Source organism: Hesperophylax consimilis, chromosome 10 (genome assembly GCF_061612785.1).
Source record: "Hesperophylax consimilis isolate HC1 chromosome 10, BYU_Hcon_1.0, whole genome shotgun sequence".
Lineage (NCBI taxonomy): Eukaryota > Metazoa > Arthropoda > Insecta > Trichoptera > Limnephilidae > Hesperophylax > Hesperophylax consimilis.
Genome location: NC_142845.1, coordinates 32044493 through 32556535, shown reverse-complemented (window position 1 = coordinate 32556535; position 512043 = coordinate 32044493). Strand labels below are relative to the sequence as shown.

Genomic DNA, 512043 nt, shown 5'->3' with positions numbered 1-512043 from the left:
GCCCTTCGTGGCAGCATGACGCGTCCTAACGCGATCTCCAACCGCTTTGTGTTTTTTTTGTATTTTCAAGGGAAATGAGGCAACATCCCTTTGAAATTATATTTAAAATCAATCAATCAACATTTGAACTTAAATAAAAATAAACTTAATAATAATTAGAACTTTAAAATAATAATCGGTAAATGCACCCCAGATGTTTTCAACGAAATTCTCGGAAACTGGGCAAGTTTGAACCCTGGTAAGTTTTTTTACTAAGCCCAGGGTAATTTATTATCCCGACCGTCGCTTTTTATTGCGGGCAGAATGCACCACTTCAACAATTGCCAGGAACAGGATTACATTGAGATAAATGATGGACTTGCCGAACGTCACAGTGGCGCTGCCAGGGTCTCTTATCTATGTGAGGTGTCAGCGCTTTATTAGCAGCAGATACATACCTGGACGCTGTTGTTGGACGCGGTGGACTCTCTTGCTGCAGCAGCTGGTCCAGTTCCTTCTCCACCTAGGATTCTTGCTGCAGAGTCTCCATCTTCTATCTTCGTAGAACGTCACAGCGGTGCTGCCAAGGTCTGGTATCTGTTAGAGGATAGTGTCTCAGCGCTTTATTAGTAGCAGACATACACCTGGACGGATGACGTACCTCGTGCTGGCACTGTTGGTGGACTCTATCGCTGCAGCAGCTGGCCCAGTTTCTTCAACACCTAAGATTCTTGCTGCAGAGTCTCCATCTTCTATTTACATCTGTTCCTATACTTCATTTTACTTAACTTAATTTCACTCTATTTTTGTAATATTTATATTTTCTGTAATACCTGCATCAACGGTAAAGCGCCCCTGAGGTGATATCTCTCAAAAGCGGCGCTATACAAATTATCCAATAAATAATAATGATGTACTAAAATACACTGCCGGAAAACTTAAAGCCTTCACCAATTGGGTAGGAGCCACATCAAGCAGGAGAACATATAACATGGATAATTGTGACAATGAGTTAGCAATTTGTAACCTTAAATGTACATATATTACTAAAATAAAATTAATAAAAAAAAAGTTATAAGTAATTAATCCAAATTTCAAATGTTTGCTGTATGTAGGCTGCATATTTTCATTTGCTCACTTGAATCTCAGACAAAGCTGCAAAGGTATCAGGGATTACGGCTGCACTGACCACTGACTTGACTTGTTTACGTGTTTTGACGCAATTTTAATTATCTGCGTGCGGTATGGAGCGATTCACTTATCAGCTAACTGAAACAACATGTCAGATTTCGAAAGATAAACAGTGCCCAAAATAATTTATTACGACAAACGGCGTAGAACTGTTGCTTGAAAGTTAAATCAAGACAATCACAATGCCTGAAGTGCTACCTCCTCCAATAACATTCGATTTGCTTGCTGCTGTTGATGATAAGTTGGGGATCGGCAAGAATGGAGGCCTACCATGGAAGTTAAAGTAAGTCAAATTCATAAATAAACCATCAAATTTAATTATAAAGCATGTGGCCACATTATTTGAGAAGCGCTTTTCTGCGGGCCGAACGATTAAAATCGTCAACTGCAAATCGAGTGGTCGCGGATTCGAATCCCTACGTAGTACGTAGGCAAATATATTTTATTTTAATAAAATCTGTTATTAATTTTTTTTCAATAAATACCGTCGTCTCCGAAAACTAGCGGTAAAATGGTGAATCTACTTCACATTTGAGCCGATTTTTTTATTTTTTTGTCAAATTTTGGCGTTCGCGCCACAACAAAAGTTTAGGTAGGCACTTATTGAAAAAAAGATAATGAAAATGTATTATGTAAAAAAATAAATATTTTAATGAAATAAGAATGATTCCATTTATTTAGTTTTAATTGAACTCAAAAACTAGCATAGTATTGAAAAAAATCGGTATTTTTGTGTTTTTTTTTAATCGCCATGTTGAAATGTTTTTCGTATTTAACAATAACATTTTATTTCCTATTTTGGATTTTATCTTCGCTATTTATAAAAATCTCCGCCCTGAAAATTTATAATTTCGGTGTATTTTTTAACTATGTCTTTTAGACCTGACATTTTATTTTATTTATTTGCGTTATAAACAGTCTTTATACCTTCATATTTTACAATGTTAGGAATTGTTTTTAATACATATCATACAAAAGTCCCAACCGCTCCCGATTTTCCTACTGGCATCTCTCTGACGTTAGGCAAGGTAGTGTGGATGGGGAGGGGATGGGGAGAGGAAGGTTGGGAGTACCGAACTATTCAGATTCAGTCACCAAACACAGCTAAAGCCATTTCAAGAAACATTTAGATTCATAATGGTGGTATTTAAACAGGGCGATATTAAGATTTGAACCCGCGACTTCTGGATTCGTAGTCGAAAATCTCAGAGACGTTATTTCGGTTGCTTTGTGTTGGGAAGTAAGAGCTTCACAGATGCACTCATAGAGGGCAGTGCAAAGAGCTTGCATGGAAGTCCGTAAGATAGCAGCTAGTGGCCAGTAGTCGCCAGGGCCAGTGAGAATGCTCCCAGACAATCTTCCTGTTCTCAGATTCCATTTAGCCAGTTTCTAGTTAGGTCGACTATAGAGTCACCATTGTAATAAGCGGAGTATTAATAAATCCCTGATTTATCACAAAGAACCAACTATTTATAATCTCCTTCCACGACGAGTTGGAGAACTGTTTGTGGGAACACAACACTTTGTAAACTCTGCTTGAAAGATATTTATGCTTGTCATGTTGCTCTCTGGCAGGAACCCTGACAATCTAATCCGACTGATAACATTCCTGCGTACTTTGGTATACTGTTTTTTGCAGGAAAGAAATGGGTTTTTTTACTGCGATGACTAAGACTACTTTAAAGCCCAACAAGCGGAATGTTGTGCTGATGGGGCGGAAGACATGGGAATCTATCCCTGACAAATTTCGCCCACTCTCCGGCAGACTAAATGTGGTCCTCAGCAGAACTGCACAGGTGTCCACCGAGGATGTTCTGTTTTTTCTTGATCTGGAGTCCGCTTTAAAACATCTGGAGAATAATCATTCCAGCATTGATCGAGTCTGGATTATCGGGGGAGCAGGAGTTTACAAGGTTTTCTTCTTTTTTACTTAAAATAACTATTTACATGCTTTTATTTCAAAATGGCGGAGAGGGGAGCCCGACTTCGTTTTATGTAACTTATTCATCAAACCTCTCTATCACTATTTGAAAAATGTTGAACTAAAATCATAAAACAGAAGTCAGTTGAAATAATATTGTTTAAAGTCATTTTTAATCCCATTTGTTTTGTATCTGGTTCATTCAATATTGTGAAATATCAACTTATTTTACTGTTGTTCTGCGTAGAGTTTTATTCAGATATACACGGAATTTTTTTACTGCAAGCGTAATAACGTCTACCCGAAAATCCTGTAGATCCTGGAATCTAGAGGCTTTGGTTTGGAAAAAACAAAATTAGTATAATGTATACAAATGGTAGGCCCACCAGCGATTTTACAAAAATATAATAAAGCAAACACAAGTCGAATGCAATCCATGCACATAACTTTTGGAATGGTAAAAAAAGGGTGAACCCTTTACCGTAGAGAATTATAACTAGTGAATCAAAAAGTTCTTATCTTTACTACGTGTCTTTACGCTGATAATTTAAAAAAATAATGTTTACAATAATGGTAGATTTGTTTTACGACTCGTATCAAGACTCAAGTAAGATAATACCTAATAATAAAATTTCACCAATAATCATTATCTCTCCGAAAATTAGGTTATAAAAATTTACCACAATGCAAACAAAAAAGCTTTTAGTTTGTTCAGCGCCGCCTTGAGATGGATGGATGGATACACAAGGACAATAATTGCTTTTAGAATTATTATTAGTAAATGGGAACATTCGGGAAGATTCATTTGTAATATGTACCTACCTACTTGCAGTCTTAAAGAATATTATTGTTTGAGGGGATTATAATATTTCAGTGTTTTGTGAAGAATTTTTCTTAAGGCGAAGCTTAATGCCAAATCACTATTTTGGTTAATCTTTATAACGAATTGGTGTACATTATGAATACCAAAAAATATGCTTTAGATAAATTGAAGGTTTTCATATCGTATAGCTTGAGTAGAATACAAATAAAAATAAATGACTCAATAAAAAATATAAATGTAATCAACTAAAAAAATATATTTTTTCAATAGAAATGTATGAACGCATAAAGGAAACAACTTTAAAAAAATACACTATTATATCTATGATTTAATAATTCCGCTCGCACAGGGCCGGCACTGAATCTACTGTATCACATTTGAAAACGCACAAAGAAAAATACCTCTTTTATCTTTATGCTGCTGCCACACGCAAAGCTCACATCAAAAGTTAATGTACAGCGCATCATCTTTTCTACCGACACACGACGCTATCAAATATTTCTTCCTATGGTAGGAGAGGGGGTCAGTTGAATTCGAGAGCGGCCGAGGAACATAATTTCATCTGTCAAAGTGACAACTTTACTTACTGACAGCTTGAGCACGTTTTCGAAATGGATGATACTTGTCGCCTATTGCTGGATCTGTTGGACAGCTCATCCTCAGATGATGATGCCGCCAGCAGTGCTCAGTTGACTATATAATTATAAATGCTATTTATAAACTTTTTAGATTTTAAACAATCTGCGCGTAAATAGCGCATTTTCACATAACCTGACATAACCTCTCCGTCGAATCAGGAAATTCGCATTTCGCACGCCGATCGACGAAAGCGACATATAATAAATTATTGTAAAATAAGCTCACGTCGATTTCCAAAAATGTCGAAGGCAAAGGCGGCAAGGACCAACACCAGGGCAGGGAACGAGAAGAGAGCACGAGAGCTGACGAGAGCAAACCAGATTACCCAGGAAAACAATTGAAAACAATCAACAAACGAACAAACTAGAAGCTTCTCTATGTAGGTATCAGGCCGTCCAACTTTATCAAAAAACCGAATGATATTACCATAAAAACATACTGAGATTAAAAATATGATTAATTTTGAAAGGGCGAAAATTTGTTTACTTCAAATTCAAATATTGATTATATTTATATTTTAAATATATGTTAAGTATGTTTGCCAAATAAAGTTTTTTTTATGTTTCTAAATTTACTAGCACACATGACGATATGAGCTAACATAATAAATAAGAAATGCATTATTAGGCTGCTTATGTCATGGCTGTCAAAGGGAACACGGAACTTAGTTGGTAGCTCCGTAAATAAAATGACCCCCTCTCCTTTTTACGGCGGAGAGGGGGACGCATAACTTTTCAAATATCGCGTCGGGAGCGGTTACGTAAAATAAATTCGGTTAGCGAAGTTCAGAACCACACTTATAGCGCGTTATCTTTTTACGTGTGTCGGGTCTGTATGGGATTGTATGGCGAGCGCTATTGTGCTTTATATTATCTGTTGACGTGAGCTTTGCGTGTGGCAGCAGCTTCAATCTTTAACTTTGCCCATTTCTAAAACTTTCGGTCGGCAAAAGGTGATTTTTCCGTTGGCAGGTCAAACCATGCAAACTGTCGATTAATAGGTCATTTTTTTATAAGTCCCTGGGGCCAATGGGGGTATGCCATCCCCATTTTTTTACTACATTTTCTCCACACAGGAGGCCCGGAAGAAAAAAAATCTCAGGGCTTGAGTCATCTTTGAGGATGATGTTTGGGGGTATTTTTAGGGAAAGGAAGTAGACGAAGTTCTGGAAAGGAAAAAGGTATGAGGTGTTGGTAGGAATCTAGGGATCAGCGTTTTCAGGAGTGACGGACGTATAAATCCATCCCTACCACCGCGGTGCAAGGCAATGGATCAAGTTTGATATGAATTGGATACGGTTAAATCCATTGTTACGTAATACAATCACACAAGTTGCTACAGTGTGATTGTATTACGTAACACCATTTATGCAGAATTATTATTATTTTTTGTAATATATAACGTTATGTTTAAACGGTTTCTAGAAACCGTTTATTCTGCCCGGAACGCTTTCGGTTTTTTTAAAAGAAACCGAAACGCCCACCTCTAGTGTAAGTACCTACCTACCGTGTACCTACGGATTTGCGTAAATTACAGTTGCGTTAGACAGCGAAGTTGTGCAGTTATTATTACGCCTGCTTTGGGTTTAATTAACGCTAAATGATCGCTATGTTTGATTGGGAACAACGGTCTTTATAAATTAATTATATTTTAGGAATCCATGGAACACCGAGGCTGCAACAAAATCTACCTCACCGAGATCGAGGGGGACTTTGAATGTGACGTTTTCTTCCCGGAGATCCCACACAACTTCACCAAACTAGAAGATCACGGAGAAGAAGGGGGAGCTGTTCCCATCGAAGAACAGGAAGAGAACAACATCAAATATCGCTACAGAATTTACCATAAACAGGCCTAGATTCTTTAAATATATGTTTATAATCCATAACCCTCGTATTCATTTAATTTATTTTGGTAGGCAGGGGGCATTATCAGCTTCCAAGCTAGTGGGTGGCAGCCTAATTTTTTTGATAGAGCTTACAGGGAAGAAACAAGGAAGTAATCAGAATAATTTAGAAATATTTACAATACAAGCTGACATGTACTCGACGTTGATCGGTAATTTGAACAGTGCCGTCTTAAGCCGTGAAGAGGCCCATGGACATACTGAGTTTAAGGGGGCCCCTTTGAAATCCGTAAACCAATAGCCTGCTCTATGTGGGCGCAATTGGAGTAGTCCGCTCCGGGCGCCGAATTTCCAAGGCGACAAGGCGCTGATAATACCCAACCCAACACATTGTCCTTGAGTTTATTTTTCATAAAAACAGCGCTTCACACAAAGACAAATCATCCAAAAATTATTTATTACAGTGATCACCCACCTAGTCATCTACCAGTTTTGATAAGGGGCGCCAAAATTTTACTCGCGCCGGGGCACCGTTTGGTTCAGGGTCGGCCCTGCGTAAACCTACAGAGCACTACAGAGAAACAAGAAACCACGTGTTTAGAGAATATTTCGGGAGAATAAATTTTCGGGGCTGGAGTCAACATTTCAGAATTTACCTAGATTTTTGTACTTTTTCCATTTTCCCTAAAAAGTATTTTTTCCCTAGATCTACGGAAATATCCGTAAACGTCACATCACTGCTAATGGTTTATTTATGCTGCTAACCACTGACGTTTACTTCAGATAGTTGATTTATGGTTTACTTTACTTCTTTTGGCGCAATTTGAATTACCTACATTCAGTTTCAGTATAACGTCAGATCTCGGAATTCAAGTTGACAATATTGACCGCTAGTATATTCAAATTCAGTGCCCAAATAACTTTATAGAACGATTGCTTTCAAATTACTTTTGCGATTTTCAAAACATCAGTTTAAAATGCCTGGGACACTAGCTCCCCCGATGAAATTCAATATAATCGCGGCTGCAGATGAGAAGTTGGGAATTGGCAAAAGTGGAGGACTGCCATGGATGTTAAAGTAAGTCATATTTCCTTGAATGAACCGCGTGTCCACATAATTTGTCGTAATTTGTAGATACTACTGAAATACTTTGTCAATAAATTATTGTTCTCTGTGGATACCGAGGAGCTGATAGCCGTCTTACCCCCTTTTCAAAGCAATTAATGCATAGTGAGAAGTCCTGCAAAAGAAACGATATTTTATTATTGTTGTCAATTTATTATGCCTTATAATAAAGAAGATGTTTCCTCTCAAATCTACATGGAAGGCATTTCTAGTGTTTATTAACTAGATACAGATATTTATGTATCCACTTAGATTATGTCTTACTATGTCAGTATAACTATAGTAGAGTGGTAGATAGGTACTCACAGTATCACCCTGATGATAGTCCGCCATTTATAATCGACAGCTCTGGCTGCGTTTGGTGACCAGTTCCGAATAGCCGTGTACATCCCATCCTTACTCCTCCCTACTCCGGTCAGCCTCGCAACAAATCCCAATTGGGGATACCCTAATCCATGGGATCCGCATACTTTTTGACGTTGAGAGCTTCTTTTCACCTCAATTTACATGGAAATCGACTTCTAATAAGTATCTTAATAGAATTTAATCATTCAAATACAACATAAGTCTAACAATACCCCAAAAAGGTCCCTTAATTTGACCATCAGGAATCTAGCAAAACTATTTTGTTGTACGGCCAGGATATTATTTTTTATTAAAATACAGTTTCACAAATTGTAATTTGGATCGATAGAAAATGCTGTGGTTTTTTTTTGTTCTGATGCAGGAAAGAGATGGCTTATTTTAATAAGATGACCAAGACTAGTTCTCATCCCGATAAGCAGAATGTGGTGATAATGGGTCGGAAGACCTGGGAATCTATCCCCGTGAAGTTTCGACCTCTCTCCGGCCGACTGAATGTGGTGCTTAGCAGAACTATGCAGGACTCCACTGATGACCCCCGAGTCCTGGAATGTAGTGATCTGGATACGGCAATGATGTGCCTGGAGAGTGATCATGCCAACATTGATCGGGTCTGGATTGTTGGGGGTGCAGGAGTTTATGAGGTTAAAATTGTTCTTTATTTACATATCGCAAAGTAATTACTACAACTAGATAACTCTGAAATCATGTCATTTGTAAGCTTGCATGTAATTTGTAATCTTGCATGTAATTTGTAAGCTTGCATGTAATTTGTAAGCTTGCATGTAATTTGTAAGCTTGCATGTAATTCGAAAAGCTGATTTTGTAGTTACCTAGTTGTAGTAATTACTTGTACTATTTTCATACTTTATTTATTTATATACATAATTTTATTACTAGTTGTGTACATCAATTGCAACAACAACATGAATAAGTTGCAACAAGCTCCAAGCCCGGTCCCTCTATACATGCCTTGGATTCACAGCAATCCCTTGTGTTCTAGATTACAAAGCTTTGAACTTAAAACAGCAATACTGTAATTTACGACACGACACACGGAACAAAACGAAAAACAGTATACATTCTCAATGTTCGAATATCTTCGTGTAAATAAACGCACAGCACATAAATACACAAATACTAGCAACCGTCTTAGACTCACTGCGTTGAAAACACAACGTACAACCGTAGAGCAAGTTGTACGCTTGAATATCTATGAACCGCATACACGTATACCGTCAACAGCTTGGATGCTATCTTTTACCCAGTATCCAAAAAGCTGCAAAGAATTCGAATTTCGCGCATGCTTATTCACTCTCGCCTGCTTATTAATATCTCTTATAATTACCTACCACTTTTTTATCTTCGCTAGCTTATTAACTAACCTTTAGAACTCCTTTTTTTTTTTTTCTATGTTAACTCACTACCTATATAATATTAGATGTCTTTGGGGATACTGTATGGAGGGTCTTTTTAAGGGAATGTAGAAGAGGAAGTTCTGGGAAGGAAAGAGTCAATCCATGTAATGGGCAAATTATTTTAAAGAGATTACATTTTAATGTAACAAACGCCCGTACGCAGTATCCAACGATACTGGGTGCGAAGCAATTGAAAAACAACCAATGTTCCACACACAACAAGCGTGTAAAATGAAAAACCGACACATGTTTATGTCACCATCTCTTTAAAACATATAATATTCATCGTGCTGTCTCCCTCATGGCCATGACCCAAGCTTTCTTCGGTACCTAATTTTTACTTCTAAGAAAGACATCATAGTGCCATCTCGTTTATTACATGGTGCGCATAGGGACAGTAGATGCCAACTTGGGGACATTCTTTAAATTAACCCAGTGGTGTCGTGATCGTGTGGACTTGTGAATGAAAGCTTCTGCTAGAGATAACAGATGTCACTGCTCATCACTTGCCGCCGCCGTTCGCAACTCCGCTATTTCGCGGTACATTTCAAATAAATTAAAAATAAGACCAGTTGTTTTAATGCATATAATTTATTATTATTGTTGTCTTATAATTTTGGGGGGTCAAACAACAATTGACCTAAGGGAAGAACCGCCACTTGGTATATTGTAACCGAAAGTAAAATTGGGATCAAGATAAATTTATGAATGGATACGCGATGGAGTAAGCGAACGAGGTAAAAAAAATGTAACTCGTCCAAGTCTAGATCCTAAATGCCATTTTTTTGGGATAACAGTGTCTGGGATGTTATCACTAGTGCTACTTTACTGTGAGGCTCATCACACACGGGGTTATTCAAATTCGACTCGAGTTTTGCATGCATATCATACCCGTCGCTCGTGAGTTTCCGCCATACTATTTTGCTAGGGTTTAAATACAGGACTACGGGACTGACGTCAGTCGCAATCTACTGATAGTGCTGGTCACGTGCTATGCGAGTTGCATAAGCATCTATTGCACTTGTTTACAGAATGGTGTCTGACCATGATTTCAATGTTAAATTTGTTCTGAAGGTGGAAAAATATCCATGTTTATATAAAACTATAATTTTCCGTAATACGCAAGAAATAATAAGTGAAAGCAAAATCTTCTTTTAGATCGTTTTTATGTTTATAACAAAAAGATGAATGTTGTCTTATCGCTAGACTCACTTGACATTGTGTTAACGCTGTGAACGGAAACCAGCATTAACCGAAATTCATTTTATTCGCTTGGCAGGGAGATAATGTATCATAATATTATTCTAATTTGTCATTTCGTCACTTGCAAACATTGATTGATCTGTGAAAAAGCATGTCGCAAATTTCGTGTCAAATGTAATAATTTTTCATATTTAAAAGTCAAGTACTGTATTTATTTACAAGAAAGCCTCTTATGACTTCTTACTATTATGAAGAACGTTTATTTAGCTGCAATATATAATAAACCTCAGGAATATTTTCGTATTTCTTCATTATATTTTTTTATAAGATTCTAATCTAAAGAGAAAAACATTTATCTGAATATCAATAAGCTATCCTGGGGAAACTACACAGGATAGGTATATATGATTTTTATAAATATGTAAATACATTCTGGTAACACGGAACAAATTGTAAAAAAACAAGTAAGTTATCACGAAAATAGTGTCAGCCGGCGCATGGCAGGACGCTCTGCATTTTCGTTGGCACACTAAGGATTAAATAGTAGCGTCAGTAGGAGACTTGTGGTTGCCTCGCAGTCGCGTATCTTGTAAATATCTCTGTGTGCGATGGGCCTAAGTTGTTTTTATCTGTGGCCAGAGTAGTTACAATCATTGATTCCAATACCGACTGATGTAATTGCATTCCAGGAAGCCATGGAACACAAAGCCTGCGACAAAATCTACCTGACTGAGATCGAAGGGGACTTTGGCTGTGATGTTTTCTTCCCGGAGATCACCCCCAACTTCATCAAGCTGGAAGATCATGGAGATGAAGCCGAAGATGTTCCTATGGAAGTGCAAGAGGAAAACAACATCAAATATCGTTACAGAATTTATAAAAAACAGGCGTAGAAATAAGACTCAAAGAAGATAAAGTTAATTAAAAGTTTTAAAAAAACCTTTACTGTTATTTATTTGGTTTGATTACATCAATTCACAATTTTTATAAATATCTGCCTAAAATGTTTTACATAATAAATGTTTTTATATTTTATATCAATTGTTTCTTTTGTTACTTCCCATATATAAAGATTGTTTTCTGATTTATATGTGCATAATTTAACCAAACCTGGAGAAGCGCATGTTCACTGAATAAAGTAAAAGATAGAAGAAGCAGATGCAGATCATCGATGCGTTGGACTAATGTGTCCGGAAAGTCGGTATCTTCAGCCCTCCGTGTAGAGCAGAACCGGAGTTGGGCGTATTATTATATTTTAGGGTATTTGGTAAAAACTAAGTTATTTTGTATAACCTACCTATAACAGAAATTTTTAAGAACTCTATAAATCTTTTTGTCAATTAAAAACAAAAGAATAACTTGGCAACATTATTTGGCCGTCGCGTTTTTTAAAAAACAATTTTCTATTTATGTGGATGATGCACACGAATTGCCCTCACCAAAAAAATAAAAATATCATAGTGAATATTTTCATTTGAGACTGATTTAAAGTAAATATCTGTTAAAAACGTAAAATAAACGATTAATAAAATATTCCCCTGGGTTTGGTAGAGTACACAAATTTATTTTAATTTACGAACAAGAAACGAAAACATTTCATAACAGCGTGCAACATAACTATATTTTCACTATAGCAACACGCGATAATATCTGAAATACGACCGACGACCGACTTCATAAATGACAATCTCAACACGTGAATTTTGACACTTTTTATTCGGCTACCGCGTATCGTTGTTGTTTCGAGTCTAAACGAAATCAATTGTTTATCAAAATGGCAGTTCGAGTTCAATTCGAGAATAATAATGAGGTTGGAGTGTTTAGTAAACTAACAAACTCATATTGCATCGTCGCTATCGGCGGGTCCGAGAACTTCTACAGCGTATTCGAAGCTGAACTTGCAGATACAATTCCAGTTGTCCACGCAAGTATCGCCGGCTGCAGAATAGTGGGGAGGATGGCTGTAGGAAACAAAAACGGCCTCCTCGTACCCTCTTCCACAACAGATACTGAATTACAGCACCTGAGAAACAGTCTTCCCGACGCTGTCAGAATACAGAGAGTCGAAGAAAGACTCAGTGCCCTGGGAAATGTCATAGCGTGTAACGACTACGTAGCCCTCGTCCATCCTGATCTCGACAGAGAAACAGAAGAAGTCTTGGCCGATGTGTTAAAAGTGGAAGTGTTCAGGCAAACCGTAGCGAGTAATGTTTTAGTGGGATCTTACACAGTTCTGAGTAACCAGGGAGGGCTCGTGCACCCTAAGACGTCAATTCAGGACCAGGATGAGTTATCTTCACTTCTACAAGTCCCACTGGTAGCTGGGACCATCAACAGAGGTAGTGAGGTGCTGGCTGCCGGTATGGTGGTCAACGATTGGTGCTCTTTCTGCGGTATGGACACAACTTCCACCGAAATCTCCGTTATAGAAAGTGTATTCAAGCTAAATGAGGCACAACCCGGAGCCATTACATCCACCATGAGGGCCTCGCTCATCGAAAGCATGTCCTAGATGACAACTATAAAAGAGACCTGCGATGTTGTAACTTCTACCAGTGCTGGAGCCTCCATTATCTCGTCTTTTATGTTGTTTATATTATTGTTACTATAATAGTGCAACACTTCAATTTCGAATGGACACTTTATAATGTGTTATTTTAATTATGTAAATTACGGAAATATACAAATTTATACAATGTTTGTTGTTTTTATTGATTATATTACCTTGGTCAATTAATATCTAGGGGATGTTCAGAAGGTATATCCCTATATCATGTTGGTTGACTCGTTATGACTACAATAACTTCAACTATGTGCAGATGGGAGAGTGAATTGTGGAAAGAGAAGGTAACAGGATGGTGAAATAAAAATAATGTCAACATGGGCTGGTCCTACACAGGCGCAAATGGAGCAGTCCGCTTTTGCCAAGGTGCTGATAATACCTAACACAACATCCTTGAGGTTTTCACTAGCACCAGGCGCTGTTTGACTCATTAGTTCTTGAAATCACCCTGGATAATCGATCTCCCGTTTGCAGGAGAAAATATTTATGGTGACATTGACCTGATTCTGAGCCAAATTTGAAAAGTAGATATGAAAATGTAAAGTATACTCCTTATAGGTATGACTAATTCATTTTATCCACTGGAGCGATAGAGAATTCCAGGCGTTTGGTTTCGGCCGCGCTCATACCTCTGAATACTAATATGGAAGTGCTTACTGTAAAGTCTTATTTAAAGTCAATGAATCCACCTATATTATTTCACAATTTATCAAATATTTTTAAGTTTGCAAAACAAAAAAATTTAAATGGTAAAATTTATAAATGTGTGAATTCTGTATGTTAGTTACCGAAATTGTCCTAGTTTTTTTACTTAATTGAGGCAGTATCGATCGTTACTATTTCCATATATTTTTACTTAATTGGGGCATTATCGAAGGTTACTATTTCCAAGTTTACTGACAATTTTCGGCACGTAAACAGATGCTTAATTTTTAGATAATAAATTGAAATGGCGTCTACACATTGAAGTATATAGATAAAGCCAACATTAACGTTCGAAGTATGGGTCACTTACATTGGTTCATTGTCCGCTATGAGGTACCACGGACTCTGTTACAAGGGCTCCCTGGGCACAGGTCTCCGGCGATAACTTTAAAATGATGAGATATTGTACAAGTTGTACTGGAAAATATAGGGAAACAATGGTATAACCTTTCATCAGTTAATAGGGTTGTACCATAATCAGCAGTTGTGTAAATTGGCTTTTAAATATTAAAAAATACTCAAGGACCACTTGAAGTTAGTTCGCCGGTAACCCAAATGTTCCATGCAGTGGCGCGGCGGGCGGTCACTCCGTTCGTTGAGTTCGTTCACGGTCGGAATATTTCGGGCGACATCGACAGCCGCCACACCCTCCTTCCTACTTCCCTCACAGGAACAACATTTTACACTGATTTTGCAAGGAATATAGACTCTATTTATATACCTCAATGGTATTCTACAAGCAGACTTCACAATACAAAAGATTATCTAGAATATTCAATGAGATGAACATATTCGATAAAAGCTTTATCGAGCTAGCGACTAAACACACGAGAACATGTTCGAGAATGCTCTAAAAGCAACTCGAACAAGTAAGGCAAAGGGCTTGCAGTGCTTTCCATTGTGGTACTTTCGTTCTTAAACGAATTGGCTGGCGTAGCGACACTAAAATTGAGTGCAGTGGGTAAATTATAACAAATTTGTAAAAGAGTCTAACAAATAGTAAAAAGAATAAAAAATAAAAAGAGCCCGAACTTTTATTTTCCTGATTTGGGATATTATGTAGAGAGTATTTTATGCAGCCAGCAATATGCTCGCCATTGTAAAAAGTAACAGTAATTTGTAAATAGATTTTATTTTCGATGACCAAATGTTGGATATTACAATGCGAGTTGCCTGTAGACTGTCAGATTAATTTATTGAAAAATCACCAAAAATGGGATGGTCAAGGTGCCTCCCGCGCATGTTGGTTTGTCCCCTTTCCCTGATCGACTTATGTATTATTTTGAATGTCTGTAGCTTTCGAGTGGTTATATTACTGACAGTAGATTCGGAATAGGACCAAAAATAGAATGCATTTTCAGGATTATTGTAAAAAACATATCTATTTTGTCGATAACTATATTTGGATAAATGTCACAAATCTTTATTATAATCTCTTTACACTATAATATCTTTAAAGCATAATATTAAATACTAAACTATTACAAAACAAACTAGAAAAAAGTGTAAACTTGACTTCTTAAATTACTTTATTGTACAACTTTTAAGGACAGTAAATATAAATAATAATATACTCAAACCCACTACTATCTAATTTTGGAAAATGTGATGCAACCAAAACAGAAAGCTTTATTCATTTATTGGAGATTGTACCACACATTTAAAATTAAGTAATACATATAAATTGATGACATCATAAGAATTAGAATTAGTCATCAAAACTCTTGAGCAAGTCAATTGATTATCAGAATCTAATCATAATAGACTTAATACATCACAGGGATCTCTACATAGACACATAATATCGTCAGTACATTAAAACCTGGTCACAACGTGGTTAATCTAAAATAATAGAACCAATATTTCGAGTACAAACGCAGTTAAAAATCATAACCAGATATGATATAAATTAAGTTGTTTGATAAAGTATGAGCATGTGCACACTCACAGGTAAACTGCAATGTTTGAAATGTGTAGGTACAAATAATATTTTTTATAACATTTTGGAAAATAGTGACTTTGTGATGAAACCTTATTATTAAATGAAACACTTACAGGCCGTTGTTCCCAACTTTTCAAACGATCAGGCTCCGATCAGCCAAGTGATTTGTTCAGTAACGTTCAATTCGCCTGATTCAAAACATCTGTACCGTTGATTATATCTAGTGCCCCGCCTACTTTCATAGACAAAGTAAAACTTTCAATATTAAATTAATATTGACGAATTAATTATTGTATATATTATTCATGCATACATATTTTTTTAAATGCTGCAATACATAAACCGATATTTTTATGAGTTTTTAAATAAACTTGTGTAATATGTTAAAAATAAAGTGTTAGCTTGACTTTAATGCCACCGTGTAGAATATTTTTCACTCTGTCAACTCTTTTTATAACTAGTAATTTACCGAGGAAAGCTTAATGCAGTAGTATGGCTTCATTAAATTGTTGGATCGCTCAATCGTCACCTTTCCGTTGGAAAGAGCGTAGTTGCGCATTTGAGCAGTGTTGAGCCAAAATTTCAGCCCAACAGTTGATCAGTAGGATTGGGAACAATGGTCGTTAGTGACTTAGTGGACAATATCATCTTTGAGAAGTTTTTGGCTGGTAAATGCAATAAAATCAAAATTTTTTTAGCCAATAGTGCGTAATTAATATTATTGTGGTAGGAAGATAAACCGCCATGTACACACGCTAGGCCTAAAACACTCTTGGAAGGTTTTTAAGGAAATTTGAAAATAAAACTGATTTAAAGAAATAATATAAATATTTACAGCCTGGGATTATTGTGGATGCTCCCACTTATCAAACTGTATTGTTAAGAAAATACTTGTAGAAAGATGCATAATAATCATGCACAGTTCCAAAGAATGTGTGAACGGAAGCGACTGGGCAATTCTCTTTATTCAAATCAGTCCTGCACAAACCTAACTCACCATTTTAATTATTCACAAGTCGTGTTTTTTATAAAATCTACGACATCACACCATTTGCCAGTCTTCAAACATTGAAATTCACTAACCCCATATTTTTAATTCTTTTAAGAATATTCCATATTATTATAGTAACATGTTTCAATTTATCCATCCAAAAAGAAGTCAAATATTACCATCCCTAGGGGAGTACTGATCAGAATGTAAACAAAGAAAGCGGTGTACAAGGGAAGTGGAAATATATTTTTTGGTGATTTTGACTAGTCATCAAAAGAAATTCGTTGGGAAAATTCATTAGTTAAAAATATTACATACATTACAATAAATACTCAATATTATACAAATGTAATTACATATATGGTAAATAACCAACAATATCTTCCTGGACAAATGTCCAGACACTGACATTGCCCCTAGTGAAAAATGTTTCTTGTTAAAATCTATATATGTATATGTAATTGGATTTCCCAAAAATCTGATTTTGAATTTTCATGTCTGCTAATTAATGAACTAACCATCACGCCTTTTTCCGCAAGGGTAGGCAAAGAGGACAGACCGCCAAACAACTCAGTCTTGGCACACACTCCTTGCCTCATTCACAATCATACATACTCTTCTATTATTCTGACTCTTGACATGGCCCGACTCAAGTATCTGATTCACTTGATCATGTCAAGTTCCTCAGGCGCCCCTGACTTCCATTCTCATTTTCATCATATATTCTCCATAAACTCTTTTTTTCGTTCATTCGCTTTATATTCCTAAACCATTAGCGTCCCTTTTTGTAATTTTACTCATTACAAGTGTAATGAGTAAAATTATTACTACATTTTTTGCAGATCTCCACATTTCTCATACGATCATACGTCTGCTATGTTATTGAGGATTACTTGAGTAAATGAATAAACCATATAACTAGGCGTATACGAGGGAAGATGCAGATTTAAAATAATAATTTTCATGGCTTGACGGGATTAATAATGGAAAATAATTGCGACAGTTGCGACTAACATTGAAATGAGTAAGTAATAAAATATTTTATTTACAGATAAGGGGCCGTTCAAGTATTATGTAAGCACTATAGGGGGGCAGGGGGGTCTTTGCTTTGCTTATTTTTGATGACATGGGGGGGTGGGGGGATAGAGATAGTGATTACGTCAGCACTGCTCAGCAGTAGTTATTTTTTTTACATATTGGCAACCCACACATTGTCTATGTTTGAAAACCGAATACATATTCGGGGATTACCACAAATAATTAATACGTTTAGGTACTCGCTTAAAAAACAGAATACATTAACAGAAAAATGCATATAGGTACCAATTTTTACGTAAGCATGGGAGGGGGGGGTAAGAGCTTTGCTTACTTTTGGTGACAAGGGGGTAAATAATTGTAATAAATCTGCTTACGTAATACTTGAACGGCCCCTAAGGGGCCGGCCCTGTCCAGGTACAATTGGAACAGTCCGCTCCGTGTGCCGACTTGCTAAGGCGCTAATAATGCCTAACATCTAATAGAGCGCTCTTGAGGTTTTTACTAGCGCCAGGCGCCGTTTGGCTAAGGGGCAGCTCTGTACAGATATACTAGATAAATGTAAACAAAGTACTGTTACATATTTATGTTAAATAACACTGCTTTGATTGTTAAGAATATTACAAGTGTCCAATTCACATAAAAGAAATTAAATTAAATTTACAAGACCAAAGATTTCTGACATAATAATTTATTATGTCAGAAACAATTTTTGAAAAATTAGTTCACTTAACAAATATTACTGGTACCAAGACAATTTATTCTGTGCTTTTCAGTTAAAAAATGAAACTGACAAATATCACATAAATGGGTCATTTCTACTTAAATAGTACATAACATATTATTAATATGTAATTAAGCTGAGATTTGTTTACTATCAAAGCCAGCTTGATTTTATACCCAGCTTTGAATGCACTAGCTAATCATAGATCTAGAGTAAGCTACAATATAAATAACAATGTTCGGCACATAGATTATAAGTGTATAGCTAAAGTATTCATACATCAATATGTGGTAGAAATAATTCATTATATAAACGGTGTAATGGGAAATTTCTTGTCAATTTTATAAAATCAATTCGCTAGAATGATTCAAAAAGTTGTTGATTCAAAATATAAATATGTAAATGCATAGACAATTCTGTCATTTATGTTTTGAAGAAAGTAAGGTACATAGTTCTAATCCTATATTATATTACATAATACAATAAATACATCAATAGGGGAAGATTTCAACACTTTATGAACATCTGTATACAAAAATATTATTACTATTTTTATAATAATAAGAGTTGTGATGAAAATTAAATATCAATGGCAATTATTATTTTTAAAATAAACATTTATTTTTATTATTGAAGACAATATTAGCGATTCTGAAACGAAAATTTGAAACACAAAAACAAGTCCTAGATGTTATCGTACCTTTTTCTGATTTTTCCGTTTTAGATTTTCGCTAATATTATCTTCAATAATTAAATACGCATTTTTACTTAAAGGGAACAAGATTATATTATTATTTTAGTAAAACAAGGAATTCAAGCCATAGTAACGATAATATTAATATTATAACAAATAATCATAAATTATCATTCATTTTTGTAACAAGTTGAGAATCCTCTCTGGGATCTCCCGTGCTGAGGATTTAATTTCCATATTTTATTAAAATTTAATCATATATTTTAATAATATGCAGTTGCTGAAAGAAGCATTAATGAACATACAATTTTATCAATTCGGAGAAAAAGATACATACATAATTTAAAATAGTATTGAGCTTGAAAAAAAAATGGGTTCTTGAGGTCATTTTCTAACGAAAACGGTGCTATACAAATAATCCAAAAATTATTATTATCATCAGTGTTGGCAGTGTTATATTTAGTGAATAATAAAAATATGTTTTGTGTCATTGATGCTTTTCTGCATCAACATCTTTTGAATTAAAAGACAAAGCTTGACCGAGTAGAAAATGAAAGAAAATTTAACTCCCAACTAAATAAATAATGTGGATTGTTGTTGCTAAAAAAAATAAATACATTTCTAAAAACATAATACAAGTTAAGACTGAAGGTATCAATGCTGGAATGCTTATTATATTTATGCGTATGGTTGCCCACCTGTGTAACAGTTGCATAAAATTGAGTTTTACCCGCTTTGCAGCATGCAGGAGCTCACAGCTTGACACGGAAAACTTTGCAGTGGATGGCGTCACAGTTGAAGATAATATAATGGATACAATAAACCTATTAATTAAAAATTGTTAGTTCTTTCTTTAATCGTTAGTTCCTCTGATAACAGAAACAAAGGGAGAAATGACATGGAAGTATGACGACTAAGCTGCACAGACTATCAAAGCGGATATGCAATTTAAGTTATGCGTTTGGTGTGTAGGTAGAAACAAAGGCTGGAGTATGGGTGAGCGATGTTGACAACACTTTTGTGCACGTGGTTTCATACTAATAATAATTCATGGCCCATCTACCTTGTTTCTATTATTTGTGGTTCCTCCTGTGGCCGCCTGGAAATTTATCCGTGCCAAGTTGCAATACATATTGACGTAAATACAGATTATCTGTGGATAAGTACATGATAGATTAGGTGTGAGGAATTCTGATGCTGAGGTTCTGATTGGCCACGGCCATCTTCTCGTAGAACAGCATGTAGGCACAGCTGTGGAGGACTTCGTCCAGCGAAACCTCGTGCACCACTGTGTCACTTGTGTAAAACCATCTGGAAACAAGAGAACAATGATATTATTAGGACTTACACCTGGTTAAGTTATAGTGTTATACTAGAATAGCAAGTTGATCAATGTTTAGTTATGAGATGACAGCTTATAATTTCAGACCGTGTAGACTATTTGACAATTTCATAAGATCGTGTAATGGCCGCTACATTGTACTTGTGACAAGTGTACTTGAAGACCGAACCTGCTGACTTGATCAATCTTCAAGCATCATGCATACTTGAATGTGAGTGCGCACGTTAACTAACTAACTAACTAACCATCACGCCGTTTCCCCGCAGGGGTAGGCAGAGAGGACGGACCGCCAAACAACTCGGTCTTGGCACACACTCCTTGCCTCATTCACATTCATACATCGTCTCATACATACTCTTCTATTATTCTGACTCTTGACATGGCCCGACTCGAGTATCTGATTCACTTGATCGTGCCATGTCTTCCTCGGGCGTCCCTGCGCACGTTCATCAGTTTAAAGTTTTTGGCGATATTACTGTAGAAAATTTGAAATCTTCGTACGATCTTCTAGTAGCAAAAAACTGTAAAGTTATGGTTTTTACTCGTAATGTGGTCCAATCTTTCACGTGTGTTATTGCTCGTTTCATAACAGTATATTTATTTTTTAAATTAATGGAGTTACTAGGGAGAGAAGCTTTAAATAAGTTTTAACTATGCCATGAGGCAAATTTTAATTCGTTCTATAGATTTATATGCGAATAAACATGTCGTTTTTGTAGCCAGTCTTCGCACCAAACGTTTCTAACAGCACTATATCGTCATCCTTCAACATTGCAAATGTAGTGCGACCACTCAAAGATTTGAACTTAGATGAACTGACGTCACTTGAAATATTATGGAATGTATATAGCCACCATGGACAAACTGCAAATTGGATCAAGTCTCATGAAGAATGGAAGGGTAAACTTTGTTGTGTGTAGCGGCCATAAGGCTATCTGAAAATTCTGCCTGATCGTCTATGAATAGTTGACAATTTCACAAATTGTACAATTCCACAGTGTGCAAGGACATCAACAATTTAAAGTATGCGGATAGGTTTACAGAAAATTGGGGTGGTCATTGTTATAGTTACCGTTTGGCTTCAAAGGCGTTCCCCCGCCTGTAGGTGACGAAGTGCCCCGAGCGGGGGCCCCCCACGTGCACCACCACGGCCTGCAAGCGATACTGCGCCTTCCACTGCTCTTCCAGTGAACCACCGGCCCCCGCTGCCCTGATAAGCCCCGCACCAATAGGGAGGCTCTTCGTCATAATGCTGGTGAAGTCAAAGTCCACCTGCGAGGGATATAAAACCATGAGGAATACAAATAAACATCACAACTCCCAGATCAACTGCAACAGTACTCGCCAATACATCATTCGGCCCCCTAGCACAAACCGATTATGTTGAAAACTTGTTTTAATTTCCCGGTTAGCATAGCTGCGAGAATGTGAAATCAATGCATAGTTTGCTAGGGCTTGCTTACCTTGGGTGGCATGGCGGAGGTGAAGGGGCCAAGGGAGAGTACCTCCTGGAAGGCAACGTGTTCACCGCGCTTGCTGAGTCCCGCGGGGCCCCACTGGGTGCGCCCAATGTGCAGACAAAGGCAGGTCGGCAACTAGACAAGAGAAGGATAATGTTGTATTGAATTAATAATGGTGAATCATGTAGTTTTTTTTTTTACACTAACCTAACACAGGAAAATAATTTCCTCAGAGCCTATGTCATCTTTGATGCTGTGTTAAGGTTCTTTTTAAGGAAAGGAATGAGAGGAAGTTCTGGGAAGAAAAAAGGTATAAGGGGTGGGTAGGAATCTAAGGTTCAACGTGTCCAGGAGCGACGGATGTGTAAATCCATCCCTCCCGCTGTGATGCAAGACCAGCTATAGAGATCTCAAATCCCCAAATTGCATCTCTATCGAGAGAGGGCCGTATCGACGGCCCACTATGCAGCTGGTGGTCAGGCACATTCGCCGCCAAGACCTGAACTCACCTCACCCAATAAACCCGGGCACCCCTGCTAAGTCACCAAATGTAGCGATCCACTTGGGGTGACCCATAGGTCATCTCTGTCATAACAGAGGTGTTGTTTATCCAATAAATGGTTCCCGGGGCGACGGTACTCATAACCGCCTCCCAAAGTGAATGGTAGTAAGAGGATTTAAATTATTATTTATTTTGAATTAATGGCACAACTGCCATTTACATACTGAATAGTTATTGACGGTCATAGTACAAATAATATAAGATTTAGAAAAAAGAGAAAAATTATAAAATTGTTTTTATAAGTAAACAAAACAAATTTAAAAAAAATATATTAGTACAAAATAAATTAAATCAAACGAAGAAGAAACACAATCAAGCTGTTATGAAGTTATCTCATTAAAATATGCTCTGTTAAAGTGTTTTGTAAGTACAGTTTATATTTAAATAGAGGCATATTAAAAACATCAGCTACATATGTATTATCAAAGGAGTTACCAACGGTGCATAAACTATTTATAACAGAATTGTAGCCGGAAACCGTAGTATAATTGTCACAATAATACATATGTACATACTACCTTGATCTAATGGTAGGAAAATGAAAGTGAATCAACACTAATATATATCAGGGTTATCCAACTGATAATTTACAATTTTATATAAAAATCAAGTTATAAAATTGTCATTATAACAAAGTTATTCGCAAAGAGGGAATGGAAAAAAATTATGAAATTCTTTATTAGGTTATCAGAAAAAGTAAATTTTAATATAGTTAACCTTTCCTATGCTGATGGTCTTAATGTGCGCCGTGAGGGGAGGGGGCAGAGCGGCGTCGTTCTGTCGGGCGCAGCGTCCGCACGCCACCCCCTTCACCATCTCAGGGGCCGTGAAGGCACGCAGCAGGCCCACCACACTCAGCGGGGCAACCGTGGTACCCAGGTGCAGCGAGAGGGAGTCAAACTTGTCATAGCGGATGGGGGACTGAAAACAAATTGTGAAATACATATGTATGTTAGAATAATTATATTATCTTGAACTTTAGTTGGACCTAGAACCCTAATGAGGTTGTCTTAAAATTTAGTTGAACCTAGAACCCAAGTGGGGTTGTCTTAAAATTTAGTTGAACCTAGAACCCAAGTGGGGTTGTCTTGAACTTTAGTTGAACCTAGAACCCAAGTGGGGTTGTCTTGAACTTTAGTTGAACCTAGAACCCAAGTGGGGTTGTCTTGAACTTTAGTTGAACCTAGAACCCAAGTGGGGTTGTCTTGAACTTTAGTTGAACCTAGAACCCAAGTGGGGTTGTCTTGAACTTTAGTTGAACCTAGAACCCAAGTGGGGTTGTCTTGAACTTTAGTTGAACCTAGAACCCAAGTGGGGTTGTCTTGAACTTTAGTTGAACCTAGAACCCAAGTGGGGTTGTCTTGAACTTTAGTTGAACCTAGAACCCAAGTGGGGTTGTCTTGAACTTTAGTTTAACCTAGAACCCAAGTGGGGTTGTCTTGAACTTTAGTTGAACCTAGAACCCAAGTGGGGTTGTCTTGAACTTTAGTTGAACCTAGAACCCAAGTGGGGTTGTCTTGAACTTTAGTTGGACCTAGAACCCTAGTGAATTTCGCCTCAGGAATGCAATTTAAAAAAAATAACTCTAATTTCAACAATTACTAATGGAAACAACTAAAGTCAGGGGGGATGTAAATATGCACAAAATGAGTTGTTAGGTTGTTAGTTTGGGTTATTTCAATAATTTATGAGTATTTCCTAATCTTCAAACTTAACATTGAGAATTTTTTTTAAAATTTAATGCGTGTTTTACCATCTACCCTGACATAAATAGTTGTTTATTGTAGTAATTAAGTTGAAACCAAGAGCTATTTTTAAATTTGTTGCATATTAAATGTGAAGCGGAATTCAACAAGTTTATCTTATTTTTTGACATTTGAAAGGTCCATGTTAGTCGCCGATTCTAGGTCCATTTCAGCTTTTGAACAAATTGTGATCAGTAGAAAAGCACAACTGTCATGTTGTTATATTTATCAGGCAAATGGCGAGAGACCGTAACCAGTGGAGTACATTATGGAGGAGGCCAAATCCCACCCACACAGGTACATAGTGATGATGGTTTTGTATTTCTTTAAATTTTGATACAATAAGATTTGGCGTACCTTGTACTCGCAGATGGTGCACTGCAATCTGGTAGCCAGGGCCCCATTGAAGGGGGGCTGCGGCGGGGGGGCTGGGGCCGGCGCGGGCCGCCCCAGTCGATCCAACTGGCAGAAGGAGCGAGAGGAGCCCTTCACCAGGGGGGGCCCGTAGGGGCCTGAACCCAGCGACACCACCGAACCGTTTGTCTCTAGAATGGAAAATATTTATAAAGTATGTAGTATAATATATAAATATTTCTCTACATTACAAAAATACCTTTTACACCTTATTCAGTAATATCAATAATTCCAGAACAAAAAGGTTGGTGTTTTTACAGCTGATGCTAAATGCGAGGACACACGCACCGGTTTCGACGGCAGGTGCTAACCTGTAGGGTGATACACACAAGGTGCCACAAATATTAATAATTAACGCCTTGGGTCTTTTTTTGCACTTCAGTACACAGTACTCTGAAAGCATTAGAGTATTCTTGTATACTTTACGGCACTAATACGTACTAAAAAAGTAATTCTATCTCCTTTTGTATTGCTGTGAGTTATATGATTTAAGAGTGGGTTATAGGGCATAATGGTGATTTGCTGGAAAACAGCTCCCTAAAACGGCTTAATACTACCTTTCGTATGTCATTCTCAGACTTCATATTTTTTTATACCAATTAATGGACTATTATTTTTCAGTCTGCCTATTTTTTTTTGTAGTTGTTGTAGGCATTCGACTATAAAAAATAAAAACATTGATACACCATACAACCCACTTTTAAAACTTGGATGTATGATTATGGCGTCAATAACGGCTTTACACTATATTTTTAATTTAAAATATGTATATAATACACACATCTGTAGAAGTACGGCCTCTTATTATCGTTATGCTATCTGTGGATATTAACAATTAAATAAATACTTCATCTTGCACCAAATTTTCAACGCATTTCACAGTTTTTTACTTATTCCGGGATGGAAGCCCCCGGTGATGGCGGTGGAGCTATAGGCTCCCTGTTTTACGGCGTATATATTTCGAAAATGCCATCAAAATGTTTCATTAATGGGTCTAAAAGTAGAATACCGACTCACTTAAAGAATTGCAATAATCTTATGAAGCTACGAAAACAGTAAGTACTCACAAATTCTCTTTTTTCATATAAATTTGACGTATTGTATATTTTCAAGTGTCAAATTCTTTGAAACGTGTAAAATCCAACATTCTATATGCGTTAAATGCGTTCCTTTTCCTAACGGTTAGCACTAACGTCATGTTGTTTACTGGCGGCATCTTTATGCAAGTGTGTGTGAGAGAATTCATTGTCTTTACGCGCTCTGACTAAGTGGGAGATTGGACGTTTTTTCATAGGGCACGTTTGGTAATTGAACCAAAAATTACCATCTCACGCCGGATCATTTTTAGTTCATATCACCTTTCCGCGTATAAACACGTAACCATTCACACATTGTCAAATCAAAGATATTCTATCTATGTGTTGTGTTGTACAGTTTCAAATAATTATATTATTTTTCTCTTTGTAGATCAACACATGATTTATCCATAGCAGCCGGAAAAAATACTCCAAACAAGGTATGCTTCAAGTAACGAATAAATGAAAAAAGATTATTGTTTAGTTGTACTAAATAACACAGTATAATTTAACAAATATATAAATAAAAAAATAAAATTTCTTTTATTTCTCGAGGTCAATTTATTAATGATGTTATTAATATGTATAGATATTCTATCAAATATAAAATTAAGAAATTCACCAAATAAATCCACCTTCGATTTTCTCTAAAACGAAAGCTCAAATAAAAAAAGTCATAACCCAAAATTGTCAATAAATGAAAGGTTATTCACAAGTTATCCATTTATAGGACAACTTTTTTTAAACGATACGCCCTTAATGGTTTTATTTATGTATTCTATATTCATTTTGATGAACAGAAAAAAACTTTTTTTTTCTTAGCTTTTTTGAAATTTTCGATTTTCCAGCGGGTTTTTTTCTGACCGGTGTCCATTTAAAAAAAATGATATAAAATTATTGTTTTCATTACAAAACGACAGGTTGGTAAGGAAAATGTACTTTTATTTATTTGCGTTACAGGGGAATAACTGCTTTGATAATGTTATAGAGAAACTGACCAGGACGCGATTTTCGTAAATTTACTCAACATGTGCGAACTTCGGGCGGTTGGTTCGATTACACCTCTGTGCGTTACCTCAGAATGATTACAACCCAAGGGCTTATAACTTGGAAACATAAAGAAATATAAACCTTAATGTTGCAGGTCTCAAAACTATCCGTTTTTAGCTTATGACCTATAAAGGGTTTTACCGTTTATACCACGAGTTTCCGAACACCGTGTAAAACAAACTATATGTATCGGAAATGTTCCTCAACACTAATGACAACAGCAAGTGAATGATGAAACATTTATAAAAAATGTCAAATTAAATGCTTTACCGAAATAGTAGGTTATGCAAATAAGTCATACCTTTTTACTAAGTTGTTTGTTTTACTTAATATTTCACATTCATATTATACGATCATTGCTTTGCGACAAACGCACATGTGATGTTATATTTTAACATGTTCATTAATGTACAACTACCGCCCTCTAGTGACAAAAAAATGAAGACATTTTGACAGTTTGCGAAATTTCGCTATCATATAACAAGCGCTTAAGCAATGTTAGAAAGTGGCAACACCAAGCTTTGTATTTTCATTTAAAAGTTTACCATTGATACTTTCAAATAGTTGTGATATATTACAAAAAGTCATTGACCGCCATTGCTTGCATTTTTGGGAAAGATTTGTCAAATTAATTTTTTATTAATTTTTTTCATATGAAACCAAAAAAAAGTGAAGTAATAATAAACTTAATGATCCGTTTGTGTATTTAAAAAGTTTTTTAGTTTCGTACATAGTGGTATTTTTACAGTAAAAAAAAATTTTTGAAATAAAAATTTCTCTATTTATGAAATCAAAATTTTAATATTTAAATTGTATATGTTCATATGTAATATTAAAATGTGAAAGATTCTTTCATAAACAGGATTTAATTTTGAGATGCATTCAAAAACAGCGAATCTATTTGAAAATTATTCTCAATCTGACAGATTTTTGAAGTAACTTGATGACATAATCTCAAAAGACCCCAGAGGTTAATGATTTGCGCATTGCCCTTCTAAATATTCAAATTGGCATACACCCCATGTTGAGAAATACTAATGTATACAATTCTTACCACTATTCTTTCCCTTGTCCAATGGGCCAATGGCCGCTTGCGACAGGCTGCGTGCGCATCTCACCAGCGGGGAATCGGGTGTGGCGGGGGAGCTGACGGAGCGCAGCTGCTGTGGCTGCAAGGGCTGCAGGGGGGGCAGGCCACGCGGGGAGATTGGGGCCGAGCGGTCCGAGTGATGCGCGGGGGGCACGGCCAGCGAGGAGCCCCCGTTCAGAAGACCTAGGGCGTCCGATAGACTGCCCGGCCGGATCTGGTGTGGAAAATAAATCAGGCAAATATTAGAATTTTGATGCATCATAAAGAAAGTTTATAAGCATCATTTAGTCCACAAAGCATAATGGTAATATATATCTACAGTATAAACTAACTCTCTTAGCGGCAGCCTGAGTCTCTTCCTCCACACAAGAGAGCAGCACGTGCAGGAGCTCGTGGGCATCATGCTGGTCTTCAGGGACCACCCAGCCCAGGGCTCCCAAGCACCGCAGCACCCCCAAGGGGCACACAGGGCCCCCGCGAGACACAGAGTGGCTGCCGTTTACAACTGGAAGCCAATGAGAATTTATTAACTGAAAGTGTGAAAGATATTATTTACAAAATATGGAGAAAACAGGAGTTCACAATTTACATAGGTAATTTAGAGAGATTTTTTATCCTTTGAAACGATGACCTTTGACAAGATTATAAATTATATTAACCTTTTGAATGCCAGTAGGTAGAAGTGTAGATGTGCACAGCAGGCCGTGAATTTTTAATCGAAATAAATCATTTTTAAATCTTATTTTTATAAATTAACAACATTACACCTTGAAAGGATATTTAAATGACTTACCAAATTTATTCAATATTCAAGAAAAAAAAAAAAAAAAAAACGGGACATTATGTATGATACAGAGGCTCAAAGAAGAGCGAGTAAACTCGCTATTTTTCTATGGCTGGCCTGCTGGGCACGTCCAAGAATGCGAGTAAACTCGCTCTTGGCACAGAAGCGGTTAAAAACAACGGGAACTTAAACTTCACAGTAAATTAAAAATAACAACAATATAACTTAAATATAGTTTTTTTAAATAAAGCATGAAATACAATATACTTGGTAACTTAATAGCACGATAACTGAAAAACCATTGAAATGAAAAAATTATATTATGAATACTGCATATTCATAGATTATGATGTCATTATTGACATTTACTAAAAAGTGAAATTAATTTGGTTCTAAATGTATCGGGTAAATATTTGTGATCGCTGGCCACGCTTACGATTTTTTTTTTAATAAAACCTTTTGATTCACCTTAATTACTATAAAAGGCTACTTATCCGCATTTGGCAAATTTTAAATTTTAAATTCTTATTTTTAATTACGTAAAATGAAAATTCGCTTTCGTTGCATAGGATGATAACCATTTCCAATAATTTGTGTCGACGATATTTTCATATGTTGGTATTTCTGATACTTCGAGGGGCGAAAGAAACATTTACCATTTAATTCATGCATATAAGGTAGGCACTATTTAAAATATAAAATAAAATTAGGGTATTTAGGTAAGTTTTTAACGATTTCTTAATAATTTTGAATGTAAAAAAACCTAACCCTTTAAAATAAAAAAAAATATATACATATACATTAAAAAAGCATGCTTAAATACCTTTATTTAATTTTATTTTATTTCCACGGTTCGCCAAAATAGTACCTACCTAATTTGCATAGAGTAAATGGTAATAACGTCTCTTCTAGCCACTTGTATAGTATCAGGAATATCAACATAAGAAAATGTCTTTAACAGATTATTTTAATTGGCTGTCATACCATATACGAAAGCGAATGTTCATTTTATGTAATTAAAAACAGAACGCTAAAATTTAAAATTTCTTACATGCAGATGGTTTCCTTTTATAGTAATTAAGGTTTATTAGTAATCAAAAGGTTTTATTTAAAAATAAATATAAAAGTATTAAGCGTGGTCAGCAATCCTGAATTATTACCATGTATTAAAATTTTATGCGAAAATATGCTGGGCAGTACTAAAGTACAAAGTTTTAATCAGAATTCATCTTCCTAAATGTGATTCGTCCCTCTATATAAGACAGATTTCGAATAATGTGAATCCAATAAGAAAAGTATGATTAGGATGATATAGGCAATACAAGAATGCTACTCTCAGGCAGGTATATTTAATTTAAGGGAATGAGAGCTTAAAGAGGTAAGTTTTTAGTTTAGACCTTAATTCTGTTGGACTTGTTATGCATCTTAGGGGGAGTTTATTCAAAGGCTCTGGCCCAGATGCTCCGAAAGCCCGATTACCAAACTTAGTATTTGGCTTGCGCTTAGGTTCCATCAGTCTGCCTACAGCTGATGATGTACCAGTGTTTTCCGGGACGCATAGTTCAGAGATGTAGGGTGGGGTCATTTCATTGATGGATTGAAACACCATCCAGCACAATTTTTACTAGATTCTTTCAGGGCACTTGAGCCAGTGAAGGTTACAAAGGTGTTCTGAAATGTGCAAATATCTATAGACCCCGGTTATGAGCCGTGCTGCTGCATTAAACACTGATTGAAGTTTGTCAATTTGATATTTTGGAAGGTTGGCATAAATGCCGTTGCAGTAATCGAGACGTGAGACTACGTAAGAGTTGATAGACTTGAGTTGCCTTAGTTGAAAAAAAAACAGTGCTTACAGTCCTATTTGACTTTTAAACGAAAAGTCCGAATTTAAATTGACACCGAGACGTTTGACTGTTGTTTTTGGGATGATATCTTTGCTAGAAATAGAAATAGGTGAATCGTCTATGAAATGTTGATGTTTGTTTGTGGCCGCCCAGAGAAACTCAGTCGTAGATGGATTCAGCTTCAGCTTGTTTGAAGAAATCCAACGAGTTATTGCTTCTATACATTCAGCTATACGGATCTTGAGACTATTGATTTAATTTGGAGCGCCGTAGAAATAAACTTGCTGATCGTCGCAGTGAGACAAGAGACCAAATGACTCGATTATTTTCTCGATTTAAGGTTTATTATAGCTGTGAACATTTTTTACGATGCAAAATTCTATGAAAAGAAAGTGTGTTTTGAATGTTACAGCGACGTTCAACGGGTACACATTTTTCATGGCATATAGGGACTTCTGGCCCTCAAAGAGTTAACGACCTTGACTTTGATGAAATGAACATAATTCAATTTTCTCACAAATCAATAACTAAGCAGAAATTGGGAGACCTTTCAATGGCTTCCCCTGATGACTGAGAACATCAACATGATCACAAATCAATAACTAAACAGAAATAGGGAGATCTTTAAATTGCTTCCCCTGATGACTGAGAACATCAACATTTTTTAAGGAATGATGTGTTTTTATCATTTGATTAATAAGATATTAAATTGATAATATACATGTTTTATATATTCTGTAGAGTCAAAGTTTGGTAATTTTCAAAACTAGCAACTTTTCATTGTAAGCTTTTCTTTTGATCACAGAAGTGGACGTGTACCCCAAACGCTCTAATATGTCTTGTATCTCATCAGGTATGTTGTCCTGAATGACCAGCATGTAGCAAACTTCCTCGGCTGACAAGATCTGGGGCAAACATGGCTAGAAATCTATCAATGACTTCCCTTCCTTTGATTCCTCCCGCCCAAGCCTTGGAAATATCACTCTGGATTATTTCTAAACTCTCAGTCACCACGCAGGGAGGATTAAATATAACTACATCCGCCGTATTCAACCATAGATTTTTTTTATTTATTACAAAATAATATAACATTTCAAATCATAAAAGTATGCAAAATAATATGTTTTTTTCCTAACTATTCTATTACTCCATAACCCTTTACAACCGGCTTCACACGAGAGTGAGTTTGTGTTTGAAGACAGAAAATAAATTTGTTTTTGTGAACGGAACCGGTGTCGAGTGAACGTGCGGGAGCTGCTTATTTAGGGTACCTTGAAGAGCACATGTTTCAACCAGTAAGTCGCCCAGCCCTATGAGATCATAACTAAGAGCTTTAACAATGTGGCCTATCACAATTTGAAAAATTTTTGCCGGTTGCAAAGGGTTAAGGTATATGAATGTTTTTCTTAATAATAATAGTTTTTTTTGCTGCTGAGCTGCTGACTGGCAATCAGTAGGCTGCGGGGTTCAATTCCCTTTAGCAGCATTTATTCTTTTTCGAGAGATTTTTCAATTTGTATGGAAATTTCAGGTGGATAATTATTGCTAAATAAATATAAAACATCAATTTTACAGAGATAAATAAATAAATTGAGAAGCCTTACTGTTTAAATAAATAATTGGGGGAATAAAACATGTATTTACCATCGATTACAGTCGACAGAGTAGTAATCATGCTGTTATTCGCCTCGGAAGTGGTGTTTTTCTTCAGCCACTCGACGAACTGCGGACTAGCGGCCATGGCCTGCAGAAGGGTGTTGAGGAAGCAGGTCCTGCCGAGGTTCTGGAGTCCGGCGATCTGCCCCCGCCGCTTGCGGGTGCGCGGAGCCCCCCCGGGTCCCCACAGCACGAAGGCGCCGACCACTACGGCCGCCGTCAGCCCCGCCGCCACCAATATGCGGTCGCCGCTCTCCATCGGATGGCCGCGGAAATTTATGGATTCTGGATCTTAGAAAAATCGCTGCATCAGCATGCCAGTATTTTTTAGTGAAGGCTCATTTTCACAGGAAAATTTAAAGACGCAAATCGCGAAAAGACAGACGGGAACGAGTGAAAACTGGAAGCGACCATAGAACGTCAGAGAATTTGGAGAAAAACATAATTTTGACGTTTGTATTCAGTGTTGCAAGTAAACTGATTTTTCCCATAAATCACAATTTTCGGTACTTTTGAGGGGAAATAAAATATTTTTTTGGCGGACAGTATGCAAATATCGTCTTTTTAATATTATATGATTTTATTTATTTATTGGTAAAGGTAAGAGACAAACAGCTTATACATAAAATATAAATATAAATAAATACATGTTAAATACAGTCAAGCCAAAAAAGTCTCCTATATTAAAATTGATTGGAGATGGAGTTTTATTGCATAAAAAAAATATATTTTAGGTGAGGAGGGGAGGAATAGGAATTTAGGATGAGGATAGGAGATGCTCTGGATACATTCCATACTATTGTATTAATTTTCGATCGTACGTGTTACTTCTAATCGATATTTGTGAAGTGTATTGCTAAAAATGTCTGTGTTTTGAAATTTAGTATTATATTGGGCACATATACGTGGAATTGGTGAATTTTTTCTAAAGTTAGTTCTATATGTAGGTAAATGAAACAAATGGGATTGCCGTGTTGATCTTGTTGGAATATGAAAATTTATTAAATTGGTTAGCTCTGGTGAGTCAAGGCCATTGTTAAGAATTTTAAATAATAAGATTGTGTCAAAAATCAAACGTCGTGTATGAAGGGAGTTGAAGTTGTGGTAATTAATAGAATCAGTGTAATTTGAGAAATGTAAGTTTTCTTTATAATATTAATGTGTTTAAATTTTTTTTTTGAATTCATTCGATTCTTTCAATGTGAGCTTGGTAAAAAGGAGTCCAGATCGGTGTGCAGTGTTCTAGGTGGGGACGGATGAACGCTGTGTAAAGGGTATATAGAGTCTTAAGGTTGCGGAAAGGTTTCGTTAAACGTATTATAAATCCTAGCATTTTGTTGACTTTGTTGATGATTGCATCAGTGTGTTGAATGAAGTTTAATTTCACATCCAGTATTACCCCAAGGTCTCTGATAGATTCTACTTCTTTGATATGTGTCCCGTTTAATGTATAATCAAAGAAAATTTTATTTTTGTTACATTTAAATGATAATTTATTGCACTTTGAGGTATTTACTACAAGTTTATTTGATTCACAGTTGTCAAAAAGACGATTGAAATCCTCTTGAAGTTTAATGCAATCTTCGATTGATTTGATAACTAAGTAGATTTTTCAAATCATCATCTGCATATGCTAGGTAATTGGCATGTAAAAAACATTTGTGAATATCATAAATATACACATTAAATAATAATGGCCCTAAATGAGAACCTTGAGGTACACCGGAGGGCACGGAAAAGAAAATGAACTTAATGATATGCTGGTGTCCCACAGGGATCGGTTCTGTCTCCGACTTTGTTTTTGTTGCACATCAATGACCTTTTGACATGTGCACCGATTCATTGTTACGCGGATGACAGTACAGTTCATGATAGCTTTTTGTTTGACAAGCCCCCAAAGGGCACACAAACTCCAACGGCTCGGAGGGCTTTGAAGCAGAGAATGGACGGTTATCTCAAGAGTATTTCCTCCTGGGGTAAAAATAATCTCGTCGAATTTAATGTTTCAAAGACCCAATGCTGTCTGATTACGTCTAAAAGGGTTCCAAATGATAATCTAGTCTCCTTCAACGGAAGCAATCTTCCGAACAGGCCTTCCATTGATATGCTTGGTATAACTATAAGTGACCAGCTCAGATACGGGGGCTCCATCGAAGCCAGAGTAAAGTTGGCCTCTCAGAAGCTGGGCGTACTGTACAGGGCCCGCAGATACTTTAATAATACACAACTGCTGACCCTGTACAAATCGCAAGTGCGCCCTACTGTCGAATTTGGCAGCCATCTCTGGTCCGGAGCCCCTAAATACCTGAAAAAAACCCTAGACTCTGTGCAAAAACGGGCGGTCCGTTTGATAGATTCCCCAATCTTAACAAACGGACTGCAATCTTTAGAGCACAGGCGTCAGGTAGGTATGCTGTCCTTGTTCTATCGGTATTACAATGGAAGATGCTCTGAGGAACTAGCGTCATTGATCCCTTCGGCACCGGTGCGTAGTCGGGATACACGCCAAACGCGCGCCCAACATTTGTACACAGTTGACACTTGTCACATGAGAACGGGTCGCTTCTACGATTCGTTCTTAAGTTCAACAGCTCGGCTGTGGAACGAACTGCCGGCCTCTGTGTTTCCTCCCTCCTACAAAATGGGACTCTTCAAGACCCATGTTCACTCCTTCCTCTCCACAAAAAGACCCTCCACACAGCATCCCCAAAGATGACATAGGCCCTGATGGAAATTATTTTCTTCAGGGCCTCCTGTGTGGATTTAATATAAAAAAAAAATTAAAAAAAAAAAAGCTGTACCCTGCCATGCGTTGCTGTGTCGCCTTCCAGAATTTTCAAGAGCATTCTCGACCTTTCCGGAACCTTCTGGACTCACTGACACACTCCGCCACTCAGTTTGGAACCTTATAGAACCATTTTGAACTTTCTCCTTCCAGAACCTTCTAGAGCATTTGAGAACATTCATTAACTTCATTCTGAAATAATCCGAAGCATTCGCGGCCTTCCCATAAAAAATTATACTTTCGTCACCCACTGCCACCCACACTCAGCCACCGCCACCAAATTCTTCTACTTTCGATGTGATACCAAGGGCAATCTACCACGGGGAGTGGTTTATTTATGCTACCAACAGTGGGTGCCAGTGGTTGGTTTGAAGAAAATTAGGCGGGTAGGGAAACACAGGTTTCTTTTAAAATTAGATTAGATTAGATTATTATTGAATATTATGCTTGTTTTGAACCAGACGAGTGTGGATGATGCCCTTTTCACATAAGTGTGGCGTTGAGAGAATGATCCAGATCGTCTCATTAATAGTAAACAGCTCGACCTACCTAAGTACTTGCAAGTTACTACCGAGAACTAATCGTAAACAACGCGACCTACCTACGACAATACGTTGCGAGTTGGTCTGGCACATCACGCCAACTCGCTAGAAGGTTCTAGCCTATCGCCTATGCGTAATAGCAGCGCCGCCGAAAGTTCCAGTAAGACCCAGTCTGAGCGAGTGTCTCCGTTTTACTTGCGATTCCGCTCTACCTACTGTTGCCGTCGGCTGTACCGTATAAATAAGCCCGACGCAGCGAGCAGTCAGTCAGTTATCAATCTGCCGTCAACAATTTGCAAGTCTCGCGAGTGATAAACCGCGCACCTTCATTGTATGAAGGACAATATTCCCGGCTCTGCTCATGGACTCCATCGGGACATCATCATAACGCCTTGGCTCCGGCCGCCGTCCCTGGCCAGCGTTACAACGGATCTCAGCGCCCTGGTTCCAGCGCATCTGACCAGCGCTTCATCCATGCACCATGACCACCACGAGGACACGCAGCATCCTCCCTGGTCTACGCACCTCCCGCTCAACCGCCTACAAGGTCCACCGTACCTTCGGCCTTCCCGTCAGCACTGGGGTACCTGGAGACCCACGTTCTTCGCCAGTGCCTGACCGTCATCGAGTCCGGTCACCAGCGTCTGGTGTCGACTCACTGACCCACGCTTGAACGGCACATCACCGCCTGCATCCGAAGAATACGACATCAGTCCTACGTCAACTCTCATCACGGCTACCTGACTCACAAATAAACACTGTGACGTTTACCAACCTCTTTCATTTTGTGCCTCTCACCAGATCCCCAAATAAGTAATAAACCAACCTGACCTTATTTCTAAAACCAATGACAGCGATCACCAAAACTGTACTCCAAAATCGCCAGGCTGTTGATGGTGTAAAAAAAAACTATTAAAGCAAAACGTGAGTGGTTCATTTATGAGCAAAACAATTCATGTGTTATGTTTCTCGGTTTTATTTTTCAGATGACAAACTTTGCAGTCGATATTGCAGTCAATACAATATATTTTGTGACTACCTACACAAAAAATTGATCTTTCGAAAGTTAATAACTGTTATTGTAAATAGTTATTAACTGGATTCCATAAAATGGCTCAAACTTCGAACTACATAATATATATTTTTTATTAACCACTTAATGCTTTTGAACGAGCGGTGTTCGCGGACGGTGCGTGTATCGTACGGCGACAGCCCGAACACTGCTCGCGTCTTTTGACTTGTATTTTTGAGATTTATTTATTGTTTATTATATGTAGTTAGTCTTGTTTTATTTTTTTGAATATGGTTAAGTTTTTTTACATTTTTTATTGCTTTTGTTTTGTTTTTTTTTTGAACTGGTCAATTTTAAATTATGTTAACTATTTATAAATAATAAAATAACCTGATGTTTTTAGTTTCATTTTTGTTAAAAAAATAACGAATATTAAGTGGTTAAATAAGTTATTACTTATACAAAGTAATGTTGGGTAGATACAGTGCGACAAGTATATGTTGGCGAAAAAGGAGGGCACTTTGGTCTATGATATAACAAATTACAATAGTAGGTGTGGTTGTCAGATTAAAATAATAGCGACAATTACATGTCCACTTCGGAGCGACGGTAGTGCACAACACTTCAGGTCGCCGCACAGAAAAGTAAAGTATGAAAATAAGGTAAAGGTTTAGGGCCGGAGTCTGTCAGCAGGGATCCTAGAGGGAACTCAGTATACCTCTAGGAACACACTGTACTGTGTTTCAAGCTGAGATGGAAGCCATCTTGGCCTGCGCACAGGAGAATTACGTATAGCCAGGCAGCCCTAATGGCACTGGGATGTAACCGATGCGACTGCAGACTGGTGATGGAATGCAGGACTATTCTTACAGAAATCGCTACCATCAATAAAATAACCCTAATCTGGGTACCAGGACATAAAGGTATTGAGGGCAACGAGCGGGCTGACGAACTAGCTTGCTAAAGGGGAAGGGAAAGGGGCGAAATCACCACTTATAGGATCCGAGCCGGCCGTAGGAGTAGCAGCTTGCCACCAAATTACATATTGATATGTGGGTCAAATCCCAGCACTGCAAAGAATGGAAGAGGGCACCTGGAATGTGACAATCCAAAGTACTCATAAAAGGACCAGACCCTAGACGAACCAAGAAACTACTCGATATGGACAGAAACTAGCTGAGGGAACTGGTAAGACTACTAACGGGACACTGCCATCTCAGGAGACACATGCAGATATTGGGAGTGGAAAACACCAATAGATGCAGGAAATGTGAAGAGGATGAAGTGAATCCAATTCACCTATGGTGCCAATGTCCTGCCCAGGTGGGAACTAGGCTAAGATACCTGGGGACTCATACAGTAGAACCAGAAGACATGGCCACATACCCAATAACAACCCTGCTGAACTTTATTAAAGGGACTGGGTTGTTGTTAAAGGATTGAGGTAAAATGTGAGATAGCACAATGGGCCTATGGCCTAAGTGCTCATGGGAACTACGTGTAAACCGTCTGCGCCCTTAAAAAAAAAACAAGTTAAAGGTTTACAGTGCAGTCAATTGTGAGACTTTTCTGAGCGTCGGCCTGGGCGTATGATTTATTTATTTATTTAACGCCCAGAGGGCTTTTACATGGTTGGTAGTATAATTTTAATTTGACAGATACTTTGAAACATAAAAAATAAGACTAAAATTACATTTGATAAAAGCTATGCAACAAGTCATACAAACACAAGAAACAAAAACAGAAAATTACAGCTATTTGTAGGTTTTAAATGATCCACAAAACTTGCCTAGTTGGTATTGAATATGTCAACATCACCCAAGTAATGATTTCCCATGGTGTGAAGTCGTTGTATCGGAGAGTGGGCAATGCAGTTACGCTTATGTGTGCTGCTGTAGAATATTGTATTTTGTCGTGTTGTTACTGTGGGTGTAATGTATGTTTATAAGTTGCAGGAGTTCACAACAGTCAAATTTAGAGTTAAGTATTTTGAATAAGAACGTTAAATCGTTTATTTTACGTCTATCTTTTAATGTTTGTATTTTTAGAGTATTTAATAAGAAATTGTATTTTAAGTCTTCAACAGGAATATTTAATTTAAAATTTATAAAACGTAGAATTTTTTTTTGTATTTGCTTAATGTTGTTAATGTGAATTTTGTAAGATGGAGACCAAACTACTGAGTTATATTCAATTAGACTTCTTACTAGAGATACATATAATAGTTTAATGGCTTGTAAAGAATTAAAGTTTTTAGTTGTTCTTAATATGAAGCCTAGTGTTTTCATACCTTTGTTCACAATTTGATGGATATGATTGGTGAAACTTAGTTTTTCGTCCAAAATGATACCGTCACTCCGAAGTATACTATTGGATAAATCGTTAGTTCATGTTTACACCACCACCAGTTAAAATTTCAATGTTTGTAGCTCAATAATAATTGTCTACAATAATTTTATCAACTCACAAATCTAAGAGTATTAATATTATCCTTATTAGATTTGTGTGTTGATAAAATTATTGTAATACATATTTAAAAATAACTTCCACTGTCCATTTATATTTTCAAACAAGGACGGATAATGAAATAATAGAGGAGGGGGACGGTCTTTATTTAAAGTTCTCCTACCTCTTGCAGTATGTATATCTTCAAGGGTATTTCACCACATCTGAATAAACTTTAACTTTAAATGTTTGAAGTAGTAACTAAATTGTATAGTACCTTTAGTCACAGGATTTACATGGTAGTAAAATCAGGCATTTACTTGACAGTTAGGGTGAGTCAGCTGTGGTGAAATGCATAACATATACTCTACTCAACGAGTAGCACTAAATTACAGTTTACTGAGAGGTGTTTAATATCCCTTAACCTTTGGAACGCCAAGCTCGAACTCAAACCTCCGTCATGTGCCGAGGCAAAATTTTTGCGCCGTGCGCCAGCTGATTCTATTTTCATAAGAACTTACTTGTTTTTTGCAAAATCATGTTTATATATTTATAAAAATAGTATATATTATAATCTGCCATAAGTAGTTTCCCCAGAATAGCTAATGTTTTTCAGCGAAATGTTTTTTCTTTTTCATGTTTTCAAAAAATATTTAAAAGAAACACTGTAACGGGATTCACCGATGAGACAAGTTACACCTGTATCATTCCTCCCAATCTAACGCTATATGTTTCCATAACCCTATTTTCTACAAAAGGGTATTTTCGTATACCTCCCTAGGTTGGAGTTAGTCCTGCGAGAGATAACCGAAGTTAGATAAATTAACCTTTTACATCACAGCTCACAGCATCACAGCTGTGATATACCTTCCCGGGATCACACCTGAAAGTATTCGATAAAAGAACTAATACACTCGGAATTAACATAATAACTCAAATTGTTTGCTACAATATGAAAATATTCTTGAAGTTTTATTAGATTTCCCACAAATTTCTCATGGCCGATATTTACTCCAGTACTCAAAGAGTTAATCATTTTTTATAACTTTGCTGATTTCTCGTTCATTTTAACTTCTCAAATATAGAAGCCATATCATGTTCAAAGTTTTCAAATATATACCTAGTCACATTTCTTACAAAAATAACTTTGGATATTGTACAAATAAAAGGGATTAGGATTTCACATATATTATCACAATAAATAAAACAAATCAATTCCAAATATATACATTTATTAAACATATTTAATTTTCAATATTTTTTTAATTTAACAATAGAATTTCAAATACATAACATGTTATTTTTTAGTGCAGACAGAAGCCTGCACCGTGGAAAATTACAATACATGAAATCTGTGTCGTTCAGAAAGAAAATACAGGGATTATTGAAATGATAATAAGATAAGTGCGGTGGTGAGATTTTAAAATAAAACCTTAGTGATTTGAGTAGGTACTTTATTAATTAAAGTGTTTATAGCCAGGTAAATAATGAAAATGTGAGAGAACTGAACTTACCCTAATGACGAGTTCTTTTCCTTGTTTTTTTTTAAAGGTACATATATTTTTTATTGTATTCAAAATAAAGCAGATTATTTGATAGTAGTAAGAAAAAACACTAAAAGATTCTACCCAATCTTAAAGAGGTAATACATTAATAAAACAAATCTAATGCATATTAGTAAGACAGGTTAAAAATTGTGCAGGCAAGTATGTAATAGGTTAACCTCTCAGAAAAGGACTTTTATTTACTTTGTGTTCCTTTGCGAACTGTCAAAACGCGAAAATTTTTGTGTTATTCACGAGTTTTGTTAAAAGCTTCATAACTCACGTTTTGGGAAACGTAGCCTCATTCTAAAAAATGTTTTGGAAAGATTATGAAATTCACTATCGTATTGTTTTGTTATACGTAAATATTTGCGTTTCTAAATATACATTTTCTGAAAACGTCAAAAATATGTAAAAATCGCTGACCATTATTTCAAAGCTGTGAAAAATGTACTATTTTCTGAGTATCATAAAGAAATAACACTTTATATATTGAAGAAATATAATTAAAAACTATTAGTCACCTCAAAATATTAACCGCCCAAACTAAAATATTTTTAATAAATTATTTAAAAACGCAATAAATTATGAACGAACAAGATGACAAGTCCAATCGACTTAGATAATGCACCTCGAAATTCCATAGATATTCTTGAATGCAGACGCGTAGCGTTATTCATTATCGATACTCTGTTTTTTAAATCATGGCAATCCGTATAATAGTGATGGAAATAAATCGATTTTTGTAAAATCTCGCGCGTTTACGTGAAAAGACGTACTAATGTCTTGACCGCTATTATCATATTTACGTCTTTTGACGTTCTAATGTTCCGAGTGGTTAAATCAATTATTTTGACATTTTCACTACCTAGTTGTTACTCGTGAAAAATAACGAGATGTAACTTGACTTGCAAAGATAAAAACTGTGAATTTTTTTTTCTATACTAAAAAAATATTACACATTTCAAATATGGAATAAAAATGATCACGTCTTTCATTTTGTTTAATGTATTATTTGGTAGGTACTTAATTGTGGACATTTTTCAATATCGGTAATAAACAGTAAGAAGTTAATACATAAATGCCATCAGCTCAGAACAGAGGGTAAGGGACATTCATTGACATTGACACCACGATCTTTATACATTAAAGAAAATATGTTATAGCACTATGTAGCTCCAATGGCCGGAGAGATTTCACTTTAAAACCACCACCCCACTTTAGAAAATACAGAATCGATACATAAATTACTTTATCCTTATATAACAGACAATATATCTTATGAAATCTACCTTATTTATCCTCTTGTATAATATAATTTGTAAAAATGATCGTTGATAATAATAATTACTATATGTTTATGATAAATAATTTTTCCCTTCAATAATAAAACTATCATTTTTATAAATATTTTCTGTTATCTTCCATGAAAATGTTACATATTGGGAATGTCTAAGTACTTACATAACAACATTTCATACACAAAATATCATAAACTGTATAATTTGTAAAGAAAACACATCAGGCGGCCCCGTCCGTACGTAACTAGCGTACCAGTAGACGGTACAGACTATAATAAACAGCGACCGGTCGTATAGTTTGTCCGCTTGTCCGATGGTTGCTCCTTTAGTGGGTATCTCACGGTAAACACTTACTGTACACTTAGTGGTAGGGCATATTATCGAGATTCACTTAGACTTTTTTTATTTTACCAAATACAAAAATTTTAAATGCTCAAAATATTGAACCGTGTCGAGTCCACTATAGAGGCTGATGCACACTCAACAGATTAACTAATCCTAATTTAACATAGCTAATTCATTATAAAAATAAAAGCGTCCTGCACTTCCAAGTTATCGTAAACTTGTACAGATCATTTATTGTAAATTATTCTGGAATAGGCAAAATAAAATATATCTATGTCTCTACGCCACTAACAAAAGATTAGAAAAACAAACGATCTTCGAGAAGTTTTTGCTATAAGATCTAACCATTTTGAAATAGAAAATTTATTTATTTCAACACAAGAATTACGTATAATGAAATTTTGGTTCACTTACTTTTATTAATTAATGTAATTTTGAAAATGTGATGCAAAATTTTTTTTTTTTAGTTGACCAAAAACCACGTAAAAAAAACTGATATTTTCATTAAAAAGTTGCAATTGTTATATTTAATTGTACTTATCATTAATATAATTATAAAAATTAAGGTATTTTACGATTTTCCTTACAAGACACAATTATTACATAAAGAGACATCTCATCGACATATATAATAAGTCAGCAATAAAGTTTCTCTGGAAACTAACAAATCTCATTCCTTTAAACAGGCTACATTCATGATTCGTTGCCGCTCTAAGGTCACTCCTGTTTCCTGTAGCTTTTCACCTCCAAAACTCCAAAACTCGCAAACTCCTTGAAATCCTTCCATGAGGATCCACGTCACAAATATAATGTTATTTTTCCTTTGGCGAGGATCCACCTCACAAATATAATGTTATTTTTCCTTTGGGGAGGATCCACGTCGCAAATATAATGTGGTTTATCCTTCAATGAGGATCCACATTACAAATACAATATGATTTAACCTTCGTAAGACAACAATTTTACAAAACATCAAAAACAGCCACCTAATCTAGCTTTGGTTGAACTGTGCCCACCCTAGTGTGAGGGAGAAGGTTACAGAGAGAGAGGGAGAGGGAGAGAGTGATATTTTTTTTGCTCAAACTACTGACATAAACAATAATAATAATAATAATAATAGTTTAAACAACATCCAGCCAACATTACCTACAGTCTTAACACTAAAATAACAATATTATTAAATTCTTATATGATCGACTTAGTGTCATGAGTTTTCGTTTACAACATAATCTTTTAACATCACAAATTTATTATCATAAAATTGATCCTGGTCAGAAGTATCTCAGTGGAGATGAGACCTGAAGAAGGATTGCAGTTTGGGCATCGAAGTGCAGATGTTGTTGGATTCGAGACATTGCCCAATTAACTGCACTTGTGGGGTTTTGGTAATATTTCACTGTCGAAATATGTACTTAGCACCTTTGACTAATGGTCACTGACCACTTCTTCTCAAGTGCTTTAAGGAGAATGAACCACCGAGTGTTTGAAGGTGTTGCTTCACTTGGCTTCGTCCTGATCCATGGGCTCCTCCACCTCCTCGTGGCTGTGCTCCGGGGTCCTAGGAAGAGACAAATAAACACATCAATAACAAGAACTTATGAGGCATATAGAATGAGGTCAGGAAGACACAAATAATGATATTTAAAGTAAAATAATAATTTTATGTCAATAAATGTCCGGGTTGCCAGCAATAAAAAAATATATTTATTTCAGCAAGTTCAAAAGTGTCAAAATTTCAAGGCAATTGGGGAAGAACTTTCGGAAATTTAAGATTTTGAACAAACAAACATTTACATTTTTATTTATATGGTTAATATTATATTTGAAAGTTTATATTTTTCGTTTACGGATACATTCAGAAATATCCCATTTAATTGAATTTTATTGAGAAGCGGAAATACAAAATACGAAATTCTCCGACAGCTTCTTTAAAAAATATAACTTCGAGAATTTGCAAGAAAATTGTCACTTCACTTTTCGTTCATACAGTTAAAAATTATAATAATAATTCCCAGAGGATAGCCAAAACAATCAGACATTTTGGCATAAGTATGATTTTTTTTTAATGATTTTTAGTAGGTGAAAAACAATGGTCAGCTTGAAAGCTGTTTTGTATTTTTTCCATGTACATAATATCATATAATTATATATAGTGTAGAATGCAGTACTTTGGGAGGTGATTCTCTCCATGTTTGTTAAGGATAAATGGTGTGATAGATTTGGTGTGTGCACTCACAGTGTGGCATGGTGCTGGTGGTGCATGGAAAGTGAGGCCATGGCGCTCACGGTCTCGGCCGCATCACGCTCGCTCTGCGCACCGCCCAGAGAACTCAGCAGGGCCGCGGTCTGCTTCAGACAGGGCCAGTGGGACAGCTGGAACATTAAATACAACATGAATTACATGATAGAGCACAAACAGCCCCCAACATTAGGTACTAGAACAGCGAAAAATCACAGGATAGTCTGAATTCTTAACAAATCAGTTCCAATTTTGAAAATGACAATAAAAATAGTTTTCTGTTAAAATATTATATTTTAGGTAAGTACTTTGTGGTTCATCTAAATAACTCACACAATAAGTTACGATTTTCAAAAAGAAACTTAAATTCAAATAAAAATTTGAGTTTCAAACATAAATTAGTATTTTGATGTTTTTAGAATTCTACGGAATTGTAGAATAAAGAAGCTAGAAATGCCTTTCATATAGATTTGAATGGAAACCAATATCGGCACTTTATTTTATTTGATTTATATAATATAAATACTCATTTACATATATAATTATATCACTTCAATACTCATTTACATATATAATTATATCACTTCAATACTCATTTACATATATAATTTTTCCCTGTGCCTGTCTCGCTAGGGAAATCTCGTGTTGAGGCAGGCAGACTTAGTACCTTTTGGTTCTAGCCCAGTTAGCATGCGCTCTGTCTCTGTTACACTTGCCTGACATTGTATATCTCCATCCCATTTTAATTCCATAATGATTATGCACAATTCTGCAAAATATGAAATTCAAGCAATAAATGGTCAGACATTTGGATTACAAAATGAACACTCGAGGTCTTCTCAACGCCACCTGTTTGAGCCGAATGAAGTAATTCACTACTATCGAGGACCGTTAACTATCCCCTCCAACTGGTGCTGTTCTGAGGACCTGTGATATGGAAAATCATATCTCTTTACCTGTATAGCGATGGTCTTCTGAAGTGTGTCAATGGCGCACTGTGCCGGCGGCTTGTCGTCCTGCGGAGCGGCGGTGAGTTCGTCGCCGAGCAGCGCGCGCACGCACTCTTGCGCACAGTCGCAGATGGCGGGCAGGTCGTAACCGCCCTCCAGAGCTAAGACCACCTGGACAATAACAAAGGATGTTAGCTTATTAACAAATAGTAATAAACAAGGAACTCAATGTTCAACCACAAAATCTAACATCCAGAAGAAGTCATACACAAATTTAAAATGGTTGAGTTAAATTGAAACAAATGAGTTGTTGAGTTGCAAAATCTGTTCCGGAAAGTTAAAAGCAGGTTACTTCGGGATATTTGATTATAAATTATGATCCTATTCGAACTTCAAGATACACACCGATTAAAAAAGAATACTATTACTATAATATATTTTCTCTTTAAATGTATTATGTAGATTATATTTTCATATTATAAAATGAAGGCCTCAGCACGGGCAAGCCACCCAGTGAGGCCAACATTACTAGAAAATTTTAAAATGTAAAAAATTTGTAACAAATAAAAAAAAAAATACATGTATATATTTTCTGTTTTGACGGTGACCCCACAATAAACCCGATGCAACATTCGAGAATCATTTGCACAAACCTTCCCATTGGCGACCTGCAGTAGTTCCTTGGTCATCTGGCCGAAGCAGGCGGGGGACACCTTGTAGCCCCCAAGGGGCGGGGGGTGCCCCACCGCAGCGTCAAAGCCACACGACACCAGGATTATTGACGGGTCAAATTCCTGAAAGAACAACAAAAAGAATCATTATTTTCTGCGAAATCTGCACAAAGCATTTGCCATTTTATTAAAGGAATTCAAATTTGCTCAAGTTATTCTTGGCAAATTAAACCGTCTACATAGCAAAATTATACTTACTACAATTAATTATCACTTTTCTTAAAAACAAAGAGTTTATGAATAACCTGAAAAAAAAAATTTGAAAAACTCCTACCATCCAAGCGGAAAATATTGCTTGTGCAATGACGGAGGACTAGCAAAGGAATTGCCTGATTGGTAATCGGATGTATTTGTCACTTAACCTAAATAGTTAAATAAATAGGTTATTCACTGTTCATGCGGTGATCGGCAAGATGAATTTGTTTTTCTGTAATTGCAGTTGAAAACTAACCGAACACCATTGGAGACATGTGGTTATTTGATGCATTCGGAACACAATAAGGTATTTTGTATTACTATTTCTGAAAACAGGAAATAAATTAATTTAACTTTACTGACGTAGAAATTAATGGCATTCCAGAGTAAATTGAAAATCCATTGCCGCAGCAATATAATATAATATTCTACTAATAAAATGGGATAAAAGGAACTAACTGATTAGGAATAATTGTATTTGAATCAAACCTTGGCAATCGGCATGACGATTGTCCGGAATGCTGCCATGTACTCTGCGTCTCCCAGGGGAGGATTCAGGCCTCCGGACCAAGCAATGTTCACGTTGTAGCCAACACCCAGACCACTTCCACACTAAAAACAATAATACCAATGTTACTATCAAACAGAAACACGTCATATTTGTTAGAGAATCAATAGTTAGACCTGGACTCCACAGTGAATTCTAGTTGCGCGATTGATCAGTCGCAAACATAAAACTCATTGTTTCAAATACAAGCGCACACACATACGACTAAACAACTTGCACTAGATTTTTATTCGATGCAATTAAATCGCAGTCCAGGCCTAATTTAGGATTTTTGTGAGACGTCAAAATGAGTCAGCAAGGATTGATTATTACACTGGAAATATGAGTTGTGTAATTTCTATACCCGCTATATCAGTCGTGTAATTTCTATACCGCCCTTGAGGTGTTTTTGCACAAAAACGGCGCTATACAAGTCATCCAAGTATTATTATTATTATTATTTATCAACTTTCATTGATTTGGAGAAAACCGCAAAAAACTGTCACATCTCTAGCGTACATAAGTAATTGCAATACAATTTTTTACATAATGAATTGGAGTAATAAAATTTCAAAAAGCATTTATTTTTCTATATATGTCTAGCAATAATTAAGTAATTTCGATAAATAAAATGGATAAAGCGGATTTTGATACTCACTTCATATATATATTCGTGATATAGAGGCTTTTGAAAGTCAACTGAGCTGACATGGCGGGTTTAGAAACATACGCGTAGATCATTTTGACACACGAGCGTGGCGTCAGAGCGGCGGCCATATTGTATTTTGGCAAAATAACTGCTTGTGATTGGTTGAATCCGATATAGCGCGTTTTGATAGTAACTTTCTGTAGAGGATTTGGTTTCTCACTCGCAGTTTTAACATGGTTTTTGGTCGTGATAAGGAGGATTTTGAAACTCAATTTTAGGCTCCCCTTGTTGCTCGCAAAAATGTGAACAAGATGTCATACTCAGATCATTTTGTCAAAAAATCGGATATAGCGGGTATAGAAATTATAGGATTTATATCTTAAAGCCTATTAGCGAATCATCCTCAGTATTCACCTTGATTCACCCTATATTTTAAGAATTGGTAGTAATTAAAATTCTGCTTAAAAGGTTGGTAAAAGGGGAGTGGGGGTTGTTTTTCGATATCTCATGCGGGAAGTGACCTTCCTCTTGTTTTTAATGTCAAGTGTGCATCAATCTTAGAATAAAAACTGCAGATTTGTACAAAAAATAAGCCACCCACAGGCACTCTACATACTATTTGTACATAATAACATGTATATAGTGCATTTGTAACAAATGTGAAACTGAAATCTTGTACGAGAGTCAACATGAAAAGGAGATGGTAATGAAGGTATATAAAAGCATACAAGATTGTCCATTGCCTCTTCGTTATCATCTGTCATCCGAGATAATACACTGTATTAATTACAGTATATCGACTATTATTCTGCCATCCCCATATCACTGAAAAACCTCAATGTAAAGGGCCATAAAAAAGGGATATATGAATTAGAATGATAAAATATGAGGGTGACATACCTCGGTGGGGCCCCCAGTTCCCGGGAAGAAATTCCCATCATCATGTCGGTGGATGGAGAGGTACAGCACGCGAGGGTCGTCATAGAATATCTGTTGGGTTCCATTGCCGTGGTGCACATCCTGAAAGAAAGATAACCATTAATGTCTTCAATTTTTTTAACATATAATCAACGTTAAGGACGGGTTATTTCACAGACTTCAAATCAAATTCTCCATTCAAGTTTTGTTATTTTTTCATTTTGGGCCGGTTTTTACAGTACTCGGACAATAACAGAAGTACTTGTGACTTTTTGTTTCAGCTTATTCCCAATAGTTTAGTTACTTTCCAGAAGGCAAGAAAAGATGTTCATCACCTGAGGGGTCTTGGCCGGATAATTCTATTCCTTAGTTTAGTCTTAAAGTTATATCTAAAAGAATATATGTATTATGAAATTACCCAGTCAACAATGAGGATTCGCTTGACATCAAGTCTCTGCTGCAGCAATTTAGCCGCTATGGCGATAGAATTGAAGAAGCAGAATCCCATGGCCTGGTTGGTTTCGGCGTGATGGCCAGGAGGTCGTACAACCGCAAATCCATTCTGGAAATGAAACATTGAAACATGACAACATTAAATTAAGTAAAATAACAACACTAAATGGAACAGCAAAACTGGAGAATGAACACTGCCGGTCATAGACATCAACATCTAACAACTACTTACACTACACTAGCGCCACTATCGGAAAACCTATCGGAAAACCGTCGCGGACCGTCTTTCAAAAACTATGGTATTTGCAACTTTCGACTTTGACGGGATTTATCTCTTTATCTTGCTTGCTTACTGATGTACCCTTTTTCGTTTATCCAATATCTTAATATTATTAAATGATATACATATTGGGCCTCACAAAAGAGTGTCTTAAATTTGACACAACTGATGAACAGAAGAAGATACAAAAAACAAAAAGATAATGGTCACAACTAGGAATCGAACCCAGTTAAAATTTAATAGTATTCGAAATTAAATAGTATTCAACATTTGTGAAAATAACCCATTAGGGTTATGTTGTAAGGCTGAATGTAGTGGGGAGGGGAGGAGATAGAGAGAAAAGGAAGGTGGGGAAGTACTAGGTTCTTCAGATCTGGTCACCAAACCACGGCTAAAGCCATTTCAAGCAACGTTTCAACTCTGAAAGTATTTACCACTCTGGAACGTGCCGCAAATATACTAAACAGGGTGTCCAGGGGTAAATATGCTAACTTCAGGAGGTGATTTTACATGATGGTACAAGTAAAAAAGATAAATAACTTTTTCGAAATTACAATATTTATTTTCGCCTACAAAAATTCAACTTTTTTACCTAAAAACTAACATAAAACATTGTAATTTCTAAAAGAGTCTATCAACTTTATTACTTTTAAAATCATTTAGAAACACCCCCCGAAGTTAGCCCACTTAATGTAAATTGCGAAATAACTTTAAATTTACTTGTGCATGCCGGGATTTGAACACGAAAACCATCAAGCCGTTATTGTTATAGACATTCCTCAGAAGCCTTAATATAAACTCTACCTACACAATAAATCTCTAAAAATGTATAATCTTCACCTTGATATCGCCCATGAAGGTCTTGAAGGCCAGATCCACGACGCAGCCGGTGGCCATGCGGGCGGCGGGCGCCGTGTGCAGCTCGTTCCAGGTGGTGTCCGAGTCCACGCCCACCCCGCCGCACGGCAGCCGCACAAAGCTCTTCATGGGCAGTGCCGACAGCTTGGACATGTCCAGCTTCTGACGGTTCAGGGGGTTGGTTCCTGGAATTGTGATTGGATCATGAGCAAAATGATGGCTGGTTGTCTAGGGTTGAAAAAGAAACTTCTAAATACATTTTGAAGGGATTTATTAATATATGAAAATTCAGCCTGTGTACGTTTGTGCTAGCAAAACCCGAAAAGTAGTCGACGGATATCGTTGAAAATTTCAAAGTTTGTTCTTATTAGTGCCGGGAGTGTTTAGAGAGTGGATTGAATGCTAGAAGAAGTATGGGACTACCGAGGAAAACTTAACGCAATATCTCTCCAGATATTGTTGAGAAGTGGAAGAGATAGTGACGCCCGAGAAAGACATTAGCAATAGCGAAGCATTACGGGGTCCACTAGTATTGTATAATATAGACAAGAAATATGATGTAATAGAAATAGATCGGTGGCTGTATGTGAACATTGACATTGATTAGAATTTCTCAAATATTCATCCAAACAAACCTTGCATTTATGCCCGTAAGAATAATGCTTTTTCTATGAATGCAACCTCATGGATGTTTGGTAATTGATTCCACTTCAGATCATAATTCTTAGTACGATTCTAAAAATTCATCCATTCGATGCCATAGAGCCTAAGGAAACGGCTTTCAAAGTTCAAACTCAAGCCTTGCATTTACCTTCATATTTGGATATATGTTGATGAGAATTTAAGTAAATAAATAGAAGAGAAACAGATAGATGGCCATCAATAGGAAGGAGAACCATCATTAGAAGCGGTTATATCATACACAACATATACATTAAAATGATAGACGAGGGGGATTTTACTTGTATTTGCCTAGTATATAAGTTATGGAAAGCTTCAGAAAATGAATAGTATTCTCACCAAAGAGCAGTGTATGCGCCTCTTGGTGGCAGGTCTGTAGCTCCTCCAGGGTGGCCTTGCGCGACCTCAGGCGCTCGCAGCGAGCTACCAGCCCCGTCTCTAGCAGCCGTGCCCACACACTCTGCAGCCGGCCCCCATGCTCTGGGTGCACTGCGTTGTCTCCGCAAACACACGCATGCTTCAGCATCAGGTTGTCGTAGGCCAGGCCCGTGGTGGGCGCAGAGCGAGATATTGTCAGGTTCACACCGGTCTCCATCGGAGATGTGGGACTCGACGGAGCCTGTGATAGCTGCGGCGGACCGAGATGCACCAGAGGAGAACTCAAAGCTCGGCATAATGGCCGTCCTCGCATCGCCGCTTCGTCACTGGCTGCGTGCAATGTGTGACGCATTATCATGCTTCTCTGCTGCTGCATGAATGTTGGCTGCTCGACCTCCTCTTCTTCGTTAGCCGCTTTGGCCTTCTTATCCGTGAGATCGATGACTTCGGCCGTTTCTTCTCGCTCGTCGAGCTGAGAGGCCTCTCGTGCGCCCGCTCTCGTCAGGACGGTCTGTCGGATCTGCTGCTTGAGATAATAATGGTGTCCGGGGGTGAGGTCTTGTGGCTGGGAGGTGCCCACCAGCATGGGATGCCCCAGAGGAAGGGGGGCTGACTGGGTCCGGCCCAGGGGGCGCTTGTTGAGACGGGCATGGGCCACTTGGATGTCTGTGATGGGTTGGGGAGGCTGCGGGGGCATAGGTTGATGAGGGGGAGGCTTGTGGTAGGGCTCTGCGGGTAGCATGGGGTAGTAGGGGAGCGAGGGGGGCAGCATGCCCTCTGTCAGGGGGACCCCCAGCCGGGCTGTGAAGGCAGCGCGAACCTCCGCCTCTGATACTGTCGCCAGCATGCTTGGTTCCTAAAAATTTTAATTAAAACAAATTATTAATTATCATTATTAGAAATTATGTTTTTTTCGGTTTTCTATGTAATGTTTCACATGTTTGGCCAGTTTCCGGACGCCATATATTAAAACATTGCAAGCATCATTGATCATCAAATAATCAAAATCAAAACCCTACAGCAGCAATAGGCAGCCGTTCACCGTTGCTCTTTTGATTCTCGTATATCATGATCATAATAGTTTCTTACCGTGGTGGGAACGTGCGGCCTGCCGAGCGAGATGTTGGGCAGCGAGGGCGAGCTGAAGAGCTGCAGGTCCTGAGCCCCCGCGGCGCGGCCCGGGCGACCCTCCGAGCTGTCGGGCTCCCCCTCCTCGCGGATGGCTGCTCCCGGACTGTTGGGGCCCGAGTCGGGGTTGCTGCTGCCCGACGTGCCGCAGTCTGCAACACGGAAACACGTTGACAATTTGCAGATTTCGGTAAGATTAAAATAGGACTGATTCAAGGAAGTTGGATGAGGTAACAAAATGTGATGATGACCCACAACATACATATTGAAATGTGTAATAAATACATTTTATGATTTGATAGCTATAAAAAGGCGAAACTTCTATCTACTGGAACTTTGGATTAAGATTAAGATATTCAAGGATCTTTGATGACCTCATATTTTTGTGAACGAAACCGTCAGTTAATATGTAAAAGAACTAAAATTATGGCTGAATGACTTAGATTTTGAAATACTATATATAAATTCATTGTAAACTTTTATGTTTCACTTAACTACAATATTGCACACACTTACATACTGCAATGTCAAAATTTCCATTATATAGGTACTTGCCCATTGTTGTTTTTTTTTACATTAAATCATGAATTCTACTTGTAAATTCACATAATTTGTGCTGTTTAGCTTACTCTTTACTTATAATAATGTAATGAAAACGTAACTTTAAAAAAATATATTATTGATCCAATTACATATTTATTTTTATTTATATTTTTAAAAGGAGTTCACATTACTTACATTTGTCATATATTTAATATTTATATGCAGGTACCTATGTAAAAAATAATAATGTACCATAAAAAAATGAGAAAATATATATATACATATACACATACAAAATTTTGGGATCACAAGAAAAAGTCAGCAGAAATTGAAAATTTATGATCAAATGTAACAATTTTCATATTTATTTTTTACTTAGGTTTCTTTATCAGAGCATGAGGTAAAAGATTGCAAAACTAGGAAAAAATACAATTTTAAAAACTCATACACACAGAATCATTTTAAGAAATTGTAAAACTTAAAAAATTATCTTAATATAAAAGATAAAATGTGGTTGATTGAACAAGTCCTTTGATTCACTCTGTTTTATTATTTTTATATTATTAGTCCTTTGCCAAAAATAACTTATAATACAACTTAGGACGGGTTGTTTCGGAGTATTTGAACAATTCATCAAATTTCAACGTTCATTTGCAAGTTCTGTGAAAGATTTTTTCAAGTTCTGTTTTTATTTCAGTTTTGTCAAGCAACTAACCTATAATGATATAATAACAGAACTTGAATTGGACTTTCACAGATCCCAGAAATGAACGTTGAAATTTGATGAATTGTTCAAATACTCCGAAACAACCCGTCCTTAATCTTTTATCAGTTATAACATTCAGGCAATATGTATTCCATTGTCAAAATTGATTAATTCCGCCATCAGCTATTCTCCATTTCATTTTATCACTTTGTCAAAATTGATTCTGTTATCAGTTAAAGTAACAGTATTTTACTTTTCTGTAATGCAAATTGGTTAAAGGTAGAATTTAAATGAAATAAATCTGTACGATTTTTATAATATAGTAAAAAGTCAGAATACTTTGTTCAAAAAGAGGTTAGTCATCTAATTCAAACATGCAAACAAAACAGGTATAAAGACATCACATGGGTTAACTAAAAAACTGGTACAAAAAACATTCATGTTATTTTTAGAACATGCTTTTTTATCATACAAATTGGTATCGATTGTACTGTGGTTGTTTTCCGCAAAATTCCAAACAAAAACAAAAAAATGCCGCAGAATTTTGTGAAAAACCAAATTTGGTTGAACAAGATGAATGATGCATACAAATCACAAAAAAAAAGAATAATAATTTTAATGAAAATGTGTTATGCTTTTTTTTTGTATTTTGAGTTGTGTTTGTAGTGGGTTTGTGAAATGAATTAATTTGAACAAGATTTTGGAGGAGAAAACTAAGCGATAATGTCAAATGGAAAAGTGATAATATTTTGAATTGCGAGAGCGATTTAATTAAAGAATAAAATAGTGACAAACCAAAAGCAAAATTTATTATGAAGGGAAAGTGTTTTTATTGAAGTTAGAAAAAAATTCTGCAATCATTTGGGTATCGGTTTTTTGGACCACACACTTACGAAAAGGTAAATGTACGTTTGCTTAAAATCTTAAATGTCAGAAAGTTCTTCACCAATTGTTTTGAAATTTTGACAACGTTGTATTCTAATAGGCGGGTTTTTATATACCTATATAATGTTTGACGTAAAAACAACACGCGCTATTGTTTCTCTATCTGCACAGAAGTACTGAGTCACAGCAACGCGTGGTGGGGTACACAGCTAGTAACTAATGTAAAGCGAACGTAAGGTGATTAAATCTCTAAACGACTCAACATAAATACATTTCGAGTTATTTATTTACGCCTTTTAGGGCTTTTATATTATAATTTTTGCGTCTAAACTATCCGACGTTTAGGCATGGACCTGAGATAAAATAATTTTTATTATTGACACAGATGACACTTCTATTAAAATTTTGAGTTATTAATTTATTTAAAAACTGACAGGTAAGGAACAAATCACTCTAAACACATATGTTTCATAAACATGGTTATTTATTTATCACTAAAAATACTTTTTTAAGCTCATAGTTTCTAGTTATGCAAACAAAATTGACACATTGAAGAGTACTTACCTATCAAAGAGAACATTTACTTGTTTATTTTGGTGGAAAAAAATGTGTTCTACTATGTCAAGATTTGCTTAATTTTGACATTATGATGAAATATCTTCATTGTCTATATAAATTAATTTAACTTGGAACAGATAAAATTAAAAATTTTACGGCAAAATAATAATAAAATTACCAAAACACGATGTGAGCTTATCAAAATGCTAGAGTTCTTGATTCAAGTGTGCAGTCAAAATGTAGCATGACATATATTATTGAAATAATCATACCTCCGAATATTAATATTGAAATATATATACATAAAACCTATAATTCATCGCTTATCCCATATCTGCAGATTTTATAATTGGGCTGTTTTGGGAATTTATAAATACATTTAAATAAATTCGAATAAATTGTTTATCCAAGTTTTAGGCAGTCATCGCTCAAGGCCTAGAATGATGAGACCTAAATATGGGTAGCCATCGTTGGTCTGGTTATGTTGCATATTCATTTTGTGGCTTACACTGCAGTGGACATGATGTGTATGTGTTTAAACAAAAGTTTAATCGTCTCGTAGGTTGCGTATTAATTTTGTGGCTTACATTGCAATAGTTATGTAATTTGTTTGTAGTTTGTTTTGATAGTTGTGTATTCATTTGTGGCTTCCATAGCGACAGTCACACAGATCCATAAGTGTGAGACCAAAATGTAGTTTGTTTTGTAAGTGAATACTTGTATATTATACCGGAACAGAGTGTCGACAGGTTTCATTATGACTACACGAAACAAGGGTATCGGAGATGATACGTCTAACATTACTATAACCGAGTGATTCAATGTGTATGGCAAGTGTCTCATTAGTGGTGCTCCTTGTGGTGGTGTTATGAGTGTGTTATGATGCGTCCACATAGCGGTGACGGCGTACTCACTTGTGGCGCTGCGAATGGCAGCGTGGTGCGGCAGCTTGCGGTGGTGTTTGAGCAGGCGGTCCTGGCGGCGCGCCATGGGCGAGGGCCGGCGCTCCGCTACGCGCTGCTTCAGCCGCAGCTTGAGCAGGTTGGGCTCCGACGCTGCGGGGGGGAGGTTAGTCAACCGGGGCATACACAGCACCGCACTTAGAATAGACCTAATTCTCACACACGCTTACTACTTTACTGGCTTACAGTCTGTCAAGAGAGTCTATAAACAAATGGAGGGCGCTGGTATCGCTTGAATGCTTTTAATTGGCAACACTGAGATGGTTCGAAAGAATAACGTCCAAGTCAATATTTTTCACGTCAAACGGTTTACAGGAAGTAGTGATACTTCCCAAAAGGAGATGATTTTACATCATACTCTAAGGATCGAACATGTTTTATTTTTTTTTGTATTATTGCGATGTACGCATTATGAAAAAAGCAATTTATTAGATAGAAAATAACAGTAAATTCTCAAAATATTTTTAGAGAGGCTACATTTATGAAATAAAAGTGGAATCGAAAGTGTTATTAGAGTGATTGGTACTTTACAAAGTTTTCGAAGCATCGAAATAAATATGTAATTAAGTACCCTTATTCACTCAACAATGAACCTGTCATCTCTAAAATGGAATGTAAAGACCTTGGCGTTTACCTCCATAGCAAACTAATATTTAATAAGCATATGGACTCAATCGTTAATAGGTCGTATAAAATGCTTGGTTTTGTGCTACGTGTAAGTGATTGGAAATCCGCATACAATTGTAATTTTATATTTCGCATTAGTCAGAAGTACACTGGAATATGCATCGCCAATTTGGAATCCACAATATAAACTTTATATAGATAGTATAGAACGTATTCAAAACATATTTATAAAATATCTTATTTCGAATTTGAACAAAAACTTTGAACGCACATTTCAAAGTTTGCAGCAAAGGTAAGTAGTAGCTGACTTAATATATTTATACATAGACTTTTAAAACATTGAATGTACTGAACTTCTGACCCTTACCAATTTAAAACATACTGTGCTATTCCACACGCTTAATTACAAAACAAACGCAGCATCTAATTTGCCAATATGCTCTTCATACTTTCAGTAATATTTGTATAAACTCTTTTTTCGGACTCACTGCCCAAATTTAAATGTGGCTTCATGTCAATGTTCAATGCGCATACATATACATACACACTCACATATACACACACACGCAAATACATACACGATACACATGTCACCTGGTAATTGCTGAATATACATACCACATATAAGACATTACAAGGAAACGTATTATAGGAATCCAACATGAAATATTTAATATCTGTAAATTGTTTCATCACTGTGACTAATGTACTGTTTGTTTCTATTATATCAAATAAAAATAAAAGTTAAAATCGCATTGCAAAATTTTTTAGCAAATTTGGTCATAATAAAAAATGTTCACATGTGAACAATGTGCTTATGACAGGTTAAACCTGTACAATAAAAAGTTGTGTGGGAGAAACACGTAAATGTCAAATTTGAATGTACTAAAATTTGTGTTATCCGTGTTGCCATAGTAACGAAAATTATTTTTAATTCCATTTTATTAAATTCTAGACTTTCTTGACTTATACTCAATTTTAATGCTCTTTGGAAAGGTACCAGTGCACTTCCAATAAACCTTATTAATGATGCGTACATTCTAACATTCATTTAATATATTATCATCTCGGTCTAATCTAGTGCTCTCTGAATAGGAAAGTCTTCCTAGAAAACCATTGTTACTTTGAAATGCTAATAGGTACCTACAACGTGGCCTAATGCTAAAAGTGCCAAAGTCAAAAAATAGAAAAAGCACTTAACAATAATGAAATTGGCTGTTTAACATAAAAATGACATTATGAATCTCAAAATTGATTTTATCATCTTTTATAAAAAAGTTATGTATTTATTAAGACATTTATTAAAATTGCTAAACGGAGGCAAAGACTACATTTTGATTTTCTTTGCAAACAGATAAACAAGGTTTTATAAGTAGACTTTCCCATCAACTGTAAAGTGCTTGCCATAACATGTGGATGAGAGATACGGGAGATGGATAGTTAAGTAGCGTCAACAGCTTGATAACAGTCTGCCGTTATTGAAGCTGACTGTATCGCAATGTTTTTTTGTCTCCATAGTACAATAGCTAAAAATAATAATAATTGCTAGAGGTAAACATAATTTTATAATGTGCACTATTTTTGTAATTAAAATCATTTGCACAGTCATTATAATCGATATCTTTGAAAGTAATAACTGACATAATCAGTAGAATTAAGGTATAATCTAGAATTTTTTTTATTTAATAAACCAATTCCAAACATTCTAGAAGCAATTCATTTTAAATTTCAGATTATTTCAAAAACAAATTGACTGATGTCAGATATTAATTGAAATTATTGCAAAAAATATTAATTTAGTTCTACATAAATTTTTGGAAAAAATATCAAGAAATTAAATTATTTACTGAATTTTATAATGAATATTCCTAACTTTCACAATCTTATCTTAACATCTACATTTTCTCACTATTTTTTGGGTGAAATTACATTTAAATTTAAAGCTGCTTCAGTGAACAAAAAAATGTGTAGCAAATTTGTACGCAATAATAAACCAAATGGGAATGTGTAAGGATTGATCAATTATCTAAAAACACAAGAGACGTACATACAGGTTTTAAACAGTGACACTACGGCAGATAAGTCAATTAATGTTAATATTATCAACTAATTATTGTTAATTCAACAAGTAAAATAACACTAATGGAAAGCCAAATTCAAAAATCAAACATTCAAATTAGTTTCATCCTACAATAATTCACACACCACACGAAACAACCTTGTTTCTGGCTGACACAATGTCGTATCACTCGGGGTTAGATGCAAGCCATTCTGGACTTACCGGTCTTCCTGAGCGGGAAGTCGGAGGAGTCGTATTTGTTGAGCACGGGGGGCTGCTGTTGCTGGGGCAGTCTGTAAGGGTGAGAGTTGCTCACTCCGGACGTGATGGATTCACCGGAAGAGCTCTTAACTACACCCCTGGAAATGGTAAAAATATATGTTTTATTCTATCAGTTTTCTGGGAAGGTTTAGGAATCCTTCTGAAAAGCGCATCGTAGTATTCCTATCCTAAGTGAACCAAACAAGAATATAATATAAGCTTTGCAGGAATAACATAATTTAATAAAACTATAATGAAACTATTAAATGTAACCTGCCAGATTTTGTATTGATAATACTGTTTAATATTTACAAAATGGACTTTGACTTGACATTATCTACAAGTGGTGGTTCTTCACAGAAGGACAGCGTGGTTAGTCCCCACAAGATATTCCTGAAATCGGCTAAAAGAAAAAACAGTCGATGCTTTGTCTACAGTCTACACCAAAATGAATGAATTCTATAAAAACATAAAAGCAATTAGCATTTGCAGAATTAAAATATGAAAATTTATTGAGGATCATTGCCGTGTTTGGAAGCTTACTAGCAGCGGGAGGCGACCACCTAGGCCGACCAGAGTTAATCATTAAAAATAATAAATAAATATATATTTACCAATTTCTATAAGGAGATCCAGGTACGGTTCCATTAGCTGAAGCTGCAGCCTTTTTCATTAGGAATACCTGGAAACAAACATTCTAATTAGCGTGTTACATATTTGGATGCTTGAACGTCTTCTTTGATTTAAGATCGACAGAATAATTACCCTGTCCAAGGATCTTACTTAACCCTGGGATCGCACCTGAACTATTCTATGATCTGTTTCACAGAACGTAACATTCGAGAATGGATTCTACATAGAATAGAACAAAAGTTGAAGTTGATCCAACATTGGGTTTCTATTTCTATTGGGCGTTCTACGGCTGAGGAAAACTGTTCTGGCTGATTCTTAGAAATAGATCGTGGAATAGATAAGGTTAGAATGCGCCAATAGTCTCCTAGTGCTAGGCTCTCACAGAGAAACAGTAATGGATATTTTTGATAGGAAGATCCTAATAAGAGTCATAGAAGTCATAAAAAGAAAAGGGTATCTAGTGGAGAAAGTATTACCACAAGCAATACCAATAACACGATCTATAAAGCTTAGACTCCCCTAGAAACCTGTAGGATGAAGGATTGTTGGGAGACCTAAACACAAGAAAAGATGGTGCGTAAGTAAACACCGTATCCTCGAGCGTAAGGAACTGGAGGGAGTCTCTTAGGGATAGTCAAGAATCTCCAAGGGAGGATATTTATAGCACTGATGATAAAGATAAGAAAATTACAGTTTCCTGGTAAAGGGAAAATAAACTATTTTCATTGAAAGAATGACAGAAGAGATGTTTGTTTACCTGCAGCTTCTGCTTCACCTCAGTGGAGGCGACGGCACTATGGTCGTGCTTGTCTTTCTTGCGCAGGACGTCCAGTCTCTCTCTTTCCCTCTCCCTCCGCTCGCGCGCCTCCCTTGCCACCGCAGCCTGCTGCTGTTGCTGTTGTTGCTCCTCCAAGGCGCGCTGTTGCTGCCAGAACTACAAACACCGCAACTTAGGTTAGGTTCGGTCAATTAGATTACCTAAATATTGTTAGCTTAAGTACTATAAGTCACAGACCATAGCAGAGGTGGAATCGACCTCAAAAGAAACGGTAGACCTCCGAAGACAGGAGGCAGAATATATACGGCAGAATTCAAATAATGATAATATAATATATACACAATGGACAATATCAACAAAATAGATGGTAGACTTCCCTAGAAAATAGAGAGTTTTGTCAGATAGTTAGGTTACGTTTGATCATAGTCTATTAATGGTAATATAATATATACACACGATGGTCAATGTCTTGAAGTAAGAGATCCAATCGACCCCAAAAGAGATGGCAGACCTCCGAATAAAATAGGGAATTTTGGTTAGACAGTTAGGTTAAGTTTAATTGTAAGACAGAAGTCTAATAATGATAACATAATGTAATATTACACCTATATTAAAAATTAGAGATCAATTGACGACTCTAACAGAGATGTCAAGCCGTGGGCCGCAACGGGAAATTTTGGAACGAAAGTTGGGTTAGGTGCTAGGCTGGGTTTTGATGATTAAGGCCTTAAAGTGAAAGGAAGATCACTGCAGGGATCGATTAATAATCTCAGGCCCAAAATAGCGATTTTATTAAGAATAAGAAGACCTAAAACCCATCAGTGGGTGGATTAAGTTTAAATAAGAAGAGGAGATAAGAAGTTTTCAGAAAATATTCCTAAGAAGCACACACTCTTCTTTCCTAAATAAGAATTTTTAAAAAGATTTACCACCTTCTAACAGAAATCTAGGAAGATCAATGGGATGTGCCTTATCTAATCTATGTAATCGTACAATTAATGAAAAATAAAGCAAATGTTGCAAAACAAATTATAGTTAAAACATTAAAGGCCAGTTATTGCATAGAATTTGAAAAATTCATCCAATTTAAAAGATAATTTTCAAGTTTTCTGAAAGTTCTATTCAAGTTCTGTTATTATTTCAGTTAAGTGAAATACTGACCAATAATGATATAATAACACAATGTGGATAGAACTTTACAGAATTTGAAAAATTGACTAATTTTTTAACTATTCTGCGAAACAACTGGCCCTAACACATTTACCAATATAAAACATAGGGTGAACAAACAAAAATAAATAAATTTAAAAAACGAGTAATAGTTTGTTGTAAGAAAGGGAAAAGACACAACACAAAACATATTAAAGCAGAGATAAAAGCAGTCGCAGTATATGATTAAGAAAAAATAAAATTAATATGAGCTATGAATAGAAAGAAGGTCGTTGTATAATTTAATTAGCAATTGCGGTAACAGTAGTGGGTACGGATCATTACGGAAAAGTAAAACCCCCTCTCGTTAATGAAATAAACACTTAGATAAGGATAAATAGACGATCTTAGGTCAATACAAGATCGTGATTTGTCAACCCAACATTAATAGAATTGTTATGTAGAATGAAGGTCAAGTTTAACGAAACACGTTTAAATAAAAGTAAAAAAAAAACAAAAGAGACTAAAATAGTATAGAAGACAATGGGAAGCCAAATAAAAGAAAGGAAATATAACGTATAAATAACATCAAAAGAATGCGAGAAAAAAACAACACAAATAAATTGCGAAGGAAAGTAAAAAAGCTAAGTTTGAGGCAGAGGAAAGCGAAAGAAAGCATAAAATAAACCATTTTAAAATGTCAAGCCGCATCAAAAGGATGCTAGACAAAACGTAAACCAAAATAATGCCCATAAAAGCAAGTAAAATAGAAAATTTGCAAAGTTAAGGACAAAAGCAAGAAAATGTATGTAATTTGCAAATGTGCTAAAAGATTTGTATAAATCAAAAGAGAGATAGTTCAAAAGTCAAAAGGAATTAATCAGAACAAGTAAAAGGAGGGGGGAAAGACAAATGGAAAAATTGGAAAGATATGAGAGAATGAATGGAAAAGGTGGAGAGAACGAGGTCTCCGGCTCATACCTTGAGATGCTGCCGGAGCTGGTGTTCATGCTGCTCGGCCAGCTGTTGTTGCTGGGCCTGAAAATGCTGCAGCAGAATTTGCTGCTGCAGCTGCTGCTGCTTCTTCAACTGTGGAAACGGGCAACACTGACAATTGGTGAATGCTGCTATCAAATAAGACTGATACGGTTTAATGCACTATACAGGAGTTCAACAAGGATGTGGATTGGGACCACATTATTTCAATACTCTGTAAGTAATCGAGTGCAGTGGATGGTTTTAAAAAAATATAATTTGCCAGAGACCATAGATCAAAATATTGCGTTTTAAAATAAAATTTTCACTTGACTGCACCGCGGTTAATACTACAGAATATTAAGATAATATCAGAATTTCAAAAATTTAATTATTTTTGACAAAAATGCATTTGAATGAAAGGTTTTGAATTACTCTTTAATTACGTGAGTAGCACCTGTTTGGAAGTGGCTTTACACTTTTGTGTGTAAATAAATTAAAAGTATAAAGAAAGAGACGGAATTATAAAAATAAATATAGCTGTTTTTGAAAAGCAATAAATAGTTTTAAAAGTTTATAGTTGTAAATAGTCAAACTAGATCACTTTGGCACCTAAATTCACGGTTATCTGGAGCTGTGGAAGATACTATTAGATAAGAGCAAATATTATATCCAATGCATTGTTTGCAAATAACACTACAACTCTCAAAATTGAAAATATTTTTTTTTTGAAAAAGCAGGAATGCCGTTTACATTTTCTGCAGCTTGTTATGACAGCAATATTATTTGAATTAAAGTCTGAAAACAAAAAAAAAATTGTAAACATAATTAGAACGGCATGATAATATCTCTCGAATCTCTGCGAATCTAATCAAAGACGGACACACCGCATTGACTATTACTGAAATGGAACAGTGCTCTATTTAGCCACTTTGCTAGCGTCTTGCAACTTTATCCTGCACCGCAGTTGATATTTTGGCGGGAACATTCGGAACAAATGAATAAGTAACAACGGAAAATTTGGCAGCCCGACGCCTGCCATCTGCCATATGCACAGCCGCGTTATTCTGCCTCCTGGATTATATGATAAACTGTATTATACACAGAATACCAGCAGATGGAATTAGATGCGGCACTTGTAAACAAAACTAGCTCGGATACACTCTCCATTCGCGCATTCTCCGTACTTCGTACTGCACATTCTTGCAAGAGAACCACCAAACACACATTCGCCAGATATTATGTATTTGCACTGCTACAACTACACTGAAACAAGAATTCCCTCCAGCCCACATTTCAGAGTAACATTTGACCAAATTCAAAACGCAATTCATATAGAAATAAGTTTCTCTGAGAAGTATTAAAAACCTCTCAATTATAGGATTCCCATTGTCGTCCACGAAAACGTATAAATCAACGGAGAATGGGTAAAGTCGAGGAACAAACTGCAGACAAGCTTGTCTGCATGGAGTTTTTGAATTTTATTTATTTATTGTTCTTTAAAATATTATCCCGTTAAACTAGAATTCAACAGTTTGTCAATTACTTTTTCAACGTTCTCTTCTGTTTTGCATTTTTTTAACGAAACCAAACACAATTTTGTATCTTGTCTTATTTTTGACAGTTAAATGATTTGCTATTGAATAACAACTATTGATTGATAGTGATAACTAGTATAAAGTATCTACACTTATGAGCCATGTTTTCGTATATATCTGAATCTATTTAGGAATTTGCAATTTTTTATATTACTTGGTAACATTTTGGACACGTTATATTCTAGGGATCGCTGTCCGTATTTTTTGCAATATTTTGGAATTCATTATTTGTGAACCTAGTTAAAATTCTACATTCCTCTTAATATTCAGAGTGAGATATATGTTGAATCAATATTTGTCCCATAGTTGATAGAATCAATTTTAAAAAAAACATCATAATATGGTGACATATCCGACGATAACCTCAAAACCTCACCAGAAGATGAATGGGAAAATACGGAATAACACCGTGACGCATTGTTAGCTGTACCTAAGCAAGATGCAAAACATTACAACCAACCAACGCATTACATAAACACCGTAATGAAGTGGCCGAGAGTAATAATGTTATTAAGACAGGTGGTCCAAAGCTGCAGAGTTAAGTACCGCTGAAATGAACGGCCGAATCACTGAATGAATAACTCCTAGAAGCGTGATCTATTATACCGACAAAGAAAACTGAAATCACCAATTTACATAAAACCTTTCAACTTTTAGGACCAAGACAAGCCGACAAAATTGATTGTCCGTTGAGGAAAAGTGGCATTTAAAAATGATGAGATGGCTTGGACATGTAAAGTGCATACAAGACGATCAAATTCAATTGTCAATATTATCTTTGATATTTCGTTAACGACCCAGACAAGCATTAGCATGTATCAAGCAATAGTTGCACACTAATGAAAATGTCCAAAAATATTATTAATAGTCTCTGCATAAAATACTAGCGGCAGTTCTGAAGGGAAGAAAGCAACTTCAGCGACTGCGCGAGGAAAGAGTTGGTCTATAATAGATGGAGGTCACCCAAGTAATCCAGGAAAAAGACGCCTGGGTATCTAGCACAGGCGATCGATAAAGGTTTTTATCGATAATATCGGTAACTTGTCATCATTCAAAACGACAAGAGGGAGAAGATGAATTTAATATAATAAAATAACAACAGTTGATGAAAAAATCGAGTTTGCTTCGGGCATAACAGATACACCCACAACTCACTTATATTGGCGTGTTCAGTGAGCAGGTTAAACAAGCAACTCTTGAGCATATATTTATTGAGAGTATTAATAGGTTAGGTTGACCTTTGCAGACAGTTGGAGAGGCAAACTCTGGCCAATGTTGGAAGGTGTGATCTGGGAACGCAACGCATTGTAAAGCTGAGAGAGTCATTAGTTAGGTAGTCGTTACGGCCAGGGATGTGATATAAAAATTAATTGGTGGACAATCTCCGCAGAAATTCCCCAAATTCACAGAAGAACAATAAGAAAAAAACATGAACAGATTTTTTTTTTCAAATATATTTAAAAAAATCCGATAACAATAATGAAATTCCTAATCAAAGGTTAATTTCACTGTCATGCATCCTGGAAGATTAGTTTTGATATCAGAAATCGTTAAATCGAAAATATCAACAAAACATTTTTTTAATATGTGGGAGAGAGGAGCACTATTTAAAAATGAGTTACGCCATTCTTTCCTCGGAAGTCAAGTATAACCCCACGTCTAAATGCACCTACTATATAATTGTTCTAAAATCGGTGACGCCGTGTGGTGATGCCAGAAAAATTGACATTTTTAGGTTCCAGTTTAAATTAAATTTTATTGCAAAACTATAGGTGGGAAAACAGTTATTTTTCACTGGGTAAAAAAAACTATAGGTGGGAAAAACAGTTATTTTTCACTGGGTAAACAAAACTATAGGTGGGAGAAATAGTTATTTTTCACTAGGTAAACAAAACTATAGGTGGGAGAAACAGTTATTTTTCACCGGGTAAACAAAACTATAGGTGGGAGAAATAGTTATTTTTCACTAGGTAAACAAAACTATAGGTGGGAGAAACGGTTATTTTTCACCGGGTAAACAAAACTATAGGTGGGAGAAACAGTTATTTTTCACTGGGTAAACAAAGCCCTAGATTAGAAAACAGTACACACTGACAGTTAAGCTACTTACACCACCAAATAAATTAATATAATATCGGATAGAATTAAAATAGATGGTAAAAAAACATTTTATTTTTGATTTGAGTGAGTATTGAACCTTTCTAGTCAGGAACTGGATTCGACAACTCTAAGCCGATCGGGTAGGACTGACATTTATTTCGTATATTAACTGTTGTAATGTCATCCGATTTCAGAGAAATGCATATATGTCAGCGTGTTTGTACGTGATTGCCACCAAAAGTTGATATATTGTCATCGACAGCGTATTAGCTCGATCGGATATCGGGAAGTGGGTTAACTTCCGCTTCCGAAATTTGCATTAATTCATTACCAAAAAAAAAAATTAAATTGAAATAGACTTATTTAAAAAACGCGGCTTTTGACCGTCTAAAAATTAGGTAGCGGTCAGGCGATAGTGGCACCACTTCCTAACTCCATTATTATACCCAAATATGCCTCATTGTAACATTAATGTTCTAGTACCCAAAGATAATGATGTTATGGGTCATCGGAACTAACGATAACACGATAACATTCGAATATATGATTTATCAAGTTGATATTTGCGAAGTAAATACTATTAAAACCACTAAAAACTTACTAAAACCAGCAATATCAACTAAAAAGCAGAAATTTGTCTGTTTTTTTTTTTTAAATTAACCCCACAAAAAACATCTACAACGGTTAGTTCTGGCGTCGTGAAAATTGGATAGCTTTTTCTGAATTGAATATTATAATATATATACATATTATCAGCTCGCTACGTAATTAAAATCTTGAGTTTTTGAATATTAATTTAACTATCAAAAATAACGCAGATAAAAAGCCAGAATGATAATATTCAAATACGTTGAAAAACCAAAACTTCTCTAACTTTGAGTTCTAGCGTCGTGAAATTTGCACAGATTTAAAGGTGAAAAAATAAGACAAGATGCCATAATGTTCTATATTTAAAAAATATATATATTGATACTATATTATACATATTACTAACTGACGTGTACCCGGCGTTACTCGGGGACTTTAATAAATGTTTTGGGGTTGTGAATTCTAGAGTACCCGGTGACTGGGTGCATTTTAAGAATTGAAATAATATTATTATTGTTTTAGTAAGCATTTGTTTATGCATACATTCACCTTACACATCTTATTTGATTCATGTCTTTCTCGGGCATCCCCGACTATTTCTACCTCATCGTTACTGTTGCAAACTAGATTATTTCAAATTTAATTCGACTCCGTATCACACCAGTGCAGAGATAATGCGTTAAGTCTTTCTCGAGCGTCCCCGAATTCTTCCACCATTCAAAACACTATCTAAACACTCCTGGCACTAATGAGAACATACTTTAAAATTTTCGGCGAAATCGGATGAATGGTATAGGAACGACGGGACAAACAGAAGAAAAAATAATTTTTATATAAATATACAGGGTGTATCGGCACTAACCCGACAAACTTTAACCAGCTATTTAGCACATTTGGAGTAAAAAATGTTATGGGCACTTTGCTGTCCGGTAGCATTTTTTTTTCAATTTAAAACAAAAAAATTTCCACACTACATCACTGTCATTGGCATTGCTTTTCGTGTTCAACAGCTGTTATAAGCAAGTATGTCGAAAAGCGTCTTCGCTCTTTCGCACACACTAAATAATAATAGTTAAAAATGAGACGAATGGTGCCGTGCCATTTCGTTGTGATTGTAAAAGTGCGCCAATATAGAGGTACACACGTGCATTATTCAACGGAATTCGAATAAAATATTGCCAGATGGGTTTTCAAACTTTGACAAAGGATAAAACAGTGGTGACATGTGGTGAAAATATGAATAGTAAATTTTTTATTAAAAAAAAAACGTTACCGGACAGCAAAGTGCACATAAGATTTTTTACTCCAAATATGCTAAGGAATAGCTGGTTAAAGTTTGTCGGGTACGTGCCGATACACCCTGTATAAGCTAAATGACGGGCAGTAGTAACCACTATTTTAATTTAATTTAAATTTTAGTTTATATTATAGAAACAAACAGAACATGATTTACAGAGATGAAACAATATACAGGAATAAGATACTTCATGTTGAGTACCTATGATATGTTTCCTTGTAATGTCTGCTAAGTGGTGTGTTTATTCCTTAATTAACAGGTGACTTGTGTAGTTTATAGGCGTGTGTGTGACGTGTGTAATGTATTTGTGAGTGTTTGTGTGTGTGTATGTATGTATGCGCATTGAATAGTTTAAATTATTGACATGATGCCACATTTGAATTTGGGCAGTGAATCCGAAAAAATGTCAATGTTAGAGTCAAGACAAATATTATTTAGATTATGAAAAGCTCCGTTAATTATTGGCAACACAAAATTAAAATAAATAGTTTTTTGATGTGTTTTTAGATTTGTCTGATGCCGCATAGATACAGCAGACAATTAATTATATTGGTCATAAAAGGAGGTCAATTGGCCACTTTTCAAGTCAAATTCCAATCTGAGTGTCCAGATAAATCTAGATATGTTATATTATTTATATTATTATGACGCGAAAGTGAATGGCAGAAGAAATCTGGGACACCCGAATAAGACATGGCTTGTATACATGAGACTAAACAGATTTATTTTATTTATTTATTAGCGCCCTTTTTAGGGGTATTTAAATATGAATAGCAAAAAATAAACAGTATTTATTATATATAACTCAACTGCCTCAGTAATAATCTTTTGTGTTCGTTTAGTGATAAATTAAAAGATGTTCACTGACTCGGTATAATTATTTCAGTGAACAGATAACACATCTTAATGACTTTGACATTTTTAAAGGTGTGTTGAATTGTCATTGTGTTATCATTTTCCTCATTAGTATTCTTATTATTGATTGTTTCCCTCCATTAGTTTACTGAACAATGAAAGATATACATTATGGTAGTTAGTCCCAGAATTTCTGCATGAAATAAATCCCGACTTCTAGTTTTACGTAGCGGAATTCAATAGCTTATCGATGCAAGCAATTCTAGACTATCAAATGCATAATTTAGAAATTTATATAGAAATAACAAGTCGGTGAAAATTCTTCGGTCAGACAATTTAAGTTTAGTGTATTCATTTCATGTAATAGAGTGTTGTAGTTCAACGAAATTGCTGGAATACTCCATTTAAAACATGGAAAACGTAAGAATTTATTTTGTATTCTTTCAATAGCTTGTACTTGAATATTGTAATGTGATTTCCAGACGGGAGAATTGTACTCAGTTTATTTGTAAGACAAAATAAGTTTAATATATATATTTTTATTTTTTATTTTTATTAATAACAAAGAGAAATACGAATTACAAATTACTATCCAATCCTTATTAGAGATTTCGTTGTTGTGGTAAACAAATTAACGATTTGAGAATGAAATACAATATTATATTACTCGCTCACCAAGCACAAGAACCAGTTTCATCATTGGTGAGATTGCGAACATAAATATATGGTAATTATTAACCATATGTACTTATATAACATCCTGTACCCACTTATATAAATGTATTAAATTAAAAATATTATAATACTTTCAAATAACAACAGCGATCCATTACGATATTATCAAGCTAACAAAATACTGCAGATTCGGTAGTTATTTTTGTTTGTGATAATTATAAATGAGATCTTGTGCAATCAAAATGAAAAATAAATAAATAATGCAAATAAAATCATACCATTTAGTTCCCTCAACTATTGTGAACTAGTGCAGATCCGTCAAAAATCAAGTGACAAAAAACTTGATTAACTTGATTTTTGACGGATCTGCACTAGTTCACAATAGTTGAGGGAACTAAATGGTATGATTTTATTTATTTAACAATTTTTTGGTGACAAATAAGAAAATTTAAACAAAACAAATACACATTTCAAATAAAGAATTATTAAAAATTAAAATAATTTTGGTGCCTACTTAATAGCTTGTCTGATATGATTTATGCTTGAGTTCCAATTTTGAAAATTAAACGTTCATAGAACTTACGCAAATATTTTTAATTAATTTGGATTCAGTGACAATATCATACAAATACATACGTTAAAATTTCCAAGAATTTACACAAATTCAGAATCCGTGTAAAACGAACAAATTATTTTAAACAATAGCACAATGAAACGAGACGGATTTGATAAGCTAAGTAGGTACTGATCAGTGGTCAGTTATCCTCGGAGCGGATCCTGGGCGATACGAGATATGAGTCACGGAACTGTGGACTCCGGAGTCACAGGAAGCGCATTAACGGTGACAGAAATAAACGGTGATTCACCACCAAGCGCTTTCAACGTGCTCGGTTCAATGGAAATTATGACAATAACATTTAACAATGCCAGCGGTTGAGGGCGTCAATGATCAGCGTTTTCAAATGCGAGTATACATAATATATTACAAATATATATTTTTACATTAACTCCTAAGAGAAAACTATTTCTCTTAGGGCCTATTTCGTCTCTGGGGATGCTATCTGGAGGGTATTTTTGAGGGGAGGCCTCGAAGAGACCCATATTGTAGGAGGGAGGAAACAAAGAGTTAACCTGCTTGAATCTGTGCAAAGGAGAGCGATCCGTCTGATTGACAATCCGTCAACAGACCGATTGCCTTCTCTAATGCATAGACGCAATGTAGGCATGCTGTGTCTGTTCTACAGGTATTTCAATGGAGCCTGCTCCAAGGAGCTAGCAGCATTCTATGCAACGAATTCCTGATGCAACGGTGCACGTGCGCGAAACTCGACGGACACGAACTGAACACCCGTTCACGGTTGACGTTGGCTTCATGAGAACGGGCCGTTTTTACGACTCGTTTTTGTGAAGTCGGCTCGTATGTGGAACGAGCTACCGGCATCTGTTTTTCCTCCCTCCTATAATCCGAGCATCTTTAAGGCCCGCATTAACAAATCCCTTCCTACAGACCCTACCTTATTCCGCCTCACAACGCCGCCCAACTGGGTGGTGACATAGTTCCCCTGTCTGTACATTGCACAGGCAGGGACACTCTTGTGAGGTGTCACATAAAAATAAAAAAAAATAATAAAAAAAGAGGCCGGAAAATCGTTCCATGACCGATCTGTTGAACTCAAGAACGAGTCATAGAAGCGACTCGTTCATGTGACAAATGTTAACCGCGTACAAATGTTGAGCGCGCGTTTAGCTTTTTTCCCGATTATGCACAGGTGCCGAAGGGATCAATGACAGTAGACATTTACGGAGTGGACCTTCGTATTCGTTGAGTTGTTATAGCGATTGAGAAATTATCGGTACCGGTTAAACAAGTGCAAAGGATTGCTAGTCTAGGGATAAGGCTCTCGACTAGCAATCCGGCAGTATCGCTCTGGTGTAAGACCACTATACAGAATTGAAACGTTGCTTGAAATGGATTTTATTAATAATAGCCAGGTACTTCCCCACCTTCCTCCTCCCCATCTCACTATCTCCAGTCTCACAGCAATACCCCAATTTAAAACTTAAAACAAAATGGCTTGACTGAGTATTGAACCTTCTCCGGGGACTGGTGTCAACACCCAAATCCTAATTGGATAGTAGTGGAAATTTTTTCGAATATTAACTGCTGTAAATTTTAAAAAAGAAAAGCGCGTGTACGTGCAAGAGTGCCACCAAAACTGAAATAATGCATTGTCATTGATAACGAATCTATCTGCCAAGTTTCAGCGCAATCGGATGTCGGGAGTGGGTTAATTTCCACTTCCAAGATTCCATTTCATTCATTCATTTATTCAATCAAGAAAACAAAATCATAATTGAAATATACGTTTTTATTTCAAAAGTAAAAGAAACTCTGTTGGTTTAGGTAAGGTTAGGTTAGGTTAGGTTAGGTTAGGTTAGGTTGGCTTAGGTCGAACGGTACGTACAATCATGAACACGTCGATACCACGCTGCAGATTTATTTTCGATTGTATTAGGACAGGTTTTTTCAAAGAATTTGAAAAAGTCATCAAATTTCAAAGTTGATTTTCAAGTTTTGTGAAGGTTATATTTATGTTCTATTACTGGTCAGTTACTTCACAAAACTGAAATACTAACAGAACTTGGATAGAACCTTCACATAACGTGAAAATCATCTCTGAAATTTGATGCATTGTTATAATTCGAGTTTTAATGAATGACTATTATCAGAAATTAATTATACTATAACTGCAGCCTATTATTAGGCACAAATAAATAATACAAAGGCCAAACCGAAGTATGGCAGCAAAAAATCTCTGCTCATCTCTATTTTAGTAGATGATAAATGGGGTAGGTAAAAAAGTATGTCATTGTGAAACGGCGAAACCAGTTATATCGATTCACATTGTCAATTTCAAGGTCCTTCGAGCCGGATACCAGAATACCAGAATAACGATGATTTAATTATTTTTTCCTGGTACTGACTGAATTCGTGATTATTGTCAAATATTGACGAATGTATATTTATTCATTGAAGATAATATTAGCGATTCTCAAAACGAACATTTGAAACTGAAAAATCTGAAAAAGATATGGTCGCATACAGGAACCTTAGCCTTGCTGGGGCTATGCTCTATCACTAAGCTAATCCGACCCTATTTCATTCGGTCATATTTAAGTGTATTCTTCGACTAAGAACTACCAACATTATCTCCATTTTATGATCGCAAGGTTCTTCCCGAACTAAATGCAATCTAAATATAGTGTCCCGGAGAAATATATACATTTTTATTTTAATGTGCGACATCTATTGCCTTTTCTGCAAGTCTATGATGAATAGTTCATTTCTTTTAGCGAATAAAAAAAATTTACATTTAATCATTGAAGACAATATTTTTTCAATCATTAAATATTACAATTAGAGGTTTTACTCATTGAATTTTTCCAAAAAATAAGATATATATTAGCTACTTGGCCATATTTTGAAAATGATTTGTCCGAAATATTTTTTAGCAATAAACGATTGAATATATTGAACGCCTTTATCTATGCTATTATTTTATGTCTCATTTTTTCTTATTGTCTGTCTCGTGATGGAAATTTCAAAAAGTTTCAACTGCTAAAGTCAGTTAATTTATGGCACGTTTTGGGTAGTATTTATTATAGAAGCGGAATGAAGTAGTGGAAGAGAAAGAGAAGGGGAGGTGGAAGGTTGGGAAAAACCTGGCTATTCAAATATGGTTTCAAAACGTTATGCTAACGTCACTTCATGCAACATTTTGTTTCAAAATGTTGGTCCCTCACTACAATCAGATTAGGTATCTTACACTTTCGGTCCGTTGTTGTGTCAACGAATCCAATCTACAAATTCCTAAACAGAGAAAAGTTGTGCAATTTTCATGACGCCGGAGCTCAATATTCGAAACACATTTTCTGCTCTAAACATAGATAATACTCAAAATATAATATTTAATAATACACGTCGCTGGAGAATTGTTGGTCACAGTTCTAAAATATTAGCGTCCTCCATTGGTTCAACCAACGCTAAATTGTCGACAGTCGACACGGATATAATGAGATTGATGCATCCGGCTTACGCCAACAATGGTCCCAGAGTCCGCGTATTTATTTATAGCACGACTGAATTTATATTATGACCACATTGAACATAGTGAACAGTTAGCTTAACAATAGAAAACATACGTTTGGAAAGATATAACAGGATTAATCTAGGAAACAAATGGTACTTCACTGTCACGCAGGCGCAAAACACATTGATTGACATTGACAACAGATTAAAGAAGAACAACTGCAAGTTTTTGTATGGCTGTATCAACATACTCACGATTGCATTGTCCCTTTTAATCCAACCTAACCTATCCAGATTAAAATTAAATACACACTTAAAAACAATAGAATCACGGGAAAGAATAAATAGGTGAGAAATCTGAAAACAGAAGAAACTAAGCGAAATATACGTAATAGCTTAATAAAAATGACAAAAGGATAACGGAAATTAATGAAACCAATGAAAATTACAGATGAAAAGTAGGATAAATACTAGTAGAATAAAAGAATTAGGAGAATCCTTGTGTGTAACGAGCAAGGCACCCGCAAAAGATACTAATAATCCATACAACCTAACCTAACCTAATCTAATCTGACCTGACCTGACCTAACCTAACACAACCTAACCTATCCTAACCTAACCTAACCTAACATAACCTATCCTAACCTATCCTAACCTAACACAACCTAACCTATCCTATCCTAACCTAACCTAACCTAACCTAACCTAACCTAACCTAACCTAACCTAACCTAACCTAACCTAACCTAACCTAACCTAACCTAACCTAACCTAACCTAACCTAACCTAACCTAACCTAACCTAACATAACCTAACCTAACATAACCTAACCTAACCTAACATAACCTAAACTAAACTAACCTAACTTAATCTAATCTAACCTAATCTTGCCTGACCTAACCTAACAGCGTTCTTTTTATTATTTTTTAATATAAATACAGCACAATAATTACAGTTTGGAATCGGTGAGACTAATAACTAACTAACCAATCGGGATGGGTTTAATTTAAGATTTTATTTTGCATTTGTATCAGTGATGCACCAAAATATCAATGTTTGAAGTGCATATTCCTTCCCCAGCGTGTGTAAGCAAAACCTCCTAGATCACAAAGCCGGGACACTGAATCAAATCACCCTCCTAACTTGTATGAGAACCTCAAAAAAAATTATTTTAATTTTATATTATCTTAAGTTAAAATAAATAAATAAGTTAAAATAATTAACTTATTGAATAAAGAAAAAAAATTAAAGCGATATTTTTTGTAGAATATGGTACAAGTTAAGTTAAGTTAGGCTTTGAATGAGTGTCTCAACCTTGTGATCTAGGAGGTATTGATGTGAGCCGGGCGAAAAAGCTGGCCATCGAGTTATTGCTATACAATTAGCACATATTCCCGTCCATGGCTACGGCATTTTAGAGCGCACTCAAATAATGTGATCCTGATTGGATACAAACAAAAATAAAGGGTTTATAAGATTTGATAATGTTGGTGAAGATGCTTTGTGCGACACGTGAACTTTTATATAGTCTGCATCAGGTACAAACAACCCGATGCTTAAATTGCTTTCAATGAGGGCAGTAATTGAAAATTTGCTCATTGCGAGCAGACACGCGTGACGCAGGGTGGGATTGGATCGTGTTTTAATAAAAAAAAAAAACTGAAAAGCTACCGGGGATTATGCTTAGTGCACACAAACAAACGAATACAAAGAATAAATTAAATTGGTTGTCGAATTATTATTAACAAAGAAAATATTTTTTTACTGTCTTCAATACACAAAAAAGAAAATCTACGTGATGAGCAAACATTTTCAAACTAGTCAGTACAAACAGTATGTTCTGGCGTCATGAAATTTGATGAAGATTAACAAGTATTTATGAACAACATTAATCAACAACATAACATAACAACAAATACAAATTGAAGTTAAAAGTTTTAGATACTAAACTAATGCTAGTAAAAAAGATAGTCAAATAGACAAGAAAATAGCGGAAAAATAAGAATGTAAAATTGGTCAGTTTAAAATGAATCATTAATGTCCAAGAAAAATATGATGCTAATAAAGAAAAAAAAATGACAAAAAGATAAGCCAACGACGAACCATATTATCTGTTCTATATATTTCAATATTGTTCATTGAACTAGGTATTATTGATATGCACGTAGAAACAATTAAAAATTGACCAAATTGAAGCTTTTAGGTAACGCAAAAACAATTATTAATAGTCAAACAGTTCAAAAGGAAGAAAATGGCCAAAATATAAAAGTAGCCAAGTTTGGATTACGTCAAATCAAATCAAATCAAAAGAAGAAAACGGATTTAGGAAATTTAATAAAGCCATAAAGAGTTGAGGTTCTTTTCGGGGATTTATTCTTCTTTAGTTCATCTCTGTAGAATTCTATTTGCAGCCACCGCCTACTGCTTGAAGAGGTCGCTCGAGCAACAAGGAATACGCCATGGTCCGTGACGCATACAGTTGTTTTGCACAAATGTGTAATAATCTAAATTATAAAGTAGATTGACATCTTTATTGTAGGCGTGGGCGAACCTGCAGCCAGTAGCCAGTAGCCACTATACCACCACGCGACCACAACACTACGACAAGTTGTACTGTTACGTTTGTTGCTGTTCGGTGTTTACTAACAACGGCGCGAAGTGGTACGCTAGAGTCTGCGCTGCGTTAGATTGACGTCAAAGTTGTAAGATGTTTTGTTTTGTTGAAATGCATTTTGAGATGTCGTAATATAGCTTATAGAAGGGTTGTAACAGAATTAGACGCGATTGATTGATTGGCTAGGTATATATACTGTTACACAGCGATATGCTAGCTACAAGGGTTGATCGACCTCTAACAAGAATTGTTTGTTGTTACTTTAATTACTTCATTAATTGATTCATTGAAGGCATCACATAGATGCATTATTGGCCTATAAATTAGTTCACAATAATATTCAATGCCCGGAGATACTAAAAAGATTCAATTTAGTGTACCTGCGCGCTCCACACGCTCTTCTCTCATTTTCAAAGTAGATCAATGCAAAGCAAACTGTAATTAAAATTCTCGTTGAAACAGACTATTTACAACAATTACTAATTTACAACGACATAACGGCATAATGGACATATTCAATTATGAACTTAACAAATATATAAAAGTCCACAATAGAATATTTTTCTGATATTTCACGATTACCATTTCTGTCGTTTATTTCTGTTGTGCGAATGGTACGAGTGCAGTACCGCAGAGTTCTTCCGGCGTGCAGCCTAAAGGGTGGAGACTGCTTTGATGATAAACCAGAACAAGCCAACTAAATTATGATAAGGGAACTAAAAGAAAAGGGAGACTCGTGGGATAACAAATCCAATGGCCTACAGCCTTACTATTTATTTTTAAATAGACACGTACGAATTTTTCCATATTTATGAGATTCATTGCTAACTAGCTGAAGTCACCGGCATTGCCGGGCTTTACGCAGAATTTTTAGAAAAGTCACTGTCAAGTGTGCAAATTTTCATCAGTCTCGGAATAAAACTGTAGATTTGTATAGAAATCAATCCAGGCCGCCGGCGTCCGCCACAAATAAAAGATAGATTGTCAGAGGTTTTGAGAGAAGTGAAGTGAAGTACCCGAAAATTATTATTGTACTAGTGCAGACACGTGGAATATTACATACTAATAATATCACGCAAGAAGCAGGGGATCGGATTCGGTACTTTCTGGTTGCGGCGTTAGAGCGTATATGAGAGGAACCAGTGATGTGGGTCTTGTAAGCAATAATCGGTTCTCACAATTTCGCGAAACACTTAAATTTGTAGGCAGCCAAAAGAGAAACTAAAAATTAAATTAACTATTTTTAAATCTATGGACATTGTTAGAAAGAAACTACAGCGACAACTGCATAAATAATTGTGTCGATCTGTAACAAGCTCTTGGAGCATTGTTAGTCACATAATATATATATGTTTGGGCTATTTCACCAAAACAGGTCAGGTGAAATAGGCTAAGCCAACATATAGCATTATTAAGGTAAGTATACACTTGGCTCACATACACAATGTGTTCATTACCGCATGCATTCCCAGGCCAACGTGTTCACTTGTGCTACGCACGCAACTCAATTTTGAATCGCAGTATCACGATATTCTATGGATTTTTCGGTATATACATCACTTCGTAATGTCTTACATATCATGTTAGTTGTTACTTTCACACGGACAAAAATGATCAGCATTCAAAATTCCTGATAAAATATTAGTCATTTAGAATATTTCGAGAACACGTGTTCTTTTCCTAACAGATATCATGAAGGAATACTTAATTATGTAATATAAGTATGTCAGTTTCAATATCAGTATTTGTATGAACACGTTTTCCACGGTCCGCATAGCACATTTGCTTTTGAATGATACTTTGTTACGAACTCTTTCAATTTATTCGGTACAGGTCCTCAGGCCCATTTTTAACAGGAAAACGAAAATTTTACCAGATTTTTAATGCCATAGAGTAGGAGAAAAAAAAATTCAAAGTTCGGTAATTTCAGTGTTTATTGCTTTATAAAAGTAAAAAAATAGATAATTTTAATTTTTCAAATACCGAAATTCAAGAAAAAAACAGCGGTATTTTTTAGAGGGTCGCTGATTTCTTTATTTCTTTAAAAAAATATTTTTTACTTTTAAATAAAAGTAAAATTACAGTGTTTATAAAAAAATGTGTTTTCTATAAACAAAAAATTTGCTCGAACCCAAGTCTTGCATTTCATATCCTTGTTTTCTCCTCGCATTTTAACAAACAAATGTCAGTAAACACCAAAAGCCTAAACTTTAAATCATATCCACAAATGCCATATTTCTTTCACTCATCCTACGCCGTTCAGGAGAGCGCAGATCGGCTTTGCATGCAAAACGTAGAATTGCGTTGCGTGTGACATAGTGTCTTTCTGAAGAATCTATTTTCTTAGAAAATGTATGAATGTTAAGTTGTCCCGATATCTTAATGCGTTGCTTTAGTGTTTCGGTAAGCACCGGTTAACAATCGCTTAGAGATAGAGTGTGAGAGGATGGTTGGTCCATCATCGACATGATATTCACCTGCGAAATCTGGTGTTGGAAGGCGAGCTCGCCGCTCGGCGTGGCTGCGGCGCCAGCCGTGGTAGCAGCGGCGGCGGCAGGCGTCGGGACAGCAGCGGCGCCGGGCGTCGGGGCGCCCGACCCGCGCCGCACCGACGCCCCTCCTCCCCCGCCAACAGCACCAACCCCGCCCACCCCTCCCACTCCGCCGCCCGACTCGTGAGCCATTTCTGCAACAAAAACAAGGATGCATTATAGCAAATAAATTTACAATGTATTCATATTTTTTTATAATAACTTAGCTGTTAAAAAAAATATGTGAACACCTCAGCACAGGTTCTCCGGGTGAGGTTTTCGCGAAACAATAAAATAATATTATATATTTTAATTCCTTTACAGTATCTACACAAGACCCTGCGCAGAAAAGTTCCACAATGAACTGGGATTGCTTACCGACCCGTGGGACGAAGGGCTTAAATTACACATTTTTATTTTATATTGTAGAAACAAACAGTACATCATTTACAGAGATGAAACAATATACAGGAATAAGATATTTCATATTGGGTACCTATACTACCTATGATATGTTTCCTTGTAATGTCTGCTAAGTGGTATGTTTATTCCTTAATTACCAGGTGACGTGTGTAGTTTATAGGTGTGTGTGTGTGACGTGTGTAATGTATGTGTGAGTGTTTGTGTGTGTTTGTGTCTGTATGTAGGCGCATTGAATAGTTTACATTATTGACATGATGCCACGTGTGAAATTAGGCAGTGAATCCGAAAAAATGTCAATGTTAGAGTTAAGACAAATATTATCTAGAGTCTAGAGTATGAAGAGCTCGGTTAATTGGCGAATTAGATGATGCATTTGTTTTATAATTAGGCGTTTGGAATAGCACTGTATGTCGTGTACGTCTCAAAGGTATGTTAAAGTTAATAAGGGACAGAAGTTCAGTACAGTCAATGTCATTGTTTAAATTTCTGTGTATAAATATTGAGTCAGCTACTGCTCGTCTTCGCTGCAAAGTTTCAAATGTACACTCAAAGTTATTGTTAAATTTGTATGCGATATATTTTATAAATTTGTTTTGGATACGTTCTAAACTATCTATGTAAAGTTTATATTGTGGATTCCAAATAGGCGATGCATATTCCAGTGTACTTCTGACTAATGCGAAATATAACATTACAATTGTACGCGGATTACTGAATATAATATATAATGTAAAAGGAAATGTTTATATTTTAACTGAAATAATTGAACTGTAATTTTAATAGAAATAAAAAAAATGTGATTAGGTAAAAGAAGAATCTAGAATTTAGTGGCGGCTGACGTAGTTTTTTTGCAATAGGTTATGTTGAAAACAACAACTAGATAATTCATAAAAGTCGAATAGACGAGGTAGAATAATGAATTATTAATTTCAGAAGAATATTGGGTAGGTAAGGAACCTAATTAAGTAGGTGTTAATTTACAAAAAATGTTAATCTTTCGAGTTGCAAGGAAGATTAAGTCTCATTATCAACTTCGCCACAGTACACAGATAGATTTAAAAAAATCATATTACACGTTATCAGATGAAAATAACTTAACAAAAACACAGTCTATAATCCGTTTGAATGATTGGATACAACTGAAAACTTCAGGGAAAAACAAAAGAATTTTTATTTATTTTTTAAATCAAGGAGAAAACACAGACACAGACAGTAATTACTAAAGCAATATAAAACATTATCTGGAGAATTCGCTTGCATCCTAACAGTTTCTCACAGATTTAACATGAGATAAATAAACATTTATCAAAGGAAATGTTACTATGTAGGTAAAGTAGCTACGGTTAACAAAAAGTCATGAAAAGTTATGAATCAAAAACTAGGTTAAATAGGTTAGTTCTTTTTCGTCGCTTTTAATGACTTTATATTTTAAAGGTGTGTTGAATTATCATGGAATCATTGTATATAATCGTTATACTATTATAATATTTATTGCAATATTATTTTTAATGTTTTATGGGATGTGGGATTGCACAAACCTCCCCACATTCTGGAATAAACTTGTTATTATTATTATTCCATTATTCTTCAAAGGTGAAATCTGGACTGAAAGAGATTCTCCGATAAAGTCTTTCTAGGTGTTATCCTGCAGGTAGTGTAAAGAACTTTGGAGGTTTTAAAGAGATCTACACGACAGATTTAGGCCGTATCTACAAATTCTTAGGTAAAGTATAAGAAATGGTAGGTACCTATAACTACACCCTTCATACTTTATATTTTATTTGCAGAATAAAACAATTTTTGGATTTAAATCTGAGTTTGTCCAAACTGTCAAAGGTAAGTAATCGTTATTTTTTATGCATCCAGTACAACACTATTAAAGCAAGGGTCTCTTTAAAATGATTTACATCCCATTGTCTCAATGAATCCGACATCTTTATTGATCAAAACAATTTTGACAAGGGGCCGATGGCAACTAAATTGTTTACTAAATTTCATTGCACTGTCTGCGTGTGAACAGTGAGGTAAGTTTTAGGTTAGTGTTTACAAACAGCAATTACCCAAGAATATTAATAATACGCCCAACTCCAGCAAATATTGGCAGTATTTACTTGTAATGCCGGCAACTCTGGCCGCTAGTATAGTGTAGCTCAGTGTTCCGCAAACTTTTTATGTTCACGGTACACCTAACTAATCAAGAAATTTTAACGGTACACCAAAGAAAAAAAAACAAGGTAAATTTTGGATAGGATTGGCTAGGCTTATTACGAATAAAGGCGAAATTTGAGGTTAAACTACGAAAGCTGCATGTCATCATAATTTAAAAAACATCCCAGGTTTTGAATGGTTTGTTTGGCAAAGCAGGGTTTGTCTAACCGGGATTGTGTAATTATGATTGATATTTATCACATAACAGTGACAGAATGACCGCGAACTGTCACCGAATCGGTTCGAGAAGTGAATTTTAATTTTACGCAATTGATAATTAAAATGCATCTTTTTCCGCCGCCACCAAGCCAAAAAGTTTCCTTTAATAGTAATTACAGCATATCTAAAGTTTTTTTCTAAAAATTATTCGAAATAAGCGTGGCCACTCCGAACCAAAATTTACCAAAAACAATATTTTATTAATATTTATTATTAAAATCAATATAACATGAAAAGATGTTTAATGCGAAATGTGAGCCTGTTTAACTGAACACAGACGATCAAAATTTGGAACAATCGTTGATAACGCTGCTCGTATCTCTTCGTCGATCGTCCTCAGGCGTTCTCTTTTTTTTTACTTTATCGTTGTGAGAGTTGAAAACCCCAATTCGCATAAATAGGTCGTGGCAAATAGTAATAGAATTGCAATAGCTCGCTTTGACAGCAGCGGATACTCATTTTTTACGTGGAGCCAAGTTTCTAGCTCTGTTTAATTTTAGTGTTCGATCAGTTTTAAGCTCCATGAATTCTTCCTGCTCGTTTATTGGTAAATGTCCAAGGGAAATGCTTTCCGAAAATGGATTTCTTACCCAGTCCATAGGTTGCAGGTCACACTTAGGAAAGTATGAGTTCATTTTTTCGGCTAACAGCTCCAAGTGTTTCACTATCAAAGCCTGCACTTTTTTTCTGAATCGGCAGCCATGATATTTGGAAACATTTCGTTACTACCATTGGTAGCGTGGCTGATCCATCGCACCAACTTAGCGCGAAAGCTTTCAATCTTGTCCGAAGACGTTAAAATGTTACAATTTCTTCCTTGCATTTTTTTGTTCAGCTCATTTAATTGAGCGAATATGTCCGCCAGATATGCAAGTTTTGCTACCCATTCTTCTTTTTTAAATAGAGAAGTAAAGTCTGAACCCTGGGTTTCTAGAAATGTCTGGGTCTCATTTTTCAGCTCTTAAATCCGAGAAAGCACTTTTCCGCGAGAAAGCCATCGTACTTCTGTATGAAACAGAAGTGACTGATGATCTGCTCCCATTTCCTGACACAATGCATTAAACAGACGAGAGTTCAGCGGTCGCGACTTCATGCAATTGACAATGTTGACGACTTCTTGTAAGACAGACAACAATTCATCAGGCAGAGATTTCGTCATCAGTGCCTCTCTGTGTAAAAAGCAATGTAAATTTTTAATATTAGGATTTTTTTCAGAAGCCCTGGTTATAAATCCCCTAATTTTTCCTGTCATAGCTGCTGCTCCGTCTGTGCAAATGCTTAAGCAGTTGCGCCATTCCAAATTATGTTCACTGAAGTACTGGTTTGTTACTCTGAATATTTCTTCTCCGGTGGTGTAACCAGGTAGTGGCAGACAGAATAAAAACTTCTCTTTTATTTCATATCGATCCGTGTACCTCACATTTGTGATGAGATGCGCGTGACCACTGATATCACTCGTCGACTTGTAGCGCGAAAACTCTACTTAGCCTTCATTTTTCAATTAACGTTGATTGAATGTCGGTGGATATTTCATTAATGCGACTTGCAGACTTTCTTTGCAGACAGGTAAAATTAAAGTTTCAGCGAGAGAATGAGGTTTCTTCGATTTAACCAGCATATTAGCGATCACGTAGCTTGCTTTGTGCGCTTTGCTTGATGTATTGAAAGACGAACTCATGAGAGTTACTTGTTTCTTAGACTGGTCTTTCATACGTTGAAAGAAGGCATTATCTTTGTGAGCCACCGATGGGTGTTTAGTTGTTAAATGTCGTGAATGTTTACTGGGCACCATCGAATTATTAGCCAAAGTTTCTCCACAAAACAAGACATTTTGGGATTGGGCACGATTCGTCACCGCAATATATAAAGCCATAACGCACAAAGCTCTCATCGTATTTCCGATCAAAAAGCTTAGGTTTTTTCTTTGTTGACTCTGCTTCTTCTTGGGAATCGATAGTTTCACTTGACAAACTTGCGGTACGTTTAACGAATTTATCCATTATATACACGTAATATGGGATATTTTTTTGCAGTTAAAAAAGTCAATTAAGTTCGCGACGACACAACCAAACTACTAGCATTAACGAATGACTACTAAACAAGCGGGCGCAACGTCGCCGTCGTAATTCGTAATGTTATGTTGTCACGCGCATAGTCACCCGATAGCTCGTGCGCAATCACGTGATAATGTAGCAATAGCACCCCACTTATGTAGTGTAGCACACGTGATAATGTAGCGTAGCGGCGTAGCACACGGCCACTTCGCAGCGATCGAGTCCCACCCACGCCACCTCCGGCCGCCGCGCCGCACAGAAAAGTAAAGACCGATTTACAGAGCACTTTGTGAGAAGTGACGCGGGACTCGCGGCACACTTACGAATGGCCACGGCACACCAGTGTGCCGCGGAGCACACTTTGCGGAACACTGGTGTAGCTAGTGGCGCTAGCGTAAAATACTGCCATCAGGATTTATAGGAAATATCAGAATTTGGAGGTATTATAACTCGTTTACAGTATTTGGTAACACCGGCCATTAAACAGGCCAAATTCCCTTTTCGAAAATCATTTTGAAGCAACGTTTGAACATGAAAAGACGCGTTTTACAACACGGGTTGGTTGCCCGTGTGACCTGTCAATCGCATTACCGACTTGGTCGTTATAACCAGGTTACGTTATAGCAAAAACATCTGTCAGATCTTGTTAAATTTGACACTTTGGGTCGACAGATTTAATTTTTTGCAAACTAAACTTTCCACGGACCGTGAACTTTGTGTGAACCTGAAAAGTGAAGCTGTTCCGAAGAAGAAAATAATAATGAGATTTCAGAATTCATAATGAAAATAATCAATTTTCGCATGAAGCAGAAATTTTTTATTTAAAAAAAAAACAATAAGTTTAATTACATCCCAACTATTTTTAAACGAATCTTCTGAATTTCGATTTTGTTTTTTGATTGAATAAATAAATTAATGAATGAAGTGGAATCTTGCAAGTGGAAATTAACCCACTTCCCAACATCGGATCGAGCTGAAACTCGGCAGATAAAAAGCATTCTATCAAATTTTGGTGGTACTGAAGCACAGAAACTTTTTCTGAAAGTGGATGACAATAAATCAATAAATAAAGAATTACAGCAGTTAATATACGAAGTAAATGTAGGTACGATCCAATCAGAATTTGGCTTAGGTGTAGCGTAACACACTGTGGACTCCAGTACCTGGGGTATACAATTTTTTTTATTTAAATATTGAAGACAATATTAGTGATTTTTAAACGCAAATCTGAAACAGAAAAATCAGAAAAGGAAACGGTCACATCTGGGACTCGAACCCAGGACCCTTGTCTTTCCGGGACAATGCTCTTTCAGATTTGCGTTTAAAAATCACTAATATTGTCTTCAATATTTAAATATTATAATTTGAGGTTTTACTCAATAAGTTATTCCGAAAAATAATATTTTTTTTTATGTTTTAAAATACATTTCTAAAGTTCACATTAGTTTTGAACTAGACCTTGGGGAGAAAGGTGCAAACGTACTTTCATAAATCAACAAGTTGCAACGGTCTAATCGTCACAAATCACAATGTTTAATATAATTTTTCATAAATATCATTTGATCAATTAATTAACTTCGCTTCGCTTTATTGTTTAGCACATTTCCACACTATGATCGTATTTACCTGTATTTTGGATTGAATATAACCAGGTTGTGTCTACCTACACACGGGGTCCGGTAACTCCTAGTACAAGCGCGAAAGTTCGTGAATCTACATCACATTTGGAGTCGATTTTGTGGTATAACTTTTTTATTTTAGCTTTTGTTTTCAAGTAAATTTGTTTTTTTTTTTTTAATTTTTTTTATTTATTGCACAACAGATAGATTATCCAATTACTGTACAATTTCCGTCACTAGGGGGTTAATATAAGCTGTTTAATGTATTTTAAAATGCGTCGAAGCGTAGACACGGCTCCAAAAGGTTTTTTAACACATTAGCTGGAGTATGCTAGTGGTGTGTGGAATACGCACCAAACTAAATATATAAATTTAATTTAATAATTTAAGTTAATGATTTGGATTAAAATTTGTGGTTGTGAATTCTAGGATAAACATCGACTTTTCTCTACATTCTATAAATATAATAAGCATGTATTTTATATTTAAATTTTCCGGAAGAAATTCTCTAAATGATTATGAAAACTTATTGAAATCCGTTGCGTAGTTTAGAAGAATGTTGGGAAGTAAGAGCTTCACGATGCGCTCATAGAGTGCAGTGCATAGAGCTTGCGTGGAAGTCCGCAAGATGGCAGCCAGTAGCCAGTAGTCGCCGGGGCCAGTGAGAATGCTCTCAGACAAACTTACTGTTCTCAGATTCCATTTAGCCAGCTTCTAGTTAGGTCGACTATCGAGTCACCATTGCAATACGCGGAACACTAATATAAATCTCTGATTTATCACAAAGAACCAATTATTTATAATCTCCTTCCACGACGAGTTGGGGAACTGTTTGTGGGAACACAACAAAGAACTAAACGCACAAAAAGACTAGCGGATAGCGACTTTATTTTATACTATATTTGGAACGGATCTGGAAAAAACCTCCGCAGGTACGTCTAAATGCCGTCGCATGGAACTTATCTGAGGTTAATGCACCATATGGACTTACTTGAAACAACACATAGATTTAGCCTAGAAATCAGACGTTATGCAAATCATGCAAGACTAGTTTTAATATAATTCATAACTCTATTGACAGCCCATTCCACTTTCACTAATAATTTCGTTTAATATTTGTGTATGTATACAATTCCTCTGTAAAAAGCCTTACATATTTTTCCTTATCTTTTCAGATGTTGTGTGTCACAATGGGAAGATTGTACTGAAATTAGATGAATAGTCTATCTTAAAATAGTAAAAATAAAAATCGAAATTCTCAGATCGAAAGAATAAGTTTTTAGGTTGTATATGTGATGTCGATTCACACGTTTCCCGCTTGTACTACGGAGTTTCCGGATACCGTGTATAATAATAATAACGACTAACGACTACAAAGTATCGTATCAGCTTAGCTGGCGGTTAGTGCCACATGCCATGGAGCCAGATCCAAGGTTGCGGTATTATTAGAACGGAACTTCGTCAAAGGTTAAAATTATTTCCACTATACGTACGTTCCACGTACACGAAATAGGATCCGCAGTGTTGCGGTTTGTTAGTTGAATGGTATTTGATCGATCTGCGATATTAAGTTAATTTAATCGGAATATACACAATTATCTAACTAACCATCCCGCTGATTCTCTATTATTGGTATTGCCTCATTCACATTCATAAACCGTCTCATACATACTTTTCTATTATTCTGACTCTTGACATGATCCGACTCAAGTAGTAAATGTCTTCCTCGGGCGTCCCGACTTCTGCTACCATTCACATTTGCGTAATATATTATCCTTACACTCCTTTCTTTGCTCATTCGCTCTAGATGCCCTAACAATCTGTTCTGGTGTTGGGAAATTCGTAACACAAACGGGAAACTAGAGAATCTATAGAATAATTTTTAGTTTTAAACTAAAAAAAAAACACTTTTGGAATAGGAGCATTTTAAGATACACTAAACAGCTGACATTAACCCCTTAGCGACCGATTTTTTCGAGTTGTATGTAAAATACACATTCTTAACAAGGTATAATAATAATTGGATAACTTGTATAACGCCGTTTTTGTGAAAAATTGCATGAAACATGCACAGCAGTTGTGTCTGTTTTCCCGGGCAAGGCGATTTTAAGCTCACATCGTCATTTACATCATAAGACATGTAGCTATAGTAAAAAAATCGAAAAAGCTTTTTTTTTTTAACGACTGTTCTCCTGGTCAAATGCGTAAATAAACACGCTGTAGAACATCCCAGAAGAAATTCATTGATTTAAAAAAAATGGTCTTCTTTATGAAATTTCCGATGTAGAACAGAGTTCAAAGAATCTGTTACGTTTGAATTTTATTTTGATGAAACTTTGTGACATTTAACTATGCTACGATTCAACACAATAACACTCATCAGTCATATATTAACATAGCGCCCTTAAAGTGAATTTCTAATAGGGGAGAGGGTGATAAACAGCACAAAATTTCCGCAAGCAATCCATGCATTACGGGAAAGGAACAAAGCAACCACAAGCGGCGTTTGGCGCCGTTTGCGGTTGCTTTATGCCTTTCCTTTAATACGTAGCATAACTCATTGCATGAACCTACCCCTAAAATAAATTTAGGGGAAATGCGGGTGGTATTTCCAAGGTTGCGACCTTTCATAATACCCCACGGCACGTGCCTAACCGGCTCAATTATGATTTAAATTATTAATGCTGAAAGCAATGTTATTTTTTCCTTAGTTCTGTTGAAATTGGTTAACACTTAGTTTTCCCTGAGTACCTCTTTCAGAAAGAGCCCAAAGTCGCATACTATACCCCCTTGTAGCCAAAATGTCCGTACAGTCTATACTGCACATTGCCAGTGCAGTGTATAGTGCGTGCGCGTACCCCTTCATGCAACGTCACGTACCCCTGGGTTTACGCGTACCACTGATTGGGAACCACTGAACCAAATAACAAGAGAAGAAAAATGAATAAATATATTTAAATTATATTTTTTAACAAGCTTAAACTGCAATTGAGCAGTTTTCATCAAGGATTTTACACAGCATATAAATTAACAGCTTTATAAAGTTTAAAAATAGACAGATTATAACAAAATTGAAGATTTGAGTACCGACCGAAATGCAAGATACAATCAAAAATAAAAGTGGAAGTTTTGCTTGCTTTATAAACATGTTCACGACCGCATTGTACATTCCTCTTTTAACCTAACCTAACACTAAAAAGTGTGTGTGGCAAACGGTTATATGGAGCAGTTAAAAAATGAACGCTGATGGGTTAGGTTAGGTTAGGTGAAAAGATGCACGCACAATATGATCGTTATCATGTTGATATGGCCCGTTTTATTGTTGATTGTTTTTCGTCTCATATATATGTACCATAGGATAAAGAATAACAAAAAAGTACCTTGTGGGCAAATCAAAATATGAGCCCAATTTGGGCCTATATTTCCATACAAAACTGTGTTTCACCATGATTACGGGTCACCGCGATGGGATGGCGATATAAAATTTAAGGGAAATGTAAGAGAGACAGACCGCTTACTAAATGGTTTAGAACCAAAAGGTACGTAATATGAAATTTTGAGAAATATTGGATTAAATATTAACCCCGATAGTTATTAATTAAGTCATCCACACAATATGTGGCGATGAATTGACCAAAACAAAGTTGGTTTTTGGCTTCAGATACCTCTGTATGCAAATTTTTAAAAGGCTTGATAGTAAAAATATTGAAATAATACTAATTATCAAATCACATCAGTAAAACAGTTACAATAATGTTACATCATTTATAGCAAACATTTAAATCATTTTAACTAATTTTACACATAAGATGACCCACCATAATAAAGCTAGGCTTGTGTGTATAGATTGTGTCATTTTGTTCTGTTTTTTTTTTATCTAGGGGTTATCCTTAAGAGGTAGACATATACCATCGCGGTCTTTGCTGTAGGCCTTTTAAAGATATACAATTCCGTAGTACATTATCTTGATGTATCTCGTAAGGTTTAGCCAGCGTTAGCAATGTAGTGTCAGAAAAAATATTTCTACGACTTGATTATAAAACATCAACCTTTCGGAAGAAATTCTCTAAATGATAGTGAAAACCCTATCAAAATCCTTTGTGTAGTTTAGAAGAACTAAGCGCACCAACAGACAGACGCGGATAGCGACTTTATTTTATACTATTTAAAGATGTACAGGTAAAATTATTTTAAAGATAACTTTACCTGTGTTGTGGTGTACCATATCATAAAATAATTTAATTCAATAACAATTGTGTTTTTGTTAGGAAACTGAAGATTTAAAAAAAAAACTTATAAAATAAAATTATCAAGAATTGAAGAATCGAATGACGGAATTGATAAGCATCACTACGCATCCAAGCATCAAACTGGAGTCAGCGATGCTACCGCATCCTCAAATGGGGTATGTTGTGAAGCTGAAGGTAGTGGTGAAGGGAAGTAGATCAGATAGGGGAAGACTTTATTCAGAATTGGTCACCAAATAGGCCAAAGACATTTCAAGCTATTTTTCGATTTTAAACAGTTGTCTTCCACCAGGGAGCATCTCTTCCATTGAGCTTGGTGTCCAAATATCGACCAAAGTAAAATATGCTCCGGTTCTTTAGTGGTAATAAAACATCTACAGAAAAACTCCCGATGGAATCTAGATAGAAATTTGGCTGAAGCGTGTATTGATTTTAACTATTTTTAGCGACCAGCAAACAATGTTTTATGTAATACGATGAATATTCCCTAGCTCGTACTGCCTCTGCACGGAGAAAACTAACTGATAAAACATATTGCTGATTTATTAAAAACCTCTTCAAATTATTCGTAATCCGGTTAAAAACAGGATTGCAGGTCGCTAACAAATGAATTGATAGATTTCCTGATAAACTTTTAGTAAAATACTAATGTATTTTAAGGATGTCGGAACACGTGTTGATAAAAATCCAAACATTTTCGCATTTCGTCATTGTATATTATTTAAATAAACGCAGGTGCATGAGCACGTGTTCCGATATTATTACGAATTTACTAAAAGTTTACCAGGAACCAGCCTTGCAGTCCTGTTTTTAATGGGATTACCGACAGCAGAGATTTTTTAAATAAATCAGCAATACTAATTTTACTGGGTACACAAGAAAAGTCAGGCACACCCGGCGTCAATCGGGAAATTAAAAGATTAAAAATAATGATAAAAAATTATCCATTACTATGCAATTACATGACAAGTAGTTATAAAAATCGCCATTTAATTTTAGGGATAGCAATGTTTCTGTCGGCGGTGAAAAGGATTAGGTTATTAAATCATTTAGTCATCATACAATGGTTTTGTCGGCGGTGAAAAGGGTTAGGTTGGGTTAGATTAGTAAATCATTTGGTCATCATACAATGTTTTTGTCGGCTGTGAAAAGGGTTAGGTTATCAAATCATTTGGTCATCATACAATGTTTTTGTCGGCGGTGAAAAGGGTTAGATTAGGTTAGGTTATTAAATCATTTGGTCATCATACAATGTTTTTGTCGGTGGTGAAAATGGTTAAGTTAGGTTATTGAATCATTTGGTCACCATACAATGTTTTTGTCGGCAGTGAAAAGGGTTATGTTAGGTTAGGGCTTGACATTACTTGCTGATCAACCTTGTTCTAATTGCTGACCAAAAGTGGCTGCTCAACTGACTGTATTCGCAGACAGAAAACATTTTAGATCTGACCAAAACCTGCTGAACATTGAAATGACAGCCATAATATATTACGTATCATTATTATTGAAGTTTGGCTAATGGAAATGAGCAATCGGCTGTTATCATGGAAGTAGAGCTACTTCCATGGCTGTTATGAACGTGAAACTAAATATAGACATAAACCGAACACGCTTCCACTTCCCGGGAAATGGGTAGGTACTCCTCGGTACATATGGATTTAATAATATTATAAGGTTGTCTATTTATAAAACCGACTCATATTAACGGAAGTACGAGTGGCAACACAATCACAACTTGTCTATGCTACTTTCATGAAAATTCACTTCAAAATAATGTTCGATTCCTATAAAAAATTGACTGCATGATCATTTTCCAATAAAATATTAGTTATTCAGAATATATCAGTATATAACACGTGTTCACGCAGGTACCCTTATTCGAATAAGTATAATGGAGGAGATGCGAAACTATTATTATTCTGAAGAGCACGTGTTCCGACTCCCTCATAACATATTTGTACTTTAATGATAGTTTTTTTATGAAATTCATCAAGTCATTCGTTAAAGGCCGCCAGGAAAACGAATAATTTGACAAGATTTTTAATAATTTAGTGATATTTTATAGCAGTAATTTTCTCCGAGCACACATTTGATTTCCGATCCCAGATTATCAGCCCGGTTCAATTTTTGATATAATCAATTTTAATTTTTCAAAAGCTGAAACGCATCCACAATCGGCGTTTATCGGGACCCTTCAAATGCAAGAAAATCAAAATGGCGCAGATGGTCATTAAACAATGAGATGGAGTTTGAAATAACTTAACCTATAATATTTCTATCCAGAAATCGAAAACAGTTGCGATAGTGTCGCGGCATATTATGTTTTACATAAATGTAAATGTCGGCACTAAAAATAACATTAAGCTGTTATTTTATTTCATAATAACAATTCTAGGCGCGTTGAATCAGAAATAGATTTTTTTCGGTGGTGGGCGAATGCAATGCGTTCGGAAAACACGAATTATTGACATAGATCGGTAGGAACCATTTTTTTAGAAAGACCACGCAATTTTGGTTTAAAAAAGAATAGCAGTAGGTACCTATATCAGCAGAGAGATTACTAACATTTTTTTCTTTATATATCTTGATAGCAAAAATAACAATATTTTTTTATTTACTTGACTCACTGGGACATCCAGTCGTATTTTTATAACGATAGTTCGTAAATAAAGTAAAAATATCCAGAATAAATGGATTCATGTTTGATTACGAACAGTCGAGTGCATGTAATATTATGGCAACCCCAGACTAGTGTAATTTGCGAGGAGAAAGAAAATGTGGTAGGGGGAGGAAAAGGTCAGAAGAGAGAGTGAGGAAAAGAGGCAGGTTGGGAGCAGTGACTTTTGAGTGTTGGAGTGCTAAGTTTGAAAAATTCGTCATTTTTGATGTTGTTTAGTCCAAAACGATTTTTTATTTTATTTAGAAAATTAGATTTCTTGTATGATGATGTTCAGGTTATTTCAGTTTGGCCATGCGCTGCACGGATTTCTGGAAAATCTTCATACAAAAATCCTAATTTACGAAAAAAAAAAGATAACATTTTCGGCTATAGCAACATCAATAATGCCATTTTTTGTAATATTACGCCCAAAAGTCACGAGCCGCCACTGGTTGGGAAAGATGGTATGGTTTCTACCCACATACGATATGCTGCTATAACTCCCTTTCAAAAGGATATTTTTAAATGTAATTGTTTTCTTACCCGCCTTAAAACGTTGGCCAATCGTGCAGAGTGAGTTAAGATATCAATTGTAACCCCTTTTTATGTTTGTTCCATGGGATTACACAATTTTATTGTAGTTAAACCTTATAATTTAGGAATTATATAATTATTTACGGTCATCATATTACGTATTACATAATTTACGATTACGTTTATTCTATTTGAAATATATAATATGTTATGATTCTGTATAAATTAAATTTCTCAGTTTTCATTTTTTGGGAATTGAAATTATACTACCAGCAAAAATATGCGACGCGCGGCCCTGTGAATAGGACAGACATGTGGTTGAATTTGCACTATCAAATCTCTAAAATAAAGTGGGCATCTTTACGACATAAGTGATGAAGTCGTGTAAAAACAATATTCGGCGCGAAGCCGGGCGAAATAGACGGACCCACGGTCGACTTTGCCCTAGCAGGCCTGGAAAATTGATTTTTCCGTGGGGTTAATTTTAATTATTTCTGATGAACGAATAAATAAAATGTTTCTAAATTAGTAACCTCTCCCGGGAGGTTACTAATTTATCGTCTAGAAAAATAAAATCTGGCGCTCACGGCTAATTTTATAGTTAAAAAAATAATTATAAAATTTTCAAACCCTTTTACATAAAATATTTTAATGGTAAGGTCCTATTTTTATTAATCTAAAATTTAAATAACTTACATCCATAGGGATCCCTCTAGAAACATTTGAGATTTTAGTAATACGTTCATAAGAAATAATTAAAATGTGAGCGAATTCGCGTTATTTGTCTTATGTCGCCTTAAAAATCAATTTAACATACTGGCAACCCTCGCACGAACGTGGCGCGGTCACACCCCGCCAAAATCACACGACTATTCTGGGAAGAAAAAGAAAGTGCCAACGCGGGGGATTATTCGAATAAAATAGAACGGGTTCAGAAATAGTTCGCGGCTGCTCCGCTAGAGCGACTGCCGCGCCATCTGCAATGGCGGATTCATGGCCAACTTCGCGCTTCGTGTCACCATATTTTATATATGACATTATTATTTTCAAGTCGGATATATTAATATCGTAATACATATTGACATAATCTTGCGGGGTCGTTTTATGGCTATTTAATGAATTCATTGTAACTGAGTCAGAGTTAAGTGAATATTATCGATTCGGGAGATAGGACCATTCTTCGACAGCTAGTGACGGGCATACAATGATAATCGAAATTAATTTCGAAATGAGCGATTTCTTTCAGAAACGAAATGTTTTTCATTTTAGAGACCATAAATCAATCTATTGGTGCAATAAATCAAATGAAAATCAATGATGGGTTACAATAATTTGATCGATATCACGGTGGACTGAAGCATCAAAAACTCTTGAAAGGTGAGCTCTGGCGCAATGAAACCTGAAATCTACAGGTTTTTTTTGTTAGTTATCCTAGATTAATACGGCTATTTTTAACATTACAATGAGCCTTGAAATAACTAAGAATTCAAATATAAGACAAAACGCCAAACTGTTTGTTATGCATTTTTAAATTGGGTGAGTCCGGATAACACCTACCCACCAATTTGCAATACGTAACCCGAAATGCAGAGGTAGCAAAAAAGAATATACAGCAGGTAACCAAATCATGTTTAGCTAATGTTTAGAAGTTATGAAAAAAAAACAAATCGATTTGTTCAAACAAAAAATACTAGTAAGTATATCGATTCGATTCTATTTTCAGTGTGAATTTTTTTACATTGCCATTTTTGGCGTGTGCCTAATCTGCCAATCGCGGCTAATATTATAATCACGATATTATAATACGTAGTCAAGAAAAAACCTATATAAATATAATTCAATATGGCGGCGGGCGTCTAACAATAGCCACTTGCTTTTTCTTGGCAATAAAACAAATGCCCGCGTTTAAATTTAAAATTGCAGATTAAAAATAGCGGAAAACGGCGTGCAACGAGCCGATGTGTCCGTGAGCCTGAGATATTGGCGGCCCCCGATGCGATGTGGCGAAATTTGGCCGATGGCTTTAGATTATTATTATAATTGTAATAATGTCAACATGGTGTCCCGTTTTAATCATATAAAAAAATGTACAAAAAAAATTGAAACTTTTAAGGATCGATAGTAAGCGTTTGAAAATAAGAAGAATATGGTTTGAAAGGGAGATTATCTAATTACGAAAGTTAGAGAAGTGCGCTAATATACAAAAAAAAAGAAACGGTAATAATTAAGCGAAAATTGTGAAAATATCTTAATAAAACACGACTCATTCACGCAAACATCTCTCGACAAAAAAGTTGCATGGAAGCACTGTGATTTTTTTCATACCTGTGAAATGTTAAATAACAGAACAAAACGTGTTTTTATTAATTTTCGGAGCATACTTTGCAATTTTTTCATATCAAGAAAATTTCATATAATTACTGTTTCGACTCTACAAATGTACAGATATTTTCTTCAAAACCACATATATTTTTTTGGAACTTGGAAACACGTTTCCAAGAGAAATATGTAATAAATCGGTAGAAATTCGGAATGCGGGGCTTAACGTTACGAGAGTTCGAACGGCATGTTTTTATCACGAGAAACAAAAGTAGATATTTATTATTAGTCTGTTATGTTTTTAATTTTTTTAGTTGAATAAGAATTAGGCATTCATTAGTATCTTCTTTATCTCGACCATGTAATAAAATACCACGTTTCGCAACAGCTGATCGAAATTTCAGTGAAAATGAGAAGGCTCTAAACGTAAATAGGTGTCTAATTATACAAAACTGTCGTACTGTAAAAACCCAATTATCCAGTAATAACTAGAAAACAGCCTAAGGCCCAAAGATAATATAAAACAAGCCTAAAGCCTAAGGTTGAACAACTCTGAATATGAGCGGCGTACTTAAAACTAATTGCAAGATCTACACCGGTAGATTCTAAGTGAATAGTCTCGGGTGGGTATTTGTAGACACAGTTAAATTTAGAGATTTTCGTAAAAACGGAGTGGATTTAAAAAAAATGATTTGGACCTGCCGCTGAGAGCTTCATAGCAACTCCTGTTCTCTGACCAACTCATCATTTGTAAGCCCTAATCGTGCTGCTAAGAGGGGACGTCCTGTGCGATTTTCATTACAAGAATTAATACGTAGTTGAATTATTTGTGGATCGGAATGCAAATGGCAGCGAACTACGACGAGAGCCCCCAAGTCTTATTTAAAGCCGCTGTCAAGTCGTCAACTAATAATATACAGATCTACAAACTCATGTTTGCAGGTAGCCAAAGTAGGACATAATGAATAAAAGAATAGGAAAAATAAAAACTAACGAAAAAAACTGTTTTATTCTTGCACTTATATAGCATTAATATTAATAGTGGCGACGACCCTGGGACGCACAGATGAGTTTGTATATCACTAAGTACCTAGTTGTTGGTAAATCACAACACTACTCTTCACATGCATACCGTCGATAGATCAATGTAAATTGATACAATTTTTCATAAACAAACAACACTTGTAGGTAACCACCTCGTGGAAAAAACGCAGGTAGGTACTTTATAAGAATCTCTGAATTTCGAACAGTCTTTCAAGAGGTTTAAAAATAATTATTGACTGAAACGTTCGATTTTCAAACATTCTGTATAGCCGTCAGAATTTGAAATATTACATGACGGAATCTAATACAAAATTATTAATTATTAAGTGAGTGGCAATACCGGTAACTGGTACCTGGCAACATCTGGCGGCCGTCATTGATGGTCGATTAGCGATCGGTGCTTTTAAAATTAATCGCATTGATTAATTTATGTATATTGCGGATTTATGGTAGCATGTCGTAAAAAACATCTCAATAAAGAAGTAGCATAACGAATATACCGTCCATCGCCTCAATAGCAAGTAGTTAAATTACCAATAGTTGTGTTTTAGAAGTTTTAAGATTTATTTTAGTTTTGATCGCGAGTTTTGTGCTATTTTTCAGAACATGCCAATAGCTCATATTGGTAATTTTAAACTTTTTTTTAAATTTAATAATGTTGAGTAGAATTGAGAGGGTTAGGTGGATACTGTAAACTTATATTTTATTTTTTATATACATGCAAATATTTTCAAAAAGAAACTAATGCTCAATAGTTGTACAGAATCAAAAGTTGAGAAGTTAAATAAAAATAACAAAATTAGTTAAAAATGTTTTTCGAGTTTTTAGAAGTAGTTTAATGTCTTAAATTAATTTTAATAGATACCCATTATTAAATTTTACTAAGATTTTTTTGTCTTGAACTCTTTTCTATAAATCGGAATCATTTAATCAACAGTAAATAATGCGAACTTAACGAATTGGTGATGCTTCACTCTTAGGTATCAAAAATACATTGCCATAATTTAAAAATTATTTTGAAGAACGATCCTTGAAATGATATTTAACTCCTCAGGCTAATTTGTTCGGTTTTAGGAACCAACGGCTAGAATCGATTTGTTCGCTTTTCGGAACAGCTAATCCATATACAGATTTATATGAGACCATTCTCATCGAAATCGTTGTGTTTCCCTTACCGTCATAGTTAGAAATATGAACAAAACAAAGTTAGAAAAAAAATACCAAGCTTTACATTCAAATATAAAAGTTCACCACAGAATAATTAAAATGTACATCTCCATGAAACCAAATGTTACGACAGCAATTTGAGAAAAACAGTATGAAACCTTGTGATTTTTTAATTATTTTTATAAGAAACCTTATGATTTATCAATTAGTTTTGTAAGAAACGACTAAAAATTAAGTTACAGTAATGTTTATTACACATTTGTCCAACAAAATGTGTGTTTTTTCTTCATTATCAGTAATTTTAGTAGGAAAAAACGTACGGCAGCCATTGTTTTTTCAATCAAAATTTTAATATTAAAGATAAATTATACGTTTATTTCTTATAATAAAATTTTAATGCGTATTTCAGAAACTTTCAAAAACAGATATTAATTTTCGGATACATTAAAAAAAGATTTTTGAGAAGCGGAAATACACACAAATTCCCCGACTTTCTGACAACATCATTAAGAAATGTGACGGTCAACATGCTAGAGGCTCGAAGGGTAACACAATGCTGAGTATTAAATTTGCGTTAAACCATGGGTAATCAGCAAAATCATTTTTAAAAATAGGAAATAAACTCATTAAAAATATAAGTAAATGTTTTAGCACTGCAAAAACTACATTAACATATTTTAGACAGACAACCGTGTAAGCTGTAAGCTTATATTTGAGACTGCTAAACTATTGAAAAGTGAAAAAATAAGTATGTACGCATACATACAACGTTACGAAACGGCGCAATAAGCAAGAGGCTTTACATTTAATGCCACCCTCCCCCCAATCAACCCCACCCACCCAGGCCTACCCCACTGTAATAACGAAAGGGGGAGTCTGGGACACAAGAGGGTAGGGGGAGTTGGGGGTAGTTTTCCGTTGCCATGACTCCTACTAGCTGCCAGTCCCGAAATAGAACAGCTGACTTATTTATAGAGCGGGGGGTACATACCTATTTCACCACCTTCCTCAGGGTTGGTGGTGGGTGGTTCGCCGGTGTTTAGGAGGAGGAGGGGGGAGTCCCGGCCTCTCCCAGCGCGGAAATAATTCCGTGTACATAATACACGAAAATAAGATTTCAACGCTGGTGGGAATTTAAAGCGGCGAAAATTTAATACGGATTGTTTTCTATTGTTTCAAACAAACAGTAGCTACCGACGTTAATTCCGTAATATGATGTGGCAACACTCGCGGGAAGTTTAAGGCTTGACATTACAAAGCGTGCTATTTATATTCAAATCTTTTGGTACACATTTCTAATAGCATTTACAAGAAAACATATATTTTAATAAATAAAATAGATTTTTATATTAAAATATAGGATAGTGTTGTTATAATTTTACTTGTGGTTTGAAAATGATATAATAATTAAATAATTAATGCCTGCTTTTATAAGTAATAAAAAATCCTAGAACGGACGATTTGAAGTTAATTAGGACATATTGTTAAAATTTAGAAATTAAAAAAAAAATAATAAAAAGAAAAATGTTTGTAAATTTCAAAACACAAGAGCTTACCGTTCGATGCTAGACATATATTCGATGATATGGCTAGGCGGTTCCACCCACCCTTATTCACGTAGTTACCTGATCTGTTACACGCCTACAAAACGCCCCCCTACTGAGGTAATAATGCACAGCTCAATAGCTCACACGTCCAGTGCAAGTCCAGCGTGATGTGTTCGTTGGGTAAACAAACGGATACGTCAGACATCAACAGTCTCACGTGGAAACACACACGTGGTACACGTAAAGCCTGTTTAATACATGGCCATTATAATATTAGATTAATATTTATTTACAGAAGGAATGACGCAGACATATGTATTATTATTGGTTTGATAATGTGAATTATATACCGAGCTTTCAATATAAGATATTATATTACACGTTACGGCGGCGCTTGGGTATCTGCATCACTACGTCTTATTGCTTTGTTTTTGTACCAAGTTATTGTGAACGTACATTATAATAAATGTAAGGTGTGGTAACCTTGAGGTTATTTTTATATTTATGACTTCTATGTTATATGGAATTGACATTGCCATAAACTTTAAAAAAATTCAAACCATACATCGTCGCCGAGATGTGAAGAAAAAAATTGTAGGAAGTACCTACCCCAGTGGAAACGTCCTTGAGAGTGTTTGTGACACATCAACGAAGAGTATGCACGTAGAAAAATTACTGATAAAATACTAATTTATTAAAAATCTATTCAAATTACTCGTCATCCGGTTAAAAACTAGATTGTAAAACCCTAACGAATGAATTGATAGGTTTCCTGATAAACTTTTAGTAAAATAGTAATTTATTAACACGATATTCATAAAAACATTTTCACATTTCGTCATTGTATATTATCAAGACCACGCAGGTGCATGCGCACGTGTTCAGATATTATTACGAATTTACTAAAAGTTTATCAGGAAACGACTTGCAATCACGTTTTTAACCAGATTGCCAATAATTTGGAGAGATTCTTAATAAATTAGCAATGGTTATTTTTCTCCGCGCGGACTATTGATAGGAAACCTGCAGAACGCAAGGTAACTGTAAAATAATGGACAGTGACTCGAGTCACCGGAGAAAGGAGCTCGTGAAAGAGGCCAAAAAGGCTCAAATTATTTGGATTGATGATAAAAAACTTGTCAATGAAAATTTATAATAGTTAATAAGTCAAATCTTTAAGTTTTTTCTAAATAAAGCTTTCCGGTTTCCCTAAACAAATAAAAAACCTTAACATTTTTTTTTACTTTCCATAACTCTGGACAATCGCGATGTAATGCAACTATAAGTTTAAAAAAATCTTTACGCAATGAAACTAAATTTCAAAGGGATCGATAGATAGAACAATTGAGCGAACAATTGAGCGAATTGAAACAATTATCAATGGCACAGAGAAATGACCATTAAACTGTGACAATGGCGCTTGTCTGTGACATATACTATACTGTCAATTGGAAGTCTCAATTATCAATCGCATCAATGACGTGACTAATGATAAATGATATAGCTCGTCTCCGGGCGGTATAGAAAAGATAACTATATATACCAATTTGGAAAAAAAAACGGTTATCATTCGCATAAGACCTTTGGACTCCTACGTCTATATTTTCATAAAAGGTAATCAAGAAAAAAAAATTGTTTTTATTATGTTCAAGAAATAATTTCGATATTTAAAAAAGTTTGCTCAATTTCATCAGATTTAAGGAAAAATTTAACATAGGTACTTCGGGCACATGGATATGCGCACAACACAATTTTATCGGCTGATTTCTTCAAAGGCCTGATAAAACAGAATGTTTATTTTGTGGTTGATCCTGTTTCACAAAATATTGATTTTTTATTAATTAACATTTCGAATAATTCTTCAAATTATGAGCTCGTCAGAAAAAGAAAAATAAAATATATCATGAAATATTATTCACCTATATGCCAACATTAAAAGTATAAAAAACAAATATCAAACTCTAAATTAATAAAAAAGGGTTGATAAATTAAAAACGGGTTGTGACATTGAATTTGAAAGTTGAAATTCGAATTCTGTAAAAGTTCTATTCAAATTTCGTTATTATTCCATTACGGGCAGATTGATTCACAATACTTGGAAAGTAACAAAATTTTAATAGGACTTTTACAGAACTTGAATTTTAATTTTGAAATTTGATGAATTGTTTAAATTCTGGGAAACTTTGAGTATGCTTTGAACTCACTTTACGCGCGATGAGAAAAGTCCTATTTATATCTCTTAATATATCAGCAATTGAATCCACTTTGGCTCACCTTACATCAACACACCTGTGCAAATAATGGTGCGTAATGTTTACAGATCCGGTGGATCCTTAACATATAATACTCCGTATGGGATCATACAAATGGGTGTCAAGACGAAATTACACAAGCGTAGATTTCACGTACCAATTCAATTTCACTGCCAGAATTACACACGGACGGAATTACATAGGACGAAACTACAACTGGGATTAAACACGTCTAAAACATCTGTTTTTTAATAAGTTTAAGAAAGGGACAAATAGATTTCACTTTGAAAAAAAGTAAGGATAGGTTTCGTTTAATACATTACCGGAATTATATATTTGATAGGTTTAAATAAATGCTAAACAAATTTCATGTTTTATAAAAAGTTATGTTTTTTGACGTATGTGTACATCTACTTAAATTATACACATTTAAAACGTCTGTTTTGAACAGGTGTAAATGAGGGCTAAATAAATTTTGAAATAAAAAATAGATAAGTTTTTTTAATGTTTTATTCCTGTAGGTATTATTTAAGTAGGTGAAATTTTCTTCATGTGTGTAATTCTGGCGACGTAATATTGGTACGTGAAATTCACGTTTGTGTAATTTCGTCATGTAATCATACAGATGGTACAGTGAGTAAAGAAGCATTACTCGGGCATATATAAAGTATCTACCCGCCATATTTTAATATGCCATTGATGACGCCTAACTTATTTATAAATAGTATTTTATCCAGCAGTTATTAAGGTTGCGGACAGACACGTTTGAAAACATCATAATTTTTTATTTTTATTTATTGTTATTAAGTTTAATTTGTAGAACTCCATTTTATTTTTTTATTTTTTTATTTTTTATATATACAATAAATTTTAGTGAAAATAACAAATCAATGGAAGGTACCTATGATTATTGTCTTTACCCCAGTGTGTAAGTACCTTCCCAGGGATACCTTTCACAGTGCAGAGTATTAGCAACAGCGAAATGACCTAATAAACGGCTCACTGTGGAGCGGCCGCCTATTTATAAGTCTGGCAGCTATAAAACACTTGACATTTATACATTGCACCGGGAGGAGTTGCGGTGGGCGGGGAGGGGGGAGGGGGGTTGCACTTCCGACCGGGAAATGAGATTCGAATTTCAAATTCGTTCGTTCGATAAAATGGTGAAGACGCGCGCCGCGGTTTTTATTGTTTGATTTTTAGAAATAGCACATTGGGAAATTTTCAAAGAGATGGTAAAGATTTGCTGGTTTGATTTTCAGATCGCAATGTTATACTTATTCATCATGAGCTAGTGAGCTCTGAAATATCCATTGTTGACGCTAAAATTTTTTTTTAAATATAATTTTGTTTGAATCACAATGTAGAAAGAAGCCGGGTAGTTAAGTTAGTAATATCATAAAAAATGAATATTTGAAGAGATTTCAGTATAAGATTCAAGCTTTTTATTAAAATCAGGAACAGATTGACATAATTATATCTGCAGTACATATAACCAACTATTTTTTTCAAACTAAAGATTCTGCATAATAGAAGCAAGTATGTTTTCCTTTATCTGTTTGTAAATAATAAAATTAGATATAGCCTAGGAACTGGTAATAAATTGTACAGCGCCCTTGAGGTGATTTTTCACAAAAACGGCGCTACATAAATTATCCAATTATTATTATATTTTAATGTTACGTATTTTTTATTTTGATCTTAAAGTTTTAAATGTTGTCATTTCATTGGTTAATGATATAAAAATTAATGACAATGTCAACTATAAACGTATGAAGACTGTTTATAACGCAAATAAATAAAATAAAGTATATAAATATATGGTTCCATGATAACTCAACACAGTGACAATTCAACACACTTTTAAAAAGTGATATAAAGTCATTAGAAACGATTAAAAAAATACTGTTGATACGAGACTATGAGAGTGCGTAACGAATTACTTTCCACAAATACAATATTTGATAATTTTTTTACAAACAAGGCTTCTTTTGATGTATTATGTAAAAATCGTCACGACTACGCCGCACGGTGGGCTGAAAATCGCCTTTCATAGACATAGAGACTTGAATTTTCAAGGGTATTTTTTTTTGCTAGAAATGGATTCTGCTGATTATTACTATGCTATAAAATGTCGTACGAAGAAATTGCGTGTACAAATGAAGGAGTTATAATTTTTTTAAGAAAAATTTGTATGGCGCTGACATTAAAAATGAGGCTATCTCTGGAATCATAAGGTTGGCCGTTCTATCTTTACACACAGATAATACTACTATTTATTTGTATTTTTTGACATACTTCATATTGTGGCGCAAGGTGCGATTATTTTTTTAAAAATCCTCAAAGTTGAAAAAAACCCTTTTTAATGTTGATGATTCATTTTAATGCTTAAATGCTTTTAGGCTTGCAGTGTAAATAAAATATTGTAAACTAGACAAAGCATACTCATATGTAAAGCATTTAAGCATTAAAATGAATCTTCAACATAAAAAAGTTTTTTTTTCAACTTTGAGGATTTAAAAAAAAAAAATCACAAGTTTCGCCACAGTACAAAGTATGTCAAAAAAATACAAATAAATAGTAGTATATTTGTATGTAAGGATATAATGGTCAACCTTATGATTCCAGAGATAGCCTCATTTTTAATGTCAGCTCCATACAAATTTTTCTTAAAAAAATGATGACTCCTTCAATTGTACACGCAATTCCTTCATACAAAATTTTATAGCATATGAATGATCAGCAGAATCCATTGCTAGCCAAAAAAAATACCCTTGAAAATTCAAGTCTCTATGTCTATGAAAGGCGATTTTCAGCCCACTGTGCACAGTGTTTTGGCTTGCAGTGTAAATAAAATATTGTAAACTAGACAAAGCATACTCATATGTAAAGCATTTAAGCATTAAAATGATTCATAAACAAAAAAAAGATTTTTTTTCAACTTTAGGATTTTTAAAAAAAAAATCGCACCTTGCGCCACAATATGAAGTATGTCAAAAAAATACAAATAAATAGTAGTATTATCTGTGTGTAAAGATAGAACGGCCAACCTTATGATTCCAGAGATAGCCTCATTTTTAATGTCAGCGCCATAAAAAATTTTCTTAAAAAAATTATAACTCCTTCATTTGTACACGCAATTGCTTCGTACGACATTTTATAGCATAGTAATGATCAGCAGAATCCATTTCTAGCCAAAAAAAAATACCCTTGAAAATTCAAGTCTCTATGTCTATGAAAGGCGATTTTCAGCCCACTGTGCGCCGCGCTGTTAATGACGTCCAAGGTTTGTGTATTAAATAAGGAACTTCCAGCCCCGGAATGTAATCCGTTCTATTAATACTGCAACATGCCCCGACTTATCGAACAACATAAAGTGTATTTATAGGCAAGCGGGCATCCCTCTAAGTGAGTGGGCCAGAAGCAACTTGCTTTACCCATTACCCATGCCGAGTTGTGGAGGGGCGGGGGAGGTGGGGGAGTTGGGGGATGGGCAGAAACTGGGGCAAGGGTGCACTCGATACTCTATTTTTAGCTCAAGGGGCAGCTGGGACCTACCCGCAAACCTGCTCGGATATCAGGGATGGATTGGAAATTGTTTACTGCAATACAACTTGAAAATGCTTTTTACTTTAATAACAAAATAATTAAACATTTTTTTTACTGTCCGGTTGCTTTTAAGTTTTTCTTACCGGAGAACGTTGTAAGACTGAAGGACATGGGAGAATGAGAATGGAAGACAAGTGTGGAGTGCATGACTATATTAAGATTTTTTTATTGTTATGAAGTTTAATTTGTAGAACTCCATTTTGATTTTTTGTTTTTCTTATATATATGGAATAATATTATTATTAAATTTACAAAAAACAGTTTAATTATAAAAAAATACTGTATAATCATTACTACGCGTATCAGCTGTTTCGCTTTCTGAAGACATTATCAAATAATTAAAGAGCAGAATTTGTTTATAAATAAACTGTTTTTTTTTTGTGTAAATTTAATACTAATATTATTGCGTAGGTATATAAAATCAAAACCAAAAACAACTTTTAGATTCTGAAAGAATATTCCACAAAATAAAACATTATTTGAATATCTTCTTCATAAAGTCGGGGGCCGGCGTGGATTTAATTTGTGTACAAATCTACAGTTTTATACCGAGGTTGATGAAAATTTTGCACACTTGACCTTCAAAACAAGAGGAAGGTCACTGTGTACATTATATTTCTAAAAACTTTTGCCATTTTTTTAACGTTTTCTATATTAAAATCAATAAAATTGTGTTTTGTCAAAGGCAGATACGCGAGATATAAGAGGAAGGGTATAAAATTAAGCATTATGCAATTACGCAAACCATAATATTACACCTAACATATTTTCCTAGCTTTCCGCATACATTTGTATAAATTTTGGATAACGTTAAAATTATGTTGAACAGAACGAAAACTTCTGGAAGCGGTCCTGAATTCGGGCATAATCCCAGCCAAAAGAAAATCTAACTGCTTCTATATATAGACCAAACAGTCAACCTGTTCACTTGAATATTATAATAGTTGTTGTATACTCGTATATTACGTATACAAGCGAAGGTGTGTTCTATGAAGAGGAGTGGGTCGAAATAGTTAGGATGCAGTCGAATTCACAAATTTTTTTTTTGCCTGTATCTGTGTTTACTCCAATTAAAAAAAAGATAAAATAAAACAGAAGCCGTGGCTGGGCGGTTTAAAAAGTATAAAATAAAACGTAGAAATCAAATAAAGTGGAATACATTTTTTCGTTACCATGAAAACACCGAATAACGCGATTTTAAACAATTATTATAGTTTTTTATTTTGTTTTGGTATAACTTAATGAGTAAAACCTCAATTTGTAATATTTAATCAAATATATTCATCCAAAACTTGTAGAGAAGTCAATAGATGTCGCACATAATTTATTTTTTTAAAATATTTATACAAGACACTATCCAAATTGCATTTGATTCGGGAAAAATCTTGCAATCATACATAAAGATGGTAGCCATTAAAATATGCGATAAGAAAATGAAGATGATGTTGGTAGTTCTTGGTCGAAGTAAGATACACACAAATATGACCGAAAGGACGGATCAGCTCGGTTGGTTTTCAATGATTATATTCATTATTATAGTACGTACATTCAGAATTTTTAACGTTTTTGTATTAATTAAATTGAACATCAAATGAATGGCTTCTTTGGCCTGCTTCTTCCTGCACCATTGAAGCGATATAAATGTTTGCAGCACCCTCCAGTATTTAATACATATCAGAATATGAGAGTATTTGTTCCTGCAGTCGGGGATGGTTGTGTCACTCGATGGGGTTACTTCCCATCCTACCTAATTACGTAAATAGCAGTGCGAAATAGAAATAGAATGCTAATAATGCTTGTATTATCGGACGCCCACGTTTTCATTTATATGGCTGAATATTGTGGGAAGGAAAGCCTTTAAATTAGAGATGAGTCATTCATTGACGAGCCGCACAAATTAACTAGCTCTTTTTGATGAACGACTCAACATCACGGCTCAATCAAACAGTTACTCTTCTTTATTAGGATTCATTTTATAAAAATAGCGTCATTAAAATTATCCAAGGATTAATTTTTATTACATACTCAGAGACAGTTCGACATTTGGACTTGCAGTGGCGCAGTATTTTCATTTTTAATAAGCTCTGAGCTCACGGCTCCCGTTCAGTTGAGTTGATCTTTGAGCCGTAGAAAAATATTGAGCATATACCGTGGCCCTCGCTCTTACTAAAAAGAGTCATGACCCATCGTAATATAAATGCAATAATTAGCCCCGCCTAATCGAAGGAAGTTAGGTAAAGAGTTTACTAAGAACATATATCTCTTTTAACGTCAGCGATTAAGAATTACATTTTGTATGGCTTTTAATAAGCTCCGCAGGGTGGTGAAACAGGTGATCAGAACGAGCGTGAATGGAAATTAAAGGCTTTAAGAAAATTGCAGTTTTCTGTGCTCATTTTAGATAATAATTATTGGCAAAACTTCAAAACGAAATTTGAAAAGAACAAGCGAAAGATCTGTATCAAAATTTAAAACAAATGGTTGGTTGTGCGTTAGTCAATGGTCTGGTTCAATAAACTTATATTTGTTTTGAATTTAAGTATCATTTTGAAAATTACAACTGACTGTGAGAAGAATTCAGAGAGTGATATAATAATTATTTTATATGGTTAATTTTAAATTGTTATAGTTAGTTTTAACAGCTAAAAGAAATTTAAAGTTAAAAATTTTCGGGACACCCGAAAACGCATCAAATCTATGGACGTGACCGTTTTTTTTTCGTCCGGCGATGCATTTTATTCTTAAGATTACCAGCTTTTAACATTCAAGAACACTAGGAAAAATGTTAGCATCTCGTCACTAATGTTATCGTATTGAATCAAAGTGCATAAATGCATCCATGACCGCACCTGATAAACATTTTACCGATGTTTAAAATACTGCATTAAAACATTTTCATCGGTTCAAAGGTAAATGTGGACCAGAGTTGCCAATGCATACGTTCTAATATACCAACAAGAGATGAAGTGATGTTCAAAAATTGTTAAATTGGCATTTATTTTTTTAATATTTATTAGCTCGTAAACATAAAATTGCCGCGCGAACGGGCATTGAACGCAACCTGCATCGCGATCGCACCTAATTCGTCGGCAAACGGGCCTCCAAAAATAGGCCGGGACAAATAGGGGAACACTGTCCCAATTGAGGAGCACAACGCCAACGTCCCGAATATGGGGCAATAACGCCTGGATATAGGCCATCGGGAGAGGTTAATGCTTCACTCCGGTTCCCCGGGGCTGGTCTGAACCGGGGCGAGATATTCCCACCCTAGTTACGATGCGGGTCACAACCAACCCGGGAGAAAGCACAACTATATAAATATTATTATAACGTGAATTCGATCAAGTGTACAGATTGACACACTTAACATTGCACTCTGTACCTGGTTCTAAACGTTTGTTTTTATTCGAGAAACACCGTCCTTCACGAATAATAACTCTGTTGGTGGAGTTCCTAGACCAGATGTTGTACATTTAAAGTAATTTTTATAACCAACTTGCAATGACCCGCGGCATCGTTGCGTGGTATTAACTCTTGACAGGCCAAGATGTCAAACAAAACGTCTGTAATCAAGTGGGTCTTCCGACGACCCCATGCATTTTTCTGTCTTATGGGCTTTTAAACTATAGAACTCCTAGTTACTCAGTCAATTATATTAATTGTAACTTATGTATTTGCGCAGAAATACGTAAAATACCAAAACGATATGTCAAGTATTTAAGCTTATATAAGGAGGATAGTAATTTTGGGTACTGCCTTCTCCCTTACTTGGCTGCGGGATAGTTAAGGAGAAATAACAGTGCAAAGAATTATCCCATGGGAAAACAACAGGATGAAAAGTAACCATGTCACTTCCCAGTCCTCCAATCATACCTATGTAAAAATTATAGGTCGCTCCGTGCCGACGTGCAAGAATGACAAACAAAAAACATAATTTTTTTAATTAAATATAAATATTTTGCGAAACGTGAAACCGCACAAGAGTTCCGACTGTTCCCAACCTTCTGAAGCCAATGATACTATGACATCCTCAATTGTAGTATTTGTGAGGCTGAAGGTAGTGGGGATGGGAAGGAGATGAGAAAGAAGAAGGTGGGAAGTACATGGCTATTCAGATATGGTCATTACAAGCAACGTTTCAATTCTGAGTGGTGGATACTGAGAGTATGGAACACTGTGGAACGTGCCGAAAATATGGGTTATATTATTTTAAATGAGTAAATTGTGAAATAACAAAAATTAATCAAATAAAATTTTCTTGCGAACGACGGGATTCGAACCCACGACCTCCGGCTTGCTAGTCGAGAGCCTTACCTCTCGACCAAGGAGGCCGTCAGATAGTTATTTATTTATTTTATTAAAGTATATTTAAGTGCTTATTATAACTAATGAAAACACAATTTAAATTTTAAATAATGTGTTTATAAATCATACTCTTCAAGATTATCCCCGTAAAACCTCAAGGATAAAATCGAATTACAAACACATTATATGCAGAACTCATTAGGCATATTAATTATTATATTATATAACGTACACACATAAAAAAAATCGATAGAGCACGTGTAAACTAGTCATATTGTATAAATACTCGATTGGTAGTGAGATAACGTTGCTATTTATATCGTAATCAGCAATACGATACGGACTAATAGATAAGTTTAATATAAATAAGCGTATTAAATTGAAGCTTAAATCTGGTGTAGATAATTCGATGACAACGGTTTATGCAACCGCAATTGATAGGAAAATAAAAATACCATAGATAACGATAATAATTAATAATGAATTAATGTATATGGTGTTGGATCATCGTCTTAGACTAATTAAGAGGATCGCTGTGCATTCTATTTCTGTTACATGCGTTACTTGAATAGCTCTTCAGGTCTCAGGCATATAAAGACGATGAAATATGCTGTTAAATTTAATTTTTAGAAATAAACATATAATATATTTTTTGAGTATAAAATATTGTGAGAGAAAAAAAATAATATAAAAAACACACTTATTTTATTGGACAAATGGATTACAAACTTTAACGTCATCTCACTTTTATGTCGTTTATTATAAAAATGATTAATGAAAAATTCACAAAGATTCATAAGTTTTTTTCAAATTTCGGTCAAATTTTATATTATATTTCTTCTGCGGTAAATTTAAAAACTAACTAACCATCACGTATTTTCCCCACAGGGGTAGGAAGAGAGGACGGACCGCCAAACAACTCGGTCTTGGCACACACTCCTTGCCTCATTCACATTCATACATACGCTTCTATTATTCTGACTCCTGACATGGCCCGACTCGAGTATCTGATTCACTTTGTCGTGCCATGTCTTCCTCGGGCGTCCCTGACTTCTGCTACCATTCAAATTTGCATCGTATATTCTCTTTACACTCCTTTCTTCGCTCATTCGCTCTACATGCCCAAACCATCTAAGCGTCCCTTTCTCGATCTTGCTCATTACGCTTACATCAGACTTGTACTCTTTGCGGATCTCCACGTTTCTCACACGTGGTTTTACCACAAATACCCCTCAGGGATCTCATTTCTACAGCATTCAGTCTACTTTCATCCTTTCTCTGCCAGTTCCATGCCTCACTTCCGTACATCAGGGTAGGTACCAGCACTCCATTGTGGGCTGCTAGCTTCGCTTCTTTGGACAATTTTTGTTAGCGCCAACTACGTTCAGTCCTTCATTAATGGAGTTACCTGCATTTACCCTTCGTTAAATATCTCCGTCAGCCTTCCCATCTCTTGTAAACATACTCCCTAAATACACAAACACATCCAGCTGCTCCAAGTATTCCTCATTTACTATATTGCACACTGTTTACGTACTCTCACTCTTTCAAACACCATGACTTTAGACTTACTTACATACATCATTAACTCATTCTTTATCACTAACTCGTTAATTTCGTGATATTAATATAAAGCTTGATGTTTTCTCTTTCTAACACGGTTTATATTTCTCACCACAATAGTAAGGGAGAACAACGATCTCTGTGAGACCATGCGAGTTGTTCCCAAAAGCGAACAAATTAGCTTGAAGTAAGAATGAGAGATAGAGATACGTTCGGTTTCCAGTATCTTAAATATGTAGGATCAAATTTATTATTCTTGCACGACTTACTTACTTACTTACTTGGCTAATTTTGAAAAGTAAATAACTGTGAATAAATGTCAATATTATGGTCGTCTACTTGCCTGAGATATTTAAAAAAAAGGATTCTCATTGAGATAGAGGCGTTTCTTCAGACAATTTTTTTAATTCCTTATTTGAAATGAAAAAAAAGTTACGTAAAATATATGGTTTATAAATATTATGGTACCTACTAACAAATCTTACGATATTAGAGGAAAATATGGTGTTGATTAATTAAATAAGAGAAAATTATAAACATACTGTTCACTTACTTAGTAAGTTTAGTAACTTCAGGGATTATATAATATGAACAATAACAAAAAATATATATAATTAATCATCGCGACCTCCCGAACCAAATTCAAATGAATGAACGATTACATTTTGTACGCGCATGGGTCAATTTAACGACAATTTTCGGTTTATTGTCAGAACTTCGTCGAATTGAAGTTATTTGTTGACAATTTTCAAAAAATGACTCATCGTACTAGTCTTGCGATTATTTTTTTAATGTCTTAAATAAATTTTTATTTCTGTACTATGTACGATCGGTAATTTTTTGAAAATATTATTTATTAATTTAGAAATATTCGAGAAATTTAATTACACGTAAAACATATTTTGGCGGCAAATGCGTTAGTGTGGCATATCCACAGGAAAAATAATATAAACCAAGCAGAACTAACACATTAAAAAATAAAACCAATTTAACACAAAAAACTATTCAAATTATTAAAAATATTATGTTTTCTAATCAAAACATAATTTATTTTTATTTGGCTTGAATTTTTTTAATGTGAATACCGCACAACTGATCGCAACCACAGACATAGGAATTAATAGACGAGAAGATAATGGCGAGGGGTAAAATCAACTGTTGAAGAACGAAGGGAGTGAAGCTGGCTGTGATTCGTCAATAAATCAATCTGACAGTAAATAGGCATCTCGCATTATAATATCACCATTTACTTCTTAAAAGTAAAATCTGCTTTTGAATGAATAGACATTTTTACATGGGAGCGCAAATTACTCGCCACGTTATGAACAAATTTGCGAAGTCCAAATTCGGCAAAAAAATTCGGTTCTATTTTCAGAGTCGAATATTTCGTTTAAGTATTTAGTTAAGACACTTTTATAAATGTTCATAATTTACTTCCCAGCAACCAACCAGCTTTGTGTTTCGCGTCCAGACGTTTCTCGATGTGATAGTATATGTTTCTAAAACTGATCTATATTATACGATGTGAATATGCTTAAAATAAAGTAAAATAATGCTTATATATGGAATGTAATACGACAATTGGGTTTATTCTCTTTTTCACATCTATTTTTACAAGTTTTCATAGTACAAGTCAACATTTTGCCGTGTTATTTCGTAAAATGAACCGATGATGCCTCGACCATAGTTCGCACAAGAATGATGACGTCACGTTTTCAAATTTCACTTGAGGCCATACGCGAGCACAGCCGGCTCCAATGGAACCGGTATGGGAAGTGGGGATAATACGCTTTTAATCACTTAGGGCAGGTCTACTAATATTCATATGTCTATGATCGCAACCGTCTGGAGGTTGTGAAACGATGTCATCCCCAATTGGGGAATGTTGCGAGGTTAAAGAAAGTGGTGAGGGGAAGGAGATGAAGAAGAATGTGAAACAATAACTGGATATTCCGATCTGGTTACCAAAACGGCTAAAGCCATTTAAAGCAAAGTTTCAATTCTGAATGGTGGTCTTACACCAGGGCGATATTGAGAGTATCTTCCACTCAGGAACGTGTCGCAAATTTACAATATATTATTTCAAATAGTTATTAAGTAAAAGTAATTCATGTCATTAATTTCGTAAATAACCGATAAAAACACGAAATATCGCAGTCCAGGGAGGCTGTTTTTTCTCCCTTAGAATAAAAAATGTTTGTCCAACTCGTAAAGCTTTCTAACAAGGGAGGGATTCCCAGCACGTACCAAAGATCCAAGAAGTTATTTTTAAACTCTTGCATAATTATATATCCAAGGTTATTAATTATTCCCAAGGTTTCTTTTTGCACGGCTTAAAATAAACAACAATATTATCCAACAGTTTACTCAAAACAATGGAGGTTCTGCTTTTGTGCTTATTTCTGTCTGTATTCGTTTACATATATATAATAAATTAATTAAAAAACAGAAATGAGCTTTACAAATAATATTTTGAACTTTTATGTTTGGCGTTTTGTATTTTGTGCGAAACCAAAAATTAATTTAAGCGGATTAATGATTCTATTGAATATTGAAAATAGCTTTTTTTTCACTGAAGCTTTGTTCAGATTGGAGGTCAAAGTTTCTATTTCCAGCCAATCAAAGCAGCGGTAAAAACAGATTTCATAAAAAATCATAAAAAGTTCACAAAGGAAGTAATTTTTTTCACAGACGTAGGTACAATTTTATGTGTCCTTTGTGGTTTAAATGTTGTTGTTTACTTATTTTTTTATTACAATAATGTAAAATTATTCACGTATTTAACTTACATATTACTTACCACTTTTCAAAGTAAGGTTTAAACCCTTTTACATTATTGTGGAATTTGTTTGCATTTGATTTAATTTTTATATTAATAGAACATTTTTTATATACAGAATGCCCTGACGGAAATAATAATGTTTCTTAAAACTTTAATTTTTTTATGTGAATATAGCACAAGAGTCCCAACTGTCCGGAGCCAGTGAGACTATGTCATTCCGATTGTGAAGCTGAAAATAGAGGGGGAGGGAAAGGAGATGGGGAATAGGTACCTGGCTATTAAGATCTGTACACCAAACAGGGCTAAAGCCATTTCAATTCTGAATGATCTTAGACCTGGGTGGTACTGAGAGAATCTTTAATTCTGGAACATGCCTAAAATATACCTCACATTATTTTTTAATTATTAAATTGTGAAATAGCACAAATCAATCAAATACAGCGACCTCCGGATTGCTAGTCGAGAGCCTTGCTCCTCGATCACGGAGGCCATCATCTTTAGGTACGCTTTTCGTAGAGAGTGTTTTTGAAGAAAGTAAGGAGTGAACATGGGCCTTCAACATACAAATTTTCAATGTTCACTCCCTATTTTCAACCCCGTCTTACAACATGGGTCTTGAATGTACCAATGTTAACTTCCTATTTTCAACCCCCTCTTACAACATGGGTCTTGAATATACCAATATTCACTTCCTATGTTCAACCCCCTCTTACAAAATGGGTCTTGAATATACCAATGTTCACTCCCTATTTTCAACCCCCTCTTACAACATGGGTCTTGAATATACCAATGTTCACTCCCTATTTTCAACCCCCTCTTACAACATGGGTCTTGAATATACCAATGTTCACTCCGCATTTTCAACCCACCTCTTACAACATGGGTCTTGAATATACCAATATTCACTCCCTATTTTCAACCCCCTCTTACAACATGGGTCTTGAATATACCAATGTTCACTCCCTATTTTCAACCCCGTCTTACAACATGGGTTTTGAATATACCAATATTCACTCCCTATTTTTAACCCCCTCTTACAACATGGGTCTTGAATATACCAATGTTCACTCCCTATTTTCAACCCCGTCTTACAACATGGGTCTTGAATATACCAATATTCACTCCCTATTTTCAACCCCCTCTTACAACATGGGTCTTGAATATACCAATGTACACTCCGCATTTTCAACCCACCTCTTACAACACGAGTCTGTAAGAGATTCACGTTGTAAGGGAGAGGAAATACGAAGGCCGGAAAATCTAATGTACATAACGTACAATTTTTGTGCATGAGATAAAAAATACCAGTTCCAAAGTACGACATCATATTATAATAAACAAGGTTCTTCTTTATTCTACATTTTACATACAAAATTATATAAACCCGGAACAAAGGTAAAAATAACAAAAAGTTATTCTGGTGTGCAAGTAATATAAATGCTAATTTCGTATTATTTTCGCGCTCATAACCTGACGGAGTTGTGTCACCTATTACGCAGTAATAATATTCGCTATATTTCAATACGACAGTCATTGGTGAATACCGAAAATGAATATTTTAAAAATTTCTGTAATTGTAATGCAAAGTCACAAAAATAAATTGAAACTGATAATCAAGTTCTGGACAGAAAAAAATATCATGAAGCTTTGCAATGTACAATGATGACAATCGGAATATCAAAAAAGACAATTAGACATTAGACTGCTGTTTTTCGTGAATAAATATTATTCACTGCACGGAGAAAAGTGAGTATTGCTAAATTTATTAAAAATCTCTTTAAATGATTGGTAATACGGTTAGAAACCGGATTTCAGGCCGTTTCCTGATAATTTTATAATAAATTCCTAATATATCGGAATACGTATTCATTCGCCTGTATTTGCATTAATTTTTATGAGAACGTGTTACGACATCGTGATAATATAATCGTATTTTACAAAAAGTCAGGAAATCTATTAATTCGTTCATTAAAGACCTGCAATCACGTTATTAACCGTATTACGAATAATTTAAAAGCATTCGCTAAAAAAATTAGTTTTGTAGTGAACTATGTGCACAGAGTAGAATGTATAGCGTTTTATTCAGAATTATAATATGCATGTATTATTTACATTTCACTTAACGCCAAGTCGAATAGACATAATTATAGATATCAGTCCCGACAAATATAATAAACTAATAACCCTTCAGGTCTCTGACATATTGACCGTTATATTTCCTAAGCTGTCAGAAAGTCGGAGAATGTATGCATTTCCGCTACTCAATTTAATACCAATAAATGGGATTTTTCTAAACGTATCCGAAAACTTAATACTGCTTTAGAAAGGTTATAAAACACGCTATAAAATTTTATTATTAGAAATAAACATGTTTAAGATATAAAAATTTGAATGCAAACATATTTTTTATACATGGGTCGGCTTACGTTTTTTCGTGTAAACACTGAAGTAAATTTGAATGCAAACATATTTTTATATATGGCTCATTTTACGTTTTTTCGTGTAAACACTGAAGTAAATTTGAATGCAAACATATTTTTTATGTCTATGTTTTTTCGTGTAAACAGTAAATTCTAAAAATATCACAATTTTTATAACTGCGTTCGGAACCTTTGGTTTGATAGAGGTGTAAATTTAAATTAGTCTATGGTAAATATAATATAAAGCTTGGTGTTTTCTAGTTTTAAAACCGTTTAGTTCATATTTCTAACTATGACGGTAAGGGAGACAAAAGATTTCTATGAGACCATCTGAGTTGTTAAAAAAAGCGAACAAATTGTCTCCACGAGTACTAGCCGTTTGTTCACAAACCCGAACAAATTAGCCTGAGGAGTTAATAAAAGTAATTTATATTCACAGAAAACGTCAAATCAAATTCATTAACAAGTATGGCGATAACCACAATAATCATATAATCATTATAACTATTATAAACTATAATACTATGCACATAATTAATAATTGTATGTGTAAGATATAACAATAATTATGAACAACATGTTATTATTATTATAATAATCTAGTTTGTCTACAAATAAAACAGAGGTAGTTATGTGCCGTAAAAACAATCATAATTCAAGTTCAAGACAAGCGGGCCTTATCGGACGAGGAAAAAACGCTTGTAAAAATAAATCAATTTGTTGATCATTGAGGCTTGCAAAAAACTCGAGGGCATCCACTAGGAAAATTAACGAATTGAATTGTAGAAATCTGTACCTTTTTTTAAAGTGTAAATAACGAAATTTCGGACAGACCTGTAATTTACATACATATGATAGTCTGCACTGATGATGGACGCTGAAAGACTCCGAAACGTTTCCTCGAAAACATCTGTAAGATTTTCTAAGATACGAAATGGAAAAATAAATAGTTACTGCTATAACTTACAGTAAAAATTGCACACTTTTTAACATAGATCCTTCTATTTTGATAATTGTTTAAAAAAAAATCATAATAACATTATTTTACTCTAGAGGTAAATACTCCTCCCATAAACACGAGCTCTCTAGAGCTCAACTTATGGAGTAGTAGAATAATAACGAAAAATATATATATAAGTCTGCATATGGTTAACAATTGTAATGTTAAATAATTTACTGGTAATAAAAAAAATGAAAATCAATTTTTATAGGCGGGTATGGGTACCGCCGCCCCGGGAACCATTTATTGGATAACTAACACTATTGCCATAGGTCACCCCAAGTGGTTCGCTATGTTTGGTGATGAGGATTGTTTAAGTCTTGGCGGTGGATGAATCTGTCCACTCCCGAGTGTGGTGGGCCAGATAGGGAGAGATTGGTTGAGGAAGACCATTTCACCTCTCCCGCAGGACTCTTTCGACCCATCACCTCACACCGCAGTGGGAGGGGCGCACTCATACGTCCGTCACTCCTGGACCACTAACCCCAGATTTCTACAAAGATGACATAGGCCCAGAGGGAAATTATTTTCCTCATGGTCTCCTATGGGCCTCGTGTCCCGTGTTGTAGGAGAGAGGAAACACAGATGTCGGCAAATCGTTACACAGCCGAGCTATTGAATTCAAGAATGAGTCGTAAAAGCGATCCGTTCTCATGTGCAAAAGGTCAACCGTGTACATATGTGCGTTATTGTCTTGTTTCCCGACTATCCGATGCTGAAGGGATCAATGACGCCAGTTTCTCGGAGGATATTCCATTGTAATACCGGTAGAACGAGGAAAGCATACCTACCTGACGTCTGTGCTCTAAATACTACAATCCGTTTATTAAGATAGGGGAATTCATTTTCTGAAGGATTATTTTCAGGTCGGTCAGATGGGTTAAATGATGTTTGAATTGCATAGAAGTATAGTGAACGTACAGAAATTTATAAAATATATTAATTACACGAGTATACGAGTATAAATAGTTTGGGAATGTATGTCATTAAAAACTGTGGAAAGAGTTTTTCCGAGATATATTTCAACTTGCAACCACAACATCTGGTGTAACATTTTTTCTACGTGTACTATAATAACGTATGTTCATACGTGGCAGACAACACAGACTCTCGCTTATCTAGATAAATATAAATAGAACGTTCGAGGGTGTGTGTTCATACTGTTTATAGAATGGTCTGATATCGCCTGCTGTAATGTTGGCACAAGTGCTCCAGCAGAATAATATGAATAAATATATAAATAAAACAAAAATGTGTTGAGAAAAATGAGCTGTCGGGGTATAAAATATAAACTCGTTCGGATCTAAAGTAAAAGTAACTGAAATCGAATCAGCCAACCAAACGAGCCTTACGTTTTACAGGCATTAGCGCGATGGATTTTTGAGATCTGATCGATGGCACTGACTTGATCACGTGACCAAGTCAGTGCTACCGGACAACGACAATTTGCAAATAGCGGCGATTGTTGCCGATACTCATTGTGAATGTTGGATCTGTGTGGTTTTTTAGGTATCACAAGCATATTAAAATAATTAGACTATTTTATCAGTGAAGTTTACTTATAGCGGGTTCAGACGTTTCATTTTTAGTTGATCAACTTTCATTACCTAGACAAGATGTCTAACTAAAAACTTGATCAACTTTGTTGAAAGAAGGATCACATTTTTGTCAATATGCTTTCAAGTGTCGAGTTGATCAACCCGCTATAAGCGATAGGACTTAAGGTTAAACGCAACGCTCGTTGTATTCTACGTGTTCAAAGATGGCGGTAATTAATTAATTTTGTTTAAATACGCTTTTGCAAGGTATTGCTTTACAATATTAAGACAAATCATTTGTTTGCGCCCGTATATACGCAATGTGAATATGAATCAATAGTTTTGTTCGTTTAAAGACTTAATTCTTTCGAGAAAGGCACACAAATACAATATTTTACCGATGATTCAATCCAATATTGTATTTGTAAGCCTTTCTCGATAGAATTGAGTTTTTATATGGACAAAACTATTTATTCATATTCATATTGCGTAAGGGCGCAAACAAATAATTTGTCTTAATACTGTAAAGCAATACCTTGCAAAAGCGTATTTAAACAAAATTAATTAATTAACGCCATCTGTGAACACGTAGAATACAACGAGCGTTGCGTTTAACCTTAAATTTCAAACCACGTCACATTTTACTGGCGATCAAATCGATGATCAACGCCATTTGGAATTATTTTAAATTTGAACCGTTCTCGTTCAACAAAGATTCTCGGCCCGTAACTGCCGAAACGAAGCCTAAAGGCTGATAATAATTTGATCAAATGCTGAAACGTGACGAGAAATGGCGTTAATCGGGGACCGTCAAAAGTAAAACAGGAAAAATGACGCAGATCCCCAATCAAACGTGACGAACGTGTAAGGGTGCAAGGGTGTAAGGGTGCAAGGGTGCCAGGGTGCAAGGATGTAAAGGTGCAATGAGTTTGAGCACACCAACATTAATCGTACGCTGTTGAGCTAAAGATTTGAATTACCAATAAGACAAATTTCAATATAATTACTAAGTATGTATCTAAGATTAAATAATAATAATAACAGTCTTACTAAAAACTTGGTGTAAATATTACTAGGCGCGTAAGGTCAGAACAGTGAAAAACACGAATAATTATTTATTTATTTAAAAACATACGGCACAAAATATGCCATTAACATGGGCATTTGTTTGATGAAAACGGTCTTAAACCAGGCTAAAGGACGGCTTTACCACAGAAATGTTAAGAGGCGTGTAAGAATCTAACTAGTAAGACGGTAAGTCTCTGATTGCACACTTCGTATATGACTTGCGGTGACCGGATAAATCATCAAAATGATAATTCATCACATCTTTAAAAAGTTATATAAAGTCATGGAAAGTGATGAAACAAAAACTTTATTAATTGGGTTAAGTAGGTTAGGTTTAATTTTTTTTTTCATCGTTTTTAATGACTTTATATCACTTTTTAAAGGTTTGTTGAATAGTCACTGTGTTGAGGTATCATGGAACCGTGGCTTACTTACGTCAGGTTTTTCAGTATAATTACTAGCAACCTACTACGAAAGTAAATATCTCTTAAGCCGAGTTTAAAAAGCAACTGAAATATCGGCCCCTACTAGCCTAGTAGAGCTTTTAGTATTCACAATGGCAAAGATTCCCTTAGAAAACTCACCAGGTTTTACTCAACAACCGAGTGAGCAATTTCATAGAAAATTGGGTTGGCGATAACAATTGCATAGCGTCGGGAGACTCGCGGTCTGAACGAAGCTTAAAAAAAATAAAAGAGATCCGCGATGAGAGCTATAGCGGCGGAAGCGCTATTGTACCGAGGATATCGCTAGTGTCAGCGTGCGACAAAAATGTCACTGTACGAAATGTCACTGTAAATAAAATTTACAGGAAAACTACGTTAAAAATAAAAGCGGAACAAGTGACTACTGCCAATGATTATTCTCAGTTCATTGAGTTCAATGCAGTTTCTTATTGAGTATCCTAAGTTATTCGCGTTATAGTTAGGTTATGTTAGGTTTGGCGACTACCAATGGGATTCTATAAATGATGCTAAACGAAGTGCAGGACACACGTACAAGTTACGAGCGTACATAATACAATAAAGGGAGAGCAAAAGGTAAACTGCAGACAAGATAACATTTCGTACCTACTCAGATGATTAATAATATTAATAAACATACATATTGGCTGCCAGTTTACTAACAACTAAACTCCTAAAAGCTGTTTTACAACATTGTATTTAAGCAAAAATTCGTTTAGTTACACTTCCAACAATTTATTTTGCATGAATTTCATTTTTGAAATCATTGTCTTTGAAAGAAACCGTACGAAACAGGTGGATTGTGTCTTTGGAAAGTATGTCTACGAGAGATGGAAAGGAATTGTCCAAAGAAGCGAAGCTAGCAGTCCACAATGGAATGACATATAGCAGTGAAGCATGGTAGTGGTAGAGAAAAGACGAAAGCAGACCGAATGCTGTAGAAATGAGATCCCTGAGGCGTACGTTTGGTAAAACCAAGTATGGTTTTGTGAGAAATGTGAAGATTCGCAAAGAATGCATGGCTGATATAAGCGTAATGAGAAGATTAAGAAAAGGGGTGGTTCAGGCATTTAAAGCGAATTAACGAATAAAGGAGTATTAGGAGAATATATGACGCGAATGTGAATGGTAGAAGTCGGGGACGCCAAGTAAGACATGCCACGATCAAATTAAACAGATACTTGAGTCGGGCAATGTCAGGGGTCAGAATAACAGAAAAGAATGTATAATACGATGTATGCATATGAAGAATGAGTGCCAGGACCGAGTTGTTTGGCGGTCTGTCCTCTCTGCCTACCCCTGGGGATAAACAGCGTGATGGTGAGTTAGTTAGTCAAGTTAATTTTCAATAACTCTTAATTACTAATACAAATAAAGTACGCAATTATAATAAATAATGTTTGTAATATTATTTAAGGTATCCACTCAAATGCATTTAATATAAAATCCCCGAAATACGACGAAGAGTGCTGCGGTTGGTGGAATTGAGCAGGCGGTGGTGGGACGGTGGAGTGGGGTGGTAATGATGGGGGGGGGGGGGGGGGGGGGGGGGTCGGCATTGCAAGGACTAAAAATAGCCACAAGGGCAAATGCGATAGTTTTAGGAACTGTTTAGCGGCGGTATCTATCAAAATAACCGGTACCATTGGAGGCTTAGTATTTATTATTGAATATGGCAACATTGTTCGTGGTTCAATATACCTACTATTATTTCTAACTCAACTAGAAGTTACTTACTATCCAGTTACGCCTAAGATCAACGCAATTTTCAATTGAAATACTTTAAAAAAAAATTGCAAACACCACTATTTTATCACAGAGGATCGATATTATTTATTGCGTTCCTGTAGAAACTTCAGAAAGAAAAAGCGGAAATTTTAATGCATCGTAATTCCAGAATGGTATGACCTAGCATTGTTAATTTTCGGTTTAGAATTTCTAGGTCGTTGCAACTATGTATTTTCAGATCGTAAAATCAATTTTATTTAACCCATTTAACTAATAAAAGAGAAACATATTTTTACGGATTAAAACACCTTCATTCCATTATAAAAACAGATGCTATATTGGCCGTGCGATAATTTTCCATAGTTCTATAAAAAAGAGTTATGTAAGTATACTAAAAACTGCCAACTTTAAATCAAGTAGAGAGCAAATTTTAAAAAAAAAGTATCAACAGAAGTCCCAGTTTTTTTTTTAAATTTATTTTTTCTTTAGGAATCAAACAGTTATTCAATAATTACATTGTAATTGATTAATAACTAATATATGATAAACCAATTAGTTTCATTGATTATCTGGGTATTTAAGCAACTATACAAACTAAAAAAAAAACAAAAAGCAAATAACACAACATGATTATTATAACAGTGAAAACCGTAAAAATGGGTAAGTATCTATAATTTTCGGTTCCATGATAACTCAACACAGTGACAATTCAACACGCTTTTAAAAAGTGATATAAAGTCATTAGAAACGATGAAATTTTTTTTTAACCTAACCTACTTAACCCAGTTAATAAAGTTTTTGTTTCATTACTTTCCATGACTTTATATAACTTTTTAAAGATGTGATGAATTATCTTATATGGATATTATTAAACAGCGCCATCTGTTTGATGTAAAACCAACACGCAGTATTGTTTCTCTATCTGCACAGTTAGACTGAGCCGCAGCAACGCGTGGCGGGGTACAACTAGTAGCTTATAAAAAAGCACATTCATTTTCAATACAAAAGTTTAAATGTCAAAAAATCTGAGCAGTGTTACCATACGTTACATCGCATCGTATTGATTACCGCGCATAGGCGGGCTATTTGCGTCCGTGGCAACACCGAATAATACTAACAATAATGATGAACGTGGATTCGACATTGTGCACCGGGTGGTCGAGTCAATATTATGCACATAATATGATGCCAATCGCGTAAAGACATGTTAATTTGATCATTTTATTACTGATTTTATGAGCTGTGTTATTTGGTCACTGTTATTTTTGTCTTTGAACTTTATGACACAAATTGGAATTTTTTTTTAAATTAATTATTATTAGTTTTAATGTGAAACCGCCCAACTGCTCCCAACCGTCTGGAGCCAGTGAGACTATGGCATTCACAATTGGGGTATATCGTTAGAGTGAAGGTAGCGGGGAGCGGAAGGAGATTGGTAAGAGGAAGGTGAGAAAGTAGCTGGCTATTTAGATCTGGTCACCAAACACGTACACAGCCATTTAAAGCAACGTTTCAATTCTGAATGGTGGTCTTACACCAGGGCGATACTGAGAGTATCTTCAACGCAGGAACGTGTCGCAAATTTACAATATATTATTTCAAATGGCTATTAAGTAAAAGTAATTCATGTCATTAATTTCGTAAATATCCGATAAAAACACGAAATATCGCAGTCCAGGGAGGCTGTTTTTTCTCCTGTTTTTTCTGACGGTCTCCGTGGTTGAGTGATTATGATCTCGCCTACGATTCTGGAGGTCGGTTCAAATCCTGGCGTTCGCAAGTAAATTATTTTAAATATTGAAGACAATATTAGTGATTTCTAAACGAAAATCTGAAACACGAGGGGAATAGGGTCCCATTAGCTCAGTTGGTAGAGCACTGTCCCGGAAAGACAAGGGTCCTGGGTTCGAGTCCCAGATGTGACCGTTTCCTTTTCTGATTTTTCTGTTTCAGATTTTTGTTTAGAAATCACTAATATTGTCTTTAATATTCAAATATTACAATTTGAGGTTTTACTCAATAAAGTTATTCCGAAAAATAAATAAATAATTTTATTTGATGAATCATATTGTAAAGATGACAATCTAGGTAACTGGCGAGATAAATACTTTTTAATGCCTAACCTGTTCTGAAGGTACTTCGTAATAATTATTAATATTTATCAACCATAAATCATTTGCGGAGAATAAAGATGACTGGGGGTTATAAGTTAAACTCTTTTAACGATAAATAAATACTAAAAAACCCACCCAATTCGTTCACCACAGCTAAGAACCGATCGTTTCATTCGTGACATACGAGGCATGTCCAGAAAGTAAGTGTACTGAGGCTCTCACGACCGAATGAATTATATTTTCGATATGTTGGCTACACTTACGTGTAGCCTGACTCTTCCCCTCCGCAACGAGACCTGTTCAAGGTCAGTACGTTGAGAAGTGTCAAAGCGACAACACGTTTCGTGAAAAATGTCAATCCAATCTCCCGCCAAATGCGAAATACGCGGCTCATCCGTTATCTCGTTTGGAAGGAAAAACCTCCGTTTGAGGTTTATAATGAGGTTAAAACTGCATATGGTGATAAAGCTATGAATTGTACGAGTGTGTACAAGTGGTATCGCGAGTTTAAAAACGGTTCTCACCTCTTCACCCTCCACCAAAAAGTTCAAAACCACAATTTCAGCCAAGAAAATCGTGGCATCCGTGTTTTGGGACTGTCAAGGCATAATTTTGATTGAATATCTGCCTCAAGTGGAGACCATCAACTCTGCAAGATACTGTGAGACCCTACAAAAATTGCGGAAGGTGATTCATAACAAGAGGAGAGGCATGCTGACAAAGGGAGTCAGCCTGCTGCACGACAATGCCAGACCACACACGGCCAACGCCACGAAGGAACTGCTTGCTTCGTTTAAATGGGATATCCTAAACCACCCCGCGCATTCCCTTAACCTAGCACCTTCAGATTATTATCTCTTTACCTCCTTGAAGCTGTACATGGGTGGAAAAAGGTTTTTAACCGACGAGGAGGTAAAGGAGGAGGTGGAAAAGTGGACGAAGGTGTTGGCGGGAAACTACTTCGAGGAAGGCATCAAAAAGTTGATCCCCCGCTTCACCACCTGCATTGAGAGGAATGGCGACTATGTCGAAAAATAGCTTACATATGTACTACGGTAACCATGTAATTTTTTTGTTTCAATAAAAAGATTTGTAACCTACAAAAATTCAGTACACTTACTTTCTGGATACGCCTCGTATAATAAAGAAGAAAACTAAGAAGTGCCTTTAATTAGTCTAGTGCTCCGCCTCACTTACACTCGCCCGACATCGTAGATCTCCACCCCACTTGAATTTCGTGCAGTTTTGTATTGGAAATTTAAGGCATTATTAGGTAAAATACTGCCTCGATTAAACCCCCACAAGGCACTTATTGTGTTATAGTTTATTCTAGGATTCGTGATATGACCAAATCGGTGGTTAAATGTATAGTAATTCAGCTTAAGCTTCAATAATCAATATCTATCAATGAAAAGCGGTAGTGCATAAAAAGGATCTCCCACGGACGTCATCGAAGTTCGTCCTCTTCCTTCTCACGCGTCTTGTTTGAAAACGAAAAAGACAAAAGATACTAGAACGATGACGTCACGTACGATATCTCACTGGGACTAGTAAGACTTTCGATTAAGAGGAAGCTACAAGCCAAAAATGTGTATATTCTTGGTATACCTTATATCGTAGGTAATAGGCATTAAAATCGCTTGACAAACGGAGTCTAGAAACGTTCGATTTCAAGCACAAAACTGGTTTTGTTTATTTGGTAAATAATTTTATAAGAAAGCAAAAAAGTAAACCGCCTAGTAGTAAAATAATCTTAGCTATAATACTGTATTTTTAAAAAGTCGTTTCCTTTACACGTTCATACATTTCCATTGAAAAAAAAAAAATTTTAGTAGTTCACATTTATATTTTTTATGGAGTAATTTATTTTTTTATTTGTATTCTACTAAAGCGAAACGATAGGAAAACCTTCAATTTATCTAAAGCATATTTTTTGGTATTTATAATGTACACCAATTCGTTATAAAGATTAATCAGAATAGTGATTTGGCATTAAGCTTCGCCTTAAACAACTGCATAACTATATTTCTAACCACCGCTTCAGTCATACTGCGCATGAAACAACCCGTTCTAAATCAGACGTAAAAGTAGCAAAATACACATGTTTTTAATGTTTGGGTCGTGGTGGTAATATTTTGAAAGCCCCCGCCTTATAACGTGATAATTCACACATTTACACACCTGCCCACAACCGCAAGTTACCGTCCGGACGCTAATAATTATTATTCATCACAATATCTATTAATAGACATTCCCTAATGCTGTCCGCCATCGCACACTCAGCAGTACTTGTACTTGTACTTGTACCAACAACACCTGCCTGTCTATAAATAATATTATAATATATACAACTGCGCAGTCGCAAACTAAATGAGGCATACCGGCTACAAACAACTTCTTAGCTCCCTGACCTTAACTTTGATAAAAATTTAACAGAGTTTGGAATACAATGGAGTTTGTTTACAACGAGCAAATAATAGTGAGGCCCCCGAATGTTTAGGTAAACAGTGCAATTATTAAATAGTAGAACCCAGATTCGTCCGAGTTTCATGACAGTCTTGTTCTAATTGATCATGAAAAATATGAAAATCAGGAAAGTTAATACGTACATGGAGAAAAATGTATATTGCAAAATTAATAAATATCTCTAAAAAATATTGGTGGTTCAAGTTGAAAACGGGAATGCAGGCCTTAAGAATGAATTAACAGGTCTCCTAATAAACTTTTAATAAATTACGTGGGAAGTTTGAACACGTGTTTATGAAAATCCGAATATGTTTGCATTACAACAAGAATTCTTTATATCGTCATGACATATTATAAAGCTATATTAATACATTTTTTAAAAATTAATGCTGTATTTATAAGGCCTGTTATTTTATCATAACGGCAAAAATCGATTGCTCTCCTTGTAATTTCAAAACAATTGTATTTACCTTAAAATTTGTAAGTCTTAAAAAATGACAATAATCTCCTTCCGCCGTATTATCGACTAATTGAAGTAAATAAATAAAATGACCTTAATCTCCTAACAGATTTCCGCTGTATTATTTATTAACTAATCTGAGCAAATAATATCCACTATATGTAAATATTTCATACAAAGCATTTCAAAGAAATTCAGTTGAACTCTATTACAAATAAAAAATCGTGGATCCCTATCAGATACAAGAGCTCCGCTTTTCTGATAAGGTTTATTTACTTGACCAATAATTCCCTTAAATATAATATTATGTGAAATACATGTATAAATTAAACTATTATTTATTATATTATTTACAATAAAAAATTATAAAACTCATATATTCAGAATAGCGTTTTTGACTTTTGATATATTTAAGCCGTAAGATGAAATGGTTGTCGTCAACTTCCGATAATAAAATAATGTTAGGCTTCTTCTCTTTATATCGTCCGTCAAACTGAGTGTTATCATATTATTATTCGAACAGTTTGTATTTCAGAAACCCACGCTTTCTGAGCAGTCGAGGGTATTAATATGTTCAATGGCAGAATTGAGGAATTTCGCATACCGGAAGACGAAAGAGAGACCGGTGTTAAATTAAATAAAATTACGAGGAATGCGGTGTTATAATCGCAAACACAATTATATCTAAGAACTGTGGGTTGGTAGATAAGACGCCATATATAAAGGTGTTGGGAGTATCTAAGAATAGCTCAAATGAAGATAAGATTAAGTGGAATTTACAAATGATGTAATAATCAAAATTGAAATTGGTAAAAATATTAAAATATCACACAACAGCCAGCGGAAACAAATGTTGAAATTGGTAACAATATTATGTAAATATCACATAACAGCTAGCGAAAACAAAATTTGAAATTGTTTACAATATCATGTAAATATCACATAACAGCCAGTGGCAACAAAAGTTGAAAAACAATATCATGTAAATTTTACATAACAGCTAGCGGCAACAAAAGTTGAAAAACAATATCATGTAAATTTCACATAACAGCCAGCGGCAACAAAAGTTGAAAAACAATTTCATGTAAATTTCACATAACAGCCAGCGGCAACAAAAGTTGAAAAACAATTTCATGTAAATTTCACATAACAGCCAGCGGCAACAAAAGTTGACAGAATTACAACAATTTTAAATTAATTATTCACTCGAAGCATTTTTAACAATTAAGCTGAAAACTGGCTAAAAATACGTACTAAATGCGAATTTTTGCTACAAGTCTATAAATAATTGAAAATTATCAGCAATTAAATAAAAAAAAATACAGTAGAATAAGTTAATATAAACCAAACGAATATTGAAGAGCGTTGGTGAATCTTGGGGACGTTAAAAAGGGGTGTTAATTAAAATAAAATGGAATTATTTCAGGATCATAATCGTAAAATTATATTATGATTTCTATAAAAACACACAATTTTTAATCGACCTACAAAAAACCGTAACAAATTCAAATTTGAAGTTTTAGTGCGTGTATTAATTTTTAAATTAAATTAACCATTCCTGTTCCTAGCCCGGATATATTTCATTCATAAAAAATGCATATTTATAAACGTGATTTATTTATACTGAATAAAAATAAAAGAACTATTTTTTTCCAAGTGTCGTGATCAAGATATAATTACGAATTCAATATGAGCATCATTATGAAGCGATGTTTATTTATAGACTTTATCTATCAATATGTAATACCCACACAGCTTGATACTTAAATGGCATAAATTATTCCTAAAAATAATAAACCAAGGCAAAAAAAAATTAGGCAAAAAAAACAGCAAACCGCATCATAATTAAAGTTAATTGCCAATACCGAATATAACCTGTTTGAACAGGATTTTATTTGACTTTGTAGAATGTACTTTTAAATCTATTTTCGAACGTAACCGCAAAAAGTTAAAATGTGTGCAAAAAGTAAAAAAAACACTTTTTTTACTATTTTGGATGGATAAAAAAAACTCGCCGTTGAAGTTTGATTACATTGTACCTGCAACTACCTACTACCACAAAATTGGTTGTTTCTTGTACAAAATACGTCGAGTAACGATTTTTACGTATTTTTTAAGTGAATACTGCACAAGGTCTCAACTGTCTGAAGCTAAAACTATGGCAGCCAGGATGCTATGCGATTATGTTGTAGGCGGAAGAGACTGGGAAGGAGATGAAGAAAGAACGGAGAAGGACCGAAAGGAGATGGGGAAGATGAACATTGGAAAGTATCAGGCTCAAACACGACTAAAGCCAATTCAAGCAACGTGATACATGATATCGGTCGTTTATTAGGTCGATACTGAAAGTATCTACCACCCTGGAGCGTTCAGCAAATATACTGTACCCATATTATTTTAATAACTATTGTTTAAAAACACCACATGATAATATTTTATTTATAAGAAAGAATTTTCGATCGGATTTTAAAAACGGGCTGTTCAGTTTTAAAACTCTACAACGTTAATAAAGGCTATCCAATGAATTATAAACAATATATTTATGCAAACTAAAAAATGTCATGTTTATATTTAGAATGAATTAGTAGAACAGTTTAAAGGGCCATCAAACGCCAGATAAAAGTTGTTTACTAAACTCTTGATAAGATAGCTGACTTAGATAAGGTAAAAAATAAGACATTTTAATGTTTTGACTCATGTTTGAAAAATATATATTTCAGCAGAAGCTATAATAGTAATGTTTGATTTTTTTCATGTGTGATAAAAGAGATAATGATTTTTTTTATTGCGCTGAGTGTTATTCAAATAGGTACGATATTGTAGATTTTAGACCAAAATATGATTTTATCCATTCCACGATATTTTAGGAAACTATTGATAATGTTGTTTAAACTTAGACACCTATTAAAAAAAAGAGAAAACTAACGCAAAATCTTTCATCGCGTCGTTTGAAAAAATTGAATTAGATAAATTATAAATAATTTAAAAAAATCAACACAAATACAGGTCTTAAAAAGTGTACACAGGCCTACACAATTTCAGGCAGTAAAGGTCTCATTTCAAGCCCTTATGGAAGACCATTTTTCAAGTTTTGGAGTAACTCGGCAAACTTTTATGCATATTTGAGATGCATTTTAAAGTAGGAGATATCGATATAACAAAATCTGCAATGGTTTGCATTTTAATCATAATATGTCTTTAAGCAACAGTGATAGAAAGCGATCTGCAATTGCGCCTCTATATCAGCGATTCGCCAGACCCCTTCAAGATAGACGACAGTCATGGCAACAATAATAACACAGATGACAGCATCTGGGTTTTAACGAGATAAAAATAGCTTATTGCCTTCACTCACAACATGGTGAACTATAAATATAGCCCGGCGTGAGAAAGTTACTGCCAGTGGAGGCAGGAGATTAAAAATAAATAATACATCATAATGGGTTGAACTGTGTTTGAATTAATGATTACAAGTGCTCGCTGGGCGTGGTGAACAGAAGAATCGATGACAGGCAAAACATGTTTCAATGAATCACTAATCTAATCGCATTCGAAAAGTATTTTGTAGTGAATCACTAGCGGTTCTGAAGAAAGAATTCTTTCATAACATGTTTAGCATCACAATTCGAAGATTGCGGATACAACACCACCGACACACATAAATAGTGTGAAAAGTAGTATAAAGTTGATGATTACATTGCATTATTTCATACAATTTAATGGCAAGCGTTGATCCTGGTGTATGGCTTCTTAATAATGCATAGTTGAGTTTTTCAACAGTGATTTTTGATTTTGATTGAATTTCAGTGATTTTTTTTAGTTAAAAACGGTTCCTAAAAAATTTCAACTAAGAAGAGGATATGTTGTCTGAAAATACACGAATTGTGAAAGTTTGTATTTGTAGCATATTAAAAAAAAACAATTAGAAAAACAAGGGTTGAAACCCAGGAAACCTACCTAAGTACCTAGGAAGTACGTAACCACGACCGAATTATATACATTTTAACCAAAGACTTAACCTACATAAAATTAGCCCCATGTCTATAGATAAAAAAAATTATACGGACTATCAGCAAAATAAACGACCTACAAAAACGATTTGTTGAAAATACGATATTAAAAAGTATTAGCAAAGAAATCGAAAAAAAGAGATGGAATGGGTGATTTAATTAATTGATGAAATAAATAAAAGAAACCCTTTCTTTGAAAATAACCATGAACGATTCACGGCCGGGAAGCGATATCGCATCAGCTGCAATGTGATCAGATAACATTTAACAGAGAATCTCTAGAGGTGTTATCTATACCGATTTGACAGAAAACTAATTATCTGATCAAAAAATGATTATCTACTCAAAAAAGAATTTCGATATGTGATCAATTTCAATATTTGATTAATTTCATTATTTGATAAATTTCAATATTTGATTAATTTCATTCAATATTTGATCAACTTCAATTTTCGATAAATTTCAATATTTGATCAATTTCAATATTTGATTAATTTTAATATTTGAACAATTTTGATATTTCATTAATTTCTATATTTAATAAATACCGATAATTTGGTCAAATTAGATACTTAATCAATTTCAATATTTGATCAACTTCAATTTTCGATAAATTTCAATATTTGATCAATTTCGATATTTGATCAATTTATAGATTTGGTCAATTTAGATCCTTGATCAATTTCTAGATTTGATCAATTTCGATGCCACTGAACAGATAATCCCTTCAAGCGTGATCTATACATCGATTTGATAGAATATTAACATATATTTATTTTTTCATATTTACTGTTAAGTCCTTCAACTGTCAGGTTCCGGACAGACAAATGAAAATGATAATCTGCTCAAGATAGAATTTTCAATATCTGAAAATGTCTGATCAATATCACCAAAATTAAGGAAAATTGAGCCTATTTAGGGCACGCGAACCCGCCCACAACACACTCTTTGGTTCGTATCTTCAGTGCTTGCGGGATTGAATTGATGACGTCAAAAGCTATTTAAGGAAATAGGGTGGGCGGTGACACCCTAACCTGCCAAGGGCTTTTTTTTTTTTTTATTTTTTTTTATTATAAATTTTTAAAGATACAGGTATATGCAGTCCCACAAAGCTGTCACACATGACGGCTTGTCTGTAGGTTCTACAAATAATATATATAAAACATTTTTAATTTTTAATACATGTATGACACAAAATTATACAATAAACAATATCACAAAATAATATATATCAAAGTACCTACCTATATACAAATTATTTAGGCAGGTACGTTGAGATGTTCAGGAATACATCAATAATAATGTTCAGAGATACATTGATTCGTCGCTTATTAGCCAACGCTTAGTGTTTTTGGGGCAGGGTCTCTCATTATTCTGAGGTTTAAAATAATTATTAAATTTATTGAAAATCTCTGGTATTAAATATTTAAGCGTTCGGCTTCCATACTTATTTGTTACTCTTGGAATAATGAGGCCCTTATTTTCAGTGAATCTTGTTGTGTGATTATGCACCGGTTGCTTTTTATATTTGCTATCTCCCTCATTATCCATTATAATAATGTACCAAAGAAGACCCTTTATTGGAAGTAGGCCCTCAGAACCATACAGTAGTTTTAGATTACTTCTTTGTCTGTAGATATTCGGTGGTACAATTTTTTTTATTATAGCAATTTGTAAGTTTTGTATATATTTAATATAAATATTGCTTGAGTGCCCCCAAGTTCGTATGCCATATCTGAGTATGGATTCGACCATAGAAAAATAAATTATTTTAAGAGTACAATGAGGCAAAACAAATTTCAGTTTATAAAAATTACTTGCAAAAGATCGGAGCTGGTTACAGATTTTAGCCACTTGTTTATCCCATTTAAATTTATTGTCTACTATTAGTCCCAGATAAGTATATTCGTTAGTAAAGTCAATTGTTTCACAGTGGCAAATATTTTCAATTTTTCTATGAATACATTCAGAATTATGAGCAATTATTTTGGGTATATTCCATATTCCCAGGCTTGGTGATTTTACATACATACATTTTGTTTTTTTAACATTAATAATTAAACCAACATCATGAGCCCATTTAAGTAGCTCGTTAAAGTCACTTTGCAATTGTTGAATAGCTATGATAGGATTTTCATTGGATACTACAAGTGCAGTATCGTCAGCAAAAATGAATCTAAAGGCCTTTTTAAAGAGTTTTGACATAACAATAACATATATAATGTACAATTTTGGACCTAAAATTGATCCTTGCGGTACTCCTGATTTAATATGTCTTCCTTTACTCATATCATTTAAAATCTTTACGTTCATTTTTCTATTAGTTAAGTAGTTTTTAAAGAATGAGAGGAGTTTACCCCGGATTCCAATGTTTTCAAGAACCTTAATTAATTGTATATGGCTGAGAGTGTCAAAAGCTTTTGAGTAGTCAATAAAAAGCACCAGTACATGTTTTTTAGAATTAAGTTGAGAATTTATAAAATCAGAAAATTTTTCCAGCAATTTATCACAACTTTTTTTTTTCTGGAACCCGTACTGGCATTCATCTATAATATTCAAATTATTCAAATATTTATCTAAATTTATCGAAATATATTTTTCTAAAATTTTTTCTAGTGCCGGGAGAATAGAAATTGGCCTGTAATTGTTAATTTCGGAGTGATCTCCATTTTTGAAAATAGGTCTTACAATGCTATTTTTTAATTCATCGGGGATGAGGCTGGTATCGATTATTCTGTTGATAAAGTGAGCAATAACAGGGCTAAGTAATTTTACATGTTTTTTTAAATCAAACATACGAATTAGATCTATGCCCGGTGACTTTGAATTTTTCATACCTCCGATAATATATTCAATTTGCTTAGCATTAGCTCTAGGTAAGTACATTGAATGCGGTAGGGATTCTTGCAAGTGATTAGACGCTCGGAAATCACATTCATGTAACAACTTATTAACTCCTTCATCAAAAAAGTTAGCAAAATTTTCTGCCACTGCATCAGAAGATTGTGACTTTAGGAAATATTTAGATAAGACTTCATCGCAACCAGATTTATTTTTCCTACCCAAAATTGTATTAATTTCATTCCATGTTTTTTTAATGTTCTTGAAACAGTGATTAAATTTGTTATTATAGTATGCCTTTTTTGTGTTTAATATTTGTTTATTAAGTTTATTTCTATATTTTTTGAAAGAGATTTCATATTTTTTATTATTAGGCGTGTTTTTCCACTTTTTCCACATGGCATCTCGTATTAGAATACTTTCAGCGAGACTGTCATTCATCCAAGTTTTTTGGTTATTTCGAAATTTTTTTGTTTTTAATTTTGTAAAGGTACTTTTTTCATAAATATTTTTAAAAATCGATTTTAATTCTGCATAAATAATGTTTGGTTCAGACAATTTTAACATTGCATTCCAATCGGTGATTTCGATCAATAAATCAATCCTTTTGTCCGATAGTGCAGTGTAATACTCTTGGTGCGATTTGTCGACGGTACATTTATCATAGTAACAGAAGTTAATACTAGCTGCAGTTAGGTAGTGGTCAGCTATTATTGAATCGCATACGCATGAACTGATTTCGGTCGTCTCCTTCACTCTTACATAGATATGGTCTAAACATGAAGCCGTTACATAATTAGTCAATATCGCTTCTCTAGTCACATCATTTATACATCTGGTCATTCCAAAATGAGACATGAGGTTTTCATATTGCATAGTTATGGGTTCGTGTACATTTAATAAGTTAATATTCGTATCACCTAGAACCAATACGGATTCTTTTATATCAATATTTCCCAATATTGTCTCCAGCTCATCAAGAAATAATTTTTTTTTTGTATTTGGCGGTCTATATATTGCTAAAAGATGTAAGCGTATATGTTTGTTTACTGAAATGGTTCCGTAAACGCATTCAAAATTATTAGTCATAATATTTATTTTTTCAAATGTAAGGTGATCTTTCACGTACACAATAATACCGCCACCCGATCTTTTTGTTCGACAAAAATGGTACGAATTAAATCCCGGTAATTTATAAAGATTTATATTATTTTCATTAATAGACGTTTCGCATAGCGAAATTAAGTCGATGTTTCTCAAAGAGCTAGAAACAATTAATAGTAAAGTGTCCCAATATTTAGATAAAGATCGTATATTTAAGTTGAGGGCAGTTATTTTATTATTTCCTAACACATGTTTTTTTGTAGCCCAGTTTTCAAAAATTGACGTGCGTTCATAATCTATTTCTGCTGAATCAAAATCACAGTTCAAGTCACCCATATAGAATAATATTTTAATTGGCAGCAATAATATATAAACATGTATTGGGATTTATAAATATAAATACGATAGATACATAACAATATAGCAGTTAGTATTTCCGATATGTTCCAAGTTAGATTATAGTTTTGTACAGAACAAGGTAGGTTTACTAATTGGCAACAATAACGCTAACGCGTCTATTTGTGGCCAATGCCACTGGTGCTAGGGTAGTTTGTTCATAAGTCGAAATACAGGTGGATTAGTATCACTCAAATAAATAATGATACCATTGTATATTTATAGATCGTGCAATTTGAGTTTACTAAAACAATACAAACTTAGGATTTTGGATATTGGTACAGAAAATACATATACAGGGTGTATCGGCACGTACCCGACAAACTTTAACCAGCTATTCCTTAGCATATTTGGAGTAAAACATCTTATGTGCACTTTGCTGTCCGGTAACGTTTTTTTTAATAAAAAATTTACTATTCATATTTTCACCACATGTCACCACTGTTTTATCCTTTGTCAAAGTTTGAAAACCCATCTGGCAATATTTTATTCGAATTCCGTTGAATAATGTACGTGTGTACCTATATTGGCGCGCTTTTACAATCACAACGAAATGGCACGGCACCATTCGTCTCATTTTTAACTATTATTATTTAGTGTGTGCGAAAGAGCGAAGACGCTTTTCGACATACTTGCTTATAACAGCTGTTGAACACGAAAAGCAATGCCAATGACAGTGATGGAGTGTGGAAATATTTTAGTTTTTTGTTTTTAATTGAAAAAAAATGCTACCGGACAGCAAAGTGCCCATAACATTTTTACTCCAAATGTGCTAAGGAATAGCTGGTTAAAGTTTGTCGGGTTAGTGCCGATACACCCTGTATACATACAATTCCGACAGCCTTGCAAAACGTCACTGAGAAACAGAAATTTTTCTTGCTTACCCTAATTATTATTTGACTGATCGTAGCAAAGTCCTGCTTTAACTGGAGCGCTTTGCATTTCGTCTGTCTATATATTTGTTTGTACGTTCCGTGTCCGGTCAATCCTGTCAAGATGGTAGCCGTTTTGGATGGTACTTTTTTACTCCGCCAGAGTTCAGTGCGATACGAGATTTCAAATCGGAATAATAAACATCACGCGAGGTCTTCTGTTCACATAACTACTTGGTTGTTATCAGGGACAAAGGAACAACAAGTGTATACTATCATCGAATTTGATACGCGAAAAGTTTTGTGTTAAATAAAATTAACTGATTTTCATTGGAATGTTCAAATCACGTGTCAAACTTGTAAATTCGACTTCAGAAAAGAAAATTGCGCAGCCAAGAAGTGCGTATGTTGTTTTTTATTTATTTAATATTGGTATTATAACAATGCATACCTACTTAATGTAATAAATTACGTATAATTTATCTAATTCAATTTTTTCAAAACGCGATGAAAGATTTGGAGTTAGTTTTCTCTTGTTTTCAATATTAAGTGTGATAAAATTAGTCTTTACGCGCTCGAGTATGTAATAACTAATAACGCAAGGAAAGGGGATGGGTAATTGTGTGAAGAGAATACAGAGTGATTTACCAGGAACAAAATACCAAGAATTTGAATCATTCTCCTTGAGATTTTTCTTCATATTTTCTCATATAAATTAGATTTAAGTTAAAAAAAACCACATAATTTTATTTTAGGAACAATATAAAAAATTACAGTACACACATTTATTTAATTTCACGCTTTGCATAATTATTGACCGCATCCTTTATTTTAATCATAATTTAAATTATTTTATTTTCTTTTGATGCTCTTCGGAGAAAACCTGTGACGAAATTCTACCACACGTTTCATATTCGTAACTTCAGACTATGAAATGTCATAAAGTAAAATAGAGAACATTAATATTCTCGCCACCAATCTTCAAACAGTTCTGTAGCCTTGCCACTTGCTATTAAATGCATCATTCATGAGAAATAGGGAGATGCAACGACGGATTTATCGGTGGTATGTCTTTACAGAGCGTTTTTTGGTCTAGCTATTAGTGTTTGATGACCAGATCTGAATAGCCAGGTACATCTTAATCTTCCTCTTCCCTATCTCCTTCACCTGCCCACTACTTTCAGCCTCACCACATACCGCAATTAGATATGCCATAGCTTCACTACGGGCTGTTGGGAGTCACATAATTTGCAGTTTTACATATTTTTTTAATGCATCATTTATGAGGACATGGGGAAGTTACAACAGTGTATTAGAGGAATGCTTTTAGCAAGCGTCTTTATTAGACCAAGAGGAACATGAATAAATTATACTAAATAGGGACTATTCTTTTCACAATCCGTCACGGATGCAAATGGTTCAACTTTAGTTGGTATGTACGCGACGTGACTTCCGTAACGCGAAATTCATCCATTAGACACGTAAAAAAGCAATTATTATCCACTGTTTTGGATGGATGAGAACTGAATGAATTGAATCCAGAAGCAAGCGTGAGTTTTTGATAGGTCAATATTGAAATTTATTATTTGTTTTTATTTATAAATTCCACACGGGCGAGAAAATATTTCCCTCAGGACATGTCATTTTGAGGAAAGGAAGTAGTGAACCGGGTTGTAGAAGGAACACAGATGCTGCCGTTGATTCCACAGCCGAGTTTTAGAACAAAAGAAAGTATGTACTCTAAAAACTGTAAGGGTAATTTATCAACAGGACCGCCCGATTCCGCAGTCAAGAATTTCTACCTAGTTTTCAAAAGTAATCTATTCTAAATTGTAAAACAGAATCGCGAAACGCTTTGCGCATTCCGATACAGTTTCCAATAAAAAAAATCACCGGGAGAAGTATAAAAATATTCAATATTTCTATTTCCGTAGCGGAAGAGTCGAAGTGCCTTGGAGGAAAACGGGAGGAATGCCGGGACTTGTAGGTTCCCGAGTCGACCTTGTCACTTTCATTTTGACAGTTTGTCGGTGGAATTATCAGCAAGGAGTAGTAGATATTCACATCCCACCGATTCGGGGAAATTCTGTCTTCAGAAATAATCCACCACCCATTCCAAATCAAATTCCAAACCGGTGAGCGAGATTTCGGCACGCTTGAATATCTTAGCGATGACTTCTGCAAAACACTTGCCGGTCTCGTGTATGCTTGTAACATATACACACACACTTCTGATGCCCCAAATAATATCTGAATTGAATAAGGTGGTACCTATATCATTAATGATGCGGCAATTTAATCCTACGATAATCTCGTACAAGGAAACTTGTTAAGTTTACTGTTGTTGAGTAACTTATGTTAAGAGCTATTGCTAAACTCCTGTTTCTGTATTTATGTGTTATTATCTACCTCAGTGCACAGAGAAAACTATCTGACATAGAAAGTTGCTAATTTATTAAAAATCTGGTCAAATTATTCGTAGTATTCCTGCTAAAAATGGGACTGCAGGCCTTAAACGAATGTCATTATTTGTTAAATACTATCATTAGGATTTCGGAACATATGTTAATAAAAATTCTAATATTGTAAGATTTTGTCATTATATTTATGAGGAAAATGACACCTGCATGAACACGTGTTCCGAATTATTCTGATTTGAATAATATTTTATTAGGAAATGGATTGTAATCACGTTTTTAAAAGAAATTCAATAAATCAGCCATAATTAATTTTCTTCGTGTGGCGGAGTTGGCAATTGCGTCAAGATCCCACACAATGCATTTAGCCAAAATAGCGTATCGATTTCACGCAAAATATTAAGAATGATAGAAAATAATGGTTTACAGACATTGACTAAGTATAATACATCAATGTTTACAGACGCCAAAGAAAAATATTGCATCGGGAAATCAATAGATGTGAGATAACACCTCGCACGTCACTTACCTATAGCCGGTTTGTTATTAAGTTCGAGTCCATGCTCTTTAGCAGTTTTATCTGATTCTAAAATGTGAATTAAATTTAATATACACACAGTTATCAGTAGCAGCTAAGTTGTTGTCGCAATTAAAAATAATCTCACTCAATAACGCATTTTCTTCCGTGGGGTAATCAGAAGATTCAATTTATTTATTGCACAACACAAAACGGTCAGGTATTTACTGCGTGACGGCGATACAAAGGTCGCGAGGATTTGAAGAGCGAAAAATCAATTGGGCCAAACAATGTGATCTGATTAATGATTGCAAGAATAAAATAAAAATAAACACTAATAAACGTGTTTTAAATTTTACGCAACAGATAAATAACAATTTACCCTACATTAATAGTTGTTCATCAGCTGTATTCAATTTAAAACAAATTTATTGGTAAGTCCCATTATTATATAGATGATATCTGGTTGATAAAGTAAAGTCTACGTAGTTTCTGGCAGGTCATAATTAAATCTCTCAAATATATGATCAAAAATAATTTTGAATCATCCCCTGTTATCTCTGATTCTTTCAGTTCCATCCAAAAACTTAAATTCAGCCGTATTCTTCATCCCAATGATCACTTTGCGTGCCTTATTCGAGTGCTGATAGCCTCCAGTCAAAGCTCTGGAAAAACTGTAACTCTGATTTGGATTCCTGGATATGTTGCCATCTTGAGTAACGATATTGCGGATTCCTTGGCAAAACAAGGAGCGTCTAACCCTATTGTTACCCTCGTAAACCTCATTTATCTCTCTGACATTTTTCCAACCACAAAGATATATCCCGAAATGTTTGGAAAGAGTATTGGCACATTGCAAGTCAATCTAAAGTAGCCTGCTATGCCTTAATAAAAAGGACTATCCCATCAAAAACGTAGTTTCAACAATTCCCTTATTTCTCCAAAAACGAAATATCCTCACTTATTCGAATGAGGATTGGAGAGTGTTCCGTTCTTTCTCACCTTTTTAAAGTCACGTGCTTGACTCCCCAGATTATATATTCTGTGGTCTAGAAGTGGGAACTTTAGATCACATATTTTTTGGCTGTCCCTCTCTAAACAAATATCCTCTCCTCTATCAAGCCTTATCTAAAATTGACTCCCCTCCTTTCAACATTCCAAATCTGAATTTGACTCCAATTTTGCATATAATTTTGACAAATTTTATAATTCCTTATTTGAATTGAAAAAAAAGTTAGTTAAAATATATGGTTTATAAATAAGTATTTAGGTACCTACTTACAATCTAATGACTTCAGGGGAAATTTTGGTTTTCTTACTGTTCTTACAGAAGTGAAATGGAATTGCGTAATCCTTCGCTTATTTTAAGTTCGCTCTGAGTTGGTTGGTGAAAGCAGTTGTCTTGCCTTATTGCAACTAAGCTAGGAGGAAAATAGGAAAGAAAACTAATAATGGATACGTTAGAATAAAAATATTCAAACAAACCTTTTTTTCAATTTGTCACAAAGATAAATTGTCCTTATCTTGTTGTGTTTCTTTAAGTATAAAAATATCCTCTGACGCATTTACCGAACGGAAAAAACACAAAACTTCACATAAAAATAATAATGATGGATTATTAAAGTATTGATTATCTCATTCTAAAGTTGCCTTCGTAGGTAATCCTAACTTGTAAAGACATAATAAAGAAATATATATAAATATATATACATATAATTTATTTATGACGTCAATACCCACTTACTTATAATATAAGTGCTTTATTAATAGATATCCAAGTAGTTAATAGGTCGTTGTTGATTGTTATACACGAATGGCTATTTAAGTGAGAGGAAAATTTTCATCGTAACAACGAATTCAACGAAAAAGCATCGACTAGAAAAAATAATCGACAACCGTACGAAATAGAAACAAAATAGCGTAAAGCATGACATAGTACCCAAAGACGCCATTTTTATTTTATTCGGTTGTTAAAATATAAACAGATTTCTTAAAAAGATAATTAATTGGTCAACTAAATCCAAGTCCAGGAAATTATTTTGCACTGGTAGGACCAATATCTGCAGTGGCAATGCCATCAACCCTCCACCAACAATGAATGGAATCACGAAAGCATCGACACGAAAAAGATTCGAATACAATTAATTTGAACGGAATCGGAACAAAAGAGCGTAATAGGTTTGAACAAAGACAGTTGTACTTAGCAGTGCATAATCGAACGGGGCGCGTCACGTGGCCAGGATTTAAATTTAGAACATAACAAGCAAGATGGCCGCCGGAGAGGAGCAGATTTGTTGGTTCGGTCGGTACGGCGCGAAGGCCGAACGGCAAAACAAAAAGATTTCTCCCACGATACTCCAACAGAACTATTTATAGTGCGCAGTATTTCCAGAAGCAGAGGCCCGAACTTCACGAGATGGTCCGCTCTGCAAAGAGGGCTACACAACCGAGGCCCGCAATATAAGGAAGAACTGGAAGATAATGGGACCGAGGTCCTAGAAGGAAACGCTGAAAGATATTGGGGTAAGATTTTGGAAGACCACAAAATTCCGCTTGTGAACGACTGATCCATCTTGCAATATCCTGATGGTGCACCAAAAATTATTGAATGAGAACAAATGCTGTATAGTGTATGGGTTTTAAAATAGGGCTTCAGCATGTTTTAAAACAGTATACTTAGATTGTCCCAACATTGATAACTCCCACACTGAAAGTCCTGAGGTTTCCCTCAGGGTATATGCCACGTGGATTGTGGATTCTTTAAGGAGGGTGTCTTTGAGGAGAGGAGAGAGCAAACCTGGGACTAGATAAGACCCATTTGTGGAAGGAAAGAAACACCAAAATAAGTACAGATTTAATGTTGGGCAAGCATCTGGTCTCTTTCCTGGAAGCGCCGAAGTTATCAATTAAAGCCGCGATTCTTTGGCACACCTTCCATTAAAACACACGAAAAACGAATACAACATTGCCACCTGATGACTATGAACTGAACTATAACGGCCCTATGAGGTAGAGGTTACAATGCAGTAAAAATGCAGTCATATCAACTGGATCATCAAGAACACCAATAATTAAACATGCATTAATTAAAAACCGCATTAAGGCTATGCATAATATGGACACGTAATTAATTAACCTTATACCGAAGATCGAACCAGTCGCAGACACTCTTTAGGTATGGTTAGGTATGCATGATTACTATCATCATTTGCTTTGTAGGTTCCAAGGAGCGCCAAGGTTAAAGCATGAGGTGTACCGATTGCAATTCACCCGACGCTATTATTAACTCAGATTAATTACAATAAACCTTTTACATATTATTGTATGCGCATACTAATAATAGGCAAGTTGGCTTCGAAGCCTGGTGGGTCGGTTTAACCTAAGGCATATCAAGTTTAAATAAAAACTTCGATCGGTGTGATTATGGGCTATATTTAGAACTGATTCATGGAAAAAATGCATTGGTCCTCGGATAGACTCGACAGAGCATGGCTCGGTATAAACCAGAGGTTCCCAAACATTTTTGGCTCACGGTCCCCTTTACTTGTTTTACTCAGCGCCCCTTTTAGGTAACTATTGCACTTGAACTACTTCAAATTGGTGTTTTGCTCTGTTTTTTGTATGGTTTGTTGGGTGAGCGGTCCCAAGCATCGGATTCCTACCCAGACTTTGTGTATTCAATTCTCTGTCTAGCCAAGTCCTCCGAGATTGCTAAAGCAACGTTTTACACTTAATATGATGATAATACGAAGGGATACAAATATCGTCAGGCTACTTCGATCCCAGGAAATACGTACGTCTTGTTCAAAAGATACATATTCCTACGTAAAACGAAAGTGCATTCGTTGACCAGTCGTCTTCGGTCAATCTCTTGTAATTTGCATACATTGACTACGTGTACGTGTCCCTGGTAAATAAGCATATTGACATTTATGTATACATATTGCAAAGACAGTTCGCCGCCCCTTACTGTCCTTTAATGCCCCTGAGATTCCGATTAGGGGGCGATATCATTCACTTTGGGAAACACTGAGCCTGTAAACGACTATGTATTGGTCTGGCTCGCCTGATGCAGAAAAAAGCAGCCAGGACAAAAATATCCAATCTATTATCGGAATAACTACAGAAGAACAAAAAATAAAGATACATTTTTTGTATCAGTTCGATAAAAAAACAAATGGCTATAAAAAGCAAACAAGTTGGTTCTAAGCGATTGAAAAAGGGAATGGTACTAAGTTTTTACGTAAGGATATGAATTACGACGTAATAATAAAGTTTTAAAGAAATATACGTTTGACTCTACCTCAATAATAATTATTAATACTTTGCTATTTACATAGAACATTGTTTTGCGAAATGTACGTAATTGGTTCTTTGGTTTCAGACATCTGAGATAATTTGTTAAAATTTTTAAAATAAAAAGATACAGAAGATCAAAATTTTCACATTAAAAACGTAAAATTATATAACCGATCACCATACAAATAGGTTTTCCACTCAAACATCTATGTATGGATAATATGACTTGAATAATACGCGTTTCAGGATATGAGAGGCGAATTTTATGTTTCGTTAAATTGCATTGTCTGCTATTATAGTTCAACATCACTTGGCCAATCATGACCAGGTGACTGAGCGATTGCAGCGTATGTAGGTACTGTACTTGTAAAATAAGACAAAGCTAATCTTGGATCCACTTGAGGTGCAGAACAATAAACAATAGGTGGGCTCTGAGAGACAAATGAGGAACTTGTACAAAACAATTTAAATTTGAAATAAAAAAGACAAACTAAAGCTGCTGAGCGATGATAATGATCTTGTGCGCATTTTAAATTCGTTTAATCGTTTTCTAAATATAGCTGGAAGTCGTTCTACAAGTTAAAAAGCACAAAATCTTCTAAGTACAAATAACATGTTCACAAAATATATCTAGAGTTCTCGCGAAAAACGACCACAACGCAAAGTGTAATTTAAGTATTTTATTAAAATTAAACTTTGTAAAAGATTTTAAAACATTTAACTGAACCCGGCTTCACCCGAGTTTTAACACCGTTTTTTTCGTTCGGAACTAATGAAAAAATATATCTTTGGGATCATATTTTGCGAAAAATAATTGAATATTTGAAGACTCTTTATGGAAATTATGCTACAGGATATTAAAATTTGATTGTTTAAGAGTTTTAACTCTGAGATTTCTGATAAAAAGGGTTGATTAAGAATTCTAAAAATCGACTGGCCAATTGACAGACATTCGAATTAATAAAGACTTATCTATATATTTTTATTGGTCGTGTTTATCATTTTGGACAGTTCTATGAACCGGCTTAATTAACAGACGTCAATGTCAAAAAGTACAACCTTGTTTATCAGCTCAATATCCGTCTATATCAGGGGTGTCAAACTGGATATTCTTAAGGGCCGTTTATAACATTTGGCGTGTGTAAGCGGGCCGGACTCAATATTTAAAAAATAAAACCCATACTTAATTGTTAAAATCTTTATTTAGTTAGATACCTATTTATTATAAACTCAGTAAGTTAAAAAAAAAGGGTAACAAGGTAAATTATCTTGAGTCGGACACCTGACTTCTCTTGTTTTTGACAAATTCATTGATGTCGGGTGTCATATTCGTCGTAGTTACTTTTAGAATCGATTGGAGATTTTCATCCGTAAGCCGTGAGCGATGTTTGTTTTTATTTATTTTCATAACGGAAAACATCTGCTCGCATAAATACGTACTACCAAACATACACAGGATACGTGCCGCATGATTTCTTATACTTGGATAGTTATTCAAACTCTTGAAATATTGTGTATAAAATGTAGTAACATTAACTTCCTTAAATTTATCCTTTACAATGCTATCTCATTGGAGATCTATCAATTCCATTTGCAAATGAATTGGTGCCAGTAGAGCATCAAAAGTAAATGGATTGTTGAAAAGTGGGAATTTCATTTTATACATTTTGCGAAAATCTTCAAAACGACTGTTAAATTCTGTGATCAGATTCAGCAAAAGTTGAGAATACTCATCCAATTTTGTCTGGTTCACTGTACCAAATGATTTCACGTGAGGGAAATGATCGAGTGTTTGATTTTTTATGTGAATTTCCCACAGTCTTAATTTTGTTTCGAAGGCTTGTAAATGCGAATACATTTGAGTGACGATCAAGTCTTTACCCTGTAACTTTATATTGAGGTCATTCATGTGTTTTGTCATATCTACCAAAAATGCACAATCAAGCCACCAGTCGTTGTCATAATCAATTGGCTTGCCTTTTTCTAACATGAAAGCTTGAATAGGGTCACGTAACTCAAAAAATCTTTCCAAAACTGCCCCTCGACTGAGCCAACGAACTTCCGTGAAATAAGGTACATCGGAATACTTTTCGTCCAAATCTTGTAAAAATTGCCTGAACTGCCTGTGATTTAGATCTCTGCTCCTTATAAAATTTACTATTTTAATTACCGGTTGCATGACATGGTCCATTTTTAAATATTTGGATGCGAGTGATTCCTGGTGAATGATGCAGTGAATTCCCACAAAATTTTCTGATATTTTCTGTTTTAATTTAGTCACAACACCTGAATGTTTGCCAACCATGGCAAGAGCGCCATCCGTAGTTATGCTGCAAAATTTATTCCAGCCGAGTTCATATTCTACTATTAAATGCTCAATAGCAGAATAAATATCATTTGCTGTAGTGGTGCCTGTCAATGGAACGCACTTCAATAGTTATTCACATATTTCAAAGTTACTATTAATACCTCGTATAAAGACAGCAAGTTGAGCAGTATCAATAATATCAGTGCTCTCGTCAATAGCCAGCAAAAAGTGTGTAAATTCCTTAATTTTTTCCTTCAGCTGGGAATCCAAATTTTGAGATAAATCACTTATTCTTGAAGCAACAGTGTTTCTTGACAGCGGAATATTTTGAATGGTTGATTTTTGTGATGGGAATGAAACATTAGCCACTTTTAACATACATTCTTTAATAAAATCACCATCAGTGAAAGGTTTTGATCTCTTGGCGATTTCTAATGCAATAATGAAACTGGATTTTAAGGCGTCTTCGCTTTCAGTTTTAGCTTTAGTGAATATCGACTGTTGGCCGTGAAGGTTAGATTTTAAAGATTATAGTTTGTCCATTCTTATCTTTTCAGTGTAACCTTCAAATTTTCCTTTATGATTCGAATCAAAATGTCTCTTTAAATTAAACTCCTTACAAACAGCAATTGTTTGATTGCAAATCAAACAAAGTGATTTACCTTTCCATTCCATGAAAAAATATATATACGAGCCGTAATGATGGGACCTGAGTGCCGCATACGGCTCGCGGGCCGTATTGATAGGGTCCGAGGGCCGCATGCGGCCCGCGGGCCGTATCTTTGACACCCCTGGTCTATATAATATAATATTATAATCCATATATTTCGCTAACAGGTCCATCCTGTTATTAATTCGCTGGATATCTTTTTAATGAATGGCAGATTCTGAAAACAAACACTTCTGAATGAATGATGAATGAGTATTTGGACCAATATCAAAAAATAATAATAATATCGATGTTTATTGCCAGGAAGTAAAGTTTCAAGAAATTATCGTCGATAATAATAATTTGCGTCTATTCCTAGGTAATATTGTTTGGTTCTATAATTCGTAGTATTCACAGCTTCCGGGTTCTAAGCAAAACACCAACGGATTAAAGCGATACACCACGTCGTTAAACATTTGGAATCGAGCCGCTAACAATAACACCACTTATGTAGATGGCGATAAGGTTTAAATTCCCGCTCAACACTAGACGCCTGTTTTGATGTATGCAAGAAAAAAAAATATCGCGAAAAGGTGTGTTTTATTTTATTTTGCGAAGTTCAGGCACGAATATTAAAATTTTTTCCGATCATTTTTTAATGAACTTAATTTTCCACACTATACAATAAAACCGTAATCGCAAATGGGTTTGTAAATTGGATATTTTGAACTTTAAATCACTTTTTATAGGCCTGATACTTTGATTTTTCTAGGCTTATAAAAAGACTACACAAAGGCCAAAGTGTGTTCTATTCGCAGTGTTTAATTTAAGGGTCTAAAATATTTCTAAGCGATAAAATTTTAAAACGAAAAACACATGATTTAGCATTACTACGTAGCTCTCCGCCTTAAGCCAAGTTCGTAAGAAAATCGAGAAAAAAACATTTAATTCAGCTCTTATGTTATTTTATCGTACTCTTTTCTACTTGCTTGTATTCTCTTCTGCCATTTTCTTGCTTTATATTCTACTTGCTTGTATTCTCTTCTACTATTTTCTTGTATTATATTCTACTTGCTCCTATTCTCTTCTGCTATTTTCTTGAATTATATTCGATCTGCTTGTATTCTCTTCTGCAATTTTCTTGCTTTATATTCTACTTGCTTGTATTCTCTTCTACTATTTTCTTGTATTATATTCTACTTGCTCGTATTCTCTTCTGCTATTTTCTTGAATTATATTCGATCTGCTTGTATTCTCTTCTGCTATTTTCTTGCTTTATATTCTACTTGCTTGTATTCTCTTCTACTATTTTCTTGTATTATATTCTACTTGCTCGTATTCTCTTCTGCTATTTTCTTGAATTATATTCGATCTGCTTGTATTCTCTTCTGCTATTTTCTTGTATTATATTTTACTTGCTTGTATTGATTACCTTACTCTTTTATTTCTTTGTATTATTATTCGTCTAAACCTACACGTATTATGTATCTTCACGAATTTTATTGTTCTCACTCACATGAACAATCGGTGAAAACGCAGTATGTATTATAATTAACCAATACTGCTTACTCAAAAAATGAATACAATATTTATACGTACGTGGTCGAGGGAAAGACTTTTGACCTGAAATCCGAAGGTTGCGAGTTCAAATCCCGGCGGGCGCAAGTAAATTTTATTTGATGAATTTGTGTTATTTCACAATTTATTCATTTTAAAAACTACACAGTACACTCGCGGCACGCCGTAAACTACTTGCCTTGGAGTAAGACCACCATTCAGAATTAAAAATTTGCTTTAAATGGCTTTAGCAATGTTTGGTGATCATATCTGAATAAACAGGTACACCCTCACCTTCCTTCTCCCTATCTTCTTCCACTCCCCACTACCTTCAGCCTCACAACATACCCCCAATTGGGGATGCAGTCTCATTGGCAGTCTTGACAGTCTCACATGCTTCAGACGATTGGGAGCAGTTGGGACTCCTGTGCGGTTTGACATTGACAAAACAATAACAAAAAAAACATTGTGTGTATTGTTGTGGAGTTTGAGGTGAATGAATGACCGATAAGTCGAATTTTTGTTGTTTTGCGGTATTTAAAAATCTTAGGAAAAAACCACTTAGAAGAGCAGAGGGATACTTTTTAGTGGTGTCTTATATTGGACATTGAAATAAATTGCTGCATAAATCTAACTGCTTGGTACATAAATCATGGACACTTGGCAGATTATACAGTCGATTGATTTCGTCAAGATGAATGCACAATCCCGCGTGCAATGGTCCCAGAAGATCTGCGATCTGCCAGTGGAACCAATGTGGATAAGCCAGCATTATGGAACATGTCCGGACCGATGACCCCAGGGACTCGCAACAAACACAAAGAGGTGACGATGCAACAAAAATAGACGATCGTTTTACTTCTAAATGTGGACGTGATAAAATTGGACTCGGTACAGATGACAACAAAGCAGCGTACGGAGAAGAGTAATGGATGCTGCGCAGTATGTAAATAATAAAGGAAAAATGACACTTTTCATTGCTGTTAGACTTACGTAGTTTAAAAGTAACAAAGACAATAACATAGTAATCTACCATCTCAAGTTAATAAATTGTAATTGAATTTTACGTTTATAATTATAAATTAGAATGTTAAAATAAAAATTTCTCAATTGCAGGTTGTTGCCTTTTATAGTAATTAAGGTGAATCGAGAAGATTTATTTTAAAAAAAATGTCGTATTAAGCGTAGCCAGCGATTCCGAATATTTACCCTTTTTTGTAAGTAATATTTGAACAATAAATTTATTAAAAAAATTGGAATAAGTGTTTCGTCTTATTAACAGTGAAAAATACACTGTACTTAAAAGCTCCATGATGTAAATAATGTTATGGGCTGAAACCATAGCTGGGTTGATGAAGAAATTTAACTTTGCCATGCATGTGCAAATGTGCTTGAACATGCACATTTGCACATGCATGGCAAGATTACTGACTTTAATTTAAAGCCATTTTACACGTTGCCAGGCAATGCTAAAATTAAAGAGTTGTTATCTTGGACTCGCTTTGTACTTATTGTATTACATATATATAGCCAGTAAAAACCAACACAATTAAATATTGAACACCCGCTATTAAACCTACATGAAAGAACACCTCGATATGACATTATCGACTGATCATAAGTCGGATCAGCGAAGTCCCATTTTAACTAAACCATTTGGTATTTCATCTGTCCCTAAAATTGTTTGTTGCGTTCCGGTTCCGGTTTCAGGATGGTGGCCGTTTTAATGATTCATTAAAGATTATTTTAAAATCTGAAATCGTCTTGTTTATGAATTAAGTGGAAATGTATTTGAATACATACTTACAAAGCTTATGATTTCAGAAGAAGATTCGGTTTTGATTTATTAAATAAGAGAAAAATAGAACACACACACTTTTTTGGACGCGAGGTCTACTGTTCGCAGATCGGGCGATGATTATACGTGAAAGTACAAGTAAAAGTATAAATAACTGTTTTCGAATTTGATTAATTATATACATAATAAATTATCAGCATTTTAAGGTAGTAGTTTTAAGGTAAGAAAATTGTTTTCTTTCTATGAGAAAATAAATATTCTTCTATGGAAAAATATTTTTGTATGGGAAAAAAGTTAGAATTTCGAAAAAAGTTATTTATCTTTTATCTCCGGGTATTCTGTATAATACCGGAAATAAAGCTTGTGTTTTATAAAAAAGTGAGCAAAAAAGCAAAAGCAAATTGAACAGCACTGTTCATCAACCATCAAGTAATTCGAACGAATTATTATCTATAATTATACGTAACTACGTAGCTCGCGACTTTCGCAGAAATCTACGCTGGACAATTTAACTCACTAAATAATTTGTGTGTACCGGTATAAAACTTACACAATGTTGTTGTGTAATCAATAAAATGACTAATAATTGTAACCGGATTCTCGATACAATTAAACACTTGTTTATCATTTTTGTACGCAGTACAAACCAGATTTTTAAAACAAAGGCACAAAAAAAACGATTAGGTTCAATTTTGAGCAACCCGCGAATTCGATGAATCCAAGTGGGATAGAATAGTAAAAAAATACGTTCGGCTTTAGCGAATCGATGAATTTATATGAAATACGAAGAATTATTATCCGCTTCGAACCACTGAACTCCGCATCGCGATAATAAGCGCTATACGAGTACATGTACAAAACAGTGTGAATTACTATGAGCTGATAGTATAAAAATAATGTTTCTGTGGTAGAGTAAATTACTAGACATTTATACAAGAAGGTCAAACCATTAACACTCCAATAAATTCCACGCTTTGTAAACAAATACAACTTGTTATAGGGTGAAGTTTTACTTAAATAATTGTAACCGATTTCTATTCGTTATTTGTATTTCAGTACAGGGAAAAAATCGAATAATAACTCATTCATTAATGTGAAAAATTATATATTACTTTTATTTAACATATGCACTTTTTAACGTACATTTTATTACATATGCTTTTAGATTGTAGAATTAATTTATAAACCAACCAAAGCATCGTTACCCATCTCTTGTTGTTCTGTACATCTCATCCTAAATCGCATTGACTTAATAAACAATCTCGGTGACTGGATAACTCAAAATGAAAAGTGCAAAAACCTAAACTAGGGTAAATAGGTTACGTGAATAAGGTATATGTGTTAGTTTTTCTTCATCGCTTTTAATCACTTAGGATGGAATTAATAAATAGAATTTGAACAATTATTCAAATGTCAACGTTAATTTGTTCTGTGGATGTTCTATTCAAGTTCTGTTATTATATCATTATAGGCCAGTTACTTGAAAGAACTGAAATATAAACAAAACTCGAAAAGAACTGTCACAGAACTTGAAAATTAATTTTTGAAATTTGAAAATTTTTCAAATTCTATTAAACATCCCGTCATTAATATCCTTTTTTAAATGTGAGTTATAATGAAACCAACATTCTTCACTAAGTAGTGAGAAACGTCATCATGCAAAAGTATTGCGCTCAGGCAGAGAGTAGTCGTAAAATGTTGCCATAGAGCTACACAATTAGAGGCGCTTTTGCGTACTAATATCTCGTCGAAAAGTGTTACACTATTAGAACGCGATAAGCGGTGTGCGCAGATCTGATTCGGTAGTTTTAGTTAGAGCGTTGGAGGTCAATTGGAGGTAAAAAAAGTGGAACCCAGTTTTTCGCTGCATGTCTCATCTTATCGGCCGATATTCACTAGTTATAGCGGAAAATTAATATTGGGTATAAGATAGGTGCATAATTTATTAGTACAGTTGAAATATTCCAATGACGCCACAAGGCGGATTAGCGGGTTAGGATTGTTGGATAACGGCACCGGTGACTGGGTGAGAGCGGGAGTTGTTTATTGTTTACTTGCTGCTTATTTATCATGTTGTTGTTACTGTATTTTTATCATTTTGTGGAAAAGTTGTTCATATGGACTGCTATAATGACTGCATGATTATAGGTTAAAAGTTGTGTTTACTTCACCGGCAACAAAAACAATACCGGGAAAACATTACTTACGTAGTATGTTGTTATCGTAGAAAAAATAATAACGTCATTACGTCAAGTTCCTACTTAAATCTAATCATTTATATATAATAGCTTATACATTTATATTGATGTTACATTTCTACACGGAGACAAGTAAAGTTAGTGATGGAATTTCGTTTTGAATTTATGATGCTCTTGTATCAATAGAGAAACAACTAAAATAATATAGTATTGTTTTAAATATTTTAATATTTGAAACTGTTATTTCGTGGTGGAATTCCATTATAAATATATATAAAGAACACAATCCTAACAGGCTGAAACCGGTCACGGTCAAATAAAAACAAGTGGAAAAAAGTTTAAAATTGTGTTCTTTATATATATTTTTTTGTATTGTTTTGTTTGACAGGGAAATCATATAACGTACACAAACAAAAGTAGGTTGAAATAGTATTCATTTTGTATTTTTTATAAAATATGTAGGTATCTATAAAAAAATCACAAGCATGTCTTATTGACAAGATTATTTTTGTTATGAAATTATTAAAACTCTTTGCTTAGTAAATGTCAGTGTGTTTGTACACTTTTCTGCATCACGATTAATTTTATTCATTATTATTATTTATTAATAAAAATTTGTCATTTTCGGTGCCCTCTGCTATCAAAGGTTGGTTATCATCCAGACGATCTTCATAAAACAGATTGTATGTAATCCAGAACACCTGCTAATCAAAACTGCACCCGTAAAAATATCGTTAAGGCGATCCCATACGTAGTAATGCAGAATCATATGTTTTTGGTTTGAAAATTTGGTCGCCTAGAAATGTTTCAGATGATTTAATTAAATACTGCGAGTAGAATACATCTTGGCCTTTGAAATAATCAGGTATTTTTTAGATAAGTCTTTTTATGAGCCCAGAAAAAAAATAATGTAAAGGCCTATGAAAATTGCTTTAAAGTTCAAAATCTCCTACTTACGAACCCATTTTCGGTTATGATTTTATTGTATAATGTGGGAAATTAAGTTATTTATAAAATTATCGAAAAAAAATATGCCTGAACATCCACAAAATAAAATAAAAGGCACTTTTTGGCCATGTTTTTTTCTTGCATAAATCAAAACAGGCGGATGGTGTTGAGCGGGAATTTAAACTTTATCGCCATCTACGTAAGGGTTTTTATTGATAGCGGCTCAATTTAAAATATTACACGACGTAGTGCATCGCTTTAAGCCCCTAGTACTCGTTGGGCCAACGCACGGCGCCAACGTTGGCGCCAACCCGCCGACGTGTGAACGCTGTTGGCCGGTTGGCGCCAAGATCTACGAAGGACTACCGAAATTAGGGGACTGGAAACCTGGATAGCCACAGTAACCAAAAACCAAACATTTATCAAAGGAATTGGCGTGAACGTTCTTGATAAAAAAAGACATCAATCAAAAATAATTCAAATCAAAGATCTTAATTACAATTGTTTACTGAACTCTAATTGTTTACTCAACCTAACCGCTTTATGATCAGGGCGCAGAATGAGCGATTACTATGTCTCTTCAAAATAGCAAATAACAGAGTGGACGCCCTGGATTTAACGACACTTGCTACTTGGCTCTATATAACGTTTCTACGTCTGCAAATAATTATACAAAAAAATCGCTCATTTAAAAACGGCACAGACTTGGTCATCAATTAAATATTGATAAATTGAAGTTAAGTGTTACGAAGATGTGTCGAAACTAAAAAAATAATCGTCTCGGGATGCTTGGCAGATATTAAATTTCTATTGAAGGAAGTGAACATGAAAGTTAACAACAAATAAGTTGATAATAAAACCATTCTTTTATTTTTAATAAAATAAACAAAAATATATGAATTAAAAAACAAAAAAAAATAAGTAAATTTATACAATACTGCTAATTTTTATCAGGTGTATCGTAAACGAATCGTTTTCTATAAAGAAATACAACAGAATTACTCAAGAAAACGTTGAAGATTTTAGTAGAAATATTGACATTGAAGAAAGCCTAACTGCACAACAACAAACTTTACTTTGGAATGAAGAAAAATATTGTTTAACAAAACATCCCACAAAGTTTATTGTTCGATGAGTCTTCCCCGCACAGAGTTTTGACAGCCGACGAGGTTGTCTGAATGAAGCGTCATTCCGTGCAAGAGCGTCTTGTCACGCATGCTACGCAATAGTCGGTTTTACCCTCGTTACAAAACAGTTAGCTTAAATGTTTTAAAAAGTTGAGTTATTTCGTATTAAATCTTTTACAATTTTTTATTACTGAATGATTGACAACTTGGCGAAGATATTTCCAACAACCATTATTATAAATTCTTTATGAAAGAAAAAGGGTCCTCTGTATGCCGATATATCAAAAAGGGCGATGTTTGATTAAAACGGTAGGTAGTTACTAATATCTGAATATTAATGGAAATGGCAAAGAGAGAGACACGATCGCTCCGCGTTATTTGGGGGACCTTAGTGACCCCCTTCGGGTCATACGTGATTCTACCGTCAGGTACGTAAAGGTTAAGTGTGTAAAAATTTTATTTTTATTTTTAATGTGCTATCATTGCGGCTGTATTTAGAAACACGACATCATCATACGACCTGTGCAAATAAAGATAACATTAAATCGAGTTTCAGGATGTAGATAAAAATAGATTACTACCCATTCCGATAATTCCGAAGTTAAGAATAATGATGGCGCCAGGTTAAGTGAGTAATGTTATTTTTTAAGAAATATTAATTATTTAAGTTTATAGGCACGTCCATATAAATATTACGTCACTCAATTTTTAATTTATATATGTCCCTTTCAAACCATCTTCTTTTTCTTTTTGAACGCTTATTATGGAGCCTTAGTCATTTCAAAGTTTCGAGTCTGAAAGGACATCTTTCACCAGGGCTGTAAACTAGGGGTCAGGTAGATACTAATTTGATATAAAATGCTCAGTGAAGGCTCATGAAGACTGTACCCACGATAAAAAAAAAATGGGAATAAAAACAACATTTTACGTACTCCTAAAAAGCTTAATTCACACTATGCGGAATAAAACGCTGGATCATTGATAATTTAATTTCAAGTCACTGTCAAGGATTGTTGGATATAATTGCGACCAAACACTAAGAACACATAAAGTATAAGTGAAGAGTTATTAAAAAATAAAAATAGATTGCATGTTGATATGCTATGTATGTATCTAGTGCTATCATGTACATATTATATTATTGTATGACTGTGTGTGTGTGTGTGTGGGGCTAATCTGCCATTTTTATTTTAGCCGACAACGTGCACTTTGCTCCTATCGTAAAACATTCTTATCGGCCTTGCGTATAAATAGAACTTATATCATTAACATGTTAAGCACGCTCACGATTTTCGTCCAACACAATAATAATAATATAGACTGCACGCTGCTATGTTCATCATCTGGGCCTCGATTCTCGACGAAGTCATTCCACTGTTTGAGTGGAATGACTTTTGACGTAGTATGGCGTATGAAAGTATGTAAATTTGACGAGACTCAAGAATAAGATCGTCGACCAATGTATTTACTTTCGACGGCGATTGCGAGCGGCCTGGATTGGAGAATCGATACCCTGTTTTGTAATTTTAAGATTTTGGAGAGAGCAGGAAGATACTCTCAGTATAGCCCGGTGAAAGACTAAGAACAAAAAAATCACGAGTAAAGTTTGTTATAGTAATATTATATACTTGAAGTTGACAAAGTACCGTATTTTTAATCTCAAACTAAACATATTTGTATAGTACAAAAGAATGTCACCCACGTTAGGAGTTCACTAAATTTCAAAGTTCTGTGGAGGTTCTATTTTAATATATCGTTATTGGCCAGCTGCTTCACAAAACTGAAATAATAACAGAACTTGAATAAAACCTTCAAACAACTTGAAAATTAACTTTGAAACTTGATGAATTGTTAAAATTCTGAGAAACAACCCGTACTTAGTTTATTAAACACGTTTAAAATCGTCAACTCAATTCGAAATGAAAAAATCAATTTAACAAACAAAGCCCTTTTTCAGAAAGAGAATAATATGTACATAATTTAATACTTTTCCGCAACTCAAACAAAAAAAAATCGAAAAAGTTTTAATGGTCTCACAAAAAATATAAATATTATTGACGTTAATTAGCCAAAAAACTACTAGGCTATAAAATTAATTTATTTATAACAGGGGGGCCTTACAAATAAATAACTTAACGTCACTAATAAATAAATAATACTCAAAGTAAACTAACATTCCCGTGAAACTGTGCAATGTTCCTAATTCAAATAATATAATGATCTCGCCTCAATACTTTTCCGCAACTAAAAAAAAAAAAACGCAAGGATGGTTTTTATGGTCTCAAAAAAAAATACAAATATTATTGATGCTAATTTGACAGGTTTACGGCCAAAACAACAATTTATTTATAACAGGACCTTACAAATAAATAACTTGACGTCGCTAGTAAATAAATAATATTACGGCTGTTTCTAATCGAAATCAACTGAAATTCTCATAAAAGGCAATTTAATTATGCTAAAGGCCCATTGTAACTTATAACATAACCTGTTTTTTTTTTAAATGTGCCGTTTATTAGAAAGAGGGGATGTTACAATTTGCAACGTATCTATGTACAAGTGTTATGTTATGAGCGTTGTCCGATATGATGATTGTGGCCGAAAAAAAAAATGATAAGGCCAAACAAGTCCTTTCGTAGTATCAATTTTTTTCTACAATAAATAACATGTAAAAAAATCATTTTGAAAGGCTATGGGGATTAATTATCCCGGTAAGTACCTACTCCATATGTCAATTTATCAAAAAGAAGAAGAAAAACAGTGCATGAGTGGTATTCCCATTTCATTTGCAAAGGATGCAGTTTTGTTTTTAATAGTAGTAATTGATCAATTATTCGTGATGCAACGTAACATTCGAGTCCCATTGTTCACTTGGTCACGACGGATAATGAATGTCATTAAATAAATAATGACAAAATGTGAGCACGATTCAAATAAAGGTTATCAACGATTTTTTCCCTCTGAATTTACAAAGAATTTTTTTTTTTTTTTTTTTTTAGTTTTTTTTATTAGTAAAAAAAGATACACGAATTACATAATATAACAATTACATAATATAATTACACAATATAGTAGGTTATTAATTACATAATATAAGTAGGTATTCGATGTACCCCCATAAATAAGCAGGGCTTGTGTGTATGGGGGTGTTGTTATATTTGTTTATATTTGGTACGATTCAGTTCAACTGTTCGGAATACTTTTTAAGGTGGCTTTTGAATTCGTTTATATTTGCATTCATGTTTCTAATTTTTTCTGGTAATGAGTTAAAAAATTTAACTCCGAGATATTCATGGTTGAACTGTCCTATTGTTTTTTTACATTTAGGAGTAGGAAGTATTGACGTTTGTCTAAGATTTCTGTTATTTTTAAAGGGTGCAATTTTATTTTGAATATAGTTTTTATAAATTTGTAATGTTGCATGGTAGAAGTATAATGCACTTAATTTTCTGACCTTAAATTGTTTGAATAAAAGTTCGGACGAATATGAATAGGGTTTTTTTAATATGGTTTTTATTATTAGTTTTTGTGATATGTAAATTGTTTGAGTTTGATTTTTATATGTACCGCCCCAGCCTATAATGCCGTATTGTATAATTGATTGACAGAAAGCGAAGTATGTGGTTCTAAGTAATTTTTCGTTTAAAATATCTCTTAAACATCTAAATATATATGTTAGTTTCCTTATTCTGTTGTTCAGAATATTTATATGTGGGGACCATTTTAAACGCTGGTCTATTGTTATGCCTAGGTACTTAATATCGGTCTTGCTTTCTATGTTTGTGCATAACATATTGCATTTGTGGTTTTCTGTATTTTTCACAGAGTGGATAATTATGTTTATTTCTTTAGGTGTTTCTTGTTTTTTAATGAAAAATGGTAAATAATAAGTTTTTTTAGAGTTTAAAGTCAACAGGTTTTCATCAAACCATAATTTTAGTTCATTGATATCTGTATTTGCCATGATATTTAGTTCTGACCAGGTGTTTGCTTGTTAGCATGATACATTTTAAATGTTAGCATGATACATTTTGTCCCTCTGGAGTTTAATTGAGATTTTATCATAAAACATTTTGTCCATCTGTAGTTACAAAGAGATGTTAGCACAATACATGTTTTAGATTGAAACATAAAAATGCATACAAAATGTAGAAGATTTTCAAAACTATTTTTTTTTTACAATGAAGATGATTTGTTTTCGTTGAAATTGGAAAGCTTGAAAAAAAAATTAAAATCAGTAAAATTAATAATAGAAACAAATTCTGCCGACACAACAAAAGAATTATAGCTAAAGTAGTCTAATCGTTGAAATCTTACGCCCTCTTTCCCCAATTGAACTGAGCCATCCCTAAGTGAAAACGTAGCTTGAATGCATAATCTATATTCACCAACGCGACTGAGCGCAATTTTCAACGCTCAGGGGTACACTTAAAGTTAAGACATCTGTTTGTGTGGATTAACTTTCACTACGTGTCGTGTTGAGCTGTCAAAGTGACGTTTGAAGTTGTATTTTGCAAGAGTTCATGATTTTATTGTTTTTTTAAATATTAAAGCAAAATAAAACACGAATTCATAAATATAGTTAAATAATAACTTCTTAAAAGTTAAATTTTTGATATCCATAGGAATTAAGCGAACGTTAGTGAAAACATAATGGAGTAACAGCAAATGGAGTTTGGCAATACTTCGCTAAGTCGTGTTAACTTGATTTAGTGTTTGCTCAGTTTTGATTGTTGAAAGCGACCGATATGACGAGTGGTTTTATTGTGGTCGTTTGAACTTAACCCCGTACAATGCCAGTGGAAAAATACATTACACAGTAGACTTATGTACGCACGTTAAGTATGTAAATTTGTATGTTTACAGAATACCCCAGTAGTAGGTACTTCAGTACTACGCACAATGTTTTAGCGGACAGATAATTTCAATATTTCCAAGAAAAATGTGATAAAGTAAGTCCATCGAGACCGGAAAACAACTATCGACATTAGACAAACACCCCGGCGCAAAAACAGCCAAGCGCTTGAATTTGCATTACAATTTATCATCAACTACTTATACAATCATTGATATCATCGGATTCCAAATAAAAGCCGCTTGAACAAGATCCCAAGATACCAATTAGAAATGATAACATTCCAATTTCATCGTGACTCCTTTAATCATACGTGGCATCATCAAATTAATAAAAAGTGAGAAACAAACACACGTAGGTATCAAGTTAGTAAATATAAAACAACTTACCCAATTTCATAACATACATAATCTAAGACTTGACAGCCACTTCACAGCGAGTCTTCATTTATAAAAAATAGATCTTAGTGAACACAGAGATGAACACTTCAGTACTCTCCACACAAACAAAACAATAATAATATCACACAGCGTACAACACTGTCTTCACACTAGGAACCGCGGTGCATGCAGCAGCCACTATCCACTACAGCAGTTCTTCAGAAGCTGTCACAGGGAATTCTAGAGATCCTGTAGGACTAACAGGGTCTACTACTGAACCCGTACGATCCTACTACGTCAGCCTCATACCACTAAGCAATCAGCCAAAAGGTTCAACGAACTTTAACGGGGCGGACAGAGGATTGGTACTGGACACGTTTACCAACACCAGGACGCACGCTAAAGTTAAATCACGACATGAAACAACCAACTAATTAGGTCAATAACAACAGACCGGGGAAAACTCCAAAAACTGTCCGGCGGAGAAAGAGAAATGATCGCTTGAATCGATCACGAATCACGACACATTTGCAAATAGTCCACCAGCTAACTCGGTCAGTTAAAACGCTAATACGCCACACAGAGTGACTACAAAGACCCGAAGACTGTCAAAGGCTGGTGGTTGACAACTGTTTCAAAATAGCACGGCCGATCACCGCTGGCGGAACGTATCGACCAAGCGCGGCGGCACGTCAGTTACAGTAGTCGAACAGGTTCCTCCGCTCTCGGGCGCACTCGCACTGGGAACTGAGATATATTGTGGGCACTCAGCACGAGAAGGGCAACCTTTCGCGCTAGTGTCGCGAGCCAAACTGACGGCCGCGGGGCCCCCGGAGAGGGGCGGAGGGATAGGGGGCAAGGCGGCCGCTATTTCCACACAAGTGCGGTAACAACACAACGTACATACACACACACATCCATACATACGATGTTCAACCGAGCGACCAACTACTCAACAACTCATCGCGATATACATTCAGACAGTAATATCATTATTTTAGGACTTTTCCCCAGCAAACAACGAAACGACGGCAAACCATCGAATGCACTTAAATGCTGCTGACATACAATTAAAAAATCTGATTTGATTCTGATAAGCTCGAAAATTTCCTTCATAGATTCTAGTACCACCATGATACAATCGGAGTCGTATTTTTACCCAGATAAAACAACAGCAAACCATCGAATGTGCCCAATGCCAGCGATGACGTGTCCAAAAATACTCGAATAAGATACAAAATTAATAAATGATAAATACAGATACCAATACCACTACGACACCAATTAAATTGTAATTTAATATACACATGATGATAATAACACAATCATGAATGGTAAAATACATATATGACAGTATGATCTGTTTTAAGACCGAAGATTTGTGTTCATGGTGCATTACAAAAAAGCAAGTAGAAAACTGAACTAAATATGTGGTCTTTGCCAGTACAAAAATTCATGTATATGAAATATAAACAAAAAGCGTTTTTTTGGTGATTACAAAACATTTTGAAGTGAAACTTCTTTAGGCGCGTAATGGATTTTCGGGGACGGAGTAAAACCGAGTCAGAATCGACACGAAAATGCGGGTACCCCCACCACCGCTCACCGTTCACTGTCCCTCTCTCACCATATGCGCTTGTTGAGGTGGGGGAGCCGCTCACGAACGTTCTCTCTCTTCTCTTCTTTCCTCTCTCTCAGACACCAGCGAACTGCGCCACGCCAAGCATCAGCTGCTTGGTTAGTATACTGCGTCGTGAGTGTAATACGAGTGAAATACGTAATTGATTGTGGTTCATACGGTTAATTTGAAAATAGAGAGAGAGGAATAAATTAAATTTGAAAATAGAGAGAGAGGAATACTAGAAGTTTCACTTCTGTCTTGCGTAGGCTTGACACACCCACTTTTTTCCCAGATATAAGACAATTTCTCCAGACACCACGACACTGAATACTGCTCAGAAAAGAGGATAAGGAATAATAATTATTACTGATAAATGATGAGCGCAAAGAAACTGGACGATCAACACAAATGGACAGGTATTGTAATTAGCGCGCCATCTAGCTCTGATAAAAATACGCATATTATCTGTAACTCCCATACATCGCCAATACCTACTATATAATAAACTAGCTAAAACCCCGGTGTTGCCCGGGCTTTACGCAGATTTTTTTGTAAATCAGACAGACGTAGGCAGTAATTTTTCACTCATTTTGAACGTCAAGTGTGCAAAATTTCATCGAGAAGTAATTAAATTCTGCTTTAAGGTGTGGGAAAATGGGAAGTTTTGAAGGCTAAAGTTTTCAAAATTTCATCAATCTCGGAAAAAACTGTAAATTTTTATAAAAATCAAAGCAAAATCTTTACATAATTAGAAGATAGAAGAAGACTAGATGAAGTCCCCGGCGTTGCTAGAGCTTTACATAGAGTTTTTCGAAATTTAATGTGGACATTGACCTTCCTCTTGTTTCGAAGGTCAAGTGTGCAAAAGTACATTAATCTCGGAAAAAAACACTAGATTTTTGTACACAAATCAAATCCACGCCGCCCACCACAAACAGACACTCTCTTTTATATATTAAAAGATTGATGTCCATTACTTTAGGACGTATTCATTGGATGAAGAGCACATATTTGGATGACGGTTTGTGTCATTAGACTTTTAGCGCACAACTGGACAAATAGTAATCATATGCGCAATTACCGCGTCATTACGTATGTATTTTTACGTACAGACTAAGCACACTAACGTCAAGAGACATACAAATACCTAGGAGATATGGTAAAAATATCAACGAGTCATATGAATTATTATTATGTATCCGGCTGATATGTTCCTGCCACTGAGAGCTCTGCTGTAACCTGTCTTTTTGCCACGGTTCTTTTTAGACACTGTCATATAATTTGACATAGTCACAAATCGGTGCGGTTAGACCCCTTTTTACATTTACAACGGCCTCTGGCATAGGATGGGGTATTTCAATCTCGCGCCGAATTTGATGATCACTCCTTTTGTTGTTGTTTGACATTTGAAAAATCCCCCTTGAGGGCCGATTCGTAAATTTAAAATGCCGCTTATCAACGATTTGTGACAATGTCAAATGTGACGGAAATTCAAACACCAGAGGCTTAGCGGCGTTTATGAGAAAGAAGGTGAGATTACAAAGGATCTATCCCCGGCATGCCTTTAGTATCGATTCATTGGCTTATACAGGGTGTATCGGCACGTACCCGACAAACTTTAACCAGCTATTCCTTAGCATATTTGGAGTAAAAAATCTTATGAGCACTTTGCTGTCCGGTAGCGTTTTTTTTTAATAAAAAATTTAATATTCGTATTTTCACCACATGTCACCACTGTTTTATCCTTTGTCAAAGTTTGAAAACCCATCTGGCAATATTTTATTCGAATTCCGTTGAATAATGTACGTGTGTACCTATATTGGCGCGCTTTTACAATCACAACGAAATGGCACGGCACCATTCGTACAATTTTTAACTATTATTATTTAGTGTGTGCGAAAGAGTGAAGACGCTCTTCGACATACTTGCTTATAACAGCTGTTGAACACAAAAAGCAATGCCAATGACAGTGATGTAGTGTGGAAATTTTTTTATTTTTTTTGTTTTTAATTGAAAAAAAAAATGCTACCGGACAGCAAAGTGCCCATAACATTGTTTACTCCAAATGTGCTAAGGAATAACTGGTTAAAGTTTGTCGGGTACGTGCCGATACATCCTGTATATTTATATTAACATTTAATGAAGCTTAATGATCTCATTTATCGGTTAAAAAATACGCATAAAATAAATGACAATCTTCCTCGTGATGATTCAAATTTACACAGCTTCGAATTAATTAATTTATTTTTGGCATTTAAAAAATTAACATATTTTTGTAAATTTGTTGCATGACAACAGAAAACAAGCATTCTAACCAGATCTGTGGCAAATTGACAAAAAATAAATAAATTTGAGCTGGATTTCAACAAGTCTGGAATTATTGGCTTGTCCAAAATTTTTGAGTAAAGTTGAACCTGAAGAAGTGCAACGTAACCCAGGGTTTCCCAAATTTATTTTGCTTATATCTTATTAAAGCTTTTTCAAATAAATCAATTATTTTCAGCGTTTATTTTTACCTTCACGGCCTTTTATTGTCTTTGAGGTCACCACAACCCCCTCTAAGCTTCCAGCGTCCATAGGGGGTCAATATCGTCCACTTTTCGAATCACCGAAGAAGCCAAATAAATAATGACACTGCCCATATTTAATTCTTTATTCTTTGGTTGGACTTAACATCAAATTATAGCAACCCTATCTATAAACAAAGCTCCAAAGAATAGTGAGTCCTCAAAACATATAATTATCGGCTATTTGCGACGTGATTGGACTACCTACAATTCAAAATCAGGTGGATTGGTAGTAGTGAGGATTCAAAACCGGCCTATTATCATTCCGAGTAGCACGACAGTCCACAAAAAAAACCACTCAATACCTTTTGTAAGGCATTCGTTCGGCGTAAAAACAATCATTCATTTTAATGGATGGTCGATCGATAGTTTTTTTTGTCTTTAATTCGATTCGCGTGATCTTAGCCTGTTACTAATATGCTTGTATACAAATAATATACACAAGAAGATGTTACTATTAGTTGGCATGCGCCAGCAGTTTCTGCTTAAATTATGAACGTATGTTATGCTCAAGGTAAAACTTGAGAACAATGATAATCCAAATATCGCTATGCATATAATACCTTTCAAGAGGATAATCTTACGCGATTACTTAACTGAACAAGGATGCAAGAGATTATATTGAATGCAATGTGCATTCGTTGCCCACATGGAAACTTCTCGGAAATTTTAAACTGACCTTGGAAATTACAAAACTGGAAAGGTTACTGCAGAATTCAAAATTTTCTTCTTTTATACTTAAAATATTTTGTATAAAATCATCATCCGACGATTATTCATTTTGAAGTTGGACAATCAGCCATCTTCAGATAAATTATTGCGGCAGTCTCTCTTGCTTAAAATGACTTTAGCCGTGTTTATGTGACCAGATCGGAATAGCCTAAAACTTCCCCACCGTTGTCTTTCCCATCTCCTCCCTCTCTCCAACTTCAACGTAAACACATTCCTCAACAAGACAACCATCCATTCAAATCAATGATTGGGATGCCATAGTCCCCCTGGCTCCGGGTAGTTTGGACTCTTGATCAGTAATAATAATATTTAAAAAAAAAATCAATAATTATAGACTTTTCCCGATGCTACCCCTTCACTCTTGTATGTTCACTCCAGTTGTTCTTTTGATTATTTTTGATCCTGGCGTTCATCTTTACCAGTAGGTAGGTACCCTATTCGCAGGGGGATCAGGGGCGCAGACGAGAATGGCAGATCTGTTTGAGGTCGCGTTCTCTACTCTCCAAAAGTGCAAAGCAAGCATCAATATTTTTCTATTCGAACAAATCATCATATTTCAAGTAAATGTTAGCGAAACCGAGTATGTATTTGGTACGGGTATTCGTTTTGCTTACGTTAGTTCGTTTATTAGTAGGTACATTAATTGTATTTGAAATTGCTATTGCATCAACCGACAGATGGTTTTAGAGAGCGCGCGTCATAGTGATCAGAAAACAATGAAGTGCTATTTTATCCAAATCAGGTGCATTTACATACTTTTATATCGATTTATTCCTAGTGTTTCATTGTGATATGCTCGTCATTAGAATATTGACAAAAAGCCGCACGTAATATGAATGCAAATACCTCTCGGAAAATTGTGAAAAACTTGGTTAATAAATTCCTTCTCCAATGGCAGCCTGTTTTTGTGATTTTTTTTTCTTTTACTTGAGAAGTTATATTCTTGGTGTTATTTTCTAGAAGCTCGTTACTCTATTGTTGGGTGGTTCAAAACTTAGGCTTTGGATGTAGAGGAATCCCTTTTATTAAAACCATTTTTCTCAAGATTCACATTTCGAATTCTTGTAGTCTATATGCTCCTCCTTCAGGATCTTGGTTTCGCGTCCGTATAAGAATGGACTGTACGTAGCAGAGATGATTGTATAATTTAAATTCTTATAGCTGTGCACCATATCATAATCAGGGCCGGCCCTATGCGGGCGCAATTGGAGCAGTCCCCTCCGGGCGCCAAATTGCCGGTTCTAACACCATTGAGATTACTTTTATAATTAATTTTTATTTTTTACCCATATTTAAAAAAGGTGACAAATGCGATATACGGAACTATAGACCTGTGTGTATACAGTCAACTATTCCAAAACTATTTGAAAAAATTATTTTGGATAAAATTAGTTTTAAATTAAATGGGATTATAACCAGGTTTCACCACGGTTTCATGAAGAATAGATCAACTCTGACAAATCTACTAATATATGAAAACTTTATAGCCAATGCCTTTGCAGATAAATGTCAAGTAGATTCGATATATACTGACTTCAGCAAGGCGTTCGATAAAGTTTGTCATAAAATATTGATAAATAAAGTAAGGGGTATGGGTATAACCGGGAACTTTCTTAAGTGGGTAGAGAGTTATTTAACAAATAGGCAACTTTTTGTAAAGTTAAATGACGTAATATCGGATGCCTTTTCTGCCACTAGTGGTGTGCCACAGGGCTCCCATTTAGGACCAATACTGTTTATTTTATTTATTAATGACATTGTAGACGTTTTTTCCGATGTTGATATCCTGTTATTTGCTGATGATTTAAAATTATATAAAAAAAAAATATTTCTGATTGCATAATTTTACAAAAAAAATTAAACAACTTGTTTAATTGGTGTATATGCAATAAACTGGCACTTAACATTAGTAAATATCAAATAATAAGATTTTATAAAATAAAGAAACCGACAATTTATGAATACAATCTTGACAAAATTATATTAAACTCAGTAGAAACAATAAATGATCTAGGTATTATTTTTAACTCAAAACTTACATTTATTAGCCATATAACTAATATTATTAATAGAGCAATGAAGATTTTAGAATTTATTATTAGAATAGCCAAACAATTTTGTAACATTGATACTATTCGCATTTTATACATAACGCTAGTGAGAAGCATTTTGGAATATAACTCTACGATTTGGGCTCCACATTACAATATCCATATTCAAGCGATTGAAAAAGTCCAGCATAGATTCCTGAGGTATATTAATTTTAAATTAGGTATTCCAAGAGAATCCGTGGACTATAATTTATTATTAAACTGGACTAATCTCGTAAATTTATCAGATCGCAGAAAAATCTGTGATCTATTAATATTATATAAAATAATTCACTCGGTCCTGGATACCCCTGATTTAATAGAACTAATACGATTTCATTGCCCTGGTCGCGCTAACAATAGACTGACTCTACCGTTCTACTATAATAACACACATACATTATCACATTATTACTCACCAATCAGTCGATTACACATTTTGGGAAATGAACAAGCTAACATCGGTGACATTTATTTCTTAAAATTAGCGCAATATAAACATGCACTCAAAAATTATTTTTCCATAATGTAACTTTATATACGCAATATGGACATGTTGAAATGAAATGATGATATTTCTCATTGTTATTTTTGGTTGTGATACACAAAATAATTGTATGTTATTTTTAAGTTTAAAACTACTATTATGTAATGATATTATTTTTATTACTTTTATACTCTATAATATGTTTATTTATAAAAGGCAGTATAGCCGTTTATGTATTTAAAATAAAATAAAAATAAATAAAAATAAAATAAAAACGGATCTACACAAAAATATAAATAATCCGAATATTATTGATTACAGCGATCTACCTAGGCGTCTACTGGTTTTGAGGCCTAGGTAGATGATCACTGTAATCAATAATATTACAGTGATCATCTACCCAGGCGTCTACTGGTTTTGACATTAGGCCTCAAAATTTTACTTGAGATTTAAAATTTTGCCGTTTGGCTCAGGGCCGACCCTGATCATAATCAAAGAAGGCGGCTTTGATCAATTATTTTATTAATCTATATTTTCTTTATATTTAGCTGTAAACATTTTCGTTACAAAGCGGTATTTATTGACGCTATTTAGAATCTCTCACACGTAACTGAATAACAATAATAATAATAATGCATTTTCAAAAAATCCTTTTCTATTCCGCCAGGCTTTGGACTTTGATGCCGGTATCTTCCGCTAATCGTTCAGAATCAAAATATTGTTTTAAATGGTTTTATCCGTGTTTAGTGGACAGATATGAATAACCAGACTTTTCCTAACCTTACTCTTCCCTATTTCCTCCCCTTCGTAGTCCTTCAGTCTAACAACATACGAAATCCAGTGAAGACTATGGCATCCCCAAATGTTGAATGTACACGGAGAAAAATGAGAATAGCTTATTTATTAAAATACTGTTGAAAATCTGATCGCAATCCGATTCCTAATAAAATATTAGTCCATTCAGAATATATCGGAACACGAGTTTCAAGCAGGTGCGCTTTTCCTGATAAATGAATGACGAATTGCGACAGAATCACAATTTTTAAGATCACGTGTTCCAACATCCTAATAAAATGTTCGTGTTTACCAACAGTTTGTTAAGAAACCTGTCAATTCATTATTTAGAGGCCTACAGTCCCGTTTTTAATTTAAACACTAAATCGTCACTTGGACATGTTACGGAAACTGAATCTCAGTTAATTGCAGACCTATCGACTTATTGCGGATTTATTTCACTTTCATCTTTCAAAGACTTGGGAAAATGGGATCGTCGAGAACAACAGGTGACTGGAAATAATTTAGCGTGCACCTCTATTATTATTGTTGACGACTCGGCAACGTTCATTATTTGTATGCGAGGCATAGCTTGACACAAGGCAATAATCGGAATTGGATGATCTATCCGTGCCACCATTGCCTCACGATGGCAGAAACGGCTTCTTTATAGTTTACAGGAATATTACATAATTACCTTCTTGGAAGGAAAGCGGCGAAAACAATCCGGTCTGATGTCATTCCTTATTGTATCCTACTTGCGATGATTACATTTATATTAAAGTCCAACAAATTAAAATAATATTCTAATTTAGTTGATGAATATAAAATGAAATCTAGACATAAAAAAACATTAGATTTCTTATTAATTTTACAGCTTTCGTACGAGTTTCAATAGCGTTTTTTTCCAGTTTCATATTCATCAAAACTAAATAATTAACAATTGATCATGTGCATTATTTTAATATAACAATGACGCACAAGAGAAGAGTTTTGATCTCTGAGGTAAATTTCGGTCGTAAATATTTTTTAATATTTAAAAAAATAAAATACATACGTTGGGATGGCAGCAAGAAACACGTTTAGCTGTCTTTAGAAAGTCAAAATCCTCACCTGTAACAAATAAAAAATACAGCATTTAATTATTGTCATACTGGGTTTCGCGGTACCAATAAATGAATCTAACATTTACATGCCTGAAGGTAAGAATTACGTATGATCCAAAGGGGGTTCATCAGGATCTCCCACAAAATCGCGAAGCGATGTGTTTCTTAACTATTCCGCAGCCAAGTGGGGGAGTAGGTAATACCCAAAATTACTATTCTCCTTACCTTAGCTAAAATACTTAACATATCATTTTAGTATTTTACGAATTCCTGCGCAAATACATAAGATACCATTAATAATTGACTGAATAATTGGGGTTTCTATAGTTTAAAAGCCCATAAGACAGAAACATGCATGGGGTCGTCGGAAGACCCACACGGTTACAGACGATTTGTTTGGCATCTTGGCCTGTCAAGAGCTAATATTCCTTTTGCCATTTCCAATAACACTTCGATATTAGTTACTATCTACCGTTTTAATCTTCCATCTTATCTATCCCATATTTTATAATTTAAAACTAAAATAAATAAAATACTTGTGATCAGTACATACGTATGCTTTTTTTTATTTGATTAAAAGTAATATCTTTCAGTTTGGTCGGGTATTTTGATCTCAAATCCAAAATTAAGATTTGTATGAAAAGGGCCGCGAACTGGTTCGTATGCCCATCCCACAAACTCCGAATTCACAAATAGTTACCCTGATTGTATACTGTTTAGGCAGGGAAATACCTAATATTATGATGTCACATAAAAAAAATACTTATTTATTTAGAATCAACTACACAAGTGCCATTTAAAAGCATGAAACTTATTGACAGTCATAGAACAATATGGAAAAAAAAGTAAAAACTATAAGATTAAATAAGTTAACAAGAAAAAATAATACATATTAGTGCAAAGTCATTAAAAGAAATAAAAAAGAAACAAAAACTAAAAAAAACTGTTATGCAGTGGTCTCATAACCACTGCTAAAATATTTAATCAGTTCAGATTTATATTTCGATAGGGGCATATTGAAAACATCAGCTAACATTGCATACGAGTTACCAGTGGTGTGTAATCGTAGTATGATTGTTGCAATAACACATACCTTGATCTGATGTTAGGAACATGAACGTGACTCAATATTAATATATTAGGGGTATTCAACTGGTAATTTACAATTTTATATAAAAATATAAGACCAAACAATTTTCTGATCTCACGTAACTTCAACAATTCAATAAAAGTAATAAAAACTCTTAATCGTAAAAGAATTTTAAGTCTAAAATTAATACAATTGAAAAATTTGCGTTGGAATCTTTCAATGATATTAATATGACGCGGATGACAGTACAGTTCATGATAGCTTTTTGTTTGACAAGCCCCCAAAGGGCACACAAACTCCAACGGCTCGGAGGGCTTTGAAGCAGAGAATGGACGGTTATCTCGAGAGTATTTCCTCCTGGGGTAAAAATAATCTCGTCGAATTTAATGTTTCAAAGACCCAATCCTGTCTGATTACGTCTAAAAGGGATCCAAATGATAATCTAGTCTCCTTCAACGGAAGCAATCTTCCGAACAGGCCTTCCATTGATATGCTTGGTGTAACTATAAGTGACCAGCTCAGGTACGGGGGCTCCATCGAAGCTAGAGTAAAGTTGGCCTCTCAGAAGCTGGGCGTACTGTACAGGGCCCGCAGATACTTTAATAGTACACAACTGCTCACCCTGTACAAATCGCAAGTGCGCCCTACTGTCGAATTTGGCAGCCATCTCTGGTCTGGAGCCCCAAAATACCTGAAAAAAACCCTTGACTCTGTGCAGAAACGGGCGGTCCGTTTGATAGATTCCCCAATCTTAACAAACGGACTGCAATCTTTAGAGCACAGGCGTCAGGTAGGTATGCTGTCCTTGTTCTATCGGTATTACAATGGAAGATGCTCTGAAGAACTAGCGTCATTGATCCCTTCGGCACCGGTGCGTAGTCGGGATACACGCCAAACGCGCGCCCAACATTTGTACACAGTTGACACTTGTCACATGAGAACGGGTCGCTTCTACGATTCGTTCTTAAGTTCAACAGCTCGGCTGTGGAACGAACTGCCGGCCTCTGTGTTTCCTCCCTCCTACAACATGGGACTCTTCAAGACCCATGTTCACTCCTTCCTCTCCACAAAAAGACCCTCCACACAGCATCCCCAAAGATGACATAGGCCCTGAGGGAAATTATTTTCTTCAGGGCCTCCTGTGTGGAGTAAATATAAAAAAAAAAAAAAAAATGATTATTAAAGATAGGTGACCAAATTGTAGAGTTATATTCTAAAATGCTTCTAACGAGAGATGTCTACAGAATTTTTAATGTGTGAATATTTTGAAAATCGTTGAAAATCCTTAGCGATACAAGTTATATGAGATACAAAGCAGAGTTTTTGGTAAAAAAAATGATGCCTTGATCAAGTATTTCGACTTCAGAGACTAAGTCAACGCTATACAATGAATAATTATATATTATATTTAATTCTATAGAATCTGATAACTTAAGTTGCAAAAAAATGCAAGCTGCGACAATAACTCGAGATTTGATTATAGGTAATTGCAAAACTTCGGTAACACAATAAGATAAATTGGAATTGGAATGGACCAACAACGATTGGTAGTCTAAAACAGACACAATGCAAAAAAACAAGAAGGAGAACAACTGAGGAAACGTGCTCAATACGGGAATCTATAAATAATCCACTATGCTGCATGCTTGCATAATTGAATCGAATAATTAAATATCAAGTAAAACGTGTTTAAGCAAATTGCTAAAAATAGCTTCTTACGTAGGTTTTTAGTTGGCTGACATTTGAAACAATGATGCAAAAAAAAACAGATAGCAGAAACGTAAAGCTTTGTAACTATCTCAATAAGGCGAAGCTTAATGCTAAATCACTATTTTGATTAATCTTTATAACGAATTGGTGTAAATTATGAATACCAAAAAATATGCTTCAGATAAATTGAAGGGTTTCTTATCGTTTCGCTGCAGATTACAAATAAAAATATAAATTACTCACTAAAAAATATAAATGTAAACTACTAAAATTTTTTTTTTCAATACAAATGTATGAACGCGTAAAGAAAACAATTTTAAAAAATACAGTATTATAGCTAAGATTATCTGTGACAGTTTCACTTGATTAACTTTTATGCCTTCTTATATAATTATTTGCAAAATAAATAAAAAACAGTTTTGTGCTTGAAATCGAACGTTTCTAGACTCCGTTTGTCAAGCGATTTTAATGCCTATTTACCTACAATATAAGGTATACCAAGAATATACACATTTTAGGCTTGTAGCTTCCTCTTAACGGCTAACTGGGTGCTGAGAGGCGTTACCATCGTGTATACAAACACAAGCAAGTTCTCCACGAAGCAGGATTACAAATTATTATTGGATTGCAACAACGTCTTTAGCATAAATCGATTTACGTTCCAAGGTTACTATAATTTCACCTAGAAACACATTGAATAGAGCGTTAGAATAAAAGATTTTTTTTTATCAAATATGAAGGTCTCATACCAGCTCCACATAATACATGAACCAACGTTGACATACAAAATATGCCATTAAATTGAACCATACACGACGAATAATTCGCCGAACAAATAGGATCCTTTAAAAGAATTCACGTTTTATTGGACCCAATGCATAATATTTTGATAAGAACGCCCACATAATGACATTCGGCATAAATGCAACTAAGCCAACTTTAACCCAATATGCGTGGTGTCCACAATGTAAGAATCAATCTTAGTTCTAGCAGTGAGATTTTATACAAAACAGGTTTTTTTAAATACACAAATCGGTATATTTTTTAATCCAGGCATTAAAACGTTAGAAAAATCATAGACCTGTTCAGAAGCCAATAAAGTAGTAAAAATTCCGGCACTTAACGAAATCACGAAATAAGTTCCCGTCAAATAGTTTCGAGGTCCCGGCCGGATGGTCGTGGACAATTTAATCGTGACGCTCGTCAATAAGTTGAACGGTTTAGTGACGCGGGCGCCGCACTAACTACGAGTTAACAAAAAGAGCTAACCACACGCTTAATAAACAGTAAACGTTGACGAACGTATAGGAAGTAGTGTGTAGGTGCAGACCAAGCGCAGAGTTGTAGACAGAACAGAAATAGTCAAAAAATTAAATGATTAGAGTTAGTGATTTGATGGGTTTCTTGCCATCGAGGCCAAAATAAGTCATAATAACCCGTCCTGAGACTTTTAAAAATTTATATTTTTATCAAATTTTCAATCACGATAAGGTTTGACATTCACAGAAGAGATATCGCCCAAAAACCAGCAAGTTTTCAAATAGTTATGAAGGAAAAAATGTTTACGAGTGGAACTGGTAAGTTTTTAGATTCTCACGGCCAAAAGCATTTTTGTTGTTTGTTTTTGGGGTGTTATGCCGTGTTGAAGGAGTTAGCGCAACACGGCATAACACCCCAAAAACAAACAACAAAAACGACTGGAACTGTTTGTATAATTCCGATTTGAAAATTGGACAGAACTTTATGCTGTTTGTCAATGACAGGCTAAGTTGTTGACGACCTAGACTCGAGGTTTAGACGACCTAGACTATTTGCGGGTCAGTAAATGTGTTCTCATTCTTGAGATAGGATCCTATGCAGTATATGAAACAACATCTAGGTAGGTAGGTTTAATAAAAATAAAATTAATTTAATAATTCATTTCCATTGTCAGATGTCTTCTCAAAAAAATATTTTTTTGCTTCAGTATAAACAATTATGAATAATAACAATATTGTAGGTACTTACATGGTTGTTATCATAGAAAAAAAAACTTGCTAACCATAAATTGTTTGTTCCAGAAAACTATTTTAGAAAAGGAAATTATTTCAATCACCGCCGCTCTTAATTCTAAAAAATATTTGTAAATAGTGTTAAACGAAATTTACAGATTTCTAGCCAAGTTAAAAGTAGAAAAATATCTAGTACATTAAAAAAATATATTTACCAACCTACGCAGAATTTCGTAAAATTTAAATTTTTTTAAAATACTATAAAACACTAATTCAAAGTAAAATACCTATGCGTCTTTTTATTTTAAAATCCTTGAACAGATTTTTTTTAAATGTTCAAAGTTTAAATTTTTTTTGTTTTTTTTTTGGAATTTCGTACAAATAAAAACACAGAAACTATTTTATTTTATATATAATATATTTTTTGTTATTGGTGTCCTGTTTTACTCATTTAAAGTACGCTCTAGCGTGTTTAAATCGCACTTTATGGAACACGCGTTTTTTAAAGTTACCATGGCAACATCAACAAATCAACAAAATGTGAAGTCTAAATGTCAATTGTGTTTTTCATTTCCATGACAACAAGATATTGTGATGTCACATCACGAATTCATTAACAGTTCTTATTTCCAAATTTTAAATAATAATATCAATATTTATGTTTTCAAAGTGTACCAATAAAAAAAAAAAGTGGGTGTGTCAAGCCTACGCAAGACAGAAGTGAAACTTCTAGTATTCCTCTCTCTCTATTTTCAAATTTAATTTATTCCTCTCTCTCTATTTTCAAATTAACCGTATGAACCACAATCAATTACGTATTTCACTCGTATTACACTCACGACGCAGTATACTAACCAAGCAGCTGATGCTTGGCGTGGCGCAGTTCGCTGGTGTCTGAGAGAGAGGAAAGAAGAGAAGAGAGAGAACGTTCGTGAGCGGCTCCCCCACCTCAACAAGCGCATATGGTGAGAGAGGGACAGTGAACGGTGAGCGGTGGTGGGGGTACCCGCATTTTCGTGTCGATCCTGACTCGGTTTTACTCCGAAATCCATTACGCGCCTAAAGAAGTTTCACTTCAATAGCGTTCTATTCGTGGATAACTGGTCTTTAAAACACTTGCTTTATTTCGAGCACTCGGCTACGCCGTCGTGCTCGAAAAATCGCGCGTGTTTTAAAGACCTGTTTATCCACTTATACTTTAATATACTAATAGTGTGGCACTGAGTATTATCGTTTCTCGTCTGCTTGATCGCGTTTGCCTCAAAACATCTAAATATAAAATGGTCTGTTTTAACGAAGTGCAGTTGGTTAAACTTCTAATTTTATAGGGGACAGTCAATTTGAAGACTAATTACATTAAAACATCAGACCTCAAGGGTGATGTAAAAAGTTAGAAAATAGCTTTAAAAATACAAAAATAGTCGTCACTCGACGCCTGGCAGATGTAAATTGATTTTTATTAAAGGAAGTGAAAATGAAAGCAAACAATTCTTTATATGTTTGATAAAAAACTATTTTATTATTATTAAAAAATACACAAAGAAATATACTGCAAATTAAAAATTCACCATCATTTTAGATCCGTTGCCATTTTAGTGAGAATATAAGCAAATATACTGCATGGAGTTTTGGCGGCCGGCCGGAAAGAGCCGACGAGTCACAAAGCTGGCCGAATGAAGCGCCGTTCAGTGCGAGGCCGTCGTCCCGTCTTGCCACGCTTGCTAAGCAATGTTTTACCCTCTGAGCCAAAGCTGCGCCAAAAAATGTTTCACATCGGAAAAAAACTTGCATTTAGAAAAGAAAATATATTATGTCGCGGGCTGTGAAAGAATTTCAGATTTTGGGGAAAAATTGTCAAGGATGTAAAAAGACACTTTGATTTTCTTGCACACAAATTAAAAATTAATAATGTACAAATCAGTATTTACGTCCCGTGGATGGGTTAAATCTGAAGTAAGGATTTCAACGTGAGCTTTTTACCAGGCATAGTTATTGGAGGTTTATTCCAAGCTTTGGGTCCTGATACTCCAAAAGCGACATCAAAAAATAAGAATCTGAACTGAGATATGGCTCCCCCAACCTTCCGATAGCTGATAATGTTGCTGATCGAAGTTGATTGTGTCGAACTGGTAGTTGGTTAAGGAATGTACCAACTAAAGTTAAAATGCAATTGATTTGAATACTTTCAAGCAATGCTTTAATTGACGAATAAACGCCTTTAAATCACGCTTTCGTCTATCATTATTTCTACGTTCGTTGCAATCAATGCAGAAGTTCATTTGAATTTGGTTTTCAGTAGCAGACGGACAGTTAACGGACAAGAAGTTTATTTAAAACTTTAAACGGTTGTTTCTGCCAGATCTGTCTTATGGATTGGCACGTCACATGGCATAAGCATTGTGCATTGTGCAACAGGGTAGTTCGGAATCAGTTTGGCCAAATGCAGGGGTTGGATGTGTTGTGCTCATTCTTTAAAGGGTTGAAATGAGTAAAATTTTATTTCTGAACCAATAGTTACTTTTGGTAATCTCTTTCATTCGCTTGAATCACTTCTATCCCGCAGCCAAGTAGGGGAGTAGTTAGTTCCCGAAATTACTATCATCTCTATATTAGCTTAAATAATTGACTTTAAAAAACTAGGTACTTGTTACAATATCTTTAAAACAATGAGCAAGCTAAAATCGTAAATTTCCTATCATTTTAAAAATTACAAGCGTCAGATTTTGAAGGCCGACCCAGTCATTCTAGATATATTGCAAAAAACATTCAGTACAATTATTTATACAATTAAAAGTAAAAACAGTGCACTGAAAGAACTTTAAAAAAACAACTTCACATATTTTTTTGGTTGGCATTTCGTTTCCCATAGCGTGTTAATTTTTGTTGTCATATTAGTATGTTTACACTGTATAAATGTTTTGTAAAAAAAAGTGTATTTAACGGTACTTTAATAAAATTTGTTTTTAAAAGAGCCTAAAAATCGGGTATTTTTCTATCTACATTATATTATAGTATGCACTAATATCTCTACGACATCACAAGTGCATTTTTTAGCATACAATTTGTTCGAGTTTTCGTATTCTCAGTAGAAACATATATTTACATTATTTTTGTAAGGCAATATATAATCCATGCAAGTCGCTCATTAAGTAAAATTAAACTGGGTGTATTGTTTATTGTGAAATTGGTCTGTATTTTGATAAAATTCCATAAATTAATAACGTACGTTCATAAATAATGGCGATTCCGCTTTATAACGAGACATTTTCGCAGCTTTTATTTATTATTTCTCGGCTATATGTTACATTTACACCTGTAAAATGTACGAGCTCAGTGAAAAATATAGACCAATATAATTTGTCATTTTTGTAGATTGGTTCGATAAGTTATGAGATTAGCTTGAAAAGATACAGCCTTTACAAGTATAGAATAATTTCTATAGTTTAAAAGTCCATCAGACAGAAAAAATGAAAGGGGTCGTCAGAAGACCCACTTGGTTACAGACGTTTTGTTTGGCATCTTGACCTGTCAAGAGTTAATAAGACAATATTTTATTGATAACTCAGTTGATTATTGTTGAATATTATTAGAGAATCAGCTTTACTATTTGGTATCATCTGACATCCAAGTCTATATTTTTTCTTATAAGATAAAAGGAAAAAATGTTGAACACAAATATTATCTAATAATTGCAGAAGAAGATAATATTAATAAATCGGAAAGAAACATGAAACAGAACAAGACGCCTCTAAATAAAAAAGGTCGCAACTGGGGATCGAACCCATGAACTATGTCAACGCTCTATCCACTAATAGTCCAGTCAGTGGGGAGTTTTACCTTGCAAAAGGTTAGGTAGTAGCGATTTTGATATATGTTGTTAAGATTGGGACTCTAAGGAAAAAAAAAAGTTTTCGACCTTGGGAGGGTCGAGCTCGACCCGCCATCTTGGATTGAAGGTGCCAAAATTTGTTTTTTTCAAAATAATTGTGAAGTGGTCGTTTTTACAACCAAATTGTTCAAGGCAAACTTAAAGACAACTAAATTACCTACAATTTTTGTGGAAAGTTTTTTTTTGTAAGTCTAATAGGTAACGAGTTACAGTGGCGAAAATGTGAATATTTTTCTAAAAAATGATGAAATTCCCAACTTTGTAATTTTTTCGGGTTATTCATTACATAATTATAATAATTTTGCTTACTCATTTCCACACCACCATGAGGTAGAGAACATGGCGCATTTTTTTATTGTGGTATCCCCAGTAGATCTACTCCACAGATATACCAGCGATGGTAGATTTCGAAATTATGTTACATTACTATGAATTATGCTACTATAAATTATGTTACTTAATAATAGTCTTCGTCATCAATGTCATCATCTAACTCATTGCCTGTGATACTGAGATTCTGGGCTTCCATTGACAAAATCTCTTCTTCTTCGTCATCGACATCGATGTGAACCTCTGGCGAATTTCGGCATGTTTGACCATTACAGCACCCACATACAATAGAACACTTCAATCCAGCTTTCCTGCAGCTACATGCGACGCCGCATCCTTTTTTACAATTGCATGAAAAAAATAAGTCTCGGGTGCTGGTTTCTTTGTCATTCTTACTGAAACAAGCCCGTTGGTGTCACGTTTCCAGCCCCAGTTTTCTGGATTTTTTTGGATTCCATACCATTTTTGGACTTGATGGTACGTTCTAAATGCATGGTACCATGCAGCGTCGTTCATTGGTGGCAAAGAGGCAAGATTGAATTTGTTTTTTGCTGTCGACTTTGCGAAACGTTTGTAGCGGACTTCTTCCAAGGTTTCCTTATCCATGACACCCCCGTACAAAGCAACAAGAAAGCGTGTTCCTGCAACTGCTATGTCTTCTGGTGTTGCATCATGTTGTTTGAAGATTCCTATCATGGCATTGAGTCTTGTGTCGTTTTGCACAAGCGAACAAAATTTTGTTTTTCCTTGGTTGAAGAAGGACGATGTTGTATCGCAGCCGCTAAAGGCATGAAGAAACAGAATATTCTCAGCCGCCTCTTTGTATTTCACACTATTCGCGGAATACAGTCTTTCAAAAGTTTTGCCTCTCCCGGGTTTGCGAAGATATATACTACTTTTGGGTGGTGATAATGCTGTCAGCAGAACTAGGAGATCAACGTCTTCGCCAATAATGAAAACAGCGTCATATGATGAACACAAGGAAATCGCAGTATTGACAATCAACTCATCAGCATCTTCTTCAGCCTGCTTAGCTGTAAAATCATCCTGTATAAATTGCTTTGTAAGCATCGAAATCAGACGGACTTTGTTATTTTCATTGGCTAAAAATCGTTCTTGTGAAACTTGAACTGGCATTGTTCCATCGAAAAGAACATCTGCAGACATGTGCTTCTTCGATCGGCGAAGTCTTTCTGCGGTTTTCGTATTTTTTTCACCATCATCAAGCGGATATCCATCGAAAACAATGACTGCATGTGATAGTGATTTCTTACATAGTGAACGTACTTCTCGCAAATTGACCCAAAATAATCATTCCGATTCCATACAACTTTATATAAAAGATGTCCTCCATCCACAACATTAATTTTGCTACCTTCAAGTTGCACGCCTTCTGGAAGTTGTTCGAAAACACCATAAAATGTTGATTTCGTACCTTTGCGCATTCCTTCTTCAGTGAAAAGCGACAAAGGAAATGGGGCGAGTTCGAATTTAAGGAAATCCTTCAATTCTTCGTCGGATTTCTTCACAATACACATTCTCTGGAACAACATTAGCGGGTTGATGGAAATAGTTGTTTCGCCGACCTTTGCTGCTGTTGACTGCTATTAATGGAATAACTTTGTCCTTACGTTTAAATTTTATAGATTCAAAATTTTCAGACGTGGTAACCATGTTCGACATCCTCTCGGTACCTATTTCTCTGGATAAATGACAATTAATCTTTTCATCCCCGACAATTCCAGTACTGATAGAAAGAAGTGAATTGATTTCGGGGAAGGGACAATGCTGAGAAAACCAATCCACCAGCTTTTTATCAACAAAATTTATCAAGAAAATTGGAGTTTTACAATTTTTTGTCAAAATTTTCTTCTTTCAACCGCTGTAACTCGTTACCTATTAGACTTACAAAAAAAAACTTTCAGTAAAAATTGTAGGTAATTTAGTTGTCTTTAAGTTTGCCCTGAACAATTTGGTTGTAAAAACGACCACTTCATAATTATTTTGAAAAAAACAAATTTTGGCACCTTCAATCCAAGATGGCGGGTCGAGCTCGACCCCCCCAAGGTCGAAAACTTTTTTTTTTCTTTAGAGTCCCAATCTTAACAACATATGTGAAAATCGCTACTACCTAACCTTTTGCAAGGTGGAGCCCTTTTTTATCCCCCACTGACTGGACTATAAGCTATTACCGACAAATATCATCGGTATCAACATATCATGAATTCAGTTACCCAATCTAATGATCCAATCATAAATCGATAACAAAAATACGGGGAAAATTCATCAGCTTCTTTTAAACCCAAGGAATAATCAATCTCCACCGTCAATAATTTGTCCGCGGGACATAATAAGGTTATGAGATATGGAAGCGTCGCGCGTCGGCCACATTGCGCTGAGCAAAATACTGTTCGTGGACGGTTATTTACGTCGGTACTCCAAGAATATCGCCCATTATTTGGGTTGATCAAGCTCCTAGTCTTATAACATTAAAATTTTATCAAATTCTGAATAAAAAATGCTTTTAAAGCAAAAAAGTTTAACATGTTGCAGTTTATGAAAACATTGTAAATGTAGGTTTAAAATAATATTCTTTCCAATTTCTTTTCCATACACAGAATTCAGGAAGAATTCTCTCATCATTAATGAACTCATGAACAGAATTGAATTCATTCAATAGAAGAAAGGAAACAACAAAGATCAAGGGAAAGTTTGGAGATTCTAGGGAAAAAAAGCTACCCTCCCTTGTACATATGTTCTTTATGTAGAATACTATACAAGGTGTTTGGGGGTAAAGTGCACTAACTTCGGAAGGTGATGATTCTACCCGATAAAAAAAGGAAAATAACTTTTTTCGAAATTCCAACGTTTTAAGGTAGTTTTTAGGCTAAAAATGTGAAATTTTTGTACGGAAAAATATATTTGCAAGGAAAAAAAAAATAAAGAATTTGTCTTACTTCTACCATCATGTAGAATCACCTCCCGAAGTTAGTTCACTTTAATCCCGGACACCTGTATATGTGACCATTGGTATCAAAACTGGTCAAATCCACTTTAGGTGAATTTTCAGGAAACACCAAAACAAGTGCTGGATTTGACTATTTTTCATACCACAGCCGCTTTTTAAACCGGTTTCTCATACAAAATATGCGGATATGACTGCTTTTGAAAAATAAGAACTGTTCTTTTGTTAATAATGAACACAGTTCAATACTTAGTTTATTTTTTTTAAATTTTGGATCTGACCAGTTTTGATACCAAACAACTCATATGATAAAATAAGCTTCATAATATGAAATAGGTAGCGATCTCGTGCTATGTGGAAAGTCAAGCCTTTAGCGCGGGAGCAAAAATATATTGGTTCTTTAAATAACGATTTTCAGATCTTTAGCACTTTAAACGTAACTTAAAAACGTAAACAGACGCGAGACTCCTAGAGAAATAAGTAACCATACAGCTGACTAAACACCTTCCATCGTAGGTGTACCAGCCATAAATGTTGTTTGAGCGCTGTCCGAGGCTAGAGCCAATTCAGACAATACTTTCAATCAGTTAGTTTAGTGGACTAGAAGTAGAGTCGCCATCAAACGTGAACGTCCCCGTGAATATTAATACGATCATCTCGGCGGAAACGGCCAGAAATCGGGCTCGGCTTGGCGGGCTATTTCCGTAACGGCTGAAAATCCTAACTTTAGCCCGCGGTATTAATACAGGCGGTGTGGACCGACACGAACATCGCCCAGTTCTATGTTATATTGCTCCTAGTCTAACAAACATTCAAACAAACGGGCTATTTTCTATCCGTCTCAGTGTGCTTTCTGTTTACATTCTGTGTTTTTCTCGGACGTTTTATTATTACCTTTTCACTCCGTTACCCTTTATTTCTATCTATCTCCCATTTATACATACCTACCCAATCTTACATCACATTTACAAAAAGCTTTTATTAAAATAGATCGTACACATTAGAACACGTGCAACGTGTTAAAAACACCAGCTAAAGAATTAGATAAAGTATTTATAGGCTGGGGACGCAAAAGAAATACAAAATAAATGTGATGATCAGTCCCGCAATTAATTATTAAAAGCTATTTTTGAGGATTATTTTATATCGGCATAATACCTACTAGTGTCACTAACAACAGAATTATATTTAAAAAAATAATCAACGTTTTACCATTGACCTAATAAGGAATATTTATCAGAAAATAAATATCTCCAACTAACATAAAAACAAATTACAGTCGAAAAAACCAACAAGGCTAACGAAATTAAACCTATTTACATAAAACTGTCTAATAATGACTAAATCCGACCAAGCGCTTTAGCTCAACTCAGGGGTTCCACAAGGATTCAAATCCAGCCATCATCCACTTAATGCAAATTGCAAATGATGCCCGAAGGGTCAATTAAACAACTACTTGGATCGGTTGCGAGTGTCGCTACAAGTAACTATGGTACCTGCCTACGTATCTTGGAACAATTGAGGTGGCCGTCCGGAAGTGCGTGGCATTCTCAGGGAGTCAGTGCACTGCCAACGAATACAAAAAGGAAGGTTTTCCTTGTACATTTTCCTCATCGAGTGATTGACTGCCTGAACGGGAAAACAACCAAAAAACTCACGGAATAAGCGAAATAAAAAAAAATATGTAAAATAAGCGTAACTGTTATAAATATCAAAAATGAGCCTCCGATGAGGAAAGAAATTATTCAATGAAACCAATAAAGTGGACTAAAAATAAACCCACATAAACGAGTCGTTAAGCGAGCGTTCAAATTCTGGCAAATAAAAATAGAGGCACACGAAAGGTTAAGGAAAATTTCAGAGAAACAAAGCGTACAGAATTTATTTTGGGATCTTCATAAATTATCCTTTCCGGATGCCGGACCACCACAGACACAGGCCAACCAAAATAAAGGTTAAATGAAAAATGGAGGCAACGAAGCCAAAAAGATGCATCGTTTCATCTGCGCCCTTTTAAGACCCATTAATCGAATAAGTACCGATTGACAAAGCGCCTAATTTGTCACCGTGTGGTATAAAAATAAGAATCTGGGTACTAACACTTTCAAGATCAAACTGAGAGTCACAGCACAAAAAATACATATTTTAAAAAAGCTGTAATTTCATCATAGTGTTTGTATTTTTACACTTTTGATGTAAGAGACAGGTTTGTTGGTGTTGTGGTTTGTGTCATGTGTTCGCGGTGGCGACTAACAGTAGTGGTCTCCCAAATAACATAAACTGCCTAATCTGTTCTATATTTAAGCTTTGAAACATGGCGGATCGTTGTTTTAAAATACAGAGCAGATATTTAGGGTTTCTAAATATAAGTATAATCAGTGCATTGTTTGGGTTTATGGGAATCGTTATAAACAAGCTCGCCCGTTAAATAGAAGACACACAAAACAACTATTGGTAAATGCAAAACATACTGTAGTAATACATTATTCCTTTAGTACTTTCAACACACTTGTTCAGTTTGAAATATTTTCAGAGTATTTCAAAAACAAAAACTGGTTTAGAAACTAGATAAAATTATATTTCCGGTGTATGCATTTAAAACAAACAATAAATTTCTAAATAATAAATTTTTAATATCATACGTCAAAAACGCTAATCACATTTTTACGTAATTTTTTACACCAATCATAGACAAATTGAGAGAACTCGATTTTATTTTATTTTTTTAATGTTAAATTAGCTCACATCGTTGTGCTAATAGATTTAGAAACATATAAAAAATTACAGTAATTGGCAAACAATGGATCTTTAAATATTTAAGTACATATCATATCACAAAAAAATAAATCATAAATATTTGAGGAAAATATGTTTTCTCAATTCCTCTTTAAACTTAACCGTATTCTCAATCTCAGTCACTTCCTTTGGGATTTTGTTATATAGTTGGACAAAATAAGAAATATTATATATTGTTATATTTCGAAAACACGTTGTTACGTTTCGGGAATTTGAAGAAAGAAACTATATTTTTTAATTTAAACCAATTACGATGGAGGCGCAAAATATGAATTATTCATCTTGGAAATTTTTTAGATTTTTTTAATGGCATCCATTATAAATATTCGAGGCAAACTGGAAAGCATTATAATTTCTCTTTCTAACGTCAAAAAATTACGTATTACCGAATGATATGATAAAAATACTTTTGTAAAATATGGACGCCCGGTCATATATGACCCAAAAACGCTGGAGGGGTTAAACAACGAAATAAGCTAAATAAAAAAATTATTACAGCAAGTTTTTTTGACTACGTGTCATGAATGTTATTTTTTTATGCATGAAACTCAATGAACCTTACGAAAACGAATGAGAGCTTTAGCACCGATCATTCAATGCTATAAATAAGTGTTTTTTATGGCCTAAGCACAAAATAGGGCGCTAAGTAATTAAGAGGAACGGCTGCGTGCCATTTTTCATACAAAACTTAAAATTTAGGCCAAAATACTAAATACGAAATTGAAAAACGTTAATTCAAAGGTATAGCAAATATCTAGTACGGTTATGTGCTAGTTTATTTATTTGTCTTTTAAATTACGATATAGAGGCAATGAAAGACTTTAATTGTGTGTGATTTTCGAGGCAACTTTGGCATTTTTTGTGATTTGATTTTAACTAGTTAAAACATCATCGTACTTTATCTGCTGTGCTAATTTAATGAAAAAAAAAACATTTTAAAGCCATTGTATTTGTATGTAAAATTTGTATTCGTTTATTTATGTCAAAAGAATGATTTGTCTCCAAAACGTAATTACCATTATTAATAAAAATTATAATTTTTTATTAATTTTATTTATTTATTACACCACCAACACTACAATGAACAGGGGCATCTACAATTACACCAAAACACCAATAAAAAAGAATTTATATAACTACGAGTATTTGTCCAAGAATATCCACATCTACAATATGTATTCATAACGTGAAATGGTAATTTAAGCATTTTACTACGTTTACATCAATAACAAGCAAACGATGACGTCTTTCCATAAACTCAGCTCTCGTTTATTGGACTTGGTTGTCAGAGGATCTTGGAACGTCTCCAGGTATCCTATGAATGGAGAGAGACAGTTCAGGATCGCGGAGTGTGGAGCCGTCGCGGCGGGTTAGGGACCGAGCATCAGAGGAAACAAACCAACAAAAGTTCTTCTCTATTTCCTACTACCCTGGTAGCTACATTCTTCTTTTGGTTGACCTTCAAATCATGTAACTGAGCATTTCAACATGTCTAGTAACTAATCACGCTCTAATGGATTGATGCACTGCTCGTAGTTTATATCATTCCCCTGGAAAGATTTATTTTTTAAAGCTTTTATTGGTTTGGTGTTTTTTTTACTGAAAACAATTTTTAATTTGTTAAAGGTGTTTTGGTACAAAAAGGAATCTTTTCCACACATCCCTACATATATAAATCTGTGAGGAGAAGGCGGTAAGACGGTCAACATTATAAAAGCGAATCTTCAATTGCTCGATTGTGCTGCATTAGCCATGCACCCAATTCTCCTGATCTTCCTACATCAGGTTTTCATATTTTCCGCTCTTTATTCAACAATTTATGAAGAATTTTCTCTGATAACAACCCTGCTCTTCAAAAAATTGACTTCTACTACTACTTCTTCACCATGAAACCACAGGAATTTTTGTGAATGAATTTTGGGAGTGGGATCGAAAAATCGCTAGAATGTTGGTAGTCAGCGATAACATTATTTATAGAGCATGTATTTAAATATATATTTATACGAGACCTAGGTAGGTATTATATGCCTTATAAGTAAAGAATTTATATTATAAAGAATAGTGTCTGGCGGCGTGGTTTTGGTTTTTATGGAAATCTATAGTTTTATTCCGTGATTGATGAAATTTTGCACATTTAAGAGGAAGGTTTCCATTTAAAAGACTTCAAATTCAAAAAACCACCCCACCCCCTTTTCCCACCCTTTAATGCAGCATTTTGACACTAATAAAATAAGAGGAGAATTACTGCCAACGACAGATTTCGAAAAGCTAGGGCAACGTTGAGGACTTCAGGTAATGTATATATAAAGAAGACTGACTATATATGAGATTTCGAAAAACACCCAATCCCTCTTTCCCACCCCGAAGAATAAACCCTATAAACACTGGATACTTCAGCAAGTATTTTAATAAATAAAACTAAGCTAACTAATGCACCATTTCAATATTTCGTGCTATATTCAGTTCAGGTTTCCCATTTAAGAATTTGGTTGATGTATCATCATGTACTTACCCAGTGACTACTAAATCTTTGTGACCCATAATAAAAACCCTTGTTCAATTGTCTGTTTTTGGTGGTGCACATTTCTCTAAGCGTATTCTCATTAACGTTGACAACTTTAAGTGCTTTTCTTTTGCGCAGGTCTTGATTTCTCCAGAGGTTCTCTGACCATTTTAAAGGTTGCAATGATATCGATTTACAGGTGGCGTGATCAGGCATTGTTCACATGGGACACGGAAGCGGTTCAAAAATAGAACAAGGGTAGCGAAAAGTGGCAGTGCGGGGTGTATGGAACGATATAGGCACGCTAACAATATGTCTAGATTTTCGGAGGGGGTTGCTTTCAAACACTTTGCAACACTTGACTCTGAATAGACGTTTTTTTATTGGCAAAGTTTTTTTTTTTAATATACATACAGGTACAAAAAACGCCCGTGCGTGGGTATTACAGATAATGCAAAAAAAATCAGCAGTGGTTAATTAAAAAAAATACCTATATATAGATATTTGGAAGAGTTACTGCGATTTTTTTTCCCTCTGTAAGCATAGATAGACGTAACAGATATTAGACATTTAGATATAGATAGATGAAACATACATTATAGGATTAGATTATTCAGTTAATTTTTTTTTTTACCCAGCTTTTAACATTTTTTTATATGAGTTTGGGTTTTGACATGTTGACGAAATTGGGTAAGGAATTGAAACAAATTGTGGCTATACAGTTAATGTGTCTTTGAGCCTGCTTGGTTTTGCAGTAGGGGCCAGTGTACATGCATGTGGTACGTCTATAGTGGTTTTGCAGTGGAGGCATGTGTACATTCACGTGATATGTCTCTAATGGTTTTGCAGTGGTGTGCTGTGTACACGCATGTGTTATGTCTCTAGCTAGAGCGGTTTGGGTTGTTGGGGAAATTGTTAGGACGAGAGCATATAAATATAAAACATTGGACACAGTAGATCCGCCTTAGTTCCTTAATTTCAGTTTCCCGAAACAATTGATTGGTGGGGTCTTGGTCTTCTGGTACATTGTCTTAGTGATGCATTTCTAGTGGTTTTACGTGCTTATTATATGTTCCTCGCCAGGCGATTATTCCGTAGGAAATGGATGAAAACATCAACCTTGACGAATCTTATATGACGAATATACGAAATATAAGATATATTTTCGGCACGTTCCAGAGTGAAAGATACCCTCAGTATTGCCATGGTGTAAGACTACCATTGCGAATTGAAACGTTGCATGAAATAGCTTTAGCCGTGTTTGGTGACCAGATCTAAATAGCCAAGTACTTCCTTACCTTCCTCACCCCACAACCTTCAGCCTCACAACATACCCCAATTTCATAATCTCACTGTTTCCAGACGGTTGGGAGTAGTTGGGACTCTTGTACGCTGTTTACATAAAAAATAGTCCTTATGAAATTTGAAAAACTGACATTGGCTCTTTTAGTAACAATTACAGAATAAGAAAAATATTGTGGTTAAATCAGTATCGCACTTATAAACAAGAAAAATTAAAGTATAAAAAATATTTAAAGAGGTAGTTTTTATACAAATACATAAACCATTAATTAAAAATGTCGGTTTTTTATACTATGGGAAAAGTGTGTTTTTGACGCACGTACGTTTCACTGCCATAAAATTGCATAAATTAATTAATCCTCTTCGGTTACAAACTTAATTAATTTGTTTTAATTTACAAATTCATTTGAATTAATTTAATTACAGTATTTAAATTTTATAATTCAATTAGTGTACCCACTTCAATTTTACGTTTCATTAGCTGTACTTTGAGGTTATAATTGAAAGAGTTTAATAATTAAATAAACGTATTTCAATTAGATATTAATCATTGTTATGTTATTAATATATGGTGGGGCAAAACAGACTGCAGTTTTGAATGGCTATTAAAAACAAAAGGCGCAATTTACAGACATGGGGATTATTTTATTTGATACGGTACATTCGGCCTTTGTATGTATCAATTCTGATGTCTATCAGAACGATGCTGCCCCCCAGCAGTTATACATTGATTAAGGCGATTTGTGAAGTTTTCGGTCGCATTTTGGTGCATCTCGACGAAATAGGAGCGGTTCCCTCCCGAATTCAATCCTTGAGTTCTTCCAAGGTGTGAAGCCGATGTTTAAAAAAAAATCCTTCAGGTAGCCCCACAGGGAGAAGTCGCGAATTGCACAGGGAAAGGCCGCTGGGTAGCGACGAAAGAACTGCCATTTAAAAAAACTTTCATACCATGGTAACGACTGAAAACGGCACGACCCTTCAGAAATAAAGAGACCCCTGCCACACGATTTGTACCGGCCATTTAAAACTGCACTGTTTGTTTTGCTGCATCCTGTATCTGCTTTTCTTGACTCAAATTTCAATGCATTATCAATTGTTATTATTTTTTTACTTATTGTCTTTAAAATCAGGATTAGCAAATCTGTATAGTAAATAGAATCGTCATATTTAAAAAAAAATAATTTTTAAGTTTACAATGTTCCGTAAATTTTTCGTAAAAATCATTTATTAAAACTAAAAAATATAAATATGAATACTCCACTGCCCAACATACTCAACCAGGACAATAAACCAACATATACTGGTTACTGCCAGTTTGAATACATCTTAAAAAATCTAAAAAAAAAAATATATATATAATATATAAATTTCATGATACGAAACCATAATATTTAATGCTCTAAATAAAAATAGCCGAAATTAATATATTTAAAATTAAAGTAAAAACATGGCTGAGAGAACAGATTAATAATAATAATTTGCAAACATCATGAAGACAATTTAAGACAACTAGACAATAAATTTAAAAATAATATAGGTCGCCTCACAACAGAAAACCCTAGTGAGCAGGACTGTAAAACGTTTGAATTTAAAATTGTATTGTGCTTTATACTTACATCATGTACAAAATAATAGAAAATACATACCTACTTATCACGACAAAACCAATCAAACCGACCGACCGGTCAGTGGCTGAGTTGGCATCGCGTTTGGATCCCTCCCAAGCTGGCGAAGTCTCGACTGGCTAAGTCCTTGATCACGACACAAGTGGTGGTAGTAAGAGATTTTAAATATTGTCGGGTTATTGGTAACCCGGAAATTTTTGTTTTTCTATAAAAAAATAAGTTAAATGAGGAGCGAAGTAATAACAATAGTACCTACCATAGATATTAATTCTTCTGTAAACCATAGACCTCGCCTCCAAAAAAGTGTCGTTAATTTTCTTTTATTTAATAAATCAAAACTTAAATACCCACCTTCTTAATAATAAACCAAATAATATATTTATTTTTTTTAATTTTTTTTAAAAAGAAAGACAAACATTCCCGGGTTACGAATAACCCAACAATGTTTGAAAATCTCCTACTACCACCACAGAAAGCTGAAAATGTTGCTTGTGTTGTGATGGAGGACTTAGCCAGCCGAGGAATCGAACACGCGACGCTCGGGTGAGACCCAAGCGCTATGCCCACTCAACCACTGACCGGCCGGAATATTTTAGATAACATTTTTTGTCCAAAGAAACGTCACTGTCTCAATTGAAAATCTTTTTTCAAATTTTCTTCAGGCAAGTGGGTAATAAAATATTGAAAAGTTCAGTCAAAGTTAGCCACCTAGCCAAAGTAAGGTTCGCGATGTGGATGTAGCAGATTTTCGAAAACGCACATCAATAAAAAGGTTAGACACATAGTCAAAGTAAGGCTTGATCGAATTATAAAGTGGATGCAGTAGATTTTAGAAACGAAAACGGAACGTACAAACTAATTTATGGATAGATGACATTAATGCCAAGTTGAAACTCCGCTATGCTCAGTCAATTAGAAACAAGGGAGATGAGCAATGAATCATTGTTAGCAAAATATCGTTCGCTTTGAGAGTCCGCACAGTTTGCGACTTTGCGAAAATTGGCATGCCTCCGTGCTATGTATCTGTTTGTTTCTATCATCTATGGTAGCTACACTAATTTCACACGTTCACAATGTTTCCCAAGACAATGTCTGCGACCCTTACAGGTGCTTCTGTTTGACAATCAATTGTCACCTGACCTGTACAAACTACAATTCGCAATTGTTCCTAATCTACAATTTACCATCCAAATTCCCAGTCTAAATAAATAAGTCATCAGTCACCCAATGTGCAAAGAGTGGTGGCCACTCTCTAAGACGGCTACTGATTTCCAAAGGTCACCTGGCTAAAGTTAGAAGGCAGGAACACGCAAAGTGGGCTAATTTCGGGAAAATCAATACCAAGTGCCGAAAACTTAAGTACGTAATGTCGGAAGAACATGAAAGAAACGAACATAAATGTAAGGGTCAAGAAAACGAAACAGAAACATTACAGAAATAGGGTAAATGTTATTAATTTTTCGAAGAAAATTTCTTCTGAAAGCTTATCACTTTGCGATGTCATTATTTATTATAATAAAACAAAATAATTTTGTTTACATCACTTTAATAAAATAATATAATATAATATTAAAGTTATGTAAACAAAGTTATTAGTGTTTTATTATAATAAATGTTATTGTTCCCGTACTTCCACTGAATAAAAAATGCCGAGTAATGTAATCGTCATTACAGAAATAGGCTAAATATTATTGTACACACATTTCCACTAAAAAAACGCCGAGTAATGAAATCGTCATTGCAGAAATTGGATAAATGTTACTGTACTCATACTTCCACTAAATAAAAACTACAGAGTAATGTAATCGTCATTACTGAAATAGACTACATATTATTGTACACTCATTTCCACTAAAAAATGTCAAGTAATATAATCGTCATTACAGAAATAGGATAAATGTTATTGTACTCATACTTCCACTAAATACAAAATGCCAAGTAATGTAATCGTCATTACAGTAATAGGATAAATGTTATTGTACTCATACTTCCACTAAATACAAAATGCCGAGTAGTGTAATCGGCATTACAGAAATAGACTTAATATTATTGTACAACATTTCCACTAAAAAAATGCCGAGTAATGTAATCGTTATTACATAAATGTGATAAATGTTATTTTACTTATACTTCCACTAAATAAAAACTGCCTATCATATTATTAAATACTTATAAACAACTACAATAATGTACTGTGCACTCCTCTTCCAAACACAAGCTAACGCTTCTATGGAAGAGTATTATTAAAACATCTTAATATGTAAAAACCAAATGTAAATACGATTTTATATGTACCTAATTACTTTAATGGTGGAAGCCGCGGAGAGTGAGAATAGGCGACAGAATTGCAGATCGGTACGGTGAATATAATCCTACTTTGAAATACATTATCCAGAAATCTAGACCAGTTTAGGGTTTAGCCGATATTTAAAAGTTGACTTACATTCACGAAAATTATGAATAAACAAACATACCCTTGAGGTGATTTTTCCACGAAAACGGCGCTGAACAAATAATCCAATCATTATTATTATAAGACGTAACAGAATTGAAAAAGAAAATTGAAACGTAAGAAATGAACAGGGAAAGTAATAATGATTTTTCTTGATTGAAGTGATGGGATAAAATTTGCTCGAGTAGTATTCAAAATCTCATGGATATGTAGGTAGTTAGATTATTTATTTTGTAACAAACAAAGGGCTTTTTATTTATAATACAACTAGCTGTCGTGTACCGGCGTTGCTGGGAGTTATCCTTGAGATATAGACATATACGGTCGCGGACTTTTCTGTAGTGCTTTTTAATTGTAAGATATACAATTCCGTAGTACATTATTTTGATGTATCTCATAAGGTTTAAACAGCGTTAGCAATTAAAGCACCCTAAATATTTTTTTTTCGATTTGATTTCAAAAGATGTACTTTTCTCTACTTTCTGTAGTTTAGAAGCATTAAGCGCATAACAAACAAACAGACAGACGTGGAAAGCGACTTTATTTTATACTATATAGAGAAATATACAATGTGTCCGGAAACTTGTAGTACAAGCGGGAAACTGGTGAATTTACATAGATTTTAATTTTTTTGTACAATTTCCATTTTTTTCGGCAACTTACAACAACACACTTTTAAAAAGTGATGAATGAAAAACTAGATTCTAAAGGTTAGGTTTGTATGTTAGTTTTTTCATCGATTTTAATGACGACAAAATCACCTTTTAAAGAAAGGTGTGTTGAGTTATCAAGGAAACGATCGGATGGTATGATTTTTGAGTACGGATTATCCCCGATCACAGTAGAATCATGGCCATCTGAATTTTAATAGCATTGTTGATACATTGGAGCTACAAGGTTTTATTTGTGGACCAAACATTTCCACCGCGCTGGCGGGAAAAGAACGCGGCCCGAACTCCAGACTTTATGGCTGAAAAACAAAAATGTTCTATTACGGGAACCGCTTCCGTTCAATCGGGCTTATAAATAGACGGATATCGGCAATATTTAGCTCCGAATGTTGTTTACAAGCGTTCCACTTGAAATAAATCAATTCAATTGGAATAGGAGCGAGCGGCTCAATTCAATCAAGGAGCAAAGGAAAACCCCGTCTGAAAGAAGATGGAGACTCGATTATAATAATGGGTAAAGCACGCTATTCGAGGGTTACAAAATAATTACGCGCGCAACCTTGATCGTGTAAAATTTTTATAAAAGGACGCAGCCTTAAGCCCTCGGGCCTCTGGCATATTCTGTCAGAAGAAAATGAAACATAATAATTAATATAATTATTTCTTTACGCTGCGGGGTAGCAGTTCCGCAATTTCGATTTATATTTATTTATTTTACGCCCATGGAGTTTTTACATAGAGATGTTCACAAATTTGTACATAAGGGTCATAAAATAATGTTTGCAAAAAATAATATCTTCCATTACAGTGGTTTTAAATTGGATATAATAGTAATATAAAAAAATTATAAACTGAAAATATCAAAAATAATATCGTGACATAAAATTGTTTAAGTATGTTTTAAACATCGAATTTGTTACATTAAAATTGTCAATATCATTGGTACCTACATTCCTTTGATAAACTAGGTAGATAGTTTGTTTGTGAATAGTGATACTGAAATAGGTCCTTACGCCTAATGTGTTGAGTAGGAACTCATAAATTGACCAGACACAATTTTGAAAAAGAATCATTGGTCGCTTATCCTACGCCGATCCGAAGTGTAGTTAATTTGTTCTGAGGGGATATTTATATCTTAGATCTTCGATTTAATCATATAAATCACAATGCTTTCACAAGAATTTGGCCACTGGTGTGAGGCATTTAAAACTATTCACAACTCAGAAGAATCTGATGTGGTCCTGCTTCATCCAAAAACTCTGGGAAGGAATATCTGGCTTTTATCCATGCTTACCTCTTCAAAGCTCCCCGCTTGATAAAGCTTTATTTTTTGCACAAGTCAAATAAATGAAACATGAAAAAGAGCTAAGAAAAATTAATTATATTATTTCTATAATGTTTGAGTGAAATATGTTTTGGTTTATGAGCTCCATTAGTCATCACGTTTGTCTGGATAGAAATATTGGTGGTGGAGAATCTTTTGCGGTACGGGTACAAGAAGGTTAAATATAGATATAGGAATGTTGACAAATAAATACGAGATGGTGGCAATAAAAAAAACTTAAGTATAATGGAAACAATCCTACTCGAATTCCAGCCCATTAATGGCAAAGAGGATATCAATTTATAATGAAAACATATTCGAAGCCTGGGATGGGTAAAATAAAAAAGCAAATTCCGTTATAGAATAAATAATAATACAGGAAGTGCCTTGTGTGCGTGTTTCGTGATCCAAATATAAGCCCAATTTGGACCTATATTTCAATACAAAAATGTGTTTCACCATGATTACGAAATTCAAGTGGAATGGCGATATACAATTTCAGGCAAGTGTAAGAGAGACAGACCGTGTGCAAAATAGTCCAAATCCAAAAGGTACTTAAGTCAGTGGCGCATTTGTTTCCATTCAAATTTATATGGAAGGCACTTCGGTCCAGGAGAGGCGTACGACGCATTAGATAGACAAGTATGAGGAAGCATCAATAGTTGAACATTAATGCAAAGACCCGAAATATTATTACGGTCACAACTTATTTCGTTTGCCCCTTTGACGGCTATAAAAATATTTGTTGGTTGGGTAATGTGTGGAACGCTAGGAGTGCTACACAATAAGTGTTGGTCGGGTACTGCCTGGAACGCTAGGAGTGCTACACAATACGTGTTGGTCGGGTATTGCCTGGAACGCTAGGAGTGTTACACAATACGTGTTGGTCGGGTATTGCCTGGAACGCTTACCATTACCATTACCATTTTTTTAAAGTTTGTTATACGAGTAGTTAAGCGCACTTGAAGTGAAATGACACTAAACTGCGCTATATAAATTCCATGTTATTATTATTATTAACGCTAGGAGTGTTACACAATACGTGTTGGTCGGGTATTGCCTGGAACGCTAGGAGTGTTACACAATACGTGTTGGTCGGGTATTGCCTGGAACGCTAGGAGTGTTACACAATACGTGTTGGTCGGGTACCGCCTGGAACGTTAGGAGTGCTACACAATACGTGTTGGTCGGGTACTGCTTGGAACGCCAGGAGTGCTACACAATACGATGTGCAATATGAAAAAGGTTTAAATGTACCGAAGTAGATAAAGTGATAAATGGACAAGATTTTGTCACTTTAGACTCGAGATGAACAATCCCAAAGATTATATATGTATTATATAATATACCATTCAAAATCACCGTAACAAAGTAATCTGTACCTATCCAACTTATTTTGTCTTTACTCCAGCACACAATTTGTAATGTTGACACCAAAAAAGAGCTGCCCCGTCTTTGTATAGCTTAAGGCCATGGAACGAAACGATATTGCCATCCAGTTAAACGACGTTATGAGGCAGGCTGAGGAAAGAGACGCAAGAAGAGATTTTTGTTAAGAAAACGAGCGAGGAAAGACGAATGTCGGTATCTTGTTAACCCTTTCATCCCCAGTGTTAATTCAAATTAACACGAACTTCGTGAATTTTTTTACCGTAACTCTAGCGATTTAGAAAAGCCACGTTTTCGTTTTCTTATAGTTTGTAGTATTTTCTGTGGCGTCTATTTTTTCCGCACGGTTGAAATCCTTATTCCCGCCACAACAATAATACATATTTTGACATCTGCTGATTGTGAGTTTCATCGAATTACTTAATTGAATACTTAATTTAAGGTGAGATATCAATATTCTATACTCGAATTACAAATATTTTAACGCATTTAGATGTGTTCTATAATAATAACATCAGTTTAATTCACTGATCAGTCATTTCCCAGAATATTGTAAATGAATTTCAATGTTCATTCAAATTAACACTGGTAGTGACGAACATGTTTTCGACTAGTATGGCGAATTTTTAAAGATTTATTATCTTAGATTATTTCTTTATTACGAATGAATTTTAGTAAAAATGTTATTTGTTTGTACCTTAGAGATTATCACTACATTGTCAATGTGCATTTTTGACATGAAACAGTTATTTGTATTACTTTTGTGTTATGTTTATTTTACGTTACTATCTAAAAAATACCCTGACGCCTAATGTTAATCCAAATTAACATAGAAAAATTAAAAAAAAAAAAAAATTAAATGCAAAAATTTTCAAATAATTTTCTGAGGTATTATCAAGCATTGCGTATTTTATATGTGTGGAAACAATAATGCGGGTGTGAAAGGGTTAAGACATTTTTACGTAAGAAAGAGTCTTAGAAATGACTCGTTCACATGCTGCAAATATATTATTTCGAGTTGTAAGCTAGTGCAGAAGTTACAAGTTTGCTGGTTTCTACAAGCAGGAATAAGATTCCTGTAACACAGACTTAGAGGTGAAAATCGATATGTCAATAACGTAATATAAATCAGACAAACCACCCCAATTTCCATAAGAATAAAGCAAAATATCTGTCGCAGTAAATTAATGGACTTTCCCTTAAAATTTCAACAGATCTTTTATTACCATCTCGTCGAGGCGAGAACGATAATTTCAAAAAGAGTGCAGCGTCACGAGTCACATTAACCGACCCTCTCTGTGTGGGGAGCTAAGAGCTCGCACAGTGTACAACATCAAAGAGTTTACCATATATTATTATTATGAATATGCCTGGACGATACCGAAGCATTTTTCTCGCAGCCAAAATATTTCCTGTAAGCAACATGACGTTGGAGTAATGTATTTTCATTTCCAGCGACCGTTCTATTTTAGACGAGTTATTCCAGAATAAATTACCCGTGCACTGAATCCACACACGCGAGTGAGCTCCCATAATCTTAGAATTTATTCATAGCGAGCCGATTTGCAAGAAATTATTCGTTTTAATCGGAAGTTATTAAGGTGACATTATTGCCAAATTGAACGAGTTTAAATAGAACTAGAAGAAAACTTCGTTCTGGTGGATCACTGATATAATCTCTATTCTTCCTCTTTTGAATGGTATAACAACCTGAACACAATAAAACTTTTTGAAATGCGGATCTGTAAGCGTATACTCAATATAAAATATATGATGACTAGAGTACAGCTAAAAATTCAAGAATATCAAACGGATAATCCAGGGAAATATTTAGAAGAGAAAATCGAAAGTCTAAGACGCATTGAGATTTTAAACGAAAATAACTATTTATCATATTCACATTTCGTATGTACGGGAGCAAACAAAGAATTTGTCTTAATATTGTAAAGAAATATCTTGCAAAAAGCGTATTTTAATAAAATAATTTAATTACCACCATCTATGAACACATAGAATATAACGAGCGTCGCGTTTAACCTTAATAACGACAAACGTAGTTTAAAGATTACTGTCACTTCAATTTAATTCGTGTTACATAAATATGTTTTAGTTAGGTAAACCTTGACTGTGTGAAATATTCCGCGGTTTTATTTTTATAGAATTATTTAAAATTATACGGGGGCGTCTATGTTAAACTGAAAGTGCAAAGAAAATGTTTCAGCCATCTTTCTAAATCTGTTAATATTACATGTCTGTCCATAATGGAAGAGGACAAAACGAGTTTTATGGGGACACGTCATTTGGTGATCAGATGTAGCACTACGTGACTCGAGTGGTCAAGCAGAACAAAATAATAACTTGCAAATAACAGAAATATCTCACAAACGTAATGAAACTGATAAAGTTAATGTCAAAATTGAAAAAAAAAACATTTATAGGGATTGAATTTGAAGCCGTTCTAATAAAAATTAAAAAAACTTTATAAGACATTAGCTGACGTGTACCCGGCGTTGTTTGGGTTTATGAATGGTTTGGAGTAAAGTTTTGAGGTTGTGAATTCAAATGTACCTGAAAACTGGGTTTCTTTTTAAGGATGAAATAATATTATCCTAAAGAATTGTAAAAGTTTACTTTTCATATGTTTAATTTAATCGTGCTACGTCTTCCTCGGGTATCCCTGACTTCTTCTACATTTCAAACCACACTCTAAAAATTCCTGGCAATAATAAGAACATACTTTTAAGCGAAATCGGTCCAGTAGTTTTGAGTCTATAGGGGACAAACAACAGATACATTTTATATATATAGATAAAGATGCGGTCCACTGAGCGTAGATAATAAACACGTAGGCGATCCATCCCACCAGCCCCAAACTTGTCAAATAAACTCTGAATTATTAAGTGTGTATTTTAATAAGAAAGAATGGCGTCACATTTTTGTTGAAACGTAATAAATAAACACCGACCGAATTAGTAATTCGAATTCGTATTAACGTAGATACCCTATGAAATAATGCCTGGAATGCGACGGTTTATCAAAATACATAATACGTAGGTCTAGGGAATTATAAAATAATATCTGGAATGCGACGATCTATCAAAATACATAATACGTAGGTCTAGGGAATTATAAAATAATATCTGGAACGCGATGGTCTATCTAAATACATAATACGTAGGTCTAGGGAATTATAAGATAATATCTGGAATGCGACGGTCTATCAAAATATGTAATACGTAGATCTCGGGAATTGACATTGAAAATAGCAATCGTCAGAAATATCGAAAAATTATTAACTTGATAAATTCATAAGTAAGCACATCTTCGTAGAAAGCATATGAAATGAAACAATAACTTTGTTTTCAGTTTTAAAATAGGTGAAGGCCTGACTGAAGCGAAAACCGGTAGGTGTTAATTCAGTTCAGTTTCAGTGCCGGCAACCCGGGCGTTTATTCAAGGTTGGTTCTGTACAGATTTTTTTTTCATTACCCTCCTCACTAGACATAGTCTGTTCTGAGGCTGGTAATTAACATTTTATATATAAACTGAATGTTTAGTAAAAAAATATTTAAAAATAATAAGAAAAAATAGAAGTAAAAAAATGAGTAATATAAAAATAAGTGTAGTACTTGGAGAATTATGTATAAAAATATGAAATGAGTATTTCGTATTATAATAAATTGTAAAATTTTGTAATTTTGTTAGAATTTGTGTGCAGTATGGTTTGTAAAATGCATTAGATGTTTAGAATATTTCTAATATCTGTTCTTTGTTTTATCATCAACCAGTTTACAAATCTTTTGAACACCCAATTCAAATTATGTGGTAAGACGTAAGTTTTAGTTTGGGTTAGGAACATGTTGAATATGTGAGGAGCCAGGTAAGATTCATGTCTTTTAGCGATATTTGATTTGATATACGGTACTTGTAATTTTTTGTGTGTAATTGCTCTCGTGTTTTGCGAGTGAGTTATGTGATGTGGTAATTTTTTATGCAGTTTTTGTAGATGATCTTCTTTATGAATAGTTTATCAATGTCTAATAAGTTATTTTCAATCATTAGGTGTTCTGTCGGATGTTGATAAGGCTTTCTGAACATAATTCGAATTATTGATTTATGGTTAATTTTAAGGGATTTGAGATGAGTGTCTGCTGCTACTCCCCATACTGAAATACCATACATTAGAATACTTTGACAAAGTGCAAAGTATATATATTTTTAGCTGATTTAATGACATAATATTTCGTATTGCTTTGAAGATGTATGATAGTTTCCGGATTTTTTTTGTTATTAGGTTAATTTGGAGATCCCATTTTAGATTATGGTCAACAGTTAAGCCGAGATATTTGATATTATCCGCATAATCTATTTTGTCACAAGTACAGCGTGTGTTATTTGTGGAAGTATTGGTGCAGGGGTGAAGATGTAATTGTGGGCGACTATCTGGCTGACCAGCTTTTGTTTTACTAAAAGTTAAGTATTTTGTTTTAGAAATGTCGAGTGTAAGAAGATTATTCATTAGCCATTTATTTATTTCAGTCATCCCTGTTTCTGTGTGTTTGTAGACCTTTTCCCATTATTGTGCTTTGAATAAAATTACAGTGTCATCTGCGTAACTGATTACTTTGTACTCTATTTTTCCAAGGTTTATCTCAGTTAGACTATTTATGTAGATGAGAAAAAGTATGGGACCCAAGACGCTGCCTTGCGGTACTCCATACCTGTTACCTACCTTGTCACTTTCGTGTTTATTGATTTTTACTATTTGTTGTCTATTTTCAATGTAGTTGATGAACCATTTTAGTGGTGGACCGGTTATGCCGATATTTTAGAGTTTTTGCTGTAGTAATTTATGTGAGATTGTGTCGAAAGCTTTTGCTAGGTCTAAGAAAGCCCCTAAAACCTTTGACCCGCCATCTAAGTTTTCATTCCAAGCATCCAATAGCTAGTAGTTTTGTGACCTCACGTTCAAAAAAAAATCTTTAAAACGTTCTATCATTTAACCCATTCAGGCCTCTGGCATATTGACCATTACATTTGTTAAAGACGCTGTCAGGATGTCGGAGAATTCGAGTGTATTTCCGCATTGCAAAAAAATCGAAATTTTGTAAGTAGGTACTTAAATATCCACCTAATTAAGAGGAACGGATGCGCGGCCTTTTTCATACAAAACTTAACATGGATTAGGAATGAAAATACCTAACGAAACGGAATAACAATTTTTCAAATCCAAATTTAAGTTTTGTATGAAAAAGGTCGCGCAGCCGTTGATCTTAATAATGAACCACTAAAAAAAATCAAATAGGGAATTATACAATTCATCCTAAGAAACGTCACTATCTTAATGACAATTTTTTTTCAAATATTTATCATGCAGGTAGGTACCATAATATTAGTTATTCCGATTTGACAGCTCGTAGAAGGATCAACGTTCATGCGAACTCTAGAATAAAAAGACAGGATCCAACACCACCACCACCTTAAAACGGAAACGTAACGTACATTTATAGACAGACGAAATGTCAAACGGTCGAGTTAAAACAGAACTTCACTACACTCAGTAAAAAAAATTAAATCGTTAGGAAGGTTTATTACATATTTTTTTTACATATGAAGGTTTTTATAAAACCATTAGTATGCCCCCAAGAATTAAAAATTACAAAAAAACTGTTTTGATTTTTCGAGAAGAAACCAAGATAACTTAGAATTGGCGTGCAAAGAAAGTATAGTTTTGATTTTGTCCACGATTGAGCATAATATCTGAATGGGAAATTCCTGTTTCTGGGAAACATCAGAAACTTTTTAGTTTCTCAGAACAGCGACTTGGCAAGCTAAGATACGCCTCCGAGAGACTTGGCAGCCTCACACACTGCTGTGTGTGTTTTTTCCTCTGTAAAGGTGCAAATATCGCGCGAAATTCCCCAGATTTAGGGTATAATCGTGATCTCACCAAAATAATAAATACACGTATAAAAATCGCTACTCAGACTTAGTTAGAATATAACATAAAAATGCAACCTTCACGAAAAAAACATGCTTTTTGATAGCGTTAAAAAATCCCAAAAAATTGTGTAAACACCTGTTTTTCTCTTGGTATATTTTCCCCCAAATCTGGGTAAATTTCCACCGAATTTAAATCACCGACTCTAATCTGGCAATGGAGTCGAGATAATTAATGCCAACTGTCAAGAGTGTCAAGTCGATTGGAGGCAACATCCAGGAGGAGTTTCATGGCCGAATGATCACGGAAAGCATTTTAAAACGAAAAAATGTATCGGAATGTGATTTGCAACGACATCTTTGTGACGTACGTAAGACCAGAAATGTATCACATAGATTTTATTTTTAAAACGACAGAAATTCCCGTACCACGAATCATGTGACGAAATTAGAAATGTTCCTACTTCTATTATTAAAAGCTTTACCTGATTGTTGAGTGCGATATTACGACCGAAGACTTGCAGAGTATTGAACTCACAAATATGGGGCCTAAATATTTTTGATTTGTAAACACTAACTGCATAATTTTTCAGTTTTCACATATATAAGAGCTGTCAATTCATGCAATCGCCACTACAGATGACACCAGAGTTGAAAAAAAATTGGCAGATTCTCATCTAGATATTTCCGGTAAGCCAAAATAAATATGAATTTTTAAAACAGAGAATAAGAGAAAATAATAATGTTTGATGTAAAAGGAATAATTTAATGGAGAAGTTAGAATATTATCACGAGTCGTTTTATCTTCATGACCGTGAGATTCTTGAGCGTGCCACGTTAATATCTAATAATAGATTAGCATGTGGTAAAAAGCAATCTATAAATATTGCATATTTTGTAATCATTGCAATAACACCTTCATATTAAAGTCTAAGTGTTTCTTATATGTGTAAAGTAAATACTACCACAGAAATCAAGTTAACTCATGGAGCCTCTGATATTTTGCAATACATATCTCTTAAGAATCCTAATTTCAGATTTCTACCGATTTATAACACATTTCCCTTGAACACCAATAGTTTGTAAGATCTTAAAAAATAATGCTATTTTTTAAGATAATTTCTATAAATTTGCACAGTCGGTAAAGCAATTATATGAAATTCCCTCAATGGAGAAAAATTTTGACGAAAAAAAAAATTCGACAAAGGTAGGTAAGGTAAGGTTAGGTTAGCTATTATAAATGTTATTGTCACCTCATTTTTTTCGTTTTATTTAAAATGTTTATTAATAAATTTGCTAACGTTGACAAATATTATTAAGAATGCTAAAGGTTGTTTCATAAAATTATTTCAAGTTTTTCTATGTTAAACTTTGTTCTCGAGCTGAAAGTGTAGCGTGGTGTTCTATCTTTCTAACATTTTTAAAATCATATATTTAACCGTACTATAAAATGAGAAAGCGTGTATTTTATGAGTCCGTATCAGGCTGGGAGAAATATATCCCAAATAACTCTACAGGCCTTTGAAATCTGGGAGAAATATCTTCCAAAATTGCTCTAGGGGTTAAAGTAAACAGTTGAGAAAAATAATTGGTTAGCAAAACATACTATAGAATATTTGCGTTCCTGCTTATAAAATGAATTTAAAACATATTTATTATATTTTAGTTTTTGTTCTATTATTTTAAATTACTAATTATAACTTACATACTATTACATTTTATCTTGCTTCAAGAAGTTTTTAATAATTACAACTTACATACTACTACATTTTATCTTGATTCGTGAGGTTTTTACTTACTTTAACTTACATAATATTACATTTTATCTTGCTTCGTGAGGTTTTTACTAATTATTTAATTTTATTTAGGAAACAATATATTTGGCATAAACAGTAATGATTTACAATATTAGACCAATAATGTTCCATTAATTCGAGTCGTTGATTCAATATTTGCACTTATGCAATATATTTGTAAATGACGAATAAATATAAAGAATAAAAATTATCAGGAATTAAAAAATGTTATAAAAATAATTAAAGACAGTTAGTCGTAATACAGTTTTATACAATTTTTATTAAAATTCAAACTTCTAATGATCCATTTAGAAAAATGGAAAAAATGGAGAAAAAGATTAGAGTAAGATGGGAAGCACTCCCAGTGAAGACCATTTGTGAAAGAGGACAAATCTGGGACAAATCCCACCTTGGGACGTAGCGTTGTGATGCTGATGATGATGGATGATCACTTTGGACTTTATTTTATGGACTTTAAACCAACTAAAAAAAGAACGGAAAATAAAACCATAAAAGGGCACCGTATGAGGCAATATATTCCAGCGACCAACTTTAATATGGTTTTTATTTTTTTGTACTTTAAACTCGAAACTTAAATTTAAAGAGTTTCGTTGCATTTCAGAGCAGCGCTGATTATGCCTATTCCCAACACAGATATTCTACCCGAAAACATTCTGAAAGTTAGTTTTGGAAAAAAATTCCGAGAAATCGAAAGCGCAAAAATATTTGTAAAAATATATTACAAATTAAAAAATAATTTTTGAGTGAAAAATTATTTATTTTATATGAAAAATAACATTTGGCTACAGTATGTAAGTATAATACGATCCATATAGGCTAGTACACATAGCAACACAGCACATGGGTAACTTTAATCCAAATGAATGAAAAATAGTATAATACTCATACCTACGATGATATTAATATTGAATTTTAATAATAATATTAAACTCAAAATAAAAAGTAAAATAAATGAAATAGGGGTAAATGGAACCTTACATTTTTATACGAAATCAATTTAACCAATTAATCTTTAAATATTATAAAATAAAGTCGCTGTTCGTGTCTGTCTGTTTGTGCGCTTAGTTCTTCTTAACGGATTTTGATTAGGTTTACAATATTATTTATAGAATTTATTCCGGATGTTTTATATATGTAATAAATTCACATTATATTTAAAGAAAGTAGAGAAAACTTGATGTTTTGTAGTTAAGTCTTAAAAGGATTATTTCGGGTGCTTAAATTGTCAAAGCTGGCTAAACTTTATGGGATACGTCAACATAATGTACTATGGAATTGTATATCTTAAAACGGCCTACAGAAAAATCCGTCATGGTTTATGTCTTATCTCCTTGGATAACCCCCAACAACGCTGAGTTATTCGCAATAGAGTTCGAATGGCCTTGCCATTTTGAACTTCGACAAAACGCCAGAGTAGGTGAGTACCTACAGTTTTTATACTTTCTGCCACATAAAATTCGTAAAATCAAAGTAGAAAGGAAATAGAAACCTTACACTGGCCTGCTCAAAAGGTTCACAATAATTAATCGTTTTTTTATAAACCGGTTTCGGATATTTTCGGAATACCAATACGGAATTGCCATAACTTGTATTCTGCTAACATTTGACAATTTTGATGGCTTCTACCATTGGACCACGCACAATTTATTAATTACCATAATATTCCAACCTAGTCAAGGACAACATGAGTTTTGTCTTAATTTTGAGTAAATTTACCGCATATTATGATGTAACCCGTCGTAAAACGTCTACGTCTATTCTAGTCGGTGGAGTTTCTAACAAGGAGGAAAACATGGAAACATTTTATTTTGGAAAGGTTTACAGTGTGACTAGTATATGATACAAAGTATAGGAGACATATTCGAGCGAAAAAAACACATAAATGCAGTGTCAATTCTCAACAGCTTTACACACAAATACTTGTGTTATGGTATACTGTGTTTTAGTCGACGAAGTTGACAGATTGATATAAACTGTATTAGAAGTTTAAAATAAATCAAATTAACCTAATAAATTAATTTACTTTGCAAGTTTTTATTTTATTATATTTTAAATCATAATGTACATAAGTTGTCTCCGTGTGGCCTAACCGCTGTTTAAAAATGGCTTTGAACTCCAAAATAGCAGTCAATTATCAATTAAAAAAAATACAAAAAATAACTTGCGGAAATGACCGATTTCATTATTAAATTTGATATATTTTAAATAAATAAATAATACAAAGTTTCACGAATTGCTAAACGAAATAACAATTCATAAATTCAACACCCTCAACTCGATCGGTGGATGAGTACCTACTATTGACTACGCCCCCTATATCACTTTTAGTAACGATACAGATTGATTATTCCGTTATCTAGCCGGTATTGAACACAATTGAAATACTTTTTACAAGTTTCTTTCAAAGCACAAAGGATAACAAATTATTATAAGTTTGGGGATCTGGTAAGGAGAAAGTGAATGAATGTGGTGTGTTGTGTCACAGCGTTTATTCTGAGTCAGTGGAGTAGCGCAGTTGGGAGATGACCCTGGACCGATGAGGATGACACCAGGTGTAGACGACGATGACGGCGGTGGATGTTCGAGGCGCGGGTCAGTGAGTCGACACCACGTTGGTGGAGACCGGACTCGTGGATGTGTTCAGGACTGGTGAAGACGTGGAGTCTTCCGGGTACTCCAGTGTGAACGAGGTAGCCGAAGATGCGATGGATCTGGTCGGCGTTGGTCATGTACGGGAGATGCAGGCCGGCGACGATGCCGCGGGGCCGAGGCGCAGATCGGCAAAATTGTCGCAGGGTCTAGGCATGTGAGGTCAGCGCTGGCCAGGAATGATAGCCGGGGCCAGGGCGCTGATGTGATCCCGAGGAGTCCATAATAAATTGTAGTCCGTGCAGAGCCGGGTGTAGGTGATGGTCCTGTAGAGGCGCAGTGAAGAAAAAGCGGGGCCCGACGCGGGGGAAACCGGCTATAGCCGCCGACTCCTCAGTACGCAGCAAGCAGTCGCAGCGCTCGCTTGTTGGTCACTTGTAAAACTGCTAATTAATGACTGACTGAGTACATCTCGGTCAGGTGCACTAAGCCACTGTGCTACGTCGGCTTATTTTTAACCGCCGAATAATTCAATAAATACTAGTATTTTATTCAACAATGATTGCTTATTGATTTTTTGACCTGAAAACAAACCAAATTTATTTTTGTTGGAATACTAAATTTCCTACTAGGTGGTATCAAGATATATTATATCTTTATTTAATGGTGAGATATTCAGAAGGGTTCGGGCTCAGTTCCCGTCAGCGGCATTTATAATTTGATCGGAAGATTTTTCAAATTAAAATTTTTGTTTCAGGCTAATAATTATTTCTTATACTTTATAACATCTTTGCGATGGTTAAGAAATATACATTGTTAATATTAACCTCTATTCCTGCTTGTTTGCCCTAGTATACGCTAAAATTACCGGTTATCCTGTATATGTAAATAAATTATCTTGTTTTTCCAATTTACCAATAATAAAACAGGCAAAAACATTTTCTGATGAAATATCAATGTTAAAGTACGATTAAAATAGATTATGAATATCACGAGGTAAATATTTGGAATTAATATGGTATGTAGAATGAAAAGAATACACGTACAGAAAATGGCAAGTTAAACATCTGATCGTAGTATTTTGTTAGTTCGTTGATAGGTTTGACCGGCCGAGATTCTCAAAAGTGTCTGAAGATTAGAGTACAGCAACTCTGCCTTGACCGTGAGCTTTGTTTTGAAAGCTAAACATAGGAATTAAAATATTTACAAATTAAGACACTGTGTGGCAGTAACATTAAAAAAAGTTTCACACAGTGAATGATTTAATTTCTGAAAAGTAGCTAATTCTCCCTTAGTAATTTCCCTTTTTATAATCAATTAAAATATTATTTGGAGGATTGTGATTATCGCCAATTTAAATGAGTTGTTAGCGAATGATTCTGTGGTTCTCCAATCCAAGGTTGCGTGCTTACTCTCGATGTGCAATAATTCGGATATTTCCAATTTAGTTTTTTATTTTTAAAAAACTCACGTTACAATAATTTTATGAACAAAAACAGATCGCGTACGATAGAGGAGATTTAGGGCTAAACCGACGGCAAGACCGCTGGAGACAGAATTAAACTATTTCCCGCGCGAGGTATCGCGCGTAGGTTTGCAATGATACCAGCCTCACAAGAATGTGGGCAAAAGTAATGTTGTCATTATTTTCGGGAGATGTAAACTCCCTATAATTTACCCTACAATTATGATGTAGTGCAGACCCGTGCAAAATAATGGGATATTGTAATTGTAGGATTTTTAAGCTGAAAGTGTTTATAAAATATCTGCCCCAGGGTCGTTGCCTTTCAATGTGTTTTGTTGACAAATAAGAGAGACGTCAGAAATTTACTTTTCGAATGAACACCGTTAGTAAAGTTGTGAAAAATAACTATGTCTTACAAAAAATTAAATAAAGAAAAACACGTTTCAAATAGAGAAGTATTATGAAAATAAAATAATTTTGGTAGATATTTTATTCCACAATCAGTCTCAATTTAAGAAATAGTGCAATGAACGTGAAAAATGTTACGCACTAGGAAGGGATATAATTTATCTCCAATTCACGCGTGCGCCGATGCACCAATGCACCAATGCACCAATGCACCGTTAACCGAAATTAGTATGTTTGATTCTCTAGGAAATTTTTAATGAAAAAAGTCGATTTTAATTAATTTCATTAGAACTCTATAATTGTAAAATATGAGAAAGTATAGTGTAAACGCTGAACGCAAAAAAATAGAATTTGTATTTGTTTAATTTAACCCAATTGCGGTAGGCCAAGTGTATTTAAAGAACATACAAATAATTACGTAATTTGTTTAATTACAGTGACCATTTTTACAAGTGATTATTTTTATAAACACTAACTAACTAACCAAAACGGCGTTCCTGCGCTGGGGTAGACAGAGAGGATGAACCGCCAAACAACTCGGTTTTGGCACACACTCCTTTGCTCATTCACATTTATACTTCTATTATTCTGACTCTTAACATGTCTGGTTCACTGGATAATGTCATGTCTTTCTGGGGCGTCCCCGACTTCTACTACTATTCATATTTGTGTCATATATTCTCCTTACACTCCTTTCTTTCGTTCATTTGCTCTACATTTCCAAACCATCTTTGATAATCATATAATAATAATACGATTCATCAGCCTTGCATTCTTCAGATCTCCACATTTCTAACACGATCATACATAGTTTTACCACACATATGCCTCAGGGATTTCTACAGCAATCAGTCTATATAAACACAAAACGAACAAAAATTGGTGGTAAGACATACAGCTGAACTACCCGTTGCAACACCTTTCTCATAAATGAAACCAATAACAGAACTAGAGGTTACAATAGGGAATAATTTAGGCATTGCAAATTGTCACTTCCTGCACATTGGTCAGGAGTTGGGTGTAAATAGTCCTCCTTTGTGGTTGACTTCTTTTGGCTCCAAGAAGTGATAATCGTACGAATGTGGTGGGATGCGACGATGATATTTAGTTAAAATACATGATGTTTATTAGAGTTATTTTTATAATTTATGATGCTATTTGCTCTGATGAGCTAACCAGAATTATAATTAATCTTAATCGCACTTCTTGAGAGTCGGAAGAGAAGGGAGACAATGATTTTCATCCCATTTTCAAGTGTCACAAAACACCCAGAAATATAAGTGAATGATAATCGAGTGATTGTTTGTAAAAAAAAGTCTCTAATATTACATTTGTCCCCTTCTAACGCCAATGTTAGCTCTATCTATAACTGCGATCATGTAAATATTAGTAAATGTAAAAGGTTACTTCGACTAAAAATGATAAATGAATAATAAAAATCTATAAAATTATCACACACGAACAGGCGTAAGTGTTCAGCAATCATACAATATTTAAGAGCTTTTACTGCTTTGAAGTACCTCACAGCATTTTCAACGGTGTGTTTTCATTTATTATTTACAACTTTTAAATGCCAGCAGCCAGCCATTGACTGTGAGACTGTGAGTAAAGGGCGCGGAAGGGTCCTACGTCACAGGTACACATGACGTCACCAACGACCGTGCCCTTGAGAGGTTAGCTGATTCCATTCCATCGAACCGTAAAAAAGCCATAGCAGAAACATACCACAAATATAGTACGTAAAATAAAGCAGTATTTAAGGACTTCTACTTCTTCACATATGAAAGTGAATCAAAATAAGAAAAATAACTATTAGTTTATTATTTCAAAAACGCCGACTGGCAGAGGGCACTGAAGTGTCCGCATTAACGTGGCAATAATTGGGCCGTGGGCGGTTAGCATATCCCATACCGTATATAAAAATAAACAAATATATTTAAAAGATAGTTTTCAAGCTTTTTACTCCTTCATATAATTAAAAGCGTGAAAAAAAGACAATATCTTCATTTATAAGAAGTTTGAGGTCCGATGACTGCGGGCACAGATACAGATGACGTCACTAACGAAGGCAGAGCACTTCAGATGGGCGCTGAGCTGATTCCACTCTCATAAATATTATAATTTAAAAATACTATTATTTTATGAATTGTATAAAGGGTTATCGTAGGTGGTTTCGTCAAACTATAACAGATTAAGTGCTGTTACTGTTTCAAATGTGTAAAATACATCAGAAAAGTTTATTATTTTTGTTTATATGTGAATACCGCAGAAGAGTCCAAATTGCGCAAAACCGTATTGAGCCAGTAAGACAATGGCATGCTCAATTGATGTTTTTTTATGGGGATGGATTTAGTTTGGTGGGGGAGGAGATGGGAAAGAGGAAGGTGGGGGTGTATCTGCCATTTCAAACAAAGTTTCGATTCTGAACGGTGGTCTTACACCAGGGATATACTGATAGTATCTTCCACTCTGGAACGTGCCGTAAGTATACTATTTATTATTTTTAATTAATCGATTGTAAAATAACAAAAAATCATCAAATAAAATTTACTTGCGCACTCCGAGATTTGAACCCGCGACCTTCGGATTGCTAGTCGAGAGCCTTACCCCTCGACCACGGAGGCCCTCAGTATTAATCGTGGTTTTCCATTTTTAACATTTACAAATTTGAAGCCAGCTGTCTGCGAGCGGAGGGCAACGAAGGGTTCTGACGTCACCGGGCCGTGTGACGTCACTAACGACGGCCGTGCCCTTCAGATGGGCAGTGGGCGACGACCTGACTCCATTCATCAGTCGCCGATGACGCGGGCCGCTTCCGCGCGAGCTATTCGGATATCAGCGGCTCGAGCGGTACAGTGAGCGCTCCCCAAGTACAACCGAATGATTGATACCTTTCCCCTGCAATGCTGCAATATGCGGATTATTGACTAAAGTATTATAGTGATATCTCGTCGATCGTAGACCTCACCTATCAGAAGTTGGATTTCATGAGGGCATTCTTCTGTTAGCTGAATTTCGGAACAAATATACATATTCTGGAGTACGAATACGGTTAAACAACTAGGAGTGTTTTCATAAATCAATGAGAGTCAATATTTGTACTCTACACACTAGGCATAAAGACCAACTTCAATGTCACCCTTCACAAACAAATTATGAACAAAGTCACCAATTCCTCGCCTATATACAGGTATTTCCAATAAGAGGTGTTATTTTGAATAGCCCGCTATTTCGGTAGATGTTACTTTTAAAGCTGTCATTTTTTGACATTCGACAAGTAGAAACTACGCCATTAATAAAAATGAAACGATACACGCTCCAACAACGCATTGAAATTATTAAAATTCACTTGAGTGAATCAAATGCAAATCATCTTGAGTGATGAGGCCCATTTCCACTTCGGTGACTCGGAAAGAGTTATTGTTGCCTTTCTATCCTCAACGTGTGACTGTTTGGTGCGGTTTATGATCCGGCGGAGTCATTGGACCTTACTTTTTCGAAAATGAGGCTGGAGCAACAGTTACGGTGAATGGATCGCTATCGAGAGATGATTAATGATTTTTTATGGCCGGAATTGGATGGTATTGATCTGGACAACGTTTACTTTCAGCAAGACGGCGCTACGTACCACACGAGCAATGAAACCATTGATCTTTTACGATTGAATATCAAAATAACACCTCTTATTGGAAAACCCTGTAGTTCGGCAAAGGACTATTATACAAATGATATCGACATTTTTAACTTTAAAAAATCGATTTTCAAAACAAACCTAAATATTTTATTAAATTTATCTACTAATAGTAAACCATTGTAACGTAAATACGTAATCATTTTTATGCAGCATAGCAGGTATGCTGTCAAGGTGTTTTCAATTTTGTAGTACAAACGTGAAAAAGATACTATTCAACACATTCTGCAATTCGCTGTTCACGTCAGTCTTCTGTACACTGTGGGTGGATTACACTGCATCCCAATGGCATAAGCTAAAAGTCGATAACAATAATGCTTATGGCCAACTATTCCGCCTACCGAGATACTGCAGCGCTACGGAAATGTTCCTGGAGGGGCAAGTGCCCTCTTTCAGAGCGCTTCTCCGCCACCACGTGGGAGGCTTATAGCGCAGACTACGCCAATCAAATAACACAAACATCACTGCCATGGTTGCCTGGATGGACTCCCCCCTGATGGCACTCTGGAGACGGGAGATGTCCAAATATTCTCCACAAACGGCTGCTCACACACATTTTTGTGTTCATCTTTTTTTTTAAATCTTTTTTACTTAAATTCCGCTTTTTTTTGTGCCTATCTATGTATTATTATTTTTCTTATTCTAACTATTTTATATATAATTTCAACATATGGAAGGTATTGCATTGTACTACCCCTGCATACATTCTGGAATAAATTATTATTATTATTATTGGAGGTTAGCTAGTATCAGGGCGACATTAACCCTGAAGGCCCGGAACAATTCAGTGGAAACTGCACTTGTACCAGTTATGTAGATTTCGAAGTCACGAGGTACGGCGTTTGATAATTCACTATGTCTTGCATCAATTTTCCCATGGATTATTTATTAATGGTTGAGTAATCTTCTATTTTCGTTTCTAATGATTTGACCAAGCAATTTTCGATAATTGTATTAAAAAAGTCCAGTGTGTTTTTATTTAAGTTTATCGTTGACCCAAGCCGAATTCATAAAGCTCAACCTAACCTTACCTGAGTGAACTGAAAGAATCAAAATCATAGATACTAACATAATTAACTGAGCTGATAGCATCAAAATCATAATACTAACCTTAAAAAAAATTTGCAGAATGTGTTGAATTCATCAATTAATCTTAACCTAACGTAAAACGTGGCTAAAAGTGTTGAATTCATAAATATAACCTAACTTCAAAGTTTACAATTTACAGATAACCTAATCTGACAGAGTTGCACATACTGATGAAATTACCAAAATAAACACAAAAAACGAAAAACAGATTACAGCATTTGAAGTTAGTGAAAAAATGCAGACTGAAATTTTCCCAAAACAAAAAGACTCAACTTTGCAATCCATATATGTAATTTATGAATTAATTTTTAATCTAATTTTTAAAAGTTACGAATGATAAAATCTTCAACATATATTTTTATAAGGTATTTGTTTGAACTCTATAATAATTACACGTGTTAGATACACAAATACTTAAAATTAAAAAATTGCAAACATTTAAAAGCAAAATGTTTATAATACTTCGACAACTAATTGGAACTGTTCACAAACGAAATTATTTTATTTTGCAAAATCCTGTTTTCCTCGTAATATAAATATCTGATCTAGACCGATGGTCTCACGCGTTCAAATTTAAACATTCTCAGATGTTTAAGTGCCGTATTATGCTCGATTTTGAGAATGTGTGCGAGTTTTTCAAACAGTGTTTAATCACTCGCCACGGATATTATCTAGAGAATTTGGTTTATAGAGAACGATGCCAAGATTTCCCAGAAGACAGAAGACTGGCACAAGTGTCGAGTGTACCGACTACCGATTGTGCGCTGACTTTCTGCATCAAATCTAGCTGCCCAGCTACCACCAGGTCCGCCGCGAGCCGCCCCAAGTTAGTAATAGCCCACTAGCAAAAAAAGTTATTGGTATAAAATTAAGTAAGAGTAAAACAGTAAGCATTTAAGATTTGTATTAATAATAAATTCTCATAGGAGTGCCTCGTCATGCTATATATAATAGGGATGTGTCTTTTAAAGACAATGATAGCATGGAGAGAGGAAACACAATACTGCAAGTCATTCAACAGCCGACCTATTAAACGAATGATGTCAACGACAATTATTATTTAATCATTGAAGACGATATGAACCACTTTCAAACAGAAAGAAACAGTAAAGACAGAAATATATATATATAGTCGCATCTCGGAATTGAATTATACAAACGCTAAATCGATCTAATTGGACCATACAAACTTCCGTAATTTTTCACTTCGATTGAGATGCGCACTGAGACCCGCAAGCCAATATCTTCGTCAACTTTATACGATATTAATGACAGCATCCAACGTGCAAAAAACGTTTTTAATGCTAATATGTATAATGCACAGAATCGCGTACACTATTAATAATTCATTGGATTGCGCTGCTTTGACAGTTTGTTTCGAGTTTGAATACTGAAGTCGAACTCAGGTATTGTAAAACAGGACTTATTTAAATAAAGCAAAAATCTCTCGACACCTGTTAAGTAAGTTAAGTAGCATTAAAAGAAACACTGCAAATTATTTCATACCTATAGCATGTTTAATAACAGAACCTTGTTTTTTATAATTTTCGAATCGTACTTTGAGATTTTTTTTATTGAATATCATATAATTACAGTTTCAGCTCGGAAAATGTATAAATATTATGCTTAAAAAAATAAAATATATTTTACAGTTTTAAAACTTAAAGTGTTCAAGGGGAATATGTTAAAAATCGGTAGAAATTCGCAATGCCGGGGCTTAAAGAGGCCGCCTTATAGTTCGGCCGCTCTCGTGCACGCGTACATGCACAAAAGTATGCGGCGGCCCTGCTGACCACCACCGTAGTATAATACAAGCCGGGAAGCTAGCACAGGTTGAGTCCCCGACATAAATAAAAGCGAACATAATTTCTCATGAATGAACGAGTCTTTCACTGAAGCAAGTGTTTGTATTACTCCCCCTCCGTGTGGTGTTTACATAATTAAACCCAGATCGTCATTCGGCTTCTCTTTCACATGGAGATGATGCTTTAGGTCCGCAGTGCCAAAGCAGATGGTACTGTCCATCAAACTAAAGAGAAAACAATTCATGGAACAGTGACATTCATTTTAATAGACCAAAAATTTCTTAGCGAAAGGGTTTGTCCAAGTTATCGAGTTTTGTTTACAACGACCGTTTGTTTCCTCCCTTTTGATTATCTGCTTAATTTTCACATATCTAGTCACTGGTACCCACAAATTTAATTAAGATATTAATTGATTTATTGATTTATTTATTATTATAAATGGTATTATTGATTCACCTACTCCACTGAAACTCATTCCCTTCAATATCCCCTCGCAAAGACTCAGAAATAATGAACTGCTCTTCCTCAACCATCATTCGACAAATTATGGATATTATTCACCATTGTCCAGAATGTGTAGACTGGTCAACTCAAGTCAAAACCTTCACTTTTTTGGGATAAGTCTGAATGATTTTTGCCAGTCGCTAAACAAGTGACGGAATATTATAAGTGTCCTGTGGTCCTGACCCATGGCGTATTCTTGACTTGATTCAACTTGTCACTTTATTTTCTTAAATTATATCTACCATATGTCTTTGCTTTCATGTACCTTTGTCTACTCCTGTATTTTTAATTTTACTTTATTCGTGTTATTATTTTGTACCGTTAATAAATAAATAAATAAATAAGAGTGGCTTTATAGACAATAGAAACAAGGGACATTGGCCATGAAAAATTGTTAGTACAAAACCGCGCGTAAAAAGTGGCACCATACTGATGAAAATCGCAACTACGCACAGCGATGCCCCGCCTTTGTTTCTACCCACATACCAAACGCATAACCTCCCGCCGCTTTGATAGTTTGTGCAGATTGGTTGGAGTTCGGTGACAGCTTCCATGCCATATCTCCCTTCATTTTAATTATCTACTAACTGACGAGTACCCGGCGTTGCACGCGGGTATGAATGGTTTGGAGTAAAGTTTTGAGGTTGTGAAATCTATTATACCTGAAAACTGGGTATATTTTTAAGGTGGGGATAATATTACTCTATAGAATATATTTTTTTAACTTTTTAGAGGTTTTTGTTTTACTTGATCGTGCCACGTCTTCCTCGTGCGTGCCCTACTTCCACAATTCACTACTGTACACCACATTGGTACTACTAAAAAAACTACATTATATCGACTTTTTTTCGACTCCGTATCTCATTCCAGTTCAGAGAATCTAAGTCTTCCCCGGAATAATAAGAGCAAACATTGAAATTATCTACGAAATCGGTCCAGTAGTTTTTGAGTCTATAGAGGACAAAGAAACTTTTTTAGATGACTGCAATCGATTGCTTACAGGCGGCTTCCTTTTGAAATTCTAGTTAATATGCAGTTTTCTAGTAATTGACGAATGGAAAAATTTATGAAATAAAACGTAGCCCAGGGGGCTTTTACATACAATGCAGTAGGTACCTATATCTGTTTTGAAAAATTAAAATGAAAAACATATAATTAACATAACATTTAATAAATAAGAGTTAACAAAATATAGGTCACATCAAATATAAATGAGTGAAATCTGCCAATAACCTCTAAATCAACGAGAATATTAATAAAAACGTATAAAATTGTTAAACTAGGTAGAAATAGCTCGCATATACGGCGTTCAATGTTTACTTACTTCAAATTAGAAACTGAGACTATGTAAACGTTGTATTGGGTAATGTCAACTATATTTGGAATGAGATGTATTTAATTTATTATTTAAAATGTTAATGTTTGTCCAGTTGTTCTTATAGGTAGGGGGAAGTCCCGTTACGCCGGACGGCACCTAGCGCCGGACACTCGTACTATCTCGGCAAGTTACAACCCGTGCGAATCAAAAATGGCGACAGGGGTGCGGTGGAGCGCAACAATACAGGGTCACGGGACACGGCTGGCCAGTGACGCGAAAGGCCGCGGTGGGAGCTGGCGATTGCCGTTTTTGGCGGGAAAACGATGTGTCACTTAAGATCCAAGTTAGTGTTACTGCTAAATTTTAATGTGTACGTGTTTATGGTTATTATTAATAAAGATAGTGGTCTATTATTATTTGTAGATTGTTAAAGTTTTTGCTGATTTTCAAACCAGTTTTGATACTAAACAAGTAATTTTGGCGATTCCTTGTCCCTTAGTAACGGACATAAAGGTGTCCCTTAACACCGGAAAAGGAACTTTTTTTTCTCGTATTAGTATAAGTATGTACACTTTTTATAATAATTGTTAAAAACTACAATGGCCGATAAAGGAAAAAAAAACCAAGGTCTTGATGGTCAAAAGAAAAAGTGGAAAGAAAAAGGAACATTTAACTCCAATACCTGAACATGACACAGAAAAAACGACTTGCGTAGTTTGCTTAGAGGACCACAACGAAGACTGGATACAGTGTTCTATCTGCAATGGGTGGGCATATGAGGCTGTGCAGACATCCCTGAATGTGCAGATGCCTACATATGTGATCGATGCAGATTGCTCTGAAAGTGTCCGGAGCTGGGGGTTCGAACTTAAGTCTGTCCGGTAGTAGTTGCCACTTGCAAGAATTGCATTTTTATCACCAACTTTTAATTTAATTTTATAAAATAGTTTATGCAGAAGTTGCATTTTTGTTGATTTATTTTGATTTTATACTTAGTTGAGTTAATTATTAATTTAAATAACTTATTCCATATTATCCTGTCTCAGTAAAAGTCACAAAGAGGAATCCATAATTGGTTTTATTTTACTATATAATACTTATGTACAAACTGATTAAATGTAAACTGTCAATTTCCCAAAAATGAATAAATAAATAATTTCATAAATAAAGTGATTTTTCTCGAAGTGGTTTTTATTTTATTTATTTAAAACCTTAGGTGTCCGCCACTGGGGGACTTACCCCTACATGTAGATTTATTAAATTAAAGTTCAGAACAGTCGACAATTTTAATAAAAAGGTTTGGTCGGTCATTTATCGTCTGTTCTCTAAAGTTGGAATATTTAAAATATTCACTAACGACAAGTAATTTATGTGCTAAGGAATGTTATAAATTTTAATTAAAATTTGAGAAAATTTAAACAGAGCAGTTTGGTGATAGTTCGCCTCTGTGCACTTTTAATGATGGTGGAGGAATCCAATGCTAGTACTAACCCTTAAAAATCCACACGCCATTAGTTAAGGATCAATTGACGCACTTACCTGTAACAAAGAGAAACAATATGAATTAGTTTTAATAAAAATAAGAAAATAAATTACATTTATCAAGCGCATCTGCGCATAAATTTAACATTATTTAAATTGTGCACATGAAAAAACGTCTAAAACAGAGGTTCCCAAACTTTTTTGCCCCGTAGACCACTTGCCAAATATATTTTTTTCCGTAGACCCCCTGCCTGCCCAACATTGAATTTTCCTAAAACTATTAACGTTCCATGTGATAATTTTTTTTTTTTTCGAAAGAAGATTCCCTTCACTTGCCTGTCCAACAACCGGGTGGCGGTATAGTTCCTCTGTCTTTCGCTTATTCCGATCAGTTCTTCTTGTCATATGATATCCGATTCTTCAACATTCCACTTCCACAGTCAAAATGTCCTCAAACTTAGTTTTGAAGTCTGTGTGAACTACATTTAAATGTTGAACGTCATTATTACCCTGGACGTTTTTCAAAAACAAATTGGGAATCTACGAAAATTCGCGGCTTCCGATTTGCAATGTTTTGCTTGAATATATTAATACTTACGAGAAAAGGAATGTATAATTTTATTTATATACATCATGAAACAATTTTACCAAATATAAAAAATACAAATATCAATTAAGTAATTTCTCAGTATTACATAAACTGTGTCATTTGTGTTAGGTGTATTGTGTCATCTACGGAACTCCTAAATGTCGACTTAAGGTAAATGGGGTCCGCTCGTATGTACCCCCAAATTTTTTTCTCGCTGACATAGACCCCCAGTAAGCCGATATCGACCCCTGGGGGTCTTTATAGACCACTTTGGGAACCTCTGGTCTAAAAAATTTTTACTGAAAACAAAAATATTGTGTGTAGATCGCTTTTCCATAATATTTCCGTGTTATTGAGCTGTAAAGGATTATATATATTTTTAATTTCTATACATTATACAGTAATTAAAGTATATTACATTTTACATGTAGTTTTTATTGCTATCGGAACGCGCCAATCAACAGAGCGACTCAATTGCTCATTCTGCACTGACCATCGACATTTTCAACGTCACTTACAGACTGTTCAGCAACAATCATTTGACCCATGTCACTAAATACGCAAACTGCCCTCATAACCTTTTTATACTTACATATACCTCAAATTCAATTTCTTTTCCATGCTATGCTGAAATAGGCCAAGCCACTAGAATATATCGTGGTGTGTCATAGGCTTTATACAGAACACGACCATACAAATAAATGTTAGTAATATAAAATACATACATATTACTATCTACATTATAATTTGTAATAATGTACTGTGTATGTCTAAACAAATACATATGAAACAGTATACATAACTAGATAGATATTTAAATGTTATGAGTTTCTATCTAAAAATGTTTAAGGATATGATAATTGATATAATAATTGAAACGACAAGTGTTTTTCATAATTTTATGACCGAATCACCATAAAAAGAACTCGACAGACTATACCTATGCAATATAAAGCGATTTTTTATACGAATAAGGCAAATGATAAAATTCAAATTAAATCGTAATAGCTTAATTTGAATAATAGGTACAGGATTACTCATTCAATATTGCTGACTTTTATTGCTCGAGTAGCATCGGTGTGTTAAATATCCCAATCGTATTCTGGAATATTATTTGCTTTAAACAAATAAATTAAATCATTTTTCTTCTAGTGAAAAATATAAGCTCTTATCAGTTCTCCCTTTGCACTTTGACCTTTTATTGAAGTTGAAAAACGTAATTCCAAACTCATATTCATAAAATAATATAACATGCTCATAAGTAATTTGGCATACGTAATTAGACCTGGCAGAGAACGGTAATGGGTTAAATGATATTATACAAAATGATCGTAATCAAATGATCGTAATCAAATGATCGTATACAAAATGATCGTAATCAAATGATCGTAACTCTCAAATTATCGTAAAGAAAATGATCATAGGCAAATAACTGTGTCTTTGAGTCATGTTAAAGTAAAAAGATTTAATATAATCTACATACGTTTTCATTTATTTTACCAGACAATGTAAAATTTACTATCAAATGATAACTAAGATCTTTTGAAGTACGATATTTTGCATACGATTTGCTTACGATTACGATTAAAATGTCGGATACCCAGAGAAAAAATAACATCTTACTTAAAAAATCTACTTAATATAATTAATGCAATTTCTATGGACGAGTACACCTGTCAATAATATGATTAAAAAAAACAATAAACACTTCGTTTTAACCACTTTTTTATTAGATACAACCGACATGTTTCGTGGGATATGTTCACCTCAGGTTTTACGTAAAACGAAATAAAGAAACTTATTATTAGAATCAGACTAACAAATTAGGTACCTAACTACCAATTCTACAGAGAGGGAAATAAAACCAAATAAACTATAGTTAATCTTTTCTATAGGTCAGAGAAAGATAGTCAATTAATTAAAATTCGTTGCTGTAAAACGTATAGCAATCATTATACGATTCGCAGCGTTTTTTTCAAATCTCCTCGGTGTAAAGGCTTCTTCATACAGAAATTGAATCAAATAATTCAATTTTTTTATCAAATTAAGATTTGATAAAGCAAAAATACACGAACCGCTTCAACGTCAATCAAGACGTTGGCATCACCTTCGATTTTATGCATCAAGGTAGTACCTATAAAACTCGAGGAAATAAAACTGACTTTACAGAAAGAAAACATAAAATGGACATTTAAAGTCTATCGGCTTTGTCCGTTTCCTTATATAAGATTAAAAAAATAAATTAATTTTGTGGCATGAATATTTTTTAAATGAATCACAAAGTTGGTATTTGGCGCTGTGAAAAACCTACCGTATGTACTGGTTGCATATAATGTATAACGATTTTTTCAAAAAAATATCTGATAATAAAAAAAACGTAGCTTATACATAAACAGTAATGGTTGGTTTGTCATCCACATTTCAATTCATCGAAAGGAACTTATTTCTAAAATAAACTTCTAAAATACCTCGACGACAAAACGAAATTATTATTTAAAATTTGAAAAGTATTTTTGAAATGTATTAATGTACAGATGTACAAATAAAACTTTTGAAGTATTTAATTAGAAATAGATCGTCATAAAATAATAAGTAAAGGAAGGAGTTTTGGGAGGCGTAGAGACTTTTTCATTACAACCTAAATAATCTTACACAATCGGAAAGTAAGAAACACAGTACTATAAACTAGAGCTGGGTCGATCGATTATTTCACACGACCCACTGACGAAGTGACCGGGTCGAGATCGGGTACCTTTTGGAAAAATGCCATACAATATGAAAAATGCCATACTTTTGGAAAAATACCGTACAATAAGAAAAATGCCAAACAATAAAAAAAATGCCATGCAGTATGGAAAAATGCCATGCAGTAGAAAAGAGAGATGCACGCGCTGCCGACCGCCCACGTCGAAAGTACCCGTCGTATCCGAGACCCGAGTAACCGTCACCCAATGACCCATCACACGGGTGCTGATGATCGAATATAAGATGTTAAAGTAACCCGATCGCTCATTGATGGTTCGTGAGCGGGTTACAATGATCGGGTACCTTACTTAATTTAAAAAGGCAGGCTTGTCCCAACTCCCAACACCCTTACTTAAAACCATATCAGAAGAACATTAACAGCATTGGACATAAACAGCCCCCGTTAACTTTTTACAGAATTGCTGATTATTTGCAGCTCTCACTAGAGGAGAGGCGTATTTATTTATTTATTTTAAAGAACATAAACAGTAATAATATTAACACAAGAGGATGGAAAAGAAACAGACCAAATATAAATGTTCACAAATGGTTGAATTGGTAATATACAACTAAGTATTTAGTGAATATAGACTAAAATATAAAAAGCAAGACTAAGTAACAAATTTAAAAGCCGAAATAAGTAACAAGGAATAAAAAATTTATCGTACCCAGTAAAAGTACCGGGTAAGGGTATTTTCATGCGGTACTTTTAACTTGTGACAAATCTCCAAAATACCTGGTTCCTAAGTATTTGTAAATATCACACGTTAGTATTTTATACTGGGACTGAGTATTTATTAATTACTTTAATCCCCAGGTCGGTGTAAAATACTTTTTAGTATTTTGTAACCGGTATTTTTAACAGGTATTTTTTTGTACCTGTACTCACTGCACCAAGTAACGAAAAGTACTCACAGGACCCAACTCTAGCTCTCACCCACCCGAAGCCGGCAGTTCTGGTTCTCGTAATATATTTTGGTGATGTAAATAGTATGCGACAACACAAGTTCCACACACAAAGCAAGGCGGACTACCGCACTACTGTCATTAAATATACACCCTCGTTATCTATTTATACCGGATCACAAACATTCCTGGAGTTTTGCGCAGTGGGCGAACACCACCTCTCCGCCTACAGTAGATAACTCTTACTATTCTACTGCTATTTACTGTGTAAGTGTTCGACTTATTCTCCTACTATTTAATGTGTGTGTTCGACTATCTTCACGTGCATCTGCAGCGGTTCGCACCCACAATAATCGTAAATCAACATTGTACTGTAAATGCTTCCGGAGATTAATGGCTGGATAAAGTGTTCCGGGGAAACTTTGAGAAAAGTCGAGTAACCAATAGGTAAGTACTTGACTTATCAGAGAACACAATAAATAGTGCTCGCTGTCGGCTTTTATATTTTCATGTACTACGGGCAGAAAGTACGAAAATTCGTAAAACGTACTGACTGGCTTCAACATTATTTTGTCATGTCATTTTGAACAAATATAAAATCAATAGTTTTATTCCGAGATAGATGAAATTTAGCACACATAACCTTCAAAACAAGAGGAAAGACACAGTCTACATAAAATTTCGAAACACTCTGCGTGAAGCCGAGACAACGCCGGAAAATTGAGCTACTAAAAACATATCTTAAGAGGAAGCTACATGCCAAAAATTTTTATATTCTTGGTAGACCTTATATTGTCAAGAATGTGGGTAATATGTATTAAAATCGCTTAACAAACGGAGTCTGGAAACGTTCGATTTCAAACATGAAAGTGGTTTTTTATTGAGTAATTTATTTTTTAATTTGTATTCTACTCAAGGGAAACGATAGGAAAACCTTCAATTTATCTAAAGGGAATTTCTTGGTATTCATAATGTAAACCAATTCGTTATAAAGATTAATCAAAATGGTGATTTAGCATTAAGCTTTGCCTTAATGAAATCCGCATAAAATTGTTCGCAGCTTCAACACGAGTACCAACTAGACTAGTAGCTGTGTGTAACCACCGGCCACTAGGTGTGTAAGATTGGTTCTAGTACTAAATGATCACAGGTACCACGTAGGTAATAATAATATAATTAATAGATCCATAAAATGTAAACAGACGATTCCATTGCGCGGTGCTGTTTCTGTGCCAGGTTTAACCCAACATTAAAATGATTTATCGTAATTCGATCCAAAACCGAATGGGCAAACAATTTCTTTGAAAAGGAGTGGGCACAAGGTTACATCGGGCGGTAGTTGGAAACCTTAAATGAGGTTAGGTTAGGTTAGGTTAGCTAAGGTTAGATTAAGGTTAATTATAGTTTTACTACTCGAGATTTGGATTACACTATAAATTAATTTATATTCCCTTTACTTCAGTGAAAATCGCTGAAACAAATGAATTTTTACAAGAAATTAATAAAGCAAAAATATAAAAAAACACTATTTGAAAGTGAATAAAAAAGAGTTCAGTTCAGTGCCGACAAATCAGCATTTATTGAAACAAAATTTTGAAATTTTCATATAAAAAAAGAGAACAACAATTTATAACATATGTATATATCTAATCTTCAAGTTAACATTAGATATATAAGAAGAGTAATAAAGAGACAATAATAGCAGGTATATTTTATGTTGGATATAACCTGCCTCACCAGTCACTAAGCGAACCTGTACTAAGGCAAATTTTTCAACAAAATTAAATGTATGCTTTACATTACCTACCTCATTAGGTGTGACCTGTTCTAAGGTAGGTGACATAAAAGTGAAAGATTACGGTACATTGTCTTACATTTTGACTGTTAAATTCATATTATAAAGTTTCATGACCAATTTGAAATGATTAAGCATTAAAGTATGTCCACTGGACCTAGTTCAGTGAGATCACACGCGATGTCTCAGTAATGCATGTTCACTCTATTAATTCATTTAAGCACCTGTGAACCATTTGAATAAATCAAATACGCATTTCGAAAAAAGAATAATTAATTCATAAAATAATGTTGGAACCTACTTTATCGCTTATCTGATATGAAAAGTATTCGGTTCAAATAAAGTTCAAATTTAAAAAAAAAATGAGCTTGAATAATGTTACGTATTACGTAGAAAATATCACATTTCAACAGCCGAAATCTGTATGCTTAATAATTGGTAATCACTACATAAAATATTTCTTAGAAAATTAGTAAACACGTATCGTTGTTTCTACATTAAAAAAACCTACGTAAGCACCGTTTAAATCTTTCAACATATGTTTAAAACGAGACTAATAGAGTTTTAAACAATAATTAACTTTTTTTAAGTAAGTATGCCAAATATTACATGATTTGAAATCAAACAACATTATAAATATTAAAATATATAATAATTGTCAATAAAATAAATATTATCTTCCGAGAAACACGCGGGAGAAAAATAAATTGGAAATTGATCAAAGTTTTAAATTCCATATTATTACAAGAAAATTACATACTCATTTTAAACATGAACAGAATGATTACATTACAACAACCTATAATCTAACCAACGAACTAGAAAGCAGAAAAACAACAAAAACTCGCAGCAAATGTTGAACTTAATGGAAGCTACAAAGTTCAACATTTTTCAATAGTTCGATACCAAAAATGTATTATATTTACGTGTATAGAAATGATTTGAGATTTTCACGGCCAAAAATTAAGGTGATTTATTGCTTTACTAACGCCCTTTTTAGGGGCTTTCACATATGAATTGTAAATATTATATATTAATACAGTGCATATTTATAATGCATAACTAAACTGTCTCACCAACAATCTTTTGTATTTGTGAAGGGATAAATTAAGGATGTCCACTGACTCGGTATAATTACTGCGCTTCATAAATAATCTGGGCAATTAGGAAGACATTTTGTAGTTATACCATATATGTATTATATTATATGAGTACTTGAAACACACTTCATGCGGGCGAAAACAAGATGGGGAAGACTTGGTTAACATTTTTTAAATATATATACATAAAGTTGGGACCCTTGCAAAGAGATTAATATAAAATATTCATATTTTTATTTATTTTATTTTATATTATAGAAAAAAAAGTACATGATTTACAGAGATGAAACAATATACAGGAATAAGATACTTCATTTTGGGTATCTATGAAAAGTTTCCTTGTAATGTCTGCTAAGTGGTCTGTTTATTCCTTAATTACCAGGTGACGTGTGTATTATATAGGTGTGTGAGTGACGGGTGTAATGTATGTATGAGAGGGTGTGTGTGTGTGTGTGTGAGAGAGGGTGTGAGGGTGTGTGTGTGTGTGTGAGAGGGTGTGTGTGTGTGTGTGTGTCTGTATGTATGCGTATTGAACAGTTTAAATTATTGACATGAAATTATCAGACAGCAATGCCTTTCCAGCCGTTCAAGGACCGGTGTAAAAGGTAGAACTACTTTTCCTGCCGGAAGTGTGTTAAAATACTGCTTAAATCTACTGAGGGAATTAAATTAGAGAGCGAAGCCGGTTGGTAATATTTTTGATGACATATTTCAGATCTCTATAAATAATTTCCTACAGTTGTAAACAGAAGAAAATAGGAAGAACACCGTTTTAATGTTCACTCACGACATTAAACCCTAATAAAACAAAAATAAATTAAAACCATCAGCAAATATATTTCAAAAATTTAAATTCAGAATAAAACGAACCGACAAATTCGCTGTTGGCACATAAAACAAAAGACACGGCGGCAAAGCGATGGGTGCTATTTCAGGGGGTGATTTCATCGTCACCTCCACCCCCACCCACAAGGCCTAGGCCTTGGGACCACAACCACCTTGCCTTTGACCTTTGGGCCAGCACCGCACCGCCACACGCCACTGCTAAATCTGAACGGGGTGGTTTTTCAGCGTTACCATCATTAAAGCTATTACTACGATTCCGGCAAGTTGTTTACATTTTACACTATTTTTATAAGTAACTAAAAAGGTAGCCCGTAAAAACCGTTTTTTTACTGTAATATTTACATTAATAAATGTATTTAAAAAATGAAATATATATATATTTCCATGCATATATGTATTTATGGTGACAGGATAAATCATCACAATGATAATTCATCACATCTTTAAAAAGTTATATAAAGTCATGGAAAGTGATAAAACAAAAAACTTTATTAACTGGGTTAAGTAGGTTACGTTAGGTTAAGTTAGGTTAAATTTTTTTTTTATCGTTTCTAATGACTTTATATCATTGTCTCTAACTGCGCTGCAAAAGAGCAAACAACATTGCCTTTTGGCGAACTTATGGAAAAGCGCTACTTTTACGCATGCGTCATGCACAGTTTAAATTTGTTATTTGTGATTTTACAAATCAAAACTACTATGTTACCAAGGGATATAATGGTAACAAATATGGCGTCAGTGTGAAACTGAAGCATACATGAAATTTTTGATGGGTGATAATCTGGCTTGTAAATAGCACAAACCATCAGGGAATATTTTAAATCCTTATGAAAAAAAAATGGATTGATCAATGAATTCACTCTGCAGGAGAAGACAACTTATAAACCAGCCACCAAATACATATAAACAGAATGACTCACCAGAGAATCCCACTTGCAATGAGTTTTGCTCCTTGATCTTCAATCAGCACAATAATATATTTGAGTTCGCACTAGGAGATTATAATATGTCACCAGCTCCCAAGAGAGTAGAATTATTAATGATGATGAATTAGCACATTTGGAATTCCACACGTATGTCACATTATTGTCAAAAAATATTTCAAACATTTTAGTCTTCAATAGACCTCTTTTGACAAATGATACAACCTGGATGCATCCATCTGATCAATGCCAAGGTGTCGGTAATCAGTTATCACTCACCTGCAGAGCAAAATCCAACCAAAAATGACCAGAGATGTCTCTTTTGTCCATTATATATATTAAAAATTAATTAATTCATATATGTTTATATTTTAAAAATTAATTCATACTAATTTTAAATTTTAAATCGACTGCTTCTCTGTTTTACTGAAACTGAACTGACTGCTGTAAAAGATATGGCTTAAACTAGTGTAATAGGCAGGGATACCCTTATTAATTTATGAAACATACTACAAAGTGTTAATATTTTTAAGGAGATAACCTAATCACAAATCATTTCTTATCTGGTCTAATATTTATAAAAATCAACTCATGATATAATTGTACAATTTTGATTAACCAATAATAATTCCACAAGCGCTATTTCTTCATTTCTCTGTGCGGACGAAAATCATATCTGTTTATATTTATAATAGAATCGAATGAGTCATTTTGACAAACGCATTAAGGTGGAGGCAAAAATGATTTAATATGCATTGACCAATCAAGAATTGAAACGTTACCAAGAACATCAGTGTCGACATGTCTAATGTCTAGTTGCATTAATCAAGCAATAAATGAGAGATTCAATTAGAACAACGCGCCGTTTAACAATGTCAAAATCAGATATTAAAATACCTCAGACTGCCAAGAAGTAACTTAATAGTTCTTGGGCAATGAGCAATAAATATTGAAATAAATTGAATACGTATTATATTGTACACAAGGATGATAATATATTTTACAGAACACCAATATGAGTCCTTATGCGGAAAAACAACGTTATCCAATGGCGCTGTTTTTGTGCAGATCTATCCAAATTACGCGCTACATATCCACCTATGTTAACAGAAAAAATATTTTAAAAACTCAACGATAGATGGTAGCACAAGGCCCATGTTGACGGTTGCCATTACTTAAGGCGAGACAATACCCTACAATAAAGCCAGAATCTTAAAGGCGTAAGTGAAGCAGCCGTGCACAAAAATATGCCACCTGCGGCTCTGGTGTATTGGACAGACTTGCGGTTGAATTTGCCATATCAACTCTCTAATTAAAGTGGCAATCTTAACGAAATAAGTGAAGTTGTGTAAAAATAATATTCTGCGCGCTGCCCGACTTAATAGACGAACCTACGGTCGACTTTGCCTTAGCAGACCTAGAAAATCAGTCTTTCCATGGGGTTTATTTGAATTATTTCTGGATAATACTAATTCATCGTTAACAAAATAAAATCTAGTACTTACCGCTAATTTTATAGAAGGAAAACGTTTTATAAAATTTTCAAACCGTTTCACATAAATTATTTTAATGGTAAGGTCCTGTTTTTATTGATCATAAATTTAAATAACTTAAATCCGTAGGGATCCCTCTAGAAACATTTGAGATTTTAGTAATACGTTCATCAGAAATAATTAAAATGTGAGTGCGCTTGGAATATCTTTGTTATTATTATAGTGAAGTTTTTCTTTAAATTTTTTTATGTGATACCGCAAAACAGTCAATCCAGTGAGACATTTGCATCCCCAATTGAAGGAGACAGGTTAGAGGAAGGTGGGGAAGCACCTGGCTATTCAGATCTGGTCACCAAACACGTTCAAAGCAATTTCTAGCATCGTTTCAATTCTGAATGTTGGTCTTACACCAGGGAAATACTGAGAGTATCTTCCACTTTAGAACGTCCCGCAAATATAGATATTATATATTATTTTAATTGAGTAAATTGTGAAAACGGAGGCCGTTTCTGTATTATGTTATTTGTTTAGACGTTGTAACGTGTCTGGATTTTAAATTTCATTTTACGCGTACTTTACTCAAAACGTTTTGATTAAAATACATAAAACGCGTTTGTTTGTTAGTTGAAATACCTTATAAAATATTTTTTCAAACTTTAAATATGTATACCTTCATTACAGTCAATTACAATGTTTTGACAAACCATATCTCAGAAATCACTTTTTAACACAACGTTGTTTATTCGCGCAATGGCTCAATTATTTTCGTGTAGGGAGAACTAGGGAAATCTAGATCTAGAAAAGGGAAATTCATACCTGGGATGTAGCTAAGTGATGAACCATTCTCAATGAAAGATGACTCAATGCCGAGGAATTGAAAGACGGAAGGATTTCACTGGATAAACAACATCTCATATTCAATGTTTGATACCCCTAATTTATTATATGTAATCTATTTTCATACTTCAAGCAGGTCGGTTACAAGACAATACCTACCATATTATTGTAGCAATTCTATATCAACGTCCCAATATCACACTTCTATGCGACGGATTCAACAGCTAGGAAACAAATACTACGATGTTGTTGATATATTTAGTACATCAATTTCAATATATAAGCATACCCTATTGAAGTTTTTTTTCATCAAGTAGTGGAATATTTTAATAAAGGTATTTAATTTGACTAACACATAATAATTTTGTCAACTGAAACAGAAAAAAAATACTTTGGATTTTTGATGTTTTGTGCTTGCATGCTGTGTAGATCAAGTTCAGTGATATTTTGACTTTATATTTATTTTTCTGCAATTGTTTTAAATAGTCGTTTTCTGCACTATTTTCGTTTATAATTTCGTAAATATTTATATATATATAAATTTAATATTTATTTGTAAAAGCCTTAATAGGCGTGAAATAAATAAATAAATCTCCGCCACAGGTCACCCCGAGTGGTTCGTTAAGTTTTCTGACTTGGCAGGGGTGCTCTGATACCACAGTGGATGGGATGGATGAGTTCACTTATTTATCACCGCAGAACACACTAATCTCTAGATTCCTACCCATTTCTCATAACTTTTCCTCACCAGAACTTCCTCTCCTTCCTTTCCTTAAAAAAATCCTCCACACGGCATTCCCGAAGATGACATAAGAAACTTGTGTGAAACAATATCATCGTAATAAATAATATTTTATTGAAAAAAAACTACGTAGGTAACGTAATAAATATATATTATCACTTCGTTATTTTCGACCAATAAATAATAATGTTTTTTAGCGATTCACATTTTTTTACCAAAACTCGCATTGATCACATTACAATAATAGTCACGTTACAATAATAGTCACATTACAATAATAGTCACATTATAATAATAGTCACGTTACAATAATAGTCACATTACCATAATAGTCATATTACAATAATAATCACATTACAATAATAGTCACATTACAATAATAGTCACATTACAATAATAGTCACATTAAAATAATGGTCACATTACAATAATAGTCACATTACAATAATAGTCACATTAAAATAATGGTCAAATTACAATAATGGTGACATTACAATAATAGTCAAGTTACAATAATAATAAAAAATACACCAATTTGAGGAAAAAAAAATATTATGGAAATTATGGATTACTTACTGTGTTAAGAAAAAAAATGAGAACTTATTGTTGGGCATGTTATATAACACGAGTTGCCAACGGCAAAAAAGAAGAGAAGAAAAACAGTTAAAAGAAACAAACAGTTGAAATGAAAAAGTGTCACTTTCCTAGTTCAAATGTTATTTTCCATTAAGATTAATTTTTGTAATAGAAGACTCATAGAAAACGGGTCACGATCATTGAAATATCATTTTCAAAATGAGAAATTAAGCAAACCAATATGTTCCACCTTTTTACTCCCAACGCTCCAACTAAAACTGCCGCATCCGATCTACGCGCACCGCTTATCGCGTTCTAATAGTGAACAAAAACACCTATGATGTATGTCTGTACTTAAAAGCAATTCAAATTGATTCCTTGTTTAGAATATAAAAATTCAAGTCAACGTGTGGCTTGTTTTCGAACCTTGTTCAAGGTTAATTTACAAATAGATACCTAAACAAGGAAAAATAAACTAAAAATTCTTAATAACATTACGGTTACTGCGTCACGAGACAAGCTTAATTCAAATATTTTTACGTACGTACGGAGCGGCTCTTAGGACCTTTTACGTTAACAATATATCATTTTTATTTTTAAAGAAACACAAATATTCCCGGATTACGAAAACCACAAGTTTTAAAAAACTCATACTACCATTATTATGAGCGAAAATGTTGCTTGTGCAATGATGGCGGACTTAGCTAGCAGAGTATTGAACTTGCGAAGCCTGTTTCAAATTCCACACCGATTACCTAAACACTTGCCAAATCCTACACCGATTATAAAATGCCTACCATATCCCACATCGATTACCTAAATCCCTACCAAATCCTACACGGATTATAAAATGCCTACCAAATCCCACACCGATTTCCTAAATGCCTACCAAATCCTACCCCGATTATAAAATGCCTCCCAAATCCCACAACGATTACCTAAATGCCTACCAAATCCCAAACCGATTATCAAATGCCTACCAAATTCTACACCTATTACCAAAATGACGATGATCTGCAATTTTTTTATTAAAGATTAGGAAATCATAAAAAAGTGGAGTAACATACAACCTACAGTCAACAAGACGAGGACGAGGAAATCAAAAAACATGAAGATTATGGTGTAACACAAACACAACTACCCACAGTCCGACTCAGAATAGGAATCTCCAGTGAGGACTGTGAATAAACTACGATACTGTGTATTTTAATAGTCATTAATAAAATCTTTGTTTTACTGCCCTGACTAAGAATTAAAATATATTTCCTATGAAAGCCCTCAGCGAGAAAAAATACAGAAAAGCTTATAAAATACATAACAATTTATGAAAATTGAAAAACGTTTTATTTTCACTCAATGACAGTGCCACGTGCACAATACAAGCACAACATTACATAAAAACTCACCGCGTCCCTCGATTATGCATAATCTAACCTAAATGTACTATTAACCAAAAATACCATTAAAAAGAAAATATTTGTTGAAATATATCAAAGTGCAAATTTTCTACAGTTAGTTATAAGACTCCTCTGTGGTCGAGGGGTAAGGCTCTCGATTAGCAATCAGAATGTCGCGGGTTCAAATTTCGGCGTGCGTAAGTAAATTTTAAATTGATTAATTTCACTATTTACGCAATTAAGATAATATATAGTATATTTGAGAGTTCGAGAGTGGCAAATACTTTCAGTATCGCGCTGGGGTCCGTCCACCAGTGAGAATTGAAACGTCGCTTGAAATGGCTTTGGCCGTGTTTGGTTACCAGGTGGAAATGCCAGGTACTCCCCACCTTCCTTTTCCCCATCTCCTCTACCTTCAGCCTAACAACATACCTCAATTGGGAATGCCATAGTCTCACTGGCTCCAGACGGTTGGGAGCAGTTGGGACTCTTGTGCGGTGTTCACGTAAAATAACTCTTGAAAATTTTCACAAAAGGCGATATACAAATTATCTAAAAATTATTATTAATATTACTAAATGTTTTTTAATCTAATCCCACAAGCACAAAGAAAATTCATCAGCAGCCCGTGTTTTGGTGAAGGAATTTTCCAACGTGATCACGTTGCCAGCACATACCTCAGGAATGTGCCAATCGGTAGAATTATGATTGTGTCATAATTGTACGTGGGGTTACAGGTATAAATAAAGCCCTTTCCATCCATCCCTCCAGTCCACCCCGTCGGGGTGGGGGAGGCAGTGGGGTTTGCGGTGATGTAATAGGGGTAGAGGGGTGACTAACAGCTATGATATCACCGATCAAATAGCTTAAACCAGTATTTCTCAAAGTTGGCGATGACGCCCCCTTGTAGGTGCTGGGGGCTTTCATGGGGGCAGTAGAAGGATCAAATAAAACTAGGGGGCGTTAAGGAAATCCAGTGGGACGACGGCAGACAAATTCTACCTACATAAATCTGAAGGAATCTAGCTGAAATAAATAGTAATAGTTTGTTTTACTTCCTTATAATATCACCGTAATTGGTTTTTAACGTTTGTGTGGAAAATTGTATCGGACTATCCACCTTCTGTTCGTGCCGTGTTTGTGGCAATCAAGTTCTAACAAGTTTTTGCTAAACAATGAGATTTGTATAACCCGGCGTGAATTGACATGATTATCTTAGTTCTAACTTGCTCAAGACGAATTCGGTTAGTCACATGAGGTACACAAGTGGTTGTAAGCATCACATTTATTCATCCTTCACATTAGATAACTTTTAAATTCAAAGCCTTCTTTTAATGTTAATAAAAATAATATGATTAAGTATGAGTTTTACTTCCTCCGATTGAAAAGTTCTTTGATCTCAGAAGTAGGACATGGGTCCCAACTTTGTTAATCCTATTCATATAATAAAGCATGTTTATAAATGATATTAGCAATAACCGTTTTTTTGGTACGCAACAGATGGTAATGTAAACAGGTAAGTTAAAAATATGGCGGGCACTATATATTCTTTTTAAATCTTAAATGGGCGGTGGTCGAAATAAGTTGTGGCTTAAACGATTGTTTCTTCAGTAAGCCAAATAAGGAGCGTGTTTATTTCAGTAATGTTTTCTCGGTATTTCATTTTATTCGCTTTTTGGGACAATCTACTTTGATGACCTTCGAGGTAGAGCGGTAAATTTCTTGGCTTTGGACTAAGAAATTGCGGCTTTAAATCAAATGAAAAATATTTTTAAGGCGATGCCATACGTAGTAATGCAAAATCACGTATTTTTGGTTTGAAAATTTGATCGCCTAGAAATGTTTCAGATGCTTTAATTAAATACCGCGTGTAGAATACATCTTGGCCTTTGAAATAATCGAGTATTTTTTAGATAAGTCTTTTTATAAGCCCAGAAAGAAATAATGTAAAGGCCTATGAAAACTGCTTTAAAGTTCAAAATCTCCTACTTACGGGGGGGCTAGGGTTTTAATTTTTTTTTTGCATTTTTTTTTAAATTTTTTAAATAAATGCTTAATATGTTAAGAATATTTTGTTCATATTTCAAGTTGATTGGAGCAAAATTGACGAAGTTACGAGTATTTTTACTACCCGCCCATACGTATAAGCCGAACAGAGAAGGAAGCTGAGAGACAAACTAAAGAAGGCAGGATTCGTTGTAGACAGGAGCAAAAAGGTGCTTTAGACATCATGGATGATAGCAACATCCATTATGGACCTGGCATTGATGATTCAGTGTGAGGTAAGCCGATAAAATTTGCTTATAAACGTTTAATACCAGATTTTTTAGTGTTCAAAACTTTATAGCGTTTTTCCCACAACTCACGTTTTCAAAGTCGGTGCCCGTCATAATTTCAAAACTACTGCACCGATCCTTTTGAAATTTTGAAAACTATTTCTATACATAATTTACAAGGTAACGCTGGAGAGTTTTTTCAAATTTTTTAAATAATTATTATTTTACAATAACAAATTAGCCGATTTTTTTCACTAAAAATAGCGTTTTTCCCTTCAAAGTGTTCCAAAAAAGTGAAAAATTAAAATTTCGAAAAACCCTCCCAGGGATACCTGGTAAAAATTATTATCTAACGAATGAACTTTGATTTTTTGATTTCAAATGACCCAGCACCGAGTTATGAGGGGCACCGCCATTCTACTTTTTTTTGAGACACGTCCGAATAATTGCTGCCATTGCGGTGTTTTTTAATATTTCTCCGTGAAATTTTTATATAACATTCTTAAAATGTCATACTTTACTGTCCTATTAGATTTAATAAAGAGATTTTAATTGTGTTGTCACAAAAAATTCACAAAAAATGCCTTTTTTCGTTGGAATTAACCCTAGCCCCCCCTTAAGGACCCATTTTCGGTTATGATTTTTTGTATAATGTGGTAAATTAAGTTATTTATAAAATGATCGAGAAAAAATTAAAAATTTATGCCTGAACATTCACAAAATAAAATAAAAGGCACTTTTTGGCCATGTTTTTTTTGCATACATCAAAACAGGCGGATGGTGTTAAGCGGGAATTTAAACCTTATCGCCATCTACGCAAGGGTTGTTATTGATAGCGGCTCAATTTAAAATATTACATGACGTAGTGCATCGCCTTAAATTGTTACATGATGGAAGATATACTCGTGGTGTTGTACCGACAAGAAATTACTATTTAGATTTGATAAGCTGTTTTCGATTGCCTTAGCTATGTCTCGTGACAAGATCCGTCAGCAAAAATGAATATTATGATTGAAAAAACACTTTGATCCCGTCTGAAGATGCCCATAAGCCCGGTGAACATGATCTGTTCCCGTTATGTTGTTGACGAAGCATAGGAATTACTTTAATTTCACAATGACTGAGCAAGTGCAACTACTTATACAGGGTGTCCGGGGGTAAAGTATCACATACTTTTTGTATCATTCTAAGGTTACGTATACATACGCGAGCCGAACTGCCGAACTGCCGAACTGAACCTCGACTTATGGGAAAGGAACAAAGCAACCGAAAACGAAACGCGCGAAACACCGCTTGCAGTTGTTTCGTTCCTTTCCCGTAATTCGTGGCTCGGTTCGCGTTCAGGTTCGCAAATGTATACGTACCATTACACTGCTCAAGTCATATTATTATTAAACTAATTCTACAGTTCCTAAATACGTGTGGAATTTTTTAATCCCAATACCTTTTTCGATAACACATCGCGACATATTATGTAGTTCGAGACAAATAATAAATAAAGAATTATAAAATCAGTTATTTAAAAAAAAGGATCATTTTGTTTTTGAATAAAGTGTGAAAATAGTCAGAAAACCATGCGAAATATCAAATTCTAATCGAACAACCCGACGATCTGTCAAAAGCAAGACTGCGTAATGCCACTATAAACTGACACAAACGCCACATCACTGGATTCCGAAAATAGCCCTTACCTTTGAATTAGTTGTTCCCAGAATGTGATGCAATGGAAGGTACAGCGGGGAATGCAAGCCCGGCGGAGGCGGTACTAAGTATAGCCGGACATTAGGGGCTATATTTGGATACGCGGAATTCGCGCGGTGAGTGGGTTTCAAGCCGTAATACCCGTTTTCTAATCGGCTTATTCAGAGCTTTTGAACGTAAATAAATAAACGGATTTATTTTTTCCGTGGAAGAAGGGTGTTGCCTGGTTGGGAGAGAGGATTTGAGAAAAGAAACATATAAGGGGGAAAAGAAAATGAGAAGGGAGAGGAATAAACGATAATAATAAGTAAGACAAATATAGAAAAGGAGAGATAAAAGAAGATAAAAGGTTCGAAAAGCAAAATACGAATTTGTGCAGAGAAAAGCGGGGTTCCTATTAATCATAGTACCAGATCTAGGCCTTCGAAACCACCGCCCTTCAAGTATGAACAGAGAAGAAGACTATAAACGTATACTTTTGGACATCGCTTTAGTTTAGTTAATTTATGACAAGGATGGCGAACCTATTTTTGATACACGATACGGAAGATGTTCGTCGTGTCATCGATGCCAGCAAATCTAGTCACAACAGATACTTTTGTAGTACACAACTGCTGACCCTGTACAAATTGCAAGTGCGCCCAACTGTTGAATTTAGCAGCTACCTCTGGTCTGGAGCTCAAAAAAAACTCTTGACTATGTATAAACGGGCGGCCTGTTTGATAGTATTTCCTATGTTAACAAATGGATTGCAATGTTTAGAGCACAGGCGTCAGGTAGGTATACTGTCCTTGTTCTACCGGTATTACAATGGAATATGTTTCGAGGAACTAGCGTCATTGATCACTTCGGCACCGGTGCATAGTCGGAAAACAAGCCAAACGCGCGCCCAACACGGTTGACATTTGTCACATGAGAACGGGTCGAGTTGAACAGCTCGGCTGTGGAACGATTTGCCGGCCTCTGCGTTTCCCCCCTCATACAACATGGGTAACTTGAAGACCCGCGTTCACAAAGAGACCCTCTTCCAAAATACCCTCCAAACAGCATCCACAGAGATGAACATAATTTCCCTCATGGCCTCCTGTGCGGAGTTGTGTTTTTTTTTTTCACTCATTATTTTTATACAAATATGTAAGCCGCTTTATGACTTGAACTTCCCCGGAGATCATTATGTTTGTAAAGACTTCTATTAATTCGCGCGCAGTGGAAAAATATGATATTATTAATAACTCACTTGTGTGTATAAGTATAACAGTACGCGAGTGTATGCGTATGTTAGTTGACGGGAATATTTTTGGTCCAGCGGGAGTCTGACAGATGATTACCGAAAATATAATTAATTGGTTTCCCTCGGACAGATCGCGTAATGGATGGATGCAAAGTAAATAAAAATAAACAAACATTTATTTAAAGTGGATTTATGATAATTGATATAATTAAGGTCCGATCGGATTGCGTAAATAGTTGAAATATTAATAATTAATTGACTCGGTGTCAATTGGGGACAGAGTGGACTGAGCGAATAATTATTACATGACCATTAGTTACTAGCGGACCCCGTTATGCTTTGCTATTGTCGGGTCTCTATCGGGCGTCTCTAACTTCGTCCACCATTCACTACTGTATACCACAACTGTGTTACTGTTAAGAAACTACATTAAATTGAATTTATTTCTACTCCTTATATATTAGATATTGCGTTAAGTATTCCTCAGACGTCTCCGACTTATTCTAAAATTCAAACCACTCTTTAAAAACTCCTGGCACTAATAGGAACAAACTTTGAAATTTTCAAAATTTATTACAAAAAAAAATTATTAAAACATTACAAAAAATAGCCACCTCCGTGATAGATTGCTCAGAATTACTTTAAGAATTTAATTAAGGGTACCCATCAGACAAACCAGACAAAACCACATACTAAACATCCCTCATTGTAATCCTAATTCGAAACAAAATACATTCATTCACCGGGCTTCCCATACTTTCAACAATTCGTACAACACATTTGACTTATTTAACACAACACCTCGCATTTTTAAATCTAAAATCATAAACTAACATTTACATTAGCATGTCTCATCACATAGACTAGATCCATCCCATACCCCTCCTTTCCTCCATCCCATCCCATCCCCATAGGCCAATGTAACTTTTTTCTTATTATTTTTTTGGTAAACTAATGTTTAAGACAAGATTTTTTATGCATAGCACAAAGGGTAACAATTATTTTATAAGCAATAATTATTAGCCTGAAACACTCATCCACATTGAAAAATCTCCTGATAAAAGATACATGACGCCAACGGGACTTGAACCCGTGTCCTTTCGATTTCCGGTCGACAGCTCTGACCACTGAGCTATGGCGGCTTATCACTTATCCGCGAATTAATTCAATATATACTAGTGTTTCAGTGTTTCATTCAACAATTACTGCTTGTTACATTTTTTCACCTGAAACAAACAACTTTATTTTATATGAGAAAGGCATTGTAAGTGCTAACTCTCTCACTAGATGGCGTCGAGACAAATTGTCTACATTTGTTGGTGAAAATACTAGAACTTGTCAAATATACCAAAAAATGTAGACAATTTGTCTCGACGCCATCTAGTGAGAGAGTTAGCACTTACAATGCCTTTCTCATATAAAATAAAGTTGTTTGTTTCAGGTGAAAAAATGTAACAAGCAGTAATTGTTGGATGAAACACTAGTATTTATTGAATTAATTCGCGGATAAGAGATAAGCCGCCATAGCTCAGTGGTGAGAGCTGTCGACCGGAAATCGAAAGGACACGGGTTAAAGTCCCGTTGGCGTCATGTATCTTTTATCAGGAGATTTTTCAATGTGGATGAGTGTTTCAGGCTAATAATTATTGCTTATAAAATAATTGTTAACTTTTTTCTGTTATATTCACTAAATAATTAAGATGCATCAGTGGAAACCTATTATTGGTTGTATTTTATATTACTTACACTGCTACACTTTACAAAATATTATAACTGTTGGTTTTCCAAATAAAAAAAAAAAAACAAAATAAATAAAATAAAATATGTATTTTTTCTAAAATTTTAATTTATTTTGAAATATCGGTCAATATGAATATATTAAATAAACGCAGGCTCAATTTTTATATATTAAGTTTTGTGATGACCGAATTTTATGTAGGGGATCAGCTAGCACAGCGCGGATGTAAACTATGCACCTCAAGTATAAGTATTGTGATATAATAAATAATTAGAGAGAACAGCCACCGAGTGGAGTTACATTTGATATATCTAAGAAATAATAATGGTTCTGCTTTATTATATTGTGCAAAAATAATTTTAATTTGAAACATCATACTTTATTTGGTGAACTGATATGATAAATAATGCGCCATTTTGTTTGAAGCGTGTTACTCCGAAGCTATTAAATATGGAATAAATGGTTACCTACAATATTATGTCATTAATTACTATTTTATTAAATGAAACAATTTTCAATTTATTATTATTGTATTTAATTGGTATGACTCCATATAATTTTTGTTTAAATTTAAAGTAAATGAAATTCAATAATGCTAATATTGAGTTCTGCAGAGATAAAGTTGCTAGTTTTATAACAACATTGTGACAATAATAAAAATTTAAATACTTGCAGAACTTAGGACGGGTTGTTTCGGAAAATTTCAACAATTATTCAAATTTCAAAGTTAATTATCAACTTCTGTGAAAGACTTTTCCAAGTTCTGTTTTTATTTCAGTTCTCTCAAGCAACTAGCCTATAATGATATAATAACAGAACTTGAATAGGTCTTTCACAGAACCCGAAAATGAACGTTGAAATTTGATGAATTGTTCAAATTCTTCGAAACAACCCGTCCTTAATGATTACATTATTAAATCTAATTTAGCTTAAATTAAAAGAAAAACTTTAAAAAAATATTTCCAAATTTAAATAATAATAATAGTGAACCTTTTTATGTGAATAATTAAAAATGTAATTGTATTGTCATGTTTAAATTGATCGAACCTCTAAAGCAAATAATGTATCATGTTTAAATTGATCTAACCTCTGCAGCAAATATAATATGCATCATGTTTAAACTGATCGAACCTCTCCAGCAAATATATGTATCAAGTTTAAGCTGATCGAACCTCTGCAGCAAATATATGTATCATGTTTAAATTGATCGAACCTCTGCAGCTCATGTATCATGTTTAAAAGACGTATAAATAAATATATTTTCTTTTGGTCAAATTTCACGTTTAACATAGAGAACAGATGATGAGTATAACCTCCTAAATAGTACTCACTGTTACCAACTAATTTGTGATATAGTCACCAGGCACCACTAAGAAATTTCACTTTTTCAGAATTATATACTGTTTTTTAACTTAGCTTTCTACCATTGAAGCGTCTGTGTCAATATATCGAGGGAAGAATCACGTTTAGGAAGAAGAATTCTGATCGAACCCTTGTATTGTAGTACCGCCCAACATAAATTTTGCCTTTCCTTCAAAGAACATAAATATTATTAAATAAAGTTCAATTCCTTGTGCGTGCGAACCGTATCTAAATTCTTTTAATAAACAATAAACAGTGTTAATCTAAAGTGACCTACCAGGTAAGTATGGTACTGAATATTATCTGCATGTAAATTTTTATTTTATTTTTATATTAACTCCACACAGGAGGCCCTGAAGAAAATAATTTCCCTCAGGGCCTATGTCATCTTTGGGGATGCTGTGTGGAGGGTCTTTTTGTGGAGAGGAAGGAGTGAACATGGGTCTTGAAGAGTCCCATGTTGTAGGAGGGAGGAAACACAGAGGCCGGCAGTTCGTTCCACAGCCGAGCTGTTGAACTTAAGAACGAATCGTAGAAGCGACCCGTTCTCATGTGACAAATGTCAACCGTGTACAAATGTTGGGCGCGCGTTTGGCGTGTATTCCGACTACGCACCGGTGCCGAAGGGATCAATGACGCTAGTTCCTCAGAGCATCTTCCATTGTAATACCGATAGAACAAGGACAGCATACCTACCTGACGCCTGTGCTCTAAAGATTGCAGTCCGTTTGTTAAGATTGGGGAATCTATCAAACGGACCGCCCGTTTCTGCACAGAGTCAAGGGTTTTTTTCAGGTATTTAGGGGCTCCGGACCAGAGATGGCTGCCAAATTCGACAGTAGGGCGCACTTGCGATTTGTACAGGGTCAGCAGTTGTGTATTATTAAAGTATCTGCGGGCCCTGTACAGTACGCCCAGCTTATGAGAGGCCAACTTTACTCTGGCTTCGATGGAGCCCCCGTACCTGAGCTGGTCACTTATAGTTATACCAAGCATATCAATGGAAGGCCTGTTCGGAAGATTGCTTCCGTTGAAGGAGACTAGATTATCATTTGGATCCCTTTTAGACGTAATCAGACAGGATTGGGTCTCTGAAACATTAAATTCGACGAGATTATTTTTACCCCGGGAGGAAATACTCTCGAGATAACCGTCCATTCTCTGCTTCAAAGCCCTCCGAGCCGTTGGAGTTTGTGTGCCCTTTGGGGGCTTGTCAAACAAAAAGCTATCATGAACTGTACTGTCATCCGCGTAACAATGAATCGGTGCACATGTCAAAAGGTCATTGATGTGCAACAAAAACAAAGTCGGAGACAGAACCGATCCCTGTGGGACGCCAGCATTTATGGAGTGCGAGGAAGAGGTGAAACCATCAGCAACCGCCTGAATCGACCTATCCCTTAAAAAGTCAGCAATCCACGTACACAGGAATGCGGGAAGTCCGTAAGAAGGCAATTTGTTGACAAGTCCTCGGTGCCAGACCCGGTCAAAGGCCTTGGATATGTCTAGTGCTACCGTTTGGGTCTCACCGTGACGTTACAGGCACCGCCCCCAAACATGCGTCACATACGCGAGAAGATCACCGCACGAGCGGTTCCGCCGGTATCCGTATTGACGGTCGTTGATAATTTTGTTCTTCTCGAGGTATGTGAGCAGTTTGTCGTTGATCACACGTTCCATCACTTTGGACAGAACTGATGTGATCGCTATGGGGCGGTAGTTGGCCGGGTTGGAGCGGTCACCTTTCTTGGGAATAGGGTGAATGACCGCTTTTTTCCAACCAGAGGGAACGAACAGTGCCACACTTCAGGGATATTTTGAAGAGCATTGTCAAAACTGGAACTATTTCTGCAGCACACCTCTGCAATACCAGGGCAGGTATTCCATCAGGTCCACTAGCTTTGTTAACATCGAGCCCCCGTATGACGTGGAGTACATCCCGATGCCGGATCCTCAGCTTTTTCAAATAGAAGCCGCAGTGAGGAACCGACGGCGGAACAGCACCTCCGTCGTCGAGGGTCGGTAATAAAAACATATGTAAATTTGTAGAAATGTTATTATTATTTTTTTAATGATAAACTAATGTTTATAAAACAACTTTTTATGCACGGCACAACGGATAACAAATAATTATAAGCAATAATTAGTCGCCCCAAATATCAATACAAATTGAAAATATCTCCCCAGTAAAAAAGTTGGTTGTTTATAGGTGAAAAAATATAATAAGCAGTAATTGTTGATTGAGGTACTAGTACATATTGAATTATTTTGATGAAAATAGTTGGAAATAAGCCGACATAGCTCAGTGGTTCAGAGCACCTGAACCGGACATCAGAAGGTACGGGTTCAATTCCCGTTGGCGGCATTTATTTTTACTCGGGAGATATTTTCAGTTTGTATTGATATTTAAGGCGACTAATTGTTGCTGATAATTATTTGTAGAAATGTGTTATATACTCGTATTTATACAGCGCCCTTGAGGTGATTTTGCACAAAAACGGGGCTACAAAAATCATTAATATATTATTATTATACTCTTACACTTCGAAGAGAATCGAACTCGAGCTGTCAGCATTCTTCTGGATCTGGATTGATTGAATCATTAAAACACTTTGCAGAAATGTTAAAAGCAGGTTCGTGGTTATATTAAGATGGCCTGAATCGCCTAACTGCCAGAATTATCACATTTTAGCCAAGCGGCTCCGCTATGCGGAAGTCTAACGAATCCAAAAGAATAAAGAGAGGTCGGAAATAGAAGCCAGCAGGTCGACAAGAGTAATGGGAGAGTTAAATTTAGAAACAAGTGATGACGGAGACCAAACGAATAACAACAAACAAAAAGGAGGAAAATCATTTGGGTGATCCATTAAACAATTATTACTTTGTGGAAAGTTTTTTGTTTGTAGTTATTTTAGGAACACAGAAAGTTGGGGTATTTTAATTCTAGGAAACCTATTTTAGGAAACATTTGCGTAGTATGTAAAATAAGTTATTTTTAATTGATGTAAAATAGTTACTTGTAAATATCATTTACAAACGTTTGACTTATTCCACTTTGTATGTAACACAAGGATATCACGCGAAACATCGGGGGATATGGATGAAATAATAAAACCACATAAAATTACCCACCTAACAATTTATTTGATAAAATAATTTGTAAAACATTTTAGGTGTGCTGAAATAAAGAGAAATTTTCTGTAGGATTAACCTATTAATAACATATTGAATCATTTGGCGGGTTGGAAATAAGCCGACATAGCTTGTGGTTTCAGAGCAGCTGACCGGACATCAGAGGGCACGGGTTCAATTCCCGTTGGCGGCATTTATTTTTACTCGGGAGATATTTTCAATTTGTATTGATATTTCAGGCGACTAATTATTGCTTATAATTATTTGTTATCCTTTATGCTATGCCTAAAACCTTGTCTTATAAACATTAGTTTTTAGTTATATATATGTAAACCTCCCGGAAGAAATCCTCTAAATGATGGTGAAAACCTTATCAAACTCCGTTGGATAGTTTGGAATAACTAAGCGCATAAACAGACAGACGCGGATAGTGATAATGATTTTGCAATAGAGCAGTTTTTAATTTAAAAAGGTGGAATGGAGTACGGAACGTACATTTAAAAATGATTACTTCAACAAATATTAACTAAAAAGTAATAGTTCGTTATGCTATTAAAATAGAGTTAATCTGCTTAAATAAAACAGACGGTTTAGAAGAAATCTTTTAAGCCAAAAGTTGCAGTTTCAAAGTTTCAATACTGATAAAACAACGTACATTGAAATATTATTTTTACACTTTTATGAAACTTGTTGCACGCAACGAAAAAAAAACAACAAAGTCAGTAAGTAACATAATTAATTTTCTAAAAAAAAACTAACTAACCATGACGCCGTGTCCCCGAAGGGGTAGGCAGTGAGGACTGACCGCCAAACAACTCGGTCTTGGCACACACTTCTTGCCTCATTCACATTCATACATCGTCTCATACATACTCTTCTATTGTTCTGACTCTTCACATGGCCCGACTCAAGTATCTGATTCACTTGGTCGTGCCATGTCTTCCTCGGGCGTCCCCGACTTCTGCTATCATTCACATTTGCATCGTTATATTTTCTACATAAATTAATTGTATTCTTTATATTACTTACCTCACTAGGCGTACCTAATATGTTCTGAGATAGGCTACAGGAATGTACAGTATAAATATTTCAGTGCGATGTTATGGAAAGGAAAAATATAAGTTACATCTTTAGACATGGTTAAAAAGGCGATTCGATAATAATATAAAGTAATAAAATAAAATAAAGTGAAAATATTCTCTGTCTCCTTTACAATCATTGCGAAAAACGTGAACTAACCGGTGTCAGAAAGAGAAAAAATCATGCTTTATATTAAAATCTAGAAGTTAACCACAGAAGAATGAAAATGTGCACCTTCATGAAACCAAAAGTTCCGCCGGCAAATTGGAAAGAAAAATGAAATGAGAATTTTTTATCAATTATTTTTATATGAAGCAACAAATAGTGAGGTGACAATCACCATTATAATACATTTGTATACTAAAAAGCGTGTTTTTTATGTATAATACATTGGTCTACGAGAATTCGTGTTTTTTATTTATAAAAAAACGTTGAGTAGGCCATTTTTAATTCTTCTTTTTATGTTTGGATTCAAAATTTGAATATTTCAAAAAATATGTATTTATACCTAATATTCAAACTTGAGAGCATATTACATCACCTTTCAAAAAAAAATTATAGTTTTCGGATACATTCCATTTATTTGGGTTTTTATTCCAAAGCGGTGGCTAGGTCATGTGGAGAGAATGGGCGAGCATCAAGAACCAAAGTCCCTGCTGAGCTCAAGACCGATAGGGAGAAGGAGCCTGGGAAGGCCAAGGTTAAGATGGAGCGACAACGTCCTCAAAGATTTGTCTGCCTTGGAGCTTCGAAACTGGAGAGAGCTGGCGCGGGACCGAGATGAGTGGAGGAAGACTCTTGAGGAGGCCAAGACCCACCAGGGGTTGTTGACAGAACATGCCAGTGGCCTGAAGGGTTAAAAATGTAGAAAGAATAACAAGTTCCATTGCATAAGATTTTCAATTTCCTCGTGCAAAATTAATAACAATCGGGGTTTATTGTTATACAATAGCTTGGATAAGCCAAATAGGTAGGACCTTCGATCGGCAATTGAATGGATTTCGTTATAACCCCACAGCGGAATCGGATTACTCCATTTCCAAATAAAGGTATCACTTCTAGATAAGTTCTTAATTCTTATAAATCTGAGGGTTAATAATTTCAGTAAAAAATACAAATGATGAGAAATGACACCATTGTAAAATACATATTTTATAAATGGGCCATTCGTGGGAGGTAGATGTGAATTCGATCTATTTAAATTATGTAAAAGAAAATCAAATTGTTTCATGTAATTCACATAAAAGCACGAATGAAATAATGGATAAATTATACGAAATGCGGAAAATACAACGGTTAAACTTTAAATTGATATAATACAAAATTTGATAAACGGTTTTCTTGGTAAAACAAAGAGGGTTCATGTCAGTAACCGTTATCAGAAATATAACACTTTTCAGTGAAATCGCTTTTCCATTATTCTATCTAAAGTCTGCAGTGATAGAGAATACATTAGGTGGGCCCTGCGAACTGATTGACTCAAATTGAGCACAATAACATAATGATATTAGGTCAAATATGAGTTGGCCGATATCTGAGATTTGTACGTAAGAACATATTATATTTTGTATGCAGATACACAAAATAATAAAAACTCTGACGTTAGCATTCTATGGATGATTAGGGTCACGTTACCGATTATCGTCGTAAACACGTTCATAAAAATCTTCCATCTCACACGTCTTATATGAAAATAAAAAAAGACAACATGAGAATGTCGAATATCTTTAACCATAAACCATGAAGATTTCGCGAACGTATGTTTCTTTCGAATTGTAGATTTTTATGGTATTTAGTCTGACCTAAGCAATCCGTATCCTATTAAGTCTGCCCTAAGCAATGCGCAATCCTATCTAGTCCACCCTAACTATCTAGTCTTATCTAACCAATCTAGTCTACCCTAACTGATCAGTATCCTATCTAGTCTACCCTAAGCCATCCATATCCTATCTAGTCACCTGACCAATACTGTCATCTACCCAAACCAATCCGTATCCTGTCATTTACTCTAACCAATCCGTATCCTAAATAGTCTACCCTAAACTATCCGTATCCTATCTAATCTACCACGACGAATTTGTATCCTATCTAGCCTACCCTAACCAATCCGCATCTTATCCAGTCGACGGTAATCGAACCGTATCCTTTCTAGTCTACCCTGTATCAATGTATTTCGAACATTCCCGCTATCCTGCCTACGACGCTGTGCTCGGGAAGCGCGTTGGCACACCACATCAGAGACACAGAAAGAGAGGGTAGACTAGCGGTGAGTCAGGAAATTTCCCAGGACAGGGGGGTTTCCCGCGGCTAATCGCTGCCGCTCGCCAGAACGGGAGTCATCACACATTAACACTACCATCACCAGCAGCGGCAACAGTTATTAATTACTTATTACCCACCGTGTAGTTAGTTATAATACCAGTGAGGGATGTGGTGAGAATAAAAATAAAAGTTAACTTACTAACGAATGTAGTAACGCAATCCTTAGAGACTGTGAAGCTTTGCACGTCCAAGGAAATAAGAATTAAAATACTAACTACCCGGCTGTGCTAGTTTTTCAACACCAATTTTTTACAAAATTTTAAAATTTTGAATAATTAAAACGACGTGTTGTATTTTTCTTTGGTAGTTGTTATATCTTATTCGGAGTTTATTATCTCTCTTTAGTTGAACATGAAATTGACGACAGAAAAGGCTCTGCAATGGTATCTAAACGGCTATCTAAACGGTATCTAGGATTTTTTTCAGCAGGACAAACAAACGGAATTTTTGTTTAACAGTTAGTTAAAATCTGAACTTTGAACACGTGTTACGAATGAGTCATACTGCAGCATTCACCGACAAAGTAAACACAGCTAAAAAAGAAAATAGACTCGCCGATGCCGGCGGGTGGGAAGCAGGCAATTTATTATGGAAATGCCGACCTTGAAGGCACCGTGTACCGACTTTACCTACTGTACAGTAGACCTGTACACGTGTACAGGTGACGCGCGACAGTTGTTGGCCGGTAAGAGATATGGCAATTAACAATACGTAAGGTTACGTAGAATATGAAGAGTGGAATATACTGGAAAAACCGTTCGACTATTTGAAAAACAATTAATTCCGAATGAGGTTTTTTTGGTTCACAGTTTAAAATTTTCAACATTTAAACTGTGGAGGTATGTGAAAAGTTACCAAAGTATAAAAACAATCCTTTCAAATCCAGACAAGCGAGTAAAGTAATATCTAATTAATTAACCATCACATAATATGTTACAAAACATTCTTAATTAATTAATTAAATCACCCACGTAGTAGAAAAATATTCTCGTGTGTAACTGGGGATCTAGTCTAATTGATAACACTTAATAATAAAGGTACAATACAATTTTTAAAAATAGTAGAAAAATTGGACAGCAAATGAAGAAGTGAAAAAAAAAACACAAAAATAAGCAACATAACCGAAAATAACAGGCCGTTGATTTTCGATAAAGATGTAATATTAGTTTTAAATTTGGAATAGGTTTTCTCACACATTATTAAATCAGGTAAATCGTTCAATAGCTTTTGGCCAACGTATTTGTAATGGTGTTGTGCAGCTGTCGTGTTTCGTAAGTACTCGAGAAAGTAAGTTGTGTAAGTAATCGAACATATATGTATATTCCCAGTCTTATACTTCGCGTTGACAAAAGTTCGGATTTTTAAATACTTTTAAGATAACAATATTTTCAAAAAATTTTTAAAACCAGCAGGACCTGAAAATTTACCAAAAAGTTCACTAGTCGGAAAATCTCTTGCTTTTATAATATACTTTGTGTTATTACTATCGGATACAAGGTAGCCTTATAAATGCTTCCCAATGCAATTTACGAAACTTGCAACATCGACTGTACCAGAGCAAAGTACACCATTTTAATTTTTAAAAGTTTTAAGCCATTTCTTAGTCGTATAAAAGCGAGTACAAAAATGAGTTTTCTAATTCTAACACAGTAAGTAAGTAAGTTTCATAAATTGTATGTTACTTTCTGAAGTGTTCCAAAGATAGTTGGCATAGGAGGTTAAGACTGGGTCATTGATAAAAAAATGTTTTTTCTACAAATCATCATCTCATTATCATCAAACCATCACTTTAAATTGTCATTATTCATTATTCACAGCCACTGTCACAGTTGAAAATAATTTTTTTTACATTGGCTAGAATAATTCTGTAATTGAAAAAGATAACTCTTGGTATGTTCGCCATCTGATTCTATTTTTGTCATAAATTGTTTTTGTAAAATTATGTTTTTGTAAATTATACCGTCTTACCAGCTTATATTTTATAAAAATATTATAAAAAATATCATGCGCAGTTTCCGCAGAATAGCTAGTTATATTCAGAAAAATGATTTTTTAAACGTATTCTGAAGTATACGTTTTTGTAGGTTAAATGTACAAAAACACAAAATAAGTAGTTAATATACTACTGCACAAGTTCAAAGACAGGCATAATAGTACAGTGGCCTTGCCTAAAGGCCCCCGCGCACTAAGCAACCTGGCTGCGGTCTCCGAAATATTGAGCAGCCAGTTTTAACAGCCAACGACGGCCAGTAGGACCCATCCATCGAGCGATATGGACGAGGAAGATATTATAATTCTTTACCTTATGGCTAGCGCCACACTTGACGGAAATTCCGTCGCGTAACTTCCGCGACGGAACGCCAATACATGTAATTGCATATAAATTACAAATAGCGGGCACACTACGCGGAAGATCGGTCGTTCCGTCGCGGACGATCGGTCGCTCCGTGGCGGACCGCCGACACTCGCGTCTGTTCCGTCCTCCGCGCACCGATCTTCCGTCGGCGGAAGATCGGCAAAGTCGCATTCCAAGTATTTGTATGCATCGCGCCACATTCGGCGGATAACACGCGGCGACGACGAACGCACAGGATGTTCGACACTGAAAGATTTATTATCGAAGTGCAAAATAGAGTTTGCCTTTGGGAGAGATATAGCCGTTCTAAGTTTTGTATTTTGCTTGGTAATATAGTCCTTCGTTAAATTCAGCAATACATCAAATGATTGTATGGGCATTCGATAATATTCGAATACTTTATCTGGATAATTTCTTAGTTGCATATACAAGGTATGAAATTGCCCAATTTCTAGTCAAAGAGTATTTATGGGATGAACCCAATATTTACGCTTTCTTTTTCTTTCTTCTTCTAATGCCTCATAAATAGCTATCACTTCTATCGGATACATTACGACCACGCTGTATAAGCGTTGGCAGTCGACTGATAATCCGCCACTGAATATTCAGTGTGGCTGCAACGTATGGTAACGGATTGACTCCAGCGGAAGATACGCGACGGAATTTCCGTCAAGTGTGGCGCTAGCCTTAGTCTCGTAAGAAACGCAAAGCAAACAGAATTAATTAAATTCATCTTTTTCTTGTAGAATATTTGTAACTACGCAGATCGTTTTTTTAACTATACAAGAATGTCAGTGGAATTGTTTGATAACCTATTGGAAAACAAAAAAAAAACAATTACTGATGCTCGTATCTCGTATGCCAGCTTATATAATTTTAGAAGAAAAAAAACCGATCCGTATTTCTCGAATGAATTTCTCTGTACCGAAATTCATTTCAAACAAAATTTCAACTACTTTCGGAACACAAAATCCTGGCTGCTACGACAAGTGCGCGGAGACTGAAGGCATCCTCATACTTAAGCCTTGTCTCACTCTGGCTGCCGTGCAATCATGCGTGCATAATGGCTGCCGCAGCCAGAAATTCTTAGATTGGCTGTCTAGTGCGCGAGAGCCCTTAGATATTTATTTTCAACCGGCAGGCCATTCGTGACTTGCAAGAAACACTGGAACAAAACCACCCTAGGGGAGTTTCCACACAAAGGATAAAAGGAAAAACCTGATTGTAGGTTTCCCACGATCGCAACAAGTTGAGAAAATAAAATAAGTATGTATGAAAATATTTCCATACTAGTAATTACTACGTGAAAAATTACTAGTCCCTATCTCTATTATTTGAAATGGTGGCCTATATTCTTGAATTTGAAGGGTGAAAGCAAGAAAAATTGAAAAAAGGTGCATAGTTCTATTTTTTAAATGGTCTGCAAAAGTATGCCACATGTAGGCACATTTTAAATATAGAATTAAAATAATAAATACAAATAATACAGAGAGGCACTTTGTCGCCTGTCTTATTTTAAAAGATTCCAATATAATTACATGATCTGTGAAGCAAAAATTATTTATAAAAATAACCTATAATGTTAGTCACATAATTACGACATATATCCAATGACATTAAAAAAATATAAGACACGTTATATTCATACTAATTGGCAAAAAATGAAGCACCGCTTATGAAAAGGATAGACGTTAAAAAAATAATTAATGTATTTGAATGGGGCGATAAAGTATGTCCACTAGACCTAATTCAGTGATACCAAGCGCGTTGCCATAAAAGTTGCAAGATCATTCTATTCATGCATCTAAACACCTGTTAGACAAATAGGCTTTTTAAAGGATTGTCAATTCATAAAATAATGTTGGTAAATACGTCAATGTTTATGTGATACGTAGTTACGGTAGTTCAATATATAATGCATAAGAAAAGTTTTTGTATTCGTCACAGTTAGTATATAGTGAAAGTATAATTATTTATTTATTTATTTATTTAGACGCCGTAAAAGGCTTTTACAATATACATGATTTATGTTTACAGTGGTTCACAGGAGCGAAACAGTATTATGTTAAACAGAATAATAACTGAGAAATTATGTTGAAAATTAAACAAAAATAACATCTGGTATACATAGGTACATTAGCATTTTTATTTTCAATGCGTACAGTAGTTTAGTATTGAGGTTATTGTTACCTTCAATATTGAATTTGGTTGAATTTGCTGAGAACTAAGAGTTAGCTCTATTGAATCAGGGCTGTCAGTAAGACATCTCATAACAATTTTGGGAAAAATTATAGTTTTGATTAAGTATATAAAATTATTAGATAACACTCTTCTGTCTGATATCTGATGTAAGTGCATTAATTTTTTATTTTTTTAATAATTTATTTATATTCATTAATTATGTCAATAAGGCCGTTGTACATAATACAGGCTAACTGTAAATTTTTCAACAACATTGATACTGGCAAAAGATCACAAGTGCTCAAACTAGATCGGGTTTTTCTGAATCAGCCGATGAATATCAGAACATCCTTTGGACAAAGGACTTTTTCTTATAAAGCTCCGTTGCTTTATAATATGCTTAGTGAACATATCAAAATTATAGGTTCGTTTAATCTATTTAAGAAAATTCCATACTAGATTCCATACCGATAATGTTGATTTTGGATTACCCATATCGTGGCATTTGTCATAAATTACCGTAGAAACCCCATATTTGATATAATCCATCTACGTACGTATTATGAACTTTACTATTTTGATTAAATATAATTGTGTTGCTCTTCATCTCGACACAGGAATTTCCTAGTGAGATTAGCGGCGGAGGACTTAATTGTAACGTACCATTTTATGAATAAACTAGTGTACCTGGCGTTGTTGGGGGTTATCCTCAGAAGATAGACATATACGATCGCCGACTTTTCTGTAGGCCCTATTAAGATATACATTCCGTAGTATGTTATTTTGATGTACCTCATAAGGTTTAGCCAGCGTCAGCAATGTAGCGCCCGAAAATATATTTTTACGATTTGATTACAAAACATCGACTTTTCTCTACTTTCTATAAATATAATATGCATTGACTTTTATTTTTAAAATTATCAATGGTATTATAGACAGCCCTGATATATTAAGCCTAATTACCTTCCATATACCCACTAGAACCACTCGAACCAAAATTCTTTTTAATTTTAATAACAATATCAGGACTGCTTCATTTAGAAACTCCCTTATACCTAGATTGCATGCAGTTGGCAATGCTTTCTCAGAAGTAGTAGATGTGTTCAACTGCACGGAATATAGCTATAAGAAGGCTATAATAACATACCTCTGTCGTAATTATCAATGTTATTAGGCATAAAACCATTCTATTCATAAGTTATCACAGAACCTAAACAATGCACTTACATCAGATATCAGACAGAAGTGTGTTATCTAATAATTTTATTATATACTTAATTAAAACTATAATTTTTCCCAAAATTGTTATGAGATGTCTTACTGACAGCCCTGATTCAATAGAGCTAACTCTTAGTTCTCAGCAAATTCAACCAAATTCAATATTGAAGGTAACAATAACCTCAATACTAAAGTACTGTATGGATTGAAAATAAAAATGCTAATGTACCTATGTATACCAGATGTTATTTTTGTTTAATTTTCAACATAATTTCTCAGTAATTATTCTGTTTAACATAATACTGTTTCGCTCCTGTGAACCACTGTAAACATAAATCATGTATATTGTAAAAGCCTTTTACGGCGTCTAAATAAATAAATAAATATATCAATTATTATTTTTTTGATAAATTAATGTTTTTAAGACAAGATTTTATTTATGCATAGCACAAAGGATAACAATTATTTTTATAAGCAATAATTGTTCGCCTGAAACACTCATCCACATTGAAAAAATCTCCTGATAAAAAATACATGACGCCAACGGGACTCGAACCAGCTCAGTGGTCAGAGCTTTCGACCGGAAATCGAATGGACACGGGTTCAAGTCCCGTTGGCGTCATGTATTTTTTATCAGGAGATTTTTTCAATGTGGATGAGTGTTTCAGGCGAACAATTATTGCTTATAAAAATAAATAAATATATCATATATGTAAACCTTCCGGAAAAAATCTCTAAATGGTGGTGAAAACATCATCGAAATCCGTTCCGTAGTTTAGAAGAACTAAGCGCACAAGCAGACAGACGCAGATAGCAACTTTATTATATACTATTTAGAGATTCTTCTTCTTCTTTCGTATTGTGGGGGGATCAGAAGGGGACATCTAGGTCTGCGAGCCAGTCTAGGGCCTCAGGCGTCGCCATGTGGACCTCATCAATCCCGCCGAGGAATTCGTTGACCACATGTTCGGTGGCCTGCACCGCACCACATTCACACATCGCCGACTCTTTAAGGCCCCATCTGTGCATCATGTGGGCACAGCGGCTATGGGAGCACCTTAACCTATTGATGGCGGACCAGATTTTGCGATGCAATGAGAACCCAGGCTGTTTCTCGGAGGGGTCCTGTATGAGATGGGCATTTCCCACGTTGGCCGTTTGCCACTCACATTTCCACCTATCCACTGGGGTGAGAGGTAATCGGAGGAGCCTCTCTCCTTCCGCCCAGAAGGGCTTTCGGGACTTCAAGCGACTATTTAGAGATTAATAAATAAGTAGTTGCATTTAAACAATTAAAATTTCAGTGGACTTGAATAAAGGTACGCATTACGCAGGATTATTTCACAATACAAATAACTTACCATTCACCAACAGCCGAAATGAATAGGCTTAATTTCTTTCTGAATAATGCGCAGACATCGTTGTACCCCGATGAGTATTTGTACCATTTAATTAAATTCCACAAAAACCCGATACTAAATAACTTGCCTGAGAAATGCAATGAGTTTTTCTTTTGGTACCGCTTCTAAAAGCTCCTTTATAACCACTAATTCATTTATATGCCTCCTTTATGAGAAAGAGAGAAACGGTAAGACGGAGCCTTCAAATGGACTTTTTATTAAAACGACTAGATACATCCCCGCTAAAAGCTAGCCTAGAAAGCAAGGGTTCGATAAATTTAATTGTACCTAATATCAAGCCTGCGTAATCACATCAATGGCAATATCGAATAGGGTTGGAATCTCCAGATCGCCGATCGGCCGAGAGAGTTATAGCTAGGTACTCAAGAGCGAGCCAGGTTCAAGGTACCGTTGCGTGAGAAACAACAATAATCATAATTGGTTAATTTGTTTTGCGCCGTTTTTATGAAAAATCATCTCAAAAATATTACTTGCCACAAGGAGAAAATTTACTGATATAAAATATTGCTAATTTATTAAGAATCTCTTCAAATTATTCGTAATCCGGTTTAAACGGGACTGTAGGCCCTTCACGAATTAATACTTAGGTTTCCTGTTAAATATTTAGTAAAAAAAGGAATTTATTATCGTGTAGTCGGAACACGTGATCATAAAAATCATAATATTTTCGCATTTTGTCATTATATATTATTGCACGAGTTCGGATCAGTCAAATTAGGGGTTTAGTATTTTAAACAAAAAAGTTAGCTAAAATATTAAAACAATATTACTTTAATTTTAGGTGGTAATCGAAAAAAGTGAAAATGATCAAGCAATATAACGTAAATAGAAAAAAATACATAATTCAAAAACATGAAAACTGGGGAAACTTTCTGAAAAAAAGTAACAAGCGTTACTATGGGGAACGTTCCGTAAAGATCTTAAAAAATGAACAGGGAAATTTCTCCTGCAGAGTACTTTGTTGGTTTTCTGCGAAGACAGGGGGTGGTTTGAAGGTTTTGCTATTGGTGGGTGGTTTTGGTAGGTATATCGTCTAAATCATCAGGGTTGTAAACAGTTCTAGGGGTAGGCGAAGTTAAGGAGAGATATCCATGGTAATATTATTGGATGTCTGATCTTGGTGTACAAGAACACTTAAGCATTTAAAAAAAAAAATATATATATATATATATATTTTTTTTAATTTTTTATTCTGTGACATGGTTTTTACAATTATCAGGTATGTTTAGACCACCGAGCTAGGCACATGCCCGTCTTGTGGTGGTTGATTATATATACAGTACATAAAAATAATATATCAAGTATGAAATATAGAGGAAATATAAAGTATATAAATTAAGATTCTGTATGTTTACCGCTGTTCATTATCTTTATTGCATCTTTAACTACGGGAACTTTCCCTGACTTGTGGAAAGAATCACATGTGGTACCAGTTTTCAAATCGGGTGACCAATCTTTGATAAAAAAATTACAGACCAATTAGTATATTGTCATGTTTTGCCAAGGTTTTTGAATCGTTGATATACAAAAATATTTTTTCACATTTTAAGCCTATTCTATGCACTAGGCAAAATGGGTTTGTTCCTCATAGATCTATCAACTCAAATCTTTTGGAATTTTGTAATTATGTGTGTAATTCTTTTAATGAAATATTACAAGTAGGTAGATGAAATTTATACTGATTTCCAAAAAGCTTTTGACAAAGTTAACCATTCCATCTTACTAAATAAACTAGAACAAATAGGAATATTTTTTCACTTGTAGCAAACACTTTGTGGGTATACATAATTATAATAATTTAAATAAAATAACTTTGTTTGAATACCACTTTATTGTATATATTTATAACCAACCGGTTTCAGTTCAACCCGAACCTTCATCAGGGCTAATAAAAACATATTAAATTAATTACAGAGGTGTATGGGTACTTATAGTTAAGCTGAAAGAGGGAGAGAGAACATCAACTTTGGTGGGGGTGGAAGACTTAGGTAGGAGAGAGGGGGTAAACATAGGTGCATGGAATGAAAATATATTTAAAATGGGGCTGTTTGTTAAATCTAATTGTTTATTTAATAAATAGGAATACATGGAGACTTATTGCGCTGGATATAATCATATGCTTATTAACGGATACAAATCATCCCCTATAGTTGTGACTTCTGGAGTACCACAGGTGTCAAATATTGGCCCCTGTGTTTTCTCATATCCATAAATGACCTTGGCTCGAAATTAAATTGCGATTATGCTGTTTTCGCCGATGATCTTAAAATTTTTCGTAAAATAAAGTCGGTTACCGATCATCTTTTGCTTCAAAAGGATCTCGATACACTAAATAACTGGTGTACTGTCTATGATATGCACTTAAATGTTGAAAAATGTTACATTTTAAACTTCACTCGAAATAAGGTTGTAAAGAATTTTACCTATGTCATCAATAAGATTATTCTTAAAAAAATGTCTTCTATAAGAGATCTAGGAATTACTCTTGATTCTAAATTCATATTTGATTTACATATTAGTGACATTAAGTCCAAATCACTTAAAATGATAGGATTTATTCCCAGAATAAGTAAACCTTTCAAAGATCCTCTATCAATTCTAACCCTTTACTATGCCTTAATTAGAAGTAAACTTGAATATGAAACACTATTTGGAATCCACATTATTGCAAGTATGAAAACATTATAGAATCGGTTAAAAAAATGCTTAGACTTTTATCTTTCAAATGTGGACTACATTACCATCTTAGATCATACGACGCATGTCGCGAATACTTTAAGATTAATACACTAAGATTAAAATGAGAAGGCAATTGACTGATCTAATATGTTTGCATAAAATTATCCACGGCCATCTTGGTATCTCATTATGTCTTAGCAATATTGAAATAAATGTCCCCAATTCCCGTTGTTTAAGACACCAGAGCATTTTTCACCTGAATATTTTCAAAAATAATATCGCCTATTTTAGCACTCTGACCCAAATGTATCGACTGTATAATAAGATTGAGTGTGCTGAAGTACATATTTTCGTCGATAATCTACACAGATTCAAAAAAAATGTTCTGCTACTGCTAAATAATATGTTTAGATAATTATATTATTTATCACTGTAACTCTCCTAGTATTTTTGTCATATTACTGAGCTTATGTATAATTTTATATTATTATTTGTTTGGTTTATTAATTGTACGTAACCTGTATTTAATCTGACTTGTGACTGTATTTGACTTGTGACAAACAAGGGGATGTTATAATTATGGTATTTGTGAAGCTTTAAGTGTTTGCAACAAAAAAAAACATTAGCCTCAGAATTGCATTTGAAAAGGCGATCAGAAATTAACATTTTGACTGAAAAACATTATTAAACCTGAAAAATTACACCATTCGTCAATTTTTTAACAAAAGAAATACACAAATAAAATATAGACTTATTATTTATAAAATAATTTTGTTACCTAAGTACTTTATCGCTTGCCTGAATCGTTCCGACAATCAATGAAAACATAAGCCTGAAAATAAATAAATCCCAGTTTTAAAGGCCACTGGGCATCACACATCTGCCCTGATGATGGACACTCTAACGTTGTCCAAAACGTTGGCTAAAGAAAGAGTTGCAACACGGCATAACACCCCAAAAACAAATAACAAAAAAGGCGCTGATGACGGTTACTTTACTTTCACGAACTTTATTTTTCTGCACAGGATCTTAGGTACAGCGCTCATGTCAATTTCTTACCGATCCATGGGACGACGGCCTTAATCAAACATTCACAAAAGATGCTGAATATCAGCCACACACGTAAATAACACAACACGTATAAAAGAGTTTTTATTATTTTTAAAATAAGCTGTGTCCAACCAAGCCAAGGTTATTATTCAATAGTTATTGATAATTATATTCATTAATAAATTCAATAATTGATTATAATTAGTTGAGATCAAAAGAATGAAACTGGTTTATCATGCATTGGTGCAATCATCAATATCTTATGGAATAATTGGATGGGGGGTATCTATAATAACCACATTAAGCCGCTAGAAATAGCTCAAAAATTAATACTAAAAATAATGTTGCAAAAAGATGTTACCTACCCCTCCTTGCAATTATTTCAAGAAGCTAAACTCTTAGATATAAGAAAAATTTACTTTATGCAATGTCTGAAATATATATTTTCACGAAATGTACATTTTACAAAAAACGAAAATCGTTCTAGCAGTAGAGTAAATAATGCATATGAGGTTCCACTATGCAAAACTAGGCTTGCGCAGAGACATGCTTTTTTCATTGCCCCAAAAATCTACAATGCACTCTATCAGACTATAGAAATTAGATCTAAAAATATATCGTCTTACAGCATATACAAAAATGTAATAAAGACTTGGATCACTACCATATACACAAAAATATAATTAGCTGCTATAACATCCTACCTTTTGTAAATTTACAAATCCTTAATTTTTCTATTTTTCAACCTTTTTTTCTTAATTATAATTTTGTAAAAACGGAATTATTTTTTTTATAAACTGCACTAAACAAAATAAGTATATCCACGAACTGGCGATGCCTATCTGGGATTTTTTTTTTGGTATATATGCATACTATTCTATTATATTTTTTTATTTAATTGTATCATTTTATTTTTCTTATCTTAAAGCTACCTTTTTTTATTTTTTATAGTACCTTCTTTACCTGTGAATGAAATGCTTTTTTGTAATACTATAATAATTTTAATAATGTAATACTTGTTTTTGTAATACTTGATTTTTGTAATTATATTTTTATGCATGTAACAAAAGAAAATTATTAATAAAAAAAAATAAAAAAAAAACTATTATGATGGAGAACTTAGCCAGTCGAGGAATTGAACGTACGACGGCTGCGTGGGAACCAAAGGCGATACCAACTCAGCCACTGACCGGTTTACTTTCCTATACAATTGAAGACGATAGGGTACCTAAAAAGTCTTAATTGCAAGTCTCATAAAATTAAATCAAAGGAGAAAACAAACATGGCTAACTTATTAAGACTCTTCAAATTATTCGTAATCCGGTTAAAACGGGACTGCAGGTCCTCAAAGAATGAATTGATAGGTTTCCTGTTTTTTTTAGTAAGAAAGTAAGAATGTATTATCACGATTTTGGAACCAGTGTCTATAAAAAAATATATTTTCGTATTTCGTCATTATACGAGGCGTATCCAGAAAGTAAGTGTAGGTACTGAATTTTTGTAGGTTACAATTTTTTTTATTGAAACAAAAAAATTCCATGGTTACTGTAGTACATATGTAAGCTATTTTTCGACATAGTCGCCATTCCTCTCAATGCAGGTGGTGAAGCGGGGGATATACTTTTTGATGCCTTCCTTGAAGTAGTTTCCCGCCAACTCCTTCGTCCACTTCTCCACCTCCTCCTTTACACTTCTCAACGTACTGACCTTGAACCGGTCTCGTTGCGGAGGGGAAGAGTCAGGCTACACGTTAGTGTAGTCACATGTCGAAAATAAAATTCATTCGGTCGTGAGAGCCTCAGTACACTTACTTTCTGGATACGCCTCTCGTATATCATCAGGGCAAATGCAGGTGAATAAATGAATCTCGTTTTAAACCAGAATTAAATAAATCAGCAATATTCATTTTTCTCAGTTGAGAGAGACAGCCCAAGTGGAAATTTGTGGTCAATCGACGTGTGGCATTGTGACGAGGGTGGGAGATTTATACCTTTCCAGAAGGTGGCTGGTTGTTGCGCCTACCCAGTAAGCAGTAAGGGTAGTTGGAGTGAGGCTAGATTGCGAGATTCAGGGCTCGAAAGAGCGCTATTTTATTTCAAATTGCCTGGTTTATTTGTCGACCTCCACGCGCCACTGTGGAAAAACATTTATAGAGAAGAAATGAAATTTTCTTTCAATTTTAAGAATGTAAAAAAGGCGCGGTACTGTATGTGTTATTGAAGTCATGAAATTTGCAAATTTTTTAGAAACAATAAATATTTTGCATATTTGTATGCAAATGCAATCACTTTTTAAAAAATGAGTATATATATATAATTAACTATAAGACAGTAAAAATTGTTATTATGAAGCAGTAACAAACCCTCGAACGCTGATCTCTGGCACAATGAAATTTGAAAACCATATTCTGTCCTTAATTTGAAGGTCAGCTCAACTTTTCTCAGCTCGGAAAGTTAAAAAACAAGACCTGAAAATTTGCGACCTTAGTGAAAATGTGTTTTATCCTACAACAATGGTTGTTTATCAGATGCGTAATATTTAAAACACGTTTATCTGTTCCGAGTTTTGAAATTCGGACGAGCTAGGAAATATTTACTAATAATATTTAAATCACAAACAAAATTACGGATATGAAGTTGAATTGTTTGCCAATAAATGTTATTTTAAAGCGTCGGCAAAACACAGTTTATCAAAAACCTCTTAACTACGTTTAAATATTTTTTTTAACAGGCTGCGATTTATAAAGTTTGTTGTATTTTAATTTGAGTGGGAAAAAACTGGAAAAAGCAACAATTTTATTTAAAATGTATTGTTGTGTTTTGTAGTCCCAAGATAATATTTACAGGATCAACTTCGGCGAATAAAAGTTACATTTAGAGGCAAGAAGTTCAGAAGATATCAAAATGGAAAACCAGAAAATAAAACAAAAGGTTGGAAAGGTCACGGAGGTGAAATAATAATCGGTGAAGAACATAGACACCGGAAGAGGAGAGGATATACCTGAAGAGGAGAGAGAAGAAAACGAAAAAAAGAAATGAAACGGAGGAGTGATAATAATTGAGATCGCACTTGAAGTGAAATGATACTAAACTGTGCTATAAAAGGTGCCATGTAAAAGGTCTGAAATATCAAAAGAACGAACACGAATAATAATGTACGATGGAGAGTACTTTTAACGAAATCTTTTTTTTAAATATAGTGACCAGCTAATATGAATCTATATTGGCAGTTAAATTGGTATTTCTAAAGACCATTGCTGATGACGGAAATCATGTGAAAAAAGCTTTGATGATCTTGAAATAGGAAAAAAGCTGTGAAAATTTCATAGCGCCAGAGATCACAGTTCGACACTTTTTGATAATATATACACAGAAGTGCTGCTTCATATATCTCAGTAAACTATTTGTGATGGAAAATGATAAAATTGCACCTAATCTAATTTTAAACACATTCACAACATGAATGTGCTATTAATTAATGTATTTTTCTGCCCTGAAGAGGGTACAATTGATTCCGAAACTGGTTGGCTAACCAATGATAAAGTGATAAAACCTTTAGACGGCCTCCGTGGTCGATGGGCAAGGCTCGACTAGCAAGCTGGCTCGACTAGCTAGCGGGTTCAAATCCCGGCGTGCGCAATTAAATTTTATTTGATAAATTTTGTGTTATTTCACAATTAACTCATTAAATAATATGTATTTATTTATAAAATCACGCCGGGCTGGGTTTTTACACGTTATTTTGTTATTTTTTTACAAAGAACATCTAAATAAACAACAAAATCAAAACAAAAAAAAAGATATAATAAAACACAACCTCTTAAACAAAAACACTGTCAAAACGAAATAAAGTGGAAAATAGACAATCCACCATGCAAGATGTACAAATATAATAGTAGGAAAATTACAAAACTTTGGTAAGAAAAACAGTGCTACGTAGTTTCTATAGTTAAATTATTATATTGTACTTGATATTCTTCTTTCTGAAATAAATTGATATAATAAATAAATATAGAGTATATTTGCAGCATGTTCCAAAGTGGAAGATACTCTCAGTATCGCCTTGGTGTAAAACCACCATTCAGAATAAACTTTGCTTGAAATGGCTTTGGCCGTGTTTGGTGACCAGATCTGAATAGCCAGGCACTTTCCCACTCCACTCTTCCTCGTCTCCTTTTCCTCCCCACTACCTTTAGACTCACAACGTACCCCAATTGGGTATGCCATAATCTCAGTGGCTCCAGAAGGTTGTGAGCAGTTGGGACTTTTGTGCGGTGTCACATTAAAAAAATGTTAAAAAGGGTAAGCTGGGGGGGAGGCATAAATTAAAAAATAAAAACGTAAGATTTTACGTAGACATCGGTTAGACAGACAAACAAACATTATTATTTTTAATCTAAAATATTAGTGTAATCATCACGTTATAATCTACGCGTTCATAGATAGCATGGCGTTCATGATTATAATTATTTTTAGGAAAATACACTTTTTGCAAGTTATGCTTTAAAATATTAAGGCCCCGTAGTAAGCGTTTAACGATGGTTTGAAAGGGAGATATGTAAATACGAATGTTAGAAGGAGCGCGCTAATATTTTAAAAACAATAATAACTAAGCAAATATTGAAAGTGAAAATATTTAATAAAAGACAAGATAATTAGTTTGAAATAGAGCAAAACCTCTAGACAAATACTTTTGTTGCATTTAAAGATACACTGTGAATTTTTGCATGCCTATAACATATTAAATAACAGAACAATTTTTAATAATTTCCGGAGCTTACTTTGCGATTTTTTTCTCTTGTGGGAATTTCATATAATTAACGTTTCGACATGACAAATATATAGATATTATTACAAATGTATCGGAATAATGTCCTGGGGAAACTTCTGCAAGACAAATATAGGTTACATCCAATCAATTCAAAACTCCATGACTAAGCTTTTGGTAAACAAACATATTTATGCACAAAGAAGAAATAAAAAATTAGTATATGAGTCAGTTAAAGTATTATCTGTTCGAGGAATATTATGGTTTAAAATTATATTTAGACCGGTCAGTGGTTGAGTGGGCATAGCGCTTGGGTCTCACCCGAGCGTCGCGTGTTCGATTCCTCGGCTGGCTAAGTCCTCCATCACAACACAAGCAACATTTTCGGCTTTCTGTGGTGGTAGTAGGAGATTATCAAACATTGTTGGGTTATTCGTAACCTGGGAATGTTTGTCTTTCTTTAAAAAAAAAAAAAAAAAAACAGAAAATTTCAAAACATAACGTCAGATTCAATATACAAACAAAAAGTAGATCATGCATATGACACAAGATTCAATAGAAATTAAGGTATGTCCATTCCGAAAATTATAAATAAATACAGACAACGGACTTTCTTTTATCTTGTGCCTACCATATTTAATAAAATTCCAATGGACATAAAAATTCAATCAAATTGCACCACCGAATTAAAAAATAAAATTAAAAAATGTTTTATAGATCAAGCTTTTTTATACTGATATTGTTTATAATCTTATGCATATGTATATTAATTTGCCCGTGTTTTATTGACTGACTGTCTTTGTATTTTATTCTTTTGTAATGTAGTAAGTTAAAAGATATTCTATTGTATCTTTTTTATATATGTCTCTGTTTTGTAGTTATTTAAGTTATTCTTCTGTATCTATTTTAAATATTGTGATTTCTTGTTATATGTATGCTTTAGTAATATATTAATATTGTTTAATTGACCTGCTGACAAACTGCTTTGGCAGTTTAGCGGGTTCTTAAAAAAAATCTTATACATTTTTTTGGAACTTAAAAACCCAAAGAGCTAACGAGAAACTTGTTATAAATCGGTAGAAATTAGGTATGCGGGCTTCACATGAATTTTCTTTGCGCCCGTACATACGGAATATGAATATGAATAAATAGTTTTGTCAGTATAAAAACTCAATTCATTCAAGTTTTGTCAGCATAAAAACTCAATTCATTCAAGTTTTGTCAGCATACAAACTCAATTCATTCAAGTTTTGTCAGCATAAAAACTCAATTCATTCAAGAAAAGCATCCAAAAACAATATTATATTGAATCACCGATATAATATGAATTTGTATGCCTTTCTAAAAGAATTAAGTTGTGACTCGGACAAAACTATTTTTTATATTCATATTGCGCATGTACTGGCGCAAACAATTAATTCGTCCTTATATTTTAAAACATAACTTCCAAAAAGTGAATTTTCATAAAATAATTAAACTAACGCCATCTATGAACGCGTATAATATAAGGTAAGTTACGTTTACCTTTAAACGCCCTGAAACTGCTAGCCAGGGAAACACCTGCAATATGAGTAATTATAATATGATATAATGGTTCCTCTACATACCATAAAATACATCTCATCTACCTAACAATTTCAAAAAATCAATATATTACGTAATAGCGTAGCAAAATATTCAGGCAATTAAAGCAACAAGTTGATATTGCCGTTCCAAAACGTATTGTATATTATGAGTCACTGATAAAATGGAAACACGTATTTCTTCTATATCTATTTGTTGTTGTAAATGAGTAGATTTAAAAAAAATGGTATACTAATGATTCTAACCTATTTTTTTTAATTGAACCGTTGAAAAATATGGCGTCTTGTTGAATTTTCTATTTTCAAGCTCCTAAGGACATGATTCCAACAATTAGTTTACATGGTTTTGATGATTGTTTAAGAATTGAACACTCTTAGAAAATCCAGACAGAAAAAGTATTGCAAAATTAAGTCGAAGCTCTCCACTCATTTTTTGCTGAGACATGGGTGAGTGTATGAGACGAACATGCAAACTCTTTATAGAAGGTGTCCGGTGGTAAAGTGCGTTAACTTCGGGGTGATTCTACATGATAGTAGAAGTAAAAAAGATGCATTACTTTTTTAGAAATTCAAACGTTTTAAGGTAGTTTTTAGGTTAAAAAGATTAATTGTTTGTATGTGAAAATAAACACTGGAATTTCGAAAGAAGTTTTTTTTCTTTTTTACTTCTACCATCATGTATTCTTTTTTACGTCCCGAAGTTAACGCACTTTACCACCGGACATTCTGTATGTACACCATTTTTACTGTGATCACCAACGTTACTGTGAAGCACAACGGCTATACTTGTAAGATTGTTGAATTATAATTTATAGAAAGCTATTTCATTAAAAAAAATGGCACTAAAGGGCCGAGAATCAATGTTTGATGGGTTCATCCAAATGTGAAAAATTCAAAAAGGCGACAGATGGAATTTGAAACGCACTGAGCAAAGACAGAGGTTAAAATTTTAACTACGAGACTTAAAAATTCAACTACGTGATTATAGCAACTGATTTTTCGCATTACTCTGCCGAAAAATGCAGCGTAGAAGAACTGAAAAATATGCAAGAGAGAAAAATCTAAAACACTCTGCAACAGCTGTAACTCATTAACAATAAAGTTCCCTAGTCATTGATTGACAACTCACGGCTGAGAATAAAGATAAAAACAAATATCTCATTTCACTTCCGTCAGAGGCGCCCGAGAGGATCTGGCGAATCCAATAGAATGGCAAAAAGATTTCCCCTCGGGACAAATTATTTACTCGATCGGAAGGGATGTTAACAGCAGCCGCGGTGCCACCTTCCAGGCCTCCACTGAGGGGTGTGATCGCCAATCGTCTGTAAGGCTTAGTTTTAGGGGGGTGTTTTCCAAAAGACAAAACAAACACCTAAATTGCTGGTAAGTTTTTAGATTCTCACGGCCAAAAGCATTTTTTTTGTTTGTTTTTGGGGTGTTATGCCGTGTTGCGCTAACTCCTTCTTTAGCCGACGTTTCGGACAGCGTTACAGTGTCCATCATCAGGGCAGATCCGGTAGATCCGAAGATGATGGACACTGCAACGCTGTCCGAAAAGTCGGCTAAAGAAGGAGTTAGCGCAACACGGCATAACATCCCAAAAAAAAAAAAAACCTAAATTGCTGTCAGAATCGAATAATCCGTCCTAAAAAAAGTTGTAAGACAATAATTCTTGATAATAAATATATATCTACGAAATGTCTTTATTAATGAAAAGGGTTTATTTATAAACTGTTCTGCTGTGCAATAAATAAAATCATTTTTTCTACATACAATAATAACTCATACATATTATTGAATATAAAAAAAATATATCTATTTAAAACGGAGTTCTACAAATTAAACACGATACAAATAAACCAGTCGTCTTACTTAGTATTCATTGTAATTTCAAGTTATTTCCTAGTTTTTTTCAATAGCGTCACTGGGGAGACGATTTTAATGAAATGAGTGATTTATTTTAAAGAATCTGTATTTCAAAATCTCTGTATTTTTAAAAGTTATAAGCTGAGAATACTAGCTTGTATAATTAATTTTTCACGTAACTATTTCGCAAAGCAATGAGCTACGAGGCTTCAAAATTTGGTTATATTTTTTTTGTACAAAAAATAAACTTTTTTAATAATTGAAATTCTCGTTAAATTTACTGTTGACGTTTGAGTAATCATTAAAAAAAATCTTTTCCGCAATAAATTCACGAGTCATTAACATACATAATAATTATTCGGGATGTTTAATCTTTTAAAACGTTATAATAATTATATCAAAAATTGTTATTTTTTTTAAAGAAAGAAAATCAATTCAGCGTTACAAATTACTTGAAAATATTAAAAATCTTCCATTACCATCGCAGAAAACGGAAAATGTAGCTTGTGTTTTGATGGAGGCTTTGCCAGCCGAGGTAGTGAAATGAAACCTCGGAGGGAACTATACGCTAAGACAGCCACTGACCAGTCTAATTTTATTTGATTTTCAATTCCAAATTAAGACAATAATAAAAAACAAACGCTTTGAGCATATTATTAGGTATACATTAACGTAACACAAACTTAATATTATATACACTTGGAATTATTTATCACAACGTTATAGAAATCCATGACACATAGAAATACAACATGAAAATATTTACGCCTCTAAAAAAATATTACTCTATCTGGTCAGAAGAGAGCTGTAAAAATGGGACTTTTAAAATTAAAAATTCAAATTTACGCGGGGATATTCTAAAGACCGCGGGGAAGTATAATAAATTAAATAAATGAAGATCTACAAAATATAACAAAATGGCTGAAAATAAACAAGTTAATACTGAACATAAACAAAATAAAACGTGTGAAAATATGCAGTAAAACGCATAACACAAGGCTAAATTTGATGATTAATGATGAAAAATAAAATAAAATATCATTGTGTGTTATTGTATTCAAACTAACATTCACAGAAAATTTTAAATATGTGTAAAGGGTGATTGAATGATTAAAAAAAATGTTATGCATGCTATAAAGATATATTATTAAAAGAAAGAAATACAAGCATATACATATTCTTTTATACACGTAAAATTTAGTATAAACTAACTCAATAAATAAAATAAAAATGTTATATTCGGAACGAACCTTTCTTCCTTTCAATTCTCCTCGGCTTAGCAAACTCCACCTCCGCCTGAGGGATCCTTTCAGCTGGTTGAAGCATTTCGAGGAAGCGTTTTGAACCTCAGGGTCACTATTTCATCACAGTGTAAACACGGGTGATTTCAGCAATTGCACAGTTGGGAAGTTCAAAATGTCACACAATACGATACAAAATACATTAAAGGAGATCACTGTATAAATGAAGTGTTTATTTTTCTGGTTTTCACTGTTTTCACAATGTTCAGATGAATTTTTCGAAAGCGAACTTTTCAAAAAAGAAACTAAGCAGAAAGCTGTAGCCTAAAAGTCGAGCAAAACTAGTTAAAAAAAAAACAATTTAATAAAACAAGAAATATAGAGAAACTTGAAAATTTAAAAAAAGATCTTTAGATTTAGCTGAAATAGAAATAAGGATCATGCATTCATGACTAACATTAACATTGCTAATGTATTGTTCAATCAAAAGATATTATAGGTAAACAAGAAAAAAAGGAATCAATTAAAACATGAACATATATTGAAATCAAGCATGAATAAACCAATTACAGCAGAGCGAAGATAAATTAAAGCGCGACGACGTTTTAGATCGCGACAAAAAACCCGACAGGATCAAAACAAATCGTAAAGGTCCCAAAGCGCGGACTTGTGGAACACCGGTAGTTAGGTAGCACAAGGGAACGAGTTTCGTATTGGCCTCCTGCCTCGGACAGTAGGGGCGGCCGACTGACGGAACAGCCTGCCAGCTAGGGGATGAAGGCTTCGCGGGGTAGAGGAGTTGATAGGGAGATGGGAGGCGCGGGGGGCGGAGGGACGCAGGCGCCCTCCGAGAGCAGAGCCTCAAAACCCCGGACCTGCAAAATGTACCCAAATGAATGATGAATGGAAAATGTCTATGTCATCGTTTTTAAAAGGTGTAATTTACACAAGTGATTATACTGTGTCTGGGGGTGTTTTGATAGAAGGGTGATGTTAAGACATAAAATATATCTAAAGGAACGTGACATAAATCGTGAAGTAAATTGTATTTTAATATATAAGCTTGCGTTATTCAGATTATGCAAGTATCTCGTAGTGAGAAATAAGTAATTTTTATTATTATTTTACCTGAATATTGCTTTCGCGATAATTACCATAGAGAACAAAATGGTTTTCATACCTGAAACAAAGGAGAAAACACATTAATTAAAATTAAAAATAATTAAAAACGATGAACGAGAAGTTTCACACTTTGATACAAGGTTGATGGAAAATATGAATTGAATATATTGACCGGTCAGTGGTTGAGTGGGCATAGCGCTTGGGTCTCACCCGAGCGTCGCGTGTTCGATTCCTCGGCTGGCTAAGTCCTCCATCACAACACAAGCAACATTTTCGGCTTTCTGTGATGGTAGTAGGAGATTTTCAAACATTGTTGGGTTATTCGTAACCCGGGAATGTTTGTCTTTCTTTAAAAAAAAAAAAAAAATATATATATATATATCTACTTTATTAATAATTTAAACGTATTACTAAAAAAGCACGTTCATCGTGGTTTATTAGAATTTCGGGATTTGTCCATCTCAAAAAAGTGATTAAAGTGTTAAAAGAGTAAAATAAACCCTTCAATCCCCCCCTTCCCTTGGCTAATGGAAATTAAACTATTTTCCACCAGAGACAGTGAAAATATTGGGAGTCGCAGAATATAATCACATAAACACTGCTAAAGTGATTTGGGCCATATTCGTTTTGTGATAATTTATTTATGCGTTGATTGGATTTACACAACTTCGGGTAGGCCATTTTTACTAAGGTTATCCGACCCCGTATCTACACAGCAGAATATTATAGATTCATTCATAGTTTAACACCACGCAAATAAGTGGTTTGACAAATGATTCGATTTAAACGACATTCACCGCCTTCTACAAATTTGACTTGTTGGAAATATCTGGCTTTGTCTATCTCAGAGAAGACGAGCGCTCGGTACATAGGTACTACCAGACAGTAACTACATTTAATAATGTCGGGGATAAAATTCCAGGCCCTTGCCGGCGTCGCCGTACGTAGTAATGTTATTTCCTTCGCAGAATAAATCACAATTCAAGTCTAGTAACATCACCGTCCTCGGAACATCCATTAGATCGTTTCATGGCCGAATCAAAAACAGCTAACAACTTTTAAACAATATTGTTTATTTTTTGACCCATGCAAAAATGGCCGCATTTCGAATACGAAGTAGGAAACGGGGTACAAATGTGTCATTATCAGAAATACTGGCAATATAATTTAAAAGTTCACGAAAGATAATTGTTTAATACGCAATAAAATTTCGAATATCTTTCTCAAATATCAAAATATAAACCACTAGCTGAAGTCCTCGGCGTTGCCCGGGTTTCGAACAGAGTTTTTCGAAATCAGACTAATACAGTAACCTTCCTCTTGTATTGAAGGTCAAGCACAAAATTTAATATGTGCGAATAAAAATGCAGATTTGTATACAAATCAAATACAGGCCGTCCGCCTGCCACAGGTCAAATATATATTATTTATTTAAATGGATATATAGATAAATACCGAATTAAGTCAACATTAATAACATCCATTGAAAAGTAAGGATTTTTAATAATTTCGATAAAGGTTATTTTAAGTTTATTAATGTACAAAACACACAGAGGTGTAGCACAAAAAATTACAAAATAAATAAATACCGACCGTCCAATGATGGTGTACAATAACAAGTAAACATTAAGATTCAAGAAATGTTGTGAAGTTCTGAGGGCTATCGAAAAACGTGTCCAGAATCTTGCCACTACATCTGATGTTATGTTACAGAGTTGAAACATTCCAAGAGGTTGGGAGAACGTTAAGTTGTTTAAAACATTATAGAAGTTTGTTATTTTTTACGTTAAATCCATGCAGGAGGACCAGAGGAAAGTAATTTCCCTCAGGGCCTTTTTTTATATTAACTCCACACAGGAGGCCCTGAAGAAAATAATTTCCCTCAAGGCCTACGTCATCTTTGGGGATGCTATGTGGATGGTTATTTTGAGGAGAGGAATGAGATCTTAAAGAGAACCATGTTTTAGGAGGGATGAAAAGCAGAGGTCGGCAAATTCTTCCAAAGCCGAGCTGTTGAACGAGTCGTAGAAACGACCCGTTCTCATGTAACAAATATCAAACATGTACCTACATATGTTGGGCGCGCGTTTGGCGTGTTTCCCAACTACGCACCTGTGTCGATAGGATCAATGAAGCTGGTTCCTCGGAGCACTTTCCACTGTAATACCGGTAAAACAAGGAAATCATACCACTCTAAATATTGCAATTTGTTTGTCAAGATAGGGAAATCTATCAAACGGACAGCCCGTTACTGTAAAGGGTTGTTTAGATATTTCAGGGCTTCAGACCAGAGGTGGCTGCTAAATTCAACCGTGGGGCACACTTGCGATTTGGGTTAGCAGTTGTGTACTATTACAGTATCTGCGGGCCCTTGTCGGTGTAGTAATCCCAGCTCCTGAGTCAAGATAAGGGAATCTATATAATGTACCTAGTTACAAGTAATTATTCGCAGGTAATTGCAATATGGTATCTCCAAGATAAAACATTATAAACTGAAAGCAGACATCAGCAGATAGACAAGAATGCAGGCGTTTATTAGATGTGCAGCGCCGGTGCATTATTAATTTATAAATTATGTTGAATTTATTGACAGCCTCCCGAAAGCAATGCAAAGCTTTTAGGCGTCACGCAAATAAAAATAACAGAAGTTAGGAAACGAAATACGACTTAAATAAATACACTGTCAAAATAAACATAGTGTAGTCGCTTTAAATCAGCTACACACTACACAAGTGTCCAATTAAATCTAAAAGTCAAACTGACAGTTAGACATGAGTTTTCATATTTTATTTAATCAGACAAAATACAAGATTTAAAAATAAAGCTTATAAAAATAATTTGCTTAACGATTTAATTTTAAGCTTTTAGATTTTAGAGGGTAAAAAGTATTCGTGTGTAAGTGCCATGCGAATAAATAAATAAAAACATGTACTTTGGTAATGAAAATCTCGACGTATTGTTATTTTTCCAAGGCGTATTTATTATTTACTATTCGTGTATACTATTTTTCAACCATAAGCAGATGTTATTTTTCTAGACGATGAATTAGTAACTTCCCGAGGGTTCTCTCTAGAAATATTTGAGATTTTAGTAATACGTTCATCATTGGAGGAGACCCACCTATATACTTTGATTCAAAACGAATTAGATATCTTTGAACCAGATTTAGGCAGGACATACACATACAACCAAAATTACTATTTTTTGATGATATAATTTTGGTTTAGTAACACTCTTAAATGTGCACGTAATGTAAAAATTAAAAAAAAAACTTAATTCTTAAGTTTTCAGACCATATAATGAATTTATTCTGCCTTTCTTACATTAGTTGGTGGTGTAATGGTCAACATAGTTGCCTTCCAGGAAGCTGATCGGAATGGAAATTTAAAAAAATAGGCAGGTATGTACATTGTACAACTGTCTTCCCGATCCGCTCCTATTTTATTCTTTTCATAACGACCGGTCGGTGGCCGAGTTGACATCGCGCTTGGGTCCCACTCAGGCGTAGTGTGTTCAATTCCTCGGCTGGCTAAGTTCTCCATCACAACACAAGCAATATTTTCAGCTTACTGTGGTGGTAGTAGGAGATTTTCAAATATTGTCAGGTTATTCGTAACCCGGGAATGTTTGTCTTTCTTTTAAAAAAAAAAATAATAATAATAGAAAGAAAAAAATATTCAGCACGTGGCCCATCCTAACGGACGAACCTAAGAACCTAAGGTCGTGCACATAAAAAAAAAACTTATTTAATTATTGAAGACAATATCGCACATGCAACGATCATACAAAAGATAGCAGCCATTAAAAATTTGCGGTGAGAAAAATGAAGGCAATGTCGGTAGTTCTTATTCGAAGTATGATACAGTTAAATATGACCGAAGGCGATAGGGTCCCATTAGCTCAGTTGGTAGAGCGGTGCCCCGGGAAGGCAAGGGTCCTGGGTTCGAGTCCTAGATGTGACCGTATTTTTTTCTGATTTTTCTCTTTCAAATATTCATTTAGGAATTGCTAATATTGTCTTCAATAATTAAATATTACAATTTGAGGTTTTACTCATTAAGTTATTTAAAAAAAAAACTTTATTTATTTATTTTATATTCCGCAATTTCACAAGGGCTTTGGCTAGTAACATACAATAAATCAACATCACATTATTTGTGCGTCTATCATTACTTTTCTTTTCATGCGAGTATTTATTTGCGTCTCCTACAAAAAGAATAATTGGGTACCTTTTGTTTCACCAGTAAAATAAAATAAATGATACTATCGATTTTCAATATGAAAAAGGTAATAATTATACCCAGAGAGAAGCCCTAAGCACCGAACAAAAAAAAACACACGAACTTGATCTTGAAATTGATATCGGGAAAACAGCTTGATAATTATTTTGCTTTCAGACTTTTTAATTTGTTATAAGTCTCGTAACGGTGGCCCGAAATAGAAAGGTAGGAAAATTAAATATCTGATATAAGTCCCGAACAGAAAGGAGATTATGTTCTCAATACAAAAAACGGAGGGCTTCATATTGCTTTTCAAAGTTAAACTTTCTACCGTTGATTGGTATTTATTTTAAACAATGACGCCGAGCTCAGTTACGTGGGTAAAAAAATACACTGTCTGAACGAAATTACACAGGAGTGAATTTCACGTAACAATATTAATAACGATGCCAGAATTATACACATGGAGAGAATCACACTTACTGGAATAAATTGCGCTGGACAAAAAAATATCGCTTTCAAGAATTTTCAGTATGTCTAAATAAGTTTCATATTGGAAAAAACTCAAGTTTGACTGAACACGTTTTTTTAGGAGTATTGAAATACCCGTAGAATATACTCAGCATGCCTACATTTCGTCTGTGCAGACGAACCGCCCTGCTTTGCACATAATCAAGTAGGTTTATCAGGTGTTTTGAGGCTCCAGCCCATAGGTGACCATGAAATTTACTCTTGTCAGATTAAAAGAAAAATGAAGCGAGCTGCAAACTTGCTAATAAAACTCCTTTGAAAAGAATGTTTTAAAAATATATTTAAAAACGAATACACTATAGTTGTTTTATTGGGAACAGTCGGAACAATCGGGTGGAGAAATAATCGTCGTTTGCAAATTGTTCCATTGTTTCCATTATTATCTTACAGGGTTAGAAATTGTTAATATTACTAACCAATAACATAACGACAAAATTTATGACCAAATTAAAAATAGAAAAATATATGACATTATTGTATAAGCAGTTCTAATAAAGTGCAACTACAGGGTTTTCCAATAAGAGGTGTTATTTTGTATAGCCCGCTATTTAGGTAGATGTTACTTTTGAAGCTGTCATTTTTTGACATTTGACAAGTAGAAACTACGCCATTAAAAATGGAACGATACACGCTTCAACAACGCATTGAAATTATTAAAATTCACTTGAGTGAATCAAATGCAAATCATCTTGAGTGATGAGGCCCATTTCCACCTCGGTGGCTTCGTCAACAAGCAAAATTTTCGCATCTCTGGCTCGGAAAACCCAAGAATTATTGTTGAAAAGCCTCTTTATCCTCAACGTGTGACTGTTTGGTGAGGTTTATGGTCCGGCGGAGTCATTGGACCTTAATTTTTCGAAAATGAGGCTGGAGCAACAGTTACGGTGAATGGATTGCGCTATCGAGAGATGATAAATGATTTTTTATGGCCGGAATTGGATGGTATTGATCTGGACAACGTTTACTTTCAACAAGACAGCGCCACGTGCCACACAAGCAACGAAACCATTGATCTTTTACGATTGAATATGAAAATAACACCTCTTATTGGAAAATCCTGTACTTAAATATACATTTTTAAGTTTACATTTAAACATGGAGTAGGTATCAATAATTTATTTATTTAATATCAACGGTATAAATATACCATAAACAATGATAACATGTCACAGTTAAAATCGTAGAAATATTTAAAACAAAGAATTACAAATATATGTGGCATTTGATTGTGAAATGACATTAGAGAGTAAGTAAGTAAGTAAACAAGAGATACAAGTACATAAGTTTCTATAGTGCAAATAAGGTAGAATTAGATTAAATTAATATTGATTGAAAAGATTTGATAGCATAGCCCTCTTGTACCTAATGACAATGAGAGAAAGGTGTTATTGAGATAAAACGGCTGCTATTCAAACTTATTGAAAAAAAAATTAACTGGAAGCAAAACAAAAAGAAAGGAAGTGTGATGAAATAAATCAATAAAATTATATTCTTTTTTGGAATAACTCAAATTCTAATATTTAATTATTGAAGACACTATTAGCGATTCTTTGGATGGGTTGTTTCGGAGAATTTGAACAATTCATCAAATTTCGGGTTTGAGTTCATTTTCGGGTTCTGTGAAAGTCCTATTCATTTTTTTTTACTATATCATTATAGGCTAGTTGCTTGACAGAACTGAAATAATAACAGAACTTGAAAAAAAATCTTTGAATAAATTGTTCAAATTCTCCGAAACAACCCGTCCTTAAACGAAAATTTGAAATAGAAAATAAAAAAAAGATATGGTTACATGTAGGACTAGATGTAGCTATTCGGGCCTTAAATCTTAAATTGAACTGTGATTCATCATAATAATAATAATTGGATAATTTGTAGAGCGCCGTTTTTGTGAAAAATCACCTCAAGGGCGCTCATCATCATTATGAAATTCTTAAGTCGGGTCATGTCAGCATATATATACTATTCTGTTTCTATACGAATTTAAATGAATTCAATGAAGCAAGGAACATGTACAGGTACAGATTTTTTTGCATTAAAATAAATGTAAATCTTCTCTGCTCACCCTAAATTATGTTTGTTGGCGTTCAAGTTTCACTGAAGTCGACTGTACCAACCTGTTGCGGCAGCCGGACTAATAGATAATATTTTCTCGAACTCAACTTATTTATAAACTAATAACTGCTGAGAGTCCTAAATTACAAACAATATCTATTTTCAAAGTACGATAAATAGCCAAAGTAAAAATAGATGTATTGGTAATTTTAATTACAATTTTTATTAGAACAGACTTCAGTCAGAATGATTCTTCGATTTCTAAACTATTAAATTATACATTACATAAGGATCGTGACTAATCAAAACATAATTAAATGTTAATGATGAATTAAAAGGGAGAATATGTTACTGAGACAACGCGCGTGGATTCACTCAACTAGATCCAGTGGATAGAATTGTGATTTACTGCGTTTAGTATCACACATAAGTCCGTCGGTCGGACAAGTTGTCACCGGCTGTCACAAACACATCGACCTAGGGTCTTTTTTGTGAAAAAAAGCCTTCCTGGGCTTTTGAGATGTGCATAAATCATACTCGAGCAAAAACCAAATCTGACGGAGTTTCTTTCCATTTGTATGTACTAAAAAATCACATTAAATACAATTATTCACAATGCTTTCCGAATAAAATAAGTGAGACAGCGACGCAAAGACACATATGAGTATGATGGACAACCTAGCGACAGTGCGTCGTATTCTGTTACTTTGCTCGCTCGGTTGTTCGTCGGGAAGCAGAGGAAAAGCGGTCCACTGACGGGCGAGCATGTCCGCGGCGAGGCGTCTGCGAACGACATCAAGCGATTTATCCGGTAGACTTCCATACAAAAATTCTCGTCGCTCGTCTGTGCTCGTCCGTCAGTAGGCCGCTTAAACTGGCAACTGGTGTCACGAGGAACGCCTACAGAAACGAGGGGCGTTTATAATAATGTAGCTTTTCATCCGCACACATATTCTTCGAATTGCTATCTCTTTCTAAAGCGTTCCGTTCGATTTAGCCTTGAATGATGTTATTTGTAGCCATTTCATTAATTCGCACATAGGTATTCGTTGTAGCTATTCTTTTCTTACGCGTTTCTTTATTAAATTTCAATCTAGAAACAGGAATGTGAAATATTTTTTGTTCGATTATTATTAACATAATGCGACTTTGTATTTATGTCGATGGTACGGACTATATTTTTAGACTATGTATAAAACAGATTATTGAATATCTTTGGTTTTCAGAGTTCACTACTTATATATATATCATAGATATTGTAGTTTATTTATTTAAGAAGTTAGCGTGTTGGGAAGATAGTCTGTTGGAATTTAGGGTTTGTCGGGAAGTTAGTTGTCGGTGGATTATGACACTAACCCAAAGAGTACATCACTACCCTTAATATCGTCTGACTTAATGTAATAAATTGACTTCATGGAACGGATTAAACATAGGGAAGATACTTACAAAGTAATTGTTTAAATAACGATTTTTCACTGTGATAAAATCTCTTTTATTATGCAATCATTATTGTTAGAAAATAATCAATGACTTTTTTCGTTTTCTAAAAGAGCACCGAAATAGATTTTAATCAACTTACAATTTATATATTACTTATTTTGCTCTAAAAGCGAGGTTCTGAATAGATCCACGTCTGTATTGGTATCTCTCGAGCAGATGAAGAAAACAATAAAATTAGGTAAGGGTATATTTTTTTATTTATCCGTACATTAATTCCACACAGAAGGTTTAATATTTTCCCTCAGGGCCTATGACATCTTGGGGATGCTGTGTGGAGAGTTTTTTTAAAGAAAATGAAGGAGAAGAGACGAAGAAAAAGGTACGAGTGGTGGGAAGAAGCTGAGGGTCAGTGTATCCTGAAGTGACGGACGGATAAATCTACACTTCCTACTGCGAGGTAGATTCATCCAGAATCTGGTTGTAGTGGTCAAAAGTCTCTCTGGACCAGTATCTACTGATCCGGTCCACAACGCAGTAGACGGTCAGATGCATTTGCCGTCAAGACCTTGACAAACTTCATACCCAAGCAATGCCTCTGTATAAATACTATGTTCGACTAAACCCTGGTTGTAACAGATACCCATAAATAAATGGAAAGAAATATTACGCAAGTAAACAACGTTTTTGTACGTTTCTTATTTATGAAAAGCATTCATTTTTCCACCCTTTCATAAAGCTTTGAATAAATATTTTGTAATTAAAGAGGGAATCAAAAATAATTATAAAACTTATACAACAATTATTACAGCCCCCATTAATTGGGGGAGGCTGCAGTACCAAGGGAGAGGAATGTGACCACTGATCAGGTCACAGTTCTTACGAGAATCGAGAGGCGGGAATCTATTAATAGGGCTCCTGCGTCACAGGCGAATCACGTTCCGGATACACTTGGTGTGGTAAGATTAGATTGGATACAAAATATTGTATAATATTATATATTGGGTATCGAAGAGTTTAGCGTGTGGCTTGAAGCTGATTTTATGCCTATTGAATATTTAGGTTGAATAAAGAAGAGTGTCCCGATGTGTTTGTTTATTAAACCTATCTACAGTTTTATTACGAGATTTTTTTATGTGTGAAACCATAAACTTCTCCCATTCGTCTTGATCCAGTGAGACTATGGCATCCTCTATTGGGGTATATGGTAAGGCTGAAGGTAGTGGGGAGGGGAAGGATATAGGGGAGAGGAAGGTGGGGAAGTACCTGGCTATTCAAAACTGGTCACTAAACACGGTCAAAGCCATTTCAAGCAACGTTTCAATTCTGAATAGTGGTCTTACACCAGCGCGATACTGATACGATGTCTTCCACTCTGCAACGTGTCGCAAACGTATTTCAAATGAGAAAATTATAAAATAACACAAATTAATCAAGTATTTATTTACGCACGCCGGAATTTGAACCCGCGACTTCCAGCTTGCTAGTCGAGAACCTTATCCCTCGACCATGCACGCTTGACACTTAAAAAAATACCCCCATCTCCTTTAAGGCGACATAAGATATTTAGAGCGATCCCTACGGATGTAAGTTACTTATATTTAAGATTATGAAAAACAGTACCTTACTATTAAAATATTTTATGTAAAACGGTTCGAAAATCTAATAAAACGTTCTATAAATCTAATCAACTATAAAGTTAGCCGTAAGCACCAGATTATAGGTATTTTTATAGAAGAATAATTAGTAACTTCCCGAGGGATCCCTTCAGAAACATTAGATATTTTATTAATACGTTCATCAGAAATAATTAAATAAACCCCACGAAAATCAATTATCTAGGTCTGCTAGGGCAAAGTCGACAGTAGGTCCGTTCATTACCGGGCCGCGCACCGAATATTGTTTTTACACGACTTCATTACCTATGTCGTTAAGATTCTTTATTTAAGAGATTTGATAGGGCATATTCAACCGCAGGTATGTCAAATACACCAGGGTCACGCGTCGCATATTATTATGCTTGGCTTCTTCACTTACGTCGTTAAGATTCTGATTTTATTTAAGGGTATTGCCTCACCTTAAGGCAGAATTTTATAATAATTTTTTTTAAGAAAATATAATATGCACGCAAACACCAATAACCTACCTTTATGTTTTAATACTTTTTTACGACTTTAAATCCGACTTAATGTATTTGAATATTTAAATAAAATAAAGTGGGAGTTTTAGTCCCCACTAGAATTTTTTAAATTACTTGATTAGACTCATCTCATAAGTGTTATTGAAAATAATGTAAGAAAAAATATTTACCTAGATTTTTCAGATTTTCCTACTAATTAAAAGGTTGTTTTAAAGATCGAAAGCTCATTATTGAGCTCATATTTGAAAATAGTGGCGATTGCCTAGGAACTTCAGACAGAAAAGGCAACGTTCAAGAGATTTTGAACGACGGATTTTCTGCTTTATAGTAAAGCTATAAGGCTTCAAATACATTTAATTTAATTTGTGGTTATTTTATCCAGCTATCCTCCAGTGAAGCTCGAATTGCTTTCGAGTATGATGGACAACCTAGTGACAGTACGTTGTACTCTACTACTCTGCTCGTTTGTTTGCTAGACAAGAATGAGGTAAAAGCGAGCCCACTAACAGGTGAGCATTTCGCTCATTCACACAAATTCTTTGTGGCTATTCTTTTCTCATGCATTTCGTTATTCGATTTAAATATAAAAATAGGAATATTTTTTTTATGATTAGTAGGAACAAAACGCGTCTTTGTATTTATGTCAATGGTTCTAAATTATTTTTTTTAATCAGAGGTAGACATTAACTTAAAAGGGGTTCTTATTCAATTAAAAAAAAAAAAATATATATATATATATAACGAGGTTATGGTGTAAGAAGAACAAAAGACGTCCAGTATTTCGCATGTAAAAATACACAGCTAGCAAAAAAATGTAATCGATAATTTTCGGGATTCAGCTTATTTTGGACGAGCGAATTTTCTAAAAATACTCGCTGCGTCACGCCCCAGCGCCGAGAGAAATCATTTTTTCATAATATTATGGTACCAGAATATGCGCAAGATATTGTATAATAAATGTAGCATAATATCTTGTATATATTCTAATAACTGTTTTGTACGTACTCATTCGACAAAAACTACGCCACACGATATCACTATTCAGTTGAGGGATCACACGAGGAAGGTACAATACTGTCTCATCTCTGTCTCAGGACCCATTGTTCTAGTGCGAACAGTAGTTTGGAGACAGGACATTGTCCCACAGACGGGCAAGCTACCTTTGTAGAATAGTGTTTTAAAACTATCATCGCGCCCGGCCGCGTTGTCCGCGTGTAAACGCGTTTTGACATGACAGTAGGACAATAGCCAGTCGCTCCGCGCAATAATGTTGCGTAAATGGAACACTACAGTAAATCTTGGTATAAAATACCCAGAGATGTGCTTTATTTCAAATAAATCCATTTCAAATGGAAATGCAAAATGGGCATTTTCCATTTTGCATTTTTAATGCTTTTCTAAAAACCATTTTGTTTTTAAATGCTTTTCTCAATACATTTTCCATTTTAAATGCTTTTTTGCAACATTCTTCCTACTTTCTCCACTCACCTTTTTTTCATAAGCCCCAAATATCAGTCGGTCCTCAACCTCGCTATGAGAGATAATTTACATTTGTCAAGTTGCTCCCTGGTAGGAGCCCTGGCAATTGAGTGACACCATTACAAAAAATACTGATTTAAATACTGAACATGGCCATGACGCTGTAATATTAAATGTTAGATAGCAGTTTCTATGTTTTTACGTTGAAAAAATATGTCCCGCGCTTTTTTTTGTGGTTTCATAATCTGTAGTCGTGGTGTTTTTGGATTTACCATCATGTAATATGTTTGTTCTTCATTGATGTCCATTATTAAATGACAAAATTGTTTAAAAATTCTATAATTATTATTATTTGACCTGAGAAATTTTGCATTTTCAATGCATTTTGAAAATAGGTATTTTGCATTTTGCATTTGAAATGCTTTTCTAAAAACCATTTTGCATTTTCAAATGGAAAAGTTTTGACCCATTTCCATTTTGCATTTCAAATGGTTTTGGGTACCCATTTTGCACATCTCTGAAAATACCTAATATTTTTCGCGAACTCGCTCGTAACGCGCATCATCGTCTGTCCATTTCCGCGTTTGTACTACGGTAGAATTGTTGTAATGTCCCATTGTCATTTACGGAGCAGGGACAGGACAACATTGTATTATCTTCTTTATGGTCCTCGTGTGATCCCGCCATTAGTAATCAGATGTTGTTGTGACATTATAGTAATCCCAGGCAGAGCTGGCATGTACATCGTAGAGCATTCGAATGGAACGTACGTTGTAACTCGCTTCTTATAATATTGAAGGGTGTCAGTTACAATTCATTTATAATCAACGGGACCTTTACAATACAACATATTTATATTAAAAAAACGTAGTATCAATACGTACCTACATCGATGATTAAAATACAACACATTTTATTTGCATTCAAAAATAAATAAATATGTGGAATTGAAATAAAAACGCGAGTTAGTAGGTACAGTAATTTTATTTATTTATGAAATAATTACTTGTTCAGTCGAAAATGCATGTTAGAAGAAATATATATTAACATAATATATTCATAATTATTTATGTTTCTACACACAAGTATATGTTTTATCTTATAGAAAAATAAAAATGTACAGTATACTAGTAAATAAAAGTTACATTTTTCAAAAAAAATAATAAAAAAGCTTTAAATAACATTTTCACAGAAAGAACACAAGAGATATAATAATAAAAATATATTTAAAATTCATATTTTTTCAAGTGTTCTAAAATTTCAATATACGAAACTGGGTGGTCACATTACCATTCTGTACTCGAGAAACTTAAGGATGCAACTCCAAGACACGAAATGTTGAGGAAATCCAAAAACTGTTTGTGTTTTTAGCAAAACTCTCGTTATTTCCGCAAATATTTCGATTCATAATAAAAAAAAAACAATATTTTTTTTAATGAAATAAAAACAATATTTTTTCTAATGAAATAAAAACAATATTTTTTTAAATGAAATAAAAACAATTTTTTTTGTTTAAAAACACGAATTTTTATTAATTTTAAGACCGACCGGTTTCGCTACACTCGAGCATCGTCAGGGTACAAAATTAAACTGAATTTAAACAAATTTAAACGTTTAATTTTGTACCCTGACGATGCTCGAGTGTAGCGAAACCGGTCGGTCTTAAAATTAATAAAAATTCGTGGTTTTAAACAAAAAATATTGTTTTTATTTCATTCAAATGTTAAACCACAAAGTGATTGCTTTCTACGAAAATATTTTTTTTAATTATCAATCCAGAAATAAGTCGTCCCGGACAGGAACTCGTATAATAATAAACTTTATAACGATAATATCTTAATGACAATTATTTTAACAATAAAATAATTAACGAAAAAGTATGAAATTAAAATTAAATGTCAACCTCATCCCATACGAATCGTATTACCATTGTGTGAGTTTTAGTAAATAAAGCATTTTTTACTTGTTTTTATAACTGGCATTACCTTAATAGTTATACATACAATGCGAACGAAACATGAGTTCGCGAAATGCCTACAGGAATATGATTAAAGAGATTCGATATGTATCTTCTGTCTTCTCTCGTTTTCATACAAGACGTGTGAAAAGGATTTTTTTATGTATGGCTTTTAGGACGATCGTCGAAAACATGCATACGATCTCTGCCTAGGACTAGTATAAAAACTTTACAAACTTTCATACTTTTACTAACATTGATGACATAATTAAAATTGTAAAAATGGGTCTACCCAGCAGCATTTGGATTGCAAGTAGGTCCACACGAGCAACATATCGATTGTAAAACTAAAATTAGGTCCACACAACGAACAAATCAAATGAAATAATTTTTAAACTTTTTTTTTGGTTTTACAGACGATCGACTTTCCTCCCCATCGACTGGAGTCAACCGCGCTAACAACGCGTGTGGATGTGTGATTGTCACGTTGATATAATTTATTGTCATCGACAACGAGTCGATCTGCCGAGTTTCATCTCGATCGGACATCGGGAAGTGCGTTGATTTCCACATCCAAGATTTGCCTGTATTCATTCACGAAAACAAAATCAAAATTCAAACAGATGTATTTAAAAAGTCTCTAAAGTTATTAACTAACGGAAATGGTTTGAACCAATAGTTTCTCGAACGGTAACCTTCAGAATGTCGTCAGTCGGAATGTAAAATCCAAAAACGATAAATAATGACAATGTTTTGATTGTTTCTCTGTTTACTGTTGACATAATATGTAATAAGAATACATATATAATAAAAATATACAAATGACGTTCGATTTTTATATTAACCCCACACAGGAGGCCCTGAGGAAACCAATTTCCCTCAGGTCATATGTCGTCTTTTGGGATACTGTGTGGAGAGTCTTTTTAAGGAAAGGAAGAATAGAAAGTTCTGGAAAGGTAAAACGTATGAGGATTGGGTAGGAATCTAGGGATCCGCGTATCCAGGAGTGACACATATAAAAATATCTCTCCCACTGCAGCGCAAGGCGATGGGTCGAGAGACCAGTTGTAGAGGTCAAAGGGTCTCCCCAAACCAGCCTCTCCCGATCGGGCACGCCTCGCAGCTAGTGAGCAGCCCACCTCACCCGATGAACCAGGGCATCCCTAATCCGAACACTAAGTTTGGTGATCGTGCATTCGGAGTATCCGGCCCTAAGGCTTGGAATAAACTTCTTATGGAATTCAGATGTATAACCAGCCCAACAGAATTTAGATCCAAACTAAAAACTCACTTTTTCAGACACTCATTTCCATAAATCCGTCATTCTATCGAAATATTTCTTATTTTTTCATTTTTTTTTATACTGTAATTGTTACATTATCTAGCGGTTCCGTTTATTCAATTTTTCTATTAACTTGCCTACCAATGGACAGTGGACAATATCAGCGGGAACATAACAAGTCAATCGGTTTAATTGTTGGCAGATGAATCATCTAAATGCGTTTAAGATTGACGATTGATTTTATTCATTAATTTTATTCATTTGACATATATATCCAGCTAACAATAAAACACCCTAATATAATGGAACTTCCTTCTTCTTCTGGCGTTAGTAAGATTAGATTGTTAATATTAATTTTAGTTGTAAGTTGCTAAATATGTAAATACTCGTATATATGTCGTTAAGATAGTAGTTATAGGCCTTAGTCGTAAGTCACTAGATATAAGTCTTAGAGATAAGTCAGTAGTTCTAGTATTAACTATTTAAGAAATATATTTGTACAGCGCCCTTGAGGTGATTTCTCACGAAAACGGCGCTATATAAATTAGCCAAATATTATTATTATTATCCCTGCTGAATCAGCAAACGTGGCAATCCACTTGGGGTGACCTATGGCAGAGGTGTTGGTTATCCAACAAACGGTTCCCTGGGCGGCGTTACCCAAACCAGCCTCCCAAACACAATTATTGATGTTCTCTTTTTCTACCTTGAACGGGTTACATACTGTTCAAAATTAGATCTCTTATCTAACCATGCGTAGGTTGATTCCAAGAATCATCGACGACTTTTCATCCCCAATTGGAGTATGTTGTGAGGGTGAAGGGAGAGGAAAACGTAAGGAGATGGCGGAGGTAAATTGGGAAGTATCTGTTCCGATCATTCCATTAAGAACTGATTTAAATTGATACCTGAAAGTTTATTCTAAGTTCGCAGTACCCTTATTAAACCTAAGAAAAACAAAGCTAAATGATCAATCCATTAAAACTAGTGCGAATTTCCGAAACTCTGCCAAGGCCACCATCCAATCACATAGGCATGCGACGCACAGTGTTACATTTCATGCAAAACACTAAAAATGCACTATTGAATTCTTGAACAATGACTTAATATGAAATTACCAGATAGACAGTGTGACGAAGTAGCCTTATTGGTGTTATCATAGCGAGCGTTTACCATTGCCAGATTCCTAATGTATATACATTGATTCAATGAAAGCTCAGATGCATTACTTTGCTCAACGTGGCGCGATGTTTCAAGTTGTTTCTGGAGTTGATTTGCTAAGTTTCGGTTCTAAAGAAATGGAGACAATTTTAGAAAGTACGTAGCATAGTTTTTACAAAATACTTTTAATTACGATAGATTTTCATAAAAATAATACATATTTCGGTATTTTATGTGCCTTAAAAAATATTTAGTTTCTAACTTCTCTATAAGTTATTTCGGAGAGTAAGAATATCGATATCCCAAAAAACTGTTTTTAAAATAGAGCAACTAATGATGAATTTTATTTAAAGTATATTTTTTTTTATTTAAAGTAAATTTCGACTTGATTCAAAGCGTGTGGTGAATTTCACTAAAATAAGTCGGCTATATTTGTCTGATAGCGTGTACATACTACTGTACAAGATCAAAAATGACCAAAATTCAACAATTTTATAAAAAAATGTACTAATGTATGTTATATTCATGCAGATTATAAATCTTCATAGTATCAGGGTTAAATTCACCCTAGACATAGTATAAAGAATAAAACAAGAAGTGTCTTGTGGGCGTGTTTCGTGATCCAAATATATGTCCAATTTAGGCCTATGTTTCAACGTGATTACGAAATTCAACTGGGACGACGATATACGATTTCAAGAGGTGAGAAAGCAGAACGCGTGCTAATTGATCTACAACCAAAAGTCGGTGGCACATTTCTTTCCATTCAAATTTGTATTGAAGGCACTTCTAGTTTTCTTCTTTATTCTATGACCCCACGGGTGGATTACAAGTACATACTTGGTTGCTATGTTAGAGGTTTTAGCGTTTAGCTTATATGAAACGAAACACTCTGCGATGCCTTGCCGCGAGCCCCGCTTCCCGGTAGGAGAGTGAATGACCCGGGCCGACCTTGCGGGGATGGCAGAAGCGGGGAGAAGACAAAGATGCGAGGCTGACGGTCCTTCAAATTATATTTAACTGTAAGATATCAGGGAACATTGGGAGGAGTGAAGATACGGTCCCCGGCTGCCTAGCAACTAGCCTACATAGGTACCCTCGTGAGGAGGCATGGCATGGTGGGAATGTGCGCCGAATTTTATCGAGCACAGAAATAAATACCATTTTCGCCAGTTTTGGAGGTTTATTTTGCACCCTTTGTTGATGGAATCTATCACCCCTATCGGAAGTTAATCATCAGGGTAAATCTTTACTCTAAAAGCTAAAGCTCATGTTTAATAATATGATCATGTAATAAATAAGTTCATGTGTCATTTGTCTTCTACTTTAGGTGTCTTCTCTTATCGCAGATTGTCTATCAAGGCAATTTACATCCCGCAGTCTGCAGCCCGGAACAACTAATCGGATTGCACTAGTTTTAGTTATGTAGGTTTCGAAGCAGTACGGCACGATGGAAACGGACGGCAAATTATACGATGGTAGTTTTAAAAAAATTCCTTCGAATAATAAGTCTTTTTATCATAATTAGACCTGAGATAAGGCCAACACTTCGATTTTAGAAATCATTAAGAAAATCGATGGTCTAATAATGACCCAGAAAATTCTTGATTATGTGGGTAATTGTAGGTAGAGACAATAAAATATGTTGATGCAGCTATCACCGTATTTACTGGGTAGACTAGACTGAGTAGCCAGCTGCAGACGCGGCGTTTATATAGGCGCGCGTCTTAGAAGAGAGGTCCCGACCGTTCTAGAAGCTGTGGGAAAGTCGGCGCGTTCTCGCCACAATTGGCGAAGTTTCCAGGCGCGCGGCTTGTTGCTACAGTTCAATCAAATGAAAAACATACCGAATGTTGTTATGTTAGAAGATGCTGTAGGTAGTATGTAAATGTAGAATATATTGAGTTAACATAATTTTATACGTTTGTTACAAACATGTGACATATATAATAATTAAAGAAAATTAATTTATAATTTAATGTAATGAAATTGTATTTTAAAATTGTAAAATAGAACACATACAAAAGAATAATAAGAGTTAACATTGATATTTAATTATGAGGCGTGTTATTGTAGCCTTCTTGTAACAACATTCAGTGCAGTTGGACACGTCTACTCCATTACAAATCTATTTTTATACTCATTCTATTTTCGTAATAGAAGCACGTTTCATAAATGTCTTGTTTGCGTCTCTAATCGTCGTCTCATTGCTTATATTGTTTAAAAACAACCGACATGTTTAGCAAGTAATGCTATTTTCTTCAGGGTTTACTTTAAACTCAATTACAAATATGGGAATAAAAAAGTAGTGGGAGAAGGATGAGCGGCAGAGGAACGTGAGGAGGAGGGGGTAATGGGACGCAATTTTCAATGGGAACAAATTTAACTTAATAAAAGAGGTTAAAAAAGTGTTCATTATTTTAAAATAAAATGGAACCAAAAAGTATGCCGGGTTTAAAGAAATAAATAAATTCCATTAAAATTGCTGGTTATGCTTGTGGCCACACCCTGAATAATATATAAAAATTCATGTGAAAAACGGAAGCTAATGGAGAATATTTTAACGTTTGAAACTTTGTTTGGAACAATCGGTTAAAGGGTTCGAGTTCGGAGTATTTTCGATTAAAAATTCTTCTATTAATTTTTTTTTTCCAAAATTTAATTTTCGTTTATTGAAATATAATTCTTAAATTTTCGTACAAACACAACGAATTAAAAGTATTAGAAGTTACCATAAGTAACCATAAGGTTATATAAAAAAATCATATAAAACGAAAATGCAAACAATACAAAAAGTTCTAAGTTCTTAGCTGTTACTTTAATTAACACTTCCCTAATTGAGAATAATTCGTGTTTAGGGAGGGAGTGTTGTTTTAAGTTTTTTAAATTAATTAATTTTGGGAATACTACCATACATATAAACTTTAAAATTACGAAAAACAAAATTGTTTGACAAAAATTATTACATAAATAATTCGCATTACACACCAGCATAGTGAGAAATAACCTCAGATTACTTTTAATCATTATAGAAGTTGAAATATCACCTCTCATTTAAAAAAAATATCTAATACCGTTATTTTACCGTTTTTTGACATCAGATAGTTAAGTTTTTGCGCACACGGAAGAAAAGAGTGACCGGGGGAGTACATTCCTAACCTAACTCAAGCCGCTCCGGATTCTGCGTTTTGTGTTCAGTTTATTCAAACACGGATAAAGAATTTCTAGGAATGAATGGACCCTGTTATTTATGTATTTGTAGGTATTCTCTACTGCTCAATGCTGGATTCCCCACAATATTTTCAAATCCATGGGAGGAGGGGGGTTACTATAAAATTTTGGAGAGGTGTAATTTACATCACATGAACCCCCCAATTTCATTTACATGGCCCCCCTGCAGGTCAAAATATAGACCACTTTTGAAATGACTGCTTAAAATAGAGAAGAATCCAAATATATATTTTTTTAAATTTAATATTATTATTATAGTTAAAATTAGTTTATACCGAGGTTCCCAAACTTTTTCAGACACGGAACTCTAACAAGCATATTGATGTTATTTTCCGGAGCCAATGAATTCTGCACGTAACCACATATTATATTCACTATAACATCCATTTGGGTTTGTTGAGAGGTGGATGGTGTTTACATCCAGGATTTCTGAGAAGGCGCCGCAGGCGAATACATTTCTCCGCAAAAGGTCAAATTCATAATGCTGTTGATTTTCGTAATTTGTAATGACAGTTTCTACTCATGATTTTGTCTGGTATTATTTTAGTATTTTTTAAAAAGTGGACTGGAATGAGATATGAATTATTTATTATTAAGAGGAAGCTACAAGCCAAAAATGTGTTATACCTTATTCTTGGTATACCTTATATTGTAGATAATAGGCATTAAAATCGCTTAACAAACGGATTCTAGAAACGTTCGATTTCAAGAACAAAACTGGTTTTTATTTATTTTGTAAATAGTTTTATAAGAAAGCAAAAAAGTTAATCAAGTGAAACTGTCACAGATAATCTTAGATATAATAATGATTTTTTTAAAGTTGTTTCCTTTAGGCGTTCATACATTTCTATTGAATGAATATTTTTTTTAGTAGTTTACATTTATATTTTTTATTGAGTATTTTATTTTTTTATTTGTATTCTACTCAAGCGAAACGATAGGAAAACCTTCAATTTATCTAAAGCATATTTTTTGGTATTCATAATATACACCGATAGTGATTTAGCGTTAAGCTTCGCCTTAAAGCACCGCAGTAGAGGATTTTCATGCGTGCAATAAATGCTGATGTTTAATGTCACTCGGAAACAAACAGCATGATAATAATAATAAAGTGTTATATTGTTTTCCTTTTCTGTAACAGATAGAGATAACAATATCCTGACTGGGATCTCCCTTGCTGAGGATTATATTTCCATATATATATTACATAATTTACAGAAAATATATTAATCATTTCACCGAATGTTATACATAAGATGATCCTTCATAATAAAGCTAGGCTAGTGTATGGGGGATGTATTACTGCGTTCGTTATGCTTCATTTATATGCAAAATTATTCAGTTTACATTTTCTCTGTGTTTTTTAACGTTAAGTTTAAAATCTTTTATGTTATTTATATTTCGGATACTTTCTGGTAATGAATTTAAAAAAATAATGAAAGATATGTAAAGTTAAATTGTCCCATTGTTTTTTTTACATTTTGGAGTTGGGAGAATTGAGGTTTGTCTGAGTAATCTATTGTTTTTAAATGTTGTAGTTTTATTTACAATATTTGTAAATTGTAAATCTAAACGTTTGTAACGTTGCATGGTAGAAGTACAATATAATATTTAGTTTTATTTACAATATTTGTAAATCGTAAATCTAAAGTTTGTAACGTTGCATGGTAGAAGTACAATATATTTAGTTTTCTGACTTAATTTTTTTTTAAACGGAAGTTACGATGAATATGTATATGGTTTAAATAGAATTGATTTTAATATTTATTTTTGTGCTATGTAAAGCGGTTTTATATGTTTTTACCCCAACCTATAGTGCAGTAATATGAAGTAATTATAAATATATACCGATCAGTGGCAGAGTTCGCATCGCATTTAGGTCCCACCCACGGGTCGTGTGTTCAATTCCTCGGCTGTCTAAGTCCTCCAAGCAACATTTTCCGCTTACCGTGGTGATAGTAGGATATTTAAAAATATTGTCGGGTTATTCGTAATCCGGGAATGCTTGCCTTTCTTTTAAAAAAAAAGAAAAATGAAAGAAAGAATATTCAATTTTTTTTTCTGAAAAAAATATGAATTAAATTACATATAGTTTTTTGTTCAGTTGAGTGGTTTCGGTTTCAGGCTGCATTTGGTGTCAGTATATTATTTATTTCTGATCACCCTGTGTTTCGCATCGAGCTCTTTATTCGAGATTTAAATGTTATAATATGTTTTATTTGTTGTGAGTTTTGAACGAGAGTGAGGAATTTTGAGAGAGTGGGATTTTGTTGTAGAGTTTAGTACTATAGTATAGGAAGTCATAGTTGGAATTCCGACCTGCAACTTCAGGAATTATAGTTAGTCCTTTTACTGGTATCTTATAAACGTTGTAGCAGACGTTAATTGAAAAAGGTAATCATGGAGTGAAATGTTTCCAAGAACACAACCTTTTAAGAAATAATTTTGTTAAAATTTCAAATAAACTTTGAACACAATTCAATAACCTTTGTCTTTTGATTTTTAAATTTCAGTGACCTTTCGGAATCCATTGCACCGTAAGGTTTCTTTGACCTATGTAACTTGTGTTGGGTTAGGTGAGGTTGGTTTGTTCACTGATATAAAGGGAATACGCGCTAATATCAAACACGATTATAATTAATAGGCGTAAGCGACTATTGTGAAAGTATTTAACAAATACAGCTTAGAGGAGACCAAAAATCTCTTGAGTTAAGAAGCATTTAAAGAAACGCTGTGAATTTTTTTATACCTGTAACATATTAATATATTAATATTATCATATTATATTAACATGCAACTGATTCAACAGCTAGGAAACAAATACTCCGATGTTGTTGATATATTTAGTACATCAATTTCATTATATAAGCACACTTACCTTATTGAAGTTTTTTTGCATCAAGTAGGGGAATATTTTGATAAAGCTATTTAAATTGACTTTTTTATTTATTGTTTTGGTGTTTAATTCGTAGAACTCCATTTAATTTTTTTAAATAAATTTAAAATAAATCAAATTTAATAATGTTATAGTAATTATTAAGTTCTGCAAGTATTTCTGTTATTTTTACAGTTTTTAATGTGACAGCTGTTTCGGCTTTTGAGGCCATTATCAAACTGTTTGACAGTTTATAACATTATAACATTGTTATTTTTGTTTATTTTAAATTTATAAAAAAAAAAATTAAATTGACAGTAGTACAGTATTTTGCACGTTAACAGTATTTTGTCGGCTGAAAGAAAAAAATCATTTTCGATTTTATATATATATATATTTTGTACCTACATACTGTGTGGATCAAATTCAAATGCATTTCCTGCATTATTTATGAGTATAATTTCTTAAATATTGTTATATATGTATGTAAAAGCCTTAATAGGCGTAAATAAATAAATAAATACATATTATATACCAGAACCAAACGTATTTGTTTTTATAATTTTCTGAGCATAATTTACTATTTCTATATTTTTCAATTCAGCATCCGAATAGAGATAATATTGAGCTTAAAAACAAGTGTTCAAGGGAAGTATGTTACGTGTCAGTAGAAATTCCGAATCAATTTGGAATTCGGGGTCTTAAATAAAAACTGAAAGCTACTTATCAATTGATTCGCCCGACAATAATTGAATATTGTGGCCACCGGTGGACTCGAGTACCACAACACGCGTAGATACGCACTGAATGCGTTCCGATGGCTGTTTCTGATTAATAATAATAATTTATTGTTAAGACGGGCGGAAAGAAAGATGGGCTAGATGAAGGTTGGGGCGTACCTGGTTATTCGAATCTGGTAACCAAACACCGCTAAAGCTATTTCAAGCTAAATTTTGGTCTTTACCAGTGTTTTTTGATGGAAAAATAAATATATAATTCTAAGTATTTAATTAAGTTTAATTAAGTTCTGGAAAAAAATCAATTTCAATTTGAGAAGCGGGTTTGGGTACCGCCGCCCCGGGAACCATTTATTGGATAGCCAACACCTCTGCCTTATGTCACCCCAAGTGGATAGCTACGTTTAGTGATTAAGCAGGGGTGCCCGGGTTCATCGGGTGAGGTTTATTCAGAATGCGCCTGCCCACCAGCTGCGTGGCGTGCCGGATCAGAAGAGGCTGATTTGAGGAGACTATTTGACCTCTCAAACTGGTCTCTCTTGACCTATCGCCTTGCGCCGTAGCGGGAGGGATAGATCACTCCCATTACTCCTGGACAAACTGATCCCTAGGTTCCTACCCAGCCCACGTACCTTTTTCCTTCACAGAACTTCCTCTCATTCCACTCCTTAAAAAGACGCTCCACATAGCATCCCCAAAGAAGAAATAGGCCACGGGGGAAATTATTTTCCTCAGGGCCTCCTATGTGGGGTTAATGTAAAGAGGAAATGAAAATAATAATAATACATTACAAAATTTAAAAAATAACTTTTATCATTGATGTCGAAAAAACACAGATTTAGGAAATGAGATTAAAATAATTTGGCATTCACAGACTATAAAAATATTACCATTTGTTATTTGGGCTACTGGCATTATACCTAGCTCTCGCATTAAAAATTTAGGCGTATTAGATCTATCAAAAAATTTATATATAAAGATGCAAAAGTCGGTCATTTTGAATACATGTAGGATAACGAAAGATTTTTTAAATATTTATGTTGAGGGATCAGTAGGATTTATAGGCCCTGTTAGAAGTTCTACCGAGCCGAACCCTCTGATATGAAAATATCTGGAGTCGGTGAATTATTTTCCCATTTGATCTCTGGTGAGTTGACGTGTTGTTCTTGCATTGTTTTATATTTATTATGCTTATATAATGCACTTGCATAATGTGGATTGACTAGATGACCATTTGTGGAAAAGTGTGTGGAAGAGTTTAGTTTTTCCTGTGGGGAAGATTTAACCCGTACTTAAAGAAGGAAATTTTTTTAAAAATAATAATGTTTGCTGCTAGCTGGCAAGTGAAAATATTAGTCAAGATTAATAATTGTTATGTTTAGTAATAATACGAAGCGACAACAAAGTATAAGCCCGCGAAACCTATTCCATTAATGAGTATCTGAAAAGACCAGCAAAGTAAATGTTAAAAGATACATGTTTAATAATTGGTAAAGTGTATTTGATTACTCTGCAGATAACTAACTGGGAGGTTTAAAATCACAGTGACCTTTAAGGTTTCTTGAGTCTCCTTATCAACCCACCCAACCCCCTTCCTTCTCTACTGCCAACGCCGGGCTGGTGCTACAATGGTAAAGGGAGAAGGAAGGGAGATGAAAGGGAGACAAAAGGGAGGCGTGAGGAAAGGTAAAGTTGTTGAACTCGGAGATTCTGCGGTGTATTTTCCTAGGAAGACTTCTGGAGAAGTATTAAACAAAGGTTTCCTCACAATCTATTGCACAGCGATGTTGTGTTTTGTGAAAAATATAACTCGCTTTGCTGTTCACAAATAATTTATTAAATATATTTTATACACCCACATGTTCACATATATTATTATGATCGTATACGTTAACTCTAACATCTAAATTGTAGTGGTATTTTTTAAATTTATTTAATGTTTCTTATTATAGTATTATTGTTCACATTTTAGTTTTAAACTTCTACAGGACTAGCCTGTATTGAGGTTAATAAAGCATTTATTAAAATAACAAGAAATATATTGAGAGAGCAATATTGTAATATTAATGTTTCTTACAAGTGGGTTCTAAAGCCAAAGTTATGTGAATTCATCATAATGTAGGAAATATGTATGGGTGACTGTGTGTTGATATAATATAATACATTACGCTATTAATTTATAAATGACAACGATGAAAAAAAAATCGCAGCCCTTGGCTAACGCAAAAATTCAAACATTTAAAAAAAAATTAAATAAGGAATCAATGACTCTGATACCTGCTATCATTGCTATCATTGAATTGTCCTTTTTCAACTATTATTATGATGTGTGTGTGTTTTTTTTGTTGATAATTCGTTAAAAAACAGGTCATATTTCATGACAAACCAGCAACTGCCACCCACCAGTGGTTAGGGTAGTAGATAGCCCATAGTGTCACATCTAAAGTGAGAGAGTTTTGTGGGGGCTGATGAGCATGGTTGGGAGTGGGTGACGGAAATGTGCTTTTTTATGGGAAGGCCGCGAATGTTTCAGATAATAATGCGCCCACCGACTGTGTCAGTGAGTATGGAAGGTTCCAGAAAGTTCACGAAGGTTCTCTAATGCTCTAGAAGGTTCTGTAAGGAGAAAGTTCAAGAAGGTTCTATAAGGTTCCAAACTGGCATTAATTGTAATGTAATGAATATAATAAAGAAATACACGTAAAGGTACTGCCGTTTTCGTTTCGAAAAACAATGTATTACATAGGATTTCAACTGAATTTTGGCAGCAATAGTATCACAATAATAAAGCCTTGTAGCCCCCGGATAAGAAATGAAAAAAATATCTACATATATTTTAGCACTTTGGCAAGAATCAAAATTGCAAGCGATCGAACGTAAAATAAATCACTACGCTACTTATGTCGCATGTAAAAGGACCATGCTTTAGCCACAAAGAAAAATGTAATGCAGAAAGCGTAACCTTATATTTTCATCCACGTGTCCTTTAACCCTTGGAATGCCAGGGGTAAAATGCTAATCGATACTATTTTCGTAATAACCTTCTTTCTTTATGCCAAACGATGTATTTGTAAATTTAACCATCATACTAGATGTGTTTGTATTGGTATTTATAAAAAATATGTATATACTATCTGTCCAACGTAGTTTTCTTTCTCTCCAAATATATATATATACATATTTTCCCTTTACACACGAAAAATTTTCCCTTTACACACGAGTTTTAGACTCTTGTAAAGGTAAACATGTTAATTTTTATTGAAATATGTTCTTACTATGTAAATTTAAACATTATACTGTATTTAATAAAATAAAAAAAAATATATATATTATAAAAGTAAGTATACAATGTGCGTATCACTAAAACTCAGAAACCAGTCCCCGTATGATCAAGGGAGTTGTATGGTGTGGTAGCCCTCTATCCCCCATCCATGACGAAGGTTGAAGTTTAACCCTCTAGAAATTCCTAAAACAGTCCAGAACATTTGAGAGTATTCAAGAGCGTTCCACAACATTCCAGAATATGCCAGAACATTCTAGAATGTTGTGGAATGTTTCGGGATATTCTGGAATATCTTAATGTATAAAAATCCAGCCTGATTATGTTTGTGCTCGTAAAACTCGAAATTTAAATAAAGTAGTCAACAAACATCGGTGAAAATTTGAAAGTTTGTTGTTAGTGCCAGGAGTATTTAGAGATGTTTAAATGGTAGAAGAAGTAGGGATATAGTATTGTAGTACTCAGTGAAATACTACAGTGAAATTTAGCATTCGGTTACAGTATTAAATATAAGACGATAAATTTAGTAGTTTAGTACTCATACTACTATGCAATTTAGCATTTGGTTACAGTATTAAATAAAACACGATAAATATAGTAGTGTAGTACTCAAACTGCAATGAAATTTAGCATTCGGTTACAGTATTAAATATAATACGATAAATATAGTAGTTTAGTACTCATACTACAGTGCAATTTAGCATTTCGTTACAGTATTAAATAAAACACGATAAATATAGTAGTGTAGTACTCATACTGCAATTAAATTAAGCATTCGGTTACAGTATTAAATACAACACGATAAATATAGTAGTGTAGTACTCATACTACAATGAAATTAAGCATTCGGTTACAGTATTAAATACAAAACGATAAATATAGTAGTGTAGTACTCATACTACAATGAAATTTAGCATTCGGTTACAGTATTAAATAATATAACACGATAAATATAGTAGTGTATACTCATACTATAGTAGTATATACTCATACTAAAATAAAATTTAGTGCAAATTAGCAAAATACTAACACGATGATTATTGTTAAATTTAAATAATTATATAAACCTGTAATAGTAAGTAAAAGAAAGTAAAACATTGAAAAACAAGTATGTATTTGACATGGAATTTTGCGATGCGCTTTTTTACAGAAAAATATGTGAAAATGAACAAAAAAGGCTATACACAATTTCCTTGCCAAGCGAATCAAATATGTCTAAGGAGCATTGTTTAAGATTCAGAATACCATAAAATTGAGGCAGGAACGGTGAGCTACGAGGGAATCCGCAGTGGATTGGCACATTGGCACAATAGGGGTTAATATGCCAAAGCGGAATCCCCACTTTGTGTTAGAGGTGGGGTTTAATACTTAGCTCCTTCCAAGTTTCCACGAACAGTGAGATTAACTTGTTCTACCATGCACCCACAAGAAAAGATAAAGGTCAACCGCCCACGCAATATTCACATCAGCAACCAACACATATAACTCTCACCACCTCTACGTATACGTAATACTATTCTACAAACTCTATCACCGCGACCTGTAAAGGTATTTCTACCTGGTACCAAGGGTTGAGAAATTTAAGGGGTTGAGAGAAACACCTGTGGAGCAGAAAAACAATCTGCCGGGACACCGAATGGTCCAGAAAGGTTAGGACTTTATGAAAATAAAATCTATTATACTATACCCACGCAGGGAGAGGATTTAAAATTTCAATAGACCCACACATAAATAAATAAAAAAAATAAGTAACAAAGTAAATTGACAAGAATTCTGCATTAGAGGCAACAAAAAATTTCGAACTAAGAGTTTTGCACTCATAAAAAATCCTAATATTGAATATTGCTAAATTATTAAGAATCTCTTCAAATTATTCGTAATCCGGTTAAAAACGGGATTGCAGGCCCTTGACGAATGAATTGATAAGTTTCCTAATAAACTTTTAGTAAAATACGAACGTGTTATCACGACGTCGGAACACGTGTTCATACAAATTGTAATATTTTCGCATTTCGTCATTATATATTACCTAGGCAAACGCAGGTGCATGAAAACGTCTTCCAATATATTAGGAATTTACCAAAAGTTTATCATGAAACGGCCTGCAATCCCGTTTTTAACTGAATTACCAATAATTTGAATAAATAAGCAACAAACATTTTTCTCCTTGTAAAGCTTGAATTTTGCATAGCTCAAATTTCTAGGCTAATAAAACAGAAACGTATTGCGATCAAGAGTTATGGAGTTTCGGAATACCAATTATTCAACAGTATAAAAGATAAGACGCAATTTCGTATATTTCTTTTCGGCGCCATTTCCATGGAGATCTTAATAACCTACTAATATATATGCGCAATGTTAGGCATAGCTAGTGTATAGAGATAACTTCCAAAGGATAAAAAATCCTTTTCCTTTCGTTCATTTTCTGGCCGCCTGCACATATTCGCTTGTAAAGTAAAATATAATTTAGGTAGTAGACAGTAGCTTGTTAAAAGAAGTTAGGTAAGCGGAATTTGTAAACAATAATGACATTGAGATATGTGCAGTGCTTTTAATCACATTTCACAGGTTTGAGTTCTGTCAAAAAAAATTATTATAAAATCACTTTGTGGCATTATTTTACTGCAATGAAAAGAGTTAAGCCACAATTTTCACAAATATATTAATATTAATTTTTCGATAATTTTATTAAATAGTTTAAAAAATATATATTATTTTAATTTATTAAAAATATATTGAGGAATTAAGTATACATTTTTAAGGAAAATATTAAATAAGGTTTGTTTCTAAAAACAACCTTTGAAAGCAAAAGATGACCACGTCTCTTCAACATGGAAACGACCATAATATAAATTGACTGACGAAATAGATCACACTAATAAATAATTAGGTCTCAATGGCCGAGTAGTTAGAGGCATTGTCCAGGTGAAACAGAGAGACTGGGTTCGATTCGATTTTTATATGTCTTGTTCTGTTCCGTGTTTCGTTTAGTTTTATTAGTATTATCTTTTTTTTAAAGCACTTAAATTTATATAAATAAAAATGTAAAACGTTAGTTTGTTAAAAATCATAAATCTCCGAAAGATCTTCAGCGATTGCTTTGAAATTTTAACATAACGTTGCATTCAAATACGCGTGTGTTTTTATATACTTATATATAGTATAGGTGTCACCTGTGGCAGGTAAAAACATGCCTTATTGAAAAACAGCGCCATCTGTTGGACGTTAGGGCAACACGCGCTATTTTTTCTCGATCTGCACAGAAAAACTGACCAACAGCAACGCGTGGCGGAGTACAGTACTAGTGTATATATAATACCTAACCACAAAGTAATTGCTTCTTAAAAAAAACTTTTATTATTCGTCCGGCTTAGTTGTAATTATTGGAATATTGGAAGTAATCATAGAACAGAGAATCGGTTTATATCTTCAATTGTAATATTATAAATAAGGCAAAAACAAACTTTAGTTCGTGGTTAAATACTTTAGCAGCGTTTAACAGCAAATTTGATACAAATGATAAATAACAGTCTATGTGAAAACCGTACGAATAGAAACGAATAGGCTGACATATAATAGGGCATGAAAAGATATACACATTGTCAGTACAATCAAAGAAGGTTGTTTATCTGTTTTGGAATATCTGATTGAATTTCGGAAGATATTTTAAATCTCAGCCTGCGTGTTTGTGCTCGACGTCAAAATGTAGTCAACCGATATCGTTGAAAATTTCAAATTTGTTCTTGTTAGTGCCAGGAGTGTTTCGAGTGTGGTTTGAATGGTAGAAGAAGTGAGGGACGCCCGAGGAATATATAACGCAATATCTATGCACCGGAATAAGATACAGATCCTTATTAATAAGTCGATGTAATGTAGTTTCTTAACAGTAACATTGTGGTATACAGTAGTGAATGGAGGAAGAAGGCGAAGACGCCCGAGAAAGACATTAGAAATAGGGAATAAATTATTGCTTATAATAATAGTTAGTTAGTTAGTTAGTTCGAGGGGAGAAGTATCACTTGCTCCAGTTAATATTGAAAGGCAAGATAGAGGGTCGCAGAGGGCCTGGTAGGAGACAAATGTCTTGGCTGCGAAACATACGAGAGTGGACCGGCATTAGAAGTGTGGAGGAGCTATTCCGGGCAGCGCAAGACAAAGAGACATTTTCAAGAGTGATCGTCAACGTCGGGGGGACCTGATACGGCACATAAAGAAGAAGAAGAATAATAGTTAGTGTTTGTTTTCTTAGAAAAAAACTTTTTCTTTTGTACATATTCAATAAATTATTTTTTCCATTCAATAAAAAAAAAACAATATTAAAATAAAGTTCTACAAGCTAAAGTTGGTAACAATAAATACGGACAGTAAATACTAAAACCCCAAGTGTAACTTCTAGCCTCCGGAAACTGTGGGTATTTTCCCAGAATTTTATAAAACCTTTGGTATTTGGGAGGTGGAGCACTATTGTACTGTACAGTGATAGGGGAGGATCGCAGGTAGGCAAGGGGGTGAAGAGCAAGGGGAAGGTTGGGGCTAATCAGAGATGGGGGCGGGGGGGAGGAAACACCTGTGGAGTCGAACAGCAAACAGAAAAGGGGGTTGTATTATTCAGGTGGTTGGGAGCCGTTACCTAGACACTTATTTTACTATCACACGAATTTGCCTGTATATTAAAAAAAACTGACGAATTTTGATTACACATATTAAATTAGTATTCCATAAACTATCAAAACTATAAGATGGAATAGATAAATTAGACCAAAAATTCTTATTCAAAATCGTCCACAACCCTGTTGACAATGATTACCTTCTGTAAAACATTCATTGCTACTGTCCAGTATGGAACGCACGATCAAACCAGCTTATTTCAATCATCTTATTCCACCGCACACTCGAAAACATAAAATACAATGATATTTTTTCAGACACTGATAGTTTCCATTTATCCTCAGGTCAATTTCCTAAAAATATATTGTAAAAAAGTTATTTTCTTATATTCACTGTGTTATTTTTGCTTTCTTTATTTTGTTTATCTTTTAACATTATTTTATGGAGTATGTATTATTTTTATATAGGTACTTGGTTTACATTTTTTTTTAAATACAATTATTTTTCTTTAATTTTATTTTCTTAAATTATTTTATTTTTCCGTCAACTCCACTTTATGTTTGTTTTTATTAAATTATTTATTATTTTATATATATTACACGAATTTTATGCGGAAACTTTATTGGTTCATGCAACCATGTAATATGTACGAGTAATTATTTCTATAATATATCTATTACTGTTTGTTTCCCTTATAAACTAAAATAATTAAAAATGTCATGCGTGATTATTATCTTTTTATAACAATTTGTAAAACAGTTTCCCTAGCTTTGTCAATGTTCCTAGTGTGGAAATTATGAATACATAGAGTGCCATATATTCTTATATAGAAATCCTACAGGGCTTTACAGAGTTTTCGAATTCGGATGTAGCCAGTAATTTTCTTACTTATAACGGCAAGTGTACAAAATTTCATTAATAAGTATCAAAATCCCGCTAAGGGGGTTGTTTTTCGAAATCTCATGTGATAGTGACCTTCTCGATAGTGAATCTCGAAATGAAGCTGTAGATTAGTATAAAATCAAACCCAACGTATCCGTCCGCTACAGACAATCTTCTTTATTTGTATAATTAGATATGCGAGTATAGCGATAGATAATCAAGTAAATATCCAAACTACCCAATCTGTGATTTGCCCAACTTACGGTGCACAAAGATTATCTTTGGCGATATTGAATTTAACCGTGAGAGTATGGAAAAAATAAATAAATTAACATTCAACAGCTCTGTAGCTCATGATGGAAACGAAGTTGCGTGTTTAAAATAGATGTGATGACACGGAAAGTCCAGACAAAAAAAGTTTGCACAATTTATGACGCCGAGGCTTTTTGTTTACGAGTTTTAGTGAGTCATACAAGATTTATACATACAGATTTTCTGCTTTATACATCACATAATAATAATATTTGGATGATTTGTATAGCGCCGTTTTTGTGCAAAATCACCTCAAGGGCGCTGTATACATTTATAATACATTTCTAGAATGATCTATGTTATTACTAACTATATATGGAGATAATATACAGTACAATACTTAGTGTAGACCTAGTAGGTCATTTGAGATTAAAACTTAATTAACATTAACTAATTGTTTATTAGCGAAATTTAGATACAGGATTTAGGACATATTTGGAAAATTGGATATAACTGGACTTTCTCTCAGGAATGGTATGATTAATTTGAATGTATGACAGCTTAAAAAGGTATGTTTTTAGTTTAGACCTGAATTCAATATTTAGACAAGCCTTCGGCCCTGATACTCCGAAAGCGCGATCACCAAATTTAGTATTTGGCTTGCGCTTAGGTTCCATCAGTCTGCCTACAGCTGCTGATATTGCTGATCTAAGAGTTGACTGCCTCAGACCAGTGTTTTCCGGGACGCATAGTTCAGAGATGTAGGGTGGGGCCATTTCGTTGATGGATTTAAACACCATCCAGCACAATTTGTACTGGATTCTTTCAGGGCACTTGGCCAGTGAAGGTTACGAAGGTGTTCTGAAATGTGAGAATATTTTAAAGCCATACGGAAGATGAAAAACTGGCTGCCCCCTGCATACGTTAACAAGTTTGCAATCAAAGATCAATTTCGAAAGTTTTATTAGTTAAGTCCTTATCTGAAAAAAACCTTATAAATGAATTAACAAAAAGCGAAGATTTTTAACTCAGGTAATTGGTAAAAAATAATATTATTTGCCTGGCTCTCTGAAATTGAACAAATATACACGGATCACTGAAGATTATACGGATAGAAGTGTGCTATGAGCTTTTCTGTGCACGGACAAAACTTACTGATATAAAATATTGCTAATTTATAAAAAATCTCATATTCGAAATCTTGTTAAAAACGGAACTGCAGGCCTTTAACGAATAAATTGATAGGTTTCATGTTAAACTTTTAGAAAAAAAGGTATTTACTAACGCGACGTCGGAACAATAAAAATCTTTATATTTTCTCATTTCGTCATTATATTTTAACAGCACATACGCAGTTGCATGAATACGTTTTCTGTTATATTCGTAAAGTACAAACATTTTACTAGGAAACGGCCCGCTGTCCCGTTAATAGGACTTAAATAAATCAGTAAAACTAATTTTTCTCCTTGTGTGCTCGGAGTAAGGTTAATTTTAACCTACTTTGGGTGAAATTGATCAAACATTATCAAATATTGATTATTTTGCTAAGCATATAATCAATGTTATTGACCTGCCTGGGATCTAGAAGTAAAAAGATAACGTTTGTTTCAAATCGACATAAAGCAATAACAATTTTAGAGAAGATGATCACTGTTGAACGACAAGGACTGAAAATATTAAAGGTATTTATTTAGAATTAACGTCACAAGTGCCATTTATATACAAGATAATTATTGACAGTCATACTAAAATATTGAAAGAGGAAAGAAATGAAAATATATATAAGTAAACAAGACAAAAGAATATAAATTAGTGCAAAATAAAGAAATTTAGAAGAAACATAAACAAAAATCCTGCTATGCAGTGCCCTCGTGAAAATATGAACTGCTAAAATGTTTGTTTAGTAGAGCTTTATACCTCAATAGACGCTTATTAAAAACATCAGCTAACATAGCATAAGAGTTACCAGTTGTGTGTTATCTATTTATAACAGAATTTTAGCCTGAAACAGTATAATAGTTGTCACAATAATACTTACTAGGTAACCGTGATCTAATGGTAGGAACATGAAAGTGAATCATACCCCGTCACGCGTTGGTGTGGCTCAGTCAATCTGTGTGGATAGAGAAACAATAGCGCGTTTTGCTTTTCGCCCAATAAATGGCGCTGTTTGAAAAACATGTTTTACCTGTTACAGGTGACATCTATATAATATTTCGGAGATTTAAGATTTTGAACAAAACAACATTTACATTTTTATCTATATGGAAGATATTTTTTATGCAAAAATATGGGAATAAATTTTTTTCATGTCTCACTTATCTTTCAAAAATTTCAGTGAATGTGTAATAAAATCATAATCTATTGGTTCTTAAAAAATCAAAGTCTAAAAGTAACACACCTGAAAATATACTTTGGACTCTTTCAATTATATTAATGTTTTACAAGTGATAAAAAAAATCCATACAAAAGTTACTAGTTGAAATTTTTTAAAGTTGTTTGCTTTTATATTTTTCGTTTCCATACTTTTTCCATACAAGTGAAAAGATTTTTAAAAATAAATATACAAATAATACGATTTCGCTCAGGCCGTAGTGTGTTCAATTCCTCGGCTGGCTAGTCCTCCATCACAACACAAGCAACATTTTCAGCTTACTGTGGTGGTAGTAGGAGATTTAAAAATATTGTCAGGTTATTCGTAACCCAGTAATGTTTGTCTTTCTTTAAAAAAAAATAAAATACTGTACATTTATAAAAAATTTAAATTTACACAAATTATGTTAAAAGTAAGAGCACAACGTACTACATATTAAGTAGAGGAAAATCATTTTAAAGAGACCCTCGCTTGTTTATTGGTGTAGGTAATGGAAGGATTAAAACAAATTATAATAATTTTGTTTTGAAGAATGAAACAAAAGAACATTGTCGAATCGCGAGTATATACAGAATTGACAAACATCGCTAAGCACCCTGTATCTTTAGCCATCTGCGGGGTCGTAGGCGAATGTTCGAAAAACATTTTTTTGAAACTTTTGATGCAATAATTTAAAACAACCGGATTCTTCAAAAACATTCATAAGATTCATCTAAAGAATGATTTGCCTGTAATTTTATAATTATATTAATTCTTGATACGAAAAATGCGGGTACGGGATAGCAGTTAAAATACTGACGATAAAATGATTCATTATTAGATATTATTTATTTATTTATTGTTTCTTCACTTGCGGTATCACTGTTAACATTTTAATTACTAAGGACGGGTTGTTTCGGAGAATTTGAACAATTCATCAAATTTCAACGTTCATTTTCGGGTTCTGTGAAAGACTTATTCAAGTTCTGTTTTTATATCATTGTAAGCTAGTTGCTTGACAAAACTGAAATAAAAACAGAACTTGAAAAAGTCTTTCACAGAACTTGAAAATGAACGTTGAAATTTGATGAATTGTTCAGATTCTCCGAAACAACCCGTCCTAACCTCACTAAAAGTAGCCCGGTCGAGGTTGATAATTTAAAAAAATAGAAACACAAAGTTATATGAATATTGAAATAACAATATTGTTGCATAAATAATTGGTAAGATGGAACCTATAATAAAGTAGTAAACCTGTAGGGTGACCATGTGAAATAACATATTTAATCATTTAAAAGAACAAAGATGAAATTTACAAGAAATAAATGCTATACATTATGCGATTAATTTAGGAAAAGGATGAGAAAAAATATAAACACTATATTTTAACATATCTATCTACCACGAACAAATTTTCACACTTATTTTTTTAACATTTTTTAAATGTTTTTAGCAGCTGAATTAATATTATTATCTTTGTAGACATTAATTATTTGCAACAGAATTAATGAGTGAAGAGTAATTTATTTACTTATTTATTAACGCCCTTTTTCGGGGCTTTTAAATGAGAATATTAAGAAATATACATTATTTATTTTACATAACTGAATTGCTTCATTAACAACATTTTATATTTGTTAAAACATAAATTAAAGATGTCCACTGACTTGGTATCAAAGATATTAGAAGAACGAGATATGCTATGCTGGCCGCCGGACCGTAGGCGGATTACTACCTAATTAGGGTACTTTGAATACTATCGGGACGTGTACGCACAGAAATCTGTTCTATGTATTAGTGCGGATACCTTAGCGTAAGCGAAGGTGTGCAGTAGTATTGGTGAACAAAACCGGCGACACTGGGCAAAACAATTCCACACAGTATGAACTGCTCATAGCACATCTCGTTCTTCTAATATCTTTGCTTGGTATAATAGTTTGAATCCATTAGTATTCTGGGCAAAGAGGAATACATATGGTAGTTAGTCCCAGAATTTCAGCACTGAAATAAATCACGCATGTTGGAAATTCTCAGTATCGCTTTGGTGAAAGACCGCCAATTAGAATCGAAACGTTGCTTGAAATTACCAGTTTTGAAAATCCAGTTATATCCAACCTTAATCTTGTCCATCTCCTACCCTTCTCCATTCCTTTCAGCCTCACGTCATACAAAAGTTGAGAGCAGTGGAAACACTTGTGCCGTGGGTATTCACATAATAAATATCGAGCAACGCCGGGATACGTCATTTTAACCAGTGGCGGTTTTCTCTGAAGTGCGTTTGTGCGGCGAACCCCCATTAAAAAGATGAGAAAATAAAACAAACTTGTTTTATAATAATATAGGCACATTATAGATAGCACGCCATTAAAATTTCGCCTTCAAAACCCGCGCCACCGAAAAATACGATACATATTCCAAGTTTGTGCGAGTTGAAATCCGCGCCAAACTCTTCATACAAAAGAATTTTAGCCGGTACAGACCCTATGACGGTGACATATACAAAATTTGGTCTTTCTTTGCAAAACTAAGACAAATTGTGTGCGTCGAACACGCGTTATGATATCACGTGACCTCCGAACATTGACGAATGTAACCGAAGAAACCCGAGAACTTCGACTGACCGGCCGACGTTTGACCTTTGAACCATAGGGAAGCAAGTGTTATTTTTTATGTTATATTATGGTATTTAACTTTGTAGTCATTTTTGTACATATTTTTGTTTTCTTGTTTCTGCATTTCTCCAACCGTTTGCTTATGGCATTTGTAAATCTACTACCTATTGAAGTAGACCGATTTTGATTTCTGTTTTCGTATTTTTTTTTTTAGATAAGTCGTTATATTCCTTAATTATATTTTATTCCTTTTATTCCTTAATTAAAGTTTCGGCAAACGCCCCATTGTCGTCGGTAGTTATGCAATTTTGTGTTTTGTCTTCTCCAGTTCTCCATCTCCAGTAATCTTTCGGATTTCAAATTGAAAGCGTTTGCGTATATGTTTATTTATGCGTTTGCGTTTATTGACTGTCGCGAATATTTTTTCATAATTTTTTTATACAATGGCGGAATACAGTGTTGTCTATATAAAAAATAATGCCAATACTTATGAAAAAAGGTTGGAAATCAAAAATAAAGGGCCTCCGCGTCCTGACCTCTCATTAAACCAGGTTTGTGCCGCGAAAACCGAGAAATTCACTCGAGTTTTTAAACGTGAGTGGTACGCGAGGTGTACTTGGTTATGTGGTTGCGAGGAAACCAATCGGTTATTTTGCTTCCCCTGTTTAGTTTTTGGAGGCGACCCATCGTGGTGTAAAATTGGAGTAAACGATCTTTCCTTTATTAATAATTATAAATATAATTTAATTCCTATAAAACTTTTCTCACTATCTAATAATTGTGTCTAGTGTAAAGTGATTTAAAAACAATAATATGTAGGTACCCCTCCCACTAACTTTATTTAAGTTGTGTGACTGCTGCCGTATTCGACTATTTGACGAAGGACAACAGTAAGTAAATTTTAATTAGATATGTTTATCTTCTCTTGAATTTCTGAACCCCCTGTTAAAAAGACCACGAACCGCCACTGATTTTAACTAATTTCTGTTTTTTTATAGGTAAGCGAAACAGAACTTCGACATATACATTGTACTATCGAAATAAAACTAGACGCCAAATTATTATAATCTTATTTTCCAAAAGTAGAAGAAGAAAAAGGGTGTTGAAATCTCGACCAAAATCGGGTAGGCTAAAATCACATTAAAAAACTTGTGATTTGAATATTTAACAAAATAACAAGAAACATTTGCGTGCAATATTACATATAAGATTTCAGTAGGTAGGTACTTTCTAAGTTTACGAAAACCCAAATGTAATGATGTTTACCGTGTTTGCCCTTCGTTGTATATTGGAAGCAAACAAATCGAAAATTTAAAACGAATCCTAGAACTCTCAGCCCTTTAAATAATAGATTTGCCGATCATAATTTTATAAAAAACCAACAATTTTGACATTGAAAAAAATTATTCTTCACATATAAAAAAGGAAAAAATATACCAGTGAGGATTTTGTAGACGTGCCATCAACTATAAAGAATTCTTGAGTATTCAGGATGGAATAAAATTTTTCCTTCGACATTCCAGAAAATCGTCTTGCAAATTTAAGCACAATCATCAAAAAAGGCAGATCAATAACAAAAGATCAAGTCACTAGAGCGATATTTTAATTGAGATACCTTTCCTTAGTGCCAGAACTATCTAGAAATCTAAGCTTAGAATATGGAATAAATTATATACCCCCCGTTTCCCACGCTACGGATTTGAGCATCCCCATCCCCCCCACTCCCCCACTCTACAGCACACATTATAACCCTCCTCAAGGTCACTCCGCCGGGAAAGGAAGGGGAAGAGAAGATGGGGGGGGGGAAGTAAACACGGATATTCCGATAGGGAAAACGCAAGCGTCCACTCTCGATTATCCGCTACACAATAGCAGCGTGTACTGAACATAATAATATTATTGTAATGTAATGTACCTACGTTACGTATGTGACTCAGGTACCTAGGTCTGTTCTAGGACATTGTAAAGTAGACTCTCTCGGCAATATTCGGAATAATTGATTTTGTAGCTCTGAGGAAGCCCGTTGGAGTGTAAAATATTATTATAATCGAAATAAAGTCTGATAGAACAGAGAATTATTATGAGAGATTTTTTCGGGCCATTATTAAGTTTTCCATTCGAATATATGTAACGAATTCACAGGGAACAAGCCACTAGAATTTAAACATTAAATATTGAAAGGAATATTCCTAGCCTAAGTTCTTTTTTATAGAAAAGAAACAATGATCAGAAAAAAATCATCAACATACTTGGCACTTTATTGAGAGGATATTGGATATTATTTATTTTGTAAGAAACAAACAGCTTTTATATAATATACAATGAAAGATATAAATATACAAGTTAACTGAAGTCAAGCCACAGAAGTTTCTTATGTTAAAGTTCATTGGAAATTAAGTTTTAATATCTTTTGGTGTTAAAGGAAGGGGAGAGGAAGAGGAAAATAGGAAGAGGATAGGAGATGTTCCCGATACATTCCATACCCTCATATTAATAATCTATCGTACGCATTACTGGTTTTTTTTTTAACAAATAGAGATAATGATAGATATCGTTACTGAGATATCCCGTGCTGAGGATTTAATTTACATATGATTAGAATTTTGTAATATGGACATGATGTTTTTTGGTGCATTTAAGTGGTTCCGATTTCAGTGCGTATTTGGTGTCCAGATTTTTATTTGGCGACCGAAAACAAGTGGTATACGGGGGACACAGGTTAATCTACATCTCATTTGTCGATTCTGTTGATGTTTTTATTTTTATTTTTCTTTAGAGTCTTCGTTTTCGAGTAAATCGAGTGTGAACGTGGAAATTCTGTTGGTCTAATTTGAAAAAATCAGTCACCAGCGGGTTAATATCAGCTACTTAATGAAATTTAGATGCCGTCAAGGCATAGACCCAGCTCAAAAAAATATGCCTTTAGTGACAGAAAAAAGTTAAAATAAAAGTTAAAACAGTTAAAAAAAATAATTTAAAAACTCAGGTCGATAAAAAAAGGTTTTTGGATTCTGTTTTGTGTTGTGTGATGTAGATTTACCAGCTTCCCGCTTGTACGATCGCTTTGAGTGGACGATCCTACGAATAATCTTTGTAGTCATCATTCAATAAAACGGTGGCTGGCCAAGATGTTATAACTACGAGCGTATATATAACTGTCAAAACAATAATTTGATGTAGCAATGAAGATTATGCATAGATTTGAAATCCTTCAGGACGAAGAATGCCTTAGACAGCTGGACGGTGTGAAGACCAATACAAGATCCTGAGGTAAAAGGAACTAGAAGGAGACAACCAGAGACTCGCACAATAATAAAAGCGGCGGCCAGGACTCTCCAAGTATTGACGCCGATAAAAATTTTAATATGCTAAAATGCAAGTTTTCTTCGTGTTTCCGAATAGTTGGGTGGAAAATACCCTAGGGTGAAAAAAAATGTTTTTTTTTTTAAACCAATCGCTGATTATCTTTATTTTACGGGTCCGGTAATTTAAAACAAAGTTCTCATTCGCATTTCAAGGACGTCACCAAAGCTCAAAATTCAATTTTATGGGAGCCACCAAACTAAAGACAAAATAAATAAAGGATTATTTAATTTACATGAAAAACTTCGTTAATTGAGCGACTTGTAACTTAACATAAATAGAACTTAACATTGACGGTTCAACAAGTAGCGCGTCTTAATAAACGAAAATTGCTTGCGCTCAGCCGCGTTGGTGACGAGATATGGTGGATAATGGAGGTTTTTAGATCTGCCCAATCGCTAGAAAAAGCATGCAAACTAGTTTAATGACTTTTTTGTTGTTTGTTTTTGGGGTGTTATGCCGTGTTGCGCTAACTCCTTCTTTAGCCGACGTTTTGGACAGCGTTGCAGTGTCCATCATCAGGGCAGATCCGGTAGATCCGAAGATGTGGGATCTACCGGATCTGCCCTGATGATGGACACTGCAACGCTGTCCGAAACGTCGGCTAAAGAAGGAGTTAGCGCAACACGGCATAACACCCCAAAAACAAACAACAAAAATGCTTTTGGCCGTGAGAATCTAAAAACTTACCTAGTTTAATGACTGATTAAATAATTTTAAATATGTGAATAAACAATTAGGAGGACATTAAAAGGGAAATTGTCTAAGTACTAATATTTTTATATTATACGCCTATATGGGCTTTTATAAACATATGTGCATAATAATTCAGTGTAACAGAAATCAAAAGTAAAATTTGTCTTTAAAATTATACAGAACCACGCAGAAGAAAAGTATTATGCTAACCTTAATTGTTATTATTACTGAAGTAGGTTATTATAGTCTTCTTGTACACTTCTTGTATACTCCGTGTAGTTGAATATATGCAATACAATTTCTGCGAAAGTATAGCTAACTGTATGCAATCTAGGTACAAGCGAGTATCTAAATGATTCAGTCCTGATAATATTGTTGCCATTAAAAAGAATTTTCTATCGAGTAGTTCTAGTTTGTATGCAGGGCCGTCTATAATTACATTAATTATTATAAAAATAAAAGACAAGTCGGAAACAAGTCATAATTTGCAATAAGGGGGGTGACATTTTTAATTAAAATAAAATACAATCGTGAATTTAAGAATCGTTACTTCGGTATATAAAATAATAAAAACAAATCCACACTGAGACCTACGTACAAGTAAAATGTATAGATAGCATTCTCTTTAACAGTTGGTTTGTGTGTGTCAGCAGTACCCCCTGTCCACATTCTAACGCACACCATTGCGTTGGCGTTCGCCCACGGGGGGGAGAGTTGGTCTATAAATAGCTCGGGTCGATGCTGCTATGGGAACATTGGGAGCCCTCACACCGCCCCGGGGGTGTGGGGGCTCTCAGCCACCCCTATCCCGCCGCTGCGCTGCTACCTACCCCCACACCCATGTATTATAATATTATTATAGCGGGGTAAGTGGTGAGGTCAGGATTCGCGGAGGGGCGAAGGATCAAACATTATAATCATTTTTCAAACGTGAAAAATTGCGACAAGTGGAAAACAAAGTGAGGAAAATGATGCGGAATAGAACTCCTTAGTGATTTTAATTATTGAATGCCCGTACAGCATATACAAACATAATACGCATCGTACAATAGTAGGGAAAATAGGATATTTGTAAGGAAATTTGTATAGGGAAAGCCTGATTTTTATGTTATTGTGTTTAATTCGTAAAACCTTTTTGTAATTTTTTTTATATTTGAATAGAATAATATCAAGTATCGCGATTGATTTTCTAAGTAAATCGGTTTTTACCATCAATACTAATATAGTAATAAATTCATTTTAGACATCATTAAAATACAATAAGGGTGGGGTAAATAAAATCATATCAAATAAGTCATTATGGCCAAACCATAGTTCGATAGTGGCCATGAACGCCGAAACAGCTGTCACAATAATACAAATTATAACACTTGCAGGGAAGGCTGATAATGACGTCTGGGTTGAGGTAAATAAATAGTACACAAGATTCAAGTCTCAGTAACGTCCTGGTGAAATACTATCAATCTGAACTGAAACGTTGTTTGAAACGGCTTTAGCCATGTTTGATGACCAGATTTGAATAGCGAGGTACTTCTTAATCCTCCTCTTCCCCGTCACAATCAGCCTCACAAGATTCCCCAATCGGGGAAGCCATGGTCTCACTGGCTCCAGACGGTTGGAGCAGTTGGGATCTAGTCTGGAAATCTATATTACATCTGTAATCTTAATCTTGTAACTGAAGGCTATTTGAAATGTAAAAATGAATATAATGAGAAATTCTGACTTTCACGAATGTTGGATAACCTCACTTATTGCTTTTTTTTCAATATTGTTCAACGGCAGTATCTACAAATAACTAATAACATAATAACCTATCTAGTAATACAACTATTTCACCCGAAGGGCGCTTGACTCGCTTATAAATAACTTCATATTATAAAAGTAAAGTTAATTTACTGGTACTTAGAAAACCTATTCAGTGAAATACGCTTCGTACTAGATATTTATATATATCAACTATTTAACCCGAAGGGCGCTCGACTCGCTTATAAATAACATAACATATTATAACAGTAAAGTTAATTTACTCATACTTAGAAAACCTATTCAGTGAAATACGCTTCATACTAGATATTTATATATATATCAACTATTTAACCCGAAGGGCGCTTGACTCGCTTATAAATAACTTAACATATTATAACAGTAAAGTTAATTTACTCGTACTTAGAAAACCTATTCAGTGAAATACGCTTCGTACTAAATATTTGCGTAGTTAAAACAATCTACGTTATCAAATTATTAATAGTCAAACCTCGCCAAATATATTTAGGATTTAGGTTAGATATTGTTAAAATGTGAAAAAACGTTAAATATGCATTTCAACAATAACGTGCTAAAACATACAAGAACAAAATATCAGTCAAATCTTTTTTATCAGATTTGATCTGCCCATAAATACTTTACGTATATGTTGACACTGTACACATAGTTAAATGCTGACAAAAATGTAGATGGTGAAAACAGTTACCCCTTTGGTTCAGTTTTTATTAATTAAGAAGAAAAACTATTAATCATACGTAAGATAATAAATAATGAACAACAAATCTCTCTTTCAAATCCCACATATCTGAGATTATCTCCCGGAATCGCAATATGGAGAACATTTGATTGCCTTGTTCGCAGTACCCTGGAATATAGCTCCATTATTTGGCCCCCTTCTAAATAAAACCATGTCTTGGAATTAGAAAAAGTACAAAATAGGTTTATTCGTTGAATATATATCAGAGAATATATCTACTGTCCACTCATGTATCCATCCTTATTTTAACGGGAATGCTAGATTAAAAAAATGTTTTAATTCTTATTATTTTTTAGAAAACATCAACAGTCTCTCGGGAAAATATATGCGAGCAGTTTAAATTAAAGCAAATCAGGCGAAATAAGATTTATAATTAAACAAATCAACCCTTAAAAACAAGTTTTTTTACTACAACACATCGATTTTTATGATGATCTATTTAAAAAATCTTTTTTAAAGTTGACATAATGTAGCTTTTTAACAGTAACAGTGTGGGTTTCATGATACTACATGAAGAAAAAGTATCATGAAACCCACACTGTTTTTTTAACAGTAACAGAGTGGGTTTCATGATACTACATGAAGAAAAAGTATCATGAAACCCACACTGTTTTTTTAACAGTAACAGTGTGGGTTTCATGATACTACATGAAGAAAAAGCCACAAAAAGTCGCTGACGCCCGCGTAAGACATATAATTATCATATAATTATTTTTGGTAAAATGAGACGTAAGGGAAGATCGAAGAAAGAGGTCTAAGGAGAATTTATAACTTAGTAGTTAATAGTTAAATAAGTCGAGGACGCCCATGGAAAATATTGCACGGTCAAGTAAAACAAATACTTAGGTATTATAAAACAACAGTATTGTTTTACCTTTAGAATGCACACAGTTGTCAGGTACGTTAGAATTCACAACCTCAAAACTTTAACCCAAACCATCCACACAAGTCCCCGAGTAACGCCGGGTACACGTCAGCTAGTATAATATAAAAATAAATAAATAATACCAACACATTATTATTAAATTACGCTTGATTAGTGTTTAAAAGAGAAAAACCCTAAAATATTAATTTGCCGTACTCAATTAATGTAGGCACTCATATCTGGAAGCCGAGAAGCAATAGGTACCTACCCTTAAAATGTACGTATTATGAAAGCGCTTTATCGTGAGCAAACATGTAAAATATTATAATTTCCGAAAAGCAATCGAAATAGGACGAGCCCTCCCCTTGCAGCATTCTTGGAAGAACTTAATGCCTTTCTTCTCAAATTTGAGAGAAAACCAAAAAGGGGGGACTTTTCACGGTATATGGAGGCAATTACATTTAAAAAAATAAGGAATATGTTTTTCATTGAATTTTCGTAAAATGTTTATATTTTTCATGTTGATGGTGTTGGTAATTCGCATAGACATATGAATATTAGTAGACCTGCCCTAAGTGATTAAAAGCGTATTATCCCCACTCCCCATACCGGTTCCATTGGAGCCGGCTGTGCTCGCGTATGGCCTCAAGTGAAATTTGAAAACGTGACGTCATCATTCCTGTGCGAACTATGGTCGAGGCATCATCGGTTCATTTTACGAAATAACACAGCAATATGTTGACTTGTGCTATGAAAACTTGTAAAAATAGATGTGAAAAAGAGAATAAACCCAATTGTCGTATTACATTCCATATACATATAAGCATTATTTTACTTTATTTTAAGCATATTCACATCGTTTAATATGGATCAGTTGTAGAAACATAATATACTATCACATCGAGAAACGTCTGGACGCGAAACACAAAGCTGGTTGGTTGCTGGGAAGTAAATTATGAACATTTATAAAAGTGTCTTAACTAAATACTTAAACGAAATATTCGACTCTGAAAAAAGAACCGAATTTTTTTGCCGAATTCGGACTTCGCAAATTTGTTCATAACGTGGCGAGTAATTTGCGCTCCCATGTAAAAATGTCTATTCATTCAAAAGCAGATTTTACTTTTAAGAAGTAAATGGTGATATTATAATGCGAGATGCCTATTTACTGTCAGATTGATTTATTGACGAATCACAGTCAGCTTCACCCCCTTCGTTCTTCAACAGTTGATTTTACCCCTCGCCATTATCTTCTCGTCTATTAATTCCTATGTCTGTGGTAATTCGTATAGTTTTTGTATTATTTTTTCTGCACCAATCATAGAGCTATAATTAAAGGTGCTACAGTGTACAAATATCTCATCGAAACTTGTTCCACTATTAGAAGGCGATAAACGGTGCACGTAGACCTGAATCGGTAGTTTTAGTTAGAGCGTTCGGAGAGTTGGAGGTCAAAAAGCGGAACCAATTTTTTCTCTTCATGTCTTATCTAAATAAATACAACAATGGTACCAATGTATTTTTTTGACAAATTGATTACTTTGGCCTTTATGTTTCTGTCGACGAGCTATTTAAAACTACATAAAATGTTACGGTATGTATACATTTCGGGGGATTAGGATCGCAGGGACCTATTTATAAAAACATAGTTTTGAGATAAACGCAAATAAAGATTGGTATGCTCATATGCCCACTTGCCCACCTGGATGCCCACCTGTATGCCCAACTGATATGCCCAACTGTATGTATATTTTTTTTCTTTTCTTTTATAGATTTTTAAACATTACGAATAACGTCTTGGGGACATTCATGTAAAATAAATATAAGCTATATACAAACGTTACAAAACTCCATTATTAAATTATAAATCCATAAATACACAAATGGACACGGAAGTAACATCAAAATAATGTACAAGTCTTTGAATGTATTGTTAAGTAAACAAATGATATCGTCGGATTCCTTGTATAAGGAAAGAGACTACCATAAACATAACACAAGATTCACTCAAAATGATGGATAAGTGGTTCCGAAATGTATATAAGTACATAATAAGATATATAAGTAAGGAGAAAGAACTCTAAACTACATTGTGCCCAAGATATCTATTAATCTACCAATGACAATCAAAAATAATACCTTATGTACCACTAAAGTCAAATGTAATCTAAGAAAATGGCTGTTGGACACAGATGATATGTACTGAGGCCCTTGTATAGCTAATTGGAATTCACAATGGAACTTAAAAATACGAGATAGTAAATTGTACCTACCTATGCATGCTAAATATGGATGTTCTTTCGATGTAACTGTTTCAATTGTACTCATCTGATATATAACGCTTATACTGCAACTATATTTTTTTATTTTTTCTATTCTGTTATATTAACTTTACCGTGTTATATTAACTACTTACTGATACTTGTCTGATATATAACGCTTATACTGCAACTATATTTTTATATTATTCTATTCTGTTATATTAACTTAACCGTGTCATTGTATGAGGTGTTGTCTGTAACTGCAAAAGCAGTTAAGCAGGTTTAAATTGTAAAATAAATAAATAAATAATAAACTACCACACTAGGCTAATGCCCGTTAATGGTAGCCATACAAATTATACAATGTGAAAAAAAATGCTAAAATTTAATGTTAAAATAATATAAAGGTGAAGATACAATTTTTTTATTTATATCTGTTCTTGAATACACATTTTACAAATGATTACAGTGGTTTATATTGTAGTACAGAGAAAAAATTAGAGAAAAAAGGTATAAAAAATAAAGAACATAGGTTGATGTAGGTAAAACTGTGTGTGGGTGATATTGTATGTTACGTGAACACCTCACTAGGAGAACCTGTGCTGAGGTGTTAACGTGTTTGTGATTAAGTGTGACAGGTATTTATGTATTGTAGTAGAAAGTTATTTTTTTTTCACAGACATATATATTGAAACATGAAAACACACATTTATATGTGAGTGTATGTATTTTTGGAAAATTCTTGAAGAACATGTATAATATTTAATTTTAATTATTATATTTTGGTTATGTTTGGTTTGGAATTATAATTTTTTGAATAAAGTGAATATCTTGATTTTTTATCCAGGCTACGATATGTTTTTTGAGAAAGTTTGTCGATGTATTTGTAGTCATTAATTGTTTCAAAGGTTAAAAAGTTTGGTTGCGTAGTATTGAAAGTGTCTTTGTCCGTGTGTGGTGTGTGTTATCGGAATGTTCAGTGTTTTATTTGTTGATGACCTGGTTTTTATTATGGCTTTTGGTTATATATATTTTTTAATAAATTTAATTTTAATTTAATTTAACTATTTACAGTATATATGTTTTTTAATTAATAGTTTTAGAAAGTCTTTAAAGAATTCTCGCACCCTTTCAAATATCCAACGTTGAATACCTATAGTAAAAAGGGGTATCTTATTAGTTGATTTTATATAGGTGCTCAATGCGTTGTATATTTTAGGGACGATGAACCAGAACTGTCGTTGAGCGAATGTGGTTCTAGTTTTAGGGAGCTCGCATCCCAGGTTTTCTGAAAAGCGGGTGCGCACTTGTTGTGGAGCCACCAGCTGGTTATTTTTACGTATGTAGGATAAGCTTGTCTTAGTGAATAGTTGGCGAATATCTAAGAACATGATTTTAACAAATAGCACATTGGAGGGGTGGGTAGGTTGGCATTTAAATATAATTCTCAGTATTAGTTTTTGTACTGTAATTATTGGATTAATAATGGATTCAGCACAACCATTCCATCCCGCAATACCATATGTTGCAATGGATTCAAAAAGGGCAAAATATACACTTCTTAGAGTTTGTAGTTATTTATAGTAAAATAAATATACAGATTTCACTTTCTTTACTTAAATGTACACATACAAATAAAAATGTAAATATAATTGTTTACTACCTCTCCTTAAGTACATGTAACTTACATAAATACATTTTAATTTAGCTCGCTGATCTTAAGGGCAAACAGTTTAATCTATTTACTGCTGTCAAGCTATTGGGAAGGAGATTGTATATATGTACACCCTTCTGGCCTACGTTTCTTTTACCACGTTCAGTATTTGCTGAATGTGTGTATAGTTTATTATGTTGTCTTGTGTAGTGCTCATGTACTAGTGATGTTTTTATAAATATTGTGTTCGTGTGTATAAATCAATTTTGGATTTTGTAGATTAAAAAGCATATGTTATATTCGAACAGTTTTCTGATTTTCAGTCATTTCGTTTCTTGGTATACTTTTTTGGTGGGGGTAAATGGGTTATAATTTTTTTTTTTTTTTTTTTTTGAAGAAAGACAAACATTCCCGGGTTACGAATAACCCAGCAATGTTTGAAAATCTCCTACTACCACCACAGAAAGCCGAAAATGTTGCCGAAAATTAAAAAGTTTATTCTGTATTCGGTCGTTTAAATATGTAACGTGTAAGTGTTTCCTCATATTTCATATGGCCAACTGTATCTCTTAAAGGGCTGTTTGTACGAGAGAGCTTTGTGTCACTAATAAATATTATTATGGCATTACCGAAACCAAGTTTAACTAAAAATACCAGTTTTGTAGTTAGGCCCCTGTGATCCTAAGCCCCCGATTTGCGAACCGAAACGCGAGCCGAGCCATGAATTACAGGAAAGGAACGCAGCAACTGCAAGCGGCGTTTCGCGCCATTTACGGTTCTTTCGTTCCTTTACCATAAGTCGAGGTTCAGCTCGGCAGTTCGGCTCGCGTAGGTATATGCATGGAGCGTTCGACTGTGAATCTGGAGGTAGCGGGTTCAAATCCCGACGCACATAATAAGTAAACATTATTTAATTAATTTTAGATTTTTAATAATTAATTTATTATAAATAATGCAGAGGTGTTAAAGTAGGTACTTGACTTACTTCAAACAGTGATTCTTGATATTATTTGAGGTAAAACATATAAATATAATTTTGGTCTCCTTGTTTGACGTTTTTTTCAATTTTTTTTTTTTATATGAACTTTTTCTTTCTCATATCCTATCACTGATCTCTCAGCCGAGAAACTGCTCAATCCCGACTCCAGCGACCAATTTTTCAATACCTACTGATTTTATGTTTTTAGTTTATGGACCCGGGCACCCATGCTAAGTCACCAAACGTAGCACAACACTTGTGGTGACCTATGGCAGAAGTTTAGGTAATCCAATAAATCGTTCCCGGGACGGCAGTACCCATAGCCGCCTTCCAAATTAGGGATATGTCTGGGGATAAGGCTCTATAAAAAAAGGCAAAAACATTTAAAAATAAGCCTGTTGCTACCCTTGAAACCTTTGAGGGATCTGAATTGCCGAGCACAAAAGTAAAATAACAAAGTGACTACGATGGGCAAAATTTAAGCTCACACACAAGTGGAAACACGGAGCTGCGATCCCACTTCAATCAAGACATTATTATTTGTTTATTGTAAACGAAGCAAGCCATAAATAATGAACGTCCGGTTCGGTTGTGATCCGATCGTGTTTTCTTTGTAATGCTCTTCCATGCTGCTAGAAGCCGCATTTAAGACATTCAAGTACCTACATTTTTTTGTAAAGCAAACAAAATTCTAGGAAGTTTATTGTTTAGTATTATTTCGTCGGTTTACTGCCAGAAGTCATTAAGTTAAAACTGAGTAAATAAGTTACAATTCTACTGTAATATACATTATTGTCGCAAAAATTACCGCAAAACTGCTTCGCGAGCGCCGAGAGACTTCACCTTGCGCGCGAGTCTGCCCATTTTGGACAAGGCCATAGACAACATTAAAACCGAAAAACAAAATACTACAACGGTTAAAAATTCAAAAGTAAGAACTAAATTGTAACAAATTCTCTACATACTTGAGATATGGAAATGTGAAAAAATAAAATTCCAAGAAGAAATCGTCCAACTACAGAAAAAAATTATCAAAAATCACGAAGAACTTACCAAGAAAATAGAACAAATTGTCGAAAAAATAACAATAAAACACCATCTTATGCGCAAGCGCTAAAATCAAACAATGAAGGAAGTTCACAAGAAGAGATGTTCTCAATAATAATCTCATCTACAAATAAAACAACAAAAGCTGAAGAAATAAGCAACAAGATCCAGAAAGATATTAAATTAAACCAACTAAAAATAGGAATAAATGGTTTACGGAAAACAAATAAAGAACAAATAATCATATTATTCCCAAAAAAAGAATACGCGACCAATCATACTGAAGAAATAAAAAAAACTTAACTATAACTTGGAAGTCAAAGAAATTACAAAGAAAAAACCTAAGTTAATAATTAAAGGACTCAAATCAAATCTATCGGAAAAAAATAGTCAGGGATAATCACACAAAACGAAGGGTTTCAAGACGTCTTATCGAAAAAATGAAGAAAAAAAAATCTCATAACTGAAATAAAATATAAAATCAACGTCATACTACGGATCCAGAACACGAAGAACAGTACAAAGCTTCTAAATACATCGTGGAAAACCTCGGTAAAACGCGAAGAAGTTTATTAGAACTAGGGAAACTAAACATTCAGTACCAAAGAGTTAAAATAAAGGATTGTGATTCATTAACGCAATGCTGCCACTGCTGTAAATTCATGCACACAGCCTCCTGATGCTTACATAGAACAAATCCATCGATGAATTTCTAGCAACAATTAATAATGATCTCAAAAAGCCGGCATGCATTGTGATAACAGAAACTCATTAGAGTAGTGAAGTGACGTACTATGTACCTGGATATAAATATGTGTCGAAAACAGAAAAACAGAATAAAAAAAGAAAAGTGGCATCGCTAATATCGCTATATTCGTACAAAATAATTGTGACATTTTGTGCACGGAAGAAATGAAAATAAATGGAACAAACTACCTACATGTTTAAATTAAGTATTACGAAACTGTTTTTATTGTCAACCAATCAGAAAAAATAAATAAAAAAACTTAAATTAAATATTAAAACGAAAAATCAATATTCTACAAGAAAATATTATTATAACATAAGACTTATGTAAGAATCGTGGCTCCCTTATTAAGTTCAAGAACTCACCTTTTCTGATAAGGTATACATGACATATATTACACTAAAAACTTTATTAAATTACTTATATTAAAAAAAATTTTAAATTTAAAAAGTATTTTTGACAAATAACTCTTTGTTTTTAGGTGATTGAACGCCCAAAGGGTGCGTATAAACTGGACAAAATTTCCGCGAGTTCAGCAACGAATTAAGGGAAAGAAACAAAGCAACCGCAAGCGAGGTTTCGCCAAATGGCGCGAAATGGCTTTAATCCTTTCCCATAATTCGCGGCTCGGCTAGCAGAAATTTCTTCCAGTTTATTTGCGGCATAATAGTCGCTGAGTGCATATAAGACCAATAATTGTTAATACATAATCACCAAAATATATAATGACTTTTGAAAGCGGGACAATATGTGGAAATGCACGTAAAATACTCACAAAATTTCCGTCATTTATTACATTATGGTGACTTCTCACGAGACTAAAAATATATCCACTCGTTTGAACATCGTTTGAGCAGTTTTCATTATTTTTTCAAATTAATATAAATAAAAAAAGTTGAATTCCCACATACAATAGTTGTAATAGATGAATAAAACTGCATTTTAAAAGATCTACTTTCTAATTATTATAGTTAGGGTATAACTGATAAGGGTAATTGAAACTTTAATGTCGACTACCTCATAATCTTTTTAATAAGAATTTGGTATGTAATGACTTTTTACAGTAAGTCGACAATTTGTTTCTGATGAAAAATCTTTGCAGTAAAATATTCACAGTTCACGGATAGGCACGGCAGTACTTAAAAATCCAAGCTTGCTTTCACAAATAATAATTATAATAACGAGAACTTACGAGAAATTTTCCGAGAAATGAACAGAGTGATGTAATGCTCGAACTCAAAGCTGTGTGGCACAGACCGCGATTAAGTAAATTAAGGTAAAGGTACTGCTGCTGTGGTAATAAAAAGACTACAATCGGCCCTGAAAACGAAGGGTGAAACGATCAACAGAAAAGCCCAAAAGTTTATGTAACGACATCAGAACCCTGACAAGAATAGCCTTCTCAGTTTAAGACCCTGGGGTCTAGAATACAAATAAAAATTGACAGATATGTAAGAATTTCAACGATCACACCTTTTGGATATATTTTTCAACTTAATTTATTTGGCAAAGTTTAGTTTTTGTAAGTCTAGTTTAGTTGTAAGGAGCGAGTTATAAGTTCTTATTTATATGAGTTGAAAGTTTAAGAAGGATTATGTGTGGTTTTTATTTTTCGCTTAATTGGATCGTTTCACTTATCGTAATATACCCTTGATGTACCTTATCATATTCATCATAAATTAGAAATAACTGAGAATGTGCGTGGATGAACGTTTTATGAGATCAATCTGTCATTATTGAAATTATGAGCAATTACATATATACATATCTCAAAATAATAATTTGTCAAAGCGATTATTAAAGGTTACACAATGTCTGAGATTTTATGTATATGTTGACAGATGAAAGATAGAAATGTGCGTAATAACTACAAGCATGCAATAACAACAGATCTTGAAAATTTATAATGTAACACCTTTTTTCATTCGTGTCTTCAACTACTCAATTAATAACACATATTAAAAATATATTATATTAATTATATATATTCTACTACTTACAAAAATCACGTTTTTTCTCATACAAATCAACTTCACTAGAACTAAGCCTATATCGAGATTCACAATGTACATTTGAGTGAAGAAAACATACGAGTAACCAAGAACATAAAGTAATACTACACAAAAACACAAAATATTTCAAAAAGAAATAAAAAAAAAGTATTTGATGAGTTGCCAGACGGGTAATTTGACAGTATATTGTAACAATATTTCAACCAACTACTTATTAATCATTATTCCCAAGAAGAAACAAGTAGAATTGGCAAATGGGACTTATATAAAATCTTATTATTTAAGAAAGGACAAGGATGAAAAAATATTAAGACAATCGTCTGTCAATACAATTACTCGTTTTGCTCTTTGCTGATCTTGAACTTCCAGTGAATTTCGGCCGTACAAAGTACATACATATTTCATGTGAGCAGGAAAAACGCGGTACAGTGCAAGAAGACTCCCCTCTTAAGCGAATAAGCACCGCTCGTGGGTGCCGTCTCCATACTTCGAAGGCTTTCAAGCAAAGGGGGGGTTGCGTCGGGCCGGGCGGTCCAAAAATAGGTCTGGCCGATCGATACCCGCGGCCGCCCGACCCCCCCCGTTCAACTTCCCCTTACATCCCCGGGGGGAGGTTGGGTGTACGGGATGGTGGGTTACGGGGGTCGGAGCCGACCTTGGGACCACGGGGGGGATGGGCAGGGGGGTGGGTGAGTCACGGTGAGATGAAACGTGGAGGAATACGAAGAAAAAACAAACACTACCCACTAGTTATAAATGCTATTTGATTACTTTAGTAATTTGTACGATTTATAGTTTTTTAAAGTGATACACGTGCGATTTTATGCAAAACCAAAACCGAACAAAAAATAATAAAGTTATGTTATTTATTACATGTAGTTTGCAGTAAGTAACAAGCTTTATTCCAACAAAATTGAAAACATTAAACGCTATATGGCGTCGTATTTTTTTTACACTAAAGCCACTATATCATCATTGGGGACGCTGTGTGGCGACCCCCACGTAAAAGATGTGAGTGTTGGGTAGAGTGGGTAGTTGGGAGAAATTTGGGGGTCAGTGTGTCCAGGAGTAACAGACGTGTAAACTTACCCCTAGCACTGCGGTGCAAGGCGATTGGTCGGGAGAGACCGGCTGACGAGATTGAAAGTCCTTCCTCAACCGGCCTCTCCCGATCCGGCCCGCCATGCTGTTGGTGGACAGACACATCCGTCGCCAAGTCCAAAACAAATCTTACCCCATGAACCCGGGCACCCGTGATAAGTCACTAAACGTAGTGAATCACTCGGGTTTTACCATGACAAAAAGTTAAATTCCCACATACAAGGTGTTGGTTATAGGTATAATGAGTGGATCCTGGGGCGGCGGTACCTATATTCGCCTCTCAAATGACATTAAAAGGGAAATTCCAAAGCTCTACAGCTAATGATGGAAATGTAGAGAGCTAAAAATAAATACTTCGACCTACAAATTCTTACAAGAAATCATTGGATCAATATTTCTTAAGTTATATGATTTACGGTGGCACCTACGAATTCAGATACAACAGATCGTCAATGACCATTTTCATAAATATGTTTATTTGTAATTACGTAGTTATTAGTATTTTCTCTTCTTCTTAAAAGCCATTACATTTGTATCGCTAAACCATATTCCACCCCCTCAAGAGTCACCCTGTGGGTGGGTGTGTTCTAAAAATAAACGAGGCCTAACCTTTTCTCCGTATCACATTTTTTTTAAATATAAAGCTCGAGCAGCTTGCAAATAGAACCTGTAAAACACCTTGAAAATCAGCCGGGTTCGAATTTACTCCTCGACAGTTGTTGATTTACAACACAAAGCAGAAGTTGATCAAGTTCCACTTTCAATATTATCCCGATTAAGAATCTTGCATAGTCAAAAGCCAGATCTGAATAGCCAGGTAGGTACTTCTCAACCTTCCTTTTCCCCATCTCCTTCCTCTTACTACTACCTCGCGCCTCTCAATATACACTGTTTGAGGATGCTATAGTTCCACCAGCTCCGCACAGACGGAAGCAATCGGGATACACGCAGTTGGTATCAACATTATTTATACTTAACATTGTTTCAAATGGTTTCAGCTATGTTTTTTTATTGAGTAGATTAATTTATATGATTTAGTTACAACATACAAAGAGAATAACGAGTATTGCTAATTTATTAATAATCCCTTCAAACTATCGAGAATTCGTTTAAAAAAAGGATTGCATGCCTCAACGAATGAATTGAAAGGTTTCCTGATAAACTTTTAGTAAATTACGAATATATTATCACGATGTCGGAACACGTGTTCATGAAAATCCGAAAATTTTCACATTTCATCTTGATATATTATTAAGGCAAATGCGCGTGCATTTCCCTACCACTTGCACTTACTTGATTTGATAAATTTAATAATATATATTATTTGAATCAATATATCACTACTCCCTCCCCTACCTCCATAGGTATCTTCTGTTGCTTCTTTTTCTAACATCTGATATTATAACTTATCAGTCTTATTTTTAGAGCACCATTTTGTCAATTTTTTTTTCATTTCGAAATATCTGCAAGGCCGCTTTAGATTGCTTTAAAACATTTGAAGTAGACCAGACCAGGATCATCGTCTACATCCTCGGCTGCAAATACCGATGATGATGATATTCTCTTCATTCGTCTGACCAAACATTTTGACCAGAAGGTCACTGAACTTAAAAAAATGTTCGAAGACGAAATTAAGGAACTGAAGAGAAGCAACGAATTTATAAGTAATCAATATGAAGATCTGTTATCAATTTTTTAAGTACTACAAGACCTACAAAAAGATACACAATCCTTACGTGAAATAAATACATAGAATGACTTAAGAATTTCAAGCCTGGAAACCAGACTAGCCACTATGGAACAAAATAATCTCTGCGACTGTGTGGAAATGGCGGGTGTTGAATTGCGGCCGGGAGAACAACCAGCTGAAGCCGTTCTTCGGGTAGCCAATTCCCTTGGTATGCCATTGTTGCAGCAGGATCTACGCCTTGTGACCAGGACCCAGGACCGCAGAACTAACGCCCCAGATAAACTGCAAGTAAATTTCTACAACCAGAAAACGAGAGATATGGTCTTATCTTTCAAAAATACAGCCAAAATACTTAACCCAAAATCACCTATTTATCTTAGTGAAGTGCTTACGCCTTATTATAAGGAATTGCTGGGGAAAGCCAAACAAAAGGCTAAAGAAACAAAATTCGAATTTGTGTGGTTTAAAGCCAATAAATTACTCGTTCGTAAGGGTCCGGGGGAAAAAATCATTCAAATCAAACATGAAAGTGATATTAAAAAAATTGTATTGTAGATTTTTAATTCTAGAGAAAACCCTTATTGTAATGGATATTATTAAAAATGGACTTGTAACGGACGTAGTTGACCACATTATTTAATTTTATAAAATCTGTTTTACATTTATAAAACGTGCCTACCCTACGCCACTGCCGAAATCATCACTCCCCGCCACTGGTCATTTTGTCCAATTTTCGGCCCAGGCATTTTTTTTTTTTTTTTTTTTTTCATTTTCTAGATTCTTATATTCCATGAAGTGGTGAATCATTTAAATTTACTGAATTTAAAGTTAATGTTCTTTATACAAATAGAACGGCGTCATATGCGCCTCACAATTTTTACCTCATATGGGTTTATTTAAATATTACCTGGCTTTTATAGACTTAGAGGCCTTGTATTTTCTCGGTAGGGAAAAAATTTGTTACCTAAAAACCCTACTAAAATTGCATGTATCATCATCCAGCATCAGCACCAGCGGCGACCTACAGCGGCCATATACTACATACGTGTCTGTTTGTGTTGTGTTGGGAATGGGGGGGAGGAAATTTCGGCTGCGCCCTTTTGTTGGAGTCCTTCCGCATTTGCCGTTGGGAGTAAGGAAAATCGCAGAAAACCTTACCCAGGAAGGAGCGGCCGAACGTCAACTTGAAACGTTTGCGGCCTTCAGTAACATCGGTATATGATGTCCTGCATTTTTGAGATGTGTGTGTGTGTGTGTCTGTTTTTATGTTAATATATACTTATGGGAAGATAGAAAATAAACATACATATACATACAAATTATAAAATATTATATAAATATATAAATAGATATATAAACATTATATATTTAGGAAGAAAGTCGGGAGTTTAGGAAATACCTACTGCTCGCTATTCGTCCGCGTCTAATTCTGGTATGTGCCATATGTGGTCGTGGTCCATGAGGATGTGTTTAGGTAGTCTATGTGTGTATCTGAATGTCAGGTCGCTCGGAGCATTGTATTGTCCTATGTCTCGTATTAGTGGATTTTTAATAAGTGTGAGTGATTTGTAAAAGCGTTCAGTCAGTCTGTGTGTGAATTCGTATAGAGTTGGAATTTGTTCTCGTTCGTGTAATCTCTTCAAGTTTGTTCTGAGTCTCGTGTTGTATGTGATTTTAATGCAGAGATTTTGAAGTGTCTGTAGATTCTTGTGGTCTGTGTGTGAGATGCTGCTCCATACGGGAATCGCATAAGAGAGTACCGGACGAATGAGCGAGTAGTAGACGAGGAGTTTGGTTTTGGGAAGTAGCGGACTCCGTCTATTGAAAATTGGCTTCATCATGCCGATCGCTTTTCGCGTGCGCGTGTGCATCTTTGCTTGGTGAGATTTCCAGTTGAGACGGGGTCAGGCCGAGATATGTCACTTCATCTTTCCATTCAATGCTGTGTCCTCCCATTTCGATGTTAAAGTCAGGAGTTCTATTTACACGTTTTCTCGTGAACATGATGGCTTCAGTTTTCGCCTCGTTCAGTTTCAGGCGCCATTTTTTGTAGTACTCTACGAGCGCGTCGAGCGCCCTCTGTAGGTAAATAGCGGCCATATTCGCTTTCAGCGAGGAAACGTATAGTTTGACGTCATCTGCGTAGATAGACAGATTGCATCTCTCGTCTCGGGGGATGTCGTAGGTGAACAGAATGAAGAGAAATGGTCCAAGTAAACTTCCTTGCGGCACGCCTTTTGGAATCTCACGCATTGAAGATAGCACGTTCCTTATGAACACTCTGAACGATCTATTCTTTAGGTATTCCTGTATCAGTCTCGTTAGGTATATGGGCGTGTTAGTGCGGTGCAGCTTATGCACGAGCCCGTCTATCCATACGGTGTCGAATGCCTTCTCTAGGTCGATGAGCGCAGCGGCGGTGAAGCGATGTTCGTTAAATTTTCTTGCGATGTATTCCGCTACTCTGGTGAGTTGATGGGTCGTGGAGTGCCTCTTTCTGAAGCCGAACTGCTCGTCTGGCAACGTTTTGTTGTCGTCGTGGTGTGGGACAAGCCTGTTGAGTATAATTTGTTCAAATACCTTGCTCAGCGTAGATAATAGGCTAATCGGCCGGTAACTTGTCGGCTGCGTTCTATCTTTATTCGGCTTTGCGAAAGGCAGCACGGTCGCCGATTTCCAAATCTGGGGGAAATGCCCGGCCATGAGGCAGGCATTGAACAATTTCGTTGTGTAGATGATGGCTTTTTGAGGGAGATGTTTGAGTAAAATGTTATGAATTTGATCGCTTCCCGGCGCCTTGTTTGTTCTCAATCGCCTGATTGTGACAGCAATCTCGCTTGGCGTAGCAAAGTGAATATCTTCAGCGTTTGTCTGCTCTGCTTCCCTCAAGTCTCGTAGAGAGTCAGCTACGATCCGGTCTGTAGCCGGGTCGGAAAGGCCGTCTGTAGCGGCGTAGGCTCTCTCGAACCCGTCGGCGAGTGTTTCAGCTTTTTCTTGTAGCGAAAGCGCCGTCCCGGGGCCGTTCAATTTCTGTAGCGGGGGATTGTGAAATCTTTATGTCTAAGCGCGCTAGCCATTTTCCATAGGGAATTATCCTTTGGCGTGAGTGATGCGACTTTTTTGTCCCAAAGTTCGCGCTTGAGTTCTGCGATTTCGGTCTTGATTTCCATCTGCAGACAGTTGTACGCTGTCTTGAAATATTCGTCGCGTGTGCGGTGAAACATGCGTCGCAGGCATTTCGGCCCAGGCGGCTTGAAAACTTTGACCCCGAACGGCATCGATACCGCACCGCCCGCTCACCTGCCGCGTGGATCGATGTCCAACATTTTTTCTATGTAAAATTTACTAGGAAATATCAATTTTTAAATATTGCAAATGTTTATATTTTACTTGTTCATCCCCTCGGCGGTAGTCAAATAAACACTATTTTCTATATATACTACCGCTGAGGAGATATTAAAAAAGCTGTTTTTCACACATATGTATAACCATTTTTTGAACAATATTTTTTACCTTTTTTGCGTGTACAAAAATCCAGGAACCTCGTAGCATAGTGAATCTTATCTCTTTCTGAGCGCTATGTTACGGGGGACCTGGGAAAAATACCAACTTAACAATGTTTTACAAATTTGATCGCTTTGAGATCATTTTTACACATTTATTTACAAACATTTCTTATTTTTTATCGTATCTTGACAAACAAAAAATCTAGTTGTCAAGATACACATTCTTATAACTACTATGCATTTAAACTATGTAATTGTTATTCATGTAAGCGTTCAAAATCTTTTCTAACTCGCAAATTCAAGCGACTACCTTCGACCATGCTGCCGGCAAAATGAATATGCGACATTTTTCCGGGGCATATAAACACTTTATTGGCGCGGGTACAATCCCCCGCCAATTTTGGACTCAAAGCCCAATGTCGGGTGCGAGTCATGCTAATTGAATATAAGCAGCCACATAATTAAAAATAAATCAGTTCATCTTTACCACCGAAACCAAGCGTTTTATTTATCTACAAGTGACTCCTGCCCAACATCTGCCAAACCTCGCCAAGTCTTCTGCTCCAAGATCTTCTGGTGTTACCTCCTCAAGACAAGCCGGCCCTCCTCTGGAAAACCGCCAACGCCAGAAGCGAGCAGAGACGACAGCACACCCAGTGCCCAACATTCACCAAGCCTGGGTGCGGGAGGCAGATTTCATCAAATATTTCTACTATCATCATCATCGGCCGTAAAGGAGCATTCTCATCGGTTGAAGACACGGTTTGGACCCGGCGCCTAAATCTACAGTCTTGTGCGGACTCCCGTCCAGTACAGGACTGTATTACCAATTATAGGACGTCAAATCCTAAATTCTGTAAAAATGTACTACAAACACACTCATCCTCTCTTCAAATCTTACAGCAAAATATTAGATCAATTTCCAAGAATTTTGACGAATTTTTGCTACAACTTGATAATATTGGAACCTCTTTTCATATAATTATTCTTACTGAATGCTGGATACCAAAAAATTATGCTCCTAAAATTTTGAAAGGGTATGATCACTACAGCACTTCAATACATACTAAACAAAATGATGGAGTTGTTGTATATACCAGAACTGACCTGATTGGTTTATCTGTCAAGGAAATCCTAGTCAGCGGTGCAAACTGTTTGCAAATAACTCTCAATAATGACACATGTATCTTAGCAATATACCGTTCTCCATCCTCTTATAATATTTCACCATTCCTAAAATCAATTAATAACTGTTTAACTGAATTATGTAATATTAAAAATTGTATTATTGCTGGTGACCTCAACATAAATATTCTGCCCACAAACGAACATTCTCAGTGCCAAGAATACTTAAATACGCTCACATACCATGGATTCCTAAGCACCATAAACACTCCCACACGTGCTACATTAGACTCCATCTCGTGCATTGACCACATCATGGTCAAATCCAACTGCCCAGTAATATCTATTGTATACGAATCTACACTTACCGACCACTACACCACTATTATTTCCATACAAACATGCAACAGAAAAGACAAACATAAAAACACAACAAATAAGAAAAAAATCATTCAAATCAATTATGATTGTGTTCGTCAATCTCTGATGAGTAAATCGTGGTCAGAATTACTTAACACCATAAATCCAGAAGACGCCTGGACGTACTTTAGCAATTACTTACAGACTACAATTAACGAACATACAAACATAATTATAAAACATATACCAAATAATATTTTACCAATTAAGCCATGGATTAACCACACTATTATTAAATCTATCCGTAAACGTAACAAACTCCACAAAAACGTTATTAACAATCCTTATGATATACAACTTCGTAACTTTTATAAAAGATATAGAAACATTTGTACCCATAAAATAAGAAAGGCTAAAGAGATATATTACAAACATAAAATAGAAAACTGTAATAATGATCCTAAAAAACTTTGGAGAACACTTAAAGAAGCCACTCACTCTCAACCTAATCCTACGAATGACTTAAAACAACTAACAGTAAATGATAAAATATTTAGTTTTTCTAGTAATCCCGATATTATTGTTAATCATGCAAATAAATACTTCTCAAAAATAGGTGAACAACTCGCAAAAAATATCGATGTAAACCATACCAACTCCAGTTCACTAAGCTGTAATACAAATTTGCCCAACAACTTGCATTTTAGTCTAAAACAAATTTCAAATGAAGATACTAGATTGATCATAAACTCATTAAAAAACTCGTCTTCAACTGGCTTGGACGATATATCAAATATTGCCTTAAAAAAACTTGTATCAGAAATAACCACTCCCTTAACATATCTTATTAACCTAAGCATCCTAAAAGGCCGATTCCCTGACAAACTAAAACACGGAATCATAATCCCAATACATAAAGGAGGCTCTAGAGCGGACATAACTAACTATCGTCCAATTACATTACTAAATTCACTATCTAAAGTCTTTGAAAAAACTATTAATAATCAACTAATCGAATACCTTGAACAAAATAACATACTATCACTCAACCAGTACAAGGCACCTCCAAAGCCCTGGCAACAGTTACCGATTTTCTAAATGAAAACTTAGACAAGGGATCAAAATGCATATCGATATTCTTAGACCTGTGCAAAGCATTCGATACTATCTCTAAACTTTTACAAAAACTATCTAATATTGGTATAAATGGTGATGAACTTACTATTATTAGCGATTACCTGTCAAACCGAAAGCAAAGTGTGAAAATCAACTGCAATAGCAATCAATTACCAATTAGCTACGGCGTGCCTCAAGGAAGTATTTTAGGTCCTACCCTGTTCTTAATATACATAAATGAATTATGTAATCTTCAAATAGATGCCAAAATTGTAAGTTTCGCTGATGATACGATTCTCCTCTTCAAATCAAGCGATTGGAATGATGTATACATAAAAGCTAACAGGGCATAACTGTGGTTAAAATATGGTTAAACAATAATACACTAACAATGAATGTGACCAAAACTAAATACATTGAATTTAGTATTAATCCTTCCTTAAGAAACCCAGAAAATCAAATTAAAATATGTGCTTGCAACCTGACAAATACGATAATATGTGATTGCCCTTATTTAGAACAGGTAACTAAAATTAAATACTTAGGTATTATTTTTGACAGCAATTTAAAGTGGAAACAACATATAACCACTACAGCAAACAAACTTAGAAAATTCATTTACTTTTTTAGATAAACTCGCAACTTTCTCAACCTAAGCCAGCTCAAAACAATCTACTATGCACTTTGTCAATCTTTAATAGAATATGGTATCATAGCATGGGGAGGAGCAAACGCTGCCGCCATTGATCCAATATCTAAAGCTCACAAACTTATAATAAAGATTATCCTCAAACTACCAATCACAAGCAGTTCGGATGAAATCTTTAGGAAAATCTGTGTTATGGACACTAGGCAACTTTATGCCAAAAACATACTAACATACCTCTTCAAACACAAAACTACTTTTGACAATATCCAAACTACTCGTGATACTAGAACCAAAGGACATAATTTCTTACAAATCCCTTTCGCTAAAACAACTTTTGGCCAGAGAAATTTTAGATATTTTGCAACAAGGCTATATAATGCTCTCCCACTAGCCATTAGACTGAACGAATTTTTTTTGAAATATAAAACAGACATCAAGTCTTGGATCATCAGCCAAGACAGATCCATGATCAAAAATTTTATAAAAATCCCTACATAAGTATGTACTCCAACTAGATGCTGATTAACGAATTTATCATTTATTATTATTATTTATTATTTTGTATCTTTTTCACAATGTCATTTAATGTAATGAAATATTTTATGTATCAAAAAATATGTAAACATTAATTCATGTATCAAATACGTCTGTCTCGACACAGGTTTATCCTAGTGAGACAGACATCGAAAAAAAAAACCTGTAAAAAAACTTTATATTGATAATAAAAAATTTTTTTTTTAAAAATGACAATACTCCTTAACTTGAAATAAAATAAAATCTTGAAGAAGGCACGATTGTGTCTAAAAGCAGCTTTACTTAATATAGCGCCCTTGAGGTGTTTTTGCACAAAAACGGCGGTATACAAGTTATCCAAGTATTATTATTATTATTATAAATACGATTTATAGAACAGTTCACTTTAATCGGATTAACAGGCTTAAATCGGCGGAATTCAGACATATATTGATAAAATAGGAAAGCATTATATCAGCTTTCTACCAATGATAGCTGTTATACGCGGAAATGTTGGAAAAAAAAATGTACAAAAGTAAAGAAAAATGGCATACTGTGACGTGCGATCAATCAAGACGTTTTGCAAAACTTGACATAATATGCCGAAAATCACTTGAGTGGTTGGCTAAACATTACAAAACATATAAATTATGGCACGAACACGAAATGCTGTGTTTGGTTGGGTCTGCTTTAACCCTATAATAAATGTAACAGTTATCAGTGTTTCACATAAATTGTCCTAATAAATACTTAACGAAATAATGAGGTTTTTCTTATAAATGCATGACACAAAAAACAATTTTCTTCGCAAGTTACCAATACAAGAGCGATGGGGCCGAAAGATTACGCTATACGCATCATGGCTTGGCCTATTTCATCATATCGCTCGCCATACAGTCCCAATGAGAATGTATGGCCAATAGGCCAAGCCACGAGAATATAGCGCGCTTATAGAGTGGATTCAAAGATCGGATAACATTTGTTATGAATGTGTCCTCATTGTTTGTTATGAATTTTTCCTCATTGTTTGGTATGAATGTGTCCTCGTTGTTTGTTATGAAGTGTCCTATTTGTTTGGTATGAATGTGTCATAATTGTTTGTTATAAAAGTGTCCTCATTGTTATACTGTTAGGTGAAACGCAAACCTTTTCAAATTCATGGGAAACAAAATTTCCCCAGATTTGCTACTGAGCACGTTATAATTTATACGCATAAAAAAGACGTTAAAAAAATACTAACTTTCCCTTATCAAGAAATGGTTTTTAGAAAGGGTTTTTAGTGAAGAATTAGTACAAGTAAGATGTAATTATCGTGATTAATTTTTCAAGTCGGCAATTTGCGATCACTTAATTGTAATCGGCTAGAATTTTGGATTTGTGACTAAAGTGCTGGGAAGGCCCAAAACACATCGAGCGCACTTAGTTCCAAAGGTTATTGAAATCCACACCAACCCCATAAATATTTTTGGGGCTATACTTATCCGCTATCAGACGGCTACACAAAACTAAACGCAGAAAACACCACATTAGGCCGATTAACACTTGCAACACAGTATCACTTCTACATACATAAGCATACACTTCACCACAATCTATTTATCTGCCTTGATGATGAGTTTCTGTAACCCTGTGTAAACACGGCATAATAACCCATGAAGATGAAAAATGAATCACGAAGTCCAAGTAAGATTTTTTTCAAAGTAAGTACCGCTTAAAAGTTCCAGCTGCCCGAAGCCACTGACTGGTACTAAGACATCGCAATTAATAATGAGGTTGAAGAAAGTGAGGAGGGGAAAGAGATGGTAAAAAGTTAGGTCGGGAAGTATGGTGTATGCAAAGATATTTTTTAAACAACTAGGATAATGCGTCGCAACAACATTTCATTGTTTATTCCTTTGTTTGAACATTGGAATCGTCCAGTAATTATATAATGTTCTTTGTTTGCAACTGCACCTTTCAGAATGCGGAATAAGACGTAGTTTATAACAAAGAAAAGAAGAAGAGAAGTTTAACCCCACTTTTAATGGACTGTGAAAGTAAACCATATGGAACAAAAACTTCTAGCAAAAATTAATATGCCCTGCCATTTCAAATTTCCTATTTCATTTTCATTTATCCGAATGCATTATGAACGGTTTACAAGCGGTTAATACATTATTTATATTGACATGAAAAACAGCGCGCTAGCTGTTGAAGGGAAAAGAAATAATTAATGAGCAAGGGGAGTTACATTGGAGAACATTTTAATTTAATTGCCTTTTCAAATGATCGTGTTTTTAAGGTAGCCGTTCTGATACGTTAAAATTACACAATATCAAATTTTAAGACAGCAACGATACGCAGCTTTTAAGGCGAAGCTTAATGCTAAATCACTATTTTTATTAATCTTTATAACGAATTGGTGTATATTATGAATACCAAAAAATATTCTTTAGATAAATTGAAGGTTTTCCTATCGTTTCGCTTGAGTAGAATACAAATAAAACATAAATTACTGAGTAAAAAATATAAATGTAAACTACTAAAAAAAAATATTTTTTCAACAGAAATGTATGAACGTAAAGAAAACAACATTGAGAATACAGTATTATAGCTAAGATTATCTGTGACAGTTTCACTTGATTAACTTTTTTGCTTTCTTATAAAATTATTTACAAAATAAATAAAAACCAGTTTCGTGCTTGAAATCGAACGTTTCTAGACTCCGTTTGTCAAGGGATTTTAATGCCTATTACCTACAATATAAGGTATACCAAGAATATACACATTTTTGGCTTGTAGCTTCCTCTTAAAGGCAAATGAATAATTTTATTATCTAATAATTCTATGATGGCTTTATTATAATATAAAGATATTATAATAAAGCCATTAAAATTAAGTAAAGATATTATTATTTTATTTTATTTTTTCGGTTTTATGTCCGGGTTAAATCTTCCCCATAGGAAAAACTAAACCCTTCCACACACTTTTCCACGAATGATCATCTAGTCAATCAAAATTATGCAAGTGCATTATATAGGTAAGCATAATAAATACAAAACAATACAAGATCAACATAACGTCAACTCACCAGAAATCAAATGGGGAAAGAATTCACTCCAGATATTTTCATATCAGAGGCGAGTGGTTGGCCTCAGAGAGTAGGGTTGACTTTGATTTGCCTAAAAACTACCGGTGCAAAAGCTCACACAGCTCATAATGGCTGTCTTACGGGATCAGTTTCCAGGCAGACTTATCTCCAGATATGGTAATATTCTCTGGTATCCTCGCTCCCTCGATCTAAGCTTATTTGACTTCTTTTTGTAGGAATATCTCAAGTCCCGAGTATATGTTGACAAAGCCAGAGTGCTTTGAAGATCTCACGATGAAAATCCACGGGGAAATCGGATTCTACGTCAGATGTTAATTGACGCTACTCAAAGTTTTCGGGATCGGATACAATTACGTGCGTAATTGTAAATGGCCAACATCTGAGCGACGCGACGGTGACGTGATCTTCTAAACATAAACTGCCAAAAAAAATTCCCAACTTACACAATGTTTGTCATAAATAAAAACCTTTTTTGAGCAAAACTGACCGAGTGCATATTATTTGAAAATAACAATTTCTCAAAGAACTGGGTTACAAAAGACGAATTGGTTGTTTTTATCGTAATTTTGGCATACATTTGATATTGTTGGAGCATTTTAATTTTTGCAATGACAGTGCATATTTTGGCATTAATAGTGCATATTTTGGCATCGGTAGTGCACATTTTCAATGGTGCATGAAATAATTTGTTTTTTAAATGACGCCTGAAATGGAATCTGACGCGTCTGACCACTCGGCTATAACAAAGAATATGTTAAAACAATAACAGAAAATGCTTCTGTATTACTAGGCATTTCGAAATTCTACGCCTAAGAACTAGAGGAGGTTTCACTGTATAAACGTCGCGTGCACTTTCGGTAAGATCCGAGCTCCGGGGGAATAGCGGGTAACGGGGGGTAGGAGTGGGAGAAAATGGGGAGAAGTCGATTAAATGGATGGAGAGAGAGGGGGGTGGAACAGACCGTGTGCATGTGAGTGTGTGTTCGTTTGTTTGTTTGCAAAGTCGAGTTCAAGGTCCCGGCTAGGCGGAGAGGTCGAGCGGACCCGGTGGAGTGTTTTACCGGGTTGATTGTGTTGCTAGGTGGCCGCGGCCCGCTGGTGGGGAAATCCGCATTCTACGTTTTCAGCACGTAACAACAGTCTGTCATGAAAGCGTACAAATTTAATAAAATGGAATTAAAAAACTGTCATTACTGTGGCAACACCGATTTTTCAACGATTTTTAGTAATTTAAAATGTGAGGTTATGCTCGACTCCCGAATTTGACATTTATTTATTTATGTCATTTAAACGCTGAAAAGGCTTTTACATACAATGCAGTACATATTATCTGAAAAATTACAACAGAAAACATACTAATATAGCACATGAGATAGCAAAATATAGATAACATAAAATATAAATAAGTGACATTAAATTAGACAATATGTCAATATTCTCCAAATCAACAATAATAATAAATTAAAAGAAACCGATAAAATTGTTGTTAACATTAAGGAAGTAATAGTTCTACGGCGTTTAAGCTTTGCCAAGTTCAAATTATTGTCGAGTACATCTATTTCATTTAAATATTTGTTGCCAAGACTATTTAAACGTTGTATTGGGGAATGCAAACTATAATTAAAATGAGATGTATATAAACAAAATGTTGATCTAGTTGTTCGTATAGGTACATTTAGATTTGTTAAATGCAGGAGTTCACAACAATCGATTTTAGAGTTTATTTAATTTTTAGCAAATTGTTTTTTTTAAATAAAATTCTAATTTTAAAAAAAGCTTCTTTGATATGTACACACAATAAACAACGAGTTCGAATATTAAATTTCCTTAAAATATGACGAATCATAATCCTTTTAGGAAGTACCACTAATTTCTGACACGTTTTTTCTAAGTGGTAGGTATTCTCCCGCAGCCTTTCAAAGGGTTAAACTTAAGTTATTTTCCTTTGAATCATTTTGCTACTGACATTTAAAAGCATTTTCTTGACAAGCTGTACCGGCAACGCAAGACTACGGAACATGCGGCATACATTCAGCGAACGTGGAATACGTTGCGTTAGGTTATGCTTGCTAATCTAATCGTATGTAGATTGAAGTATATAATAATGAGCGCGACTGTGTAAGGTTTCAGTTAATGCCATTTATTAATATGGTAATAACAGGTTCACAGCGTTTTTAAGATAATTAAATCCAGCGAACACGAAATGCGTTGCGTTTATGTTAGATTTGTTTTAACCTATTGCAAAGAATATGGTTGTGTAAGGATTAATCCTTGGTTTAATCAAGGTTTAGTGTTTTATTATACAAATAATGCTAGTATTAGTATAATTATTCAATTAAAACAATTTTAAGAATAATGATATTTATATTTCATATGTCTTATACTGATTTATATATGTGGAAATTCTAACTATACAATTGTAAATGTTCTCCAAAATGCCCTGGAAAGAATCTCAGACTTGTGATGTCCCGAAAGAAACCATTCATCTGTTCTGAATGCAATTACTAATGTTATCCAAATTGACCCTGGTAATAAATTACATCTTTGCGATTCTTTCAAGGATAAAGAAATCATCCTGTCACTTCGAATGCAATCAACAATGTTCCCAAAATTTGTTTTGACAGCATCGTCATTCCATTGTAAGAATATTAGGTACTAAATACACAATTTGGCTGTCCTGAAACGGAAATCCTTCACAGTTGGACAGAAAATGGTTCATTTTGTTATGTATTGTTTGTAATTTATATATATAAAATAAATAAATAAATTTAAAACATTGTAAGAATATTACGTACTAAATACACAATTTGGCTGTCCTGAAACGGAAATCCTTCACAGTTGGACAGACAATGGTTCATTTTGTTATATATTGTTTGTAATTTATACATATAAAATAAATAAATAAATTTAAAACTGTGAGGGGGGGTATAAGGGTATAAGATATTTTAGTTGAATATGCATTTTTAAGTTGGTCGAGTGCTTGGTAACGTGTAAAATAAAAATTCGTTGCTTCAGTTTAGGAAAATACCCTATAATATTAATAACTTCTGACAATTCCCATACATTCTGATAGCAATCTGCTCCACTAGCGCCTCCTAGCGGCATGAGTTGTGCGCCTTGGTTTTCTCCCATAAATTTTAATATATTTTATGTGAAATATATTCGTTATTTTACGTTAATTAATCCTAGAAATCGAAAAAAATAGATAACCAACATACTACCTTATTGCTTTTTTTTGCTCATACACAAAAAACATAGCGGCTATTAACTTTGTACTTGATGGTTCAGAAAGGTTATAAAATAATTAAAATAATTGTGAGAAATTTGAATGTACAAAAAATTATTATGTTTTATACATTTAATAATAAATTCAGAACATCAACACTGACGATGATTTACAGCTTTATTATGAACACATAATGCTACATTGCTACATGCAACTAACTTAGCGTTGTTGAATTTACCTTAAATTTTTATAATTACATTTTTCGTGGTATAATTCACTTTTTGCGTAATCAATAACATTTTATTTGCTAACTAACCAAGTCTAACCTGTGAATTTTTTTGGCATTCTGAAAAACTTGATTGCTTTTGTTGTTTGTAATTATTACACCCGTAAACTGCACCCTATTATACCCACAACCTACTATTTGAAACATTTTTTATCAATATTGATCAAAATAAATTTAAAAAGCGCATAACACCGCTTGGGTAGTATATAAATTTAATTTGCCGCCATAGAAAGAAGTGTCAAAGTCAATAAGTTACACTAGAGCCTCTAGCGGCCAGATTTATTATTTGGCAACAGTTTCACTGGTGTTATTTGAACAAATTATTTACTTCAGTAGGTACTATATTTTAAATATTCAAAATATCTAATGGCCATACATCATAGACTAATAATACATCAATGCCATACATCAAGTATACATAATTTAAAAAAAAGAGTAAAAATTAAATTACATTTGGCATTTCATAAACATTTGGTTTCTTAGAACGGGCAATCTGCCTAGCTAGGAACTAAATTCGACCTAACAAAACGTAATAACACTTGTAGCTACTCATTATAAATATATGCTCTCATAATGCTATGTTATTACTGTTATGTCTGCTTTAAATGTATCTAATGTAAAAATAAATAAATACATCAATTGAATTTCCAAGTTCAATTGAAAACCTGCAGTAAAAACACAGGCATGAGAGAGGAGGAAAACAAATTAAATAAGACTCGCCATCAGAAAAAAAAAACGGAATCAAAAATCTATGATGTACAGAGCAATTAAGATATTTGGCGAATTACCAAAGGAAGAAGAAAATATAAACAAATTTAAATTTAAAATGCGTAAATGTGCGATTGATTCATAGCAAAGAAATGTTTTATTTTATAAAATATGTATAAGGATTGTATTAGAACATGGGTGTCTATTTAAAAACCACAAACAAAAAATAAAATAAATAATAGTTGAACTTTTTAAATATATATATATGTGTTTATATGAGAAACCGCACAAGAGTCCCAACTGCTCCCAATCGTCTGGAGCCAGTGAGACTATGGCATCCCCAACTGGGATATTTTGAGGCTGAAGGTAGTGGGAAGGGGAAGGAGATGGAGAGAGGAAGGTGGGGAAGTACCTAGCGATTCAGATCTGGTCACCAAATACGGCAAAAGCCATTTCCAGCAACGTTTCAATTCATAATGTCTTACATCAGGGTGATACTGAGAGTATCTTCCACTCTGGAACGTGCCGCAAATAGACTATATATTATTTTAAATGAAATAACACAAATCAATCAAATAAAATTTATTTGCGCACGCCGGGATTTGAACCCGTGACCTCCCGCTTGCTAGTCGAGAGCCTTAGCCCTCGACCACAGCGGCCGACTTAGATTATGAAATGACGTTATAACCGTAAGCAAAAAAGGTAGGTTGTTTTTTGCGTATGTAAATGAAAAAGCTAGGCGAGGTACCAACGACAAAAAGTAATTTAATATTTTGGATTCTTAAATCATCTGTCTGCTGGTTGACACCAAAACACCGATCAACTTTATAGGTACAGGTGTTCACTGGAAATCACTGTTGATCGCGTAGTCAAAACCGGTATTGAGCGGGTACAGTTATTTGTTGGTTGCGACCAATTCGATTATTCAAGTTAAGAATTTGTATTTGTAACGAACTATTTTTGGTAAAATATGTTAGGCGAGGTTAGGTTCTTTTAAGTATGCGCTTGACACCATTTCCGTTTCTATGAAATGGGTTCGCGTATTTTTACTTTAATGTTAAATACGATAAATCGGGGCTCGGCAAACTACGGTCCGCAAGCCATATCAATAATTAGTGCATTGCTATGAACAAATAAAAAAGGATATTTCAAACATTTTAAAATATTCCTAGGTAAATATTCTTATGAAGACAAAGAGTGTTTTACTTGAGAGTCTCAAGAAAGACACTGTGTTTTTACTTACAACGGCAGAATTGCAATCTACAACAAATCATAGAAACATAGGTTGACATCGTAATCATTTGTAGATTTTTTTTATTTTATTTTATTTATGAAACTAACAGTCATTTAAATATTTGGCATAAATAGCATAAATATTTACAATATAAGACCAATAATGTTCCATTAATTCTAGTCGTTGATTCAATATTTGCACCTATACAATATATTTATAAATGACAAAGAAATATAAAGAATAAACATTATAAAAAATTACAAAATGTTATAAAAACAATTAAAGACAGTTAGTAGTAATACAGTTAATGCATGATTATAATAAAAACAATAAAATAAACTAAGATGATAGGATTACTTCACAAAATAAAAAAAATAAGTTTAGTAAGTTACATTTTATATGTATTCAAGTTACACATGAAAATGTCTACATCTCGTCAGGCATTGTGAGTTTTATAGATACGTCCTATAAAAGAGTTTTGCGATTTTGATATTCCACTAACCACCTAAGATTTAAATAAAGACCTAAATATTATGGAAATGCAGAATTATCATTCAAATCCACCACAAATATTACGATACAATAATAAATAAGACGAGACAATACCAGAAAAAAAAGAGAATATAAAGCCAGAATCTTAACGACGTAAGTAAAGCAGCCATGCACAAAAATATACCACGTGCGGTCCTTGTGTATTGAAAAGATCTGCGGTTGAATTTGCTCTGTCAAATCTCTAAAATAAAGTGGGAATCTTAACGACATAAGTTGTGAAGTCATATAAAAACAATGTTAGGAGAGCAGCATTCTGTAACGGACGGACTTATGGTCGACTTTACCCTAGCAGGCCTAGAAAATAGATTTAACCGTGGGGTTTATTATAATTATTTCTGATGAACGTATTACAAAAATCTCAAATGTTTCTAAAGAGATCCCACGGGAAGTTACTAATTCATCGTTTACAAAAATAAAATCTGGCGCCTGTCGCTTAATATATAGTTGTATAAAATTTTCAAATCGTTTTACATAAAATATTTTAATGGTAAAGTCCTTTTTATTAATCTTAAATATGAATAACTTACATCCATAAGGATCATTCCAGAAACATTTGAGATTTTAGTAATACGTTCATCAGAAATAATTAAAATTAGAGTCTTATGTCGCCTTAACTAGCTGAAATACTCGGTGTTGCCAGGACTCCACAGAGTTTTTCGAAATCAGATGTAGACAGTGACCTTCCTCTAGTTTTGAAGGTCAAGTGCGAAAATTTTCATCAATCTTGGAATAACACCCCGACCCCGTCCGCCCGCCCGCCTGCCACAGTCATTCTTATTTATATGTATAGAAATAGAAAAAAGTTAGATATATTGATAGATTCAGTGGTATTTTTTGTGTAAAACCGCAAAAGAGTCTTAACTGCTCCCAACCGTCTGGATCCAGTGAGATGCAGCCTCCTGAATTGTGTTATCTTGTGAGGCTGAAGGTAGTGGGGAGGAGAAAGAGATTGGGAAGAGGACGGTGGAGAAGGAGAAGACAGATGGTTATTCTGATCTGGTCACTAAACACGGCCAAAGCCATTTCAAGCAAAGTTTCAATTCAGAATAATGGTCTTACACCAGGGTATCTTCCCCACTGGAACGTGCCGCAAATATAGTATATATTATTTTAAATGTGAAATAACACACATTAATCACATAGAATTTACTTGCTGAAGCCGGGATTTGAGCCCGCGGCCTCCAGGTGGCTAGTCGAGAGCCTTACTCTTCCACCAGGGAGACCGTCTATTATTATAGATAAATCCCTGCCATAAACAAAGGTATCAACGTTCAAAGATGTAGAATCAAAGGCAACATCAGCGAAACGTCGAACGCTCTTGAAAGAATCAACAAACAGTTTTACGAAACATCTGAAAGTAATATTCAATTTCCTAGAATTTCCGACCGTTGGGAAACTGCGCTTCATACGTGAATATGATTATTCGGTTCCTTGTTGGTTCATATTCTATAGAATGGACTTATAGTATATTATTATTTTAAATGTGAATACCACGAGAGCATGAGTCACTTAAAGGACAAAGGTACTCTGCCATGACCATATTAGATGTTTTGTTTTTATTTTAACATGGGCTGGTTGTGTCACAGCACTCGGATAATTACAGAACTTGAAAACGAAGAATAGTTGTCCAAATCCTGTAAAACAACCCACCTTCATTATTATTACTGTATTGAAGCTCATCTTTATATCCACGTAATATTTTATTTGTACCTTTTGGTAGCAAATTGTTTTCAATCTCTTCACTATAATGAATACAGTTATGATATATCTGTGACTACATACTTACATTTACTGAGCAAAAACACAGACAACCATTGCCTTTCTTTGCATTATTTCACACCTCGCACGGGGATGTGAAAAATTGTCTATTCAAATTTATATCACTTCTTTGATAATAATTGAGATTACTTCGGGAGTCGATTATATGATGGTAGACTTTTTTCGATATTCCATTGTTTTTTCCTGTACAAAATTTTTTTCCGTAGAAGAACATAGATTTTCCACGGAAACATTTAAATTTTTTACCTATAAATTACCTTAAAACGTTGGAATTTCGAAAAAAGTTAAATGCCTTTTTTGCTTACTATCATGTGGAATCAACTTCCGAAGTTAGTGCACTTTTCCCGGACAAAAACATGGCGGATAAATGGGACGCATCGAGCTACTGATCACTGTACAGTGTACATCGGATCAGTTTATAATATTAATTGTGCATGTGGTAAAAAATGTAAAAAAAATTAATAAATATTGATAAAAAAAATAGTGTGCTTAGCCAGTGGAACGCCGATGGGTCTCTGGAGAACATGCGAGTATTCTAATATGATCCTTGTTAGAATAATTTGAGATGCGATTTTGACCATAACGCTTCGAAAAAAGTATGAAAAATAAAATCATCATCGTTTGGGCTGATAAAACTTCAGGTTCCACTAATATTTTTCTGATTTATGTTGTCTTCAACAGGTTAAAACTACATTATTTTTTTACAAAATAAGTTAGTTAACGAAGCTAAAATATAACATTTTAATGGTGAAAACTGTTCGTTTGGAACTTCTTAAATAACTCTCTACATAATATTACATAGCTCACGGGCATTGGCGGTTGGTGACTTATGGGGAGTTCAATCGGAGATTAAAACAGAGAGAAAAAAATCCCTTAGATATATGAAAAAAAATTCTATGTTGGTCTTTTCCATCTGATATAATAATTTCACGAGCTGTAGAGGAATTTCAACTAGTCACTGCACCGGAGATTGGCGACCTTGCGATAAGATACAATTCAACAAATCATTAAAATGTCTGTGGCTAGAGAATATAATGTCGTAGGTTACAAAAATAGCCTTAAATATGTTGACGGAAATCACAATTTATGCAAGAAACCTTTCCTTTTTAAATAAATCAGTATCATTTTAACTTAGTTTAATAACAATTTAAAACATGATAATCACATAAAAAAATGGTAGATTCTTGCCAAATATTAACCCTGCCCCTTCTTTCTACCTCTCCTCACCATAGGTTATCTATAATTACTATTTAATTTTAGTGTACATCGAATCCTGATGATGAAATGATGACATCGTTCAAGAAACATGGAGATGGTGTATATAAGTAAAAGAGATATAAACAAAGTTATTTGTCTTTTAAATAAATTAATCATGACATCACAAAGTGATAGAATTTTTCTTCGGAAAAATAAATACTATTCCGTGCGAATTTGGTGTTACAAACAAATCTTATAGTGGCTTCGCACCCAGTCAGCTAGTAGATTGCAAGTCTACCTCTCTATCGCCACTAGTATGTTTTGTATGAACAAAAAAATATAACAGAAGGTTCCATAAGTGCTGATATTTATAATGCATGTATGTATATGAACATGCACAAATTCACTGATAAAACCGTCACGAGCATGTGATTAAAACAGATATATATATACAAACATACATCTTCTTCCTTCTTAGATGCACGGATAAATAAAATAAATGGCTACCCTTTTGCATTATGCAAACTGCACTTTATTTCTGTCCCTCGAAAGTCACCTTCCTCAAGGGCGTTGAAAGACAAACTAGTGGAGTCGCTATCGCATCATAAACACTACATGAACATCAATCGATGTTGATAATAATTAACATAAACAATTTTTAAAATTTAATTCCTGGAAATTGATATCGTAAAAGGTCGTTTAAAAAACCCACTTCAAATTATGCAAATAATGGATTCCACGAATGCGTTTTCCAAATAAATAAAAAAAAAAAACAAAAATAAAACCAAACGATCTCAATGAACAACAATACAAAGAATTGGAAGATTTTAATAATTTTCAATGAATTAGGCACATCTAAGAAACCAATAATATAATCTTACATTCAGAGTGAAAATCGTACTTCTTTATAATGCAATAGTTTATAATAGAGATGCAATAGTTATCAATAAAGATGCAAAAGTTATAAATAGTGATGCAATAGTTATAAATAGTGATTCAATAGTTATAAATAGTGATGCAATAGCTATAAATGCAATGATTACGATTCCGATTAAGAATCCACCTGCAGGTTATCGTAAACAGCTATAAATAGAGATGCAATAGTTATAAATGGTGAAGCAATAGCAATAAATAGTGATGCAATAGTTATAAATAGTGATGCAATAGCTATAAATAGATGCAATGATTACAATTTCGATTAAGTATCTACCTGCAGGTTATCGTAAACTTCAATATACATTGTAAGATTTTTCAACCAAATAGGGTTTGAAAAGTATAAATTAGTAATTCATCAATTGGTTGTTTATGCTTATTTTTTATTTCTTATATGCATCAATGTTCAGGATACGCGATCTGGAGGATGAAAAAACTATTGGTTTTGAACCATATTGATATTTGTTCATAAATAATGGTGAAAACAAAATTTATTATTTTCATTTAATATCAATTTTATTTTCCTGTGCGTAGTGTTTTCGTTCATTCAATTTTGGCTCATTGGACACATTTGGATCAGATGGCCAAAACAGACGATATTATTTACAAATTTAATTGGAAACATTTATTTTTATTTTACTATGACATAATGTAGTTTCAAAATGACCGTGAAGTAAAACATAATAGTCAATTGTCTTGATTGTCATCACTTCTGACGTCAGTGACAATCATCAAAGAATAAAAATAAGACGATATTTTATTATACGAGTACATTCTCGACCGGAATAATAATAACAATAACAAATTCAATTTACTAAGTTATTAATTTGGCCGGCATTGTTCCGACCGCTTGGGAACGGGTATACATACCCGTTGTGCCAATCCGTAACATTTGATCACATTAATTTGTTTGTTACCTTCCCCTTTGTGTGACTAGACGGTGCGACGGGGTATAGAAATAGAACACGGGGGTTGAAAAGCGACGCGAAACCTAAAGCCGTGTCAAACAATAAGTTAAAGAGTACTTTTTAAGCCAAGGGCAGCGACTAAAAGTGTTTGTATTTAATTTACATGAATTACAAATATTAATGGCAAAATAAATTATTATATTGTCAAAAGACGAAACCGGACGAGCTCGAATACTTTCGCGATCACTGTGGCGCTCACACCTATTACGCATCCCTGTCTACAAACGCAGGACATCGTAGATCTCGTACCGGTTACGCAAATTATAAACCAACTAATCAGGGGCCAACTCCAAGTTTTCTACTGAATGATGTACCACGGACGGCCTATATAAGCGGGTGCACGGCCTAGAACGAGCAGAGATCCTGAGCCGGTCGTACGCTCAAGACCTAATCCTGGTAGCGAGATGTGTCTCCCTTCCAGCGAGGCCTAGGCTAAATACCTATCTGATAGCGAGTCGTAGAAACGACCCATCTCATGTGACATTTTTCGACCCTGACAGATATTGGGCAGACGTTTGGCATGTTTTTCGACTATGCACCGGTGCCGAAGGGATAGAGGAAAAGAACAGTGTTCCCACCTGATTTCTGTGCTCTAAAGATTGCAATCCGTTTGGGAATCCATCAAACGGACCGCCTTGCACAGTCAAGGTTTTTTTTCAATTATTTTGGAGCTCTACACCAGAGGTGGCTGCCAAATTCAACAGTGGTGAGCACTTGCAATTTGTACAGAGTCAACAGCTATTCCTGATTTTATTGTAGACCTCCAGTTTTTTTTCATATATATAAAGGAAACTTGTACCGACAAGTCGACTAATGTAGAAGTTTTTCACCGAAAACAGAATTCTTCAAAATTAAAACACTAATATCTTGATCATACCAAGAAGATCGTCAGACACAAGAGTACGTAAATGATTCGATGAAGAATGATAAAAAGGGTGAAGATGTCGTCTCGCACTTTTTAAACTTTTTGACTGGTGCGAGTGCAGTCATGCTGCGATGTTTCAGATTGCATTCTGATCTAACATCTGATATAAGAAAAAAAAATAGAAGGATGAAAGAAAAAAACCAGAAGGATGAAAGAAAATGAAAAAGTGATGTATTGCCTTTCTAAAAGAGTCATCGATTTCAATGCAATACATTTTTATTAAGCTATTAATAGCCAGAAGGACAAATGCGTCGAGTTCCTCCCCCAACGTCGTAGGATCAAACCTATGCTAGCTGAGTCCTCCATGATTGGAAAAGCAATATTTTTCGCTTTCAGTAATAGAATTAGGAAAGTTCACGTTGTTATTTGTAACCGGAGAGTGTTCGTCATATTTAAAACAAAATTATACAATAAATGTAAATTATTTGATCTGAAAATCGGGAAAATCAGAAGACCATCCACGATACGTCACTGGTTGTTCGATAATAAATATATTATTTGTGCTATTTTTAAATGCGGGGTCGGGTCAAATGGAGGGAGCTGTTATAAAAACAAAAATAAGTTGATATTATTTCTCAACGCTTCATGATTTATATTGCAAAACTTTAAACAAAGGATCCCTCAACAAAGTGAAAACGTAGAAAATCCAACTCCATATAACATTCTACGGTTGAAAATAATCCAATCGCGTAACAGATGTTTCTATGAGAAAGGCATTATTTTGTTGTTTTCATAATTGTTTTTATCAAAATAATATTGTCGCAGGCCAATTTTAACAATGAAGTTAAAATTGGCGTTTTAAAGGTTACGTAAGTCCGACGTCAACAGGTGAAGTGATAAAAAGAAATGTTTTGAGATTTTCACGGTCAAATGTATGAGTATTATCGTGATTTTTTTTGGGTTATTATATATTGTGTTGCGCTTTTTCCTTCTTTAGCAAACGTTTCGGACAGTGCTATAGTGACCATATCAGCCCGGATTACGGATACTGTAACGCTGTCCGAAAAGTTAGCTAAAGAAGGGAGAAGCGCAGCACAACATAAATACCTCAAAAATAATCACGACGGTGTCAGAAAATCATTTCACGAAAGGCCCGATTCAACTTTCATGATTAATTATTAAGTTTTGTAAGAAAGTTTTTTTCACGAAAGGCGTGATTCAGCTTTCATGATTAATGATTAAGTTTTATAAGAAAGTTATATCACGAAAGGCGTGATTCAGCTTTCATGATTAATTATTAAGTTTTTAAGAAAGTTATTTCACGAAAGGCGTGATTCAGCTTTCATGATTAACTATTAAGTTTTTAAGGAAGTTATTTCACGAAAGGTGTGATTCAGCTTTCATGATTAATTATTAAGTTTTGTAAGAAAGTTTTTTCACGAAATGTTTGATTCAACCTTCACGATTAATGATTAAGTTTTGAAAGTCAATAATAAACAAAAAATAATTGAATTCTAACGTAAATCTTAAAAAAGGTGGCATAATCTGATATTATAATATTCACATTTTACGCCATAAAATGTGAACTAAATAAGTGAGTAAACGTGAGAAAATCTGAAAATTGATTAATTTGAAAAAATAACATTGAATCCATAAAAGGGTAAGGACGGGTTCTTTCAGAGAATTTGAACAATTCTTCAAAGTTCAAAGTTAATTTTCAAGTTCTGTGAAAGTTCTTTTCAAGTTCTGTTATTATTTCAGATCTTCAAGTAACTGTCCTATAAAGACATCGATCATAATAACAGAACTTGAATAAGACTTTCACGGAACCCGAAAATGAACGTTGAAATATGATGAACTGGTCAAATTCTATGAAAGAGAACCCATCCTTAGATATAGCAGATGACGCTCCATTTCAGAATAAGCTAGTTGCTTGACAGAACTAAAATAATAACAGAACTTGAAAAATATTTTACAGAACTTGAAAATTATATTTGTAATTTGAAGAATTGTTCAAATTCTTCGAAACAACGCGTCCTAAGTACGTACACAACCTGAATAAAATTCAAAAAGTAATCATAAAGACCATACTGAAAGTACCCATAAGTGTTCGATTGATTTTCAATAGTTTTAATGTACCAAATTAACAAAAAATATATGCCAAAAATACACTACTAAAAACTACGGAATACTCTACTAAAACCACGTATTCATCACACTAGATCGAATCAAAATGACATTAAAAAACATTCCATGTTATAAAAACACCTACGGACAAAGTAACTACATTTCACAAAACTCTACAACATCCTTCCCCCAGATGTAAAACATATAGAAAAGTTTAACGAGTACAAATCAAGAAAAAAAAATTGGCTGAAAGAGGTCAATGAAAAACGACATAAAAGACAGATAAAAGAGAAGTAAATAACTTTAGTCCGCCTCAGCACAGGACACCCTAGTGAGGAGGACTAAGAAATACAAATACAATACATAAATTCACTATAATTATTTTGTATGTACAATATTTTATATATTTACACACGTTTTAGCGACTATATTTATATGATCGCTAAAATAAATGATTCTGAATTGTGCGAGTGTGAACAAATCCAAACACCAGAACACCCCTTTATCAGTTTCCCGAAGGCACATCTTTGCTGATCCAAGAGACTCCCGATGTCGCCAACTGGGTGGATAACCTGAACATTCCACTTTGACGCCTACCAAATTTCCACAACTAGAGGAGGACAAACATTACCACAAGTTTCTACAATGATTCCACTTATCTACCTACATTATTTTCTCGGTCAACTAACCAAATATCACTTCGTTTCATCGCATAGGTAGACGGAGAGGATGTACAACCATAAAACACGGTCTTTGTAGATAATCCTTGCTCCATTCACATCCATATGTACATCGTTTCATTGAATGTTGATATGGCCCGTGTCCAAGTATTTGGTTAATTTTTTTTTATTATGGGCATCTATATAAAAAGGTTTACATATATTTTTTGGCTTTGCCTGTCTCACTAGGAAATCCTGTGTCGAGACAGACTAGTTTACAAATATTTCATAATATAAAATAAAGTACATTTTTCAATAAAGCAAAAATGTTTGACAAAAATCTTCAGGTTGGTAGGTAGTGGTAACGATAATGAGATAGAGGATTATATTTGGGTGAGGTGACTAATTATTGCACGACCTTTTTCGATGATCCATTGTTTGATCAGGATTTTGTATTTGTTAATATTATTCAATTGTCTTGTTTTTCAGGTAGGTTATTGTATATTTTAGACGCAATGTATTTGAAATTTCTTTGACCAAATGTTGTGTTTGTTTTAGATGGTTGTATGAGTTCTTTGGTTTTGTGCCTCGTGTTTACAATATTATGGGTATTTTCATAAAATGTTTGTGTTTTATTTTTAAACAGATGAGTTAAGATAGCTTTGTGTAAATTTGTCGAATATATAATACATGGAATTTGTAGAATATATCTGCAGTACTTGATCGTGCTGTCTTCCTCGGGCATCCCCAACTTATTCTACCATTAATATTCGCATCATATATATTATCCTTGCACCCCTTTCTTCATAGATATGAGAAAAGGACAATCCTTTTATACAACAGAGTATTTGAATGTGTTCGTACATAAATCACAAAGTAGTTTCTATTGTCACATATCGCACACTGAAATAAAGAAATCGTGTTTTCAATACCATCACAATAACAGACAATCGACTTTTCGATCGAGTCGTGGAATAGACAATTCGGTGAACATAAATTAAGCCTAATGACAGGTACTTCCAAAGCGTACCAGCCTAATATTAAATTAACTATATGAATAATGCACAATGCCGCCGTACTAAGCGATCGACTGGGCATTTGGCCGGGGACCGTGACCTTATATTATACAATTTATGGACTTTAGGGTCACTTTAGATTACAAAATTTCTTTTCGAGACGCTAATAAATGTTTTAAACAACTTGACTTCATTAATATAATTACATCCGGTCTCCAAACTAACCTATAAATACACTAAAAAATCTTTTCTGTTCGTTGGTCCAACCTCATCTTGAATATGCTAGGGTTATTTGGTCTCCTTCATACACGGAGAAAAATGAGTATTGTTGATTTATAAAAATCCGGCCAGAAACGGGATTGCGGGCCATTTCCTGTTAAGCTTTTAATACATTCCTAATATATCGGAACACGTGTTCATGCACCTGCATTTGCCTTAATAATATATAATAACGAGTGGAAATATTCGGATTTGTATGTGTTCTGACATCGTGATTATCCATTCCTATTTTACTAAAAGCTTATTAGGAAACTATCAATTCATTCGTATTTTACTAAAAGCTTGTTAGGAAACTATCAATTCATTCGAATCTTACTTAAAGCTCATTAGGAAACTATCAATTCATTCGTATTTTACTAAAAGCTTACAAGGAAACTATCAATTCATTCGTATTTTACTAAAAGATTACTAGGAATCTATCAATTCGTTCTTTAACCCTTTAAATGCCGGAAGGTATTTTGCTTGGATGTACCGAAAGGCCGCGAATTTAAAAAAAAAATTATAAAATAATCCTTTTCTGAAATATATTAAAAATATAAATTGAAGACTTACCAAATATGTACACTTATGTCGTTTGTGTCGCCATTCGCCAAGAAAAACACCACAAAATTTTCACAAAATGTCCAGGGTTGTCAGAAATTTTTAATTTTACTCGAATTTAAAAATATATTTAAAATAAACAGAAAATTAATAATTATTTTAATCAAAGTTATATACTTTTCAAATCACGAAAAAATTAATAAGCTTCTGCCGTGTGATACTCCCCAAAACAAGGTTCAATGCAGAGAGCTACTTTGCACTGTTTACACCGATACCTTGAAGCTTCATTTAGATCACTCTAAAGTCGATATAATCTATGAACTGTTATATTATAATTATTTATTCATCATCCCAATAGATGTCACCGTGGGTTCCATATTTTAGATTTTTAAAATTACTTGAGTTTGACAAGCAAAATCATCATATAGAACAGTTTTGTATGGCCGGCCTTGTGAGCACGGCTACCTAGAGCGCGTAAACGCGCTTAAGGCGATGCACTACGTCGTGTAATATTTTAAATTGAGCCTTTATCAATAACAACCCTTATGTAGATGGCGATAAGGTTTAAATTCCCGCTTAACACCATCCGCCTGTTTTGATTTACGCAAGAAAAAAACATGGCCAAAAAGTGCCTTTTATTTTATTTTGTGGATGTTCAGGCATAAATATTTAAATTTTTTTCGATCATTTTATAAATAATTTAATTTGCCACATTATATAATAAAAACATTACCGAAAATGGGTTAGTAAGTAGGAGATTTTGAACTTTAAAGCAGTTTTCATAGGCCTTATACATTATTTTTTTCTGGGCTTATAAAAAGACTTATCTAAAAAATACTCGATCATTTTAAAGGCCATGATGTATTCTACTCGCAGTATTTAATTAAAGCATCTGAAACATTTCTAGGCGACCAAATTTTCAAACCAAAAACACATGATTTTGCATTACTACGTATGGCATCGCCTTTAGGCACACAACCGGTTAAGGGCCTGCAGTCCCGTTTTCAACCGAATTAAAAATAATTTGAAGACATTTTTAATAAATTAGCAATATTTTATATCTGTTAGTTTTCACCGTGTGTATTTCATACTGCAAACTAGTGACAAATGAAGTAAATTACATTTGATAATGCTAACATAAAGTTAACAAATACAGTTTATAAATGTTCATTATGACCCCCATAGGCTGCACGGCAAACATCCACGCCCGTACTTATAAACGCTGGGTAAATATAACGCGGCGCTTAAGGTTGGAACAGGAAAAACTTGACCTATTGCTGTGACGTCAGGAATCATCTGACTATCCGAAACGATAGGAATTAAAAAGTCCTTTTAAAGACTATGTTACGCGGGAAAACCGAGAAAAAAAAATAATTCTACAAGTTTACTGTTATTAAATTAAAAATTATATATTAAAATCTTCTCGATGTTATTATATCATTCTGTTATTAAATAAAAAAATATATATTAAAATCTTGTCGATAAAAAGTGATAGCATGGCACTTTCTAATAAACTATAAGTACTTTCAAAATATATCAGAACACGTGTTAATGCAGCTGAGTTTATCCAATTATAATTTAGTGACGAAATTCGATAATATTAGAATTGTTATGAACACGTGTTCCGACATCGCCTTATTACATTCGTGTTTTACTGATAGTATATTAGAAAATCTGTAAATTCATTCGTTAAAGGCCTGCAGTCCCACTTTGAACAGGAACACGAATAATCTGAAGAGATTTTTAATAAATTTGCAAAATTTTATATCGTTAAGTTTTCTACGTGTACGGTTTCGCAGATCACTTGGCCAGAGTTGTTGGTAGAGGTGATACATAAACTGCTTCTTTTAAGAACCCCACAAGAAAGTGTAATATTGCGTAATTATCAGGAGAAATCGGGAGCCCGAACTGAGGAGCCAACTTTTCATTCTCGGAGTTCCAACATATTGGCACCGGGATGTTGAAGGTTTTCTGAATAGGATACATCCTCAACAATGGGATAGGTCATACTCTTACAGTTTTAAAATCGCTCAATTACAAGTTTGGTTTTAAAAGATTATTTAGATGTAACTATGAAAAAAAACATTCAGAAAGTAACTCGTGTAAACAGTAAATAGGTTGGTAGTTTCATTCTCGGAGTTCCAACATATTGGCACCGGGATGTTGAAGGTTTTCTGAATGGGATACATCCTCATTAATGGGATAGGTCATACTCTTACAGTTTTACAATCTCTCAATTACAAGTTTGGTTTTAAAAGATTATTTAGATGTAACTATGAAAAAAAAACATTCAGAAAGTAACTCGTGTAAACAGTAAATAGGTAGGTAGTTCCTACCTAGCTATAAGTTTGAAGTTTTAAATCTTAGTCAGTTGTAAGACACTAGTAACAAATCTTAGCTGTAACTTATTAGTTATAACTTTATAAGTGTAACCGATAAGTTACCTTACCTACTTACTCACTGATGTAGGTACCTACTACGTACCTCATTTATTTCTTACATTCTTATCGTACGAAAAAAATCACATGCGAAGCTTAGATTCCTCGTTCTTTGTCTAAGTAACAAAAAAATAAAAATAAAAATGGAGCTTTGTTCAATAGGTAAACAAAAATGTTATTCAATGGAATATATAAAATAAATTGACTATTCTACTTTTATTGTTATATGGAACTCGCATTAAAGATTGGTATCTAGGCAAAAGATTGATACATTTTGACTTGCACTCCTAAGAAAATTAAACAGAAATATTGTATGATTTTATTTTAAGGCGATGCCATACGTAGTAATGCAAAATCACGTGTTTTTGGTTTAAAAATTTGGTCGCCTAGAAATGTTTCAGATTCCTTTATTAAATACTGCGAGTAGAATACATCTTGGCCTTTGAAATAATCGAGTACTTTTTAGATAAGTATTTTTATAAGCCCAGAAAAAAATGATGTACACATAGGGTGGAGTGACGTTGTATGGGACTTTTTTTTTAAAGATGCCAGTACTGTAATAGCAAAAAAAATTGCCTTTATATAACACCTCTTTTGTCTAAAAAAATCAACTCGATCGAAACATTCCTTTATTCAACAACCAGCACATTTATATTTAGAAAAAAATTGTATGAAAAAAGTCGCTGAAAACTCTGCCAAGCATTATAAACAAGCGATATTCATAGCAAAAATACAATTTTATTAGGGGTTTTATAGCTAATAAGGTGCATTAACACATGTGAAAATAAAAATAAAATTACCATAGTTTCAAGGCGGGGTCTATTTTTGGTTTTTTGAAGAGGATTATTGATTTTTTATTGTGTTTTTGAGAAACATGTTTTTTTATTAAATAAAATACTTTAACAAAGAGAATTTTTTTAAACATTATCGATTTTTATAATATTTATCGTGTTTTGAAATGAGATTTGGTGTGAAATTCGGGCATTATATGCCTAGAATTTATTGTCGCCCGAATGAATCCATCTCTTGCTTCAGGCTCAACTGTAGACAACGATGCCTGGGTAACTAATTTGATGCACCTCTCGACTGCTTGAGTGTGGCAGTGAAATCTGGGAAATTCAATACTGTCCTTTTCTTCACCGAAATTATTTATCATTTTGGCTAGGTCGTCATTACTGATTTCGGATAGTATCGGTGGCGGTGTAACTTCGCATTCCTGCCAGTTGATAATATCGTAATATTTACTTGCTGAAAAGTTTATTGTTGGAGTAATAAAGTCTCTAACAACAGATGGACTCGGACATCTATCTCGCGCCTTTAATATTCGTCTCAAACCCAATTCTCTTACAATAAGGTTGTCATCCGTTATCATGGATAGTAGCAGATTTTCCGGGTGGCAAAAATAGGCGTTTCTTTGAATTACTGGATTAATTATATCTCGTAGATCGGTGCTCAAATATCGGGTGAGTTTTATTATAGTAAAAACATGTAATGCCCCATCTTTACACGACGGGTGCCTCTTTATCTCAAACCATATCGGAGCATATGCTTTAACAACATATTCAGCAAGAATTTTTAGGTTCACTGAAGGGTTAGTTGTTCCTATATATAATCGAAGTATTGAGTTTGCTGTCGTCAACCGGCGTGAGTGACAAATACTACCTGGATGACGGTTTGCTAAATTTGGTGGGCAGTGACCTGTTGTAACTGCAAAACATATTTCGTACAAGTATTTTTGGTCCGTGCTCAAATTTTTCAATTCCTCTGCGTTGAGTTTGTGCATCTCAAAGTGTATTGGTGAATAATTTATAACGGTGTTTTTAGAGCTGCTTGAAAGAAGTTTTCCAATAGGTCCTGAAAACCCTTTAGGTCCTGTTGTAGCACCATCTAAGTGTTGAAACAAGTGGCGAAGGGGAAGTTCGTTTGCATGCAGCTGACAGATAAACCATTGTAACGGATGACCTAATTCCAATTCCATGAATCTAATATTTCCATTTTTTTGCCTGTATTGACAGCAGTCCCATCACATCCAATCGCTGATAAATCATTCAAATTAAAACCGTTCATTTTTAAATGGTGTAACATGCTCTTTGCGATGTTTTTGCCAGTTCCTGATGATGGTGTAACATGTCCAACATATTGAGACCCCGGCTCAGATAAAATGGAATAATGTTCTTCTGAAATCGTTCTCCGATGATATCTATCCCCAATTTTTACCTGAGACAGTGTTTTATCCTTCCTTCCATCGAAATATAGACCTCGAATTTTTGTTGACTCCGACGACATCTGCCATGTTTTTATTAAAGAAGTGCAACACGTTTGTCTAGCTCGTCTGAGTTTGCTCCTATCAATCACCATTTTAGAGTCGTCTTCGGTTACTATGCCAAAATCTTGTAATGTAGCACTTGCAACAGCTGATGCCGACCTGTCTGACGAACCATACTGATCGCAGATTCTGGCCAAAGTGGGGAGTTTTAACATCATACGGGAATTTTCTGGAGGTTGCGAAGAATGTGAAGAAAATGATTGTTTTTCATCAAAAAAGGGTTGACGTGGTTTTGTCGCTGATGCTGTAGATGAGCTGACCTTCGAAGCAAGTTCAGATAAACGAGCTTGCATCCTCATTTTCCGATGTAATTTTTTTGTTGTGTCGGTGTCTATTGCTCCCAGCATCATTTTTCTCGAGGATCTTTGGTCTTGAAGGAATGCTTGTTCTTTGGTGGGTACCTTGCGCGTCTTTTCGCAGGAACACATATTCAGATTGTTACATTTGCATGAAGCAATATCGAAAAGTTTATTCATTTCGATTTTATAAGAATTTAACTTAATATAATAATGCACACTTTTTTTTGGCCAATTTTTAAGTTTTAAGTATTCGTTATAATGATCTTGGATCAGTTTCATCACTCGATTGTGTGAAACAATGGGAATAGAAGCGCGCTTCCAAATTCCTTCAACAATTGCAGATATTACACTTTTTATTTCGAATACTGACGGTTTTTTTGTAGAGTTAAGATTACGCTCATATCGTAAGAACAAATAATGTTTAATCACTTCTGAGACAGTAGGTAACACTTGAGAGTTCATTTCAGTTGGTGCCCCGAATATTGGACATAAAATTTTGCTTCTCGTGTAATTTGCATTCATTTTCACAACAATTATATGTGTTAAAATTTAATCGGACAAGGATTCTAACACGTCTACGGTCAGCGGTAGCCGAAACGAAACTAGATGCAAGTCGCATCTAGTTTCTGCGACGTAACAATAGGAGCGAAATTATCCCCCCCACCTCCACAGCGCTCCCAAACTCACTAGTTTAACAGCAATTTATGCAGTGTTTTTTTTTTATAAAACATGTAATGTTCAATAAGGTAAATGCAATTGAAAGTAATGGATATTATTTTATATTTTTGAGACTGTACTCAGATTTTGGGAAAAAAAGGCTAAATTTACGTTTTTTACGTTACGAAATCGCTAGGTTGTTGAATGAAGACATAAGTTTAGATTTTTTTAAGTATTTTTACGTGAATATGAATGACATGAAGCATATTTTGGCAGCTATTACAATACCGAGATTTGATTTTTGCAATGTCGCTCCATGCTAAATTGTACAAGGCCTATGAAAACTGCTTTAAAGTTCAAAATCTCCTACTTACGAACCGATTGTCGGTTATGATTTTATTGTATAATGTGGCAAAATAAGTTATTTATAATATGAAGGAAAAAAAATTAAGTATTTATGCCTGAACATCCACAAAATAAAATAAAATGCACTTTTTGGCCATGTTTTTTTCTTGCATAAATCAAAACAGGTGTTAAGCTGGAATTTAAACCTTATCGCCATCTACGTAAGGGTTATTATTGATAGCGGCTCAATTTAAAATATTACACGACGTAGTGAATCGCCTTAATTCTCAATCAACATGATTCTCGCAATAGAACTAGGGTTTGAATTAAAAGTTTGCCTGGGGGCGGTTGTTTTTCCGCCAAGCCAATGACCGCACTAATAACTTACAAAACGGATCGTGCAAGTTCGAGTGTCTGCTTTGAATCAGAGATTAAAATATCAGATTGAATTCCCAGAAACGTGGAGGTCGACCATCATTTGTAATCTGCAAAGGTGTCAACTAAATAAGTTGACTTGTATTATAATTTAATTTTGTTGCTTCTTTGTCCTTCATCTGTATCTTCTTAAAACACATTCACATTTTTGATCGGAATACATCATATTAGTTCTAATTACTTAACGTTCCCGAGTCTAGTTCAAACTAAAGCATGGAGAATATCTTACGAGATAAAAAAGTTTTAACTATCGTTAGTGAAATAAATAGCGAGTTCAAACCGGAAGAAGTTAAAATTTACAGGCTTGGTAGTAAGTAAAATTTCAAACAAAATCAGGCCCATTAAAGTCGAATTTGAAGACCCTAAGCTGGCAAAACTGGCACTTTGTCGAATCCTACAAATTAGAGTAGCGTTGGTAAATTAGTTTCAATGATTTGTCTTATATGTAGTGTTGTTGTAATTTCTTTTTTAATTTGTGTTACTCTTACGTTTTACTAATATTGTTTCATATTTAGTTTTCTTTTGTTTTTAATAATTTCTTGATATTTTCTCATTATACTTGTAATCACAATTTTACAACTGTGTATTTTGTACCTACTTTACAATGGATTTCATCTATTTACTGTCAGTATCTCCTGTATAATACAGACATTCTCCTACGTACACTGCATCATGTATCACTTTTATGTAAAAGCCTTTTTATAAATAAATAGATAATGATGGTTACGTTCAGGAGGTATGAGAACCAATATCAGGAATTTTATGCCTCGTTGTTCTATCTTTGAATACATTTTGTGATTTATTAAATTAATAATATTATCATAATGAACAACAATGATGAGTAGCGTTCTGATATATAATCAATTTTAGCCTTGAGCGCTCGAAAATTTTTAAGTGTTTGGTTTGGAAATTTCCCACCATCTTTCAAAAACTTATATCTCCGAAATTTAATATGGATACATATAAAGTGGTTATAGTTCCAGAGAGCCATTGAATGCACCTACATTTGATTGTTTATCGCATTTTATTAGGATTCATGAAAAAAATAGTAAAAAATCTTTAAATTTATAAAGCATGAATTTTGCTTATAATTATTTACTCTAAAATTGCCGTTTATGGAACTAAAATTAAATATTATTACTTCTGTGTGTTGTCTATGGCCTAGTTTATAAGTACTGCTATAAATTTAAATTCTAACATGCATGTTTTAATATGCAAACACAAGATCAATGATTTGCAGGAAAAAATATTTCAATAATTTCGGTTCATGGAATGTTAATAAAATATAAATCGGAAGAGATGCGAGACATCTTTTGTTAGAGTGTGAAACTACTAAGTTAGCTTCATGATTAATCGAAGATTCTAACGCACTGGATCTTACAAAATGATTCCAATAAAAGTTTTAAAATATCTCTTCAAATTGCCCACATTTTGGACAGCGTGAACTCGCGGGCGTTTACAAATTGGCCAAAATGTCAAATAAGGTCCAGTGGCTAAAACAAATAAGTTAAAGCTAAGCTTTATTACTATTGACTTACAACTGATTAAAATTTATAACTATTGACTTAAAACTAAGTCTATGGCTGGAAACAAAGCACTGAGACATTGACTTGCATTTAAGATTTAGGTAAAGTGACTTACAACTGAGAATTATAACTACATCGTGACTAAAAATTAACACATATTTATAAATAAGTAGGACTTAAAACTATAGACTTACAAGCAACATACAATATATTTATAAACTAGTATCATTAAGTAGCATATTACGTAATGAAAACTTTATTTTTACTATCGCCATAAGATAATTTGTTTTCCCTTTTTGTACATTAGAGTATATCTGTCGTCCGTAGCCTATACTTGATTCCGCTAATATACAGGACGTCCGGGGGTGCATCAACTTCGGGAGGTGATTCTACATGATGGTAGAACTAAAAAAGAAAAATAATTTTTTTCGAAACTCCAACTTATTTTTCCCATACTAAAATATTTTTCCATAGAAGAATATTTATTTTCCCATACAAACAATTCAACTATTTTACCTAAAAACTACCTTAAAACGTTGGAATTTCGAAACAAGTTATTTTTCTTTTCTACTTCTAAAATCATGTAGAATCACCCCCAGAACTTTTTTTTGCACTTTACCCCCGGAAACCCTGTAGTACCTACAGTAGGAAAAAAAAAAATTTCGTTGGCAAAATTTGAAAGCTCAGTACGGGTTGTTTCACAAAATTTGAACAATTCATCAAATATCAAAACTGATTTTCAAGTTCTGTAAAGGTTATATTCAAGTTTCGTTATTATATCATGATTGGCCAGTTGTTAAATGTAGGTATGTATATTGGTTGTTTTCTATGTATTATTATTTTCCTTATTCATTATTAATGAAAAGCAGTTTTTTGGTTTTGTTCCTATCAATGTCTTATACATAATTAAAATAAAATGATTAAAACTATAACAACTAACTAATTTGCTTGAAATAAACTTCGACTTAAGTGCAAAATGGTTCAATCAACAATTATTTCTTCTCAGAAGTCGATTATGCTTGGTATAATATATTACGTGGTAATCAATTACGTATTTTTGAAATACGTGGGAGTAAAGAGTGGCAGTCTGTACCTGTGGTTCTTTCAGTAGATACTCTATTGAAAAGTGGATTTATATGGCAAGTTGTTACCAAATTACGGACGATTCTATTTGGAAGCCCAAACTGTGCGCTTGTAATAAGCGACTAGATTATCAATTGTTTAGAAAAAAATTGCAACACGTAACTGGACCAACATGTTTAAGATGGTGACCGGGTATCTCATTAAAATGACAGTCCACACACCTACAAAAAGTGATATAAAAGTATGATAAGAAAAGTGATGAAACAAAAAATAGGTTAAATAGGTTACACAGGTAACTATTTAACCTAGTTATTGTTTCATCTCTTTTGATGACTATATCACTTTTTAAAGGTGTGTTTAGTTGTCATTTTGATGAAATATCATGGAACCTTCTTCTGCCGATTTGGGTTTGCCCCTCCCTCCCTCTGAACCCTTTCCCAATTTTAATTTATATTTAACTCAGTATACGACTCATCCTGATGAAGACAAATTTGTTCTCGAAACCTAATAAACTGTGGTAAACAGAGTAATTAGACTTTTATTCAATATAATTAAACGTTTAAAGTGGAATTCTACCACGAATTTACAGTTTGAAAAATAGGAAACCCCTTTGCCAAATTTTAATAAACACACGATTTAAGTAAACTCGAAATCCTGCAACAGCCGTATTAGTATTATTATTACTACCATTCAGAATCAAAACGTTGCGTTAAATGACCTAGCTATGTTTGCCGATCAGATATGAATAGCCAGACTCTTCCCAACTACCCCTTCATTTCCACGTCAATTCATTTAGCTTCATAGTATCACACAAATAGAACATACCACAATCCTGCTGGCTCAATACAGTCGGGACTCTTGCACCGGATCAAAAAAAATTTTCTTTAAAGGAAAAAAAAACTCTCCTCAATTTTATAAACGAAAAAATACTTGGCAAGAAAAACTTATTAAGTATTAAGGCGAAGCACTACGCAGTGTAAAACATGTGTTTCGGTTTTAAAATTTGATCGCTTAGAAATATATTACATGCTTTAATTAAATACTTGAAGTACAGCACATATTGGCCTTTCAAATAATTGAGCATTTTTTGAGTCTTTCTACAAGCCTAGAAAAAAATAAACCATATAAAAACTGCTTTAAAGTTCAAAATCTCCTACTTACGAACCCATTTTCGGTTGTGGTTTTATTGCATAATGAGGCAAATTAAGTTCTTTAGAAATAGATTGTAAAAAAATTAGATACTTGTTCTCGAACTTCGAAAATAAAATATAATACACTTTTTGGTGACGTTTTTTTCTTGCATAAATCATAACAGGCGGTTGGTGTCTAGTGGGAATTTAAACCTTATCGCCATTCTACGTAAGGAGTGTTATTGTCAGCGGCCCGATTCAAAACGTTACACGACATGGTGCATATTATATTCTTACATCATCATAATACTCGTTTCGACAAAGTCTCAGCATATTGATTGCGTTGTAGTCCTTTCCTTCCGAGTCATTCCCGAGAATTTGAATTTCAGATCGTCTTCAATTTCGCGAACAGAATTAACCATTCTCGTAACGTTTCGCTTACGCTACGTGACCATATTAAACCACGAGATTGCAGAGGGCGATTACGTTTTATGATGGATTTTATAGTTTCAACTTAACATGAGTCGATTCATCAAATACAAGGAACTCTGGTAACGTGGATTGTGGAAGTCGCCATTCTGCAAATCGCACCCCTAGTTAAAGCAGGGATAAGTCAAAAAGGTTTTCACTACAACAATGCATAAAAAAATTATGATATATCACAATTCATTATTACTTCACGTGAAAAACATATACACAAACATATCGAGCCTTCCCCGGCAGAAGATCGTAAGCGGCAATTTGACGATTTTCGTTTTTTTATTGAATCCGTTTAAAACACATATCCGCACGATTTGTGACATTTGCGCACGATCGTATGATTTAGTTCTTTAATATTGTGGCCAAGCAAAGCATCGTAAGGGTAATATAAAAGAGTGCATTCTTAAAATGCGTCGCGATCATGTTAAAAAATAAATAGAAATAAATACAGAAAGCAATAAATTCCAACGGAATTCAGAAATATTAAAAACTAGCTGACGTGCACCCGGAGTTGGTTGACATTGTTTTTTACTTTTTACTGTGCAAAGATTAAAAATATTACTCAAAGTTTATAAACACCATTTAGCTGACAAGGTTGAATGTAAAAAATCACTTTTAGCTAACCAAACATAAGAAGAAGAATCGAACTTTTTATGTCCTGATTTCGATTTACAGAAGGTACTAAACACTCTTCATGGAGAGACTATGAACTTGTATTATATACAAGAAAATATGTCTCCTATAGTGGGAGCGGTGACCGGATAAATCATCACATCTTTAAAAAGTTATATCTTAAGTGATGAAACAAAAACTTTATTAACTGGGTTAAGTAGGTTAGTTTAGGTTAGTTATTATTGCTTATAATGATTTATTATCCTTTGTGATATGCATAAAAACCTTGTCTTATAATGATTAGTTGATCATTTAAAAAAATAATAATAATTTAATTTCCCATTGTTAAAGAGCAGGGGGCCTAATTCGCCCGGTGACAAATCTGCAATTAATAAAAAAATGAAAAAGTAGCTTAGAACAATACTAATGTCATCCACTTTTCCCTTAATATTGTAAACAGATTAATAATATTATAAAGCTGTGAACGATAACTTTTCACCGATCTTAGCACACGAGTCCGACCCGAACAGTCATGTTTCCCCGCGTTACTTAGCGTAATACGAGGATATTTGCTATGTACAATAAACTCACGACTTGATAAAATAAATGCTTTACAGGTTGTGGTGGTGTGAACTCATTATTTATAAAACCAAGTAGGTAATGGTATACCATTTGTATTTAACGACAATTCTTAATAGCAGCCGAATTGACGTAAAATATTGCGCAATCTAAGATTCAACCGAATATCTAAGCTGTAATTGCAAAAAAGAAAACACAGCGTTCTACCGTAAAATAAATACATTTTTATATCTACATATTACCAAATACCCAATAATATTAATAATAATTTTGCCATTTCCCATGCATTCCGATGGCAACATGCGCCACATAGCGGCATGAGTTATGCGCCTTGGTTTTCTTTCATACATTTTAATGGATTTTATGTAAAATAAATTAACTATAGATATGGCAAAAAAGGTAATCTATTTAACCTAATTTTATAAATAAAGTAGCTGAGCTCCCCGGCGTTGCCCGGGTTCACACAGAGTTATTCATAATAAGACTTAGACAGTGACCTTCCTCTTGTTTGGAAGGTTAATAGTGCAAATTTTCATCAAGCTCGGAATAAAACTGTAGATTTGTATACAAATCAAATCCACGCTGCCCGCCCGCCCGCCCGACAGTCCCAGACAATCAACTTAATATAATAGATATAGCAATTATTATCATTAATTCTATTTATATAAGCTTTAATGAGGACTAATTATTATTTTAGGGTATTTAGCATTTATTGTAATTAACTGTTTTTTTATTAATTCAATTCCCACAATTATAACTAACCTATTAACAATTTTGGCATCCTGAAAAACGACTTGGAGTGTTTTTGTTGTTTGCAATTAATTAATTACTATAATACTAATCACTTTTTACGTATTTTTGTATCAATGTTGATCCAAATATTAATTAGGAAGCGCAAAACACCACCACCAAGTAGGTATTAAATAAATTCAATTTGCCGCCATTGAATGGAATGTCAATGTCAATATAATACACCAGCGCCTTTAGTGACCAGAGAGTTGGACGTATTATTAATATCATAGGGTATTTGATATAACAAATTTAAATATCTAATTTATATTCGCTAAAAATACCTTATTGTAAGTCATCATTTATTTATGCATTAGCATAGTAAATAATGAGCCTGTAGTGCATATGTGAGCATTTTTTCGTCGTTGGCCTATTTGGCATAAACTCCTTCAAAATATGATTTGTAGGAAATTAAAAATGGTCGATGTTTTTTACTTTTCTAATCAATTTTTTTAAGAACCGAAAATTTTGTATTTTTTAGAGATTAAAGTTGAAATGAAAGTAGGATAGATAGAAACATGTATTTATGTTAGGGCAGAAGAACTGCATGGGTCATTTTTTATTTAAAGCTTGATTGCGCGATACCATAGATAGAAGAAGAATACAATAATTTCGATGTGGTGATGACCGTAACTCTGAAATTATCGTAACGAAATGATTGCAATTCTCAAAAAATCTTAACTATTAAATGATTGTTTTCAAAATTATCGTAATCAAATTACTGTAACTCACAAATGATCGTAATCAAACTATTGTAACTCTTAAATGATCCTAATTCCTTCAGAGTGGAAGATACTACCAGTATCGCCGTGGTGTAAGACCATCATTCAGAATTGAAACGTTGCTCCAAATGGCTTTAGCCGTGTTTAGTGACTAGATCTGAATAGCCAGGTACTTCCCCACCTTCCTCTTTCCCTTCTCCACTTACCTTCAGCCTCACAACATCCCCCAATTGGGGATGCCATAGTCTCACTGGCTCCAGACGGGAGCAGTTGGGACTCTTGTGAGGTATTCACTATAAAAATAAAAATAAATTAAATTATCGTAATCCAATGATCGAAATCAAATGGTCGTAATCAAATGATAATAACTCTCAAATGACCGTAATCGAATGATTGTAACTCTTAAATGATCGTAATCAAATAATCGTAACTTTCAAATGATTGTAATCAAATTACTGTAAATCTTAAATGATCGTTGTCACATGAGCGCATTCAAATAATCGTAACTCTCAAATGATCGTAACCAAATGATCGTAACTATCAAATGATCGTAACCAAATGATCGTAACTCTCAAATGAGAGTAACTCTCAAATTATCGTAACTCTCAAATGATCGCAACTCTCAAATGATCGTAATAAAATTATTGTACTCTTAAATGATCGTTATCACATGATCGTATTTCTCAAATGATCGTAATCAAATGATCGCAATAAAGTAATCGTAAACAGATGATCGTAACTCTCAAATTATCGTAAACAAAATGATCGTAATCAAAATGATCGTAGGCAAATAATAAGCAAATAATAGTACCATGTTAAAGTAAAAAGATTGATATAATTTACATGTAAACATTTTTTTACGAGAAAATGTTAACGATCAAATGGTAATTTACAAATATTTACGATCAAATGCGCTTATGACCAAATGACAATTACGATCTTTTGCAGAATATATTTTTGTTTACGATCATTTGATTACAATCGAAACGTCGGTTACCGGGTTCCGTGTTACTTATTATTTAAATTATGTAAAAAATTATCACATAAAGCAATTAGCTGAAAAAAAATAATTTATTGGAACGAAAACATAACTTAAAATAGTTACCTTATTATTACGAGGTTGTTAAAATTTATGTGTAGGTAGTAATTTGCATCCGTATTTCTCATAATTCGTTAACGTAGTACCGAAATTATCATGCAAATGAGAAAGTAAAATTTAACAACCTTAAGACCTATTATTATTTGGCAAAACTTTCGTTTACTACTTTATATCTTGTGGGCCAACTTATGTCATAACTTTTTGTACAAAGCAGGAGAAATTACCCATTTATAGTCATTTGTGGTTTGGGATAGTTGTCTGGCATGCGTAAAACACATATTACGTTCGTAGTTAGAGGTTTTAGGTAATACCTTAGTATATTTATAGAGTCAACTCGAATCGACTATCCCGAATTGTGTATTTGGCAAAGGAATTATATTAAGAAGCAGTAGACATAATAATACTAATAAAGATTAAGCGTGTCTAATGTTATAACATGGGAACACGCTAAATGAGGTAGTAAAGGAAGCTTTACTAAAGTTTGAGGAATAATGTTGGTGAAATATTTTGACTATTCAAATATTATTATTTTTTTTAATGATAAACTAATGTTTATGAGACAAGTTTTTATGCATAGTACGAAGGATAACAAATTATTATTAGAAATAATTAGCCGCCTGAAATATCAATACAAATTGAAAATATCTCCAGAGTAAAAATAAATACGGCAGACGGGAATGTAGATATAATATGTCTCGACGCCATATAGTGAGAAATTTAGCCCTAACACAGCCTTTCTTACAAAAATAAAGTTGGTTGTTCACAGGTGAAAAAAATATAATAAGCAGTAATTGTGGATTGAAGTACTAGTACATATTGAATTATTTGGCGTGTTGAAAATAATTCGACGTAGCTCAGTGGTCCAGAGAACCTGACCGGACATCAGAAGGTGCGGGTTCAATTGCCATCAGCGGCATTTATTTTTACTCGGGAGATATTTTCAATTTGTATTGATATTTCAGGCGGCTAATTATTGCTTATAATTATTTGTATTTAACTTAGATTTATTTTTAAAATGGGGTTCTATTCTAGAAATATGCATGATTTAAGTCGTTTAAGCTTTCGGGAAATGGACACTAAAACAGGCACTGTTTTGTTGATCAACACGCTTTAATGCTATTAAAATTTCAAAAGCTAGTCGATAATTATTTTAGAATCGAAATGTTTAGAATGAATTTTTAGACAAGTTATCATTTCATTTAAAAAAAGAAAAAATGGTTTGTTGTACATTTTAATGAATATTGAGTGCTGGCATCAATTTTCACTCGAAAAGCAAAGACGCCTTGTACCTAAGGAAACTCAAGAATACTTGAAAACGCAAAGTGAGATAACAACGATCCAGACAACGAAATTAAATGGTAAAAATTACTTTCAACTTTCAAATTAATTTGAACATTTTGAGCGAATTATTTATTGTAATGATTTCCAAACAAATTTAAGAGATTTTATATGCATACTATGTGACGTGTACGCAGCGTTGCTCGAATTTGGTCTTTCAATCAACATAATATCCATGTATTATATACGTAAACCTTCCGGAAGAAATTCTCTAAGTGATAGTGAAAACCCTATCAAACTCCGTTGCATAGTTTATAAGAACTAAGCGCACAAACAGACAGACGCGGATAGTGACTTTGTTTTATACTATTTATAGATTATTTAACAGAGGTAATTAAGTCCACCTTTTTGTGAATATTTTCTAAAAGAAGATTAACATCAGAATTGCGATTGAAACTGTCTCTCTTTAGATGATATGATTTTACATTTTCACGGCCAAAAGTATTATCGTGACTATTATTTTTGGGCTATTATGGCTTCCTCCTTTTTCAGCAGGGCATCCGCCCTGATGCTGGACACTGTAACGCTGTTAGAAACGTTGGCTAAAGAAGGAGGAAGCGCAACACGGCATAGTAACCCAACACGTATCACGTATCTCTTTAGTACTAGAGAGAGAGTGGTGAAGAAAGATGTCTTACAATCTAACTGATTACTCAGTTTTGTAAGGACGGGTTGTTTCAAAGAATTTGAACGATTCTTCAAAGTTCTGTGAAAAATCTTTTAAGTTCTGTTATTATTTCAGTTCTGTCAAGCAACTGGCTTATAATGATATATTAACAGAATTTGAATAGGACTTTCACAGAACCAGAAAATGAACGTTGAAATTTAATGAATTGTTCAAATTCTGTGAAACTGTTATATGAAATTGAATTATTTAAAAACAGATTTATTTATTTTAAATATACAAGGAGTGAGGAGTGAGGAATGAGAAGTGAGGACTCACCTGATAGTGTAGGAGGGTCACGAGGCGGACTCGTCATGGCTCGAGTTCACAGCTCATCCCGACCTGGAACCAGCTGCAGACCTGGAATCTGGAATGTTTCTTCATCTTAAATATGCATCCAGTAGAAACGGTGACTCACCCCCTTGGAAAGTGGTTGTAAAACGAAGAAAGTGAAGTGGGAGTGCGGTAATAATTAGCTTACTACGTACCTGGAATTTTACTTCTTGTTAACCTTTGCGTACCTGAAGATAAAACCACATACGACCCGAAGTGAGTTCACTAGGGTCCCCTATTTATATCGCCCGTGCATTCATTTTGCACTTTCCAGGAACACTCAGATATTAGTTACTACTTACAGTTTTATGCTAGTCGTACACGAGCGCTGTACTCTCATAATATATGTTGTCTTGGCCTATTTCACCATATCGCTCGCCATACATTCCCATTTGTATGGCGTTCCTACTGGGAATGTGTAGCGAGCGATATGGTGAAACAGGCCAAGTGAGAGAGAATTTACAGCTCTCGTGTTAGCCTGCCAATAACCGGGATTCGCCCAGCAGTCAATCATTTTACGAATAACCTGACAATATTTGAAAACCTCCCACTGCCACCACAGTAAGCGGAAAATGTTGCTTGTGTTGTGATGGAGGACTTAGCCAGCCGAGGAATTGAACACACTACGCCTGGGTGGGGCCCAAACGTAATGCCAACTCAGCCACCGACCGGCAATGCAAAATTGTACCTGTATGAGATAGTACGAGATCGAGCACAGATCGACACATAACCGAAATAGTATTTTTGATGACCAGCGCAGACAATTGAAAATATTATTTTGAAAAAAGAAAAATAAAATAAATATCGTACACAATTTTACGTTATTGCTTGTCTGAATTATTATTCACACAATCAGTTCCAATTTAATAAATGACATATAATTCAAAGCAAATCCGAGTCCTAGAATTCATTGAACCAGAGTTATAGACACATGACCAAAATTAGTGTTTGTATACTATGATATCGCGCAATATATCGTTTGGGGGAAATTTATTACTCCCCTCCGGAACGGGAGAGTTAAAAATGTACACAATAGAAGGCATCACAAATAAATAAAGTAGCACAGATCCGTACTAGATTTTTGCTATATCCTTTGATTAAAAAAATATTATTCAGATTGGTTAGGTATTCTGGCCCCAAAGCCAAATTAAAATTTTGTATGACAAAGGCCGCGCTACCGTTCCCGTAAGAGGGTAATTGACCCACCGCGACCGCTTCCTTTAGACACATTTTTATTATCCGTACTAGATATTTGTTATATGTTTTGAAAAATAATATTCTAGTTTAGTCAAGTATTTTGGCCTCAAATCCAAATTAAAGTTTTGTATGAAGAAAGCCGCGCTACCGCTCCGTGAATAGAAGTTATTGTAACGTGAATAGAAGTGAGGTTAGTGCAGCCCTGGAATGTCAATAGGCCACTTGCGTGCATTTTATAATGACTTGAAAAAAATCGTTTGGATAGATCTTTCTACGAAAATGTTATTAAAAAAACATTTATAATAACAAAACAAATAGATCCATCCAGTTTTTTAGCTTGTGGGGTCGCTACATAACAATGTACGATCTCCGATTTTTGATATTATTTTTTATAAAAATCTACACTGACGATGCAGTCCATTGTGAGACTTGTCTGCGCGGCGTTCTGGAGCGGCGCGTGATACCACCGCTCCGAAGCGTACGTGTGGTGCAGAGCCCATTTTCTACGGACCTTGAGTTTCCCCGAAGCGGCTGGCCTTTTTTCAAAAATGATTTTTAGCTATTTAATTATTTTTTGCATCCATAAATTATGTCCGGTCTTTCCGGTTCATAAAAAAAAGTCCCATTTTGAGGATTGAAATTTAAAAAAAAATTGTCATGGTTTAAACCGGAAAAAAGTGCTACAGTGGCGTATTTGTTTATACGATGCCTAATCATGGAGGAATAATGGCTAACTGAAATAGAGGTTCACTAATCCTCTAAGGGAAAGTGGTTGTAATTTGAAATGTAGTTAAGAAAAGTGAAAAGAGGAAAAGTGAATATTTGCGAGTGCAGTCGAATTAAGATGCATAATAAAAATGGTGGTTCATTGACCCTCTCGACGGAAATGGTTGTAAAAGTCATGAAATGTAATCTAAAGATAAATAATACAGAAGAATTTCCACTGTCCATCGTAATATGTATAATCATTTGGCAGATTATCGATATGTTTTAACATCAGCCCTGATAATGGACACTGTAATGATGTCCGGAACGTTGGCTAAATGAGGTAGCGCAACATGGCATAATACCCCAAAAATAAATCACTATAATACTTTTCGCCGTAAAAATCTCAAATCATAAGTGATTCCAAACATTATTTTGAGAAAAAATTGCCAATGAAATTTTGGTCTCCGGTGACATTTTTTGTTTTGTTTTTTTTTTTTTCAAATGAAAACATTAAAATAATATGTTGTTATTGGACAGTTGGGGTCGTGATGAGGGGTGGGCGGTTACTCGGCAGAGTGACCAGTGACAACACGTGGAAGTTTTTTGTTTTGTTTTGAAAAAAAATAAATCGAAAAGCTACCGGAGACCAAAATACATGTCCAAATAATGTCATAATGTTTATCAATAAAAAATAACTATTTTACAGTATTTGTTTACAATATAGTTATAAAAACCTCTAACTTCTGATATTTCCCAATTCTCCCATGCATTATGATGGCAGCATGCGCCTCCTAGCGGCGCGAGTTGTGCGGTTCGCTTTTCTTTTACACATTTTAAAATGGATATTTTGTGAAATATTTTACGTTATTAAATTATAGTTTACCTAAACACATAGAATAAATTTAAAAAAACCTAGAAGTGACTTCCATGCAAATTTGAATGGAAACTAATGTTCCATTTAGCCCAATAGCCCGAAGCTCCGTCTCACTTGCACTCGCCTGACATCGTAAATGTCCATCCCATTTGAAATTCGTAAGCACAGTTTTGTATTGGAAATGATAAGACAAATATTTGGCTCACTAAACACGTACATAAGACATTTCTTGTGTGTTTATTTATTCTAGCCTATTTGACCTTACTGCTTCTTTTCTCGTACATTAAATATAATGATAATATATTATCAGTTATATATTATTATATTCTAGGCTATTTTTTATTAACTTGTACGAATTTTAGTCATTACTCTTCTATTTTCGTCATTTTATTATTATGATATTTGCTCAAAAATATGTGACTCCTGTACCAAAACTTTTAACATAGAAAAGGTCTGATCTATTCATTGTAAGGAAATGTATTATTATTACTATATCAAAATATACATCGCCAAAACTAACTCCAGCATAACCGGTTCAATGTGCGAAGATTTAGTATTCATAATGTAAAAAAAACAATACGTAGGTTTTAAAATTCGGTAGGTAGTAGGTACCCAAAGAATTTGTAGAAGGCAATATTATATTTTAACATAAAAATGTTCCATAATAATTCAAACTTAAAATATACCCCATTTATTTATCAGACGATGACACCAAATACCGTATAATTATTTTATAGGGTATTTGATGCTACTGATGACAGGACAAATACTTATTAGTTTAAACTTCGCGCGCATCGAACATGTGCTACGCACTTCACTACGTTGGCTCGCTCCACTTGACTTTACTGTCAAACTACACAAATTATGCGATATTTCATGCAAATCGTTGAAATATATTCATAAAATACATCGTAATTCTACTTTTAAACATTGTGCGCTTGTAATGACACCTTGCCAACAACTTGTGACATTTGACAGCGAATATAAACAAAATTTTACAATTATTTTCAATTCACCTCCGATCTCAGTGGAATGACAGGGGCAAGATTCCGTTTTGTGACACTCGTAATAAATCACAATTGAACAAGGGTTATAGTTTAAAATAACCACGAATATGAGGTACAGTAATTAATTATTGAAAACACAACACACATCACAAACAAGAAAATCTAGACCAAAACAAATGGTACTTTTTTTAGCCACCTAGCGAATAGTTTTGGAAACTCTTTTTTAAGACTTGTTCACACCAACACCGTGAGTGGTTTATTTATGCCAACACCCAACGTCGTTCAATCTCATTCGATTCGTGTACGATCAAAAAATGTCGGACGATAGATCGTCGTTTCACAATCGTTATGGAAATTTGGACTTCTGTGGTAATGTTATCATTGTTTTATTCTATAATAAAGACAACATGTTAATAACATAAATTAAATACTTTTGATAAGCATTGCCAAATTTTTTTGGGCTGTATATAAGTCCTAAATTCTAAACAATTATTTAATTTAATTTGACAAGAGAAACGTAAAAATTTAAAGTATTTTACAATAACAATAGAGATGTTTTCATTTTAAATTATTAGTTTTCTTCTGGTAGATTCTAGTTAGATTAAATATTTGGGATGCAGTATTCGAATTTAATGTAAAATATATCGAATTTAATATTGTATAGTCTTCAATGGTTAAGCTGACATGCCAAAAGCCTTCATTATAATAATTTCGAAAGAGTTTTGTGTGTTGAGTGCTTAGGGTGATCGTATGTTATTTTGTGATGACAAGGGGCATTTCTGAATGGTATCTAAAATCATAATATAATAATATTGTTGTTATTACATATCACATGGTTCATTACAGTTGGAGAAAAAAACTGCATAATTAGGAACATTTTCGTAAAATTGTCACATGGGGACCATGTCTGGGGCTTCAAGATATTTGAGATTAGATTTTCATGGGTTTGGCTCGCCCGCGCTCATTAAAAAAATCATACCTACGAAATCAACATACTGATATGAAAACAGATAAACTGTTAAATGTCGTTAGCCAAAATTTTTACTAATATTTTGTAATTTGCTTGAAGATTTTATATAAAAAAATTAAAAACCATTAAATTCACTAACGCGTAAAATTTGTCTGATTGTACAAAAATGATTTAAAATGGTGCTTATTACAAAAAATATTGTGAACACGTAAAAGTTAAATGGAACTAAAAACATTATTTAAAGTTATATATTTATAATAACATTATGTATTAAATATTTATTTAAAAAAAAGCAATGTATCCAAAATAAAAAGCCCAAAATCGCTTTTTTCACTTGGCACATAATTTATCAGACTAAAAATTATCCAAGAATAATAAAAATTGTATCTATTTTTTTGTCATGAATCACTATAACTCAATTAGTTAATTCAAGTTAATTAAAAGTCAACATCTTATATATTTCATTCAACAATAATTTAGGTACAGCACCGAAAAATAACACTTTTGCGCCGTTGAGGTGATTTTCTCACGAAAACGGCACTATACAAATAATCCAATAATAATAATAATTATTTGACAGGTGCAAATTAAAATTCACTGGTTATTTTTAATTTCAGGGCTTTGTAATAAATTTAAATAAGCAGAGAATTCAATAATAAATACATTGATATTAAATACATAACAGAATTTGTGTAAAATAAATTTTCGAGGGAATTTTTAACGAGACGGCATCTCGCAACCATAAATAAACCACTCTCAAACTGACAATATTTTGTTCAAATTAATGTGTTGTAGAGAGATGAGAGACATCTGTTGATAAAATATGAAATCATTTGCTGCATAAATCTATTTGCTCAGTAAATACCGCAGTTACGAAGACGCGGGATCTATTGAAATAATTTCTATTTTTTTTAAAATAAATCTACTAAAATTGACCACATTTTACCCAGCGTGAACCCACGGGTTTTACAAATTTGGTCAGAATGTGGCCAAATAAGCTCCAGTGGTTTTGATATGCATCGACGTTATAATGTGATAATATTATTTAAGTAGGTAGTGACTATTTTCATGTTCTTCTGTGGTTTTACTTGAAAATACCTATATTCATTACATTAAATAATGAATGGTACGTCCAACTCCAGTAAAATATTTGCAGGATCAATAACACTGGCCGCTAGAGAAGTTAGATATTGACATTTCTTTCAATGGCGGCATATTGAATTAATTTAGTACTTGGTGAATAATTTGTTTTTTGATCAACATTTATTCAAATGAAAATGTTCATTTACATTTGCGTCATATATTCTCCTTACACTCGTTTCTTCGTTCATCCGCTTAAACTTCTTTCAATATCTTTATCAGCCTTCCCATCTCTCGTAAATATACTTCCCAAATATATAAACTCATTCACCAGTATTGACACATCTATACTGCACACTGTTTTCATACTCTCTTTCAAACACCATGACTTTAGACATACCTAGGTACTTACATTCATCACTTATTCTTCTTACATACTTCGTTCATCCTGGACACAAGATCTTTTATACTTTTAGAAATCAGCACTGCATCATCAGAAAACATACTTTCAGATTACTCAATTTCGCACCCAATCCCACCTCTTTCAATTGTTGCACACAATTATCCATGTATAGATTGAATGACCACTTTGACTTTATGCAACCTTGCTTAACACCTTTTGTAATGTCAAACCACCGTTCACCCTATTTATTTACATACAACGCCTCTCATACAGAGATTCAGTTACCTATATAAGATCAGAGATGTGCTTTATTTCAAATAAATCCATTTTAAATGCTTTTCTAAAAACCATTTTGCATTTTAAATGCTTTTCTCAATGCATTTTCCATTTTAAATGCTTTTTTGCAACATTCTTCCTACTATCTCCATTCATCTTTTTTTCATAAGCCCCAAATATCAGTCGTTCCTCAACCTCGCTATGATAGATAATTTACATTTGTCAAGTTGCTCCCTGGTAGGAGCCCTGGCAATTGAGTGATACCATTACAAAAAATACTGAACATGGGGGCCATGACGCTGTAATATTAATGTTAGATAGCAGTTTCTATGTTTTTACGTTGGCAACATTAGTCCCGCGCAAATTTTTTGTGGTTTCATAATCTGTAGTCGTGGTGTTTTTGGATTTAACATCATGTAAATGATTTACCATCATAATATGTTTGTTCTACATTGATGTCCATTATTAAATGACAAAATTGTTTGAAAATTCTATAATTTTTTTAATTGTTTGAATGAGAAACCATTTTGCATTTTCAATGCATTTTGAAAATAGGTATTTTGCATTTTGCATTTGAAATGCTTTTCTAAAAACCATTTTGCATTTTGCATTTTCAAATGGAAAAGTTTTGACCCATTTCCATTTTGCATTTCAAATGGTTTTGGGTACCCATTTTGCACATCTCTGTATAAGATTCATGTTCACTTAAACACCTTCCATAACTTTTTCCTGTCAACTCTCTTGTATGATTTTTGTAGATCTACAAAGGCACGGAGAAGTTTGGTTTTTTTGCCAGAAACTTCTCAGTGAGCATCTGCAATGAGAAAATCTGGCCCATGCACCCCCTCATACTCATAAAAGCACCTTGCACAGCCCATATTTTATCCTTTGTTTGCATTCATATCCTTTCAATCAATATTCTACCATATGTCTATTTTTAGTTGGCAAGCTGGAGGTATTATTAATTACGTACACATATTCATTCAGTGAAGTCAGGCAAGGGGGTAATATGTCTCCAACTCTATTTGATGTTTACACAAACGATCTCCTACAGGAGTTCAACGATTCACAAATTGGTTGCCATATCTGCAGACAATGCTGTAATAATATTAACTACTCAGATGACATAATGCTGCTGGTACAAGCGATTAAAGTGATGAGACGACTTGTATAAATATGGGAAGAGTACGCAAACTCACATAACTTGCTATACAATTCTAAATAGTCAGTCATCGTCATTTTCAAACATAACAAGGAGCCACTAAATGTTCCACCAATCTGTCTAGAAGGAAATGAACTGCTTGTGGCCTAAATATTGTGGTTAAATATCTGGGACGTATCCTTACAGAAAACATGAAGGAAATAGAAGAAATGGAATGACAAATGAGAGCAATTAGTGTAAGGGCCAGAATGTTCTCAAGGCGGTTCTACCACTGTTGCAAAAATGTTAGAAAATTGGTCCGTAAGACGTACTGCACTACCCTGTATATGTCGGAACTGTGGATACAATATCCAGTAGCCCAATGGGACAAGCTGAAGGGGTGCTGCAACAACGCATACAGGCAACTTATGCAACTACCAAGGTTCTGCACGATGCCTCCTCGATGTTCACATAAGAGAGGGTGCACTCATTCCCCACCTTACTTCGCCATCGACTAGCCAGCTTCTGGGGCAGGACACGAAAATCAACAAACGTCATCAACGTGGCTGCTTTCGAGTGGCTCAGTTCTCCACTTAATGAGCGATGGATGCAGACGATGCGGCGACCTCCTTGAATGACGATCATTTAATTTAATTCTAATTTATCTTATTCATTTAATGATTTTTTGTGTAAGGTACCTTTTATTTTTAATTTTATTTTTTTTCATCTTATTTTTATTTGTCATTGTTCTTCTTTCTCTCTTGTTATATCATGTCATATGGCAGACCGGGATTGCACTACCCTTCTAGTCCTGCTGGATTAAAACCTTAAATAAAAATTACACCTTTCAGACAATCCACACGAATTTCGATGTGGTTAATACAGCACATAATAACTAAATTATAAAATGAGTAATGATATTGCTGAGATAATGATATCCTCACTGGGATCTCCCATGCCGGGGATTTCATTTACAAAATAAATTATTACTTGAATAATAACCTCCACATAGCATCCCTAAAAATGACACTTTCCTCATGGCCTCCTGTGTAAGGTTAAAGTAAAAAAAAATGTATAACAATGTGTAAGTGTGTAACAACGCCTACCGATGATGACCGCATGATGTTTGGCCTTCCTAGATACAGTGCTTCTAGTATATAGTGCTTCCAACATGCTCACGGAAGGGCGAGTGCCAGGTTTCGCAAACCTCACAAGAGCCCATCTAGCAGGCTTAAGGGGAAAACAACTCAAAAATATCCTTATCATGGAATCCCGCCAGAATCCCGACTCAAGCATCGCAGCATACTGTAGAAAGTTATTGGCCCCGTCAATCTGATGCTTAGTGTCTCTTTTCTTTGTTATTATTGTATGTGCTTTATGGGACGTGTGGGATTGCAAAACCCTCCCCACATTACGGAATAAACAAATTATTAAATTTGTTAGTGCAGTTGTGTGGTTTATGTTTCAGTCTGTATTTGGCGTCAGTATGTTTTCTATCCAGCTTTTTATTTTAAGGTTGTTTTTGTTGATTTTGTTGTAGAATTTAATACCACAGTAGAAGCTTTTTTGCCCAAAAACATTGTTTTCGTAGTTGCTTGTTGGATAAATTATTCACCTTTAGATCCAGTGTTTCTAATTTGTATTTGTTGTTTTAACATGCTTATTCCCGATGAAGAATAAATTATACAAAATTCTTCATTTCTGGAGCCCTTTCCTATCAGAGATTGGCTATTATCAATGCAATATACACCCTTCAGGCCAGCTCGGAACAACTCATTGGAATTGCACTCGTACCAGTCATAAATATTTCGAAGCCCTAAAGTGCTGCGTCTTTTTTTGCCCGTCTTCCATCAATATTCCCCTGGATTTTCAATTGGGTACCTTGTATTATATATTTACTTTTTCACCTTTGGTGCCAATGTACTCCTCTGTTGGGCACAAGGCTCAGATACTTGGGAAGACACATTGTAGAACCAGAAGACATAGCCACATATCCAATAACAACACTGGTGAACTTTATAAAAGGGACCGTGTGATTGTTAAAGGAATGAGGTAAAATGGGAGATGGGCTTATGGCCTGAGTGCTCACGGGAACTTCATGTCAACCGTCTGCTCTTTAACTAATTTTTTTTTTTTTTTAAATCACAGGAGGAGGAAAAGAGTGATCAATCATTTCACATCTTGATTTCCCAAAAAAATGAGTTACCTGCTACATATATGAAAGAGATAAAGACACAGAAAATAAAAAAAATGGTAACCGGGACTCGAACCCATTGCGACCAGTTGCAAACGTCAACTTTTTATTTTCTTTGTTTGTATCTCTTTCGTATTTTTATTGAGAGTTGTTGATATAATTTTCTTTGTTGATTGAAGATTATATTTTCACTGGTGACATTAAAACCAGAAATCGATTTCAATCAATATTACTTACTAATTTTACTTGTTCTTTTTGTGGAATTAAGAATTTCGTTGTTTCAAACTTACAAGTGATTATCCCCCAACTCATTAAGTTATTATCCCTTTTAACCCCTAACTTAATGAGTTATTTACTCCTATTAATCCTTAACTTATTGAGTTATTATCCCCTATTAATCCTAACTTAATGAGTTATTTACTCCTATTGATGCTCAACTTATTAAGTTATTTACTCCTATTAATGCTTAACTTATTGAGTTATTATCTCTTACTGTTTATTCTTATTGCAATGATGTAAGATATTCCACAATCCTTTTTTAAATACTTACTTCCCGAATGATGGTTTAATAGTGCAAGGCAATTTTTTTGGGAGCTAGTGTTTACCCTAATATTCATTTTCTTCTAATAAGAATTTCACAGGAATTTTCGCTGTAAATTTTTTAAGTTCTTCTAAACATAGACCATTACCACTTTGTTAATAGATAAGCAGGAATATTGCAAAACTAATGTGTCCTACAAGCAGGATACCATTTTTATCATCCACGGTTATAAATTTAAAATATGAAAATAATTATTATCTTGTAAAATAATTCTCAATCGTAAATATTGGGACATACCAAAATTTTACCCGAGTCTAGTTTTGAACCTTGGTATAGGCAGGACCGGCCCTGAGCCAAAGGGCGCCTGGTGCTAGTAAAGATCTTAAGGGCGCTGTGTTAGGTATTGGTATTACCAGCACCTTGGCCCTTTGCCTCCTTGGCACCTTGGCACCTTGGCAAGTCGGTGCCCAGAGAGGACTGCTCCAATTGTGCCTGCACAAGGCTGGCCTTGGTTATAGGGTAAAAATAAACAAATAAAACAGGTTTTAATTTATAATCACATTTATTATTATAAACAAGCTTTTAAGCATGGTATTAAAAATCTTAATATCATCACAACAATTATAATATATAAATACAAAAAAGTGTTTTTATTAATACTAGGTAGCTATATTTCGTAAAACTCATCCAAGTTGGGTTAGTTAAGTATGATCATCTGAATATAATAATAATAATTATATAAATCACGCCTTTACAAAGTTGGCAAGATTACGTTGGTAACATTAATTAATGGTTATGAGTTCCGCCATTGTCGCCGATCTAATTACAATAAACCGACAATGGTGCCAACAAAACAAAGCGATGCAAATAAAATAATAGATCTAATATCAAATGCCATTTGGTTATTAAGTTTTAATGAATTATTTTAACAGTTACAAGCGATAACATTATTTAATATAAAAAGTAAAAAGGCGACAAAAATGAAACATTAAATAGTGACTTATTAAATAATGGAATAAAAGGTTATTAACAAGGGAACATAAAAAAAATAATATATAAAGTACAATGGATCCAATAGTAATGTAAATGTAGACAACTTGGCACAAGGAGATGGGCGAGGAGTGGTCAGCGGCTCCGTCAATCCACTAGTCCTGGTCCTTGAAGCGCCGGTGAATGGCCTGCACATATGTGAAGACACACTTCCAGTCGGGCTTCCGCATTGTCACCATATCCTCCACGTCTAACAGTGGATATATGTCAGCCTTCTCACTGCAACACAAATGTATAAAGTTGGTTAATTCACTCTGGGAAGTTTCCAAAGTGCTTACCAACGGTAACACCAAACGTACCTACTCAATGTGGATAGTAATTCACTAAAGGAGCTTAGAAGGACTAATAACGGGATTTTTCTACAACATGAGACTTTCTTGGAGTGGCAAGCAGCAATAGCAGTAGGAAAAAAGAGGATGAAGAAATATCCATTCATTTATAGTGCCAATGAAGAACTACGTTTTAGAACTAAGAGAGACATAACTAAACCCCCAATGACGACCCTGGTGAATTTCTTAAGGTAAGGGCTAATGAAAGGAATAAGGTGAAAGGTGCAAGCTAGTATATTGGGCCTTCGGGCTGGAAATGACATAGGCCCTGAGGGAAATTATTTTCCTCAGGGCCCCCATCATGTGTGAAGTTAATGTAAAGAAAAGGAGCTAAGCAGACTTTAATACTAATAATCTTGGCATTTTGTGTTCCTTTTTTGGATTGGTTGAACTTAAAATTACTTGTCATTCAAATATAATATTGAATAACATTGAGCAAATACAAAAAAAAAATCTACGTTTCATAAATTTTAAATTAAATATCCCGCTAGAATACATAAATTATCCTTTCCTATTAAATACTATAAAAATTCATACATTAGAATAAATTATTTAACTTTCTTATTTAAAATACTTAACTCTAAATTAAACTGTTCAAAACTCTTGCAACTTATAAACTTAAATATACCCACTACTACAACAAGACAATACTCTGTTCCGCCGCAGTGTGCAGAAGCGCAACTACATTGCTAATTCTCCGTTACAGAGGTTAGAACTATGGGAAATCAATACTTAGGTAATATTGATATGCTTAATGTTGACTTGGTGAATTTTGTGGATCATATTAAAAACCTATTCCAACCCTATTTTTGAACTATTGGTTGTTTCTTTGTTAACCTTTCTGATCACTATCTTTATTAAAATTATGTTTCTTGTATTTTTATTTCATGCATGTATGTATTTTTTGTTTAGAGTAATCTTATTTTTATAATTTGTTCTAAATTATGCATCATGTCAAAATTATACCACTTATACCTACGTAAAATTAATGAAATAAAATAACATAAATATCCTGGGAGAAGTTCTCTGAAATAATGCACTAATGATACAAACTGTCATTTGGTCTTTCCAAATGACAGTTTGTATCATTAACTTATGTCTAACACCAGGACAATATGATCAACTAACTATGTACTATCAATTGAATAACATACTATATTATTTAATATTCCAACTTACTGAGCGACTTTGAAGGCCAGCGTAAAGTTGTGTCGTCTCTGTGTGGGCAGAAGCTTGGTGTAGTCGTACGCCTCAGGGAGGAAGTGGTGGATCAGCGCGCAGAACGCCATCCCGTCCGACCAACTCGTTGAGAAGTTGTCTAGCTTTACATTCTGCAAGAGACAACAATACCGTTAGCGCAAGCTACTGACAACACCATCTGTTAATTATCTTTCGCAGTAGGCACTTTTAACAGAACTAAAGAGTTATTTAAAAAATTAATGTTATCATTGATTTATGATTTTTATTGACACATTTATTTAAATGTGTAGCATGATTTTTTCTATTAATTTATTTGATTTACGGCACTTTTTTTAATTGGTTTATTATAAAAACAGGATTTTAAAACATCAATATTATATACAACTGTTACATTTTGATTTAGTTGAGCACATCAAAAACTTTTATTAAAAATATTTAAAACATTATAATATTATTAAATATAAGATCGATAAATCTGCAAATTTTACTAGTTTCAAGTTGTTTGTCAATTTTGCTTTAAAGAAATCATTTTGCGGATTCACCGATTATATTCAACAGTAAATTCATGCATTCCATAGACACATATTATAAAAAGGAGATTTCCTATTGTTTCCCAGTGCAAGTCCAGTGCGCCGTCATTTTGTTATTGATTATTTGTAAATCACAACACCACAACATAATATGCAGACGGGAGCCTTCTGAATCTGTCACCTGCGTCCAGATATAACCACACCGAGTTCGGGTACTCTTCATTGTGTAGCTTCCACAAAACTAACATTGCCACCAACCAATTCTAAAAACTCATTTAAATGTCATACAGGAAAACTAAATAATAATATTGACATCGAGCCAGATTTATAAAACAATGAACATGTTTATGTCAGCATTACAAGACATAACATGCAGAAGATACTGTATGCTTAGTTTGATGTAATTCAAGCTGTATCACATTTGATATCTATCAAATCGGCAATCGTTTTTAATTTTTGACATTTGAATGCTTTCTGTCAAACGCTAATTCTCGACCCATTATAGCTTTTAATTAAATTGTGATCAGCTAACAAGCATAACATTACCGTTACGCCTGCCAGATGGTCACGATTGGATCAAAAGAGGAAACGATCCGAGAATTGGCATTTAACGCAGACTGTTTAAATATCAAAAAATCTAAAAAGCGATGATTGATGGTCATGAAATGTTATGGAGTTTGAAGTCATTGCCCATGTATGAAACATCAAAGACATATAACAAGGACTACAAGATCTATTTTAGGACTACAAGACAGTTAAAAATGTCAGTTAGATGTTCACGGGGATGCAATAATAGTCCATATCAGGAATACAACACAAGATAGTCTTAATTTAGAATTCTTTTACTAGTATCAATAAGCTCTTCGAAGGTTTGGAGGCAATCTTTCGTTATGTAGGTATGTCATGGCATGTTAAAGTGTCAATGCGGTTAAGGGAATCAAATCATATTCAAAAATGAAATCAAAATACATGTTAATAATGTTAGAATGCTAATTTGATAAAATAGCTTATAGGAAAATGTGGAATCGTAAAATGTGAAGCTGATTCAGGGAATTAGATCACTAATTGATTAAGTATAAAAAATTAAGGATTGAAATATTTGTATCTCAATATGAAAATGTGTTGCTAAACTTATTGATTTCTTGTTGTAAGTATACGGTTTTCTTTTACATTTATTGAAACTGTACTGAAAATAAACATTATAAAGTTCAAATATATAATTTTGTTTATTGAAAAATTTCATATTATTTCAAAGCACCATTTAAAAGACAAATTATTTTAAGCGTTGGTGGGGTATTTGCATCTAAGGGTTGCTTGCGGAAAAGAATTTTAAAGTGTTTAAGGGTGAAGATAGAAGAATAAATTTATCACAAACAACAGCAAAGTGAGTAGGTAACAGAAAACTAAAAGTCTCTATGGTATCATAAAACAATAATTTTGTAGTCTATGGTCATGCAATAGTTTTTGGTGTTTTGTTTTAATAGTGGGATAATCTCAACATTCTCAATGTCACTAAAAAATTGCTAAAATGCGTTCTGAATGTTACATATGTGTGATTTTGTATAAAATATCGACGAATTTCTCACAAAGCGAGTTGAGATGGGCAATTATTGTTATGAACATTATCTCACTACGAAACGATTATAAAATTGTTAGCATTGAGAAATATGATATATTATTATATGAGAGGTGGGTTTGGGTAAATATAGCATGAATGCATAATGAAAAGCTTTTCATTGAAATGTCACTACCATGTTGACACAAAACTTGTATATTTTTATATAACGTGAATCTTTCAAAGTTATTGTGAGACTAACAAAAATAAAATATTCAAATACAGTTTTGACACCACGACAACTTGAGAGCAGACACCTGTTTGCAGTTAAGTTCTGCAGCATGAGAATGAGTCATTTCTCAGTCTTCTTTTGTAAAGAGGTGTGTACCTGTGTGGAACAAGTTCATACAGGCATCTTAAAAACCTGTTTTTAATATAATCCCTTACCACGAACCTTTTCTAACCCGCCTCCCAACGTCCCATAAGGTAATGCTTCATAATATTAAAAAAGCAGATAATATTTACAGATTTGAAAAGCATTTGAACGTAATATATTTTTGTGAGTTTTGAATTAAAATTTACAGAAATTAATTTTGCTCTATGAAAAAGTGTTGCCTAGTGAAAAAATGCTGGTTTGAAAGCTTTGCATTGAGTGGGCACTTTGGTACTTGATTGATAAATTTAACGAAAAAAACCAGAGATGGGTGATGTGATATGTTTAGTGTGCCATTTCAATGAAATAATTAAAATATGGGATAGGAGACTGGCTGTGGGATGAAAAGTGATGGTTGCGATGAGAGTGAGGGAATGGAAGTTTGGTAAGCATGCCGTGTGTGTGTAGTGTTTGTTTGTTGCCTCCTCGATGAAGAGTACCTCATACTCCTGGGTCTTGTCGCGGCACCACTGCAGCAGGCGCTCCTTGATATTGGAGGCGGAAGCCTGCAGCAAAGGGTCTGTGAACTTAAACATGGGCTGTCCCACCCCCCCAGTCGGCGTGCCAGGGGATTTCGGTGTGCTAGCGCCCCCAACAACAACGCACGGTGAATACAACGGCAACTAATAAGCCTAACCAACTTCACTACCATCTTCAACAAACTTCCTAATTGATAACTCTAACCAAATTCCTCTTTTCACGGATATTGTTTCTGTCTATTCGAACCCCTTGGATGTGTTAAACTAAAAAAAATCATTCCCTCACATTTTTACATTTCATGCAACACCAATATTATGAAAAGCGCGTTTATGTATTATGTCAGTGATTTACACATTCAATTTCAATTTACAAATAGTTGATTTACTCATTGAAATGGGAAAATATAATTGACGGCTTTCCTTAATTTACACATCTCTAGGGTTAAACAGAAATATATTATACTTAAATAAATATATTATGTATCTTACTATTGAAGCTGTTTACCTCTTTGTTTGAAATGCTTCTGACAAAATAGCAGAGTTTTATTTTAATTTTGGTTATTGACCCTTATAAAGGATGTGTGTAATATGATATTACGCACGGTTTTCAATAAACAGCTATTAAATGAATTGTGTATTTTTGGTATATTTTATGATATTAATACAAACAGTGAATAAGACAATAAGACATTCGAATTTTGATGTGGCAGTAGTTTGCACAGGTAATTCATATTGTAGACTCGGTCAAAAATCACAGAACTAAATTGAGGGACGTAAGACAAATATGAGGAAGATTGGTAATAGCAGATGTTGCATACCTTGGGGCAGATTGTGTCGAGTTCTGTTTGTCCAGTTGCCGGAACTTGGCAAAGGGCGAAACAGGTTTGGCCTTTGGGGCATCTTCGATGACTGGAATATTAAAAAAGATTTAGTTTAGTATTCTCTAAAAGCGATAATTTACATTTTCCTTATCAAAACTTTGGAATAAAAACATCACTATTTGAAGTTAACTCTTTAGGTTCTTTAATGTTTTTTCAAAGTATAAAAATATATATAAAGGATTGGATACGATTTTAGATTTTTACGCCCAAAATTATTATAGAACTTATTTTTGGGGTATTATGTTGTGTTGCAATACCTCCATCCTTAGCCAACGTTTCCGACAGCATTGCATAATGATTTCTTATTATTTTGATGATATTTTATCATGTATTATTAATACGCTAAATAAAAATAATTGCTAATATTTCCAATGTTGAATGAGCATGTGAGGGGAAAGGGACATGCGTCAAGAGGTATAAAGGTTTTGTGCCGATATATCGCCATACGGCACCTAAAGGGGCTGAAACTGATAGTCTTAATTTAATGTAATGTAAATTCATTATGAAATGCTTACTTTTGCTCGGGACATTTGTGACTTTTTCTGTTGTAGTAGTGGTTTCAACAGTAGTAGTTATTTCTTCTGAAAAAAATAACAAATCATGTAAAATCCTGAGGTAGGTTAGAAGTGCTTGGAGAATAATGAAATCAAAAACACAATTGAAGCATTGCAAAAAAGCAATATTTTAGGTTAAAATGATAAATATTATTGTTGATGGAGCATTACAACATTTCGGGAGGGGGGGGGGAGTACTACAGTACTAATATGTATCGGCATGAATATAATATGTAGGTATGTATTAAAGACAGGTATGTACAGATGCATGTTTAACACAAATGGCATGCGACACACTTGTGGGGCCAGGGTGGTTGCTGCTGCACTACTCATGCTATCAGGGGTAGAGGCCACAAGAGAGAGAGAGAGACGACACTCCCGAACAACTCAACACAGCGGTATTAGGTATACGGGAGGCGGGGCAAGCTCACACGGAACTCCAAGAGGTGTCACTCACTGCACTCCGGAGACTGCTGCTCTCCTGGCACTTCCTCTGACCCTGGGCACCTTCCACCACACTTCTCCTTTTTAGCCTATACTTTAAATATAAAATCAAACAACATGTCCTTATTGGAGACTGATCCAATACAAATCTATTCTACTATTGGATGGTTTCGGGAATGATATAATCAGCATTTCATTAAGACCTACGAGGATTTGAACAGATCGTCGAACGAATCCTCCACATTCCCTTCATCCAACAACGCCAAGTCAGCATATGTCATCTGTGGCATTGTGGAACTCCGGCCCAAGCCAAAGTTTGAGGATTGTGTGGATATTTTTTCGCTTGTGGCATGTCGACTAATTGCACTCACTTTAGCTTTGGGTTGGTATTTTGGAGAAGCAGTGTAATTTGAATTTTTGTTTTGTTCGTCGCAGCTTTCGTAAAGAGAGTGTTGTGAGGAAGATTTTGAAAGTTGGTTTGGCGAAATGCTCCCAGAGAAATATGCTTCCACTGTCTTTTTCTTCTCATTGATCTTTTCCTTGGTTATTCCCGCCTCAAACTGTTTGGGCACACCCAGCAGGTGCATGGACTTGGCTCTTGACACAATTTTGTTTGAGGGGGAAGATAGTCTGGGTGAAGGAGGTTTTGTTGCGTTCAATTGGTGCCAGGATTCGGATTTGCTTAAAGCTGTTGGAGATGGTGTTTGTGATCCAGAACTGTTGCTGGGAGAGATGAAGGCCATATTGTTCAACTGAGGAAAGTGTAGCTTCGAACTGACGACAGACTCACCGTTAGCGTTTATTTCCAGTGAGTCTGATGAGTACGCTTGCCCATTCTTTCTTTGAGAATAGATATGATTCTGAGTCCGGTTAACTTCTGGACTCCTCAGTGAAGGATTGTACTTATTACTAGAGGTATTATTATACTTGATGGTCGGTATCACATAACTGTTATTGTTATGACTTGCCTGATGGTTTGTGTGGTTGTAAGAATTTGGAATTTGACTAGAGTGCGTGATTGTATTAGGATTAGGTATCATTTGACTAGGTTTGATTAGAGCAGTGTGAGATTTCGGTTTGGGGGTCTTCGAATTGAAGTCCTTTGTCACATTATTTTCAATCACGTTAGATTTTGGGGGAGTGTAAACATTTTCCGGGGAACTCTTCTTTTTCTTTTCAATTTGACTTATAACGTCGTGTTTAGGGCTGGAAAATTTCTGCAAAACTCCCTTGAGACTCTTAGCTGCTGTGTCTCTTTTTTCATATGTTTCTTGAGTACTTTTGGGTTTAATAACTGCCTGCCCTGATACAGGTCCTCTCATCACTTTGGTTGTAACAGCCTTATATTCAGTTTGGTTTGCATCAAAATCATCCTTTCCTGCTGGTTTTTGATTTAATATTTTGGGAGATGTTTGTTTCATCGGTTCCGTTACATTGTTAGAAATGATCTTGCTAGGCGAAACAACAGGAGATTGCTTAGAAGAATCTTGACTCAAATTATTTAATACAAGGTCTGGTAGCTTCTTTAATGGGCGAGGTTTGCTCTCTTCGATATCGGGTATATGTGGCAAAGGTACAAAAGTGGACACTGGGCTAGGAGGTGTGAAGTCAGTGACAGTGTAAGTCGAGTAATCATTCTGAGAAGGTAAATGCTCTGAGAATCTGCGAGTAGCAGGAACGATTGCAGATGGTTTTGAATATTTACTGTTCTGACGGATTTGCTTTTCGTAAAATTCTATCTGCAACCTTTCAGCGTCAATTTTCTTGGGGAATTCCTCTTCATCTTTTTTATCAAAGTGCTGTTTTAAGTTTTCAAGTTTTTGTACCAGATTAGGGGCCGACAGGGGTCCCTGTGAAGGAAGGACTTGTAAGGCCTGGGGCAGAGAGAGTCTCTTAGTTGGGGGCAGCCCATTTTGCGTACTGACAGGGTTAAAGTTCTTTTCCTTGTAAGGAGGTATATGTAATGGCTGCGAGATAACGTCATCCAGAGGAGCTTTTTCAAATTTGTTGACAGCAAGGTTTAATACCCTGTTATCTTTGGAATTGTTGGTCCAAGCCCATGGCGCACTCGGTCCTAAGGGAGACCTCTGTGTGGGGGGCTTTGTGACTAAAAATGGCATAGTAATTGGCATAGCGTGGTTTTCCACTCCGTTCTTAATAATATTATTACTAGTAGGAATAGGTTTATTGAAATCATTACTAGCGAGTTTCTTAACTTTTCCTGAAACAGAAGGTGGTGACCACACGTTGGGAGGCGGATAGGCGGAGGTAGGTGACATTACCGTTGTGGTTACTTTCTTGGGCAATGGTTTGAACGCTGACATTGGGGCGTGGGAGAACTGATTCACAGGAATAGGCTTTGGTATCGGCTTGATGAGTTTCCTATCACCTAAACCACCATTAATCATGTTTGGTCCAGCCACCATGAGAGAACCTGTGATAACCTCTTCTCGATCGTCAGCAATTTGCGGACATTTGAATTGTTTTTTGGTATCGTGCAAACTATTCAAATAATTGGCACTACTTTTGGTTAGCTTGGGACCAAAATTAGAGGGCTTCTGAAAGTTAATAGAATCATCCGAAGTTTTCCAGAACTTCTTGGCTGATGTTGATTGTGCACTAGACGAGCGGCTGTTTTCAGCTGTGGAGCCCTCAAACACATTTTTGATACTTCCAAAACAGCTGCTCCAGTTACAACCCGCTCCTCTCTGTGCACTGGGACTGTTATGGGACCAAAGTGAATTAGTGTCATTATTGTTGTGCTTCTGGATAAATGCGAGAAATTTGAGATCATTGTCAGTTTTAGGTTTAAATTGTGGGACTGTGGGCTTTTCCTTGTCCAGGTCAGTTGTGCTGAGCTTCATTCTGGTAAGTTCTCCCCCTTCATCATCGCTATCTACCTGATAGCAGTGCAATGGTTTTGGTATGTCAATTGTATTAGCTCTTTTCATTCGGAATTTCTTGTTGCTAAATCGGTTATTAGATTTACCAAAATCGATCTGTTCAGTAGTGTTGTTTCCATTAACCAGTTTTTGTTCAATTTCCTTAACCCGTGACATAGGTTTTGTTGTTTTATTATACTCTTGGTATGTTGGAGCTTGCGGTGCAGAGTAATTGAAATTTCCTGAAAAACGATTAGAAGATATATGTCCGTTCATTTTAGATGATGTAGTGGTCTCCATTTGGGCAGGTTTTTTCTGTCGCAAAACAACGCTAGCTTTTATGGGTTCTGGTTCTTCATCGGATGGAATACTCGGTTCTGGTGTTTCTTTTTTTACATCAAGAATTTCTTTCTTTACTTCGATTGTTTCTTTTTTAACTAGTGGTAGCTCCTTTTTAACTTCGGGTAATTCCTTTTTAACATCAACTGATTCGACACTAACTTCTGTTGTTTTCTTCTGCGCAGCCTTGATCAGAGATTCTTGCACAATTTTCGCAACATCATCCAAATAAGATTCCGATCCGCGATCTAAAGACATAGATCCTTGAAGAATGGGTTTAGGCTTGGAAGACGAATTTACAAGAGGCGAAGTGTCGACCTGAGCCATTTGTTTATTGGGAGCTTGTCTTTGCTGTACAGTCGCTGCACTATGGAAGACCATTTGATCCTCTTGGGAATTGTTTGCAATTATTTTTGGTGACATGAATCCATTATTTTCCTTGGGTTCTTCGTCACGTTTGTTAAACAAAGCGAAAGGTTGGGCCGTTGAATTCCTAACGGGAGATTGCGGGGCTATTGGGGAAGATCGCTCCTGCTGACGCAGAGTTCCGAGTGATGCTTGTTTTTGAAGGGCATAAGGCAAAACTGGAGGAGGTGTCTCAATAGGTTTTTCTGGTGGCGGCTTTGGCTTTTCTAGCTGTAAGGGGAAATTCATATCTTCAACCATTTTCCTAGCATCGATTAGTTCTTCTCTGGTTACGCCTACAGTGTGCCTAGCTTTCCGATCCCTGCGCTTGAAAGTTCTAGGCGGCGGGGGCCCACCGGGGGTCCTGCCTGCCGAGAGGAGGCCGGCCTGCAGCCGAGCCACGAGCTCCAGCAGGTGGCCCCCCTGGCCGGGCCCCAGGGCCCCCGTCAGACGGGCTAGGGCCCCATGGACCTCAGTAATGAGAGGAGCGGGGAGCGGTCCCGAAGATTGGGAACACTCACCCTTAACAGAAGGTTCCGCGGAGCCGCCTTCCTCTGCTGCGGCGGCCACTATCTCAGCACAAGCTGCAACAGACAACATACATCAAGTCAGATATGATTTTAGATATTTGGGTTATTACGCTGTATTGAGTTTTCTCCTTCTTTAGCCTACGTTTAAGACAGCACCACAGTGTCGATCATCAGGTCAAGATGTATATGTTGTGGTGAAGTGTGTTTTTAAGTGATACCATGAGGATTGACACTTTCAACACGGTATCACTTCTATGCACACTTTACCATAATCTACACATCTGCCCCGATGCTGGACACTGTAACGCTGTCCGAAACGTTAGCAATAGAAGGAGGAAGCTCAACACGGCATAGTAATACAAAATAAATTACGATTACACAAAGTCAGCTTTGATTCTGAGGTGTAATATCAAAAACAAAGCCTAACAAGTTTCTGTACAACAAACTAATAATGAAGTTAAGGTCGAAAGTAACATTAATAAACCATCAAAACAAATAAGTTTAAAAATAATAATGCGAAATCTTACACACTACTTTACATTATAATATCCAAACTAATTTGGAACACATCCAAAAGAGTTAAAAATCGTGAATTCGTTTAGTTTTGATGTTTTATTATTACTTATAATACGCTCGAGTGAAAAGAAGGCTAAACGACCTATCCTAATCAAGAACCTAAAAAGCCCTGGACAGAGCATTAGTGCGATTTTGTACGAATGATATCAAAGTCAAATCAATGGTGAGGGGAAATTGCCTGGCAGCCATCTTGTATGACAAACTTTTGAATGATTTGTAAGCAAAGTGGTATTATTGGTACTATTTTAATTTTATCTTCATATTGTTTATAACGGCTTATGATTCTTTTTGGTTGTTTGATGAGGCCGGGATTGGGATATATACCTATTACATATGTCATTAAAAGTTTAAGTAGGTTTTGGCACTTTTCATACATCTTCCGTCTTACCCCATGACTTAAAATTCTTCTCGAATAGTTTCGTCCAGGGACTATTTATGGGCTCATTCTAGGTTCATGATCAGCGATGCCGAATCGAAAAACGATCTACCGAAATTCTTGAAAAACTACCGAAATTTTGAAAATCTACGTAAGTCAGCGAAAAAATTGTGAATTATGGTAATTTTTTTTTTCGATAATCATTTGAGGTTATTATTTTTCTCTAAATTTCCTTATGGAAATGAAAAATATTTATGGATAGTGGGGAATTATACTTTGGAATTCTGTTCAGAAAATTTTATAGGGAATTATTTTTCTCAGAAATTCTCTAGCAACCCACCCCCCCATGGATTCGAAAAAATATCGTAGGGAATCCAGTACTGAGTGAGCAATACCCCACACAAATCCATTCTGAAATTCTACCGATTTTCTTTTTGGCGGTATGGCATCACTGTTCATGATTCTAATCAAACAGATGCTAGAGAGAGAGGAGAAACATACCTTCTTGCTCTGCCATAACCTGACGCAGCCTGGCGCGGATTCTTCTCCTTTCTTCGTAGTCACTGCTCTCCTCTAACTGAAATATACAAATTATAATGAACATGTAAAGTTTTTAATTTAATTGAAGAACAAAAATAGTGTTTTTTTGTAAAATAAACTGGATACAATTACTCCATCGAAAAGACAAAATAAGAGTGCGATAAAAAAGACGACAAAAGGTAGCTGCTCATTAGCTGTTGATTACAAATATGTTAATATAATAAATAATATATAATATTAATCATCGAAGAAGAAGATAGTACTAATAAATCTAAATGAAAGATGAAACGGAACGATATACAGAAAATAAAATCAAAAAACGAAACTAGGAATCGAACCCAGGATCTTTGTTTTTCCGGGACAACGCCTCAATCCACTCAGCCAATGCGACCTAAATATGAGATCAAGAAAAATGACGTTAAAAAATTAGGTCACAATAGCTGAGTGGATTGAGGCGTTGTGTACGTAGACAGTAAAATTGTACATATATATACGTCTACGTTACCAATCTCTTCAAGATTCGTTCGTCCCAAATGTCATCAATATCTTGGGAAACTTTGGAGGATTTTGAAACCACTGTTTTCGACTCCTGAAAATAAAGAAAAACTCGATTAAGGATTTGTTTTTTTTTAAGAATGGAAATAAATTTTGGGACCTATTCTCAAAATTGTTATTGTATAGCTGCAATAATTTCAAACTTCAACAAACATAATAATATTATTAATATAACTTCATGTCAATGGTGCCTCAATCGTTACTATGGCAACCGACGAAGATCGATAAGGTTTTCAATTGGTTTAATATGGAATCAATAAGTCACTAACATTAAAATGTGTGAGTTATTTTGGTGTAAAGGTTGCTTAGAATTAATACCGAAATTTGCTTATTTTTGGCTAAAGTTTTGGACGAACGAAATTGGCTAAAAATCCAAGTTAATTCGCAGTAAAAAGAAATTAAACTAAAAAGAATTCCAGCAGCAGCCGGACTTGGGTCTCAATTTCAGCAATTGAGAAAATAATACCATACGAATACAATAAACAACGGGGAATGTTGCGAAGTATAACTAAATTGGATGGGGTGAAAACGAGGGACGAGAATAATTGGAAAAATACCCGTATAATCAGATTAAACATAGGTAGATAAAGACTTTTAAGGCAACTACTCGGAGTATCTGTTACATATTTCTTTTAATTCTGTCAAATTAAAAATAGCATGAAAAAAACCGCCGGTTTTTGAACACGCGACTTAGTTATCAATACAATTCGCATGCACAAACAAATAGAACACCGTCCGCCGTAATCTGTGTCATTTACGTGTCCGCTACCAAAATAGGTCACGAAGAAAAACGGACATCTCCCGCGGGTCCAAAGGCGAACGCTCTAACAAATCATGTTGGAAGAAAAAATTTTGCATTCGCAGCCAAATGTATGCAAACATTACAATAAATTTTGGAACTTGAGAGAATTCCGAGGTGCTACGTGATGTGACGAGTTTATATTTTGGTATTTTGAAGCCAGTATTTTTGTTAATATTTCTGGTGATGGGGGGATTGGAACAGTCCAAAAGTAGCCGAATAACTGAACATCGCTGTCTAAAGCACTTTTTAAAAACACGTTAGCGCTTCTACTCAAAAGTGAAGCCAATATCAATATCTTTTGATAGAGGTGACAAAAATCAACAGAAATGTTGGAAGTCAGAGTATTTTTGAACAATTTTCAAATTTTGGAGCGTGTGAGTAGTTTGGAAGTGCGCAGTACACTGCGAAATCTATTTGGTGAATGGGACATCTTTAGCACTTAAAAGTTTTGAGGCGTAGGAATTAAAAATATAAACATCTCTGATGATAGAATTGACGTCACAGGAGTGATTGATGGTAGCGGCTGACTGCATCTTCATCTCGTAATTTGGCTTGGAAGATCGCTCCTACGTAGGTCGGCAGGAAATACAAACACAAAAAATACTAGTCAGCTAGTAATAGGTGAAACAAAACTGTATTAAAGGATAACTTTCCAGAAACGTAAAACGGTAAAGAAATGATATTTCTTCCATCAAGAACTGTAGGGAAATATTCTGAACATTACTTGGTGTAATGTCCAGAATTCATTTGTTAGGTTTAAACAATTGATCGTGGCTTTACTACAAATAGGGATTTAATGTTTTTCAAACGTCATCACAACTTTAATGATTTTTGTAATTTTTGTAATATAGGCAGGTATGTAATTATTGTAAAATAATTCTTGAATGAAAAATTGTTTGATTCCAATAATGTGCCATAATAAATGATTTCAATTTGATTTATTAAAACATTTTATATGCTTGTTGTCTAATACTGGGCTTATTGCCTGACGAACATGTCTTCCAACTAAAACAAGATTTTCAGTTAGAACCGAATTATGTGGGTTTTTTCAACAAAGTGTAAATTATACGTTTGAAAACCCATAAATTGCTTTCAAATGATGAAAAAGGCGGAATAGAAAAACGAAAAATAAATTGACCGAAACACAAACTTAGTAGAATTGGAAACATCCTCCGTAATTTAGCCTTGAAGGTGGCATTTGAAAAGGTTTCTGTACCTGAAACAGAATTTGACGCCAAATTATGGCAAGATAACAAAAATTCCTGGTAGCATGAAAAAAATTATAAGACAAAGATAAGTAAACTGTAGCGTAAACATAACTATTTGAACCAAAAACCCAAAGTTTTAGGTAGCATGGAGAAATCGACAGATAATGGAAACTAAAAACAGTACCCTCACGTCGAAGATATATATATATATATATTAAAGGTACTTGTACCGTTAGTAAATAAATTTTGTTATGGATGACTGTCAAAATGCCAAAAATAATGACTACAACCAGACATTAGGAGTAGGTAGGTACTGCCAATCCAAGCTTTATAAAATGGACTTACCTAAATTAAAGAAGCGACCGCTGGCAAATTAATACAAATATTTTTTCTGTCATTCACTGCCTACAGCAGTCGTTAGTCTTCGAGACCATTATCGCATCTTTTCCGCGGAAATGCCAGAAATACATGACGATTGGCATCGACCCACGGACTCTGGTAAAGAAGCTGGAACCTTGACCGTCAGCTGATCCAGACCACTCTTCAATATAATCTTTTTAATGGATTTCCAGTTCAATGTTATTCTCCGTGACAGGTGACGGCTTCGAGAAATTAATCAGCCTTTGCAATGATTTTGACATTTCCTGTTGGTTTTTCGGTGAAGAGTGAAATTGACTCCAAGGGAAATTAATTATGTTTTGAAAATCAATTTCTTGTCTAGGAATAAAATGTAGTTAAATTATTTTGACAGTGGATGTTAAAATTCACAAAAAGAATCATTAACTTTTCAGTTCTTGTATTATTTATACCGTTTCACAGTTCATGATGAAAATTACGTTACGAGCGGAAAACAGCTTTGTGAACCTAACTATTCCAGACAGAAATAAAGCTGTTCAAATGTCGTTGTCAGAGCTCACCGTTTGAGAGAACGCATCAAGCGTCAGAAAAAAGGTTTTCGAATTTATATTAAAATTGTGGGTCAACATAGACAATGTAGAAGAATTTAACGAAAATGAAAAGCCTGGGATGGGTAGGTAATGTTATTTAAATCGTAATTCATATGCAGTTACGCTGTAAATTTATGAAAAAATAATCACATATATTTAGGTAATGTATGTACTAAATATTTGGCTCAATGAAACTAAATTAGATAATATATATCTTTCTAACTCGGAATTGAAATGTTATTATTATTCTCAGATGAGAACTCACATTCACTTTGTACAACATGTGTACGGAAACCAGAATAAATAGTTTGATAGACGTAAATATTATATTAAATGATTTTATGTAATTTTAGATCGGCAATCGTCCATTTGGCCAGAGCAGGCGGATATTTTGGGGACAGGTAAAGGAAGTTAAGGAAGATCGCAATCATCTCCTAAATATAGAAACACTTGTAAATATAACAACAATAATATTTTGAAGTGTTCAAATGACAAAGAGAGTACGAGTTGCCAATAAGTGCCAAGATTCAGAAAAATGTCCAACACGTTTGATTCGTACAATTTGGGAGGCGGTACCGCCGCCCCGGGAACCATTTATTTGATAACCAACACCTCTGCCATAGGTCACCCCAAGAAGCAAGCTACGTTTGGTGATTTAGCAAGAGTGCCCGGGTTCATCGGGTGAGGTGTGTTCAGGTGCGCCTGACCACCAACTACGTGGCGTGCCAGATCGGGAGAGGATGGTTTGGGGAGACCTTTTGACCTCTCTAACTGGTCTCTCTTGACCCATCGCCTTGCGCCGCAGTGGGAAGGATATATTCATATGTCCGTCACTCCTGGACAAACTGATCCCTAGATTCCTACCCAACCTTCATTATTTTTACCAATAGCAATAACATCTACAAACAAAAAAAGAAGAAATAGCAATAATATCTACAAACATAATATCTCGCTAGTAACGATGAAATTACTGTTCAGTCCAATTTTAAAGAAAGTTAACTTAGGGCATACGATTAAGATGATTTGAAAATTAATAAATAGAAAATTTTACTAATCAATCAAAAAACATGAACGGATCAAAGCTCCGTAGAATCCAAAGGATGCTATGGATATATTCAAAATACGAGGACAGGACATAAAAGATCACGACAAAGTAGGTATCAAAGGTAAAAGACTTAGACCAAAGAAGAGGTTTATTGCACGTGTGAAAGAAGACCTGACAAATTTTCCGCATTTGAAAAATTGTGCGTTGTTTTTTTAAGTGACCATTTCTACTTGATACAATAAATTATTACGGATTTTATTACACCCTTTTTCGTATTTCCACCAATACTCAAGCTTTGATCAGTATGTCAGGGGAAATTTACGCATAAACTAATCTATAAAACCAGGCAAAACATATGTATGCTTTAACCTGATTTCTCGTCTAATAAAAAAAGATTTATCGAGTTTAAGTTAGGCAAGCTAAGCTACGAGAGAGTGCAAGTTAGTTATGTCAGATATGCTCATACCGCGTGTAGTGTCCATCGCATAGCTCGCAGGGCAGATTATGCAACGGGATCATGTATGCAAGCTCGGGAAATGACGGTTCCGTATTAATAGTCGATGCCCGATGACTCAGACGATATGAACAGAAAATAGATCAGTTGGAAGATGTAAATGAGAGACGGGAGGTCGAACACCCGAAGACCAGATTGGACTATTGTTAACGAGTGGATATTGAATATTGACAGAGAACAAGCCGCTGCGATCTGGCGAATGACTTCAGAATTGGTGAAATTAATTGGTGTTAAAAGTTTTGATGTTTACATTCAATGAAAGATCTTGTGTAAACAATCGAAATCTTGTAAGAATTTTTGCATCTGCAGTGGTTAGACATTCAATTTATCTTTCTTTAGCCATTAGTGGTCATAAATCGTTTGAAGTATCAAAGACGTCGACATTTTGTTAATTTTTATTTTTTGAATATTATTAAAACACACTCTATGTAATCGCAGCGAAATTCAGATATAATAGGACATTGATCTGGGGCTTACTTTATTCAATTATTGCAGATATAATAAATATATTTAGTAGATAACAGTTAGTTTAGTTTGCACTTCGTTTAAAATAAGCCACTCTTTATTGTATTGGTGAAAGACTGGGAATAAAAACTTCCTTGACAGGACATTAGAAAAAAGGTTCAGTTATTTCATTCGAATAGTCAGGAAGGTACTTTCCAATCATAATTTTCGCATTCCCCTATTTTTAAATTTGAATATCATTTTTGTTTTCGTGAATGAATGCAAATCTTGGAAGAAAGGTGGAAATTAAATTAACCTACTTCCCGATATTCGATCGAGCTGAAACTCGGATACACAATTTGATGACAATCACGCGCACACGCGCAAACATTAGCAGCATTTCTCTGAAATTCGATGACATTACAGCATTTAATATACGCAATAAATGTCGGTATTATCCAATCGGGATTTGGTTTGTTTGGTAAAGATGTCTATTCAATTTCCTGGGTAGGAAGGTTCACTTCTTAGACAAACCAAAAAAAAAATCACAAAGTTCTTTAAAAATTGGAGGCTTTGTATTTGCTAACACAAAAAAATGCTTCCTAATCATTTGTTGTTGTTTTCTTTATATCACAACCATATTAAATATATATATATTTAATATGGTTATAATAATTCACATTTTGTATTTGATTTGGTTAGCTTTTAGCATTCTATTATATGTTACGAACGTGATTTAAATCCCACCTCATTAAAACTTTGCTCGTTAAGTCAAATTTACGATCAAATCCAATCGATTTTGACGGGAACTAACAGCTTGTTAGGAAGCAACTTTTAGCCTTTTTATATCCAGAAATTTCCTATTAAATATAATTCATACGATACCAAGAAATGTCGGTAGGAATAGGATATACTGCATAGATGATTGGAAACTGTGGAGATGCGTGCAAAACGTAGGTTAGCAGGAAAATAAAATGATAATACATTGAGTGGGCGTCGGTATGCTACAAACCATCAACGAGAATCTAAAAGGATTAGTTTGACTCCAGAAATAAACGATTCATAAATGATTTTTGTGATAAATACCTTTTACAGCCCACGACCAATAATTGAAATGATAGAGAAATGTATTATACTGCGAATAAAAACTAACAACATTTTTTTTTAATTTTCTCAACGCACATTTTTATTAAACGGTCGTAACTGTTACAGTTAAATATGACCGAAGGAGATAGGGTTAAATAATATATGAGCGGCTATTATATATTATTAAACTAAAAATATTTAGGAATGCGCGTATTCGACTGATTAAACAAGCACATCATGATTTTATTCAGATGAAATTTTGAAACATAGTTTAAATATACCCGTATTCATAAACTTTGGTTTTCAACTAAATACCATAGTATTTTACTATAATATATATTGAATCACAGAAGTTAACATATGATAGCCAGAGTTGCCTACACAATATCACGGCTTTACTGTAATAATCACATAGCCAGGTACCTGCGCACCGCATTAACAAGTTAAGGGCTTACCCGTTTCTTGTCTAATCTAGAACTTAAATGTCCTAATATAAGGGACAATCAGCACGCCTTTAATGGCACAAAAAGAGTGATAGGAAATGAAAATTTCACAACTGGAAACTTGATATTGAACTTTATCAATGAATAGTTAGATTTATCGAAGATTTTCTTCTCCTGTTAATTATTTTCTTCTTCATTGCTCATACTTAGCAGTACTCACTTTTTATTTGTACATTTTATACTTTTAGATATTTTAACATTTTATACTTGTTACTTTATACTTTTCTTTGAGTTGTTGAACTTTTACATTTTATGCTTGTTACTTAATACTTTTGTTTGAGTTTTTGTACTTTCACTATTCTTACTTTAGTTGATGGCAACGTTATGCCGTATATATGAAAAAATAAAATAAAATATAATTACACTCCTAAGCAAAATCTAAATATAAACAAAAACACAAAAAACACCAAGATTTGGGCTTTAAAGCATTTATTTTGGGTCATCTCACTATAAGATATATTTTCCTTTTTAGATTTGTTATTGGCTTTATTGTAATGGTATTGTATGCAGGTACATTTTGGTGAGAATACTTGCAATAGTGGGAATGTCATTTAGTAAAGAAGTGAAATGAGTGAAAGAAGAATATAAGTCATCTTCTCTATTATACTAACATAAAGTCGCTATGCGCGTCTGTTTGTCTGTGCGCTTAATTATTCTAAATTACGAAACGGATTTTAATTCGGTTTTCACTATCATTTAGGAAGGTTTATATATGTATATAATACATGCAAATTATATTTATAGAAAATACAGAAGTCGAGCAACGCCGAGTAAACGTCAACTTGTAATGAAAATTTCATAATTGTTCTTATTAGTCCCAGGAGTGTTTAGGGAGTGGTTTGAATGCTACAAGAAGTCGGGGACGCCCGAGGAATATTTAATGCAATATTTCTGCACCGGAATGAGATACGGCGTCTAATTATGATGCCCTTGAGGTGATTTCTCACGAAAACGGCGCTATATAAATTAGCCAAATATTAATGCAGTTCTTTGACAGTAACATTGTGCACAGTAGTGAATGGTTGAAGAGAGCAGAGACGCCCGAGAAGACATTATCAATAGCGAAGCATTGGGGGGTTCACTACTTAGCTAAGTGTAAGTGACAAGTAAAATGTTAAATTATTTTGAGGTTAATTAATAAATTAATTAAGGGTGATTTTTTTTATGAAACGGCGCTACAGAAATAACCTAATCATGATTATTATTTATATTGAGATCAATGTAGATTCATGTAGAGATACGTCGATAGATTATGAATGAGTAAGTATATCAAAAAGTAAAAGACAGCTTTCCCGAATGGGATATGTTGTGGTACAGAAGGAAATAGGCGAGAAGAATGAGCTGAGGTGCGAAAAAATAAGGCGTTGCTGTCTGCAGCATAACCTAAAGAATCGAGTATAAGTTTGCCCCGAGTGCAGCATCCGTCCTGTCTGCAGCATGATCTAAAGAATCGAGTATAAGTTTGCCTCGAGTGCAGCATCCATCCTGTCTGCAGCATAATCTAAAGAATCGAGTATAAGTTTGCCCCGAGTGCAGCATCCGTCCTGTCTGCAGCATAATCTAAAGCATCGAGTATAAGTTTGCCTCGAGTGCAGCATCCGTCCTGTCTGCAGCATAATCTAAAGAATCGAGTATAAGTTTGCCCCGAGTGCAGCATCCGTCCTGTCTGCAGCATAATCTAAAGAATCGAGTATAAGTTTGCCCCGAGTGCAGCATCCGTCCTGTCTGCAGCATAATCTAAAGAATCGAGTATAAGTTTGCCTCGAGTGCAGCATCCGTCCTGTCTGCAGCATAATCTAAAGAATCGAGTATAAGTTTGCCCCGAGTGCAGCATCCGTCCTGTCTGCAGCATAATCTAAAGAATCGAGTATAAGTTTGCCTCGAGTGCAGCATCCGTCCTGTCTGCAGCATAAATCTAAAACATCGAGTATAAGTTTGCCCCGAGTGCAGCATCCGTCCTGTCTGCAGCATAAATCTAAAACATCGAGTATAATTTTGCCCCGAGTGCAGCATCCGTCCTGTCTGCAGCATAAATCTAAAGCATCGAGTATAAGTTTGCCCCGAGTGCAGTATCCATCCTGTCTGCAGCATCCATCCTGTCTGCAGCATAAATCTGAGAAGTGGTCGCTCTACAGCATAAATAAATTGCTGTACTTTAATAATTGTGGTACCTGGCACTACTCCAACCCGGAAAATTTCATTTTATCAAACTAAACGCTAGGACCATAAACTCTACGATGCTGGAGCAAGTCGCGATTGTTACGTGGTAGGAATTTATTACTGCCGCTTTCCGTTCGTAGAAGTGGTTATAGTTTGTAAAAATAAACGGAGATTTATCAGAGAAACTTCTTATGAAATATTAATGGAAAGTTGACAAAATTACAATCAACCGAGATAATACGATAGAGTTCGGGGGTAAAGTGGGCTAACTTCGGAGGGTGATTCTAGATGATTTTAGAAGTAAAAAAGAAAAACACTTTTTAGAAATTCTAACATTTTAATGAAGTTTTTAGTTAAAAAAACGTTGAATTGTTTGTATGAGAAAATAAATATTCTTTTATGGAATAATATTTTAGTACAGTAATTTTTTTTTCGAAAAGTTCTTTAATAATAATTTGAATTATTCGTGGTTAATCGCATGGGAGTCCTGGCACAAGCATTTAATTGGCAAAGAAAAGTTAAAAGTGCATGGAATAGTTTTGTCTGCATAAAAACTCAATTCTTTCAAGAAAGGCATTTAAATAAAACATTGTATCGGTGATTCAATCCAATATTATATTTGTATGCCTTTCTTGAAAGAATTGAGTTTTAATATGGACAAAACGATTTATTCATATTCGTATTACGTATATAAGGGCGCAAACTTATTGATATTGCGTATGTATGAGCGCAAGCATATTCATATTACGTATGCAAGAGGGCAAACATATTAATACTGCGTATGTACGGGCGCAAACAAATAATTCTGCATTATCTTAATATTTTAAACCATAAATTGCAAAAAGGATATTTTCATAAAATAATTAAATTAACGGCATCTATGAACGCGTAGATTATAACGTACGTTACGTTTTCCCTTAAACGATTGAATTTAATTGAGTAACTTTTAATGAGGATCGTTTTCCATAATATCTACTAATTTGAATCAAATATCGAAAAGCAAAAGTCATTTAAACAAAAAAAATTTAAAACCTTTGGTTACTTAGGTTGGTTTCAAGATTTTATGTAAATAATACCAAGATAATCGTAATAAACATAAAATATAGTTAGATGTTAACCTCGAACATAAAGAATCTCGTAGTCAGTTAACGGTAGCAGAATGCCTGACAGAAGTTATTTGTACGGGCAGCCGGAATGTGAAAAGCGCGTGGTCAAAGATCTTCTTTATTTTTGACTTCTTTTGTGTTTTTCTTTTTGGGATTCTTTCCACTGTTGCACCGTGCACCACGACTGGGCGTTCACTAACTGAACAAAACAGTCTCTAAATAATAATCTCTCTAAAACACTAAATCAAGTTATATTATAGATTTTTACTGTACAGATTAGAATTATCAGTTAATATTGGAGATATAAATTAAATTACCATAGCTATACAGTAGTTTAACTGCTGATTTTAATAATGAATTGACTGAACGTGAAAAACGATTGTTGAATAGTTAAAATAAAACAATTAAACCAATCTTTAAAGTTAATTCTTAGAAACTAAAATTGCGATATGAACTACGCAGTGAAGTACAAAAACGGGAATTAAAAAGTATATATGTAGATGTTGAAAAAGTTTGAAAGATTTTTATTTTAAAAAGTAAAAATAATATAAAATGATAATGTAGTAATATATTATGAAATATACACTCTCTGCAGTTTGTGAAAAATTAATTGTGTCAAAAAATTTTATAGAAAATAAAATTAACATCCAAAGCTTTCAGTCTTTCAGAAGAATTGCATAATATTATTCACATATCTACAAAAGTACGAAGATCAAATTTAACAGAAAAATTCAGCAAACTACTAAACTTTACAAAAGTAAAACCAAAATGTAATAAGGCAGAAGAAAATGACGTAAGAAATTTTAACAATTCATTAGAAATATGTTATAACTTTGGACAAACGTATTTTCCGAATGATTCTCATTCCTGACAAAATACCTGACGTTTTCAAGATCAAGTGCTCTGCCAGGGTAGGTGCAGCGTAAGCCACACCACAACTTGTAAGTCGATCTCACCTGCAGGGCGCGAGGACAGTAATCCGAAACCAATTTCAAGCAAACGGAAAAACCCAACCGATATCAACCTTCAACTCGCGTAACGCTTTATTAAAAAAGATAATCGGATTTTTCCGATCGACAACGGGACGACCAAGTCAACGGGCGAACTGCGGTGGACTGAGGGAGAGCTGAAAGTTTTAGGTGGGGGTGGTGGGGGCGGGGGGAGGGACGACTGAAAGTTCGGACGAACGAGAAGAAGCATTAAAACTTACAAGTGAGAGTAGAACTACTGCGAAATATTGTAAAAGCTCGTGGAGCGGGGGCTGGTTTCTGCGCACATTCTGCCACAAATTAATAAACTCTAAAGAAGAAATCTGAATGAACGATACACCAAAAACTCTGTAGAAGGTGAAATTTGTTGCGGCTTTTTCTGACTGTTAACGCAACATGTTTATATTAGTAAAATGATTTCCCTCATGAGCGATGTAACTTATAAAAAATAGATAAATTAAATATTCATTTAGCTGTCGAAAGATAAGGCAAAACAGTGTATTTGAGATGTTTCTAAAAAGTTTTAAAGAAATTAAAAAAAACTTTCAACTTTTTTTTCGTGAACACGATACGATCCGGCTCGAAGGACCAAAAGACAAGAAGCCACTCGAATCTATCTCTCATAATGTTATACCAAAGATTTAGGGTCATTATGTACAGCTATATTATGCTTATCTAGAAATCATTGTGTATCAACACCACATTTATCATAAATATCTTCCGTTGTTTCATTCTGTTTACCCAACCCACTAAAAAATGTTATACTTCTACACTTTTCATAACAGTATTGCAAAATTGTATTCTGTTAATTTACCTTTCATCTCTTTAATGTAATAACGCACAAATAACAAATTTATGGAAATGTCAATGTCCCAAATCCGATCAATCTGGCACCATTTATGGTAATCAGTAATCGTCATGTTGGATGGTTCATGTACAGTATTTGATAAATATACCTATTCATAACGAGAGCCGTAATGGACCAGAAGATTTGATAAAAGCTATTTATGGAGATAGAGATCATCCGTAATATTCTTTTTTAGGATCTATTTGAGGTGATTGTTGATCATCAATTAAACTTACATATTAGAACTATCAAAATGTGGTTATTTATTATGATAAGGGGTAGAAATATGGGTTCCTGACCGATTTGTCTCCATTTGTGTGATGATAACGCTGGAAGTATTTTATGAGTGTAAAATATTTAATAAAACATCATAAATTTCTTGAGAAAGCGATGCTGGATCAGCAAAAAGGCACGATGATCTCAGATATTATAAGAAGACAACGAAGAGAAAGAAGCTGATAGCTACTCTAACCTCTCCATAATTTTCATAAACAACGCTTGAAACAAAGAGACGTCGCAGAACGATCACACTTAATAAATCGAGGGCTATGTATGGGATCATCAGTGGTTCATCTGTAATATTATTTTTGCCGATCTATTTATGTTGTACGTCGATCATAAATCGATCGCACAAATTGATCACAGATTCTGATCGCCCTATCATCCACGTGTGAAGTCGAGCACGCTCCTCGAACTCAGTGTGTTGCGAGTCGCTATCCGCGATCATGGCCACTTCTAGTCCGCAGGCAGTGGCGGTGTGGGGACTGGGGAACTCAGAAAGAGTAGATGCTCGTACCAGTCGGCGCGGCGGGAGGAAGGCGTTCCGATGCCCCCAAATATAGCGCCGCGACGCCGAGGATATATATAGCGGCGCTCTGCCCGTCATGTTCCACACTCTGCCTCCAACATTTGACGAACGGAATGAACGACGCTTGGACGAAATAAGATTTAACAATTATTGAGTGCAGGATAAGTGTTTTAACGAAATTTTCTACCGCAGAAATTTGATTGCGTCTCTTTCTTCATTTTCATTCATAAATAATCAAAGAAAACATACAAAAAAAGACAAAAATAATATAAATTGTTTTTCTGGAATATTCTGCGATCAAATCGGCAGCTACTGCATGATAATACATTTTAAACAGTGTGTATAGAGCAGTTGATTTTTGTAATTTTATTACAAAAAACTCAAAAGACGCATCCACTTTCACAGATGCAAACAAAAATAGAATAATTTCAGGAAAATTGCCAGATAAACAAATACATTAGTTTTGTGGTCTAGTGTTAAAAGTACTACGATCGATTTTTTTTTAAATTTTGAGTTAAGACTACTAAAATTCTAAAAAAATGTATTTTCATTCAAGTCGACAACTCTAATATTTAGATTTATAAAGCCAAAATATTATTAACGTTAAAACAGATCACTCTATTTTTCTCTTTCTACTTGAAATATTGAAACATTGGGTTGCTGAAATAATGTTATCACGTAATTTAACATCAAGTAATAGAGTACGGTGTGCGGAGCTGAGAAGATAATAATGATTTAAGTAAGACTGTTGCATCGAGAAGTGTTTGGAAGACAATCTTTCAACAGATCTTTAACACATAAATCATGATTGAAAATTTTCACGGCCAATAATTTTATGTTGTTTGTTTTTGAGGTGTTGATCAGTTCTTGCGATTCATACTCACCTGTAAGCCAACTTATTGGATAAGCTTGCAGTCAGGATACGCCTGCTTTCTTGATGGACAGTGTCACTTCATAACTGTCCAAGACATTGGCACAAGAAGGAGGAAGGAGAGGAATCGTCCATAAGATTTGATTTATTCACAATTGTAAGAATTTTGAACAAATAAGGTAAAAAAACTGACCAGAGTGCAAACCTCTTTCAAAGCATGGACGGGTACCGAAAATATTCAAGAAGGTAGTAGAAGAGACTTAAATTCTTTTATGCAGGAGGTATAAACTTAAAAAAAATATGTTTGAAACCAGCTATTATAAAACAGACACAAATTTCTATGGAAGAAGTGATGTCGAGTATGAGGTGGTCAGTAGGTAGACTGCCCTACGGAGCAAGTACACTTCTATCGAGTTAGCTGATATTAATTTCGTATGAAATAAATTCATATTAACGATGCAAAGACATAGGTAGTCAAAGTAATGTACGTACAATTGGAATTTTGCATTGGTCACTTGTAAACTGGCCTGTTACAATCATAATCCAATTTTCAGAAGATTGTTATAAATCAACAATTGTTGAGAAATGAAACAATGTCCAGGAGAAGTTTATTGCGTTTACATATACATTTATTCTCTCTTTTTTTCTAAAATGCTCCAGCAGCATAATGCGTATTGCAGTAAATTAACGTTCTGCTGGCAGTTGTTTTTTGACCAAAGATAGAAATTAAATTTATTAACGTTTAACGAACAATGGTACTTGGCTATTTACCTGATACATCAAACACGAGATTTCTAAGTCAACCTGTTTTCTAATAACGATGATACGACTAATTTAAGATGCCACCGTACGTTTAAAGCCGAAAATAACAAATCATAAAACATTACCAAGCCACAGTAACCCACAAAACTTAATGCACTACAAAGCACGCGCCAGAGTTTAATAAATATAAAGAGATTAACGATCATTCGCTCCACTTTTCTCCGTCTACCACTAATAATAATTGTTTGGCCATTAACGTTGAAGTGTATAAAAAGTTAACAATGATGTCTTCTGAATTAAAGATAAAAGAAAGCGGAATACATGTTTTGTTCATAACAACATAATAATGATTAGTGACTAATATCTTTATCTACCAACATAGACAGATTACACGTGAAGAGAGTCATGTGTTTATGTTTGTGCGATTGTAAACAACATTATTTGTTGATGTCTGAATGACAAAGCTTCTTTGAAACTAATACGTTTACAATTCCTTTCAACAATCGAAACTGGAATAGGCTGTTTTATGTACAAACATTTCCCAAAGGTCTAATCAAGTTCATTATTTCTCCATATTTTGAACAGAGCGTTCGGACAAAGTCAAAAGTTGAAAGTCAAAGAAAAACTTCTTTTACTATTGAGAAAACACATTGTCTATTACACCCTTCAACGCATGAAAACATATTGTAAGCGCTTGAATAGTCACATCAATTTCTGAACAGAGATGTGTTTTTTTAATCACTTCAAAATTACGTGGAATATAGAAAATAGCACGATTGCACGTTTGAGTCAAATTTTTATTTAGGGGCTAAGCTTTATTGGCGAAAGCGTTCGTCAGCAATTATTATTGTTATATTTCAAGACAAACATTCCGGGGTTATGAATAACCTGACAATATTTTAAAATCTTCTACTACCACCACAGAGAGAGGAAAATGTTGCTTGTGTTGTGATGGAGGACTCAGTCAGTCGAGGAATTGAACACACTACGTCTGGGTGGGACCCAAACGCGATGCCAACTCAGTCACTGTAAATGTTATGTCAACAATTCAAAAATCTATGTATGTCTTATAAAACACTTTTCAATATTGAAATCATTTTTAAATTATTTACTAGAAACCTGCCAATGTGCCACTAATCAAATAGAGCTTCCAGATATCCACTTGTTTAAGAGGAATACACAAGCCAAACATATGTCAATTTTTGGCTTGTCTTATTTCACCACGAATATAGCTAATATGCATAAAAATCGATTGCAAATGGAGCGGAGAAATGGTCGATTTAAACGCAAAATTGGTTTTAATTAATTTTACAAATAAGATAAAAAGTTAATCAACGGAAACTGTCACAAATAATCCTAGTCATAAAATATTATTTTTTAAGTTCTTTCTTGTACGCGTTCATAATTTCCTCATTAAAAATACATTATATAGTAGTTTACGCTAACATTTTTAATGAAGTAAAAAACATTTTTGTTTTAATTCTACTCGGTAAGTGAAACGGTAAAAATGCTTATTTTTATCCAAAGCATATATTCAGAATAGTATTCAGAACGTTAACTGATTTGTATAAAGATTAATCAAAACTAGTGATTTCACTGATAGCTTCACATTAAATTGAGATTATTAATGATTAAAAGACATTAAAAAAACTCACAAATGATAAAATCTTGATTACACACGTGATATTTCAACTCACAAGAAGCAAAAAATACCGCAAAAATAGCCTGATTTTCTGACGAGTCAGAAGGAACGAGGTCGCTAGAAATGCGAATAAAATAATGGCAGGCAAATGAAGGCCGTCAGTGGAAAATAAATATACTATACATGAAACGGGAGCTTTCCATATGGCTGAGCAAACTGACCATTGGATTGGCATTGATGCGGTAGGCCTTACGGATTTATAACGCTTTCAATAGCTAATTATGGCCTAGTTGGTGAATATTACAAACAAACAGAAGGCGCAGAACCGACACAGATGTGTTTTTATATGAATAAATTGGGCATCGTTTGTTCAGACAAATCTTTATCTTCGCAATAAATAAGATAATTCGATTGTTTGATGCAGTAAAAGCTTTCAGCATTATGAACAATGCACAGCTTTTTATGTTGGAAAATTTCTTGGTAAACGCAGCCATTTTCAACTCGTCAACGTCATTGAGGGTTGTTACACAGAATTTGAACAATTCATCAAATTTCAACGTTCATTTTCGGGTTCTGTGAAAGTCCTATTCAATTTCTGTTATTATATCATTATAGGCTAGTTGCTTGACAGAACTTGAAAAATCTTTCACAGAACTAGAGAATTTACTTTGAAATTTGAAGAATTGTTTAAATTCTTTGAAACAACCCGTCTTAGTAAAATCATGAAAAAAATGATTTAACTGTCAAAAATAAGACAAGACAGAAAATAGTGTGTTTGGTTTCGTTAAAAAAATGCAACACAGAAGAGAACGTTGAAAAAGTAATTTTATATAATAAAGTTTGATTAAGTAAATAAAAAACAATAACAGGAACAAAATTATTCAACTTATATGGAAAAAGCACAACTTAAATTTCTGCCATAATCGAGGAATAAGAAAAATGCAGCTTCATAAAGCAAATATGTAGATAGGAGGAAAGATGCCCGGAGATGATCAATATCAGTTATCGGACTAAAATATTAACGGGTCAATTGAATTTTTCCCAATCGCACTTCAGGGCACATAGTCAATGACGTAACAATTAAAATTGAAATTGATCGTTTCTGGACTAGTTCGAAAAAAAACCAAAAAGGGATAAATTTTAACTCAATATTATTCATTAAAAAGTCGACTCGTAATTTTGTTTTTCGTTCCACAACAAAAATAACTGGTTAAGAAAACACTATTCAGAATCGAGGTGTTAGGATTGAGGGTAACGAGATTTGAATGAACACTTGGCCATTTTATTCCCCAACCCATTACGGTTCCTTTGCCCTTATTCTAAGAACTTGCTTTATGTGCTATGAGGCACTACATAATATAATATGAGATTGAATTAATTCTACGAGCTCTGTGTAGTGGAATTCTAGTAATAAATAAATACCAGATTTGGACCTGAACTCAACATACTCGCATATGTAAATGTAACAACGATTGCTGGTCATTCGCATCGCATTACCACGTTAGCGTGGCCAAACGCATTAAAATATTCCGTTACGTTGTTTTGTTATGTTTCATACTGTTGTTTGCATGAATTATTTAAGATAATTATTACTATAGAATCTCTCACGGAAGGCCTATATTAACATTATCTAGATAACAGATGGTGCATGGAAAAACTAAAGAGTGTTGATTGATAACAAATAAACGTTGGATTAATTGAAAAATTTCAATTGAGACACGGTTATACCCCTAGAATACTCGTAGATTTAGAGTGCTGAATAATTTTTATGTGGCACAGACAAATAGGAATTAGAATGGGCTAAACATTGATACAATCCTTATTCAAATAATAGAATCCCGAGGAAATCAGTTCCTCTTATTCACACAAATGTCTACAGAAAATATATCCACTTTTTTTCTCATGGAAATTGAACATAATCGTTATTTCGACTCAGTATTTGAACAATTCATCAAATTTCCGAGTTCATTCTCAAGTTCTGTAATTATTTCATTATGGGCTAGTTGTTTCACAGATCTTGAATACAACTTTCACAGAACTTGAATATAAGCTTAGAAATTTTATGAATTATTCAAATTCTATGAACAACTGGCACTCGTTATAGGATATAACTCATCATGGCATTGAAGTAGGAACCTTGGATCACGTAAAATTCTTTATTTGTGCTACTCTATTAAAATAAACTAATTCTATTAAGCTTTATCTAAAGTTGTCTTCACCCATTTTAAAGTTGGGTTTTTTAATTCTATAATCAAAATCAATTATTGTCAAATAATAATTTAAAAAAACATTTTCACATTCAAAAGATAAAAAAATAAATTCACATTTGGCGGAACACAATTGAAAAGAGAATACATAAAATTAAAAGTAAAAAAAATTATATATGTACATATTTACAAAGTTCATAAATAGGTTAGATAGTTAAATTGGCACAAAAAATATATCGATGGTGATATTATTAGAGACGAATCTGTTAAGGTTGATGACATGAGCTACTATATTATTAATTACGATGCTGTAATTCACCTCATATAAGAGGTTAATAGGTATAACCAAAAATGTAAAGAAATGAAAAATCGACATAAACACTTCCCTACTATTCGTAGACAGAATAGATATTTTTGTTAAAAATAATTCTTCACAAAAGCGACAATAAAACAACCGAATTACGACAAAATGAATAAATATTAATAATATAAATGATCATTAATAAAAATTATACGACATAGGCGATGAAAACTGTTTTAGATAGTGCCATTGTAAACAAAGAAAAAATATGACATCACTAGTGTAAAAAAAACAAAAATACTCGTGTAAACGAAAAATCTTACACGAGCTTTGTTACATTGATTAAAATAATTAAAAAAAAAAACAAAACTTCATTCATTTTCAATATTTTTCGCTTACGATTTTCGTTTCACGACCAAAGGCGTAATAATAAAAGATGATACCGAATATTGAAGCAAAGAACACACTTTTTAAAATTTGATAAATAAAATTAAGAAACATAACTAAACGTTTTTATTGTTTACAATAAAAAAATAGAATGTCGAAATTTAGATTCATATAAGTGTCACCGGATGATCTGTAGAAATTTGTGATTGATTTAGATGAAATTTTGAAGCACGTGTCCAGGGAGGAAAAGCAATTAATTTCTACGTGGTAATTATAAAGGGTATCACCTTTTGACACTTTGACACGCGGTCAAAACTGAGAACAGGTCGAACTATCACTGCCGTCGGCGGGAAACTAGACACTTCACTGAACAGAAACAGTACCCAAATAATCCTACCCGCAGACTATACGACGCGTGCGCAAACTCCTCAACACTTGCTGAGCTAGTGCGCAATACGCGATAAAAGCGGCGGGCATTCCCCGAACGAAAGCGCGCGAAATCTCGACTAGAGACTGAAGAAAACCGCGCGGAATCTCGGCTTATAAGGAGAAAATCAACGACCTTAAAACTGAACATCAAAATCCTGACGAGGAAATTGAGTAAATTCGTAGAAAGGTCGTACCATCTGCTTTACGGCATTCTGATTAATTGAGGTAAATAGGGCATTGTGACGCGTGCCAATTTTAGTCCCTTGCTTTGTGGCTGGGAAAAAAGTGACGAGCTTTAAGGTTAGGCCATGTGCCTTGAAAACTGCGAACATGAAAAGTTGGCATGATTTTCGGCAGCGTACTTTATGTGAGAATCTCGAGATACGAGGAATTTTGCACTAAAGTAATGTGCTTTTAGGAAAAGCACTTTCAGAGGACGGGCAATGACACGATGGAAGCTTTGTAATTATTGTTACAATGAAGTGCGGAAAATGAGAGACAATGCCCTTAGTTTTATGAGAGAACATATTTATTGAGATGAGTGTATCGTGAGTCAAAATCCTCATAATCAAGAAAATGCATTGTGCTTCAGGAAATATGAATGTCATGAATTTTCCCGAGATAATCCATCCAGCCTTAAAATTTATAGAGATGTCTTTTGAGAAGTCTGTTAAATCTTTTCACGGAAGCTGTATTGTGGTAACGACCTTTGTTTTCAAAACTGAGCACCTCATCATACTAAATTTACAATGTCACTTTATGTCCCTACATTCACGGAGAAAAATGAGTATGGCTGATAAATTAAAATGATGTTAAAAATGTGATTGCAATCCATTTCCTAGTAAAATATTAGTCCATTCAGAATATATCGGAACACGTGTTCAAGCACTTTTTCTGCGCTTTTCCTGATAAATATAATGACCATCCATATAATGTTCCGACATCCTAACAATATAATAATAATAATATTGGGATGATTTATATAGCGCCGTTTTGTGCAAAATCACCTCAAGGGCGCTCGCTATTCGTGTTTTACCGAGAATTTGTTAGGAAACCTGTCAATTCCTTCGTTAAAGGCCAATAATTTAATAAATACAAATAATTTGCCCAGATTTTTAATAAATTAGCAAAATTATATATCAGTAAATTTTCTCTGCGTATATTTCGAACCAACTTGCTATTTAAAGTATTTGTTCCTCTTTGATATAATTTTAAAAATTAAACTAGAACTTTTGTAAAAGTAAAGTAAAACGAAGTTTTTGATAACAAAAAATTGTAATATCACATCGCTTTACGCTTTTATTGAATATTTTACCTTTCAAAACAGTGATCTCCACAAACCTCATTTATTACTGTGTCTGTGAGTCCAGGTGGAAAAACCTTTTGTTCGCTAAATGTGTTAAATGAATATGTTCTACATATATTTATACTGTCTCAGCTTTCTACAATAATCATTTTGTTGAACATATGTATTTTTATACTATATGGATTCGATTTAAAAAAAATAGCAAGTAAACATGATGCTAGAACATTAAAAAAGATATTGCATTAGTGTAAAGTCCTTATAAAAAATGAGCTTTTACGTGAGATTATTATCAAAAATATTAATAAGTTTTGTTAAAAGCTAAAGGGTTAACTAAGGGTTAGCTAAGTACTTATAATCTAAGCGCTCAAAGATGGCGTTAATTTAATAAATGTATGAAGTTTTTACACTTTCTGAAAGGTATGTATTGAAATATTCCGCCGTATGTACGGGCGCAAACAAATAATTCGTCTAATATTTTAAAGCATAACTTGCAAAACGTGTATTCAAGTGAAATAATTAAATTAGCGCCATCTACAAAAGAGCAGATTATGAATTCAAGTTTATCTTCAACACGTTCGTCGCCAGGAGCTTTTGTAACAATTAAAATTACGTATGATTGGTCCGCCCATGGGAGTGACAGGCTCTGAAACAGTTAGGACGGGTTGTTTCACGGAATTTGAACGATTCATCAAATTTCAAAGTTCATTTTCAATTTTTGTGAAGGTTCTATTCAAGTTCTATTATTATATCTTTATTGACTAGGAGCTTCATAAACCTGAAATAATAACGGAACTTGAATTGAACCTTTATAGAGAACTTGAAAATCAAATTTGAAATTTGATGAATTGTTCATATTCTGTGAAACAACCCGTCCTTAATGTTTGTCGATGGGTTTTTACGTTAAAAATTACTATTTAACTATTAAAAAACTAACTTGAACTATTAAAAGTTAATTAATTTTGGTGAAATATAATTAAAAGCTAAAAGCAACTCTTTTTTTGTGTTTGTAAACGTTGTCGATTGAACTCAAGCTGAGAATAATGATTACTCATGCATATCGGTGGGTTTGAGGCGCAAAAGTTACACCAATATGAAGTGAATCGTAGAAGTGCACGCGCAAGTCCCTAGAACAGCGTAGCACGGCATCACGCAGAGACCGAGCACGGAGCATGAGCACGTGCCAAACCAATCTACGAGAATTGGCCCGAACTTTGGCCTAACCTGCTTTCGATATTTATAGACACCGATTGATATGACATAGGCATTCACCTGTGCAATCTTCGGCACTCTACGATTCATTGATTAAATGTACTTACTTGATTATAACATACGCGATAAATCTTATAATATTATTTATAGCAAGTACATGTATGAAAGTTTTTTTTAAATTATTTTTAATTCTTAAAAAAACTCATTTTGGGATGGGGGGAGTTTACAAAATATACAATACTACATATTTTAAGTGGAATCAAATTTATAAATTGCAGCAAAAAATAAAAGAGGAGAGTAATTAATGTAATGTAAAGATAAAAACGTAAATAAAAGAACAATAAGAAAAAGGAACAATAAACAAATGTGTACAGTAATATACAAAACAATATATACAAACAAGCACAAACCCAAAGTAGAAATATAAAAAAACAAAGTCTGGTGATAAAAGCTTATAATGTATATATTTATAATTAATTAAAAGTTTATCACGAAAGTAATCGAAAAAATACAAAATTAAAATTATTAAATAGAAAATAAATTACGTAAGCAACAATTCTTCTCTCATAATTAAATGTATTGATCGAACCGTTGTCAGATGTCGGTAAGCAGTCATAATTAATTTGCACATAGCTCGTATTCTTTTTCAACGCCTGCGAATCTTCCCTTCACGACAGCAAAATATAGTTGAAATTTTAAAAAATCGCCATATTGTCAAGCCTTTTATGGCCTTACGATTTAGCCGATGTTATAATCAAAACACAGTGTTACCATTTAAAGAAATAATTGCTAATGGTTTAAAACACTGCTGCCTGCAGCTGATTCACCCCGTTCAGAATAGGACAGCTGGTGATGTTTACTTTAGATGATTGACAAGGCCGACCTTGTGGTATTCCCGACCCAAACACTTCTGGTCCAATCCGCCCCACCGATTTCCATTACAAACCAGATCTATTCTAGACAGAAGGACCATACTATAAAGCAGAAGAACACTTCAACGATCGCAGAACATCGAATTTTACATCTGGCTTAAGCAAGGATAAAAAAATAATAAACAATGATCTAAAATACACAAAGGACGATCCGCGAGCTCAGGCATATGACCTCCGAGTCTAAAAAAACATAATATTTTATTTTCTAGCAACAGTGGTTACGCAGTGCGTTGACGTCACAAGGGATAAGCAGTTATGACGGAACTATTGAGTTGTATTCAGACCGTTTCGCGGTTGAAATTGGTGGAGAAGATCTTTCGAAGAATTGTACCAGGAAGTCAGCGAAGAATATGGATGGATGATGCCAAGGAATGGGAAAGCTGAAATGAGCTGAAGAAGAAGAAAATAAAGAAAATGAATTCAGATTGCTGGTTGCCTAACTTCAACAAGAAACTTGAAGATGACACACGACGATATTCAAATTCTGGAAATCTTAGAAACACTGTCTTACTTTCAAAAATAGAAATGTATCATAAAACATCAGAATTATATGAAAGGACCCCTAATTTTCTAATAAGACTCGTGCCCAAATCCGCCTCTGGGTAGTTGGAATGGAAGAGAGAGAGAAAGAGAGAAAATATCATCGTCTAAGAAAGATTTTTCAACATCAGATGAGGTTTGTTGACCTTTGTCATTTATAACACTTCCTTGTAGACTAAGCGTAGCGAAGTCCTGTTTTATGTCGACCGTTTAGTATTTCATCTGTCTGTAAATTTGTTTGTGTGTTCCGTTTCCGCTTACGAAATTCTTCGGCATCCACTTAATTTTCTAATATTCCATATGGTAAGATAACAAATAGCTTATAATAATTTGGGTGGGTATTTATTTTTACTTATGATTTTAGAGGAAATTTTGGTTTTGATTTATTAAATAAGAGAAAATAAGAAATATGTTTTTGGACGCTTTGTCTACTTTTCATAGAATTTTTAATTTATAATAATCTGCATTTGTCATTAGAACTGTACGGTCCATGAATATGTAACAACGATCCCTATTAAAGCTAGCAGAAGCTGACACTAGACCGAGATAATATACAAACGGGTCATCCCAAGATCAAACACCACCTGAGATAAAGCAAGCCAGCGGCCAACAAACAGTAGTAGACTTTCCCACTCATCTGCTACGTATCAGTCAGTGAATCCATCGCTGGTGTCGCAAGTCGCAAAGCGGCAAGATCATTGCCAAACTCATGTTGAGAAGTGAGAGAAAAATGGCCACGAGCGACGACGCTCACTTACGTACGTTTAGGTGTTGGAAGATGCCATATTTCAGGTTTTCAGCGCATGAAAAATACAGTCGAATCGCTAGTTTTATGAAATCGCTCTATAAATAAACATAAGATTTTTAATTATTGGAATTAGTTCGTGAGCATTTCTCTTTTTTTTAAGAAAGACAAACATTCCCGGGTTACGAATAACCTGACAATATTTGAAAATCTCCTACTACCACCACAGTAAGCTGAAAATGTTGCTTGTGTTGTGATGGAGGACTTATCCTGCCGAGGAATTGAACACACTACGCCTGGGTGGGACCCAAGCGCGATGTCAACTCGGCCACCGACCGGTTGTTTTAAGTATCAAAATGCACACGACATAGTATACGTAAATGGGGTGATTTTTTCTTATTTTGTAAGAATTTTTAAAAAAGATGACGAAAAACCTGAAAACATTTAAATTATTTCTAATACCACAGTTAAACGGAGAAAAATGAGTTTCGCGAATTTTTTAAAAATCTCTTCAAATTATTGGTGGAATCCGGTTAAAAACGGGATTACAAGCTGTTTCCTGATAAGGTTTTCGTAAATTTATAATATATGGAAAAATGTGTTTATGTGTGGACGTGATTTTGCCTTGATAATATATAGTGACAAATTGCAAAAAATTTTTGATTTTCTTAAACACTTGTTCTGACATAGTGAAAATATTTTTTTTTTCTAAAAGTTTTTCAGGAAACCTTTTAATTCATTCGTTAAGGCCTGCGATCCCTTTTTTAACGGAATCACCAATAATTTGAAGAGATTCTTAATAAATTTGCAACACCCATTTTTCCCCATGTATAAGAGAAAAATGCGGTTTGTGCGATGATGAGGGAGCAGAGGATTGAACCCGCGACGTACGAGTGAGAACCCGACGCTTTGTACCACTCCGCCTCTAACCAGTGTGTTTGTAAGCATTTTTTACTGTACGCTATCGAGGCCTCACTTGTTTACCCTTACGTCCAACCACGTAACCATGATATTTCAGATTTTTAGCGTGTGAAAAATAGGGTAAAGTTGCCAGTTATTCCTACTCGAAACAGAAATCGTTAATACATTACTTTTCACGATGCGGGTAACGTATAACCATTTCCGGTAAAATACCTCGTACAACCAACGAATGGTCCCATTAAAACGTAATTTTTATTTGCTAACTGAACATTTTTGACCTACATTACACATTCCAATACAAATAATATGTTATTTTTTACAGGTTGTTCCATTTATTTAAAAGCTGCGTAGAAAAGAATTAAGACGAGAATTTTATAAACGCTTACCAACATATAAATTGGTAAACGCAAGAAATTAATTATGTAAATCCCGGAGGGAAATCTAAATATATAAATTAATATTTTATAAAGATTCAAGGACAAAGCTTGAAATACGGGAATTGGCAATATTTATCAACTCCAATCCAAACATTATAGGAACGTCTTTTAGCGAAGCGAGTTGAATAATTTTAGTGTAGAGGAATATTACTGAAAATTAATGATTCTGTTTTTCTTTTTATGTGTTGTAATAATATTTATTTAATGGTGGTAGAATTGAACACGAACTTCAATGACGATAAAATACGCTTTGATCATTATTGCGTACATAAATTGATTTATTTATTTTATTTTCTTAGTAATTTAGACCTTTTAATTCAATTACTGTTTTCTTTAAAATTAAATTAATTTTTCCTATATTACTTTTTCGGTTGTTCTGGGTTGATATCTATTTGTTTTAGAATGACAGTTTTTTTTTCTTTTGATGATATTTAAAACAGTGATGAAGAAGCCAATGCTTGTACTTAATAGACAACAACTCTTAATTATAGTAAAACAGAAACACAGAGGAGAGATTTTTTTAATGGTTATAATAGAATTAATATCTCAGGAGGCAGAGAGAATAATTGTGGTAGCATAATTATTGACATATGAGCGTAGCAAAGTCCTATTTTAAGTCGAGCGCTTTACATTTCGTCTATCTGTAAATTTTTTGTTGTGTTACATGTCCGGTCAATCCTGTTAAGAAGGTAGCAGTGGTGGATAGTACCTACCTTCTTACTCTGCCAGAGTTCGCATGAGCGCTACAAGCTGTCAAATCGGAATAATCGACAGAACTACCAGTATTTTTTTGCATCTGGAATCCAACTCTTGACACAGCCCGACTCAAGTTTTATTTGTTTGACTTGATCGTGCCATACCTTTCCGTCTCCTGCCTCTTTTTTCATCAATTCCAATTTTTTTAAAATAACATGTAACAATTCGTTAATTAATTCTTTTCGATTGCATGCACAGTGTACAGTTCCATTAAAATCGGGTGATTTTAGTCATGGTACTGTACAGTTCCATTACAATCAGGTGATTTTAGTCATGGCACTGTACAATGTGCACAGTTATATAGTGTGTAAAATAACAGGAAATACTTTAGCTAGACAGCAAGACAAAAGTATATAATACACGCAGTTGATTTTAAAATTAAAATAAAATGTATAAAAACAAGTACTCTTGGTGTACCTATATTCCAGGATTTGCTAACCTGCCGTTGTTTACGTAGCCATCGCACTAGGGATTCTGGCACAGATTATAATGGCGTAAACAATTACCTAAACAATAGATTGATAACGTACAGAAGTAAAAGAATTTCCTAAAGAGAATAATACCTCAAGGTGCAACATTTCCAGTTAATTATTTGTCTCGCCAGGTATTTAAATAGTTCAATCTAATCCTGTCCGAGTTCAACGCTCGTCTCTTAATCTGCAGTGGAATTCTAGGAAGAGACAGTTCGCCGGGAACTTGGCTCAAGGCTGTCGCAAAAACGCCGCAAAAGAAAAAAGACAAGTGCTGGACTTCTGCACGATCATGAATGAGACATGCAGTTTCCGTTCATCTTAGTGCGCGCGACCGTCCCTTACCGTCTTTCTGAAGACTTCTGAAACTTTGAAGGTGAAATAGGACTTTTGTCGAGTGAATGTCGCTGATCTCGATACATTCATGTTGAATATATGGGACGAAAGTAGGAATAAAGAAGAACATAAGATTGAAGAAGGGTTTATTTTTATTTTAAAATATTCGAATGCATGAAGGAAATAAAAGTATGAACACTCAAAGCTTTTACAATTCAATAAATACATTGCTGAAAGAGGAATTATTAGCTATGTTCAGCGTTGGATAATTACATCAAATCGCGACAAACGAAGAATTACTCGATGAAGCATTTTTAAATAGGGTTCGAATTCTTTCGGGACCATCTCGTTGTTTACAACCTTATTATCGGTTAGGTACATATTACATAATATATTTCATAGCATCTTCAAGCCGTATGAAAACTTTGGATTAACAGAGTATGATGTCGAGTACAAAATGATCTATTTAGAAGAAAATCATAATTGTAATCGTAAGTATACATGGAATCGTAATTGCAAGTATACATGGAATCGTAATCGTAAGTATAAATAAGAAAAATAAAATTAAAATAAAAAGAAAATTATTGGTAATCCAGTTAAAAAAGGGATTTCTGGCCAATCCTAATAAACTGTTAGTAAATTCATAACACATCGGAATACGTGTTAATGCACCTGCATTTGCCTTGTTAATATACAATGTTGAAATAATAATAATAATAATAATGATTTATTGTTTCTTTTCTTAGTAAAATAAAGAGATAATAATATCCTCACTGGGATCTCCCATGCTGATTTTTCATTTATATATTATAATTTAATTATAAGAAATCAATATTACAACAAAGTAATATATGAATTTAATTTTAAACATATATTATGTAGTACAATTTTTTTTTTAATAATTTTAAAATAATAAGATAGTGTTTTTTTGTATAGTTCAGTTTAGTAGATTCGATTTTAGTCTGTGTTTGATATCAGTATATTTTCTATTTCAGATCTAGATCTATATATAAGGATATTTATGAACACGGATTCCGACATCGTGATAATACAAAGAGTTGATTAGGAAACCAATCAATACATTCGTAAAGGGCCTGCAATACGATAATACGATACGAATAATTTGAAGAGATTCTAAATAAATTAGCAATATTATATCAGTAAGTTTTCTCCGTGTAAGATGAGGTGAATCCAATGAAACTAATTTTATTAAAAAAGTCAAATAAATGGAGGTGTTGAAAACACAATTAAACCAATTTCATTTGAAAAGATTCATTTAGCATCATTTGCGAGAGAGATCCACTACTGACTATGTTTGGATATAGATCTACTGAGAAATGATTGATATAAGAAAATGATTGCAATCACAGTTCAGTAAACTTGGCAGTGCGTAACGTACCGCATAAAGTTGTAAACACACACATAATGTAATCTTTTAAACAGTTAGGTACTGTAACTAAGATGTACGTAGGCATACATAATATATCTGCGTTTCTAGATTATTTCAAGAAGATGCTGTACGAGCTAATACCCTCTCTAAAGAACTTCTCGTGAGATAGCTCGGGAGATGTGTGTGGAGGGGGTGGTGCGGGGAGGTGGTGGGGACGCGCCCAGAATAGCACGGCGCGCTCTGCGACCCACGCGCGCGCGCCCGGCACTACCATATTAGTGCAATAGTGCGGCGGTCGCGCGGTAGACTACAACGCATTTGAAGCTTATTTGGAGATAAACAGCAATCACATTGTTTTCCGCGCATAAATTTTCATGACTTGGTTTTTCTTTGTCACATTTGAGCGTTTCTTCAATACGCAGTACGGGCACATTGATTTACGACTTTTTCAGAAATTATTAAATGAAAAATATTTCTAATTTATGAGACATGAGAAAAATTTCATTACAGATATATAATTATCTACACAAATGAACATAACAATGAAGAAGAACAAGATAATACCGACAAATCTAAACGAAACACGAAATAGAACAAGACACATAAAATAAAAATATAACAGTCTCAAAAGGAGATCGAAAAAAAATTGTTGCAAGATAATATTGTTCATTCTGAATTAGATATGAGATCGACAAATGTGACGTATAATAATAGGATCGGATAGTCGAGTGGATAAAGACCTTATCCCGGTAAGAAAAAGATCCTGGGTTCGATATTTATTTATCTTTTATTTTCTGTGCCAATGACATATTACATTGATGGGTTTAATCTTCAAAAGTTAAAGAAATATAGTTTCAATAAAAATTTAAATGAACATAACTTTGCAAACAAAATATTGTAGAGAATTTGGTATGTACTTTTCTTTGTTAGTTTTTGGAGTGCCTGTTGCTTATCTTATTTCGATATTTCAGTACAATTTTGCCACCTGGTTGGATTTGCAGAGGAAGAAAGACAGATATCTCTCAAGGTGTCTTTGACGAGAACGATTCGGAAAAACGACCCATTCTCATGAAGTTAAATCAATGGGTGTTCCGCTCTTGTCCGTCGTGTTCCTCACTGGTCAGTAAAAATTAAAAATATAAAATATTGATGATTTTCCGATTGAATCGTATTCCGAATGGCCATTCTTAGTAGTTGTCCAAAATTCAATCTATTTGGGCCAATAGAGTAGAAGAAAAAAGAGGTCTAACATATCTTCAGTCTACATATAGAGTCGATAAATTAGGGCTCATAATAATATTACATAAACCCACCATCAAAATATAAGGGTGGGTTTTCGCAATCCAAGGAGGAATTGGGTTATCCAACTACTACGACGTAATGCAAAATCATATGTTTTTGTTTTGAAAATGTTATCACTTAGACATATTTGCAAATAGAACTAACATCTTGTCCTTTGAAATAATCGATTATTTTTTGATAAGCCTTTTTATAAGCTCAGACTTATAACAGCTGCTTTAAAGTTCGAATTCTACTACTTACGTACCCCTTTTCGGTTATGGTTTTATTAAAATTAATTTCTTTAGAAAATTATGGTAAGACATTTAAATATTTTTGCCTGAACTTCGCAAAATAAAATGAAACACAATTTTTGTCGATGATTTTTCTTGTGTAAATCAAAACTGACGTTAAGACAGAATTTAAACCTTATGGCCATCTACATAAGGAGCGTTATTGCTATCGTTCTGATTCCAAATGTTTAACGACAAGATGCATCGCCTTCAGGAATGGAAGTCTTGAAGGTCCATACCGCAGGAGGAAAGAAACGTTGAATCCGAAAACAATTACCCATAACCTTTAATTTTTTAATCTTCTTAACTTATACCTGCGCATCCAATACATTATATTGCGTGAAAAGTTTCTGTCAGACGTGGAAATGAGTCAGTGAGAAAGAGGTAAGTCGAAAGTAGGGGAAGGTCACCTATCGGACAGGCCAGAGTGACACCGCCTGATAGACTTGTCACCTGTCTAGGAGACCTCAGGCGACTAATTCGTAAATAAATATTTTTCTTTTCTCACGTGACCTAATTATGTCTGTTACTTTAATTGCCAGGGAGTTTGAGGAATGCAATAATTTAAATGTAATATAATTGTCATTGAATTACATTTAACAAAAAGCAACAACAACAAAAAGATCTAAATTACCAATTTTAAATAGTTTTAGTATGTTTTAAAGTAGAGTCTATAAGCCGAAAATTTAAAAATAATTTATTTTAAATTGCTCACATAAATGACACCGATTACAGTTTCTTTAAATTTATCGAATGTTCAATAAAAATAGTCACTGAGAGTAAATTTGAAATTTTGTGAAAAATGTTGAATATCGAAATTAATTAGTAAAATAATTTTGGTATCAACTTTATTGATTTCTGAATCGCAACCGCAATCAGTTCCAATTTTGAAGTTTAAAGCAACAATTTTTGTACCGGATTTAAACACAAACACAGAGACACACATCTTTAATAACGATACCCATTATTATCCCAACGAAAGTTATTAGCTATATTGTATTAATAATTTGTTTTATCCACTATTTTGGCTATTGGCATCTAGGTAAACAAAAATACGTTTAAATGAGATTACGATTAGGTAAATATGTTTACAACTTGTGGGACACGATTTTAAAGATAAACAAAATGCGTTGCAGGTCATGTCGATTAATTTCACGAATAAATTTGAATAATGTAACTTGCAAAACAACTTTGATGAGTTTTAAGGGGAAAAACGATTTTGATATTTTCTGAAAATCAAAATTCAAACTCATAATATTGCTACTTCATAGTTTCACGTCTACCAAGTAAGGGGGCGTCAAAATGCAACGTTGTACAATGGCAGATCGAAGTTTCTATGTCATTAAGCAGGCAGCCAATACAATGACATAAGAGCCCAAACCAAACAAATTATAAAATTGCAAAGTATGTATCGTGGATGCCAGGGCCCGCTTTCGGCAAAAAAACCCATGTATTACAAAAGTCACGTTTAAAAAAATAACGTACATACCATAATTACAAGCTTTCATAAAACTATACAAAATGCTTAAGGTTGTCCTAGCGTGGTGTGCTCTAAAGTTTGTAAAAATGCAAGACATGCTGTAGTACAAGTACTAACTGCTCCCAACCGTCTGGAGCCAGTGAGACTATGGTATTCTCAATTGGGGTTTGTTGGAAGGCTGAACGTAGTGGGTAAGGAGATAGGAAAGAAGGAGGGGAGTATCTTGCTAATCCGATCTGGTCACTAAACGTGGCGAAAGCAATTTCAAGCTAAGTTTCAATTCTGAATGTTGGTCTGATACCAGGGCGATAATGAGAGTATCTTCCACTCTGGAATGTACTGCAAATATACTGTATATTATTTTAAATGAATGAAATAACTAAAATTCATCAAATAAAATTTACTTTCACACGCCTTACCCCTTGTTGTGTTCGTACAAACAGGTCTCCAACTCGTCGTGGAAGGAGTTTATAAATAATTAGTTCTTTTAGATTAATCAGGGATTTAATTAATACTCTGCGTATTATAATGGTGACTCGGTGGTCGACCTAACTAGTAGCTGGCTAATTGGAATCTGAAACAGTAAGTTTCTCTGAAAGCCTTCCCACTGGCCCTGGCGACTACTGGCCACTGGCTCCATCTTGCGGACTTCCACGCAAGCTCTATGCACTGCCATCTGTGCGTGCATCTATGAAGCTCTTACTTCCCAACACCCCTCCATCACGGAGGCCGTTGAAACATACAAAATAAAACTATTTAAATAGCATAATATGGGTGATGATAGAACATAGAATCTACCAGGAAAAACAGTATAATTTTTTTTTATTACTTATAAGAACAACCATTCTCGTTTCTTGGAAAAACATTTTTTACACATTCCACTGGACATTGAAATAGGATTAGGTTTTATCTACAGTAGGTTCCCCGCTGTTTCCTCGAAAATGTAACATTAAGATTATTTTGTTATTTTCTTTCGTTTCTTTAGTAATTTGACTCTGGCCTTTCGCCTTGCACAATAATAATGCTGGCTCGGAAAAGAAAGCTCTCACGAATGACTCACAGTGAAGTTAGCGAAGTAATTAGCATTAGCGCCTATTATTATTATTATTAAATGCATACGCCAATAATAACTATGTGTGAATATATTATTTCGAGAATACAGGGCGTTTTGAAACTCGTTGGCAAATACTAGAAAAATTATGTTCTTTAAATATGATATTTAGTTGACATTTATTACGTTAGTTTTATGATCGGAGTAATTAGAATCAAAAACCATCAGCTGCGACTCAACAAGACGTACATTATATATAGTGTAATGTTACATAATTTTCGACTTCGAATTGATTTTAACATAGTACGATTTATTACCTCATTGTTGTACAGCAGGAAAGTTTTAAAGTTACACGAACATTAAATAACTGAAGAGGAGTCCCTGCCAGAACGAGGAAAACGGAAAGAAAATCAGTTATTTTCAAATAAAATGTTTATCCAAAAAATAAATTTCCTCACTAATTCAATTGGGAATTCAACAATTCTCCGTTCTCACCTTTTTCAAATTAACTTGCTTGAATCCCTAGATTTTAGGTAGGTACCTACTTTTTGTGGTCTAGAAGTGGGAACTTTAGCTCAAATATTTTTTGATTGTCCGTCCCTAAATAAATATCCATTCTTCTTCAAGCCTTATCTAAAATTACCTCCTCTTCGTTCAACATCTCGTCTATTCTAAGTCTGGAAGTCTGGGCTTGACTCCAATCTTCCTTATAATAACTATGAAATTTGCCCACTTAAATAAAATTATATTAAAATTTAATTTAATAATTATATAAAAAATTCAAATAATTTTAGAAATTTTTTAATAATTATTTAAATAATATAAAAGTTTAAAAAATCATATAAAAATGTAAATAATTCTACATTTTTTTTTTTAGTTTTTCATCATATTAAATTAGCAACCACCTAATTTCCGAATTTGTATTTCTAGAAACTTACTGAAAACATTTTTGGAGGTATTTAAGTTTTTCGGTGATTTTTCAATCCTCCTGGCGAACTGATGAACTTATACTTATAATATTTTTTTCAAAGGATCTTCTCGACTTAAAAATGCTTTTAAAGATCTTGTACGATAAATTTATGAACACCGTGTATTATATAGTTTCACAGCCGGCTTAACTAAACATTGAAAGCAGCTAGTTCTGGACCGAAGCCAATAAATAATAATAATAATATGAAAATCATTTCGCTTGCAATAAACTCGGTCGATGTTTTTATAGTGATTTAAACATACACAAGCGGTTGTGGCCAGTCGTAAGGAAAATACAATATTTTCTTCATAATTCCTTTTTTACCAATTGAAGAGTCTTAAAACGTTCACATTCATATAATATGCTATGTAATTTATGCAAATATGTATGTGTTATACGTTTATTAGATTGGTGGATATAAATATTTGTATTGATGATTCTTTCATTAGTAGGAAGACAAGCCAAAAATGTGTATATTCTTGGTATACCTTATATTGTAGGTAATAGGCATTAAAATCGCTTGACAAACGGAGTCTAGAAACTTGACTTGTATAGCGCCGTTTTTGTGCAAAATCACCTCAAGGGCGCTGTAAAAATTTATAATACATTTCTACAGTAATCTATGTTATTAAGTCACTAGTTTTAAGTCAGTAGTTCTAGAATTAACTATTTAAGAAATACATTTGTACAGCGCCCTTGAGGTGATTTTTCACGAAAACGGCGCTATATAAATTAGCCAAATATTTTATTATTATTAAGGGTTATGAATGGCTCTCAAAGTCATAGACAATTAGACAATTGTTTTAAAAAAACAGAGTATATTTTATTAACCGGAGCCGGAACGAGGTATATTGTTTTCCTCGTTTATTCTGGGCCTCAACAAGACCTGCATAAATCTCTCCTACATACTTTCGCCTCACAAACCCGCCTCACTAAGTCTCCCACCAACTGATGATACACGATGTCGCATAAAACAAATAAAAATCTCATAAATATTACAAATTGTCTAGCAGAAAAGTTGCGATATCAGAAGATGAAATAGTCGACGAAAATGACTAAAAGCTAAATTCTAAATTTGTTTGACGCTTAGATCTGCTGTTTAAGTAGGTTCATTTTAATTCATTAAATGTGTGCCATAATGTACTCTCTGTCTTCCAAACCGCCAACATTTTATTTTTGAATATGGTTATAGTATTCTAAATTACTAAATATGAAAATCTCGATAAAATAACATACACGCCTTTCCGCTTTGATGTGTGTAGTGCTCACACTGGGCTATTCTGGTTGGTATATGGCCCGTACGTATCTCATAAATCTCCCACTCCGAGGGACTACTGTACTAAAACTACTGTACCCGAGTACCCACTGTACCCGGTTCACAGTTCTCAGAGCGTGCTAAAAGTAATAATAATGATATTGATGGCGAAGGATAGAGAATATTTTATGTCGATAAAAATGAAAAAAAAAATACAATTTCGTGAAGCAAATATTACTGATTAAAATTGAATTGTAAACATTCCAACACAGAGATTTATGTCCATAATACCCAAAACATTTTATTCTATAAAGGAATGAAATATTATAATGAGCCTTTAACCTAAAAGGCCCTGGGTATCGATTCTTCAATCCAGACCGCTCGCAATCGGCGTCAAAAGTACATACATTGCTCGACATTCTTATTCTTGACTGTTCTACTCGAACAACGAGTGGGCCGAATCACTCGTTGTTCGAGTGGAATGACTTCGCCGAGAATCGAGGCCCTGGACAGAGCTATTCGAGAACAGTTTGAAGCCGCGGGCGAGGAGGAAAATACTTATTTTATGTATGACATATCCAATTCTCTGTTTCATCATATACCCCAAAAAAAATCATGCGCCGTTATAATTGCCATAACAACATAACAATACTTTAAATAGTTCATTTTATACCACTTTTTATACAAATCATTTTAAAAATTCATTTAACATGGCTGCCAGACAATTTCCCCTCACCATAAATTTGGCTTCAATGAATGATATTAAGTTAAAAATACGATGCCAGAAATCATGAAAACTTCATCAATTAATAAATTCAAAATAGATTGTGAGAACCACAGCAAGATTAAATGTAATAGTATATACATAGTTATAATTAATAATTTGTAAACTTTAATGTAAAAACAACTAAAAAAATATATACATATATATTTGGTTTCATTGTTATAAATATCTCGTTCAAGTACTCGTAAATACCTAAACATGTGATTGTTAAGATTATTTTTCTGCAAATAATAGCTTAAATGCAGTGAATTGATGGAGGTAACTTAACCTCAAATCTATCAATTTTATTTTAAAAACGTATCTATCTAAATCCTGAAATAAATATTGCATTTTGGCAACCAATATCTAAGTAAACCGTGCAATAAAGCACTCAAACGGTGAACTCTAGCGCCATGAAATGTTTGTTGCTGAAGACGCTTTTTTCCATTACGAGCCATGTTATTTTAAAATATTGTTTTAACTGCCAGAATTAAGACCAGGCGAATTAAGAGCAAGGTTTGTTCAATATTTTTCAAATGAAAAATTTCGAAAAAAGAAAATCTAAGGCGAAACAGGGAAGGATGGTTATCTCACGTATGTAAGTTTTTGCATCTTTTCCATTTAAAGTAAGCAGGTCTTTTGTGACAGAATTTGCGTACGTGAGTGCCATTTTAATTATGTACATGTTTTTATTGTTCTGTACATATATTGCCCCCTGACTACAAACTCTACAGTGATATTATCTAAGGATAATAACCAGTGCAGTACCTACTACCTATCCACGCGTTATGTGCAGTAAAGTGTATCAAGTGTATAGTCAAATGTCAAAACTAAATGTCGTCGGCCCGAGAGGCGGCCATTCCTGGAAGAGCGTCGCGACGCCGAAAGTGTTCTAACCACGCGATTCAACTACTACAAATACAGACACTTTTCTGTATAGCAAATTAGGGCAACTTTCGGAGAATTATGGTTTATCATTAAACCATAATTCTATAGAGGTGTTTTCTAATGTTGTTTTTTCGACTGGCGACATGACAGGTGGATAAACCGTATTTGAACTTTTGCTACACGTTTTGTAATCACCTATATCACGAATATTAACTTTGAAATTTGATGAATTGTACAAGATCTGTGAAACAACTGGCCTTAAGATTTGCAAAACTTCATAAGTCATCGTTGAAATAGCGTTGCGAGTTGAAAAAAGCTTCCTTTTCATTGAAATTTCAAGGTTCTTGAAGAAAAATACATCAATTTAATTCAAACGTATTTATTATACAGTCGTAAGATCCACAAAAACTATCTTTCGAGTAATATGTTTAATTAGGGCAATATAGATACCGCTACTGCTACTGTAGATATTGTGAACACTGCAGGTATTGTGAACACTGCATATATTGTGAACACTGCAGATATTGTGAACACTGCAGATATTATGAACACTGCAGATATTGTGAACACTGCCTATATTGTGAACACTGCCTATATTGTGAACACTGCAGATATTGTGAACACTGCAGAAAACCTTGTTTTTCTTTCTTTCGTTTTTTGGGTTTTTGTTTCGAATACCCAGCAAAATATTATTCATAAATATAAACGTTTTTCGAAAATATTTTTTCCCCGCTTGTTGAGAACCCTTTTTAGGAAAGTGCAACGGCTCGAAAGGATAAAATAAACTTTTTCACTTGTAGCAAACACTTTGTGGGTATACATAATTATAATAATTAAAATAAAATAACTTTGTTTAAATACCACTTTATTGTATATATTTATAACCAACCGGTTTCAGTTCAGCCCGAACCTTCATCAGGGTAAATAAAAACATATTGTATATGTTTTTATTTACCCTGATGAAGGTTCGGGCTGAACTGAAACCGGTTGGTTATAAATATATACAATAAAGTGGTATTTAAACAAAGTTATTTTATTTTAATTATTATAAAATAAACTGTTGCGTTGCACTACTCTTAAATTCTATCGCCTGACCTGCTGAGGAGGCACGAGGGAGCAACACATCCAAAGGCAGGGGTGACCAATTATCACGAAGCTGTTAATTAACACGAAACGTTATTCAAGGGGTTGAGAAAATGTCAACATGTGTACAAAATCGATATAATAAAAGGGTATTTGTAGGTTAATGCCTTATGCAATGGGATTATCTAGTAGAAATAAAACCAATGAACATGGATTTGCCCCATACTATGATTATACGCAAGGATACGATTGAAATAGTGTTGGTAAAATCTAAAATATTAATCGAAATAGATCATTTTTTAAATTATAGTACGTTTGATCGAATAACCGACGCAGCATACCTATATATTGATGAAAAACGATGACAATGTTGTAAAGGAGAAGAGTTTAAAATAAAATTAAACGAAGATTGGCGTTGTTTTGTTAGGAAAACTTTTTCGTCTGTCTTTTTCAGGAAATAAAATTGAAATAACATTCGATTTCGATTTTCTAATAAGGTTTTGAAATCGGATATTCGTCTGTCAAAATATATTGATTATTCACATCACTACCCAAATCGAATAAGAATCTATATTTTAGGTTATCCGCATAAAGAAACAAGTCTTCATAACGTGATGGTTGGCGACAAATAAAACATGTCAATAAATGTAAATCAATCAACATCTTTGTGCAGTACAATAATGTAGATTTTTCGAATAGTAATAGAAATAATAACCAGCCATGTGCCAGTTTCGCGCGCATGCAAAATGGTGACTCGAAATTTAAATTTGGGAGTCTGTTCGCGCCTTTTGTTTCAGTCTGACGAAACGCAATAAGTTCAAGGGACGGTCAACATAATTCATTAATCATTGGGCGTGAAGTACCTAATTATAATTTATTAGCGACATACTGGGTGGTCCAGGGAAAATAATAAACCAGGATTAAAGACATACGTATGGACAGTCCTATTGTACCTCTTCCTCTATCATTATTATTTAGACTTATTTTATTTTTTTATCAAGTTTTATTTGTAGAAATCCATTTCAATTTCAAGTTATCTTTTAAATATTATTATTCAATAAAGAAAGTTTATTTATTTTTAACAAGTTCTGCTGCGTAATTATTATTAAGTGTGACAGCTGTTTCGCCTTCTAAATGTACTATTAAATAGTTTTATAAACGTAAAAATAATAATTAAAAATAAAAATTATAAGTACCTACTCTAGTATTTTTACGAAAATGATTAATGCTTTCAGGTAGCACCAGACCAGAGTTGACTACCAAGCGCAACGGAAAGACATACTTGAGATTTATACAAGGTCAACAGTTGTTGTGTACTATCAGATTATCAGACAGAACTTTCAGCTTCTAAAGGCTAACTTAATTCTAGCTTCGCTGGAGCATCCATACCTGATCTGGTAACATAGGTATGACTTATATGACTGTCTGGTGCAATTTGATGGGAGCACTCTCCCCAATAAAGACTCCATTGAAATGCTTGGAGTTACTATATCAGACCAGCTCAAGTATCGGGGATCCATAGAAGCCCGAGTAAATCAGGCCTCCAAAAAGTTGGGCGTCTTAAAAGAGAGTGATCCATCTGATTGACAATCCGTTGTTAACAGACCGATTGCCTCCTCTAATGCATAGACGCAATGTAGGCATGCTGTGTCTGTTCTACAGGTATTTCAATTGAGCCTGCTCCAAGGAGCTAGCAGCATTGATTCCTGATGCACCGGTGCACGTGCGCGAAACTCGACGGACACGAATTGAACACCCGTTCACGGTTGACGTTGGCTTCATGAGAACGGGCCGTTTTTACGACTCGTTTTTGTGTAAGTCGGCTCGTATGTGGAACGAGCTACCGGCATCTGTTTTGCCTCCCTCCTATAATCCGAGCCTCTTCAAGGCCCGCATTAACAAATCCCTTCCTACAGCCCCCACCTTATTCCGCCTCACAACGCCACCCAACCGGGTGGTGACATAGTTCCCCTGTCTGTACACTGCACAGGCAGGGACACTCTTGTGAGGTGTCACATAAAAAAAAAAAAAAAAAAAATAGGTAACACTGAGTTTGTCAATGGAAGACTACCAACGCATTGTATCGAAAAAACAAAGGTTTATGGGGGAAACCAAACATAATTTTCAATCAAAGATTAACACGTCAACGGACACTTGCCGGAAAACAGAGGTTCGTGATATGACATATTTCATCAACTTTGTTTTGTTAAGTCGATGAACTTCAGTAATACAAAACATAAACCTTCATTGTTATACTATCATGTGTAGAAATGTTCGCATTGTGACATAATTAGACAGACTACATTCTTACTACAGTACAAAACTTGACTTCCCGGTACGCTGTGTCGCAAGGTGTCCCTGACTAAAAGACTTAAATGTATATGACAGATCTCTATAACGACGTCAATAGACATTGGGTCATATCACATCTGCCCCAAAATCACGTCAAAGGAGATTGTGTCATATCACATTTCTGCAGGAATTATGGGAATAATTACCATAGTATGTATTCCTTGATGCTCAGAATACTAATGGAATACTGAGTCAGTGGACATCTTCAATTTATCACTTAACAAATACAAAAGATTGTTACTTAGACAGTTCAGTTTATATGTGTTACAAAAAAGAAGATAATACAACACTTATAAGAGTATTTATTATATTTAAAAGCCCATGAAAAGGGCATTAATAAATTAAATGACGTAAATAGACATTTTGTCACATGACATCTCTTCTACAATGGAGTCAATAGATATTGAGTCATTTCACATCTCACCTAAAACAACGCCAATAGATATTGAGTCATTTCACATCTCATCTAAAACAACGTCAATAGACTTTGCGTCATATCACATCTCCTCTGAAACGAGATCTAGATATCACGTTTGTGTCAGTGAATGTGTTAACAACCAAAAATATATTTCTAAAATCATTTAAATGTTATTAAGGCAATATCAAAAAGGCTAAACAATATTGAAGTGACTCACCTGTTTGTAGCGAGAGCCCTGGCTCTGCTGTTTGTTGGACATGTGTCCTTCCATTCCGGCCATCAGCACTGTGGCACCAAGGAACTTGTTGAGCAGTGCCCGAGCCTCCGCATCCTCCGAGGTTTCCCCATCCTCCAAAACTATACCACCAAATTTACATATATAAATTAGTCATTGAGAAACCAACTTTTTAAAGTTATAAAGGCATCGAAGATGAGCTTAGAGTCATTAAAAAAGAAGCCCTTTTAGAGAATTAAAAAAAAAATTGGTCTAACAATAATAATTTCTTCCTAATATTGTGTTTGGACAATTTATTGTAAAGCGCCGCTTGTTTGTCATGGAGTATCTGAAGATTGTCACCAAAAATAACACCAGCAGCACTGGAGATGGTCAGGAGATAATCTTGTTATTCAAGCAAGAAATATATATAATGATAAAATTCTCCCACAGAACTTGCACATTATTAGCATTACCTACTGAAAAGATTACAAGACTCACCACACCAAATTCTGGATTTTTATAATGGAAAATAACATTGATATTCACACAGCACAAAGAAAAAACCGTGTATCATGTAATTTGTAATAAAACCCAAATATAGGTACAAAATTACAAAAGGCTTGAAAAAACATACCAAAAGTAGGTACCTACCCAAAAGAAATCTTCCGAAAGAGTATTTTTAAATATACAATCAATAATTTATAGTCAAAATGGTTCGAAAGCGATAAACCCCAGTTTCATGAAACAGAAGCTAATAAAAAAGGATAAGAGAAAACAAAAATAAATCTAGTCTGCACCTGTAGAACAGAAGAACTAGTTACTTTTCTATGAATTGATTTAAATCTACCAACCAATATCCGCGTTCTTCATCCTGCAGATGATATCCTGCACCCCGGTGACCTTGGTATTACTGCCGAGGAAGGAAGAAGATGTGGTGGTGGTAGTCCCACTGCTACGGTGCTGACTGCTGGAGTACTCCATCCTGGTCTCCGACTCTTGGGAAGAACCCACGCTGCGCTCACTGTCGGAGCGGGCCAGGCCTGGAGGTGCACAGTGGGATAGTCATGCCAAGTCGTGTCAAGATGTAGAAAGGTAAGAAGGTAAAGTTTGGCGCGGTGAAAGTAAGATTTTTAATAGAGTGGTGCGGTATTTATAGGTTGAAAACATGATAATACTTTAAAATGTGGCATCGCGGCAGTTTTTGTAAAGCATAATAGTTTTAATCTAAGCCTGTTATCCTATTGGGTGGGTAAGGGTAAGGAATCGTCATAACAAGACAATGCTCAGAAAAGTTCCACAATGTCTGCGCTGTAAACCTTAGCGAACTTTACTTTTATGCACGGGATCGTCGGTTTATGTCGATTCCTCTTCCTTACCGACCCAATAGGGCTAACAGTTTTTTTTTAAAGCCTAAAATGAAACCATTAGCTGTGCTAAAACTTTTATGCAATCTACGAAAGGCATAACTTTAAAATGCATAAATACAAAAATGTAATATTTGCTCGGTGCTGAATAAGAACCATTCGGGGATCACCAATATGAAGAAATATTTAATGCAGCAGTATTGTTTTAGAAAATACTTAAATATATACAGTATTAAATTGTTTAACTTTGTTATTTGTAATGAGTCATATTCACACATTTGCCTGATGCAAGCTGCAAGACTATTAGAAACAACGACTAAGAAAGCACGAAGAAGTAAAACATGATTCCATAGCCTAGAAATTAAACAATTTAATATAAAAATACTAGTTTCGTGCAGACATCGGTAATGTATCGGGCTTTGCAAGTTCTCCGTTTAAGTGTCAACGAAGGAAGAGTAAGATAAGTGCACAACTAATGAGCTGTGTTTCAAGTTCTACCTGTGTTATGCGGTATATTATGGAATACTGAATAACTAACCAGGAGAAGTAGACCGACTGGACACGCCTTCAGAAGCGTCCTTCAAACTGTTGGAGCGCAGAATGAGTCCGGCCTTCGGGTACGAGGGCTTCTCTGTCTTGACCGTCTCAACTGGAAAACACACGAAGATGAAGAAATAGTCAAGAAATGATCCATAAAGCGTATTAAATAAATAATTTTATTTAGGGGTAGACAGTAATTGGATTATACACATATTATGTAAGCGACACAGAGGTGGACCGAAGAAATTGTGGATAGACTGTGTGGAAGAGGATTGGGGCAGGACTAGAAGGACCAAGGGCTGAATTGCGAGGGACCGCAGCTGGAGGACTACATTTGTGGAGGGAGCTCCTTTATATTTATAAATACAAAACACAAGAATATAACAACTTACGGCGCGTTCACACATGTCTCCGTTTTACTGTTCCATTTTATTGTGTACGTTTTTTTTTCGTCGATGGCGTATGTAGTTGTATGAGCGACTTCACACACAGCACAGTATTCTGTATACAGTAAAAAATATCGTTCCGTAAAAAAATGACATTCCGTTTTGTCATCGAATACTGGACGACGGAACAGTAAAAATATACGGATACTTAGAATTTTAACGGATAGATACTGTGTGCGTGGCGGGAGGTGTGTGCGGGGTTTAGGAGCGAGTATCTTGCCTTTTTAAATCCTTTTCCAATAGTTTAACCCTTGAGACGTTGTTGATTTGCACGGATCGAACCTTCTACAAGCTTCCATTTTTTCAAAGACAATAACAAGCACTATTTCGTTCTCTTTCTCACATAAAAGAAATAATTAATTTTTAGATGAGAGGAAGAGAGATATATGCATTTTAATAATGTGCAGTCGTTTTGGGACAAATATGGTCTTAGGAGAGTATAATGCGCGCACGGCATTTGGGACTGTTTGGGTCTTAGAAGGTCCCAAGGGTTAAGAAGTTCATCAAAAGTAGACATTGACATACAAAAGTAATTGAAAAATTTCGATTCATCACCTTGTAACTGAATCATAAGTAAACTGTAAACACCCTCTCTAGATCTTTGGGCCATAAGTGGATGCTGCCAATAACGTTGAATCTTCCTTCTCCGACGATAGTACCAATACAACACGACAGCGTCCATCCTTGTAGAATAGCGGCGGTATACTGTTCACACATCGCATCCAGTAATGACGGATCCGTTGAACGTTATACGGTGCGTATGTGTGAACAGAGCATAAATTTATGACGTATCCGTTAAAAACGTACCAGTAAAACGGACTCCCATGAGTGAACGGGCTTAGACATATATTAGATCTCAGGGTCAAAAATGTATCCAACAAGCAACTACAAATACAACATTTGGACAAAAAAACTTCTCTATGGTACTAAACTCTACAACACAATCAAACTCTCATTAAAAAATCACAAAAATATTTAACATTTAAATCTCAAATAAAAAGCTGTATGCAAAACATAGCAAGTTCAGATTTTTTTTTACATTAATCCCACACAGGAGTCCCTGAGGAAAATAATTTCCCTCAGGGCCTATGTCTTCTTTTTGGATGTTGTGTGAATGGGTCTTTTTTAAAGGAAGGAGAGGATTTTCTGGGAAGGTAAAAGGTATGAGGGTTGGGTAGGAATCTATGGATCAGTGTGTCCAGGAGTGACAGACATGTGAATATATCCCTCTCACTGCAGCGCAAGGCGATGGGTCGAGAGACTCGTTGGAGAGGTCAAAGGTTCTCCCCAAACCAGCCTCTCCCGATCTGGCACGCTACACACCGGTCACCGCTCACCCGATGAACCTGGACACCCCTGCTAAATCACCAAACGTAGAGAATCACTTGGAGAGACCAGAGGCGTTGGTTATCCAATAAATAGTTCTCGGGGCGGCGCTACTCAAACCCGCCTCCCAAATGGAAAACTGACACTAAATATGTACAGACTAAAACCAAAAACACTACATAATGAATGTGTTATGATTTCTTTCAGAAAAAATCACTACATTATATTTTTTCCGACTTTATGTCCGGGTTAAATCTTCCCCACAGGAAAAACTAAACCCTTCCACACACTTTTCCACAAATGATCATCTAGTCAATTCACATTATGCAAGTGCATTATATAAGCACAAAAAAAACAATACAAGTACAACATGTCAACCCACCAAAGATCAAATTGGAAAATAATTCACCAACTCCAGATATTTTCATATCAGAGGGTTCGGCGCGGTAGAACTCATTACATATAAATCCTACTGATCCCACAATATTTATAACTAGGTACTTCATATTATTCAAACTTTTAAATATTAATCTGTAAATGAAATCCTCAGCATGGGAGATGCCAGTGAGGATTTCATTTTCTCTATTTGTTACAAAAAAGGTAGATATTATAACATAAATTGTTATTAAATCCCATCCTGTAATGTAGCGCCGTGATGATGAATAGAAATAGGATTATTTAGAGACGTAGTTTTCTTTACTTTATTACTTTTAACTACCCTAATAATACTAATATTGAGATTGAGTAAGTAGTTAATTTACCAGCATTCTTGATGAACTTTTCCGTGAGAGTTTTGACAGATCCCCGGCGTACAACTCTCGGCTGGTCAAGCTGGGGGATCCCCTCTATCGCTTTTGGCTGATTCGATTGCTGGAACAATAAAACACAAAGGTGTTATGCCAATTTATGACGATCGTAGTGGAGAAAGTGTTTTGAAGCAGTTTAAATTCTGTTATATTAATTTTATTTATTTGCATTCTTAACAGTCTTGCATAAATAATTGACAGTGTTAGGAAGGTTATATCATTGGCCAATAAAAAAACGACAAAAACGAAAACAACATATTTATAAAACAGTTTTGTTGAAGTAGCTAGAAAATTGTAATTACTTATGAATTACCATCTAGCTTTACATTAAAAAAATTTGATGGGTATCAAAAATAACAGTGAAAGAAATTGATTTTATTCAATTTAAACTACTGAAAGGAAAAAAGGTATACGATTATGAAAATATACAATAAAGAATAAGTTTTCTGTGATACATTTATTTATCCATTCATTACACAATTTATTCATAGATATGCAAGAACTTTGACTGTCTAACTAGGAAGAATGTTTGCTTGAATGTTATTTTTTTAAGTACCTATGTTATTAATTTTGAGAGGTTTAATACATAGATGTCTGTGTATAATCTATTAAAGGTGCTGCTTCTTCTACATAGATGTCTCTGTATAATCTCTTAAAGGTGCTGTAGCTTCTTCTACATAGATGTCTCTGTATAATCTCTTAAAGGTGCTGCAGCTTCTTCTACATAGATGTCTCTGTATACTCTCTTAAAGGTGCTGCAGCTTCTTCTACATAGATGTTTCTGTATAATCTCTTAAAGGTGCTGCAGCTTCTTCTACATAGATGTCTCTGAATAATCTATTAAAGCTGCTGCAGCTTCTTCTACATAGATGTCTCTGTATAATCTCTTAAAGGTGCTGCAGCTTCTTCTACATAGATGTCTCTGTATAATCTCTTAAAGGTGCTGCAGCTTCTTCTACATAGATGTTTCTCTGTATAATCTATTAAAGGTGCTGTAGCTTCTTCTACATAGATGTCCGAGGAATACTTAACGCAATATCTCTGCACCGGAATAAGATACTGAGTGGAATTAAAGTCAATGTAATGTAGTTTTTTAACAGTAACATTGTGGTATACAGTAGTGAATGGTGGAAGATGTCAGAGACGCCCTATAAAGACATTAGCAATAGCGAAGCATTGTAGGGTCCACTAGTATGATATAAACACATGCTGTGTTTCACCCTAATATGAATAATTAAACTCTAATACCTTATCTTATAGCTCTGATACCTATCTGCAGTTCTGCTTGTTCCAGCCTGCAATACGAGAAGAAGTCTTACAGTATGAATGTGAAAAACAATGTGTATTTTTTTTATATTCAATAACTCACTTTATAAATCTTGGAGATGCTATTCCCAGCGGTGCCGTAGCGCTTGGTCTTGGTAACGCTAGTGACTCCGGTGCCGCCCCTCGTGGTGGCGGTGGTCACGCAGCCACTGCCTGGCCCGGCCACCAGCGGCGCAATATCCGCCGGGTCGCTGGAGTAGGCTGTCACCGTCACGCGGCCCACGGGCGCGCCTCCGTTCTGCACGTGGAACTCTTCGCGGACTATTGTGCCTTTCACTGGTAAAGAAAGAAATGGACAGATTGAAATTAATATAAGTTAACATTCAAATTATGGTTCTAAGAATATATTGGTCACGTCAACTCCACTTGCACGACGTGTAACCTAATATTATTTCTAAAAAATAATCAATATTATTTATTTCTTCTAGTAGCTACCGCCTGGCTACAACCAACTTTATATGTACCTACATGATCTTGATTCTTATTGAACAATATGTACTTAAAGAATATGGATGAAGCATTATGGCATTGTATCTTAATTTTTGATAGTTAAATGCGTATTATGTAATATTAGGGAAAATACTATATGTCTATCTATTATTACCTCTATTACCTGTATAATCTATAAAATGGGGGCCTTGCACATGTAGAGAACATTCAGTTAAGCCCACATCATTATTACTGTTGTGTAACATAAAATCAAAATTGTGAATTAATTACAATAAATATCATACCTTCATAGTTTTGATTGGATCCGCTGTGTTTCCTCAGAGCCTTTAGGCCAAACATGGGTCTGCCATTGTCATCTGTGGGGCCGACTCCATAGCTCGAGGTGATCACGTCCAGTGGCTTCTTCACCACCTTGGAGGGGCTCTGAGAACGTTTCACCGTCTTCTTGCCCTCCACCTTCTTGCTCGTGAATGATCTGGTTTCGCTCGTTTTTCGCAGAATGTTAGTAGTAGCCCATTCCGGTTTAGCTTCCTCCTTTTTCCTAGTTACTGTGTTAAATACATCTTTACCGGCCGGTTTGCTCTTGAAGTTAGAGAAAGCGCTTTGGTATTCTGTTTTAGAGTCTGTGGTTTCTTCTTCCCTCGGTCTCTTCCAGTCTGGGCTCGGACTTCTTCGGTACAGCTTCTCAGTAGGACTGGGAGAACGTTTTGCTGGACTGGGGCTGCGAGTGCCACTTCTGCTGTTGTTCTTTGAGGAATAAGAACTCTTTTCTACTCTTTCTGTGGAAGATGAAGTCTTCCTGGAATATGTGGATTGGTATTCCGATTCAACCTTCTCCTCCCTTTCTTTTTTCACATTAACAATTTTTGGAATCGCTTCGGGTTTCAAATTGTTTGACACTCCTATTTTTCTCAAGTACGCCGTTGTGTACTCTGAAACTTTGGAGCTTCGAACTTTAGGACAAGTACCAAACTTATCAGGGCTGGGTTTCCTATTTTTTGTTTCTGGACTTGAAGTCCTATGACCATTTTCCCTGACTGTTGTCTGAGAAGATCTTACAGACTCCGTCGTTGCTTGGTACCGCTTTTCAGGACTTCTGCGTCCAGGTCTACCATTGGTAGTACTCTTTTCAGGACTTTCCCGTCTTCGTCCTGCAGTTCCATTTGAAGTTATTTTTTGAGGACTTTCTCGCCTTCTTGCTGGACTTTCAGTAGTAGGAACCAATTTTACAGGGCTTTCCCTTCTTCTCTCCGGACTTCCCTTTTCAGGACTTGTTGATCTTGAATGGTAAGTTTCTTGTTGTGTGTTAGTGTTAGTAGATCTCTGTTTGTCAGTGGTAGTATGTGATTCTTTCGAATGTCTTCTTCCGACATCCATAGAGATAGATTCATTTTCGCAATGAGAAGATCTCCTAAACTCAGAAACTGATTTGGTTTCTTGCTGGGTTGTTGATACTGAAGTTCTTTGAGTCTTAGTGGTTTGTTGAGAAGATAATTTTTCTGACTTATCACAAGTTCTGTCAGTTCTTCCTGTGTTTTCCAAATTAATTCGGACAATTCTCATTTGAGATCGAATTCGACGCCTTTGCTCATATCCAGTGGTTATTTCCAGCTGAAACATGATAGGGTGTATTTATTTATTGGGGAATTATCATGCTGCAAATTTCAATAAGAATTGAGGTATCTTTTAAACATTTAGTATGTATAGGGGAATTTTCACCAGCAAGAAGGGCCAATAATAATGAATTCATGCATTAAAATAAAATAATATATAGGAAGCAAAAATAATGGTCGAAAATATGAGTCTGAGTTTTACCAATTGCTCCAATTTTGCAAGGTCGAAGATTTCTTCAATAGTAGCTTGTAACTGTGAATCCTCGACACTGCTGCGCCTCCGTTCAGAGTTGAATGTCTGGTCAACGCTTGTCCTGCGGAGTTCAACCCCAAACTTGCCGCTTCCTCTGCGAGTGCTGACTACATCAGCAGTGGTGTATTCACTTATTTTGGCATCGGTCTGTTTGGAAACATTGGTGGTTTCCATGTTCTTGACTACTCTTTCTTGTTTATCAAATAGATGGAAACTGTCTTTCTTCTGTTTATCAATTGCTTGCTTCATGTAATTGACAGTAATGTCTTTTTTGGCTGGAGTATCTAAATCAGCTTTAGGACGTTTTTTAGGTTTATCATAAGTGCCATTTGAAAATGGAACTTTACCAGATTTCTCAACCTCAACTTCACTTTCACTGTCAACTGAAGAGACGTCAACCTCTTTTTTGGGAATTACGTCAGGTATAGATTCTGCTGTTGGAGACTTTTTGTATACTCCTATGTCAGTGAGTTTGGTTGTTTTCCTATAGGGAGTGTCACTGGTTTGAGAGTCGGGGTTTTGAGAGGCAATGTTTTCAAAAAGAGCCTTTGCTTTTTTGACAGCTTCGCAACTACGGAGGGTCGTGATAGGCCTGGTGTTAATTGGTGTCTTTTCTGGTGTCACCTGAGGTTTAGTGAGTGTTTTTTCAGGCGTTGTGTGAGGTTTGCCTGATACCTTTTCCGGTACTCTCTGAGATATAGGAGCAACCCTTTCTGGAGTCGGCTGACGTTTTGGTATGATTTTCTCTGGATTTGAGTGAGTATTAGGCAATATCTTTTCTGGGGTCGAATGAGGTGTGGACTTGGGACAGGTCCTTTCTGGAGATGTTTGTTTGACATGTTTATTTTCGAAAGATGTTTTCTTGGCCTGAGAGGCGACGGTTTCTTTTTGAACATTTAATGAGACATCATGTTGCGTTGTCTCAAAATGTTCAAATTTGTTTTTAACATCATTTATCATTTTGGATGCTTTGGACACAAGACCTGGAGACTTCTCAGATGATACCTTTTCAGCTGTGTTAACGAATTTGGTAACTTTATCTGTTACACTTAACAAACACTCATCAGTTCTCAAATCATCCCCTACATTTGATAAGTCGGGGCGTTCCTTCTTAGGAGCTGGATCTGTTAATCTAATTGGTTCAGTTATTTTTTCCGCTGTACTTAAGAAACGAGAAACCTTATCATTGACGCTCAAAAGACACTCATCATTCTCCAAATTGCTGTCAATTTCTTGCTTAAGAAAGTCTTTCACAACTGTATGACGACCACGATCTTCAGTTCTAGTATCAGATACATTAGCGAACCTTGATACTTTATCAGATACACTGAGTAAGCATTCATCAGAACCGTTCACTCTGTCATTATCACTTATACGCCTCCTGGGGTGTAATTCGATTTCATCATCAGATAGTTCAACAATTCTTTCTGATAAGTCTGTTAGTAGCTCCGATTCATGAATGGTCTGGTGATGAGTCTTTTTCTTGGGTACATAATCTTCTGGTTCAGTGACTCTATCAGGGAAACGAGGTTTCCCGGTATCTTCATTAGGTCTCAGAGGCATGGGACAAATTCTGTCAGGTGAGTTTTCTCTGGAAGACTTGGCTTGTTGAATGTCGACCACAATGTCTTCATCAATTCGATGACCATTGTAAGAGGTCTTTGGCTTGGCGTTGAAAGGCTTTCTAGTTACTTGTGCCTTTGGACTTGCTTTGGGTGTGCTTGTCTTATTAGATGTAATGTTGATCGTCTTGTGGACGGTTGTGGCAACAGACGAAGCAGTTCTTGAAGTGTTTACCTTGGAAATGTTTATTTCTGGTTTAGACCTCATCCTGGTTGGGGATGTTTTAGTTGTTTTCATTGTGATATCACTAGCGGTTCTTGTAATCTTTGAGTCTGAATTGGTGTTTGTCAACTTGGAACCGGGATTAAGTGAACGTGTTTTAGTAGGTTCTGGCTGCTTCGCCTTAGGTTCGGTACTTTTTTGTTTGGGTTTAGTAACTTCAACTTCATCATCTGAAGTAATTTCAATAACACACTTCTTCTTATCATTGTCGAATTTGCTGGCTATAGTTGTGAATTTATCCGTAGTGGTTTTGACTGTCTTTTTAGTTGTTACTGCAGATGTAACATTCTTTTTGGTAGTTTGCGATTTATCATTTTTGAAAATATCATATTTCTGGGTCGTAAGAATGGTACGAGTTGGTTCATATTTCTTATCACTCACAGTTTTGTGATTGCTTTTGGTGGTGATGGTCTTTTTAGAATCTATGGCACAGACCTTCGATGTTATTTTTTCACTAGGCTTTACATTTTGGGGGATATTCTGCTTCTCTGGTGATTTCTTTTGTGGTGATTGTTGTCTGGGAACATCTTTAGTTGGAGAAGGAGTATGCCTGGTTGGAGAAGTACTAGTCTTCTCAGGACTGTGTCTGTCAAAGTTTGATATGATTACTTCTGTTGTGGTTATCATCTTATCAGAAGATGCTTGTTTTTTCATGGAAACACTGCTGCATTCGGTATCAGTTGACTGTGTAGTCTTGACTGTCTTCACGTCCGTATTGGAGGAAGTACGTCTAATAAGGGTTGAATCTTCTTTGACTGTGGCTTTTTTATTTTCTGAATATTTCGGCCTCAGTTTCTCAGGAGATGTATCTCTAGTTTTTAAATTTGCAGGGGATGCATCTCTTGGAATTTGTGATGGAACTGATGGTTTCAATTTCTCAGGAGAATAACTTATTTGGTGTGTAGGCTTTATTTTGTTAGGAGAAACACCTCTTCCAGAAGAGGGCATTACTTTTTCAGGAGAAGAACTCCTAGGATAAGAGTCTTTCGGTTTCATTTTATCAGGAGAAGAACTTATCTGAGTAGGTTTAATTTTGTCAGGAGAAATGCTCCTGGGAGTATCTTTTGGTTCGGGCTTATCAGGAAATTGGCTCCTGCAGATAGAGTCTTTTGGTTTTATTTTTTCTGGAGAAATGCTCCTAGGCGTATCTTTCGGTTTGGGTTTATCAGGAGATTCACTCCTACGAACAGAATCTTTCGGTTTAATTTTATCAGTAGAAATGGTTCGTAAAGAACCATCCTTGTTTGTAGTATATTTCTCAGGACTAGTCCTCCTCGTTGAAGAAACTTCCTTTGGTGGGGATTGTCTTTCGTATACAGGAATGGTACGGTTATCTTTTTCGAAATTCATTTCATTTTCAATAAATCGCCTTGAATCGTCGTGTTTCTTTTCCGACACAGTTGTACTAAGAAGAGTATCAGTGATATCTTCTTTGTTCTCTACTGAATCAGCTGAAATTACTTTTCCACTTTGATCAATTTGAATGAACTCAGCGTCAACCAAATTGGTGTACTGGCTATCAGAATTCTTCTTCAGAGATGATTTCCTGGGATATGTGGTGTTTGCATATTCGGGCTGTCTAACTTCTGCAGATTTAATGTTGGCAGTAAGTTCCCTCTCAGGGCTGGAATATGGAGAACGGTTGGGAGATCTTGCAGGATGCAGATCTGTTGGCAAATTACCCAAAATTTCAGAGAGGTTCTTCTCAGCTCCCTCAACCAATGTTTTCTTATCGGGCATACCGAGAATCTTACGGCAACGCTCTTCATATGTTTCACTTCTGACAAAAGGTGCCTTTGATTTAGTTTTAGTAGTTCTGTCAGGCGATTTGTCCTTTTTAAGCAAATCGTTGACTTCAGAATCATCAGGTGGAGAGACTTCAAATACTTTCGGTGGCGATTCGTCATCATCATCATAGAGAGCTGATTTCTTCAAAGAACTCTTATGGGCAATCTCAGCAGTTTTATCGAATGATGATTTCTTCAGAATGGAAGAGATTGTTTCCTTCTTGTATGTATCAGAATCGATATTGGTTGAAGAGTTTGTAACGGAGCTATTGTTTGTCTTCGGTCTCTTTTTAAAATCAATATCATCTTCTGAATCATTTTCCATATGATCTATATTGGTTACCACACGCCTGTTTGTATTGGAAGTGATGAATTCAATTTCGCTAACCGAAGTGGTTGGAGAGCTATCACGGCTTTTGTGAATTTTGAGTGGACGCTCTTCTGAAGGAGGTCTTCGAGTAGGACTTGGGGATTTGTTCCGATAAGATGGTGGAGAATATCCACGGGGTGGGCTGTCTCTTGTTGGTATACGAGATGGTGAAGTTGATGGCCTTTTTGACATCGGGGATTGCTCGCGAGAGGAAGGAATTTGGGTCAAAATGGGAGAAGATTGTTCCCTGGTGGGACTTGTGCTTGGAGAATGACGAGAAAGAGACTTTGAGGAAACATTTCTTGCTGGGCTTTTGTCTGTTGGTTTTCTTGTGGGACTGCATGAAGGTGAACTGCGCGTGGGGCTTGGTGAAGGGTGTCGCAGAGTTTTCTTGCGAGATGGGCTCACAGATGGAGAACTTGTTGTCCTGGTATTGTCTTTCTTGACAACATAAGTTGTACTTTCCCTGGTATTCCTTTCAATTGTGGAGTATTTACTTGAAGAATAGTTTCGATTGGAAGGTGTTCGGTCCAGTGGGGTATCATAGCCGTACCTTGTTGGAGAAGTATCTTCATCAGGTTTTGGTTCTCTTTTCCTATCCGGGCTTTGTTGTGTTCGTTTAAGTGGAGCATCGTAGCTATGCTTTGTTGGAGAAATATCTCGGTGGGTTTTTAGTTCCTTCTTCTTATCTGGGCTTTGCGTTCGGTCCAGAGGGGCTTCATAACCATGCCTCGTTGGAGAAGTATCTCCGTGGAGTTTTGGTTCTCTCTTCCTATCAGGGCTTTGTTGTGTTCTTTTAAGTGGGGCCTCATAGCCACGCCTTGTTGGGGACTTATCTCCATGGGGTTTTGGTTCTATCGCCCTCTCTGGGCTTTGTTTTCGGTCTAGGTGAGCATCATATCCACGCCTAGTTGGGGAAGTATCACCATGGGGTTTTGGTTCTCTCTTCCTATCAGGGCTTTGTGTTCGGTTTAGTGGAGCATCATATCCGTGCCTTGTTGGTGAAGTATCTGTATGAGGTTTTTGTTCCCTCTTCTGATCTGGGCTTGGTGTTCGATCTAACGGGGCATTATAGCCACGCCTCGTAGGAGAAGTATCTCCATGAGGTTTTGGTTCCCTCTTTCTATCTGGACTTTGTGTTCGGTCTAGTGGAGCATCATATCCAAGCCTTGTTGGTGAAGTACCTCCATGAGGTTTCTGTTCCCTCTTCTGATCTGGGCTTGGTGTTCGATTTAGTGGAGCATCATATCCACGCCTCTTTGGAGAAGTATCTCCATGGGGTTTTGGTTCCCTCTTTCTATCTGGGCTTTGTGTTCGGTCTAGTGGAGCGTCATATCCACGTCTTGTTGGGGAAGTGTCTCCATGGGATATTGATTCTCTCTTCCTATCTGGACTTTGCTGAGTTCGGTTAAGTGGGGCATCATATCCATGCCTTGTTGAGGGGGTATCTCGATGGGGTTTTTGTTCCCTCTTCTGATCTGGGATTGGTGTTCGATCTAGTGGGGCATCATAGCCACGCCTTGTAGGAGAAGTATCTCCATGGGGTTTTGGTTCCCTCTTTCTATCTGGACTTTGTTTTCGGTCTAGTGGAGCATCATATCCATGCCTCGTTGGGGAAGTATGTTCCTTCTTCTGATCTGGGCTTGGTGTTCGATCTTGTGGAGAGTCATTTCCACATATTGTTGGGGAAATATCTCCATGGGGTTTTGGTTCCCTCTTCCTATCTGGACTTTGTGTTCGGTCTAGTGGAGTGCTATATCCACGCCTTGTTGGGGATGTAGCTCCATGGGGTTTTGGTTCTCCCTTCCTATCTGGACTTTGTTGTGGTCGGTTAAGTGGGGCATCATAGCCACGCCTTGTTGGAGAAGCATCTCCATGGGGTTTTGGTTCTCTTTTCCTATCTGGACTTTTTCCGGGAGAACTTTCTCTTGTGTTGTTTGGAGGAACTTTGCCTCCATCTCCCGCTTCAGATTTCTTGACAACGCGGTGATCTGTTGTAGATCTATTTTCATGGCTTGTCTTTGTGATAGTAGTGTGCCTATCTGCAGATGGTCTCCTGATGGGTGACGAATCTGATTGTTTTCTAGGACTTGAAGACCTAGAAGACTTTTCTGGACTAACACTGCGCAAGGAGGTGGTACTGGTCTTCAGGCTCCTATTACTGCCACGAGTAGGAGATATTCCTGGAAGGGTACTGTCTGGGCTTGACCTCAAAGATCTGGCAAAAGCCTCGTGAGTAGGACTTAGATCCTGACTGACGCGCTTGTTTGTGTAATCTGATTGATATGTTGTGAGATATTCTCCGGTTGTTTTTTTATTATTTATTACTTCAACGACTTCTCCCTCTGGTTTAGGGTACTCTGTTTCCAAAACTTTCCTATCAATTTGGATGACTTCTTCAACAAACTTTTTGTTCTTATCTGAAACTTCATCACAATATTTTCTCTCAGTGATATTCGTAGTGCGATCATCAATAACCTTGCTAGACTTTACATTGTGATCAGAGTATTTACTTACGCTTTCAGCTTTTTCTGAATAGTTATCTGTAGAGACGTCTTCACACACGAAATCATCAACATTAAGAGTTCTGCTGACAGTGTCATTAGTATTATTTCTAATGTTCCTTACATCTTCGGACACTGTATCTCGAGAATCAGATGTATGATGTTTTTCAGAAGTCCTACTGGAAATTGAAATGTTATCAGATTCAATGTGCCTCGAACTTTTGTTGACACTTCGTTGGGATGAGGTCATGTCGCTCCCACTGGTAATATTATGGCTGCCTGTCTGCCTTCCCGATGTGTTGTAAGACCCCTTTGTTTCACGGCTAGTGCTTGTTACGATGGTTCCATCGGGCAAGGACCTTTTCTCAATAATGATAGTAGTATGCTCATCAGGATGTTGAATCTTCCTAGATATTAACTCTCCCTCGGTACAAATTGATGAATCTGGACCAGATACAGATGAAGTTGTATTCTTCCTGATGTTTTCATTGACAGAGTGATGTGATGTTGCCATGTTATCAGTTGTATCATTGGAAGAAAGGTTTTCCACGTTGGGTCTCGGTGAGTCACTGTCCCCACTTCTGAAGTTGGGATTGGTATCGTACTTCTGAGAGAATGAAGACTTGGTGACTGAGGAGCCGACGGAACTTGTCGTAGATGAGGTCATCATACCGTCGTCAGTTTTGGAAACAAACTGTTCTTTAGCCACACTTTTGGCTTGGCTCTTTGCGGAGTACATTTTGCTGTTTTCGTCTTCGTGCTGGGTGACTGACTGTGCGTTTTCTTTGATGGCAGAGAAACATGCATTTCCTCCATCGATCTCCTTTGTGCCGGACTTGTGAGCAAGTGTCATTTCCGAGACGGTATTACCATCGTCGCTCACTTCATTCTTGGCTACCACAGTCCATCCCGTATTTGCGTTGTCTGCATCTGTAATGAGAAAAAAATATAAATTCTTTTACAGATATAACATAACTCGGAGTATTGCAAAAAGAAAAAGGGTTGTTACAAACTTCAGAATTTATTTCTTTCTTAAATAGAAGAATTTAGAGTTTATTTTATTACTTCAAAATTTATTTCTTTCAGGAGAAAAATGGCCTGATAGCAGTCATCCTCCAACAGAAGACGGAATCAAAGGAAGCAGGAAAATATAACTGAAGAATGATGAAACTGCTGAATTACTCTACTATGAGTGTTTGTAAAACTTACTGTTTGTACCAAAAAAGTGAATAGGTACAGACTACACATCTTCCTTGGTAAATTAATTTGTGCCCCATAAAAAAACACAGTGTATCCCCCGAGGCTCTCAAGGAAGATGCTATGTTTTTACTTACCACGGCAGTATTGTTATTTGTAATGTGTGATCATATTGATTATTGAAATTGATACTTTCCAGTGGTATATAATGCGATATGTTTGTATTTTTTTGTACACCTGGATTACATAAAATCTCATGGAGATACCATAGTTTAACTGGCTCCGGTGAGTTGAGCTTTGGTCCGGTATCATTTTCAAATAAAAAGGAAGATGAGATTCACCAACAAAATTGTGATAATTTACATGTCGTATTTTATTCATTTTTTATTGTGTGAATACTGCACAAGAGTCGCAACTGCTCCCAACTGTATGGAGCCAGTGAGACAATGGCATCCCCAATTGGGGTATGTTGTGAGGTAGAGGGAAGGGGAAGAAGATGGGGAACAGGATGGTGAGGATCTATCTGGCCATCAGGTCTGGTCACTGGCCTATAGAAAAATAAGAACATTGCACGTAGAGATTGAAACAGACACTAAAAGAATAATAATGGCTCCATGATGAATATGGCAGCATCAGAAGGTACATTAGATGATAGGTAAGTAATATTAAATTTAAATTCGCAATTTATTAATATTTCACCTCAAGTGCACCTTATATGAATTTGCAATTTAAAAATTTTGGATTACAAGAAACAGAATATCAAAATTTGATGAAATGAAATACTGCACAAGCTTCCGCAATAGACTCGAATTAAATGCACTGAGGGAACACTTAAGAAGAAGCTACAAGCCAAAAATGTGTATATTCTTGGTATACCTTATATTGTTGGTAATAGGCATTAAAATCGCTTGACAAACGGAGTCTATAAACGTTAGATTTCAAGCACAAAACTGGTTTTTATTTATTTTGTAAATAATTTTATAAGAAAGTAAAAAAGTTAATCAAGTGAAACTGTCCTAGATAATCTTAGCTATAGTACTGTTTTTTTTTTAAGTTGTTTCCTTTACGCCTTCATACATTTCTATTGAAAAATTTTTTTTTTGGTAGTTTACATTTATATTTTTTATTGAGTAATTTATTATTTTATTTATATTCTAGTCAAGTGAAACGATAGGAAAACCTTCAATTTATCTAAAGCATATATTTTTTGGTATTCATAATGTACACCAATTAGTTATAAAGATTAATCAAAATAGTGATTTAGCGTTAAGCTTCGACTTAACGTGTGTATACAATGCAAAGGTTTTCTTAACAGACTGGTGATGTATAGTAAATTGTTGCAATTTCACTCATTTAGGAATGTACGTACTCCATACCAGGGCCGGTCCTGACGCAAGTAAAATTTTGACGCCCCTTGTCGAAACCAGCAGACGACTATGTAGGTGATCACTGTAATCAATAATACCTACTCCTGATGATTTGTATTTTTGTGTAGCGCCGTAAGGGCGAAATAGTCTCTAGGGCGATGTGTTAGGACTTAGGTGTTAGGTATGATCAGCGCCTTGGCGCCTTGGGACTGCTTCAAAACACCCGCGTAAGGCCGGCCCTGCTCCACACCGTCAGACAGGGACAGGAAATCGGGTGGACGAATGCAGGAACATATGTTAAAGGGAGATGCACATAGTCAACATGTAGGTATCTGAATAGTTTATGCTGGTACTTTTCCATAATATATTAAGACAATGAATTCGTATTATTATTATTAATTTAACGTGAACACCGTACTTTTTTATTTTATTTTATTTTTTTATAGTGAATACCTCACAAGAGTCCCAACTGCTCCCGTCTGGAGCCAGTGAGACTATGGCATCCCCAATTGGGGGATGTTGTGAGGCTGAAGGTAAGTGGGGAAGGGAAAGAGGAAGGTGGGGAAGTACCTGGCTATTCAGATCTAGTCACTAAACACGGCTAAAGCCATTTGGAGTAACGTTTCAATTCTGAATGGTGGTCTTACACCAGGGCGATACTGGTAGTATCTTCCACTCTGGAACGGGCCGCAAATATACTATATATTATTTTATTTTAATTAATTAATTGTGAAATAACACAAATTAATCAAATAAAATTTATTTGCGCACGCCGGGTTCGAACCCGCGACCTTCGGTATGGCAGTCCAATGCGTTACCACTGGACTATGCCGGCCGTCCCAGCTGTGAGACTATAGCATCCCCAATTTAATTGACCCATTGAGAAACCGATCACGTCACAAATTTTTACAAAAAAAGGATTTTTTACAAGATTAGACCTTTTTCCTTTTTACAATCCAAGTCAAGTTGGAGAAACCACACAAGTTCATTCTGAATGATAACGAGGGAAAAAAATATTTCAATCATATAACTGATAATAATATATAGTTATTTGTATTGTATGGGGTATTTTCATAATACTATGAATACCGTTAAATATATGTGGAAGATTTAAAGTTTATTTTTCTGATTCTGATAATTGTAGTGTATTGTAATTTTGTTTCATAGTTATTTATTTGAAAAACCGTCACCAACGCCGCACAGTGGGCTGAAAATCGACTCATATGTAAAGCATTAAAATGAATCATCAACATTAAAAAGTGTTTTTTTCAACTTTGAGGATTTAAAAAAAATAAAAGTTGCGCCACAATACGAAGTATGTCAATTTTGGATTTTTTTGATAGTAATGATCAGCAGAATCCATTTCTAGCCAAAAAAAATACCCTTGAAAATTCAAGTCTCTATGTCTATGAAAGGCGATTTTCAGCCCACTGTGCGCCGCCCGGCGTTACGTCAACGGCGCCGAATTCACGAATAAAAACAAACATGTCGTTTTGGCGGCAAATCGAAAATGGCACATTTTAAATCGTTATAGAAAATTTATTCGTCAACATAAAAATACCTTAATTATCGTAATTTTTTTCGAGAATAATAACAAAAAGTGAAAATACCCAATCTCGATATCATGATTCAATTGGGGTACGTTGTGAGGCCGTTGGTATTGGGCAGGGGAAGGAGATGGGAAGAGGAAGGTGGGAAATTTTCTGCTCACCAAACATGGCTAAAGCTTATGCTACGTACCTACATCAAGTATGTGTCCCTTTGCAAATTCTGTACATACCTTGAACTGAGTAGTTATAATCTCTGGTCGGCGACTCCGAGTCCCTGATCTCCTTGCTCTTGAGCGACTGGAAGCACTGGTCGGCGAAGGAGTCCGAGTGGGCCGCGCGGCGCCCGCCCTTGTCTACTGGGGGCGGAGCAGGGGGTGGGGGGACGCCCTCTCCCTCGCCGCCCCCGCCGCCCCCGCCCTCGCTGCCGTACAGCGAGCGCAGCCTCTCCTCGCGCAGCCTGTACATGTGGGCGCGAATCTCCTTCTTGCGCCCGAAGTCGTCCGTCTGCTGCCACTGGAAAGGAGAAGCGATTTGTCAGATTGATACATTCAGAGATATTTCGTCACCTCAGTTGGAAAGGGTCGTAACTTCACTTTACCTTGTTCTGGGATATGAGGTGTCAAAGTTTGCCAAGACGATTTCTCATAATCTATATACCAATTTCTTGATTGTATCTTGTGGAAAGTATTTTAGTTTAACATATTTTAAAGAAAAATATTGAAATGGTTAAGTTATATCCTTGTTACGAATAACGTACTTAACTAACTAACTTTTATTTTTTTATTTTTTTTTTATTGAATAAATAGTTAATACATAATATCAAAAAACAAGTCCTGCTAAGCCGATTTAATTGGCTTGTCAACAGGTGCTTAAAGTTAGTTTCAAATACATTTTTTAAAGTTATAATTTACATCTTATATCTACAGAATTAACAATTTTTTCATACAATATTTCATACATATTAAAATAAATATTTTTTTTCCGATAGCCAATTTTTCACCATATATTTAACCTTATTCATAGATTTACATTGCTTTATAGTGTCAGGTAATAAATTAAATATCTTCGGTATGTTGTATTCAAACGTTCTCTGTCCGTATTTATTATTAAATTTCGGAACTATTAACCCGTCATTGCGCGTGAATCTAGTACTGTATTTATGTTCTAATTTTTCTTTATGCTGCGGGGTAAATATATACTGAATTATGATTTTTTGCCATAGTATAGCCTTAACAGGTAAAATTTTGGCACTCTGAAACAGCAACGGTGTATTATGTCTCTGTTTAAAAATATTAGGGACGACTAGTAATTTTACAATTGCGTTTTGTACAACTTGGACTTGTTTCAGATTGGTTATACTAGTATTTCCCCATATGGTTAATCCATATCTTATAATAGATTCTTCCATTGACATATAAATTATTTTAAGTGTTTCAATTGATAGGAAAAAATTTAATGTATACATTCTGCCAGCAATTGATCTGAGTCTTTTACAGGTTTTTTTAATATGTTTGTCCCATTTGAAAAAGCAATCTACTGTAACACCAAGATAGACATATTCTGTAACTAATTCTAAGCTTTCACATTTACAATTAGTCGGGATATTTTTATGGATGCAATTAAAACTATGAGAAATAATATTAGGATTAAATTGAAATCTGGCATTAGGTGATCTTATATGCATAACTTTGGTTTTTTTAGCATTTATTAATAGTCCTGCATCATGTGACCATTTACAAAGTTGATTAAAGTCAATTTGCATGAGTTCAATTGCAATTTTTAGATCTTTATGTGATATGACCAATGCCGTATCATCTGCAAATACAAAATGTTTAACAAAAGAGAAAAGTTTTTTCATTATAGTTACATAAATTATATATAGTGTAGGTCCCAATATGGAACCTTGTGGAACTCCTGCAGATACATTCTTTGTTTTACTAAAAGTATTATTTATTTTGGTACATATTTTTCTATTTCTAAGATAATCTTTAAATAAATTTAACACATTTCCTCTTATTCCAATTTTTTCTAAGGTTTCTAGCAGTTTTTTAGAGTTAATTGTGTCAAAAGCTTTAGAGTTATCGATAAATAACACAATAACATGTAATTTATTATTTAATTGATTATTTATGTAATTGGAAAAATCTTGCAGTAATTTTTCAGTATTTTTTTTTCTTTGAAAGCCATATTGATTTGGATCTATGATAGCGAATTTTTCAATGTAATTATTTAATTTATTTGATAAAATTTTTCGAGAATTTTTTCTAACGCAGGTAGTATACTAATAGGCCTATAATTTCCCAGTTCAATGTGTTTTCCACCTTTAAATATTGGTCTAGTAATGCTACATTTAAATTCTTGTGGAATTTTTGCTTGCTTTATTATCGTATTGATTAAATGAGTAATTATTGGCCCAAGAGTTTTTATATTTCTTTTTAAATCAAACATTCTTATATTGTCAATACCTGTGCTTTTAGAGTTTTTCATTTTTTTAACAATGTTTTCAATATCAGTTATAGTAGCTCTTGGTATAAATAAACTGAGAGGCAGTTCTTCCAGTACAATATTAGTAGCTTTGTGATTGCATTTATGTAACATGTTGCTGATGCTATCCGAGAAGTAATTCACAAAATCATTTGACACAGAATCCTCAGTTCTATCTTTTAACATATATCGTGTTATTGTTTCATCACAATCGTTTTTGGGTTTACGTCCTAAAATATTATTTATCACATCCCAGGTTTTTTTTGTATCATTAAAACAGTTTTTAAATTTATTATTATAGTAGTTAGTTTTATCTTTATTTATAATTTTATTGACAAGGTTTCGTGATTTTTTGTATTCTGTTTCATATGTTTTGTTTGTTGGTGTACTTTTCCATTTTTTATATTGTTTATCCCTTTTATTTATTTGACATAATAATTCACTGAGGATGGAACGCTATCTCGGCACACACTACTTGATTTACACACCGTCTCATACATGTTATTCTGTCTCTTGAAATGACCGGACACGAGTAGATATTTTATTCACTCGATAGTGCCGTGTCTGGCGTTCCCGACTTCCTCTACCATTAACTTGCACGTACCTACTATCTATTAGGAAATTGTATGCTTACCATGCGGCGAAGTACGTCTTCATCCTGGATGGCTGAAACGTCGCCCTCCGACATGGCGGGGGCTCTGAAATAACAAAATACAGCAAATTAGCAATGGTTGGTTATATATTCACAACACTTCAAAAATTCAAAGGTATAACATATCCTCGGGAATTAACGAGACCCTCATCTGATGCACTTAAAGTTCAAACTGGCTGGAAGGTCAATAACTATTCAATGGAGGTCAAATAAAGCTCAGAAAGCAAATAAGTTTTTCTCTTGACTTTGACATTAACTATGTATTTGTTTTTCATTTGCGCTTGTCTCAATAATATGCGTTTGTTTTTAAAACCACACGAGTTAAAATAACATTTGCTTTCCGGGAATACATTATTTATTTATCCAATATAATTATATCTAATGATTTTCTATCCTCCCATCCAAATACGTTTGATATTATATTTAACTTATTAATTGCATGCACATAATCGGGATGATAATAAAAGGATTGACCTCGAAACTGATCCTTGTGGAATACCGCGTTCGACCTTACGAAGCCAAAATCGAGGTGTTCCGCCTGCATCCGCAATAAAATATTAATAACTGATGTATTCTCCCAAAGCGAATTAAAGTGGGTGTATTTCTGTATAGAAACATAAACTACAACGCCTGTTCTGCCCATTATATCTCCTTGCATCGGAAATAAATAATAAAAACCCTCGAGCTATACCCATTTACGGTTGTTAATGTTTAAATAATTATATCGCTGGGTATGAAAACACAAAACACCCAGTATAAATAAAATGGAATAGCGCATGTTTTACAGTTAACATGACGAGTTTAATAAGAGATATACATATGCTCAGAGCGTTAACTATTATTATAATGTATGTAATGTATAATGTACTCAGTCTAAGTTTTATGGTGTATAATACAGTTTAATTCATGATCAACACAGTCCGAAAACATAATATTATAACTAAATATGCTGCGTTCGAGATAACGGAAGATTCAAGATTCATCTGTCTTGAATCTTCACATGCGTGTAAAATATTACAAACAACTTTTTTTATGCGAACATTACACACCGGTGAAGAATGTTGCGATTTTTGTAATCAGATCAAAATATTTACATTTTTTACGATAGTGGTTTGGTATACATCGCTTTCCTTGCACTCATTTTGCCAGATGATAATATTGTGATATTGTACAAATCTTATTATCATATAGTGGAAACGCTGGGTGGTAAATACCTGTATGCCGGAGTAAAATTCTAAGCTGCCACGAAGTTAAACTTCTGTGGCTGGGAGATCTTTTCAACTAAAATCACTGATAGGAACAGCAGGCCCTGAGGTTTTGAACATGTCATCTATACAGATGCTGTGCGGTGGGTATTTTAGAGAAAACGAAGGAGTGAAGTTTTGTACTGAAGTGGCACATTTTGTAGGAGGGACGAAATACAAGCCAGTAGTTGAAAGAAATTCATGCCAAGAATTGTTGAACACAGAACACAGGAACGAGGCGCAAAAGATCCGTTCGCATGTAGCAAAAATGAACTACAAACAGGTAATGTTTAGCACTTTTGATGTATCTACGACTGTCCGTTTTCTGCACACGTCATTTTATTCGGGTATCAGTACATAAAACTATGTGAATGTTTAAGTTGTCTTTTTAAGTTTCTTTAACAGGAGCCGTATGCATGTTTCAATGCATTTACATATTAAATTAGGGTTATGTCATTCTAATCTCAGAACTTACGTGGAATTAACTATCTTCATACGTCCCAACAATTTGATAGTAATAAATTCGTCTCGCTTGCCGACTACTATATGGTAAATATGTCTAAAGAAGATTTAAAATCAAACGGAATGCGAAGCTAATGCACGTTAGCTGCTCTAATTTGAGTTTGGTTTCCGAAGATATGTAGCTACATAAATTAAAACTCGACCAAGAGGTACACTTATCATACTCCAGTGCGTCTTTCAGTATGTTTACAACCCTCAATAAAAACTGTCTATATACTCGTATATATATATTACTTGAATCTTTAATATATGTTGTGCGGTTTGAAGGATACAAGTGATGGGAATAACAATAACACAACTGTAAGTTAAGTTGCTTTTATAATTATTTAAACAATATTGGGGAAGTAATTGTAAAATCACAACAAACTAAGCTTTGTAAATGAGATATCATAGTAATTCCCACTTGACTAGAAATGTCAATAAATTGAGCTATATAAATGCTATCTTTTATGCGGATTATGTTTAGAAGTGGTCTTATTATGGGATGTTGGGGAACTCCATAGATATTACAATATGGTTGGCTGTTAAAATAGTACTGATCGGTTGTTTTTCTCAATATTACCTACATTTAATATAATGAAACTTATTTTTGATTTCCACAAAGGCAAATACGTTTTGTAAACGCTTTTCATACAATAATAAGATTGGGGCATCTTTAATTAGGCGTATCTAAAAGATGACACTTACAGGTGATATGTGTTCCATTGTGAATAATACAGCCGCGGATGACCTTGAGGGACGCTATAGTTGTCACCGTCTAACGCGAGGACAATGAAGATAACCGACTGTAACAGAATGACATTATACACAATGACTCCACACAACCTGTTTCCAAAGGTAATTAATACTCGTTTAAGAACAAACGCCGGTATGTTTACTTTACGAAAAGGAGCCGAATTCAGGAGAAGAGACGGTTGAAAGACAGCTGTTTTTTCACTGGAGAAATAGTTGACCTTCAATATAAATATATCATTTGAAATATTGATTGACTTACGGTGTCAGATGAGTAAAATACCTAAGAGAAGAGCAAAGGTTTAGTGATGGCAGAATGATACAAGTATGATAAAGAATGTGCATCAGAAAAGGGCCGAGGATATTCTTTCCAAAAACCTCCCTTGCACCAAAAAAGTTTTTTTTAAATAAGATTCTAAACTAGGACTCCGTAAATTGAATTTACCAAATCACCACCAAAATTATCACTTATCTCATCTCCCTGTATTTTCAAAGACGCAAAAGAATAAAGGAAAATGATTTAATGCAACGGAAATGATATCACTGCAGAATAAGTTGAGCGATGCGCTGTGAAGAATATGCGGAGGAGATAAAGATTACCACCCACACTATTTCAAAATGCATATGCGAGATGTTGGATGACGTACTGAAGGACAAGACGTAATAAAAAAGACAAAATAAGACGTAACAAATTAAGGAAAGGATTGATGAGGGATGATGATCGGTTTGCCCCGATGATAGCCAATCTCCGATAGGAGAGGGTAACTAGAGGAAAAACGAACGAACAACATTAACGTTATTAACAACTATTAGGTATAAACTTTTTAAACAATTTGTAAAAAAACCTTCCATAACGTCCATCAATATTTTTCAGCATTTCTCACATTTATTGATCCAACTGTTTTATTATTATTTTTATAGATATTATTCCATAAATACGAAAATAATTTCACCGATTTGTGGCTGAGTTAGCATCACGTTAGGGTCCCACCCAGGCATCGTGCGATCAATTCCTCGGCTGGCTAAGTCCTCCATTACGACACAAGCTAGATTTTCCGCTTACTGTGGTGATAGTAGGAGTTTTTCAAATATTGTCAGGTTTATAGGTCAGGCAAAAATCTCCATTCCAGAAGTGTTAAAATTATGTGTGCTAAGTATTTTAATATAGTTTTAAGTATCTCCGAATATGGCTAAACCTAACCAGAATCAGACAAGAATAAAATAAGAATCATAGATAACAGAATCAAAACCAAAAGAAACTAAGTAGAATAGATATTGACGTAATTTCAAGATATGAAAAAAATTGAAAATTTTACGTGAAATTTCTCAAAGTTGGTATTATTGAAATCAAATTGCGGTTTATAAAATCAAACAGGGACCTAATACATAGAGGAAGGAATAAGATTTCTGAAGAGGTATCGTGCAACAGGATAAATTATAGCGCGGTGCAATACATTCTGCTAACAGCTAACGGCCAAGAGTTTATTGTATGGCACGAGAGAAGGAGAGTGATTATAGGTTTAGGTTTACAAGAAGGTCTTAGAGAATGCGCGTGTTCAGTCTGCAGAGTGTGAGCTTAACGGCGAAACGTGACGGGATGAATGGGGAAGATAAAATAGATAAAAGAAACCAGAGATGAAATCGGCCGCTGGCGTGGGATTAATTATTTATTTGTGAAACAAACTGTGTGTACATAGCTTTAAATTATAAAAGCATGCCAATCGGTTTCGGCAAATCCGTGCTATTATTAGGGCAGATTTAAATTTATGATGGAACAGTACACCGAAACCTTGTTGGTAAAACATACCAGTAGTTGCTATACAGCCTTATGCATTTCGCGTTTTGATGCTAACTTCACGTTCTTCAGATGACATTTCTAATGTCACTGACCCGGTCTGTCGTTTTTATCCGGTCAATTGGATTAGCGTCCTGTATTTGCTTTGGTAAACAGATTTAAAATATCCCTCCGATGGTGCTGTAAAGGGGTATTACTGATTTTTTACATTTTTTATTACGCGACACATTAAATTCGCAGCGATTATTAATCACGTTTTCCACTATCCCGACTTTATACGCTCGTATAATATTTATACCGCTACTATGAGGAAGATGGATGGTATTTAATTTAATTCACTGGTATAAACATATCTCAAAATTGACTAATGTATTTTCTCATGATCATGACTACCGCGGTTTCTAGTTTATTTGTTCGAAGAATGATCAACTTTTAATCGTTCTTAGAAAAGTATAATAATTGCTGTAATGGCAGTTGTTGTTGAAGTGATTGACAGAAAATAAAAGAGCTCCCACAATTTGTTGTACATTCAAAACATTTATCATTAGAGCGTGACAGTTAAATTCCCCTTACAGCACTAGGTGGGTGAGATTGTATGTTGCTTGCAAATCATTACGTACGAATCTCTCCTTCATTTGATCATTATATTTTTGTAGAAAGTAACATTTTTTGCATCATCAGACATCAACAGCACAACGCATCTTTATCTGTTATAACTCTCCAAGCAAACCTAAAATGGATTCCGTAGTAAAGAAAACCGGTGTACCGCTTGGCTTTTTAAGTAAGATAACTAGTATGAGTATAGTACCACTGTTCTATTCCAAGCTACAGTGAAGATTTCCGTACCCAATGATAGTCAACCTCTGATAGATAGAATAACCAAAAGTCCCCTAAAAAAGGAACAAATCTTCCATAACTAAGCGGAAAATAAATGTCACTACCAAGTGTTGAAGAATTCCTTTACTTCTCTGTCAAGTTTGTCCATCGAAAAGGGACTAGGTATTTAGAAGGATCTTTCTGATACATGTCTGAAATTTTATTACGCATATTCAGTACTGTGGTCACAGCGCCTGGGCTACATGGCAGAAAATCATTGTGACTGGAGAAGAAACATAAAGCAAATCCTCAGGTTACATATGACAATGCACTGCGAGTATATCCGCAATGTATGCATCATGACGATTTTCTCTCTGAGACACAACCAAAATCTCCAGTCGAGGAGGAGTGGACCTTGAACAGCTTATAAGATTATGAATAAATTGATAGATAGTCCACACCTCCTGGAAGGCTATAAGTTGTTTATACCAAACAACTACTGCCGGTGGCGAAACTACGATCTGATATAAATACCACTGGAAGAACAGACGTATTAACTCAGCACAGCATTATAAGGGGTAAGGTACTGCCAAACAACATATCTCTTGAAATCTACAAGGTCTTCAAAATCTTCTAACATAGAGATAATCTATATAAATTGTTGTATCTGTATGGAAGACCAGGTAAATAGCATTAGACAAGATTACAAGGGAGACGGTCCACCGAGCAAGTGGATTAAAATGATATCACTAACCCCAATCGTGAAGACCAGGAATAATAAGAAAACCCTTTAATACCATCTCTAATAAATGATAAATGTAGTCACTTAAAATATTCAGTACTACAGTTAAAAAACTGAGAAAGTAAACTGATAAACATCACCTTAATCAGTGTGTAAAAACTAGAAATTGGTACTCTTGTGTGTTGTATGCTACAATCTCACCACTATATCATTGTTAATTTCCACCAACACTACAAAAAACAGAGATACGGTGACGCAGGTGTGAGAACAGCGAAATTGAAACCCATATTCAATTCCAATCAGTTGTTTGCCTAATCCATGCAAGTCCCATTTAAGCGTAATATATAATAATTAACAATATTATATAGAAATTAATATTAGATAGTTTCAACAAATATGTAGAGCGAAGAAAGGTGTGAAAGGGAATGCGTAGTTATTATTAAGTTCATGGTAAACGTTGTTTTGATGGTTGATATCCAAGTTCGGAGAGGAGAAGAAGAAATATGCGATAGATGATATAATGATGACGCAAGGAGTGTGCCAAGAATAAGTTAATAACAACAACCATCCCTTTTACAAATAGCGTCATTGGTGAAATCAGAACCACACTGTCTTCTCAAGACCAGAGAAAGGCAAATGCGTAAAGATTATATATGGCCCGGTGACCCAATTGCATCCAGTTTCGTCTTAAATGCAGCTGCTCAATTGCTTTCATCAGTAAACCCTTTATGTAGTGACTCAACTTTGAACTTTCAATCAAGGTTCAGTACAATTAAAAAAATATGGCCCAAGGTTTTCATTTTCTGATTTATCTTGAAACGAAAAAGAGTAGTTGCGTCATTTATTACTTTGACATTCCTTTATGTGTCCATCCGCCCTTCGGCTCCTTTTCTTAATCTTGTCCATTACGTTGCCATCGGCTTTGGAACCTAAACGGATCTACCCATCCATGGAATATGTTTTTTTACCTAAGGGTTTTTTTTTGCCTTGGGAATCTAATTTCTACTGCATTCCGTCAATTTTAATACTTCCCCTGTTTTTTTGCCGTTTTGTGGATACACCTATCTACATGACAATATTAATATTATAATTATAGTGTTATTTACTATAATTGTGAAGCTGCAGATCTCGACACGGAAGTTCCATAGAGAGATGAGCGGCTTATGATTTTTAAATAAATAAATTATAAAAGATAAAAAAGTTAAAGAATGCAACACTAAATATATCGATATCCGAATTGATTCTGTTCAAAAGCAAAATTGCCTTACCCACCGGCATGACCATTGGGAAGTTAGTTCTGTAGGCCGGGAAATAAAACAGTCCACGCTGTCGGCGATGGAGATAATCATCGGGAACATAGAAATGTATGCTCTCAAAGATAGCCAAATTAGTTAAAAAAAATTGTTTATATCACGAACACCGACTTCTTTAGGAGAACCCAAATCAAGGTGATAAATTGTCACACTTGGTATCAGTACTTATTTATTACACAATACGTCAATACTTATTACACTACATTATTTATTTATGTTCTTAATAAAACGAATTCACCAATATGTATCATGTAATTACAATAAACGCCCGGGTTTCCGGCAATTAAAAAAAAATAATTAAAATAATAATTTTAAAAAAAAATGAGGTAAATGTAAGTATAAAAGTTTAAAAGGCAGTTTTACTATTTTCAGACATTTATCAAAATATAGTTGCAGAACTGTCTGTAAGTGACGTTGAAATGTCGACGAGAAATGCAGAATCGTTAAGCAGTTGAGTCGCTCAGTTGATTGGCGCGTTCTGATAGGCAGAAGTCCTCGCTTTCGAGTATAAAAAAGTGCACAGGATCTTCCAAGGGTATACTTGTGACTTGTGAGGTACATATAAGTTAGCCTCTTTCAATAATCTGACCCACACAAGATAACCTTAACTTACTCGCAAACAAAACGATTTAATAAAAATAAAATTACGAATTTAATAAACATAAAATTAAAAATCAATATCAAGTTTCGACCCCTGATTACACAGCCCAGATGTGTGATACAGTTGTAGCACTAATTACATACAATTTACGTCGGATGGGTAAAAAAAGCGGTTCGCACCGGGGGAGGCCGAGCGTGTAATTCCCCGTCCAAGCGCGGCGCTGCTGCTCGAAGAGCGTTCCGACAAGTCAGCCGCTTGAACACGAAACATTATGTATTTGCATTAACCGTTTTAAACTTAAAAGAAAGCATTTCACGTTGCAATTAGCATGTCATCATCAACAGGTGCCTTTTATACTGATTTTTCCTTATACGTGAAAGTGCGTTCACATTAACCCTTCCCTGACGAACTCCGCGCACTGCGCGGCAAGCATATTTGGTGGGAATGATTGCACCCCGCACACTGCAGGAGACAGTATCTATCTAGCCTGTTTGAATACATTTTATAAAAAATCGGGAGGAAATTTTGCCTCAATTATGATTATATCAGGTGTGCAAAATCCTCGGAAATGCAAATTACCTAATTTTAATGACACATTTATTAAAAAATACGTATTTTCCCAATATTATTAAGTCATATTTTGTCTATTGCTCACACGTAAGAGATTGACCAGACTGTACTTAGCTTTGTGTTCTTCTGATGTTTGTCTTTATTTTTATTTTTTTTTAATTGGCTCATTATAATGTTGTTACAACAAATCCGATAAAATAAATCCAATCCGAAGTTAGTGCACTTTACCCCCGGACGACACCTTGTATGTAAATACTGCGGTCGTCCTACGTGAACCGTCCATTATTTCTAAGAAATAATAATGTGGTCATCTCAAACGCTCAGTGACCTACACGGTGAACAAAAAGATAAGACAGCAAATGCGTAAGTAAACGTGTAATCATTAGCGCAATTTAAGATTTAGGTTGTGGAAAAAATATTACGACCAACCAAACATGTTGAAAGAGTTCAGCGATAGTTTTTACGATTTATTAATTTTGAGATAAATATCCACGTAGGACAAATTAACTGAACTTTTTTAAATATCTTAAAAATACGTACATTTGAGGATCTTCTATGCTTCTTTTTAAAAATTGTAAATTCAGAGCACGACGGTTGCAAACTTCTCGAGCGAGTCTTTTCAATTTAAGAGTACCTACTCGACACATTAGGCCTAAGGACCTATTTCAAATTCACGGTTCACAAACAAATCATGCAGAAAACTCGACAATTCCTCGTCTACATAGTTTAGCAAATGAATATACGAATGACATCGACATTTTTAATGTAATAAATTCGATATTTAATAATATTAATGTATTTAATACTTCAACAATTTTTTTTATTCAAGAGATTATTTCTGATGCATGAATTTATTATTATTTGTTTTAATTTTATCTAATTGTAAACCGCTGTAATGAAAGAATTTTTTTGTAATTTTTTTTCCATTGTTTATAACGCTTATGTAAAAAGATTGTAAACATTTCAATGTACCCAATGTAAAATCCCCATCGCGTATAAAGAGTAAATATACAATTTTGAAATGGTGTTTTGACAAGTACGGTGCCTCCGGAGTAAGGATTATTTATATGCATTATTTTTAATGCAAGAATTACACACAAGACAGGTGCCCACATAGACAATATAATGCACATACAATTATTCTAATGTTATTTTAATATCCTTTGTATTTTTATTGCATTGAAACAGGTGTTATCAGTAGGGAACGGATATTGCATTAATGCATATGCAAAGAAGGTGTAAATTTGGCGTAAAATGCTGAACTCTAATTTTATTTCATTATCTTGGTTTTGAACAGACCCTTTCATAGGAGACATGATACTTAAAAAAAACTTGAAAATTATTTCACAATGAAAAACAGATGTGCAAAAATGTCTACAGTACGCAAATAGTAGACCCTGGATGCGCATTTGGGGTGTCGTGTGTGGTGTGCTTTCCATTGAAATGCCGGTGGAACTAACAAAATATTTCCACCTAATCTCAAGGTTCTCTCACAAAATAACCAAATTCGAAAAACAATAGTGGTAATAAGAATGAGACAACGCGTGCGTCAAGGCGACAGAAGGCAATGATTTTGATAGTAAGAATGAGACAACGCGTGCGTCAAGGCGACACAAGGCAATGATTGTGATAATAAGAATGAGACAACGCGTGCGTCAAGGCGACACAAGGCAATGATTGTGATAATAAGAATGAGACAACGCGTGGGTCAAGGCGACACAAGGCAATGATTGTGATAGTAAGGATGAGACAACGCGTGCGTCAAGGCGACACAAGGCAATGATTGTGATAATAAGAATGAGACAACGCGTGGGTCAAGGCGACACAAGGCAATGATTGTGATAGTAAGGATGAGACAACGCGTGCGTCAAGGCGACACAAGGCAATGATTGTGATAATAAGAATGAGACAACGCGTGGGTCAAGGCGACACAAGGCAATGATTGTGATAGTAAGGATGAGACAACGCGTGCGTCAAGGCGACACAAGGCAATGATTGTGATAATAAGAATGAGACAACGCGTGCGTCAAGGCGACACAAGGCAATGATTGTGATAATAAGGATGAGACAACGCATGCGTTAAGTCGACACAAAATTCTAATTACGGGAGCTTGCTCGAGGCTCACATTAATTAATTAATTTCGATGAATTTTCAAATCATTTTTTTAATTTACATTTAAGATTAATAAAAACAGAACCTTACCATTAAAATATTTTAAGTAAAACGTTTAGAAAAATTTATAATACGTTTTTCAACTATTAAATTAGCGGTACGCACCATTTTTTTCTAGAGGATAAATTAGCAACTGCCTGAGGTATTCGATAAGGGACATTTGTAATACGTTTATCAGAATTAATTAAAATATTTTAAGTAAAACGTTTAGAAAAAATTATAAAACGTTTTTCAACTATTAAATTAGCGGTACGCACCATTTTTTTCTAGAGGATAAATTAGCAACTGTCTGAGGTATTCGATTAGGGACATTTGTAATACGTTTATCAGAATTAATTAAAAAAAAACTCAGCGGAAATATCAATTGTCTAGGCTTGCTAGATCAAATTCGACCGTGGGTCCGTAAGATACGCCAGGCCGCTAGAGGCATATTTTTGTACACGACTTTTCCACTTACGTCGTTAAGATTCCGACTTTATTTTAGGGTATTGTTTTGTCTGAAGGAGGAGAAGTGTGATGTTCCAAAGTTCCCACCATTTTGCCTACCCCAGCAGAGATATGGCGTGATGGTTAACTAGTCAGTCTTTATAACTAAGAGTGAAAGAATTTTATACCTAACTAAATAAGATAAGTAATCTTTGTTAAATTGATTACAAGAACCGTACCTAACACAGAAAGCTGATGGGCTAGTTACTAGCATCGTCATCGACAAACCACGAGCACGTCATTGTCTATTGGCTGTCACCTATCTTGCAAGTTTGCACGTGTACTGCGAAATGTTACCTCGCGCGTGCTGTCCGAGCACGTGATGATAGTAGAAGTAAAAAACCCGGCAGTACTAAAACCCGGCACGCCAGCACCGGCGAGCACCGCGGATGGCAATCAAAAGAAAGTCCAACGTCTTCAAGTCATCAAGAGCGATGGTGCTGAGTTATATCTTATTGGAACAGAATCATCGGAATGCGAAGTTAAAAGCAAACCGTTGATAGCTCCGTTGAAACCTCTCCCTCTTTCTCGCAAACGGTGCATATTAGTATCAGAGAGGTTGCTACGGAGCGGCAGAATCACACATCGACCATATAGATATCGCAGCGAGAGTTAACATGAACACAGTTCCTACTCACACAGGTTAAACTTGCTATTCGACTAAAAAAATAACACCCCGTAAAGTTTTCGAATATTCAAAATTGAACAATTTCTAATTGTCTCCTTTTTGCTAAAAAAAACAATAAATTGGTCAAAATGCTGTTTCCCAGTGACTTTTCGAAAGGATATCACCGTCTGAAATGTTTACCTAGATAATATGCTCCAATTTCAATTTCACATTCCAAAATGCGTATTGTTCAGTTTAACTCTAATTACGCGACCTATAATAGGCAGTACGCTTGAAATAGTATAATAAAATATCTGATCATTTTCATAACTAAACTTGACGAATTTCCTCAATATTAGGTAGCGACGTATCAATTTTACGAAGGTAAACTACCAATTCGTTACAATACACAGCGGTCGAAATTGCAGACCACCCAGTTTTTGCTCAAACTATAGAAACTAATTAGTAATTAGTCGGCTTCTTTCGTTCGGTAGGTACTAAATGACTAAAACATGCTCAATAACCACTCATAAGGAAACTTAGGACGGGTTGTTTCAGAGAATTTGAATAATTCTTCAAATTTCAAACTTCGTTTTTATGTTCTGTGAAAGATTTTTCTGCTATTATATCATTATGTGCTAGTTGCTTGACAAGAACTAAAATAATAACAGAACTTGAATAGGATTTTCACAGAACCGGAAAATGAATGTTTAATTTTGATGAATTGTTTAAATTTTGTGAAACAACTTTATTTATTTATTTATTGTTTGTTTGTAAATATTACATAATACAATTAATGAACTTAAAATGTCCAACTAGGCGATTGCCCGTTTTAGGACATTCCAATATGATAATGTTTTTACATGTAAATTATGGTACATTATAGTGTTGACTATTCTGTTGTTAAAAAAAATACATATGTATATTCATATTCTAGAATACTTCCAGTTATATCACGACATATTTTACTATTATTTAGCTGACATAATAACTGAATTAACATAACATAAGCTGAATTAATAGATAAAAACAAGAAAATGAATTTGAAAAATGAAACTGAATTGAAGAAATTCTGTTGGTAAAGTAATACAAATGTATATTCATTTTTTTTCTTTTTACTATTGTTTAGCTGATATATTAAACTAAAGAAATATTAATATATAAAACAAGGAAATGAAAAATAACAAAAAATAAAAAAATGAAAGTAAAGAAGGAACTTTTCCTTTAAGGAAAAATATCACGAAGAATTGAACAATTTTCGAACTTTCTTTATGTAAAAATACAGTTCCTGTAATGCTAATATAATACCAATATAAGTTAAAATGTAAAGAAGAATGTAAAGAAAAACAAAATTTACAATTTAATAACTTATCCTTAATATTTATTTAGAATGGAATTGAGATAGATTCTTTATTGTATACATACAAATATATTAATGTATTCCATAAAGAAGGGATCGAGAAAGTGCAAAACCTTTTTATTCGATACCTTGATTTTCGGGGCTATCGTCCTCATTTAAGTTATGAGGAGTCGCGTTTTTTAGCATTTCGTCACTAGAAAATCGTAGAAATTCAGTGGAAATATTTAAAAAAAATTAAATTAAGAATACCTATCAGACAAAACCACCCAATGAAAAAAAACAGTTAGTTTTCGGATTAGTTTAGAAATATTTAATTTAATTGGTTTTTACAGCGAAACGGAAATACATACAAAATCTCCGATTTTTGACAGCGTCTTTAAGAGATATAATGGTAAGTATGCCAGAGGCCTGAGGAATTAAATGTTACTCGAACTCGAAAAACTGGTAACTAACAAAAATACAAGTTAAGAATTGAACGTCAGGTTGCTCGCTTAACCGACGATTGATGTAACATATATGATCACAAAATTCAAAAAAATAAGTCTTTGAAATAAATTTTAGACCTATCTAGTCTAGATAATAATGATTGAACAGTGTTGAAAAAAAACAGTAAACATGTTTCATTTATGTAAATATGGCCGTATGGTGGTATGCACAAGGTTTCAAATGCATTTAGGGATGAATCACTTCAAGTTTTCAAGAAATCAAAGATTTGTTGGGTTGAAACATTTTAAAAATATGTTTAAGTGCTTTGAAGTGGACTTAAGTGATTTTAACTTGAAGTATCTTTACCTCTGTAATTATAAGCTCCCGTACCGATGAGAAAAACACCGAAGTACAAGGAACCAACTTATCTGGTTGATTTAAAGCACTGAAGATAGTATTGGTGATACTGAGAATACTTGAACCACGAAAATACCTCAAGGGTCAATAACCTGAACCGAAATGATTGAATAGTCTAATTACTATTTGTATATAATAATGACAACAGTGTGTGTGCCAATTACGGTGCACGAAACAGTAGACTGGTGCTAGTTAATTTTGATAAAATTAAAGTAATTTATTCCATTATGATTTACTTCTGTTACCTGTCTACATTTTTTTAAATGTACGATAGGATTCGCTATTTATTTTTACCCTTGAAAGCATCTGATCGTCTTCAGCAGATATTGTAAAACTGTTAGATTGGCTCACATGATTCATTATTATCAATTTCATCGTCAAAATGACACGAACGCTATCAGTAGGTGGTTGGAGCAGACGTCCGAATAGCAGAAGATTGCTGCGTTAAAATCCAAGTCGTGTTAAAAGTTTTATTCTCGTGTCTTTCTAATGTATGTGTTATGATTGTTATCGTTAGTTCAATATTAATGTTAATCTTTTCAACAGCACCGAAATGGCTTTTAGATTCATTATTGATTATATTTACAAGTATGTAGGTAAGTACTTATTTACCCATAAATATAATACATTTTTTTAAGCATAAGGTACCCATTGCGCGTTGTTATGCCACTTAGTATTTTAACCTGGATATAACGCCTACTTTGTGAATTATGGCAGTCGTCAAAGTGAGAAACTTTCCATCAACAATTTTGACACAATATTATAAAACCGGGAATATTTTCAATAAGTATCAAAGTGTGCAAAAGATTCAATTTGTAACGACTCCACATTTGTTTTTTTTTTGGTATTTTACTTTTAAAGGTCATTTAGGAAAACACAATAGACATGATTGTCGTTTATCAAAATTGAAGGCTTGTCACCGATTCAATGAATTTTAAAGGCAGCATCATCTTTCTCTACCCGAGCAAACAAGTTCGGCATCAGGAGATTCCATTTCTTTCCCGCTTCACGAAGAATGCAAGAATACCCAAGAAGCGACATGCGATAACAGGCGAGGACCAGTTTCTCTTTACTTTCGATCCGATTTTCAATACGAGTTTGTTACGTTAGGGCGAATAACAAACAAACAGGCAAACAAGCAAACGTGATCAAACATTGTGAAAAAAGCTGTTGGTGTCTTGGTGGATACTTACTTGTTTGTCATCGCTATCTTCATGGGAAAACAATGTTCCAAGTTCCTTTCATAGTCAACATTGCGTCTTCTGCTCATGTTTTTAGTCATTTTGCTCATGTTTGATATTTGTATTTTATGGAGATTTTGCCATTGGTTTAACTTGTTTTATGGATGAGTACAATCATCTTCAGATGAGTAAGAGTTGAGAGACAGAGGAAATCTCGTTTATTTCTTACTTTAATTATTAAGACCACAGAAGAGTACCAACTACCACCGCCTGGAGCCAGCGGGACTCTTTAGTACAATCTAAGTTCATAGACCATAAAATGAGGGAAACCACAGTTTAAATGGTAGACCTGATTTTTACAAAATCTATCAATTACATGTGCCCAAAAAAATTATATTAGTCATAATTTTATAGAACAAAAACGAAAAACTGAAGTTATTCCGAAAACAGAAGTCACAATTTTAAGAAATGTTACAAAAATTAGTAGTTCCCAGATTTTTTGGAGAAATGCTAAGCAATTCACTGTAATCGAGGTAAAAAAATTAAAGTAACACAAACTACTTTAACACCTATAACATAAAAAAGTACGTCATCATACACCACTGATTGTGGTTTGCCAAAAACAATATATGTTCACTACATTAATTTAAAAAATATTATAGGATGCCCGTTTAGGAATGGCAAAATTCCAGGTGGGAAGCGTCTACCACGGTGCCTGACCACGGGGGAAACCGCAAGGTCGAACAGATGGTCCTGGTATATTTCAAATAAACCAATGTTTATCTTCTCTTATGTTAGTGTTAATCATAGCATTGAAGATAAAAACCATCCATCAAAAATATGATCCATTTAAGGGACTTTAGTTTTGTCTCATTAAGTTCACAAATTGATTTACTTTTCAATTACACACATGTAAATAGACGTACGATATATAGTATTACCTAAATGTTTTTGACATCGTGCGCACTTTTTTAGTACACATACCGTATTTACCGTTTAAAATAAGTTGTTTTGCATTTTATTACAATTTTTGTAAAATACATGCGTCAACGATAATTCAAAACAACATTACCCGAAAAACCGCTCCTCGCCTTGATGGTCGGATGACATGAGACAGTTTGCCGAACAGAGCTATCGCAGGAATTATTCGTGTTCGCTTCCGCGTGCCGTGAAAATGTTATACTGTCTGCCCGTAATACGTGCAGCAATATAAACAATTATAGCACGAGATAAAGCATGCATTACCTATACGTGGAGACGCAACGATGATTACCGCTGGAGAAGAATACCAAATTTCGATATCAAATAATGTGAATCGGATGAATACGCAGATATAATAATAGTGGTATTGAGCAGTCTCTATTGCCTTCGTTCGTCCGAAAGTAAAAATAAAAAAAATTATGGAATTGCTTAGAAATTTGAATACCAAAACTTGGTAATTTCGCGAGGCTAAAGGAAGTGAGAAGGGAAAGAATAAGAGAAAGATTGGGAAGAACCTTGAAGTTCAGATTTGGTAAAGAATATAAATTAAATCAACATTAATTTAGTCGTCAACAAGGAGGTTGAAAAATATGGACACGTTTACTGATATAATATAGTTACTCTTTCCAGTCATAAGAAAAATATTGACCGAAAACTATAATTATATCGGTAAGGTATTGCATTGTTTTACGGAAAACTCTATGCATAAATTAACGGAGTTGATATTTTTAGATAGGCAGGCACTTAAATTTATAAGATATAAAATTCAAACAACAACAATCGTAGGTGCCAAAATTTTGTTAGTGTCACGGACAATATTCTTACTTCGGTTATGTGTTGCGATAGCAAAAATATCTAATGTAATATTATGATACCTAACGTTGTTTTTAGATTAATAAAAACTTCCTAAAAACCTGCAAAATGTTAAGGTGCTTGGTTTATTTTCAATTGTAGATTTCGTCTAGACCTGCTTCTGTTGTAATTAAGTATGATTCAATTACACTATAGGCGAAACAAAACAGACATCATGGTCATCACGTCACTCTTAAAATTGCATATTACAATAAGTGTTCACAAACTTAAAAAAGCCCGACTTAAAACCATTAAGCTAACGACCATAGAAACAGACCAACCTAGTCGTCGATTAACAGTAGGTATTTTGACCTATATATATGCGTATTATCTGATTTTGGTGTTATAGAATAGCCACCAAAACAAAAAGCCCGAGGGCATCGTTTTGAAGCGTTGTGTAAATATTAAATACAACAAAGGCTCCGATAATAATAATTATATATAAACAATTGACGCTTAACATTGAACAATTATCTAAACAACCAAACAAAACGACTTAATGGGGGCACACTGAGTCATTTTTCTGCCGACAGGGAAGGCCACAGACCAAAGGTATTCAATGATAATAATTCTACTATTGTTATGATTACTTCTTGTGACACAACATTTAGACCTAAAAAACGAGCAACATATTGAGTAAAAAATATTTTATAATAGAGAGTAACAATAAAATGAACTAAACTAATAAAAAATATCTATCTATCGTTCATTCAGGGTACAAGTAAAAAACAAGTTTCAGCCTATATCATTATTACAATCCTATTAGCATTGCGGTGGTATCAAGATGACAATTCTTAAAATATAATTAATAAATTAATAATTATAGGCTCATTTCATTACATAATAGCGATAAATTAGTGAATTTTTTTATCGACATTGTGGGTATAGGTCTAGTTGAATATAAGTTGCTGTTTTTCACTTATACTTTTTATACCTCGCACTATATGATTGATACTCGAGGCTACGTTTTTTATGTTGCATACTATTGCGATTGATATTACACGCACTTGTCTCTTCCAGAGGTGGATCTAACGCTCAAAAGGCAGTCAGTAAACATAACCAAGAGGCCCTTGTTGGGAGGCACGAAGTCTATTTTGAATGTGATGTTTATGCAAAAAAATCACAAACGAGGAACAGCAGCGCGGCCTTTTTCATACAAAACTATTTTTTCTTTTTGAGGCCAAGATACCCTTGGGGACAACTGAGTTTGGGGGTAAATTTTGAAGGCCTACATAAACCTACAAGGAAACAGTAAGGTAGGCGACACATTACGCTATACGCATAATGGCTTAGCCTATTCCAGCATATCGCTCGCCATACACTACCATTGGTAAATAGGCCAAGCCACGAAAATACAGCGTAGTCAGTCACAGGTTTAAACCTGATAATATATCTTTAATTTTATTAATTGGGTTCATGCAAGACAGTGCACAGACACGTGGTGTTATAGATCCGCCCTTGGTCTCTCCTCTTGTTTACCTTTAAATAGAATAGGGCCTTAAGATTCTTGTTAGTTTTATCAAATTTATGCCAGGATTATGTTTTAAAAAATGGTGGCTTTGTGGTAGAGCAACATAAAAGTTCTGATACGAATTTATAAGGAGTGATTTTTTCAAAACGTAAAACTTTTAGAATTGCGTTGATACTGGTAGTCAAGAGTTGGTGTATTTAAACGAAATGAAAAAACTTTTAAAATCGTTTTGTAAAATTAACCTCACGAGTTTACAAATTACGTCATCCGGTGGTTAATGCCAAATAAAAATCTGCGAAGCGATCGTACATGAGACGTCTTGCGGCGCATTATATCAAAGCAAACACGAATAATTAAGATTTACTACAATATCGAAATACCCAAAGGCAGTCGTTAAAATGTCAGGTATGTAGTATGCACTGTTGCAGTGGCGTGCAGTCTATAATAGTGGATTCATAAGCGCATGGCTCGTAATGTTATGTTCAATTGCTGTAAAAAAGCAAACACGAATACCCAACAAAGAGTCCCACATGTTCTTGTCTGTGATTATATGGACCAGTGGGACCATGGCATCCATAATTGGGGTAGGTTGTGAGGTTGATGAGCTGAAAGCAATAGGAAATGGAAGAATATGGGGAAGATGAAAGTATGAAAGTCGTCAAAGCAAGGTTTTTCCCATTATATTCCACTCTGGAACTATCTCCACTCTTGATTCTATTTGCCTATCCTGTGCTATTGATACACCGCCAATACTTGAAGACGACTGATACTGAAATAATAACAATAATTTAATAGCATACATGTACGTCAATGGTACTATATGGTACAAAGTACGAAACTGTAGACGATATGTTTAACCAAGAGCCTGCATCCTAGAGATAAACAAAGCTTACGCAACGCTGTTATTGCACAAGACACAAGACTCAAGTCTCCAGCCACTAGGCCAAGGGGTGTCTCCGTACGGAGCCTCCAAGGTGAGCAAGTGTCCCGGATCCCTGTCCACCGAGCCATATGGCCCACCGTCCACCACCCATATATGGCAACAACCAGCCACAGCCGCTTCATCTGTATTCGTAGCACTCGGTCAAAAGTGGCGCGCTGAATTCTGGTGTATTTTTTTTTGCAGCCCAAAAGAGCAGAGCAAAAACTTTAATGGTTATAATTTATAATTAAGGCAGTATTGATCGGGCCTTGTGTGGTGCAGTCAGCTTCAAGAAGGTTGAACATGAACACAGTCCTAAAAGACACTATGATTGTACAAAACTTTACTGATTACTGACCTTGCTGAAATCACAAGGCTGCAGCCCTTAGTGAACAAAAATGGGCACTTTGTTTGAATGATTACTCTATCTTACAGGGTTGCAATTTTTAGCTATATGTTTGTTAACTGATATTTTATAACTTTACTGCCAATCCTGTTGGTAAAAGTGAGCCACACTTTTGGCATGCAGCCCCTCTAGATCTAAGCAAAATAGACTAACTAAAAGTTCCTCTATTTTAATGAACCCAATTACAAAGCAAAAAACAAATACCACAGGTGGAAATGCTTTGTCTGTTCTGCAGGTACAGAAGTGGAAAGTGTTCCGAAGAACTAGTATCATTAATCCCATTGACATTTTCAACACGAATATCGGCATCAAATTATTTATGACACAGTTGTATTTCCTCCCTTGTGACAATATGGATCGCTCAACATTTTCTATAAAAAGACCTGATCACATTATTTCCAAAGCAAATTTAGTATATTTATAATTACAAAGCCCCAAAACCACCAAGAAAAACGGAAACAACGAATGAATTTTTAGGTCATGTATCTTTTAGTATTATGCATGCTAGTTTTTAGAGATTTACTTGGTAACTGAAGATTACAAATATTTTTTCTTTCAACAGCTTTCAGATTTTTATCGATTAAGAAAATCAAAAATTATTAGAGATTTTGACATTGGGTCAAAAGTGAAGTCAGGCGTGTATAAAAGATGAATAAGAAAACGAGTCCACATTAATAAAGTTAGCGAAAATTTTGCTGATTCACTGAACAATTTATCTGCGATATTTAATGCAGATATCGCAGCATGTCTATCTTTCTAATCTATGATTTTCGCAGACACTTGCGGATCATCTCAATTACATGGTCTAATCTTTTATAAATCGCTCGCTTTTATTCATAAAGAACTTCACTTTCTGGTCACGCCAATTTGCTTCAATATTCACGATTTTAATAGCTCTAATTGAGTTTCTTCCGAATCATCTTTTTCTTATCAACAACAGATGAATCTAATTATTTATCTGCATCCAAAACATTGTGTTTAGAATTCATATTCTTATAAATAAAATATGATCTTAGGGATCCATTATACTTGTGCTTTTAATTTTTAGTGAGTTGATAGATAGTGCAACGATTGAGAACTCATCGCCTTTTATTATTTTCATCATATACCTATGTAGAAGCTTTTGGGGTTTTACGGTTTTTCTCTGTTTGGTTCGGAGATTTCGAAATACTTAAGAAACAATGGTATTTTATAAATTACAATTCAATCACGACAGGAGTTATTTGACAAATCAACCTTTGAAGTAGAATTAATTAAATTGATATGCTATGTAGCGTGTCCACTTAAAAGAAACTTCGTTATAAAAGGATAGAAAAATGAGGTTGCTGTTGAATTATCTGATTCTCGTAGCACGAATTAGAATCTCGTAGTAAGAATTAGATTCTCGTAGCAAGAATTTTGTTTAATATTATTAACTACAGAAGTGGATAATTCAAATTATAAATAATAATTGTGGATCAACCAAGGAAATATTGATGGAAGACGTAGAGAGAAAGACAATGCTTCACGGCTTTGACACCTAATTGACTGTAGTTGAGAATTGTTGCCCCGTTGAGAGTCAAACGAGAAGGCACAAAAAGGAAAATAAATGCATTTAAGCCGAGGGGTATTCACACATTTTGACAGTAAAAAATAATTTTATAGTCCAATACTTTGGACAGTATCAAAATAGATTATAATTTATTGTAAGTGCTAAACTAAAACTTAACAATAGCCACCGTGACTTGAGGACTGCCAGAAAGCGTGCTAAAGCGAACTCGGAGGGAAGAAGTTGGTACGGGGTACGGGAACAATAGGAGTGGAATGTAAAGACGATATGTTCGGTGAAGTTTCTAGTCGTGCATGTGTTACAATAGAACACTTGATTAATTATTTAAGTTGTTCATACCTTAAACTCATAGCACGAGATCTTATTTTATTTATTTGTTTTTATTTAAGTACATAAAACAGGCATGGTGCCCAAAAATTTATATACATGGATGTTTAAATACATAATAATAACAAAATGATAATAACAAAAATAGTAACAAAAGGAAAATGTAAGTAATATTAATATTAATCTATTATAATAATATGTAAGCTAAATATGCAAGTAAATAACAAATAAGAATGGGTAAAAGGTAAATACAAATATGTTCATAAACTATTTGTTATTGTCACACCTGTACTGGTGAGACACTGATTAGGTAGGTACAATGTTGCTTCTCTTTAAATAAAGGGCTTCATCACAATATCAGCTTAATATGATTAAAGGTAATACATTTTTTTTGAAGTGTTTAAATTGGTCATAAAAAATGTCTATTTCATTATTAGAGCCATGTATAATGTTATAATTTCTTAATGTTCGCGGTACAGGGGAAAAATATCCTGTATTTGTGTGGTAGGCTTTAATATAGAAAATGTCTTTCATCCTCCTTGTTGATTTTCTTGATGGTATATTGATGTTAATTTGGGATAAAATGTTTGGTGTATCAACTGATGCATGTATAATTTTGTGTAGGAGCAGTACGTCAGAAAGTTTACGTCTGACCGTCAGTGAGTGTAGTTTATAGTGCAAAATTCGGTCATTATATGTTCCAAATTGACCAGATAAACCTTCACGATAAGAAATTACACGGGTTAGTTTCCTTTGTATGGATTCAATCCTATAATTATGAATCTCATAATTGGGAGACCAAATTGTTGATGCGTATTCGAGAATACTTCGCACAATTGATTTATATAATGTTAAAGTTAATTCTGTACTTTTAAAACAATTCGTGATTCTTAGCGTTAATCCTAATACTTGTGATGCACTTTTTGAAATTTTATCTACATGTTTATTGAAGCTAAGTGACGAGTCAAATGTCACGCCTAAGTCTTTGATTGAAGTTGTGTTTTGTAAAGGGATATTGTTAATGTGATATGTGTTTGAGAATTTATTAATGTTCTTTGTGAATGAAATTACGGCACATTTGTTTTCATTAAAATATAAATCATTTAGTGTGCACCATTCATGAAGTGATGATAAGTCTTTTTGCAAATCGGTGCAATCTTCTAATGATGTAATTTTTTTGTACAACTTAGGAAGGTAAGATTTTTATCCTTGGTAAAATATGGGAAAACGAAGAGAGTCTTTAAGTTTCTGATATATTAAAAGTAAAGTCCTATACTTATTTGCACACTGGTAAAATAGGGTTTGATATGACAAAATTCGTGCAATATCTAAGAAAAGATTAAAGGACGATGCAACATAGTAAGATCTGAGGAAACCGAATTAATTAAGTTATTATTAAATGACTGCTTCTGCTAACTGTAAGTCGTGTGCATCATCTCTATACGTTTTATCCGAAGAATTGTTTGTCAAACACCTCGAGCTTCTCGGCTGCGGCGATTTAGGAAACAAAAGTGTTGTTAGAAATGGCGCATTGTTCATCGGTTCAACTGACATTTCCAGCAAACTCGATAACAGCCCACTGTTTTCTGTTTTTACACGACAGAAGAAGGCATCAGACAATGGTCTATTATGTCAACAGCTGAACAATGCAAACATAACCAGTTGTTGGAACTTCAATCCCAGTAGTTACCTCTACCGCTAGCTACCTCTCTTCTCCTGGGAACTCCGTGTCAAATAATTATAACAGATATCAAACCAGACCCAACGCAGTGTAGACATGGATTTGTTGCTGCATAACGCCCTACGATGGCTTATCGACACTCATGTATCGCGAACAAATGCATCTAGAAATTGAAACAGCCATTAAATGAATAATGATGGCGCCACGATGAGTACGGCCTCATCAGTATTTAATATAATGATGAGAGAAACATTAAATTTATTTGACGTAATTTAATTATATTTCACGTCAAGTGTAACTTTACAAGAAACACAGTGAAATTCCTGGCGTTGCCCGGGTTTTGGGCAAAGTTTATCAAAATCAGAAAATGTAACAGTAATTTTCCAGGAGATGTGAGGATTTAACAAAAGATGGGAAAGAGGAATGTGTGGGAGTATCTCGCTATTCAGATTTGTCTGGTCAATAAATATGGAAAAAGACATTTTAAGCATCATTTCACTTAGTGAGTCTATCCTCCACTCTGGAATAATAAGAAATAGCACCAAAAACGTTGTAATCGCCTCATCGCTTCGATAGCCTATTAGGAGAAAAAATGTCACCAACGAACCTTTTTTTGTGAAACATGATATGAGTAAAAATTTTGCTTGATCAAAATTAAAGCCAAGGTACGATTAATTAATGATTTGTAAATTCCAGATAATATTAAATTATTAGAATAAACAAGTCAACTGGGAAACATACAAAGCAGAACAAATAACAAAAGAACAAGAAACAAACAACAAGAAAACGAAACCCAAAGAAGTAAACACAGACATGGAATTGTTGCTTAAGAAACACGTCCCATGATAGCTTGTGAAGAAACCTGAACAGATGCACGTAGAAATTGAATCAGTCATTAAGAACAACTATGGTATTATGGTGAAGATAGTATCAAATTAAGTGTATGAACTTCAGTGCGCATCTGTTATTATTCATTATAAAAGCTACCCGTGCGCCAGGAATATAAAGTGCCACTTATACAAATCTGGTCGTAGATCCAATGATACTTGTTGTAGTATGCTTTATCTATGCGCTCAAATTTAATCTGAGCAAAGTTGAAAATTCTGTGACAATGAAGAAAGAAATAAATCAAGTTATGATAATATCACTTAGCGAAGATCAGTTTGCGAATGACATGTAACACAAACCACTTAGTGCCAGTTAAGCTGAGCACATCAATCGCAAATCATTTTGGAAGGTCGCTTAATTTGTAAAAAATATAATAAGATTTGTCAGGGTGTTGCAGATCGATCAAATTAGCATATTATAAATAAGAAAAAGTAGGTGGTTAGGCCTATTATATAATATTTTTGCAAAATTACTTGATCGAATTGCTTTTACTATTTGCTATCTATTTATTGTGTGAAACGTTTTTCAAATGTGTTAATGAGCAGGTAGAATAGGATCCTCCGATACGTATACTACACTTAGAACAGAATAATGAAAATACAAAGCGAACTCCTTGGAGAACAGTTTTACCTAACAGTTTTACTAAAGACGGGTTGTTTCAGAGAATTTGAACAATTCTTCAAATTTAAAAGTTTATTTGCGACTTCTGTGAATGTTCCATTCAAGTTTTGTTATTATTTCAGTACTGTCAAGTAACTGGCCTATAATGATATATTAATAGAACTTGAATAAGACATTCACAGAACTCGCAAATTTGTGTACTTACTTATATTTTTTTTTCGTAGCAAGTTTTTTTTCAATATAGGCTAGTAGTTTGACAGAGCTGAAATATTCATAGAACTGGAAAAAATATTTCACAGAACTTGAAAATTAACTTTGAAATTTGAAGAATTGTTGAAATTCTCCGAAACAATCCGTCCAGTATTCCCATCCCAGTTATCTCTTCTATTCCAGAAATGAAATTTGTAGTCATTCGTAGTGTAATTTGGGATAATAGTCACACAAAGGATCAGTAATACATCGTTTGGGGATCGGTAAAAGAAAAAACTTATACAAAAACCTTTGTTTTTGAATAAGTTTTTTGAATACATAAGACATTTGATTTTAATTTGAATAAGCTTCTAAATTCTAAAAGCTTAACGCAATAACTGAAATCATAAAACAGCTCAAAAGATAGGATCTCTGAGCACAATCGCCCCAACGCTGATTGGCATGGCGGGCTTCTGCTGGGTAGACCGCGTACTCTGACACTTCTGGGAAAAGATTAGCTCGTCGCTGGTCGAAACTTTCTGTTAAGTATGCATGAGAGACTCGAAAATAAAACTCTTATCAAAATATTAGTACTTTTATTTAAATGTTTGACATTAATTTCAAACGGGCTTTGGTCTTCTCTACAAATCTGTGGTGTACTTTTGCTACCATAATAATATCGTCAGAATGTAATATTACAGCAATAAGCAGGATGGTGCATTGTGATGAGCTCAAGCTCGTTAGGAGAGCATTTTGTATAAATAGTTTCCTTCTGATTTTAAGTTATCAAGTGGCGTCAATATTTTGGGCACATAATGAGAGGCGTCAAATGGGGGAGTTTTCAACTGACAGAACAAGGGAGGATTGATGGAAAGGGTCGTAAAAAACCTTTGAAAATACACGACGAGGTACGAGAGTAATTGTTGCTGCAGTCTGTAAAGTAAAAATGAACGGATGGCACCAGAGGAAGAATAATGGCAGTTGGCTTTATTGCAGCTAAGCAATTAATACAATCATGACAATTGTGCAATTCATTTTAGGCGAAATCAAAGATCTTGGTATTTAGATTTCAACATGGATTTCTAAGAATATGGGTACAATACGTTAAAAACTCATCAGCAATATAGTATGACGTTATGACTCAACCAGATACATTAATAAGACTTGATCCATCAAAAGTTTCAATCAACATAGTCATTGTTGATGGAGTCAAACTGATACACTAGGGCAGTATGTACTATTGTTACAAATACCCTATTTTATAAATTGTAATAGTACGTTTATAATGTACATAAGATATCGAAATATGTCCTGGTGTATGTAAGAGGATACTGAGATAAGCATTAATGATACGGCACACCGCGTGCAAACTGCAAACCTGTCAAGACACGACACCCGTGACCTCAACGGTATTGGTATACATCTGGTCGGGTTGGCTAATAATTAACGTCATCTGGAAACTGGATCATTTAGTATTGCTAGTGGGATCACTTCAAGCCCTACAACAAACTAAATAGTATACGAGTTTAAATGTATCTGTAGTCAAGTCCCGGAGACAAGCAAACGGTGTCTTGGGATTAAGATAAAATAAGAGACATGTTTCTAGAAATATAAAGTATATTATTCATTGGAAAATCTTGATATCTGTAAAACCTAGTGAGATTAATATTTGTATGGAAAGCAATCCAGCCAGTGAGACTACCGCATTCACAGTTGAGTGATGTTTTTTCAAAACTCAACTAAATGCTTATCCAGTTTCACGTATTCCGAAAGCTTTACTTTTGTGCGTTTAAACTGTATATCTATGTATGTATGTATATCTGGCCATGGCCTATTTTAGCATATCGCTCACCATACATTCCCATTGGTAGTGTATAGCGAGCGATATGCTGAACGAAAAGTAACATGTTTTTCTCATTATGGAGACAATTAATGGTTATACAACGGAAATAATAGCCCTTTCGAGTAAAAAGTTGCTCGTAAGTACATAAAATAAAAAGTCTGATCGATGTTCAAGTAGAAATGTCAATAGATAATATTGCTACATGACTCATCGTCCAATTGCCACCACTTAATTTAACCAAGAGGGGATAAAAGCTGTACACCCAGAAAAAACTTGACTAGATGAATAATTGAATTAAAATATAACATTTTAAATCGGATTAAGCTATTAGACGCATGGTCGTCAACAAGCTCATTAATGAGATTGCTTAACTTCCAATAACCATGTTTGTAGTAGAACGTATACGTACACTATGCAGGTAAATCGTATTAACCCACAACTGTCTTTCTATGCCCGTAATACATCAGTATTTAGATGCCGTATGAATGGTACCACGGTCAGTCAACGGGTCACAAACAAGTAGGTATTAGGAGCACTTAATAAAGCCAGAAAGATTCTGAAAAGTAAAGAAAAAAACAATCTAATATGGTCGGCCGCAGCAAGGGCTGACGTAAGACAATCGACAAATTATGTTTATTATAATTATCCTGCTTCTCACAGATTTTGCGTGGAAACCAAAAAGACAGAAAATACAGAATTTCGGGTGTTTTTAATTAAATGAACGTAGAAATGGAAGAAAACAATGTAATACTATAGATGAACCCTATAAACGGCCGATAAGTGAGACATGTGTGGTATTTAGCAAGCCAAATTATACCGCAATTATTTGCATGAAAACGAAAATAACAGAATGTCGATTGTTTCTAATTAAATGCCCGGCAAAATTGAAGAAAGTAAAAAATAGTTTGATTTAGGAATGGTTACTGTTCGGTTTCATTATTGAACTAATCAAGCTACATCATACGATTCAAGGTTCATCTGTTATGGAGGCAACAAGTTCTACATTCCGAAATTGGTCATGCAAAGAGGAGTAGAATGACGAAAGGGTGTAGGACGAAGGATATTTTTGTGGCTGAGAAACAACCGCCTGTGGACGTGAACGGTGTTCAAGGTGTGGAGATACTGTTCCGGTTGGCTAAGGGCGGGAAAACATTGACAGGATGGTCGCACACATTCTTAAAGGAGAAGGTTCTTGTCTTTATCGTGGGAAATTGTTCAAGATTATGAATTGCTAGTCTTAAAAGTTGACTCGTAACAATGGAATGCTTTCTCGGTACCACGAATAAATTATTTGCCTTTTGCATACCTTAAGAGTAATCAGAACATTTGAGACAAGATAATAAACATAATTATGTCTATTTTAGCGATGACTTGCCTCCAAGTGAGATGTTTTAATACAAAGTTCCCACCTAAGTGATGATAAACGTATAAAGATGAATTTCACATCTTATCACTGTTATCTTGAAAAGATTAAAATAAATATTATTAGGTTTATAACCTGTTGATAAAAGAATCTTACAACTATATAGTTGAAATTTAAAATAAAATTGTTGTTACCGAGAAGTATAGCAATCTTGAAATAAGTGTAGGTATAGTTGGGAATTTTGACAAACATCATAAGAATTTGAAACAGTTTACAAAATTCTAAAGATCCTTTGTTCAAATTGAGAAACTTTAACATTTAAGATAGTGATAATAATAACACATGGTACCACACACAATTCAAAAACCATCAAAATAGAGAAAAAAGGTAATCAATTTTTTTCTTAATCTGAACGGAAATTCATCTTGTTTACAAAATACTTGACTTGTTAGAATAAATTTCTAAAATTAGGATCACCTTTGGACGTTCATGCTTGAAATGCCTTTGTCGAATTAATAGGAAAATTATTCAGGAAAAAAGAATACTATTCCGTCGTTTGTTGATTTCTCGTCAACAATTTACGAGAATTTCGACATCATTAGATTAACCTCCATTCATTTATTTATGGAATTAGAAGGATATTTTAAAGTCCTATCTTAAGCCAAACTCAACGGTCTGACATAGAAATTTCTAGCATTAACAGCTAGAACTATTTTATTATTATCTCTTTCAGTGAATAAAAGTTTATTTGTGACCATTAACGGACAAAATTCAAAGTAAGTCATAATATCATATTACTCCTCGGTTAACTGTACCCAGTGGTTAGTTGAGGCACATTGAAATCTCGTCCGTATTCGTCTCGGGTATCACATATTATTAAAACTGCATCTCGGCGGCTTATTATAAATTAAAAATAACGGTAATGGTAAACTGACCGTTAAGAGGAGAGGTAATTCCCGAGACAGAACCTTTTATAGGTAAAATTGAGAATTCAGCACCAATGCGTTCTCATGATCTCTTGGTAAAAGCAACTTTTTTTTCTCTTAATTTTTTATATGATTGTATGGCATCTCAATTTTGGGTAATATTTTGAGTGAGGGAAAGGGAATTGGAAGTTTGAGAACAATCTGGCTAATCAGGCTTGGTGGAATTGCAAAATGGAAAGACAGATCATAGTTATAAAACGTGACAAGTTCCAACGCTCATGAACCAATGGCATCTTCAATTTGGGGAATATGTACCTATTTAATAGGTAAGTGGGGATGGGAAGAAGATGCGATGATGGTTGGGAAGATTATCAGGCCATTAAGGTCAATTTAAGTAAAACGTTTATATACTGAATATGACATATGTGTATATAGCGTCCACCATAGACATATGAATATTAGTAGACCTGCCCTAAGTGATTAAAAGCGTATTATCCCCACTCCCCATACCGGTTCCATTGAGCCGGCTGGGCTCGCATATGGCCTCAAGTGAAATTTGAAAACGTGACGTCATCATTCTTGTGCGAACTATGGTCGAGGCATCATCGGTTCATTTTACAAAATAACACGGCAAAATGTTGACTTGTACTATGAAAACTTGTAAAAATAGATTTGAAAAAGAGAATAAACCCAATTGTCGTATTACATTCCATATATAAGCATTATTTTACTTTATTTTAAGCATATTCACATCGTATAATATAGATCAGTTTTAGAAACATATACTATCACATCGAGAAACGTCTGGACGCGAAACACAAAGCTGGTTGGTTGCTGGGAAGTAAATTATGAACATTTATAAAAGTGTCTTAACTAAATACTTAAACGAAATATTCGACTCTGAAAATGGAACCGAATTTTTTTGCCGAATTTGGACTTCGCAAATTTGTTCATAACGTGGCGAGTAATTTGCGCTCCCATGTAAAAATGTCTATTCATTCTAAAGCAGATTTTACTTTTAAGAAGTAAATGGTGATATTATAATGCGAGATGCCTATTTACTGTCAGATTGATTTATTGACGAATCACAGTCAGCCTTACTCCCTTCGTTCTTCAACAGTTGATTTTACCCCTCGCCATTATCTTCTCGTCTATTAATTCCTATGTCTGTGGCGTCCACATATTCGGGAACGTTGTGGTGCTGAATGAAATTGATAGGATGTGAAAGAGATAGGAAGGAGATAGGGAAAACGAAGTTTGATGATATTCAGATCTGGCATCTAGGTACTAATCAAACACCAATTTAAAAGATAATTTAAACGATGTTTAGATGCTGAATGGTGAGTGGTATCCCGAGTGCGATATTGAGAGTATCAACAACTCACTTTAAGCAAAAGTGAAACACTCTTCCTACACATTTTCAGCAAATTTTTCGATTTCAGACCATGCTGCTCTATTACGTAATAAAATCAAAACCAATTATTCCAGCCCACATCTCATGAAATATTCAAGTCATGGTTCCATGCACTTTAAAGCTTTTTGAAGTGCAAACCTTGCAAACTAAACAGATGTAACAATATTGGCATGACCAAGAAAAAGTAACTTTCATTTAATTGATGGTAAATATTGTGGTGGGAGCGGAATGTAAACAGAAAGTTCACCCTTTGAATGCAAAATTGTGCTAGAATCCAGAGAAGTTGCTTGCTTGCATAATGCATACTGATGCATACATTCTGGCTTTAAGAAGTACATAACAGCGATAGTAAAAGCATTTCAAAATAGTTGAGTACTCGTTTTTAAAAAAAAATCAGGTACTGAGATGTGAATATCGGCACAAAATACAAATTCATTTGAATAAAAAAATTGATAACGATTTTTTGAACAGGATGCAACTAAACAATACAATTCTGACAAAAAGAAAATTGAATAATATATATCACTTTTTACAAGTCTTGGAAATATACAATCCCACGATAATATCTTGGGATTGTATGTTTCCAGGCGGTTTGGGGTTAAGCAGTAATGATAAATTAATTATTTGTTCATTATGTATCATGATCCTACCATTAGATCAAGGTTTCCTAGTATGTATTACTTTGACAATTATACTACGGTTTCAAACTACGATTCTGTTATAAATAGATTACATACCATTGGTAACTCTTATGCTATGTTAGCAGAGGTTTTCAATACGCCTCTATTGATGTATAAAGCTGTACTAATTAAACATTTTAGCATTGCGTATTTTAACGAGGGCACTGCATAACGGGTATTTGATTTGTTATTCTTTGTTCTTTTCTTTCGTTAACTTTGTTAAATGTATATTCATTTGTCTTGCTTACTTATAAAATCTTAAAGTTTTTCTTTTCTTTCTTCTTTATGTATTGTACTTTACTTTCAATAGCTATCATGTATGTAAATGGCATTTTGCCGATAATATTTATAAAAAAATGAGCTGACTTCGGACACACGTACACACAAATCAACACACTCTCAGTTTATCACTTCGTGGCTTGTAAATGTAAGTAAAATGTAAAGTACATGAGAATATATTATGTACTAGCTGTCGTTCGTATACCAAAAGCCCAATAGTTTTCAAAGCTGTAGATTTTACGAAACGTAATTTTGTGCAATCCAACTATTTTGTTTTGAATTGTAATTGTTCACTTTTTTACCAGTGGCGGCCGGTGGTCAAAATATGTGGGGGTTCACCGGATTACAACATTAAGTCATAAAATAAATTAAATAAAGGTACCTATTTATAAAGAAGTTCTATTCTCTGCTCCTTTTGTTTAGTGAAGACCTCTATCAATGTTTAACACTGATAGTGCGATCAGTCTGTCCTGGCTCAACGTGTTTAAAAAAGATTTTATTATTTTTAACGTTGAGAAACATCTTTAGCTTTCAACTGAGGTCATTCCAAAGGTCATGAATGGTGCACAAAAGTTTTAGTAATTTCACAGTCTCGGGAAAGTCTTCTAATAAACAAGTAGATACTATAAAAAAAGTTGTTAAATTGATAAAGCGCCGTTAGCTTTTGAAAATTTTTTAGTAAATTGCACCGAGTTCACCTTTTACTGAACTTTATTTAGGAAGTCATACGTTTTAAGCGTCACATTAAAATCATGTTCTGGGAAATTTGACCTGTATCGATTTTCATTAAATAGCTCATTACGGTGTTTAACATAGGCATGGTAGACTGAATCCAATTGCATTCTGATGTCAACTTTTCCTAAAACCTTTAAGCTCAAAACTTTTTGTAAATGTAAATGACAAGAATTATGTTTTTTGATTTTTTCAGAAAGGTGAGTTACATCAGTAACACCGCTGATTGTCTAAACTGAATCAATATCGTAAATTAAACACGTAAAACAAAATAAACTATTCAATTGATCACATCCACAGAGCTACGAAACTTTGTTATACCTACATTGTTTTGTTAAATGATCGAGTAAACTTCTTCGATCCAGATTTGCACTCTTGTTTTATTATCAGTTCAGGTTTTAGGTGGACCGGCATTTTTTTTTATTTTCACTTTGTTTTCAAATCTCGACCTATTATTTTTAATGTATTCCACATTCGAACTCATTCTTAATTTATACGTTGAACAAACACAAAAGTAATCATAAATTAGTATAACCTGCAATTGATATGCCTTATTAATAATTGATATACCTACAAGATCGATATAACCTGCAATTAAACTTCAAAACTTTCGCAGAGTAAGAAAAGTTTTAAATTCGACAGACAATGCCCGGCAAAGGCGAGTACCTACTGACTGAACTGATAATAAGTAATCTGACCATCACTCATCTCTTAATGACATGTTTTATCATGTATACTTGTATCGAAGAAGCGGAACATTCGCTGAAAAATAGCAGATGGTAAATTGAAACCACGATATCGACAATTATATCAAACATACGCGTTTTAGTTTAACTTTCTACTGAATAAACCGTTCCTTCTGATGTGGTGGTAAAACCCCGAACGCCGTCCTTGATATGCTATTATTTGCAAAGAATAGTACGAACTGGTATGTACCCACGCTTTCGACTGTTCCACAGAATATGCGACAAAGCAGTTAAATTTTGGATCGCAATCGAAAACGAACTGCTACGAACATAGGCACAAGTCAAAGTCGGTCTGCAAGTTAAGCGCGCTTAATAAGTAGGTACCTTTTGTATGAGATATTATAACCGAACCGAGTTTCGTATTGTGATTAGCCATGTCGGAAATCTTGTTGGTTGTTCGGCGCTCGGGAGCACATATTAGCTGGCCGCCACTGTTTTTTACTATCATGTCTAGTTTTCCTCAATACAACATTTTTATTATCTTCAACTTCTGTTTAGCAGGTAGAAACGATGAGACATAACGTAATCTTCATAAATAATGCAAAAAAGTAACCCACAAAGACGACGTGTTTTTGCCAGAAGCCAGAAAAAAACAGGCGACGATGTTACAAATAAAATCGCCTTATTTGGCGCTCGGGGTCCTGGTTATAAATAGCCATGACGTAGTCGCAACAAAAGACCTCCGAGACTGGGAACTGTCAAACTGCATAATATTATATTGAGTATGCGCACCCAACACAACACAACTGTGTTAGTGGAAGTGGGTGGAACGAGGGGGCGGGTGACGTTAAATAACAGGATTGCAAATCCGAAGAATCCTTTTCACAAAGTTTTAAGGCGGTATGAGACAGTGCCAATAAGAAAAAACGCACACCAATTAATGATAAAAGTGAAGCAAGGAAACATAATTGTGTGAAAAAAAGCAGTAATAAATTTCTAAAAAATCAATTCCGAAAAACTAAATTTTATTACTGTAATACTACATTTTAAAACATCTTATAAAACCAAAAAAAAAGTTTGAATGAGGATATAACCTTCCTACCCAGGAACTGGAGTAAACCGCGCTAACAACCTCGCCAAATGCCGATCGCGTAGGACCGACATTTATTTCTGCTGCAGAGTTTCAGTTCGATCGTATCTCGGGAAGTAGGTTAATTTTGGCTTACAAGATTTGCATTCATCATTCATTATCGAAAACAAAAGTGAAATTCTAATAAAATGTAATTTAATTTGTGGCATACCTTATAACAATAATAACTTATACATATTATTATAGGAACATGTACATTGGTTTGAAACCGCTTTATTTTTAATACATTGTTTTACCGGATTCGGAAGTGCCCTTCCCCTTACCTTCATCAGAAGAATATTAACGTTGGTAAATTACTAAAATTATATTAAAGACAGAGATCATAAATTAAGCCATTCGAGCATTTACAAATTATGTTGACTATGACTGTCCATCGTTCTAATTAGGTAAGAAAAGTAGAAATGTCAATATTAGATCGATGTACGCAACAATTACGAAGTCATAATAATAATTTTTGTATGAAACACTTACGATGTAACAAAAAATTATGTCTGTCTGTCTGTCAGTATTTTGTAATCCCATTGTTTTAATAGTCTCTTGGTTGAGCAGTATATTAAAAAATATATTTTTATTTATACTGAAGAAATAAATTAAAAAATGTGGGCCAGGAGTCCTAGAAGATAAAGCGGTCTGCATCACTTATTTAGGGTCACGAAGCGGCGCATCTTTGATACATCAGCTTGATGAAAGGGGAATGCAAATTACGAGCAGATGCATTAAAAACTGTACATTAACTGAATAGCGGTGATTGTTGGTTTTTGACCTTCATCAGAAATCAAGATGAAGACCAGAATTTCAAATTTATTGACTCACCGCCTCATATCAAATGATTCCTCGGCGTTATATCAGTATACAAATGTTTGACACACCCTAATAATTATGATCCTATTGTCTCCGGACAGTTGGAAATCATTGGGAATAAATTGGTATTCACATAAACATTCACAAAAAATATATATATAAGTATGTCAACTATGATTGATTATAATCGACAATTTATTGGTTTCGTACTCCTCACGTATAACAATCAACAATTTATTGGTTTCGTACTCCTCACGTATAACAATCAACAATTTATTGGTTTCGTACTTCTCACGTACTTACAGCACTGTGGAATATTACGTTGTAATCTATCTACTATATAAATAAAAATTTAAACGTTCGTTTGTTCAAAATCTTAAATCTCCGAAAGTTCTTCGTCGATTGCTTTGAAAAATTGACACAAAGTTGCATTCGAATACGCGTTTTTTTTATATACCTATATTATATAGATGTCGTCTGTGGCAGGTAAAAATATTTTTTTTAAACAGCACCATCTGTTGGACGTAAAAGCAAAACGCGCTATTGTTTATCTATCTGCACAGACCGACTGAGCCACAGCAACGCGTGGCGGGGTACATTTAGTAAATCCATACATTTTATCACTGAACTCCGGACTTAGATTCTACATTAGTCGAATGTCCATTTGTTACCTGGTTCTTGAAATTCAATTATTAAAAAATAAATCGAAAAATTATAAAAATCATAAAGGTATTCCACTAATAGCTCCGTTGTAACCTCTCACTCATTTTTATCATTAACGACGCATATTAAAGAAAGAGAGATTACAACAGAGCTCTCAGAGGTAAAAACATAGGTATGATTCTTGCAACGATGCCTGACTGATATCCAAATAGGCAATAAGTGGAGAATACAGAAACTATTTTTACGAAAACTAAACCAATCGAACCCGTTTTCTTTTCGTATGAAAAAAATCGCATTGGCGACTACTGTATTCAGTGCTTCACTAAATAAATTGCCTGTATTCACCTTTCTGTCAACGTACCTACACGGAAATAAATGAGTATTGCTAATTTAGTAATCTTCAAATAATTGGTAATCCGGTTAAAACGGGACTGCAGGCAACTTTTAGTAAATTCGTAATAATATCGGAACACGAGTTCATGCACCTGCGTTTTTCATAATAATATATAATGAAGAAATGCGAATATGTTAAGATTTTTATGAACACGTGTTCCGACATGAAAATTCATTTTTATTTACTAATAGTTTATCAGGAAACCTACCAATCATTCGTTAAAGGCCTACAATCCAGTTTTTAACCGGATAAAAAATAATTTGAAGAGTTCTTAATAAATTTGGAATATTTTTTGTCAGTATCTTTTCTCCGTGTAACTGTTGCCCCCGTGGCCACCATCGCCTCTAGGGAGATAATATCTCTAGAATTTAAAAATCACTGATTTCACATCTAGTGCAACAGTGTAAAAGTGCAGGCTGCACCTCTTGTATCATTCCTTCCCATGTATATATACCTACATGCACTCGTTCGACTGACCGAGTTTATTAAGTTTCTGCTTTCATCCTTTCGCTGCCAAGTGCATCAGAGATCTCTGGCAGAGGCGAGTACATACCACATGGACAATGGATGCAACGGACGTGAACTTTCACTTTGTCCGATTTTAAAGTTCATGGATACCCGTGAGACTGAATGAATAAATTAAAAGTGCGCCAATTCGCAGATTCCGTCATCACAAAGAAAGGTAGTCGATGCTTTGAATCCGGAATTCGTAATAGACGAGATTCTCAGATTCGAGTTCACTATCGTTCGTCAACTTGGTGCAGAGTTCAAAGAACTATTTACATTTCGTCGTTCACACAGACGCGCGACGCATTCAATTACCTCGCACCTGGTTCCCATAGTAATGTTTACAATAATAACAACAACATAATGCAATAATCTACAAGTGCTTATTATAGAGATTAGGAGTTAAAAATAGAAATAACACATTCCAGAAAGTGAGAAAGTGAAAACTAGGACTACTTAAATGAAATCGAAATGGTGTTGAATGTATTGGTATTGAACGACACATCACGAACGAAATTAGCAAGTAGATTGTTGAAAAACGAAAGGCTGGGTTGACAAGAGAACAACTCATCAAAAAATGTCGCAAATGAAAGAGATTATAATGACTAGATAAATAATTCACTAATCTTTAGCAAGTCAAAAAGTTACAGAATATACAATAAATTAGAAGATAGTCTGATGTCTAAAGTTAGATGTAAAAAATGTATCCGAAAGCAATACTGAAAAGTAGACAGGATGATACCCAACCGTTTTTAAACGATAACATAGCATACGAAGAACACAACGTTTGATACCAAAAAACACAATTTATAAAAAAAGTTTAAAAGCAATCCTTGATGGCCAATTCGTCGAAAATAATAATAATAATAGTCAATTTGCTTGATTTAAAAAATTAACTACCAATAATACTTTAAAGGGGAGAAGAATATTTTCAATTCAACGGTTCACTGAAACCTTCTTTCTTTAACTCTGATCGCGACACATAGGCTGTTTCGACTTTGTTATTTCCGTTTCATACATTCCACAAGATTAGTCAGAGGGGATATGCGGTGAGGATTCGGTGACATTCAAAAAATTGTTCATCGTCGTCTGGGGTTCAGATATTCAGGTAAAACATTCACAACAGTAAAAGGTGCTTTAAAAACGAAAGGAAACTTTATAGGTTATGAAGACAGGTTGAATCCTCATTATTAAACTTGCCAAGTTGAGGGAAATATTAAAAATACTTAAAGCACTTGATTTTGAAAACGACGCGACATATATTGAAAAAGACAATTCAAATAATTTTCTGTTTAAATATTAAATTATAGGTAGGCGGCAACTATTTTATCGCCTGTTGGTCTGCAATTGATATTGAGAACTTTCAATAGAAAACACATCAATTTTGAAGGAGTTGTAAAATTAGTAGCTTATTTGCAGCCTCCTGGAAGTTATTTGGGGCATAACGCCGTATTTTGCTTCCCACTCCTTTAGCCGACGTCAGTTAGTGAAAATCAGGTGAAAACAAAGATAAATTAATGTCAAGAGGAAACCGCCAAGATAAATAAAAGACATAATAAATTAACAATTATCGAAAAATACGGTATAATACAAGTAGAAAAAACCTACGATAAAATAAAATATGAAATGATTTTTTACTTTCGCAAGAAATTAGCTCTTCGAAATGCAGTTTTTTTAGTAAATACTACCCGGTTTCGCCCAAGCTTTAAGACTGATTTTCGAAAACTTTTTCTTACTAAAAAAATATATGTATGGAACAAACAATGTATTTTTTAAAGCTTGAGATTTTTATGATGCATATAATATAAAAGCCACTTAACTCAGGATGGAAATGGCATTGTGAGCTGAAAAAAATTGCGTTGATTTTGAAATGTCAGACAAAAAATCTGTACAAATTTCATGACGCTAGAGCTCACCGTTTGAGTGTTTTTTTGCTGCCTTAGATTTTCTGCTTTATAATAACATTTTTAAGACGTATTTTGGTTCAAGGTTCTAATGAGATAGATATGTGGTTATAAAAGCGAATTGATCTTAATCTGACCACTGGCCTTATTTAGTTATGAAAACAATTAGTTCTTTGAAGAAGACGGTCACCGTGTAATTATAGTCATTGCGATAGTTTGGTTTAGCTTGACCACAAGTGATTACAATGTATCCAGTGGCGTTCCAACGGCCCGGGCAGCTCGAATAAAACGAATAAATCGAAAAATCAACAATAAAAAATGGCTCAATCATTTCAACGGCCAAGACGTGTTGTAATCGCAGTATTTAATTGAAGCATCTAAGATATTTCTAAACGGTCAAATTTTCAAACCAAAGATTCTTGATTTTACATTACTACGTAGTGCTTCGCTTTAGGCTGGCCGCATACATACGTTTTCCGTATTCGATTTCCGAATTCGTTTTCCGTATTCGGAATTCCGTGAGACTAGCGCAAACGTTCGTTTTTTTTTCATTCGGAATGTATAAACATCAGTACCAGTGTTGCCAACAAGGGCGATATATCGCCATTTAGGCTACTCAGAGCGAGAATCGGCGCCGAAAAAATCTAAAAGGCGACTGGTCGCCAATTAAGCTACTTCAAAAACATCAATTTTAAACATGCCCCGAAATTCTCTAGCCACCCCCCCCCCCATGAAATTTATTTTTCTGGGGACAAATTTTATATTTTCTTGAAATTCTCTAGCCACCCTCCCCATGAATTTTTTTTTTTTATTTTCTGGGGACAAATTTTATTTTTTTGAAATTCTCTAGCCACCCCCCCCCACGAAATTTTTATTTTCACGTAAAAACATCAATTTTAAACATGTCCCACCTAACAGCAAATTCGGCTACTTTATGCTACCTTATGTATGAGAAACGGCGATATTAGGTCAAGATCCGTTGGCAACACTGAATTACGAACGGAAGTTTCCGTACGTTTGCGTCGGCACAAACAAACTGTATGCAATAGCTGCGTTCCACACGACGTCATTCGGTTTTTTCCATTCGGTTTCTCCGAACGCGCCGGCTCGCATTCGGAACGTACATAAGGAATTTGTTCCGTTCGGAACTAAAACAAACGTGTGCGGCAGTTAATGTATTTTCTACTGATTCCGTGCATTCGGATGTCCGAATACGGAAAACGAATTCGGAAATCGAATACGAAAAACGTATGTATGCGGCCAGCCTTAAGCCCACTTTGATATTATTTTGGCATATAAGGGTGCGTATAAACACACAAGCGGAACTGCTCAGCTGAAATACGACTTATGGGAAAGGAACGAAACAATCACAAATGGCGCTAAAAGCCACTTGCGGTTGCTTTGTTCCTTTATCGTAGTTCGTGGCTCTTGTGTCTATACGCAGCATAGTAAGAATCATGTTATAATTAATAAATTCACACACGAAGATGTGAGCTAACTTAAGATTAATAAATAAATAAATGTCCGTTGCAGTATTACACGTATCCACAGTCAAAAACATGTTTGCCCCGGGTACCGGGTGTTCATTGCGGCGCCACTGAATACAGTAACTATTTCATAGTATTTACACTGAGGTAATTAGACTAAATGAGCAGACTCTAAAAATACAAATTCTGCACCTACAAAGCAGATTATTTAAGAATTAAAGGGAGTCCAATTTATTTCACAAATCGTAATTATATGAAAAAAAAATCACAAAAGTTTTTGTAAATCAGAATAACAGATAAATTAATATGCACAAATAAATTAAAATCAGAATAACATAATTTATCTAGTGTAAAGTTCTTAATCTGTGACTCCCGTTATTTTTGTGCTTCGTAGTTAGATAACAGAAAGGAAATGAAGAACAAATAAAATAGACATTAATAATTTGAAATCAGCGCGACATAATTTATCTAGTGTAAAGTTTTCAATCTGTGACTCCCGTTATTTTATGCTTCGTAGTTAGATAACAGAAAAGAAAAGAACAACAGATAAAATATGGGTACATTAATAATTTGAAATCAGAACAATATAATTTCTCTAGTTTAAAGTTTTATAAGACTGGCACTATTTTTGCGCTTCGTAGGTAGACGCGGAAGGTTTGAACGTTTCTTGGACAGAAAGAAATTTAATTGTTTGTTTTTATAATGTATGTAAGTATATATTATGCAACGGGTATTATATTTATAAGAATATTTAAGGTTGTATTTCTTTCATTATTTTGCTTTGTTTTATGTGTTGTTTCTTGTGACAGCTGTAGTACCTCTGTAATACATTTTTGTGAGGTGTTCTACTTTTTTCTTTTTCACTATTTTATTTTCTGAAGTGTTTGAAACATGCTGTTAGCAAGCAACGCAGGTAGTGTGTTCGAATCAACTCTCGCTGCGATATAATTTTTTATGCATAGTAGAAGGAGTCGGGAGAAATGACACGCTCAAGTGAACCAGATACTAGAGACAGGCCATGTCAAGAGTCGAAAAAAACAGAAGAATATGTATGAATGTGAATGAAGCAAGAAGTGTGTGCCAAGACCGAGTTTTTGGCAGTCCGTCCTTTCTGCCCATCCCTTCGGGAAAACGGTGTGATTGTTAGTTAGTTTATTTATTTATTTGTGATTTTTTAAATAGATACATAGTTACCTTGCCCTAAAACAATCCTTATTACAATACATATGTTTTAGCAATTTAAGTTATAAGATTTTCAATGACTTTTATAAAACGGCAGAGCAAAAAAACTATTATCGCTTAAACGTTTTTAATTATATTATAGAAATATAATTAAGGAATTCGTGTCAGCTTACGGTCTGAGTTGGCATCATTTTAATAAAATTACTGTTTGGACCAGAAGACAAGAGAATAACAGAATATACTAAATCATAACAGTTGCGTCTCAGAGATTAATAATAATTACTACGCAAAACTATTAACTTGGCAATACAAGAAAGTTAAAGGAAGGTAGGTACATTAAAACAATAGTTTTTTTTTAACATTAATCATAACTATTTTCAGTTTGAACGTAATTTCCATTATGTGTTATGAAGCTGCGAAACTAACATTTAACTGTGAAAAAGTAAAACAAGACGCCATCTTCTCAATTCCATACTTTTAAATTAATAGTTAAATAAATAATAAAAACAAATATTTTAATAATTCATATAAAATACTAGTAGACCGTTTCTCGGGCGTCCCCGACTTCTTCTATCACTCAAACCACTCCCTAAACACTCCTGGCACTAATTAGAACAAACCTTTAAATTTTTAGCGATATCGGTCGACTACTTTTCGTGTTTTGCAAGCACAAACATACGCATGCTTGAAATTAAACAGGCGGAAATTAGTCTGGGTGTTTTCGTTGTTAAAATTTTATGGATAGGAAAAATGCTCCAACAGTTATCGCAATGAACGTTACATTTAAAAAAAATGCAACGTTCCAAAAAATGTTTTTTTTAAATGTACACAATGTTAATAGATTACACGACTTACTTTATTAATCAGTGATTCCCGACGTTATTTGAAGTAAATAATGTAGATGATATTTTGGTCTCCGGTGATTTCTTCGTTTAGAAATATATTTAAAAATATATATTTCTAAACAAAGAAATCATTTTTAAATATATTTCTAAACAAAGAAATCACCGGAGTCAGGAATTCTAAATAATGTCGGGAACAACCGTATATTATGTTCATTAAGGGTATAATTTGGGGTAAATATACAGAAAATAGGAACACGTTTAATACGCAAATTTGATTTTGAAAGCAATGAGTTAGATAATAATGAGAAATGAATATTTCAGCTAACGGAGATGGAGAATAATGTATTTTAATAGTCATTTAATTTCTATCATATTTTAATTTCTTTTTGACTTCACGCCATGTTTTGACATAATACTATTAAAATTTATTTTTTTAATGACATCCAAACTAATAATATATTTTAGGATAAACGGTTCAAATTTTAGCTTAAATAAGAAAAAAACTAACGTTAAAACTTTAACATCAATACCAATGGCCGACAAACATCGATTTTAATTTTAACAAAATAGCTATTATAATGCATTATTTACCAATTGCGGAAACTGAAATACTTATTCTCATTATTATCTTACTGGTACAAATTATTTTTAAAATAAAATGTGCTGGACTTCACTATAATAAATATTTATAACTACATATACACAGAACATTTATATAAAAAGTTGGGAAGATTGTATAAAGAACCCAACTAGATTACCCGAGAGATATTCGATCTTCAAAATTCTAAGTTAAATTCTAAAGGATTCCAGTCGGATTAAAATAAGAACGAAAAGCGGTTAACAATAGTTTTAAGCCTGTGTACTTCTTACAGGTATAAAATTATATAAAGAACTTTAACTTACCTTCAACCCGTAGGCACAAAGAGGTCACTAATTCAAAACAACGTTCGTATCACTTGAATAACCACAGAATAATTAATACAAGCTCGAAAAAAGAATACAATATTAAGTTAATAGTTAAACTGAAAGAAAAAAAAACATTTTAATAATTAATCCAATTAAATAACAGCAAATAAGTTCATTCAAATGTTTTCAAAGTTCACAAGTCGCACTTCTGTCAATTCTGACAGCTATTCGAAATTCAAATGCTTTTGCATTATTATTATTTTTGTTCGTTCGTTTGCGTTTTTTTTTTTAAATTATTATTCGACTGTTAAGTTTTGTAGTCTGTACATTATGGTGAGTAGGTACCGGCTATAGGCTGTTCGATAGTGAATCGCGCGACACCGTCGCCACTTCGACGATCGCACAAACACTGACTGTGAATACGAATACTGTGATTTACCCAAGGCACCTGAGGAACGTCGGGCCAGAACGCAGCCTACGCTATGCGTCACGTACCGAAGGCCCCCAAACATAGATAGCATGCATTATAATAATAATAATTATCCAACAGTATGCAGAAATTTTTATTGATGATGTTGGTATTTAAAAGAGCACGTACTTTGTACGGAACGTGACTTATTTAAACTGGAGCTCTGTTTAAGTATCTAAACGTGATATTTATGTCACGAATTCTTCGAATTCTATGACGGTTAGTCGGTTTTAGTGATAAAAAAACCTGCTAATAATCTTTGAAATAATTTTTTTTTAAACACTGTAGTGATCAATCAGTAGGTAGTATGGAGGTTGATATGACGTTTTAACGTTATTAATTCTATGTTGTAATACCAATCTCCACCTAAATTGGAATTTTAATACATTTTTTTAATGCTTAAAAAGGTTTGATTAACTATGTTAATCCATTTGTTATTATACGCTGCGGTGCGAATCAATCATTTAATCGTTTTATTTCTTTGAGTCTTCCGACGTTCCCGAATTTTTTAATGAGAACAAGTTTTGAAATTTTCAGAGAAATTGGTGTAGTGGTTTTTGAGTAGTAGCCTATAAAGCCACAGGCATGTTGCCTTTTAATTAATAAAAATAAAACATTTATTTTGTGCAAAACCACGAGTTTTAAATAAGTTTATTTACCCACCGGTTTCGCTTTGCTAAAGCATCATCATAATACAAATTAATACTAGTATTTAAGTCAGTAAACAAATTAATTACAAACTCGTGGTTTTACACAAAATAAGTGTTTTATTTTTATTAAATATGGCAAGCCACAAAGTGATTGCTTTCTACAGTAATATGAGTTGTATTTATGTAGAAGAAGAACTTTAAAATTATTTTGAGACAGCCAGTAGATGTCCAGAAGTTTGAAGTTCCACTATCTCTGCCGAGTCCGTGGATATATGTCGTGGTAGGTTACCAAGATAAAACTAAAATATTTATATTTTGCGTGGTTTGCGTGAAATTAATATCAAAGTTTGAAATTGAGTCCTGCAAATTAAACTTTTAAAAAAGGTTTTTGATATTAATTTCGTTCGGGAAGATTCCAGATTCATTTTATACATACATTTGAGTTCTGCTTAAAGGCTAACCAAAGCATTTAGAATTTTAAAAAAATTCGCCATATAAATACAACGATTTTTTAAATAAAATTTAACGCGACACTGGAATATGCTGTAAAACTGGTGTTAGAAACGTGCAAAGTGTTCTTGAGATAGACAGAGAAGTTCCAATTAAACTCATACCGGACCACATATTGAGAGTCAGTCATATGTGGTTGGGTTCTACAAGAGAGATAGCAGATACAGATAGCTGCGAGTGCATGCGGCAGAAATGTTTTAACTACTCCATCCCTCTAACTTCCCCTCTCCCCTGACTCGCATCCAGAACGAACACCTGGCCATGGAGTTTGTCCCCAAAGTACCTGATTAACTCGACCTTATAATATTCATTCGAAAATTCGAACGTTTCGTTCATCTTCTTGCATTATGCTATACGTCTTCAAGTTAGGTAGAATTTGAACACAAAATACACACTCGTGTAAAAGGGTTAACAACCACCGATAGACAAATCAAAACAGGTATTATTTTTGTTCGTATCTTTTGGCTTACTGTCAGATTATTTGACTTTAGATTATGAAAGTTGAGTTTTCTATTCGAACCGTCGTGCATTTCTTTAGTTTTGTTGACATTTGAGATAAGGGAGGGTCCCTAAAACCACAGGTAAATGTTTTCTAGTCTAGCAGGTGGGTACTTGTAAAAAGGTATATATTATTATTACCTGCGTAAACTGTTAGACACCGTATTTATTACTCTAAGACCTCATATTACCACACCAATTGTAAAAATATCCTACACCATGCATTCAAATGTAAAAATTCATCTTGGAATGCATTATTCTTCTTAAATAAGCATACGTCACATCACACACAGACTGAAGGCTCCGTTTTAAAAGGTTATGTTCATTTGGTCTGAAACTGAAGTTAAATTGGGACGGTGTGTTTAAATGTGTTTTTTGAGTAAGTAGAATTATACAAATGAACAGGTACCTACCGGTGGATAGCTTTGGTCCTACCAGGTATACTTATGTGGTTTTTGTGGTTTTCGGAAATGCTTTCATATGAATAAAACGATTCTATGATAACTCCTCAAAATGAAAATTCAAAAGTTATGAAAAATGATGAAACAAAAACTAGGTTAAATAGGAAACAAACGTAACTATTTAACCTTGTTTTTGTTTCATCACTTTATAAAACTTTTTATAGGTGTGTTGAATTGTCATTTTGATGAGAATGAGAATAAAACAAATCTGTTTTATTAAAAACAAGCTGTTATCTTTAAACGTGCTTATGTGCATTTAAAAACAGTATTCAGAAGTTTCAGAATTATCCATATTAATACAGGTAAAAGGAATGTCGTGCAAAAAGAAGTATCAAACAAATCAACCACACGTATCTGTAACCTCACGTCCGTTGGTCAGTGCGGTAGATAAAGCATCCAAATAATTAAATATCCTAGTCATCAAAACTTTATTAATATATTAAGGTGAAAACAATACCATTTACACTTAACCTCTCCGCGCCGGACGGGGGTAAAACTCTTCCACCAAACAATAGCTTTGTGCGGTATCTAAGTTGTTATTATTAGGTTAAAAAAAGCCGGTTAGGTATGTAGTATTTTTTAAGATATGAAAAAATATTTATCGAATTATGACGTAATTACTCAACTGGATACAATATAATTTTAAAAAATAACGAAAAAGCGAGTGCTGTCGTAAAAGGTGCATTTTACCAATAATCAGTACAATAATATAAATACATATGTATTTGAGGTACTCTCGATTTCGTACCATCTCTTATAAAATTTTGAAATACTAATGATGGACGATATCCAATTAGGTAGTAACTCACGTGTTACTGGAAAAGGCAAAAGGAATTTTAAGACACACGGTTGCCCCGCGATATATGGGGGACCCTAGTGACCCCTCTTTTCGTTATACGCGATTTTTACGGTATGTTATAAATGTAATTTTAAAGATATTTTTCCGGAAAAGACCTGGTGAAATACAACCATTTAGAATCGAACTAATTTTAGTCGTGCTCAGTGACCTGGTCGGATAGCCAGGTATCATCTTCCAACCTTCCTATTCCACATCTCCTTTCCTTCCCTCCTCCACTTAGCTCGTCGTCCCATGGGTCGGTAAACAACCGACATAAACCGAATGCTGCAAGACACTGCGCAGAAAAGTTCCACCGTTCCATGATATATCAACACAATGACAATTCAACAAAAGCGATGAAAAAATCTAACCTTTAAAACTAATCTATTTAAAATTATATTTTCTCACATCAATTGGAGGACTGAACGCAGTTGGCGCAAACAAAAATGTCGAAAGAAGCGAAGTTAGCAGTCCACAGTGGAGTACTGATACCTTCCCTGATGTATGGCAGGGAGGCATGAAACTGGCAGAGGAAGGATGAAAGTAGATCGAATGCTGTAGAAATAAGTATGATCGTGTGAGAAATGTGAAGATCCGCAAAGAGTGCAAGGCTGATGTAAGCGTAATGAGTAAGATTAAGAAAGGGACGCTTAGATGGTTCGCATGTAGAGCGAATGAGCGAAGAAGGGAGTGAACGGAGAATGTATGACGCAAATGTGAATGGTAGCAGAGGGGGCGCCCGAGGAAGACATGGCACGATCAAGTGTAAAAATATTTGAGTCAGGCCACGTCAGGAGTCAGAATAATAGAAGAGTATGTATGAGACGATGTATGAATGTGAATGAGGCAAGGAGTGTGTGTTAAGATCGAGTTATTTGTCGGTCCGCCCTCTCTACCTACCCCTACGGGGAAACGGCGTGATGGTTAGTTAGTCGTGCTGGCACTGTTGGTGGACTCTCTCGCTGCAGCAGCTGGTCCAGTTTCTTCACCACCTAGGATTCTTGCTGCAGAGTCTCCATCTTCTATCTTCGTGTCACCTGTTCCTGTTCTTCAGTTTACTTAACTTTATTTTTGTAATATCTATATTTTTTGTAAAACCTGCATCTACTGTAAAGCGCCCCTGACGTGATATCTTACAAAAGTGGCGCTATACAAATTGTCCAGTAAATTAATTAATTAGTTGTTTCATCACTTTTCATGACTTTATTTATTAATTTATTTTCATGACTCTATATGTTTATTTTGTTGATTTGTGTGGTTACCCAGTATACCTACTACCCCAATTGGAGGTGCATTGGCCCCTTGCTCCAGACAGTTGGGAGCAGTTGGAACTGTTCTGCGGAATTAATTCATATAAAAAAATGCGATCGTCTTTTCACGGCAGATGGTTAAAATTTCAAGTACCTAATGTTAGGTAATGCAATATTATATCGTAAATGGAAATGCAAGGCTTTGCCAGTCTATTTTTGGTATGAAAAAACATTCATTTTCTTTGATGCAATTTTATATAATACCTATTATTAATATGGAATGATTTGGTTTAGCCTGTTAACTGCTGTTAGTACCTACTAATTGTATGGAACATCAATCACTTCTCGTATCAATGCTGTCTCTCCAAATGTAGAGGAAATATGACACGATTGCTTAACAGAATAATACCTACCTAACCGCAATATTATATTTAGCACTATTTAGTTATACAAAGCACTATAACTTTATCCTTAAACTTAGTTGTAATTGTAATTTTGTACCATTCTATCAAGCATCCATGACGTGATAAGACATCTTAACATCTGCCCCCGCATTCCGAATTTCTACTGATTTAAAACACATTTCTCTTGAACACTTCAAGTTTTTAAGTTCCTAAAAAATACATGTTGTTTTAGAAGATAATATCCATACATTTGTTGAGTCGAAACGGTATTATATAAAATTCCCTCGATAAAAAAATAACGCAAAGTTTGCTCACAAAATTATTAAAAACACTCATTATTTTGTTGTTCTTGTTTTAGGTCTGAAAACATCTCAGTTATCTCTAAATGCAACTAAACCGAGAGATTTTTGCTATATTTTAAACGAGTCGTGTTTTATAAAATATTTTCACAATTTTCGCTTAATTATTATAATATGTTTAATATTAGCTCTCTCTCTCTCTCTCTCTAACAATCTCATTTACATATCTCTTTTTCAAACCATCTTCTTCTACCTTTTTAATGCTTACTACAGAGCATTAATGGCAGCAGCAATATTTAAAATTACGTCGTTCTTTATAACTATGACCTTGAGGTGATTTTGCACAAAAACGGCGCTTTACAAGTCATCCAATTATTATTATTTATTATTATTATAAAGTAACTCCCTACCTACCTATAAGTTATCTTGCAAACTTATAAATTTACTCATTAATTTCTTCATCCTATTTTCGTAATGAACGATGCAAACGTTAGTTTACGAATTCCCTATATAGTCAGTATTTAAAGTCTTCTAATTACACTCAAAGTAAGCGAGGATTGAGAACTAGGCAAAGGATTGAAAGACGCTTGGGGAGAAACCGACGCTTGGGGAGAAACCGACGCTTTGAACCGCTGGCGCTGGACCGATATCTAAATAGATATTTTTATAAGGATTCAAAGACAAATAGTATACATCGCAGTGTCTAAATTGAAAATTAAGCTTATTGGCATGAAAATATTTACTTTTTTCTTACTATACCGACTATTTAAACATTGTACATACAAAATATGATGTTAAATATAATATGAATAGTATTTTGTATTTCTCTACTCACTAGGCTGACCTATGCTGAGGCGGACTAAAGTTATTCATTTCTGTTTTATTATTTTTCTATGTCGATCTTAAGGCTTTGTTCAGAGATTTTTTTTCAATAATCTCTCTCAGCCAGATTTTTATTCTTGATTTGTAATCGTTCAAATTGTCTATTATTTATTATTATTATTACTTAAGTATGCACCTACATAGTGTTTTCTAGCATAAGAAATAATACATATCAGAAATTAAGAACAAAAAAAAGACCAGAGAATCAGCTTAAAAAATGCTTTTATTGCTATGTAGAAACATATTATATGTAGATAATTTTTTTTAAAGTTCCAGACATACACGATACAAAAAGTGCACAATTACGATCAGTGGTGTAGTACCTATCTGCCCTGATTTGGGATGCCAAAAAGTCCTCAAAGGGGCCCTCACAATGACAAAATGTAATATATAAGCAACAATTATGAAATACCCACACATATTGCTTATAATAATTTGTTATCCTTTGTGCCACGAATAAAAAACCTTGTCTTAAAAATAATATTTCCGCATAGGACTTTCTCCCGTAAATACTAATATAAATCAGGATGAAATGGCTCTTTCATCGAAGATTCTAAGAAGGTTGTAAAATTTAAGTTAAAATTTAGGTTGTAAGTTAGTAAATACGCTTATCGTTTAGGGGTGGGGCCGGCTAGTAATCCTGCCCAATAAATTATAATATTTAATATTTTAAGAGTTACCCCACTGATGAGCGCATAATGCACGCGTACTGCAATTATAACAAGATAGTGCTAATTGAGTATTTTGATTTAATATGACTTTCAAATTCTTTTGTTGACTTAATGACATGCTGTTATAAGTGACTGTATAAATACTATGACTTAATTTGGCATTGTCTGCGTAGGTTCGGCATTGAATCATACCAATCTAGTATATATAATAAATAATAATTAACGTGTACTTACAATATTATTTGAAGCCTTGACAGCTTTGGATCCTGCAAACCAGAGGTTCCCAAAGTGGTCTATATAGACCCCAGGGGTCGATATCGGCTCGCTGGGGGTCTATGTCAGCGAGAAAAAAAATTGGGGGTCCACGAGATTCAAATGGGGGTACATATGAGCGGACCCTCATTTACCTAAACATTTAGGAGTTCTGTAGATGACACAATACACCTAACACAAATAACACAGTTTACGTAATACTTATAATAGACTGAGAAATTACTTATTTGATATTTGTATTTTTATATTTCGTAAAGTTGTTTATTGGGGTATATAAATAAAATTATACGTTCCCTTTCTCGTCAGAATTAATATATTGAAGCAAAACATTGCACATCGGAGGCCGCGAATTTTCCTAGATTCCCAACTTGTTTTTGAAAAACGTCCAGGGTAATAATGACGTTCAACATTTAAATGTACTTCACACAGACTTCAAAACTAAGTTTGAGGACATTTTGATTGTGGAAGTGGAATGTTGAAGAATCGGATATCATATGACAAGAAGAACTGATCGGAATAAGCGCTAACAAAGAACTTAAGGGGCAGTTCTGTAGGGCCAGCTACAGAAAGAAATTCCCATTGCTTATCCTGCTCCATTTTCATTTGGTGTAATACCTCACAACGGCGCCCCTGTCTGCACAATGTAAAGACAGAGGAACTATACCGCCACCCGGTTGTTGGACAGGCATGGGAAGGGAACTTCTTACGAAAAAGAGAAATGATTATCACATGGGACTTTAATAGTTTTAGGAAAATTCAATATTCGGCAGGCAGGGGGTCTACGGAAAAAAAAAATTTGGCAAGTGGTCTACGGGGCAAAAAATTTTGGGAACCTGTGCTGTAAACGGTATGGCCGTATTCATAATTCAATGGCAGGAATGGTGACCTTTTTAGTGACTGCATTACTTGGTAGAGGTGTAATGATTTGATAAGACTGTATTGGACATGGCTGCATCCAATGATTAGATAAACTAATATAAGTGTGTTGTGGGCGTGTCTGTATGTCCGAAGTAAAGTTTTTTTCTAACTTCAGGTAAAAATGTTATTGTTAAAACTATTAAGTAAAATTATTAATTATTATCAAACAGCCCGAAATATGAGACAGAGTGATACCTTTTTCTGTTAAAATTTTTAAAACAAATTATCTGGGCCATACACTGGGCCATAAATAGACTGTACAATTTTAGTAATAGATTTGGGAATGTTAAAGAAATCTTCATAAATAGGTACTTTTCCGAATTGTACGAGTTTACATCTCCATTGTGAATATATGTTATCTTTTGGTGCATCTTTATTTTTATATATATATATATATAATTCCAAAAATATTTTATATTTGTTTATAATTTAAACTATTTAATAAAATTAAATGACTTGTCTAAACTATTTCGATGACCGGATAAATCATCACAATGATAATTCATCACATCTTTAAAAAGTTATATAAAGTCACGGAAAGTGATTGAACAAAAACTTTATTAACTGGGTTAAGTAGGTTAGGTTAGGTTAATTTTTTTTAAAACCATGAACAAAAAAAAAATAACCTAACCTAACCTAACCTACTAACCCAGATAATAATTTTTTTTATTTCATCACTTTCCATGACTTAATATAACTTTTTAAAGATGTGATGAATTATCGTTTTGATGAGTTATCCGGTCACCATATTTCTGAGATGTGAACGGACTCCATTGAACTGTAACAGGTCGTGGATGGCGTTGACAAAGAGATACAAAATTAATATAAGGACTATACAAGCCAAAAATATGTTTATTAGTGTGTCATAATACGAATATTAATTTATTATACTAGGCATAAAAATCGCTTGGAAAACGTGGTCTGGAAATGGTCGATGAAAGCAATAGCGGTTTTCATTAACTTTTTAATAATTTTATAAGAAATACAAGTTAATCAAGGGCAACTGTCACAAATAATCTTAGAAATAAAACCATTTTGCCACCATCTTTTAACAATTGTTTTTTATGTGCGTTTGGGATTTTCTAATTATTTAGTAGCTTACGATTTTATATTTGTATCAACAATGAACACATTCATTTTAATTATACTCTAACGAAACTAATGTAAGCCAATTCGTCGTAAAGATTAATCGCAAATAAATAATTCGCTTACAAAATTTTGAGAATTACGCAGGAACGTTTTACTAATTTCTATAACCGACCCGATTTTGGAAATTTTGATAGTGTAGCTTATTCACTGGAAAATGATACCGGGAATAGGGCAGTTTTGTTATTAGGGTAGTTGGTCCGGATATTATAGCTTTTGTGATATAGAATAGATAGGATATTAGTAGAGTTCAGATATAAAGATACTTCGGATATTGTACGAGTTTGAGCTTTGGGCTTATTTGGGCCGGAAATTATAACATTCAAGTATACGGGACATTTATAATAGTTCGTGCAATTAGAAGGGATTAAAACTATACCGCACACGAGTCCCAAGTGCTCCCAATCGTCTGGAGTCAGTAAGACTACGGCATCCCTAATTCGAGTATGTGGTGAGACTGAAGATAGTGTGGAGGGGAAGAATATGGTAAAGATGAAGGTGGAGAAGTATCTGGGTATTCAGAAGCAATTTCAAGCATTTTTTAAACTGGAGGCGATACTGAAAGTATCTTCCAAATGATAAAACTTCTCTGTGAGTATTTTGCTGTTCGACTCATCTCTGGTTATAACTACCTTAATTATATTATAGGATTCACGAGCGAATCTAATTTAAAGATAAGAAGATCTGACTAAAGACCTATGATAAAGGATGGAATTTATAAAATTATTCAAAACTTATCCAGAAAATAAATAGTTTTTCTAACAAGGCTAAGACTCAGGTAAAAGTAAGTTACACGAAGTAAAATATCTAGATTCCTTTATTTTAATAAGCCCCTTTCAATTTTTATTTTCCTCCAGTAAATCCAGGAATCCAAGTGCAGTAGCGAGATCAAATTACAATCCGTACATTGCAGCATCAATGCAAAGCGGATGCCATTTCACAGAGCCTTGCAGATTCTATACATTTATTGATTTCATCTTTCAATGACGAAAAAACGAAAGATGATGTGTTCATCGGAAGTATTTGGCTTATTCAAATCCCCGTCGTTGGGTGTGATACACTTTTCGAACACAAAATCGATCAATATATTGTACTGTTAGATAAGTAAATTTTTAGCCAGTGGGACTATGGCATTCCTAATTAACGAATGAAGTGGGGAGGGTAAGGTGATGGTGGAAGAGGAAGGTAGTGAGTTACCCGACTATTCAGATTTGGTCACCAAGCACGATCAAATGGTGGTCTTTTCTCAAGGCGACACTTATGGTGTCTCTAATAATATGTATGTCATTACGATATTTGTTAAGTTAAGACGAAAAAAATACGATGGATTGTACCTACGCAAGACTATTTTTATCAAAAATAACTGTACACCGTAAATACGATATTTTTATTTATTTATTTATTAAACGCCCTTGTGGGTTTTAACATAATAATTTACAACCTATTTGTATCAATGTAAATAAATACAAATTAAAACAATAAAGATAATGAAAAACAAAACAAAATCTAAGTTGCAACAAAAACATAAAACAAAATACAAATGTAATAATTTTTACCGAAAATGAGAATCCTCGCATGGCTAATTGAATTTAAAAGAATCAAAACAAAAATGGAAAAGAGTTTAAGATATGTACCTACATACGTCAATTTGTGTCTAGAAAAATAATAGTGATGGAATAAACAACGTTTATATTGACTAGTTTTAAGATAAAATATATCTCCCAGATCATAATATTTGTTTCCGAGATGGTGAAGTCTCAGAATCGGGGAATTTTGAAGCCAGTGTTTACAGTATAAATATAGAGTTATATGTACAACAATTTGCTCACACATTTAAAAATGTCGGGTAATGTACCTATCACAGGAAGTACACCTTTTTTATATTAACGGAAGTCAAGACCGCAACCTTGAAATCTAATGTCTTAACGTTAAAACAGTTGTAATAAAACCACAACATTGATTTCGTTTGCTCAAAATAAAATTGAACAAAATATAGAAATGGAGTTTCCACTTTTAAAATTAAGGAATTGGCGAAGCATTGGGGATACCTCAATGCAGTGAGTGCTTTTTGGGAAGTAATTTGAGAGATAGTTACTTGATTATGTTTCAGTCGGTTTCAGCTATATTCAGTGGTCAAATCTGATCAGCCAAGTACTTCCTAGCCTTCGTCATCCTCTTCTCCTCCACACTTCCCAACCAAGTGGGATGAGATGGAACCTACCAAGTGGGACGTCATAGTTCCGTTGATATCGGTCAATTGGGGCTCAAGTACATCTACTATGTAATAAATACCATCTTTCATCTCTACAGTTATTTAATCATGATCTCTGAACACAAGATAATAGATGAAGTAATATCAATAAGTATTGATACTAAAGTAGATACCTGCCTACAACTGAAGTGTCATTATTTATAAGCGACCTTAACTCTGGTCTACGGGCAATATGGGTATGAGGCGTGGGTTTCGGAGACTACTCCCAATAGCGTCACCAGTCAAATATATACCTAATGACAAGATGCGAATTATTGCAATATTACATGTTGCTTTTGCGAGTTGGATCTTTTATGTCATAAATATAGTTGTTTTCTAAGAACTCCATTATTCTCAGCATTCAGATCAACATAGTTATGTTTAGCAAATAATAGGTAGGTATTCTACGAAACTCTTATGTCCACGCTTTATGCTACCATTGGTACATTTGTCTTGAGGATTCCATGCAGCACGAGGAGCATGCAAGTCAGGGAATCTTGTTTATTGGTAATACGAAATTATTATAATGCTTTGCAATCAAGGAAAATACCTGTTACTGTGGATGCAGCAATTGGACCTGTCAATGAAGGAAAATGTTTCATGTTCATATCAATAAAAATGCCAATAAGCCAATGGAAACCGACAAAGGCACTCATAAGAAAGATAGCAGATAAAGAAACTGTGTTTCCAATACCAGTCAATACAATTTCCATATTATATGTCTTTCTTTTCAGATCAACAAAATAATAATAATAAATTCCCTGGCCATCAGATGCCAAAATGCTCTTGAAAGATACTTCAAATCAAAACTAATTCTCGTGAAGGACCAAATCCAATCACCATAAAACCCTCGTATGGTTAGTGCTTTGATAGGTGGTCAAGAAGAGCAGAGGAAGATTCTAAGGTTAATCTTTGGAGCCATTCGAGAGAATATTGGAAGGGTCCCATACTTTCACAACGACGGTATAAGGAAACCGATTGCTTACCTTCTTCGTCGTACAAGACTCATTTTTTTTAGTAAAACGAAACAACATTTAATTATTATGAACGACTCTAGACCCTCCAATGTCTCTGCATTCAAAGTTTGTTAGTTCATATACATACTTACACTCAATAACAAATAATGTAGGTACAATAGTTCATAAAAAATAAAAACGATATGAAATAATTATTCCTCATTAAATAAATATGCATATTTTTAAATAAGAAGATATGTAGCTAGGGCAGTTTACCTAACTATCGCAGGGCTATCCAAAGAGGAGTATGACGAAAAGGGTACAACCACGAGCTAGGTTGCATTATTCGTTTGAAGTGCTGTATATAAAAGATTTTAAAAAAAGTTAGTCTGCGATGGACATGCAGTAAAGATTGAATCAGTGGGTCATTTCTTCAAACTGATTCGTGAATGGTTTGAAAAACTTTGCTATTATGGAGAGCATTCATCTATCTTTTCCCGATGGTTGTCTCCATCACTGAGAGCATAAACTATTTTATCTCCTAACCCGCAGGCTTATCTTGTCAATGGTCATGCCGGTGGGGAGAGCAATCTTGCTGTTGAATAGAGTCAATTCGAATATCAACATATTTAGCGTCACTGAAGCTGCTTTTAAATAGTTAGTTACATAGATAGCCGCTAGTATGTGCCTTTAGAAGTTTTCTGGTTTATTTTATACTAATGCTAATTCTGCTTTATGTAATTACATTTTTGCAATTTTGTAATTTAAGTCCGACCCAGTCATCATTATTATGTAATAATACGCCTTTTAATAATGTAAATGCACAATTTCGATTTAAATTACAGTGATTGTAGAAACCAAAGCGATAACTTACATAATAAAATCAAGTTGATGGCTTTACGGCACCTAAATGAAAGGTATTGTTGAGAATAGTTTGGGGCTTGATGGAGTCTTCAAAATAACAGAAGCATGGTTTTTTGTTTTTACTGCACAAAACTGCATTTGTACTTTATTTAATGTTACGAGTTTAAATTTATTCCCGACCCGGGCAAAACACTTTTACAGGTGGTCAGTTGACCATAATTCCTGACTGTTACTATTTTTTGGAGAGAAGAAGTCTAAAAATCCACTCGGCGAGGCTTTTTATAATCTAATCAATCACACACATTGACAATCTAAATATCAAAACAAATACGGTCATAGAAGCCAATGGTAATTAAAACACCTATTTTATCCATAGGCCCTAGTTTTACTACTGACCGCTAGGTGCTAGGCAGTGCCCTGTAAAATAAATGGTTGTGCACTTAGCTAATAACTTGTACATTTTAAACAGGTATGAAGATGATTGAAGCAAGCAGCGGTATAATTATATGGGAGCACCCACGGTAGCAGCTTGGGCTATTACGACTCTTGTCAAGGTCCTTCCGTATTTATTCAATTAGGGTCTAGAAAAACATGAATAATGTGTTTTGTAAATATATTTGTTCATCAGTCAATATCAGTCAGTAATTTTGAGAAATAATTTTTAATGATAAAGATTATTTTTGCGTCGGCAACTCTGCTTACCAATTGAGCTCTTTCTAGTGTTGATTAATTCTGATAAAAAAAACATTAATGTCGGATGAATGGTTGTTTAGCAGTTGTGTAAAATTTAAAACACGTTTGTTAGTAATAGGTTATAGTTTTATTTTTACTTCATAATTACCATTACCATAAACAAATAAATGATTGAGTGTGGATGAATGTAAATGAAGTAAATAGTCTATGCTAATATATAATCAGGTGGTATTTCATTCTCTGTGCTCACCCCTTCAGCTTAGTTATTTCATTAGTTATATCACTTTGAACAGTTGAGGGTACTCACCACTTTTCCGAACCGTTTTAAGGACCAGATGGGATTGTCCCTCTATCGATTCTCACGTCAAGACTGAAATTAAAGCTACTTTTAAATGATTCTAAGAGACCCCGACTGTCTCTAACACGTGTTCATGGTAGCGAACAACGCAAGAACAGCTTTAACTTCTGGCAGTCCCGACGAGAAACAGTGGGCAGTTGGACGGTAAGGTGGTCCTTCAAACCTTTCACACCGTCCCCGGCAGCACAGTGGCCGCGACCCCTATAAAGACGGTGGGATAGTGGAGAAGAGACTTCAGAAGAACCCTGGGGACTAAGTAACTCACTCCAGCTGACAGGACCACAAGAGAACGGGAGATCAGGGACGAAAGAAACCTTCCCTTTTACTGCTACCGCTACATCAGGGGAGGATTCATTAGTGCAGGAATCTTAGAGCTTACAAAAGACATAAATTAAAAATGCTCTTCCTGGCATAGGTGCTGTCTTTATTTTTAAAGGGACGGGGACTATTCCACCCCCGTAAGGGGTGAGTCATCTAACATCTCTTTGAACAAGTATTTTCACTTTTTAAAGAAAATCATATAACATCTCGACACACCCTAGTTTGAAAGTGATGTAATCCTCTTGCTCCTGACTACTGACAGCGGAAGTGCTACAACATTAGCACAGCATTGCCGAAATTATGAGACATTAAATTTGAATGCAAGTGTCAGGCTGATTGATTTTTATGCCATCTTAAATCATTTTCCACACGAGACGTGATACGAGCAGATCAAGCGTGACTTGAATAATGAAATTCAATGATTAGGTACCTACACCTTAATTATTTCGGAACAATAGTCAACGAATTTGACCTTACTGTAAAATTGTATTGATTATTAGTTTGCTAACAGTTTTATTTGTAATTCCTTAGTCAATTATTGCGATACTGGCCCAGACTATGAATCACGGGATATCATAAGTGTAGGATTGATAATATTACTTTAGCTAAAAAACGCAGATTCCTTAGAAATCACGAATTTCGACTCTCGAAATAAACATTTCAGATTAAGATTTTATTATTAAAATAAATATTAATATTAATATTAATATCTGGTTAAAAATAAATTAGGTACGTATTAACGTATTACCTACATTATAGGTAGGTACCTACTTAATCGATTTATTGCTTTTTACAATCAGTTCTAATTTTGAAAAGGAGAGTTAAATTCAAAGCAGAGTTCTAGAGGTTATTCAACCATTGTTACAAGCACAATCGAACATCGAAAAACAATCAAAATTTTGATTAAATTTATTTAGAATCCAGTGGCGCAGGAATTACCGAAGAATTTGGGGCAAATCAGTACTTTATCAACAGATTATTTGTATTAAAACAATTAAAATATATGTAAAAGTTATGATTTAAAATCGGTTTTACTTGTGTTTACACTCTCGGTTCCCCCCTTACTTGAGTGTGACACGCATTTGTTGTAACGTTAAAGGTTCGGTATCGCAGTACGTAAATGGAACAACTTTCTTACAATTTTTAACATTCCCTGCGACTGTGCGGAGATATAAAAACAAAGTGAAAGATCTTTACTAGTTTTTCAAGAAAAGAAATAATAGAGGACAGGGGCTATTCCACCCCTGTAAGGGGTGGGTCATTTAACATATCTTTGAACAGGTATTTTCACTTAAGGGAGTAAGTACACAAATCATTGGGAATGCATTGCGTGACCAGACCATTTTAAACTCGTTCTTTTTTGTTGGCAGCCCGTGTAAAATCACGGGACATTATAATGGTAGGATTTGTGAAACTTAAAGTATGTATTAATAAAATAAATGTTTGCCTTGGGGTTAAAGAAAAAAATACATTACGACATCTGTCAAACATTTGAAACAAAAGAAACACACATTTCATTAAAGAATTATTTATTAATAAAATTATTTTGGTACCTGATCTATCGCGGTTTGCAAAGAAAAATTTCCAATGAGTGGTTCCAATTTTGAAAATTAAGCGTTAACGCATTACGTAGAATAGCGTTACATCACCGACAGCCGAAATGAGTATGTTTAATAATAAGTACTTAGTAAAGAAATCAATTTGAACCCATTATTCATCCTCCAATAGACATTCACCGCAAAACCATAACAATTTTGATGCATCATTCTGAAAAAAGGGGATTTTTTAATCCGTTCATTCAACTATAAAGACATTTCTTGATGGTTTTTTGTCATGGTTTTTCAACGATTCATTAAATATTGCACATTTTCCAAATAGAATATCTGATAAACCTTATCAGTTTTTGGCAGTCCAGTGAACAAGATAAACACTATAAACAATAATTATGTATTACAAGATAATTGGGTAAAAACTCAAGTTTGGTCAAGTCACTCAAGTCAAGAGGAGTTGGAAGGAGTTTATCAGAGTAATAATATTTGCAGTATGTACGTACGAATTTGGATTAAACAAGAAGTGTGTGCTAGGATGGAAAATGTATCGCACTGATCATACCATCCTCCAAACCAAATCTTTTACGTAAGTTAAAAATTACTTTCTTGACTGAGCGCAGCCAAGTCCTATTTTAATTCAACTGTTTTGAATTTTGTTTGTTTTTAAATTTGACTGTACGTTCCGTATCCGTTTCAAGATGGTTACCATTTTAATTGTTCAGTAAAAATTATTTTTCAAATGTGAAATTCTCGTGTTTATTTGTACTTTATTTTTGGCAATTTATGCCACCTGCCCGCCTGAAGAAAGATTGAAAAATTGTCTTTGACAAATTGTATAATTCCTTACTTGAAATTTAATAAATGTATGGTTTATAATTAAGTAGGTAGAAATTTGAGTACCCACATAAAATCTTATGATTTC

General features: G+C 34.5%; 6 protein-coding genes and 1 non-coding gene across 15 annotated transcripts; 4 read left to right on the top strand and 3 right to left on the bottom strand.

The window, feature by feature from the left end:
- Positions 1 to 1295: 1295 nt before the first annotated feature.
- On the top strand, positions 1296 to 6411 carry LOC149420625 (dihydrofolate reductase-like). Its single transcript, XM_089636395.1, has 3 exons — positions 1296 to 1453; positions 2810 to 3083; positions 6208 to 6411. Exons 1-3 carry the CDS (start codon positions 1353 to 1355, stop codon positions 6409 to 6411), a joined length of 579 nt encoding a protein of 192 aa, XP_089492521.1. The 5' UTR covers positions 1296 to 1352.
- Positions 6412 to 7029: 618 nt separating this feature from the next.
- LOC149420624 (dihydrofolate reductase-like) lies at positions 7030 to 11544 on the top strand. The gene is made up of 3 exons (XM_089636246.1): positions 7030 to 7477; positions 8253 to 8532; positions 11199 to 11544. Exons 1-3 carry the CDS (start codon positions 7377 to 7379, stop codon positions 11400 to 11402), a joined length of 585 nt encoding a protein of 194 aa, XP_089492372.1. The 5' UTR covers positions 7030 to 7376; the 3' UTR covers positions 11403 to 11544.
- Positions 11545 to 12139: 595 nt separating this feature from the next.
- eIF6 (eukaryotic translation initiation factor 6) lies at positions 12140 to 13205 on the top strand. Its single transcript, XM_089636245.1, has one exon. It carries the CDS (start codon positions 12284 to 12286, stop codon positions 13019 to 13021), a length of 738 nt encoding a protein of 245 aa, XP_089492371.1. The 5' UTR covers positions 12140 to 12283; the 3' UTR covers positions 13022 to 13205.
- Positions 13206 to 18049: 4844 nt separating this feature from the next.
- On the bottom strand, positions 18050 to 32615 carry Usp30 (ubiquitin specific protease 30). Its single transcript, XM_089636243.1, has 8 exons — positions 32178 to 32615; positions 28235 to 28407; positions 27867 to 28116; positions 24630 to 24817; positions 23245 to 23448; positions 21969 to 22100; positions 21578 to 21777; positions 18050 to 20474 (listed from the first exon to the last, which is right to left on the bottom strand). The coding sequence occupies exons 1-8, from the start codon at positions 32446 to 32448 to the stop codon at positions 20339 to 20341; spliced, it is 1554 nt and encodes a 517-aa protein (XP_089492369.1). The 5' UTR covers positions 32449 to 32615; the 3' UTR covers positions 18050 to 20338.
- A 7573-nt stretch (positions 32616 to 40188) lies between these two features.
- HDAC4 (histone deacetylase 4) lies at positions 40189 to 370119 on the bottom strand. Of its 7 annotated transcripts, none has more exons than XM_089636847.1 (18): positions 369944 to 370119; positions 366095 to 366182; positions 78600 to 78808; positions 62313 to 62438; positions 60162 to 60338; positions 59386 to 59453; positions 58733 to 58869; positions 55777 to 55917; positions 52132 to 52322; positions 51004 to 51898; positions 49966 to 50168; positions 48811 to 48954; positions 48375 to 48494; positions 46768 to 46890; positions 46006 to 46146; positions 45359 to 45523; positions 44400 to 44536; positions 40189 to 43721 (listed from the first exon to the last, which is right to left on the bottom strand). In XM_089636847.1, exons 2-18 carry the CDS (start codon positions 366129 to 366131, stop codon positions 43661 to 43663), a joined length of 3075 nt encoding a protein of 1024 aa, XP_089492973.1. In that variant the 5' UTR covers positions 366132 to 366182; positions 369944 to 370119; the 3' UTR covers positions 40189 to 43660. The 7 variants fall into 7 exon arrangements, with proteins under 7 accessions (XP_089492973.1, XP_089492969.1, XP_089492970.1 ...); XM_089636843.1 differs by lacking the exons at positions 366095 to 366182; positions 369944 to 370119 and adding exons at positions 265423 to 265754; positions 265977 to 266133; XM_089636844.1 differs by lacking the exons at positions 366095 to 366182; positions 369944 to 370119 and adding exons at positions 265423 to 265737; positions 265984 to 266130.
- Positions 270425 to 270497, top strand: TRNAP-GGG (transfer RNA proline (anticodon GGG)). The gene has a single exon. It is a non-coding gene; the product is annotated as a tRNA-Pro (tRNA).
- Positions 370120 to 377082: 6963 nt separating the features above from the next.
- On the bottom strand, positions 377083 to 495260 carry LOC149420619 (uncharacterized). Of its 3 annotated transcripts, none has more exons than XM_089636839.1 (19): positions 495205 to 495260; positions 494857 to 494975; positions 452208 to 452271; positions 449320 to 449602; positions 438419 to 445905; positions 436888 to 438214; positions 436197 to 436429; positions 434783 to 434891; positions 432248 to 432358; positions 431197 to 431385; positions 430346 to 430485; positions 390148 to 390231; positions 389604 to 389679; positions 388142 to 388204; positions 383512 to 383577; positions 382934 to 383024; positions 382077 to 382218; positions 379098 to 379249; positions 377083 to 377808 (listed from the first exon to the last, which is right to left on the bottom strand). In XM_089636839.1, the coding sequence occupies exons 3-19, from the start codon at positions 452259 to 452261 to the stop codon at positions 377685 to 377687; spliced, it is 10731 nt and encodes a 3576-aa protein (XP_089492965.1). In that variant the 5' UTR covers positions 452262 to 452271; positions 494857 to 494975; positions 495205 to 495260; the 3' UTR covers positions 377083 to 377684. The 3 variants fall into 3 exon arrangements, with proteins under 3 accessions (XP_089492965.1, XP_089492966.1, XP_089492967.1); XM_089636840.1 differs by having other exon boundaries at positions 495187 to 495256; XM_089636841.1 differs by lacking the exons at positions 377083 to 377808; positions 382077 to 382218 and having other exon boundaries at positions 379111 to 379249; positions 494857 to 495254.
- Between the last annotated feature and the right edge of the window lie 16783 nt (positions 495261 to 512043).

What these genes read in the sequence shown, in the direction of transcription:
- LOC149420625 (XM_089636395.1), top strand. Translation starts at nt 1,353, where the DNA reads ATGCCTGAAGTGCTACCTCCTCCAATAACATTCGATTTGCTTGCTGCT. An exon ending in GGCCTACCATGGAAGTTAAA is followed by an intron (nt 1,454 to 2,809) that starts GTAAGTCAAATT and finishes TGTTTTTTGCAG; the next exon opens with GAAAGAAATGGGTTTTTTTA. An exon ending in GGGGAGCAGGAGTTTACAAG is followed by an intron (nt 3,084 to 6,207) that starts GTTTTCTTCTTT and finishes ATTATATTTTAG; the next exon opens with GAATCCATGGAACACCGAGG.
- LOC149420624 (XM_089636246.1), top strand. Translation starts at nt 7,377, where the DNA reads ATGCCTGGGACACTAGCTCCCCCGATGAAATTCAATATAATCGCGGCT. An exon ending in GGACTGCCATGGATGTTAAA is followed by an intron (nt 7,478 to 8,252) that starts GTAAGTCATATT and finishes GTTCTGATGCAG; the next exon opens with GAAAGAGATGGCTTATTTTA. An exon ending in GGGGTGCAGGAGTTTATGAG is followed by an intron (nt 8,533 to 11,198) that starts GTTAAAATTGTT and finishes ATTGCATTCCAG; the next exon opens with GAAGCCATGGAACACAAAGC.
- eIF6 (XM_089636245.1), top strand. Translation starts at nt 12,284, where the DNA reads ATGGCAGTTCGAGTTCAATTCGAGAATAATAATGAGGTTGGAGTGTTT.
- Usp30 (XM_089636243.1), bottom strand. Translation starts at nt 32,448, where the DNA reads ATGGAGAGCGGCGACCGCATATTGGTGGCGGCGGGGCTGACGGCGGCC. An exon ending in GCACCATCTGCGAGTACAAG is followed by an intron (nt 23,449 to 24,629) that starts GTACGCCAAATC and finishes ATTTGTTTTCAG; the next exon opens with TCCCCCATCCGCTATGACAA. An exon ending in CCTCCGCCATGCCACCCAAG is followed by an intron (nt 21,778 to 21,968) that starts GTAAGCAAGCCC and finishes TATCCCTCGCAG; the next exon opens with GTGGACTTTGACTTCACCAG.
- HDAC4 (XM_089636842.1), bottom strand. Translation starts at nt 265,498, where the DNA reads ATGCTTCAACCAGCTGAAAGGATCCCTCAGGCGGAGGTGGAGTTTGCT. An exon ending in GGCGCATACACTGCTCTTTG is followed by an intron (nt 50,169 to 51,003) that starts GTGAGAATACTA and finishes TCACAATTCCAG; the next exon opens with GAACCAACCCCCTGAACCGT. An exon ending in TGCAGGTCGCCAATGGGAAG is followed by an intron (nt 45,524 to 46,005) that starts GTTTGTGCAAAT and finishes GTTATTGTCCAG; the next exon opens with GTGGTCTTAGCTCTGGAGGG.
- LOC149420619 (XM_089636839.1), bottom strand. Translation starts at nt 452,261, where the DNA reads ATGTCGGAGGGCGACGTTTCAGCCATCCAGGATGAAGACGTACTTCGC. An exon ending in ATCCAATCAAAACTATGAAG is followed by an intron (nt 436,430 to 436,887) that starts GTATGATATTTA and finishes TTTCTTTACCAG; the next exon opens with TGAAAGGCACAATAGTCCGC. An exon ending in AACGAATCTTGAAGAGATTG is followed by an intron (nt 389,680 to 390,147) that starts GTAACGTAGACG and finishes TGTATATTTCAG; the next exon opens with TTAGAGGAGAGCAGTGACTA.